At 32.1% G+C, this 478,430-nt stretch overlaps 40 protein-coding genes and 4 long non-coding RNA genes across 118 annotated transcripts; 19 read left to right on the forward strand and 25 right to left on the reverse strand.

Moving 5' to 3' along the window:
- The first annotated feature begins 20,910 nt into the window (after positions 1-20,910).
- Positions 20,911-22,061, forward strand: LOC139097893 (32 kDa beta-galactoside-binding lectin-like). Its single transcript, XM_070649850.1, has 2 exons — positions 20,911-21,554; positions 21,620-22,061. Exons 1-2 carry the CDS (start codon positions 20,953-20,955, stop codon positions 21,912-21,914), a joined length of 897 nt encoding a protein of 298 aa, XP_070505951.1. The 5' UTR covers positions 20,911-20,952; the 3' UTR covers positions 21,915-22,061.
- A 587-nt stretch (positions 22,062-22,648) lies between these two features.
- LOC139097896 (uncharacterized) lies at positions 22,649-23,760 on the forward strand. Its single transcript, XR_011545117.1, has 2 exons — positions 22,649-23,265; positions 23,330-23,760. It is a non-coding gene; the product is annotated as an uncharacterized lncRNA (long non-coding RNA).
- A 732-nt stretch (positions 23,761-24,492) lies between these two features.
- LOC139097895 (32 kDa beta-galactoside-binding lectin-like) lies at positions 24,493-25,611 on the forward strand. Its single transcript, XM_070649851.1, has 2 exons — positions 24,493-25,188; positions 25,249-25,611. The coding sequence occupies exons 1-2, from the start codon at positions 24,581-24,583 to the stop codon at positions 25,541-25,543; spliced, it is 903 nt and encodes a 300-aa protein (XP_070505952.1). The 5' UTR covers positions 24,493-24,580; the 3' UTR covers positions 25,544-25,611.
- A 1,036-nt stretch (positions 25,612-26,647) lies between these two features.
- On the forward strand, positions 26,648-27,941 carry LOC139097864 (32 kDa beta-galactoside-binding lectin-like). Its single transcript, XM_070649821.1, has 2 exons — positions 26,648-27,386; positions 27,444-27,941. Exons 1-2 carry the CDS (start codon positions 26,707-26,709, stop codon positions 27,739-27,741), a joined length of 978 nt encoding a protein of 325 aa, XP_070505922.1. The 5' UTR covers positions 26,648-26,706; the 3' UTR covers positions 27,742-27,941.
- A 2,466-nt stretch (positions 27,942-30,407) lies between these two features.
- On the forward strand, positions 30,408-31,901 carry LOC139097897 (STAM-binding protein-like A). The gene is made up of 3 exons (XM_070649852.1): positions 30,408-30,585; positions 30,677-31,450; positions 31,582-31,901. The coding sequence occupies exons 1-3, from the start codon at positions 30,470-30,472 to the stop codon at positions 31,859-31,861; spliced, it is 1,170 nt and encodes a 389-aa protein (XP_070505953.1). The 5' UTR covers positions 30,408-30,469; the 3' UTR covers positions 31,862-31,901.
- Positions 31,902-31,985: 84 nt separating this feature from the next.
- aralar1 (calcium-binding mitochondrial carrier protein aralar1) lies at positions 31,986-39,546 on the forward strand. 3 transcript variants are annotated; one of them, XM_070649856.1, is made up of 12 exons: positions 31,986-32,169; positions 34,358-34,510; positions 35,340-35,502; positions 35,560-36,070; positions 36,226-36,258; positions 36,787-36,953; positions 37,023-37,312; positions 37,368-37,509; positions 37,570-37,663; positions 37,722-37,837; positions 37,894-37,980; positions 38,038-39,546. In XM_070649856.1, the coding sequence occupies exons 1-12, from the start codon at positions 32,119-32,121 to the stop codon at positions 38,322-38,324; spliced, it is 2,094 nt and encodes a 697-aa protein (XP_070505957.1). In that variant the 5' UTR covers positions 31,986-32,118; the 3' UTR covers positions 38,325-39,546. The 3 variants fall into 3 exon arrangements, with proteins under 3 accessions (XP_070505957.1, XP_070505955.1, XP_070505956.1); XM_070649854.1 differs by lacking the exon at positions 31,986-32,169 and adding an exon at positions 33,471-33,592; XM_070649855.1 differs by lacking the exons at positions 31,986-32,169; positions 36,226-36,258 and adding an exon at positions 33,471-33,592.
- Positions 39,547-40,292: 746 nt separating this feature from the next.
- LOC139097882 (golgin subfamily A member 6-like protein 6) lies at positions 40,293-41,923 on the reverse strand. Its single transcript, XM_070649838.1, has 2 exons — positions 40,813-41,923; positions 40,293-40,555 (listed from the first exon to the last, which is right to left on the reverse strand). Exons 1-2 carry the CDS (start codon positions 41,921-41,923, stop codon positions 40,293-40,295), a joined length of 1,374 nt encoding a protein of 457 aa, XP_070505939.1.
- Positions 41,924-43,128: 1,205 nt separating this feature from the next.
- LOC139097870 (uncharacterized) lies at positions 43,129-48,460 on the forward strand. Of its 2 annotated transcripts, XM_070649826.1 has the most exons (8): positions 46,312-46,514; positions 46,578-46,680; positions 46,777-46,869; positions 47,210-47,299; positions 47,360-47,464; positions 47,531-47,627; positions 47,713-47,924; positions 47,984-48,460. In XM_070649826.1, the coding sequence occupies exons 1-8, from the start codon at positions 46,466-46,468 to the stop codon at positions 48,378-48,380; spliced, it is 1,146 nt and encodes a 381-aa protein (XP_070505927.1). In that variant the 5' UTR covers positions 46,312-46,465; the 3' UTR covers positions 48,381-48,460. The 2 variants fall into 2 exon arrangements, 1 of the variants encoding a protein (XP_070505927.1); XR_011545112.1 differs by lacking the exons at positions 47,210-47,299; positions 47,360-47,464; positions 47,531-47,627; positions 47,713-47,924; positions 47,984-48,460 and adding exons at positions 43,129-43,412; positions 43,480-43,723 and having other exon boundaries at positions 44,118-46,514; positions 46,777-46,813.
- A 17,326-nt stretch (positions 48,461-65,786) lies between these two features.
- Positions 65,787-85,000, forward strand: SERCA (ATPase sarcoplasmic/endoplasmic reticulum Ca2+ transporting SERCA). 3 transcript variants are annotated; one of them, XR_011545110.1, is made up of 16 exons: positions 65,787-66,018; positions 70,215-70,373; positions 72,972-73,072; positions 75,264-75,365; positions 75,436-76,824; positions 76,892-77,569; positions 77,743-77,860; positions 77,938-77,961; positions 78,162-78,176; positions 78,285-78,297; positions 78,386-78,442; positions 78,504-78,629; positions 78,682-78,799; positions 78,862-78,979; positions 82,815-83,160; positions 84,416-85,000. XR_011545110.1 is itself a non-coding variant. In XM_070649820.1 (15 exons), the coding sequence occupies exons 2-15, from the start codon at positions 70,256-70,258 to the stop codon at positions 84,442-84,444; spliced, it is 3,006 nt and encodes a 1,001-aa protein (XP_070505921.1). In that variant the 5' UTR covers positions 65,787-66,018; positions 70,215-70,255; the 3' UTR covers positions 84,445-85,000. The 3 variants fall into 3 exon arrangements, 2 of the variants coding, with proteins under 2 accessions (XP_070505921.1, XP_070505920.1); XM_070649820.1 differs by lacking the exon at positions 82,815-83,160; XM_070649819.1 differs by lacking the exons at positions 82,815-83,160; positions 84,416-85,000 and having other exon boundaries at positions 78,862-82,093.
- A 1,094-nt stretch (positions 85,001-86,094) lies between these two features.
- Osi20 (DUF1676 domain-containing protein Osi20) lies at positions 86,095-86,907 on the reverse strand. Its single transcript, XM_070649940.1, has 2 exons — positions 86,670-86,907; positions 86,095-86,610 (listed from the first exon to the last, which is right to left on the reverse strand). Exons 1-2 carry the CDS (start codon positions 86,905-86,907, stop codon positions 86,111-86,113), a joined length of 738 nt encoding a protein of 245 aa, XP_070506041.1. The 3' UTR covers positions 86,095-86,110.
- Positions 86,908-90,554: 3,647 nt separating this feature from the next.
- Positions 90,555-91,431, reverse strand: Osi19 (DUF1676 domain-containing protein Osi19). Its single transcript, XM_070649839.1, has 3 exons — positions 91,270-91,431; positions 90,818-91,207; positions 90,555-90,689 (listed from the first exon to the last, which is right to left on the reverse strand). The coding sequence occupies exons 1-3, from the start codon at positions 91,429-91,431 to the stop codon at positions 90,555-90,557; spliced, it is 687 nt and encodes a 228-aa protein (XP_070505940.1).
- Positions 91,432-93,256: 1,825 nt separating this feature from the next.
- On the reverse strand, positions 93,257-94,145 carry Osi18 (DUF1676 domain-containing protein Osi18). The gene is made up of 2 exons (XM_070649935.1): positions 93,682-94,145; positions 93,257-93,620 (listed from the first exon to the last, which is right to left on the reverse strand). The coding sequence occupies exons 1-2, from the start codon at positions 94,121-94,123 to the stop codon at positions 93,271-93,273; spliced, it is 792 nt and encodes a 263-aa protein (XP_070506036.1). The 5' UTR covers positions 94,124-94,145; the 3' UTR covers positions 93,257-93,270.
- A 1,972-nt stretch (positions 94,146-96,117) lies between these two features.
- On the reverse strand, positions 96,118-110,976 carry Osi17 (DUF1676 domain-containing protein Osi17). The gene is made up of 12 exons (XM_070649871.1): positions 110,861-110,976; positions 106,581-107,285; positions 105,153-105,395; positions 104,989-105,086; positions 104,856-104,924; positions 104,671-104,757; positions 104,090-104,220; positions 103,158-103,280; positions 101,421-101,541; positions 99,262-99,366; positions 98,392-98,570; positions 96,118-98,328 (listed from the first exon to the last, which is right to left on the reverse strand). Exons 2-12 carry the CDS (start codon positions 106,963-106,965, stop codon positions 98,187-98,189), a joined length of 1,683 nt encoding a protein of 560 aa, XP_070505972.1. The 5' UTR covers positions 106,966-107,285; positions 110,861-110,976; the 3' UTR covers positions 96,118-98,186.
- Positions 110,977-118,262: 7,286 nt separating this feature from the next.
- Positions 118,263-126,977, reverse strand: Invadolysin (leishmanolysin-like peptidase, invadolysin). Its single transcript, XM_070649870.1, has 11 exons — positions 126,668-126,977; positions 121,983-122,086; positions 121,772-121,802; positions 121,346-121,614; positions 121,200-121,276; positions 120,904-121,138; positions 120,533-120,828; positions 120,355-120,472; positions 120,245-120,281; positions 119,997-120,180; positions 118,263-119,932 (listed from the first exon to the last, which is right to left on the reverse strand). Exons 1-11 carry the CDS (start codon positions 126,806-126,808, stop codon positions 119,418-119,420), a joined length of 2,007 nt encoding a protein of 668 aa, XP_070505971.1. The 5' UTR covers positions 126,809-126,977; the 3' UTR covers positions 118,263-119,417.
- Positions 126,978-128,313: 1,336 nt separating this feature from the next.
- On the reverse strand, positions 128,314-133,567 carry Sam-S (S-adenosylmethionine Synthetase). 3 transcript variants are annotated; one of them, XM_070649808.1, is made up of 8 exons: positions 133,411-133,567; positions 132,420-132,595; positions 131,572-131,649; positions 131,377-131,499; positions 130,600-130,712; positions 130,248-130,391; positions 129,513-130,048; positions 128,314-129,445 (listed from the first exon to the last, which is right to left on the reverse strand). In XM_070649808.1, exons 2-8 carry the CDS (start codon positions 132,535-132,537, stop codon positions 129,340-129,342), a joined length of 1,218 nt encoding a protein of 405 aa, XP_070505909.1. In that variant the 5' UTR covers positions 132,538-132,595; positions 133,411-133,567; the 3' UTR covers positions 128,314-129,339. The 3 variants fall into 3 exon arrangements, with proteins under 3 accessions (XP_070505909.1, XP_070505911.1, XP_070505910.1); XM_070649810.1 differs by lacking the exon at positions 130,600-130,712 and adding an exon at positions 131,148-131,260; XM_070649809.1 differs by lacking the exon at positions 133,411-133,567 and having other exon boundaries at positions 132,420-132,755.
- Positions 133,568-134,862: 1,295 nt separating this feature from the next.
- On the forward strand, positions 134,863-169,674 carry LOC139097919 (modifier of mdg4-like). 46 transcript variants are annotated; one of them, XM_070649894.1, is made up of 7 exons: positions 134,863-134,989; positions 135,742-136,155; positions 136,222-136,801; positions 149,871-149,972; positions 150,034-150,082; positions 150,174-150,298; positions 150,364-150,503. In XM_070649894.1, the coding sequence occupies exons 2-7, from the start codon at positions 135,799-135,801 to the stop codon at positions 150,441-150,443; spliced, it is 1,293 nt and encodes a 430-aa protein (XP_070505995.1). In that variant the 5' UTR covers positions 134,863-134,989; positions 135,742-135,798; the 3' UTR covers positions 150,444-150,503. The 46 variants fall into 46 exon arrangements, with proteins under 46 accessions (XP_070505995.1, XP_070505996.1, XP_070505997.1 ...); XM_070649895.1 differs by lacking the exons at positions 149,871-149,972; positions 150,034-150,082; positions 150,174-150,298; positions 150,364-150,503 and adding exons at positions 165,842-165,959; positions 166,155-166,282; positions 166,447-166,678; XM_070649896.1 differs by lacking the exons at positions 149,871-149,972; positions 150,034-150,082; positions 150,174-150,298; positions 150,364-150,503 and adding exons at positions 165,247-165,364; positions 165,425-165,549; positions 165,613-165,754.
- On the reverse strand, positions 166,589-168,514 carry LOC139097923 (glycoprotein endo-alpha-1,2-mannosidase). The gene is made up of 3 exons (XM_070649933.1): positions 167,501-168,514; positions 167,109-167,341; positions 166,589-166,893 (listed from the first exon to the last, which is right to left on the reverse strand). Exons 1-3 carry the CDS (start codon positions 168,463-168,465, stop codon positions 166,634-166,636), a joined length of 1,458 nt encoding a protein of 485 aa, XP_070506034.1. The 5' UTR covers positions 168,466-168,514; the 3' UTR covers positions 166,589-166,633.
- LOC139097924 (uncharacterized) lies at positions 169,648-170,798 on the reverse strand. The gene is made up of 3 exons (XM_070649934.1): positions 170,705-170,798; positions 170,429-170,633; positions 169,648-169,841 (listed from the first exon to the last, which is right to left on the reverse strand). The coding sequence occupies exons 1-3, from the start codon at positions 170,796-170,798 to the stop codon at positions 169,661-169,663; spliced, it is 480 nt and encodes a 159-aa protein (XP_070506035.1). The 3' UTR covers positions 169,648-169,660.
- Positions 170,799-172,137: 1,339 nt separating this feature from the next.
- On the reverse strand, positions 172,138-175,016 carry LOC139097889 (C-mannosyltransferase dpy-19 homolog). The gene is made up of 3 exons (XM_070649845.1): positions 174,894-175,016; positions 174,157-174,834; positions 172,138-174,086 (listed from the first exon to the last, which is right to left on the reverse strand). The coding sequence occupies exons 1-3, from the start codon at positions 174,960-174,962 to the stop codon at positions 172,251-172,253; spliced, it is 2,583 nt and encodes an 860-aa protein (XP_070505946.1). The 5' UTR covers positions 174,963-175,016; the 3' UTR covers positions 172,138-172,250.
- Positions 175,017-175,281: 265 nt separating this feature from the next.
- On the reverse strand, positions 175,282-177,822 carry LOC139097892 (uncharacterized protein C18orf19 homolog A). Of its 4 annotated transcripts, none has more exons than XR_011545116.1 (5): positions 177,736-177,822; positions 177,122-177,658; positions 176,588-177,055; positions 175,480-175,580; positions 175,282-175,417 (listed from the first exon to the last, which is right to left on the reverse strand). XR_011545116.1 is itself a non-coding variant. In XM_070649849.1 (3 exons), the coding sequence occupies exons 2-3, from the start codon at positions 177,625-177,627 to the stop codon at positions 176,590-176,592; spliced, it is 972 nt and encodes a 323-aa protein (XP_070505950.1). In that variant the 5' UTR covers positions 177,628-177,658; positions 177,736-177,822; the 3' UTR covers positions 175,758-176,589. The 4 variants fall into 4 exon arrangements, 1 of the variants encoding a protein (XP_070505950.1); XR_011545114.1 differs by having other exon boundaries at positions 175,480-175,751; XR_011545115.1 differs by having other exon boundaries at positions 176,542-177,055.
- Positions 177,823-178,068: 246 nt separating this feature from the next.
- mRpL50 (mitochondrial ribosomal protein L50) lies at positions 178,069-178,755 on the forward strand. Its single transcript, XM_070649875.1, has 2 exons — positions 178,069-178,220; positions 178,284-178,755. Exons 1-2 carry the CDS (start codon positions 178,090-178,092, stop codon positions 178,684-178,686), a joined length of 534 nt encoding a protein of 177 aa, XP_070505976.1. The 5' UTR covers positions 178,069-178,089; the 3' UTR covers positions 178,687-178,755.
- Positions 178,756-178,809: 54 nt separating this feature from the next.
- On the forward strand, positions 178,810-208,144 carry LOC139097884 (thyroid receptor-interacting protein 11-like). Its single transcript, XM_070649840.1, has 7 exons — positions 178,810-179,074; positions 179,274-179,336; positions 192,503-195,461; positions 195,551-195,754; positions 199,387-199,930; positions 203,063-203,529; positions 203,607-208,144. The coding sequence occupies exons 1-7, from the start codon at positions 178,928-178,930 to the stop codon at positions 206,084-206,086; spliced, it is 6,864 nt and encodes a 2,287-aa protein (XP_070505941.1). The 5' UTR covers positions 178,810-178,927; the 3' UTR covers positions 206,087-208,144.
- On the reverse strand, positions 200,568-202,281 carry Rnmt (RNA guanine-7 methyltransferase). Its single transcript, XM_070649881.1, has 4 exons — positions 201,931-202,281; positions 201,590-201,871; positions 200,935-201,518; positions 200,568-200,872 (listed from the first exon to the last, which is right to left on the reverse strand). Exons 1-4 carry the CDS (start codon positions 202,185-202,187, stop codon positions 200,823-200,825), a joined length of 1,173 nt encoding a protein of 390 aa, XP_070505982.1. The 5' UTR covers positions 202,188-202,281; the 3' UTR covers positions 200,568-200,822.
- A 1,191-nt stretch (positions 208,145-209,335) lies between the features above and the next one.
- tos (Exonuclease tos) lies at positions 209,336-211,508 on the forward strand. Its single transcript, XM_070649867.1, has 2 exons — positions 209,336-209,535; positions 209,589-211,508. Exons 1-2 carry the CDS (start codon positions 209,398-209,400, stop codon positions 211,467-211,469), a joined length of 2,019 nt encoding a protein of 672 aa, XP_070505968.1. The 5' UTR covers positions 209,336-209,397; the 3' UTR covers positions 211,470-211,508.
- Positions 211,509-211,547: 39 nt separating this feature from the next.
- On the forward strand, positions 211,548-212,470 carry Polr3H (RNA polymerase III subunit H). Its single transcript, XM_070649813.1, has 3 exons — positions 211,548-211,783; positions 211,837-211,980; positions 212,042-212,470. The coding sequence occupies exons 1-3, from the start codon at positions 211,594-211,596 to the stop codon at positions 212,389-212,391; spliced, it is 684 nt and encodes a 227-aa protein (XP_070505914.1). The 5' UTR covers positions 211,548-211,593; the 3' UTR covers positions 212,392-212,470.
- A 399-nt stretch (positions 212,471-212,869) lies between these two features.
- On the forward strand, positions 212,870-214,555 carry LOC139097859 (mpv17-like protein 2). The gene is made up of 3 exons (XM_070649814.1): positions 212,870-213,065; positions 213,127-213,256; positions 213,462-214,555. Exons 1-3 carry the CDS (start codon positions 212,951-212,953, stop codon positions 213,847-213,849), a joined length of 633 nt encoding a protein of 210 aa, XP_070505915.1. The 5' UTR covers positions 212,870-212,950; the 3' UTR covers positions 213,850-214,555.
- LOC139097857 (N-acetylneuraminate (7)9-O-acetyltransferase) lies at positions 214,133-216,802 on the reverse strand. The gene is made up of 3 exons (XM_070649812.1): positions 216,500-216,802; positions 215,544-216,443; positions 214,133-215,485 (listed from the first exon to the last, which is right to left on the reverse strand). Exons 1-3 carry the CDS (start codon positions 216,689-216,691, stop codon positions 214,184-214,186), a joined length of 2,394 nt encoding a protein of 797 aa, XP_070505913.1. The 5' UTR covers positions 216,692-216,802; the 3' UTR covers positions 214,133-214,183.
- A 44-nt stretch (positions 216,803-216,846) lies between these two features.
- On the reverse strand, positions 216,847-217,668 carry MagR (Iron-sulfur cluster assembly 1 homolog MagR). The gene is made up of 3 exons (XM_070649815.1): positions 217,531-217,668; positions 217,414-217,467; positions 216,847-217,352 (listed from the first exon to the last, which is right to left on the reverse strand). The coding sequence occupies exons 1-3, from the start codon at positions 217,609-217,611 to the stop codon at positions 217,098-217,100; spliced, it is 390 nt and encodes a 129-aa protein (XP_070505916.1). The 5' UTR covers positions 217,612-217,668; the 3' UTR covers positions 216,847-217,097.
- Positions 217,669-217,905: 237 nt separating this feature from the next.
- LOC139097890 (uncharacterized) lies at positions 217,906-220,835 on the forward strand. 3 transcript variants are annotated; one of them, XM_070649846.1, is made up of 3 exons: positions 217,906-218,010; positions 218,067-219,534; positions 219,686-219,807. In XM_070649846.1, exon 2 carries the CDS (start codon positions 218,076-218,078, stop codon positions 219,498-219,500), a length of 1,425 nt encoding a protein of 474 aa, XP_070505947.1. In that variant the 5' UTR covers positions 217,906-218,010; positions 218,067-218,075; the 3' UTR covers positions 219,501-219,534; positions 219,686-219,807. The 3 variants fall into 3 exon arrangements, with proteins under 3 accessions (XP_070505947.1, XP_070505948.1, XP_070505949.1); XM_070649847.1 differs by lacking the exon at positions 218,067-219,534 and adding an exon at positions 220,354-220,835 and having other exon boundaries at positions 217,911-218,010; positions 219,686-220,101; XM_070649848.1 differs by lacking the exon at positions 217,906-218,010 and adding an exon at positions 220,354-220,835 and having other exon boundaries at positions 219,413-219,534; positions 219,686-220,101.
- LOC139097891 (uncharacterized) lies at positions 220,239-221,841 on the reverse strand. Its single transcript, XR_011545113.1, has 3 exons — positions 221,061-221,841; positions 220,859-220,972; positions 220,239-220,800 (listed from the first exon to the last, which is right to left on the reverse strand). It is a non-coding gene; the product is annotated as an uncharacterized lncRNA (long non-coding RNA).
- Positions 221,842-222,663: 822 nt separating this feature from the next.
- Positions 222,664-227,968, reverse strand: Snx27 (sorting nexin 27). Its single transcript, XM_070649954.1, has 3 exons — positions 227,655-227,968; positions 227,000-227,123; positions 222,664-225,229 (listed from the first exon to the last, which is right to left on the reverse strand). Exons 1-3 carry the CDS (start codon positions 227,836-227,838, stop codon positions 223,969-223,971), a joined length of 1,569 nt encoding a protein of 522 aa, XP_070506055.1. The 5' UTR covers positions 227,839-227,968; the 3' UTR covers positions 222,664-223,968.
- Positions 227,969-228,289: 321 nt separating this feature from the next.
- On the reverse strand, positions 228,290-249,414 carry beta-Spec (spectrin beta chain). Of its 11 annotated transcripts, none has more exons than XM_070649943.1 (15): positions 249,231-249,414; positions 241,478-241,624; positions 241,117-241,385; positions 240,819-241,043; positions 240,602-240,753; positions 235,260-240,529; positions 234,996-235,192; positions 234,856-234,931; positions 234,610-234,708; positions 233,756-233,863; positions 233,220-233,399; positions 232,578-232,684; positions 232,350-232,516; positions 232,102-232,281; positions 228,290-230,796 (listed from the first exon to the last, which is right to left on the reverse strand). In XM_070649943.1, exons 2-15 carry the CDS (start codon positions 241,611-241,613, stop codon positions 230,793-230,795), a joined length of 7,170 nt encoding a protein of 2,389 aa, XP_070506044.1. In that variant the 5' UTR covers positions 241,614-241,624; positions 249,231-249,414; the 3' UTR covers positions 228,290-230,792. The 11 variants fall into 11 exon arrangements, with proteins under 11 accessions (XP_070506044.1, XP_070506047.1, XP_070506043.1 ...); XM_070649946.1 differs by having other exon boundaries at positions 233,756-233,857; positions 241,478-241,627; XM_070649942.1 differs by having other exon boundaries at positions 241,478-241,627.
- A 1,322-nt stretch (positions 249,415-250,736) lies between these two features.
- Positions 250,737-254,128, reverse strand: LOC139097914 (TLC domain-containing protein 3A). The gene is made up of 4 exons (XM_070649878.1): positions 253,603-254,128; positions 253,084-253,460; positions 251,457-251,803; positions 250,737-251,381 (listed from the first exon to the last, which is right to left on the reverse strand). Exons 1-4 carry the CDS (start codon positions 253,866-253,868, stop codon positions 251,322-251,324), a joined length of 1,050 nt encoding a protein of 349 aa, XP_070505979.1. The 5' UTR covers positions 253,869-254,128; the 3' UTR covers positions 250,737-251,321.
- A 595-nt stretch (positions 254,129-254,723) lies between these two features.
- Positions 254,724-259,595, reverse strand: Duba (Deubiquitinating enzyme A). The gene is made up of 6 exons (XM_070649801.1): positions 259,417-259,595; positions 258,898-258,980; positions 256,450-257,075; positions 255,808-256,384; positions 255,504-255,676; positions 254,724-255,441 (listed from the first exon to the last, which is right to left on the reverse strand). Exons 1-6 carry the CDS (start codon positions 259,468-259,470, stop codon positions 255,326-255,328), a joined length of 1,629 nt encoding a protein of 542 aa, XP_070505902.1. The 5' UTR covers positions 259,471-259,595; the 3' UTR covers positions 254,724-255,325.
- Positions 257,742-258,901, forward strand: LOC139097849 (uncharacterized). The gene is made up of 3 exons (XR_011545109.1): positions 257,742-258,250; positions 258,329-258,466; positions 258,624-258,901. It is a non-coding gene; the product is annotated as an uncharacterized lncRNA (long non-coding RNA).
- A 255-nt stretch (positions 259,596-259,850) lies between the features above and the next one.
- Positions 259,851-263,194, reverse strand: l(1)G0020 (RNA cytidine acetyltransferase l(1)G0020). The gene is made up of 3 exons (XM_070649798.1): positions 262,938-263,194; positions 262,783-262,877; positions 259,851-262,723 (listed from the first exon to the last, which is right to left on the reverse strand). Exons 1-3 carry the CDS (start codon positions 263,043-263,045, stop codon positions 259,921-259,923), a joined length of 3,006 nt encoding a protein of 1,001 aa, XP_070505899.1. The 5' UTR covers positions 263,046-263,194; the 3' UTR covers positions 259,851-259,920.
- Positions 263,195-263,306: 112 nt separating this feature from the next.
- On the forward strand, positions 263,307-265,932 carry LOC139097847 (RNA-binding protein RO60). Its single transcript, XM_070649799.1, has 5 exons — positions 263,307-263,620; positions 263,690-264,850; positions 264,925-265,115; positions 265,316-265,565; positions 265,632-265,932. Exons 1-4 carry the CDS (start codon positions 263,375-263,377, stop codon positions 265,461-265,463), a joined length of 1,746 nt encoding a protein of 581 aa, XP_070505900.1. The 5' UTR covers positions 263,307-263,374; the 3' UTR covers positions 265,464-265,565; positions 265,632-265,932.
- Positions 265,933-265,996: 64 nt separating this feature from the next.
- Positions 265,997-268,382, forward strand: LOC139097868 (zinc finger protein 345-like). The gene is made up of 4 exons (XM_070649825.1): positions 265,997-266,196; positions 266,291-266,726; positions 267,091-267,463; positions 267,530-268,382. Exons 1-4 carry the CDS (start codon positions 266,089-266,091, stop codon positions 268,263-268,265), a joined length of 1,653 nt encoding a protein of 550 aa, XP_070505926.1. The 5' UTR covers positions 265,997-266,088; the 3' UTR covers positions 268,266-268,382.
- LOC139097869 (uncharacterized) lies at positions 268,369-268,780 on the reverse strand. Its single transcript, XR_011545111.1, has 2 exons — positions 268,644-268,780; positions 268,369-268,547 (listed from the first exon to the last, which is right to left on the reverse strand). It is a non-coding gene; the product is annotated as an uncharacterized lncRNA (long non-coding RNA).
- A 175-nt stretch (positions 268,781-268,955) lies between these two features.
- On the forward strand, positions 268,956-339,257 carry LOC139097900 (limbic system-associated membrane protein). Of its 2 annotated transcripts, XM_070649861.1 has the most exons (8): positions 268,956-269,247; positions 330,826-331,560; positions 331,621-331,868; positions 331,937-332,098; positions 332,171-332,235; positions 334,025-334,143; positions 334,450-334,485; positions 335,868-339,257. In XM_070649861.1, exons 1-8 carry the CDS (start codon positions 269,187-269,189, stop codon positions 335,966-335,968), a joined length of 1,527 nt encoding a protein of 508 aa, XP_070505962.1. In that variant the 5' UTR covers positions 268,956-269,186; the 3' UTR covers positions 335,969-339,257. The 2 variants fall into 2 exon arrangements, with proteins under 2 accessions (XP_070505962.1, XP_070505963.1); XM_070649862.1 differs by lacking the exon at positions 334,450-334,485.
- Positions 339,258-340,487: 1,230 nt separating this feature from the next.
- Positions 340,488-360,914, reverse strand: spdi (split discs). Of its 6 annotated transcripts, none has more exons than XM_070649958.1 (12): positions 360,682-360,914; positions 351,182-351,785; positions 349,663-349,977; positions 348,620-349,585; positions 348,285-348,554; positions 348,175-348,214; positions 346,340-347,503; positions 345,444-345,899; positions 343,644-343,751; positions 342,768-342,897; positions 342,177-342,321; positions 340,488-342,115 (listed from the first exon to the last, which is right to left on the reverse strand). In XM_070649958.1, exons 2-12 carry the CDS (start codon positions 351,638-351,640, stop codon positions 342,020-342,022), a joined length of 4,149 nt encoding a protein of 1,382 aa, XP_070506059.1. In that variant the 5' UTR covers positions 351,641-351,785; positions 360,682-360,914; the 3' UTR covers positions 340,488-342,019. The 6 variants fall into 6 exon arrangements, with proteins under 6 accessions (XP_070506059.1, XP_070506060.1, XP_070506056.1 ...); XM_070649959.1 differs by having other exon boundaries at positions 346,340-347,491; positions 351,182-351,824; XM_070649955.1 differs by having other exon boundaries at positions 351,182-351,824.
- A 10,534-nt stretch (positions 360,915-371,448) lies between these two features.
- LOC139097936 (uncharacterized protein CG3556) lies at positions 371,449-473,346 on the reverse strand. 2 transcript variants are annotated; one of them, XR_011545118.1, is made up of 8 exons: positions 473,029-473,346; positions 390,312-391,069; positions 389,395-389,773; positions 388,499-389,114; positions 387,677-387,754; positions 385,244-385,326; positions 383,634-383,817; positions 371,449-382,006 (listed from the first exon to the last, which is right to left on the reverse strand). XR_011545118.1 is itself a non-coding variant. In XM_070649961.1 (7 exons), the coding sequence occupies exons 2-7, from the start codon at positions 390,984-390,986 to the stop codon at positions 383,756-383,758; spliced, it is 1,893 nt and encodes a 630-aa protein (XP_070506062.1). In that variant the 5' UTR covers positions 390,987-391,069; positions 473,029-473,346; the 3' UTR covers positions 371,449-383,755. The 2 variants fall into 2 exon arrangements, 1 of the variants encoding a protein (XP_070506062.1); XM_070649961.1 differs by having other exon boundaries at positions 371,449-383,817.
- On the reverse strand, positions 424,334-430,974 carry LOC139097886 (balbiani ring protein 3-like). Its single transcript, XM_070649841.1, has 2 exons — positions 428,831-430,974; positions 424,334-427,379 (listed from the first exon to the last, which is right to left on the reverse strand). The coding sequence occupies exons 1-2, from the start codon at positions 430,972-430,974 to the stop codon at positions 424,334-424,336; spliced, it is 5,190 nt and encodes a 1,729-aa protein (XP_070505942.1).
- On the reverse strand, positions 457,223-464,787 carry LOC139097918 (uncharacterized). Its single transcript, XM_070649883.1, has 2 exons — positions 458,973-464,787; positions 457,223-458,882 (listed from the first exon to the last, which is right to left on the reverse strand). The coding sequence occupies exons 1-2, from the start codon at positions 464,332-464,334 to the stop codon at positions 457,621-457,623; spliced, it is 6,624 nt and encodes a 2,207-aa protein (XP_070505984.1). The 5' UTR covers positions 464,335-464,787; the 3' UTR covers positions 457,223-457,620.
- Positions 473,347-478,430: the final 5,084 nt, after the last annotated feature.

Here is a 478,430-nt window from a genome sequence, read left to right on the forward strand (position 1 = left end):
TTACGTTTTTTAACAGTATACCAATATCCAGAAGCCTTTATATACAGTATACCAACCTAGTCCAGACCACCAAAGCCTGTACACTTTAATTCACTTTATAATGTCAGCATCCTTAAAGAGCCAAGATGTATATTGATGCTGCACTTATTTCTCAATCATCCCGGAAGTTCATGTCAAACTTTCATCGCATCATCACTTCCTTAATACCTCTAACAAAATAAATTTCTGCAGTTTTTCTTTCGGTTCTTTGTTGTGGCTTCACTATTTTAAACTCGAGTCAAAAACCTCATAAAATACATTTTTTTTGTGCTGTGTCGGAATCAAGAAAAAAGGAGTTGATTCCATTCTTTTACTTTAAGATGCTTAAAGAAAATGGTTTTCACTTCACTCAGGGCTACTACAAAAAGAGATGGAAAATCCCCAAAGACAATACTTTGCATGTGACAGTTCCAAATGAGTTTTATACATAAAAACATGGCAAGAAAATGCTACAAAGAGTAATCTTACGTTAGATTATTACAGATTTTTGTTAAGGAAAATGAAACTTTTGGGAATGGAAAAGTGGAAGGAAAAATTTATATTTAATATGTGATTTAGAAATTCCTGTGGGTTAATAATCATAGTCGTGAGTGCTCTCTTGTTTTTATAAAGATTTTTACTTTGTACTTAGGATGAACATTGTAGTTTGTGCTACTTTAGGTCACGTAATTTTAAATGGATAAGATAGGAAGATAGAGGAACTTTGCTTTTAGTTTATAGAGTTAAATAGTTTGGTGAAAAAAATCGATTTTGTCAATGCTTGTGTTACGTAGGCCAGTGGTGGGCAACCTTTTATTTTTCGTGTCTCACATTGGTGGTAAGGCTCGATTGAAACCGCACACGGCAAACCGCTCATGACATTTCTTATAAATTTTGGCAGCAGACTAGTGTACCATGGAACACAGGTTGCTCACCACTGATCTAGAACCAAGTTGACTGATGAGATGAGTTCTCAAAACTAGAATGGTTCGACATGTTTAAAATTTAGAAGAAAATATACCAAAATTGGCCAATTATGCCCTAAACAGCCATTAGGTGTCATTAGGGCAAAAACTCAACGTTACGTCATTTTGATGCCGTAAAACAGAAGCTTAGCCAGAAGAGTGGGCAGGGGGTTGACTCCAAACCTCCTCGTCCCTGAATACGTACCTGCAGTCTAAGCGGTACCCGACTAGCAAGCTGAAGCAAATCGCATTTTATGCTGTCGAAATGAACCAATTCACGAACACCTTAAATGACATTTCTGCATCACAAGCTGGAATAGAGCACTTTTTCACTATAAATTGCAGCAATGCAGTGCTGATGTATAATACACCTGTACACTATAATTTGTGCTATTTTTCTCTAAATCTATGTTTTATGTCACAACTTCTTCTTCTTTTGATAATAAACAGCAGTTAAACAGCAGCCTTTAGCATCCAATAAAATTCACAAAATTTGCACAAAAAGGAATCCCAAATATTTCATATATTCATCCTACGGGTCAATTTGCTTAATTCATTTATGGACGCCATTGGAAGTATCAGCAAAATATCTCTCAAGATGAACAATGAAAAAATAAAGTTTTTCAAGAGCAATAAAATGAAAGCCTTAAAGATTCCCATAAGGTATAAGGTAATAAAAGAACAATGAAAAAGCTTTCATTCTATCCTTAAAAATTGTCGTCAACAAAGAGTATTGTCTTGTATCATCATAAAGTTCTTCCCTCTTCCTTGTTTTTTTTTTGCATGTTTATGTCGGTAAATGTGTATGGAACAGAGTTGTCGTCTTGGTACGTTTCCTGGCATAATTAGGTAAAATTTAGACGCAAAGGTATTCAGACTTAATTTGGCTTGCCAAACTGCACAATTCAGGGGCGTATTCAGGGGAGGGGATCAACTCTCATCAACTGTTTCACAAAAAACCCAAGCCAACCCTAGCAAATAGTTTGTCTCACAGACTCCTCATATCTCTAAATACACTCATGATAAAGGTACTCAGGATCAATTTTGGGTTAACCAAAGTGTCTGCCTTACTCATTGTAACCATGTTCCTATGTGGAGCTTACGTTACAAAAGGCTTTCCATCCGACTCTGTTGGAGGTAATTGGAGGTTCTATCACTTGGTTTGTACAAATTCACTATCAGCACGTTAAGCTGACAATCTTTAACTGTTCTATGCCATATTGATTTTAGAACTCCAGGGCGTCTAGTTCTTCCAAATTCCAACTAAAGTTGGTTTAACTTGTGATTATTTTCAAGCAATGACATTTTCCCTCCCTGGATGCCCTATCCATCCGTCCATCCGCATCTGAATCTCTTAATTGACCTGCCATTTGAAGAGGCTTCTCGTTTGAAGGGTAATCTTCCAGATTCCCAGTCCTCCAGATTCGAAGAATCTGTCTACAGCAGTTATTTACGTAAACTTGAACCCTACGCTTGACGTCGTTGTTCATAAGCGCTAGTGTCTGGTTAGTAGTTTCAGACTTGTCAGGAAATTTTGCAATAAAGGAAGGGGGAAGGGGTTAGAACTCTACCTCCCCTATGAATACACCCCTGAACCTACTCATCTACGTCAACAACGCTGGTATAGCTACATAAGTATAAATATGTAGAAGTGACTTTAAGAATTATAAAGTTTTGCTTCTCTTGGTGCTGCTTGAAAAGTTGTAAATTTTATTATAAAGAAATTATTGTTGCGGCTTCTTAGCTTCCTCTTTTCATTGCACTGAACACTTTTTCCTGTGATGCAATTTTTTGTTTTTTTTAAGGGAAACAATAAAACTTTGCCGACAAATTAAAATGTTTCCGAAAGGCACACACAACAAAGAAAGTTGTAAGAAGAAAGTTTTTTTTCGTTCCTTGCTTCTTCTTGGCATTTTTTTAATAGAAAATATTGGGGGAAATACAAAGGTGTTTATTGAATCGAGGAAGAAATATTCACTTCCATGCTTGTCTTCCTGCTTGTGCTTTATTTTCGAACTCTCTCGATTTTTCCTCTCATTCTCAATATTTGTGCATGCACAAAAGTCAGAGAGTCTTTTCGAACTTTAAATATTCATGCAGGATGAAAGGAAAATTTTCATTAAGAAATCTCTTTAAAGCATCTATCGGAAGACGGATGTAGACAATGAAGGCATTAATATTCAGAGGAATTTTTTGATTAATTTTTCTCTGTTCTTGGCCTTTGGATATAAATTAAAGTTGTAAATGAGATCGAACTGTGATTTGAATATTAATATATTTTTTTAGGGAATATGCTGTACATATTGCCTTCATGCTGAAGATGTAAAATTTTTGTCACAATATATTTTATGGAAAAATATTCCTAATGAAAAACTTCAAGCTTACTTAATTGAAAAGATATTGAATATGATCATAAAGTTTGTGAATTATTGAATATTTTATAACTTCATCAGGATATTTGAATAGAGAAGATTATTGGCTTGGTCGTGTGGAAGTTATAGTTGATGAGATTTTTTTGTGTTGAGGATTATGAGGTAGGTATGGAATATCTTAAATTTTAATTTTTTTTTCTATCAACTCAATGACTTTGAACTTGACATTGAACTTAATTATTCTTTATGTACAATCTGAGGGACATATGTGAATAAGGTTCCAACACAACTCCTTTAAGGCTCCGTCATGGACAAATTTATTAACGCAATATGAAAGTCGAATCCTCGTGGTTTTAAATGGCTGTGAGAAAACTGGTAAAATCAGCAAATTTAGTATTGCTGAATTCAACAAATTAAGCAAGTTCAGCATTGGGACCGTTGAATTAAACTTGTTAGTCATAGCGAATTCAGCAAGTTCAGGATTGTTGAATACAGAAAGTTCAGCATTGTTGAATTCATCATGTTCAGGAATGCTGAATTCACCATGATAAGGATTGTTGAATTCAGAAAGTTCAGTATTGATGAATTCAATAAGTTTGGACATTGATGTTCATCATAGCTGAATTCAATTTGTTCAGCATTACTGAACTAAGTAAGTTTACCATTAGTGAATTCAGCAAGTTCTGGATTACTTAATTCAATTTGTTCATCATTGCTAAACTCAGCAAGTTTAAAATTGTTACTAATTTGCTTAAGTTCATCATTACCGAATTCAGCAAGTTCTTCATTGCTGATTTCAACCTTTTCATTGGAATACCAAAAAAAAGCTCCACAAAGCATACAAAAACCTTAAAGATTTTCCACCAAATTAAGCGTTCAATTCCACAAAATAAATTTCTCATAAAACAATCAAATTTATCATTAAAATCTGACTCAACATTCTATAAGCACATTCAATAAAAAGCAACACTTATACACAACATCCAATACCCTTAATTCCATATTCATATGGAATAAAATTCCATTCACATATTTCATTTTATCAATTTCAACTGATACATTTTACTGCTGCCTGTTCTCATTCTATGTAGATCTCAATTAACACGAGAAGCACAAAATACATAAATTGTACTTAATAAATTTATGAGATACACAATAATTTCATTTTATTCCATGTTCAACAAAAAAACATTTCAACTGAATTAAATCGACTCCATAAACAGTATTAAGGAAAGGCAAAATCAATTTCTATTGGAATGTGTATACGAGGAATGTAAGTAAACACACATGGCTGATATGGGCTCTAGATATTACCAATAATTTACTACATACGAGCCTAGCATTTCCTTTAGATGCTCACATGTTGGATATATGCTATTGCAGTGGTGGACAACCTTTTTTGTGCTAAGGCACATCTTGGTACACTAGCGTGAGCAACATAAAAGTTGCCCACAGCTAATCTAGATACTCATATGTTGGACATTCTATTGCAGTGGTGGACAACCTTTTATTTTTCGCGGCCTTGACCATAACCGCTCAGATCATACAATTCGTGACATTTCCAAATATTTTGAGGGTACTCTAGTGTGCCGCGACACAAAGGTTGCCCACAGCTGCATCATGTGTCTGATATGCCATGTTATTTCGACGGTACTCAAACGTGCCGCGACACACAGGTTGCCCACCACTGCTTTAAATTCTCATATGTTGTAGATGCCATTGTAAGAGGACGAAAATCTGTGCTGCTTTATGTACATTGAGAATATATTTTTCATTCATTCCGCCTTTTCATTTGTTTACCTCAATAATAAACAATCAGTTTGAGTGAATTTGATGACAAAATATGAAAAAAGTATATTGACTTTGTTGACTTCATCAAGCTTAATTTAATCAGGAATTGTATTTGTCAAATATAAAAAGTAAGTCGAATTTCCAAATCAAGGAAGAATAAAAGTAAGAAGAAGGAATGGAAATAAAAAAAGGGGGATTAAAGGCATATAGAACATCAGATGCAGCATACAAATCTTATTTTATTTGCGTAATGAAGGCATAAAAATTCAATAAAATAGCATTGGGGAAAAATTTATGACTGAATATAGAACAGAATTCCTATTTTATATAAAACATAAATCATACGCCGTTCTGTGGCTGTTGTCACTTTAATCTACTTATGCTTTCTAAAATTATGGATTGTTTGTTTAGTTTTCAGCAGTACAAGTTTTATTGTCATTTCATTGTCTTTTTAAATTTGCCACATTTCATTTTAGTTTTTATGTTGTTGCTGCCTCAATTGAGTTATCAACAGTCATACATGCGAGCAAAAAAGAATTTGTCTAAAATAAAATATTGTTATTAGCGGAATTTAAGAATGTGTTGTGGTGATGGTTGGTCATTTTGAGCAGTGTTGTCCATATATTTTAGTGCCACGATATAACTTGGTAGTAAACCACGGCTGAAACTGAACATGGCATACGTTTCATGGCATACAGTTAGGACAGCACTGATTTTAAGATACTGACTTTAAGATAGCGACTTTCATTTGACTTAATCAGCATTTAATCTCAACTCGAACTTTATATGACTTTAGCGGTGCCTACTTCGTTTGCATCGCTCTGGAAACTGGTTCGAATAAGCTGTATCTTTGAAAACAAAATTATATTCTTTCCTGTATGTTAATGACAGAAGAGGAATTTGAACAAAAAGGTCATTCACAAAAGCAGCAACTTGCTTGAAAGATTCAGCATGCGGAAAGTACTTCTGTAATCCTACCTTCGGGTAGTTCACTTATTACGTTTGCTTTCTAAGAACGAAGGAGAGTCAGCTATTTTTTAATAATTTTAACCAGTGATGTTCAAACTTTGTTTCGTTCAAAACTTACCATCGGGGGTGTGGGGGCCCAAAAAAGTTTGGACAGCATTGGTTTAAACAATGGAAAGGCAGAGAAAAAGCAGCAGTGGAGAAGTGATCAGTGCGTCAGCAAACCGAACTTATTGATCAGGTTTAATATCAGGCAAAGTATAGTCAGATTTGAGTGCTTTTTCGCTGTTTCCAGTCACATTAACACGGATTCTGTATTCGCGACATGAACGATTCTACCTTAAAGTTCTTAAATTCAAGCTAATGCAATTTTTAATTTCAATATACGATACATGCAGGAATGCGATCTCACACTAACCAGACACAATCATAATTCATAATCAATGCGCTCATTCCACTCATAACCACTCATTTCCGTACCAATTTTAAATAAAAATTTGTGTGAGAGACACAAACCAAACTACTGTTGCAGCAACGAGTGAACAGAAAAAAAAATATTTAAAATTGTCATAAAACCTTGCATAATTTATCAAATGACACCAACAAAGATGTGAACTAAATGTGCACAACGGAACTGTGGAGAACAAAAAAAAATTATGAGAGTTTCAATCGATTTTTTCTGCATATGATTTATGTCAATTATTCAGCGATGACAATTGGAATAATATAAAAAAAGGGCAGATAGAGGAGAATGGAACTAGCAGCAAAAAAGAGAGGAAAAAATGAATTTTTATGGCAATTGAAATTATTTGCATGAATAGTTGAACAAAAAAAGGAACTTTTTTCATATTTTATGTCGTAAATTTTTATTGGATGTCAAATTGCAGTGCCATGACAGGATATATTTTGTTCCTGAAGGAATTTAAATGAATTTTTTTTTCATCCACTGACTGAAACTGATGTAAATTTTTATTAAAGTACAGAAATTAAATTTGCTTACATTAAGGCATGATTTATCGAAAATTGATCCTTAAGTGTCGTCTTCACGGTCGTCGCCCAAAATAAATTGGAATGCTTAAGGAAATAACTGTTAACTGTCATTCGTTACATGAAGTAATCCTTATAAATTAATTTTTTTATAGAACTCAGCCATCAATAGTACGAAGGCTTGTCCTAAAGCAGTGCTGTCCAACCTATGTGCCGCGACACAACAAAGAGCCACCAAATATTAATAAAAATGCCATGAACCGCATGTCGTGCACCATCAATTTGTGTCATGACACAAAAAAAGGTTCCTTACCACTGTCCTAGAATGTAAAGCCTCCGCTCAATGTCGAATGTCAATCAAATGGATTATTTAAACAATCATTAATTTCTCGTCGTTGAGAGCGTGGCGGAAAAAAGCACTTCTGTTTGTCAAAGCTTTTTTTTGTGTGTGCCTCTGCTACGGAAATGCGAGAAATTGTAAATATTAAGCTGTAATTAAAATTAATGCCTAACAAAAAGAAGCAACAAAAAAAAGTGGAGGCGACGAAAATAATTTTTATGTTCAGTAAACTGAGCCAAAAAACAACGAAAGCACTTTTTTGTACATCCACAAAATATAAAAGAGTGATGTGCAAACTTTTTTGAGCTACGGTATACCTTCCTACCTATGGGAGATTTCTTCGTTGGTGATACGGTACTGTACGGTACTATATGGTACGGGGTGGTATGAGTACACCTATGGTAAGGTTTAGCAAGATATACCTATTATTAATGGACATACCTATTATGGCAAAATGGTGTACCTGTGTATCCCCTGCCAATGGCGAACCTATTACAATGTTACGCTTTAGCTACACCGATGGTATAAAAGCCTCCATCACTGTGCCATCGTACCACTATACATGAATTCAGGTGTGCCATTGGTACGAGACAGATCTACCACATTGTCAAACCATGTGTTTCATACCAGAAAGTTCTACCTGCCCTTAATATCCCGAAATAAGGTTTCAAAGGATAGAACTGTCTTTAGACATTCCCTACTCGCGGAAATGGAATCTCGTACGCCCCAGCCAAGGAAGTAAATATGTAAGTATTCCAGATGTACCATACCAGTGGTGTACCAATACCATACTGTACCGTGCCGTATCCTATCGTATCTCCACCTGGAAAATCGGTCCCATGGTACTAAGATTCAAACCCGCACACGACACACTAGTGTACCACAGCACACAGTTTGGACAGCTTCGATACAAAATAATTGTAATTTATTGCTTGAACTGTATATTCGCATAAAATTCAATTTGTTGCAGTATCATTGCAATTATGAAGCAAGTGAAAAATGCTGTTAAGTATATTTTTTTTCCATCCATAGCTTCCCCTTTCTTCCGATACTTTAATGACGATGAGGATGAAAAAAAAAAATTGTGGGCGGTGATTTAAGCTTCATTCTTTCTGTAAGAGTGTTTCAGTTTCAGCACGACATCAATTATTATTATTTTCAATAAAATTCAATCGCAATCGTTCCTTTATACATTGTTATTTTTCATAATCATCATTATTGTTGTCATGTCGATATTTTTGTTGAGAATCTCAGCAAAGATGTAATAGCTATGTGAAATTGATTGCTGTCAATAAATTATCGAAAAAATGTAAGGAAATCTTTTTTTTGTTGTTGTTGCTGTTGCTTTTGTTGAGAAGGGTTGAGGATATTAATTTGTAAATCATTAAGGGAAATTTATAGGATGATTTATTGGATTGATGAGATGAAATATGTATATATATTGAAAATGAATACATTTGTTGATCTATTGAGTTACGTCAATATTGATGATTTTGATAAATGTTATGGCTGATGGGCAAATCACTTAAAAATAGAATTTTATTGGTTCTGTCTTGTATAGTTTAACGCATCTATTGTACCACACTCTATAGATCTACAGTTTATAGTGGGATCCGAACCACTTACAAGCTCTGCACTCTTGTATACCTAGTAGTGCAGACACATTATGTGCCAAAGACCTCAAAATTCCACTCAACACACGAACCGAGCTTCATAACTAGAACTGTGAAATGGAACAAGAGCTTGGAAAATTAGACATGACCTGGGATTGAACCCAGGACCTTTGGCACATAAGGCCAACGCTGAACTGAAAATAGCAAGATGATAGAATGCATCATGAGTGGATGTAGTTAGAATTAGAGCCGTAAATGTGTCATAATTGAGTAATAATTGGAGCAAGTGCTTACATCAGCTATACAACCTGGCATGGTGTTGCATTCTAGTCGAATCTGATACCAAGTTAGAGTCATGCTGGTAAGAAGCCAGATTTTCAATCGATTAACCGATTTGTGCTGTTCGGGGCACATCACACAGTAAAAATGTGACAGTATAAATGTAAAAAAGTAAATGAATTAAGGAGATTAATCAGCCAAATGAAATAATATTTTATCCAAACATCCATTCAGCCAATTGCACATTCCAAGAAAAAAACTTTCAAGACACTAAAAGCAATCATTAATTCCAATCCTTTAAGTCTGCAATCTCGATTTATTTTTATATCATTAAAATCTTTCCTTTACATGTTCTACACACACAAAAAAAGAAAGAAATCCTTAAGATCAATTTAGTGACTTCCGAATAAGAATCGATTACTTACACTCAATAACCCCCACAAACTATTTGAGATTCTTTCATTCAAGAGCCATTCAATTCCTTTTTTACTCAATTTCCTTGCATCTATAACCTTCATTGCCTTCAATCTTCTTAGCATGAAAAAATAAATGAAATTTTCATCTGCAGAGTCTATCCATTAAAGTAAGTGCGAAAGTAAAATCAATATAAGTAGAAAGTAATTTAAGAAAATTTACTGAGATTTTTTTTTCGTGTGCCTCTATATGCGGAGGAGATGAAGGCAATAAAAACAAATTACACGGCATTAAGTTCTGTTTTATGGAAGCGAATGGAAATATTTTCTACTTTCAAGAGGTTTTTATTTGCTCACAAAAAAAAGTGGAAATTGTAATTTTTTTCCATCTTTATTGTTAGATACCTGCACATTCCCTACTCATATTTATCCATAGCCTTTTATGAGTGCGAGTGTTGACTCAACTTGCTTACCATGAAAACTGTTTTGTCGAAATTACTTTTTGAAATATTTTTATGTGAGGGAAATATTTAGAGCAGTGGTGGGCAACCTGTGGGCTGCGGCACCCAAAAATGATTGAAAATGACATTCACCATATGCAATGTGTGGTTTCGGTCAATGCTTGTCTTTAAGATGTGCCCCAACAAATAAAAGGTTGCCCACCACTGACTCAGAGCATCTTAGGTGCTAATTTTCTATGCCTATGTATCTTAGCACAATAACTTTACACATTTTCTACAGATTATTGAGCAAGGCAGGGAAATAACTGAGCAGATTAATTCTACATGGATGTCTGTTTAAACGAGGAAAAATCTTATTATTATTGACTGGAACTTAATTTAAAATTCCATTCCGTCACCCCTCGCATTCAAAACTATTGGAATTCTTTCAATTCTTTTCCTTTCATGTCACCTTGAAGTGTCTCAACATTCCTTTCTTCGCTTTTAATTTTATCATATCTGACAGCATGCCAGTGACATTTGTTATCATTCACTATATTACATATCCAATATGATGATTGAAAATCACTTTCCGCATTCCATTAAATAAGAATCTTTTATGGAATTGAATTTTTATCACATATTCTTATGGGAAAGTAAAGGCAGTGTACACAATTTGTCCATTTGTAAGTTATTCGTCCAGAAAGTTCAATTTGGACAGGGATAAGGAAGATTGCTTAGTGACACCAGAATAAGAACAAGAGATTGCATTAGACCAAAGAACTCATGCTTAGTGATAATATCACACTTGAAATCGCTAATTGGCAAGCAATATCGAGCAATAAAGCCAGCTTCAGACTGCCGACTGAAGGAGGCCATAGATCAAACTTGATCTGTACAGCCAGCGAAGTATACTTACTTACTAGTAACCAGATTAGCAAAAGTCGGTTAATCGATTCAATTCTGGTACCAGGTTCGGGTGATTCTGGCATGGTGCTGGATTAATACCGAATCTGAAGCCAATTCAAAGTCACATCGGTCTCCTTCCGAATTTGAGATTTTGTAGATCTAACAAAAAAAGGTATAATTCCGAATAACGGACCCAGAGTGGGACTCGAACTCCGATCTATCATTCCCGATTGCATGCTCCTACCACTAAGCTATCGGGTGTTATTCGACTATAAGACAAAGTGCCATTTATAAATTATACATTTTCTGTATCCTCACTTACTACTGCATTCCCAATAATGTACCATTGATAAGCCATTGCAGGAAACCATTCCAAAGAACTCTTGGAAGGAAGCTGTCGATAAAGACACTATGGCATTTAGTATTGGCAATTGGTATGCGAAAGCTGGCGATAAAACCAGCTTTTGGCGACATGTGATGGAGGCCATGGATTACAGTTGTTCTGTATGACCATCGAAGTAAGGATTCCAACATTTTTATTTAGCCCACTCAATGAAAAATGCGCCTCTACAAGACTAAACCCAATTCATAACATATAGGTGTTATGCTGGCAATGTATTTCTATTATTGTATACGCACAATAAACCTCTTTTTTATCAGGCTGTACATTTTTCTTCCATCTCAATTTCAAAAATTAGATTGTTTTCTATTCATTCATGTGGAAATTTTGTGAAGTGTTTTATATTTTTTTCATCATGATACTCAATCATGTCTATGGCTGTATTCTCATATTATTTTTTCGCATGTCTTGTGGGCTGTTTCCTCAATTTTTTCTCATCTTGAACATGTATCGGAAATCAATTTAAATTCTTGAAGCATATCGTGATGACAGATGATTGCTTTATTGACAATAACGATGATATTGTTGGAAGCCAATATTGTGACAATTTCTACATTTATCTCATGTGAATGACGATAATTTTTCAATTCCTTTCTGTTCCTTTCTCGAGTCATAAAGTACAATTCATATGTGACAAGATTCAGCTTTCTTCGCAATTAAAGTCGTTACTTTCATTTCTACTAACAATCTCCTCACGGCAAAGAATAAAAAGTTACGTGAATGACATTGCACAGCAAGCAATTCCGTTTTATTTTAGAAAAATTGTTTCAAATTTGTGATGTCGTCTTACGAAACAAATCTGACATCTTTCCGGTTGCCCTTAATTATCTGGAAATGATGTACATGGAATAAAAAGTTTTATTTCTCGTTCTTCTTCAGCTCCCTTTTTTTGTCTCAAGACATAAGCATCTTCACAATTGAAATGATGAAGGCAAAAGAAGCAGAAAAAAAGTTTTCATCTGTTATAGCAGGGGTTAGCAGCCTGTGTGCTGTGGCACATTAATGTGTCTTGAAAAATGTTTGGAAATGCTGTCAATCATATGCTTTATGCTGTTCCAGTCTATGCCAACCACAAAGATGTGCCACTTCACACAGGTTGTCCACCCCTGCATTAAAAAATGAAATGAAGGAAAATGAGATGAATGGATGGAGAATGAAATGGAAATGATATGAAATTATTGTGTTGAATCATCAGTCATAGAGTGAAACAGATTCTTGAGGGTAACGAGCAGAGTGAAAAGTTTCAAATTTATGCATAAAGAGAGATCCTCTATTGTACTCAGATTGCTATCTTGGATGGAACAATTTATTTATTTCAAGTTTCTTCGTTTTGTTCCTTAATTGCAGCCTCTTTCTTTAAAAATAAGAAAAAGCGCACAACTTGAAGACCCAATTTGGAAGATTGTGCTGTTTATTGCCAAAAAATACAACTTTTTACATTTCTTTTTACATTCAAACTGTCAATGACAAAGCAAATTATTAAAGTGCCTGCAAACTAGAACATTGGCATTAGTCATAAATGTGAATGCTTTATAACAGTGGTGGGCAACCTGTTTAGCGACATCTGAAGGAGGTCATTGATCACAGTTGATCTAAACGACCATCGAAGTAAGTAAGTAAGGGCAACCTGTGTGCTGCGACACATCTTGATGGTAAGCATCATCTGTATGCAGCATACGGTCAATGGCATTTTTAAAAATTTCTAACGATCCATTAGTGTACCGCGGCACAAAGGTTGCCCATCACTGTTCTAAACAGTTTGGAATTACCACTATGGAGGTACGTACGTCATTAGAATTATATTTAATAAAATAACAAATAGCATTCATCCAGCACACGAAAACAAATTGTCACTTAAATATAAACAGCAGTGGTGGACAACCTGTGTGCCGCGGCACACTAATGTGCTGTCAAAAATGTTGGGAAATGCTATAAATCGTACGAAGTGTGGTGTTCCGGTCGAAGTTTACCGTCAAGGTGTTCCCCAAAAAACAAAAGGTTATCCAGCACTGATCTATAGCATTAAAGAATCATTACATTAACTACCAATTAATCTCTCTCAGTTCCACATAAAACACAATAAAAACTCATCAACTTCCGGTTTTATTTGGTATATAATCGCAAAACTTAATCGAATTTTTATCAAGTTCTAGTTCAACAGTGAAGCTATAAAAATGTTAAATACAAAATTGTCATTCGGAATTATTTGTGCATTATTTTTAGCACATTGCATTTATTCGCAGTCAACATCCAATGCAAAGACAATCACTGATTTGGAAAATGAAGTTTTGAAGGTTGTTAATGACAATAAAAATTTGACAATGCACGAATTGGTTCATAAACTACGTGATCAGACGCAAGCAGCTGCATCAAGCATCAAGAACTCTGGAGGATATCCAACACAGACTGAAATATCGAATGCAATTTCTGATCTTATTACTAAGTTGCCCAAGGATGGACCAATTACTAATGATGCTGTTCAAAGATTTCAAAATGGAATTACTGCTCATTTGAATCGAGTATTTCCACCCAAGTCAACATAATAACTCATCTGAAGATTGCAATGTTTCTGATGGAAATTGAAACGCCTTAATAAAATATTTAAATATTTAAATAAAAGACCTAATTTATTTCTTTTTATAATATATGCCTGAAGTTTGTATTTAAATAACACGAAATATCCCTAATCGTGCTCAAAATTAAATATCTATGGCTTCATAAAAATAAATTCCGTATTGACTTAAATTTTATGAATTCAAAAGCAATTTTTGCTTTAATTTTTTAACACGTTTAGTTGTAATAAGTGAGTCTAGTGGTGAGGAACCTCTTTTGTGCCATGGCATACCTCGGTCCCAGAAAATTTTCGAGCACACCAGGATGACGCGACACATAGTTTGCCCATCACTGAACAAGATCAATGCGATTCATCTGGTACAGATTACTGAATTATTTTTTTTATTTTTTTCTAAAGTTCTTCCAAAAATACTGGCATGCAATCTTGAACGAACTATAAAGCTCAACCAAAATCTGCAGGTCACTTAAGTTTGTTCCAGTTTGCTAAAAACTGAATAAAATTAGCATGAAGTATAAGATTTCATCCAAAATCAATCGGTTCATAGCCAACTGCTAGCCAACTGCTGTCCTCAATTTGGCTTCGACCTTTGTTCCTGGATATTACTCAAATAAAAATTAACAGAGTTGTTGGATGCTAGATCTTATTGTTAAAATCCTCAATTATTCGACACTAATTTATCGCAATTGAGGTTAGATTACATGAAGGTGTGCCGCTAAATATAACAAGTTGGTCACAACAGTTTGATTAGATTAAATTATTCCTTCAAAATAATTTAAGGTTAAGAATAGATGAAACTGAGTGCGTGATTTTTAAAACAATAAAAACGCAATGCCTATATGTATCTATAACAATATCTCTCTATATCTTTTTATCAATATTTTGGTTATTTTTAACCTATAAATGTGACATTGACTTGTCCATGTCATACGACCTCAGTTTTTTCAGCCTATAAGTACCCACAATTTGTTTATTATTTTCTCATTATCACTTCCAATCTTGATACAAAAAATATTTAATTTGTTATCAAAGATAATTTGAATAATTTTCAGATCATGATTTTAAAATCAACTTGTCACCTGCTAATTTGATCCAATTATTGATACTCACAATGTTTTATTGAATCTGGATATAAATAGAAATTGCAAAGTAATGGTGACAAAAAAGAATCAATTTCAGTAAAAAGTAATGATTACATTAAATTGTCATATCCATAAAAAGAAGTGCGAATTTTTGGCGAGCTTCCGGTTCTAATCGGGTATAAAATTATAGTTCAAACCTGAACTTTTATCAAGTTTTGCGTCAACTGTAAAGGAATCAACATGTTCAAAACAAAAGTAACATTCTTAATTAGTGCCTTAATTTATATACAATGTGTTCATGGCCAAGCAACATCCACTGCAAAGACACTTGCTGATTTGGCAAATGAAGTCCTTAAAGTAATTAATGACAACAAAGGCTTAACAATGCAAGACTTAGTTCCAAAACTTCATAATCAAGTGAGTGCAGCATCAACAAGCATTAAGAATGCAGGAGGTTATCCAAGTCAAGCTGATATAACAAGTGCTGTTGCTGATCTTATTGGCAAATTGCCCAAGGATGGTCCCATCACCGGTGATAATATCAAAAGATTTGAAAATGGAATTACAACACATTTGAATCGTACATTCCCTCCTAAATAATTGAAATATTTGCCATGAATATTTTTGCATGACAATAAACAATTCCTTAAAAGTATAAGTTTTGTTTGTTTTATGGGGTGGATTCAAATATGATGTCAATGACAAATTAGATTTTCAGTTGATTTACTTCAGTGGTGGACAACCTTAGGACATCTTTATGGTATGCCTTGATCGTAGCTGCACACGACATGTGCTTGTGTGCCGGAACACTAAGGTTGCGCACTACTGCTCTACTTCCTGTTCAGACTTCAGACTAACTCCATAGCTGCACGTTGAATGCATTTCTTGGCTAATGTTAGTTTAACGAGAGATGATTCGTCAAATCTCCCGCTCAAACCTAGTCCTACATTTTACATTGAAATTCGAACTACTTCTTTGCCTACTTCCTATATATGAAGTCATATTATAGACCGAAAAGCACAACGTGCTCGCTAGGGTATCAATAAATCGATCGCTAATTTATGCTGGGTCTGTTGGTACCGGTAGCTCAGAGGCAGAAGCATGCTACTGGAAATCGTAAGCCGTGGATTCGAGTACCACTCGAGCAATGTGGCGGGATTGGGTAATATTTCTAGATCCTTAAAGTTCCGTATGAAACTATTCCCGTTTTTACTGTGCTAAATGAAGTTGACTGCATTGTGTAGTTCGCGAACGCTCGAGTGGATCTTCATTAAGATCAAGAGCTGCCAAACTCATGTAAATCATTTATGAATAACTCCCATAGTCATGTCTTCCTTACGCAGTGGGAAAATAACAAAAATCCATGATACTTTTAATAAAAAGATCATGATGTGAATGTTGATGGAAGTGAAATGAGAGGCAAATAAAGATAAAGAAGAATTTTATCTTTATTTTTATTCAGAACCATAAGGCAAACCGTAAATGGATGGAGAGAAGACACAAGAGATGGAAGGAACAAGAACAAAAAAAAAATTATTTGAAGATGATTTCATAAATCATTCTGAAGGAAAAACAACGGAAATACGAGAAAAATTTTAATCCTCATGGAGAACATAAAATGCCAAGAGTAGTTTGAGAAATCTGAGGCGGTAAATTCACAAAAAAGATTTTTTATTCCTTACTTCCATCTTCTTCCTTCTTATCTTCTTATTTCATTTCTTTGATACTTAAAATTCTCAAACTTTTGTGTTTCTTACTTTTTGACATAGCAAATTGTTTTCTTTATCCTTTACTGTAATAGACTAAGATTAGCAATTCAGAAAAGCTTTTTTTGTGAAGATTATGCGTAAGCTTCACACCATTGATGTCCTTGGTAAAAGCATACAATTTTATTATGAGAATTTTGTTTGTTTTTTCGCTCTGTTTGGCAACAGCTAAAGCTTGTGGATTGACAGCGACAGCGACTTATTGTCGAAGAACAGGGTTTATTGAGTTTCTGTTTTATTGCTATCCTTAAAGTAATTAAAATCAATCGAATGAATTGAGATTTGCTCAAGATTTTCTTCTATTGGGGATACTTAAATTTACGATTCTTTGGATAATTGTACTGAATTAAGTACAATGGCATTTAATACTTAAGAAAGTCTTTTGTTATTCGGATCATTGAGATCCAGAGCTGCGTAAAGACAATTGAAGCTAACAATTGATTAACGAACAAGTGTGCCAGACTTCTGCAATCAGTAGATCTACATATAGTTTATTAATTACTTTTATTGCATTAATGTCTATATGAAAGCTGCCTTTTTACGTCTGCATTTTCCTTCAATTCTACTCTAAAGATCCTGAAAAGATACTATTAATGACGATAGGAATGAACATCACTAAGTCACAATTGCTTTGTCCAATTCAAATCACATTCAAGCATATAAAATATTGTCACTACAGCATCAAGGTAGCAGTATACTTCGTGACCAAATTAGCAGCCAACATTGGAATGTGTGTAGGTCCTGGTGTAGGGTTTCCCGAAGTTTTGGTTTCGACTTATTTTCGAGACAGAGACCGATATCTTGATCGAGGTCGGAATCGGGACTGAGGTCAGAACCGGAACTGAGGTCGGAACCAAGAATGAGTTCGGAACCGGGACTGAGGTCGGAACTGGAACTGAGATCGGAACCAAGACTAATATCGGAACCGTTACTGAGGTCGGAACCATGACTGAGGTCGGAACCGTGACTGAGGTCGGAACCGAGACTGATATCGGAACCGACACTGATATCGGAACCGAGACTGAGATCGGAACCGAGACTGAATGCGGAACTGGAACTGAGGTCGGAACCGATATTGAGTTCAGAACCGGTATTGAGATCAGAAACGGGACTGAAATCAAAAACGAGAATGCAAGTGAATTTTTCGAAGTCTCGGTCTTGACAATTCAAGAAATCGAAGCTGAGAAGTCTTTGACTCGGTCTCAATCTCAAGAAACCATAAAATGTGTGCCGATCGAGTTGGAATGCATTCAGTTTTCCTGCAATCTTTTCTTTCTTGACTTTAAACTCACATTTATTAAAGAAACCATAAAAAAAAGTTTACAAATTCACTTCCAGATTTAAACAAGAGCACAACCCACTTAGTGGAAAAAATTTATCTAAGATCAAAAAAGCAGTTGGAACTTAAATAAATTGGAAAATCTTCAACCCACAACTCTTTAGATTTTTCTCCATTTCAGAAATAAGACAAACTTTAAAGTTTGGTCACTTTAAAGGAATTATTTTCTAGCAAAAATCATCAACTGGGTATCATAAATTCAATACGGATATTCTTTTTTTGTGTTGTGTATGACTTGCTCTATCGAACACAAAAATATGGAGGTCTAGAGATAGAAGAAATATAAGGCAACAAAAAGTCATTGGTGGAGTGAGCTTCAAAGTTTATAGATAAATTTGTATTAATTTCTTACTCGAAACCGTATTGTAGAAATGAAGGGGATTTTCAAGCCAACGAACATAATAATAACAACCAGCACATAGCAGAATTGATGTGAAAAAAAGTTTTTCCTTCTATATTTTTTTTATTGTTCAACATTCGACATACAGAAGAAAGCGGAAAGATATGAAAGGAAGCAAAGGCAAAACAGCAAATCTTTGAAGATGCTGCTTTTGGTGGAAATAAAAAGTTTTCCTCCTCCATATTTTTTTTTTGTTCCGTGTTATCTGCAAAGCCAACTCGGTGTTTTTTTTCAACTGTAAATCCTCGTTCCCGAGCGACACAGATGAAGATGGCTGAATCACGGAATTTTAAAGGGTCTTCTAAGCTTCTTTTATTAACAGCAATTGCAAGTCACTCGAAAGACGTGCTGGTGCTAATAGAGCAGCATGACATAGGACGGCAATGAAGGAATGGGTGTTGCATGTCAGAACTGCGAATTTGTACAAGCTTTGTGTTTTGGCCAGCAAAAGAGTAAAGTGGAAGGCATTTTGTAGCAACCTAAGTTCTAATTCCGAGCATTGTTCCAGTAAGTAAGTAAGTAAATGGAAGCAGCTTAAATGTGGCAACTTCCATTTGTGCATCGCTCGGGTTTATATACTTTTATGCTCTCCGTGTAATATTCAATACGACGAGAATTGTTGTGAATGATAACAAACACTTGAGGCGAGATTCCTGCTTTACTTCTTACTTACATCGTTAACGATTCTCAACTCTTCTACATCTTACAGCATTCTTTTTGTTTGTTTCAAATGTATGTAATGTAATGTTGATTTGAAAAAAACATAAAAAAAAATTTGCTTCAGATTGGGTGTTTTTGTTTTCCTTACATCATACTTATCTGGAATATGTAGACTGTAAGATATGGATACTGAGTGGGTTTATTAAGCAAAACATTTACATGATTTAAACGGGAAGGATCGAAAGTTACGGAACTTAAAAATATAGTTTTAGACACCTCTCCGCTTACCGTAACGCTTTGTAATAAAATCATGAACCAAAATTGGGAATCACTAACAAAATTGTTACGTGGGCGACCAAGACCTCATGCAAGGAAGATGTTGATTAAGGGACTGGAATCGGTATTAGCAAACGGTAGCCAGCAATAGAGCTAGTTTTGGACGACATCTATAGAAGGCCATGAATAACAATTATTCTGTACGGCCAGTGAAGTAAGCCAAGTAAATAAGTAACAGAATTGTAGACCAATCTTGTCTGCATCTAAATCATTGTTGCCCAAACCTTTTGTGCAATGAATCACACACTATGGTTGTAGAAAAATTCTTACAGCACACCATTTAGCAACACAAATAATACACCTGATCATGTTCTACAGCACACAAATGTGTCACGGCACAGAGTTTGGATAATACTGATTGTAAGCGTTACATAATTTTCGTACATTTTCTTCACGATGTGCTGAGAAATATAATTGACTGAAGAACATGCTTTTTTTATTTTGAGAATCTATTCCTGGACCATACAATGCAGATGGAAATTGATTTTATACAAGCAATAAAGGGGCCGTTCATCTCTTACGTGCAGTAAGTTAAATCTGGAAATTTCGAGAATTTCATAACTAATTTACGAAAAAATTCATCATTGTGCAACGCAATAAACGAACAGTTTCTAAATGACTTACAATTTAACTTTATAAAATGCCAACGTAACTGCCTACAAAAAAAAAGACTCGAATTCCAACGTTTTTGTTCATCAGCATGAGTCTTAGCCACATGCGTTGTTTCTTCTTTCTTACAGTAAATAGACTTAAAATGGAATTCTCTTCTTTAACATGTTAAGCAATACAAGCACATAAATGTACTCTCTTCTTCTCTTATTATTTAGTCATGGTAGTGCATTCAGCAAATATTATGGCCACGAGGAGGATGCATTAAATAAATTACACTTGAATGAGAGAATCAACTTGCAAAAAAGTCAACAAAATGATGTCATAAACTTCAATTAAAATTATTAGACAGGCATTCCATGAAGCAATATTCATAAGTCGCAATCAGAATGATTCAAATGAGAGAATAAATATGCAAATAAAGTATCGTCAATTAGCATTTGTCTAAAAACTCTATTGCCAATCGTATTTGCATGCTAAAAGCCGGTACAATCAACTTCGAAGTAATAAAATACATCTATAGTGAAGTCATCGTTGTGTATCTACATAATGAGGCATTGGCAACATGTATAGATGTATTTCAATACAGCAACAATGCCCGTACAGATCTAACGGTTTAATGTAGAATTTCGTTTCTTTTTTCGTGAAGCTCAATTCAGTTTATTGCTGGATATTGACGAGTTAAAACCTTAAAAATGTACAATTTTGTTGAAATTTTGAGTGATTTTGTTAAAATCGGACAAAGCTTTGAAATTTGTGGTACGACATTGCCTGAAGCTGAAAAGTTTTCAATTTCATTCACAAATGGAACGGCTTCAGATGCAGAAAAAGTTTTAAATATTGATGTCGATTTCAGCAACAATAAAGTAATCATCAATAAAGAACTTGAAAATGACGTTTCACTTGAAAGCGGATCAAAATTTGAGTTCCAAATTCTTGTAGACAATGACAACTTTGATATCAATCTTAATGGAAGCAATTTATGTGAATATAAATGGCAAACAGCACCAGACATGATTCGTGCTGTCATTATTAATGGTGACGTTGCTAGTCTTACAAAAATGAATCATTTGAGCGAAGACTATCCAAAGATTGCAGAAAATGAAGACATTTTGGGATTCGAAAGTTTCACACCAATTAAGTATCAACCTGGTCATGTTATTTCCATTTCTGGACACTGTACTGAAGAATTTTACCTGACATTCTTAGAAAATAATACAAATCGTCAAATGATTCACTTTGATGTCCGTTTTGAGGAAAATACTGTCGTCATGAATACAGAAGATGACGTCGATTGGTAAGAATAAGAACCACATTCAAATGAACTGAATCTTATATCCGTTCCTTCTTTTTATTTTTTAGTTGGACCGAAACTGAAGACCGTTCCGAAGCATTTCCATTCGAAGTTGAGAAGCCTTTCAAAATTGCCTTTGCATTTACTAGCGATTTACTCAAAATAGCTGTCAATGGAACTAAACTTATGGATTTCAGTTTAGAACGTATTTTATTAAATGAAGATCAATGCCTTTGGGATGTCTTAAGTGGATTCCGTATAGTAAATAGAGAAGAAGAAACAGTTACCGCAATCACTAATGTAGAACATATTCAAATGGATTCAGCATGTGATGATTTTGAACAATATTGTACATTGGAATAAGCGTGAAAATTGGTTGAATTTTAGCAATATTCTGATCAAAAGTAATCGGATGTACTCTATTTAATAACATATTTAATGACTTTTATACCTAAAATTTAAAATTGCAACCGTGAAGTTAATTTTAATAAAGAAACATTTTTAAAAGCAGTGTTGTTGTTATACATACTAAGCCAATGGTGAGCAACCTTTTTGCCTCGGCATACTAGTGTCATTTTCTAACACGTGTTTATGTACAAAAATGTGTTTTATAATAATCGGCTATAATTTCCAAAACAATTGTTATTTGCATATTGTGCTTGACTTGGTGCATCCCATGACCATTAATTGCATTAATTGCATATGCATTAATGAAATACATATGGAACCTTGTGGTTACATGAGATATAAGGAGAAATATGAAACGCAACAAACACCAAGTCTTAACTTTGAGGTAAAATTCATTTTTAGCGAATATCATCTTGCCCGTTGAATACGTCCCTGCGTTCCAAAATTTCATGAAATCTCTTCATTTTAATACAAAATAAAATGACCTAATGAACATGACCATTAAAATTAAATTTAAAACATTTCATGAAGTGCGTAATCAGCATGATTCAACAGATACATATAGCAGTCAGCCAATTCAAGATGTATTTCAATACAAAGATGATACATTGATAACAATTTAGTATATAACATAATTATTGAAAAAGAAGAAAGCTCCTTTAAAATTATGTATAAAAGGAATAGTAAGCCATGAAATTTATTCATTTAACGTTTTAAAAATGTTCAATTTTGTTGAAGTTTTGAGTGATTCGGTCAGAAATGGCCAGAAATTTGAAATAAGTGGAGTATCTAAGGCTAATGCTGAAACTATATCAGTAATATTTTCAACTGATAAGTCATCATCCTCTGGTCAAGTTTTAAAAATTGATTTAGATTATATCAGGAACAAGATCATAGTCAACGATGCATCAATCAATGTTGCACTCAACGCTAAATCTGAATTTAGATTTCTGATCTTCGTGGATGAAAACTCCTTTGATATCAATCTTAATGACATCAATATTTGCAAATATATATGCCAAATAAGCAAGATCCGTTCAGTAACTATCCTCGGTGACGTTGATCGACTCATTAAAGTAAATCAATTAAGTGAGGAGGTTCCATTAAGATCAAATTTTTTGGTCCTTGAGAGCTATACTCCTATAAAGTATCAACCTGGTCATGTTATTGTTATCTCTGGTAAATGTACTGAAGAATTTTACATTGACTTTATCGAAAAAGGCACATCCCGTGAGTTAATTCACTTTAATCCTCGATTTAGACAAGAAACTGTTGTCATGAATACAGTTGACGCAGGATCTGGCTGGTAAGTTCCTTTTTGATGCGTTGCTCGATTATTTTATCAAACAATTGATCATTTCACATTGCAGGTGGACGAACTGCGAAGATTATTCAAGAGACTTTCCATTTGAAATCAACAAACCATTCAAAATTGCATTCGCATTTGCTGGGGAATACTGTAAAATTTCCGTCGATGGAGAGCATCTCATGGATTTCGACTTATCACGTATTACATCGAAAAATGGTCAAAATATTTGGGATATGCTGAATGGCTTTGTTATAACTAATAGAAAGTGTGACACAGTCACAACCATAAATTCTATTGAACACGTCATAGTAGAACCAACTTGTGAAAATTTTGAAAAATTATGTTCATGCAAATAAGCAGAGGTCTAAGTCGGCTCGAATTTTGAATGGAATCGAGTCGACTTTTCCGTATAAAAGCTGGGCATTAAGCCCACTTCACTACAATAAAGATTAATAAAATTAATTCAGAAATGTATTAAACTAAATAAAATAATTAAGCATTTTAATTTCACCATACTGTGCAATCAGCACATAACATGACGAAAAATATTATCAATTTAGACTCATAGGTATGTGTTGTGAATTTGAACAAAATAAAGATGTGTTCTCGAATAACATACATGTATATAATTCCATATAATGGTTTCTATAACTGGGATTGATTTCTCCGATGGTGGTAAGGTATGGTACAGCACAGAGGCGCTTCACTGATGCGATACATATGATATACCTGGTATGTATACCATACGTATGGCAAAGTGTTACACTCAGAGCTCTCGAGTGTAGACTCGAGAGAGTGTAGACTCGAGTCGACTTTTCCATACAAAATCCGAGTTAACTACGAATTCTGAGTATACCCGTGCCATACCATGAGTAATTAAGTGGGACAACGATACGGTCTTGGTGTACCACGGATACAATACAGACATATCACTTTGACATACCAAGAGTGCAATCATACCATATATGTGGTCTAACTAAATCGTACTGTATCTTCACTAGAGAAGTCGGCCCCTGATTTAGGTTCCTATTTATCATATTCCAGAGCGACACAACTTAGACGGCTTCATCATGGAACTTTTATCGCTCCTTTAAAGCTCTTTTATAAACACCAAATATGAGCCGCCTCCACGTGGCTTTATTGTGAATAGTTCCAATTTGAGTGCCTACGTTGTGATATAACACGGGATCATTCGTTCTAGTATTTGCTATTATAAACATATTTACGCATTTTAAATTTTCTTCTTACCACGAAAGTCATTATCTGTATATTGCAAAGTGTCGTGCCAAATTTTTTATTTCTATTTCAAAAAATGTTTAATTTTGTTCAAGTTTTAAGTGACTCCGTAAAAAATGGACAATATTTTCAAATCGCTGGTATTTCTAAGACCAAAGCTCAAACGATAACAATATTATTTTCAACTGGAAGGACTCAAACTTCTGATTATGTCTTAAAAATTGATGTAGATTTTAACAAAAGTAAAATCATTATCAACGAATCATCAGAAAATGAGATTCCAACTGGATCAGGCGAAGAATTTGAATTTATTGTTAGTGTAGACAATGACTACTTCCAGATCAACTTTAACGATAACAATTTATGTGAATATCAGACTCAAGCATATGCTGATGAAATTACATCTGTTATCATTTACGGTGACCTTGAACGTCTATTAAAAGTAAATCATTTTAACAAGGAATATCCAAAAACAACTAATGATTGTCCAAATTTAGCATTAGAATGTTTCATACCAATCAAGTACCAGCCTGGTCACGTGATTGTAATTTCTGGTCAATGCACCGAAGAATTTCATGTTGACTTCCCAGAAAGTCACAAAATCCGTAAATTGATTCACTTTAATGTTCGTTTTAGAGAAAAATCTGTGGTTATGAATACGGAGGATAAAAATGAAGACAATAGGTAAATAGCTTAATGAACTGCATTGAATTTTAAAAACCTACGACATTTTCTTTTATACAGCTGGTCTCCCTTTGAAGATCGTCCTAAAGCGTTTCCTTTTGCAATCAACAAACCATTCAAAATTGCCTTTGCATTTACGGACGAAATTTTAAAAGTTGCAGTAGATGGAACTAAAATTATGGATTTCAGCTTGTTTCGGATTTTACTACAAGATGACGAAAATATTTGGGATATGTTATATGGTTTCCGTATAACTAATAGAAAGAAAGACACAATCACCAAAATTACAAATGTTGAGCATATTAAAATGGATCCTCAATGTAAAGGCTTTGAGAAATACAGCTCTAAAAATTAAATATCAAATGTTATGTCAGAATTGAGTTCTTTTTAATTGATGATTAAACTATCAATAATAAATATTAATCTTATCTTATCCATAAGCTCCATTTACACGTTACAGCAGTGGAGGGCAACCTATGTGCCGCGGCACTCTAGTATGCTGTCAAAAAAAAATTGGAAGTACCAAGAATCGTACACCGTGTGCCGTTTTAGTCAAGGCTTATAACCAAGTTGTGACCTCCCCCTGTTCCTTCCTGAACATAATAATTGAACCGTCCTTAATCAGTTTCAAATACAATTTTGCACATGTTCTGCTTAAGTTCAATGAATTTTTTTTTTTCCAAAATATAGAGCATGAGCTATATTTCATTAGCACCATTGTATCAAATTCTCAACAGATAATTATATATTAGTTTTGACCAATACAATCTATGTGCATATAAACGTTTCCAGAAATCGGCATTATATTTCTATTAGCAACAAAATGATAACATCATCAATGAATCATAGATATTATTGTAGCTAACAATTTCAGAAAAACATTTCTTGGCAATAACACTTTATCATTTTTTCCCATTAGTAATTCTCTACAGTATTTGTATTTAAAGCATTCATACTTAAACAGCACGAAGTGTTCGCTAAGATATTGCTCCGTCGTTGCATAAACTGTAGCAATACTGCTGCATACGATGCTCATTGAACAGCTCTTATCGTTGCTTGCTTGCTTCGGTGGCCGTTCAAATCAATTGTGATACATGGCCTCCTTAAGTTTGCGCCTGAAACTGACTATCGCTTTCAACCGCTTACCAATTACCGATGCCAAATGCATTACCAAATCTACCGACAGCGTCTGTCAATTAGATCTTGGGGCACCCGCGCGATCTCTTGCCTTCTGTTGAATCAGACTAAAAGACTTAATTGGATTCTTATAGTTGAATTGGATCAAGACACAAAATCAAGCACCTTAAAAAGCCTCAAAACTGCCTAAAAATGCGCTGTATTTAATTTTTGTTTAAATCTGCATTATTTTGTTCCATTCTCTAATTCACACAATGCCAGGTGCTAATAAATATTCGTCAAATATTGAATTATTATCTCACATAAACCTCCAATATACAATTCAGTTTGTTTTCGGCTACTGTTAAATTCACATCAACTCTTAACAAAAAAACTTCAAAAATGTATAATTTCTTTGAAGTTTTAAGTGATACTGTTAGAGTTGGACATATTTTTGTCATTTCTGGATATTCTGGAAGATTCGCTAATAGCTTAAAAATATCATTGTCATGTGGAAAAAAAGTTGAAGACTCAAATGTAGCACTGTCACTCGAAACTAAATTTGCTGACCGAAAAATTGTTAGGTCAGCATTTGTTGGTGGTAATTTTGTGAGTGAAGATTGCAGCAGTGAAATTGCAAATTTGTCATATGAAAATTCCATGCCATTGCGTCCTGGTGAGCAATTTACATTTTGCATACTTGTCGGTGATGATCGATTTCATATTGCTGTAAATGACGCCTCATTCTGCCAATACAAATTTCAATTATCACCGGAACAAATTCGTTCGATTATGATTAATGGTGACATGGATGCACTTGTTAAAGTCAATCATTTAAAAATGTTCCCATTCATCTATCCAAATATTCAAAGTGATTATGAAGATTTGGCTTTTGAAAGCTTCATTCCGAATCAATATGGTCCTGGACATTTGACATTGATAACTGGAAATGTTAATGGAAAATCGGATGGTGAATTCGTTATCATGTTCACACAAGATGAGACAAAACGTCAATTAATCCATTTCAATGTTCGATTTGATGAAGTCGCTGTTGTCATGAATACTATGGATGCTGAGGAAGGGTGAGTAAAGTTCAAATTAATTTTTTATGAATTTTCCAAATAAATTTTCATTTACAGATGGAGTGACAACGAAATTCGCACAATGGACTTTCCTTTCAGACTCGGTGAAAAATTCAAGCTTGCATTTGCATTTACCGAACATGAATTGAAAGTTGCTGTCAATGGTGCGCCAATCATCCAGTATCCATTACACCACATTGAAATGGACGAGAATGAAAATCTTTGGGTTGCACTCACTGGATTTAGAATTAAGAATGGAATTGACATGACAACAACAATCACAGAAGTTGAGCATATCAAAATGAACGACCACAATTGTGATGATTTTGAAGAATACAGTGCTTTGGAGAATTAAGTTTGAAATGTCATTAATATTCAAAATTTAATCAACTTACCTCTGTGTGATCTATAATATCTAAAGCTAACATCCATTATCTCCATTCTTCACCTAAATTAAATAAAATGTATCTAAAATCACTTTCACGCGCTAATTGAGTGAAATAAAATGTTGTTCGCTGCACACAGCGAATTCGATTTGAATTCGCCCTAAATCAATATTCAAATTTCAGAAACCGTTATAAATATTTCAAACTTTTTTCCAGCAATTTGAAAGTTAAAATAGAATATCTAAATCTCAGGAGATTATTTTAAGCATAATCAACCTTTCATCCTTAAAAATGTTTCTATCCTACAATTTTTCATGTCATGAAATCGATTTCAAAGTACATACGATAGAAGATTTCCATTTCCAAAAGGAGTCTTTAATAGCTTTTCAAATGGAATATAGAAATAGAATAACAAAAATCAATAAAAAAAGAAACAAAAAATGTGAATTTGGGAGATAAAACTTTTTTTTTCCTTATAGGTATTCCCTGCTGAAAAAACCATTTTCCATACGTTAGCTCGATGTGTGCAAATATTTACGTATTCTAATCAAAATTTATGTGGTGAAATTTGTATTATCATGCTCTTTTGCCTCTAAAATATTCATTCAAAGTCACTTTAGTCCTGACCTAAAAATTTATATGCCAACGATAATAAAATTGTGCAAAATTATGGAAATTTGTTTGCTTTTCCCATCTCTTTTATTCTTTTTTTGGCGCTTTTTTGAAGAAAATTATGCATATAATTTCACTTTGATTGGCTGGCTGAGTAGATGGCTGGATGAAGCATAATATATCAGTAATCAGACATCGAAGAGAGCTCCAGTTTGAAGCATTAGCTCAGTACTATCGAGTTCTGTATTATTGTTTGGTTTACTAGCTTAAAACTATTGCTAAATGCTTTAATTAATGATTTTCCAGCTTTATTTACAAGACAACTAGGAAATTTCCCCTCGTTATCAATTTAAATTTGTTTTGACCGTTAATTTTCAAAAAAATTTGACCGTTATTGTACATGAAATTTTTGTTTTGGATCCTAATCAAACACTGATCTCTGAGCAAAAATGCGTTTAAGTTCCTCGATCAACAAAAGGACTCTAAATTTTTTTTTCGTAAACTTCAATTCACATTTTTCTCTTTGGCAGATGCGAAACGACGTAATGATGCCATTTGTTTCCTCTAGACTCAAAATATGTTGAAATGTCTCTCATTCCATTCGATTTACCTTTTTTTGCTCCAGCTTCATTGTTAAGTAAGTGAAATTTTTCATATTACAGTAAACATTCATTTGTTATGCTTCTGTGCTGTGCTTTTAACTTTCCGTTTTTTGCCTTTTCAGCGACATATCCGTAAAGGTAAACACAATATTATCATCATTTAATATGCATTTAAATGGAAATAATCTCGTAAAGTTGTTATTGCACGTACTCAAAGCTCATCATTTTTATAAGACAATGAAAAATGACATGATTAAATTGTCGTAATTGATATTAATTGAAGCTTTGCTAAAAGCTTGTATTATCAAATTATGATAAAAATCTCATCAACTTTCATACTATTTTATATAAAGGCACACCTTAAACGTCTCATGAAACACTTCATTTATCACTTTGAAAGTCAACAGCTGAAAATGAAGCTTTTCGTACTTTTAATTTTTGCAGCATTCTTATCCGGTGCTTATGGAACCTATGGCATGGGTTACACAATTCGTAAGCAACAAAGTAAGCTTTGAAATATCATTAAATTGATCTTAAATTAATTATTTACAGAACGTCCAAAAACTTATCAAATGCCAGCGATGTATTCAATGACTTATTATACTCCTGTCGTCCAAAAGAAAGCAGCTACACCACAAGTTATTGTCATTGACAGTAATACATTAGCAAATAGTGGAATGAATCTACAACAATTTATGAGCAAGATTTCACCAGGAAGTTCAAGCACTGCTAAATCAGGTTTTGGAAGTTCGATCGGGGGTTTTGGAATTAAAAGCAAATCTGGCGGTGGTATTGGAACTTCAGAAGGGTCAGGTGGGGGTTTGGGAAGCTCAATAGGATCAGGTGGGGGTTTCGGAACTTCAGGTGGGGGTTTCGGAACTTCAGGTGGGGGTTTGGGAAGCTCAGTAGGATCAGGTGGGGGTTTCGGAACTTCAGGTGGGGGTTTGGGAAGCTCAGTAGGAGGAAGTGGGGGTTTTGGAAGCTCAGGAGGGGGTGTTAGTGGTTCAGGAGGATTATCTGGTGGTTTTTAAAAGTTTAAGATAATGAGGTTTGGAGTTGAAGAGGTTTGGGTAGTTCAGGTAGGTCAGGTTGTGGTTTTGGAAGTTCAGTAGGATCAAATGGATTTAGAGCAACAGGTTCTTATGGATGCTCACGTAAATTTTTAAATTTTTTTTGCTTTATTACTGATGGCTAATGGATTTATATTCTGATTGTTTTTTCCAGTTATCAAACGACAATGATGATTTGCTGTGTATTATTCTTAATATTTTGATTACTGTATCTTAAAATAAATTATTGTTTTGATTACTGGATCTTAAAAAATCAACTTCTACGTATTTTTACGTAAAATGTAAATAAAGGGATGACAACTTGGTAAAAACAATTACAGCATTAAACGCTTTTTTCACTACATAAGTCAGTGTAAACTTTTTGTCAAAAACAACAAAAATAATCTTTAATATTTAAATTTAGTTTTTAAAAAATGACAGATTTAATAAATTTTAATCAAATGGGCATTGTTGAACCAGATAAACGTCTTAAGCAGCTAGTTCTGTCGGGAAGTAACATAAGTGTCGATCCAAATCAGAATATTTTAAGGTAAAGAAAATTATATACCAAATAAAGTGCCGTCAATGAATCATTATTTAATTTACATGAATATTTCATTACTTCTATTACTTTTATATAGATATTTCAGATCTGGAAATGAGCTTTACCGAATGGCAAAAGTTTATATGAATGAGGGAAATTTTGAGAATGCCTATATATTATTTCTACGATTTTTAACATTATTTGTTGAAAAAATCCGGGAACATCCAAATTTAAAAGAAGTTCCAGCAGAGACTAAAAGAGCCAATAAGGAGAAAATGGCTGAAATAATGGCCTTAACCGAGAAGCTTAAAACGAAATTATTGGATAGATATAAGAAGGAATACGAACAATTCCTTAAAGATCAAGAGATTGAAAGACGAAAGGCTATAGAAGAAGCTAAACGAAAAGAACTGGAAGATGCAAAAAATAATACAGCAAAAATATCCACTCCATCAAATATTGTTGTTCAACTCCCTACAGCTCCAGATTTTGCAGATCTTGATGAAATCGTATATCCTAATGACTTTCCATCAGAACCACAAAAGAAGCCTGGACTGTTACCAGGAAGTAAACCCCCATCCTTTGATCGCAGCACAAAACCGTCTATGTCAGTTTCATTAATGGAAGGTGCTTTAAGAACATTGTATGTTCCAAATGATACAATGCAGCAATTCCTTGATGTCGCTAGACCAAATACAGCACGAAATGTCGAGACATGCGGAATCTTATGTGGTAAACTCGAGCAGCATCAACTCTATGTGACTCATATAATTTTACCAAAGCAAAATGGTACATCCGATAGCTGTAATACAATGAATGAGGAAGAAATATTTGATATTCAAGATCAATTGCATTTAATTACTTTAGGATGGTACGTTATTTCTTATAATTTTTCAATTACGTAGACCTTTACGTATATTTTACGTAGACATTTACGTCTAATTTACGTAATACGTAAACATAATACAGACAGATTTACTTATCGATTGAATATTTTTACAGGATCCACACGCATCCAAGTCAAACAGCATTTCTTTCATCTGTAGACCTTCATACTCAGTGTGGATATCAAATAATGCTCGCAGAATCTATAGCCATTGTTTGTGCGCCCAAATATAATGAAATTGGATTTTATTCACTGACATCCAGTGGACTTGAATTTATTGCAAAATGTAATCAAACTGGATTTCATCCACATCCACAAGATCAATTTATGGAAGCTGTGCATTATGAGCTTGATAAGAGTAAAAAAGTGACTATTGTTGATCTGAGACAACGCTAAAAATATATAAAAATAAATTAACGTTCCTAAAAAATTCAAATATTTACAGTGAAGTTTCTATTTAATAAAGTTGTTCCAAGAATTAGCGAGGTTTTCCTGTAATTTTGCAATTCTTGAGTTTTTACATTTCAGAGATAGATTTTATTAATTTATTAACAGAACAGATAGTGAAAAAGTAGTTTAATTAATAAAATTATATACGCCGTACTTGAAAATAATCGAGAATCGTGACAAAACAGCAAAACATCAAAAAGGACATGGAGAAAAATTTTCTTGATTTTATATTATCAAAAGCACAGTGTCAAGAGGTAAGAAATGGACATACCGAGAAATTACATCATACTTCATTTGCAGTATGTTATGTGTTTAATTAGTTTAATGACGAAAATGATAAGGATTTATGTAATACCTTACGATGTTCTGATTAATCGATTAAATGTAAAGTGCATTTCAAAGTCATTAAAAGCGTCGAAAAAGAAAATCCATTTCCATTTCTCCACATCAGCACTCTTTTTGTACTTTTTTACTTTACTACATAGTATATTGAGTGCTATCTTAATGTGAAATTATAGATTAACCGGCGAAGTCTAGATTTGCGGAAAGAAAAAGGCCACTAAAGACTGCAGATAAGAACGCGTGAACATTGTATGAATGATCGTATTTCATGAATGAAAAAGCACTTGTCGGAATCTCTAATTATCATCGTTCATTATCACTCTGCCGAAAAATTGTATTTGTAAACATTTTCTGGAGTGATGCCAGACATTATCGCTGTTCCGTGTTGACTCATATACAATTTTTTTCCGGATTATATATGCAAGAAATTTGAGATCTGCAGTCTATACGGTTATACATCAATTATCAATATTTAATATGAAGTTATTGCAACTCACGTGGATGTGCTGTTTCAATTATTTAATGTGAATTGTTCTCAGACAAAACTAAACAAAGTTTTCTCTGAGATAAAATAGAGACTTTGTATGTGTTTGAAGCATATATAGTGTGATCGTGTTTAGGAGAAATAAGTACGATTTATAATTTATGAATGAAGGAATGAGAAGCACAACGAAACATTATGGTGGATTTCAGTATATTTAATATTTTAACTGGTTACTATGATAAAGTTCTACGTGATTTTACGTACGTTTTATATTACGTATTAAGTTTTACGTACGTTTTCTATTACGTATTAAGTTCTACGTACGTTTTTCTACTGCGTAATAAATTTTACGTACGTTTTCTATTACGTATTAACCTTTACGTAATCAAACTAACTTATTCTTTTAGACATTATAATATCAAATTAATTCCAATCAAATTCTAAAATGTTAATGTAAACATTTCCCCTAACATTACCAAGCTAATACTGAAAATCCGCCTCAGCTGTGAGAAAAATTTTTCCTATGATTTTTCTCTCCCAGTTTTCATGAGATTTGTTCTGAAAATTGTTATTTTTCACTCATTTCCGAAGTCTCATTCACTTATTAGAGCAGCTCGACATATTAAAGATGTGAACAGGTCTTAATAGCGCGCACACCGTGATTGTTAATTCAGAGAAGATACTAATTTTTTTGTGTTCAGTTCTCTTCATTTTAATTAAATAAATTAAATTGTTATATTAGTGCATTTAAAAGTGTCGTAAAAATGGGATTCGATGAAGAGGGAACAGTTGAAATGGTAGGAGAAGAAATTGAGGATGACGATAATGATGACACAGAACCTCATAAACGGGTTTGTTATCTAATTCCAATAAATTTTCGCGATAAATCAAGATTATATAATTTTCAAATCAAAAAGAAGACCCGAAAGAAGAATAATTTCCATAAATTGGCATAAATCCTTCAAAAATGATAGAAATAATAAGTTTTAATGAACTTGAACGTTCTGACAGTTCAACCTTAGAAAATTATCATCATTTCCGTAACTGACCTCTAAATTTTTGACCGCCTATAACCAGACAAACTCACAAATTTTTCCGAGAAAACTTATTTTTGTGTGATTAAAAAAGAAAGAAAAAAAGACATTTGCGTATATGCTGCCAAGTGTTGCTCAATATCCACAATAAATATTTCTACTATTCTGCCTTAACATTGTATCATGAAAAAAATGCATAAAGATTAAATTTCCATCTGATTGCTTAGTCATATCCATAAATTTTTCAATATGATAGAACCTGCTGGATGAAAATACATTCAATTCTTCCGTATAGCAATGCAATGCAATTCATTCACAATATTTTTATTTTTTTGCATCTAGTCACATGTATGCATGTGTATCTGTATTATTTTAATGAAAACAATCGCCTGTTGTGCAGTAAAGAAGCGAAAAAACAAATAAATATTTGTTTACTGCACTTTACTGATAATAGATGAGGAAAAACTTAATTAGATGTGACGTTATGGATGTTCGATTATCATTCTTTCGTAAATTAACATAATGTGATAATTTGTACAATATCAAGTCAAGATTAACATATTTCTATCAATTTTATTTCAGGGACCGTCCGGCTTAAAGCGAGCATCAACAGCAAAATTGCGTGAAATATTCAACAAATATGCAACGAAAGAAATTAAAGGCGAGAAATTTATGACAAGTGAAGATTTCGTCAGAGGATTTCTTGGGCTCTTTCCAGACAAAAACTTCAATGAGGTAAAATGAAAATTTTTCCATCCATTCAGACATTTTATGATCGAAGAAAAAAGAAAGAAAAGGCAAATGACCTTGTGAATTTTGTTAAGAACCTCCGCGATTGAACCACGTGAATGTGTAGTGATTTTTTTATCAGCTGATGAATGAGTCAAAAAATGTGTTGGAAGTAGGTAGTAGATTTTGGCATTCAGTTATGTGGCGCATTTTACTCTATTAGATGGAACATTTGTTGCACAAAATTCTGTAAGCATAGTTGGAGCTTATAAAAAAAATGCGATGATAATAGGTCTGTATGCATCCACAGATGATAGGACGAAAATATTAAAAACCGGACGTAAATGAACGTAATTTATTCCAAGTTTCATAAGGTTCTGTCAACGTAGTTCACAGAAAGTATCTTCCTACTAAGTCTCCTACAAATGTAACTTTATGTTTCAAAGTCTTACAAATTCCTAAATGTGCAAGGCTCTCATTCGAAGTTTCATATCTAGTCAATGTGAATCCATTACAAAACAGTTTAACAAAACATTTAAGTCATATTCGGCCTTGGAACACGGAACTTTGTTTTGTCCTGGATCTACGGCAACAAACAAAATATATTGTTTTCCGTAATGCAAAGCATGACACTCCGATGACGTATTCGTCTTATAAAAATATTTTGATAAGCTTATCAATAATTGTCTGCGGGGATTAATATAAATTGATATCAGCATATGGAATAATCCATCCGACGTATTGTCACATTTCTTTTTTCTTCGAAATCACGTGTGTTCCAATCACAAGTATGTTGCGTCGAGTTTATTTTTATGATCAATAAATTTATTTTTAGGAATCTGTTTACTTACTCGGCGGGGTCGCTGACACGAATAAAGATGGATCCATATCATTTTCGGAATTTCAAGCATTTGAAGGGCTTTTATGTCAACCTGATGCACTTTATAAAACTGCATTTCAGATGTTCGACAAGAATGGCAATGGATGCGTCACGTACAGTAAGTAAAATTGTCACTCGATTGTCAATTAATGTCTAATTCTTATAAATCATGCAGCTGAATTCGCCAACGTCATTCAAAAGACAGAGCTCTACATGAAAGTACCTTTTAAGCTTGATGGTCCGTTCGTTGAACTGTATTTCGGTCGTGAAAGAAATCGTGCCATTCCTTACTCAGAATTCTCACAATTCCTCCACGATTTTCATGAAGAATGTGCTTTAGAAGCTTTCAAATTAAAAGATCCAAATCGTTCGGGCTACATTACTGCACTTGATTTTCAAGACATTATGCTTAATGTTAAGAATCATCTATTGACGAATGCTGTAAGAGATAATTTAGTACAAGTCGCCGAAGGACATAAAGTTAGTTTTCCTTACTTTATGGCATTTTGTTCATTATTAAACAACATGGAACTGATCAAAAGAGTATACCTTAATGCTGCTGGCGGCAATCGATTAGAACCAGTCACAAAGGAAGAATTACTTCATTCAGCACAAACAATGTCACAAATTACACCGCTTGAAATTGACATTCTGTATCAACTCACTGATGCTTTACATCAGAATGGGTAAGTTGTTAATAAGCTACACTTAATTATGTATATAGCAATGGAAAGAAATCTAAAAATTATTCTGTATCTCATTTCACTGCCTACAAATTAATGGAATTCGATGTAAAAAAATCATAAAATTTAAATTTCGCACATCAAAATTTTGTAAATAGTTGGTTCAAGCGTAATGTCATAGAAAGGCAGAGGCAAGTTTTTTGGAATTTCCGTGAATATGATGTTGATGGTTATGATTAGAATAATTTTTGAATGAATTAACGATTTTTATCTGTTCGTTTCACTAAATTTTTGGATGTGATATACAATTGATTTTAATTTTTATAGAGCTGAGCTCGAAGTAGGCACTTGCATTTTGAGCCATGAGTCTACTTCAAGCTCTGTTTTAGACTCTTTAATTGCTGATACTTTTATTTAGAACTCAAAGTCGAATCGAGGTTTTATCCAAATGTCGACATGACTTCTAGTTCTGCTTTTCTATCTTATATAGATATTTGGGGTCCATAGATATTCCTTACAGGCAAAGAGCATATTCAACATAATTGAGCATGTTATATATTTGGAATATATCCATAACAAACGTATTCAAATGTGTACGATTGATTTGAAAATAATCCAAAATTAAGCATTAACATAATTTAATTAAAATTATCTATGGACTCGCGTATCTACCCCAAAATTTTAATCTTCAATGCATTAATATGATATTTTATTTACAGCCGCATAGTATACACCGATTTATCCAACATAGCACCGGAAAATTACATCAAGAAAATCACCGCAAGATTAACAGATATTAAAGCAGTTGAAACACCTGCTGATCGTTCAGCTGTCACTGCCATTCTCGAAAGTGCTTACAGATTTACACTTGGTTCAATTGCTGGCGGTACGTAATATCAAATAAATGTTATCTGTTACTTCCATAATAATCATAATTACTTATCTAATCATGTAGCTGTTGGAGCGACTGCAGTATATCCAATTGATTTGGTCAAGACGAGAATGCAAAATCAAAGAAGTGGGCCAATTATTGGTGAACTTGCATACAGAAATTCTATAGATTGTTTCAAGAAAGTTATTCGACATGAAGGCATACTGGGTCTTTATAGAGGTTTAGTTCCACAATTACTTGGTGTTGCACCGGAAAAAGCCATCAAACTTACTGTCAATGATTTGGTTAGAGATAAATTCTTTGATAAGCAAGGAAATATTCCCGGATGGGCTGAAGTCTTAGCTGGTGGATGTGTAAGCTTAAAAGAATATATTTTGAGGATTTAGACTTATTTTATGAACATTCTAGGCTGGTGGATCGCAAGTCATTTTCACAAATCCTTTAGAAATCGTCAAAATTCGATTGCAAGTTGCTGGTGAAGTTGTTGGAGGTGCAAAAGTTCGTGCTTGGCATGTGGTAAAAGAATTGGGATTCTTTGGATTATACAAAGGTATGACTTACTAAGCTTACTCAAAAAGCTGTTAACTAATTGCTTCAATAATTTTTATAGGTGCTCGTGCATGTTTTCTTCGTGATATTCCATTTTCGGCTATTTATTTCCCTGCTTATGCACATACAAAGGCTGCATTTGCTGATGAGGATGGGTAAGCTTCTTTACTAATTAATACAGCAACATGTATGCTTATTACAATGTATTTCCAGTTATAATCACCCATTGACTTTATTAGCTGCTGGTGCTATAGCTGGTATTCCTGCTGCTTCTCTGGTAACTCCTGCTGATGTAATTAAAACAAGATTACAGGTTGTCGCTCGCTCAGGTACTTTATTAATTAGATAATGTTAAGTATTTTGTCTAATCTTCTTTTATTTAAAGGTCAAACCACATATTCGGGTGTGATAGATGCTGCTAGAAAAATTATGCGTGAAGAAGGACCAAAAGCATTTTGGAAAGGAACTGTTGGTAAGTGCTTATATGAAATATTAATTGTCACTATTATTAATTTTTAATTATTTCCAGCTCGTGTTTTCCGTTCATCACCACAATTTGGTGTTACTTTGGTCACATACGAGTTACTGCAGCGTCTCTTTTATGTCGATTTTGGTGGAACTCGCCCATCAGGGTCTGAATTGCAAAAACCAGCAGGACCAGCAATCATCTCAAGTAAAATCGATAATGCTGATCATGTCGGCGGTTATCGTGCCTGTTTACCGATTTTACACGGAATCGAAACCAAATTTGGACTGAGTCTTCCACGTTTTCAATCAACATTAACTGCTGAAGCTATGAAAGCGAAGAAATTATGATTTATAAAGTTAGAATAGATAGGTCCTTAAGTTGTTTCCTCTTCGTTGTTGACATTTAGAATTACGTTCTGCATTTTGTCATTGCCTTTCTTTTTGTTATCATTAACTTTTTATTAGCATCTCTCAATGTTTGAGATCATACTTTATAGACAGTCTTTGACTGTCGAGTTATTCATCAAAAAGTGTACTTTTTAACTTATTAATTAATTTTTTTTTTGTTGAGCATAAGAAAATAAAGTGAAATATTTTAAATGAAAATTAATTAAAATTGAAACATAAAGGAATTGTAGATAGAATTAAGGATGTTATTTTTGGTGGCTTTTTCGTTCATTTCAAAATGTTAATTATTTTACAAATTCTATTGTGCGCTAAATCCAGTCAAATTTTGAATTGTTATGTAGATGAATTACTTGAATCGGTGTATGTTAAATTTTTCGGGCATTGATCCAATTAATGATGTCATGCAGCAGGGGCGTAGGTGGAAATCATTGAGAATGTGATTAGGATACCCAAAAATTGGATGCTTTTCTCAAAAAATTAAAGCATTTTGTCTAAAATGAGATGGATTCGACCCCCAAAACACCTCTGTCACATTTGAAGCATCAAGCATGTATCGACAAAAATTCAGCATAGACTGCTTCATATAATTATATAGGTAGACAAAGATATAAGCAAAATGAATGAATGGTGCACGAATTATGTCAAATTTTGACTGGATATAAATAGCTTCACTTATTGATTATGCAAAAAATATAAGCATACTTATAGGAAATTTACATGCACAAGGAGATTATTTCTCCTTTTTAAAAAATGTACAGCAATGAGAAATATTTGGTTGATAATTGTGATAAGAAAATTTATTAACAAGAGATAACAATTTAATAGTAAAATAATTGCAAATTGCTGCCGCCTAGAGACTAACGTAATTGTTGAGGGACACTGAATATCAATGAATTAATTTAACAAAAACTAAGCACAATCTCTAATAGTAGGCAATTTCTTTAAGATACAGAGGAAGTATAATTTTAAATTATTTAAATGCAAATGGATGCACATGGAAGTCTAAAAGATTCGTTCATAAATGATGTCTACAATGAAATTTTCATAGGTAAAGACATAAACACAAACTCAGATCCTATTCACGTAACAAGTGAACATCATTTAAAACGATATTGTCTTCTACATTTTTGGAATTTAATAAAGATAATTTTTTTTGAAAAAATAATCAAAGCCTACTTACTTTATTAGCCATACAGATCAACTGTGATCCATTATATATTCTTGAGCCAACGCTGAATGTGGTCGATGACTAACTTCAGCCAACTCATATCAAATATAGCACTTTCTTTATCAACAGCATCTTTCCAAGAGCTTTTTGACTGCCCTCATGTACTTTTGTCGTCAACAAAAATCTAGGGTTCGTCTAACCGGCAGATTCTTAGACAAAAAATTCAGCCCCGCAGCCTATTAACTGCAGCCGAACTATTTTTCACAGCTGAAACTTGCAGGCCTGTGCATCTGAAACGCAGTCCTGCGCATCATTAGTGCTGGCAAATATAGGCCTTAACATTTTTAATGCAGAAAATGTAGACCTGCGACTCTTGGTCGAATCCTGCAGAAATCTAATTTACGGAATTCTTTAATTTGCTTTATTCTTCTCAAATTTACAGATGAACTAAGTTTTGGACGATGACGAATCGTGATACTCAGCTAACTGACCATATATTTTTGATCCTTGAGCATGCCATACTTCTTCATTCTCTCATTTTCATTCAAGAAAGTCACACGTTATTTGTACAATTTTATTAAGTCTTTCAAGAATTTATCACAGTCAAATACATTAAATCAATTTTTCAGTCATTTTGTGAAATGAATACGTCCAAAAATACTTTACGCTATGCTTCGTTTCATAGCACGATATTAAGCAATAATTCTCATAAATAATGAATTAAGAATAACACCAATAAATTAGAGATTTGCCATTGCAATAAATGGAATGAAATGTGGCTTTGATCTTTTGTTTTTCTGGGATTTTCCGCCTCGTTTATTTGATTTCTTCTGTGGAGCTTTTTCCTTATGTTCCTTTTGTTCACCACTGTCAGCTTGACCCGTAACCTTATCATTTTTACTATTTCCCTTTGAATTTTCAACTCCGTTGTCATTTCCATGATTCTCACACTCATCAGTATATATTCCTGAATCTTGTTTGTTTTCTTGCGTTAGTTTATCAACTATAAAAATAAAATAATGTTAGTAAGGTTAAGCTTTACACAAGATATAGTGTTGGGTAATAAATCAGATGTCGAAGTCGACTGGAGCCTGTTCCAGTTCGCTAAAACCCGATTAAAATTTGCAAAGAATTTTTTTTTCTGCTAACTCTTGTGAAGTATAACATTTCATACACATTTCATACGGTTCTTAGCGAACTCTGGCGTACTCAATTCGACCTCAATTTCTCAAAATTTAAGAGCTAAAGGTTTATATTTACCATTAGAATCAGCATTCGACAGAGTTGATTCATTATTTACTTCGATTCCTTCATCTTTAGATTCATCATTAACATCAACTTCCTCATCATTAATGAATACTATTTTGGAAGTATCAGACGCATTGCCATTCTCAGCTTCTATATCATTAGAGTAATTGCTTTCTGCTTTGGATGTACTAGCACCCTTGTTATATTCAATATTTTCATCTACGGCTAATTTTTCATCATTCTCAGCTACTTGTTCATTTTCTAGAGTTTCATCTTCTGCCACCTCACACTCAGCATCTTCCTCATAATAAGCATCCTCTTCATCATCGTCAGACTCTACATATGCATCTTCATCTTCTTCAGGAATTGGGGATAGACGTTGCACAGATTCTTCTTCCGTTCCTTCTTCAATCGCTTGCTCTATTAACTGAAGCATTGTCGAATCTTCATTACTAGCATGAAGTGTCTCAATGTATTCATTCATAGCTTCAATTTGCTTGAAATAAGCATCAATAGCTTCAACCCAATTTTTTTGGGAAGCTTGATAAAGTTCCTTTATTTGAAGATACTTTTGTTGTGATTTTATACTGTGGATGCTCGACATTCTTATGGTATTTGATGAAGCTTCCAGTTGAGCTTTTAAGTTCTCAATTTCACTTCTAGCTATGTTATTCTTCATTCTAATGCTTTCATTCTCTGATTTTAATCGTTTAGCATCTTTAAGACATCGTACTTGTTCGTTGATCAATTCAGCTTGATGTTGAATCATGTCTGATTGATCGTTAATCATTTTATCTTTTTCGTCCATATGCAACTTCTGTGACTCGATTTCAGCTATCAAATCACTTCTTTCTAGTTCCATATCCTTCAACAAAAGTTCTTGTTCCTCAATTTTCGTATCCTTTTCTTTTATAAGCAGCTTCTGTGCTTCAATTTCTGCTTTTAATTCTTTATTCAATAATTCCTGTTTCCGAATGTTATCAACTTCTTCCTTAATTTGCAACATCAAAGAATCAATTTTCGTTTGCATCATTTCATCCCGTTGAGCCGTCAATTTTGTATGTTCAGCTAGAGCTTGCTTAAATTCTTCCATCATAACATAGAAAACTTCAGCATTTGTCATTTTTGGTAACAATTTCGTCAATTTGTCTTGTCTCATTAAGATTCGACTTGATAATGAAGAAAATTGATTTAAATTTTTCTCAATGTATGCTTTGATCAAAAAAAAATTTAATTGAATTTTCAGGAATTTTTCTTCAACGATCGTGTTTTAATAAAATTCGGATAGATTTAAGAATGCTTTGAAAAATTAAATTGTGCTTTTGGGTTAAGAAATGATACTGTTCTATAGTATAACATCGACGTTACATGTAAGAAGTTTTGGATTGAATCTTAAATCATGTCTAATTTGAGATAAGTTGAAGGCACTCTGATTAATAATCTATTGTCCCGAATCCTTTGGACCTACAGTTTATAGTGGGTTCTGAAGCTTTTTCTATTGTAAGGACATGAGTACGTCATGAGACCTCATGTACCCTGCTATGTAAAATGTAGCAGTAAATTGATGATGCGGTGAATTGATGCAATCAGGTCTTAAGGGCGTTCAAATAGATTCTTTGTTCGCTGTGCTTCCAACTCTTTGGCAATGTAAGAAAAGGAAACTTCGAACGATTTATGGACCTATAAAGGAAGAATTAGAAGAGTATCGAATAAGGCTTAAAGATGAACTATATCAGCTCTTCAAGATGCTGATATCATTACAGTAATTCGTTTGAGATGAGCTGGGCATGTATACAGACGCTTAAAGGATATCCTGGTGTATCTGGATTGGATGTGTAAAAAAGCAACGTTTAAGTCCTTAACATTCAGAGCTGACAGAAGTTCTCGATGGATAGAGCATGCTTTAGACGTTCTCTTTGCGCGGCAATGCAAAAAAAAGGAAGTAAGACAACGAAAAATAAAACGAAGAAAATCAATGAATATTGGAATTTTAAAAGCATGTACAGGAATTCCTTATGAAAATATTTTGAGTCATCAATAGGAAATTTTCTTACAATACCGGAAATTCCCTTATACCAATGAAACAGTAAACCACAATAACATCAACACTGTCATGCTGTATACAAAAAGAAATACAGTCAATACAATACAACAACAAAAAAGCATCGATACAAGTATACATCACGTTGCTTTGTTTACACTTTATCGAGGATAAAAATCACGTGCATGTTGGAAAATACGGAAAGAAAATATCCTTTCAATGTATTAGTGCGGAAAAATTTCCCATTTTTCCAAATTGAATTTTTTAAGACTAGTGAAAATAAGAAAATCTTTTATTTTATTAAGGAAATAACTTTGAAAACGATTTTAATACAAGTTTTAATTGACATACAATTTTTATTGGAACAGCCGGCAACAATGTCGTCTTAAAGTTTTTAACAAAAATAGTGATATAAAGGCACACAAATAAGATGTTAATTCAGAATGTTAAAATCATCAAAGTCTCAAATAAAACTCTTTTATTTCTGACAATCGGCTTTATTACATTTTTATACTTCTTCTACGTATTTAATTCCTGCATTATAAGTAGCTTTCATAAAGCTTTCCGAAAAGTAAGCAAAAACAATGAAAATTTTCTGAAATTTTTTTTTCTATTTTTGTCTCCAATTTAATTTTCAGCATGTACCAATAAATACACACAACACATCAACATCTCAAAATTCAGATACACAAATAATTTTCGGAAGTGTCGTTAGAATTGTGTCATTGACTGATGATGACAACAAAAATGAAAGTGCATTTAAGTATCGTTTAGTAAATACACAAAATTTATCCGTAAGAAGATTTCCAGATGTGCTGATTATTGGTGTTAAAAAGTCTGGAACAAGAGCCTTACTGGAATTTATTCGACTTCATCCTGATGGTAAGTCATTCTTCAATCTAGAAGTCGAAGTTAAATTGAGTTAGATGAGAACCGAGTGGAATTTGTATGAAAAGATATACTTCACAAGAACTAGCAGAAAAAAAATCATGCAAATTTTAATCGGTTTTTAACCAAACCGGAGCAAATTCAAGTCGATTTCGCCCTATGCTTTAATCAGGGACCGAAGTCTCGAGTAGACCCAAGTTGGCAACCTGACATAAAGACTAGTAAGTAACTCGACCAATGTTCGACTAATTTTCTCCGGAACATTCCATAGCTAGACTTGCGTCAAGCTGTCTTTTCGGGTATGCAAATTCAATTTGGCTTCGACTACTGCCTCTTACTATACAGTAATCTAATCTGACAATCTCCAAATAATTTCCCAAATATTCAGTTCGAGCAGCAGGAAATGAGATTCATTTCTTCGACCGACACTACTCATTTGGTCTCAATTGGTATCGAAAGAAGATGCCACCGACAATGCTCGGTCAACTAACAATGGAAAAGACACCATCATATTTTATAACAGCTGGAGTTCCCGCACGAGTACATAAAATGAATCCAAATATCAAGCTACTATTAGTTGTAAGAAATCCAGTCACAAGAGCTATAAGTGACTACACACAAGCATTTAGTAAAAAGAAAGACATGAAAAAGTTTGAGGAACTATCATTTGTTAATGGCTCATATGAAGTTGTTGATACTAGTTATGGAGCAATTAAAATAGGAGTTTATGCTAAATATCTCGAGCGATGGCTCAAATTTTTCCCACTCAAGCAATTCCTCTTCATTAGTGGCGAAAGACTAATTTCTGATCCAGCAGCCGAGATCTATAGAGTTCAAGACTTTTTAAATCTTAAACGTGTGATAACTGAAAAACATTTCTATTTCAATTCAACAAAAGGATTTCCATGTCTGTTGAAGTCCGAGAGTCGCTCAACACCACATTGTCTAGGCAAAACAAAAGGTCGAATACATCCAGTTATTGATGAGAAAGCTATAGACCGTTTGAATGATTTTTATCGACCTTTTAATGAAAAATTTTATCAAATGACATTTATCAATTTTGGATGGTCGTAAAGGAAGTAGTTTCCATCAATTTTTTATTACTAAAAATTGCACAATCATCAGTTTTCTTATACGAACAACAACAACAACAAAGATACCAGAATAAAGCTTATTCAATCAATCAATCAATTAAGAATACATAAATCATGATGAAAATACTATTGGGAATCAATTAGTCTTACTTAAAAAACTTTTATTGCACAAAGAAGACGCGGACGAAAAAAACAATGAAAGTTCAAACCGGTTCTACGGTTCAATTCTATTAACATTAATTTTTTATAATGCACCCTCGATTAATTTAATTGTGCCAAACAAAAAAGGATGTGGATGTGGATGTGGATGAGTGGGAAGTAGCGCTAATGTTGAGTGTTTTTTAAGCAATACATACACAATTATCACATACATACCACAGTGGTGGACAACCTCTGAGCTGTGGCATACTAGTCATGTGCAGTTCCAATAGAGACCAACATGTGCCGCGGCACACAGGCTGCCCATCACTGACATACATAGTTAAGTATAAATCATATTTTTGCCAGTTATGATAATAGCAGTTTTAATTATACGAAACAAACAAAGCTCAATGAGACAAGAGATACCTAAAAAATGCTTATGGCTTACAAAATAGTATTCATATAATATATCAGTATTAATGGTTATTCCTTATTGTTTGTAGTGAATAAGCAAATTTTCATAAAAAAAAAGTATTAACAGAGAATAAATAAATCATTAAACAGAACAAAAGTCTATGAATAATTTAGAATTTCATGAAGGAAGTAATGTTTTTGGTATGGGGGGATGTTCTTCCAGAAAAACAAAAAAAAACATTGGAAGTGCTGTGTGTGAAAATACTTTGGAAGATTGTATGTAAAAATCCGTTAAATTCAAATTATTGCTTCTTTTTCGCTTCAATTTTGTTTTGTTGCTCAGCTTTAAATTATCATATAGAACAAGGGGACGTTGCTTACATTCTTATAGTCACACTGGCTCGTGATTTTGTTAGAATTTGGTATTGTGAATTTTCTATTTGATGGATATACATTTTCTGATTAAAGAATGAACAATTAACATGAACATTGTCACTTGGACGCTTCATGACAGACAATTGTAAGTTACATGACAGATACTTGTATGCCACATGACAAATACTTTGATATCAAATGACAGACACTTGGATGCAACATGAGAGATACTTGGATGCTTCATGGCAGACACATGGATGCTACATGACAGACACTTGGATGCTACATGACAGACACTTGGACGCTACATGACAGACACTTGAATGCTACATGACAGACACTTGGACGTTACATGGACTAGCTACATGGACTAGCTACATGGCAGACACTTGGTCGCTGCATGACAGATTCTTTGATACTACACGACAGACACTTGGATGCCACATGACAGACACTTAGAAGCTACATGACAACCATTTGACTGCCATGAATAGTTTGCGTCGACCGAGAAATAGGCTTATAAAATCTTAAGTTTGAAGATCACTAACAAAAATGAAGATCATGGTGTGAATATAGTGATGAACTAAACAGCGATCAAATAAACAAATTATACAAAAATATCAATTTTTTTACTAAATTTAACTGTGATAAAGATTAAGAACAAATAATTTAGATCTTCATATGAAAACTTAAGCAATATCTATTTATAGCAATGCATACTAAGTCCTTTATTATAATATTTTTAATGTATTCAATTCATGGTAAGTTTACATTCCAATTTTTGTGATAACAAGTGACTCACGAATTTTCATTTATTATTTTAGCCGAAGAGACATGGACTGGAAAGTGGTTCCCACATAATCCAAATGACACTCCAGAGGAACCAGTCAAAAATACCACATCATCAGAAAAGTGGACGGGTAAATGGTATGTCAAGCAAGAGATAAAAATTACGTGATAGTGTCAAGGTTGTCATGCATTGCAATTCTTTTTTTTTCTCTTCTGTTGCGTATGCCTTTTTAGGTTTCCATCAAATCCACAGAACACAAATGATGAAAATTCAAAGACAAGTACAACCACAACAACGCCTAAATCAACCAGTTGGACTGGAAAATGGTAATTGAATATCTCAAATGTTGTTTATATTTATTAAATATGTTTATAAATTTTGATGGGTGTGCTTTTTGGAGGAGCTTGTTAATTGATATGTCTAAAGTCAGTTTGTGTATATTATTGTATCTTGAGCAGACAGATATCTGGGTTGGGTGTCTGATCATTTGAGCTAAAAAGTATATTTTCTTCAATAATATTTTGGTCTAAGTTACTTGATGCTTGGGGATGTGATTCAGTCATAGTCATAATCAAGTTTTGAAGATCTGGACTTTCCATAGCTTGTTTTGATTTTATTTACATTTCAATTTTAATAACAAAACGAATCACCTTGCAATCATCCTAGGTTCCCTTCGAATCCAAAGGAATCAAGTGATAAACAATATGTAGATACAAGTTCCAAAAAGTCTGATGAGAAACCAGATAAAGGAAATTGGTAAAATTCATTTCAATGCCTGCATTAATAACAAAAAAATACAATGTAAACACTCCACAGGTTCCGTTTAAATTCAGAAAATTCGCAAGACAAAGCAGCAAACATTGCGTCAGATCTGTCATCGACACCTACAAGATCCGATAACAAAGAATATAAAGGAAATTGGTAGAGAAATGATTTAAATATTTTAAATCCATAAACCGGTTGATTTACAATACAAAAAAATTGCAGGTTTCCAGAAAATCCAGTCAAAACTGACTATAAAGAAAGCACGTATGAGCATGATAGAATTATGGGAATTCCAAATAGCGATTGTGATGATGGAGAAGTAATAATCTGTATTTTGAAAACAATATTTCAAATTTTTACTCATTGTGTATGTTTTCTTCTTCTGCTTCTGTTTTTTCCTTAAGGTAAATCTTCATCGAGACTTTGATCCATCAAACACAGACCATACGAAAATGTACACGTGTCTAGAAACATCATCTTATAAGCCGAAGTCTAGTTTAGAGCCAATAGAAACAATACATGAAGTGCCAAAATTTTATACGCCCGTTCACAAGTGCATGAACGAAACAATAACTTATGATCAAGGCATTCCGACACTTGGATGCCATAGACCACTGTACGTACTCGATATAATTATATGAAGCCATTATAACAATTAAAATTTCTTTCAAACAGTTGGCCAACATACGGTGAATACAAATTTGTGCCACCACAAAGATGGCTACATTCCTTAGAACACGGTGCTATAGTCATGCTGTATGATCCATGTGCTCTTAGTAGCGAAGTCGACAAACTCAGAAATATCGTCAAATCATGTCTCTATCGTCATATAATTACGCCTTATAAGCTGTCAAGAGATAGACCATTGGCACTTGTCGCTTGGGCGACATCACTAGAAATGAGCATTTATGATAAAACGACAGCAGTCGAATTTATAAAAAAGTACGCTAAAACGGGACCAGAGAAGACATCACGACAAGGACAATACAAAAAAATGCTTATAGAAGAATCGAAGATCGTAAGTGATTCAGATGATTCTGAGATCTGCGGTAATATATCTTCTATGATGTAACATAAAGAAGAAGAAATGAAGAAAAAATAATAATCATAAAATAAAAAAAGCAAATAGCGGAGATATTTTCGTTATAGCTATTTTCTTTTTTTCTTATAAATTCATAGTAAAAATAGGAAGAGACACAAAAAAAAATCCAATATCTCTTTCATTTATTGTTTATTCTGACAAATTCGATGAAATAGAAAAATCACTTGAAAGATATGCTATAAATTGTCGTCATGGTTGGGAACTTGAGGCGCTTTTTATTTTAAGGGAATATTTAGTCTATTTTCATAGTTAATTGATGCTGAATGATCTGGATACATTTAGAAAAATCACACGTGCTTTACTATGTAAAATGCTTCCTGATTGGGAAAATCCCAAATTTTTTAACAGACTCAATTTTCACTTCCATTTATTTCACAAGTTTGAAAAAGGTTACTTCTATTTTTGGTGAGGTAAGTAGATATCCCGAGCTGCACAATTCTACCAACTACATTTTTCTCCTTAAAATATGTCGAACTCAGCAGTCGAATCAGCTTAGAGTACCCTTCTGGCACAAGTTAGTTAACTGATCAAATATCCGGCGACAGGCCGGCGTGTCTCCTACATGGTGCTGAGTTAAGATCGAATCCGGCCACAAATTAGAGTCACTCCAATCCGTCGACCAATTTTCGATCAACCAACAAATTTGAGCTATTCTGGGTCTTATTGTTAATAATGCAACGAAGCGGGGCCTTAGCAACTACGATTAGCTGTTTGATGTTATTCTAATCGAGTGATCATACAGACATCTGAGGAATGAAATAAATTTTAAACACTCCTTACTTACTTACTGGAACCATGTTTCCTCCACATCGAAATCTAGGTTTCTACAAAAGGCTTTCCATCTGACTCAATTGTTGGCCTCATCACAAATTTTGTACAAATTATCCGTTTATGCATCTAACTGACATTCTTTCAGAACCGTCCTACGCCATGTTCCTTTTGAAGCTCTCGGACGTCTTTCTCATTGCGGATTCTCTGAAATGACACTTTCTGATGTATTCTACGTTCTAAATGTGTGACCTATCCAGCCGTACTTTCGCATGATTATCTCAAGTTTAATGTCCTCCTGGCTACCTTTTTTTAAACTTTAAAGAAATACTAAATGATATAACGTGCATTTCAGATTTGAACAATATTTTTTACTCATAGTTGAACACCCCTTTTCATACAAAAATTCAGTCTATTTTGAACTCCAAAGAATAAACATCATAAATAAAAAATCAACAATTACAATACCAAATCTGCTCTAACATTTAAATACGTCTATTTTCTATCTAAAGACCTCCAAATCCTTAACAGACACCAAGAAGTTTAGAAAAAGTTCGTCTTTCGTTCATCGACTCACAAAATGTCGTCATTCTTTTGGCTAGAAATTCAAACTTATTTTTAAAAATGCTTATTTTTATCTCTTAACAGATAGACAATGTTAATGACAGATGTCTAGTAAATATTTCTTTGAATTGATTATGTTATTAATTTTCACATCCAGTCGACTAAAATGTTGTTAATTATGCATAACGTCTGTAGAAAGAACTGCGCTTATAAAAATCCCTGCTCATACAGCGAATTTAAATTCGACTTATATGTCTTGCCTTGCAGAATTAATTATGTTTTGAATTTTAAACATAAAGCTGTAAATATATTTATAAATTTTGTTTTGTTAGTGACAAAAAGTTATTTTACGGCAAATGGCAAATTGTTTAAGGTTTTGCAAGTAAAACAAAAGACTCTTTTTCTTTTCTTTTTTCTCAAATATCAACTTTTATATCTTTTTTTCCTTGGATATCAATAAGAAGAAGATTGTAAAGTATCAGCAAAAAAATTTCCCACAAGTCACTTGTAGCTTGTCGCTGTCGTCAAGAGTTTTTTATGTTTTGCGTAAAAAAATATAAATCGTTGAATGTTAATTTTGTCTTTAAAAATGTATAACAAAAGTAAATTAAGTTTCTCGCATTCTTCATTTTCTACTGTCTAACAAACACACAAAAGATACTCTACATATTGATGAATTAGTGTATGACGGCTTTTATCTCTTTTTCCAATCTTTTGAAAATTGGCATACGCGCAAGTAAGAAAAAAAGGGAAAAATCTTCTCTTCTTTTATTTTATTTTAATTTTTTTGCTTTACTTCAGGTAAACATTTTTATTATCATGATCACATCGCATGGTGAACATTTTTTTGCTTTTTCCTTCTCATTACAAAAAAAACTAGTGAATTTATAGTGGATTCACGATCGATAAAAACGCATTTTCTTTTCAGTAGAGGATTGAATTATTTAACGTGGACAGGTTTCTGCTAGGGAGGGGTTCTTGACGTTTGTCGAGACCCAGTCAAGATCGAGACCTCGATGTTGGGTTTTCTATCTAGGGATTAGAATTTATTGAATCTTAGGATTGCATATGTACAACACAATAACCCCAAGATTGAAAACCCTCCTTCAAGTATTTCAAGTATTCTCTTGTAGTCTCGTTGTCGGTTTGGGTCTCGAGCCCGGGAAATGACTATCTTTAATTATGCAGCATAATATGTTAATTAGGCACGAAACAATAATAGCAACACGATTACATTGTTTGTATATAATAAAAACTCACCATGGCTCGAGACTCTTGAGCTATTGAAGACTTAAATAGCTCCTTAAACATCCTTTCTCTATATCAGAGATATTTCGTTATACTGGATCAACTAACTAAATACAATAGTATTTACCACCTCGCACACAGTATCACCTATAAAAACACAAATAGATCGCAATAGCGGGTAAAGCCTGTAAGTACTTACAGGTATATAGCATGCATTCATGACACAGAGAGACCACTTCAGTACCTAAATTCGGTCTCTTTACCTGTTAGGGGCATTCAGACTCGAATCTGATTGTGCTAGTCGAAGCTAATTGGTTCTCAATCTTCATAAAGCAGTCATAATCCGCACTGAAAAAGTACAATCTAGAACAGCGTTGTCCAACTAAGCGTTGGCACACTAGAATACCACCAAAATATTTTTGAAATGGCATGAGGCCTATGTTATGTGCTGGCGCTTGTGAGACATATAACCAAGGAATGCCGTGGAGATAAAATCAATTAGAAACAATCATGATCTGAATCATTAATATAATTTACAGAACAGACAGGCAGACCGACATAATATTTGTACACAATGTCATATCCACATAAAAAAGTTTAGTAAGAAAATTTGAGCTAGTAAAAAGATGACGATGACGATGTAAAAAGAAAATATTTCTAGCCTTCAGCCAAGAACCATAGCAACCGATCTATACAGGCGATATAGGAAGAGAAAAATGATGAGATATTTTAAAAGAAAAAAAAAGTTTATTTAGCGAGGAAAAAAGAAGGGAAAAGCGCAATTTATTTAGATTTATATTGGAATAGTTTCTTTTTATCAACTTTTTCCTTTCAGCTTTTTGTCAAACTTCCATACAAATTAATCACTACAAATGAAGCTCTATTTCTCTCATGAAAAGATGAATTTTTAAAGATATTTATTTCTTCTAGAATATAAATGCTACAATTTATAATTAAGATGCTCAATTAAGTTTAAAGGAAATTAGTGTTCATTGGGCGTTCATTTTGCTTTTACTGGTTTTCTTACAGGGTTGAGAATTGACAATGTTCGCTCCTTTAGATCTGATTTTTATGACATGATGTAGCAGAATTGTCTTTTGCTTACTCGAAATCAAATCAATCGTGATTCATGGCCTCTCTCAGATGACGCCTAAAGCTGGCTCGATCGCTGGTTTCTGTTCTGACCCGAAAACTCCAACCCTAGCTCGACATAACTCTAACTTGGTGTCCAATTCGGTTTAAACACGGCACTATGCCAAAGTCACTGTTGGATTTGTACTTCGGTCCAATACAAACAAAAGAATGGACCACAGTTCATAAAAGCAGTCTCTTTGCTTGTTAGAGCTCCAAAATAGGCTGCACACAGTTTGGGCAATACTGATATATCAAAGGAAAGATTAGAGTATGCTACAATCTCTAGTTACAAACTGATAGCTCAATAGCAAAAGCATTCGACCCGAAATTTCAGGGATTTATGTTAAAGTTTTGCTTAAACTATTTTGTAGGGAAGTTTACTGCGAGTGGACAAAAATACGTCATAACTAGTTGATGGCAAGATAAAGTCCAGTTGATGATGAGTTCTAAAGTATTTTTGTTCATTCAGGATAAGATTTCGATCTGTCACGCTGGTCTGGTTTCGAATTTTGGATCTATGAATCATGCTATTCGAGTAATATGTATAATCAAAACTAGAACTCCGCTAGAATTTTGTAGAGTCAAGTCATTTTTTTGATACAAAATCAGGTTCGATTTGGAAGTTCAAACTCTGATTTTAATTAAATATGCAGTATGGAGATCTACACAATAAGAAGATCCCGTTGCAACTAATTTGACAATTTTGTATTTCAGTTAAGCCATTTAAGTATCGCATATAAAGATTTATTATATCTAGGTGCAAATGCTCAATATTAAAACTATATAATTCTAATTTTAGTCAGACAAAAACTAAGAAAGCATAAAGCATCCCATGTCATAAAAAATTTAGTCTGCTTCTTCCTTTACATTGTTAATTTTATATTAATAAAACGAGGCAGCATTCCTTGAATTTATTTATCTCAACAATGCATTCTGTGAATTATCTAAGTTTATAATGAGAAGCGATGAATAGTGGAAAATTTTACGGGAAAAGAAGCATGTGTCCCATTAGAAAATTGCTTTTGACCTTGTTGAATATTTCACACTAATTGATTTAAAAAGTCTATTTTAGAAGCTTATATCTAATGTAAAATGGCAATGGACTTTCAAATTCATCTAAATTTCAGTGATCCTGAACAGAAAATTCGCAGTAAAATGTGTATCCAATGCCATGTATGATTCACACACCTGCTTCAGATTCCAAATGACACAACTGAAGTCCATAAATAAAAATATTAGATGAGAAGAGATAGGTGAAGGAACCGATAAAAAAAAATTCAATGTCAAAATTTTCGCCATCACAAATACCATTGAACGTAATAAGCAACTGTCATATCTTTTTAACAGACAAATGCAAAAATCATCCCACAAAAAAAATATATCAGAAGAGATTTTTTTTTATTTCTAATTTGTTGAAAAATGTTGGAGACAATATAGAGACACGTGTATGACTCTCGATCCCACACAAAAGCATAAATCATAGTCGAATGCTAGTCTGATTGAGTCAAATTAATCTAAAGATCAATTTAAGTGATTTAAACAAAATCAGCAATGTAATCATGAAGGAAAATTAAATTCTTAGAGCTTCTGCTGTTTTGTCATGTTTAAAAAAATGTCCACTCATAAGTTAAATAATGAGGCAAAGTCTAGAAGAAAAGATGCTTTAAGTCACTTTTGTTGATCAATTTTGAACATCTGCGATTAAATGGGATAAAAAAATATAATTTCACTGAAAGGATCAGAGTTGAATACTTAAACTGTTTTGTGGATTAAAGAGACTGAGTTAGGATAAACATCATGACTTACTTACTTACTTAGTTCGCTGGTTGGACAGATCAATTGTATCAATTATCCATAGCCTCTCATAGTTGTCGTTTGAAGCTGGTTCTATTGGTGGCTTCCACTCGCCAAAAACATCAATGAACGCTCCTTAATAAGCATACAGCATGTTTTATAGAACTTGTTCTTCTTAAATATACTACTTAAGCATGCTCACGATTGGTTCGCTTGCAAAAGGTTCGGATCCCACTTTAAACTGTAGGTCTAAAGGTTGTCGTAAAACAGATAGTTGATTACAGAGCCTCCAGCTCATAAGGCTGGGTCCTTCAAGCATTATACTCTCAACTTACTTTTCTAGCCGACTTGCTCACACTCTTTACCTACTAGGAGACTTGTCGACATTAGTTCATTGACAAATTGATTCTATTTCATATGTCTTTGAATCTACCAAAAGTGGTACCAATGTGGTGACAATAGATGATAATGCACACTCAGCAGAAATTCAACATCATTTGATTCCATAGCCTGTATATATTTGAGATTAGATCTCAATTCCGTTTCTTGAATTCTTAGTAAGGTACTTAATGTCCTACCTTGAACAAATCATCGACATCTAAGCAATCCCGGTTGAGGCGTAGCAATTGAGGGATTTTCGGGGTCAATACTCCTCACGACAAAAATAGCTTCAAAATTCAATAGATTTTTTTAAAAAAAAAAAATCAAAACCTTCTCCTGGGGCTGTTCATTTATTAAGTTACAAACATTTTTGAAGCTCCTATCCCTTCTTCGTTACAAAATATCCATCCTTAATTTTACACATTAGTTTCACATTAGTTTCCTAAAAGATAACGCTCAACATATGTTAACTGATCTTAGCTTAATTCCGTCAATACCTTCAATCCAAGCCACTTAGTGAGGCGAAGTCAAACGATGGCTCGGATTATCATAAGTAGCGCTATCAAAGTGCACAGGATGCAAGCCGTCGTACTTACTTGCAAGCTAAAAAAACCTAATGGACGAGAAGCATCAACCACGATCAAGGTTAAACACAAAATGTGCATACGAAAATTTATCTTATGCTGTTTAGCGGTTATGAAAACTTTGACTAACTCCCCCCTCCTTTCTGCCTAATAAGCGATCGTAACAAATGAACGATTCCTCTAAAATTGTTGCCTTGAAAACATTTTGTCTACATCCTTGAATCTCGTGATATTTCGATCTCAATCTCGTCACGGGAACTTATACAACATTGTATGTGTTCTCTAGCAGGCAAAGATCATACTGCCAAGAGCAGAGTAAGCTGAAAGCAAGACTTACTAACTTAGCTAGCAGGATAGATCAATATTGATTCATGATATTCCTTAGATTGCGTCTGAAGCTGGATCTATCGCTGCCAAACGCTTGTCAATTACCGATACCAAAACCATTATCGACAGCATCTTTCCATGAGTTAGCTAAGAGTCATTATTGACTTACTTCCTTGGCAAAGGCGCGAGAGATCCTATTACCGCATTTAAAATTAGCTGGATCTGTCTTTAGATAACTTCTGACAGTTACTGCTAATGAACGCCTGTGATTCCCAGAACTTTTGCATCGTTGCTCACACAGTAATCCCAAGAGCTCTTTGTTCTACCTCCAGATCTCGTTCCATCCAGAAAGTCATTGAAAGTCATTAAATATACTTATTTAGGATGAGCAAACTCTCAAGAGATTCCTCTATGCCTGTTTACTTACTTACTTACTGGAACCATGCTCCGACTTGGAGCCTAGTTTATTACAAAAGGCCTTCCATCTGACTCTGTTACTGGCCACATCACAAAAATTTAAAAAGATTCTCTGCTTTAACATCTAATTGACGGTGCAACGGACATCTAATTGACGGTGCAACAAGTTTGCGTTTCCATCCCGTTTACGGCACATCCTCTAGTGTTTGGCTTTCGAAGCGTGTGACCTATGCATCCATACTCTCGTTTGAGGATTTCCGGATTAGTTCTTTGTAGCAATACTTGGTTTGATGGTCAATCAACTAGATATTCTGAGGTCTATGCCTGTTTAAGGTCAATTTATTTTCCCACTCAATTTTCATGAAACCAACTCTGGAAAAGCCACACATATTCTTTTATATTGTTGCAGTCAATTGAAATGAATAATTAAATCACAAATCAAAATAAATGCGAATATCACATTATAAGACAAAAGATACATGATGGCATTAAAATTAAGCTAAATGCTACATAATAATATTATTCAGTTATTTTTAAATCGTCTCGCAATAAATAGGGTTATGAGAAGAACCAGAAGAAATGTGATCATCATAAAGTATGGCAAGCAAATTATTTGTTAAAAAAAAACTAGTAATGAAGCGGATCACGCTTCATGGGAATATTCACACCATACGTAGATCAAAAAACTGTACAGAAAAGTAAGAATTAAAAACACAACTTGAACAAAATAATTGATTTATGAGATAAATGTGATAAAAAATGATTATTTACACGTTAACTAAAATTATTTAAATGAATGAAATGCATCCGAACAATTAAAGTTCGAGCTTCGCTCGAACCATTTCTCATCTCACGGCATCATATTTTCATAGATATGCAGTTTCTAGTGCTTGGGAAAATTTTCACGCCTTCACTCGCTTCGCTCCGTTCAGGTCGTAAAAATTTGTGAGCTTCGCTCAACCAAGTTCGAGCTGCGTTCGAACTACTTGAGTTCAAGCTTCGATCGAACCATTTCTCAACTCACGGCATCATATTTTCATAGATATGCAGCTTCTAGTGCTTGCCGTTCAAGTCGCAAAAATTTGTGAGCTTTGCTCGCCCGACTTGGGTAGATTACAGTACTTTTAAAGATCACTATACGAGCCGGGCTGAGCTTCGCTCGCCCGACTTGGGTAGATTACAGTACTTTTATAGATCACTTTACGAGCCGGGCTGAGCTTCGCTCGCCCGACTTGGGCAGATTACAGTACTTTCATAGATCACTATACGAGCCGGGCTGAGCTTCGCTCGCCCGACTTGGGCAGATTACAGTACTTTTATAGATCACTATACGAGCCGGGCTGAGCTTCGCTCGCCCGACTTGGGCAGATTACAGTACTTTTATAGATCACTGTACGAGCCGGGCTGAGCTTCGCTCGCCCGACTTGGGTAGATTACAGTACTTTTATAGATCACTTTACGAGCCGGGCTGAGCTTCGCTCGCCCGACTTGGGCAGATTACAGTACTTTTATAGATCACTTTACGAGCCGGGCTGAGCTTCGCTCGCCCGACTTGGGCAGATTACAGTACTTTTAAAGATCACTATACGAGCCGGGCTGAGCTTCGCTCGCCCGACTTGGGTAGATTACAGTACTTTTATAGATCACTTTACGAGCCGGGCTGAGCTTCGCTCGCCCGACTTGGGCAGATTACAGTACTTTTATAGATCACTTTACGAGCCGGGCTGAGCTTCGCTCGCCCGACTTGAGTAGATTACAGTACTTTTATAAATCACTAAGCCTTATAGTCCAGTAGGATCCGTATAATTTCCAGAAACATAAAAAAAAGATTCAGTAGGATCCAGTTCACTTCTAGACCATTAAAATGAGATCCAGTAGGGTCAGGTTCACTTCCAGGCTATCAAAATGAGATCCAGTAGGATTCATATAACTTCCAGATCCATAAAAATAAGATCCAGTAGGATCCAGTTCACTTTCAGGCTATAAAAATTGAGATCCAGTAGGATCCATATAACTCCCAGACACATAAAAACAAGATCCAGTAGGATCCCGTTCACTTCTAGACCATTAAAATAAGATCCAGTAGGATCGATACAACTTCCAGATGCATAAAAACAAGATCCAGTAGGATCCAGTTCACTTCTAGACCATTAAAATGAGATCCAGTAGGATCCATATAACTCCCAGACACATAAAAACAAGATCCAGTAGGATCCAGTTCACTTCTAGACCATTAAAATAAGATCCAGTAGGATCCCTACAACTTCCAGATGCATGAAAACAAGATCCAGTAGGATAGGGTTTACTTCTAGACCATTAAAATGAGTTCCAGTAGGATCCATATAACTCCCAGACACATAAAAACAAGATCCAGTAGAATCCAGTTCACTTCTAGACCATTAAAATAAGATCCAGTAGGATCCATACAACTTCCAGATGCATAAAAACAAGATCCAGTAGGATACAGTTCACTTCTAGAACAATAAAATGAGATCCAGTAGGATCCATACAACTTCCAGATGCATAAAAACAAGATCCAGTTCACTTCTAGACCATTAAAATAAGATCCAGTAGGATCCATACAACTTCCAGATGCATAAAAACAAGATCCAGTAGGATCCAGTTCACTTTTAGACCATTAAAATGAGATCCAGTAGGATCCATACAACTTCCAGATGCATAAAAACAAGATCCAGTAGGATCCAGCTCACTTCTAGACCATTAGAACGAGATCCAGTAGGATCCATATAACTCCCAGATACATAAAAACAAGATCCAGTAGGATACAGTTCACTTCTAGACCAATAAAATGAGATCCAGTAGGATCCATACAACTTCCAGATGCATAAAAACAAGATCCAGTTCACTTCTAGACCATTAAAATAAGATCCAGTAGGATCCATTCAACTTCCAGATGCATAAAAACAAGATCCAGTAGGATCCAGTTCACTTCTAGACCATTAAAATGAGATCCAGTAGGATCCATAAAACTTCCAGATGCATAAAAACAAGATCCAGTAGGATCCAGTTCACTTCTAGACCATTAGAACGAGATCCAGTAGGATCCATATAACTCCCAGACACATAAAAACAAGATCCAGTAGGATCCAGTTCACTTCTAGACCATTAAAATGAGATCCAGTAAGATTCAGTTCAAATTATTTTTTTGTTTGTTTACAAAAATGTATTTTGCAATAATCGACTATAATTTGGACCAAAAAAAGACAGTTTTTTACATCTTGTGCCTTAATGGAAGCATCTTATGGCTCCAAAAACAATACAGTTCTTGCCATACCCATTCCCTACCAGAAGCAAAAAACCCGAAGTCTTAGTATTGAGTTTGAAGAGAGATATCGTGCTGATTAACTAACTAACTAACTAACTAACTAACTAACTAACTAAATAACAGAAAGTGTTTTTTTGCGATTTCTCTGCACTGGAAGCACCAATCAAGATGCGGTTTTCACTGTTGGATTGGTATTTTCAGGCACAGACTTTCCACCATTGGAAATGTTTGTCAATTCTGTAAGTCTGATGCAGGAAATTAAAAAAACTGAAATTTCAAAATACCAAAAGCAATATATTCACCCAAATTGAAAATTTGGTGTGAATATGATTTACTTTCATTTCTATTCTCATTTCATCTCAAGTGGCTTGATCTTTTGAGGGATATGTATGCCAAAAAATTCAACCTATATTAAAAATATTATTATTTATTTCATACATTTCATACATTTATCTATGTAAGCACCCTTTAGCCATCAGTGCTTAAATTTATAATATTTTCTTATGCCTTCTCCCTAGCTTAATTCTGAATACTTTTAATGATGATGATGATAGTGATGGCCGAGATGTAAAAATGAAAAATATGTACTGTAATACTCTTTTTGGCAAGTATGATGTGAAAAAAATAAGAAGAGATCAAGTTAAAGTATCCTGACAGACCATTGATGGAAGGGCATTTTCTTCACTCTTTTGAATATGAATTACTCATCGTTTATAGACACAAATTACATCATTTACTTAATGCTATTAAAAAACTGATGACTAAGTTTCAACCTGAATTCATAAATTACTATAGATTGAGGCTTAACACTTCAATATGTACAATAAATCGTAATTTATTAAGCCATTACTTTATTATTGACGGAATCAAAGTGATTCATTCCCGACCGGGAAAAATTGAAATGCTGTCACTAGGGCGATGAATACATGGATTACTTATCTATCTGTACAGCACAGTCTGTTAGCCCTAGGCATTGTGTGCAATGCCCTAGGTATTGATATGTCTTCGTATTAATGGTAAGCTGCGAAGTTTACTTGACTACAGCGTGATGACTGATTTGACTCATTTTTAGATTTTTTTAGGTAGATGAAAACAACCTTTGAAAAAACTAAATGGGATCATTGGATCATGATCCTTAACATTCGAAGAGTCGAGAGTTTGCTTACCTCATACTCCGTTGATAAGCATGACCATGAGTGTAGCTCTCAGCTTATTCTTCTCTTCTAAAGGAACAGAATTCAAACAGGATAATGTTGTGACTTTTAAAGGAATCTTCGTGTCGGAAGTGAGAACAAATTCTTGGAAAGGAAAGGGTTATTGATTTCTACGCTCTTCGTCTATTTGCCTAACCACTCAATCACAGAGGCTTTATTCTCAAATTGACAGATTTCTCTACATAAGTCTTCAAACTAGGGTTCTACCAAAACTGCAAGCCTGAAGGCAAAAGATTAAGCCTGCAGACTTGGACAAACTATTAGGTTTAAACAACAGGAATGCTTATCTAAAATGCAGACGATTATTGGCAGAATCCTACTCCATATCTTAGATTCCATTCTTCTCAGACACCACAAAATTGTTGACTAACATGGAAGGCCAGAGAACACATGGAAAGGAGCTGTCAATATCGATATGTAGTGTCACACTTTGAATTGGTAATTGGCAAGCGGTAGCCAGCTTCAGGAGCCGATTGAGGGAGGCCTTGGATTACACTTGATCTGTACGGCCAGAAAAGTAAGAAGTAAGTAAGTATGGGTTTATGAGGCTCTAACTCAGTCGTAGTCTAACTGTAAGGAAACCCTCGATAATTTTAAATTTGAATGCATTTCCCTAAAATGTCCACTAGTCAGTCAATCTGTAAAACTATCGCATGAAAAACTAAGCTAATAATAAGAAAAGGAAGATGCATGCATGAAAATCTTGTCTTTTTAATTAATTAAAACTTATTATATTTCTTGCACAGCCAGTAATGCCAGTCTAGAAAGCTTAATTTAGCAACTATATTTTGTAGAAACGTAATAATATAATATATATGTATATATGTATATACTTATAAGTATTTTTTTGTTACCTCTCTCCTCATCTCATTGCCTGTCCCTCATGATTTATGATACTACAATATATGAAATAAAAAGAAATCAGAAAGATCATTCGCTAATGACATGACATCGTTTCGTTTGTGAGCGAATATATTTGATGACAACTGTTATAAGTGAATGGAATTAAGGCTCGGATCTTCTAGGTCAATTGTATCAAATGAAAATATATTAAGATGAAAATGTGGCAGCAAAAAAAAAAACTTATTGCATACTGCCAACATGCAATTCACGGAGCAGCACAAAATGATGATCGGAATAAATTTGTTAGACATGCTTGTGTTTATCATGTAGAAGGAGATGAGAAGCACAGAAAAAAAATATTTAAATTCCTGACATTTTTTTAATATGCGAACAACAAACAGTCCGTCTACACAAGCACATATGCAAGATACAGGGGGATATAATTTCAATTAATGGAACCGCCAATTTAACGATTCATTAGATGATGCCAGGAATAACAGAAACTCAATTTTCTTTTGTTAATGACTGACCTTCTCATGAAATTTAATGTTTCGTTTCCCTCCTCTTAGTAACTAATTCAGGTGTACGATGATAGATTTATTAATAATAAAATAAACATTCACATATTATGGCGTGTTATCATTTTCAGAATATTCCAATTTTATAATATTTTGCCTCACTCATAAGAAGTGAAAATTTGTGTTGTTGACGTCGTCGAAATATTTATTTTTAGATCTTCTAGGCTCTTTGTCAATTTTTTTTTCTTCTCTATTTTGCTTTCTTTTATAATTTTCATGTATGAATGTATAAGCTCAAAATGGATGTTATGTAACAGGTGATTTTTATATTACTTGGTTGTCGCTGCATTTCCTAGATGAATGTGTACAAGGAAGAAATAAGAGAGAGATACAAGCATACATGTTGAAAACGAAAGACATGCAGAAGGCTTATCGTTTACGTTCGAGAGCTTTACGTCCGATATTGTTGATAATTTACTGCAAAACTAGACATAAACATATAAAATAATGTGGATGAATGGAATCCGACGGTGTTTGAAAAGGTTTGTCAAATTATTGGAAATTTTCCATGTAGTCTGATCATTCCTCTCCGCTGTGATAATTTATTATGATAATTTCCAACTGGGATACACTCTGAGATTCTAAATTAATATTGCATCGTTAAATTAATCAGACGTAATTTGATTGTTTTTCATCGAGATTTAGATAAAGACTTTTGTGTTTATAAGAATTTTGCAATTTATATCATCAGTTGTGGTATTTTTGGGATATCTTCCTATCAACTTTCTTTATTCATTAATCTTTTCTCAATGTCTCCTGAAGGTTTTTTTGTAACGACATATTTATTCAATAATATTTTTTTTTTTCACGTTGATTTTGTATTTTTCACAGTCTTGACAATTTTCAGGGATTAGATCGAGATGTCATGCCTTTTAAATTTGAAGGACAAAGAGAGATATGAATTTCACCGGAAAGCACATGGCGTAGAAATGGCTGAAAATCTAAATCTAGGCTGACTCTCACTGACGTATTTGCAGGCGTTTAAGCACCGTTTGCCTTTCAGGTTTGTCTTTAATTATTATTAATTTGGACAGAAACAGTTTAGATAGCATAAATGGTAAAGTATTTACAAAAGTACTTGTTCTTATCAAGCCACTTAAGCACATTTTGTCACAACGATCAGTAATTGATTAATATGTGAGTTTTCCGACCTATAAAACAAGATCCAATAAGAATTAAGTCACGTCTCGACCCACAAAACAAGATTCAGTAGGATCCAGGTCATTTTTTCGAGGACAAAACAAAATTTTGTAAGATCCAATTCAATTTCCCAACTTAAAAAGAAAAATTAATAATTTACCGGATTTCTACAATTTAAACCTTTTAATAGTTTTGATAAATTAAAATTGGTTCAGAAAACACTGTTAAAACATTGAAAAACACTACAAAAACATGAATGAAAAAAGTTGTAAAACACTGAAAAATCGTATTGATTTTGTTTACCAAAATCAAGAATTGTATTTATGCGTTGATTTGGGTGCAGCCAAGTGGAAGACTGAACTTTATTGAGCATTATTAAGTACCAAAAATGCGGTAATAACCACCCAAGAAGCTTGAAAGTTCAAGAATAAATAACGTTGGTCAACAATTTAAAAATTCAAGTTCAAAATTCAATTTGTTGCACGCCCTTAAAAATGAGTTGAATTCGCTCTGATTTTATTCAAATTGAATTTAAAACGATCGTTACAAAACTGTCAACTCAAATTTTGACAAACTAATGCTAGAACTAGATGTCAAAAATGAAATCTTTAATTAAAAGAATTTCTAACTGTTATGACATCTTTTGAAGGAATCAGTCTAAAAATGTTTATGTCACAGTTCAAGGAATTTTTGACGAAAACGTGTCTCACAAAAGAGAGAAGCTTCTGATGAAAAATCTACTACAACGTATCCTATCTATAAAAAGGTCAAGATTACACATATCTAAAAAAATGTTTGCAATAACTTGATTTTCATTCTTGATTTATTTGAATCTGTTTTTCCATCAAAAAAGTATTCATCTTCAATTTCAAAATTCGTGTAGCTTAAAACTTTAATGATTATTAGTCAGATATAACAAGACTATAAAGTTTTCATCTTCTTCATTCAATTTCAACCGCAATGGAATGATTTCGTAAGGTTCATAAACTCTCCGTGCACATCCCAAAAAACTGATTATGAACAAAATAGCAATTTTATTACATTGATATTGAAGTGGAATATGGTGTGAGTATAACCAGAAGTAGTAGATAAAAAACCATGAGAATGCCGTGATCAAAAGAGAAAATATTTTACGTTTCATGGTATTTTTTTCGTGTTCTATATAAACTAAAGTGTGCCTCATTTTCTTTTTTTGAATCATCATATGATAGGAACATGCTATAATTTAGACATATTTTTGATATATGCAATAATAAAACATTGAATCTTATGAAGAATCTTATTTTATCGAAATATGTGATATAAACAAGAGATCAGAAGCGACCAAATCCTTTTTTTTGATTTCGTCATCGGACTGCTGTGCTACATTACAAAATGATTTATGGACAACAATTTTCAGGCTTCAGATACGGCTTGAACAACAATATAATAATATCTTTTTAGACACATAAAGCAAATAGGCCATAAAAATTAGCATTTTCACACGTCTGGTCCCCAACATTATGTTACCGCACAGCAATGGCTATAAAAATGGCTACATATCTTACAGCAATATAATTTCTTCACAGTTGCATTAATTAGCGCTTAGATTTTCTTTTTCTTTCTTTTTTCTCATGTCTTCCTCCTTTAAAATTTATATATTTTGTTGTAATTGTCAGCACAAATTGTAATGAATATAAAATTAAACATACGTTAACATTTTCCTTGGCTGAATGTACTTTTTAAAAAATTATTTTAATAAATTGCAATCATGTTGTAACCTCCTCGAGATAAATGAGATATGTTAGTCATTTTGTCATCCCTAATTGTCAGCTAGATATATCTATGATCGTCACTATGATTCAATATAATGTTCAGAAAAACTAATTTTCATTGAATCTGAGACTTATCATATTTTATTATTCTCAAATATTCTGCTGTTCCAAGGACGATCGACTAATTTTACTAAATGTATCGTTATTGGAGCTAATCCAGACCTTCGATTTGATACTTAAGGCTAATTGGTGTTGAAATATCGTTAGTTATAACTTTAATGATCAACTTTGAAAACTATATGAATGTTTTGTTTAACTAAAATAATTTATAGGGTTCTAAAACATTGTTCAAAGGTACTTATCCGGGGTCAATATCTTACAAATGTTTCAACATTAGACATAAATTATATTATTTATTCAGGTAATTTTGATCTAATTTAAAAACTGTATAAATGTTTTGTTTAATCAAAGTAATTTGTATGGTTCTAAAACATTTTTCAAAGGTAAACCAATTGAGATCAAAGCCTTGCAAATTTCGAATTTGAAATTTTTATAAATGTTTTGCCAATTCAAATAATTTGTACGGTTCTAAAACATTTCTCAAAATAAGTTTTACTAGGAAAGAAACCTTACAAATATTCTTAAGTTAGACATAAATTGTATTATTTTCAAAGGTAACTTAGATCAAAATTTTAAAATTTTCACATTAGTCATGAATTGTATTGTCTTCAGAGGTTAATTTAAATCCATTTTAATGATATTTACTTATTTTAATAGCAATCTCGTGAACAATTAATGGAAAGACATTAAAAATTGCAGTAAAATAAATTAAGTAATTTACAGGAATGCGTCTTAATTGAATTATTATGCATTAATTTTTAATCTCATCTTAATTTTCATTTTTTTGGCATTTCTCATGTAAATTTTCCTTGCTTGCTGTCGACTGGCAGTTGATTCTTTCCTTTTTTTCTTCGAAAATATGCGAAAGAAAAAAAAGAAAAAAAAAGAGTCACTCAATTGTGTATTATAGCTACAGAAGAAAAAAAAAGCCTCTCGGGAAAATCATTTTTTTCCCGGGTTTTTCTTCTCATATATGAAAATTTGTAAAGTTTGATAGTAGTGCTGTATATTATTTTTTTTTTCTTGCTTCTCACTGAGCACTGTGGACGAAAGGTCTTTTGGGATTTCAGCCAAGAAAAAAGAAAACGTTCGCACACTTGCCTTTTCTTCCACTACGGTGTATGTCTACAGTTGTATTTGTTTATTGTATTTTCACTTGATGTAAGAAAAAAAAAAACTTTTGAAAATTTTCGTCAATTTTTCTTCGTCGTTTCATTCTTTCGTTGACCACTAAAAATATTTGACTCTAAATTCACGATCAGTTGTTGTTGATCTTCTCGATTGTGCAAATCTAAAAGAAACCATCCCATACGACTGGTGGTGGTGTACTTTTAGTTGATTTCTAACGGGCCTCCTATCAAAAGGTCCCTTTTTTCTCTCCGTTAAGTGTGTAGTTAATTATTTAATGTCAATCGATAAGTGAAATAAATAAAAAAAAAACATTTATCAAATAATTGTAAGTGCTTATCCTACATAGAAAAAAAACAAAAGAAGTTAATAAAGTTCAATCAATACATTTTGAGAATAAATAAATAAATCATGAATATGATGATAATAAATGATGAAAAAAAAAATAAAAGAAATGAAGATTGATTTATTTACATACCTCAAAGTATGTCCGGAATTGACTGATCGAATCAAAAAGAAAATAAGCTTAAAGTGAAAAATAAAATATCAAAAAAAAATGAATGAAAAATCTCGGAAAAACCAGATGAAAGATTAATACTAATAATAATTTGTGATCATAAAAAAGAAGCAAACGAAATGAGGATAACTTTATCAAATTTCACTTGTGCTGCTGCTGCTGCTACTTGCCAGTTCCCACTCACTTAAAGACCGTAAAGCCGGATTATCTAAGATAATTCCTTCTTTTTCTTTCTTTTCCAATTCCAATCCACGTTACGTACAAATTGGATTGATTTAATAATTAAGTTATGGATTTATGGACAATGATTATTTGTTGTATGACATTAGGTAATATATTGAAAGTGATACTATTTTAAGAAAACTAAGAAGAAAAGAAAGAATTAGCTCCGTAAGTAAATGTAAAGGAATAAGAGTTTTTTTTTTTTGAGTATCTATATTTAACCGACACAGCCAGCTATTAAAAATAATTTTCAAGTTTTCCTCTTTCTATTTTAATAATCATCTTTTTTTTCTTCATTTTTCTTTCCTTTCGCTCACTTGAGGTTAGGTAAAGCAAAAATATTTAATTATAGAATTGAGCGAGAGAAATGAGTATTGACTGATCTGATGATCTGCCTGGCAGTGAATTTCTTTCTTTTTTTATTTTATTTTTTTTTTTGTTCCTCATAATAATATTTGATACACAACGGAATTTACAGAGAGTCTCTGATTCATGATACTCAGGAGGCCACCTTTCCTTACGAAATTACATTTTATGGTCTCAAGAATGAGAGAGACATTAAATGTGCTTACTCCTTGCAATGTGCCTACGATTTTCATTTTCTCTCAATTTTATTTTTAATTACCTGAGATTTATTTTTAACTACAAGCTTTTTTATTACGTTTTACTAAGGCCTTTGATCCCTCATACTACCCTCAATTCTCTCTTTCTTTCTCTCTCTCTTACCTTGTTGATTCTCTAATACAATATTGCATAAAAGTGCATTTGATATAAAAATATAAATTCATTTAGACTTTGACTTGTTTATACACAACAAGCTAGCTAAGCTAAGCTTACTACGATTTTGTCTATAAGGGATACATGTGTTATTGATTGAGAAAATAAAAGGCACGATTATTTCTTTAAATATCATAAATTAGACCTGATGATCGTCGACTTTGCCAAAAGGGAATTTGGATATAAAAAGAAGTCATTTGGAAATATACACATGTACAAATATTTCTCTTTCTTATTTTACGCACGATTTTACTTTTTTTTTCGCTGAAAATCTCGAAAAGAAAATAATCAGTGAAATATTTTCCCAATGTCTCGAAGAGGACGACGATTGCTTGCTTCCAATTAATGATGCTTTTTTAAACAGCTGTAATTAATGATTGAGGAAAAAAAGATTTTTAATTCGATTGAGATTTATGATCATTTTGTAATGAGGATAGTGAGAAATAGCTTTAAGTATCCTCAATTTCTTGATTAATATTCGAAATATAATAAAATTTAACGATAATTTCAAATTTAAATTTAATCAGGGCACGAAACTATGAAAATTTTAAAACAAAAATTTCCGTTAGTCAATTCCCAAAAGTAATTAATATTTTCTTCTTAATTATATACACCGTATTTTCACACAGACGGTATTTTTCTTAGAAAATTCTCAATCATCTCTGGCCGTAAATCATCATAATCTTTGCAAGAAATTCACGTGAAATTAAATAAACACATAAATCTTTATGGCAAATACAATTTGAAAAAATTACAAAAGTCCTCGTGTTATTGATCGAGGGACTTAAGCGCATTTTTGTCCCAGCGATCAGTAATTGATTAATAAGTCACTTCCAGACCTAAAACACAAGATCCAGTAAGATCCAGGTCACTTCTAGATCTAAAAACCAAGATCCAGTAAGATCCAGGTCACTTCCAGAACTAAAACACGAGATCCAGTTCACTTCCAGAACTAAAACACAAGATCAAGTAAGATCCAGGTCACTTCCAGATCTTGAAAACAAGATCCATATAAAACTTCCACAAATTTAAGAACTTCATCATTTAACGGATTTTTATAATTCAAATCTCATAACGGTCAAAAAAAATTCGAACATTGTTCAGTAAACACTGTTAAAACATCGACAAACATTGAAAAACACTGTAAAACAATGAAAAAACGTGTTGTTGTTTTTGTTGTTGTTGTAAATGAAAATGAAAAACTGTTAATTATAGTATTTATGCGTTGATTTGAGACTTCTAAATGACCGATAACCCAATAACTTGATAGAACGAAGCTATTAAAACAAACCAGAGCTCTCTACGATGTCTAGTTTTCGAGATCTCGCGTTCCAGCCGAACGAACGAACGAACGAACGAACGAACGAACGAACGAACAAAGTGCATTATTAAGCTACCTTTTTGAAAACAAGTTTCAAAAATGCGCTAAAAAGATCTTTTTACTCTTTAAGTGAAGAAAATTGCAATTAAATCTTTATCTAAATTAACTTAAATTATTCTCAGAAATGAGTTTTTCCGATTAATTAAGAGCAGTCGTTCATCCATGTAAGATTGAAAATTTATTTCATTTTCCTCAAAATCCCTTTGAAGAGGGCTATAAAATCAACTGATAATACTTGGAACTATAAATATTTGAAGATTTTTTACGTCATTTCATTTACAATAATCATTAAAGCAGCACGACATTCACGATTTCATTTAATTTTATGAGTGGAATCTTCTTTAAAGGACTCAACTGTCAAAATTTAATTTGAAAAAAGATTTGAGCAACGATATGTTGCTTAGATTTATTTGAGTAATTTATCAATTAAAACGCATATCTGAGAATTGTATGACATTTTAAATACTTTATATTCAATTTTTAAAAGAAGTAACTCTTTTACGCTTTAATTAACCAAAATCATTATGCAGAAGTAGAGATTTAATGAATTCAAGTAAAATTTAACGGTTTATTTAAATTTTTAGCATTGCTGATTTAGCAATTTTTTAGATTTAGAACGGGGCTTCTAACTTTTTTCTCTTTATAAATCGTCATATAATTAACATAATTTGTAAGTTATCTTGCATGTATGTAGTTCACTGTATTACATACCTGGATTCTTGCAATTAGGGTCTCTAAAAGCTATTTCAGCTATAGAATTTATACTACCAAAAAAGTAGTGTTCATAAGATATTGTTAAATTTTCAAAAATCATAATTGTGCAACATAAATGTTAGTGCGCTTTGATTAACGGGGCATTGCTACTCTTGTTCATGTATATATATAGAATCACCGTAAAATTTGTAGTAATTTATTCTCTTAAATTTATTTATTTTAAAGTTAAAACACGTTAAAATAAGATTAAGATAACACAATAAAGTTAGGATAAAGCTGGAAAGTTATCAAGAATTATTGTAAATTGCTGAAAATCACGAAAAAAGTAAGATTTCTTTATCAATAAAAATTTCTCAGTGTATATTTTTTTTCATACGAATAGAATTTGTTCAACTCAATGAAAATTGATTAGTGAAAATCATTAATGAAACTTGAAATCAAATGGCCTACAAAAGTGATAAAATTTGAGAAAGCAAGGTCTAAATTGCGTTAAAAGTGTATATCCAGAGCGAATAAATTTCACAATTTCTGATTCTTAATACATATTTTTTGCTATTGACAATGACGTGTACTTTAAGTGAGTGGAAATAAGTGCAGAAAAATACATATATATTCACGTATATATAAAATAATCAGAAAGAAGGAACGAAAAATATAGTTTTTTAGGTTATAAAAATCAATTTTTTTTAAACAAAAATATTTAAACAACGTAAAATTGCTATTGTGAATAATTTTTGGCAAAATATTTCTTTTAAAAAATGCAACAACAGCACAAACATCAGTGATTTCAAATAATCCATATAATAGAACATATTAATTTCCGATTTATTTCTTTCGCAATTAAAAATAATCAGAAATTAAAATAGAATTTTTCTCTTTGTTTTGTGCTTTGTCATTATTATCGATTCTGTAGAATAATTTGCATCTTAGACTTACGACACAAAACCATTAATCATGGAAGACTCGCATTGTAAAACAGCCGAAGAAGTGTTGAATTATTTTAACACAAATGGAGAATTAGGATTAACACCAGATCAAGTCAAACAATATCAGGCAAAATACGGACCTAACGGTGAGTTAACTCTATATTTATGACTACCTATTTGCGCATTTGTCACCCTTTCCAACAAATCCCGTTGTTAATAGCTGATAATACAATTTTTTTCCAACAATCATTCGTGGCCTCGTCATCTATTTGACTTGTGCATTTTCCTCTTATTATTGCTCTTTTTGCTTGCAGTAATCAGAGAAAATGGATATAATAAGAAGGAAAAATGAAAATAAATTTCAAATGTTGTTGACTCCAAAAAGAAACTCCGAAATTATAAAGAAGTGTTGAAAAATTGTGTGTTGATGAAAATAAAAAGTAAAAATGTAAACTCATTAAAATTTATGATAAGATGTGGTATATAAACAAAGAACCACCGTGCATTCCTCCCGACCGACTTTACTTAGCGTTGTTTCTTTTTTTTTTATCAAAATTGCAACATTTTAACAGAGTTTTATTAAGTTATCTAATGACAATAAAAGAAGAGCATCTTTGTTGTGAGTGATAAGATCCAGCATTTGCTGGATTAAATTTAAAACAGACAATGCCGTGGCGTGTAAAAGTTTAAGTTTCATTATCAACTCGGATGTCGAACAAAAAGTGTCGTATGAGGAACAACCTTTAATTCTTATCACTTTAAGTCGCACATGAGAAGTAGACACTACACTGAAAATATAGTCGACGCAATTCGTGCCTTTCTAATTAGATTATTCCCTACTATAACGCGTGATGACGTGTGCATGTGTGAATAAATTTTAATTATAGATCTTAAAAAAGATCTTTGCGTAAAACTGTTTAAATCAACAGATATATTCATGATTATAATAAATTAATTCAGTCTACTATTAAGGTAATTGACATTGGAAAAATTGTGCATTTCCATTTCGTTTGTTGTCAATGAAAACTTTTATTTAGATTGTTAATTGAAAAGTCATAGTAAATATTTCATAAGACACAATGTTGCTAGATACTTTCAAAAAATAAAAATTAGAAAAAGTGAACAGCACACGGCAATTTCTTATCAGAGAAAATGAATTTTTTTGTGTGCTCAAAATGCTATTTCACGTTTTTCGACTCTTAATAGGTTTTTCTCCACATTTTTTTTTTATTTGCCGATTCCGATTGAACAGTAAAGTAAGAGAAAGAAAAGAAATAAGAAATATTCGATGCTTTATACAAGGCTGATTTTGCGATTAAATACACAGATGAGAGGCGAATGTATAAAGATACAACTTTGCGGCTATACGATAGACAACAAGCATCTTTATAACTCTACTCTCTAACTGTGCTTTCAATCCAATAAATGTGACGTCAATCGAGACTTTTCCGTGACGTAAAATAAATACGACTATTTGTTTAAGGTCTTTATTTTTACGACTTTTATGTATATCGAATGTTTAATTTAATATTTTCTCTCGTATCTCGGATACACTGAGATTCATCCTTGAATTATCTCCCTTACCTTGCCTCGATTAAGAAAACAGAAAAGAAAAATTGTAAACGTAGGAAAAAAATATATTTTTTTTTGCTCATTCTTTTCGTAGAAAGCAACAGATTTGTACATGAGAAACCAGACAATCTGCCTGAATGAAAATTTATACCCTTTTGAAAGTGTATTTTTATAGGTAGCACACACATGTACATATGTAAATCTAGTAGCGTCAGACTTAGTTGTTCTAATTTCAGGTTATTAAAAAAAATCTTAATTATAGTATAAGCACGTGCCTTTATATGATGAAAAAAAATTTCAATTAATTTTGTTTTCCCTAGTAGGAAGCACATTTTAATGTTTAAACAAAATATAAAATTCATGGATGTGCATTTTTCAATATGAATACTTCAAAATCCTTTTTACTGTTCATCTATCTCTGTCTGTTTTTAGCAACATTTTCCCGAGCTTATGTCTACATTTTGTACGTGTGTCTTTAGAATTAGAACACATATTTGACTATTTCGTCTGACTTCCGTGTAATGTTTAAATCTTTCTCATCTCTTTTGTATATTTTGAAATGTTGATACAAAATATTTGGATGTCTATAAACGTTTGAAAAAAGGTTTTCATTCTCACTTCAACCGGAAATTATTATTGTAAAATAATTGAAGAATTAGTGATGATATATGAGCATAAACAATCATCATAGACATCTTTTGATCCAATAAATTTCGATAGTTTAGACATTTGAAGAGACTTGAGTCAATAAATGTTCGTAACTCTAATTAAATCATTAAGTAGGTTATTGCTGAATATTTCGATAAAAATCATCATCGTGTGCTCAGTGCTAATGTCTGATTCACATCTCTCTTTCCCATGCTTATTTAAGTTTGATAATGAAATTTAATTATCTATTTGCATGTGTTCTCAATGCGTCATGTAAACTTACTGAATGTCGTGTAGATCTGTCTAATCTAGTATGAGCAAAATAAACCACAAACTTAGCTGACGAATATTTTTTTTTCGCACATGCACACATACAAATGTATTGATTAAATCATTGCAACGACCTATCTTAATAATTTAAACCTTTTACCTCAACTTATATTTATTTTTTAATATATAACTAGTAGTTTACTCAATTGTTAATGACTAATCTTAATGTTTCTTTTATTTTATGATATTTACAGAACTTCCAGCTGAGGAAGGCAAATCAATATGGCAATTAGTGCTCGAACAGTTTGACGATCTTTTAGTTAAAATTTTGTTATTGGCTGCTATTATTTCATTTGTAAGTATATAAATAATTAATTAAAATTTTTTAAATTTGTTTCATTACTTTTAGTTACATAATTTCCTTCTTTTTCAATCGCTTCCCTGTCGTTCTCTCACTGAAGAAAGAAAATTTTTCTCGTTTGATGATGAAAAAAAAACCCGAAAAATATATTTTAAGAAATCTTTTCCATCTCATCATACTGTCTATGTTTTTTTTCATCCTTGTGATCTCGTCCGAACTAATTTTCTTCATGCAAAAAAAAGCGTGTATTTAAGAAAGACACATCTCTCCTTACGAGCATTACTTACTTTTTCCTTCGTTTCTCGATCTATCTTGACATTTTATCATTCTCGTACACATTTCTTGCGTATTTTGATCTTTACTGTGCGCACACACAGTTATCGTGATCGTCGTGCTGATGATTATATTCATCTGCTCGCGACCGACCACTAAGAGAAAGAAATTTTATATGTAGAATGAGTAATGCGCATTTTAATACCCTGATTGATCAAAGGATTAATTTACAAGTTAATTTTATGAAAAAGCGAACTGTCAGCTGTTGCCTTTCAAGATAATTTACATCTGTCTGTTAATGGATTTTTATAATATTTATTTAGTACTATTTGATAATAACTTGGGAATATGATATGATTCTTTAAAGGATGGTCATTTTCAAGATTTTTCTAAAGGACATAATGGGATGTGATGTTTATATTCACTTTTCGTGTAAAACACTTTGTATCACGAATGACAGCTGCTGTAAAAAGTTTAAGCACAATGTTTGCGAAACGTGGGATACTTCCTAGAGTCTAAAAATATAACAGCATCATTCTTGTTACTTAATAACAATTTTCAGGAATTTTTATAAGTTTTCATCAATGCTTATAACCTTAAAATGACTGAATCTAGTCTCTAGATTTATAATTTATTTACATACTGTTGTAATTTACAAGACTGTGTTCAGGACTGTGTTTAAACAAGTGCACAGCTGACAAAATAATTGAAGAATTGTTTAACGTTTTAATTATAATATAAGAAGCACAAAGAAATTGAGAAAATAATCAAAGAATGCGGAAAAAAAAATCTTCCAGCAAGACAAAACGATTCCAACCGTACTTCCTTATTTCCGAATATCATTTCGATTTCGTAAATTTTTATTTCATTTTATAAAAAAAAATTCTTTCTTTTTTGTTTGAAATAAGAAAAGGCTGAATAGAGGAGATGGGGTATATGGTTTTATTTATAGAACATTATTTTTAAAAGCAAAAAAAAAAAATACCATGAAAAAAAATTGATGATAATCATAAAATACCCATGCCACTGAAAAATGCTTCTGCTTCTTATTTTTCTCATGTCTAATTCGAAGGATCGACCGTGAAAATGATCATTACCTTTACAAATAGATTAGCTCTCTCCTCGCGTATGAAAAATTGTCATTAATTTAAGCTCAAGAGATTATTTTTAATTATTGATTATTATCGACAAAGGAATTTCTGGCGATTGATGTGAAATAAGACATTCATTTTCATCGTTGACAGATTTTTTCAAAAAACGAGAAGTGGAGGAAAACGAAAATGCTAATTAGCAGCAGAAGCACACAAAGTTGAAGGAATGTGTGAGATTTATGAAAATATTCGGTCTGTGGTGACAGGCTTACGTAAAATTGTATTTTTGAAGAAATTTGAGAGACAGAGAGCGATTGAGACAGAAAAATTCAAAGATAATAAAGTGAACATCTTACTTGGTGTGTCAAGACTGATTCAGTTACAGTTTTTAAAAAAGATTCCCAGTTTCCGAGATTTTTTCCTCGTATTAGAAATATTTAATTTGTTGAGCACCGAGGGGAATTGTGAAATATTTGCAATTTTATCGGAATTAATTTCCATATGTGCTATAAATTAATAAAGATCTCTAAATGTGCGTGATTTAACCAACTTTCATCGTCTTCTTTTCGTTCAATTCACAAAAGAAAGATTCGACTCAGGTTCGAGTAAACAATTTTAATTATGTGATTTGATATTAAAAACAGACAAAAATTTTCATTTTATACTCCTTTTGAAACTTTATTTACTTCCTTCTTACACTTTATTAGACTCAATTTTATATCTCTTGTAGGATGATTATTACTCTTCTCACTTTATTCTCTAATAATTATTTTAATCACTTAAATAATTATACTCATATAAACTGTTTTTCTCACTCACAGGTATTAGCTCTTTTTGAAGAACATGAGGGTATTGAAGCATTCGTAGAACCATTTGTAATTTTACTTATTTTAATTGCTAATGCTGTCGTCGGTGTGTGGCAAGTGAGTATAAATCAAAGTCAAAAAAATTACTGTATCGATACTAATTTGCTTATTCGATTACTTTTTTAAGGAACGTAATGCAGAATCAGCTATTGAGGCCCTTAAAGAATACGAGCCCGAAATGGGTAAGGTTGTTCGTCAAGACAAGAGCGGTGTTCAAAAGCTCCGTGCTAAGGAAATTGTACCAGGTGACATCGTTGAGGTGTCAGTCGGTGACAAAATTCCAGCTGATATTCGTTTAATTAAGATCTACTCAACCACAATTCGTATTGATCAATCTATCTTGACTGGTGAGTCAGTCTCAGTTATTAAGCACACAGATGCCGTTCCAGATCCACGCGCTGTCAATCAAGACAAAAAGAATATCTTGTTCTCTGGTACCAACGTTGCTGCTGGTAAAGCACGTGGTATTGTTATTGGCACAGGATTGAACACAGCTATCGGTAAGATTCGTACAGAAATGTCAGAAACTGAAGAAATTAAGACACCATTGCAACAAAAGCTTGACGAATTCGGTGAACAATTGTCAAAGGTCATCTCAATCATTTGCGTTGCTGTCTGGGCTATCAACATTGGACACTTTAACGATCCAGCTCATGGTGGTTCATGGATTAAGGGAGCTATCTACTATTTCAAGATTGCCGTTGCTCTTGCCGTCGCTGCCATTCCAGAAGGTTTACCAGCTGTCATTACAACTTGTTTGGCTTTGGGTACACGTCGTATGGCCAAGAAGAATGCTATTGTCCGTTCATTGCCATCTGTTGAAACTCTTGGTTGCACATCCGTTATTTGCTCAGATAAGACTGGTACATTGACAACAAATCAAATGTCCGTTGCACGCATGTTTGTCTTTGACAAGATTGAAGGAAATGACAGCAGCTTCACAGAATTCGAAATGACTGGATCAACATACGAACCAGTTGGTGAACTTTACTACAAGGGAGGCAAAGTTAAGGCCTCAGACTACGAAATTCTTCAAGAACTTGCCACAATCTGCGTCATGTGTAACGACTCAGCTATTGATTTTAATGAAGTTAAACAAGCATTCGAAAAAGTTGGTGAAGCCACAGAAACTGCTCTCATTGTTCTTGCCGAAAAGATGAATCCATTTGCCGTTCCAAAGACCGGATTGGACCGTCGCTCAGCTGCCATTGTTGTCCGTCAAGAAATTGAAACCAAATGGAAGAAAGAATTCACCCTCGAGTTCTCACGTGATCGTAAATCTATGTCCTCATACTGCACACCATTGAAATCATCCCGTCTCGGAACCGGACCAAAGATGTTCTGCAAAGGTGCCCCAGAAGGTGTCTTGGATCGTTGCACACACGCTCGTGTTGGAACCAGCAAAGTCCCACTTACCTCAACTCTTAAAGGACGCATCTTGGATCTCACTCGTCAATACGGTACAGGCCGTGATACACTCCGTTGCTTGGCTTTGGCCACTGGCGATTCTCCAATGGTAAGTCTTGGGCTTCTTTAAAGTTTGTTGTAACTTATTTATTTTTCGATTTTTGCATTGCTTATAGAAACCAGACGACATGGACTTGAATGACTCAACTAAATTCTACACTTATGAAATCAACCTTACATTCGTTGGTGTCGTTGGTATGCTTGATCCACCACGTAAGGAAGTCTTTGACTCAATCGTCCGTTGCCGTGCCGCTGGTATTCGTGTAATTGTCATTACTGGTGATAACAAGGCTACAGCTGAAGCTATCTGCCGTCGTATCGGAGTTTTCGGTGAAGATGAAGACACAACTGGAAAATCATACTCAGGACGTGAATTCGATGATTTACCTCTCCATGAACAAAAACAAGCTTGCGCACGTGCTCGTCTCTTCTCCCGTGTCGAACCTGCTCACAAATCAAAGATTGTTGAATTCTTGCAAGGCATGAATGAAATCTCCGCTATGACTGGTGATGGTGTCAATGATGCTCCAGCTTTGAAGAAGGCCGAAATCGGTATTGCTATGGGTTCAGGAACTGCTGTCGCCAAATCTGCATCAGAAATGGTCCTCGCTGACGATAACTTCTCATCCATTGTCGCTGCCGTTGAAGAAGGTCGTGCTATCTACAACAACATGAAACAATTTATCCGTTATCTCATTTCATCAAACATTGGTGAAGTCGTCTCAATTTTCTTGACTGCCGCTCTTGGCTTACCAGAAGCCCTCATTCCCGTTCAATTGTTGTGGGTCAACTTGGTATGTTATTACTTCTATTTCTATGTGTTTGTAATCTGGATGATACTGGATCTTGTTTCGTAATCAGTTGCGAATGATATTGTGGGTTAGCAAGTGACATGGATGCTACCAGATTACAATTACTAATTACTGATTCTTTTTTGCATTTATTAATGTTTTTTATTATCACTCAGGTTACTGATGGTCTCCCAGCTACAGCTCTCGGTTTCAATCCACCAGATTTGGACATCATGAGCAAGCCACCACGTAAAGCTGATGAAGGTTTAATCTCCGGATGGTTGTTCTTCAGATGTATGTTTTAGATTTTTTTTTTATGAATATCATATGCTAATTTTTTCCTTTTTTTCTCCTTCCTTCTAAAAAAATAGACATGGCTGTTGGTTTCTATGTAGATAAGTATCGTTTCCAGCGTCTTGACATCACTAAAAAAACTTATAAAACAGTCACAGGATCCATAAAGATTCATAAATTAGAAAACTTGTACATTCACTTACTTCAACGATTATGTATTTCTAATTTCATCTTTATGGATCCAATGACTTACATTTTGTCTTACAATGAATTTAATCAATTTTTTTCTTTTATTCTATAAGCGCTGCAACTGTTGGTACGTATAAATTTTCAAAAATTCTATTCGATTGTACAAAATAATCATTTTACTAATAATTTTTTTCTTTTCTCATTTTTCATAATATGTAATTTATGATGAGCGTAGGTGGTGCTGCTTGGTAAGTATTTTGTGATATATTAGTCACAAACCGTTGAATAAGTTTTAACTTTTACTAATTACTTTTTTCTTCTATTTGTGTACTCTAGGTGGTTCATGTATTCAGCCACAGGTCCACAACTTTCATTCTGGCAATTGTCACATCAGTAAGTATTTACATAAATCAAAAATTAATCAATTTATTTAATGCAATTTTTATCTTTTTAGTCTCCAATGCTTGTCAGGCGGTGAAGACTTCAAGGGAGTTGACTGCAAAGTTTTCTCAGCACCAGAACCAATGACAATGGCTTTGTCAATTCTTGTCACAATTGAAATGTTGAACGCCATGAACAGGTAAAATTCGGTGATAACTTTAGTGTCAAAATACTAATGAAATTGTTTGCAGCTTGTCAGAAAATCAATCTCTCGTTGCTATGCCACCATGGACAAACATGTGGTTGGTTGGATCAATGTGCTTATCATTCGCTCTTCACTTTGTCATCTTATACGTCGAGGTTCTTTCTGTAAGTTATTACTCAATATTAAATCATGTCAAAGGACAGAAACTAATGATATTTAATTTCAGGGTGTCTTCCAAGTCACACCATTAGGCATTGACGAATGGGTTGTCGTAATGAAGTTCTCAGTTCCAGTAGTGCTGTTGGATGAAGTGCTCAAGCTTGTAGCCAGACGAATTTCCGATGGTGAGAGTCTTTTGAAAACAATGCATTACTTAGTGTTAGTGTGGGCGGTGTTCCTTGGCTTAATCATTTGGGGTCCATTGTAAATGAACAAAAATAATATGATAATGCAACAATCATTAAATTATGATGGATTCCAAATATAAAGAAATTATTTTAGCTGATAATTTAGCTTATTTAAACAAAATGATGAACCAGAGAAAAAACAAGAACCTTTTTTCCTTATTTTAAATTAAAATTTTTTTTGAGTATCCTTTAGTTTTTTCATATTTCTTTTTGTAAAAGCTTTATTTGAAATTACATTACTTTTTACAATTTTTCTTTTTTTTTTAATTATTCCTTTAATAATAATTTACTACATTTATGATTTTATGTGTTTTTTTGAGAAGCTTTATTTTTATTATTTTTTACTAATTATAACAAAAAATAAAAAATAAATTATGAGTAAATTCAATGAAAAAAAGGAAAAACAATAAAATCTCAAAAGCATATACTTTGAGTATATAGGAAAAAAGAATACTACCCACCACCAAATAGAGTTCATGAATGAAAAATGAATAATGAAATAAATTAACATAATACAAGAATTTGATTAAAAAAAATATATAAATCTAATAGCAATGTTGACGCACTAATTTACATAATTTTTGAAAGTAACAAAACAGTTTTTAATTTTTTCATATGGTGCATTGAAAGCAAAAAGATACTTTATAGAAAATTTTGAAAAGCACTGAGTAAAAAAATCTCACAAAAAGTCAATGAGAATGATTGATAATTTCCTATATGTAGCCTTCAGTCATTCAGGATTGAGGATAACTCATGATTAGTTTAAAAAAAATTAAAATTATTCATTAATTGCATATTAAACATCCATAAAACTACACATACACACACAAATTTGGTTTAAATAGTCATACATTATTCTTTTGATGAATTTCTTTATATGAAAAAATCGTCAAAAAATTTAGAAAAATAATTACTTCTTCGAAAGAATACTAGGAACCTATATTTTAATCATTATTCAGGATCTGAAATTGATTGGAAACTGCTGAAATGGAAAATTTAAAAATGGCTTTAATGAAAACTTTACAACAGCTAGAAAATTCAATAATAATTTGAATTTGTAATGTTTTTTGGTGAAATGTGAATCAGGAAACCTTACAACAGCTAGTGTTTTCAAGCTTTCTGAAAATGTATTGTTTTTCACTAAAGCATCTAATTTTTCCATCCAACAACTTCCAATACATATTCAATCCCTAATTTTTATTTAATAATTATAACGATAATAAAGTAAAAACCTTGGTTGTGGTTATGTTGGACGTGCATTTAAGTTAATTTTTTAGTATTTTCGTTCTCTCGTCTAGAATATTTTTTTTTTGTAAAATTTAATTGGATAAATTTAAAAAATAAATCTTTTCAACGACTTTACTAGTGATTTTTTGATTCTATTCTCCTTTTTTTACTTCTTTGTTTAAGTTATGTTGAAATGAAGTTTGTTTCACGATAAGTCGTGATGTGTGGTATATGATAAAATAACTGAATTGTTAATCTGAGCGAAAAAGCAAGAAATTGTACTGAATGCTAAATAAATTAATATCTAACATAAAAAAATGAGAGAATGAAGATGTAGGAAAAAAATAAATAAATTAATAAAGAAAATTAGACACCACCAATGAAGCTGATAGTATGCAAGTGTACATATGAGAAAGATATGAAAACTTATTAATGAAAAAAAAATGATTAATTGTTGATATTTTAATTTCTTGCAATAACTTAATGAATTAAATAGACAGATTAATGTTAAGGAGATGTAAAAACAAAATCAGGCATTAGGGAAACAAAACAAAAACATAAAAAAAAAATCTAAATTACTTCTGCATGAATTTCGTGTTATAATTTTTAAGTATTAAAAAGTCGACTTGAATAATAAGATGAAAAAAAAAAAAAAATAAAAATTAACACTAAAGGCATTAATTAATAGAATTGAACAAACATTGGACAGATCTTTGGAATGAGAATGGAAGTGATTTGATGAATTTTAGTGCCACCTTGCTTTGCGTATTGTTTTCTTAGTTAATTTCAAAAGTGCCTGTGAAAGTCATTAAAAATTTATGATGAAAAAATGAGAAAAATCCCCAGAAAAATTACCATTTTCATTTCTGATGTGGCAGATACTTAAAAATTCATCCCATCCTCCTCTACATAAGTTCATATTTTTAAAAAAGTCCAACTAAATTATATCACTAAATCAAATTACATATGGAAAAAACTATTTCTTTAATTTAAGTATGAAAAAGATTCTAAACTCAGTTCGTTCATAGTTAATGCTGCACATATTGAAAAATTTTTTCTAATATTTAAAATTAAAAAATACTTTATGTAGTTAGTCTCTAGCTTTGAGATTTTTTATAGGAAAAAAAGAAGAACTTCTCTTACCACATTCGTCTAGAATCATAAAGTAGCTATATTTTATCGGTAATAAATATCAAATTTAAATGTTTAATTGCATTCGGGGCGGTGGAAATAGAAATCTTAAACGGAAGATCCTTAAGAAAGTTCAAAATTGTTTTATTTCGATTTGAATTAAGACATGAATTACAAGTGATTCAAAGCCAACTCTGATAACAAAATATCCCCAAGAAAGCTTTTCCCGTCCCCGACTTCACATTCAAAATTCTTATTATTGAGAATTATTACTCAATTTGCTACAATTTTATTCTCTTTTTAAAAAGATTCTTTATACATTTTATGAGAAGTAAAGTACGACTGTTCGATTTTAAATTCTACTTTAATGATATCTAATATTATGAAACAAGAACACTTTACACTAACTATATTATTGAGATAACATATTTAATCTCTTTTTAAGTTTTCAAGTCATACACGGTAAACAATAAAGTTTGCGGAGAATGTTTTTTTTTTTTTGTACGCGAAATAATTAAATCAATCAATCCAATCCTCCAACAATTATCAAGAAAAGAATAAAAATAATAAAGTAAACTGTAGAAATAATTCACAACCATTAATAATATGAAAACAATAGTTTGTAATGATGAAAAACAAGAAAACAATTAAACTAAAAATGAAAAAAAAAAATGAATTTTAAAGCCAAAAATAGATTTTATGCAGTTTTATTAACCTCAATTTTTATATTTTACCCATTAACAGCATTTTTTTGATTCCATTTTAACAAATAATTAGCTCAGTAGTGACAGCTTTATTCATTAAACAAAAATTTTTTTGCAACATTCGACATTCCAATCAATTAAAAAGTATTTTAGAACCTTGTGGAAAGGTTTTCGATCATTAATCATAATTTAATTAAACAAAATAACCTTCCACCTACCAATCATCATAATCAGAAGCAATTTTTATCAATATAATCGATAATGTTCAGTAGTGACAGAAACAAAGTGAGTGTGTTATGCTTTTATGCATGATGTAAGTATCAAAAACACATTTTTTGCGACATTTTTTTGATATTTATTTAATTTTTTTGTTATTAACTTGTGATCAAAAATGGCAATACCCAAATATTTTGCTGCTTTTATTGAGAACAACCTTATAAATGTTTAGAAACCATACAACAGTTTCTAATCTCTAATCTTAATAAAAGTTGTGTCTTCTTTTAAAAAATGCCATTTTTAATCAACTTAAAAATTTCGAAAATTATTCGTCCATGTAACAAAATTTCTCTAATAATAATCTGTGTTGAGTTTTACTTTTTTTCTTTGTTCCGTTTTGGGCCTGTGATTTATGATTGCAATTTTTGCGTGTTCTCTTATAAACCAAAAAAAAAATATTTTTATTCCTATTTTTCTATTTATTTTTTATAAAGGTAACCCCGAATTTCATTAATACCACCTTCGAAGATAAATTTTAAATGTCCTACTGCCATTTACCAAAAACACCTTCATAAGTTCCATGATAATAATTTAAATTAAAAAAAGAAATCCTATCGAAATAAAAAACTACCAAAGGTTGACCAGCTGTGGATTGTGGGATATAAATCAGACATATGCACACCTATTCCTCAAATAAACACCACCTCCCTATCTAATTAAAAAATTAAGCCTCGTGGTCAATTTGAAAATTGATTTACTTAATTATTAAAATCCACTCAATTACCACCAAACCACCACAAAAACAACCATATTATATTGACAAATGTTTTCATCCGAAAAGTAAATCCAACTATTTTTTTAATAATTTTTTCCATAGTTTTGTAGTTTATATGAAAATTTCTAACCACCATGTTTATAGAACGTATTTTTAGAATAGCTTTATACTTTTTTTAAAAATAAAACTTGTTGTACTTAAAGATGATTAAAAACTCATTGAGAAAGTACAAATGCTTTTTAGAGAGCATGTGGAGTTTTTTGATAGTCAAAAATTATCGAACAGCCTTCTTTGCTGTTTTCAACAATTTAAATTGTAAGCAAAGTCAAAATTTGTGTCATCTTTTCAAAAGTTGTCCATTAAATTTCACTTTAATCAGCTACTCAATTGATAAATTCATTCTTCAAAGAGCCACTTTTTCACAAATTATCTAAATTGTTGCTAAACTCACTATTCAATTGGTATTAATATACAGTGTACCAAAAATTCAACTGTATCAATTTCATTTTGTAAATCAAAATACTTTTATGGTAAAATAAAATATTATTAATTAGCAAAATAAGCGTGTTCAGGAAGGGGGCTTTGAGATCAATTCTTCCACCTTGTCTCCTTTTTTGGACCAGAATGTGGCTTTCACAAAAACGACCGTTAAATTTTTTTCAACAAAATATATTTTGTCGTTAAAATTCAAATTTTTTTACCGTTACTATTCCTTTTCATCGTAACGTAAATGTTTATTTTAAAATAAGTTGAGTTCGAATTTTTCGACAATTTAATGTCGAATGTTAAATTGAGGCGGCTACACTCAGTTTTGGACCAATATTCAATTTTCTTGAGTTTTTCATGAATTAAATCTCAAAATTTAGCATAAAACTTCAAACCCTCTTTGAAGAATTTCACTTCAGAACCCAAAAAAACAGACAAAGACATTGATTTACGGTACCGTAGAGATATTTGTACTGTAAAACGAAATCATGCTCTTTGCATGTTAAGATATTAGATTTAATTTAAATGAGTTCAAGCTACCGCGTATCAAGAAACAATTTCATCACCTTTCAATAGTTGCCTGAGATGCCTTTTTGAACTAAATTCGATCAAAATATTGCAAACATGTTTTGACATAAAATTGAAATAAGAAGATTATTTAGAAAGTTTATCAGTTAAATAATCACAAACGAGTCTACGAAATGAATTTGACTATTAAAGAACTTTACAGCTCATGCTATAAATGTCTATAAACTGTTTAAAATTATAAATTTTATTAATTCAATCTTTTTTTTCTCTCTTTTTCTTTCTCTTTTTATTTTTAAAACATTTTAGTCAGTGAAGTAGTTATTGATAAATGGTAATAAGTACATATGAAATAACATCATCTTACAAAAAAAAAAATATTTAAAAAAATTACAAACAACAACAAAAAAAAATTGAAATAAAGAAATCAATAAAATGACATCTACAAAAAAACCATAAAAAAAATTCATTGTTATCACAGCATTCAAATGATTATTATTGTTTCTAGTTGTTTGAATGTTCCGTTGATTAAAATTTTATTGAAAGTTAACCAATAATAAATGAAAAAAAAAAGAATAGTTTAATGATAAAATGACATCTGCATAATAAGGATAACGAAAGAATTTTTCGAAATGAAAATAATAAAAAAAACTTAATTTAAAAGAATTTTTAGAAATTTTAATTAATGAACCCCCCCGTAAGAAAAGAAGAACTTGTTGAAGTCATCTTCATTCACCCCTTTTCTCCTACATAAAGTGTGTAAGAACCGACATTGATGAAGTTCCTCCCTCTTTTTGTGCTTAATAAAAAACTACATCAAATTTGTAAAAGTCATATAAGAAGTATAAACGTGCAGATTATTATCGAATAAATTGTAGATATTTTGTTGATTAACTATTAGCGTTTTTAATAATATATACATATATTTATGATGATGATTCAAATTCTTTGTTCTTTTTTTTATTATTTTAAAGAAACATATATTAATGCAGTGTTCTTCATAATTATTACATATATAGTTTTCTCTCTTTTGACAAGAAACAAGTCGGGAATTTGGGGTTATTGGAAAACGGACAATTTTAAAAAAATTCAAATTAACGGACATTCAAAATTCAAAAAAAAAAAACATGATTTAACATTTGAAAAAAAATTGCAAATTTCTTGTCCGTTGAATTTCTTTCAAGTCATAATAAAAAAACTTTCTTCCAATGGCTTGAAATTCCTGCAAACCATGTTATTAGTTAATTCTTTCATCACGTACATAATTAATTTTAATTTATTGATTCATTAGAAGCAAGAATTCTGTTGATCAAGTTCTTCTTCAAATTTATGAATAAATGAGAAATTTTTAATTTGAAAAAAATTATTTTTAAATTAGTTAACCTAAATATTGCCAAAATTCGAAAGAAAGAAGAAATTTTAAAATTATATAGGAAGGTGAGAGTATAATTTAGAGAGACCCAACACACACACATACATACGCACATGACACTTTCTATTAAATTGACAACCATTTTTGTTTTTCGAATTGATTAAAGAGATTATTAAAGAGAAATAAAATTGTTCATGCGGACTAAATAGCAGAAAGAATTAATTAACAATTGAGATCAACAATAAAATTATCTTTAATTATCTTAAGGGCGACATTAGAGTAATGAGCGAGACGATATAAATTTAAACCTTACTTTTGGAAGTTCACGCAACAAAACTCACTTCTGAGAACCTTTTTTTTAATCTGACAAAAGCATGGATAAAAGTTGATTCTTTTTAATCCATACCCAAAAAAAAAAGTTATCAATAAAAATTTGAATGAAAGTGACTCGAGACTACCTTTTTTAACATTTTTCAGATTGTCATCCAATAAATTAATTTATTTAAACAAAAAACAAGGAAGGATTAAGTAATAAATAATTTGTAACAGGAGGAAAAATTTTGGTTTAGAGTTCCAACGCACACTGCGTCTCATTTCTTTTAGGAATTTTGCATACACATATATTTTATCGACTAGTAAGCCTGAGCAGTTGCAGAGTTTGAAGATGAGCTCGATGATGAACTACCTGAGGCAGCTGATGATGATGGTTGTGAAGCTGATGATGAGTAAGATGAGCTTGAACTTGGACTATAATATGAGCTGTATGCTAGATTATGTGATGATCCAGCAGCAGATGGTTCCCATGCAGACGTTCTATAGGCATAATTTGAGTTGGATGGTGCTGGCTCCCATGCAGCTGGTCCATAAGATGTGTCTGGGGTTGCTGGAGTTGTCATTGGATCAGTTGGCATCATCGGCATCATTGACATTGGCATTCCTAAACCTGTTTTCTTCACTAATTGTGCAATCAAGAATCCAAGAACAATTGTAATTGCTAATTTTGATAAGATCAATGCTTTCATGGCTTTTAATCCAATAATTGCAACAAAGATTGGCATAAGAGCCTTCATTTTCAGTTTCAACAACAATAAAACGGGGAAAAGAAGCTTCTTTTTAAGTAATCCACGGGCAGCTAGTTAAAAAAAGTTACATTCAGTCACAAATTCAAAGATTTTTTTTTCAGTTCCTTACCTTCTGGTTTTTCAGATACTTTGAATCCAAGACCACGATCAGCACGATATGTAGCAATAACATCACCGAAGATGATTTTTGGTAATTCTACGCGAATCTCATTGCTATTTAAGATTCTTGACACACGATCATAAATCACTTTATCAATATTCTTTGACTCAAATGAGCGCGCTTCCTCTGATTTCATTCCAAGAACTGAATCGAGATATGTCAAAACTTTTGTTTTAACACATGACATTCCATTGATTTCAAAGCAATCATTGACAATTGTTGCAATCAATTGCTCGCCTGAGTAAATTCTTGGTGTTTCTGTAATCTCATTTGTTCTAAGTGAGGCACCATGAGCTGTTATGAAAAACAGTCCGAGAACTAAGAATCGATACATATCTTTAGAGTTTTTTCTTTATGAATTATTGTACACCCTCGAATTTCTTTCTTGTGAATGTGACTATTTACACGTCAACATGTATGCACTGGTTAATTGACAATCTGATTATGATATTAAAGTGTTTAAAATTCGTTATTTTATACTACCGCTCCCATGAATTGTAAAAAAGCAATTCAATTTCATTTCTTTCGGTTATCAAGCCGTAGTTATTTCTTTATATTCTTCATTTCACCTCCTTCAACTTTTTAGCTTCTTTATTCGGAAAGAGCATATGCAGTTTGGTTATTGATTTTATTTTTTAATTACAAACCAGGTTTTCTCGATTTCCCGGTTCCATTAAGTCCTTTTTCGGGAGTTTAGATACTTGGACTGTTTAATGTACGAGATCCAGCCTTGATTGGGCCTGAGCGACGTTGGATTAAAGACCGGGTCAATAACAAGGAACAAGAGCTAAGACTGCCTTAAGTATCAGTCACATCACGTCCACAATAGACTGAAACGAGAGCCTCATTTCATTAGAAATTTAGATTTGAAAATTATGTTTAATATGCTTGATCCAACAACTTATTCATGAAACATGACTGATATGTAAAATATGAAGGATTCCGAACAGCATATTGTCAATAAATGCAATTATCAAATTTTCCCTTAAAATCAAAGTATTCAAAAAATTGAAATTGGAACATATACTTAGCTTTTTTTCTGAACATCGATTTACTATGTGTGCTGTAATAGGTTGTGGACTGTAAGGTTTAATAAAGGCTAAATATAATTAGCACGTGGTTTACGGAGTAATTTTCAGTTATATTAGCGATTGTTTAATTAAGGTGTACTTTTAAGTACAAAGAGATTATTAAGGGTTACTCAGGAGTACTTATCAGTACAAGAGTAAATAGTTCATCGCCACTATGGGCAATACAGTGATACAGAGCATAGTATCAGTTAAAGGATTATTGGACAGTAGTCGTGTCCAGAATACGGAGGAAGTATCGCTTAAGGAAAGTGGACCAGAGTCAACAATAATGTTAAAGGTCATTAAACAAGAGTCAACAGCATCGCATAAGGAAGTTGAATTAGAGTCAGCAGTATCAGTTAAGCCAGGAGTGAACACAAATGGTCTTATCAATACGGCAGTGACAGAGCATAAAAAAGGACTTAAGGAGTTTCGTGCAGCGACAGATCATTAGAAAGGATTAAGGGAGTTTCGTTCAGGGGCGAATTCCACGGCGCAGCATTTACAGTTTTCAATATTAGGAGTAATATAACATCAGACTATTAAATTCTGAAGAATAAACAACGAAAAATGCGCTTCATACATCCAAAACGTATGTCAAAGCACGCCCAATTGTTTACAGAATTTACCTCACTCGGCATTATGGATGGCAAGGCAACTACAACAAGTTTAGTATTGTACGAAAACAAACGAGCATTTCATTTTTCGTCAATAAAAGCAACAGTATAATTTACATTAGAAATTTTTTGATTGTGACTTAATATCCAAGTCACGTAATCTATAAATTTGTATTCATTTCTTCTAACTATGACGTATGAACCATAAAGTGTAAGTGTTCTGGAATTTATGTAAATAAAAATATCTTCATAATCCTATATAAATAAATGGATTTATGGACTTGAAAGTGATCATCTTCATTAGCAAGGCGTAAGCCACAAACCGGCTGGACGGAAAACTTTTCAATTAAATAATGCGGATATACAAACAGCACTTCCATAAAATAATTTTTTAATAACTTCATTTTGGACTTACGTATTTATGCTTCTTTAAATATAGAAAAATTATGTTAAGGTGTTACGAGCTTCATACCTAAGCAGATTGGCATAGATTTTACATCCTGAAGTATTCATGTCGTTTCAAAAATCAATATCGACAACATCTAAAAGTACGAAAGTTACATTTGCACAATTTTTAAGCATTAATCATTCTTTATTATCTGTTAGGCTGAACTGTATTATTTGTAGAAACTAGAAAATGTTGTTGAACAGCATATAAGCCTATTTAAATTGATCGATGATCATTGTGTGTCATTACATCTTCAAAAATATCTATTGGTACTTACTACTTCATTGTAACTCTTTTATTTGTGGTTCATTAACTTTTGACCGTTTGTTTTTGTTGATTTCATGTGATAACTCATATCTCATAGATATTATAGTGTGAGAAAAGCATAAATTACAGCATCCGAGTGTTTAATGAAAATTTTCTCATCAGCAGGCAACAATTTGCAGGAAAATCAGCTACTAATTTGTAATTAATTGTTCGCAACTGCTTATTTCCGATTACTTTCATATTTAATCAATAGTTTGCTTAAGTTAATTTATGTTTAAGTGATCAGAGATCACCAAAATTCAATAAATATAATCTAATCAAAAAATCAAACGAAATTCTCATGAAAATCTGATGAAAATCTCTTTTTTCCCAGTTTGGAGCGTATTCAGGAAGTAGGTTATTTCTGGAAAATTCTTTAATTTGCATTCATGAGATTCATTCAAAAAACTTCAAACCACACAGATGGCCTTGATCACTCCATTTGATATTGAAGATGTTTGAAGATTTTAAAGATCAGCAATCATGTTAACATGCTTATATGCAAATTATATGAATTTATTGGCGCTTTTCGAACTTAATAAACAATAATCTTGGCAACAGGTACAAATTGTCTGTCATTAGACTTGATCTCTCGCCCTTTTCGTTTGCTTTGTGTTTATACAAATTGTTACCTTAAAAGCATGCAATAATATGAATACGAGTGGCTCGTTTATGTTTTGATGGGAAATATCTTGCAAATCATAGTAGTCAGGAATATTGTTTGATTGTTCTGGAGAATGATGTAGAGTCTGTTGTATTGTTAATTTAGCTAGTTTTGTTTTGTTCATGAACTAACTTAGTATTAAGCATCTTAATTGATGCCTCAACAGGACATATGAGTATCAATCGTTTTCTTTCAAAGTTGAATTTGACTAACAGCAAATCCTGCCGGTTTTAAAGTATAGATAAGAGAAGCACTGTTCATAAGTGTCAGCAGCGGCTAGAAAAAGTACGAATCATGGTTTCAGTAAGTATGTCAGCAGCGAACCAGACATTTTGATAAAGACTTGATTTATATTGAACAGAAATGTAGCATTTTTTGAACATCGTTGGCTTTATCAAGGACATAAGAATTATAGAGCAGTAACTATGAGATTACCCAACAGATCGGCAATCAACGACCTTTTGATGATATCACCAAAATCCTAAAAGTTCTGCCAATATCTCAATATCTATCAACATATTTGATCAAATCCAAAACACTTACATAACCTCAAATTTCATTAAAAAGTCAATTAAAATTTGTTTTTTCATTTCATTCATTCTAATAATTTATTAAATAAATTAACAACAATTTCTCTCAATTTTTAATTAAAAAAAGACAGTTTTTTTTCTTATCCATAAATAAATATCTACAGCATGATCGTTTGTTCTTCCTATTTGGTTTTGCTATTTAAACATAAGCGTTGTAGGCCAAGTCCTGACCTTCTGGAGTTGGTTCTTGGAATAAGTCTTCAACGAAGCTTCTGCCAGCATCCACAAAGTGTCCATGGGTAGAAATCTGAGGATGATGATTATCAGCCGCAAGCTTTATATTTATGAAATTTTATATTCAATTTTTTCAAAAGTACATAAATGAAAGATATAGTAAAGATAGAGGAATAGGAAGAAGAAGCAGATAGAAAATAAAGTTCATATTGACATAATTTTGTTTACCTTCTTGCATAGTTGGAAGACAGCTAAGGCGAATGAGACGATGAATGAGAAGAATGATAATTGAAGTGCATTCCATGCCTTCAAACCGAGAACGCCAAGTGCAAGTGGAACCAATGTCATGGCTTTAAGCAAGACAAAGACGAGGATTGGAATCATGATTTTCTTCAATTTTGATTTCTTGCCACGTGCCTCAACACCAGCAAATTTAACATTAAGGTCTAATTCTCCATCTTTTGGTGACAATGTAATTTCGGCGCCAGCTGCTGGGAAGTTGAATGTGGCATCGTGGCTCTGGATATAATCCTCAACTTTGTCAAAGACGTCCTTATCACCACGGGATTCGTCGGCGGGGGTATATCCATTCGATCGAACTTCGACAGCGTCTGTAAGCTATTTATTTCCACAACTTAATTATTTATGTCTGTAGACTTAAAATTTCAATAAGAACTAACCTTGTAGTTATCTTTGCTGATGATTGTTTCCAAATAGCTCATGAGTTTGTACTTCATGCATGCAAATGAATCGTTATCATCATCGCACATTGATCTCATTTGATCAACAGGACTAGCGAAAGCGGCAGCTACCAAAATACATAAAATAACACTTCGCAACATTTTGTCTTAATGAACTTAATGAATATTTCTCGTATAACTGTCTTCACTATGCTTATTCGATAATGATACTGATAATTTAAATTTAATTGTAAGCTCGTTTTATATGCGAATTATAAATTTCAGCCGCCCACCACATGTTGACAATTGCCTGCATACACATTATTGCCCGTTTTTTATTTTCATTGTATTCACTTCCTCCCTATCAATTGCTAATCGTATCGTCTTCAAACTTATGTTTTCGCTTTTCTTCTTTCAAATATTTGTAAATGACGAATAGAATTTAATCTATATAAAATGAAGTAAGTATATGGATTTTGGATTGGGGTACTTGATACGCTTAGACAGGTAATAAGCATGCTCTCAAGAGCATACTTTAATTAAATATTCTAGTTGAACACGCTGGTGAACGTGCTCTTAGCCTACTGTGCTCTTGAGAGCACGCTCTTTGCCTGCTAGTGGATATAAACGTATGCTACTGCTCTCTTGGTTGGAATCCGCTAAAAGCAATTTGGTCCAGAGCAGTGATTAAAGAATGTCAGCTCAACACGCGGACAGAGAATTTGTAGGAGACAGAGCCAGTTTGAGGACTAAGAGACAGAGCCAGCAACAGAGTAAAATGGAAAGCATTTTATTGTAAAATAAGTTCCACATAGGAGCATGGATAGAGTCAGTAAGTAAATGACTTGATTCGAAATTGTAATTGTTGATTTTTAACGGAAATTTGAAATTCAAACTTAAAACCCTACAACAGCAATTATTTAAATTTTCAATATTTTCACAAATTTTTTGTCATTTCTCATTCAATAAGCCACAATCTTACAAGAAACATCGATCAATATCTTTATACTTTTATCCAATAATCTTAAAATATCATCCAGCCAGTTGGATAGCATTCTCTTGAGAGATTGCTCACCTTAAACAAAATAGATAAGCATGATCTTGAGTGCTGCTTACTGTGCTCTAGAGAGCACGCTCTATCCCAACATTGGACATCCAGTCATTCAAAACGCACAAAACACACCAACAATCCAGTCAAACAAAAATTTTAACCAAATTAAAAACAATCACGTATTGAAAATTGAAATTACATTTAGCTGTTAAATCCGTCTTGAAAAAAGAAAAGCAACAACAATGACGATGAGCATTGATAATGTGACAATCTTTGCTACTTACTACATTCTTGCTGCCTAATACAAAAATAGATTGAGCTAAATATTTTCATTCAAATATTAATGCATCCGTTATAATTTAAATTTTGATCCGCTTTTTTTATGATTGATTAATTTAAATTGAATGACTGTCAAGTGTGTCTTATAGGCAATAGAAAATGCGTTATTGGATAACACACAAAATAAAAATTAGAAAATATGTGAAAATTTCACTCTGTAATTTTTCCGATTTGAAAGCACTTGAGTCGATGCCAAATTAATACTTTAAATTTTCCAATAATCATAAACAGCCTTTAATCAATGTTTACATAATCTCGTTATTCACTTTCATAAGTAATTCACATTGAATTTTTTTCTGAGATAATTGATCCAATGAAATCAAAAGTTTAGATCATACAAGCTGTGTCTGTACATAACATGTATGCTGATTATGCATGATACTTAAGAGACTGACGAAGACAAATCATCAAACCTGGAAGCGAATTTCAAAATTAATACTATAAATATTATTAAGTAACATCCAGTAAAGTATAATAAGCCACAGTAAGTATTTTGATCTTATAAACATATCAACAATGTTAATTTATTAAGTCATTATATCAAATAAGAGAGACATTCATCCATAAATAAATAAATAAAATGTAACAAGTCGGTCTGATTTGATTTCAATTTACAAGTATGCATTGTAAGCGGTTTCTTGTGCGTCAAAGCTTCTAGCCCAGGCAGGTGTTGGTTCTAAAACTACATGTGGTGGATGAACATGAGGATGTGCATGAATATGTGGAGCATGATGATGTTCAATTGGATGTGGATAATGAACGACTTCATAGTTAACGATTTTTGGCTTGGCGAACTTAAAGATGACCATCGCGGCTGTCATGACGAGAGAAAGTAATCCTAAGGTCATTGCCTTCCATGTTTTCAATGCGATCAATGCTAAAGCTAGCGGCACTAATACTGTTGTTTTGAACTTCAAACCAAGAATGAATGGGATCATCACTCTCTTAACGAATGAGCGGCCTATATAGGAAATAGAGGGTGTGTCAATGCATATAAGTTGGATAGAAAGTTGATTACTCACCTTCAGCAACATTTCCTTCAACCAAAGGAATTTGAAGACCATCAGCAAAGCCTCCTTTGAGTAATGATTTCGGGATGTATGAGCGAGCTTCCTCTGTCTTGAGGATCTCTGGTGATTCAATTCTCAAAGCATGTGATGACAAGAAGCCATCAACTTTATCTAATAAATTAACAATTGGATGTGCATCTGTGCGGGTTTCTGCAGTGTCGAAAACATCTTCTCCGGTACGTACAATTGTCATATCCTCAGTAATCTTAATCGTATCCTGATTGACAGCATTGCTTATCCATGACAATGCTTTTGGCTTAACACAACTTGTTGAATATTGACTAATGCAGCTTTTGTATATATCGCCGATAAGATCTACTGCTGAGATATCATTAGCATTTACTGATTGATAACAGACGGTGACCAAGCATAATGCTATAATAATTTTATTCATTTTTTTTAATTATTTTTTTTAACTGCTGTCCACCTACAATAAAATGTTGACACGACAGAAAACTAAACCAGAATGAATTAGTGCGATATATTAACAATGCTTTTTATATCACATGTATGAAGAAGACACACTGATAATAATTTGCATAATATGTGCTTTGAGTACGCACAACTAATTTTTCTGTTGTTCCTTCATATTGTGGGGGCTATTACTGTTGCTATTTCACTTTCTTGTGTATCAATGTTTACAATTCCCATATTTAGTTCTGTTGACCGTAGTTAAATAAAAGTGAAAGAAGTATCAAACATCCAGTATCACAAATACATTCCAGAAGGCACTTTTCATGCTATTTATGCTATTTATGATTACAACTCAATTCATTAAGCACTGTTGGAATTGTCATAATTATCTGAATTTGGAAATTATTGGCCTACTGCTAAGATTTATGACTTTTCATGCTACTCGGATCACTTGTTGCTTTCTTTTCATATTTTTATTATATATCATTAATACACAATAAAGAATCATTCATCTTAGACACCTATTGCTTCTCTCTTATTTTCACTAGATTGTCGAATCTTCTTCAATAATCTTAATAAGGTCCATTGATCTTGAATGATTTTATTGAAGCTTTTCAAATTTGCCGATCTGTAAGAGAGCTTTTTACTATTTTGACGGGAAGTATTCTGGCCTTTTGAAAATAAAAGTGCTTTGTACCCAAATGGCATTAAGTGAAAATTTACTTCCTAAGTAACTGTAAGTAGGTGATGGGGTCAATCATTGATACTTAAAAGTTTTTGAATTAGGATAGACATTTTTTTGCAACATCCAAGATTTGCAACATTTTCGACATCCAATTTTACATCATCAACAGTCATTCGTTCTATGGCACATGTTAGCAACTACAATAACATATAACTAACACATGCTAGCAACTAGCAAAGTAAATAGTTACTTTGTTCGCTGACCGTAAAGATCAATTATGACCCTTGGCCTCTTTCTTGTCGGATGATACTGGTTCAATCGCTAGTCAATTTACAAGAAAAAAAGCATTACTGTCTCTGACTATTTGAGTCGTTCATTTTTTAGGAGGATGAGCAGATCTGCGATTCCCACTAAAATATTGTAACTAGAAAGGAAGAAGTGATTTTTTGCATAGCTTAGTTAGTGATTCATCAGCTATGCAGAGAGACTGACATTGCAAAACGAATTAAAGCTGGACATGCTATTAGACGGCCTGTGGAAACTACATTAATTAAGGTCTTCGAAGGTGACTTTCTGGACGGTAAAAGAGCCCGTGGATGTCCAAAGAACTTTTGGAAGGAAGCTGCCGATAGAGATAGTATTGTATTTGTTATTGGATTGGTAAGCGGCAGGCAGCGATAGGATCAATTTCAGGTGACATCTGAGTTTCATTTTTGAACCTTAATCATCATGCTTGGTGGGGTTATACTCTTGTTTGGTAACAGTAGGATTAATTAGCTTTCTGCATGATTATCATTTGAATCAGTGGTGAGCAACCTATCATTTTTCACGGTATATATACGTTGGTGATAAACCTCGACCAAAATCGAACACGGTATACGGTTCAATGAATTTACAATGAATTTTGTCAGTACACAGCTAGTCCACCACTGATTTACACATTAGATATCTGCTTTAAAATTGCCGAATCTAAAATATCTGAAACTTAACATTTTTTTAAGTATTTTAATCAAAACAATCATAGATTTTCCAATAAATTAAACATCAATTTCTGGTTGATTTTATTAAATGCATTTCTTTTCATTCCTTAAAACTTAAACATTTGTTTTCGTACAAGTTAAATAAATAAATAAATAAATAAATAAATAATAAATATTACACAACTAAGTAAGTAAGTACACAAATCAATCATCAATTAATTAACAAATTTCTAACAAAAAATATGAGATGTAAGGTAAAACTTTCTATGAATTAAGCTTAATATTTTGACTCAAATTAATTGACTTGAGAAGGGAAGCTTTATATGCTATGAATAAATACCCGAGAACCGTAAACATAGTTAATTTAATTGTTTTCATTTTTTATTTCTCTTACTAGACTTAATTTTTAATTGAGCAGCACACACACCAAAAATAAGATATGTAAAGACGTAAATAACGCGATCAATTGATTATATTTATACATGTGTAGCTGTAGATAACATAAATTGGATGGAGAAATTATTCATTATCAACAAAATAGCAAAAGACAACAAGAAGGATGTAGAGTAAGTAAGTAAGTTGTAAAGAGGTAGCAATTTTTCACTTTTAGTTGAATTTGTATGATTACAAATGCATGTCATGTCTTGTCCATTGTCGTATTCATACAAATTCCATCCTCTTCTTTAGTGCTTCTTTTTTGTTATCTGATCGGTCATTTAAGTCTTTCATTTTTTACTTTAACTACGCATGCATTTATTTCCACTTTCTTCCTATTTTCAATCATCTTTTATTAAAGTATGTAGAAATAAAACTTCTTTGTCTCTTCAAATCATTCAGTACTAAAATATCTTTTATGACATTTTTTTGTCTTAACAAAATTAACACAACGAGCCTCGACATATTTACTCTTTTTTTGTTGTTGTGACTTCACTGTTATGTCTACCTTCAATTTTCTCTTTTATTATTCTTTTCTTTTTTAGCACTTCTTCGGTTTTTTTTTGTTAATTTAAAAATTTATGGCTCATATCGGATGATAACACTACTTCTATGAGTTCTCTCCAGTGTTGCTATATTACTAGGGTCTGTGGAATCTGATTTATCTGTTTTTGCTCATTTTTCCCATACTAATGCCTACGGTCGACTAATGACATTGTCTTACAAGCGTCCCGTTAAGTTATCCACTTAGACTTTAACTTGATGCCGGATTTGGTTCAAGCCCGACATCATGTCAGCGTCAAGCCGGCGTGATGCCGGATTTAAGATCGATTAGTTGACTTGGTGATATTCGGTATGCTTTCTCGCTATCAGAATCTGGATCGGAATTACCTGGGTAATATTCATATATTTTTACCCGGGAAGTCGTCAAATATTTCAATCCAGATCTCGATTTCGACTCTCGCGAAGAATTTTATTGAGTGAGAATACTCATAAACACACTCATTAAAGTGCGTATGCTGATTGTCGAGGAGGATCTGATTTTGAACATATCGACTTCGAGATTAATTTCAATTCCAGTTCCAAATATTGGCCGGAACCAGGATTACGAGAAAGCATAATTATTCGGAATTTTTTCACAAAATGACAAAATCGCATAACATTACTAATTTACATAAAGTTTGGATATTGCACTTTAATTTGAAGCATGCTTAATAGATGATCTATCAGAAAGAGTAAAATTCCAAATAATGGATCCCGGAGTAGGACTCGAGAACTCACGTTTTATAATTCTGGTCCCACGCTCCAAACACTGAGCTATCGTAGGTTAATGTAGTATATGGCAATGTGCCATATATAAATTATGAATCTTCTGTATTCCCCTTATTGCTGCTTCCCAAATGATAAACCATTGGTAAATAGACCATTAAAGAAATCCCATTCCAACAATAAAGATTGATATATTGAAAAGTATTTGCCTTCAGTAGAGGCTTTACAGTAAATACAAATTCCGCAAACCCTAAGATCTGAATATTTGCATGGACAGGCTTAAATTGATTAAAAATGACTTGAGTAGATACATTAATAATGACATCTATCCAATGCATTGTAATAACCACAAGATGTAAACAGTAAGCCACAATGCAAGCTTGCCCAAGTCATCAACAATAACAACACTGGTTCTTTCCTCGAACAAAATACATCGTAAATAATAAATTAATCTTTTCTCAAAAAAAATAGTACATAGTAGCAACGCTTTGCCGCTTCCTGAATTAAGTTTGACTTATCAATAAAATAAATTAATTATTTTTTATTTTTCTCTAAACTTTTTTGACTAATTGACTGCAAAAAAAGAGAAAATTGCAATTTTTTATGTCTATTATCATATGCAATTATTGCATAGTCATAGATCCTGTCACTAGTGACATTAATGAATTAATAATTTACTTTTTTGTTGGCAAATTACATGGATACATAATATGACAATCTCTCTGATCTTGGCCATCACGTGCCGCTTGTACGTATTTGTAGAATCGATAAACTGCTGGATTTGTGCTTGTCGGTCTTTGAAGTTCAGTTGAGTCTCTGTGTGATGTGACAAAAATTTATAGTAATTTGTTATTATTAACAGCTAATGGATACACATACCTGCTCAATTCAGCAGAAACGTAATTACTGTTTGGACTGTACTTTGTCGGTTCTTTGTACATGTTACACACCATTCTCTCTTTACATGGCTCATCATTATATCCCATTTGGTGGAAAATTTGATCTAATTTACTCAGAATTGGTGAATAGAATGGGTCAATTGGTTTCGGTGTCAATGGCTGTATTTTAGAATAAAGTTAGAAAAAGAAGCATAATTATTGTTTTCATTTTCATAAAAATTAATCAGCCGGAAAGCTTAATAATAATTTTTAATTTCCCAAACTGAAATCAAAAGCATAAAATTGCCAATAGATCAAGTAGGCAGGTCTTGATCTGTTTTGAAGCAATCACATGGGAATTTTTTATTGGACTTGTAATGTTTGGATGTGATGCTTGATTCGGGGAATTCGGATGAAGCTGATTGTAAGTACCCGAGTGACACAAATGAATAAGACTTCGTCATGGGTCTTTAAAGGCTCCACTAAGTCTCTTTTATTAGCACCAAATGGAAGTCACTTAAATTTGATGTCCATAAGGTAACAATTTAGTCACATAACTGGACATCAATTGGAAACCGATTAAATTGTTGCCTTATGGACGCCACACTTAGATAGCTTCAATTTGGTGTAAGTAAGTGAGGCTTAGCAGAGCCTTAGAAGTTCCATGGAGAAGCCTTCTCCACTTGTGTCTCTCGGGCTAAATTAATCTGTTCCCACAAACCAGTAGAGTGTCAAAATCAATCACATAGCAATACTCAGCACATTAATTTAGGTCATGTATGAATAAGATATTAGACATTACACCTCGATGGGTCCAAAGATCACAAGTCATTGGAACTTCCATCAAAATTAATAGAAAATGTAAACATACCTCAACATCAGACACAAATGGCTGTGAATTCAAAATTGATTGTTGCTTAGCAATTAGTTGTTGTTCTTTCTGTATTCTCAGTGCCTCTTGACGTTGTGCCTTGATCTGTAAGTTTGTAAAACAAGAAAATAAAAAGTGAAAGATTATAATTTACATGTTAGACTAGCGTGAGAGTTCAAGTAGACATTATGCAATAACAGATATTGTATCTAGAAGAAGCGAAAGTGATATGGCACTAAGAAAGCTGTCTATCTCATCATTCTCTGCATGCATACAACGCACATAAACACTTAATTATCTATGCTGCTGCTTACATTACATCCACGAATTATAAGCTTCAAGAAAAAAATCTTTTAAATTAATTTCATGATCTATTTCCGTTTGATACTTTCCCATATGCATGCATACGTATATATATTAAAGTTCCGCTAATTGTATATATTAAAATAAATATGACTTTGGGGTATTAAGGTCGTTTTCCCGAAAAACAACAACAAGCAATAAGAGAAACAACTGTTTATTTTGATTCTCATTTGACTGCTCATATGAAAATATTTTCGGAAGAGCCACGTGATGATCAGTTCTCTCAGTTATCATTTAGTGCAATAAAAGAAAAGTAAGAAGCAATAAAGCATCAACAACAATTCAGATTGTAATGAAGACGCGCGTACAACTATATTAATATAATGGATATGATTCATAAGTAAAGTATGTACGTAAAGAAATTTTCACACATAATTTTATGGAACTCGAGTGTGGAACTAATGGCAGTTTGTTCTATAGAAAGGAGATCTTTATTCGCAAAATTTGAATAGAAATTTCTGATTGATTCTTTTGTGAAAATAGAATAGCTCTTTTTGGTTAATTTAATTAACTTGCCACATGTTTGAGGGAAAGAGGTCAGCGCTTCCAATTCAACAATCACTCTATTCAACAGCATGTGAATAATTATTTCGCAAATTTGATTTGACATAGTTCGACAGAACTAAATATGTCCAAAAAAGAAGTTTGTCGCTAAAAAGAGGTTAGTCATCATCACTGGGTCCTCTTCTTTTCATGCAGCATTCATGTATTCAATATTCAGTCGAAATGGTTCGTAGTGAGTCAAAGTGGCTTGGTGGCGGAATGGTTTAGTACTTTGGTACATAATTATTGCAATACCGATCCTGTGATCATGGGTTCGAGACTCGGCAGGAGAAATATTTCACTGTTCCTTTTTCGAACCATATGTAGAGGAAACGGAGCCTTTGTAGGCTACAGGCAGTAATGTCATGAAAGAAGTTGTTCTGATCCTGATCCTACTTTAAACTGTACTCGAGTGGACAAAAATACGTTATAACAAGATGATGGCTAGTCAAAGTCCAGTTGATGAAATAGACCTAACGGATTTTTGTCAACTAGCGGAAGGCTTATTGATAGCAGAGGTCTGACGCTCCCTCAATCGTTAAACAATAAATAGCCACGAATCGCCCGAGTGGAGCTCTGGATATCATTGATCTAAATAACTAAATGCATTATAGAACAATTAAGGAAGAAGCAGAAGAAATTTATGAAGTAGGTTTGAGGTTTTAGAAAATATAATTTCAATTAATGTAAGGATGCACGCGATTAATATAGAGCATGCATAAATTCACACGAATTTATTTCAATTCCATTCAAACTGCGCCCTTGCTGTTAACTTTACAAAATAGATTAAAACGATAACTTTGCAACTTTATTTCATTCATACATTCTTGATATTGGAATGTAAATGCATACAAATGTTGTTGTCATGAGTAAAAAAAGTTGAAAGAAAGGCAATAAAACAAATATAAACATTGAGTAAAAAGAGCTAGTAAGAGAGAAGATAAATAAGCAAGAAGAAGAAGAAGAGGAGAAAAAGTATGCCAAGACATGATTTCTTCTTGATTTCCGTAAGCACTAGTTAAGATGAATTTAATGAAAATAAGAAAAAGCATTTCTTTCACAAGCGCAATTATCGTTCCTTCTCTCTCTGCTGCACGTCTATTTTATTATCAATAACTTCATATTTCTTGCTCTTTATAGACGAGAGTGAAATTGAATTTAAAATATCAATAAAGGCGTTCAAAGAACTTGCTGTTAGGCATGTAAAGTGTTAGACAATATCATAAGTACGTGTCTTGTGGATTAATACTTACTAAATTCTCATCAACTGGTGCATTTATGTATTGTGGATGAATTTGCGATGCTGCTATTACCGATCCCGCTGATCTTGGTGGTGGACCATATGTTTGTGTACGTCTTTTGTAGTATGTCGGCCTATTTTAGGAATTGATCAAGAGAAACTTCACGTTAGCATGGATAATTCATTAGTGGAGATTAAAACCCAAAAAATTGCAACTTTATGCTGATTAATTAGTTGACAACACAAAACAAATTAAAGGAACATTCACAAATGACGGTCATTAAAATGTGACATGTCATGCATCATAAGTGAATGATACCTAAAAGCAACAATCTAAAGTAAATGCCGGTCCGTAAACACTACACAAACTTTTGAAAGTTGATTCATTGCTCTCGTTTTTATTCGAAGACAAGTGCCTTGAGAGCATGTACTTGTGCCAATTAAACAATAATATTAAGTCATTAAAACCTGGTTGTTAACATTCAATTTCAGCGACCTGCTGTATATTTTAACGTTATTTCCAAAAAAATGTATCCGTGCATGTTCTTAACCGTTGATGATATCTAGTGACAATCTAGATGATTGCAGATTGCTTACTAATTTTTTGGTCGAAATTAATTTTCAAAAGGCTTATGTCTGGATATTATATTGCGGTACATCTACGTCATAGATCAGTGGTGGACAACCTTTTTTAATCATGGTATATTCTGGTGAACAGCCACTTCCGATTTATGACAGTTGCAAAAAATGCGGCGACACAGAAGTGTACCGCGGAACACAGGTTGCCCAGCACTGTCATATATACTCTAACAGTTCTTTTCATGATCAAACATAACAGAATTAATTTTTTTTATTACATTGATCAAAATGAAGAATCAATTTCCAATTACGTGTGGAATGGCATGTGTTTACTATAATTATTCAACATCCAAAATGTTATTCCTGACTTTCCGTTTAATCCATGACGTAAAAGTAACGGGTTAATGAAGCAACAAAAGCAAATTTTTGCAATTTAATGCCAATTAATTGTGGGAATTGATTATTTTCTATTTCCTTTCATTTAAGTACGATCTTATGCTTTTTTCATTTATCTTTTGACATTTTGGCTACACGTGTAGGCTTCATCTTCTTTATTTTAAGGCGTATACACTAACAGCTTCTTGACATGAGTTCTTTGGGAGGCCTCTTGATATATTTTGCCATTTACAAAGTCAGTCTTAAAGATCTTAGAGATCGCTTACTTATTAAGCAAAGGGAATTGAATGCATCAACTTCCTTCCCTAGCGACACAAATGAAGAAGCCTACATGGACGTCAAATTAAGGCGGTAGTGTTAAACAAAAGAGGTTTAGTGGATCCTTAAAATTTTCGTGACAAGGCCTTCTTCACCTGTGTTACTCGGGCTGAACTCTTTTTGATGACGAGCCGAAACCCGTTTTTAACGACAGCCATTTAAAACTAAATTTTTGTCAAGCAAGAAGAAAGCTCCCTTAAATTTTTGCCATTAAGTTTTCTTTGCAGTCTGTCGGCTAGTTTCGAAAACATTCTTTGTTAAATTGCAAGCACGAAGAAATGCTACTTCCAAAACATTATAATTGAACTGAATTAAATTTCGCATTAACTTCATTTTTTTCACGCTAATATCAAAAAAAGCAGCAAGATGAAGAAGCGGCATAGCCATAAGACTTTCAAATTCTATTTATAGACAGACATACGATTTCACTTTCTTTTAAATCATCACTAGAACCTACCTATTTTTGTATGGAGTGAGTGGATTTAAATTATGAGATGAAGGTGGTGAATAATGACCCTTATGATGTGCACCATCGAATTTTGGTCTATGAACTTCATTTGAACTTCTATCACTAATAAACCTGTTAATACAATTAAGTGAGTATTGAATGAATGATGGATTGTGCGAGTTAGTTACAGAACATAATTGTTTTACGTCTAAAACCCGATCAGCACAAATTGTTCATGGCATTCAAGTGGCTGCCATCTGGCGTCCAAGTGGGTCCCACCTGAGTCCCCTATTTCCAGCTCTGTGGCTTGTGGCCGCCTTTTGACTGCCATGAAATACTTGTGCTGGTCGGGTAAGTTTATCATATTGAGTGTATATCTTTTGAATTCCATAAATTTAAAATTTAGTTAATGATGTGCAATTCCAAAACTTATTATTATTATACCAAAAAATGTGTGTGTATGTGTGAGTATGTGTATGTATTTGTGCAAAAATTAAATCACGATTCGTCTATTGATTCTTATGAATCACATATAACTTACTCCGACCCCAAACTGGGTCCACTTAATGCCCAATCATCATCAGAGGGCGATGGTTGATGAGGTTGATAGTAGCTTAAATGAGGCGGTACCGGTGCGCTATATTTTAAGTTTTTTTAAATAGTATGAGGTAGATAAGATGCGAAAGGTATGGAAGAAGAAGAAAGATAATAATAAAATATGAAGTTAAAGCAATTGTATGGCAGATGAATGTTAAATAATGTTTTTGTTAAAGGCAGCGTAGATGAATTTGTTAAAATGGAATAATTTTCTACTATTTTGTTGCTTATCTAAGATTAATTACCGACTACAGTAAGCAATGATACTAAATAAATAAGGGAATGAGTTTCTCTTTCGGATAATAAATATTTTTGAAGCGATTAAAACAGTTAAACTCAATTACTTGTGAATATATTCCGAGACATGTCCAGTTGGTGGTTTTGCCTTGATGTAACTATTTACATATTCATGGCCACCGTGTCCAGAAGGTCCTGAATGTCCTGAGTGTCCAGTGTGAGGGTCATCATATAGCACCTGTGGAATTAGAAATTTTATTAGATTATTGCATAACAGGTAAAAAGTATGCTTTCATGGTGCTGAAAGACCACTGCAGCAGCTAAAAGCTGACTGCGTGCTGGTCCAGTGGTAGACAATCTTTTATTTTTCGCAGTAAATCTTGGTGATCCGTTCGAAACCGTTCACGGCATACAGTTCATGGTGCACTAATGTGCCGTGTCACAAAGGTTGCTCACCACTGTTCTAAGTCTGAGTATCCCCAACAGACAAGAAGCATGCTCTTGAGTAAGCTCACAAAATTAAGCATGTTCAGCTATATTGATTGAGTATAATCATGAGCATGCTCATTATCTGTATGAACATTAATAATCAGACATAGGAAGCACAATAGTTTCCCGCCAAAATATATAACACCATAATTGCCCTCAGCGAGACATATCATTTAAACTCAAAAAATGCTCTACTTACAGTATGAAGGTGATTGATATGATGTTTATGATGGTGATAGTTTGTCTTTTGCAAGTTGGCTTGATAGTATCCACACAATTTAAACACCTATTTTCCATGTTAAAGAATAAGATCAAAAAAGACAATAGCAATTATCATCTTGTTATAGACTTAAGATAACGAAAGTAAAAACATTTTGACATTACATGAGACAATGCTGGGAACAAGAAAAGTAAGAATTTCAAGACAAGCTTCTTTGCGGTTCCAACACCAACCTGTGTGAAAGTAAAATATTATGTTTAAAAAAAGTACGTCAAAAATATTAAGTCATCAATTTACCAATAGTGGAAGTAACCAGAAAACTTTAATTTTAATTAGCTTAATAATCAAAATCACAGCAATCACTGCCAATACAATTTTCTTTTTGAAAAATTTCTCTGTACAAATGAGACAACAAGACATGATTATTATTTAATAATGAGAATCACAGTCATTTGACTTACTGATCTTCTTTTTGAATAATCTTGCGAGATCTTCACTTCTTGCTTCGACTTCTGTTATCTCTGGATTTGGAATATATTCGAGTTTTGCAACAATACCATTTCCTTCAATTGCTCTCGGTGAGATTCTGAATGTTGCACCATCAAAAACGACCTCTGGGAGTTTGAAGTTCATGTCATGCGTGACTAAGAATTTAATGCTTTTGTCATAAAAAGCACTTGAGATCTCTTCAATGGGTGCTGCGCCTGTGGGTTTATGATTGAGATGTAAGAGGATTTATTATGATTTATCATGGAATGATTAGAGTTTATAGAGATTTCTATAATTAAATTGTTGCTTTATGGCTTTCGTAATTGAATTTCAAGTATTTAGCTCTTAAGTAATTGTTATGTTCAGGAAGATCGAGGCTTTAAAGCAATAGTCATGACTCATGGGAATGATAATGATACTCAAGTATTGAAAATCGAACTTAGGATGATCAACTTATAAAGAGCTTTAATTTAAATTTACCATACAAACAGACTAGGAGCATGCTCAATTATATTCCTGGAAGGCATAAAGATTAGAAATGTAAGAAAATGCGGCCCAAATCGACTTGATTCTGGTCAAGTCTGGTAATTATACTCTCGGACGACGCATATCATAAAAATGGTCAAAAACCAGACCTGGCTTTATCAGAGTCAAGTCGGCATCCAAATTTTCGAACAATTCTACTCCACGTGCTTTCTGGGATTGATTAAGTAAACTCGGGCTTAATCAAGAGCACGCTCATTTAGGTGAATATTTTCATTGTTAGAATCCTGGTTAAGACCAACTGATCTGAAACACAATAACACATAATAGTGAAATAGCTAATATTATGGCTACTAGATCAACTGTCCGATTTGAGCTGATTACTGATACTCGAATGCAAGTTTCAAGTCGACTTCGAGTACTGTTGCACATTTTGGGAAATATAAAGCTATTATGATGTATTGTCAAAAATGTTATGTCTCCATGAATCATCAAATATGATGATCAAAAACAAATCCGCAAACTAAACTGTTAAAAGCCGAATATAAAGAAGCATATAAACATTGTTTACGTATATCAAGTATTTAGCCATTTCGATCAAAAACTGTTAAAATAATGCTGCATAAACTGATGTTAAACACGCTAATATGTTCAATTATGAAAGAATCTGAATCAAATAACTTAATTGACTTCATCTAAATGAAGGAATCTCGAAATTGTGTTTTTGTTCACATCACATTTAGTATTATTGTTGGAGATATTAATCATAAAAATAGTGTCAGCTATTGTTATTAAGTTCTTTCATTTCCATTTAATTGTCATGCTGAAGATGTTAAGTCAGTTTCAAATTACAAGGCCATATAAGTTAAAAAAAAAATGCAATAAAAAGATTAATTTAGCACGTGTACTCAATTTACCTCGACCCTCGAAGAAAATTTCATTTTCTTCGTCATTTGGCGTTGGTTCCGGTAGCTCATAATTCACTTTATTTTGTGTCAATTGAAGTCGATTAGTTATATTAACATCTTTCAATCCAAATGTTGAGTCCAAAAATGTATAGACATTCTTTTGTATGCATGAAAATGTTGGCTTTTTAAGGCAATCCCGAATGAGGCCGTCCCACAACTCATTGCCTGTTGATATAAGCGGACCATGATTCGATATTGTCACATTATCACTTATTTCATTTTCTGTTGATTTCAATTCACTAATTGTTGAACTCTCATCGATATCGCACAGACATAACGGTAAAATTATTGCAAATGCAAGAACTGCACACTTTAAGTTTCTCATTTTCATCATTTAACACCTTTTGTGGATGTGACGAAACTTTTTTTTAATCTTTTATTGCCTTTACTTCTTATTCTTTAATTTCTTTTAATTCTTATCACTCTCGTATTATGTTTACATAGCAAAACACTTTATGTGATATCTTCTTTCACTGCCTCGACGTTTCTAATTAATCATTTATTTTCTTTTTGTCTCATTCGATGCTTTTAATTCTATATAATTTTCTTTTTTGCACCTTCACTCAGTCACTCACTCACTCGATGTAATTGTCTATGTATGACTTCTTTAATTAGTGTTGTTGAATTCCAACAAGAGATATTAAGCTGGGCTTCCTGTGTTAAGTAAAAAAAATTTTTATACTCAATTAATTAATTAATTAATTAACTAAAATGTTTAGATTTTCTAAGCTCCACACATGTGTATAATTTTGGAATGAGCAACTTGATTTCACTAATTTCTTTAAAGATTCAAGCATTTACGTCAGTTGTGGGCAACCTGTGTTCCGCGGGACACTAATTTGCCTCCAATAATATTTGGAAATTCCATGAACTGTGTGCCACATGCGGTTTCGTTCAAGGCTTGTCATCTTAATGTGTGCCGCAGCACACAAGTTGCCCACTACTGATTATACATGATTCATTGGCATGTAGAAAGTCTTCACAAAAACAATCTTGGGCATTGTCAAAATTGTAGAATTTATTAGTCATTGAAGTCATCTTGAGATACTTTATGGCAATTTTTAACGCTTTTATAGAAGATATCTTTGTGGATCATCAAAAGCATTTCGTTTGCAGCAGGAAATCAGTAAGTTTTCACTTGTAAACATGATGAATAGCTGCTAACAAAGTTAAAGATGATCAACAGAATGCACACTGTTTTCCTGCTGGGTGTGTGCTTATTGAAATATTTTGGGATGGCCTTAAGGTGAGATGGTTTTCAAGTTCAAGGCATGATCGATGAATGTTGTATTTTTGTAGACATGGCTTTAAGAGATGTAGATCTTTAAATATGCAACTGATTTACATGTTTGTTTGTAAAATAAGTTAAAAATGTTGGGATTCAAACTGGTGCATTGCTCCGCCAAAAAGTTTGCTGAAAGATCTATGCTTCAACTGCAAACTGTTATTGCCCGAGCGACACAAATGAAGCAGGCTCCACCACTGAACTTTTAAGGCTCCATTGAACCTCTTTTATTAACACCGATTGGAAGCCGCCTTAACTTGCCAGAAGTATAGCAGAGTCTATAGAGTGTCATGGCGGAGTCTTCTTCATTTGTGTCACTTAGGATAGAATAATTTCAGGTTATCCTCGTGTTTATTCAATTCTTTATTTCAAAAACGTCAGTCTTTAAAAGGTCAGGATCAAAAAAGCATTGCCAATACCAGCTTACGCTTCAGCTTACATTTAACATGCGCAAATTAGGAAATACCCGGAGAAACTTTATAAACGTCCATCTATCATCTATAAAAAGTCCCAAAAAGTTTCTATTCTCACATTTTATTCATTCGTTCCAAAGATGAAGCTACACATGCAAAAAAATTACATTCAATCGGCTCCAAAAATACGGAACTTAAATTCTTCTTCAAAATTTAGATTGAAAAGTGTTTCAAAGTGAGAGAAATGACGATGCAAACCAGCATACCAAAAGTATTATAAAATTCATCAGAAGAGATTCCAACACAAGTTTAAAATTATGATGAACTCATTTCCTATACATCCCATAAGGTACAATCCCACAAAATTCCAAACAACCTAATTGCATTTTTTAAGTCACTCCATTGTTTCATGGATCATTATTATTCCGTCCATAGATCAAGAATGCTAAATATTAGACATCATAGCTAAATGACCCCAAATAGCATGTTATGATCGATTATAGATTCATATAAAAAAATGTCAACAGCACATAACATTAGCAATCATTTAGAAATTGAATAGAATATTTGGGTCACTTCATTATGATATCAAATGAGACATGAAAGCAGACTGAGAAAAACAAATTTCGTTTTTTTTTGTTTTATCCTACTGACTATTGAACTTCGTGGTCCGCAAAACAGTGTTTCATTAATAGCAAGTAATTCGAAAATTTTTAATTCAACTAGCTATAAAAATACATTTATCAAGTGAATGGCCGTCTAGAGATGGAACATAAATTTTTGAAAGTAAGTAATGTGATACAAAAATATGATATTATAGTAATCATCTTATTGACCTAACAACATACATTTCCATTATTATTCGTGGACTTTATGGCTCTCTTTTTTTGTCGTCAAGCAATCTTCAATAAAATATTTTAATAGAATGAAGACACGGTTTATGACTAAATATAAATTAATGATTGATTGCTATGGGATAAAAGGCAAGGCCGTGCTTACTTTGTTAAGAAAGGTGTGGACACTTGTAATTTTTATGCAGTTTTCATTATTGGCGTCTGAGTTAAAAGTCTATGGTCAGCTTACTTTGACTCAAAGAAATGGGACTGTTTTCACAAAATTTAATAAAAATGTCAATGCTTGCTTTGTGTCATGGCACATTTTTGAATTCTTCTCTTGTGACTTATATAAAAGTTGACAATCATGAGATCACCCTAAAAATTAGTCACACAAACTAAGATTCTTTTTGAGTTTTTCGTGGAGTATTGAGCCATTCCACGGATCTTAAAGTCACCGAAAGATCAATGCAATATTTTAAATAACAATATAAATTGTGGCGAAATAAAATTACTAAACTTTTGAATTCGCCTTTGTTTTAACGTTCACTTGAGATTTGAATGATATATATTCTCCATAGTTGAAAGCCCCTTTTCATTCAGTTTGTTTTTAAACTCCAAAGAATAAACATCATTGCGAATAAATAAAATCCATAAGGAATCCTTAATGCATTTACACCCATAATAAATATGTGTCTTTTGCTTGGAATAAACAATTTAAGGCCTACTTTATCATAATCATAAATCAGAAAATTAATCATATTTAAAGAAGATGGCATCTTTGAAGATGACATTCCATACCGTCCACACCTTGCAACCGCATTGAAATCGACTCTTAATTCTTCAAACATTTGGAGAAATTTTTTGTATTTCTTCTTCTACTATCTACAGCAGCATTAGCTATAGATAAACAAATAAAATCTCATTTACGCGCCGACAATTCATTGATTACGTGTTATATTTCTCTATTAATGTCGATTTTGAGGTAAAAAATTTGTATTTTTCTTCTCGAAAATCATAAAATTTTTCAAAAAAAGAAAAATTTTATTGACCCACATTTCGCATATACTTTTTTTTTCTCTTCTCTCACGTAAGTCTTTTATTTTATTTTCTTTACATATCTCACTTTCAAAGATGATGTTTATAATCTTCATCCACAGCGTGTTTGTTAAGGAAATAACATGTATGTGGGGCACTAAGTCACTTATCATATCTCGCACTTTTTTTCACCAAATGTCCTTGAGAAAATAATTTTAAATTCTTAATTATATTTTTTCACTTGACGATGTCTACGTGATGCGGCATGTAAATGAAATTGAAAGAAAGTTATTCCGGTTTTCATTAGCAAGTAAGCAGTAATGAAATGCACGAGGTTAATAATTCTTTAAGAGACAACTTTCTCACTTTTAGTTATATACGCACATCTGTCGTAATGATAGGTCTTGTAAGAGAAATAAAATTATCGTAGCTTAGAAATGGAAAGTTGTGTCGGTCGTTAGACTGTAGAAGAAATTCTTTTCATATAAAAATTCTTTCGCGATGCTTTTTACAGCTGTTCATAATAATGTATTCAACATTTTTTGAAACAGTTAATGAAAGCTTAAATCTATGCAAATTTTCATACACATGTGAATGCTTGATTTTCTAAAAAGAAATATTCGCGACTATAAAAAAATGATAATCCAATGGTCAATTCACCTTCTTTTCTTTTTGATTGTACGACTTTTGAATATTTAATCAAGTCTTAACAAAAATTGAATTTTTCTTCACATTTATATTGTATTTCTTTATTTTGTGAGTCAGTTCTTTATTTCTTTTCTTTTTTTTTATATATATTTGTGGCTTTCTGTTTTCACTTAACTGGATGTAAACTTTTACGTCTTTCTCCAACAACGTTCAAAATCATACTGATGCTTTGCTATACTCTCGATGTTTTATCATCAAGAAAGAAATGTATACAGCACTAAACAGGAAATAATATTGGTAGAGAGAAGAGATTGGAGAGCTTGTTGCTTCTTAATGCCTTCTTTTTTTTGTTACATACAGTTGAAAATGCGTATCAAAAGATATCACAGCCGGCTTACATGCACACGCTTTTTTGCACAATGTAATGCATGAAAGATACTTTTTGTACGTGATTGTCGCAATTGAATTTCATGAATGACTTATCCAATAATAGGAGGTTAATGAATTGTCATTTGCTGAGCATGTTGCTGAAGAAAAATTGTTCTTTTTTGGAAATAAGAGATAGTGAAAATATATTTTTTTGGAACAAATGAAAGGAAAAACATGCCAAAGTAATATTTGTGGTAATTATTTAAATTTTTAAGTGGATGAGTGGACATAAAATGTTTGATAGTGAGATGATAAATTCACAATCTCTTCAATTAAGTGGTATATTTGCAAGACAGACTTGTAGACATGTGTGATAAATGGAAATCATTCAGGTTAATTATTTAAAGCGTAATGTCCTTAAATTGGTTCATGTTGAAATAAAAAGCGTCATCAATTGAGGGGTTGTCTACTAATTACGTAACGCTCTTAGGGGGTTGAGAATTAAAATTCATCGCACTGGGAACTATGATCAATCAGGGTCTTAGAGAAGTGATTCAGTCTTATTTTACTCTCTCCTATTATTTTCAGCGTTGTCATGTCCTACGTAATGGGAAAGGTTAGTCAGAATAGTTACCTTTCTGACCACGACTGCATAATCTGATGTTATCGTTGCCATGACAAAAGCAATCAATGACATGGAAAAATTCCCTTCTGAATTAATTGTTCGCACTCGCAAATATTTATTTCATGACAAATTAAGTCCCAAATTTCTTTAAGAATTGGGGTTCGTTTTGGACATTGGTCTAAACATTCCTAATAGCGACAAGCAAGCAAGTAAACGACTCTTACTTGACGTATGAGTCTTATTTACTAAAGTCAGACTTTTTAACAAGAAACATGTACCTGGATCTAAATAATTTTTATCTGTTCTTCCAGGGTAAACGGATAGTGTCCTGCTTTTAGCATTCATATTTTAGCAGTGTCCTGCTTTTAGCACTTATTTTTGAAATTTGAAAACCCGTTAGAAACAGAGGTCGTAGTCGGATGAGTTTTAGTCGGCTTTAGTCGACTTTAGCCGACTACGAAGCATTACAGATTTTTTTCTTAGTCGACTATAGTCGACTAAAACCGGCTAAAGTCGACTAAAGCCGCGACTAAGATCGACTAAAATGAAAATTTTTCACACTTGTGAAGTATATAGAATTTCATAAAAGAAATTCATTTTTTTAATTTCCAACAAGCTTAAGTTCGAATCTCATAATATTTTTTGAATATTTTTTCAATATCATACTAATTTATAATCTCAGAAAAGTCTAATTTTCTTATTCTAAGATGAGAAACTCCCGAAAAAGCCAATTTTGCATAGATTTTCTTATTAAAACGTGAAAAATTCACCAAAAATCCGAATTTTGTCTCGAATTTCTAATTTTTCGATGAAAAACTCTCGAAAAATTGAAGTTTTGCCTGAATTATCTTATTTAGGGTGAAAAACTACCCAGAAAAGCCAAGTTTTGTATCGGCTTTCTCACTAGTTAAGAAAATTTGAAGCTAAATTCAATATTACGAGAGTTTTTCATCGAAAAATTAGAAATTCGAGACAAAATTCGGATTTTTTGTGAATTTTTCACGTTTTAATAAGAAAATTTATGCAAAATAAGCTTTTTCGGGAGTTTCTCATCTTAGAATAAGAAAATGAGACTTTTATGAGATTAAAAAGTAGTTAAATATTGAAAAGATATTATGAGATTCGAACTTAAGCTTGTTGGAAATTAAAAAAATGAATTTTTTATATGAAATTCTATATACTTCACAAGTGTGAAAAATTTTCATTTTAGTCGATCTTAGTCGCGGCTTTAGTCGGCTTTAGCCGGTTTTAGTCGACTATAGTCGACTAAGAAAATTCTCAGAAATTTTTTAGTCGGCTTTAGTCGACTAAAACATACTTTAGTCGACTATAGTCGACTAACACCGACTTCGACCTCTGGTTAGAAATTTTCACAAAAAAATTAATTTATTCTTGAATTTAAAGCCTAAATTTCAGTTTTTATCGATAGTTATTTGATAACTTGCAGAAATATTATCAATTCACTTGATTAATTCAGGAAATATCAATTAATTTTAACGTTAATAATTTTGTGTTTTTACCGTTAATTTTTTATTCAAATTTCAAATGCTAAAAACAGTACAAATTCTTGTAAAACCTTACAAAAATAACGGTCACTTTTTCTATGCGTTTACCCTGGCTGTTCTTATTAATAATCTCAAAAGTAGGGTTCGGTCCCGAATCGCTGGTCGGAAGTTCCTATATTTTTGATGCACTGTTTTGGACTGTATTTTATAACTCATCCAAGGCTACAAGCCTTCGTTTTTGTCTTCAAGAATACATTTTTGGACAAACCCTGCTCAAAAGTACACATACATTGTGCAGTATTGACAGAAACCATTACCGACTTGTAAGGATGCTATTAAAAACCCGTTGCTCATAAAAAAGTCATCGATGAACAAAAATTCGTTTCCCATGCAATTCTATCGGAAAGTATTACACACCACAAAATCATGTCCTATAAAACAGTAGGCTTCAAAATCTTAAAATCTCCTTTTAATTCCAACATCTTGACTTTTGCAGAAATAAGTTCCACTTGATAAAAAATTTCTGTTTTTGCCTACTTTTTAATATTTTTCTGCGAATTAATTGGGTGATAACAAGATCAAATGTCTTATGATACACATGTTTCCCATTTTCTAGAACGCATGATACCGAACTTGTCACATTTGATGAATGAAAGTTTCATTTTAATCTTTATGGGCACTTTCATTTATTACCCGTATGGAATGTATCGAAAGAATTCACATTACATATCATTAGTGACTGATCATTTTACAGCCAAAACATACAGTATGTAAATAAAAGAAAAATCAATTGAAATATCATGTTATGTCTACAGCATTCAATTAATTATCACCTAATTATTTCAATCAGTCTACTGTAAAGACTTGTTATTAAATTTATCAGACCCTAGATTTTTTTTTTTGGAAATTTTTAATTCCAACTGGTTCAATTTTCATTTTTTTATTACCACACATTACTGCTACCATGTCTATTCAATTAAACGCTTTCATTTGATTACAAATTGACTTGTTAGCATCAATGACAGAGTTTCGCTTTGTTCGCATCCGAAGAAGACTAAATAAAGATGATGATGAGAATTTAGAAATGAAACGAATAGGAAATAAATTGTCAACGTATGTACACAATTGAAGCTTTTTATTTGAAATTTATGGCTGAGTGATTCCATTTCTGTTTAAAATGTGACTACTTTGTAGATAAAAACACTGAGAAAAATCCATCACATACTAGACATGAAATAGTAAGTAAATAAATGAGCATGCTGAGTGATTGAGTTGAAAAAAGCGAATATGGAGGTTTAACGTTCATTTGAGATTTGAATATTATTTATTGTACATAGTTGAAAACCCCTTTTCGTACAAAAGTTCAGTCTGTTTTTGAACTCCAAAGAATAAACATTATCGAAAAGAAATCAGAGTTGTCAATTATTTGGGTTTTTACTATTTGTACAAATACCAAATACCCAAATATCGAGACCCCCAAATATTGTACAAATACCAAATATTTTCGAAAGTATGGATATGACCCTAAAAATATATGAATTTTCAAAAAATTGCCTCTATATTCACGCTTAGTGTATGATTAGTAATAACAATCAACTTAGAAGTAATGAAATTAATTGTTCTCCAAAGAATAATAGTAAATAACTAAAATGCTAACTTCTCTTTGGTCATATGAATACGAAATTTTGACTTAAGACATTCTATGCAGAGAAGGTTCGTTCAACACTTGTTAACGTAGCTTGAATGGACTTTAATAAAATATACCGCACCTCTAACTTCTCAGTCCTGTTTTTAGCATTTTTGAATGATTTAACGTCTAAATCTAAGTCTATACATGAATAAAGCCATTTTAATCATAAGGACATGAAATTCGATTTTCTATCTCTTCGTTCTGACTTTCAAAACCACAACATGTGTTAAATTTTGGTATTTTCTAGATATTTGATCAAAAAAATGCTCAAAAATTCTAAAAATACATTAATATTCTATATAAATTTTTTAAGAAATATTGCAAAATTTTTTACTTGAAGATTTTTAGGAAAAATTTCATACTTGCTTTACATTTAACTCTTATATTGGTAGGTACAAATTATTTGGTTTGAAATTACAAATTATTTGGTGCCCCAAATAGTTTCAAAATGGACCAAATACCCAAATATTGGTATTTGTAATTGACAACCCTAAAAGAAATAAAATCCAAAAGGATTTCTTAATTACAATTACATCCAACCGCAATTACAGAACTAGAACTAGGCATTCAATCCTTTGAAAGCATGTGATCTTACAACGCTTAAATAATCAAAGTATTAATGCGGTTCCATCATAAATTTAAAATATATAGAAATTAATCTGATTTTATCTTCAATCATTCAACTTTCCCGAGTAGCACAATAAAGCGAACTGCATTTTTCGGGTCGAAATCAACTTTTAAGGTGCCGTCAAGGCTATCACGTCGTGCTGTTTAGACTTTATAGCAATTTACTTTCAGTTTAATTAAATCACTCTATATTTCATAACCTCAAAAATTAAAATTTCCTTCTATTTTCTCACAAAATTCCATCACAAACTGTCAATATCGAACAAACTGTGGTGACAAAAAGACATTAAATTCCAAAATGAAAGCTTCCAAACAAATAAAAGTGTAGATCTTATTATTATATTTTCATATCATTTAATTTCTATATATTAAAAATATTCTGCATATTATTATTTCCGTTACAGTAATCATAAGTGTATGGCCGAGATATTTGATGAAAGGAAAGAGAGAAGAAAAGCTGATGGGTTCAGAGGTTATAGATGTAAGGGAGAGATAATCACGCACATTACAAATATATATGCAGCAATTATGATGATTATGCAAAATTTCACAGTGCAAAAAATAAATGGACTAAAGTGATGGTCAAGTGAAAGCATCTTGTTTTGGTCACTGGATATGGATGTGACAGAATAGACTACAATGCGTAGAAATATTTCCATTAATATTAAGATATGCGCATCAGCAGCCAAACCTTTTTTAAAATGATCGTCATCTTCAGCTTCCCTACTTTCCATAAACTCTATTAACATCCTTAAAACGGCACATAACTTCTTTCACAAAATTGAGAATAGAAAACTGGCAAACTTTCCAATAAATGAAGTAAATTTAATAATAATTTTTATCAAACGCATTCGATTGACAATTTCACATTTTTCTTAGCTTTACAATCTTGATAAAGATTATGTATAAAAGTTTTCTACTTGATAATGTGAAAACAAGACAGTGTTTGTTCTCTAAAATCATTCAATTAAGTCGTCTACATGCTGTTTGTATCACTGAACAGACAAGAAGAATTCTCTTGTTTATCTCCTCAAAATTGAGTATGCAAAGTTACATTAATAGAGTATATTTATTAGCAAGCTAATTTAAATCAGGATGGGCTTTGTCTGTTAGAGTGATATCCTAAAAAAACATGATTTTAAGTCCAACCGCCTGATTTATATTCATGAATTTCATGAAATATCAAAAACCATAAATTGTTAATAAGCTCATCTCAAAAGTGAAAGAAAAAGTCTCGTCAAATTCGCAAGTCTGCGAGAATCTTAAAGAATAAGCGGTTATGAGAATCAACAAAACCGTACGATGCCATTCAGCGTCGTTGTATTCATTGTTTCAATATTCTCAATGAATATGTTTTTAAATGCCAATTAGAATCTTCATTAAGGCAAAGAATATTCATTTCAAGAATTCAAAAGTCCCTTTTAGTAGTAGAAGTGGGGAGTAGCTTAATGTGTGTGGAACTCTCTGTTTCATTATATACTTACTTTGAAAAAATGACGCTTATAATTTCAATTTGATCAAGATAGGTGGGTGAGATTCTGTTTTGAATCATTAGATCCGTTCTATCGAGTTACTGGCTTATTCCTTGATCTAGTATCCTGAAACTATTGCTTAACCCAGAGTTGCAAAACAGGTGCCTGTGATATGGTTTTTCCAACAAAATTAATCAACAATAAAATACAGGCTCCTGCTTTGCAACTCTGGCTAAACCCTTAAATTATTGATTTACAATTTAATACACGAAAACAATTTAAAACACGAATTATTGTAAATTAGTGATTACTTACTTACGTCTTTGGTGAAGACACACCAGGACCCTTGCCGCATTAAGAGTTCGTCGAAAGCCGATTACCTAATTCCCAGCACTTTTACATCGTTGCTCATACAGGAGTCCGATGAGCTCTTAGTTTGTACCTCGAGATCTCTTTGCATCCAATAAGTCAGCAGTTGAGATTCGAAAAGGTTAAGACATTAATTCACAATAAATTGCTGTATAGTTCAGATTCATGAAAAGTGGAGATCTTCACTGCCGTATAGAAGTCAATATTCATCAAAACATTTCCAACTGGGTTAAACGAAGCTTATTTTCAAATAAATTTCAACCAATTTGTAGCCCCTTAAAGGTATGCAATCCACCAACAAAAATTCAAAAATATTTTGAAAGTCTATTAAGACACATGCTTCAAATAAGTATCAAGTCTTCTCCAAATTGTTTTTAAATTGAATTAAATTTTAAGAGAGCAATTTTGTAATCAAAGAAGTATTAAGATTACTATGATCAAATTAAATTGTTGAGTTCAGAGGTGTAGCCGGGGATTTTTGAAGGGGACGGAAGATTTGGCGGAATTTTTGTATTAAAAGACCTGAGCAGGATTAGAGCATGTTGAAGATTATTTCACTGAAAAGTTGACTCCAAACCCCTCCTGGATACACCCCTAAGTGAGAGTAATTGATTCTCAGACACATAATACGACCAATTTGCAGCTGATAATTTTCATCTCCAAGCAATTGGACTAATCGGAGCAATCTATAATCTACTGTAAATTAAAATGTAATTTTCACAGCATTGATTCCGCCACATAATGAAAAAAAGTATGGTTTTTAAATAATTTTCTCATTGGAATGACTTTTCTTTATTAAAACAACGTGATCTTTCATTAATAACAATCAAATATTCTCTTTTTTTTTGGTATACCGGCACAAATATTTTCCTTAAATTTGTTTCTCTTTTCATATTAGTGAGTATTGATTCAATTACAGGCAGTTAATACTTTACCATTTATCATAGAAATTATAAGAGATCGAACAATATTTTTTTTGTAGCAAAAAGAATGTCTAGAACTGAATATAGCTATATACAACCTGTGTTTTGTACACAATAAATTATCACAATGCACTAAAGTTAATACACTGATGGAATGGCTTAATGTAGTCTCGAGTTGATTGAATTATATTATTTATACTAATCGGCATGAAAGTGTGTCATAAGCAATCATAATTTAGTTTTGTGCAATTGCACATCTTTTACCTCTTCCTCTCATCAACTGTATTTTCTCTAATAGATGATAATGTTTATGTTTTAAGCTACTGTACATTTACCTTGAACAAGTCAAGTGCAGACTTATTCAATGTTTAATGAAAATTTATGGTTCGTCCAAAAATAAAGAACTGCATCCTTGGACGAACTATAAGGTATAGTCGAACTCTGCAGATTTGTACATCAATAATGCAGGAAATGCAGGCTTGCACCCAAACAGGCTAAGAGTACGCTTTCGAGAAGTTGCTCATCTTAGACTAGATAAGCATGCTCATAAGCGTTGCTCTCAGTATACTCTCCTACGAGAGTAAGCTCTTTGCCTGCTAGGGTGCAGTTTATAGTCGAACCCATTGAAAATCTGCTTACTACAACTTTAACATTTTCCTTCTAACTATTTATAAACTTATGTTAATTTTTAAGGATTCGGTTATGAACTGCCGACCTGCATTTCCTGTATTTTGAGTCCGCAATCCTGCATCTCCTACATTTTACATCCACAAGCCTGCAATTTTCGGCTGTATCTTGTAGTTCGTGCAAGACTGCAGGTCTATATTTTTGGTCCTAAGCCCTGCAGTTTAAACGAACCCTACAAATGATACATAAGCTGCTACTGGCTGATAATAAACTATTTAATAAATCTCACTAAAGCTACATCAATCAACTCGAGACATCAACAAGCAAATTCGAATAAAATTCTATAAAATAAGACAAAAAAGCTAGTTCTGTAACCTAACGAATATAAAACTTATAGAAAATACTAAAACACTTGGTAAAATGGCTGCAGAACTGCATTTGAGTGTATCTTTCGGAGAATAGTAATGAGCAGGTACTTCCTCCGGACTTTTACACTCTTCTCCATTATTAGCAAATTCATCTCCACACAATTCATCACATGGTGGACACACAACGGCACCCATCTTCAACCAACCACCTTCATGTATTTTAATGTCGATTTCTTGACCAGGCTTAAAGCATTCGAATGTATAGTTGCCAACATGTATATGAACACGTCCATTTTTGCAAGCATATAAATAACATCCCGATCCAAAATGTTGCCATTCTCTCGTCTGAAAGCATGACCTTTCCTCCCACATTTTGTTTGTGTGCTCAAAACATTTTGAATGCTGTCCATATCGTTCCATTGCAAAATTCTTCTCTGGGTTTGGATTATTCTCTTCAAATTTGCATTGTGAACCTCGAACAACGACATTTTTACTCCGCCATGTGAATTCTATAAATAGATAGGAAATACAGCATGATGCAATTTGTCTTCATTAAGAATAAATTAAGCTCACCTTGTATATATGGACAATAATCACTAAGAGATACACTTCCACCATAAAATTCTAAATTATCATGAACATGATTTAAACTATCAAAATTTTGATATTCCTTTGGCAGTGGATATTCATGCTTAACTAAATTACATAGTGCTACAGAATTTCTATCGTCCGTACACTCAGTTTGTAATGGATCATGCTGTGAATAGACAGAAAGGAATAAATAAGGAATATTTTTTGTTTGAAATAGCTCATGGACATACTTTGACTTTAGAGCAGAATGGATGAATAGAAGCTCCCCTAAAAGTATACACACAAAAAAATCAATTAATCTCTGACGATTACAATAGTTCCATCATCCTAATTTCATTACCTATTGTGTCGTGACTTAATCCATGATTTACAGCTTTTCATTACAAAGTCACACCCTAAATTCCTGCCCCAACTCAATTCAGATGCCATATCGTAGTTTGCTTTGTACCATCCAGTGTCTATAATATAAAGCATATATGCATATACAGCATTATTATGTATTCATATGTATGCCATACCTTCCATTAATGCTAAAGTGATTCTAGAAAATACTGGTCGACTAGAATGAGTTCCACTCATAGCTTCTGCTTCAAATACTCGCTTCTCCCAGTGAGTTAATGCTGTTCCTTCACCACCTTGATCTTCAAGTTCAGCTCCTTCGAGTAATGAGCAATTGAAATGATTTCTCACTTCCTCAACAACACGCGGTGTCACCATCATGTCAATGCTCTTCTTCATATTGCCACCCTTGACCTCCCACTGTTCTCTTACTATCTTTCTGATTGTTGAGTTACTCCATTGATGAATTTGAAGTCTGTTTGGATAGTAAATAAATGAAGGATACACAAAATGTCACGCAAATAATAAACTCAAACACAAGGTGTCATACTTCTCATTCAGATAAGGTTTTCCTGTATCTGGCTTCCTTGGTGTTCGCGGCTTCCCATGCTCATCTCGAAAGAATGCATAAAGACTGACCGAAAATCCCAAAGCATGTAAAATTTCATGCTTTACTGTACTCAATAATGTCTGCAGCTCTTGTGGTTTGGTGCTGATGGAATCTGGACATAGATTTGCATGACCGGCAATTGGCCGGTCTAAAGACGACTCCTGTTGACAATGAGCTGTTGAATAATCCATTATGATAAGCGTGCAACTCAATGGAAATTAGTGTTTTCTTCTTACCTGCATATCCAACTGTTAAGCCTTTGTGGCATCTTTCTGTTTGACGTGCGGAAACATAAAACACAAAATCGGCATTTCTGTGAAATTGGAAGTAAAATTTTTTCAAAGATTAATGATAAGAGGAGCTTTATGGATTGTATTCATACCTGATTCCAGGACCGGCTCTTGAATTTTCTTCTATTCTACAATTTTGACCGGTTGCATTACAGACACGACACACATCTAAGTGATCTTCGGGAACTTGAATTTCTCCACACATGGTAACGACTTTGCAACTATCTATGCAATGGGTCAGTGAATTTTTTATGAAGACTTGGGTGCTTTCACACTTTCTATTCAGTCTTATAGCCTCTTTAGTTTCACGAACATATAGAGCTTGCTCCCAGAAACTTACGGCTTCAGGTAATATTGTGTTCTAAATTAAGAGATGTAGACATAGCCAGTCAGTATTATTTTATTTGCATTTTACATTGAAAAATGAAAGTTTGATGCTCACTTCCATTCATTATATCATAAGCAATTTAACATAATGCTCAATCAAATTTAAACATGATTTTTTTTGCTTTACTTACATTTATTAAAGCAAATTTTTCCTCATCCAATCTGTAAAAATGGAATCAAAGAAAATGAAAAGAGAAATGATGAATGAATTTGTTAGTTTGCCAATGGAATTCCGCTATTTTTTAGCAGTAACAATGATTTAAGCAAATTAGAATGCGTTTTATGGTCTATAAGTTACGCAATTGAATACATAATTATATCATAATAAACAAATTAATTTACCTGTAAACGGAATCATCATAAAACATCAATATTCGAAGTTTCTGATCAATGCTTCGCTTTCTTATGATATGTTCCGGTTCACCTAAGCTGGCCCCATGAATCACCTGATTGAAGAGAAAAATAAGGCATGACACAATAGAGACGGCAACAAAATTGCTTTAAAATGTATATGAAGGAAAAATACAAAGTTCACCTTCCATCATTATTAAGCGAATAATGTTTCTGTTGGTTTTATAAGTATTGTATGTGTCTAATGATGATGGAAACGCATTAAAACATGATTTATGATGGAATTAGAACATGAAAAACTGAATTTATATTATAACGGTCTTTAAAAATTCAAATTAACTTCCGAGATGACCAATTTATGAATTCGCCTCATCATGATTTCAAAATCAAATATTCCGTTACAGTTTAAATTTCAAATGACAGTTAACTTATCATTAAAAATAATTTGATGATCTATTAAGCTGTAGCATGCAGCATTGAAAAATTAATAAACCACAATCATTTTGCAAATCGACAAAATAAATAAACGAATTAGGTAATAATAAAAAAAAATAAACATTCGGAACTCAATGTAATATTGTCATGAAACAACAAATGACTCAGTCCATTAGCACATATAATAGTATCCGCGACATTGTGCATGAATATTCCAATTAACATTTTGTTAAGATGGGCTAAAAAATCAGCATCATAAATCGTGACTTTATGGAATATAATGTAATTCATAAGCATAGATTTGATCTTATTAATTTAAGTATTTTTATTTGTAATGTTTTCTTCTATTGTCTTTCAAGATAAAGTGGATAAAAGCCTGTACTTTATGTAAAAATGTCAAAATATTACTCAAATGATCAGTATCCAAATCTCAAGGTAGATGTTGCAACTCTTGTCACCGTAGCAAAAATATGATTTGGTTAAGTCCAATTCCAATGAAATAAGCCTGTACTTTAGTAAAAATGTCAAAATATTACTCAAATGCTCAGTATCCAAATCTCAAGGTAGATGTTGCAACTCTTGTCACCGTAGCAAAAATATGATTTGGTTAAGTCCAATTCAAATGAAATAAGAAGTAACAAAAAATTGCCTTTGGGCTCAGCCCGCTAAGATTACTATAAAATTTTCGAAATAAGGCCAACCTTTTTGCTATGCATTTATCTTTCCCTCAATTGAAATAGAAATTTTCCTAATTGGACTTCCTATTGCAATATCAATAAACGGCCATGAAAACAGATTGTTGCATTATTAACTCACAAAAGGAAGAATTATGGCATGTACAGCATAAACTCACTCGACTTGTGGTAAGTAAAAGTGAATTGATAAATGTGAATGACACTAAGCAATAAGTCTTGTATCTTATTGACCTATAAATATACTTTCTAAATAAAAGATTCAATAGTTGCATTATAAAACGAGACTTCTTAAGCATTCATCTATGCATCCCATGTATGCATGTACATTTTTTTTCTTCGTCTGCTTTCAACTTTTCCTTTCTAAACTTGACTGCTGTTGTTTCATTGCTATTGAGAAACTTGTTGTTTCTTAGAAGTTTTTTCATGTATTTACCAGGGATGTAATCAGGGGCCCCTGACTACGCCCCTGGGTGAGAGTGTTGTCGAGTCTAGTCCACATCTTTCCTCCCTTTGGAAAAATCACTTCAATTTCCTATGGGTTTTCATCAAAATCATCCCTAACTACTTCCCTGATACATTAACATTTCTTTATTAATGACTTCATACAATGCGAAGGCGTTAACATTACTGTCCATTCACGTTTTGTCGAATCTCTTCATAATGAGAAACTTTTCTGACTCTTTTCTTTTTACCTTTTTTGCATAAATTTAATAATGTAGTTCAAGGTTGTCTAATTATGTGTCATAGTCACAGTCACAGAAACTATTCTTTTGTACTGTAATCATTTTTTTTTTTTTCACGGCTTGCTAGGTCAATTTTCACAAAAAGTCAAATTTTTGTGTTGTAATTTATTCATTTTTATGATTTCTTTATGGCTCGTTTAATGTTAAATCGATGACGGATTTTAATCTATCTGTGGTTTTAGGGAGACAATTTAGTTGGCTATGATATTTGTAGTTTTAGGCTCAGTTAATCAATAATAAGGTTAGCCAAAAGCATTTTCTTGGAAAGATAGTTTGTCATAGATGCGTCATGAGCAAGCCATAGATTGGCTCAAAAACTGATAAGGCACGTATTCAAGAGTAGGAAATCATTTTTGGTAGAAAATCCATCGGCAACACTTTTGCATAACAGTTTAATGAAATCGCAAATTCCTAAAGTCAATTGTGTGTGACAAAAATTGAAATTAGCTCTGACAATTGCATTTTCTATTGAAAGTTTAATCAAAATCCGAAAACTACTGGAGGTAGTGAAAGTTGTGTTCAGTTGTGGGTGCCAGCAGTTTCCAATTCAGATAAGAATATTTATTGCTTTTAGAAAATTAATGGAATTTTTAATAGAATAGCTTGTTATGGAAGGTATAGAAAACTTTATGTGGAGAAATTTATAACCTAAAAATTAGCAGAACTGGAAGTCGACATGACTTTTATGCAGACTCAAGTAAAATGTCAATACTTGAACAGAAAAAAAAGTTTGTTACACTGACATTAGATGGAATCCGCAAGGGAATAGACTTCCTAGAGCTCCTGAAACTACATGACATAGAACAGTGATTAAAGAATGTCAGCTTATCGTGCGGACAGAGTCAGATAGAAAGCATTTTGTTGTAACTTAAGTTCCACAAGATAATTGCAGATACTGCTAGAATTAACATCATATACCCTCAACTGATGCTCATTTCAGTCATGTATCCGAAAACCATGCTCTAATTTTTGCGCATGGCTAAGATTATTAATGGCTGGAGATTAGTTCTTTAATTTAAAACCGTTTGATTTCTTTTGCATATCAACAGTTTCACTAGACACAGTAAGCACTTATATCTGTTAAAATGAGAATTATCTCAGAAGCCTGCTTAGAAATTAATTAATCCTTTACTAAGCTGACTTTACATTTCAAATCCAATATCCGCAAAATATGCATATCACTCATCCATAGCCACCCAATAAATAGATGACTTTCCAACATGTGGAAATAATGTTTTTCCATTAATTCATAAGAGCATTAAATTGACTGCATGATTCATATCGTGCTACCGTATCCTCGCTAAGCGAAAGCTTGTTAAACATGATAATAATTTGAAATCTTTTTTTTATTTTTTTATTTCTCTTAAAAAATGTATGGCGTAATATAATTAGTTCGCGCTATGCAGTTTATATTAGTTAATTTTTTTTTAAGAAATGAGATATAAAAAATTGTAAATTCAATTCACGATTTCACTTTTTTTGAAAAATTAAAAAGAATTCTTTTCTCTCCAGCAAGCTGAACAATTCATGCCTTTTTGTCATTAGCTATTTTAGTCGCATTTATTGAAAAACAATGACGCTTATTATTTCACTTTGATTGGCTGGTCGAGTCATGAAATCTCAATAACCAGACATCGTTGAGAGCTCGGATTTGAAGGATTAGCTCAGTAATATCGAGTTCCTTGCTTATCACTTGGTTTGCAAGCTTAAAAATATTGTTAAATGCTTTAACTGATGCTTTTTCAATTTTTTTTTACAAAATTTCTTAGAAATTTTCCCTCGACAAAAATTTGAATTTTTTATAACCGTTAAAATTTTAAAAATATTTTGACCGTTATATTTTATGAAATTTTTAGACTGATTGGATACTTTTTGCTAACCAAATACTAATCACATTGTAATAATGCGCTTAAATATCATGATAAATATCACTTGGACTTAAAACAATTTGTTTTTTTCTTCTTTCTTTTCTAATCACCAATTGGCAAAAACAAGTCGAAAGACAGATAGAAACATAGATAGATGGATGGATGGATGGATGGTTGGAGGCATGGAAAGAAGGAAGGAAGAAAAGTGAAAATAAACGGTGATCGGTGATGTTATGTTATATTGAATCAATTTATTTTTTATATTATTGTCGTGCTGAAGATGCTTCGGCTATCAATCAGATTTTTCATTATGAAATCCATAATAATGCTCACAAATCTGTTAAATAATTATGCAAATTTTGTAAAAAGATATACAAATCACGTCTTGACCGTCCTCAGACACATTAAACATTTTTTCACCTTTTTCTTATCGTCTATTCATTCAATCAGCATATCTTACGTTTGTCGTGAATTGACCGCTTTAGCCAAAAAGTAATCAGTAGTGCTTTTGTTTACATATATAATAACAATACCTAAGATGTATGAGGAATTGCATAATATTCAATATTTATATACTTCTTTCTTTCTCAGGTATTAAATATGAAAATTGGGTAAATGTACGAAATAGATATGCATGATATATGATTGGTAACTACTCTGTGTCATACGTTTATAGTTTTCAGTTACGGATTATTAAGTCATGCATGATGATACTTTGTCAATATGTATTATCCATCTTTATGCTTTTTAGAGACTTTTATTTTCACAATACACTACAATTTTTAATTCACTGTACAGCACACACACTTCACATTTCGTAAGCTAATATGTGGATATGGATGTGATTAAAATTTAATTTTCGTCCTCAATGAAATCGAACAAATTGCAATGCACAAAATTTCACAAACAAAAAATATAAAATATTCAATACATGCCTCATGAGCTTTCGGGTGCTGGTGATTGCAATGATGCTTTGAGTGATCAATTGATATTCCGTTTATGTTAACAAATTCACACAAAATCAATATCCAGAAAATAAATAAATTGCACAATTTCCTAATTTGATACATTCTCATTAATTCAACTTCCCCATATACTTTAATTTTATGTTATTATGTTAGAGCTTCTAATAATTTGCACAAATCATTTTTTTTTATTTTCTGCTGCTAAATCACTTTAAGCCTTTCACTCTCAACATTTGAAATAAATATAAATAAGAGTAACATTATACATAGTAGTTTTATAAACAGAGATTTAGTACACGTATGGATGTCAATGTTGGGATATACTATGAAGCGCATGCATTTGTTTACCATTAGTCCTTTACAGATATCGATAATGAATCACTCACTAACACTCTTGTATTATGTCGTGCAACATCCTTGAAACATTGCAAACAACACTCAGTCACAACATTTATCGCTCATGGAGATTCTTATCTTTATATGCCTATCACTAAACTAGTATTAAAAAGTATACAGAGTTCTCTTATTACTTTTCATCCTCTCCTGAGAGATGCTCTCAAAATCAGTTGTCATATAGCTGCCTTTGGAAAGGTACCTAGATGTATCATAGTAGCTTTTATAGGTCAGGGTAACTACCTTATTTTTAGCGGTTAGTCTCGACCGAAACCGCACACGGGATACGGTTCATGACATTTCCAAACGTTTTTGGAGGCTCACTAGTGTGCCGCGGTACTCAGATTGCCCACCGAAGGTTGAGGTATTACCTCTGTCTAGGTATTACCTAATTCGACATATAGTGAACTCATTGATATGTAGGATCAAGTTTTTACATATTTTTAAATTCTAGGTTCCGAATATGTTCAAGCTATCGTTTTGTTCTTCATATCGCATGAAGTGATTCTTTCAGGTCCGTTCTATCAACATAGAAGGCTCCCGTCCTTTTGTCTCTCGAAACACTTCAAGTTTCAAACCCGTTCCTTCAAACGTTGTCAATAGCTTTCCAGAGAATTAGGCTTCATCTCGTACATTAAGCATTAATAATCTTAGAAGCATTAACATCCTCCAACCTCAATTTTGCCAATTCTTTAATTATGTGTATTTTCTGGAAACATTCAAATGGATTCAAATGTATTCTAATTGTCTAGACTTTTTGCTATTTCCAATTTACTTACAAATTACGCGGAACTTAGCTTAAGCTTTGACCAATTCTATTATTTTGAAAATTTAAATTTGGAAATTGAAATTCAGTTAGTCATAGTAATTAGCATAACTTCAAAATATTTTGCTATTCAAAAGTCAAAGTGCACATGAAGAAAGCAACGTAGATAAATATTATGCTCTATCCAATGTTAAGATGTGTACTAAGAAATCATAATTTCTGTAACGGATTTTTAAAATTCAAATTCACGTACAATATTTCCATATGTTGTGTACTGCTCTCATTCTCTCATGTTATGCCCCTATCTACTATAGCATTCTCAGAATCTTAATCTGCAGCATGCTGATTTATGCAGAAAAGAATGAGACAATAGAATTGTCATGTAATTTGTCAAGATAATTTATGTTGTGTCTATATAGGGTTTTTTTATTGATCATTGAAACTTTTATTGACAACATTAGGTTTCTACATTTATTCAATATTTGTAATAAAATTCAAATACAATTTATTAATTTTTTTTTTGTTTCCATATTACATTTAGGAAGTGGATAATTCAGGCAGTGCTTTAAATCATCTTATGATTACGACTATAAGCAATTTTTTAATCAATTTTCCGTCATCCAAAACAGAACCCAGCACTACTTTTCGAATAATTGCGAACCGGTGTGTTTCTGACACCGCTCTTTTCCATTTTTTCGTCAGAGACACAACACAAGACTTTCTTTACAAATAACGTGGTCAGTGAATTTGGGAAAATTTCAATGCCGTCGTCCTAAAGTTAAGATTTTCAATATTTTAATCAGAAATTGTCAATTTTAAGACCATACAATAAGGCATATGAAGTTTCTATAATGTATACAGTACAACATTAATTTTCCTGACTCAAAAAATATGAAAGAAAGTATTGCGACATCTCGGTAAAGTGCTTCTTGCTTCCATGATTTATCAAGAATACATTTGAGGATGTTAATTTAATATACCAAAATGCCGTGATTCAGCAAAATTATTCTAGAATTACCACATTCTTCGTAACTGGTTTTTTTAGGATTTTTTTTTCTTCTTTCTTCTTGTGTATCAATAATATTACTATAATTGTTTATGAATTATTTCATTAAGCTGCTAAGATTATTACCATTCACTTATGTTTCAAAAAAAATAATTAAAAACTAGTCATTCTAAAAAGCCATCGTAGAGTAAAATAGAAAGAAAAATGTTCAAAATTCCATAAATTCTTCTATAGAGTATAAAAAAAATCAAAAGTTAGAGTCTTTTGAAGAACTGAATTTAACTGTTTTTGTGTCTACATTTTTTTGAGAGATATTCTTAAAATTTAAGGATATTTTTTATCAACTTTAAGGAATTTTTTTTTTTTTTGAAGACTTTTTTTGTAATTGTCCTTACTAATTTATGTAACTTATGCTAACTTAATTCTTTTAGTGCAACTTGGATTTTCATCATTGTCAATTTTATCTGAATTTGGTAGTCAATCAAGGTTCAATTGTTTTGGCTTTTCCCATGGGAAACCTTCACGTCCAAAATGTCCATATGTGCTTGTTTGTTGGTAAAATGGTGTGCGCAAATTCAAATCACTGTAAAGTGTAAATACAATAAATCAATTGGCATATAAGTGTGATAAAATTAGCATTAATAACGTACTTGACAATTTTGCCTGGTCTCAAGTCAAAGTTCTTTTTGACAATCTCCAACAATTGTTTTTGTGAATATTCAGATGTTCCATAGTCCATAACTGTAATTGAAAGTGGCTCAGCAATTCCAATAGCATAACTGACTTGAACCAAACAACGTCTGCAAACTCCAGCTTTAACAAGTGACTTGGCGACCCAACGAGCAGCATAAGCAGCTGATCTGTCGACTTTTGTAAAGTCCTTTCCTGAAAAGGCACCACCACCATGAGCACCCCATCCTCCGTATGTATCGACAATAATTTTTCTTCCTGTTAAACCAGCATCACCTTGTGGACCTCCAATAATGAAATTACCACATGGATTAATGTGTACAATTGTTTCGCTGTCCAAATACTTTTCAGGAATAACAACTTTAACGACTTGTTCCAAAATTTCCTTGCGAAGTTCTTCCAAACTGACTTTGTCAGAATGCTGAAGTGATACAACAATTGTGTGTACGCGTTGTGGAATACATGCTCCATTTTGGAAAATATATTCGCAAGTAACCTGAAAGGGCAATGAGGCGCATTTATTAATCACATGCAAAATATTCAAGGATGAATGGAGTCTACTCCGTCGTGGATTATATCAGTAAAACTAAAAGTTCTCTAATCATTCTTATGCATCAGCAAATATTCGAATGTTTTTTTAAGCATCATAAAAGTATCAAATTATGTCCAATAAAAATAAAGTAATTAAATCTTACTTGAGTCTTTGAATCTGGCCAGGCCCATGTTAAAACACCAGCTCGTCTCAATTCGGCAATTTTTTGGTTTAATTTGTGTGCCAAAACAACTGTGAGTGGCATACATTCTTCTGTTTCGTCTGTGGCATATCCGAACATCAAACCCTAAGTAAACAATAAGATAAGGATATTTGATCCAGAATAAATATTTATAGCATTCCAGACTTTGTCACATAAAATTTGTTAGTTATGTTCTATTCATGCGCAAATTTATGAGTTGTTAGGTTGAATTTTGTTTTTGTCATGCGATATTCCAAATTTTTTTTAAAAATGATATGTGATACGATAAAAATTTTTAATCATGCAAAAATACCTGATCGCCAGCTCCAATTTCTTCAGCAGGGCGATTTACATGCACACCATCAGCAATATTTGGGCTTTGTTGGTCAATGACGACCATAACACTACATGTTTTATAATCAAAACCTTAAAAAAGTAATTAAAGAGGGAGAAAAAACATGGATATTAAAAATTGTAATGAAGAAAGTTGTCAGGATGGTGTCTATAAAATTTTGAAAAACAATAATTAACTATTTCTTTATAGTTCATGCTTGTTAGATAATATTTCTTATAATTAATGCTTGCTCAGTAAATATCACCCAGTAGCTAATATTCATACCCTCATTTTGGCACTAATAATTATCATGATAACCCATTTTTTGACATGAAATCATTCTCGAATGACGTCGATTAACTTATTTTGCAATTCAAAAAGTGAAAATATTTTTTTAAATGCTTTTTTTACAAGTAATAATTAAATGTAATGTAGATGTATGTATGATTAAAAATTAGAATTAGCTTGCTTCACATGGACGGTATCATAGACGGCACAAAATTCATAATTGTTTGAAAACCATCTACCTGATCACCAGCACCAACGTCGTCTTCTTCGCGGTCCATGTGAACACCTTGAGCAATATCTGGACTTTGTTGTTCGAGTGCAACTAATAAGTTCAAAGTCTTCCAATCAAATCCTATGGTTTGGTGGGTTTTTACGTTATTAAAATTAACACGAATTTCTAGTTTTCTGATCTTTGTATTGTATATTTTTTTTGCAAGGAATCTTTTGAATCAATTAAGTGTTACTTACCTTTTGAAGAGTCATCGTATCCAATATGTTTAACAGTATCACGGACAATTCTTTGATAATCAACAAATCCTTTTGATGTGATTTCACCACACAATAGGATCATTCCAGTTTTGCTTACAGTTTCTAGAAAATACGGAAAATAAAATGTCCTTCATAATTTTGACTTGAATGTATTATCTTCTTTTTAATACATACCACATGCGACTTTAGCATTGGGATCTTGTCTAAGATGAGCGTCTAACACAGCATCGGAGATTTGATCACACATTTTGTCTGTAAAGATTGCAAATTAGCGAATGATAATAATTGTTATAAAGGAAAGGAAGAGAAGAGACAAGAAAAATATAAACACAAACATTGAATAAATGTTTATCAACAAGATGGGATGTTATTAATATCTCTGTTGTGTCTATATTATGGATCTCTTGCGTTCATGTGTGTATATAGGAAAAGAAATTTTAAAGGTAACGATTTGATGAGATGCAAAAAATAAAAGTATTAATCTAAAAATAAATTACGCGACATAGAAATGTGATGCAAGAAACTGAATTTTTTTTTGTGAATTATATACATGAAGTGGGGTTATTAATAGAATTTTGAGCATTTTATGGGTCTAGGTATGAAAAATTGAGGAATTTAAATCATATATTGACGTAGATTATAGCATTGAATCTGATTAGAAAATTTGAGACAATATTTGATTTGTGTCTTATCAGTTCAAGAACTATAATTCATATTATCAAACGAAAAACCATGTGCCATGAAGGATTACTATTAAAAAAGCACATGTTAACGAAAAATTTTTTCGTCTGAGCTGCGTAAGTGACACAGTAAATAGCCGATTAAAAAAATAATATTAAATGAATCTTCAGAATATTAAAATTGATGATACGCAGAATGTCAAAGAAATTATAGATTTTGATAACTTTTAGGTCACCAAGTGACTTCATCGTTAATCAAAAATAAAAAGAACTTTAATTACGTCTCTTCCTTTTAAATTCACAACATGACTTATTGATTACGAAATTCAAACAAATACTTGCCTGGATGTCCTTCTCCGACCGATTCGCTGGTAAATAAGAACGAGGAATTGTCCTCCAACTCGTATCCATTGTGAATTTGGTGATTTCCATTTGTATATCCATTTGTAGTCTCAGGCATTTTCAATATTTTTCCTTCGGTTCCTTTCAGTCGATGAAAATTTTCACTTCCAATTTTTCTATAGAAAAAATGGGATTTTGAATATGATTCCTTCTAATTATAGAACTTATGAACTTTATATCAATATTTCCAATGTGTTTATGGCAATTTAATCACAATCTTTAAGTAAATTTTTAATTTTATTTTTTTACGATGCTTCTCTTAAGAATTTTAGGAAAAGAGCTAGCGAAAAAGTCTAAAACGCTGTATTTATACTACTTTATTCCATTATACCTTTTCGAATTTGTGTACAGTTTGCAATAAAATGCAGCTTCTCTTATCAGATATCGTTACTAACTGTGAGTTTATACTAGTTTAAAACTTTGCAGGTAATATAAATTGAATGATCCAGAAATGTACCTAAACTTACAGCTAATTGCATTTAGGTAGATGTCAACAAGAACTAATTAAAATGGTTCTATTTAGAAAATAAAACGAAAAAACTAAAGATCCAGCAACTTTTAGAAGTAAAATCAAAATTATCAATTCAAGCATCTACAAGAATTTTAAATAATCTAATTCCGTTTCTGTTGAACTTTAACACGCGATTTATGAGGTGATGTATCATCTCATTCATTCTGTCTTATTATGTTCGAGATTTTGTTCTAAATGTTCTAGAACATTACAAATTCTTTTGTATTTTATTGAAAATTCAAAAGAATTTGTAAGGTTTTAGAAACATTTCCGTTAAATTTCCTAATAACATGCATCACTATAGTATTTATGAAATGAAATTTTATTTTCATTTAGGCATATTTATAGTCACAATATTTACTTGCTTGTAGATTAATCAACACACTTTACATTAATAAAAATAAGAAGTAAAATAATTACCTAGAAATAATATTAATTATGATCTACGCTCTTGTTAATAAATATAAATTTAAGTACTTTCAAAAAAATATTGACACACAGTTAAGGGAACTTCAGTTGTTACTTCACGAAAGTCTCTTAAACGAATGACTAGTGCGAAATGAGAGGAGATGAATATATTGAATACAAAAAATTATTCCTTTCAACAATAATCCTTATCACATCTTTTTTTTTCGTCAGTATACATTATAATTATAACAAGACATTTGTCAAGCATTCATTTATTACATAGGATTATTGTTTGTGTCCATAAAGTCTCGTGCGTCTCATTTTTATAAGACAAGGAGCATAAACAGCTGAAAAAGAAAATTTTCATGATCAATCTAGCATTCAGTTGAAATGAAATCAAGGATATGTGCTAGAAATGTGATTCTTGATCTCTATCCACACACTTCCATTATTGCATGCATTACTCAGAACATAATCAGTAAATCAAATCTAAGTGCATTGATCTTTAGAATTTGATTAGTTATCAAAAATTGTAGATTCTGCCGCGTCATTTCATTCAGACGATAAAGTTAATTTTTCAATGTCATGAATGTGTAGCTACAATAGTAATTAAAAAACATTGATTTTTCCCAGATTTAAGAGGAATAAACATGATTTTGTTGGAAAAATAAATGTAAAAATATCGTTATTTATAGTGAAACGACGTTGCAAAGGTCGTGCCTTCCTAAATACTTCCATTAAACAACAACAAGCAGGCAACAGCAAACCCCCCATAGAATTATTCTTATCTCCCACTCTCATTCATTGTCTCTTAAAAATAGATTATTATTGGAATAAAATCGCATAAGATTCTTTTTTTTTTGTGTTAATCAGTACAAGGTTAACGATGATAATGTTTGACTAGACGAAAAAGAAGCACTAAATGTCGCATATGTTTTTTTTTTCGAGGAAACATATTTTTTGCGCTTTTATTGAGCTTATTCTATTTGATCCTTCATGTCATTCAATGTCCATGACTTTAAAGTTCATTGATTTATTTCCTCTTTTGATAATATTATTAGACATTAAAATTATTGTGATAAAAGGATTGATTGAAGGCAAATCAAAGTTTACCTTGCAAAAAATCTAGAAATGTAAATTAAACAATATTTTTTTTATTGCCGGCTTACAAAATGTTAATTTTAACGTTTAATAATCCATAACGGTTTCTTAAATTTTGAAAAAATCTTGATCCATAGAAAAATCGTTTTGTAACAATCATTTAAAATTAAATTGAACTGTTATTTCAAATTTATCAATTAAATCATATTCAAATAACTCTAATTAAGTTTTAAAACTTTAAAAGTCATTGTTTACTTGATAAACTTTTTAATAAAATCAATAATAAACACGTTAGAAAGTTTTAGACGAAAAATAATCCTTGTCATTGATTGATTTAACGAAATAATTTAAAAGACGTCGAAATTTTCTCATTTAACGAAGTAATTTCAAAGAAGAAAGACGTGAGTGCGCATCACTCCGTGAAATAATAAAAGTTAGTGAAATTAATTAAAGTGAAGTTAATTAAACTACATTAGAATTGTAGAAAAAGGTAAGTTAAGCATTTTCATGAAAAAATTATTAAAAAAAACGTGAAATTCGCGGAAATAAAGCAGTTTAAAATTCAGTGAAAAAAATGGCGTCAGATTTGAATGAGCGTCGGTTCTCATAATTTGTCAAGTTTTTATGCTTAGTTGTTACTTTTATTAAGATTTTATGACATAACTATACTTTTTTGCTATTAAGGAATATAATTTGGTGTCAATTTCTAAGATTTTTTGAAAATTATCGATTTTTCGGACTTTAGGAAAATTTCTAGCAAATACTAGCATTACGCCCGTTAAACTTAACGCTTTATATTCGATATGTTTAATGCATAAGAATTGGAATTTTTATACTTAATTTTTCTGTAATTAAATTAATATGATATGCATAGTAAACGTTGAAAATTAAGTATCTTAGGTCAATTTTGACAGACTAATGATGAAAATGCTATTTGCATTGAAGTGACGCTCACATACATACGCTTGCGTCGTCGAATAGAGCTAGTTTATGTAAACCGAAAAATGCCGAATCGAATATTTATGTATCTTCGTTCAGTTTTATACATTTTTATATACAACCAATGTTATTTTCGAAAAATAGCTTATTACAGCAGATTGAATACTTTCGCAACAAGCTAGTGTTTGTGTATAAGAAATTCGACCGTTACGCGCCTTATGCTTTATTTCATTTCACTGTATTAGTACAACTTGTAGAATAATCTATTGTAACTAATTTATAATTATTAATTTCATTTTACAGAACGTAAATAAAAACATTTAAAGAAGTCGGGAAGGAAAGAAAGCGTCCCCTTTGAAAATGGCGGACGAAGAACAATTCTCGTTATGTTGGAATAATTTTAATACAAATTTATCGGCCGGATTTCATGAATCCTTGTGCCGTGGTGATCTCGTTGACGTAACTTTAGCAGCCGAGGGACAATTAGTTAAAGCCCATCGACTCGTCTTATCAGTATGTTCTCCATATTTTCGCAAAATGTTTACACAAATGCCAGCAAATCAGCACGCTTTCGTCTTCCTCAAAGACGTTAGCTCATCTGCACTAAAAGACTTGATACAATTTATGTATTGTGGAGAAGTTAATGTTCGACAAGAAGCATTACCTGCATTTATTAGCACAGCAGAAGCACTGCAAATTAAAGGACTTACCGAATCTGTAAGTATTAGCATGTCCTTATTCCAAAAATTATTTGTTACTTATGAAAATTCCATTTTTATATAGAATGAAGCAGTAACAGCAACTGGATCATCATCACCTACCAAAGAAGTAATTACATCAACGCCTTTGCCAGACACAGCATCGATTAGAGCACGCGGCACAGTCCGTAGTGTAAGCAATCGTCCTCAAGCTTTCAAAATTGAATCTGAAGGAAGTAGTGATGAGAAACAAACCGTTACTTTAGTACAAAATCAACCAGTTAAGCGAATTGCTCGTCAGTCAATTCCAACATCCGCACCAAAACGAGTCAAAACGCAACTCAGTCAAGAAACCCCCGACCCACTCGATGCACCAGACCATGAAATTGTGACGCCGCAACAACTTAAGGAAACGACAGAATTCATTGACTTGCCAATTGAAACGACTTCATTGAATCCAAAAACTGAACCGGAATATGTTGAGGACACACAAGAAATAGAGACTGAACAGGACGATGATAACCAATATGTTGAGGATGTGACTTATGGCGAAGAGAAATACGAGGAATCATATTTCACGGAAGGTGATGATAACAAGGCTGGCGTATCTGGATTTAGTGAAACATATGCAACTGAAGGCGATCAATCGGCCACGGAAGCTCAAGGTTAGTTTCAAATATTCCATTTATCATTAAATTTCTATAAAAACGTACGATTTGTCAAAGAGAAGAAAGTCATATTTTGGAAACATTTTATCTTTTGCTCAACACTCTTCATTCGCTCTAATATGCAAGTTATATCTTGTGAATGTAGTGAAAAAAGAATGTAAACCTTAAAATGTGTTGAAGTGCAATAAGTATACAAAATTTATATGTGCAATAGTGAACAAGTATTATTTAAACTGTGACATATGAAAGTAGTTGTAAAGTGAACGATATATACTTGCATACAAACATCAAGAAGAACTGACTTTCATCGTTGGACGCACAAGGTAGGAATTTCAAAGCAAAAGATGAAATGGCGCGTAATACGAATAAGTTAAATTCATGCAATTTGCGAAACCTTTTTCAAAATGTGACAGATTCTTTGACATTTTTACTGCGTTAACAATTAAAGAAACTTTGTGAAGCATTCATATAGAAATTTATAAAAATATTATTTTGGTCGTTTTAAATATTGAAAGAAATTCGTATTTTTGCTTTACGCTAATCAAATGAATGCTGACAATGTTTCTTTAGTTGAAATATCTCAAAGAAAAATTAAAAATGAGATATATTATTTAAAATTAAGTAAGCGAAAAAATGCGCTTAAACTGCCCTAAATGAAATTCATATTGCAATTTATCGGATTTTCGAAATATATTTTGAATATAAATTGAATTCCCAAAAACTTCGACATTCGATTTATTTTATCTCGCTCAAAATGTTAATCTTAAGAATATCTTAAAATTTCATTTGAAACTTAAATTAGGCGGGATAGAATTGGGAAGTATGAAAATGTTTTATGATCATATATGCCAGCAGGGGCGTTGAGTTCTGTTAGTATTTTTAAGTCAAATAAAATTTTTCTATTGGAATGCAAAAATATTCAGATTAAAGTTGTATTTTTTAAACTTTTAGAATATTTCTGAATTACAAAATTTGAAGAGTTGAAAATGCTAATGAATAAATCATAACGTTTATTGCTGTATTTATATGAGACTAAAGATTTTATATTTCGTAAATTTACTTCTTTTATTAATCAGTCAAAACAGTGAAATTTTTATTTTATCAAGTGTTTATTGTTTCATTAAATTTTATTTAAAAATGCTCTACATAAAGTATGTAGTTCAAACAACAGGTAAGATGAAAAGAAAAGCGTATCGTTTCATACTTTTTAACATAATTTTTATTAGAAATATTTTTATGATTGAAAATTTGATTCACAAATCATAAGAATATTTCAAAAAGTGAAAGTTTTAATCAGTTCAAAAAAACAAAAACATAAAAAAGTGAGGTAATTGAAAAGCCAGGTATATAAGGCTTGTAAAAGCGCTGAAAAGTGCTCTGTAAAAGGTAAAAAATACATTTAATTCAAAGAAAAATGTATCACTTAATAAGATTTCTTTTTTAGTAAGCACAAAATAACGTTTCCTGAAGTTTTGAAATGTTGAGCCGTAAAAAGCTCAATGTTGAGAAATGACCATAAAAGTGGAACAGAAAACGAGAGTGAAAACGGTACTATCCTTCATGTGAACATTGTGAAATGTGAAACTGAAGGATAAATACAAGTCTTGTAAACTTATAAAGCTTTTAAATTTCAGAATTTGTCTTTACCGTCTTTAAATCGAATGTCGTCCGCTAGAGTTCACTACATTAAACATCGACTTTTCGAAAAATAGAAGTTGTTTCTAATTTTGAATTTCTCTGCTCTTTCTCTGTTTTCTTTATTACGATCTGCAACATAGGTGAATTGAAATTTATTAGAAGTCAAAAGAGTAAGCCACAATTAGTTTTTAACGGATATTTGTACAATAAGAAAATAACTTTCCAAAATGGAAATACAAATTGGAGATGTGCGGATGCGGTCAAGTATAAATGTTTTGCAAATTGTATAGTAAATGGTACGAAACTTATTAGATGTAAGACAGCCCATAAACATCCACCACAAACTTCAAGAATTTTAAAAAGTAGTTTATATTCTACTGAACCTCTTTAAGTAATTTATTCTTTGTTTGTGATATGTTTTTATTTATTTTTATACATTTTCAGAAAAATTAAAGATTAATAAAGCTCTAGTACAAAATACTTGATCTGAATTTTTTAATCTCTTATGCTTGCATTTAAATTTGATGAGTATGAACATCCACGGCAATATGAAAATTTATTATATTATCTGGTATCAATTATTTATGACACATTTGATCAAAAACGAAATTAATTAGTAACCAAGTTATCACATGTTAGTAACATTATGGAATATATCTTGCCTTCAACACTAATTTAACAAATTTTCAACATTTTGTTCAGCTTGTATACAGTAATTGCTATTTGAATATCCTTTCAAAAAACATGTGTCATAATATGTCGATATCCAATAAGTTAATGATGATAAAACACATTGATAGAAATTTCTATCAGATAGAAAGATAAAATAGGACCGAAAATTAACGTTGCATCATTTCAACTTTGTATTTCTCTCTCAGATTACTATATCGATGCATCCGAAAGTGTTTATTCGTTTTTAAGAGGTCGCAAAGGTGGTCATCACCTAGTATACGATAATTATATTTATCGATCAAATTTCAGACGACACGGCTTAGAGAAGAATGTATTCTACTTTGAATGCATTTGGAATCGTAATGGCCGATGTCGTGGACGGATAAAGACTGTCGGTGATAAAATTTATAGATCGAACAGTAACGGTAAGCTCAATGCTCATAATTTTATCATTCATATGACTGATGAGCCTTATTTAAAAACATGATTTACAGTACCGCATAATCATGAGCCAGACTATGTCAGAATCCAAGAAGCTCGTCAGAAAGGTTTAATTACACTCAAATCACTATCGGAAGCAGCACGAGAATACGAAGAGCGTGTTCAAATCAAAGTTGAAATGATACCTGAAATGCTAAATGAATGCTTAATAAGTCCTTATTCTAATGTTAAAACCTTCCCGAATTAAAGCATTTACTAAAAGAATTATGAATTGAATTCTCTCTCTTAAGAATTATTTTAATTATGTATAATGTAGTATAGCAAATCGTACATATACTGTAAAAATGTTTTGTCATATTAGGAATCCTTGAATATACTGCAAGTCGACGTGGAAAATTGCATATACTTTTTAATGGATATCGATACATTATCAATCGAAAGACAAAAACATCAGAATATTGGAATTGTGTTTATACAAAATCAAAGTATAATTGCAGGGCAAAGTTGATTGTTGTAGGAAATAGAGTTAAAACGTCGAACGGTATTCATACATGCAATAAAAAGTAAAAGAAAATCTTTTTTTTTTTGTTTCTATTCCTCTTAAACATGCAGCGATTACGGAAGGCAAATTACATTTCTTAAGAAGTCGTTGGGGTGGTAAATTGTTGATCCTTAATAAGTATTTATATTCCTCAAATAAACGGAAACAAATTGGATCGACTGTTAAAATTTGGTGGCGTTGTACGTATTGTAGCAAAAGAAAGGCAAATCCATGTCACGCGCGATGTATAACGAAAAATAATGAAATTATTAAAATATCAGCCCCAAATCATAATCATCCACCACAATTATCGAGTACCAAAAAAGATGACAAAAAGAAATAGATAAGATCTATTGTTGTAAAGTTTATTATAAGAAAAAAATTTTGATAAATAAATTAACTTTTAAAAAATTTGATCAAATTTCATTTTTAAGACTTTTTTTATTGATCAGAATATTCAAAATCTTTTGAGAAAAATCACATTTCATTAATTTGAGCTTATTTCGTTTCTTTATTCGTCTTTAGAATATCATTTTATTGAAACGGAGGCATTAGATATCCAAATTACACCAAAGTCGAATAAAAAATATGAGTACGTCTATGAAGAATATGAACAGCCAATTTTATTGCAAGATGAGACAGAATTAACTTTCGTAACGACACCGTGGTCAACGAAATGTCTAGTCCATAACAATTTCTTGTATAATTGCCATAGTACACACGGGAACAAGATTTATTATCGATGTCACAATTATTCAAAGTAAATAGCCATTTCCTATTTCTATCGACTATAAAGTTAACATAAATCTTATCTATTTGAATGTCTTTAGGAAAAATAAGGATGAACGTTGTCGTGCACGATGTTTAATATCAAATGGAAAGATAATAGCATTTACAGGTGGAAAGCACAATCATCCACCACACACAGATAAAATTGAGAGAATTTGTAAAAAAGAAAGGGAACGATCTACAAAAGGCATAAAGATTGATAAAATGGAAAAATTAGACGATAATCTATACTAGATCTAAGCTTACATAATAATTTAATGAATGAATGAAGAAATAAATTTAAGAATCGGTCATAAACATAACAATTCTTGTTGCAATAGTTTTGTACCCTAAATACTAATTAAATGTAAGCAATAAGTTCTCTTCCTGATTATGACTATCAATTATTCTAATTTTAGAAATTTCTGACTTGAAATTTGTTGAATATCGAGCGGAAAACGATATAAAAGTATTGTGGTCATTTATCCGGAGTCAACGCGGTGCACCTTTTCTAATACATTCAGGGTTCATCTATCGATGCGAGAGAAAAATTGGACCAAAAACTTATTGGTTGTGCTTACAATATAAGAGAAGTAAATGTAATGGACGTATGATTTTTGATGGAAATACAATTGTAAAATCGACAGGACATAATCATTCAACAGATAGTCGAGCAAATTATTCAAGCAATGTCGAATATAAAAGTTTAGAAGATGATGATATTGAAAAATGGATAAAGAAAGAAGTTGTCTAATAAATTTTAAAGTATTTTCACATAGTCATTAAAATTAATAATGGTTTTAGTACTTATTTCATAAAATTTTTAACATTTTGATTTCTAACGACTGATTATTAACGAAATTCTCATTTTGATCTTGTCTTTAAAGGTCTACAATATATCATAAGTCAAAGAAAGAAGCCTCTGGTTATTATTGATGGTTATCTCTTTAGACGTAACAGAAACAATTATTGGCGATGTATTCGAAGTTCGGTTCATGTGAGTGTCTGCTTTTATTTCTCGACTTTAACTTTCTATCAAAAAATGAACAGATTTTTGATTCAACGATTCATTGTATTCCCTTACAGAAATGCAGAGCAAGTCTAATTCTCGGCGAAGATTCATACACTTTGTGTATAACTGAACACACACATCCACCAGAAGGAGATAAGCTTAAAAATCGTGACATGTATCAATTCAATGCAACGATATTAACACCTCCACAGCCACGTAGATCACTTAAGAAGGAGGAAAAGGAAGAATATGAAGCTATTGAAATTTTAGAATGAAGGATTTTTTAAAAAATAAACTAAAGTTTTAATTTTTAATTAATTGATAATGATAAATTATTGATAGATGTAGCTTCTAAGAATTGAAAAAAAGAAAAGAATGTTAAAAGTTCCAAATACTAATTTTATATATTGAAATCAAAAAACTCTTTCTAGATGATACTTTTGAGCTAGTTGAGAATAGAAGAGGTGGATATAATTTATGGTACGGCGGATATGTTTATCGTAAAAAAATTGAATATTCTAATTCAATAAATTGGATATGCTTAAATAATCATTGTCGCGGCCGTCTTGTTACAAGAGAAAATAATACTGTAATTAAGGAAGGACGAACTCCACACAATCATTCACCGAAATATGTAACAAGCTCTGAGTACAAGAAAGTCATGCGATAAATAAAATTATGTGCAAAACAAACTTTAATGTATTTTTTTAAATTGTAGAAAATTAGTTGAAAAACTTGTAAATTAAAACTTATTGTTTCTAATAATCTCTAAATTATTATTTTTTAGAGTATCCTGTAGCAATTTGGACCAACATCAAATTCCAATATGTCTCGTCTGAAAATGGAAGTGACTTGTTAAAACTCAATAATGGACATTTGTTTAGAAAAGAAGCAAAATTTAAAGACCATACAGATTGGGTTTGCGTTAATAATGTTTCAAAACTTAAACGATGTACTGCTCGAGTTGCTGTTGATAATACAAATCAGCTTATAAAGCTATCGAGAGCAAAACATAATCATGATCCAAAATAAATAATATATTAATACCTAAAGCATTTTTATGATTCCTTAAAAATATATTTATAAAAATTTATTAAATTAAATAAAAAAATAAATCCTTTACTAATAAATTTTATCAAATCATTGCAGTTTACACAGTCGTCGGAGTTAAAAAGTCACGGAAGATCAAGCCAAAAGTTGAATACATTGAGGATGTTGACTACGCTGGAGGAGATTATGTAATTCCACAATATAAACAGAGTAGACAGAAAAACTTACAACTTCTGCACAATGGATACGTGTATTGTCGAGATAGTAACAGAGGCTTGCGAGTATAGTACGTAAACATATTTTGATAAAGTTTAGTTTCAAGTTTTTTAATTATAAATTATTTTTTTCTATAGCTGGCGATGTAGACGATTTAGAAATGGTAAATGTGGAGCTAGACTAATAACAATTGAAGATAAAATCATCAATGAAACTAATCGAATCCACACACATGAGCCAGAAGAATCTGATAAGTCAATGGAAGGAGAATATTTAGTTGCAACTGATATGAAATATTTACTTTGTAATGAATAATAATAATGATTTTTCATATATTGACTCTTATGAATATATTATTAAATAAAGTTTTTATGTATAAACTAATAACTGATGAAATATTAGATGCTAGGGTTATAAGTAAACGTAATAACTGCTGTATATACTTTTATTAACTAATTTCTTTTTTATATATTTTTCTAGAAAATGAAGACGAGTACATAGCAAAATATTCACAAACGACAAGAGGGAAAACTCAACTTATATTCTTGGGGCAGCCTTTTGTATTCGAGAAGGATGTTAAAGGACATAACAATGTTATAGAGCGCAAGATATTTAGATGCAACAGATGGTGGGTATGTATCTCCCTGCAATCCCTTAATATCCAATTTCGTATTAAATGAATACTTGGCACCACTCAAAAACTTATCACTTTGTTTTGACTTTAAATATTAATAAAGTTTTATATAATCTTTTCATCAGGATATGAAATGCCGTGCACGAGTTTATGTTTCTAACGACAGGATAACACCTTTGAACAAATATCACACTCATTCGCATGTCATCAACCGGAAATCTCGAACCTCTAAGAAGAAAATGTTCAGCGAAGTAATAGTTAAGATAGAATAGAAATGCATCAATATCGTCTAATTTTAATTAATGTGAGTCCAATTCTTTATTCAATTATTTTATTGCTTTAATATTTCAAATCAATTTAAATTCATTTATCCTTCATTGCTATGCATAAGCCAATGATTCAAAGTCACTATTCTGCAAAGCAAAATTTTAAAAAATTAAGACAGGTATGCTTGCATACTGCCGTGAATGTTTGTTTATGCAGTTCCATGCACTGCAGTTCTGAAATTCTGGCTAAAAAGATTAATGCTAAATATTTTTTGATCCTTTCTTTACAATAAAGAGTTTACTTTTTTTATGCTTTCAGATGCAATTTTCCAAAATGAAGCTAAAGTGCCCGGCTGGTGTTTATATTGTCGAATTTCACTAACATGTCACGAATCAAAAGCTCCGAGTATCTTAAAAGAAGCGACTGGAAAAACATAAAATATATGATAAAAAATAAACTAAATTTGGATAAACTAGAATTATTATTTAAGAGATGATAAAATGAAAAAAATTAATAAAAAAAATGATAAATTTCTTAATTGTGATTAGTTAATTTAATAGAATTTAATTTTATTATAATTAGATATTTATAATGCTAATACTAATTACATTTCCTTCTTATATTTTATAGAATATGAAATTGTAACTGTGCATCACCCAAAAATTGAACCAAATGTCCACATTGCAAACGACAGTATGGAACTGAAAGATGATCCGTCTCTTATAAATTTACATAGTGGAAGCAAAGTTTACGTTCGAAAGGCTGACATTTTGAAAATATTTTGCGATAAACCAGCATTGTATAGTGTAAGATTAGCATCCCTTATATTTGGTGAGAAGACAATGAGCTATTCATCAATGCCTGACGATCATGATGAAAAATACCCACCATTAAATGAAGAAGTACTGGAATCAATCATAAGTAAGAACTGAAAGTGTAAAACATTTATATTTTTTATTAATGAATCTTTTTTATTTCTATTGCAGCTCATGTCATTCAAGTTTTTAAGCAACAAAATAAGCTCATCAATAAGTCTCAAGTTAAAAATTTCATTCGTGTTAGAGTCCATAAATTACGAGAGTTACATTAGATTCCACAACATATTTTTCATAAATGCCTCATAAATATTAAAGTTTGATTTTTAATAAAGGAACGTTTTTAACAAAACTTTTGACTACTAAATTCTTTGACATAATAATGCATTAATATAAATGTTAAAATTATCGAAAAATTTAAATTTATTAATAATTTTGTTTTGTGTTTTTAGATATGAAAGATGGACATATTAAAGGAACTTTTTACCCACCCGAAGATCCAAAGAAGAACATTCGATATGTTAATACACCGCATGGCAGGTTTCAGCTTTTCTATAATGGATTTTTGTACAATCGAAACATGTCATCACCTCAAAAAACGTGAGTCTGACTTAATATTTCTAATGAATTTTAAATCAACTAACAAATAAATGTTGAAATTTTCTTAGGTACTGGCGTTGCACCATGAATCAAAGTAAGTACATTAAGAATCAAGAGTAGAAGACAGTCAAAATGGCCACAACAGGACACTTAATAACAAGTCATTTAGTATTAATGATGCTGGTGTGTTGTCATGTGTCGCTTCATTTATGTCTTAGCCACATGTTGTTCACGGCTCATACTGACTGTCGTCTTCTATTTCTACTCTAACTCATTTCCTTATCTAAAAAGTTGAAGCTTTTATCCTAATTAATTTATTTCTCGACTTTTTCTTCAAGGAATGAAATGTTCAGCTAGAGTGATTGGTACGATCAATGGACTAACTCTGTCAAAACCTCAGCACAATCATGAACCATGTGACTTTCCCGAAGAAAAATTACGCAGGAGTGGATTAACTCTTAGCAAATATGAATTTTATTCGGAAATTAGTAATTCCGATCAATAAAAATGAAAAGCTACAATTTAAAAAAAAATAAATATTTAAATTAATAAAATAGAAAATTTAAGACATTATGAAATTGGCGATAATTTTTTTGTGTTTACAAAAAAATGTCAGTTATGTACATAAAATTAACTAATGTATTTAAATGTCGTTGCAGCAACCTTCATATCATCAAGATCAGGAGAAAATTTATGCTCCCTAAATGGAAAATTATACAAGAGAATCAAAGGACGAATGTACAGAAGTTACTATTTGTGCGTTGAAAAGAAATGTGATGCAGAAATCATTGTCAACGATCTAAAAGGAGGATTCCTTAAAATTGTTCGAGAGCATCGAAGTTTCTGCAAGAATCGTACTTCTAATCATTCATCTCTTTTATAACATTTTAACATTTTTTATCATAAAATTGAATAAATAAATGATGAATAATCATCAAGAAACTTATTTTTATGATATTTCAAAAATAGTTAAGAAACTTAGATTCTTAAGAATGTACAATAATTAATTTTACTAATAAATATTGACATTTTTATCTTTCTCATAGGACTTATGCTACCCTTGAATCCACAACTTGTGAGGTGTGGTGAAACTCAAGTATTATATCAAGGAGTTGTCTTCTTCCGTAGCAGTCAATATAAGGTAATATCATTCAAATTTGTTTGTGTGATTATTTTATGCTAATAAAACTTTTTCATTTGTTTCTTTATAGGATCGTACTTATTGGAGGTTTGAAACATTCAAAAGTTTATCGATCACAATATTTAACTATAATTTCTCTCCACAGATGCTACTCATCACGAAGTCATGATTGTAAAGCTCGTTTTCAAACAAAAGGCGATAAAATTCTTAAGCCTTTCTTACTTCATACTCATTCAATTGAGACTTATCGTACTAAAAGAGAACCAAAATTAGAATATTAGATATATAGATGCAATCATATACATAAATATTAACATTATGAATTTAAAATAATAATAAAAAAAATTAATTAGTATTAAATCAAAAATTCGCAAAAAAAGAATTAAAGATATATGAAAAAATATTTTGTCTATTTTTCTATAGTTAATTAAGAATGTTTTATAATTATAAGAAATATTATTTTGTACACATATTCATACTTAAATCTCTTTTTTTTCTATCCCCAGACTATGTGAGATTCGTGACAGGTTTCCGCGGTTCAAGAAAACTTAAAGTTGGTGACTACTCTTTTACGAAAAATAAAGTTTCGGGACACAAAATGTACTGGTCTTGTGCGAGAGCTGCACTACATAAATGTAAAGCTAGAGTTGTAACTACAGATGTTGATGGTAAATATACACTTAGATGAAGCTTAATATAGTCAGTTAAGTCATATTTCTATTAATCTTTATAGGCGAGCAACATTTGATAGTGAAAAACGCGAAACATAATCACGAGCCATTTTAAAGCATAATTTCGATATAAAAATTTATAAATAAATTCCTAATAATGCATATGACCTTTTTAAATAATTAAGGATGACATGAGTGTTTAATTAATGATTCACAAATGAAATTAAATAAAGCAAAATGAAGAGATATTTTAGAATTTTAAAATCTTTACAGATATGTGTCAATTACACAATTATTAAATAATTTTTGTACAAAATATCATAATAATAAATCTTTTTAATTATGTTGTAGGATACCCGAATGACTGGAAAAAAGATACAACGGTGGAAAAGAAGGAAACGTGAGTAAATGGTTTTTTAAATTCTCAAATACCTAATAACATCCAAAATTTAATTATAATTACAGACTAAATGCAACAGAAGTGATATTTGATACATCAGAGATACAATTTATCCCAGGACAGCGAGGAAGCAAATTGTTAAGTTTTGGCGGATACACTTTTGTTAAAAATCGTGCCACAGAAGGTATGATCTTCGTGCTTAACAAAAACGAACATCACAATTGAACAATCGATTTGCAGGACAATTAATTAATGTTTCCATCTTTACAGGTCGAAGTTATTGGCTGTGTTCAAAAAAGTTTAGTACAAAATGTCACGCTCGTGTTATTACAGAGCTCACAAAAGTGGCACCAAACGATTCAACATTTTATTTATCTGTTGTTTCGCACAATGGAAAACATACTCATGAACCTGATCCGAGAGTTAGCTCTTCTAAAATAGAATAAAATTTACCAAAATTTATAATTTTTAATAAAGATGAAATTGTTTAAAAATTTGTGTAATTAGATTCATTAATTAGATTAATATTAATTTTATTTATAAATAATTTTGATTTCGTTTATTAATAAAAAATTTTCATATATTTTTAGATGAATACACCGAAATCATAATGATATCAGAAAAGGAAAAGGCTGAATTCGAGTTTGCACCTCATTTTGTGTTCAAAGAAGAAGTATCTACACCAAATGCAAGCCGAATTTCCATCAAAAAGGAACGAACTTCAATACCTCCATTGCTAACATCATATACCGTGCCATTTCACTTTGTCGAATCAGGTCGTCGAAACCAATTGCTTATTTGCGAAGGGCACAAGTATATACTTAATAACAAATATGGAGAGAAGAGCTGTAAGTTGCATTACTTTCTACGCATTTTCCCAAAGACTTAAAAATTCCAAAATCTTGTTAATCTGTCACAATTTTGAATTTTGTGTCATTTTATGATTCAATTCAAAAGGATTTATTTAAGGTTCGACCAATATCTGTCCTGGAGGCTTGGACTGACTATAAGGTACAGTCGAAAACTGAAGACTTGCATATCTAAAATGCAAGAATTGTAGGCCTGCGGTTATTGATCGAACCCTAGATTTATTTATGCGGTGAAATATGCCGTAGGTTAAAAAATCTGCATATAATATTCAGTATTTACATAATAATAACTCAGTATTTGACATAAGGTTTTGTAATCTAATTTTTAAGGAAATTGGGAAATATTTCTTAGCTAATCTTTATTAGTTGATTTTTGTTTTTAATACATTAATTTTTATTCTTCTTAGATTTCAAGTGTTCCTGTTGGCATTCTGGGTGCAAAGCTAGAGCAATAACAATTACATCACAGCCAGATTGTATGAACATTATTTTTTATTATTTCTTTATTTTTAACTAATAAGTTGTCTAAATATTTCAGGTATTATACGACGAAATGAACACAATCATCCAAAGCAATCACATAAAGAGGAACAAGATCCAATTGAATAAAGAATTTTTTTCCAAAATGTTAACTTTTTCGTAACTAGTTTTAACAAATAATAAAAGCTAATTGTTTGCCAATTTGAGATTTAAAACTTATTTCCCTAGATTTTTATAAAATTAATTAAGAATAATGTTAAGGATTTAAAAATTAGAATCACCTTTTTTTTTAATAATACTAATTATTTCGTCTTTTTATTTTAATAGGAGCTTATTATGAAGTATCAAGGAGAAGCGGACAACATCTATTGGTCTTTAATGGTATAAAATACTTTAGAAATAGAAAACGCGGAAGTAAGCAATAGTAAGTCTTTTAATCTCATTTCTATACCTAATACTAATGAATTAATCAATTCTAGTTGGAAATGCAATTATTACTACAAAACAAAATGTCCAGCAATTGTTATAGTTGATGAAATTACTGAATGTTTTGAATCCCAGCATGAGCATCAACATGACCCATCTCTAGCGCCTCCGAAAAAGGAAGAGAAACGAGACAAAAGTGCTGTTATAATAAGCACAGGACAACCATCTGAAAGTCCTTCATAAGAATCTTGATTTTAAATTTTTATTTAACAAACAAAACCATTGTAAATTTAAAGAATGTGTAGAAAATCTATAATAATATAATTAAAATAATTTATGTCTGTGTTCCGAGTTTCAATCTAAAATAATTTAGATTAAGCTATTAAGAAGATTGTAATTAATTGCTAACTTTTGTATACTTCTAGATCCTGACGGCGGTGAATTCTTCATTGTGACGAACAAAGAGACAGCAACAGAGCATGTAATTCAATTTAGTGTATCACTAAGAGGCAAGCCTGCAATAATAGGTAAGCTTTGATCATTTAGAAAAATGTATCGAGTTACTCATAATTCTTAATCTTTTCGCAGTTGATAATATCCGTTTCATCGTTATGAACGAAAACTACAAACGGGTACTGTAAGTATATACAAATCTTAGAATATCATCTAATTATGAACATCATAAATTAACAACTCAACATTACTAATATGATTTTTAATTTCAACAGCTGGCGATGTTCGTACATGAGTACAAAAACTAGAAAATGTCCTGCTAGAGTGAAAATGTACAAAGGAAATCCACCACAGTTTATAATGGATCAATGTCAGCATGAACACATGCCTTTAATCAGAGGTAATATATTATTGGTGTTTTATTAATCATCACAATTCTAATGCCTCCTTAATCTTTTGTTTCAGGAAATTACAAGTCACAAGTTCTATCGCTGAGCATTGATGAAGTTAAACCTGAATTTTTTGTATCGTCGAATAATGAATAGAATTTCATTAACTAAACTTATTACTAAAATTTGTGAAATAAATGTATATTTAAAAAAAAACTGATGCTCAAAACGAATAATGTACTTTATAATTAGGTTGAATCACAAAATTTAGAAACCTTACTAATTAACAATTTTTAAATTATTTATTTAGAACTCTCAACATCGAAAGTCAACTATGTACTCAGCCAGAAGGGAAAAGCTCAACTTGAACATAATGGATATGTTTTTGTACGAGAAAAAACTAGGGATCAAAAAATCTATTGGCGGTGAGAATGAAATTTATAAAAATTAAAGAATTCATTTTTAAGTTATTTGTTCTTTCTATCTTACAGCTGCATAAATTATACTACCAAATACAAATGCAAAGGAAGAATCCATACATATCTAGATGAAAGGATAATTAAGGAAACTCCACATTGCCATAAGCCATTTGAAATTAAATCTGATCAGAAACGATCAATTGCCAGATCTCTAGCTTCAATTGAGTAAAAAATACTCAATATAATAAAAATAATCACAATAAATAAAGTGTCAAATATTTAATAAACAGTTATTTATCTTAAAGTCTATAATAATTATTAATGATCGCATTTACATGAAATTTCTAAAGTACACATATTAATGAATTTCTTTTCCTTATTTCCTATAGTGGTCTACGCTGTTCCATCAGGACTTCATTTTACAAAAACACAACGTGGAAGAACAATGCTTATTTATGACGGATTCAAATACGTAATCAACAGAGAGAGTCAGAAGAATACTTTTTGGAGATGTCAAAAATATGTCGCAAGATCATGTCGTGCTGGTGAGTACAGCTTTTATGTTTAAAATGGTTTAAATCATGTTCTGTTAATCTATAACGATCTATAAGTTGTGAAAATTTGAGTCAATCTGCTATATAGTATTATTTTAAATGCCATTTAGTTTTAAATATTAGTTAGGATCCTAAATTAGCCCAAAGTCCACCGCGTAGAGGTGTGGCATATTGAATTTCTGGGGTATTTGTTAACACAGTTCAACTTTTTGAAAAGCATAACTTTTTGATCCGAGCAGATGAGCTTGCGTACTTCTTTTTTCTATATCATGAATATTTGGTTCACAATTTCCTCTTTTTTCTCTGCTCCATATTTCCATCGCATCATCCAAATGGTTTCCTATACCGTTTTGTTTATATTTTCTAACTAATCTGACTTTAATTGCTTAACGAACATATTTGCCATAAACATGAATAATTTTATGATGTCTTAACTAAGAAATGAGTGTTAAAAGTACGCTAAAGAGCTCAAGAAATGATCAAAACCATTTGATACGCAGACAAGTGTCGTGTTAATCTTCGAATTATAATTAAAATTTTACGAATTTTCGTTTAATCAACAAATATTACTGTTTAATGAACAAATAGCTTTATTAATGTATGAACATAAAATTTTTCATTACAGGAGCTGTCACATCAAAAGGCAATAATTCTGAAGAACAGACAATCCGCTTAACACATACTCATTCGCATTCTCCCGAAAAATTCAGCCCATATGAATTGGATGACAGTTTGAAACAAGAAATTGACCCAGAAACTATGAAAATTGAGACCATAGATAATTACAAATTTAAATAAACTAATTTTAACCACCTTAAAGTCTTGTTGAATATTTATTTTAGATTTAAAGATTAAATTAAGCCACATTTCCATGAAACTAATGACTTTTTTCTTGTATTTTATAGTTTTCAAAGAAAAATCAGCACAGATGTTAAACAGCAGCAAACTAGATCAAGAAAAGTTGGTGTTTGCACAATCACCAAAAGGAAAGAGAATGCTTATCCATGGAGGCCACAAGTATGTTTTAGCATACTCTGAAAAAGACAAAATTATCTGGCGATGCAATTCGTCAAATAAATTTGGATGTAAAGCTGGAGCAACAACAACTGGCGAAAATTTCCAACTGTTGCGTAAGCATAATCATCCACGTGAAAGTTTTCCTATCAAAGTTGTTAAAGTTATGAAATAGATTAAGCCAAGCTTATAAGCTTTTTAATACTTTTTAAATTCAAAATGGCATTCAATAAAAACTTGATCAAATCATTTAGTTTGTGTACAAGTTCCTGTAGAGTAGACTTAAAAATTTAATATACTTGACGTTTTACTAATAATTTTTGGTATATTTTTAGGTAAAAAGTCAGGCCTCAAACTGAACATTCTCACTCAAAATGGATTTATCTACAATCGAATCAAAGATTATGGAAATCATATAATATGGAAATGTGCGCTAGCTGTCAGTGACAAATGCACAGCAACTGTTGTAACGAACAAAATGTTAAGAACAATTGAGAATAAGAGAAATGTTCATTCTCACGATAAAAGTGCTTTTGAAATTTACAAAAAGAATATTCAGAAATTTTAACTGAATTATATTAATAAATATAATAATTGAGTCTTTTAATTATCTTTTAATAATGATTGAAATTCATACTTTAAAATTGATTCTTAATTCACTATCAAATATTCTTAAAAATTCACAATACTAATGATATCTTTATATTCGTAGAACTTGTTCCAATAGATTACTATGAAACACCACGAGGCGCAAAAGGAATTCTCTGCAACGGATACTACTTCGTCAAGGAAAAAGCATTTGGAAAGACCATAAATTGGTGAGTTGAAACTACATTGTTTATTAACAAATTCTCTTAAGACTTGGACCAACAAAATTTATTAGAATCTTGTTGGTATGCACACAATCTATACTTGCTGATACTAATACTCAATTAAAATTTTCAGGCATTGCATCCACAAGAAGAAGCATTCATGTGGTGCCCGAGGTGTAACAAACTATACAAATCCCATGGTCATGAAAGTGACAAAAAAGAATCACACTCATCCAATTGAAGAGAAGGAATTCAAAATAATGTCCATCACAGCTCTTTTTGCCGATAAATAAAAAATACTCATAAAGTTCACTTAGAGAAACTTAAAATCCTTTAAATAATAATATATATGAAAGTATTGATTTAATTACTTACGTGGTATCCTTAATTGATATCAATGCATAATTGCCTACTATATTGAATTGTAGGAATAATTTTGAAGAATTTAAATTAAATTGATTAACTTTGAAATTTTATTAATAAACAACAGGAACTTTCCCAAGTCTGGGAATTTTACTGAAAATTAAACAGAACAACTCGTTGAAATGCTTTTATGTTTATTAATTAAGCATAAACGAGAAAAGACCAAACTAATCGAAAAATATTATTAATTGTAGGATTCTGTGATGCTTCTTACTTTGATACTGGAAATGGCGGAAAAGGACTTCTAATTAGTAATTTCGTCTTCAAAAAGCATTACACAAAGCATTCTGTGCATTACTGGGTAAGTAACATGACAAGCAAAATACAGGTCAGACTTCTTAATCATTTTATTTATCTTCTTATCAAAATCAGGTGTGTACGTTAAATCGACGGTTGAAATGTAAAGCACGTGCGATCACCAGAGTTGATGATCCTAGTATTGTCAATATAACTTGTGCTCAACATAATCACGATTTGAAAGATTATAAAAGAATCCCCAAAGATATTGAAACCTTAAATATTGATAAGGTTTATAAAGTTGAGCTTGAGTAGAACTTAAAAGTTCAGAGTTGTACTTAAATGGTACTAAAATTTGAAATATTTTATGGATTCATAAAATTAATTCGACTGTAGCATTTTAAGAGGAATATGTGATACAAAAAAAAATAGGATTATGATCAAAATGATGAGGAAGGATGATGAAATGTCAACAAAAAGCTATAAACTCTAAATAAAGAATTATTTTTACGTCTGATTCTAATTTGTTTCCTTTAAACCAATACCTATATAATCCCTAATAATCTATCAAGTTCAAAATACTAATAATTATTTTTTCTATTTCTTTATAGACGGCGAATTAGTGATGGAATACTTCCGTACAGGAAGGGGAAACCAAGGACTTCGAATCAATAACTTTATCTATAAGCGTCACTATGAAACTCCAAATTCAGTCTATTACATTTGCACTCTTAGCAATAAGCTAAGATGCAAGCAACGAGTTATTGCTGAAAAAGACAAACCATACTCAATTAGGTTCAAGGGAAAGGGACATAATCATGGATTGTTAGAATATTCAGTAGCCATAAAACACATTCCGAGTAAATTGGAACCAATGGATGTGTCAGCTATTGTTTATGAAGATCATAAAGATTGAGCTTTAAATGTTAATAAAGAAATATATCATTTAGTGAGATAATAAACGTTTATAAAGAAAAGAATAAAACAAACAATTATGCATAGAACTGAAAATATTGGATATTAATCCCTAAATACTTCTGTGCCAATATTTTACAAACAATTCATACTAATCCATTGATCTCTTTTTTCCCTTTTTTAGATAATTTCGACTTAAATTCATCAAAATTTGAGGAAGTGATTGACGGAAAGGTTTATCCTGCAGAGTATTATCAGACTGAACGTGGCAACTATTTGCATGTTAATGGATATTATTTCCTCAAAAACACAGTCAGTCAAAATTCCATATCGTGGCGTTGTACATGTTATCGCAGGTTGTATTATGTTTTTTAAAGCTATTTTGCCTATATTGCCAATTTTGACCATATGCAGGCATGGATTGCTGTACTTTGGGTGAATTTTCTAATTTATTTGAGTTAGAAAATAATCCTCATTCAGTTAGAAAATACTCCAGTAGTTCAGTAAGCCAGGCTATAACGTACTGTACACTGGAAACTTTACAATCAATATTGCCAATAAAGGCATAAAAGCTTTAGAAGAAATTAATACAATATCTAATTCTAAATTATCGTAGCCAAAAATGTCGAGCTAGAGCAAAAATATTTCTGGCAAAACCGAATGAAGCATTGCTTGGAATTGCTCATCATACTCATAACATTGATGCACAGCGAAACATTCAAAGACTGAAGCCTGTTAAAAAGAGCCTTATATAGATGTACAAAATATTTTAAAGCAGTGCTAAAATAATAAATATTTTAATTATTTTAAAAAATTGTTAAACTTTAGACTTAATTTTAGTTACTTAATATTTTTTGTTATACCCAAAAATTCACAAAACTAATCAAATTTTCTTCTTTATTTTTAGTGCAATATTTTGAGAACTCAAAAGGTGTACCACGAATCTTCTGGAATGGATACTTCTATAGACTCAACACTCGAGCATCAAATAAATTACATTGGAGTTGTGATTTAAGATCTTCGGTTAAGTGCAGAGCAGCTTTAACAACGAACCCACGAAATCCAAATTTTGCAGTTATATCAGCAGCTGAACATAATCATGGTCAAAATGTTTACAAAAAAGTGGAAAAATTGAAACCAATAACTGACCAATCAAAACTTATTAACAATACTTTTGTTACAAAACCAACTCCTACCAAGAGTTTTTACATTGCATAGCTTAATCGATTTTAATTAAATTCTATTTTAAATAAATCATTTTATTTTTATTGATATGAAATTTGTTAATTACCTAATTCATAATTTCTACAATTAAGCATATTTAACAATTTAACTAATAATCTAATTTATTTTTTCTAAATTTAGTTGAACTTTTTGAAGATGGAAAGGAACTCGAAGTAGCCCAATTTATACAAACGAATCGTGGTGGACGAAAGCTTTTATATCAAGGATTCTCATTCACACAAAATAGAAAATTTAGTACGGGAATCATTAGTTGGAAATGTACAAAGTACAAGAAATGGAAATGCTTTGCTCGAGCAGTCACTAGAATTGTGGACGATATTGAATACATCAAAATATCAAAACCTACACATTCTCATCCACAAGACCTCGATTGCAAGAGAAAGAAGGATCATTCGCATTTTGATTTCGATTAAGGATTGCTTGGTAAATGAATGAGAATTGTTCAGTTATTACATCTTTTGATATACGTCAACGAATGGGATCAATGTGAACGACAACATTTTTTTAATAGACCTCATTTGTGAACGACTTGATATCAATACTTTTTTGTAAATTATGATAGATAAATGAAAATAATCTTCAAAAACTTTATGTCTTCTTAATTTTGAATTCCTTTAACTGAAAATGAGTCCCAAACATTTAAACTAAAAAAAATTTTTTGTATCCTTTTCTCTTTTTAGATACGGAGCAGGATTCGAAGCCATTGTTTAGATTTGTACAGTCAAAACGAGGAGCTATTCAAGTTTATTATGATGGAAATACTTACACACCAAATGACAAAAAATTAAATGGAAAGCGGGCTTACAAATGCAGCATGTATTATAAGAAAAATTGTAAAGCACGCTTAATTACGAAATTAGATTTTAATAACCAAACTACATTAAAAGTTTCGTCAGAACATACTCATCCAAAAATGTACCAAACAGACGAATCTGTTAATCGACTCTTTAATTATAAATAAAGAAACAAAAAATTTTGTTGTTCCTATTTGATCATTTTATAGTTAATTCTTAATATCTTAGTCTGATAAATATCACTTACTTGAATTTTTATTAATAATTATTTTTGATCTTTAATTTTAGACTCGGCAATCAAAATGGTACAAACATCAAAAGGAAAACCGAAGATGATTTATGAAGGATTTTCGTTCTTTCAAAATTGCACAATTAAAAATAGAATTTATTGGTTGTGTGCATCAAACAGGAGAACGAAATGTAACGCGCGTATAATTACCTCTTTGGATCTTGATGTCATTAAAACAAAGAGATTAGTTCACAATCATTATGATAATGATCCATCGTTTATTAAATCTGAAACTTCCCCTAAACATTAAGCTTTAAATGAATTACCTTGAAATTACCAGAATAAAACTATTTTTATTAACATATTTAACTGTCAATTTTTTATGCTAAATATTATTCAGCATTAAAATTGAACTTAAATTATAATTTATCTATTTTTATATATTCCTATAGATTTGATGCCCTACATGCCGTCACTCTCATTATCAGAACCAAAGAAGCAAAAAATTAAGACTAACATGATTCCACTTGACACAAGTCAACTAACATTTGTTTCGGGTCAACGAGGAAATTTGAAATTGGTCATTGATGGATATTCCTTTGTTCGAAACAAAGGGAATCAAACTCACATTTACTGGAGATGCTCAAATTTTCGACGAGAAAAGTGTCTAGCTAAAGCTATGACTAGTTACGACAGCACTAGATGCACATTAACTTATTCTTTTCATAATCATAAACCAGATGTTACAGATGATAATAAAGAATAATTAAATTTATTAAGAATGTCGATTAAGAAATATTTAAATTAATTAATTTTACTTTCCTAGATTTAAAGTATATACTTTATAATAATTATAAGACAATAATAAATTTCCATATTTGCAGACGATGGCGATCAACAAATTAACAGATCGGGAACATTTTGGGCTGTTGTACCGCCTATAAATGAGACAACCGAAGAATTAGCCTATTCATTTATTATTGGACAAAGAGGATCTCCAAAAATCTCATATGATGGATTTTCATATATTTGTGCGAAAACGTTGAACGATCGAAAATACTGGGTGAGTTGATCCTTTAAGTTTCTTAACTTCTTGAAAATCTCAAAATAGTGAAAAATTTAAAAGTTTTCAAAACTTTTTTGAAGAATTTAAAATCAAACAAATTTGAGAACCTATAAAGACTTTTCAGTTTACGTGAAAATACATTTTGAAAATTGCATCCATTTTATTAACGAATTTATCATACTTTTTTCAGGTGTGCAGTAAACAACGAAGCAAAAATTGCAAAGCAAGAGTGATAACTGGCAAGAATGGTCGACTAGAAGTATCCAGAAATGTATACCATAATCATGGACCAGATAGCAATAATACAAAAATTACGATAAAAACGCAAAAAGAAGAGAATTAAAGTACAAAGTTAGCAGTTTTATCAAATAAACTTAATGCGTGCCTTTTTTGATTTTGCATGTTTGTTTTATTCATAATTTTAAGATTTAAATTCCTTGATTCTCAATACTAATGATTTCCTTTATTTTCTTTAATTTTTCTATAGGTCCAATAGTTGGATATTCAGTTCCAACTACAAAGAAGTCAAGCAGCAAAAAAGGATTAATTAAGAATGAAAATATTGATGAAATCCTTAAAAAGCCTGGTGAAAAAACTTATTATGTTCCGACCAAATTTGGAGCTATGAAAATTTTGTATAATAATTACTTGTTCACGCATCACTTTTCAAGAAATCGAATTGCTCGATATCGTTGCGAGTCATTTGATAAATCCAAATGTCCAGCAACGATAGTCGTGTTCAATTCGACAACTTATCCAGGAAATACAACTGAACATAATCACGCTCAATTTAAAACTGAAAAATAAAAAATTTGAATAAAATTTTGATGCACAAAAGAATTAATTAAAGACTTGATTTTTTCTCTTTCAAGCAATGAGAAAAATTCATTCAAAATCTTGATTAATAATTTCTTTTTTCGATATTTTAGATACTTTTCATCCTAACATTTATGACAGTTTAGAGTTTATGAAGACCTCAAGAGGTGGATATTTCGTATTCTTCAACTCTCAAAAATTTGTACAGCACAAACGAAATGAGATTCATGATGTAACGTACTACCGATGCAATCATTATCAGAATTTAAAGTAAGTTTCAAAAATCATTAATGTCCCAAATTTAGTAATAATCTCACTAATCAACACTAAATTCATTTTTCTACAGGTGCCATGCTAGAATTAAAATAGATTCAATGAACAGACAAGCTTTCCTAATTGAGGGTCATAGTCATCTACCTTTAATTAAATGTAATGCAGAAACTGTTGACGTTTCTAGTGAAATAGAAGAAACAAGTACCGGACGAGGAGGAATATCGTTATTGCATCAGGGAATTAGATTCATCAAATGTCAACAAAAGAATGATACAACACGATATAGATGTCAATATTATGCTATGCAATGTAGATGTCGGATTGCTGTTGATGAAAAAGGAATAGCAATAATGACAAATTTTCATAATCATGATCTTCTTGAATCGTAAACTCAGAGTCAAAACATTCAAGTGGTGTCTTCAGTGATTAGAGTTATCAATTTTGTAGTTGTAATTGCATCCTTAAATATTTTAATTTTCTAAGAAAAACTTAAAATTTCATTTAAAATTAGGAAAAATAAAATAAATTTTACCAAACTATGAAACGTCTTAAAGCTTATTTTTAAGAAGCATAGTTTAGTAAATGACGTAACTAATAATGTCTCTATATTTTTAGATTCAAGCATGTATAACCTTTACGACGATATACAAATGGTCGCATCAGGGAAAGGAGGAACTTGTTTGCTACTTAATGACTATAAGTTCAATCTTCACAACAAAAATAATGATGGAGTGTCGTATTATCGATGCATGAAACATAAACTAGAAAAGTAAGAATGTAGCAGAGCTCGAAGTCGATTTGGTGTATTTTATGGAAATGTCAAGCCTACTTCGAGCTCTGGATTGAAGTTTCTCTGAAATGGAAATTATTAATTTCTCCAACTTTAATTTGTTTAGATGTCCATCAAGAATAAAATTAGATCCTGCAAATCATATAGCATATCTGCTTCGTGAGCACAATCATGAACCCGATCATGCGGATTTTGACACAAGTTGTACGTCCTCATTTCGATTTGATTCTAAATTTTACTAATAAATCTTATTGTAAATTTCAGTGCTAGTCAGCTTAAATGTGACCAATGAGATTGAACTTATTACAAGTTCTAATGGATGTACTCTACTATTTCATAATGGTTATAAATATTTAAAGTCTGGTGAAAGTAAAACAACTATTCAATATAGATGTTCTGGCTATGTTAAGAAATGCAAATCAAGAATAATTTTTAATAGGGAAAATAAATCAGTCAGAAAGAATGAGATTCCACACAATCATCCTGCAGATCAAAATGCTTACAAACAATTTCTTAAGACTTCTTCAGTCATTCAACGATTTAGTGATTAAATTAGTAATAATGTTAAAATTTTGTATTGACTATCGACGAAAGTTGATAAGATTCCATACAAAATTCAAGTCGATTTTGAACTTTGTTAAGAACTGAAATATTAATAAAAATACATTTGAATACTGATTCTCACCTATATACTTAAATTATTAATTAGTTATAGTATGACATTCCTAAATTCAATATACTAATAAATTTTTATTTTTTTCTCCCTTATAGTCCTCATCTATTATGAAGAAAGGAAAACACCGAAACTGAATAAGAGCCTGATTATGGAGGATCAAAAATTAAATCTTGTTAGAGGTCAACGCGGAAAACTTTTATTGAATTGGGGTGGATTCCTATTTGCACAAAATAACAAAACTGCTGATTCTATTTATTGGTAAGCCGATGAACTAATTTTTGGATAATTTGGTGTTTGTTCTTGCCAACTAATACATTTAAACAGTTCCAAGTAGCTTAATTTGATAATTTCTTGACCGTCTTTCATAATTTCAATTTCAGGTGTTGCCGTACGAAACCTAAAGACGAGAAGGCATGCAAGGCTCGGATAACTACAACACTTAAAGGCAATGGACTCTATCGTATTAATGTAACACAACCTCTTCATAACCATGAGCAAACTAATCGAATTATTAAAAAATTGCGTACATCCGATGCAAAAGATGAGGATGACAAATATTTAATGTCATAATAAAGTTTATTTCAAAACAAATTTAACATTTTGGCTATATTTACTGCTTGTTATTATATTTTATGTCCTTAAATATTCAACATACTAATAATCACTTTTATTTTTTTTAAACAGTTGAAGAATACATAAAGGAATCAATCGATGGAAACTCTGAAGTGTCATTCAGTATGAATCAGAAAGGAGGAATGACTTTGATCTATCAGGGGTTCTCGTTCACGAAAAAAAGTGCTTCGACGACTCGGATTTACTGGTAATTTTTAAAACCTACTTAATTTTTGATCAATCTAAAGTTGTACCTTCAAAACCTTTAAATTGAAATTTAATCTATGTTTCCATTTATTATAGGCGTTGCGTTCACCAAAAAGCATTAAACTGTAAGGCTGCAGTAGTTCAAGTTGTTAATAAAAATATTTTCAAAGTTATGAATGCAGATCATACACATCCAATTATTAACAGCCGTCGAAAACCGGGCGAATTCAAGAGATTAATTGAAATGAAACGTGACAAGGATAAATATTGAAATTAGAACCAATTATTAAATTATATGTTGAGTTAACCATCGACTTTGACTGTATGAATGTATCCTAATAAAAATAACATTAATCCTGGCATTAATGAACAATTTAGTAATTTTAGTGTCTATCATTTGCTTAATTTAATTATAATAATAATATTAACTAACATCCATCTAATAAAAAACATTTTTTAATTGTAGATGATCTACAATCACCTTACAAACGAAAACAATACGAAGCCGTTGATGAAGGAATTACATTTAGTATGAATCAAAAAGGAGGAATGTTGCTGATTTATAACGGATTTCCTTATACCAAAAAGAGTCGATCTGGATCATGTCAATATTGGTAAGTATCTCCTTCATTGATTTTAAGCAGACCTTGAAGTCGACTAGACTCCATATGAAAATCGAGTCAACTTCGACCTCTGATTTTAACACACTTAATTAACTCTAAAACTTTAATAATTAATCAGGCGCTGCATTCATCAAAAAGCTTTATGCTGCAAGGCTGGAATAGCTCAATCTCTCGATAGTAACAAATTTAAAATATCAACAGCTGATCATAATCACAATGTAATAACACAACGTCGCAAGCCTGGCGAGTATAAAAACTTGATCATGCAACGAAAACATCTAAAATAACAATATTTGTAGCTGTAATTTTTATTCATCAATAAAGCGGACCTTTTCAAAAAAAAATTTTTGGGACATTATTTTATACAAATTTTTGTGACCCAAAAAATCTGACCTTAATTAATTAATTACTTTTATTTACTTTAAAGAAAGCAAAATTTCTTATTCAACGAGCGAACGAGGAAAGCTGATCCTAATCTATAACGGATTCAATTTTTACAAAGAGAGGTCACTTGCGGATGGAAAAACTATTCAATGGCATTGCAGTCAGAAGAAGGCTCTCAAGTAAGATTCTTAATTTCAAATCAATTCCCAGTAATTAAATATAATTAATCTCTAGATGTAGAGTAAAGCTATCTCACGAGCTTCAAACCAACAAGGCCAAACTTAATGGTAAAGTCCACAACCACGGAGTCATTGAAGGACGAAGAAAAACAGGAGAATTGAAACGTCAACGGATGCAAAGAGGACTAAATCCAGTGTACTTCAAGTCTAAATCTGATTCAAAAGACGATAAATAAAAATTCAAATCATACCTAAATGTATTAAAATTGTCTTTTTGTAATAGCTTTAAAAAATTGAGTGATTTTATGCATTAATGTACTAATAAATGATATCTTCTGCTTTTAGGAAAAGATGCTGTGATGTACACTGTGAGCAACAAAGGAAAATTAATCTTAGTATTAAATGGGTATGAATTTTACAAGGAAAAGGAAAGGAAGAATAAATGCTTCTGGGTTTGCAGACGACGATTTACTCATAAGTGAGTACCATCCCCTAGCAGGTAAAGAGCATGCTTTCATAGTACAAAAATACCACTACTGTATCTAAAAGCGGTCTCATTACTTGTTAGGTTTATGCTTCTACATTGTGCTTATCTCATTATATTTGATTCTTTCTTTCACGTTCTTAGGTGTAAGGCTCGTGTTCTTCAGAATAGAACAGAAAACAAAATAGAGCTCCGGAACTCAAATCATTCTCATTCTACAATGTAGATCATTTATAAATTGAAATGTACAATAAAAAAATATTTGAAAATTTATTGCTTCCGATTAGTCTTTTAATGCCAGAAATTGAAGTCGACTCTGTTCATTAAAAAATCCACTTCGAGTCCACTTCGAGCTCTGCTTACTACTAATATCCATTTTAAACGCAAATTCTAAATCAATTTTAATTTTCTTTTATTTTAGATGACGAAACAATTTCCTATACAACAAGTGAACGCGGTAGCTTAATGCTAGTATTCAAAGGATTTCCATTCCTGAAAGAAAAGACTTTTAAGAACAAAGTGTCGTGGGTTTGTCGACAAAAAACAGCACTTCACTGTAAAGTTCGACTTACTCAGGATAAAGAGGCTAATAAAATAGTCTATAATCATGACATCATGCATAATCATGGGAAGATTACAGAACGACGACGCACTGGATGTTTAAAAGCTGAACGTGTTTTACATGGACTAAAACCTGAATATAGGAAAAATAAAATTATTGACGATTGTTAAATAAATGATTTGTTTTGAATTCAGATCCTTGTAGCTGAATATTGTTATGCATATGCTTCATAAGCATACATACTTAAGCTTATGATAATGTACTAAAAAACAATTTCTTTCTAGTCGTACTTCCGTACAATAATTCAATACTTCTTAGAGGAAATTCGTATCAAGAGGGTATCATTGCTGATGAATCTCGAATATCTTACATCAGAAGCTTTAAAGGAAAATATCAGCTATGTTTGGATGACTTTCCATTTACAAGGTAATTGATTATTTTGTGAATATGTAAAAGGCACTTTGAAGTATGCGGAGCTTCGAAGTCTACTCGAATTTTGTGTGGAAAAATCGATTCAATTCGAGTAGACCTTGAACTCTGGAAATGTGTCTTAAATTTGTAATGAGCATCGATATGATTAATTATTCTTTAAATCAAGCATGCTTTTAACAAATAATCAGAAATTAATTCTCATCTCTTAATCATTTTTCAGGCACAGCAATATCAAGGACATTGTTTACTGGAGATGTGTTCAATTCAAATCACTAGGATGTCGGGCTAGACTTCGAACTAATTTAAGAACTAATGAACAATTCTTGACTGGAAACTTTGAAGAAAAACATAAAGTTGAAATTGTTTGTAATCTTCATAATCATGAACCAATAAAGCACCGACGAAAAAAAGGAGATCTCAAGAAATTACATCCTCTTAAAATTGATAACAATTAAATAGTATAATAAAATCTTAATTTAAATCCTAGTGCATTTTAATAGTTTTCTTTATAAATTCCTATGTATATACTAAGCTATTATGAACCCATTCTAATATATTTTTCTCTATATATTTTTTAGTGAAATCCAGTTACTCCAAAATTGTTGAACCAAATATCTCAAGGGTCGTAACATACGACGGAAAACTTCTGCAAACTAATGGAGACCTAGAAGTAGTCAAACAATTGAATAACGGTCATGCATTGTGTCATCTTAAACGAAAGAGAGTACGTGGATATTGTGTAGAATGTATCAAAAAATTAGGCAGTTCTATTGACTATAAAAAAGTTTTAGAGAAAATTTTCACCTATTGTCCAGCTTGTAAAAGGTGAGATTCTCTTTGAACTCTTTGAATTTCATTCTTTAAAGCCTAAATCTTCTTTTCTTGTTTCAGCGGACCATGGTTTTGTAACCTGTGCTTTGACGAATCTCATGATTTATAGATTGTTAACGTTCAACTCAGTGCACCTTAATATTAAATTTTGAATACTATTAATGATACCTAATAAAGTTACGACGATGAATTTTAAATTCACAAAATTAGAAAACTTTTCAGTTACTTCTTTCAAAGCTCGAAGTCGACTTGAATTATGTATGGAAAAGTCAACTCGACTCCATACAAAGCTCAAGTCAACTTCAAGCTCGGATTTTTCTTCTTTAAACACCTACTTATTTTGAATTTAATTAACAAAAATATTTCAATTATTTTATTTTAGGAAATTCATCAATGAATCATAGAATTGAGTACACAACGAGTATAAAAGGAAATTTACTATTATCAGTTGATGATTACCATTACGCCAAGAAGACTACAACTAACAATAAAATTTACTGGTAAGACTTGATACATTTTCCATGTGATAATTGATTTACAAAAATTTCTTTTCTCAACAGGTCTTGCAAAGACAGAAATTCCCTAAAATGTGAGGCCAAAATCGTTCAAGACATTAAGACCAAAAAGCTTAAAATTGAAAGCTTAAATCACAATCATTTGCCTTGCAATAAAAGACGTCAAACTGGTAATTCCTAAACACAACATAGTTAGAATGACTACTAATAGCATTTTACTTTCTTCCTTGCAGGCGAACTTAAGGAACTTAGAAAGAAATTTGGCCTTGATGAAAAACCAACTAAATCTGTGAAAAAACTAAAAAAGAACGAAGAGCCTAAATTTGAAGCTAGTTTTTCTATTTGAAATAAATGAAAATATTGTTGACTATAATTAAGCTATGTTGTTTCATTAAATCTTACTATCATATGTCCTAGGTTTAATTAAAAAATCATGACTAAACAATTTTTCCATCATTTTAGGAAACAAATCAGAAAAACATAAAATTGAATATACAACGAGTATGAAAGGAAATTTGCTGCTGGTTGTTGACGACTATCACTTAGCTAGAAAAAAGACTACAAGTAATCGGGTGTATTGGTAAGAATATCATGTGATCTTAATCAGTGGCGGGCAATCTTTGTATCGCTGCACAATAGTGTGCTCCTAAAAGATTTTGGAAATGCATGGTTTAATGTGTGGTTTCGATCGAAACTTACCACCAAGACGTGCCAAGAAAGATGTCCATCACTGACCTAAATTCTTAAAAATCTACTAATCAAATTTTCTTTATAGGGAATGCAAAGATCGAATTCCTCTAAATTGTCATGCTCGAGTCACACATGATATTGTCAATAATAAGTTCATTTTTGATAAAAATTACAAGCATTGTCATCCTCCCTGCTACAAAAGGCGAAAGATGGGTGAGACTTTTTTGACATATATTTTGTTGTATTACAGTGCTGTCCATACTGTGTGCTTACCATCAAGGTGTTTTGTGACACAAAATAGTTTGGACAGCACTGCTGTATTAGACCGTTTAAACTTATATGAACGTCCATATTATATTGAATATTTTTTATTCTAGGTGAACTTAAAAAGTTGAGGAAAATGTTTGGTATGGAAGAGCCACCTAAAAAGAAAGAAAAATCTCCGAGTGTATCCAAGAAGAAGAAGTTTAAACTCAAATCAAAATGATGCTGATTTGTGAATATGAGCAAGAAGTCCACTATTAAAATTAAACATTGCTTAATCAATTCTTTTATTGTAATCCATTAACAAATCGTATTATTTAATAAATGTTGACAAATTTTCTTGTCCTTACTCGTCTTTTGATTATCAAGCTTGCTTTTATAAAATTGATTCGTCCAATACTGTGCAAGATTTAAATACTTGATCGGCGAATGCTCATAATCTTTGAATTTACCGTGTGAAAATGGCAAGACTGGTTCAATTTGTGTGCCATGTATGAAGTTATTGTAACTTTCGATAGATATAAATTCTGTGTTTTGCCTTAAAGCTGTTTTAAATCCAACTGAAAGATGGGAATGGGAATCATTAGATTTGAGTCACTAAATAGTATCCCGATCGGCACATATTAAAATGTTGTTAACACGTCGACGAGACGGCAGTTTCCTTAGAATCAAGTTACAGCCACTTGGCTGCTACCACTTATTTCTAAGTATACCGTCTCGTCGCTGTCGTAGCAACATTTATATATGTGCCGATCGGGTGTCATATAACACTTACTTTCAAAATACTGTCCCTTCACCCTAAACCTCCTCATCGGATTGTATTTACTCTTTGCATCATGGAATCCAGGACTTACTGTAGGAACAAATATGAGATCATACATTTCCGCGAACTTTTTCAGCTTCTCCCAATTTTTAAATGTTGAGAAAAAGTTTGCTCCATTTGAGGCATTTGATGTGTAAAATCCATCAAAGCATGACTTTCTAATAATAGCTTTGCTTTCTTTAGTTCTGGAAGAGAATCGATAAAATTAATGAAAATATCAGCAAGTAAATAGGAATACATTATGGATCTATTTCAGTGGTGGCCAAAATGTGCCGCAAAATATAAAAGGTTGTCCACCAATGATCCATTTGATGCCACATATATGAAGTCTATCAATTACTTACTCTAAATGTGCTAAAATTAGTGAATCATAATTCGTGTCCCTAATTGTTATGATTCCATTTTTGGATAGCAATTTGCTCCAATTTTTCACTTGTTCAGCATCCTTAATGTAGAATAAAGGAAGTGTCTTGTGCCGTTTAAGGGAATTAATCTTAAAGAAGCTTGGATTGCTGGTAAAATTGTCAACAAAAAACTTGATATTATTTCTAATGCTTTCGATAGTTCTGTCTTGATAATTTCCTATTTGTATTGCAATTTTTAATTCATTTTGTGAATTTTCTCTGTTCATGCTTGTGACATGATGAAAAACTATTGGAAGTAAATCATTAAGCTTCTCATTATTTGGCTCCCAACAGATGATTATAACACCAATTCCACACATTCTAATTTCCTGAAAATGTTCCTTTAAAATCGCTTTTGCAGACTCAATTGTTGAGTAATTGTACAGTCCACGTCTTGGATAGAAGACAGTGTCAAGTTGAAATACACTTTGATTCTCAGATGTGTACCATTTTACAGGTAGATAATAAAATATATGAACATTCGATACAGTCTTATTGTAAATTAACAAATCTTCACTCATCATGAATGTATCACGATTTGGATCATCCTTCTTTACATCCATATTCTCAGAAATCAGCTTCACTTTCTCTCTGATTATGCGATTTTTAATGACTCGTTCGTCGTATTTCTCAGGAATTATCTCACCATTAATTGACATTTGATTTATCGTCTGCAGTATTTCTTTCTGTTGCATCTTCATTTGCATGTTGTTAAGTCCATTGCCATCCAAATAATTGCTCATACCGTGCTGTTGCATCATTAGGAAATTAATTTTCCTTTCATTTTGTTTAATTATATTTTTATTATAATTTGACACATATATGTAATAAATAATAAGGAATACTGATATTAAGCCTGACAAATAAATAAAAAGTCTCAATGACTTCAAATTCACTAAATACATTGTGCCTTAAAAGAATTTTTTTACTTAACTAAAAGAAACTTTTCCTTTCTAAATTACGAATGAAAATTTTTGTGGATATAACAACATTTATAATGCGCATGATATTCCTTCCATTCAAATTGTCACAACATTAACGTCCTGTTTTTTTCTTTTTTGCTTTTCTTACAATAGAACGTGAACATGTGTTTGAGTACTCATTCAGCGAAAATTGTGTGCGACTTTTGATTGATGGCTACGAATTTGGCAAGAATAAGACTAATGGAAATAAAATTTGTAAGTGATTCTGATTTTTATTTGATTTATTTTTATTTAATGTATTGTTTAGGATTGATACAAGATATATGCTCTTATGCATAATGATGCCGTTTTTAACGGTCAAAAATTTGAATTTTTGAAAAACACTAACACTATGAAAGAAAATTGATTGACCAAATTGTCTACTTTCAGTTCAATTTTGAGAGTACAGAAACATTGCAAATGCTGCATTTTATACTAATCTGACAACCTAAAGTTAATGAACAATGAATCATTTGATATTTAAGTAAAAATTTTAGAATGCAATTTTGAAATGGTTGTTGTTTACATTAGCATACAAAATTTCGTAAGATCTAGTAAACTCTGAATGAAAGTATCCCGAGCGACACAAATGAAGAAGTCTCCGCTACAGAGCTTTTAGGATTCCACTAAATCATTTGGCGTCCAAAAGGAGAGGGCTTCCATTTGGTATTACTAAAAGAGGGTTAGCGGAGCCTTCTTCATTTGTTTCGTTCGAGTATATGTCTTGAATTGATAAAAAGCTCACTTTAATCAAAATTTATCTAATGCCACAAAAGTCATAATAAGTTTTTTTACAGTCATACAATCCCCATAGGTACATTTTATTGCTAAAATTTAATTATTTTTTTGTACAGATTGGAATTGTGTATTTATAAAGCACAAGGGATGTCCCGCTCGAGCAAGTCAAGTTGACAGTAAAATACGTGTCATGAACAAAAGTCATACGCACCGAGAGAAGACGCTTAGAGATTATCATAAAGCTAAATGGACACAGAAGTACTGCAAAGGTCAATAAAGTAATAATTCGAAGAAGTCTTTAGTTATTTAACTTGAAACATTATTGGCGTGATATATAAAAATAATGTAATCTAACGTAATTGAGTAATGTCTGATGTAACTCAATAAAAATGGACGTTTGTCATCCAAACAAAACTTTGTTGAATGTTATAAACTTTATCATCGTTCTTGCTGAATATGGACACCATGAGTAGTTTGTGTAGCATTTTTGGTAATCATCTCTTTGGTTCTTATTGTAATCCTGACCGAGCTTATAAGCTTTCTTCAATTTTTTCGGCACCTTCACGTGATCAATTGTGCTTCTGAAAATATTCAAATTGTATTCTTATTAGATAATTTATGGGCTGGTATAAATTATTTTTAAGTGAGAAGAAAGGCCTCTGATTGGTCGAAATTTTTCATCAAGGGAGAGAATGAGAGAGGAAAGTTTTAAAGAGAAATAACTTAAAATCTAGGTTTAGCTGCCTTTTAATTTTTTTGGTATTTCTACTTTTAAGTATTATTTGAGTCAGTTTAAGTATTATTTGAATCTTTTGTGTACTACTCGAAGATTTCCTAATTGTATTCTTCTAGCCTAGTGGTAGGCAACTTCTTTTTTTTGTATCACGGCACATCTTGGAAGTTGACAACGACAATAGCCGCGAACAACATGTGGTTCATGATATTTTGACAAAAAAAAAATGTAAGCACACTTGTGTGCCGCGGTAGACAGGTTGCCACCATTACTCTCTGCAGCTTGTATTTGTTACAACTTTGAAGCACTTCTATTTTTGTCACCTAATTTTTTGAATGTTCCTAATCACTAATATCTGCAATTCACTTCCAATTTTTTCAAATCTCCAAATAGTAGTTCTTCCTTTTGAATCACTTGATATTATTTATTACTTACGTGATAAATTCATAAATGGCGTTAGCTTCATCATCCTTTCTCTCAGCTCCAGCAACTAACTGACAAACTAAAGACAAAGCACAGCTAAAAGGATCACGATCGAGAATTTTATCCCAATCAATCTTCTCCTCAAACTCAATTTCATCTTTCGTGACGTTTCGACTCAAGTCCGTTAAATCTCTTTTACCAAGTAGTAAGCGTGCAGCTGTAGAAAATTAACTGTCAGTAATTATGTGATAATTGCGTGTAATTAATTCATATTACCAATCTTTGTACCAGCTTGAATTTTCATCCAGTCTTGTGCGAGCAAATGAACTGTGTATAATGCCCCTAAACCAGCAGCTAATACGATTATTGTTTTCCAGCCCATTCTTGTTCCTAATAAATACGTGAATCCTGTGGCAATTGGCTCTAAATACATCAGATATGAAGAATTATTCAATAACACTTATGAACTGCTTGACTACTTTTTGAAGAATGAATGAAATGCTTTCAAATTCACACAATTTAATCTAATAAACAGCATATACGGTCTCAGGATTAACAGTCTGTATGCACACCATGAAATATTTCTTGCAATTGAATTCACTGGAAAATTGCACGAAATCCTCACTTAAAAAATAGACAAATTAGAAGTAACTCCAGACATACCTGCTTAAATAAAACCCGATTACGTTTACTTAACTGCTTAAAATGAAGACTGAACTTTATTTAACCATGCGCGACTGTTCGATATAGTTTGTCTCTCGAGAAAAGTCCAAATGCGTTGAGAGCTTTTCTCCATGTACATGCAACAAAGTAAGTCTGTCAGTGTGCTAATAGAGTAAACATATGATTGTGCAATATCAAATAAGTTAATTAAACTAGGTACGTTACTAGTTTCGATGATTGCGGAAACTTGTTTTCAAACAAAAGTGAATTTTTTCTCTTCGTTTTCAATGATGTCACTTGGAATTGCCATTTCTTCTTTTCTCGTTGAACTTTATGATTTTTCTGCAATGCAGTAGGAATTCTCTTATGCATGATCTTTGGTTCTCACGTTCCTGACTTGAAGTTCAAGTGTTATGTATTACATTTGCATAGTACGATCTATTTATATCTTATTGTATAATATGGATCTATTTAAGTATGTTAATGTTTTAATAACAAATTGATAAATAAGTCTGTTTGTTTTAAATTGTAGCCATAAACTTGAATCTCATTGATTCACTTAAGCATGTGCAATTAATAAATAAATTAAATGGAAAAATGGGCAGTAACCAACACTTTTCTCTGTCATGCAAGTCTGAACAGCGTGTAATTGTGAAAAGACTTGCATCGCAGCTCGTTCATCATGGAGAATCAAAGTATGCAGTCATAATAAATGAGATGTTTATTCTTAGGAGTTCAAAAACAGACTGAACTTTTGTATGAAAAAGGGTTTTCAGCTATGTACAATAAATATTATTCAAATCTCAAATGAACGTTATAAAAGGAAGATTAACACTTCAGCACTGAAAAGGAAAGTACAACGAAGAAAATTATATTAGTGGACATAATTGTATAACAAGTGAGCTATAATGATGATTTATATACTGTCTTGTACAATGTGTAACAATCTTGTATCTGAAGAAAATGTAATTAATAATAAATTAAGTTAATATGACAAAACATTTATCTGGATGCCTTAAATGCCTTAAATGACAGTCGTGTAGGACATACGCCTTAAATTTTTTATAATGATAATCTTATTGCTCATTTTATTGTTGAAATACTAATAAAAAATAATAAATTACAATACAATCGAAAACTACCCTAAATTGGAATCAATTGATTCCGTTTTTCACATATGCACTTCTGGAAAACTTTTTTTCTTCAACTCAAGTTGTATGGACTGCGAGAAAATTTGAATCACAATATATTTAACATTTTCGAATACTTTCATGAACGATGGATTCGATTTTTGGAATAAGCTTACACAAAAAGCCTTCTTATCGTAATTTTCAGGCTCTATATAATCAAATATGTCTATTAATCTTACACCATCCTTAGATGCTATAAAACAACTTTCATACGGAATCACAACATATTGAACTCTTAATTTCACTAGCTGATTATAAACGTCTGTAGATTGACGTTTACTGAATATAGAGTAGAGACTCTTTGTTTTCTCAATCATCTCGGGATATTCAATAAGTGGATGATTGACAATCGGTCGATTTGTAGATAATAATATATGAGCTGACAATTCCAATGGAGCTGCAAAAACTGCATTTGGTTCAGTCTTTTCAATCCATGCTATTAAATTCTCCAATTCTGGATTTCGGAACTCAGTTTTTAAATCATATTGGTATCTTAAGGACTTAAGTCCAGGATAATTAAAAGTGCATGCAACAAGGAACAAATAAAATATCCAATAAGCTGTCGTTGATGTCTTTTTAAACCACGACCGTGATGGAAGTGTGCATGAAATCAAACACAAGAATGGTGTCAATATGAATTTTAGGCCGATACACCCAACAAGTACTGTCTGAATCAATATAAATGCATAGTACGGCTGCACATGATATGGTGAATCATTTTTCTGTGCTGAATCGTCAGGTTTACTACTCGGCTTTTGAGTTTCTGTCTCTTTCGGTTCTGTCTTTTCATCTTCAATATTTTCTTCGCTGTCGGATTCCTTCTTCTCTTCCTCAGGTTCTAGCAATTCATGTTCACTTTCATCATTTGAGCTGCATGATTCAAAAGTTTTTTGTCTTTTCTCTTTTTTCGACTTTTCAGTTCGATGAATTTGAGTCTTTAACTTTTTTATGTCATTTAGGAAATTTGCCTTTTCCGTCTTTATGTCAATTTTCTTCGTTGCCTTTTCCATTTTATATAATTGATAATCATAATTGCATGATTCGAGCAGCTTTAAATTCTCCTGAATTTTTTTCTCAGTCTTGGGATCTTGAAGATCTTTCATGGTGACACGATTTGTTTCCAAAAAATCTTCAATTACGTAGTTTTTAGCTCTTTCTTGCATTTCGAGCACATCCTCATCAATTTTTCGTCGTCTTGCGTGAAGCATTTGATAAAATTTGATGGATATATAAATGGATAAGTTTTTGAAGAGGAATACGAGGCAATAGACTCGTAATGTTGAAACATTTATGAGGTCATTTGTGTTGTCTCTATAGTATGTTAATAATGTATAAAAATTAGGCAATTTGAGATGTAACATTGCAAATATCAAATCGATATGATAACTTGATGTATTGTCTTGAATGTATGGAACAAAACGATCCATTAAATCTTGAATGAACCAGGATGTTGAGAGATAGAAGAATAGGACGTAAAAGAACTTTTTGTATGGTGATCGGAAATTTGCATTCTCTTCTTCAGTTGGAAGCCTGACGACTCTCATACGTACGATGTAAATGATTAAAGCGACATTTGCACTATTGTTACCAGAAATAAGGAATTTAACATTTCCGTACATAAGAAAGTAACTTAAACAATTTGCAATAATTTGAGAAGCTGCAAAATCTAGCACTAATCCGCTACTTATATATGGAATTCCATTTCTATTGTTACATTGAAGAAGAAGAAATAATGCTAATGTCTGAGCTAAGAATATGTGCGATGACATATCCCAAAATATGTTTGCTATCGTACTAAAGATAATGATGCTAATTACCTAAAACATTAAACAGCAGCAATTATTAATGTGGTAATTTACAGTTAAAAAGTTTATTCTCAAATCTCACCATAGCGTAATTTCGATGATGACTTCCTTCCTTTCGTGTATTGTCACTTCCGAATATGTGACGGTCAATATAAAGATTTAGATAGAATGTCTGCCAAATGATGAATGGAATTGCAAAATTATGTCGTAGCATAGGAGTTCGATGAATGTTTGTAGCATTTTCATGTGTACAAAAGAAATAAACTATTGCTGAACATCCAGCAACGAAATTTCTATGTAGGAAGTAGCCATACATGTACATTAAGAAGATTGTTATAGCTGACAAGCTCCATATTATCGCCAAATAAAAGTAAATCGGTTCCCCCAATCCTTCACAATTGACAAACACCTTTGGATCATCAATTTTTGAGTTCTCATCTGGTTCCACATAATAACAATTAACCGTTGGAATGTTTAATGAATTTGATAATGATAAAAAGTTCCTATACAAGAATGCAATAATTATTTCCGGAAATATATGAAATCTTCGTATTGAATTGATTGTTAATCCTTCATTAAATTCCGTAATATTGTCAGCTACTAATGAATTAATTCCTTCCTCAAAGGATTCGGCGTTAATTAGCCGCTTATAGAATTGATAATAGAATGCCTCATGTGGCGCTAAGCTAAGTTCTCTTTCTAAATTACTTAAATGAGAAAATTTTGCCTGGTTCTCAAATAGACGAGAAATATGAAGAATCTAAAGAAAAAAATTAAAATTCATATTATACAGCTAATGCACTCGTAATTTATACTTACATGTATAAGACTAAGCAATAATCCTACCGAAGAATGAACTAAAATATATAAAATTTTGCTTGTTAACATCTTAATTAATTTAATGTTAAAATTTAAACATTCTCTATAAGCGCCGGAAAAAATTTTTTCTTCTGCAATAAAAATATCGCAAATGTCGAACCCTGCTTTAAAGATGAGATATACGAAGCGCTTTTTTGGATGTATACAAACAGTTATGCTTTTTCATCGTCAAACTGTATTATAATGTTTTGTTGATTATGTACTTCACTTTGAATTAAAAATATTAATGGAATAATTGTAGAAGCCTTTGTGTTTGAAAACCTTACAAATTATCAACAAAGGAATTGTAAGGTTTTGAAAAATAAACAGTTTTAAATGATAATTTTTAAAAAAAAATAACTGTCATTCTAAGGATCTTTATTACATGTTTTAATTAGTTTCTCTTTTAAGAGACTAAATACTTTAATTACGTAAATATCGTTGTATACACAAATTCCAAAGATGACCATTAGAAAACCTGGAATCTGTAATAAGAAAACATGTATGTAATATAATAAAATTGATTAAAATTCATTATGAAACTTACTTGAATTAAGTTGTATTCCTCCCACGAAAAAGCTACAGAAAAAGCCCATATGATGATTATTCTAAAGCTATCAAAGACCATTCTTGTTACAGCACTCAGTTCTTTTGTTAGATAAATTCCGGAAAATGTGTAGAACGCAATCGATAGCATGAAGATAAATATTGGAAGCATGATTATTGGATTGTCGTAAATTTGAAATATTGCATCAAAATTATTAACTACAGTATTTGAAGCATTTAATCCGTAATAAATTTCCGGTAATGGAAAGAACTCTAGTGGAAATATGAAAATCGACAATATTAGAAACCCAAGAATTCCTTCCAAACCAACTAATTGCAAAGGTGGAATGTCAAGTCTCACAACGACAGCTTCTTCGTAAATATATTGGCATGCAACAAGAAACTGTCCAACTGCTATCATTATGTCACCGACTAATTCATCCTTAACATTCTTCTTTGACTGAGTATATGCAAGCACAAGCAATCCAAAAATGATGATAGTAAGTCCAATCCATTCATAAATTTTCAAATTCCTTTTAAAAATGCACATTGACAAAAGCACAACGAAAATCAAAGCGGAACAGCTGATCATTTGAAAACTTGATGAACTAGTCAGTATTTGCCCGAAAAGCATTAATGCAGTTGAAATCATGTTTAAAAAAGCTGGTGGCCAAAGAATTAAAGGATTATAATAACGAGAACCTTTAGTCATCACATTTTCTTCTACAGATGAATCCATTCTCCTTCTAAGCACGTGATATGCAATTAAAAATGTAATTATGCAAAAAATTTCACCCAAAAATAGAATATTTATTTTTAAAAGAGGATGCGCAAATTCACGAACAACTCCATCAATTCCCATCGCCCAGATGCTGTCCATCCATTTCTCGGATATTGTATGAACAGAACCTGATGATATGAAAATTACGACCAAAACTATTTGAAATCCAGTCAACTGCATATTTTAGTAATTTTTCAACGATCCCGTTTTACAAAGCTTACTAAAAGTTAATTTTGTTAATGCTTTAAGCAACAAAAACCTTAACAACTTTATTAATAGTACTTTTGAGAAACTTCAAATATCATAATTGCTTATTCATTATATTAACTATCAATTGCTCCTTTTAAGTTTTTCTTCGATTTCCTGTTTTTTGTCTGCAACCTTTTGCTGAATGTCCTGTTTTTTCTCTTCAATTTTCAATTGAATATCTTGCTTTGTGTCTTCCAACTTCTGATAAAGCTCATCTTTTTTGTCAGTAACTTTCTGCTGAAGGTTCTCTTTAGTATGCTGGAAATCTTGCTTTTTATCTTCAATTTTCTGATTGACTTCATCTTTCTTATCTTTATACATTTGAACAAGTTCACCTCTAGTTGGCATTGGTTTGATTATTCCACGATTTGACAGTACATTGATTGTGTATGTTGTTCCTGCAAGTGTGACTGTATATCGAGCAGGACTTGCAATTTTATAACAAAGATAAGCTATAGCCCAATGACCTAAACTTGAATCTCTTAGTTTACTTATAATTGTCTCGCTCATATGGAGATTTTCAAGAATTCCTACTATATCTACGCCACTAAAAAATATAAGATAAAGTTTAGGGATTATATTATATCACAACTACACAAAGCCTTAAACTTACTTCAAAGAAGCATAATAAAATCCGCCAATCCAAAAAACTGAAGTAAAAGCATGTACAGGTATTAAAACATACCAATATTCTTTAGCCATTTTCTTAAATTTTGCATATAGCGTCAAAGGCTTCTCATCATTTGCATTTTTCGTACTCTCTGTTTGTGTATCAACACTTTTCGGATCTTCGTTTTTTTCGTCATTTAAAGTACTTTTTACATCACTATTCCTGTTGACCTTTTGTCCCGCAAAATTTGAATTATTCAAGTACAATATGCTGTGACTATGAAAAGACTTTGATTGTAGATAATTCCTGTAATCAACGTGCACATCTCGTCTATTAAGCAAACCGGTTTTCTCTTTTCTATAAACATTTGAATTTTGGGGAAAGTTGAGATGAGTCAATTGACTAGATGCCAAATATCGAAAATTTAATGATGTTATTTGTTTTGATGCCAACATAGATCTTATATTACTTCTTTGAAGTATCATTAATCTCGCTGAATTAAAAAGCATTCTGAATAGAATTTTTGGGTTGTACAATTTTCTGTCAAATAAATTGTAATATTTATATAAATTGAATAAGTAAACATGTTTTATGAAGCAGGATGCACTTATACACACCTTTACTAACTTTTAGTAATCTATCATGAACCCATATGCTTAAAATAAATATTTAATAAATTCTCTCGAGTATTTTTCACTTTTTATTTTCAAATTTAGAAAACACTGAATTCAAAACTGTTTTTAACGTTATTTTTCATGTTTATTTCCATTATAAATTATTACTAAAAGGAAACACTTTTTAGATGTTTAGCTATTCTAAATCATTAAAATATAATGTATTTAACAACATTGACTTAATTCTGGTGAGAATCATTCAAGATATTGTGAGATATTTTAATTTTATTATTTGAGCCATTCAAAAAATTCTTAATTGACGTAATTGATAAACGACCCCAAAACAAACCAAAAAAAATGTTTCGTTCTTTGGGATTTTTTAATTTTTCTGTAAGATATTATGGCAAAAACAATAAAATTAAGCCATTCAGGAAGCCGGAAGTAGTGAAGAAAATAGAATCAGCAGCAATCAGCTTGAAAGCAAAAGGGTAAGTAACCAAAATTGAATTTTTCTTGAAAACATATGATTTTTACTGTCTAAATTATTTTAGATTCTTACGATCACAAAATTCCTATGATCCACCGAGTGATGTTGAACAAAAAATCAATGATGTTGTGAAGGAATTAAATGTTACGAATTTTCAAGAGAAGAAATTTAATTTGTTGAATGAATGCTCGAAAGTCTTCAATGGACATTTTGTGCCTAATTCTCGGATCTATGAAATGAAATCAATTAAGGATGTTACTGAGTTTTATCAAACTCCTGTAAATTGTCGAACACCTTATGAGGAATTAGATCAATCGATTCCTAATCTCCATATAATATCAGAAGCAAAACGTTATGATCCAGAAACTGACGGAGTATCAGCATTTCCAAAAAGCTCTACGCTTGTGACAAGTTTGAAACATCGTAAAAAATACAAAGGTCATATTGCAAAATCTAGTTGGCCATAATAATTTTTAGAAATTTATTGTCAATAAACCATTTTAGTTAATAAAATTAATGAAAGAAATTTAACAGTATCTTTAACGACTATTTAATTTTTAAATGATCAATAACAATAACAAAGGAATTGACCCTAATTTTCAATTTAAAAACATCAAGGAAAAAGTAGAAAATCGTGAAAGTGGTGTAATTAAGAAAATTAAAAGTATTATTTGATGTCAGCGATAAATATAAGTGTAATGTAAAGTCATGAATTTCCTTAATGATTCGTTTAAATCACTGAAAAGTGCACTAGAAGAGAAAATTAATTTTGAGGAAGAAACGTCAGAAACTATAAAATCAACAAAAGACGACAACGACAATTTAAAGAAATTATGTCAACATCAGTTAGAAGAGGTAAATGCACAACATATCCATTAATCCAGTAGACAAAAAGGCGTTCAATGATGCGCGGTTTATAAACATATTTTAAAATTGTTGTCATCATCAGTTTTTTGATAAAAATTTTCTATGTTGTCATCAAATTCCTCTTGCAAATCCTCTATTTTATTTATGTGCGAAAAGTTCATGCAATGTCTCTTGCTTTTATTTGTAGATTGAACTGTTGCGGAAACAAATTTTCGACTATCAACAATCTAAATTGAATGACACTAGAACGGTGAGTAAGCAAATTAGATACAAAAATGACGTAATGGATAATGAAAGGAAGATGCTATATGTAGCACCGAAAAAAATATGTGTAATAAATGAAAACCACCAAAATCACTAAAGTGTGAAATTGCTAATTATTATAATCATAAATTACAACGACACATTTTATATTGTGCAAGTGATGTTGTTATCAATTTCTGCTGTTATTTTGTGTATACACATTTCTCACTTCAAAATTTATATGGAATTTAGTATTATGTTACGCTTTAACAATTTCCATATTTTTTTCCCCCAAAAAAATCGTCATAGAAGTGATTATTTCTAGCAAATGGATTTTATAGCCTCTAATGATTATGCTTCCCGTTTTTTTTTTGCCTCTCGTACACTTGCACATCGCTGCTATGTACTCAAAATGTGAAACGAATTTTTTACAGCAAAACTAGGTACAAATAATCTACCTATTTACTTTTGCCTTAAATGAAATCGGCTTAATTTTTATATTTCCCTTAAATTCAGAATGATAGGTATTTATGCCTATATCAATGGATATATGAATGATTTATTGGATGAAATAATATTTAAGGCTTGCACCTTTTGATATCGATTGGAATCAATGTTTACATTATGCCTGATAACGCAACTAAAATTAAACGCATAGGTATATGACGAAAATACATCATGTGCTGTAATATTTAGAACTATTGACTAAACGATGGCTGTCTAAATGTTTCAACCCTCACATGCTAAGCAGTTCTTTACTCGCTTCATTCGGCACACTTTATTCCATCGATATATATGTACAAAATATTTCCAACTCCTTATCAGTGTGAGACACATTAATTTAATTTTTTTTTCATTCCGATAAGAGGAATTTGCTGTTTACTTTGCCTGTTTGGCTGTTTTTTTTTCTCTGTTTATTGGTCGGAATACTTACAAATGTTGAATGGGAGAGATATCATATTGAACAATAGACAGGAACAGAAATATTGTGTGGTGAACTATGTAATAGTGGAAAGTGTAGGAAAGAAAAGCACAAAGTGATGAGGGAAAAATTATCATCGGAAAGCACTAAATGTGCATGGAATTAATAAAAAAAATCTACATAACAATATGTCAAATGGATAAAAAAAAATAGGGAAAAAGTATAAAAGGCGAAAACACCTGTTGAAATTGACTCATTATTCGTTGACTCGCTAGAACATGCGAAAGTAATTTTTCCGATGAAAAACTGTGTACATCGTAGTGAAATAATATTTAAATTCATTGGTGATAATAGTGGTGATGGATTCATAATATTATAGTGGTCAGAAAAAGACTTGTGCTGTAAAGTTGAGCACTTCATGAGGTTAGTGAACGCAAGCTTATGAATTTAATTAAGATATATTTTCTTCTACATGCATATTTAAAATTCAAATGTAAACAATAAATGCGGCAATGTGACATCACAAAAGTTTACGTAGAATTTCTATTTAGTCCACATTTCTATTGAATCTAATTTTATATTTCAAAGACGCTTGCTTTCATGCTTGCGAAAATAAAGTCACAAAAACAACATTTCCGAGAAATTTGGAATACATACTTACATTTCTGTCTGATAAGATAAAGAGAAAAAGTTAAGAAATTATCAAACCTTGTTGACATTTACGCATTTATTTGGGGCAGAACACTTTACACCTAACAGACAATAAGCATGGTTTCTAAATAAGCGTGCAGATTAATTGTGATCCATGACTTTCTTTGAATGATGCCTAAAACTGACCCTATCGCGAGGTAACATTTGCTAATTTCTAATACCAAATCCAATACTGACTCTGTCAACAGTTTCCTTCCATGAATTCTTTGGCCGTCCTCGTGATCGTCCAATTTTGTTAGCAAACTCATAAGCATTGTCCATGTTTATTCGAGTACCTTCCAATAAATATTTCGATACTTTTCAAAACAATTAAATTTAATCAGATAGTTCAGATATTAACGGTTCTAGTCATGAAAATCACTTCCTATGATTTGCATTTTTCAAACTAATTTGCAAACAATCAACCTGCATCTTCAAAACTGCTAAAAAAAAGTCGTCCATATGCCATATATATGAACTTATTTTGACAATCAAAAAGCCGATTTGTGAACAAGTTTTCGGGAACAAGAAGAAGAAGAAGAAAAAAACAGACATGAATGAAATCATGACAAAAATGCGTTTTTCCACCCAATCAACTTAATGTGAAAACGTGGTTGGTTGGTTCAACAGCAATGTGCTCAATAAAATATTTCCTCTTGATAGTAAATTATGCTTTTATGAATTGCGACATGGATTTCCATTTTCTGTCAGTATTTTCATTCTCACTTTAAAAAAAAAAATGTTCAATGAAACGATCTTTCAATGTTAACTTCAAGTTAGTCAATTAGCAATTCCACATTAATTGCAATAATTGAGTGTAAATAATATCTGTGAGTAGCCTTGTTTATACACGAACAATAGATTGTACAATCTAAAAAATTTCTCAAATAAGAATCATAGATTAAAATTAAATTCAATTTTATCGGCTAAAATCCTCGTGTTTTCTCTAACTTTGAAAACTGAGAGTGGCTGAGAATGATTGCATATCTATAACTCGGTATGCATGTAGCACTTGAGTGATTGAACTCGAGATATAAATTGATCTATGTATAGACCAAATTAGAATCCGGATGGAAATTGGAAATGAAAAGTCAAAACTTCTCCCTATAAGGCTAATCAAAGATCTATAAACGTAACATATGCTTACTAAGCCACATCAACAACTTGTATTATAAATAAGTGTAACATTCAGAATACTATTATTCTCCTTATATTGACATATTAATACATTCGTCGTTTAACGTCATCTCTTAAGGTTATAATTAATGTTTTTTAAAAAATTGTATATTGGTATGTGGATTGCTTTAAACAAATATCACAAGTCTTGTGGAGTCAAGAAACCATCATCACCATCATGAAATCCCCCAACCACCACAATATATAATTTCAACAATGAATTTCAACTGTATGCTCACAGTTCTGTATCTTTGTGGTGGTTTTTTTTAATATTTGTTTAACATATTTTCATACGAAAAAAAATGAAAAGAAATTTATTTGAAGTTAAAAAAAAGAACGTAAGAATAATTGTTTATTCAAAAATATGTAGTCTTTGCTTATAAGCATACGTTGAACGTTTTAAAATAGCGGCGACAAAGTTTAGTCATTCGTTAGTATCAAAGGTGTTCAGAGTTGACAGTACAGTTTTATTTTTTTTTTTTTGGTTCGGTCTTGAATATTATATTGGAAGGTGTGAGTTGTTGATTATAGCTTAAATTTTTCTCCATATTTCTTAACAAATGTGTCATTTTTTTGTCAGACTATATTTCTTCTTTTTGCCATGTTAATGTACTACACATATTTGTGCGTAATGATTGGCTGACTTGAAATTCAGCCATCACGTGTTTTTCATTAAGGCAAACATTTTTCCGGATCTCTATCAAAATAATCACATTATCAATGAGAAAAAGTGCATTTTTATTTCAATTTGCGATGATGAGTTGATTCAAAAGGGGCATACAAGTTGAAAATATTTTATGATTATGGCTTCCTTAGATCAAAGTATTGCCTAGCTCAGTTTTGTCCTAACAGTGCCCCGTCAAATGTTTAATGATCCACATGCTTTGTGCGGTTTCGGACAACACTAGTCTATGTAGCACCACATTTATGACATTTAAAGTCAAAAGTGATAGGAATTTAAAATTACACAAAATCTTGAAATTGTTAGTTCCCTTGTTGCTATCTGTTCTAACTACATGATCATTAGATCGTTACTGTTGTGAGAAAAACATTCAGCATAATTGCGGTGATTTACAAAGACTAGAGACACATTCAATATATGTACATATAGTTAATGTATTACTTCCCAACTTCCTTCTATTAAATTTATTTTATTAGAATCAAATTGTCTAAGTATAGCTTTATAAATTATTTTTTTATTAATTCATGCAATTAATGTCATGTTATAGGAGAGCATTGAAATAATCGACAAACAGTGATGAGAAGCTAATAATCATTGCTTTTTTTGCTACATGTATTAATGCATTTTTATGCGAATAATGAAAAAAAAAAAAACAAATCTTTTTCTTCGCATGTGATTCAATGAAGTTGATGTAAAACAATCCCTCAGTCTGACTCGAGACTTTTAGTTGCAAAGATCGTTATTTAATAAGTTGTAAGAAAGTTGAAAAAAATATAAAAATGTGAATACATTAGCACTTTTTTAGTTCTGAGAAATCGCTAAAGCTTCAGATTTCATTTTGAAGTTTATTAAAAATGATGAGTAAGTTGAAGTTTTATTCATGATCGTTGACAAAATTGTGATCTTGTGGCTATGCACACCTAGAACATTTATTGCACACTAATTTATGCAATTTATTGTATTAAAAATTTATTTATGCTATAGAAAAAAATCAATGTCAGAGACTAATATTGATTAGATTTATTTATTGAGTCGTCGAGACAGTTGAGTCTACTTCAAGTCGAGTCCATTTTCGTTTTATTCTTTACATAAATTTAGTTAGACTCATTTAAAATTTAAAAAGACTTTTTGGTTTAAATATATTCCAACCAGCTATGTTGATTTGCATGTTGCTGATGTATGAAATAATATTCTTTATTTATAAATTTGGCTTTGTGTGTAAAAATTCTTTATTTGGGCATATATATGGCTATTGAGATTTGTAAAAAGTAACCCTGATGTAATTCACATCAGATTGAGTGATTTATGTAGTTTAATTATAACTATTTCCTCACGGAAATATAATTAGATGTTTATTTATCAGAGTTCAAAAGCAGACTGAACCTTTTTTATGAAAAAGGGGTTTACAACTAAGTTCAATAAATATTATTCAAATGTCAAATGAACGTTATAGCAACACATCATGATTTATTTATAAAATCAATAGTTAGGGTTAGTTGAAAAGAAATATGACAGATTGGAAGTCTTATCGCATGAAAAAAAATAATAGTTTACTCCACATTTCGATCAGTCAGCACACAACCTTATTGATACATGTTCTAAATTTTATTATCAATACTTATGAATACAGAACTTCAATCTATTAACAGAGTTCCTTCCTATTAATACATGTTTGTGAAATTCAACAAGTTAGAAATAAATGTCTAATAAGTTTTTCACTACTGATTCTCCTTCTGAACAGCATCACTTCAAGTATTTTGTACATTAAATTTCTCAATGTCTTTCATGTATGCATGAACGTACTTAGCTGTAAAGGAATATTGTTATTGATTCAAGCACTTAAAGATGTAAAAAATATTAATACTGAAGTAAGTTTCTTATGTAAATTTCTTCAAATAAGTGCTACGTTAATTAGATGCATCGTGCATCTTCATCTCTCTTTCACATTCGAAAAGATCGGAAAAATAAGAATGAAAATACAAAAGTATCATAACATTGAACTGTTCAGTGTATTACTTGCTATATGTGTTGTATGAAAACTACTTGTTATGCTTGGCCAGTTTTATGATTAGCACTTGCTCTAAATCTTATGATAAAATTCTAAAAGCCTCAAATAACATTCTTAGTTGCTCAATACTCTCCATGGTCACTTAGCATTGCCATTCAGTAATGTAAATTTAATCAATTTCTGATAAAGCCTTGCATTTGCTTAATTTTGGCATTTAACACTTTTAAAATTAGAAAGAAGTATAATTAAATATCCAAATAACATAATCAGAACCAATCTCATATTGATGTCCGGATCAGTATATATTTCGCCATCACGATGACAAGGTAGATACTTAGAACTAAGTGGAAGTCAACTGACCAATTTGATTGTTTTTGTCAAGTTGCATCGCTTGATTCTAAGTATTCGGTTGCCTCCTTGTCGATCAGGTTTGTTTCTCATAAAACAGGAATCACTTGCCCTGCGATATGTGCATAATAACAATAAAATCAGTCAGTATTACATAATATTTTTATTGCATATTACTTGGAAGTCATTAGATTGTGATTGTATTAGAAGGAACACACATTAACGTTCTAATGTTAAAATCAGCTTGACTTGTGATTCTAAAATTACTTAATCGTGAATTAAGGAAATATCTCGTGCTGATGTTTCTCACTTCTCAGTCATTATTGCTGGTTGTTTTAACACAGATTGGAAGTTATTAAAAAAAAAACAGCAAATATATTTAAAAGCCCTCGAATTAAAATAATGAGAAATTTATGCATGACCTTAATATTGAAAAAAATTAAAAACCGCGAAAGATTCAATCTAATAAAGTGGTTGTGCAACTCTACCTTACGTTTGGAAGTGAGCCCATAAACAAATAATTAAAAAAAACTGTTGATGTGGCTAGTTGCAATTGACGATGATTCTTTTAGCGACATAAAAAACCACAAAATGTCACACTAAATTTATTACAAATCGTTCTTAGTCACGACTTTTAAATACAACAGGGCTTAAATGTCTCATTGGCTAACTGTGCACATTTAATGATTGTTTTTATAAAAATTTAGTTAAAATTTCGGTCAATGCTTGAGAAAACATCAACTTCCATATTTGTGAGAATTTCTCAAATGAATTGTATGTAGCCTAAGGTCTATTATCATTCTTACTACCCATTTAAAATATTCACATATATGAATATTGCGTGATTAAATCGACAATGATGTATTTCTTCTCTATAAGTATTGTCCCACAACTAAATTAGTAAAGACGAAACTATGTCATGGAGAGGACCGTAGCTAGTTTCTGTTGAGAATAATCGATGAATTAAAGATTAAATGTATTGTGTGATTCTCTCATGTGTTTGCGGCTTTTGTAGCTGTATTGAGCTGCTTATTTTTATTAAAGATTATTTACTGCAAAAATGCTTTCCTTATGAGCAACAGCCTACTTAATCATAAGGCGTACTTAATTGCTTATTTGTACTGAATTTGCTTATCGTTTGGAAACTTTAAGGATTACATTATGGCATATACAATGTTTATTAAAAGAGAATTAAAATATGAAAATCTTCATACTTCCATTGCACAAACAAGCAATATGAATATTTACAATAATTACATGCATTGATTCATTCCATTTCACAACTAAAAAGGTGCATTTATTTAAGGAATTGTAATATTTGCACATTATTTGTCGTGAATATTTTTGTTAAATATTGTCACAAGACGATAAATAATATTAATGAACTCTTATTCTTATTTTCATTTGTAAAGGTGAGTACGGAACAAAGTTTTCTCTTTGTGTACACATAAAGTTTTTCTTTATTTGTATGGAAATAATGCACATAAGTCATAAAGGGTTAAAACTTATGCAATTTTCTTTCCGCTCAATAAGAATTTCATTCCATTGGATAGCCATTTTGCTTGCTTGATAAGTGTCAGGGCATTATCACCACCGACACTTCCGTTGACATAATTGGTTATGGATGATTGATATGAAGTTTCTAAAAATTTTCGTGTAGTTGTTAAGGTCAATGTTTTATCTGGATGATGACATGAGACTTGACTTAACATAATTAAAGATAAAGGTCGTTTTAATTAACATGTAGCTAAATGGTAGTCAGACATGTGTGAAAATTTATGAAAGGAAACATATTTTTTGATTCCGAGAAATTGAGCTTTTTTGAAGTAATGGCTAACTAATGATAGGCAGCAAAGCAGTAGTAATGGCTTAATGGTTGGAGTGTCGGCCAATCGATTCAATACGACCTCTTAGTTCAATCCTAGAGATAGTCTAGTTGATTTTGGGTGCTTCTAGCCACGTCAGCTTAGTTTGTGTTATTTGTGACAATCACATTGTGGTTAGGTATATTGTATTGATATAACCTGGGTCATGGAATATGTAGATTTGAGAATCTAACGTCTTCAAAAAGGCAACAAACTTCTTGATGTATATCCACACCAAAATCAATAATGTATAGCCTCTGACTAGGTCTCTATCCCTATAGTTTGACCCTTTCATGTCACTTGATTTCTCGGAAATGACGTTGTCATATGCTAGATTTATCTATGCATCAAAAGTTTCACAGTTTCGAATAATGACTATAATTGCAGAGAATCTCTATGATTCCGTAATGTTATATAAATACAAAAATATTTAGTGACAGGAAGAGCGAAATGTTTTTATCAGATACAAGCACGTACACAACCTGTGTTCTGATGAGAAGCTCATTATAAAAAAATATAGAATTGTTACAAATTTGCTAATAAACACAAATTTTCCGCGAGATTTAGCAGCACCGACAACAAAAAAATGACTTAATTCGTTGCCTTTTTTTGTGTGGCTAAACGACATTTCGTTCCAAATTTTTAATATTTTTATATATAAAAATTATTATTATCATTCTATAATATACGTGTAAATTTTTAAAAGTGAGGGCATTAAGACCTTGTAATAAGTGGAGAGGAAAAACAGCAGAAAATAAAAATTATTATTTTTCATAGTTTAATGCACATGGAGATAAGTATAAACCACGAACTTCCGATGATATGACAATTATTAATTATGAAATTTTCTCTCTATCTCTACCTACCTACCTGTGCGAACATATAAATATTATTTTTTTTTTTGCTGTTGAAATGCTATTATGAGGTGACCTCGCTGACTATTTTGATTACGACAAAAAACTGATTTTTCATGTTGATGATTTTTTATACAAACATGGCAATTACTTGTGGAAACGTTTTAACTGTAAAGCTCTAACTTTATCAAAATCAATTTTTCTGAATTACCATGCATGACAAACAGCAGCAGCAACAAGTAATATTATAACTAATAAATGAATACATGCATTATGTTGCATTTTTCACAAACATTTAAGTGTTTCGTGCTTGATGACTTGTCATCATGACTTTTTTTTGTGGGAATATGCAACCATTTTATAAATTAGTTGCAGCTTTGTTTGATCTTCTTCCTGAATAAAATGATCATTTCAACATATCCATTTCTAATATTGTTGCTTGCATTGGGTCGTCATTGTTATTCAAGTCCTTTTTACCTTAATTTGTTTTCTGCATACAAGTTGATATCGAGTATGTTCGATTGTGCCTTACCATCCCTAGTCGGATTGTGGCAATGCCATCCTTCAGACGAAGTGGGTCAGATAGTCTTTACTCTATCATTTAACATACTTATCCAGGCTCAAAGTTCAGAGCAGTATATTAAGCAGAGTCAGGGGATAACACGAATGATAAATAGTTTAACCCATAGTTGGCAGGACATTGGGAGTCGAGACTCCCTAAAATCAAAAAAGACAACTCCACATTGAAGTCCAGTCCTAGTTTATTCCATAAAAGTCAAGTGAGGGATAAAAAGGCCATAAATAAGAAATTGTCAGCATTACATTGTTGTAAATTTTTCGCTATTTTTCACGTACATGAAATCATAATGAATAGCTTCTTTTGCATAGATTATTTTATTTTTTTCATGTCAAGTGCTTAATGAGTTTTGAGTGCACTTGTGATTCAGTAATATTCAGTTTCATACATACATATCTGTAGGTATATATAAAAAAAATGCTTTGACATCATTTAGATTTTATGCCATAAATGGCTTTGAAATACAATACAATACAATACAATTTCATATTCCATGACAAATTATAATTTACTAGTGCATTGAATTTCTGTATTTTGTATTTTCTTATCCACAACAAAATATTTTACTTGTTTTATTTCTTATTATTTACATTTATGTTTGATTTACTTTAAGTAACGCATAAATGAGAAAAAGAGGAAAAATATTTGCTATTAAATAAACAAAAGATTCAAATGCAAGGCAGAAAAGCTTAATAATTTCAACGTCCATGTGTTTGCTCGTAAATGACGCAAAATGAACAAAAAAAAGCAAATGTTCAAATGTTTCTTATCAGTCGCACCTGTCTAAAGTTTCCACGTTTTCCAATAATAATTATATTTCATTCCCCCCTCCTTCCACCTCGCTTTTTTTTCGATTATTCATTACTGATATTAACATTCGGCTAAAATTATGACTGATAACGTAACGTTTTATTTATTCATGCACAATGGTGATGATAACAGAAAATACTTGAAGCATAATTTCATTTTAGCAAATTTTCTATTTGCTTTGAGCTCTAGATTTAGGTACGGCTTTATGGCTTATTGGATAATACTCTGAATTACTCGATTCAAGCTGCATTTACTAATGTTTTAAATGGGGAGTTCATCAATATTGAGAGACATATGAGAAAGTATGGCTAGATAGGACATACACTTAGAAAGAAGAATGCCATAGCAAATGCCATAGCTAGGACAGAAATACAAGCTTGTTTCACCGCCTCTGGTTGGAATTAGCAAGACATACGACTGTCAGGAGCTCTAAAACCTATTTGGCAGTGATGAAAGAATGTCAGGTTAACGTGCGGACATAAAATTTGTACAAAATACGTAACCGAGGCTGATAGAAAGCCTTTTGTTATAACCTTAGCTCCAAATGCAGAGCCATGTGGTTACAGCAAGTAGTAGGAATTTGAAAAAATATCAAATTGGAAGTTCAATTTCCCCTATTTCCGCAAAAGTGTAATTTCAAGTCAACTTCCAGAGCCAATTTTCATTCAACATTTTCGTCCACAAAAAAACAGCTCAATTTTCTATTCGGTGTGACTAGCAATCCTCCTCACATTTACGTATCATATTGTACACCTATATTTGAACAACATTCTACATCCTTATCATTAAGTAAACTCTACGAGTTTTAACGAACTAAGTGCCTAGAAAATGTGTGTATAATATTACTTTATACCTGTATACATATTGTTCTTTGTTGTTACTTCTTCCACCAATTTTTATATTTTTTTATTATTTTTTTTTGTTTTGTTTGACTTCTCATATATTCTCATATAGCCCATAATGTATTTACTTCATTCATTCATACAGTTGTATGTGTTGGAGCGGAGGGAAAAAAAATTATTAATATTGCTAGCGATAAGAGTTAGTTTAAAAAAAATTGTTTAAACTAAATAGAGGTATGGAATGAAAAACTTTTTGAGGCATGATTCAGTATGAGTTGAAACGTTATAACGAATATATCACAAGACTTGAGTTTTTCCCCCGTGGCTTTGACTCATTCATTCATTCACAAAGTTCATTTAGAAGTGACTGAAATATTTTGTTTAACTTATCGAGTTAATTTGTACAAGTGCTGACAATTGTTGTGTGATTCTGTTTTTTCATTGTTTATCATTGAAAGACAGAAGTTCTTTTTTTTACTTCGGCCCGACGAATGTCTGGATTAATTATTTGGTAAATATTGTCAAACATTATTTAACTCATTTTCTGAATTTTTTGTGCCTCAATATTTTTTTTTCTTGGAATTTCTAACCATAAACGCTCAAGTTTTTATCAATTCGTCCATTTTGTTTTCCATATCACATTTATGTACGTACAATAAATGTAATGTGATTAGCAGATTCCATACCTTTTTTTCTATGGCATTGGCTATAAGTTTTATTACACTTGAAATGTAATACTTTAACTGCTGCTATTCAATTTATATTAAATATTTGTAATGAAATTTAAGGAACTTGACGAAAGTGACAAAAAATTTATAACTTGAAACTTTCGGAAATGTGACATGCTTAGGAGAAATTAAGAGCCACGTTTTACTTCGTTCCTTAGAAAAATGTGGACAAAGTTTGATTTTTTTGGGGTTTAACTTGCATTCAAAATTATTATCTCGAATTTTATTTTTAATTTATTTATAAGCTTTACAGAAAGTTGTGTCTTTTTTTAAAATAATTCCATTAAAAATACAGTGTACGTAGAAAGCCACGAACTTAGCATTGCAGGCGTAATGCGATAAAATCTATACTAAAATTTAGTTCAAGAATTTTAATTAGTCCCAATAGCACAAATTTGATCCCAGCCCGGCGTGATTCCGACTTTGTCTAGAGCCACGTCAACCTGGTGCCGGATTTTTAAATTGATTGGAACCATCTTGTGCATTTCAAAAACTTTTGGAAATTTTGCCGACAATTTTTGACATAAAAATCATGGTTTTTGAGGTTTTGGACTCAAAAATTGATACACAAACCTTGGCATCATTTGAAATGTAGTGCTATATGCTGTACCAGAAAACGTCATTTCTGACCAAAATCCAATCATTTATACGCAAATGTGTGTAAGTTAATAATTTATATTCCTAATAAAATCCACAAATCATAAAATAAGGCTTTATGATTGAGAACAGTGGTGAAACGGAATGGTAAGGCACAGTACGGTTTGATATAGCAATGGTACACCTGATATACACTGGTGTACTTTTGGTACGGATGTAACACATGGGAAAACCACTGTGTAACCAAAATAAAATCATTGAATGCATTTTCTTGTGCAAAGAGCCCGACCTCGACTCAAATTTTATATGTTGACTCGACTACATAAGTTACTATCCCAAAGCATACCATAACCTCTTAAACCAGAACAAACATATCCATAATTCAGGAATAAAAAAATTCTAATACTCGTGTCCGAAAAATGTGTGTGAAAAAATAAAATTGTTTGCCGCGTCAACTATGTAAATTTACAAAATCAATTTAAAATAAGAAAATATCGAATCTTGTTGTAATATCAGCCATATTGTTCACAAAAGAAACCATATTCCTCACCCGATACAAAATTAAACAACAAAATTGAAACGCTTTTCACGCTTATAAATTCGTTATAGCGATAACGAAATAGAAGTAATGTAGGTACTCGTAAAAAAGTCATCATTTATATTTGTAAAAATAACAAAAAATTGTTAAACCGATAGTTCTAGTTCCACAAAGCACCAAATGAAAACGGCACAAAAAAGGCAAAAAAAAACTCAATTGTTGCGCACTACAAACTCATGATCGTGAAATCGTCATAAAATGTATGGAAAAATTTATTTTTTTGCTGATAACGGAGACAGTAAAGTAATAACATTTTAATATCGTTTGGCAATACCTAACTTTTTTTTCGCCATTCTGGTTTTTTCTTCTTCCACAAAAACAGCAAACTCAATAATTTTTTTATTTTTGTTTCTGTTCTTTCCTCTTGAATTATGACTGTCATATTATAAAACAATGTCACAGGTTAAATTACAAGTTGTGTAATGGATGTTAATCTAGACTGACTGTATATGTATTTTTTTTTTGTGTCTTTACAGTTGTTAGATAGTGAAAAACAACAAAAGAATGCAAATAATTCATCAGTCAGTCAACAGCAGCAGCACAGCAATGACAATTGGTTTTGGGAGTCGGAAAAAGATGCAGCTGAATCACACGATGTGGAACATGACTTGACGACAATTCCATTGGACACAAATGATCATGATGTTATTGATAAATTGCAACAGCAATTAAATGTAAAGGAGTCAAAAGTCAAAAGCTTAAGTATTGAAAATGCTGAGTTGAATGAAAAATTGAAGCATTTAAATGCAGAAAATCAAGAGCTTAATAAGAGTATTGAGGAGTTGGATTTGCAACATCAACTTGCTGTCGAAAAAGTTCTTGATGTAAAGAATGCTCTTCAAGATAAATTAAATGCTACACTTGAGGAAGTGAAAAGTTTTGAACAGCAGAAGGATGAATTGATAAAAAAATATCACAACGCGCTGGATGCAAAAGATGCTGAAATAAATTCTCTAAATTCGCAATTGGAACAGCACAAGATAAATAGTGATGAAATGACAAATGTGGCAAAGAAATATGAGCTTCAAATTGAAGAGTATGTAGAGACAATGCAGAACTATGAAAGTGAAATTTCGGACCTCAAAGAAACTGTCAAAAATCTCAGAGAGAATACACCCAGCAACAATAATGAATGTCTTCAGAAAATTAATTCCCTCATAAATTCCAATTTTAAACTAAATGAACAGTTTACATGTGAGGATAGCTTTATGGAAAGATTTACTAAATGGATCACATCAACTTCCTTAAAAGTACGCGAAATGGATTTTGAAATATCAAAATTGATCGATGAAAATAAGCACATTAAGGATGAGTCCATCAAACACATACAAGAACGAGATGTTCTCAAATCTGAACTGATTAATTACGAAATTGAGTGCTCAGAATTGATGAAAAATAACAAAATCCTAAGAGCTGATATTGAAAATCTTCGTTCTTCTGGAAAGTTGGAAACGATAATGGAAAATGATGACGACGAAGAAGTAGATGGAATCACGCCAACAGTGACAAATAATAAAATGGTTGATGATGATTATAACTCGATGATAACACGATTGGAAGAAACTGAAGTTGAACGAACTGAATATTTCGATCAGATACAGTCACTCAAAAGTCAACTGACCGAAAATGTCGCACGGTGTAAAAGCTATCGAGAGGAAATAGAGAATTTAGAAAATGAGAAATGTAATTATTTGTTTGAGCTTAATGAGTTGAAATCGGAAGAGGAAAGGAACATCCTGCAAAAAGAACTCAAATATTATAAAGATCGCGAAATAGAGCTACAAAATAGACTCGATGATATTGAGAAAGAGAAAGATGAAATTTTAAAGAAATACAATGAGTTGGAAAAATCAACATCCACACAAATTGAAGCTTTATCGACATCACAAAATACGACAGTTGAGGAAAGCAATAAGCTACTTAGTGACAAGGAGCATGAATTAACGAAAGTACTGAGTGAATTGGAAAGACTGAAATCAATGAATGAGCAATTGAATGAACTTGAAAATGCTAAAGCTTCTATGACACAAAAGCTCACTGAAAATGAGAAGCTTTTAGAACAGCTACAAAATGAAAAAGAATCACTACTGGTTGAATGCGATGAATTGAAGAAATTAAATGATGCTAATTTGAAAAACTTGAAAAAATCAAATGAACAGGTACAGGAGCTGCAAAAGCAAATGTTAGAAACAACCGTAATTGAGGAATTAAGAGCAAAAATTGAGTTACTTGAAGAATCATGCTCAAAATTGATGAATGAAAAACAGTGTCTTGAAACAAATCTATCGGCGTTGACTGCTGAAAAAGAATCATTCGAGAGGTCATTAAATGAACTTACAGCTGAAAAGGAAGTAGTAGAAAAATCTGCATTAGAATTGTCACAACAACACCAGTCACTTTTAGTAGAGAAACAGAAGCTTTATGACGAAAGTAGGGAGCTTTTAAATAAGAACCAATCAATTTTATTAGACTACGAGAACCTTACTAAAATCAACGAATCTAATGTCGAGAATATTCAGGTTTTGAATCAAAAAGTACAGGAATTGCAAGACAATCTGCAAGCAACATCCAGTTCTCCAGAATTAACAGCAAAAATCGCTTCTTTAGAAGAATCGTTGACATCACTAGCTAAAGAAAAAGAAGCAATCATGCTCGAAAATCAATCAATTGTGATAAAATGCAAGGAATTAGAACAACTTAATGATATTAATATGAAGAACCTACAACAATCAGCTGAGCAAGTTCAAGAACTTGAAAGTAAACTATTAGGAATGGAGAATGTCGATGAACTCAAATCGAAGATAATTTTACTTGAGGAAACAGCATCAGCATTTGCGAAGGAAAAAGAAGGCCTAATAACTCTAGTGACAACAAAGCACAATGAAAATGTTCAGTATCACAATGAAATCCTTCGATTAAACCAGTTATTGCAAGATGAAGCGAAAAAGGTCGAGTCTAATCAAAGTGAAGCTATGGAACAGCTAAACGATCAGATTAAATTTCTCCGTGAGAAATGTGACTTACTGGCACAGAATTTACTTCAAGAGCAGAATAACTATCGATTGTTACAGCAAGAGAAAAATGATGCTGTTGAGATGAATAATACATTAAATAAAGATATTGAGAGATTGCGCCAACATTTATTGGAAGTAGCTGATGCTTACACATTTGAACAAGTCAGTCTACAAAAGCAAGTTGAAGATTATAAAGGAAAATTAATGGCAGTGGAAGCAGACGCAAAACAATCAGCTACAGCTTATACATCTGCAAGTATTCGTGCTAATCAGCAGGCTGAGACATTGCAAGCTCAATACAATTTATTGATTCTGCAGCGTGATGAGTTGTTGAACAAGCTTAGTGCTGCTGAGGATAACGATAATAAAAATCAAGCAGCTCTCACCAACCTTCAAATTGCTCTTGAAATCTTCCAACGAGGTAAAGTCAAAACTTGCATAATTGAATAATTCATTGACTGATTGATTCTTGTTTCTTCTTCCTACCTTCATAAATTTGAATTTCTTTAGATAAGGAAAACGATATTGAGTTGAAAACAGCTGCATTACACAAACAACTGGATGGTGAAAAGATGAAGCAATCTAAATTACATGGCGAGATAAATCAACTACAGATCCAACTACAGGAAGCTAAAAACGGCCTAATGGCTGCTGCACGTTTAAGTGATCAGCTGGAACTAAATCAATTGACAATAGATAAATTAAACAATGAAAGTAAGTTCTTTTACCTTTACATATTTTTTCTTATTTATGTTCCTATCGTGTGTGTGCCTTACTTTATCTTACTTCCTGTGAAAAAAAAAGACTTATTTTTTTTATAAATTCATCATTCATTTCTTTTATTTTCCCTTCTTCATACATACTAATATACGTACGGTTAATGATAACACATTCTTCACGCATCGTTCTATTTATAATTTACCTACAAAAAAAGAATATACAATATTACCGCAGGTTCATATTAATGCAGAAGTATAAATGTATGCATTGTTTACATGATGATGATATTCTGTCTTGTTCTTTTAAGAAACGTGGTTTCTTTTTGTGGAACCAAAAGGTGTGATTATTTGCACTTTGTCCATATCTTATCACATCCTTTGTATCATGTCACTGCTAATTGCTAGAATGTTATTCATATTTCACTTTGCTTCAAGTTACGTATTGCATGGCGTTGAAACATTACGTATTTTGTATTACGTTACGTTGAAACACTACGTATTCTTTATTACGTTACGTTAAAACATTACGTTGAAACATTACGTATTCTGTATTACGTTATATTGAAGCATTATTTATATGCTGCGTGAAATGCCCCCATTTAATGAGAATTTAGATAAGACCTCAACAATCGTTACTTCCAAACACCTGCAATGGCTTTCATTTTATTTCTTTTGCGGAGGAATAAAGATAGTTTTATTTAAATAATTAAACACCTTAGCTTTATGTGTTTACATACTTAGTAGACGATAACGCTATTTTTTTCGGTATGAACTAGAGATAACAATGAACAGCGAGTGAAATAGCGCTTTACAATTGTGCTGTGATGATTCATTATTCACTGTTTTTTGCAATACCTTTAACATTCAATTTTCCTTTCAAAAATCAGCTCAAAATGTGATGACATAAATGAATGTCATGAACAGTTGTATATTTTACATTAATGTAGGTACATATTAATCATCTCAGTTTTAAAAAATATGTGTTTCTTCCGTCCTAAACAAACAAAAGAGACGAGAAAGAATTGAAATATCTTACTTATCGTAGTCGTCTTCTTCTTGTTCTTAAATGTCACATATTTGTATTACGTATGAATGAGAACAAGGTGTTTTTTCATGCCTTTATGGCTGAATATTTCTTCTATCATTCCACAAATACTTTGTCAATTCTCATTAATGCATCGCATTCATGGTTAAAGTTCTATGTGGTTTATTACTCTCCCTGTACTCATTTCATAACATTTTGAGGTTTTATGTCATGCATGATAATGACTAACATTCATTCATTCATTCTAGCATTAGCATTCTTTCATCTGTGATCGTATATATGTATGAACTATGTTGTAAGGTACATAGAACATAAATGTCTTGAATGATGAATTTCGAAAATTTGAGGAATTTTTTTTTACTTTTGAGAAGTTGAGCAGCATTGGAATGGAGAAGCACTTCCATTTCAATCTTGCCCAGGTGTATGTCAGTGTTGTCCAAACTTGTTTGTATCACGAGACACCTTAGTGGTAAGCTTCGACTGAAACCGCATACAGCATACGGTTCATGGTATTTAAATAAATTAGTGTACAGTTTGGAAAACACTGGTGTATGTAATAGAATCAGTGAACTTTTTATCATTTGGTATCATTGTTTGTAAGTGGATAAATATATTTTTAACAAAAATTGAGGAATCGGATTGAAAGTTTTATTTAAAAAAGGTAAAAAAGTGAAGCACAAAATTCAAAATTTCATTAACACACAAAAAAGTGGCATAAAAAATTTAAGGGATAAAAAATTTGCAGTCACATCATTTTACTATATTATAAGGCAATTATGCACAATGAAATTATTATGTTGACAAAATTTTATATCTTGTGTAATTGAAAGGTCAATATCAGCTGGTAATTCTGGGTCAAATTAAACATTAAAATTCTCAGGATTTCAACTGATATCCACTTTCTGATTACATTTTCATTATCACCCACCACCACCACCACCAAAAAAATTATAAATCTACACACTCTGCATTTTTGATAAGCAAATTCAAAGGATATAAAGCATTTCAGGTTTACCATTATTTTCATCATCCATAATTGGTATTTTACTTGACTAATACTCAATTAATTTGAATTTTTTTACTAATTTGGTTGTGGATATATTTACTTATTTTATGCTTATGTTGCTTGATATTTTTTTGTTTATGATTTATTAGCTACATGGACATGATTTTGTTGATTACTTCTTATTTATATCTTGATTGTTACTAATGCTATCAATATGATTAATGCCTGATCAGGCACAAGTTGTTCATGGACGCAAAGTGGCTGCTGCATGGCGTTTTAGTGGCTGTCACATGGCATTTAATTGGCAATCATATGTCGTTCAAGTGGCTGCCACATGTCGTCCAAGTAACAATTTTCATTCTAACTGTTATTGTCATTTGGATGCTCTCTGGTTTCCATGAAGAACTTGTACCGATCGGGATGAATTATGCATAATTTAATGTGAATGATTAACATTTTGAACAACGAAGAAATTTAATTTATTGAATTTTTGGAACCATACAAATTCTTATGCAACATTTGTATGTCTCTGAGACATATGTGACATTTGTATGGTTTTGAACTAGTTGATTTGAATTGTAAAATAATCAATTTAACTATCGGAATGTCTAATGGAAATAGAATCGAGTTGACTTTCCAAGCAAAACCCGAGTCGACTTCGAGCTTTGGTGCTAATTAGCTTTATCTTGACTAATTCTATTAATATACTAAATAAATAGACTAGAACTTTAATTAACCATAAGTCTTGACAAACAATTAACATTGACATATAGAACACAATTTGGTCAAACATGTTGTAACTCATGTAGATCGTGTAAGTGCATTGTAACCGCATGCATTGCTATTAATAATCATTTTTTGTGTTGTGTTGAAAACTTTTCATGACACATGAATTGTATTATTACTTAAAAGAAGTATGATTTTCCTGCATATTGTGAATTATTATTATTATTATTGTTTCTTATTTTAATTTTATTTTTTTTTCTTAATTAGTTTTTCTTATTATTATATATTTTTTTTTACATTATCAGCTCAGCCGCAAACGTGTTCATGGGGAAATCTCAAATTGTAACTGTGGGATAATAAAATTGTAAATTCATAGCTTTTTGAAAAATGAATTTCAATTTGAATACATTTTATGAGAGCCCACGGTGCAAATTGAGGTTGCCCGATGCATGTTATAGTCGTCCTTGATGTTGTATTATTTTTAATTTATTTGCCTGATTTTTGCGATAATTTCTATGTCTTTTATATTTTGTGAGATTACCCCATTCTAAGTCTCGTTTCAGATGATTTTTATAGGAGATATAAAGGCAGTGAATTAATGACATTTTCATGATGAGTATTTCACAGGTACTGGCCTATTAAAATTAATACAAACGACAGTGCTTTAGTAATACTCTTCTTGAGAATTGTCGGAATCAACGCATCGTAATGTGCAAGTTTTAAGTCTTAAGTTCTTATCGCCCATACAATCCATTCTACCTTATTCTTATCAGTTTTTATTTACTTTCTGAGCATTTTCTTATCAATTTCATAAAAACTTTCTTCTTTTTATCAACCATTTTCATTCCAGTTAAATCATATCAAGACACGATCCAATCATTGAAGAGTCAACTTGAAACAAGCAACGCCAACACAAGTAATGCTGATATTGATTTGATAAAGAATTTAATTGTCGGATATGTGACAGCACCGAATGCGACAGCAAAGAATCAAATTTTGAAGCTTATATCTAATGTTCTTAATCTCAGTGAATCAGAATGTGTGAGAATTGGCTTGAAAAATAACAGCACAGGCGGTGGATGGTTTTCGAGATCATCAAATGATAATATTAATAATAATGTCAGCATAACTGAAGCTTTTGTAGCATTTTTAGAAAAAGAATCACAGCCTAGAGTGAATGCAAATTTATTGACAATTCATGAGAAAGAGACAACGACAGCAACAAGAAAGTCCTCAACAAGTAGTAATAGTGGAATCGACAATTCTGGAAATAATGTTACATCGAGTCCTGAAAATCCAGCACCTATACTTTTAGGCGAGAATACACTGTTAACGTCTTATAATAGCCGCAATAGCTCTTCAATCCTCAAAAATATTTTGCATGATGAGACATGATTATCATTTTATTAAATAAATTCGTTTTTTTATATATTTTTTATACCTTTTTCCACAATTTCGATGTATATTTTTCTATTCCTCCTTTTCACAAAAATTAATTAAAAATATTTCCATAATTGTTTGTTTTTAATGATATAATCAATGTATTATATAATGTCATTAGCCAAATGACGTCCATCAAAAGATGCATAAATTGCTTTACTGAATTTAACGTACAAATGAGATTTAAAATTGTTCACAAAACCATACAAATTATAGTAAAACATTTGTAAGGTTTTGAAGTATTCATAGCATTTGTATTGTTATCAGCAAATACAATTCATGCATCTTTTGATTTCCAATGCATCTGAAATTGCATTTAAAACTGTTTTTGAAAGACTAAAAAAAATCTTCTTTTTGTCACAAGTAATCATGTTCTTTCATTTTTTAAAAGTAATAAATTATCACTCCCAATCTAGATTTAATTTTGTGCCAAGCAGCATGTTTAATGGTTGGCTATAAAACTTGTTAAAATCACATTAGTGAAAATGAGATATTTAACTTAATTCATAAGATTTTTTTCTCTGCAAGAATCGTAAATCCAAAATTGATATTTCAATAGACGAAAAGAGGGAAAAGTAAAAGAAGTAAAGATTTTAAATTTGTATATTTAGCAATGCATACATTTTAATAAAAAAAAAATTACTTAAATATCTAGTGTTACATACTTTTTTTTCAATTAACAATCAAACATAAAGAGAAATGATGAAACATACTTTATAACAAATACAGTATAAATCTTCTCATTGAATGGAACAAGGTAAAACACATGATAACACAATAGATACTATTTTCATTTTTCAGGGGACGTCTTTACGTTAATCGAGTCCTTCTTTATTAACATCAACATCATTCGATTGGTCCTTTGACTTTTTGAAAGGCAAAGATCATGTACAGAGCTGGAAAACAGTAAAAATGACATTAATTCATCAAATATCAAGTCAATTTAATTGAGACTTACAAGCTACTTCCCATTCGGATGCTGATAGAGTTCCACATTTCTTTCGATTGTCATATCCACCTTTTTGAAGAAGAAAGTCTTTTGCATGCCTATATTCTTCATCGTTAGAACTCGACAAATTTCTATTTCCATTTAATCCATATCTTTCGACAGCTTGCATTTTTTCAATTAATGAACGTCCTCTGCCAATTTGTTTGGTAAAATAGTCTTCAAATCGAACATTTTCGACTAATTTCAATGAGAATTTTTTCGCGAGTTTAACAAACGACGGAAAATGAACGAGGAATTCTGGACAATCAACAACTCCGTCAAGTACGAAATTATATTTAGATCCAAAAATAGGAAGATCATTTGGATCGGAAATGAACTTAATCTGAAAGATATCATTTCCAAAAGAATCCGATTTTGCAGCACGTTGTCTTTTGATTATGTCTTTGGCATCAGGTATAGTTCCAATAAAATAACCACCAACACGTAAACATTCAGAGACATTTTTAAGCATTTGTTCTGCTTGTTTTGGTGATTCGAAGCAGTAATGAAATGCAAATTGACAACTAACTAAATTCAGTTCAATTGATGGATCACTGTGAATGGAAACCAGACATCGTGAATAAATTATCAATCGACCGTGTATGCAAATTAATGTAATACTCACGAATAACGTTCTCTTAATCGATCTCTAGTTGAGTCAGCAGTAAAAAATTCTGCATGAAATGATTTTCTGTCTGGAGGATCATTGTTAGTAATCTTTTCATAACGTGCACGACACTGCTCTATACTAATGCCAGCTATATCTGTGCAAATCAAATATGTAATGTTCCCTTTTTGCCATTTTAGTAAATCGCCGCCTTTTCCGCAACACATATCCAGAACTCTCAAAGGAGATCCAAATTGAATTGAATCCTTGATTCTTTCCAAATAGTCACTAATTAGCATGCTGGAAGTTATACAATAAATTAGTAAAGATGTATTGAAGCTTTTATTTAATTTATTTACCTTTTGACCCAATTGTTAAAATTCCTCAAATAAAAAATTTTAGAATTGAATCGTTCGGCAAGACCTTTTTCTTGCAGCTGATTGTAATGCTTGGCAACAACCGATGCATTGTCATGATTACTGCTTTGAGGAGTGCCTGCTTCGTCTTCCTCGTTATTTTCTAACTCATCATATTTTCTCTTTCTATCTTGAGCTCCTGACTCTTGTGAATATTCTCCTGTATACTCTTCATCACTGGCAACATTAGGATCATCCATTTAAATTGATATCATGTGTTTTACTACTAAATTTAATTAAATGTATAAAACCGATACTTTTTGTTGACTTATTTGACGAAGTAAACTTTGAGAAAAAAAAAATCTCATTTTTTCTTGGAATTTAAATTGTAAAACACCGTTTATCGAAGCTTTTACGATGTAAATAATCCAAAATACATTCACAGTCACTTGATTGGAATCTAAATATATGGATACATTCCTATTCTGTTGGCTTTGCAGTTCAAAACTAATGAATATCAAGCACTCTGCACTTTTATCTAATTAACTACAAATAATGCATTCAATATAGAGCACTGGATGATAATCTGAACGAATTGACTGATAATAACTTTAACTGTTTCTGTTGCTTTAAACACGTGTACGCTCAGTTCCAAAAAAATAATATTTATACCATTAGACGATTTCGTCAGTTCAAAGAGAGAGAAAAAAATAATAAAATTAATAAAAAAAGGGTCTTGCGAAATAAGTTAATAATTTTAAGTGTTGTAAAATTAATTCTATCGATAGTATAATTTTAAAAATGGATTCAAACTTATTAGGTATGTTAAGGAGAGAAGAAAATATTAGAAATTTTCCATTTTCTCCATTTTCCCATTTTTTTTTATTGAAAGAAGAAAATATTTTCAAAATTTAATTATCTTATCATAACAAATCAGTGACTTATTTGCCACTTTCAAGCACTTCAATAGTTATTGTGTGTAGACTATTGCATAATTAATAAAGTATTATGTGATCCAGTAAAATGTAATAAGAAAATATTTTTCTTTAGTGGCTAATATATACAGCAAAATAAGCAAAAGAGAATAATAATACACGAAAAAATAATTTTTTTTCTTAATTCCTTTACACAACAGTTGGCTTCAAAAGGAAATGAGTTTAAATTCATGGATTTGTTGTTTCTATTGGTGTGATTTCAAGCAACAGCAAGATAGAATGGGGGCAACAATTTCGTCAGATTTGGCACAAGGCACTCAATCCACAAATTTAGTGCGAGAACGTGAAAGGCGTAAAAAAGTGACTGGCTTTACAACATTGAAGAAAAAACTTATAAGTCGTCGGAGACGCTCATCGAAGCATGACCACGGAAGAATTTTGAGAGAATTTGTATCAAATTGGTCACCGGCAGAGCTTTTCTCATTATTAGAGGAATATGAGGCTCTATCAGCACTCAAAGATTTATCTATGCAGGCAGAATTAGCTCGTCCACCTGCCACTACATTTAAGCAAGATTTGTCAACATTATACGATTGCAAGTTGTGTACAGACTGTGATTTAGTTTTTCGTGGAAACGTTTTTCCTGTCCATCGTGCATTACTATCATGTAAATATACCCCATCATTAATTTTCCCAGACTTGATAATTATTAATTTTATTTTTTATTTATCCAAAATTTTATAGCACGATGTCCATACTTTCGAGATTTATTAGCTGGATGTCCAGGATATGGTGCACGAATAATGTTGGAATTGGAATTGAGGTCTTCCCCAATAGATGTTCAAATGTTTTCATCACTTCTTCGGTATCTCTACACAGGTGATTTGTGTCAGCATGATCCAACGATTGATGTAAATGTTTTGAGACGATTAGGTGAAGATTTTGGTACCCCAAATCCATTAGAACATGATTTAAGGTATCTATTAGAGACGGGTGATTATGCTGATGCAGCGCTCGTTTTCACATCCGAAGCATCAAATAGTAATTCAAATAATGGCGAATGTCAACGACCTGATTCTGGAAGTTCAGAATATGGATTTAGACCGAAATTAGAATTGCCTTGTCATAAGGCAATCTTGAGTGCTCGATCACCATTTTTCCGCAGCATGATTCAACGACGTTTGAGGAGTATTGAGGAACAAAATGATCGAGCAATTCCGACAAGAATAGTTCTTGATGAATCTGTGATTCCAAAACGATATGCTCGCGTTTTGTTGCATGCAATATATTTAGATACTGTAGATCTATCGCTAATTATTCGAGGCGGTGCTACTCATGGAAGTTTAAGCGAAGCACAAAGTGCTGGTGCTTCATCCGCATCCTCATCGTCAAATCGACAGAGAGGAAGTCCATTAGAAGAGGCTATGGAACTTTATCAAATTGGTAGATTTTTAGAATTGGATATATTATCACAAGGGTGCGAAGATTTAATTCTCGAATGGTTGACTCTCGAATCACTGCCAATGGTGTTAAAATGGGGAGGTCAAGCACACGGTTCATCGTGGGTTTATCGACAAGCATGTCATTATTTACGTGAAGAATTCTCGGCGATTGCTGTGTCACCAATTTTACATCAATTAGAAAAATCACAATTAATTGATGCACTACAAAGTAATTTCCTTCAAGCATCTGAACTGGAAATTCTTGGTGCCGTTTTACGTTGGGGTGAACAAGAATTAATACGTCGAATGGAAGATCGAGAGCCGAATATTTTATCACATACGGCACATTCGGTGACTAGAAAAGGAATAAAGAAGAGAGATTTAAGTGATATAGAATTGCGTGAAATATTAAGTGAATTATTGCCACACGTTAGAATGGATCATGTTTTGCCTCCAAACAATGAAACACTACATTCGGCTATCAGACGAGGTTTAGTTTCAACACCCCCTTCACATATGATTGGCGATGATCGAGAAAATCTCCGAATAAATGCATGGATTCGTGGCGGAAAGAATCATGGATTATTTGTTCGACCTCGTCTCTTTATGCCGTATTATGATGAAGTGAAATCACTATTAGAGGATCAATCTCAACAAATAGAATTACTTAGATTAAGACGATCACGACATTATCCTGATATTCCAGACACTCTTTACATGGTTTCACGTTTAAATCGTTGTAGTGTTGGAAATGTAAGTAGCAGTAGTAATGATCTCCTTCTAGTGACACCACCAACGACACAACTCGATGTTGTTACGAGTACATCATCAATTCCTGCACCAGATCCATCATCATTTGAGGCAATGCAAAAAAGGGAACAAAAATTAAGACAAACTCCAATGTGCCAGCGTGCTTTAGCTCTTACATTATCATCGAAACATGAGATTTATCGACAAATTCGTTTACGCGTTGTACGAGAATTCAATTTCCCCGATGAAGTAGCCATTCTATTGGAGAATTCTGTTAGTTGTTTTTGCAATGATGATTTAAATAAGATTGATGATGATTCTGTTGATGAAGAAATTGTCACGGGACCGTCATCGCCAATGGCATCGAATGAAAATATCCCTGAATCATTATCGAATCAATATGGTAGTAATAATATGTCATTCCCACGTCAACAGCAAGGCACACCACAACCTCATCAAAATTCAGGCAGTTCTTATCGACGACTTGATCTTCCTTCGCTCGTGACAGAAGGGGCTGATAATGAAGGAGCATCGTGCGTAGACGGTGGACACATTTCAATGATAATGCCTGATGTTACAGCTTCTCTTGGACAAATACAATTAGATACGGGAAGTACTAGTGAAAATATTGATGGATTACATTTAGATTTAGGCGATGGATCAAGTCATATAGTATCAACACAACCAAGACCAGCACAATCGATGCATTTATATGGCGCACATTCAAGTTTCATGCCAACGCAACAAGCACGATTATCATCTTCAGTTGGAAACTATCATCATTATATGACGCGTTATATGCAAGTTGGATCATCAAATCAACCTCCACCTTTACCAAATTCGCCGCTTGCACATGCCGCATCATCATCGCAAATACAAATGCATCATTTATCAAATCAAGTGCCATCAAATCCACAATTTATTCAGCAACAACAACAACAACAACAGCAGCAAAATCGCCGTGCCGAAAGTAGCACAAGTAGTAATTTTAGGGCATCATCGAGTCACAGTCACTCGAGTTCATTTTTATAGAATGATTATCATAATATTAATGAAAATTATTAATTGATTTATTGTGGTAAGTATTAACATTAAGCGGCAATCGACAGACAACAAAAATGGTTTCCCTTTTTTTTATTATTTTATTGACGATAAGAGAAATACGAAAAAATCTCGTAGTTATGAATATACCACCCATGATGGCTTTTTTTTAATTTGTTTCTCTTAATCAAGATTTTTATAGATTATTTTATTTTATCTCTTTTATAATTGTATTATTAAGCAATTTAATTGCATTTTCATATTTTAAAGTCTCCAAATCGTTTGATACGATTTTTATTGATTTTGATTACTGACAATGATGGTAATTTTTTGCTTATAATGCGCTTCAAATGTTCATTTAATTGGATGTTTTAATTAGGCAAGTGTTAAGTCAAGTGGCCACGACATATGTCTTTGATAATGTATTTTTCAATCTTAAGAATCAGTGTTATTAAACTCTTGATTTATTTAAATCTAATGTTTAATCCAACGATTTTTAATCCAAAAATTTCCAATGTTTCAATTCTAAAATTCAACAAAGTCAAATGTTTCAATTCAAAAATTTAACTAAATTCAATGTTTTAATTCAAAACTTTTGCTAAGTTCAATGTTTCAATCCAAAAATTCAACTGAATCTGAAGTTTCAGTGAAAAAATTTGACTGGATCCAATGTTTTAGTCAAAACACTCAATTAAATTTAATCTGATTTCCTTAATTGGAGTTTAAATCAGCTTATTTCAATGTTTTACCCATTTTAGACATAATTAGTAATCTAAGATTGAAATAGATAGATTATCAAGCATTGTCTCACAGCTACTTGACATACTAAAAGATTCCCACTGATCGCATTCATAGTGACTATTTTATTTTAAATGTTTTATGTTCCATTCCAAAATTTAATGATTAAAAAAATACGAGAAATTAATATTGTTACGAACAACAGCAAACAATAATTGACAAAAAAATTTACTGACAATTTTTAAATAAGAGATAATAACTAAAAAAAAAAAACAAATAATAAAATAAAAGAAAATATTCCGTAGTTGTACCAAATTCTCGTAATATCCAATTTAATGATCCTATCAAGAAAAAAAATATAAAATTGAAATAATTGAAGATAAAGTGAAAATAATTAGTTTAATGAAAAATAAAGATATATAGGATTTATATAGAAAATAGATAATTAATAATTTTTATGAGAGTACCACTGAGAAGAAAAAAAAATAATTTATGAACAAATATCATCAAGGTACGGGCATTTGTGAGTGATTTCAATATGTTGAAGTTGCTGTCAAGTGTCCTGCCTTGAAATATCATGAAAAAAAAAAAATTTCGGTTTTAAAAAATGACAAAAAAAAAGAAGAAAAAAATTTAACTTTAATGAAGATATATTTATTTTTCATATATATACATTTATCGCTAGACTTGTTCTTCATAGCATCTTACTGCAAAAGCATAAAAACCTTGAAAATTTTTTTAGACGAAATTGATATTTGAGCATTTAATTTATGACAAATCAGAGAACGCTAATGAGAAATGATTTATGCTTATTTGGCATAAAGCTCGTGTTTTTAATTATAATTTGATACCTACGTAGCAACTGCCTCAATTATCAATTTCTCAATAGAATCGACAAATCACAAATATTTTGTTCAAAATACCTAATGAGAAATTCATCAATAATTTTGTTATAGAACCAGAAAGAATATATCAAGAGAAATATTTTTTCCCTCCCTCACTTAAACAAATAAAACAAAAAAATAAGAAGGAAGATAATTGAATGCAAATTTATATATATATCTTGTATATATGCACTTTGTCCATTACGAATATGTTCGAATTCTATTTTTCATATTTTATTAAAATAATTAAACATATTTAAAAAAAAAGTAAAAATAGATGTGCTTTTCAAGTGAATATGAAGAAGGTAGGAAGTGGACGAAGGAAAATGCTATTGTGTCGTGATGTAAATAAATATAATCTGAAAAAATGTCTAATTTAATCGAGTGAATATGAATAAAAGTATAATTAAATTTATTTCAAAAATCATTGATCTCTTGATTTATTTGACTTGCTTCTTTATGGCCAACAGTTTATTTTTAGTCATTTAAGCTATCGACGGCAAGGATTATTCCTTTTTGTGCCTCGTTATTACTTCCATTTAATTTATCGAGTGTTCGATGATGAATAGCCTGAAAGTATCTTTGTGAGCAGCATTAACAACCCTCATCAATTGTCATTTGATTATCAATATCCTTCCGTTAAGTTCCTCTTCTGCAAAAAGTGATACAAATACATTTTGTCGATTAGACTTCATTCAATGAAAACGTTTAATGTTGACATTTATGCTTTATGCTCAGGACAATATTTAATCCTTACATAAATTCATATAGTTGGGATTGTCAATCATCATTATAATTCGTTATATTTAATTTAATGAGTAATGTACTTACCAAAAATTTATCTCACGCAGTCTTAGTCTGACACGAAAATGTATTTAGGAAGCTATAGAAGGCGGAAGAAAAGAAAAATTTGATGGTAAATTATCTTTTCAATATAAGAAAGACATCATTAATCTTGATTATATTCTAACATTCAGAATGGTGCATGGGAATGAAAAATCATTTAATAAATCATTGATATTTTGAGATTCCTTTTATCATCATATGAAGAATATTAATCATATTTGTGTCTATTTAACTTACATTATAATCTGGTTCCCATCTTGGTTAGTCGGATATCATGTGCTTGCTTCATTCTATAAATGAAAAGATATACTTATTATTCTGGATCTTATTAATCTTCAATTAATGAGTAAATTAAACAATATTTAATCAGATAGTGGTGCATAGGAGATGTTAATCATTATTTATCATTGATAAATGAGTTCCATTTTCTCATCAATAAAAGAATGAAGTAAATTTAAGTAAAAATCTCAACTCACGTTTTCATGAATTTGTTGGTTAGTTTAATTCAACAATTTTTCCATCATGTTTTATGAATTTCCATGATTTTTCGATTATATTCCATTAATTAAATGGTTTAAAACACTTTCAACTCATTTTGACTTAGTGTAATTAACTTAATTAAATAAGTTTTTGAATATTTTACAGCACTAGCATGTGCCTTCTTTGAAGTCTAGATTGAAAAGAACAAGAATTTGGAACTTTGCAATAATTCAGGGCAAATCTGCTGTGGAAAAATTACAGAGGTACTTAAAAAAGTTGTTGTCCCTCTCAGTATTCCCTCCAAATTTTGCAAGAAAATAAATAGACGACAAATATCAACAATAATTAATTAAAATGGGAATTACAGGACTAATTCAGATGGTAGAATCATGTACAGAGCCTTCATCAATCCATAAGTTACAAGGAAGAACGGTGGCAGTTGATTCGTATTGGTTATTGCACAAAGGAAGTTATTCATGTTCAGACAAGTTGGTAAGTGTTGATTCCTATTATTATTAATTAAACTAATAATATATAACTTACAGGTGAGAGGAATAAAGACAACGGCAATGATAGATTATGCTATGAAATATGTCAAATTACTACAGTCTTATTGTGCAAATATAATTATGGTCTTTGATGGACGTTCATTGCCCGCTAAAAGGGAAACGGAAGCAAAAAGACGAGAAAATCGTGAGAAAGCAAAATTGAAAGCCACTGAATTGGCCAATAATGGACGACATGATGAGGCAAGGAAAGAATTTTCCAAAGCTGTTGTTATTACGCATGAATATGCACTAGAATTAATGGAAGAATGTCGACGATATAATGTCGATTGTATTGTAGCTATGTACGAAGCTGATGCACAACTTGCATATTTGAATAAGATTGGACTGGCTGAATACATAATTTCAGAAGACAGTGATCTAATACTTTTTGGATGTAAAAAAATCGTCTACAAATTGACTTTAGATGGTAAATGCATACTTTTCGACAGCGACAAGCTTGATCAAATGTTTCCAAAATACACATTTGAGAAGTTCCGACAAATTTGCATTTTATCAGGCTGTGACTATATCAATAATTTGCCAGGAGTTGGCTTAGCAAAAGCTAAAAAATTTATGTTAATGACAGCAGAAACGGATATGAAGAAGGCACTATTAAAAATTCCTTCATACTTGAATCTCAAAATTGCTATACCTGATGACTATATAGAAAACTTCCTTAAAGCTGAAGCTACATTTAAATACATGTATGTTTATGATCCATTAAAACGATTGATGACAAGACTAAATGAATTGGCAGACAAGGAAGATGAACAGTATTGTGTAAATGCTGGTGAACTAATGAAACCAGACGTAGCATACCAAATTGCATTAGGCAATATAAATCCAAAAACATTGCAAAAAGTTAGTGATTATGATCCACAAAAGACACTGCCACGATCATTGAAGAGACCACCTGTACAAAATACGAAATATAAACCACTTTTTCGTATATGGGATTATAACGGACATCACGAAACTAATATTAAGGTTCAGCAGCAGACTAAAATTACATTTGTTCCTGTCAAGTTTAAGAGTTTAAAAGTATCAAAAATAGCTGAAGAAGAAAACAAAATTGAGGATCAAATTGAAATGGACAGCTTAATATCAGCATATTGTGATACGGAAGTTCTTACTCCAACCAAGATAACTAAGAAAAGAAACAGTTCAGTATTAAATGACGATCTTAACACATCAGTTAGTTCATCTCCCAATAATCCATTCGCAAAACGACAATCTATAGAAAGTAAAGAAAAAGCTGACAATGTGTCACTGATCAAGGCTCTTTCCTCAAAAGACAAAACGGTTAGCAGTTTTGAAGAATGTCGAGTAGTCAGCAGATTTTTCAAGCACAAAGCAATTCAAGAAATTGAAGATCCAATTGAAATTATTGAACGAATAGAAACTGCCAAAATTGAACGAGAACAAGAAATTCAGGAACGACTTGATGCTAACAGGCAATTTTATAACAAATTTAAAAAAGTTACTAAAGAGAATCGCAGTGACGACGAAGATGAGGGTACATCCTCAAAAACCCATTTTAATCAATTTAAGGAAAAATATGAAAATAATTTGAATCTTATTTCTAAAACAACTAGTACAAATAGTATTAACAGTGATGATGACAGAAGATCATCTCAAGAAGAATATACGCATGATGCACAAACTTTGGACGTAGATATAGAAATTATTGATGATGACATTCCAGTTTCATCACAAAATACTGCCTCACAAAACAATAGACTGAAACTACCAAATCGAACAACTAATAAAACGACTGCCACAAAGAAAATTAAAGCCAAATCTACCTCAATTAACTTATCTAGCCAGCACAAACTAAGTAAATTTGGATTCACAACAATCAATAAAAATGTCATGTAAAATACGTTAAATAAAAATTCAAATTTTTCAAGAAAGAAACTTGTTGTTTTCCCCTCTCAAAGTTTTTGTTTACAAACATTTACCTTCATTCATATCACTCAAAAAAAAAATCATTATTAAAGCAATGTTCCTGATTGCTGAATTAAAGTCCACAGTTAAGGTGCATCCATCTCAATTCAACAAAAGTCTAGCTGATGTCAGTAAATATGAGTTAAATAAAAAATTAGCAAATAAAGTTCTTCACAATGTTGGATTATGTATCAGTTTCCGAGAAATTGTCAGTTTTCATGACTCCTGCATATTGCCTGCTGATGGTAAGTTAGTTTTACAAAAAGGAGGCTTATTTATTAATCAACTTATATTTTAGGATCTTCTCATACGGATGTAATATTCAGATATATTGTATTTAGACCTGAAATTGGAAGCTTATTAACCGGTAAAATTAAGAATTGTACACGTGATGGTGTATTCGTGACTTTAGGATTCTTTGATGACATTTTTATACCAAAAGGTACTTTATAAACTTCAATTTTGTATTCAATTGTTTACTAATTGGATCTTTGAATTAATAGATGAGCTACAACATCCGTCAAGATTCGAGGAAACAGAGCAGGCATGGGTTTGGGAATATCCAATAGATGAAGGTCAAGCAAAGCATGATTTGTTTATGGATGTTGGAGAAACTGTAAAATTTAGAGTGATTGATGAAGAATTTGTAGAATCAGAACCAACTGGACCACCTGAAAATAATGAAGCATCAACATCCAAGCAAAGTACAACAGCAAATGACACTAATTTTAGACCACCATACAGAATTATTGGTGCCATTAATGAAAGTGGTTTAGGACTGGAATCTTGGTGGACACAAAATGATGACAATGCAGGAAATGACGATGAAGAGGAAGAAGAAGAGGACGTTTAAAGAATTTATATTAAGTTTATACAGAAATTAAGCTTTATTGGAATAAAAATAAAAGATTAACATTAAGTCCAAAAGAGAATTGATACAGCCATTAATAGACAAGCCACAGACACCCACGGTGATTTTCTTTCTCCAATTCGAGCTAATTTCCAAAATGTACCCAACATCCTGAAGTCATAAAAGGTTGTTTAATTATACTTTATTGAGGATTAATTTGTTTTTACTCACCCTGTTTTGTTTCTATCGAGTAATGATGGGAATAAAGATCTTAAATAAGCACACGTACATATAAGAAGTAGAATAACTGATAGCAGGCTTTGAAAATTGAATAATGCACTCTGAAAATAGCAATAAATTAGCTTAAATAGTTAATTAAATTAAATTTTCTATACCATTTTATAAAGTTGACTTGTTGGACTATACTGTGAGTAATATTTAGGGAGAGACTTTATGTGAAAACAATAAACGGGCCAGTGCACTTAGTCAAAATATTGACATTCTCAGACCGCGACCTAATGTGTTTCATAATTTCTATCTAAAATTTCAATTTTAATCAAATATGCTGAATCTACTTAGAAAGCTTAAGTATTTATCGAATAATTTGATCAAAGTATCATTCAGTGACAAGTTCTTATTAACAACAAACTGTTTAATATCCGTATCCTTGTCATCAGGTAATGTTTAATGATCCATGCTTGTAAGTTGCGCATTAATTAATTGAGTCTATATTTTTAGTTGGTGACATAATTGAACAGAACTTAGAGATATACCGCAAAGAAATTGAAAAGTATGATATCATTAGGTCGCGAAATATGGCTGCATCTGGTTTAACGGTCGGCGTTTTTTGTCATTTCTGGTATAAAGTGTAAGTAAATGTTTTAGGATATTTAATTAAATATCAGATATATCTGTTAGGAGTCCTACTTGACTCCTTTAAAACCACTGCATTGTGTTTCTTTAATAATATATAGTTCAAGGTCATACAACATGTTTACTTCCAATTTTTATACACGCTTTTTGCATTATCTATTTATACTAATGTCACATGCTTTTCATTTTCTCTTGTATAGACTTGATAATCGCTTGCCGGGAAGGACGTTTAAAATTGTTGTGAAAAAAGTACTTGTTGATCAAATGATCGCAAGTCCGATTGTCATCTCCTTGTTCTTCGTGACGCTAGGCTTAATGAAGAGAGAATCAATGAATGAGACAATGATTGAAATTAGGGAGAAATTCTTGCGTCTGTATAAAGCAGAATGGGTCGTATGGCCAACGGCACAAGTGGTTAACTTTTGGATACTTCCACTAAAATATCGAGTATTGTATGATAACACAATTTCATTAGGATATGATGTTTATACCTCAATGGTAATCAATGAACCAATTCAGCACAAAGAATCACCACAGATGACAATTATTAATAAAGATCACAATCAATTAATGCAATCCAGCAGTTGACCTCACCACATAATGGCACATAATAATATTTTAATGCAGACATGATTAATTAAACACGTACCTTAATTCAGATTTAAATTAATTAATGTGAACGTTATCATTATTGATCTAGAACAGTGGTGAACAACCTATGTGCTGCGGCACACTGTGGTGGTAAGCCACGACCAAACCGCATACATGGCATTTTAAAGATTTTGGAGACCCCCCAAATGTGCGAAGGCACACAGGTTGCCCACCACTGATATAGAATATGCAAATAAGTCCATTTTTCAGCTACAAATAGTTACAGTTATTAAAATTAATATTTTATTAATTCTTCGGGTGGATACACAAGTCAAAAAGTTTGATCAATCTTCACCAAAATGATGAGAAATAAAACCAAGTTTCTTACTGCTAATTTCCAGTTATCAGGAACAGCAAAAGTAACGAGAATCTGAGTAAGTCGATGAATTTCATGGCTAACACATACGAAAATGATGGATGTTAAAATGATATTGAGAGTTGGAAATCCAGGGAGTAAGACTAAAACTCCATGACGATCAGCAGCTAGCCAAATGTGATGCATGCAAATGAACAGTTCCAATGAGATTTTTCCAAACCAACTGAAGAATGTTGAGAATCGAGTTCTTAAAAATCCAGAAATATTTCTTAATATTATAAAACTGACGATGGGAATAAAGACGACATAAGGATGAATTTCTTCACATTCCTGCTTGTTCTTACAGAAAAATGTAAATGTTGTGTAAAATCCAATTCCAGCAATTGCCATTAATGTTGATGAAAGTGAGATTCTTCTTGAGAATAAATTTCCATGGTTACTGTCATCAAAAATGTTAAATTTCTGTGCCGCAATCAGAATTGACGAGAATATGATTCCATATGCTGCTGAGTATCTGTCCAATTTAAATCGATACCACCATTCGTTCATTAAATCGTCCGTACTCACAAATAATGCCCTCCATGCTCTCATTAAGAATATCCTTTCGAAAAATACTTCCGACATGTAAAGGATCGTAATAACACTAACTAAGCATATAAACTTAATGACTAAATATAAATATTGATAAGAATTGTTCTCAACAGTTTGTGCTGATATAAATGGTGGTAATGAGAAAGTGATGTATGTTATGCTGAACCAAAATGATACCAATGGTGCAAAAAAATAAAACTGATAAGGACGATTCATAGCAAAGCATAAAATAATCGTCATGAAGTTGATTCTAAACATGACGGTAATGTATCTTGAGATGCTATTATTTCCAGTAATCCAAAAGTATGAGAAATGCTGATATCCAATGAGAAATAAAAATGTACTGATGAAGACTTTTGAGAGAAAATAAATAGGAATTGGGGTCGCTCCGGTCATGAAATAAACTAATACTACAATTATCATAAATCCTTTCATTTCATCAGTTTGATCGCGATGCAAGACTCTTGTAAATTTACTGTCTTCTGTGAAGAAAAGTCCAAATGCTGAGAGCCAAAAGACGGGAATCCAAAATGAAAATTCTGAATAATGTTTATTTTCCCGCATGAAGAAGGACGTCCGATCACATAGGAAGAAGTAAATCATGATTATTCCCAGTATTCCTAACGATTCAATGGCTTCACTGAATTTGTTCGATTGCATGATTACCTGCAAAAAAGAGTAATTAAAAATGGTTTCTAAAAATAGAAGTAGATCAATAACTTACCGGCTGATTTGTGTCTTGTTGCTGTAATGGCATGTAGAGCGTGTGTCCACGAATTTTTGCAAACCATCTTTTAAGTTTTAATGCAATCATTAGAGTGGAACAGACCAAAAATACTGAATAAGTGATTATCTGTAGCATTGTATAATTTTCAGACGTGCTGCAACAAGTTCCATCATTATAATTCATATTATCATTGCAGTAAATATTCAGTATAATTTGGATGTCATGCTTTAATGCAATTGGACCGAGTTTAACGCCATTCTGCATTTCATCTTGTAAGCCAAGAGCAATTTGAGTGGAAGATCGCCAAATCTGCACATTTGAGTATTTTATAGTGTCTGAGATTATTCTATTGAAGTGATTTATGTCTGAATTGGTTATGCCTTTCCAGTCATATTGACGATCTGTTAAACTATCGTCTATTGGATCTTGTAGTTTCCATAAAACTTTAGTCTGTTTCTTTACCAAATTGTCAATAGGTGTAATTAGTAAAGTTAAGTTCTTTACAAAAGACTTTTCAAGTTCCTTTGTATAGTTTTCGGTTCGTCCTTTAGGATTCAAATTGATGAATTTTGAGCTTACTATAATAAATTTCGGTGGATCAACTTCCTTTTCTAGATGCTCAAATTGATTTAACATAGATTTGAGATCATATGCTGGTACATAGTTAACTCTTAAGCGTAACTTAAAGTCTACATATTCACGATTATTATATGATTCATTCTCGCTTGTTTCCTTAGATTCTTTAAAATGACTGATGAAACCTTCATAAAGCTCTTTAAGTCTATTATCGCCTAAGAAGAGAAAATTATTCTCCTTTCCTAGAAACGCCATTAACTTATTACATCTTCGCGTATCTTGTTGCGAATATGAATGAAACATACAACCAAATGGTTGCCACTAAAATTAAATTGATTAATATCACTGGATGTTATGCAATAATACTAATAACATACCTCGCGATCACCTTTAAACCTTCCAAGGTCTTCCAATATGAATTTACATGAGTCATTGCCAAATTTTAAATGAATTATGGAGTGATAAAGAATGAAAAAGAATGTTACAAGAAAACATAACTTTTTTGCCGATTGAACGTTTAATTGAGCTATTATGTAATCGGCTTTTGAAATTCGCTTATCTTCAGACATCCTTCATTACATTCTTGACACTATTTCTACATGAGATTATCGTTTAACATGAGAATTAATTAATTTAAGTTATTCCTTGTTTAAATTATCAATAATCGCGTGACTTGACAATCCCCGCTCGGATTGTAAACAAACATTTAAAATTCAAAAGTCGGTTAATTTTCAGCAATCAAATATATTTAAATATATGTATATAGGTATCATCTGATCAGCGCTTTGATTCATTCTATAATTATCATTTTTTTGATTAACAAAATAAATTAAAATTATCAGCAAAAAAAAAATTAAGACCTAAAGAATTCTTGATAACTATGATTTGTACATCTAGAAATTTCCATTCACTAATCTTTATATAGATTCATGCTTAATTATCATCATTCGACATAAGCTGTTTGTTGATTATTATTTATATGTTAAAGCTTTCTCCACATCCACAAGTTCCTTTAATATTTGGATTATTGAAAACAAATTCTGAAGCTAATTTAGTCTCTACGAAATCCATTTCAGTTCCTAATAGACTTAATTGTGCCTTTTTGTCTATAATTATCGTTACGCCATCCTGTCGAACTTCTTCGTCCATTTTATCCTTAGTTGAGGCATAATCAAGGGTATACGATAGTCCATTACATCCTCTCTGTCGTACGCCTATCTTCAGTCCAATCTAAAATGTATTATATTTATTTGATAATGTTTTGAAATTGTCTATAGTTTAATTAACTTACAAACTCATTCTTTCCATCTAATAATTCCCTAACTCTCTTTACAGCTGATGGTGTCTAAAAATAAAATTATTTATTTCGTATTATCTCGAAATTCACTATTAAACTTAAATAACATACCAAAGTAATAGCTGCACGCATTGGCATTAACTTTCTCTTAACAGCTCGAACTGTTGCTGTGGCGATAACTTTAGTAGACATACTTAAAATTTAATTATTTAATAATTTTCCTTTTATTCTGTTTTTACCATTAAAAAATGTAAACATAAAATTAGCATGCTTAGATTTTTATTTGGCTGAATGTCCCTAATTCAAATGTTTTATTGTCGTTAATTTTTAATGTTGTGCTTATCAGGTAGAACATAATGGATAATATAAAGGATTGAAGAGCATGCGAAACATCAATTTAATGCATTAAGAACATAGGGACGTACAATCAAAGTTTTAAATAGCTTCCAATAATGTAATAAAAATCAATTAAATTTCATAGGGGCAGTGAACTTGTTTTATTTCTGTGTAGAGAAATTGGAAGAAAAGAAATCATTGAAAAACTAAGGCAGAGTCAATGATATCTATCTTATTTGGTGTTTGTAATTAAAGGTAAGTAGTTGAAGTATATTAAAAAACTAAATTCTTATCAAAAATGATCATTTTAGGTATGTAAAATGACTTGTGAAAATCACTCTATAGAAATTAAGCATATTAATGAGAACACCTGCTTCTCACGAAAAATTATATTGATTATTGGAACTATAAAAGATCCATGCGACCATCAAGTTATTGAATATTCATACAATAGTTCGGATATTGTAAAACAATCAATATTTAATGGAAATTTCAAGATTTTATTGAGACTTACTGAAGATACAACCAGCACTTTAAAGATAAAATACTGTCAAAGTGAAGTGGATGTAAGTTTACTGCATAAGAGTATTGACCCAGTTATCTATGATGTAAAACCACTTTATATTGTTCCGAAAAATCACGACGGAAAATTTCAGTGCGATGATAATGCGGAAAATTATGCAGACATTGCGGCTAAAAAAATCGATTTGATGATGGAACTGTCACAATGCGTATTTAGCACTAAAATAATTGAGTCTGAAAAGGAAGAATGGTCATTCTCACTAGAAAAGTGTGAAATATTTAATAGTGATTTGGATGTTGAGGATGTAAGAACTATGGATCAGTTTGAGTTATATGACAAAATAGCTGCGGAACTGATTGATAAATTTGGTGATGAAGCTTTAAAGAGAAGAAAATTTGTAGGCTTTATGAGCTGTACAAGATTTTTAGGATTAGACCCTGATGAATATTATAATTACGTAAATATTAAGAATAAGACTCAAGCAAGTCCATCGTTATCAACAGGATTTTTAGCTCTATTAGGAAATGGCAGCTTTTATGCATTACCAAATGACTTAGATGAAGTCATTGAAGCATTCCAAAACAAGAAAATTATTAATGTTGCAAAATTGCTTGATGACAGCAATTATAGACGAACTTATGGGGGATGCTTTGCAACATTTCTAGGCTCACTCATTCATGAAATGGGTCACATTTTCGATTTAGGACATACAAATAGTGGATTAATGGGAACTGATATCGATTATGTCCATCGATTTTTTTTATGCCAATACTTTACTGAAATCATGCCAAAAAGAAACATTTCCAATTGTCAGCAAATGATAAAGGATGAAAATGTTTTAAGCAATAGAATAACTAAAATTAAGAAAAACGGAATTTACATGGAAAAATATCATGAACAAAAAAACAATGATTTAACATTTTTTGAACCAAATTGCTTAATTACGTTAATGAATCATAAATGGTTTTCGCAGAATGCGAACGAAGATGAAATTAATTTTGATGAGGCTGAGAGAACAGTCGATTCCAAAAATTCATTACTCGTTCTCGTTGAAATTCGTGAGTCGGAGAACAAAAACTCAATTTTAAGAAAATTTTGGGATCTCAGAAATGACAAAATTAATCAATTCCAGCTACCAAATGATACAATACTCGAAAATGTTACAATATTTGCCATGAACGGCAATGGAGTGACTTTAAGAAAACATGTCAACACAAAATAATAAACATGACAGTATGACATCATCAAAACAGCTGGTTAGTGAATCGTCTAGTATTGTTTGTCTCTTCTTATTCTGTATATTCATTTATCGATAAAAAGAATTAGTGATTAAACCTGGCTTGAAAAAATAAGACCTGACATTTTAATAATTTTTAAATATATAAAAATATTATTCCTATATTGCAGTGCTGTTAAAGATGTTTGCTACTCAACTTGAATTAGCTGAATTAAAGGGCTTTCCCGAACACATTGAAGAAAATGGAAAAATTAAGACATCCGAATTCATTGATGCCTCAAACGAAATTGTTTCTGTATTAGAAAAATTTGGTAAATTGTTTACACCAATTGTTATGGACATGAGAGGAAATACAAGTCAATTGTATGATTTGTATCAAAAGGACGTAAAAAATTGGGAATACATTGAAGACATGATTTTAACAGCACCAGAACTTAAATATCGAGCATGGCTATTGTGGCTTAAACGTGCCTTAGAGTTGATAGAAAGATTTTTTTATTATGTCATGACTGATCCTGACATTATCGCTCAAAAATCCGATAGTTTGCAGCCTATGATTGTTCGTGCTTATAATGAAGTTTTAAAGGTGAGTCATTGGATGCTGATGATTCAGTATTTTATTGAACTTTGAATTTTAAACAGATAAGACATGAAATTTATGTACATATTTGAGTTGCAAGGTACAAAAGTTATAAAACATTGCAAATGTTTTGAAGCCTATAATATAATTTGTACGGTTCTTGATTTTTCGACTTTTAATGTTTTAAAATTGTCATTTTTCAAATATTTTTGAACCGTTATTTTTTAAAAGATTATTTAAATTGCTTAAATTTTTCAGCCTTATCATGGATTCTTGCTGCAACAGACATTTTCTATGTTAAATAGATGGATACCGAATAGGAAAACACTGCTTGGCGTTGATGAACATTTTGAGGATAATATTAAGCATTTAAACATTTTAATGCCTAAAATGAGAAAGCATATTGACAAAGTGGATACATTTTTAAAGCAAAATGGATTTGACGATAGAAGCAAAGTTTAATTTAATTAACTTAATTTATTTATTTATATTATTTGTCATCTGAAATTGCAGGTTCTTTTCGTGCAATGACTTTCGAATAATTATAAAATTTAGAACCGATTGAAAAAGTATCAAAAATAGTTGAGCTATTTGAGTTAATAATTGAATTTTATAAAAAGCTTCATATAATGATATTGCTAAATATATGTGAATCGGAAGTTGAATGACAACGGATAATATCAAAAATCCAGCTAAATCAAGAATCTAGAATAAAATTTAAATCAATTTTTATACTAAAATTTATAAATCTTTAGCTACTCACATCGCTGTTAATATTTCCAGAATATCCAGTATAAATCCGTACGACTTCAATAAATGTTGACACGAAAATACAGAAGCCAGCCAGCGTAAAATTTATATTTGGATACTTTTCAGACTAAAATGACAATAACATGGTGAATGTGTAGGCAGACAATGTTTTCTCATGCTCAAAAGCCCTTAAGGACAGTTTACTCAATTTTTACCTGATAGTAAAGCAAATAGTATGAAGAAATGACCCAAATGAGAGATGTCCAAATATTCGAAAACAGAAATATTTGGTTAACTAACTTAAGTTTGTAGTATGAAATCTTTTCCTTCATTTTCTTGTTTATTTATGGCCTGACAATTTGGTTGCCTAGGCAACGGTACTTGCAATACCACACAAAACAAGAAACATCATATTGGGTTGTTGAATAAACAGAAAATGATGAGCATAAAGAATAAATTTACCTAATTTTAACTTCTCTGGTCGTACAGATCAATTCTGATTCATGATTTCTATTAATCCACTGTGAATTTTACTTCCTTGATGAAGGCGTACGAGGGTCCATTGCTTTCAAAGCTCAATCTGTCTTCAGATAACTTCTACCAGTTTCTAACTCCCAGCACTTTTGCATCGTTGCTCACACAGTAATGTCCCACTGTGAATTGCAGGGCGTTAATAACATCATTCTCTACAGTAGTTCGTCAAGTGATTTTCTTTCTGCCAACGCTCTATTTGCCTTTTACGTTACAAAAAATGCCTGTCTCGCAACATCTGCTTCACGCTTTTTTAAAGTTTGACCGATCCAACTCCAAATTGTGATCCATGACCTTCCTCAGATGTTGCCTGAAAATGGTCATATCAATGGCTTCCGCTTGCCAATTTCCAATACCAAATGCAGTATTGTCTTTGTCAACAGCTTCCTTCTATGAATTATTTTACAATCTATAAATTCAGAATTGAAGACCTTATTTTAAGGAGCTTCTACACGTCTTTTAACATGTACAGCCTACTTTATAAAAACCAGTTCACTTTGATAGTTTTTAAAAATCAATAAATTTTCTTAACTTGATGATTCAGACTTGAAACTATTTTTACATCATTCTCAGAAAAGTGACATTCCAAACACCCACAACAGAATCGATTTGATGCTACTTTTTAAATTTCTTCAATAGAATTTTATTTCATTTCTTCATATTCATTCTTTAATATAATTATAATAGAATTTATTTCATTTCTAAAATGCAGAATAAATGGTTTTTTTTTTTGTTAAATTTTTTACTTTCAGTGATAGAGAAAACTACTCTATAATATTCTTACTTCTTTTAAATATAGTCCATTTAAAAAGATTTCTTCATTTATTTAATCATTTTTATTCTCTTTAGGTAAATTAAAGTGCATAAGCGTTACGTTCAAGCATAATTAAAGAATAGAATTTCAAGGGATTGATGTTAAGCATATTGCAGTTAAAGATTCAGTATTGACATAAAAATGACTAATCTCACTGAATTGCCGACATTTTTATGTCCAACTGAATTTTAATTTCTGTTCACATATTTTTCATTCATCATGTATCTTGATGACAGTTTCACATAAATTCTGTATGAAATTGAGAAAAATAAATATTCAGTATATGAGTTGATCAATAAATCAATCCCTGATTATAGAGAGTGCATGCTACTTAGAACTTATTAAACTTCATTTCTTTTATGAAAGAAAAACAAAATAATAATAATAATTATGGTGCTCAGATTCATATAGTGTAGATTACTCAAAGAGATATGTGTCTTATACATAATTTATTTCATGCTTAGCTTCATCAATTGTGTGATGTAAAAACATTTTTATTTTTTTGAATTTTTATGTTTACAATGACGAAAGTAATGTAAAAAATTCGTGATAATAGGCTGAGATTTATTAATGATTAATGCCACCCTAATAGACAAAGAGCATGCATACCTTAAATATACTAGATGAGCATGCTCGTGAGTGGTGCTCATACTTTAATATGCTTTTGATTGTATGATCTTTGCATGCTAGGGTGAGAATTTAATGTCATACATGAAAACCAGAGCTCTGAAGCCGATTCGACTCTATATAAAATTCGAGTTGACTTCGAGCTCTAGTGAATACCTTTCAATTGCGCATAATTTAGACATTTATATGGGTTGACAAAACTAGCATTTGATAGTTTTGAGAACAATGCTAATGTTATAAAGCTGTGTAAATCCCAAAGTAATCGTTACCATTAACACATTAACGCTCCTAAGGAATATCAATGTAATACATATGGAGCATTTTGGTAACATGGGTATTGACATAGCCAATTAACAAATCTCAGCAGATACCACAATGTAGATGAAAATGTTTTCTTAAAAAGACACATAGAAGTTTCTGCATGATTCACAAAGTAGTTTTTTTGCAGAGCTCGAAATTGACTCGGATTTTGTATGGAAAAGTCGACTTGACTCTATATTATCTGAGTCGACATCGAGCTCTGACTTTTTGTTCTATGAAAAACAGAAATAAGAGTGAAAATGAAGCACATTTTCATTATTTTTTTGATTGTTTAAAAATTAACTATTAATTAGTTAATTAAAATATTCATTTCTTACACAACACTTTTTTTGCATTAAACTTCTAATAAAGGTAATAATAATAAAAATAATTTTAAATTTAATAATATACATAGTCACTTTTTTAAAAAAAAATCACAATACGAATATGAAAAGCATAATTTTTTATGGAATTATAAATTTGTTATTACTTTTTTTTTGTTGTTTTGCATTAAAAATATAAGAGTATGGCCAACAATAAAAGAAGCGCGCCAAAAAACATGTAAAATTAATAAACATGTAATTACCTAAACAATAAATTGAAATATGATTTAAAATATTGTTTTTCGAGATTTTTTTAGTACATTTTTTTTTGTTTCTCATTGCCAGAAAGAATTCCTTTGAAAAATTTCGTCAAATTTCAAATTGCTGTATAAGTTTTACAGATATTATTGATAATTAATATCATGTCATGAATGAACAAAACCAGACAAAATTTTCCTTAGGTTCACGTAATTAATTAAGATCATCATCAGTTTTTTTTAATCGTCCAATTTCTCAAGTTTAATTTTGTTATTCATTATCGTCCCACTTACGCTCCTCCATTATTCTATCAAAACAATCAGCCATGAATGCATGGTATGGTGTAAATACTTTAACCCAACGTGGAGGCTTTTGATTTGATCGACTGTATTGAAAGCAAAAGCACATTGACTCCTCATCGCTTTCATAACGTATTATTGTGTCCCATTGAAGATCAACAGTTTGTGACTCACGTGTACCATCTTCACGACATGCGTGAAGTCTAAAACTATTGATGCCGATTGCAGCTACAACATGTCCTTCTTTTCGACTATCACATGCACAATGAGGAAATACAATATCACCATAACCAGGCAGAGTTCGTGCTAATGATAAATATTCGGATTGCTTTCCTTCCTGTAACGCTTTTAATTCATATAATCTTAAATCAGCTCGAATATTGCCACGATTTACATCGTCTATTGTTTGAAAGAATATAAATTTTGATGCCTGCTCACCCAATGGCAATTCAAGCTCACGTTTTATGGAGAAAAGCCATCGCCGAACGCATAAACATGTTGAACTGCTAGTACTATAATTATTCACATATAATTGATGGGGTATTTCGTGGGGTTGTAATTTTCTCTCAAATGAATATTCGACAATTTCAAATAAATAGAAATACTGTTGTGTATAGGACGTGAAATTAGCTTTCTGAACTAAATGATCCCACACTTGTTGAGCATTTGCCGCTTTACGTACAGATACAGTAACTATCTCATGGTCGGGTAACATTATTTTTATATCGACACTCGCCGATAAATCATCCTCTGAGTCAGTTAAAAATTCTTGTACTGCTTCACTCTCAGCTATTACGCGTACAGCACATACTTTCTCAAGGTACTGTTCGAGACCTCGACGACGCGAATCCAATTGCTGCTCGCTCAGCTGAAATGGCCATTTTCCAGGTAATTTTGGAAAATTAAATCCAACAAATTCCTTCTTCAGCGTTGCATGAAGATTCGAAAATTCACGATATCGTCGCGAACACAATTGCCGACCAGCCATGTGAATTGAATAAACCACATACTTCTCACCATTTCTCGTCACTATATTATAGTCAGGAATGCTTATTGGTAATGAACGTTTTTCCGAATAGTCTATATACGAATAACCAGAATCTTCTGATGGTTCTAAACGATCTGCTTCTTGCGGTGTCACTGATATTACTGTTAATGTCAAACAATCACCACCCGATTTTATCAGATCTACGACTTGCTTGTGAGTCGCTCCTTCCACATTTACTCCATTTCTGAAAGAATTCAATGTTATTGACAATAACTTTTTAATGACTTGAGTTAACTATGCGAAACGAAATCATTAGTTATTACTGCAGAACAAAAGTTTTCACAAATTGCCTTAATTATCACATCTCTTGCCTAAAATTATGTGATTTTTCTGATAATTACTTAATATGCCTAAATCAGTGGTGGAGAAACTGTCCTCTATGACTAAGTATTTTAAATACCGTTCCGATAAATTTGCTACATTTTGACGATACCACTGGCATTAATCTTACAATGAGTTTCTAATAAAGAACAGAAGAAAAAATGTATCTCCATTGTCATTCTACTTATCTTTTTCTAAAGAAAATCTTTTCATATTTAGAGACACTGCTAAAACATTTCCGGCTGTAAAATTACTTTTTAAAGAACAATATGCAAAAACTTTTTGGTTTTCATTCAGATATCATAATGGAAATGCAGTTCATTGTACAATTATCATTTTAATATATATAAGTAACTAAGCTATTTATGGAAAGTTGGATAAAAAGCTGTCATAATGATAAAGAACCTCAGAAATGGGTAGAAATATTTAAGTATGCTAAAAACTTGTCAACAATGTGACAAGTTTATCATGATAAAAAATTTCTAGAATTTACAGCAAGATAATTCTCATCCGCATATTGAATGTTAAGCCGGAAAGCCCCAGAATTAAATTTTATCTCTTTGAGAAGCAAAATTCATGCCTGCTATTATCATTGACGACAGCATTATGCCTTCCATTATTGTAATAAATAAGTGTGCTATGAAATTACACTCAATTGAATTACTCACTTAACTTGTGAATAAAATCAAATAAGAATCACGTTCAATAATTTAACATTTTTTTTTGGAAGAATTTGAGGGATGGAATCCCATGGACATTAAATTATCAATTCCTTTCAAATAAGAAATAGTTGGCACTTGGATCATATATGTAAATCTTTGATATAATCTTTAAAGAATATTGAAAGTTTTTCCTCATTGTCTTTAAGTTTTTACGTATTCATGTCAAGTATTTGCACTGTGTAAGGCGTGTGACATTTTCATGTTTTTTTATAGATGAAATTTTTGTATGGAATTGATTCACAGATTGGTTGGTGAATTCCTAATGCCATACAATTTTTCATAATGTTAAGAGAATAAAGCTGTCTAGTCATCTATTTTTGGATACTTCATCGTTAATCTTCATTAAAATGTCACCGATATCATAATGACTTATGGAGTAAAAAAATAATACACGATGAATCCATGAGATAATTACATAAGGAAAACAACATTTTCTCAGTGTGTAATGCAATTGTGTGCTAAATGCAGCACAAGAAGTGAACGAGTTAAAAGTGAAAGTATGTCATATCTTTAAAAAATAATGCACAACATATTAAACGGATTCACTTTAATAATAAAGAGGCGGTGTTTATAATGATAAAGAGAGAAGTATCGATTTAATTACTATGCCTAAATAAACAGTCGTTTAATGAATAGATCATCCTTTTAAGTTTCACATATTGTATGATTATTTCATGAAGGAGAAGAAAATAAATCGAGAAAAAATATACAAAATGTGTATTGATTTTTTTGACTGTAAAGATTTTTTTCCTTTTTCATTTCTGTTCAATTATTTTTAATGTCAAAGTTTCAAGACAAGTGAATCACTAAGTAGATGAGCAAAAATCTTTCTTGTGTAGTAACTTTTTTTTCTCTTTCGTTTCGCAACAGTCTGTGACAAGTGTTTGAATATTTAAATAAGTTCAACTCACACTTCAAGTATTCTATCACCTTTCCTAATTCCTGCTCGTTCCGCGGCACCGTTCTCAAGAATAGCAGAAACATGTTGAAGTGGAGCATAAAGCTCTCCATTTATTGACTTTAGTTGTCCACCAGCTATTTTAAAATACCAAAAAAAGATAAAACAATAATAACAATAATTAGATTGTGAGGTTTTTATAGAATATATAATATATAATATGGAAGAATACGTCATAATTTATTGAATTAAATAATTCTTTTTTGCTAATATTAATATAATTAGCCTTGTGAATGATTTAATAGTCTCTTCTTTCTTACAATTGTGTATTAGATTTTCAAAACATTTGAATTTAATGTTTTAACTTGAGCGTAAAGAAACTGACAGTAATGTATTAATTTTATAAGGTAGACTTGACTCATTAGCAGTTTTTCATACATTCAGTGAATAATCAGTGTAAAAAGGAAATTTCTAGGATATTTTAAAGACATTCGTAGTTAAACGGATTAACATTGCTAGTGGCAACATAAGTATGAACATCAACAGTATTAAAGTCTTATCAGTCCATCGGGGATTATGTATGTGTTATTAAAGTTGAATTGATAAAAAAAAATTTAAAGACTTGAAGGACATTTTTGCTTAATAAAAATTTCGTCTGGAAAACTTACCGGAAATTTGACCTCGTACATTAAATCCGAAGCCTGATGAGTCTTTAATAATTCGCACTGTTTTAGGATTGCGATTTACATCCTCATTCTGAGGTTTTTGATTTGGAGTAATCTCTTCTGTTTGTGAAATTTGATTTTTTTGCTGTTCAATTAATTTCGAGTTATTTTGGATTAAATTTGCCATTCTTCTATTGTTTCTCACTTAGTCACTATTAAGAAAACATTATTTCATGTTTTCATTTAGTTTTTCCTACTATAATTCACCTTTTTTTATCCCAACAACTTCTTCGAGCAATTTTTCTCAGCAACCTACTAAATCGACAACCTCTGTAATTTAAATTTTTAAAAACCGTTACATTACTTTCTTACACTCTGAGAAATTTTTTGTAAAAAATTGTTGTGAAATTGTGCAGCTTAGTGGATACAACATTTGGCGCTAGAGTTTGCTGTAAAAAAAAGACGAAAATTTTGGAACTAATTGCAATGCGACGTTGAGAATAAAATAAGTGAACAGGTCGACAACATACTTACACGGTTGCCGAAAGTAACTAGAACTCACCTCTTAATATGAATTGACAAGTAAGGCACAGTAAATCAATGATTGACGTCAAAATGCATTGAAAAAAAGATAAGCATTTACTTTTCATAAATTCATTTTTTTTTATTTTTCTCAATATAAGAAGCTGTTCCAAATAATCGTCATAATTATTATTTTTATAAATAAAGAATCTTAATCTTAAAAACATTAAAGTTTTTTATTCAATAAAGAACCGTGTTTTAAAAATTTTTGTTTATAGATAGCATTTCAAAGATTTAATGTTGCTTCATATTAATTAATACATAGAAGAAAAGTATGAAGAAAAAATGGGAGCTTTAAAGAAAAATCAGAATTAAAGGAAAAGTCCTAAATTGATGGAATTCTTACCAATGAGAGAGAGTTTCCTCTTTGAGACATAAAGTATTCTCTTACTAATGACACATAATCAAGCCCGAGCGACACACGTTTCTCATGGTAGTCAAATGATGGTCAAATAGCAGTCAAATGACGGCTACATGACAGCCACATAACGACCACATGTAAGACACATGACAACCAAATGAATTCCAAATGACAACAAATTGGCTGCCATGAATAATTTGCGTCGATCGGGAAGAGCAAGAATTCAATTAATAAAGGACTGTCCTCTTGCATAGCATATTTCCTCAATTAATTGTAGCAAATTTGTTTTATCAATTTTCTTTTTGTACTTGCTAGTTTTTAGTAAACTTTCACAATTTTCATCTAATTTTTTTTGATCTATCAATTTTGTCTCAAATGCATGTGAAACGAACATGAAGCATTTTTAACTGCATTTTAAAATTAAAAAGGATATGAGACATTAAAAGGACATATATAAAACTAAAGCGATTGTGGGAAGTTTCAAATGGCAGTTTATATATTTTGTTTGTTTTTCATCTGATTATTATTAACACTAAACCATTTATTATTCATTTATTATTTTCTTCATCTAAGGCAGTGGTGGGCAACCTGTCACGGCACACCTTGTTGGTTAGTCATGATGACTAATGTGCCGTGTCACACAGGTTGCCCATCACTGTTCTAAAGGTTCGTTATGAAAAAGGAGAAAGGATATTGCAGCTAGATTTAATCTCTGTTAGTACGGAAATATCTACGTTTATCAATTCTAGATAGAGGCTATATTGAAGTATAAATCTTTTTTTTCTTTTCTTTCATACTTTTTTTTGTGTTATGCTTTGCAAACATTAAAATTTTATGCAAAACGTTGAATTTTTAGCAATTTTTTTTTCTTTCTCATATTCATGATTTTTTGCTTGTTATATGGAAATTAAGGCGCACAATTGAGAATTGAATACAAAGAATAATTTTTTTTTCATAATTTATTATATAGGTATCTTTATTGCCTAATTCAATAAAATGACAAAAAAAGAAATAAATGTTTTAAAAAAAGGAAACAAAAAAGCGACTAAAATGTTCTTCTGCATATAATATGTATATAGAGATGTAGTGATGATGAAATAATACATTTAATAGATTATAAATTACACGTGTGATAAATGTAGCAATTTTTAAATGAACAAGTTATTCCAAGAATGATTAAGAATGTCCCCAATAAATTGGATGATATTCTTAAACATTAGAATATTCTTAGTATGATTTTGGAAAGTATTTTACTTTTCAAAGCCTACTAAGAGATTTAAATTAAGTTTTAAAAAAATGTAAAAGCACTATATACTAAATTTCTTTATCTCTTTTTTATTCACTGGCGATATTAACTATATTTTTTTTTTTTTTTTTTTTTTTCTGCTCTTATATAAGTTTGTTTTTCAAGTGAATGCTTGTTGTCTGGAGAAGTTGATAGCATCATATTTTTAAGAATTTATAAAATATGACTCATCCATTATAATTCTATTAAATTGTATATTCAAAAGCTACACTGTTGGAACGAAAATAATCAAATTTTATTTTCATATGAAATGAAATTTGATGGATATTAATTCAACAACCAGTGATGCGGGAGGCGAACATCTCAATATCATCATTCAATTTTTTTTTCTTTAAATATAAATAGCAACTCTTTATTTAGTTATAACTTATAAGCATTAATATTAAAGGAGTTTTTCATTTCTTTATATCTTCCGTTATCATTTTCGTCATTCAAAAAATTGATGCTCATTGTTTCATAGCTGAATCATGCTGACTATTCTTCATAAATAGAATTTTTAATTTTTTTTTTCATTTGTGTTGCAAGAAAAAACTTTTTAAAAAAATAAATTTTGAACAATATTTATTTTTAATTAGTTTTTGATGAATTTTTTTTTTGATTCTCATTCATTATCCGAAAAATCTTTATGCCCATCATAAATGTCGATCAGTTGGATCCATTTAATTTCTCGTGGATTAGTAGTTTTTATTAGAATTAAATTTTCTTGTCGTGTCATATAAATGTTTTTTTTTTATTTGTGGATTGTGTAAATCTTGCATGTTAATGTTCTCTGTTCGATCAGATCGGGTCCTCATTAATTTTTTTATAAACTTTGTTTTAATGTAATTTCTATGTGAAACATTTACTATTTTTTGTAATTAATATTCTGTTAATCTTAATTTTTTGATTAATTTTAACTGAAATTAAATAAAAGAAGGAATCAAATTATAAATTTTGAATGAATTCGGTTAGTCTCAAAAATAAAATCAAATATCCGAGTAATGTTCATGTCTATTCATGCGATAATCCAGTAATAGGCAACCCAGGCTGAAAGCCTCGATCAAAACCACACATTGTGTAGGGTTTTTGACATAGGTTGCCTGCCACTGTACCTTGATAATTCAATATCGCAGTCATAGACATAAACTACTCAGTTATGCTTTCTACAAATTTTGCATCCAGCCAGTGTTAATTTCATGCTCTTTTTTTGATTAGTATAATTATGAAAATTAAAAAAAAGTTAATTGATTATAGCCAATTATGCATGCAAATTGATTCCATCTATCTAGAAACCAAAAAAATACAAAAATGTATAAATTATAAAAATTAAATTCAAATTCAAATGAATGTTAATTAATCAAGAATGCGATTGTAAGGAACTTTTTTGTCTGACTTTAACTTACAATCTCATTTTATTTAGTAAGAAAAAAAAATAAAGTCAATATGTTAAATAATAAAGATTATCAACTAATGAATACTTTCTTGCATAGATTGAAGTTGAATGTAATTAGGGACGGGATAATTATTACGTTACAGACATGATTAATATTTGAACTATGAAATTTTAATTCTTCAAATCGGATGTGACACCCTGGAAGGTGACAATCTGCGAAAGGAACCACCTACGGAAGCCGTGATTCACAAAAAACCCACTCCACCCTCCTCCCATGAACGTAATAAGTAAGCAGTCCCTTAGTAAATAACACTCAATTTCAATCATAAGTTATTGATATGACTCAAATCTAAAGTGCCTTGTGTGAGTTGTTCTTATGACTCAACGTAAGGCGTATGGATGATAACAATATAATTGCAATTACTCCCACTTGTGGCAAATGACAGGTTTAATTTAATAATAGAATTTTAATGTTTGTGTCTTCGTAACAATATGTATGAGTAACGTATAATATGTGTCAGTTATAAGCCATTTCTGTCTTTGGGCAGGATAATAAAAAAAAACCTTAAATTATACTTAATAAAACCATTACATAAGCATTCATTTTCTTTGTTTAAATTGAAATAAAATAAAACCCATGAAATATTAAAATAATAATACAAATTTTTCAAGCTTCAAATTTGTTTTCTTTGCTTTAACATACATGATAGATTTTTTGCATTCGTACATTACAAGATGTAGAGAAAAATAAAGGAATCAAAACCAATAAAAAGAAAATAAAATAAAAACAAAACCACACGCCTGTTTTTAGCATTCAGATAATGCTTACTTTTTCTTCAATGTAAAGAACGATCTTCGTTTTGGTTCATCCTTTTGTGACGATGCTGGTAATGTTTGTGAACGACTCTCTGTACCCGTTTGATCGCATTGTGCCTTTAATGAACCAACCCATTGTTGCATCTCGGCATCATCATGTGCTTGAAGCAAGAATTCTGCTCCATTTGATAATCTAAATAAAAAGAAAAATTTAATTATTACATTATACATGCACATGGAATATAAATGAAGGCTACTTACTTAATTCTAAAGACATGCTTCTTCTTTGTGTAGTCATTTGCAATTTCTACTGTTGCGCCTTGAAGTTCAAGAGCAGGTTCACCACGGAATGTTTGATCTGGCTGACTCTTTGATGCCTTTTGATCTTTGTAGAATGAGACACGTCCATTCTTTGACAAAACGTAAATCTGCATAAAGGTTGAATAATTAATAACTCATTCAAAATAGTATCAATAATGAAATATTTACCTTATCCCATGATCTGTTTGATGCCTTCTTTGTAGTACTTTCCCATTCGTGTTTTCTAACTAATATTCCTTCAATTACGCCATCCTCTCCTGCTGGACTTGGACGATCTAAACAAGTTTACGGAAAAGATATAAAAATTAGTATAAATACACAATAATGATTGTCTTTGATGAAATCCTAGCAATAATAAAAATTATTTCTTCTAAAATGATATGTATAATTTATATACTCTAAAGTTTGCGATATATGGCGTCAACTTATCCTCAAAAAAATAATAATAACAGCATCAATTCACAAAGCAATTTGTTTTCTTAACAAAAAAATGTGACTTTAATTTTAATAATAAATAACACTGACATGCAATGTACGAAACACGAACCTAGATCATTAGCATCTATAAACTTTTTTGCTATACGCTATATGCTCTACTGTTGTATATCTAGATCAAATCTTTCCGTATTTCATTACGATTTTGTAGCAACAATTGAGCATACTTGTTCATTATCTAGATGACTTTTTTTTGTGACATCCAAGTTAACACAACACAGATGGATCATTAATATTATTAAAACCTTGCTTACTTACTATTCTATAAATACTCATTTAATATACTTAGGCTAAACATTAATCAATCTAAAATACCTTCGTCATCATCAGACTGATCAGCATTATTTGTTGATGAACGCTTCCATCGGAAACTACGGAAGGGACTTTTAGAACGAGATCGACGTTTAACTTTGGAAGATGATGATTGACTACGTGTTAGGGACACATCACCTCTTTGCGGTGTTGATGGTTGGGATGACAATGCTCTATTTTCAGCTATTCGACCCACAAATTTAATGAATGGATTTGAGTTTTGTCAATTATTGAATTAAATAATTGATTGGATTCAATAAAGGGGTATGGAATAATGGTTTGGACATTCACAGGAAATTTATTCATTCATACACTTAGTTTGACCTTCACCGATTCAAAAAATTTGCAATTTTACTGACATACACAATGGGGAGAAGAAGATGTTTCGTGTGTAGCGAAAGTGAACCAACCACCATGAGATAGAGGAAGCGAGGTGAAAATAAAGCAGTTCTTCTTTTATATTCAATCAATCACCAAACACCATTTAAGATATTTAATGCACGATGAGTGACACAAAATCCCAGGCGAGTCTAACTTACATGACTTATATACACTCTGTGCCTGAGGACTTGGCGAAGGCTTCTTGAGAATACCAGTTGGGGTAGATGGTGACGGTGGAATCTCTTCTTCATTTACTTCAACTGTAACTTTTGTTAATTTTAAAATCAATACATGCTCATGCAAAACTAAGTGATTAATTACTATCTATACATAAATGGATTTTGTGTTAGAATCATGCAAATCATCGTATATGAATCACAATAAGGTTAACCCACCATATATCGAAGAAAAAACTTAAACTTAACAACAAAATAAATTCGTCAGTCTTAAATTCTCTCTTGTGTAAAGGATAAAAATAACGCAGGAACTAAGAAGTTATTTCACAAAATGGATTATGTCAATGCTGTTTTTGTTAAATATTTATACATTGAGATGATCAATTTTAGTGAAAATAATCTATTGCAGATAAGAAAAATGATAGACCATTTATCAACACAGTTACAGAACGAAATAAAAATAAATTTAGAAAGTATAAATCATAACTGAAGAAAAAGTTACGAAAAAAAATATGTAGACAAAATTTCCAAATAGAAACTTAATCACCTGGTTGAGAGACAGGTCTTTCTTTTTCAGTTGGTGAAGTGGCTCGCATAGTGACTGTACATTATTATTTTTCGAAAATTTTACCAATTTTTTTTTTTATAGATTTTTAATTGAAATTTCGGAAAATTATTTTTTGTTAATTAGGCAGCGTGTAAGAAAAGTGAAAAGGATTGATTTTTTTGTTTAATTGATTTTTTTGGGATTATAAAAAGCTTTGAAGGTTTGCATTTAATATTAAATTTCAGAATTTCGGGATCAAATAAAGGGAAATTTAATGCAAAAATCTTACCAGTTTCCTCGTTAGGTGATCCTGAATCAGCTTGATCCTTAGCGACTTGCTCGAGACGTCTCAATTCTTCCTCCTCTAATTCTTTAGCTCTCTTTGCTTCTGTAAATTTAAATGATGAAATTACATTAGTCATGTTTACAACAAAATTTATCAGGATGTATTTCAAAACTTGATAAGAATTGCAATAATCCCGGAAACTACTATAATACAAGCATATAGTTTGCATGTGCAATGAAATATACTAACCAGCTTCAGCTTGTAATCTTAGACGTTCAGCCTCTTCTGCTGCTTCTTGTCGTCTCTTCATTTCTTTGAGCTCAAACTAAAAATGATTAAAAGTTTACATTAAGGATAACTTCCAACAATAATAAATTATAAAATCTTACTGTAGTCAATCGCTCAAGAGCACTGAATCTTTCTTCTTGTGCGGCAGCTGATTTTTCGAATGCTTCGTGTTTTTTGATAAGGTTTTCGACTTCATCGATTGTGTGACCTAATTCTGATGACATCAGGTAGGGTTCTTGTGCAATCAACCATGCTTCGGCTACTGCTGCGTCTCTTGCGAATTGGTAGACTTCCAAAACTGTAAAGAAAGAAAAAGTTTCAATTAATTATTACAATCCATTTAAAATAAATAAGGAAGCACTTACTTAATTGTAAATTCTCCCATCTTTCCTCCCATCTGTTTAGCAAAGCATTGCGACTATTTGTAAGTTGCAGTAAGCGATCCTTAATTTCATTAGATGCATAGTGGTTACGTGCCAAAAGCTCCTTTCCAAGTGCCAAGCAAGCACTGAAATTGTCTTCGCGTGTATCAATTTCGGCTTTCAAGCTTTGATGGTTATTCATTAGTAATTCAACGCCAGATACATCTCTTGGCTTCTCGCTTGTGTTCATTTGACGTACAACGTCTTCCATCCATAACATTAAAATGCGCACCATATTGAAGAATTTGAACAAATCACCAGTGTCTGACAATTTATTGCGTCGTGAATCACACATTCCTTGTAGATTGGCCCATGCCTGAAGAACCTCTTGTTCGCGGTTTGTAATTTCACGTGCCTTATCACCAGCATATGAAGCTTGTAATTTAGCTGATTCTTCTTGAATTTGCTGTACTTGTGATTGAAGAGTGAGTAAATCTTGGATGAAGTTTTGATGTTTACGTTGTAATGCAGAAACTGAGCCTGCATCTCTTCCCAATTCATCGGAAACTCCATGTTGTCTCTCCAATATTCTGCTTAATACATCCTTGCAATCATGGAAATATTTGTGTAATTCGCGTGAAGCAGCGAGCATTTGAGTTCTTGTTTCAATGAGTTCCAATAAATCTTGCCATGATTCATTCAAATTGTCTTTCCATTCAGCAATGACTGCTGAGTCAGAGTGTCCAGCATGAATTAATTCATCAGCATATCCATTTGCTTTAGCAACTCTTTCACTTCCAACTGTAGATGTGTCTTGGGCGAATGCTCTGAATCTTTCCCATAATAATGTGACATGATCATAATCTTGACCTAATTCTTGTGATGCAGCTACTAATTCACGTTCTGCGATCCATTGCTCTAAATCATCGACTTCACGGTTGAAGTTGAACAATTCTAATGCTTCTACTAATTTTGCACGACGTTCACCGGCCAAATCTTTAAGACCTGCATACAACTTATCTAATTGGGCTTGTTTCACTGCAACTTGATCACTCAATGGATGATTTTCACTTGTCAATAAGCGAGCGGTTTCACCGAGTTGACGAATTGTTTCTGCATAATCTTCAACAGATTGTTCCAAAACTTCATGTTTCTTCATCAAATTCTGGGCTGAAATTTCTTCCTTGCCACGGTCTTCAACCATCATGTATAATTCTTGTTCACTCATCCATGATTCAGCTTCTTGGGCATCAAAGAGATATTGCTGAACTCTTTCACTGTTCTCTAAACGTCTGCGACGTTGATCCAATGCATCCTTGAGTTCTTGCCATTTTTGTGTTAATTCACTGATAAGATCTGCGAATTCGCTAGCATCTTCATGACCTTCATCAATCAATTTCTGTCCGTTATTTGCAATTGTCATAATACGTGGCTCGTGATTATCAATTTCTGTTCTTAATGTTTGATTATTCTTTTTCAACATATGAACGTTAAATAGTGAATTTCCGACTTCCTCAGATAATACTGATGGCATCTTTTCATCAATCCATAATTTCTCATCTTCAACATCGCGACGGAATTGATAAGCTTCCTTCTTCTTCTCCAATTGCTTCTGACGTTCTTCAAGTGGTCCCTTAATTCGGGAGAAACGATCGCTAACCTTTTGTTTCTTGATAACAATTGGTTCGACTTTTTCTGTTGGAATTGTTCGTGATAAGACTTCTGTTTGTTTTTCTAATTCATCAACTTGTTTGGCCTTCAATGCCATCTGTGTCTTAATTATCTGTTGTTTTTGCATCAAGATATTGACTGATGTCAAATCACTACCAGTGTCTGGATTGACGATTTGTTTTTCTAAATCATCCATCCATGAATCGATATCATCAACACTCTGTTGAACAATGGTCTCACGTTTAGCATCGAACAACAATTCACCTTTTTCTTTTGTTGTTTCTTCCAAGTTGTCGAATTGCTTGCTCAAATCTTGTAATTTTGGTGAAAGAATTTCCTTGAATTCTGGTTTTTCCTTCATTAAATCTTGAGCTGCCTTTTCAGCTTCATGTAAACGTTCCTTATTTGCTGCAATTTCAGCTTCGAATGCTTGATGGCGTGTCCATTTACTGTGAACTGTCTTAGCAGTACGATAAGTGTCTTCACGAGCCAACATGCTCTTCTCTTGAACCCATTCATTGAGTTCCTCCAAATCTTGCAAGAATTCGTGTAATTTAACTTGATTCTTCAATTTTTCGTGGAGTTCTAAAGCACGTTCACGGTTAGCATCACGACGTTGAACAATATTTTCAGCACGCTTCTGAATTCTATCTGAATCAAAGTGTTGTTTCTCAACCAATGTATCAGATACTTGAATAATTGTATTGATTTTATCATCATTTGCTTCCATTGTTGTAAGGAAGGCCTCATGTCGTTTCAATTGATTTTCAGCTTGTTCAAGATTAACTGGTGTATCATCTTTACTTAAGACATGTTCTTGTTGACTCAACAAAACTTCAGCTTGACGAGCATCACGATTAAATAATTGCTGATCAAGACTTTGTGAGAGCAATACTTGACGATTCTCCCACATTTGTTGCAATTCTTCCCATCCATCTTTCAATGCCTTCAAACGTTCACGCAAGAACATGTATTGTGGATCATTATTTGTTGATGGATCAGATGTAAGACCTTCACCATATTCCATCATCTTACTGTAATCTTCAGTGTAGTTATCGATTTCTTCGCGAATGCTTTGATGTTGATTCAATAATTTTTCAGCATCAGGCAATGATGTTGGTGTATCTTCGCTAGCAACATCTGTTTGTGTCTTGGTCAACCATGTCTGGAAATGATCCAAATCGCGTAAGAAACGGTGCAAGTCACCAGCTTCTTCCAATTTAGCATCACGGTCTTTCAACATTTGTGTCAATTGCTCCCAAATTTCTGTAAGTTGTGAAACCTTCTCACGAATGATTGCAGCTTCTTCTGGATGGTCATTTTCAATGGAATCAGCCTCGTGTTCTAATGAGGTAAGTTTTGCTTGAATTGCAGCCAAGTCGCGTTCCATGCCACTCAAGCGACGTTGCAATGTCATAACACCGGTCAAGTCCATATTCAAGTTATCTGTTTCTGTAAGGATTCTCTTCTTATCTTCAATCCATGAAATTGTTTCACGGCATTCAATATAGAATGTTTGTACACCATGAGCTGAGTTCAACTCATCGCGTTTAGCATCGGCCTTATCACGGAGACGAGACCATTCTTGATTCAAGTGATTTTGACGTGCAATAATTTGCTCTGAATCTGGATGCTCGACATGCAACAATTGGCGTGCTAATTGATTAACAACAGCAACACGCGATGCATTTGCATTCATTTCATTGTCAAAGCCATCATAACGATGTTTCAAGATTTCAACATCTTCAATATCTTTAGCAGGTGTCATTGTGTTCAACATCTTTTCTTTCTCACCAATCCATTGTTCAACACCATCGCTCTCTGATAATAATTTGTACAAGCTGAGTGCATCCAACAAACGTTGCTTGCGTAATTTTGAAAGTTCCAATAATTCTTTATAGCGTGTATCAATTGCGCCCAATCTTTCATTAACTTTCTGTTGTTCTTCATCATTTAATGTCAATTTGTTTGCTTGTTGATGAAGTTGATCAATTGTTTCAGCGTAGTTCTTCAACTCGTCAGCAACATCTTTGTGTTTCTTCAATAATGATTGTACATTAGCTTCATCACGTCCAACATCTTCTGATGAAACTAAACGTAATGTATCAAGCATCCATGCATCAATATCATCTGCATCAGTGAACATTTGGAAGTAATCAACTGCATCTTCTAATCGTTTGCGACGATAAGCTGTCAAATCAAGTAAATGATTCCATGTGGCCAATATATCTTTAATTCGCTCTTTGACTTGATCTGATGCAAAGTGACCTTGATTAATCAACTCATCTCCAACAGCGACGACGGACATTAACTGTGGATCGTGGGAATGAATCTCTGATTCCAATGCCTTATGTTTAGTTAATAATAAATGAATTGTCGTAAGATCATGACCGATTTCACCGGATGACATAATTTGCTCTTTTTCCTTAACCCAATTTTCTTCATCAGCCATATCCCAATAGAATTGCCATAATTTGCGGCTTTCTTCCAAACGTGAACGACGTTCAACTGCAAGTTTAACAAGTTCTGCATAAGCATCTTCAAGTTGTTGTACACGATCGACAATGATTGATGGATCGCAAGGTTTGTATCCTTCTGCTTCATCAGAAAGGAAGCGCTGTGAATTTTGTACAACTTGTTTAACACGTTCTCCCAAAACATTAATGTCGGCTTCAACAAGAGAATGTTTCTGAAGTAAATCTTCTACACCCATTAAATGTTTGCCATAATCATCTGTTAACAAGCGTTGTTTAATTTCCTCCATTGAATCTAAGATGTAAATCATCTCTTGGAAGTTTTGTTGTAATTGAATGGAGCATTCAAGACGTCCACGACGGGCGCGGAGCAATTCTAATAAATACGCCCATAAACGCAATACATTTTCTTTACGTTGAATGATGCGATCAATATCGTGATAATTTTCTGATTGCAATTCATTACAAACAGCAACAACTGCTTGAACACGTTCCTCATATGCAAAAATATCAGTTTCAATAGCTTCATGCTTTTTAGCAGCAGCCTCAACAGCAGCCAAATCGAAACCAAAATTGTCTTGGCTAACAAGACGTTGATTTTCTGAAAGCCATGTTTCACGCATAGATGCCTTTCGGTTAAAACGAGCTGCTAATTGTTCCAATTTTTCTTGACGAATTAACTCTTCACGCAATGCAAGTTCACGCTCGTGTTCAGCTTTTTCGAGACGCTCCCATGCTTTATTAATGTCAGAGACCATTTTACCCTCTTTTGGTGTATATGGTTTCTGATTATTAGCACGCATTTTAGACTGCAATGTAAATAGAAGAACTTCCAGATTGCCTTTCTCGACAAATTTAGGTGGTTTCTCAACAGTACGGTAATTTGAAAACTGTCCCAATTGTTGCTGAACACCGACAAGTGAATTAGCAAATTGTCGTTCTGCAAGCGATTCAATTGTTGTTTCAATCCATTTCAGAAGATCGCTTGTGAATTGCTCGTAGTCAGCGATCATTCGGTCAATTTCCATAGCGATTCCGACTACCTTTCCAATACGCTTTCCTTGGACTGTCTCTTGCTTCATCTTACTGAAGTAGTGATAATATGTGACGACATAAGTAATGATTGATCTGAAAATAAATATATTATAATTTAGTCATGATTTTCGGTAAAAGAACAAATAGCAATCAATCATCACTTACTTTTCATCAATATATTCTGCAAGCCCCACATCTTCTGCATCAAGCAATTTAGTGAGACCCAATTTGTTTTCAGCGACATCGAATGCTAAATTTAGATTTTGAATTGGATTATTTCTGTTTAATTTTTCAAATGGAATTAAATCTGGGCGGTGCTGCAAAGGGAAAACATTAGTTAAAAAATTAATCAATAATTTTATAAAGCATAATAATATGTTACCTTGTGAATTAAAGCACAAAATGCTAAGCCATCTCTCCAAGATGTTGTGAAATTGCGTACATTAACATTTGGATAGCCGGCAGTTTTCATTTGACACCACAAAAGTAATGCATCTTTAGCTGATTTTGTCTCTCTGTTGTCAACTTCTTCGATTGTAATATCCTGAATTTGGAATCTCAAAATGATTGTCCATATAAGACCTAATGTAAGTGCTGCATTTCCATCCTGTTAACATAATAAGGATTGTTGCCAAAAATTACAAATCAATGAACTTCTAGAAATAGTTTTTTCAACTTACGGTGACGTCATGTGATCCAATATTTTCCAAATGTACTCTCTGTTCTCTTAAGAATTGCAATGCTTTGTCTACATTCTCCAAACAATGGATACGCATTTTACCCTTTGTTGGTCTTGGCAATCGTTCACCGGAGAGGATCTCTAGGAGTTTTATGAGGTTTTTACCATCACGCATGTCAACATAAAGATCATTTATGCGACAATTTACTCGAACAAGATGAGAGTTGACCCATTTCGTGAATGTTTTCTTTTGTACAGTTTCACGTTCCTCTGTTTTATAGTAATAAGGAAACAATAAGAAATTATTATATGACCTTGAAAATGAAATGAAAAGGATTTGCAGTAAATATATCGATAATTACCAGCTAACGCCTTGATTCGGGATCGTTCGAAAAGTCGGGAGCTTGAATTGCCTCCATCATATTCATATTCATCTATGTATTCTTGTCCATTATTTTGGCTGGGATCCCAGCGAACTATCGAAATATCTGTTGTCATCGTGCTTCAATCTACTTTAAATTAGAACATGAAAGTTATCATTATTATTGAAGTTATTGTATTATAAACCTCAAACTTGAAACATTAATCCGTAATCTATCCACTTTTTTACAAATGCCCCGAGACACTATAATTAAATAAAGTTCAATAAACGCGATTTTCTCCTCTCTTTCTAATCCATATATGTCATAATAAAAATAATTATATGTCGTCGATTTGTCTACAATTGTTTTTTTGTCATTCCTTCTCTATCGTGCAAATAATGTTTGCCATTCACATAATTTAAATATCATTATGAGAAACTTGGTTTCAAAAATATACAGTATCTACCGACAAAAAGTATGAAATAATCACTTTTTTTTCACTCTCGTGAATCACGAACAAATGCAGAAAAATTCTCTTTAATTTTCCTCAATGACGAAAAAACACTAAAAGGTCTTTTTTTATTCAGCTATTCCTCTATTGTGTGCGTGTGGAAAATGCTAAACTGTACTGTACAATTCTCTTCAGTAGAACAAAATCATATGAATGAGGAACAAAAAAAAAAGTGTTCAATAAAAAGTTATGCTAGCAGCAAGCCTACACTGCGCATGTTTTTCATGCAGAATATTATTGTGTATGATTCAACATTGAATTTTTCCGTGTCTACATTAAATTTTTGTGTGTTTCCTTTTCTCCTTCTTTCATTAATTTCTACGTCTCATCTCTCGTACACATGAAAATCATTTTGAGCAAAATATAAAATATTGTCGGTCAATTAAATTTATTTTGAGCATTTTTTGTTTTGAGGAAGCGAAGAGCAAGAAGAAAATTTACAAAAAAACAAGCATATAATAGCAATATGGTCAATTTTCGCACTCTACTGATGAAGTTATTATGATGTTTATTTCTATTAATAAACGACTTCATCATGCCAAACATCACATATACTGAATTCTATATATTAAATTTGATTCTGTATTAGGTTCTCAATTGATTTGACCTCTTTCAAGTATGTATTTCATAGACATTATAGAGCAAATATTTTCATCAATCAGTGTTTAAGTTTCTCTCTCATTTGGTAAAAAATAGCTAAGCTTGATTGTGAAAAAAAGAAAAGAAAATCAATTCTGACTTGGAAAAATAAGTCCAAAATAGTGGCGAATGCATTGTTGCCAGTTTTAATATACCACAGTTTAGATATTAAATTTCGTTATGTGTTTTTACTTTTTTGCCTTCATTTAATCTCATTCAGGTTCTCTTTTTTTTTGTACAGAAAAATCAATGATGACATCGAAGAACGAAGAAGAAAACTTGACTGCATTTATACAAAAAAAAATCTTTTTCGCTTTTAAAGTAAATAGAATGAGCAACACGAGACGTTTTAAAATAGCCTATGACATCATATCTTTTAGTCATCATCATTCGAGATTCTTTTATAGCCATTTTTTCATTACTATATTAAAGTAATCACTTATTGCATAAATTATATACAGAAAATCTTTACATAATATTCTTATAAGTGGATATACGTAATCTTGTTGTTCATATTAGCATCTTTCAATGCCACCGGTTTAGAGGAATGGATAAATAATTTACGAAAAAATGCTTAAATAATTGAATGAGAATTCTTTTTCTCTTGTTTTGAGCTGATTTTTAAGCAATTTTAACTTTTCTGGTTTTTTCTTATACATAATTTTAAGTATATAATTTTATGTGCATACTGTAGCTCGTGCGGAGTCAAAAAAATATTTTTGTTTAACTTTCTTATTATCAAATGTCATAACCACATGACATTCGTCATGTCGACTATCAGTTAGAATATTTCCAGTTAAAGCAATCTAAGCCAGAATGTACACATCATTCATTTATTAATCGTCAACAAATGCTTAACTTTTTACAGTCATAATAGAAGGAAGTAGTAATTAAAATACCCATAATTCTTAAATAAGAACCAAGAATGAATGAAATTAATGAATAGAACAATAACAAACCCGAGTGACACGGTGCAGTGAACCGCATCAAGGGGTCGTCTAGGCAACATTGTATCTTACCGCTAATACGGTGACGCAGCAGTACAATAGCGAACACATTGTGTTGCTCGGAAAATAGAATTTTACGAGTTGAATAACCTAACACATAGACGCATTGTTATGGTACTTTGTGTACACTAATTACGGAAAGAACAACATAAAATAACTGGTAAGCTTCATATGTACATGACACCCATTTTATTCCAAGCGGTTGTTTTGTGTTCTTTCACATTCTTCTTCAATGTTTAAAGTGATTGACGTTTAAAGTTAATCAGGTCTGTTTATTGGAAATGATTTTTTAAATTTTGACAACACCAAAAAGACGATGGTAGACTACATTACCAATAAATATATCGTTTCTAGGAAATGATAATTTTATTTTTTTGGCCGTAAAAAGCATTCTTTAAATTACAAACTGATTTATGTTCAGCTTTGTATGTGTTGATGTGGTTCTATACAACTACATTTTTAGAAAATTAGAATCGACTAACTTTGCTACCGCTGAGTGCAAAAGGAAATGGTAAATTAACAAAAATTTTCTCTTTTTCTGCTCTAAGCGAAGCATTACACATTATGTGGCATTTGTAAAGCCACTTTCTGCTAATTTTGCTATTTTTTTACGTTTTTATGAATGTTCAAGATCTGACCTTTAAGCATTTAAAGTGAATTTCACCACATCCTGATAATCGTAGGCAGACTGTTTTTTAATCTATTCTGGGGATTTTTGCAAAATTTACAACATGTGGATTGAATTAAGCCACAATCATGAACTTTTGTTATTTCAAAAAATATAGAAATTCAGTCCCAAATTCCCTGATGATAAGATGTCGAATTTTGGTTTAGTGCTAGTTTCTATGCCAATACGCAACATGCATTAATTACTTCTCATACGATTAAAGTCATCAAACTATCTCATTCCAAAAATGTTAAGTATTTTTATTCTGTTTAATGTTATTACAGCGATTTACGATACTCTCCCATATTTCTTTTTCCTCAATCATTTTTATGGTCGTCGACATAATTCTTCACATAAGCAGTTCAAATTTCTTGGCTGTTGTATTAACCTAGTTAATTTGTTTTATCTATGTGTATATTCTAGATGTGTCGATTACATCAAGCAAACAAAATTGAATGATAATAATCACGCCCATCGTCTCGACAATTTTTTTTACCTTATTACTTTCTGATGGATATTTACCAGGAAAGCACACGGTAAAGATATGACTGAAAATCCGTCACCATATCGACTTGTCTTGATTGAATCTGGCCTGACTTAGAGTCATACTAGGCTGGTCTTGGATTTATGGTCATTTCTACGTCGTGTGCCATCCGGGTAAGTAAATTAATAACAATCATCTCAAAACTAATCTTTATTGACTTGATTTGTGGCATGTTGATTGGGTTTTACGTATTTTTTCAGTACTTATCATAATCACCCCTATTAATGCTATATTATGGTGAAAATATAAATGTCATCAGTAGATTGAACTTATTGTTTATTAAAAACTCTGTCAGCTTTTATGAAATTATATTTATTATTTAATTAAAACTAGTATTCTTCTGAGAAAATCATTAATTAACCTATTTAACTGTAACTTAATTATACCAATATTTTAAATTTTAAGTGATGATTTGGAAATTTCACCGAAAAAAAATAAATACAAAGTCAGTGAAATTGATAATATATTTCACATATTTTAACAAAACAAACTGATAACACAAAAACGAGAACTTTTCTTAAAACTAAAATCTTATTTTGAACTTTTGACATTCCATCTAACAATATAACAAATAAACATCTGAATTTGAACCTACACCGATCGGCACATATTGGCAACCATTTGGCGAAAACAAACAAATTTGGTTCTAAGTATACTGCCACCTTGTTGCCGTGGTGGCAATATTTCAATATGTGCCGATCGGGTACGTAGGTATTCAAACATTAAAAACATCCAGATGTTCTATGTCAAATTCATTATTTAAAAGACCTTGTACTATCATTTGAAGAAGTTTTTCGTCTGTTGTTAAATTTGAGCAATTTTGAACAAAATCTTCACAAAATTCATTTTTAATTGGAGAACTGATGATTTCATGGAATGTATTTGATGAAGAGTTTGTATAATAATGATTGGTTCTGGTAGTTGATAGAAGATCCATATCCCAATATTGCTGTTCTTCTTTGCATTTAAAATCAGAATTTGTCATAAATGTAATAGGCTCACAAAATCCATAGTCTCTTGGAGATGATGAATAATTTGATGATTGATCAGATTCCCAAAATTTAGTTTCTTCTTTGCATTTAAAGTCGGGGAATTTATTAGAATTGAAGGTTTGAGTGTGATTATATGAAATAGGTCCGCAATATCTGGATTCAATAGGAGGCAGAGGAAATCTCGAGACATGACTTGGTAGAGATGATGACGACCTATCAGAATTATATCCAGAGTCGTTGGGAGACGGTGGATAAGATTCATCATTTTCATGTTTGATTTGATGCTTATTCCTTTGACGTTTTGCTTTAGCTTCATGCTTTACCGCATTCCGGCGTCTTTCAGTTTCAACACATTCATGACATGGGCAGTAATGATATTCACAAGCATTTTTATGGTCTTTCATGCTCTGTTTTTTACCATGATTTGCGCATTTTCTGCACATTTGATCGTTTCTCTTCTTACCAAAAGAAGTTTCGCTACTTAAAATGTGACCAAAATTCTTTTTCTTTTGATAATTATTTTTCTTATCTCTTGAGGCAGATAATCTTCTGTCTTTTGTCATTTTACAAGGTATGCATTTATCAAAATGCTCCTTTTTATCATATTCACATTTATGCCCCTTTTTATTAGTCGATTTTTCATGATTTTGACACAAACTGCAGGTTTGTTGCTTCCTTGTTTCTTTAGTTTTTTTCAAACTGTTATACAGAACGACAGAAAATATAAAACTAATTAAGGATTTTTTCAAAATTAAAAGAAGCAATAATTTTTGAAAATAATATTTAATTATGTATTTTGACTACCGTATGATTATCACAAGATATAAATATCAAGTGAAAATAGTTAAGATCTTATTACACAAGAAAATGATATTGACATTTCTGTCAGAAGCTTTAATTTTAGAACCGAAATTGAAATTAAACTAACTTCTTATCAGTACCGCTGTTTTCAAGCACCAAAGTATTTGAATACTGCGTTCTTGATTTAAGTCAAGTTCAAATATTTTAACTAAAAACACTTTTTTTAATAGTATATAAAAAAACACTTTAGACTGAGACGTAAGCGCGATAAAAAACGGAATTACGCGATATATTTTCTTTTGCCATATTAAAAAGCATATAAATTCATGTTAAAAACGTTTGCACAATTTCTTGCTTATGTTAAACATTTTTTTTAAGTTTCGCAAGTCTCACCTTACATCCTCCTGAGCATTGTTGTTGACCATGTTACTGATGGGTACATTCATAATGTCCATATCAAAAATATTCATAGTAATTTTAAAATAATAATCCCTTTTTGAAATTTGTTCAAGTTTAATTTTCAGATCCTTTTAGGTTGAGATTCAGTTGAGAACTAGAACAGTTGATTATATTTAAATATATTTATGGGACTCAAAAAAGAGGCGATAAGAGCAAAGTGGCGAGAGAATATTGATGACTGTATGAGTTTTTAACTGTGTAAATAAGAAATTTCCCTGTGACTGAGACGCATTTATTACTACATAGTTAAATTAATTTTAATTCAAGTGAATAAGTCACGATCTCAATTTATGACTTATTCATTTAGCAAATCATTTCAGAGTTAGTCAGAATAAAAATTTATATATGAACACTTGCACATCGGCTATGCTTTTTATACAATAGTATTGTTCACAAACATATTTACAGTTTTTGTTATCAATTTATGACATCATCCTCAATTGTATGAAAAGATGTATTCAAAATATATACTGGAGGTTGAATACATAAAACACACAGAACTGGACAATGCTTTAAAAACATTTGCAAATGAAATGAATCTGGAAATCATATATCAAAAGAGCGAATGGATGTTTAACAAATTTTGATGCTAATAATAAATTTTTGTTTGTGTATTTTTTTTTTGTTTGGTTTAGTCATTGAGGAATGAACATTCATTCTGTAGCGTATTTTGTTATATAGCTGATGCGGCATTTTAATTATTATGTCAGTAATTATTGAAAGTTTATGGAAGTGTAAACAAAATGAATACGAGAATGATATCTGCTTTCTTTTAGATTAATATCCTCACTGAGTGAACTAGTCAATTATTGGATAGAATGTCTGGAGTGCGCTATGTGCTCATAATTATTGTACAATTCATTTTTCAAGCCTCATATTATATCTATTTTACATAACGATAAATATTTACATTTCTAGAAGATGATGTAAATAAAAGAAACGAATGTGCAGGTATTGAAGTATATGCCGAATCGTCTTGAAATATTTTCATTTTTCTTATCACTTCGCACTATCACAATGAGAAGTAAATATTACATCATTTTCAATCATATCATAAGATTTCATAGCAGGAAAATAGTCGATGCGAGCGGAGGAAAAAATTATTGATTTTTTGATTTTCGTGTGTTATTGCTAAGTAAGGCATCTGTCTCACACCTCCTGCCTTTTCTACAATGTGAATTTTTTTGTATCATGTACAACCCTCCCTCAACCCAAAATATGTTTATATGTATAACGCATAGTCTAGTAGAATATTATTTTTTATACACGCACGAATCAAATAAAAAGAATGGAAGGACGAAGGATATATATACATTATTTTCTTTTCTTTTTCTGCATCAATTATGTGCTACGGGAGTAGGAGAAGGAATTTGTGAAAAACAAAACAAAGTTGTTGCTCATTTTTAAATTCATTCAATTTTGTAAGAGAAATGAAATTAATTGAAATTAAAGGCGTTGGTTGAAGCGAAGAACACTAACGCACACTTATGTGAATTGTCGAATTGAAGTAAAGAAGAAAAATGTTGGTAAGAAGAAGATATATTAAACTCTGATTTTTTGCATCGTTATAAATGGTATTTTCTTCTTCTTACCATGACTTATGTTTCTCTTATGCTTTTAAAGGTAAAAAATGATGCAAGTTACTACATGTATTTTAAGCATAGTTTTTTTCTTTACATATATATACATTTATATATAAATTCCAAAAATAAATCAACATCTACATTTTCCATTTCACACGAAGAGAAAAATTTTTCTCTCATCTTATAAGAAATTTTTTTTTATGAAGAGGATGAAGTCACTTATACAGAGATTATCTATATTTCAACTACTATACTAGTTTTTATATAAATTGTATTACATATTCACCAGAACTATACGAGTTTATTACAAAATTGATTTTATAAAGGCTCTTATATCCAAATTTATTATATTATGTCATGAATGTTTTTAATTCAAAATTATGGAATTTATCCTAGCGGCCATTTAAATTTTTCTATTTTTCACTATTGATTTTCATGGATTTTTTCAACATAATTCACTATTTCATGGTATAATAGTCTTCAGAACTGATAGATTACGGATAATATTTCATGATTGTGCTAATTAAATAACTATTCACATATTATTTACCACTTTTCAAATTTTTTCTTCTTTGCACGAACTCTTTCCTGATGTTTTTCGCTTTACTTCTCTTCGATGACTGAATATGCTACGCCCAAATCGTTGAAAATTGCCGCACGATTAAATCAATAAAACAATCACTTTTCACTATTTTTCAATTATTTGCGCTTTGTAAACACTGTATTAATATCTTTTAATTATCCTTTACACATAAATATCCTTTAAATCTTGTATTTTTGTCTCAATAAAAATTTTATTTTGATGTATTATATTCAGCGCAGTATTTTAAGTATTATACCCCTCTCAGCTATTTTGATATTCAATTTCTTGATATACGTTACACTTTATACGCTTTGAAATTTCTTTAATTACAATTTAATTAGATTCAATTTAAGCAATAACTTTGTACTTTTATTATGTAAGACTGTTGTGTATGCAGTAACTTTTAGACTGTTAAATATTGAATAGGTAGAAATGTCAACAGAAAACTACCTGAGAAGGGAAACTTCCTTTTGAAACTTTCAAGTTTATCATCCTATTGTGTTTATGTCTTTAAAGGATTATTTATATGACTAACTAATGCTGACAGTTTCTTATCTAATTTTTATCTTGTCCTTTGATATTTTTTAGACAAACCGATATTAATTGTTTTCTTCTTTTGTTGCTAATTCAAGCAATTCTTTATTTTCTTTTGTTTTGCAATAAATTACTGATTTCTGATGCTTTAGTTAAACTTATTGCTATAACGTTCATTTGAAATTTGAATAATATTTATTGTACTTAGTTGAAAACCCCTTTTTCATATAAAATGTTCAATATGTTTTGAACTCGGAAGAATAAACATCACATTTACTTATAAATCCATGATTAAATAGTTTTAATTAAACTAAATTAACGGCAATTACAAAATTTAGGAGTTTTGGGCAAAAAGGCCGAGTTGCCAATTTAAGGCGCTTATGAACGAGTTGAAAAATGATGTTTAGATCGGAAACCCTTTGTTTTTATGACGATGTGAGTTCTATTCTACCAATAAAGGTATCGTTATTAATCATGATATAGAGTTGACGATATGGAGGAGATTCTAACTGTCATCATGACTATAAAAATTCTTAGTTCTATTAAGAATGATTATAGGTTGAAACCGAATCTTTTTTTTCTCGATGTTGACTCAATGTCTCAAGACCGAATGATTATTTCCCCAATAAATCCTTCTTTTATAGGAGAAGTTTTGGCGCCAAAAATATTCCTTGTATCTTTAAAAAATTTGAGAATAAATTCGCATTGGAATCTGACGAAAATTAGATATTCCCGTTGAGAACAGCTTCCTTCATTAACTAGATAAAATACAGTCGTATATTTTTGCAAATATATGCACATCATCACGTCGAAAACTCATATCTATATTTATTAAATCTTCAATATAAGCAGAACGAAAAGACTCGAATATCACAGTTCAATGTTTATGATGAAATATCAAGTTTTAGAAGAATCTGAAACTTTTACATCAGTCGTCAATTTAGTTTTTAAGAATACCTCTTTATTCACATCAAATTGACATGTATAATATTTTCAAAATTCTTTCATAAAATGTCCTACAACAAGTCTCTGATTCGTATTGAATAATGTAAAACTTTCATAAGGCATTTTCACATTTTTTTATGGCTATCACAACATTTTAGACAACACAAAAATGATTATTGTACACATAATTACTATATTTTCTATTAAGATTTTCTCTGTTGAGGGATATATATATATAAAATGTAAAGTCCCTTATATTTTGTTTTTTTCCAAAAAAGCTTGACTAGAGTATAAATAAATCTTCTATGAAAGTATTTTTCTTTTGGTTTTTTTAAATATGTAGATAGACTAAGTCTTTTGGGGGGGATATTAAAAAGATTAGTGCGTGTTAAAAATTTGTTTTAGTTACCGTAGACTTTTGATGGCTTCAGAGTTGGTGTAGAGAAAATTTTGAAAATTCATCCTCAGGATCGTCCATTCTTTACTTAATTAAATTCTTTATTATCTAGTATAATCTACATTTAGTTGCCAAAGGAAATTGCAAATGATCCAACTCTCTTCTTAAATGTGTTTGTCTTCTTAATCCGCATGATGATGATTATGATTTATTTCAACTTTTGGTTTCGCCGGACGGATCATCTGGAAATATTAAATGAAAATTATTATGGCATTTATTTAAACAAGTAGGTAGCTTAAATGTAAGCATACAATTACCTTCAAAGCAATCTTGATCATGAGAATAAACCAATAAATTTGAGGTAAAAATAGGGCAAGTATAGATAGTTGGCACATCGATGGTAGTTTTATGATCGCATCGTACATTGATAAGGAAACGACTAAGCTGTATTTATACATCAATAATGGAAGCATGACAATTCTGAAGCACAAGAACGATAAGATCATGAGGAATCCATTGATTACATATAATTTTGACTCTTTCATTTTTAAAATGCTGAGCACAGCTCTAAAGCTGACAAATGGCGTTGACATTTCCATAATGTACATAAAACTAAAAATGCAGTCCCCGAGACCGCCACGCCATGATGATATTACGATTAGGCCTGAAAAGAGTGTAAATAATATGTTAGATCGGGTATTTGTTTATTGTTATGTCAATAAAATTCAAGCTACGTCACTAATTTAATTAACTGAAAAAATGAAACGAGTTCTATTAGTAACAATACATTTGATCGTCGCTAATCTAAACAATTTATATATGCACATAATAATTTTAAAACGACGTATTTAAATGCTTTGAATTAATGAAAGATGGAACTTTTAAAGAAGCTCATTTTTTGTTTTATGGTAGTATCTGTAGATTGACGTCTAGTGGTCTTAGCTAGATTCTTTTCCATGTTCCAGAAATAGTACCCGGAGTAGAAAATATTAAAAATGTGGCACCAGTCTGGCGTAATGCTGATATTATTGAAATCCGGCTCGACCACAGAGTCACGCCGGTCTGGTGCCAAATTTCGTTTTTTTTCACGCCGTAAGCCTTCCGGCGTACTTCCGAAGGAATCTTATTTGAATCATGTAATTGACAGATTTTCTTTTCAAATAGAATGCTGACTAATTGGAAAATTGTTGTAATAATATGAGGTCATTTTCAATAAAAATTAATTTGATGACACAGATAAATTAGTTATTCATTTTATGTAAACATTAATTAGAGCATTATTGCTTCTTTAAAAATTGTTAGTTTCTGCCAGAACTCGGAATCGAGTCGACTTGATCCAAGTCGACTTTGAATTCTAGTTTCAGCTATTATAGAAAATTGGAAATTTTGAAAAAAGAATCTACTGTTTTAGGCAGATGTGTCAACACATGAAATATGTGTAAATATACAAAACACAAACAATGTTGGATAAAAAATTTGTAGACATGTCATATTTGTGAACATAAATAAACTGTCTAAATAGAGCATTCACATGCTTTTCTTTTCTTTGAACAGAAATGTTTGATATACTTTCAAAAAGTTCCAGTAAAAACATCCAGTACTTTTCTTTTTTAAATGACGGATTCTAATTAGACTGGAGTTGAAGGGGATTTTTAAATTTCATGGTCTAAAAGTTCATTGAGGTATTAAGTAATTAAAATTTTGTATTGTTGACGTTTTACCGAAAATATACTAAAATATGCTTCTGGATCAAGTACAAAATAAACAAAGAATTATAAGTGTGTATAAATAAAATTATGGCGTGATCTCGATTACAGTACATGGAACATTTAAGGATTCGTAAATCCAGTTGATTAAAGTTAAAAGAAATAAGATCATAATAGAATCCATACAACTCTACATTTAAAATGTCTATAAAATTATATCCATGAACACAGTACTCACCATAACCGCCAATGAACATGTGATGAAATATCATTAACTTATTTTTCTTTATATATTCTAAAAAGCTCGGGATTTCTTGATTTTGAATAGAGAAGCTTTCGACAATCTTCAGCTCTCCATTTTCAACAGCAGGTATCATGTTATAAAGATCCATATTTTCAGTCCAATTAATAGTTTTCAATTTGAGATTATCATAATATTTGGTTACATAGACAATAAACATAGACCATATATCATATAGAAAATATGCAGATGCAAAAAATGCATATGCTTCCGAAAAAATGTGCGAAGTTGTGAGAAAATTGCGACGACATGAATGCGCACATATGAGGAAACCAAATATGCAACTTAAAACAGCTTGAAGTGCTGAAATCAGCCTAAAAACGGAGATAAAAATAAATATTAATTAACTTATCAGGTCACATGATTGCTTTGTCCTCGCTAATCCACACAGGGACAAAGAATATTAACTTACAGAACTTACAATTACAGTAAAAAATATTAATCTACGCAACTTACTTATTCGAAATATCAAGACAATCAGATATTGATAGACGGAAATTCTTAACCCATTTCAATCCATATGATGAACATAGCAAAATTTTGTGTAATAGCTTTGTCATTGAAATGAAAAATACGAAGCCAAGCACCATAATAAAAAGTCCCAATTTAATTGGGACGCGAACATCATTCTCGTGTTTTAATACGATTCCAAAAGCTAATGTAAATGATGTTATTGCAAAAGTCAATTCTTTGTATAAATTCTTTTCAAAATAATTCAACATTTTCTAATTTTTTTTTCTCTCTTCTCTTCTTCGTCGCCTTCTTTTTTACGAATATTAGAAATAATAAAAAAATTTAAAATTGTTTAGAATGATAGCACGGTAGTTTAGATTTGATTAGAGCAACTGCCTGACATTATCTTTACTATTTTGCGCAAGATTGTGCTATGTTATGAATTCAAGTGCTTTTATCACTGAAAATATTTATTGAAAATGTAGCCACTTTTATTTACTGAAACATTTTTTTATTTTGTTTTGATCTGACGCGGGGGAACTAACTCAGTAATAATTTTTCTATTCGTCCATAAGATCATCTGGAAAAGTGAGGGAAAAATAATTTCAAAAGCTCTCGTTGCGCTCATTTTTGTCCCGGCGATCTCTAACTGATTAAAACGTCAGTTCCCCGACTTGCAAAACAAAATCCAGGTTAATTTTCGACCCAGAAAAACAAGATCCAGTGAAATCTAATTCACTTTCCTGACCTACAAAATATTATTTAGTAAGCTTAAAGTCATTGCTACGATCTAAAAACCAGATCCAACAAGCTTCAAGGCACTTCCTGACCTTCAAAACATGATCCTGTAAGGTCCAATTAACCATGAATTGAATTTATGAATTTAATAAAATAACGGATTTTTATAATTCAAATTTGTTAACGGGTACGAAAAGTTCAAACTTTGCTCAGTTAACATTGAAGAACATTGTAAAACACTGAAAAAACATTGATTTGGAACTTTAAAATGACCGGCGGGCTATGGCTCGATGGTTGATGTTGAGTTTTTGCGTCAGTCGAACGAACAAACGAACACTGTGCTACCTTTATGAATCAAGTTTCAATAATGAGCTAAAAACATTGAGTTTATTTGTTTCATTTTTGCTTTATTAAAATTATTAATTGTTACTGTTACAAACTACCTTCTTTATTTCATGAAAGAAAATTTAATCTAAATTTGATAATCATAATGAATAATTAGTGCTTACATACTTTTTTATGTAGTGAAATCATAATTTCATCAGCTCTTTCTCAAGAAGACCATAATCTAATGTTCTATTACTTATATACAGTTTCTTTTCACATCTAGACATAAATAGATTCAAGATTAATTCTATTCTTACTCATTAGTCCTTGTTCCTTTAAAATAGCCTTCATTAATGGCTTTCATACTATATAAATTATTATGTTCAACATAAATTAATTAAATTTTGTAGATTTCTTGCATTGTCTGCAATTGTCATATTATCACGAATAAAGTCTTTCCTTAAAAATTTCATAATTGGTAAAGAATTGTTCACCAATAAAATGAAATATCGTAGTCAGTAACACATGGATAAAGTCCGATTATTAAAATGAACTGACCAATCACAAATGAACAACCCCCACTAGAACTTCCATTTAGAAAAAAATATTCTAATTAATCTTCCAATCTATTCAAGTCTAGAAATCTCGTTAATTAAAATTTCTATGGAGAATCGTACTCATCGTCTGTATTGTTTTTACTTATCCTCTTTGTGATATCTTTAATGGATTGAATTAATGCCTTCTGCATCATTTCTTTTTCTGTAAGTTGACCAAGACCTGCGAAAATTAACATTCATTAACAACCTGCTTAATTTACAATAATTAATGCCTTGTCTTACCATCTGCTGCATATGATGATTCTAAGAGTGATTGATAAAATGCAGACACAGGTTTCTCTCCATCACTTTCTGAAGAGGATGAGCTTTGTGGCCCAGGTGATGGCGATAATCTTTTTGAACGCTTTGGACTTGATGATTCTTCTTTTGGAGTTTCATCTTGCTTTCGTTTCTCACTATGGATAATGAATATTTAAATATGATAGAATATTAGAACTTGTTTATCGCAAATAGGGTATCTAGAGGACACTCAATTATAAAAATGGAAGATTCCAATAGACTTTCCATTAAGATAATCTATACATACCCATTTCTCTTTTTCCTCCGACCCGAAGTATGCGTGTAATAATCAGAGTAACTTGGGCTCTTTTGCCTTTCACTTTGATTAGATGAGCACCCTTGCTGATGTTCATTATTTGGTGATGTATCACATGATGACATGATGGAACTGCAACTTGCTTCTGTTGATGTAATTGTACTTGTACTTGACTTTTTAAACGTTTTGTTCATATTCTCTTTGCAGAACTGTAAATACGATTGTCTAGCAATCTGTTCAACTACAACTTCATTTGTTGCTTCCCAATCTGTAATTTTTAATTTATCCTCCACCATCATCTGTTCAATTTCTAATTCTTCGCTCATTTGCATAGCATCTTTAACTTGCTTTGTTGGATCAAATTCTTCTGGATGATAACCAGCTAATCCAAGACCTACACCAACTGAAGATTTATATGGATCTAAAATTGCATTATAATGGGAATATCGATGATATGAGAGCCTCAATGGATCGTGGCCATTGTTGATTTGCTCGGGATTATAGATATTTATAGGTGTCAATTCGTAGCAATATAATTCAACAGGTCTATTGTACATTTCAGACATTGCTAAAATTAAACAAAAGTAATTAGTTTATTGAGTTTAAATAAAATTAAACAATTGAAAATGCTACCTTGAATTTCTATGTGGTTACCATGTAGATGATTCTGTCTTTTGCGCTTCACATATGAATGGATATCCTCAGTAAGAAATTGTTCAAAATATTCACGATTCTGATAAATGTAATCCATAGTTTGTTGCCTTATAATGTCGTGCATGTCTTGATCACCATAAATTTGATAAGAGATAGCTCTAAATAAGCATGCACCATCTTCTTCCATTTCTTTTATTAATAAACCACGTTCTTGTGTCAATATCTTTGAAAATTTTTCATCACGATGCTTCCATTCCTCACTAGTGAGATTATTCTCTTTTGACTCTAAATGCTCGTCACCGCTATTATATCCTGATACTTGCTCTTCTAATATTTTTAGAAAATCTACTCCTTCCTTATCATTTTTCTTATTAACACAACTATTGCTTGCTATGTTGTTATCACTTTTTGAGCATTCTGTGGACGAACTAGCTACACTTGTACTGGCACCATGAATTTGATTTTGTTGCGTTACAACGTTCGTTGTGCAAGGCTGTATCTTTATTACATTTGATGTCGTTGATGAAGATGATGCGTGCGGCTGATATTTAGTTTGCACTTGAAGCACAGATGTTGATTTTTCACGTTTATTAGATCGCCCATGACTAAGAGAGAAAGAAAAGGAAAGAGTTAAGGAGTTTACATTAAAAATGTTTTGATACATTCCAGTCAGGTAGTAATCATAATAAAGAATCAACCACTCAACCACCTTATTTGATATTTCAATCATTCTGTGTATATATTTACGCCTATTGCTGCAATTCGTAATAATTGCCTTTTTCTCTTAAAACAATCAAACATATCCGTATGTGAAGATCGTTTTCTTTCGTTGAAAATATACACATTACTACTAATTACTATCGATATCCTCAAATATTGGGAAGAGTCTAGCATTTTGACTCGCTCACGTGTAAAGAAACCGTTAAATAACGGTTATATTCAAATTTCATTTTTCAAAAATAATTCGAATTCAAAATCTGAAAAGTCGTTAAAATTTAATCTTTGAATTGATATCTAACGAAATCAAACATTTAGGCCATAAAAGCGCTTTAAATCTAAAACATGCTCCAAATATTCCAATTACATTTTCTCTGTGTGAATGAGGAAAAGAGCTGTTGAAAGAAAATCAATGATTTTCGCAAATAGGAACTTCTATTTTATCAACAACAGAGGCGTAATTGTAACCGCAGTACTCGATTTTTCATTGGTATGGAATTTACGAAACAAGAAAAAATGCTTTTGCGTGATTACAGCCGATAATTTTTTGTTCAAGGACACTGGAAGGAGGCGCAAAAGGAAAAATAAAAGCACAGAATTTTTCCGTACATTTTATATATTTTTTTTCATAAAGAACAGTACAGAACATCTCTATTTTCCAGCCCAATTCACACATGCATTTCAAGCCTTTCTGTGTTCATAGTCATTTCAAGAAGGAACGAAAATAGTGCTAAAAATATCCAATATTGTATTTTCAGTTGGAATCGGAAAAAGTTTTTCTCATTTTTCCTTCATATAAACAAATGTATATTGAGCTGTACTGATTTGTTTCAAACAAAAAAAAAATATGAACAGATTTTTACTTGTGTATTTTAAATCAGACGTATGATTTAAGCGTGATAGAAAGAGATTACACATATTTTTAAAAAGAAGACAACATCATAAGTTTGTGGAAAGTTTAGATTATTTATCGTTCATCTCAGTGCAAAATATCCTCAAGATATGAAATCATACGTTATAATTTTAATAGTTTTAATATCATTTGTAGTGAAAATGTCGAATGGTAAATTGTGATTGACTCATTAAGTTCTTATCAAGAATTATTTACTAAAATTAGTATTCATTATCTCTTTCTATAAAGGACATATGTGCTATGAATGCAATTCACTAAATGACACAAATTGTTTTGATTTATCGCCGCAATCAAATGTGTTTGTGGGAGTGCGATGCGAGTCAACGGATAGGATTCACAAGACATGCTATTCAGCCCACATTTCTGGTATGTTCTGTTCATTATAAATTCATAGCTGATGTGTTCAATTGATTTTTTTATGACATAGTGACTGACTATAAATTACTTAGGGAATCATGATGAGATTTGCTGGATGCAACTAAGTTTTCTTAATAATTTGCCTTTAAATATTTATCTTTCGTAGAGCACAAGAAGCGGAAAATGATTCGAGGATGTAAGAATGTTGGAATTTGTGATGAACTCGAGAAGAGAGAGCAATCAGACATTTTCTTTAAAGTGCTGGCATGCGGGGAGTGCACGGAACATTATTGCAATAAATCATCACATCTCTCAGCAATATCAATCATTACAATTTTGCTACTATCTTGTGTACATTTCTTGAGCTTTATATAGATGAAATACATGTTATAATATATACAACACACACTAAAAATAAATTTAATTCTTTATTTACTCACCTTTTATTGCTACGACTTGTTGGACTTCGACGAACCTCATAATTTAATCTATCGGTATTAATTCTTTTATCACGCTGTACATTCTAAAATTAAATTAATGGTTTATTTTAAGTGAGAAGACTGCGGAACATATATAAGATACAGAACGAGGTATAAAAAGATACAGCAGCAGCACTAAGCACAGTTCAAAATGATCAAATCTTTTCTTTTTTTCGTGTTCCTTCTTATATCTTCTTTATACACGTTTAATGTCATGATAAAAAAGCACTGCCACAATGATATATATTCGTGAAAAAAGTAAAATGCATTGAAATGCGACGTAAATAATAAGAAGAAAAAGATGGAACACAAATGATTTGGTGACGAATATATAATGGAATTTTTTGGCACTAAAATTCTCTTAGGCGATATTTTAATCATTCCACTTTGTTATATTATGCACTTTGACACGATTACTGGCTATTAAACTGCTGAATTATTACACAAAGTAATGTAATTATGCGAAAATTTAAAACTTACATCTTTTTTCTCGTCATTGCCAGATTTTTGGTTTATAATCGGTAGAATCGTCATGATTAGATCTTATTCACTTCGTTCTACATATATTTAACACAATATCATGTAATTCACTAGCAATTTACGCGATAAAATTAAGAAATTTCGAATAAAATTAAAAAATGTTGATCTTCATAGGGTACATCAACTTTTTATTTGAGAAAAATTCAAGGTGCGGAAACTTTGAAAATATGTATAATTACCTGAAAAAATGTACTTTTAGCAGGCTTTCTGAATATTTTCAACTACAAAATTAGCACTTCAATGTATTCCTGGATGTTTCTTTTTGATATTTAGACCAAATTTCATCAAATCTTTCAGAAAGTCCTCGATCTTAAAGGTTTGGTGTTTTCGTACCTTGGCAAAACATTGTAAGGGGAAAATCAACTTGACTAATATTTTTAAATTTCATAAAGTCGTTATTTTAATCTTTATTTCATAAAATTTCATTTCAATTAAAAACATTAATTAAGCTTTAAAAAATCGATCTTTCTTCCCATGAAATTTCTTTTTCTTGTTCTTATTCCAACTCGGTTTTTCTTTATCTTCTTCATCCTCGTCTAATTCGTTTAGACCACGTTTTTCGCCACTTTTAACGGAAATTACCAACTTTTTGTCAGATTTCTTTAAAGCATTCGCCCAGTCCTTGTCATTTCCTTTTATGGCATATTGTGCTAATGATTCCTTCTTTAATTTTATCAATTCCTTCTTTTGTTTCTTCTCTAATTTCATAGCTTCTTCGTCAAGTTCCTCATCCATTGTCTGTTCTAATGGCTTGAATTCCTTTCCAGCATTTAATTGAACTTCGTCGAGCATTTCACTTTCAATTGTCTTTTGCATGATTTGAAGGATATTTTTAGTCAACTTCTTTACTGTATCATAAAATTTAGCAAGAATTTGACTATTTGGCATATTGAATTCAGCAACAAGATTGTCAAAATTCTTATTTTGTGCACCAATTCCTAACAGAATTGCTTTTTGTAGAGCATCAAGTGGAACATTCGGTAGCTTGTTTTGGAAATACAACGAGGCTAAATCATTAGTGAGATCCAAAATAAGACGATATTCAATTTGACTCTTAACATATGATTCTAAACGTTGTACATCATGTGGTGTCAAGAATGAATTTAATTCTTGTTGTTCTAGTTCCTTACTTGGGATTTTGACATTCTTGTTTTCTAAAAGTGACAATCCTAATGCTGTAGAATATTTTGTGAACGATTTTGGGAATAGTTTCAGAATACGTCTACGGAAATCGATGTAATATTCTTGAAGCCAATCCTTTGTCTCAACTCGTTCGGCATTTAAGGATGCAATCATAATACACGAATGTTCACCAGTCAAGTCATTTTCTTTCTGACTCAAATAGACTGGAATGAACTTTTGACTTTTCCAGAACTTCAACAATTCTTGTGTTAGACCGTAAGATGTTCCAATATAGTCCAATGATTCAGGTTTTCTTTCCTGTAAACGTTTCAACAATGTAGGAATCTTTTTCCTAGGTTTAATCACTTCCGTTAACAAATCTGCTTCATCGTCATTAATTTCCTCAAATCCTTCACCTTCACTCTCATCATCATTTTCATTCAATGATGTAAATTTGCCTTCATAATAATTCTTTAATAAACTTATTGCTTTCTTTCCATATCCCATTCTCTGATAATTTGGATGTGTAGCTACACGAACAATTCTTGCACCAGAAAGTTTTGTAAATTCACGATCATTAAATTGCTCAGACACGTTCCAAGGAATCAAATCACCAGCTGCACGCGATCCAGTTGAATCATTTAATCGTTTTTGTGATATTTTTCCTTCCAAACAGACTTGAATGATGACAAGAATTTCTGGAAGTTGATCTTTCTTAGTGATTGGACCCAATAAACAGAAAATGTGATGTGCAGGTGCATCGCTTAACATTTGCAAGTCATTTGGCGTATTTTTGTAATGTGATGATACAAAAATGGATACGACTCTTTGTAAAAATGATTCAGCAGCACGATGATACGAGAATAATGCATCTCTATCAATGTAATATAATTCACATAAATCAGGTGTTGGACATCCACTACTCAAATGTGGAATTGCTTGAACATCTAGACATAATAATGATGTTAACCATTTCTCAACTGAATCATTTGGATTATAACGAATTGATTCCTCTAATTTAATCGGCGGTGGAGCATTATTTTCTTTCTGGATCTGAGACAATAATTTTAAACTCAATGACCTTCCAGTTCCTTCATAACCATTGATAGTTGAAGCCATGAAAACCAGATATGGTCCAAGCATAGCTTTAATTAATGGAAGTGGAATTGCAGCAGCTTCATCAATGATCAGCAAATCAGCAGCATTTAATAAATGAGCATCATTTGGTGAAATAAATTGAATTGTCTGGCGATTGTTCCTTGTTAAATTAATTCGAACGATAGCTTTATCAAAATCAGGATTTGTGGATCGAATAATTGTATAATCGAGATGTTCTTGATAAGCTAAAGCATCAAACCCTTTCATAACAAACTCGAAAAATGTTATCAAATTATCAGGCGATGGAGAAGTGACATAAACTTGACTATAACCGAAAGAAATAGCTCCAGCAACTGCTAATCCCATTGCTGCTGATTTACCTCGTCCACGAGCAGCTGTTAAAGAAGTCGGTGGCTTTAGTTGCTTCTCAGCAAGTGAGTCAATAAACTGTGCAACTGCTTTTGCTTGATCTAATGTTTTACACAAGTTAATTAAAGGACCTGCAGGAGGTGTATCTCTCAATGAATCTTTTAGTTCTTCCAATTCTTCATCATTTGGTGACTTTAAAACATCAGCAACATCAATTGCTTCAATATTTGCTGTTTTCAAACTAAGTGGTAGAACAGCTAAATTGTCATTAACTAATAGACATCGATCGCAATCAGCAAGTGACAGAATTAATCGTTCATTAAATCGACACTTGATCTCTTGATGTGAATCTGTTCGATATCTTTTGTGGATATCCATATTCATTGTGTATAACTGCTTTAACGATTTGATTGTTTTCAACAAAAGAATAATTAATCCACCACCTTCAACAGTTTCAACAGTTCTGGCCAATAAGTTAGGTGTAAGTGCTTCAAAATCCTGTAAAACACAAACTCCGTAGGTTCTACCGAGAATTTGATGAGAATCTTTGTAATATTTTCCATGAATTGTCGTTGAACATCTAAAGACATCAAATAAATCAGCTTCCTCGATATTCACTTTTCCTGCCTGTATCTTCTTTGCTCGTTTTCTACCATGACTGAAAGTTAAATTTGTTAAGAGCAAATAGTATAAGAGTTAAATAATGTCAATATTTACTTTGAGATGGCTTCATCCTTATTCTTGTAGCACCACAAAACAGTCGGTCTGGATTTTACAGATGATTTGACCAGCATATCATATAAAATTGGCACCTAAAGTAGCATTACAATTTGTTAATTTTATTCACCGCATGTAAAAATTTGTAAACAAACCTGATCTCTTGCTTTATCGCCTACTATGACGAACATTGTTCGGTGTTTCAGCTTTACGCCATTTTCAATCATCAACCGAATACGATTATCTATTTTTTTCTTCACCATATTTGTTAATTTAATTAATTTTCAATATTTTTTAAAAATTTGAATTTATTGTTTTCACATGTGATTTTACTTATAGAGGTTGTGACTCAGAGGTTGCAATCTGATCAGAGATGATATTCTGTATCTGATCACTTGTTACTTAGAGTATTCAAAAACACAGGTAAGACAATGTTAATGGAATTAATCCTTTTCAAATATAGTTCAGTTCATAACAAAACTTAGATGATCCAACAACAACAACTTCAAACCGACACTTTTGTACCAACTCTGACTTCAGTTTTCTTAATTTTTTTGTTCGACTTAAATATTTTTTCTGAAGTTATTAAAAAATGGCAGAAAATCAAGTTATAGAATCTCCAGAGACTAAGGAAGTCATTAAAGAAGACCTGAAAGTTGACAGCACATTGGCATTAAATCGTTATATCTTTATGAGAGAAGTTAACAGCTATTTTGTGAATAATGAAGAACAGTCTAAGAATAAGATGAAATTGTGGAGCTTAACAAGCTATAATATTGATAATCACATCAAGAAACTCTCTGAAAATGATCTTGCACCTTTGAATCTCATTAAAAAGGTTAGCATAAATTGCATTCTTAGAAATTCTTCTTATTCCTTAAATACTTTTTTATTGATTCTATATTAGGCAGTACAGTCAAAGTCGCTGTATTCAATGAACGAAGCTCTCTGGTGTCTTGCATATTGCGTTAGTCAACTAAAGAATGATGAACTGAAAAGGGAAGTTCGAAAGAATTTTAATGAATTAGTTACAACATCTGATCAGCTGTTAGTATTTATGCATGCCTTCCAACTGATGAAAGATGGCAAAATGAATTTTGGACGTGGCATGAGAGTTATGTTGGGTAAATGGTATTCTGAAAAAACGTCTGCTCAATTATTTGACTTTTTGTACTCGACACGAAAGTATGAAAGAATCAGCCATAAAAATATCATCTACAAACTTCATTTGAAGATCGAGGATAAGGAAAAGAATAAGGTCATTCAATCAATATACAAGAACCAAGAAACATTGGAAAAAGATCCAGAACCAACTGTTCTAGATAAGATGATTGCCAAGCATAAATTCCTTAAAAGTCGTCGTGATACGAAGGAAGTGATTGAAATTTTGAAAGCAAAGGAATTCGATTATAAGATCCATCATATTCCACCATCATCATTGAAATCTCAAGAAGTTGTTGACTTAATTCTTCCAAATATGACTTTAAAGGAAGTCATTGAAAATTTAATTCATTTTTGCTCAAACAAAATGCTTAAAGTTCATGAGCCAATCTCAAGAAAGATTTGCAATGCCTTGCAAGTTAACAATAAAACGATTAATGAAGCAAAGTTACATCCAATTCATATTTTTGGAATAATGAAGGAATTAGAGAAGAGATTGACAGTTCATCATCATGAAAATCCACATAAGAATGAAAATGGAAATACTGTAGCAGTAACAGCAGCAACAACAGATGAAAAGAGTTTGGACAAAAAAGTGTCAAATCAATACATCATCAAGAAGTTATTCCATATTTTCAATCAAACATTAAATGAGCAGCCAAAAACCGGTTGCCGTTACTTTATTACGGTTGATTTCAGGCATTTCTCGAAGCGACAATCAAAAGTATTTGGTATGCGTAATGTATTGTGTTCAGAATTGCAAGCGATCATTGCATTAACATTACTCAAAAACGAAAAGGAAGTGACAGTCATGTCATTCTCGGAAACGAATAATAAATTAAAACCTGTTGAATGGAATAGCGAGACAAGCTTTGAAAAAGCTTTGGAATTGTATGAAAAAGAAATAGTAAGTCATCCAAATTTTCTTATTTGGTTCTAATTAGCAAATATTTTAATTGTATTAACACATTAATATTGCAGAAAGAAAATGCGAAAACGAAAGAAATTATCACGTTGCCTTTGAAAAAGGCAATCGAAGATAAGAAGAAGGTTGATGTTTTTATCACCTTTGTTAGTTCATTGGGTCGTTGTATGGGCAAAAATGGAAAGCCTGATCAGATTTATGCTGAGCTCCAAAACTACAGAAAAGTTATGAACTTAAAGATGACTAAGTGAGTAAATATTAATTTTTAACGGATTTTTTAAAATTTGAATTTTTAACTCAAACATTTGAATTTCAATACGCCGTTAAATTTTTAAAAATTGTTCATCCATTAAAGTCGGCAAGTTTGTGCTTGCCTATTTAAGATGATGAGAAGCACCTGTTAAATAAATATTTATTTTCTCAATTTTTATTTTATTCTAAAATTAGATATGTCATCATTAATATGACGAGAAAGAGTCCGGACATGAAATATGATGAGAAGAATATCAACAATAAAGGAGTCTTGGAAATTGTTGGATTTTCTGAAAAAGCAGCTAAAGTTTTGGAAGCTTATGCTAAAAACTGTTTTGCTTAATAAGATTAATTTACTCAATTAATTGAATGGATAGAATGGATTAAGAAAAACATTACTCACATAGATATTTTAAAGAAAAAATAATTGTGGTAACGATAAAACGTAAGTTTGTGGCTTGATAATGCGCTACTTAATGACTCTTATCAGTATTTCTCAATTCATTTACAGACCAAATAAATAACACTACCAGAAATATGCACAAATGTAATAAATTGGTCTCGGAAAACAATGAAATTTATAGTGCCAGTCAAAAAAGTAAGCAGTGGACCGATTGAGGACGTTCATAACTCGCAGCATAACTTGTTCCTTTATATTTCGAAAAGAAAGCGATAAAATCGAGAATTAACTTGAATCTTAATTTACTTTATATTTTCATACTATATGTATTAATTATATGAATTATATATTCCGTATTATTTGTAATTTATTTCGAATGAAATTATAAAATAATTTCAAATTTTAAATAATGTTTGCTGTGTTATTATTTTCAACGGTAGATAAAGTTTCAAATTTCAGTAGACATAAACCTGTGTGCGAGCATAAACTTCTATAGTACGTCAAAAATAGAAAATAATTTTTTTGATAATTTTTTTTTGTAAATTTTGCGATTTATGAATAAGGAAATATGATTTGTCTGGCGTGCAATAACACTAAATCACGAGATGTGGAACAAATATTGGAAGGAGATACACTAGAAATGTTTAATTTTGTGTGCTGTTTGGATTTATCACAGGTAGACTAAAATTGAACTTTTTTTTTTCCTCATAGCTCAATCAACTAGATAAATAAAAATTACTTAATTTCTATTTTATGCTTTTCTATTGCAGCCTGAAGATTCACAGGGGATATGTAGTTTTTGCATAGAGGAATTAAAAGTATCATTTAATTTTAAGAAGCGATGCTTAGAAATTTTCGCTAATGTCTTTGATAATCCAAATCATCACGATGAAAAAGAACAAAATGAGGACGATGGATTGGATTTTATGGATTCAATTTTGGATCAATCATTGCATGAAGAGGATTCTTCAATTAATTTAAATGATTTACTTATACCGGAAGTATGCTTGGGTAATACGGCACTTAGTGCACTCGACATAACTGATCAATCAAAATGCAGGTATTGTTTTAAGGAATTCTCTTCAAAAGAGGAATGCCAGGAACATTTAGAACATCATAAGGGTGATGATAAACCATACAAATGTCCACATGAAGGTTGCGATAGTCGATTCAAGGCAAGGAAGAATCTTAAGGATCATTACTTAGGTAAGCTATTTTATTTATTATTATGTGTGCCATGAAAATTATGCGCTTATGTATTTACGTTGTCTTGGTGACTGACCTTGTTCGATTGATGGCCATTCGAGATTCCGAACCAGAAATTGTGACTTAAAATTGCGTGACTTTTTCCATTGTTGATTATCAACCAGTACTTTGCTGTTACTCCATTTAATAGCTACTCTGTAAAGAGGAAAATTACAGTTCTAATTGCATTTATGCTTATTGAACATGCTATTCCTGAAAAATTGTGCATTTATCTGACTTTAAAAATTTATCGAGTTGCTGAGATCAAAACATAATTTTCAAATCATAAAAAACCGTTAATTTACATACTTTTTTATTATTTTAGTCCACAGCAATGAACGTCCATTTCCCTGCCACTTTTGTGCGCAAACATTCAAATCAAGTAGTAATAGAAGTAAGCATGAGAGACGCATTCACACAAAAGAAAGAAATGCTATGAAAGCTGCCGAAGCTCAAGAAGGATTGAAGAAATTGGAAGTGAAAATTGAAAGTGTGCTGGAGAAGCAACTAAATACAGCTAACAATTCTCTAGTCCGCAATGTACATGATTTAAATTCCAGATATAAGGAAGTAGATCCGTTAGATTCGGGAGTTAATGAGGATGATCGATTTTTCGTTTGCGATCATGAAGGATGTACAAGGAGCTTTAGAACAAGAAGTAGTTTAAGGGATCACCAAAAGGTTCACAGTGATGATAGGTATGAAAACAATGAAGAGCATAATGAGCATAAAATCTAATAAGAAAAATTCCTCTTACTTTACAGACCGTACATTTGCAATTTTTGTAGTAGTGCTTTTAAATCAAGTAGCAATAGAAGTAAGCATGAACGAAGTTCACATTCGGTACAGTTTCAAAAGCGAAAGTTGGAAAGAGAAGCTGGAAAGTTCAAAGACAGTAGTACAACACACAATGAAGTTCCGAGTAAAAAAATGAAAATAGAGCCAGCGCCAATTGAGTCCATTATTATTCAGTCACATAATACGAGTTTCAACTCTTCATCCTCACCGTCCACAACAAAGAATGCGTCACAAAATCGAACAAATTTCCCTTGTAGATATTGCGATAGATTTTTCAAACAAATGGACAGCAGGGACAGACATGAGGCAACCCACAAAGATTTTCTTGCATACGACTGTGGATATTGTAATAAGAACTTTAAATCACAGGAGCTATTGAAGGAACACATGAAGATTCACATTGAACAAACGGAATTTCAATGCACATACCCCAACTGTAATGAAACTTTCCAAGATCGTCGGTCATTGAGGGAGCATAAAAATTCGCATGATCCAGAGGAATTCATATGTGAATTTGAGACATGTGGAAAGATATTTTATTCGTCTAAAGCACTTAAAAATCACAAGAAACATACAAAGCATTATGTCAGTACAAATGACACCAATGATAATCAGGAAGCTGACATCATTGAATGCGAAATATGTGAAGTTAAATTTGATAGTGACAAAATTGCCGAACACTTAAGATTGCATATGAATTAATGATTGGAACTGTTTTTATATACCACACACAGAACACATAAATTGAATGAAAGTAATTGTTTAATATTTAAGAGAAATTTGACGAATAAAGTGCAAAGATACATTTTAAACGTACAATTTACATCTTTTATTAATTTCTAATTATGCTGTTTGTTATGTTTGAGAACCTTAAATTAATTATAATTTATTTATTGTGGAAGTGCTGGCATGATTTCTGTTCCCACGAATTCTTTTGCTATTCTCACGCCCAGGATAAATGCGGAAATTGATTTTACAACACTCCTAGAACATAAAAGAGACGATTTATTGTAAATTATTGGAAAATTCTGCAAAAATTCATGCTGAATGTCAATAAATCAATTTTATTTCCGTTCTTACCATTTGAATTCATCGTAATAGATATTGTTGAAGAATTTGCCAATGCTGAATCCTTTCTTTTGCATCTTAAATGTGAGTCTTGTGTTACTTTGGTTTTAAATAAGTATATTAATTTTCTAAATTGCTGGATCTCAAAAGTCGCAATCTGTTCGAAATTATTCTGACAACCTCTGTAAAATTTTGATGAAAATTCAAATCTGAAAAATCCGTTAGAAAATTTTTGAAATTTTAAATTTCATTTTCAACAACGGTCCACTTCTTTATTTCATCAGTTTATTTCGCGATTTATGTTTAGTTGCATTTGAGATTTCTCATAGTACGGACCTCATAACGGTTGAAGAAATTCGTTCGCGGTATAATATCAGAAGATATTAACATAAGTGTTGATTGGTTTTTTCAGTGTTGAAAGAAGAAAGAATTAAGAGATAGAAAATAAGTGAAATAATCAAATAATTCGCTTAAAGCATAATAAGATTTTGATTATACCTAGAAAAAAATTTTATTGAGGAATCAAATAAAAAAAAAGAATATAAAAAATTCGAGATGGATAAAAAATTATTAATGTCGATTGGATTACTTTTCATTGTGCTAATCACACAATATGGTAAGTTAGACTTTTTTTGTGTTAATTTTTTTTCTCGGCCCTTTTCGCATAAAAATGTGAAAATTTATTCAATCGGCCTATCGGTGTGGATGTAAGAGACGAGAAATATAAATTTTTTTGTTATTTGCAATGTGCAACATTATTATTTATCGCGACATTTCAAAAAGTTCTATTTTTAAACTCATCTAGCAAAGAAACTATATCGTGCACACGGCAAGAAGAAAAATTGTGTATAATTTAATAAGTTACAAAAAACATGGGCAAAAAAATGAGAACTTTATAAAAAATATTTATGAGCATCCAAGTATTTATTGCGTGCGGTGAGTTGAATCACTATGAACAAAATATGATCAACTCTAAATTATATTTTCCAAAAACACAGATCATCAAGTGCTCCTTCAAGCACTTTGAGACGATTCTTTTTGTTTCTTTTCTAGCACTCAAGTTCTGTGAGATAAAAAATGTATAAAATCATGATTTTCAATGAAATGAAACATTAGAGACATTTCTCGGTGGCTCGTCTGAAGTACTGACATTATTGAGAGAAGTTTTGTGGAAAAAATTGTGATTAGATGACTAAGTTTTGTGTCTTCAGCGCATTTAATTGTGTCTTTAGTGCTTTATGTGATTTGTGCAATTCTAACGAATTTTGGACATTTAAAAATTTACCGACTTTCAAAAGTTTGAAATTTGAAGTTCAAAAATTTGACAAATTTAAAGAATTAAAATTTGTCAAAAATTTGAAATTCATAGTTCAAAATTTTTGACAAAAGTTCAAAATTTAAAATCTAACGACTTTTCATAGAAATTTTGAGAAATTCAACAAATTAATTACGCAGAAGATCTAATGAGTCAAATTTAAAATCACCGCACATAATCCAAAGATAATGTCAACTTAGTTTTGACTATTTTCTCTTCTCATCATCATCATCAACATCTTCAGTTCGTCTCACAAACTATATTTATTTTCTACTGAAAAATATATAAATTTCTATGCATATGAGCGACTTATACAGCATATTAAATTAGATTTTTACAGTAATGTCGTTTTAGTTGAAAGTAGTCATAAAAGATTCGATTCACTTGATAATATAGTGGATACCGATTACATTAATTCAAGTTCTTTAATTACTGATATAATAAATTGTAACAATCTGCAGAATTATGCAGTAACGGATCTCATCTTGCGATTTTTATTTCGCGCTCAAATTTTTCCTCTCATTCTCATTTCCCTTCCCATGTGATCGCGTACGAAATATTAACATTTACATTTTTTCGGGTAGAATGCTACTCAATAATAAAACACATGTTGTGTTAAATGGTAGGATCAGAAAAATAAAGTATTGTGAAACTTTTGAAAATTATTTTTATTAATCCCACATTTTTGTCCACAAAAAGTATTTTTTATGGCACCAAGTAAACACATATTTAAGCGGGTTTTGTGACCTACCAAAAAACAATGGGAAAAAAAGTCATCAAAGGCTAAAAATAATAGCGCATTCATATGGAAGCAATTAGCGATGAAATGCTGCACGGTATTCAGAAATCCGAGTGATACAATGAGGGGCAGTTAGGTATGACGTCACACAAGTGACTCATCTCTAGATGAGAGACTATAAATCTCAGCCTAGGCAACCTATCTCTATAGAACTCATCAATATTCCATAGAAAATTAATGAAAAATGTAAAAAAAGGTACTGGAACCAGATTTTGTAAAGGATCTTACCAGATATCATTTATGCTTAATCCCAATACGAGATTGAATTCATTGATAAACTAATAATATTGGCATATATACGCTGTCAACATGACAAAACATGAAAATGTCTTTCTGCTATACTGAATCTTAAAGCAGTTCTCAACGTGACTAGTATTCATGACTTGCTATCATGAAAATAAAATTTAATTCAATGTCCACTCCCAGAAAGCGCCAAAATATTTGCATGTGCTTTAGATGATAATGAAGCAAAGGTAAAAACATATTTTATGTCTCCAAAGGTTCTCATTTTAATTTTTGCATGATTAAGTCACAACGACCGGATCAGATTAACAATTTTCCTCGGTATTTATTTATTTTATGAATGAAAGCAAATTCCGTGCAATATCAGATGGCATCGCGATTTATGATGAGTAAGAGACATAGCACAGAGGCGTCGACATCGCATCACAGCAATTTAGGTTTCAATCACATGTGATGCATCAGCATTCGGGTTCAATCACCCTTAATCTTTGCCTTTTTTCTCTCATCAATACGCCACTGACTATAAATTCAAATTTCCTTATCCGATCATTTCGCGTGGCTTATGTTCGTAAAAGAAAAAAAGAAAGAAAAAAGCATTGAATGCTTCGTCTTTGTTTTGCTGTTATTCAATTAATTTTTTCCTCTTATTCGCTTATTTTTTTGTGAAAATTAGATTTTTCCGGCATTCGAATGCTTCAATATGTATAAATGAAGGAGCGTCCCACTAGAATTTCTTCTTTGTTTCACTGACCTCGACTTGTGCTATTGATCTATCCTCAAATAGACATTAATTATGAAAATTGCTATACATTTTTATGATTGATTTGGCTCTTTCGAAGTTTTTAATGGATGATTGGAGCTATAAAATGCGAAAAATTTACTGGTTGACAAGGTTTTTTTGGGAATGTAGATCCACAATACTTATTAATAAGTTTAATTAAAGACTCCTCACGGATGTAATTTAATAACAACGATGTTTATTCTTCAGTGGTCAGAGCAGACTAAATATTTATAAGAAGGGGACTAACAACTATAAAAGGGGAAAATCAACTAATTGTTGTTGTTAATATAATTTAAATATTAAACGACAGTTGACATATTCTCAACAATTTTCCGACCAACTTCAGTTACCGATTCTAGCCTACTTTTCTCAAATTTCAATTCAACCAATCTGTAAGAATATCTTCTAAAAAACAGCACTAACAATTTTTATAGCCATTTCACGAATCCATAAATGCATTCTTTATTCAATTCTCATCTAGTTGATCCATGATTACTCTCTAAATATACGACAGACATAAAAATTTTCTTTATGTCAGAACAGCAAAAGTGAAGGTTGATTAAACTAAGACCTAAGAAAATGTGTTTAAAGATTAAACCATTAAATGCATTCTATTGCCCTCTCAAAATGCATTTTATTCACGTCGATGATCTCTCGTTTCTCGTAAAAAAAGAGTCTAGAGGAATAAGAATAAAATAGATCTCATAGGCATGCCTGGGTCGTTCTTAAATAATGTCGAAAAATAAAAAATTTGACAATTGCAAATTGAGTTTGTTGAGAACCGATTGAAATTTGTATGAAATGTTATACTTTACAAGTGTCAGCAGAAAAAAATGTCATGTGAATTTTAATAGATTTTTATCGATTTCAAGTTTACTTTGATCAGTTTGCAATTTTTAACTTAGTTTTTAAAAAAATTTATGTCAATTCTTATCATAAGATCTTGACGTCATAAGTAAATGAACCCCATCCTATTGAAAATTTTGGTATTTTAAAATCATTGTATTTTTTAATAGAACAGAAGATGAAGTAGGAAACAATAATGCATGAGTGTATATGATTTTTTCATATTTTTCCAAAAATAATTTTTGACTTCTTCATGGAGAATCATCATAGCTTGTCTAGCAAAGGTTTCCCAATAATGTAGATAAAGAACATTATTTTGAGGTTTATGTTTTTCTCAGAATAAAGATTTTTTTAATGTGTACAATGTTGATAGACCCTAATTTAAATGAGAATTGACTGTAGATATGTAATACACATGGTTTTTTTGAGTGCTCGCTAATTTTTTTCCTCTTCCTCATCTTCGTTGCTCCGACATAATTTCGAAAAAATTTTTTATCGCTAAATAGTTTCGTCTGAAACTTAAGGAGGTTATGTATAAATGACGTAAAGCGTTTGCCGCAGATTCTCAATATGATTTGGATTTTGCACAAATGTTTTAAGATAAAGGAAGTAGAGAATCCAAAAGATCAAATAGAGAATTGTTTAGTACTTCGGTACCTAATTCACTCTTAATGCACATCTAAGAATTGGTAGTAAACTGTAGGCCTACCGAGTGCAGAGGTCTGGCACACCTTCGATTTGTCATGAATTGCCCTAGCGCACCTCGGGATCTTAATCATCTGAAGGTTTTTAAGTTTCCGTATTTACGGACAACTCCCTTTAGTTCTTTCTAAATTAAACAATAGGCAAAGAATTCAAAAATTTTTAAGCATATAAACACAACACGAGTAGCGTAAACAAAACACAAACCAAAGAATGTTGCATAAATTACAAACGGAATCTCACGTAAATATAAATATATCGTGGTTAATTATAATTTAATATTATTAAGGAAAAATATTGAGAAAGAAACAAAAAAATTGACAACTGCATTTCCGGCTCAAACATTCATATTGAACAGTCTTGGCGCGGACTGAAAAACATGTAATTAATGCCCTTGTTTAATTTTTTAATTATGAAACAAACACAATTGGTTAGACTTAAAAACTTATTTTCAGTTTTTCAACAAAAAAAAAAAAGCAATCAACATTTTAAAATAACAATTATTCCCTATCCCTCGATATAAGTAAACTATCAAGCGAGATGTGATTAAACATTGGTATAAATATGTGCATACATAGTAGCATTGAATGGAAAGTAAAGAGAAAATTAGAACAAAATTAATGTTGCTTACATTTTTTGGATTGGAATGAAAATTTTGTTTTCCATCCTCACATATCAAATTGAATAATTAATTAACTTGGCAATATTTTTGCATTACTCACAGATATTTATGAATTTAATTAGTAATTTATTTAGAATCTCAGCTTACACGAGTTGCTGAATAAGTAAATGACTTTTAATTTGCTGATTATGAAAATTTTTCAAAGTCTACTTTGATTAGTATTAGCAGATTTTTATAAAAATTGAATTGTCAACAAAGTAAGCAGTGCTCTTTAATTAATTATTTTAAAAATTATGAGCTATTTCGCTTCATTATTGCATCTTAAATACCATTAGCTTCATTTTATTTGACGTGACTCATTTGATTCATTTTTAAAATATAGTTTAGTTTAGGGGATGCTTACTTATTACGTTCGGTATTTTACCAAGGCAACACAATTCCTCAAATGTAATTTTATTAATTCATAATGATGTTTATTCTTTGGAGTTCAAAACAGATTGAATTTTGTATGAAAAGGGGGTTTCAACTACGTGCAATAAATATTATTCAAATCTCAAATGACCGTTAAAACAATTGATTCCTTGCCACTTTATATCAAAACTCTTTTGACCCATTTAACTTCCCGTTCATAACTCAACAATGCATATATCACATATAAGCATATGAAAACACAATTAACGTAATGGTTGGAATCATCTAAAAAGTATAAATCTTCAAGGATTAAAAAAATCTCATAAAAAAAACATCTAGTAGGTCATAAAATTTTTGGCACAAACGGCTAGTAGTAACAGTAATGTTTTTCTTGGCAACCAAGTGTCTCCCATGTAAATATTATTCAAAGGTTATTTATTGCATCTGATTTCTAACTCTTATTGTACCTTACTACATATTTGGCTTTCAATTTCATTATCTCACATGCCAGTTTAGAATTTAAAAAATCCACAATGAATTACTTAATTAAGAATTCTACTGGAATTACATCAGGCCATAACTCTAGTCATATGAATTCAATTAGAGCTTTACGGCTGCATTTAAATGTCATTTTTCCTACGAGTTTCTTAATTTAATCTCTTCTAAATGGCGCTTACAGTTTACTGGGACGGGTTAAAAGTTCATGAATTTCAATTTTCTCTACGCTGAGCGTGCAACATAAAGTGAATTTTTATAATCATTAATTTATTTATGTTGCTTTATTTATGCTGATAACAATAATCGTTTGAAGCTGAATATTATTATTATTTCTCTTCGATTTCCAATTGATTGACATGGAAATATTCACCAATTTAAGATGATTTCTCTTCAATATTTTATGTGTTTTATTGTCGAAGATTTCTATTGATGATACATAAGATTATGTATTATGCCACCCGTCAAGCATGATTTTTTATTGTGAGAATATGTTACTTTCTCAATGTAATTTAATGTCATAAAGGTGTGAACTTTTGTGAGATCATGCGGCTTTAACGGTTAATTTGAATTTTCGCATCATTTGATTTGGAAATTTAGAAATTTCAAAAAAATTATCCAACTGATTTTAATTGTTTGAAATTTATATTTTAATGGAATTAAACTCATTTATGGCTATCAAAAATGATAAGGCATTCAATCTTTCTCTTTTTAAACTTTAATATTATGTATTTATTTATTTAAAACACTACGAGAAAGAAATGTTAATCTTCTTAAGAATGGGCATATACCATATTTTTGATATGTCTTCTAGCTTTTGAGTGCCGTAAAAAATTGAATTAAAAGAAAATTTTTCTCTCTATCTCAGTAAACAAAGAAGAGGAAAAAAGGTTTTTTTGAAAAGATCAAGTTTATTCTCTTTAATTATGACTGGCGCATGTATGCAAGACAAAAAGATTTCTTTATTTAAAGGTGACCGGATGAGTTGAATATTCTAAGAACTCTGTCAAATTCCTTGTGCATCAAACTCCTTTATCTGTGCATCAAGTGTATTTTGTATACATAATTTTATCCGTTGCATGGGGGCCCATTTGAATTTTAATTCGTCACGCGATGCAAAACGAACAGAAATATGGAGAGGATCATAACATTGATGTTGATGATGTAAAGTCTCTCGACTTGTTAGTCATTCAAGTCATATATTCAACAAGTCGATAATAATATATTTTATTAATCATTTCCAAATATCTAGCTACTTAAACAATTATTTAAATCGGAAGCTTTCACTGACTAATTCGCAGTTAGTATTATATCCATCAAGCACAATCATGAGTCACAATTGTGGAAATTTTACCGAAATGAGTGGACAATTAATATGAGTCGCAGATAAGAAACGAAATAAATTCTTAAGTGATTTGCAAACAGTTTATGAATAATAATTTTCTGTAAATTGGCAGTTCCTAATAGTTATGACAAATTTACTTTAAGAGATCATCAATGAAGTCACAGACTTTATTTTATTTTTATTTCATCAAAATTTAATTTCAAAAGTATCTACATCCATTTTTGTCATACATCTCCTCATACCAAATATCGGGAATATTTGCCGTTCTTCTCTTCAAGTTCCAACTGTACTTGACCTCGTCAGTGCTTGTATAAGTGATGAGCGGTCGATTACTCCAATAGAGATATTGAGCTGGTGGACTAAGTGCTGGTCCACAATATGGTACAACAGGTCCGCATACTTGATGTGTAATGATTTTCTTCGGATTTAGTGGACATGTGCAGCCACTTGATGGTGATGGTTTAATGCAAATTGGTTTGCAAGGTGGATAACAGCACGATTGAGATGATTTTAAATTTGATTTGCAACTCATGATGATTTTGTGGATTTTTCTATTGAATTTTGATGGATGTTACTTCCTGAACTCTTCGGATGTACTTAGATTTCGAAGAAAATTTTGAATGATGTTAATTGTTCGAAAGTTGAAATCTAAATGAAATTTTTTCACTTTTGGAAAATATCCAAAGGTTACTGAAATCGAAAAAATTGTTCAAATATTAGATATTTCTTAATGGAGTTGTAAACTAGGATGTTTATTAAAACATTCCAGTGGTGGATAACCTTTTGTGTATCGAGGCATATCTTGAAGGTAAGCCTCAACCGGAACTGCTCATGGCATATAATTCATGGGATTATACTAAATAGTTTTGTCGGAACGTCAGTGTTCCGCGGCACACAGGTTGTCCACAACTGGAATAATCTAACGTTCCTTGACTCACATGACAACATCAATACCCCATATCCGACAAGTCAGCCGTTATTTAACGCTTTTTACATCGACCGAGAATTTTCTTACAAGAAAAAATAGTTTTAAGCTCATCACTGGATATTGCGAAAGGAATTCTTTCACGATGAACAAATAATTACAACATTATTATTTATGCAAAGTGAGTTAAATATTTAACTTGGCAATAAAAACACACACGGCGACGATAACAGTTTTTAAACGAAAAAATGAAATAATAATTTGAATAAATAGCAGAAAAAATAATGATTCTATTCTCATAGCGTATATGTTAGCATATATGTATGAATAAGTTATCAACCGTGAATTTATAGCGACAATGAAAAACAATCGAATGATGAACGCACATCCAATAATTTATGTTTACTCATTTTTTACTGTCCAAGAGGGGTCAAAAGCCTCCAAAGTCAGCAACAAAGTTTTTTTTGGCAATAAATTTGCATTAAAATCCATCCGACAAAAGAATCAAGTAATATATGGGATAGAACAAGAAAAACAAATATTTTTTGAGCATGAAATGGAAAAACTATGGGGGTGCATGTTGGCTCGAAAAATTCTATGTACATATACATCATCATCATTAACCATGCGACGAGTTCAATGAACTAAACCATGACTGACTTTTATGTATATTATTGTGTCTCGATCTGCATTCTGACACAGTCACAAAAAATAAACAAATAATGCGATGACGGAAAAGTTGAAGATAAAAATATAAATTGATGATAAATTAGGGAAAAGCTGTAATAATGTCGTGGAAAACTGTGCATATATAAAAAATAATAAACTTATTACTTTCGTTGAATTGGAAATTTATGATGGGTGGAATGGAGAGTGTTCATTTTGTATGGCTGGTTGCCACATTTCTTGATAGGTTATCTCCATTCCTTCGATCAATTGTGATCCATGGCATACTTCAGATGCAGTCTGAAACTATCCATATTGCTGACTATCACTTGCCTATTTCCAATATCAAAAGCAAAACTGTCTCTGTCAACATCTTCCTTCCATGAATTCTTTGGACATCCTCGAGACCTATTGCCATTTACAAAGACAGACTTGATGCCTTTAATTAAAGTAGCTTCTTTTAGTTCTTCTTATAACAAGTCTAACCCATCGACGTCCCCTTCCTTATTAGGTCCAAAGATGATTTTTAGAATCTTCCTCTTAAAGGCACATATCGTGTGCTCGTCCGCAACAGGATGTTCCATGACTCCGTGTCATATAGATGAGATTCTCCTTGACACTAGCTTATAATGGACTTCGAAGTTGTTGCTTTGGCCCTTGTTATACAAAATCATGAGATCCTTGTTAAGAATTAACCTCAATTTTTCATTATCCGGCTTGAGATTTGAAATGTTAAGAACCAATTCAGGAACTGCTTTAATTGTTCATAAATCCAAAAACCAATCATAGTTCCTTTTTAAAATAATTAGGACTATAAACTGTTAAAATTCCCCGACAATTGCACCATAAACTTTAGCTCCACATTATGACTTTTGATTTATCGACCGACACAGTTTAGAGCTGCATATTTAGGTGTACAATAAAATTCATGCAAAATTAAAATATGACTCATAAGTGCCATTCCTCCAATTTCATTTTTAGTGCATTTAAATTAAAAAATCACATAAACTAACAAAAAAGCGCTTCCATTTTAATTCCATTAACCATGACTCGACGAAAAGGCAAAATATGAATTTTTATTAGACGAAACACAATTGTTATTGATATAAGATGCAAATTACTCAACCATGGAAAATGCAGTGACGGGCCTTCCCTTTCGTTTTTTACAGTTTGTTATTATTTATTCAAAAAAAGTTCTTAAATCCAACGAATTGCATGTAATATGATTTATGTTAAGGAATTGTTCAACAAGCCGAGTGTAAGAATAGGGCAGATATGTATCTAAGACATTCTCATGGGCCATGAAAAAATGTTGTTGATTTGTCATTGGCATTGGATGAATCATAATTGTGGAAAAAAACTCGATATCATCATCATCATCATTGAAGTTTATGTACACACTATTGAACACAGTAACAAGATGACGATATAGAGAAAGTATTGATTTATAGGAAATAATATTATCGGGCTTCATTAACGACGCAATGACTTCAATTTTTACTTAAATTAGAATGAAATTGTCTTCACAGTTGTATTTCTCCTCATTTCTTTGACTTTAATTGACGATCATAATCACGCGTTGCACACAATACATATTAGATCAATTGATACAATTTTAATTGAAGTTTTTCATCTCAGCTGATTGCCATGAAAGAATGTAATTTAAGTAAGAATGTGCGGGTATGAGAATTATTAATAAATCGGACTAGTTGTACTCTCATCTTACGATCATCATCACTCATATTGTTACAATTATGAAGATGAACTGCATTTAAAGTGGAACGATTGACATTTTAGCACCATTCTTTGTTTGATTGGTGTTCGATTTCTGTACAGTTTGGGTGGGATTAAGATTGATGCTGCTGGATCTGGCTTTATATTGTAATTGTGGTAAATGTAGCTATTTCCTTATGGATTTACAAATAAATGAAATGTTTATTCATCCGAGTTCAAAAACAGACTGAAAGGGGTTTTCAACTAAGTACAATAAGTATTATTCAAATCTCAAATGAACGTTATAAAATAAATGAGATTCTATTAGAAATTCAAGCATTTATTCATTAAATTCTGTTCAAAATTGTCTATTTAGTTAAGATTTCAATGAGTCACCATGTTAAGTACCGCAATCATCATCTAAATTCTAATTTCATTCGTCAATAACCTTATAAACTCAAGATCCGGAAAATCTTATTCAATCATCAAACAATGCGCAATAATGACATCAGTGGCTACTCTTAGTCTAGAATCTTCATGTGTGTCATTCATAAAGCAGCAACAAGCAGCATTATTATTAGTCATTAAGCAAATATGAAGATCTCAATGTGTAGAAATTGTGATGTACATGAGATTTCATAATGACTCACATAACTGTAGAAAAATTACTGTATAACAAATGAGAAATGCATAAATTATAAGCCTGTACCAAAGTTTCCTATTCATCGTGTGATTTATAAGGATGAAGGTCATTAAAAAATCCCTTGTGCTCGGGACTTCCCTTTTGAAATGCATAACACATTAAAAGAAAGTCATGAACATGTGAGAAAGTCAAATTCTTAAATCTTATTCAATAAATAAACTGGAATTACTACCGTTTTACTGTATATAATTATGACTTTCTATACTCCTGTGTGTGTGACTTTGAAATATTTTTGTTCTATCCAAAATAGAAAAAGGGGTCGCTGCCATTAACCCTGATAATTCATGACTGAAAATGAGCAACAATGAAAATATTTTCGCATGTCCGCGTGGTCTCTCTGTCTACCCCATCCAAATACTGTCTTCTAATTCCCATTCAATTTATTTAATGAAAAAAATTTCACTTTAGTGAATGACGTCGATACATTTAAAAGACAATTTATGGTGTTTTCGTAAGGAACTCTTACAATTATTAAAATTTCACACAGCATACAATATTTTATACTGTTTATTAGTCACTTAAATAGTCACGGGGCGCCCATAGAACTAAAAACAATATTTTTTTCAGCAAACTCGACCCTATTGATTTATTGAAAAATGTGAATAAGACTCTCAGCTCGAAGTATTTAATAGAATTGTTTGGATTTTTTATGTTACTGCTCTTGATTTTTATGTGTGTGTCTTCTTATCCTAAGGGATCATCATCCCATACACTTAAAAGTGGTAGATTCTTCAATCATGTCATTTTTTACGAAAGAATACACATTTGAGTTCATTTTGGGAGGTTAATTGATCTACAGATTATTAACAGCTTGTTATTATGACATATTGGGGGTCATATTTGCTGATCGATATTTGCCAATTTGCAGCTCTTAATGTACGGGGTTTGGTAAACAAAATTCTTGCTGTAAACACACATTACGCACAATTTTTCGCAGATTGTTTAGATCATATGAATTTGTTAATTGAACCTTTGAAGTATGTTCGCAAATAATTATCAAAATTACGTGATCAACATCGCGAAAATGTAGAGAATTCAGACTGGAATGGAAACGATTAAAATTTTTGATGCTTTATGGACCGAAATTAATGGATTTTATATGAAATTCATGAGATTTTTCAGTTATGACTGATTATGGAGACAGCTGAAAAGAGCCGTTCACTTATTACTTTAAGGGGTTGGTGGGGCAGTGTTGGTATATAGATAGAAATATTCAGTGAAAGCCTGCCGAATTACTGTTTCTGCAGGTTGGCACATTTTGTCAGTGGCTCCTGTCGTAGGATGTCACCTTTTGCCGATGTTCTTTTATGCAGACTTCCGTTCTGCAGGGGGTGTTAAACCTGATTTAAACAATGGAAATTCCTAGAGTTCCATTGATCATTTTTGAAAAAACTTCGATATTCTGAAACGTAATAAGTCAACGGTACGGTCCCAAAATGCTTCTTAGGCATAAATGTACCATTCCTGCCATTCAAACTTCCCAATACCTTAAAAAATGTGCAATCGACTTGAGAAAATTTTCTGCATTGTCATGAACGAAAATTTAAGAAACCTGGCTGGCGCTCCTTGTTCACATATAAATTACTTAGAGATATATATTTGAAAATTGAGAGGCTGATGAGACTCTTAATTCGTCTACAAGTAGTCATGCTGTGAATTTATCTATCCCTCACCATCATAGATCCTTCGATCTCTCTTATTTACTCGGTTATTCGTAGATGATGATTATTATTACTGTATTTGTATTCTTTATAATTTGGTTCCGAGAAATTCTTTTAAAAAAAGGATAGACAATGCATAAAAAACAGCAGATCCATCATCTACTTATGCCATGTTCTTACTGTTTTCTTTGACTCCTAACACTTCCCTAAACACACAAAATGCTGATTTGTGCATATAAATCCAATTTCTCTTGATTAGCACCACATAAATAATAAAAGAGTAGAGGAAACTAATAATAAATAATAACAATAAATGCCGTACAACATAAAAAAATTGAAAATATTTTGTTGAGCTACACAAAGCTGCTCCTTTCTATTCCTTAAACATTTTTACCTGCCATTTGTTCCATATTTTTAAGTATTGTTTCGAAAATGTGCAAGATATGCATCAGGCGTTTGGAACAATTAGAAATTTGTATGCAGTTTGTATTCACCTTGAGATTTAAAGTTTCCTTTTATTCATAACAAAATTTTACTTTATAAATTATGCATGTGTTGGTGTGACTAGCACAGCAATGTCCGGTTCTAGGAGTAACCATAGCAAAATTCTTGTACAAACAGTTTTAAAAATTTAAAATAAAGATCCGGCCGGCATAAATTATTCATGGCCGTTTAGTGGTTGCTAAATGACGTCAAAGTAGCTTCTTTATGGCATCTAAGTAGCTGCTTTATGGTATTCAATTTACTGCTATATGGCATTTAATTGGCTGCTATATGCCATCTAAATGACAATTTTCATGACAGCTAACATGACGCCAATTGGATGCACCGTGGCCACTACCTGACTACCACAAAAACCTTGTGCTTCTCGGACAAAGACTCCTGAAGAGCATGAAATAAGAGAAACGTTTAAAAATTGAATGAAATGCTGTATGTTCGTGTTTTGGAAAACGAAACATTCATGCATAAAGTTAGTCAGGTAAAAAATGTATGAGGAAATTGATTGAGGAGCGTGTAATGCACTATTAAGGGGATGAAATTGAATTCTGCATTGAGGAAATCTCTAGAAATTATTAAAATTCTATTAATCCCATTTCGATCATATGAAATCACTTTCATGGAACTGAAAAAAAGGGTGACAATGACACTGCCGGAAGGAGAGAATTTGCAGTTAATTAAAGTAATAGAATGCAATTTTTTAGGGTTAATACTGTCTGGTTCCGTAGTGTGAAATTTCAAGCAGCTTCAATTATTATCAATTATTACTATGCATGACAATACCTTCCAGTTCTTTTCCGCTTCACAAATGATGCATCATGTGACTAAAGTTTACATACATTTTAAAATGTTGTTGTACATGCCTATGAGGAACATATTCAAACTTCCGAAGTGAAATGGAATTTTATTTACTTTTCAAAGATTTTTTTTATAGCATTTAGTATTGTGTAAATTCTGTTGATGAAGCATGGAGCATTCACTATTTATGTATCCAGCTCATCGTATTCTCTATCTTTCTCACTCACGCAACATATTAGATTTTGTGTATGCTGCTCAGAGTTGGTTGTAATTATGCTTTCTATTTGAATGGAAGTTAATGTTGTGTTTTACATAAGTGTTCATCGCCTGAGCTACATTCTGATGTGTTTATCTTTGGGAATGTAAATTGATGAGGAATATTGTAAACAGATTTTTAGCATTGCTAAAATGGATTGGAACTGCTGTGAATTTTAAACATAATAGGCATTGAAATGACTTCATTTAAACGGAAGGCACACGCTAAAAAAATGACTGACGATCCAGTCCCAGGCTCATGATCTAGCTTTTGTCCATCTCATGGTCTGGCTCACGGTCTGGCTCATGGTCTGGCTCATGGTCTGGCTCATGTTCTGGCTCATAGTCTAGCTCACGGTCTGGCTCATGGTCTGGCTCATGGTCTGGCTCATGGTCTGGCTCATGTTCTGGCTCATAGTCTGGCTCACGGTCTGGCTCATGGTCTGGCTCATGGTCTGGCTCATGGTCTGGCTCATGGTCTGGCTCATGCCCAGATGGCCCCTCATGACCAATCGGTTGTAATGTGATTTCCGGCAAAGATCACTGATCACCTTGACATCCAACCCTGCTAATGTATATTACATCATTTTAAGCAAAAATAAATAGAATAAGAAGAACAAAAAAGCAGAGAATTATAATGAGATGTTGTGAACCTGGTGTTTAAATTACAAAACAAATAGACACAAAGATTTTTTTTTTTATTTTCATTTTTCCATCATGCAATCGAAAGAGAAACTTGTAAGAACAAGAAGATTTACTGTTTATGAAAATTACATTCTATGTATGAGATTTATGCTTGCATCATAAAATGTAATAATAATAGAGACACACATGAAATCACGTTACATGGAGACTAGTGGTGGGTAACCTATGTGCCGCGGCACACTAGTTTGCTGAAATTGCCATGAACTGTATACCATGTAGGGTTTCGGTCGTGGCGTATCACTTAAGTGTCCCGCGAAAACTAAAAGGTTGTCCACCCCTGATCTAGACAAGCACACAAAAAATTTGATTCTCGTGAGATAAGAATGTGCACAAGCATTTAATATTGTGATCTCCATCGCCTCCATGCCATGCCATGCTATGCTATGCTATGCCTTCTAGGCATACATTCCCATAATAGAGAGATAAAAAAAATGTTGCACCTTTCCTTCTTCTTAATGTCTCATGTCGTCTCGATTTCTTTTGTTCTTGAGCATTTTTTCGCTTTCTATCACAGAGCGAAGCTTTAAAAAAAGAAGTAAGACAGACAAAAGGAAACCCCAAGAACACACAAAACTCGGGGAATTTGATACTTGATATTGCATAAGGAAAGATGAAGAAGATGCACACACAAATGCATCTCTAGATTCAATTGTAAATAGATAGATAGAAATGTGTGCATGTATACCTTCCGAGCAGCTGCTCTAGAAAAAATAGTGAAATTAAAGTTCATTAACAATTCATGATGTGCATAGTTGGTGAAAATGTGATTTAATGAGCCATGTCATTGAATATTTTTTTGTTGCTGTATATATACATAACCATAGAAAATCATGTTTATCATGCATTTTGCTATGCTGTCAATAATAATAAATAACAGTTTATAAGTTTGTCGCTTTTGGAATTTATGCATGTCCTCATTGAATGCTGAAGCAGAAAATTTTGAGAAATTGTCACTTGAAAAAGAGAAGAAAAAAGTTTTTGAGAAATGCCATTAAACTGTATGCTGTATAGCCCGAGCGGTATAAGAAATGGTTTCATAATCATAATCAACGTGTAGTTCAGTGGTGGGCAAAATGTGTGCCGCGACACACCCTGATTGTAATTATTGGCTAAAACTGCAAACGGCACACGGTTCATGACCTGCAGCTCATAGGTGTCGCGGCACACAGGTTGCAGATCTTCATAAACACATAAAACACCTCTGATATCTTAAATCCCAAAATTCCTACCAAAAGCTATCATCATGTCGTCATCAAATGTCACATTGACATTGCGTAAAATGTGCTGACTGGGTCACACATTCGTTTGATGCTGTTTTCTAGCTCAAATAAAATTAAAATATATGTGCGGTTGCAGTTTTTCATCTTCTTAATCTTAGGAATACACACAAATAGTGTGAGAATGATACATAAAAAATTTGGGTCATTCAAAATGTTAAATAAATCGTACGATTGGAATAAAAATAAGCACTTCGTAGAAAATATTAAAAAAGAATCTCTTCCTTTCCCTTTTTTTTCGTACAATTTTTTCAAAATAAATAAACTTTTCGTCTGTGCATGAAAAATTTTCCTACATTTTTCAATGTTGATCATTTTTCAAAACATTTGTGATGCAATGCTATCTGGAATTGTATAGAGGAAGAGATCTCAACATGTGATTTTCACTAGTTGGAGCACAGAAAAGTTTTGCTTTTTTGTAGATGTATTTTTTTAAAAAAATGAAGTTCAAAGAGTCATCAGAGATGAAACGAATTAAGCAATTTTTCGTAATTAAAGGAATTTTAAGAATTTTTATGATTAAATTTGTGTTTTTGCGGATATTCCTGTGTCGATGTTTTTACTTTGATACATCTACTTTGAAGAATTTTAACTGTTTTTCCGGATTTTTGTGACTTGTAAGTGACTCAGTGGGGGCCCAGGGGGATAAATTCGTACTTCGGTATATAGTTATTGCAACACTGAACCTCCAATTGCTTGTACTACTACTTACTTACTTCCTTGACGAAGGCGCACGGGGGCCTATTGCCGAATTTAGAATTCGTCTAAAGCTGGATCTGTCTTTAGATAACTTCTGCCAGTTTCTTATTCTGAGCACTTTTGAATAGTTGCTCACACAGCAATCCCATTAGCTTTTTGGTCTACCAATTGCTTGTCCTTTTTCGAATCATATGAAGTAACGGGTAACTCATAGCCTTATTTTTTAGGGTAAAGCAAGTAATGCTATTAAAGTAGTGTTTCTGATCCCACTTTAAGCTATAGATCAGAGTTGACAAAAGCCGTTTAATGTGGCTTCTGTCAACTTCACCTTCTGCAGTTTACTACCTTCCGCCACATTTTCTTGATGACCCCTTCCTCAGATTAATCTGCTATGCTCTGGTGCACTCTCACTTGGAAATCAATTAAAAGCCACGAAACGCCGCAGCGTAGCTCTGGATCTTAATGATCTGAAAAGCTAGATGATGGCCACATGACATTCAAGCTGCAATTTGTATGGCAGTTAATAAGAATTTGGCAGCAATCTTTTTATAATTTTCAAACTTAATTTAGCATGTGACTCAATAGAAACAGGTGCTATAACATTAATTTCATCTAGTTTTTATCATAACTTAGATATTATTCAACATACAAGCATAATTTCATACATATTCCCAAATTTATCAACATCGCAGACGAAAACAGTCAAAATAAATATATTGTTGCATATATTCGACAAGAATAATCCCAAACATAAAAAAATCAACCTGTAAATCACCACGAAATTGTCAAAAACAAAATCAGAAGTGAGATTTGAAAAAAATCTAACGCGACACGAGAAATTTTTCTACACAAAATCATCGCCTCATTTCAAAATCCCGTGAGCAAGAGATTTACATTAAGTTTAAAAGGTAGCAAAAGATACAAATATTTTTTTCACTAATTTGACATGCCACAGCATTAAATTGTCACTCAATAGAAATTGTCACATTTGGCTTTTTCTTCGATAATATGTTATGTGCAGGAGGTAGTCAGGAATTTGGACAGTTTGGGGTTCTATTTGTGCTCTGTTGCTTTCTTTGTACTAGTTGGGTTCGGAGATGGTAGAACCTTCCTATCCTGATTGTGGAGCTGTGATCCTTCAGGCTGGGTACGAATATGCTTTTAAGTATATATTCCAGCACAGGGATCAGTAGCCAGAGTTGCATTTAGTTGTCAACTACTTAGTCAGACTTCGACTTCCTCAGCTCTACAATAGTTAGGGGGCTAACGTAGTGGCTAACCAATATTATCGACCGGGGTTCGATCCCAGGGAAAATCTAGTCTGACGCAAATGCTTCTTCGCAGTTTCTAGTCACTCCATCTCTGTTTTTGCATTCGCGACTCTCAAATTATGGCTAGGTGCGTTGCATTAGTATACTCTGGTCCATGTAATAGTGAAGAGTTGGATTTTTCCAAAAAAAGAGTGGGTTTGAGCTGGATTTATTATATTGGCCCAACTTCCACATCCTTCATTCCCCTCCTGAGTACTCCCCTGCTATGTTATGTATAAGCATCATCAACATTATCGTCATAAGAATATAAGAACTATGGACGCAAGTTCTTTTTTTTTATCTATTTGACGCATATTGAATATGTATAAAATAAATAAATGTGTATAGGAACTGAGGAGGAGATGAGAGAAACAAAAAAAAACGCCGATTATTTTTATGAGTCACCGAGTAATTTATTGCATCAACATAAAAATAGTTACCGAGCATATTCATTCTGTGACTCTCATTCTCGCACATTGATTTTCATTCTATGCCTGATGTGCTTCGCATAGATGTTGTATACTTATCAATTTTTTTTCTATCTCTCTCTTTCTCCCCATTAGTAAATTTCGTGTATAAAATAAAATAAAAATTATTATAAAAGCCATGCCGACAAAACCAAAAAAAACATAGTAGTCTATATGCGTATAAATATATAAAAATTTTACGCAATTGTACATACAGAAAAGCTGAAAAAAGAGAGAGGAGACAGTTTTTTGTTTTGTGTCTTGTCGGGAATGAATTGTATTTAACTTACTGATCATTTGTTTGCTCAATATTAAACAACAGTGAGTTAGCGCTTACGCAGTAAATGGAGGGATTAAATTTGAAACTACTTACATACTTATTACTTTTTTTGGAATATTTATATTTCGGTCGAATAATGATCAATAGAATGGAAAAAAATAAGAGAAGAACTCAATTTAATCCATAATAACATGTTGTTGCATACCATAAATGTTTCTATTGTCTTTGGGGGGAGTATCGAGTATGAGAATCAAAATAAAGGAGAAGAGATCAGCAGGAGATTAATGGATTTACGGTATTTTGTTTCGAAATATCGAGAAAGTCTTATAGATATGATTAAGGTCAAGGATGACAATAGATGGAATATAAATGCGAAATTGTCAACCTTGCAACATAAAAGGAACAATCGGAAGTGCATTTGAATATTTGGCATGTTGTATTGCCAGAAACTATGGAGACACAGAGACCTAGTAGGATATTTTATTTGCGTATCAGAGCATATAAAGCTCATAAATTCAAGACTGAATTTTGGCAATTTTTCCAAGGCTGAAAGCTTACTTTACCTCTTTTGGCACCAATCATATGATGAGATTGCCTCTCAGCAATCATATGATGAGAGTGCAGAAATGTTCAAGGTATCAGTGCTTCTTTCATGTTTTATGACCTAGCCTTTAATGTATTAAATAGAGTGACTCTATTGTTATAGATATCTAAACTGCTTTAGGTATAATAAAAATTTATTTTATGGGATCCATCGAAAATATTATGTGGTATCATACGTAATTTACAGCTTTTAAAAAAAGAATAGTTTCAGAACTTTTGGCTACTTCTAAGTTCTATTGCTTTGAACATTCGCAAATAGTTCAAATCGGTCAATGGATTCAAATCCAGGCCAGCATCACTAAAACGAGTCCAGCTCCATCTTAGAGTCTTTAAAATGGATCATCTCCTATATCAGAGTCACGGCGTGACCATGTCGATACAATGTCAGAGTCACACCGAACTTAAAACAAATCCTACTCCAAATCTGAGTCGCAGCGTGACCAGGTCTGCACCAAGCCAGATTCCGCCAGATTAAAACCGTATTCGACTCTAAGTCAGAGTCACACCGGGTATAATAACCCTGTACTAGATTTTTGATCGATTGACCAATTTGTGCTATTCGGACTACTTCCACACCTTTCAGCAACAATATATATTTGACTAAGTGACGTCACTTATGAACAATTTTGAATTTACTTTGTAGAATTTTAATTAAGATTATTGGGATCGTTCCATTCATATTCAATAGAATGTTTTCATATTTTTTTATCAACAAAGCCTTTACGTCATCAGCTTAGGAATATTTGCCAAAAAACATCAAATGCGCCACACAAGCACGTGGCAATTAAAATGATATTTTTACTTTCTTTATTACCCATATAATATCTTAGTTCTTTTTTGTTTTATTTATATCCGTTGGTTTCAGCTATCAATTCCCTCTTGTCCTCCTTAACATACATATATTCAGCCAATCCCAAAAAAATGCTTTCCCCACAATTTTTTCTGATTTTCATTTCCATTACAATTCATTTTCAATACTGGATATCTCCCTATTGTTTTTCATTTGTAGCTCCTTGTGTGAATAAAAAGAGGAAGACAAAAATTGGAACAGAAAAATCGATATGAATTTTATTATGAACTTTAACTATGATCCAGACATCTCGTCGTCGCCAGACTGGGAATAATTTTTATTTGTTTCTTCTCTTTTTACCAATTGTGCATCATCATATGACGATAGAAGTTGTTTTTTCCTACTTCTTATTTCCTTTTACTTGTTCCACATAGCTGTGCATAACATCATCATCTAAATAATCCATTTCTGTGTCGTCCTTGATATCTTTATACTTTATATCTGGTGATAATTGAATGGGACTAAATTCCATGCATACCGAGTAATTTATGCCTTCTACTTCTCGGTTGTCTTATGCCTCATTTGAGCATTCAATAAAATGAGAAATTTCCGATTAGTTTGTGCCTTTAATTCCGATACATTTACTTAATTGAATAGAATAGTTTATGAAAAATACACACTTTTATGTGTGTCACTATGAGCACATAACATCATGAAGACACCCACTTGACTACCCAGTTTTCATTCTCACACACCTCCTGCTTCATTTGTGTTACATTTTCCAACTTTTAGCACTTGCACATGTTGTCATTGTCACCACTATGTCGCCTTGATTATGTAGATCATGTGGACTGATTGTTAGTAGCTTATTTATGTTTCAGAAAACGGAAAATTGTTTGCTAACTGAGGTGAGAGAGGATTGAACATGATGGGATGGGGCGAAATTCTATTTTATAGCTTCAACGTATTTTAAAAATTCAAATTTAAGTTATTTTTAAACGTTTTATTCTTAGTAAATTTAAATGTCAAAGATCCGTTAATGAAAATTTATGTCAACACTTTGCAAAAACACATTAAAGCCAAATTCCTTCATAAAATATAGTCTAGACTTACAAAGTATATTATTTAGCATTAAAATATACATAATAGCTTACACAGCAGCTGACTATCCTCTCAATAAATAACTGAAAAAAAGTAAAACAAAAGAAGAAAATTTGAAAATTTTTGATGGGTCAAAAAGAAGAAAAAATAAGAAAAATTATTCAAAAGGAACCGAAATAAATATTTTGTTCCTACGTCTTATTTTCCTCTGAGATTAATGACCGGCGATTTATGAAAATGATTGTTTGAGAGTCAACTTTGATGTTAATTGAATCGAACGATAATAGACAGTTGAGTAATTTATGGCATTTAATCACAGGCTTGTGTTTTAATTAATAAATTTTATTGCTTTGTTTTTTGGGGAGGATTAATAAGGAGATTGAAAAATTGTGATTAATAACAGTTTCTTATGGCTGGCTAAGACTTCTGAGCTTTATATTGTCAAAATAAATCAAATGAGTTGCAAATTTATAGGATTTTCCGCTAAAATATAGGAAATATTCAATAATATCATCAAAGTGCATCATGTACACGAGCCTAGTCAGAAATCATACACAGTAGGGTATTCATGCATGCATATATGATCGGAGGATGTAGAGTAAGTGGATCAGTTAGTTTTATTCGCAAGAATTTAAGACGAAGTTTAGTTTAAAAAATTAAACACCATGACAGTTACACAAACCTGATGCTGGATTTGGGGTCTCTTAACGGATTTGTCTAATTCAGGACATATGGATCATGAATATGGCAATCAAATATCTCAGAAACAATCCACAAACAGCTATAAAATCATCTTCAAACGTAAACTATCGTCATAAAACTAATTTGTAGCATGTGCTGTATCCATGTGATGAAACAAATATCTCACAAAATGCAATTTACAATTTCATTAAGGAGAAATGCAAAAACTTTTCATTGCCAAAATGGAAATGAACGAAAGAAGAAAAAAATGAGGAAAATTCCTGATATTAAAAAATATTTTCTCAGTTTGTCATGTCCAACCTACACAAAAACAAGATGAAATATTTATGAAAATGCAAATTGACTTAGTGATGAATTTTGTTCATGCTTTTTGTTTCGCTAAAGTGCTGAGCAATGTCAATCAATAAGATGAAAAAGTGGAGAGATGTAGACACAAAGGCGTGTAAACAATACAATATTAATTTTCATATCCATGTTAACATAATTAAGCTTCGAGAGGAAAACAAAATCTTTAATAAGTCAAGCGATTTCAATGAAACGTTAAAAATTATGAGTTACAGTAGTTACGATAATGGCTTTTTGACATGATGCAATGATAATTAGGAGATGGGTTACATCAATTTATGGTTGGCAGGGGTGGGCAACCTGAGTGTTATGGGACATTTTGGTTGTAAGCTTCGACCAAAACCTCACAAGGTGAATGGTTCATGGCAATTCCTACAATATTTGGCAATTGCATATAATACAGTGGTGAGCATACTAGAGTGCCGCATCACATAGGTTGCCCACCACAGCATTAAAGTGTGAAAAGCTTAGGGAAAAACATTAAACTTTTAATCATATTCGAATGTAAAATATAACAATAGAGCCCTAACATTCATTCAACAGATATGCTAAATAAATCGTCAAGCATTACTATAGGCGGTGATGTGTAGAAATCATTAAATGACTTCTCATTTGAATGAAGAAGAAGAAGAAAAAAAATGGGAAATAATAGTCAACATAATTGGAGATTCACGTCAGACCGCAAAACGATTTACAGCAGAAAAAAGTAATGTGACATTTTTAGAGACAATTGGATCATCAAGATAATGACGATGAGTCAGTGGTTTTGTATTTCCCTTTTTCGAATAGGAAAAGAATGCCTAAAGAACTTTAAAGACATAGACTTTTGTTTACACAAGTTGAAGATTTTCTCGATTGACATTTATTTTCAATTTTCCTTGACTGACTACTTTTCTCTGTCTGTATGCATTGAAATTTGAGAATGAGCAAAAAATAAGAGACTTTTCCTTTAATTTCACTAATGTTGGTTGCTATGCTGCTCATTTCAAAATTAATATGACATAGAAAAAAATATGAACTGTCGCAGTTTTTAAATGAATTGATGCACGTCCATCGTTTAATGTGCCTTTTTTCCCTCGTTTGGTGGATAAAGTATTTTTTGTGTATATTTAAATGAAATATTACTAGAACATATTTGCATGACATAGATCTTTTTATTATTTTTAATAAAAAATAGACAAGAACAAAAATTTTATGTCACATGACAATTATGCCATAATGCTGAATCATCCTCAATAGCTGAAATTTTTCTTAATAAAGCAGACATGCAGCGTATAATCAATCAATATTTACAGAGCAATTAATTGACTATGATGTTTAAAAATAAATCAAATTAACCGTATAAAGTATCTTTATTTCTCGCGCGCATTGCTATGGCTACTGCCTAATGGTGATGTATTTATAAGCGTCAAACATTCAAATGGCCTGAGTGAAGGTCAAGTCGGCATATATCGTGTTTAAGTGGAATGTTTTCCTTGTCTCATATATTGATAGTTTCTCTTAGCGAGTTGCTGATTGATTGGACTTGAATCATTTTGTCCAGATTGATTTAGTTTAGACATGGTTGATTAATTGATATCTCTTGCTTCCGATCTTTGCTAATGTACACAAAACTTAAATGATTGATTATCTAATTGGCTGTTTAAATGAATTAATCTTGAGGAAATTTTAAAAAGATTGGTTACAAAAAAATTTGAATTAGAAAAAACCGTTAAAATTTTGAATTTAAAATAATCGTTAAAATTGTTCACCCAAAAATGCGTTAAAATCTTGCAAAATTCTCAATTACTTGTGCCTCGAGATCATGTGTACTTAATATTAATTTATTAATTCTCTTGTGTGCTGCTAATATAGCACCAACATCAGCAGCAGCTTCAGGCAGCAATAGATTTTCTATTATTGATGTAATATCTCATTAAAGCTAACATAAGTGTTGACTTAAGTTGCTCGCTAGCCACATCTTACTATCAAAACTTAGATGACTTCATAACAATCTTAGATTCTTATCCATCCTTGACTTAAAACCGCCATGTCATGTACGACACAAATGCATGACAATGAATGAAACTTATTCAGTCGTTTAATGAACAAAAAAATAGTGAAAGAAAAATATTATTCATATGTGGTCATCAACATTAGTCAGTAACACGTTTGTGTCTATCTTCTATATTATATGGTGCGGTGTTAACGTGTGCATAATGATGAATTACATTCGTTGAACACCCCAAATTCTCTTTTTATTAACGTTATCGCATGACATTTTTTCTGCTTATTGTTCATTTACGAATATTTTGTGTTTTCGTACGAAATGTCATTTGCATATTGAGATATATATGTGTGAAGAACAATGGTCACATAAATTAAGTTTGTCAAGTCACACTTGACGAATAAGGATTTACAGGTAACGGGTTTATTATTCGTCTATTTTCGATCCATGCTTTCATTTTATTTCCAATTCACAAATTGCAATTGTGTTATTATGGCTATCAACCATAAATGGATGTAAGCAGCATGTGGCTTGCTTGTGGCGCTCGCATATCAGAAATCCATACATAGTCGATTCACATAAAAAAAACTTTTAATCAATTATTCAATTCATTCACTTACGTTTATTTATTTATTTTAATGTTTATGAGAGAATCGAAACTTGTTTTTTTAGATATAAATTGCATTCCAATGCCAACTTACACTCTGTACGCTGTTCTATCAAGTAATAACAGCAATAAAGAAAGATCAAGTAAATATATGTGTGTGAATTAATGGAATTGTTGAAAAACCTGACTCATTCATGAAATGCCTTTCGATCTCCGGCATGCTCAACAAGCAAGCAAATCAATTTTCCTTTTTTATTGATGTGCTTCTATATAGGAGATGGAGAGGATGAATGAATGAATGAATGAAAAAAGAGCAAATAATCATTTATCATAATACAATGAAATGTTGACTTATGTTGTATGTCGGGTAATTGAATTACATAAATATTAGGGATCGATGGTGATTTTTTAATGGACATGAATATTTCAATGGGGATGTTTTGGATTTTCCGGATGGGGAAAACAAGCTGATTTCTTATTAAATCCAGATTGACCAGATTGTTGCCAAGATGACGAGACGGCAGTACACTTACTTCCACGTGGTACCTTCTTGGCAGTCACTTCTGTCACTTAGTCGTCTTTCTGACAAAATTTCAATATATGCTGATCGGAAATGTACTCGACTGCAAAAAGTTGAATACTTTAAATATTGCACAGCACATACATATCAGACAGCAAATATTCAGCATATCCTAGCTGACATTCATAAAATTCCTAACAAAACCAGTTCCACAACTTTAAATCCCTGTCACCAACGGCTAATTACATATAAATATTTGCAATCTATAATAACATAATCTCATTTCGATGACTCAACATCAAGTCATTAATAACTTTTTTTTATAGCCAAGAGTCATCCCTTCTGGGTGACTTTAAAATGTGCATTTAATGTCCCATAAATTAATAACAAAATGACACTCAATGCCATAAGAAAAAAAGGAATTCCTTCCAATTAATCATTTTTTTAATTAAGAAATGTAACAATTTTACAATTACATGCTTGCATGTTGATAGAACATTAATAGGAAAATGAAACATAATGAAATGACATAATTAATTTTGCTGACATCATTCCTTCAGCCGTTTGGGTTGAAAATATTCTCTATAACATGAATGATGTTGTTACGAAATTTTTGTCTCATTAATGCACGATCGTGTAGAGGAATTATTGAGAATATTTTGTAAATTATTATGTAGTTGGCGCATTTTTTGAGGTGGTAAGCACCGACAAAGCTCTACGAATAGCACGAATCGGTTGATCGATCAAAAATCTAGTCAGAGGCTGGCATGAGTCTGATTTGATGCCGAATTTGGTTTATATTCAGCATAATGCCTGAGTCACACAAGATTCGGTTTATATTCAGTATCATGTCATAGCTAAGCCGGATTCGGATTATGTTCAGCACCTTGCCATAGCCAAGTAGGCTTAGAGCCGGATTTTGGATTGATTATTCAATTTATGCATGCTGTTCAGACCTACCATTGACCCCTATTGACTAAACCAAATGGATTTATGCTCTTAATAATCTCTCCAATTATCACTTGACCAAAACATCAAGTCATAATTCCATAATTAGGCTATTCACTTAAAACCTCCCAAAACTATCTATAAATGTCCATTCATTTTCAAAAATTATGCTATAAAAGATGCTTTATGAAGACAAAACGATCCCATTGTTTACCAATAATGTCGTAATAGCCACCTATCATAAGTCGTAAAAGCTCAACAGCTCAGCAAACGTACAGAAATTGTGAGAAATCGCATTGAACCAGTCATATATGTTTAATTATAATGATTTTCATTGTTTTCCCTTCCGTCATTGCATCTATATCCATGAATGGAAGTAAAAAACGTGTTAAATTATTCGAAAAGGATCAACAGCGATTTGTATAGTATGTAAGAAGTTTATAGGTACGATGATTAATCGTTAGTTCACATTAAATATTTATTATTAAGCTCATTTACATTCAATATTTCGTACCTGCTGTTGATATATGTACAATATAAACCTATTTCGTGTCTTGTTCAAACAATTGACGTTCAATTTTTTTGTTTTCCTGATTGCGTGATTGATAATATGTTGAGCATTTTCACGCTTCTATCTTTATGTCATGTGGATAACCGTGATCATTAAATGGCTTACTAATTAGTCATTAGGCTAACCTAATCTGGATGATGTTTAATGTATGCAAATAGTTGATTGTTTTAAATTCCATGAATTATAAATCTGTCAATAGATTTTGATATGTGGCAGAGGTGGGCAACCTGTGTGACGCGGTAGACTTTAGTTGTAAGCTTCGACCAAAACACATACCGTATATTGGCATTTATAATCATTATTGGCGGCATTCCGTGACACAAAGGTTGCCCACCCCTGATATAAAGCATTAAATCATGTCGTTGATATGCCTTTTTAAAGAGCAAAATTGTAGAATTGTAAGGGATACAATTAACTAAATCTAATGCAAATTGATCAACGATTATAAAACTCCCGCACAGTCTGTTAGAGCAGATTATAATCACGAGGTCTAGACTATTAGCTAATGAATGTAATATTGAAATTGATTAATTAAGAAATATTAGAAGTAATGATTGATAATATCTACTTTTAAAATAGAACTAAAATTAATAAGTAATTTCTACTGTTTATAGTTGATTATTATGTATGCTAATGATGTTCATCAAATGGGAGGTATAATTAGACCTGCTTTGCTAAATTTCAATTTATTATTCCAGTGTTGTGCAAACTTTTTTATGTCTTGGCACACTTTGGTGGTAAGTCACGACAGAAATAATACACAACATGCGGTTCATGGTATTTCCAAAAATCTACCGCAGCACACAGGTTGCCCACCACTGTATTATTCTATTCAAAGTCAATTCTACTACATACAAGCAGATAATTGACTGGAAATCATCTCAAAACTCTTGATTTGTCTGCGAAAAATATGATATAATCTGAGATAATCTGACGGTTGATTAATTTTTTTAGCAATTCGCCAATCTCGTGAGTTTTCTGCTCCAATGAACATTTTTCCTCAATTTCATGAAAATATCTTCATTCACACATTTCTCAATAATTTTAACACGCGTATGTTTATCACATCACAAAATGTGTCAACAAAATTTGTACAAATATTGTCGATTACTTGATTTCTTCAACTGCAAATTTGATCGGTTCCGCATGATAGGTGAGCAGCAAAGGAGCTGGTAAAGAAATGGCTGAATGTCAAAGTTTTTAAGTGGAATGGGCAAATACCCAGAATGCACTTGGTCGAAATCTGATCTTAGATCAGCGCGACTTGCAGACCAGAGACCAATTTCACCGGTACTGTATAGGTACACCACTGATACGATATAATGATATCCCTAGTATGGTAAAGTATACCTGTACCATACCAGTCATGTACCTATACCATATTGTACCATACCATGCTATACCGTACTCCAACCGGAAAATCCGGCTTCAGATTCGATGAAATCCGATCTCAGGACTAGATTCAAATCAGCCTCAATTCAGCCTTTTCTACACCGTCTGCCTTCCAAGATTTGCGTCCTTAAGATGCCATTAAAATTTAGATTCCATGATTTAATGAGCACACAGACATTAGATAAAATGAAAACTTAATGAAAACCGAATCTATCATAGTCAAACTGTCTATCCCACAAATAATCATTCCTCGACTGTTTGTTTTGCTTAAAAAAAAAATCACACAAGAAAATGAGCTAGTGAGCAAATTTAATCAACACGTTTCAAAATTAAAAAAGATTCGTCAGCGCCAAAAGATCAAAAAGAGAATCAAAGCTTGAATGAAATCACTGTTGACATTGCATATATTGCAAAAATATTTCATCATTGAGTATTACTACAAGCTGTTCAGTTCAATTCAGTTTATTAAATAGACGTAGACAGAGAGATAGAGATGCTGTGCATGAAGTCAATAAATATTTAGTTAAATTGTTAGTAATAGACGAGAGAAAAAAATCCATTCTGTTAAATTGTAGACTTGCTGTGAATTTACATAAACATGACGTAATTGCCAAAGCATTTACTAGTGAAATATATTTATTAAGTTACTAAAAATGACATATGAAGAAGTTTATGTTTCTCACATGGTCATGAAATTTCGTACATCTTTGCTCCGCATGGCTTTGATGAATTGACAACGATTTTTATTGCTATATTAACGACTCATTGGATAATGTTTTATTTACTTCCGCACCAATCCAAGGTAATGATTATGTTAATCCTTAGTTCAGTGGTTGACAACCTGTGTGCTGCGGCACACCTGGGTATTAAGCCACACTGATGTATCGCGACACACTGGTGTATCACGACACACTCGTGTATCACGACACACTGGTGTATCACGACACACTGGTGTATCACGACACACTGGTGTATCACGACACACTGATGTATCGCGACACACTGATGTATCGCGACATACTGATGTATCGCGACATACTGGGGTATCACGACACACTAGTGTATCGCGACATACTGGGGTATCACGACACACTAAGGATTAACATAACACGACACACTAGTGTATCGCGACATACTGTCATATCGCGACACGCTGGTGTATCACGACACACTAGTGTATTGCGACACACTAACGTATCACGACACATTGGTGTATCACGACACACAGTTTGGAGAACATTGATCAAGCTATTCAGTTTGATATAGACATATTGCCCACCTCTGGCCTAGCTATTCAACCTGCTGTAGGTCAAGCTGTAAAATTGTAAATTTTATTATCAACAAGTTACATTTGCCAAGTTAAATTCATATTTATTATTGCTACGCGAATCTCAATTACATGTAGGATTAATGACTGAGCCTTTTAATTTAAATAAAATCTCTGTTTTATTCACCAATTAGTTGATAATGCGTGTGGGCAACAAAATTTTCTTTCAGAGGTTGCCAAAAAATAATTTTCATCTTTTCCTACCGATTTTTCAAATTTTCCTCGTCTTATTGATGCTTGTTTATGTTCAATTATGACTTTATATTAATTAATCAAATTTAATTAATTCAATGACAAATGATGTGAGTATTTCAAGGCGCTGTATTCATTATCAATTTATTAATCTTTATTAACAGTCGTCTATCGTCATGGTTATTACGAAATTATGTACATAAAAGTAATGTTTTGTATTAATACGCTTGAAAGGAACCGATTTGCAATATAGATAAAAATTTCATTAAATTTCATACGCGAGAATTAACATTCAAGTGCAATTTTTGTTTAGCTGATTATTGTGTTGCAATTTGTAGTGCAATTGTCGCATTGTCTAATCTGATTTAAAGTTTGTGAATTGCAATTTTGTTAATGATAATGACTTGTAATTTAGGAAAGTGCTGATTATGATCATAAATGTTGAGAAATTTTATTAGTTACTTACTTAACAAAGTAGGGCATACAGGTCAATTGTAATCTATGGGTTCCCTCAGATGGGGTCTATGGATGGCTTATTTCTGCTAATTTCCAATAGCAATCACCCCGATCGGCACATGTTGAGTATACTTAGAACCAAGTGGCAGCCACTTTGCGAAAACAACCAAATTTGCCAATTAGCTGCCACTTTGTTCTAAGTACATTGTCGCCTCGTCACCGTGGTGGCAACATTTCAACATGTGCTGATCGGGCATGAGCTCTTTTACCATCAGCAAAGTATGATTTAAAGACCTTATTTAATGAACCTTCTGTAGGTCTTCTAATAACATGTCCAGCCAATCGAAGTCTGTATACTTTGACTCATCTTATGTTATCAGCTTCTCCAAGAAGCTGACACAACTCTGTGTTGCTCCTGCATTTATACTGATCTTCTTCTCTATTAAGAGTCGAGGTAGCCCGATGGCATAAGTCTACTGAGTGCAGAGGTCAGGTGCAAATGACTTACTACCTTAGCCGGGACCCATGAGGACCCGTTGCTGCGGATTGGGAATGTCTAAAGACTGGAACAAGTAAACGGACTCTGACCCTTAATTGATCAAAGCTCAAAGGCTTGAGATTCAAATTTCGAATTTTCCAACAATTTCAAAGCGATAATTTTCATTAAATCAGCAACACATGATTTTCCGCTCAAATTTAAAAACACTTGTGAAATAAAAAGGCACACAAAACTGCACCACAATGAGTTCACATATAATAATAAAGTGCTTGAAATTTAAAAACAAGAAGTGAATTACTAAACATTCATGTATAATTAATAAATATTTACGTCAAACATTTTTTTGAGGACTGTTTATAATCACAGAAATATGAATATAAGAGGAGGAAGTACGGAAAAAAGATGTGAGAAATTCCAGTAGCATGATTGCATTTATATTATGCTTCTTTTTATGAATGTTTTTATACTTATAGTTTATTTACTCGCTCTTAATGTTCTTTGCAAGACCTACTTTTTTTATTTCATTTGTGCATATTATCATGATTCATGAAATCGATTAATGGCTGGCTATGCTATAAAATGGAAATTCTGTACAATATGACTCAGGGGTGGACAACCTTTAATTTTTCGCTTGGAACACTTGGTTGTACAGCTAGACTGTAGTCATACATGGAATACAGTTCATAACAGTACATGTGTCGCGGCACACAGATTGCACACCACTGATAGAACTTCTCATTTTCCATATGCCGTCGTCATTTAATTTATTGTACAATATTTTTTTTAAAAGTCCTTTTTTATTAACTTTGAATTGTATATTTTTCCTTGAGCTGCACCTTCCTTTATTCATACAAACAATATCGTTATTATGCTGATATCCAAAGGTGGGGATTGTATTTTTTAAAAGGCTTAGGGGATGAAAAATTAAAGCTCAGTGAATATTCTTCTTCCTTATTATGTCATGAAAAGCTTTTAGTCCATTTACTATTTTTTTTTTGGGGGTCATAAAAGTTTGTTTTAGTGTCACTAAAACATGTTTCCGATAGTGAAATAGCGAATAGGAACAAAGTATCATAAACATAAATTGTCAGCTGTAAATGTTGGATTTGAGATGAAATTGCAGAGATAATACTGGAGTTATGTGCTGAATATAGAATTTGTTATCGGAAATAAGAAAATATTTTCGCGGTAATTTGAGATTTATGTCGACAAACTGTGGAATTTTGGGGAAGCTTTTTGGTGACTTAATGATTGTTGATATCTTAACAGGAATTTCACAACATTTCAGAGGTTGGGTCAATGGAAAATTATGGTAATCCTTTTGGGGATACCAACCTAGGAGTGTAGCCAAATAATTTTCGGAGGAACATGGGAGGGAGTTGAAAAGTTGTTGAAATGTGCTTGTATAAATGGCACATATTTAGGAGGAGCTTTTTCGAATTGGGAGGGGATGAGTCAAACACAAACCCTCGATGAATATTCTCTGTATTTCCCACACCGAGTTCAATAAATCTGCTTGCTTTATACAAGTTTATTCCGGAAATGGTTGTTTGTGAACCTTACCTGTGAACCTTACCTTATTACTAGCCTGATTGTTAGGTTCCACCCTTCAAAGTAGGTGGGTTAGATATTATTTTACTCTATCCTTTGACATGCTTATATCGGAATATAGCTCAAACGAATGTGGTGTATTGAGTGATATCAGAGGATGCAACGAAAAAGCATACATTTGTCATTTGATCATCATAGGAATCAGACTCCTGCTTCCTCAATCTCTCGATTCTGCATATGGTATCGTTGAAACTGATTATTTTAGACCTAATTCCTAATAGATAAAGAGCATGCCTTAACGAACTATCTTTTTGAATATAGTAGTCAAGCATGAGCGTTCTCTCGTCTTACTCTGCTGTTGACAGAGCTTGTAGATTACTCTGCTCTATGCCTGCTAGAGAATTTGTATAAATCCCAAATCAGGAAATCACAACAATTTACAAATCAAGTCAAAACTCAAATCAAATTCTTAAAAATCCATTCACATTCATATTCATTTATTACAAATCCACCCTTTCAGCTTCGTGTATTTACTTTATGAAAAAATAAAAAAATTTGTGTACCTACTGCTTAGCACAAAATGTACATATGTACATAAGCAACAGCGGGCTTAAAGCGAGAATTGCAAACAATAGAAGTTTACAAGTTTATCATTCATGAATAATCAACATATTCTTCTGACATAAATATTGTATTTTGTTGTTCGATTTCTCAACTAACATGCGCATAATTTTGCATAGACAGAGACCCTTTTAGATGGATATAAAGCAAAAAAACATTTCATGACAAGCAACAACAAAGTATGAGATTTAATGACACATTTTGAGAATTATGTGTTAATGGAATGCAAATAATTTTGTAAATGAGTAGTTAAACGGTTGTGGATCTATTTATATCTCATGAAAAATTACATGTTGAGCAATAAAAGAGAGTAAATTGTATATGTAGACAGACAGACGGTCAGACCTACATTTTAAATGACCTCGGTGGTGTCATTTGTATAGATTAGACTAGAAAAATGTATAGGAAAATGATCAGTTTGTTTTGTAATGAACATACACCCACTTTAGTCAACGAGAATGGACGTTGTGTCTCACTGTGTGATATATGAGAATCGAAAAGTAAACTTTTCGGAGATGTTAGAATGGGAAGGAAGCTGATTTATTTTCACATCCTCGTGTGAAGAATGTGACATTGAAACTATATATTCCAATAATGATCTATTGTTCATGGCTTATGTTTATATCTTTAGCCCGAGAAGCACATGACGTGGAAATGACTGCAATTCCGACAACAAGCTTGCGTGATCTAGGCTCTAAGTCAGATCCAGTTTCGAATTAGAATCAAATCAGACTAGTCTCGGTCTCTTGGCCAATTCCTTGTCATGTATCTTCAGGGTAGGGTGGAAAATTTTCCATTTTACATCATAACGGCTAGCCATCTGGTATTTGTGAAGTAAAAGGTCAAAAATATCGCAAAATTGCATTCTGCTTTTGAGCGTCTGGCAAATTTTTGAGGAAAATTCAAGGATAATAGAATCATTAAATTCCAAAAATCAGCCTTTGAAAATGCGCACTCAATATCCACGCTTATAGACAATCCACTTACATTTTATTATGATCTATTACTCATTCATAACCATTAAGAGAATAAACATAATAGACATATTATATGATACCACCACATCAGTATCCATAGGATGTCGATAACTTTTGATTATAACATCAATTTTTTTTGCCGAATTTTATGGGATGTGTGGTAGCCAGATGAGCATATGGCGAGGTAAAGTAACTAAAATGTGTAAAATATGAATGACAAAGTCAAACAACCACCATGAAAATACTTATCGCAATCAGAAGCATATACGATCTTTTTTAACAAATTATTCCTTTATGCCCGAGAAAATTTATTTACTCCGTGATGACGATCATGATGATTAAATAACACCAAAAATTTTGTATGTACGAAAAAAAACATGTGTCAAGTTTAAGTATTTTTTGGGAAACCATGTGGCACCCATTGCATACTAATATGGAAGTATTTTTCATACATTTTTATATGATGACGGAATTTCCATTTCTCTGAATTGTCGTAAATTCTACTTACCATCAATTAAGTTAAATATAATCAATTTATAATCGAGATAAGTGAAATGAGAAATTTATGAACACTTTCTTGACTTGCTTATTTATTTACTTGCTTCTTTCTTTGCTTCCATAAAAGTTGTTTGTGTACTTTGTGCAGTTATTACGATTGAATGTCAGTTAAATGTGATTACTGCTCTAAAAGTTTAGTGAGTACAAATGGCATCAGTTGTCTAAATGGTTGAGCGTTGGGCTAACGTACCAAAGGTCCTAGGTTCAATCCCAGGATCATTTCTGATTTTTAAAGATATTTTTCCAACTCAACGTTTTAGAAAACTAAGCTCGGTTTTAGTATGCGATCCAGTTTCGGAGTCTTTGTAGCTGGGTACAATAGGTCTTATGACGTCCTCATGTCCTTTCATTGTGTAGAACTTGCAAGTGGTTCGCAAGACCCACTAAGGCTTGGTCCTTCAAATATTGTAATATAATTGAGCATGCTTAATTTAGTAAGCATATTCATGAGCATGGACCTTGTCTGTGCAGACTGGATGTTTATAAATGTTTAGGTCTACTGAAACTTACCTCCACACTCAATTACTCCAATGCTAAAAATAATGCTTCCTCCAAAACCACATCCATCCACTTGATACTCAATCGTACTTATTTATTGCATTCTAGTCTGATGAAGCAATAAGAATCTTAAAACTTAATCTCGCACACACACATACCAGATGTTGCGATCGTTCTACAAGTATCAAGAAAATGAGGAAAAATTCTTAAACAGAAAAAATCATAGGCGGAAATTGGGAAACGTGTTTTGTGTATAAAAAAAATGTTTTTTTCTATTTCCACATGACTGATTCAACCCATTTTGAGGAAGAGAATGTAATATATTTTGAGTAGAACAAAGTTGATCGCGTGTCACTTCAAAGATGATAAATTATTTAAGAAGAATGTGAGGGATTTTTTTTAACAAATTGAGGAAGCAGGAAATACTAACATAAATTTTTCAATCAAATATTCTGTAGAAAGATTTTTATTATCCATTAAACGGCACCAAATTGTTCAATTTATGTACAACAATATAAATTAATTTGCTATAATGTGTTGCAACAAACTCTTTAATCAAACAATTAATTACACTTTGTAGAATGATATTGTTCATTGGGATGTTTTAAAGTGTACATAAGGGGAGAGTGCTAGTCTATAATTAATTAAATTACTATAATTTCGCTACAAACCGATAAAATTGTTGTTGCCCTGCTAAAACGAACATCACTTTTTTGTTGTTGCTTGTTTAAGCGCATTTTTGAATACATGCCGCTTATAATATCACTTGAATTGACTAGCTGGCTGGGTGGTTGGGTGAACCGTGAGATCTAAGCAACTAGACATCTTTGAGAGCTCGAATTTGAAGTATTAGCACAGAATTATCGAGTTACTGGTTACTTGCTTGGTTTTCCAGCTTAAAACTTTTGCTAAATGCTTTAATTAATGATTTTTCTGATTTATTTTCAAAATTCTCCTCGATAACAATTTGAATTACTTTTAACCGTTAATTTTCAAAAATAATTTGACCGTTATTTTTTATGTAATTTTTTGTGTGGATCCCTAACAAGCAAAGATCACTCTACTAATTTGACACTTTTTGCTATGCTGATCGCTGGGTAAAAATGCGCTTAAGTTCCTAAATAACACGGGGACTTTAAACATTATTTTCTGTTTTCATTCATTCTTTTCAGAACATTTTCATGTGCTACTCAATTCATACTACACATATTAGAATGAAGATGATAATCATCAGCAGCTTGATGATTTCATGTAATTTTAATTTTAATTTCTTCCTTCTTTTTGTGCTGGGTTTTTTTATTCTTGTGAATTTATATTATATTTTGAGATTTTTTGAATTGTTAGCTGCTTAATGAGTTGTAATTTAATGAATGAATCGATGGTTATTGCGGAGTATCAAGTGTTGCTGTAAATGCTCAAGAAACTAAAATTATTGAGGAATTTTTAACCGTTAGAATTTGAATTTTGGTCATAAATAATTTTGGAAAATTTTGAAAATTTAACGACCGTTGATTTAGACTTTTGGAGTTGATGAATCATTCAACATTTCTGACTCAACAACTCAATTAATATTCAAGTCAGCTACAAAAATTATTCCTCTACAATTCTAGCCTCTAGAAATTCCATCACATATAGTTCAACACATTAACCTCTAAATTAATATCCATTCTAACTTTTCTACAACAAAATAAGTCTTCTTGCTTCAATTCCAACTTGTCTTCTATTGATTAAAACTTTTCGAATGTGACTGGCACATGACAAAATACTAAGCTATCATAGACCGAACTAAAGGTTGAATAAGTTGTGACAAGTACACAAAAATTGACAGAACCTTCATGTTCCACACATTCTCAATTTCAAGACCCTCCAAGCATCTTCCAAAACATGCTTCAATTCTCAAATCTATTTCCAATTCTGTTTTTTTGTGTTTGAGGCAAGAACCAAAAAATCGAAGAAAGAAAGCGAAAGACCACAAAAAAACAAGCATGTTGAGGCAAGATTCTCGTTCTTGAGACTTGTCTTGACTGCAATATAGCATAACATAACATAATGAATATGTGTATGCATGCATGATGTGTATAAAGACTTAATACATTCAGTTATACCCAGTGAGAGTGTAAAAAAGCACCAAAACAATAAAATGTTGTTAGAAATGGAATGGCATGGATCAAAATAAATTATAAGGGCGCGGTTTTTTCTCTTCTTTTCTTTATTTTCTTTTAAATACAATTTTTTTTTTTTCTTTGTGAACATGAAATTCTTTTTCGTTTATTATTGTTATTGCCCTTTTTCGTTCCTTTCTTTGCCACTCGCTGTCATTCCCAAAAAATTAAATTTCTTCTTGATCGCTCTATCGCGATGGATGAGAAAGTTTTTTTTATATTTTAATTCTTGATATTGTTCTCATAACTTTTTTGGGTATGAAAAGTAGTTGATTTGATGAGGATTAGAAGGGATTAAAGGTTGATATTGTCAAAAAGTTTAGGATTTAATTGGATGAAGGATTTTGTGAAGCAGATGTGAGTGATTATGAAGGTAATCGGTGAATTGGACCTAGAGATCAGATATTGCATGGAAGTTACCTCATTATAGAATCCGTAAAGCAAGAACCAGAAGCATTTAAATCACTTCTGTTAAACTAAAATAGTTTCATAATTTAACGACTTTTGCAAAATTAAATTTTTTAACGGCTTTAAAACTTTTAAATTTTTTGAAAGCAACGCTTTAAAAAAATCAAACTCTTGTTGGCACAGAGTTATTGCTTCAAACTAGAGCTTTGCATGATGCCTGATTTTCGAAATCTTGTCCCCCTTACATAGTCAGCTAGCCAGCCAATCAAAGTGAAAATAAAAGCTCCACTCTATTCAAAAATGCACTAAAAAATTGATCCAAAAACATAAAACTGCATACAAATCCATAAACCCCAGTGCAAAGACATCAAACTGTGCACAATTAAGTCTTCTCATTTCGAATGAAAAGAACTCAAATTCAAAGAAAGAAGAGCGAAAGCGTGTAATCGATATTGAATGCACTTGAGATGCCATAAAGGCAGTGCATGGTAGCGTTTAATGATCATGATTCACATGCACATTTCACATCATTCATATCCAACACTCTCATCATTTTCATTCTTATTTAAGATCACTCAATTATGACTTAACAATACTCTTGTGACGCAATAAAACAGAATCACAAACATACATAGAAGGGCTGATAGCGCGTTATGGCCCATGATGACGTTAATTAGTGAAAGCGTTACGAGAAATTTATGGAACCATTGAATTCTTAGAATATTTTGTTATCTAAATTACATACTCTAATGTTATATAATTGGTCTTGACTGTAAATATTTTTGGTGGACGTTCCAGTCCATGAGAATGACAAGTCGTAAAATTAGATTTAAATGTAAAATATTTTAGTGCTTTTGATTCCAGTTAATTTTTATTTTGAAGTAGGGGCACACGTAAGAGTGATTTATGGATAGGTCTAATAATCAAGATTTTTCGCTGCGATTTTTCATTCTGTGCCGTGCATTAATTAAATATTTATTGCCCCGTGCTTTTCAATTGGTTGTAGCTTGGACGTTAGATTTACAGCTATTACTTGAATAATATTATAAAGTTTGCAACGAAATATTACATTCGATGGACGTAGATTGACATTTTAAATTATTGCAGCTAAGCATTGAGTGACTTGCTGATTAATTCTCAAAAGTATTATATTTTATAAGGTTTTATATATAATTTTCAGTCATTATCACTTTAGACATTCAATTCAAGCATTTGACCGGGTCAAAGCAATTTCATCAAATATGCTGAGGTGCTGATAACATAGTCTTAAATTAGTAATCATTCCTAATTTTGATAATTTATGATTTTAATTTCATTCATATTTCATTTGTAAACATACCTGAAGTTGGCTGCGAATAAAAAATTTTACTCTGAATTTTGAAAATTTTCAAATGTTTTAAAACCGTTAGAAAATTTAAATTGTAAATAACCGTTAATTTATAACAAAAAGCGCTAAATTCCCTCGATAGAAATTAATTAAAATTGTTTATTTATTTTTAAAGTTCTGGGAAATTATCTCAGAATAACAATGTGGGTTTTAAACTTGACTATGTGACTACATTTCCTATCTTAAAATAGATTATCCTCTAAAATCATCTTACAATTTACGAGCTAATAATGATGGTGAAATTGATGAGAAAATTCGTGAGATTTTTTTGTTGATTTTCTATCTAAGCTTTTAAAATGGAACCGATGAAAATCATTTGATATTGACTTCAATTCTTTTGTAGATTTGTTTATTTTAATTCAGTTCCAGTTACTGTCATTTGCATTTCTTCCTCAAACTGAAATCATTTTCAAGGAAAACTAGATTAGATTACTGCGTCAAAAAGTTTGATGCTATAATGATTAGATCATCACAAAACTGACGTCAACAAGCAGTGATCTAAGTCACAGGATGAGAGATTGGCTCTGGTTGGATGACTTTTTGTTTTATAGAATTTTATTATCAAAATTTATTGCGGGAAACTCTGCACATGGAAGTTGGTTTGGCTGTTTTTATTTCAATGCTTTGCTTGACGTACTTCCTACGTCTTGATTCCAGAATGAACAAATTGATTTATATACGATTTTTAATAATTTAATGAGATAATGTGAATCTATAATCAAGTCTTAATACATGCTCTCCCGAATAAAGCCATAATTCTTTACAATCTTGATCATATCTCACTTAAAGACCAACCATATCTACTTGAACTTAATCAGTAAATCAACAAGAATTATTTCCGAATATTAATACCCAAAAACACCATTACCGCTACTGAATTGTTAATACAAGCATATTTATTATACTTTCAATTATTCTGCTGTGAGAAAAGTTAATTAACGTCATTTTTTCTTTTATTTGATTTTGCTTTTCGTTATTTATTTAGCCACAGAGAGCAAGGAAGACGCTTGTGCTTGGTGTCGATGGAATAAAATGAATGAAATTTTATTCTGTGGAATGGGGATGGGCACTTTGGTGCAAGTTGAATGTTCAAACTGTTCAGAATGGCACAAGGTAATCTGATGAACCTTTGAAGTCATTCCTGATTATAACTGAATCCGACACGAAATGATCGTCACACCAAATTTAAATCGTAAACGGAATCAAGTCAGAGTCACTCTGGCTTAGGGTTGGATTTATGATCGATTAACCAATATGTCTACATCCAGTCTACATATTTCTATTTGTTCATTGTACTCAAAAATGCAGTATTTTATCGTCTATAATTTTTTTCCTGAATTTTCTATATTTTGGTGTATTTTTTGTGGTATAGAGGATTTACCTCTGCATTTATAACAAAAAATTCCACATTAATCACCCATTCTCATATCCACTAACTGCCCTAAATTCTGATAAAAGTTTCCACCCCTTGACTTACAAATAAAAAAATACAAAAAAATTGAAATCGCGTGAACGGAAACGATTCATATTTTTTCTGTTTTTTTACTTAACGGTAGTTTCATATTTCTGCATGTGAGGCACTGATGCCGTACCCTAATGATATAAATTGAAAGGATATTGAAATACATTTAATGAGATATGAATTTAATATATGACCGACTTTACTTACTTGCATTTTCGTTTCTAATGAGCTAGGAAACTGACATATCAAGGTTCATTTAATAAAGATATGACATTGAGATGCAAAAAAATTAAAATAAAGTGCTTTCAATAAGCTATGTCAGTGGTGGACAACCTTTTTTTCACGACACCCTGGTTATATACCTTGACTTAAGCCGCACATGACATTTCATGAATCATGGCAAAATTAACAAATTCTGCCGGCTCCCTGAGTCAGAGAGAATAAAATTCTTTCAACAGCATTCGATGCAAATTTTTTCAAATGAATTTGCGATAAAAAAAATTATTCAATTTTTGTGCATGCATGTCAGACTGTTTACTCAATTGAAATGCGAATCTTTTTTAAATGAAATACATATAACTTATTAATTTATGGATGGAGTGAAAAGCCTGTATTTAATACTGACTAGATTATAATATCGTTAAGTTTGATGGATGATTGACTGTAAATTTAAGTGCTAAAAGGGTTATAAATTAAGCAGACATACTTGTATTCAATTTGTATTGTTTGAACCGATCAGCACATATTATTCATGGCAGGCAAGTAGCTAGCATGACGTCCATGTGGGTGGTATGACGTCAAAGGGGCTATCATGACATCCAAGAGGCTGTCATGACGTCCAAGAGGCTGTCATGACGTCAAAGAAGCTGTCATGGCGTTCAAGTGGCTGCCATGTCGTCAAAGTGACAATTTTCATGTTAACTGTCATGGCGTCCAAGTGACAATGAAGTCTACTTGGATGCAATGTAGTCACTATCTGGCTGCCATGAAAAATCGATGTCGATCGGGTGAGGATTATTGTTTCGAGCAACAATGAGTTTAAGACATCAGACAATAAAACATAAAGCCAAAAAGTAGTAAAGATAACCCAAAAAATACAGAGGATGTATTAACCAATGATGATCAGTTGAAGACATAACAATAAAATCCACAATAAGTTCTTGGAAAAAATCAAAAGAATTGAAAAAATGCAAATAAATTTATGTTGTGTCTCATTCATTCTTTTTTACCATAAGTTCCTCCATTTTCAATGAATTGTATGGCATCAAAGGAAATGTATAGAGGCAAGAATGTTGGATATAAAACGATCTCCCTCGTTGTGAATGCACATTTTGGAATGATGACCCAAACGCGACCTACCAAAAATTTCAAACATAGGAATTAAATCTATACATGCCTTATATAATTTATTTAAAGACTGAAAAAACTTCATTTCTCCTTTTACTTAAAATGCTGTGTCTTCTTCTTGCTCTTCCCGAGAACAAACATGAAATTAATCAAGTTCCTTCAAGACCCGCCGAAGTAAGAACATGAAATGTCGAAAAAAAAACAATTTCTAAGCATGATAAATACGTTCTACGGAGTTAATAATTTGTAGGCAACACTCCCGTCATCTCACTCCACTTGCGATCATGTCGTTGTCTTTAATTCTCTTTCGTTTGCTGTGGCGCGTATGCACTTTTTTGTTCATACACATTTTTTGTGTTCTTCTTTCTTAAAACATGAAAAAAGTGAACATTCGAGTACAAAAGTCTTAGATTTATTGGGAATAAGACATAAGAGCGCTGCTGATAATCGACCTTGAAGGTTGAATGGGAGTGAAGCATGGCTAAGACACAATTGTTTAGGCTACATGAAAATTTATTAACAAAAGTCAAGAAAAACTCATCAAAATTCCCCAAAATGAAAATAAAAAGTGACAGTTTTATGTGGAAAAATGTCTGTAATTTCTTTACAGCAACGGAACCGATGAGAAATGACGAAAAAATTCTGTAAAATGAAGAAAGAGAGAAGAAAATAAAAATTAATTACCATTCTGAAAGCGGCATCACAATTTATATATGTTACATTATGCGCTTCATAAAAAACGCACAGTATGTGTATGCTGTATGGATAGGCTATTGTGTAACACAATTGACATATGTGTTCTTCTTTAATGTCTCATCATTAAATTGAAATCACCCCTGAAACATTAAAACAAATTTTCTCTACTCTATAAATGCTTAATATCCAATTGGGCAATTTTTTTCACAACATGAATCTCAGACAAATCATCATCATCAGGCCAGAAAAAAATTATCGGGTATATAAAATCTAACATCATTGTGAAATCGTTCCTGTCATTTTTTAAAGAAGAAGATATTCTCTTTTTAATGGATTTTGATGTCGTAAAAATTGGGAAGGGAAAAATTCACATTTTTTTTTCAAAAAAATGTTTAAAGTTCTGGGGTTATTCGATCGAGGGACTTAAGCGCATCAGCATTTTGTTTGCAAAAAAGCATCAATTCAGTACAACATTAATTTCATGAAAAATAACGATTAATTTATTTTTGAAAATTAACGGTCAAAAATAATTCAAATATTTGTAGAGGAGAAGCAAAAAAATCAGCACTAAGCATCAGTTTCAAGCTAGTAAACCAAGCTATAAGCCAATAACTTGATAGCACAGAACCAATGCTTCAAACTCGAACCTAGAACAATATCTGGCTGCTGAGATCTCAACCAACACTCAGCCAGCCAGCCATCAAAGTAACATGTCAATAATTTTTCAAAAATCACGCTAAAAACCAGTCAAACGAACGATGATGGGAAGATTTGCGATGAAAAATGCACTTTAGTCATGCATATTTTATGCTCATCAAAAGAGACTCTGATTTTGAGTGCCATTAATTATCGTAAACGTTTGCTTCCACATAAATGAGGAATTTTTTCTGTACAAAAAAAAAACGTGAATTTGTGAAGATAGAAATATCGACACGAGATGAGTACGGAGGACGATGTAGGTGGCTAAAATTAATTAAAATGTGATTTTGCGTTTAGACTTTTTTTAATGGGAAATTAAATGGAATTTTTTGAATGCTTATGATGTTTTGACGTCAAAGATTGATGAGCATTTTCTGTTTTGTTCGTCCTTCAGTTACAGCAACACACTGGATTAGGAATTTCTACATAGATCAGTGCTGTCTAAACTATTTTATGTAGCACGACACACCTACAGCTTAAAGTACATACGACATGCGGTTCATAGGATTTCTAAATGTGCTACAAGTGTGCCGTGACACAAAGTTTGATCAGCACTGACATAGATGAAAATAGTTTCGAAAAACATTCCAAACTCCTCAGTAATCCCCAAAAATTACACCCATTCAATTTGTTCGTGATCAAAATTTTTGGTTTTGTGAACTTTTTTTAACGATCGAAATCTCTCGTCACGTAGAGTAAAAGATATCCACTTAAAAAGTTGAGAATTCCCAAAAGCGACAACAAAACTTGTCAGCTAACTAATACACTTGGATGTAGCAAGTGCACTTGAGAATCACATCCAATTATTTATTGATTTATTCTTCAAATGAGTCAACTGAAATGAGCTAGAGGAAGTGCTTGAAAAAATATGCTAATTGATTATTAATATGTCTCCCATAAAAATCTCTATCGTGTGTCTCACAAATATCTCGTAATGAGGAAGGTCGACAAGATTTACCTGCTAATTAATCAGCCACACATGCTTAAAATAAGAATTCAGCCAAGTATGTAGTAGATATACATAAGAAGGCCTTCCTTACATCAACAGAGATAGAACATGTAGCTAGTGGTCAAGTAAATGTTCTAATTAAGTGATAAGAGCGCATTTTCTTGTTGCTGTGTGTTAATCTATTGCGTGCTAATGGAACTTGTCTCGCACAACAAGTTTAACTTCTTTTCAATAAATTATTCAGCAAATCATCCCAATAGACATAAAGTCAGCAAAAATCAACCAGTCATGTCGTCTGCAAAACAAATCAACAAATCTATTCATTGAGTCAAAATGATCAACAGCTTGTCATGAACATTGAATTTATGGCGGCGAAGAGCATCATGGAATGTTGTAGCTTGCATTTGCATGTGTCTCATTTTAATTAATTAATCGCCATTAGAATTAACGATGTCCGATAAATATCTTTTTAGGTCTTTACGGACACGAAAAATATTTATGTGTCTCATCTAACGTTACCCACTGATCGTTATAGTCTCTACATCACAACAAGTAGCCACAAAATTGAGAGGATAGAAATTATGAAAATTTATGGAAATTCCTGCACGTTTATTCTTTATTTTGAATAAGAATTGAAATGGTCTAGTAAATTGACTTTTGTGTCCAGATCGACAATGTGTCTTTTTTACACCTGCAATAAACATACTAATGAGTGATCATAGTGCTTCGGTGTAGCTTGTAAAAGAACTTGTTTTGTAGCTCATCATCAAATATATTTCCATTTGCATACATTTAAACCGCTGTAGATGGCAATCGAATGACTGATAAATCGATGTTTGGATATACTCTGTTGGTTTAACATATGAAAAACAATGGGAAAATTTATTGACGAAAATGAGAATGAGATATGAACTGCGGTTGAAGAAAAATGCATGTTAAAGGCAGTTTAACTGGTTTTTGTGGATGTATGGTAGAAGTTTATGTGCGGTTTGGTATGAATTGTTTTAAAAATCCAGGTTGGGGTGATTCTGGCTTGACACTGGATTCCGTTTAAAAATCACATTATGGCAGAGACACGGCCTGACCCTAGCAGGCATAGAGTATGCCTTAATATTACAGAAATACCACGAAATGCGGTCTATTTGCTTGTTTGGGTGATGTCTGATTTTGGATAGATTCCCCGACTTGTGCTATTCAGGAACATCCAAAATCTCCAAACTACAGTCTATTCGTCATTAAACCATCCAAATATTATCTCTCTTACCTTCCATACTTCTCTTCTTTTTCATCTTAAAATTACCGACCGTCATTTCCAGCGTCAATATAGAGAAATAAAATACAAATTCAGGTTTTTTTCCTATTGCGCGAGATCGCGGCATTATGTTGCCGCATTGAGAATGAAACCTACCTCAACGTTTCAATCGAAACATCATAAAATCACTCCCCGAGTAAGAAAGAGAAGAGAAAAACAATAAATAAAGTCGCAACGCTTTAATGGAGTTTTGGGTCTTTGAAGGGAATTGACGTTGAAAGATAATTTATTGAAAGGAATGCCTCTTTTCATACTTATATTTAGGACTGAATATACATAGACTTTCAGACACGTGTGGACGACGTATTTGCATTTGAAATAATGTGCCTTTTTGTTAAGCGAAATTCTTCTCATGTTACATCGCATAACAATCATACAATTTCCTTTGTTTGTTGATTTGACAGTTTTGTGTTTTATTTTTGTGCTGTGTCGCGAAGGAAATGAAGCAAAAAAAAATTAGAATTTTTGTGGTGTTTTAGTGAAACTTTTAATTTTATGGACGATGACATTATATTTTAAAGTTATTTGGATTAAGCCTTTGGCTAATAAATTTATTAAGTATTATGGTTAAGATTATTGGGGGGATATTTGAATTCGCGGAAGGAATATAAATTTATGTACACAATTTAAATTTATTTTTGATACTATATCCTAAGTTGCTTTCATTTCCTTTGTGAAATGTGCTTTAAAATTTGATGGATAGACGATGTATTTTGATTATTTTTATGAGATTTTTATATCGTTTAGACGTTCATGAACCACAGGCCTGCATTTCTTTCGTTTTAAATGTAAAGTCCTGCAGTTTTTCGCTGTACTTCGTTCAAGCTTGCAGGGCCTGCGAGTCTTAGAATTTTTTACCTAGATTCCTTAAAAAAGTAAAAAAAAACCGATCAGTTTTTAAATATAATTACAATTCCGAATAACGGATATCGAGTGAGATTCGAAATCGCAACATTCAATATTTTCCAATTGCATGCTCCTACCAATAAGCTATCAGAGGTTATTCAACTATATGGCAGAGTACCATTTAAAAATTACATATTTTCTGTATCCTCCTCACTACGGCACAACCTGATATTCGATTGAGAGAATATTACGGGAATCCTATTCTTACAAGAATTGAATAGCTCGAATGGAATTAGTCGATCAATAATTCGGCCCGAAGGGCTGGTTTTTCGTTATATATCTACACTTTCACTTACTTCTACCCCTACCCAAGGTATACCTACACCTTCAACTACCCATCCCCCTATCAAAAGTATACCTCTACCTTTGTTTTTCTCCCAAGGTATATCTGAGGCTTTGGACCAAGTGTAGGCCAAGAAATCTATCCCAGAGATCGACGTGACTCGGACTTGGTGTTGGATTCGGTTTAAATCGAATTATATTTGATGCCATGCATGGCAATGCCTTCAAAATGCCAGATTTTGGACCGATCAATGGACTTAGATTATTCGTGTTAATTAATTATGATAAATACTTAATCCAAAGACGAAAATATTTTAAGTCTCAAGAATTATATCAAACAGCATCCATTCCAAATCTCTAAAACAAATCACAGCAGCAGCTGAAATTCACAAAAATCCATTTTGACCATCTTTGCATGATTTTGTTCATCTATTCATATCATACATCCAACAAAACATAAATTATATTCTTTACATGATTTTGCCACAAAAAAAGATTGATATCAACAGCCTGAAATCTTGTGTTATTTTATTCATACTCAATAGGGAATCAGTCTCTATATGATAGATTAACATTAGGGCCATTGAGAGATAAGAAAACAAAATTTATGAGTGAAGAATTAACAACAAACTTGTTTATGCTATTTTGTTGTACGAGAAGATGTTGATAATAGCCACACATAAGGAATTGAAATTAATTAACCCACCGATGACCTCTCTTGGTCGGTTTATGGTTCAGAGAGACTGTATCACTTACAAAAAGCATCAATAAAAATCAATAAGCCAGAAAATTTTTGACCACACAAAAAGGAAACCACAAAAGAAGAATCAAAGCTCAATCCATTAAATGAAAAAATTTGTCATATCTCTTTATCATTGTTGTTGTGTCTGTATGAATAAACAAACATGCTCATGTCATATGTGATTGAATCTTTCAATCGAGCGAGAATCAAAATTGAGAAACGTCTTTATTGTAGACAGCATTCATCGGTCACTTGACCTTCCTCTTCATCATTGTTGTCGATATCTCTTCTACAGCAACATAATATAAAGTAATAATATCGATGATGATTATTATTATAACAAATAATCAATTGTATAATAGCCTGACATCGTATATGGCTATAGGCATTCATTCACATGACAGCTGACATTCAGCAGTAGCGCTTAACCATGATGAATCACTTTGGAATTTGATGATAATGAACGCGTTGCACTTCTGCATGTCGGTCATTTTTTATTAAGTTTGACGATGTTTTTACCTACGCAGAAGTGAGACTTGACATATTTTGGTAGCTGTGCTGTAGATTTGTTCTAGTTTGGCAAGATAAAGCAACAAGACAGTTGTTAGGATAGGAAAGTAGCAAATGCTGTAGAAAGTTGTCATATTCATGAGTTCAGGACACAACATCCAGTCACAGAACTGCATGATGTTTACAAAAATCTGAAATAGTTCCTCTGTCACTTCAACATGCTTTTAATTTTCTATTTCATGCTCGAGTTTCGAATATAGACACATCCAACTCAAAAACATGTAATAAAAGGCTTGAAACTGCTCTCGATGAAAAAAGAATATGATTAATGATGCTTGAATTTTTCTTTCAAGAACCTACAAAAAAATTTCCATTCTGAAACTATTGTGCGTTAGTTTTTTTTTCTGTGTCTTGCTTATTCACTTCACTCGCCTTTTATACATTTTAAGCATTCATAATTCATTTTAAGTTGGGGAGAGTAAGTTTGCCACTCGATAATTGATCTCTCGTCTGGAAGTCTTGTGTACGCATTTAGATTCAATTTACTTTGATGTTCATTTGAGGTTTATTTCTTCTTTGTTGGGCAGTGGTGGGCAACCTTTGTGTCGGGGAACACACGTGTGGCGCCAACATTTTATGGAAAATTCATGAGTTGCATGCCGTTTGCTAGTTCGGTTGAGGATTACCATCAAGTAGTGCCTTGGCACAAAAAAGGTTGTCCACCACTGGCTTGAATGAATAGAAGAATATAAACTAAATCTGAATGTTTTCATTGTTGAAAAGTGATTTTCGTGCTTCAATTAATTTCTCTTTTATTTTCTATTCTAATTTGAAGATTTAGAGGAATAGACTTGATTATCCTTTTTATTATTGATGTAGGTAATTCTCGAAACAGTAAATTACTTGGAAATCCACTTAAATGATCATTTAGAAACAATCTAAGAATGTTCATGGTTAGCATTGTTTAGTTAAGGATCATTAAAATAGGATTGTGTTCTATTAATTAAAAAGATTTTTAAGTTTTTTTGAATTTTTAATTATTTGATGGAATTGGCCTATGGAACTTAACTCAAGCGAAAAGATGGAGAATTTTTGATAATTATCAATCTGAATTTTAAATTTTTTATTAAGCTACATAGCAAAAAATTTGATAAATGTGTGGGTTAGATATGAAATAATTAATTGGATACTACCCAATAAGCACACGTTGTAGAAGTGACCGACAATCTTGCTCCTGGTTGACTTGACTCTCTAACAGATAAAGAGCAAACTCTGAGTATACTCATATGTATGAAAAAGCATGCTTTGAGTATGCTTATTAATATGAGCATGCTCTTTGTACGTTAGAAGTACTCTTGTCTGAGGAAGGACGTATTTGAATCTAGACTTGGACCAGATTCATGCTGGTTTAGGGCTGGTTTTAAGTTTTTTCTAGTCCGTGTACCTTTGGATTAGTTCTAGATTAGTTCATCCATGTTTCAGGGTGAAGGAGTAGTTAGCATACTTACTTCTTGATCGTACACATCAATTGCGATCCTAGACTTCCATTAGACGTCTCCTAAAGCTGGTTCTATCACTAGCATCCGTCTGCCAATTACCGATACCAAATGAAATGCTATATCTATCGACAACTTCTCTGTATGAGTTCTTGAGCATTCCTCGCAATCTTATGTCAACATAGCTTGCAAACCAGAGCTTGTTCGCCCTAATCCTTCTCAGGGAGGAAGGAATTGGTAGCCGAAAAAATCAAAAATGTGCTAAGGCTTTCAATGTACCTCCATTTCATAACTGCTAAATCATCACATTTCTTGTTAAGTTCAAAGTCTACAAATTCATATTTTGCAAACCAGACTGAAATATTTCAAAGTTTGCAAACAATTCAGAATTCATAGAAAAATTCCGCTGATTCAATTACATAAAAATTTTGAAGGCCATATCCACAAAAATTCAATACTTTTTGGTAACTTGAGATTTGAATGAATTTGTAATTTTACGATTTTCTTTGAAATATGCTGAAATTTTAATTCTTTTCACACATTTTTGGTATCCCATGCAGATAGTTTTATCTATTTGTTTTGTGGTATATGCTGTCATCAAAAATCTATTTCTTTTCTATCATCCATAATTGATTTATGCAAATGTCAAATTTTATTTGTCACGTCATTAATTATTAATTTCTGTAATTAGAAATTAAGACTTCTAAAAATGCAAAATACCGACAATAGATTAGGATTTCATATGACCGTTAATCCCAATGTTATTAATCATAAAATATCTTTTAATTTTTCATTCAACCATCTTTCACATGCAGTCATTAACATTTTTTTGAAAATATTGTACGTGTTAATGTCTTAAAAGAAACATAAAAGGAACATCAAGACACAACGTTTGTAGAGGATTTTTTGATGTCGGATGTAAAATTTTCTATTTTGTGCCTGTTTGGAATTCGATATTGATGTCAAATACTTGATTTTTGCAGGAGTTGGCAACCTGTGTGTCGCGACACTAGCTTGTATGTCGACAATAATTTTCAGAAATGCCGCATTTGGTCGAGATCACCAAAATAACCCATAGCACAAAAAAGGTTGTCCACCACTGGATTAGTGTACGATCTTTAGCATTTAGATATGCTCATTGATAGCGTTATGCTAAAAAACATTCAGGAATTTGGTTAAGAATTTCTAATTCTATATGTGGAATATTCTGTGGTTTTTGACTAGCTTCAGATTACAAAGCATGTGCCACTTAAGTAGCAGTCAGATTAGAAGTTTAAAAGAGAAATTTATCAAACGTTTTTGAGGTTCTTCCGTAAGAAAATGAGGATAGATTTCAAATTTCTATTTCAGTGGTGGTCAACCTTTATTTCACGACACACACCTTGGTGGATATTCTAAATAGAAGCTGCACACAGCATACGATTCATGGCATTTCACAGGTAGCTCACTAGTGATCAATTTTTTCGGTTGTTCGTATATTCAAACTTAATTGTTGATCTTTATATGAGGTCCACCATTAAAATCAGTCATGCAGAAAGTTTTATAATCCAATAAAACCAATTACAATTATTCCTACAACCACCTGTCCTTTTTATATCCACTGTCAATAAAATTTATTTGAATATGTTCTGTTTTCACTCGTAAACTCAACAACATCTGATATTCGACATTAAATCCCTGGCTTTAATGTGTATACGAAAACGTTCTCAAAAATTGGAATCTGATGTTGATTGAAATATTATTATTGCTTAATATTTGGATTATAAAATTTTGTATAAACAATTTATTTATAATTTTTGAGACTCACTTCTTCTTTGCCTAAATATCCACAAGAAGAAAAATTTTATTATAATTTTAATTTTCACTCGTTAAAAAAATCGTCAATGAGAGATTTGCTTTTAAAGGCATCGAGATGTTCAGTTTTACGATCGGATGTATCAGTGGTGGACAACCTTCACCTATCCAGTGTGAATTTACACACTGGATAAAGATCATGCCGTATCCACACATTTCATCGACACATTAGTGTGCCGCGGCACACAGGTTGCCCACCACTGAAATATCTCATGCATTTATGTGTGTATAAATTCAACAAAGTTTGGATATTCGATGATTTTAGATTACAAAAACAGAGAATTATTTTAGCCGATGGGAAAATAAGTTTTGCGCAATCGCACGCGAACGATCAGTTTTGCAATAAAAATCGAAAATAAGATAGCTAACGCCTGTTAGCAATAACAGCAGCAATCACGTACTAAATGAAAAGAAATATCTTGGAGCTGTCATTTATCTGACACATAAAGCAACATTGAGCAATTGAGAAACAGTTTCTGATCGAGACTATAAACGTGACGTACTGTCGAATCTGGCTGAATACATAAAGGAATAACATTAATTGAGCCAAAAAAGCTGCTAATCTATCAAACTGACTCATTCATATGTTTATTCTCATAATTCGATCATTCAAATGTCTAAACATTTTGATTTGCGCCTTCACTTGATAAATTTGTATTTTTTTTCTTCTGAGATTCCTCTCGGGGTTTTTTAGCGCATTTTTGAAATTTTTTTCAAAAAGGTAGCTTAATAAGACACTTTGTTCGTTCGTTCGTTCGTTCGTTCGTTCGTCTGTTCGGTCGGCTGGAACGCGAGATCTCGAAAACTAGACATCGTAGAGAGCTCTAGTTTGTTTTAATAGCTTCGTTCTATCAAGTTATTGGGTTATCGGTCATTTAGAAGTTTCAAATCAACGCATAAATACTATAATTAACAGTTTTTCATTTTCAAATACAACAACAACAAAAACAACAACACGTTTTTTCATTGTTTTACAGTGTTTTTCAATGTATGTCGATGTTTTTTCAGTGTTTACTGAACAATGTTTGAATTTTTTTTTGACCGTTATGAGTTTTGAATTATGAAAATCCGTTAAATGATTAAGTTCTTAAATTTGTGGAAGTTTTATATGGATCTTGTTTTAAGATCTGAAAGTTACTTGGATCTTACTGGATCTTGGTTTTTAGGTTTGGAAGTGACCTGAATCTTACTGGATCTTGGTTTTTAGGTCTGGAAGTGACCTGGATCTTACTGGATCTTGTGTTTTAGTTCTGGAAGTGAACTGGATCTTACTGGATCTTGGTTTTTAGGTTTGGAAGTGAACTGGATCTTACTGGATCTTGGTTTTTAGGTTTGGAAGTGACCTGAATCTTACTGGATCTTGGTTTTTAGGTTTGGAAGTGACCTGAATCTTACTGGATCTTGGTTTTTAGGTCTGCAAGTGACCTGGATCTTACTGGATCTTGTGTTTTTGGTCTAAAAGTGACCTGGATCTTACTGGATCTTTGTTTTTAGGTCTGGAAGTGATCTGGATCTTACTGGATCTTGTGTTTTAGTTCTGGAAGTGACCTGGATCTTACCCGATATTGTGTTTTAGTTCTGGAAGTGACCTAGATCCTACCAGATCTTGTTTTGTGGGCTAGGAAGTAAACTGGATCCTACTGGATCTCATTTCGTGCGAAAGGAAGTGACCAGAATCCTACTGGATCTTGTTTTTGAGGTCTGGAAGTGACATTAATCAATTACTGATCGCTGGGACAAAAATGCGCTTAAGTCCCTCGATCAATAACACGAGGACTTTTGTAATTTTTTTTGTGTATAGACAAAAAATGCGGAAAAGAAAAAGAAGAAATCAATGATTACAAAATATTTCTTGTTGAAAAAAATCGAAAAGAATCACAAATCACATCACAATGTATGGGAAAGATCAGGGCTTTGAAAGTTCATATTGAGTCATTTAAAGGTAAAGGATTCAATGTGTTTGGAATATAATTTAGGTCATTTTATCATTCTGCCATTTTGGCATTGTGTCATTCTGTCCTTCTGTCCCTTCTGTCCCTTCTGTCCCTTCTGTGCCTTCTGTCCTTTCTGTGCCTTCTTTGCCTTCTGTGCCTTCTGTCCCTTCTGTCTCTTCTCTCCCTTCTGTCTCTTCTGTCTCTTCTGTCCCTTCTGACTCTTCTGTCCCTTCTGTCCCTTCTGTCGCTTCTGTTAATCTGTTATTAAGTCATTCCGTTCTTTAATTCCCGCCACCTTTTACATACTATGACGGGATATATGAATTTCTGTCCATCATGCTTGACGAAATTATACTCGAGTAAGCATATAAACAAGTGGATCTTATGACTTATTAACAATTTTATCCACTAACCCTGAAGTATCATCAAAATCTGCAATAAATACCGCAAAATATTCTGCAAAGTTTTCAATTTCAAAATTTGAAAGATCCCACATGTTCCATAACAAACCCAAATAAATTGCAAACCTTGACATAATTCGCGATAACCTTCAAGACTCTTCTTATCAGCCGCTAAATTTAGTGAATAATTTTTATTGCCAAAACAATTTTTAAATCATTTTATGAATGAAAAATATTAATTGGGTTTACGAGAGGATGAATGGAGGTCAAGGAACTTGCCAGAACATAACAAAATGTTCTATAGACAAGCAGTAACTCTTCGACCCCTCACGGTCATAACAGACAGTTGTTGTCAATTCTAATATGTGTGCGTAATAAAAAAAAAGGCAATAAAATTAAAAAAAGGAGTTCAGTGTGATACAAAATTGTATCCTTTTTAAGCTATAAAATGCACCGGGTTCTGCCCACATGTATTAAAAAAAATTACTCAATTTTTATCCAAACAACAAGCTATGACAGAACTATAAATTAACTGGCACAATATGCGTTTAATTAAGTTTTTTGTTAATTTAATGTTCGGGTGCTTTAAATGTCCCATTGATGGGAAAACAACAAGAAGTGAATGAAAATGAGCTGGAAATTAAATAATAAAAATTTTCATAATTTGCTTATTTAAACATAATAATATGGAAGAAAGAGGTTTCACACATACTGTAAATAAAATGATTTAATTTCGTATAAAAATAATAAAAAAAGCAGCACTTAAGAAGTTGGAGAGAATGAATTAACGTAGAGGTTCAGAAGATTCAGTTTTGGAAGTATTTTGGGATATGAGTAGCGTTAGACGCATTTCCGTGACTTTCTGTGTTATTAGAAGATTAGTCTTGCCTATCTTGTGAATTGTTGAAGTGTGAGTTGGAGTGACTCGGTGGCGTAATGGTTTGGTACTTTGGTATCTAATTATGGCACCACCGATCCTGCGATCATAGGTTCGAGACTCGGCAGGAGATATTTCTTACGAATCATATGTACAAATCATGCTTGAAAGGCCTAGTCTTATAATCTGGGAGACACTGCGATTAGCAATCTGTTGTACTGGATTTGAATCACATGTAGTAGACACACGACTCACAACCTACCTTTGTAGACTATAAGCTGACAGCCTTGCTTTGTAGATCTGATCCATACTGTAAACTATAGGTCTACTGAGTGCAGAGGTCTGGCGCATTCTCACAGGCAATTAGTAAGCATGAATCACCCTAGCATAGCTCTGGATCTCAGTTATCTGAATAAGTAATGATATTCATATAATTAAGTATCTTGAACTATACAAGACCTGATCATTATCGATTTACCACCAAAACTTCAACCCACGAGTTCCTTACTCCAAAGGTTATAAATCACTCTATTAATTCTTAACGATTCCATATTCAACAAATCCAAACAAATCGTAAGACAAACTGATCATTAAAACACCTTCTGCCTTCCGGCAAAACTGCATTTTTATTAAAAATGTAGCAAATGGAAATGAAGCAGTGGTGAATTGTTTGTTAAAACGGCAATGTTCTTCATCATGTTGATTTATGTTCGGCTTTCAATACATATAGTGCATTAGAAAGCGAAAAAATACACACGGAAAGTAAAGTAAAGGAGGAGATTCCCAAATCAGGGGGATCAAGAGGTTCATTGAACTACTTCCAGCTTTTTTTTGTATTTTATTTTATTATTTTTGTTTAGATCATTAAAAAAAGTTATTTTTCTACTTCTTCATATTTTATAATCACCTTTTTATGGCACATGCTATAAACATCTATATTTTTTACGGTTATACATCCAGTATACTTCAAAATATGAATAATTGAAATAAATAAATAAATATATTTCGAGTATGGATCATAATGGTACTTCAACCGAAAAGAGAAGGAGAATATTCTTTTTTTGGTGAATTCAGTTCCTATTGTATTACAATTTGGAGTTGAATTGATCATAGAATTACACGATAAGTGCATTAAATGTAGCACAATAACTCATTATTTTCTGTATAATTCAGACTTTGTATTAATTTCAACTGTTACTTTATGTGAGAACAGGTTAAAGAACCTTTTTTGTAGCTTTTTAATTCTGGTCTACTGACATTCATCATAAAAAGTATCGACAGTATGAATGCACACAGAGAAATCAGATCGTTGCGAACTTTTTGTTGTGTTACTGTTGCGCAACAGTTGAAAATGCAAATTTCGCGGATGTTTGTAATTCTTCAAGCAAAACATTGAAACATTTTTCATGTCGAAATGGAAACGATAAGGAATTGTGGGATTTTATGCCATAAAACCTTGTTAATGGATGTTTTCTAATTTTTCTTTAGAGATGCAAATTGAGTCTTTCATTGTTTTTGGTGGAAATATTGCTTTGTAGTTGGAAGTAATAAATTTTAATGACTGCTTAATTTGTCACATGTTATGTTCTGGATTATGGGCAGTGTTGGACAACCTGTGTGCAGCGGTACATTAGTGAGAAATGCCATGAGCTGTATGTCATGTGTGGTTTCGATCAAGGCTTACAACCAAGGTGTGCTGGAGAAAATAATAGGTTGCTCACCACTGGATTAGGGCATAATATTAATTTTGATTGAAAGTCTTGAGTTTTATGTCTTAGTGACCATTGTTTAACAGCTACAGCTTACGAGAAACTATAACTCCATCTCTATCCCATTAGTCACAACTCTAACCATGTTATATATTCTTTGACGCATATATCTGCCCATGCATTACGTCACAGAATAGATAAATCTGTTTATAGATTTTAAAACCCATCAAATTGCCGACTTAACATTGAAATTTTTTTATTGTTAGTAAATAATATTTTGATATCATTTTTTTATAGCCATTAAACTCTTAGAAAATATCATTTATGGCTTTTAAATCTGTGCCTTAATTTCATCATTCACATGACTTCATTTTATGTCCAGATCAACATCCTTCACCTTCGTCTTTCTCTCTCATTTCATTCAGAAAATTTTGTATGAATTCATTTATCATGTCTGTTGGATCAACACATGCTTCTTTCTACTTCCATGTATCAATTTCAATTTCAATTACTTTTTTAGCTGAAAAGTAGAAACTAAGAAAATTAATTTACGTAAATTTTTCACGCACAATCAAATGAAATTAGACCGTAGGCATGAAATTTGTTGCTTTTTCTGCTTGTTTATTGATTTTAAATTTAACAAAAAAATATGAACACGTTGAAAGAACTGAGACGGTCAAGAATTTTAAAATAATCAATATTCTTAAATGAATTGATTGAGAATTTTTAATTGGAATTGGAACTTAGTATGTGACATGTGCAGTTTGTTGAGTGAAATATTCAAGAAATATGCAAAATATTGATGTTGTTTGAAATTTCATCGCTGAATTGCTGTTCATCCTTAAGACAATTTATATTAGATTCTCAACTAGGATTTGTCCGAAAATGGAGGCATGTAGCCTTGGACGAACTATAGGGAACATCCAAAAACTTCAGGTCTATGCATCTAAAATCTAGCTTATGTAGTCCCTCTGTTCTTGGACCACGAGAGACACAAATAAAGAACGTTCCGCCACCGAGACTTTAAGGTTCATTTAAACCTCTTTTATACACCAAATGAAGCAGTCTCTATTCAAAGTTCATATGGCTGTCTAATGGGTCGGCTTCCTTTCGATGCTAATGTGACGTAGCCTTCTTCATTGTATTACTCGTGTACTTGCAATGTTATTCATTCTTATGACAATTTTTGTTAGATTCTCAACTAAAGTTCGTCCAAAATACGCATGATTATGTAGTCATATAGTCATCACCTTTGGACGAACTATAAGAAACAGCCAATACCTTCAGGCTTGCGCATCGAAAATACTAGAAATTCTGACCTATCGTTCTTGGTCTAACCCTATTCTCAACTCTTAATCATCAACAATATTTTTTGTAGAAGTCAAAAGTTCAAGAATCTCAATTTTCAACATTATTATTGCATATAACGAACACAATTACCGCGAATCATCAAAAAAGATGGAACTATAGGCTCACTTAAATCATAGCCAAAGGCTATTTTACGAAATTTGAATTCTTTTCATCTGAAAATCATGGAAATATTCGAGAACAGCAAATGCTTCTGATGATCCACAAAAGAAGAAGGAGAATATACAGTGAGATGAGCTATAGAATAATAATAAAGTCAGTCATTGATATCATCGTATGAGAAAGAAACTGAATTTTTGTTATTTTATTGCATTGCCAAGTAGGCAAAATGCTTTTTGAACTCTTAAGTACAGCATTGTTCACGATATTATCTTAGATTTTCGTTTTATGATTCCGCTGCGTACAGAATTTATTCATTAATGCTGAATTGATGCTCTTAGCAAACAGTTGGTATTAAAATATGTGAATGAATTGTTGATTTTTTTGTTCTCATATGAAAACTCATTAAAGATGGATTAATATGCATTTACTGCATTTCTTGCTCGCCCATGCAATGTATGCCTGCCTTTCTTTCATTATCCGATCATATTCGATTATTATTATTATTAGTGATCAATGAAAACAATCTCATTTCTTACTTCTCTCATTTCATTTCATTTTCGTCATAATAAAATATATATCCGAGAATGATGATGAGGAGAAATTGAAATTGGAAAGAATTGGATGAAGAAAAGGGAAAGGCTTTTGATTTATTTTAATTAGTTGTTGAATAATAAAAGAGGAATAAGTTCATAAATCACAAAATATGTTGATATAAACTAGCTTGATGTTAGTCATTTTTGTAGAAATTTCTAATAGTCATCAGTTGAGGGATATGCTCAGGCTTAGCTTGGAAGGCACATGATGGAGATATGGCTCAAAATCCGACCACAAACAAGCGTGACTCTAGCTTCAGCTCAGATTAAATGACATTTTGAAATTCGGCCTTAAACCTTGCCTTAGACTAGAGTCGTGTTAGCTTTAATCTGGGAATTTAAAGGTCCATTTATGGACCTAGTTTGACTTCGATTCTTCATACCTGAATTGCATATAAGCTTGAAAAGACAACGTTATTGATTTAATCGAGTAGGTCCCCAAACTAGAGTCAAGTCGGTCTGATCTAAAGCCACATTTTTCGCCTTTTCTAAGCCGTGTGCCTTCAAGTTTCCAATTAATTCTCTGTTCGTCTCATGCTACATCCGAACTATTTATTATATGGCATTAGCCTAGCATATCTCTAATGGTTGGATAGTGCATTCTTTTATGGAATTTATTAATAAAATGTATATCAATCTAACACCCATCCCATTAAATATCAAAATCAAAGTTCAATTATCCCAAAGATATAGATGACTCTTTCCATTTACAACCTCCAATTATAGCCAATCTATAATTTTCCAAATATTTCTATGACATCCAGACAAATGACTGAAAATTATATAACAAAACCCTTCAATAAAGTGACAATGAAGAGAGCATCAAATGGAAATAGATGAACGAGAAAGAAGAATGTTAAATGGCAATGACTTTGCACTTCATACTAGTTTATAAGTTCCCTATTCTCTCTTGTTAACACAATTCATGAAATATTTTTTAAGCGGATTACAACGGAACCGAAAGAATTCTCACAAAAAAAGAACTGAAAGAACTTACAAATTTGACTTTTCAACATTAATATGTTGGAATTAGGTACAATTGGGAGAAAGAATTTAATTAAAATATTAATTTCTTTATCTAGCTACACATATACATGCATAATAAATATCTGTTTCTATTTAATATTATGTGGTTGAATTAATAATGATGAAGATATTAAGCTCAGCGAAACGAGACGAAAATGAAAAATGCATTTTTGTTGAGGAACAAGGAAAGAATTTTTAGTCCATTTTTGGAATTAGGGAGCTTGTTATTTCACTTTGATTGGCTGGATAGCTGGGTTTCTGGATAAACCGTGAGATCTCAGCAACCAGACATCGTTGATAGCTCTGGTTTGAAATATAAGCTCAGCTTTATCCAGTTACTGGCTTGTTACTTGATTTACTAGCTTAAAACCATAGCTATATGCTGTAAATAATAATGAATAATGATTTTCTGCTTTATTTTCAAAATTCCTTTAGAAATTTCTTCAACAACAATTTGAAATTTTCTTGACCGTTAATTTTCAAAAACTTTTGACCGTTATTTATCATGAAAATTTCGTTGTGGATCCTACTGATTGAATACTTTTTGTTGCTAATTACTGATCACTGTCCAAAAAAGCGCTTATATCCCTCAATCAATAACACGAGGACTTCCAACATTATTTTTATATCACACATAATTTTTCTACACATTCATGTTATGCCTGTATGTAAATGACCATTGGGCTTTTGTAAAAAATTAAGCAACCATAAAATCATAACAATTTTTTTTCCTTCCCTTTTTACCTCACGCCGTATGCTGCAACGTACTGGTTAATGAACATTTAATGTGACTTGTGCTCAATTTTTCAGACACCTGCGTTCCTTCTATTTCCTTTTTCTATCTTTCTATGCTTTTATGTTGCTCTTTGCAGTTGGAATTGTGCAGAGTCACAGTTGTTGAAATTACGATTGCACAATAATGAACAGAATTAAACTGAAAATGTTGGGAATTAATTCTTTTTTTGTTGTGTGTAGGAATATTGAGGGAATTTTTTGGATGTGGTGCGCAGTAAGGATTCTGGTGTGTACAAATTTACACATTTGTAGTTAAAATTAAGTACTGTGAACGTTGTGAATCCGGAAAAAATAAAGCATTTTGATGATAGTTTGTATGGGGTCTGAGCTGAGTGAGATTTGAGGTGTCGAGCCATATATAAGCGAATCTGCCAGTGCGAGAGGAAGGTTGCTGTGGCCGAGTGATTAGGCAGCAGTCCGGATGACTGCATCACTCTTTGATGAGTACGTGGGTTCGATTCTCACCAAAACCGATCACTCAATCTATTAGTATCAAAGACATGCCAAGGATTCAAGCTCGCTTGAAATCACAGGAGTTAGTCATAGAGCTCTAGCAACTGCAAAATCAGACAATCTGCTAAAATCTCGAAACTACACAGACTGATAATTTTAATTCTCTCTGTTCTTTCCGATGGTTCATGGCTCATTTACTTTCATTCCCGACTTTATTATATTTTCAGCTTATGAAAACTTTAGAATTTAATTCCATTTATGGTCCGTAATGTAATTATAGTAGCATACTTTATAGAGTCTCAATTCATCCATTTGCTAGAAATTGGATCATTTAAATTAACACCCGGCAATTTGACTAACTAACCTACAATAAGCATAGCCAAATATCGTTGAGGTCTTAATTTTCTCTTTAAAAATAATTTTTATGTCCATTTATGTACCGACGAACATGAAAATAAAAATTGACAAATTTTTACGACCGAGAGCTGTAATTAATTAAAAAAATGTGAGCGGCATTTTATGTATTTCTGCTCCCTATTCGGAATCATTACTGTTTGTCAACTCTTGTGTCATTTTCAAATTCATTGCATGATTTATTGAATGAATGTGAAGAATTTCATAAAAGAATTGCCATATTTCGTCATGATAATGACAAGTTGGAACCGTTATTGATATTCAAATTCGCGATTTTTTTGAGGTTAAGTGTGCCATTTAATTTAAGGTATAGGAAGCATTAATCGTTAACTATTTTGTAGGGTAATAGTTTCCTATCAAAAATAATTGATAATTTTATCCTATCAAGTTTCATAGCTTCCTATATGAGCAGCGTCTTTTGCCATATCCACTCTGAATGCCAATTTTTTAAACGACTTCTCTTGTTAAGCTTTATTATGTCAAATTGTAAAATTTATGAGATGAATAAATTTGACTAATTTTAACCAATTTTTTTATTGTTATTTGCAGCTAATTGTGCGCCTGCGGAAACAGATAATGATGAGTCAGAATATCTACAAGATGGCGAAGAAATCTATGATGACAACTATGATGAAAAGGATGATGATAAGGACAAAAAAATAGCATCAACTACAGAAACTAATGAAATCTACAAAACGGATAACTATACAGAGACAATTGATGCTGGAAAGAATGTAAGGCTGGAATGTAAAGGAGAATTTGATGAGAGTGCTATATTCTTATGGTATAATGGCACAAGAATCATCTCACAAGGTCAAGCATTCCAAATAACAGACAAAAGAATTAGATTGTCTAAGAAAGACGGCTCATTGACAATTGAAGGTGTTAATTCCTATGATAATGCTATGTACAAATGTCGAGCATTCCAAAAAGGTGAACGATTTGAGACAAATGTACAACTTATTGTGAACGGTCCACCAAAGACGATTATGATTGGACATAACCGTGATAATACATTCGTTAGTGGAAAGGAATTGATCTACAAGGCAGGCGAAAAAGATCTTAGATTTAAATGTACTGTACCAAATACACATCCTGAAGCTAAAATTACATGGATTCACAATGGAAATGCAATCCAAGAGTCAAAAGATCGTGACATTAAGTTCGTTGAGGAAAGCATCCTTGAAATTCGCGTTTTACATGCTAGACATTCTGGAGAGTATGAATGTGAAGCTACCAATGAATATGGATCTGCTAAGGCTAAGTTCAGCATTGATGTTCAATGTAAGTTTGATGGAATTACTGTCTAGTATGTCATTTACCTAATTTCGTTTCTATTTTCAGTTGCACCATTCTTCAGACCTCACCACAACTTCTTCAACGCTGATATTGGAAATGACGTCGAAATCTTCTGTACATACAAAGCATCACCAGCAGCTACTTCAGTCAAATGGTACAAAAATGGAAATCAAATCCACGAAAATGACAAATATGTAGTCAAAGCTGATGAGAAGGACCATCATGATAGAACAAAGTTGTTGATTAAAGATGTCGAGCAGAATGACTTAGGAGTATATTATTGTGAAATTCAGGTATGATGTCATAATACCAAAATAATGTCCATGACATAATCTTATTCATTTTTTTTATGTCCATTCAGAATTCATTGGGTACGAAGAAAGAAAATATCACATTGGATTTAGTCCCAGCACCACCCAAATTCGAGGCATTTAAATACATTAATAACTATTTATATACTGATTGGATTGTAAAGAGTCACCAAGAGCTTCAGAGCATGATCATTCTATACCGTAACAATGAGGTAAGTCGACCTGATCTGCAGTTGTCAGTTTTAATGGCTTAATTGTTAACATTATTGTTTACTTTTCAACAGAATGGATGGAGTCAAGCTGAAGCCAAAATTACAAACCAAAATCCATTGAAAGCCGGTGAATTTAAGTGAGTATTGTTATGAATGAATTTTTAATTATGACCATAAACATCATGACATGACATGCGTCCAATTCAATTAAAATTTAAATAACCAAATCATTTGATCAGTGTCTGCCTTTACTCATTTTTCTATTAATTACATTCATTTATGATGTTTCACAGTCGAGTGACTGATTTTTCATTGTGAAAATTTCTTCAATTGTTTGCGAGAAATTTCGTCTCTTTTATCATTAATTGATTGATCATTAATGAAAGAAATACAAATGTTTGTTACGGTTGATGACTTAATATTATGTCTTATTTTCAATAGTAATGAATCGATTTTTGTTGTAATATAAGGATGTACTCTTCCTTATCGAGTCACTAAAGCGCATTTTGGTTCTATTTACCTACCCCTTTACCTACCACCTGTTTTGGACCTATTTTACCTGAAAACGTAAGTTCTCCGGTCTACCAACCAAGATAGAGTAGGTTCCAAATCACCATACAATAAATTTATGCATTTCATCATTTAACGGATTGTTAGAATTCAAACTTTTCAACTGGTTTGATCAATTCTAACTTATTAACGGTTTTGACGAATTCAAATCTTTTAACGGTTTCATTTCTTCAAACAAATTCAAATTTTGTTAAAGAAACGCTGTTAAAACCAGAGTTGGCAGGACTCCAATGTGGAGTCCGGACTTTCGGAGTCCGGACTCCGAATGTCCGGACTCCAAAAAAAAAAGTGGAGTCCGGACTCCAAAAGTCCGGACACCCGTGGAGTCCGGACTCCAATGGAGTCCGGACATTTGGAGTCCGGACTCCGAAAGTCCGGACTCCGGGAGTCCGTGGAGTCCCATACAAAATTTTTTTTTTTCTTTTTCGGTTACACTGTGTAACAGTGGTGAATTTTTTGAAATTTTTTTCGGTTACACTGCGTAACCCGATTTAAAAAAATTATTTTTTTGACATTGTTACACAGTGTAATTGAAAAAAAATGTCAAAAAATTCACTTTTTCAACTCGGGTTACGCAGTGTAACCGAAAAAAATGCCAAAAAATTCACTTTTTCAACTCGGGTTACGCAGTGTAACCGAAAAAAATGTCAAAAAATTCACTTTTTCAACTCGGGTTACGCAGTGTAACCCAAAAAAATGTCAAAAAATTCACTTTTTCAACTCGGGTTACGCAGTGTAACCGAAAAAAATTTCAAAAAATTCACCAATGTTACACAGTGTAACCGAAAAAGAAAAAAAAAAATTTTGTATGGGACTCCACGGACTCCCGGAGTCCCGAAGTCCGGACTTTCGGAGTCCGGACTCCCAATGTCCTGCCAACTCTGGTTAAAACATTGTCAATTCAACATTGTGTTTATGCTTTGTTTTAAGACTTTTAAATTCTGAACTGAGCTATTAAAACAAACCAGAGTTCACTAGAACGAACGAAAGACAGGCAAAGTGACTTATTAAGCTTACAAGTCTAGAAAATGCTCTAAAAAATTATTGGAAAATATTATGTAAATTTTAAGAGTGCTGTAAATATTTTTAGATACAGAATGACTAAACTGTTTGCATTTGAGTTTGTGGACATTTATCAGTTTAGTCTACACCCAAAAAACAAACAAAACATCATCCGTTGACTCTAATAAAAATTCAATTTAATTAATAGAAATATCAACCCCTTTCATTAATTGTTTAATGTTTTTATGCAGTCACAGTTGCTTCATTATTAACTTTCTGCCCTCAATGCTCAATAGCATGACTAGAAAAATTATTAATTTGTCTGCGATTCTTTCTATTTTTTACATATTCTAGAGTACAAGGGTCATTGTCACTTGAAGCTGGTGAGTGGACAATCATGGGTCGTGCAAAGAACAGTTATGGATGGTCAGACGATGCATTTGCACAACAAACAACCATTAAAGTTCCCAAAGGTGAGTTTAATTAATTAAAATTTGTGTTAATTATTCTTTTAAATTCCAAATATTAATCCCCGAGATGAAATTTTTTTTGTGCCTTTTTGTTTTTCCCTCGTTTATGGAACTGAAAGTCCTTTGAAAAATAATAAAATCAATTTTGTGTTTTTTTATTTTTTTTCTTGGTTTGAACTTTTTGACTGTCCCCCAATTTGAGAAAAATTTATTTTCAAAACTGAATATTGCGAATTTTTTTAATTAATTATTGTGTCCCAAATTTTTTGTCAAATTTCTTTTATCTGAACACAATTTTTACATTCGTAGCTTATATCGATCCGCCTCAAATAAGTACAACACTAGGTAAATTTGATTGGTGGTTGTAATAGTGTCTTGAATTTTTTTGCGATTTTCTTTATCTTTTCTTCTCTTATCTATTTCTCTAATTTTCATTCTTGTGGTGAAATCTGTCAGGTTTAAGTATGGGAAATTAGAGTATCGAGACTTGGTTTCTCTTTAAAATTCAATCTTTTTGACAGAATTTCCACAAGTAATTTTCCGCTAATATCTAACTTAATTATTGAGTTAATGATCATCATCTCATCTGCTCTAGCTTGCCATCCACATCAATGCTTTGTGAATGCATAAAAATTCTATACTCTTTCACTTTTGGACATGCAATTGCGGATCTGAACTCAATTTGAACTGAGCAGAGGAAAAATTTGAAAATGACACATATAAACTCTTATCTAAATTGAAGGCTTTGTCTAATTAAAACACTTTAAATTACTGCTGATGACTGAATTTCAATTTTATTTACTAATTACTGTCATTAATTTTAATTTCTTCTATCTATTATTTTAAGTCGCTTTATTCTTAATGGGAAGATGTTGGTGCCTAGAATTCTGACGTAGTGTCCATTAATAATGTATTTGGATATGAAGAACATTCATATTGACCTATTGACGAATGTTCTTCATATTAATCTATTAATGAATGTTCTTCATATTGACCCGAGCAACACAAATAAAGAAGTCTCCACTACGGAGCTTTAAAGGCTTTGCTAAAACTCTTTCATTATCACCGAATGGAAACCGCTTCCATCATAGCCTTGTGGTTGCCATTTGTCAAGTGACCATGCATCATCAATGTGACCATGTGACATTCATGTGGTTCCCAGTTGTCCACCCCATTTTACCATTTGACATCAATGTAACCATGTGTCATCCATGCGGTCGCCAATTGGTTGTTACACAAGACCATGTGACATTCATTTGACCAAATGGCAACCATGTGGCTGCCACATGGAGGTGTCTTCTATTTGGCATCAATTAAAAGAGCTTTAGCGAACCCTTAAAAGCTCAGTAAAGGTGACTTCTTCATTTATGTCGCTCGGTCAGAAGAAATTTCTTCAAAATTCCGAGCCACACAAATAATGCCAACATTCCCATCGAGAAAATTGCGCTCACAATCATTTAATTTCCATAAATGGAACATTTTAATTTTTCCATTAACTTCCATCACATGTATAAAAGCAAAAAAACTACTCAAAGACAGCAAGTCAACAAACAAATTCAAAAATAAATTTGAGGAACAAATCATTTCTTTAAAATAAAAATTCTTTTCTAATTAATCGACCCATCTACACATCATGCTGTAGCTCTCATAATATAAAACTATAAATTTTATTAATTACAAAAAATTCACAATTTAATTAAAATTTATTTTCTTTTCTTCTGTTTTAGAAACAACTGAGTCAGCTGAGATGACAAGTTCGGCGTCATCAATTGTTTCATCCATTTGTGGTAGTCTAGTAGCTATTTTAATTACACGCTATTTTGTTTAGGACGATTATTCATTAAGGATGCAAAACATGTGGAGTTTAGTGGATAGAATTATAAAGAAACAAATTGAGGAGAAAATAATCTTTTGAAGGAGTTGTAAAAAAAAATATTTAATTAAAATTTTCCTTTCATCCTTTTCAATTTTTTTGACGAAATATCTAAAAGCTTTATGAAAAGGTTTGAAATGGAAATAACAATTTTGAAAGAAATGTGGAGAAATTGAAAAATATTTCTAGATGAGGAATTGAAAAAAGTTTTGAAAAATCTAGTACTAAATTTAAAAATATCATCAAAAATTTTAATCTAGAATAGAATATGGAGTTAAAATCTACTACTTCAATCAAAATTATATCAGATCAAATTATTAAGGCTGATCATTCTATATCAAAATTTGATATCTTATTCTAGTACTTACTTGTATTGCTTAAACTTAAATAGCATCAAGCAGCTACAATTAATCAAGCAGCATCTAGTATTCTTATATAGCAGCTCTTTAGCTACGAAAATGAAAAAATACGACAGCTATCTGCAACTTAATACATCAAAAAGGACTAGAACGCATTAAAAGTACTAGAATACGTCAAAAGCACTAATACACCTTAAAAGTACTAGAATATATCAATCAAAAATTCCAGAATTTTTCCAATCTATCAATTGAATTTTAAAATTTGTATTAGAATATTTTAGAACTAACCATTTAAAATCTACCTAGATGTAGACTAGATTGTTCAAAATTTTTCACAATTCCTCATCTTTGTATTTAAAAAAAGTTTGTTGAGAAAAAATTTAAAATTAATTAGAATGGATATAAATCATTTTAAATGTCTTAGATCACCATTGAATTATAAAAAAAAATAATATTTCGCCTTACTAAATGATGGAAAATTGTGAATGTTATGAAATTTGGGAGTTTTTGGTTTAAGAGTTTTATCATTAATCCAGTGGTGGACAATCTGTGTGTTGCGGTATACTAGTGTGTTGCCGAACAGTTATGAAAATGGCATATATTGTATGACGTTTAAAGTTATGGACGAGGCACACCATCAAGGTGTCGTTTAAAATAATAGGTTGTTCACCACTGCATTATTAGAGCAAAACTTAATATCTCAGAAATGCATTCAATTCTTACTTGAAAAGCACATGACGTGGAAGTGGCTGAAAATCCAGTCTGACCCCAGCAAGACTCTGTCCTCGAGTCAGTTTAGATGAAATCCGGTCTCAGTCAAGAGTCAAGTCGGCCTGAAACTGGATTTTCCATTATTTAAACCCCGGGTGCTTTTTGAGTAGTGTCTATAAAGTCCTTTAATGATAAAACTTAAAATTGATAAACAAAAATTTCATAACATTCCCACTATTTATCCCATCAATTCTCTATCTTGACTTCTTCAATTTCACCATAAAAAATATGAAAACTTATTCAAGAAAAAAATTTAAAAATTTTAATAAACGAAGAAACCAAAAAGTTATAAGTTGAAAAAGAAAAGTATTTTCTCTCCCATTAAATTTGCTTATTTTACGTTGTAAAAAAATATTAAAATTCATCATTTATAAAGAAATTCATATTCATATTTTAATTAACATTTCAACATAATTCCGTTTAGATAAATCACAGCTTCAAGTTTTCCCTGTAATTTAAGTAAATCTCGTTCATGGAAAATTTTTGGGTCGATTTCACTAAAGGAGATGATCTTTATGCTTCGAATAATTCTTAGAATTTCTGAGTAATTTGAATAATTTTTAGAGATTATAAGTAGAGGTTCTAGTGGGAAGTTCTCTGGATTATTCAAAGATAGTCTTCTGTTAATATTGAAAGCAGAGGTGGGCAAGCTATGTGTTGCGGCACATTAATGTGTCACTAAATTTCTTAGAAATTCCATGAATCGTATACTGTGTTCGGTTCTGGTCGAGGCTTACAACCAAAGTGTGCCGCGGAACAAAGGTAGCCCACCTCTGATTTATAGTATTATCAGTTCTCAAGATCATCATTTTAGTCAAATCAATCATTTAGGTAGATATTAAATGGAATTGTGAGCTGAAGATTGGAAAACCTTATAAAAATTGAAGCCAGAGCTCAAAATCGGCAATAAATTAGAATGGAATCTAGTCGACTATAGCAGACGTTTCTATACAAAATCCAAGTCGACTTCAAGCTCTGATTACAATTAATAGCAAGCCACAATCTCATTTAACCTCTACATCTAGGCTGTTTGTGTTCTACAAGAGAAATAAGATAATGAAGAATGTTAAGGCTTAAATTAAATAATTAATAAATTAATTATAATTATACGCATATAAAACATTTTTTTTTTAGAAAATGAGTCCACTTACAATTTAAAAAAATGATGAAAAAAAGAAAGAAAATTTATTGAAAAAAAAAACTTATGTGAATAGTGTAGAATGAGTTTATTTTTTAAAGACGATTGTTGTGCCTTTTAAGTGGCCGCGGTTTCATATATAAAAAACTATTTGAATAATGAATGAAAATGGATTGTATATTTTTTAACTTAGTTATCAGCACACTAAATAATTGACTTTGGATGGGGAAGTGAGTTTAAAATAGTTGGAAATAACAGATTTTATATAGTCAGCCCGATCAGCATAAGGCGGTGTAATGAATGTTTTGTCGTAAGAATGGGTTGAAGTTGACCGTCAAGGCATCTTCGCATTTTCCTGTTAATGTGGTGAGGTAGCAGTGCCATTGTTAACATCTTGTGTTGTTTGAGCAAGTTAGTTTATCCATTATACGATTGTCTAAAGCTAGACTTGGTACTAGGTCACAAGTACCTAGCTTGAAATTTTCTTTTAAAGTTTCTAACTGTCAGTTCCGATGTTCACCATGATCAAGGGTGTATTTAAGGGGAGGATGGTTAGGTTGGGGATAATATTGGAATCAACACATGCTTCCTCTTTGTGAGCAATTTAATCTGCTAAAGTTTTTCGTGATAAAATTCACAAAAATTTATGGATACCCCTCTCATTATGAATATTCCCATAAATAATTACTCACATCCATCTCAAAAACCATAAATCTTCCAACAATTTCAACTCACTTCCTCTTTCGAAATTAAAGAAATTAATAATATACAGAAAAAGATGTCTTATAATATTCCTTAAATGTTTTTTATTATGTTTTACAAAAATGAGTAAATGTTATCATTCACACTCGCCATAGATGTTCTTATCATAAAGCCAATGAATTAAACATTTTTAATTAATCAGATCAAAAAAAATATAGAAAAATAGATTAACTAAAAAAAGTCTCAGAATCTCAAAAAAAAGTTAAATTTTACCAATCACTATTTAGGAATTTAACAATCAAGAAAAATATTTTATGCTTAATGTCGATGATGTAATAAAAAATTAAAATAATGAAACAGTAAATTAAAGAAAAATCAAATTTATAAAAGTTGTTTTATTTTATTTTATTATCTAATAATCTTTTGACTGTACGGCCAACGAAGTGAGTAAGTAAGTAAGAATTCTACTGCTGCCACATTCTTCTGTAGAGCTTAGGTTACAGCAAAAAGCTTTCTATCTGACTTATCATGCTCCTGGCTACCGTTTCCTTTGCAAATTCTAACAAAGAGCGTTGTTACAATTTTGTGTGTCTGGCATTCTTCTTTCAAAGTTTATACCCTATCCAGTCGTACTTCTTCATCTGTATCTCATTATAGATATCTGACTGATCTGCTTTTAATAAAAGCATCTCATTTGAAAGATATCTTAAGGAATTCAATTTCCAGTAAATCTTAAAAATCCTTCTATAACAGCTATTAAAGCTTACGCTTTACTTTGTTATTCACAAACTTTGCCGAAGCTCCTCTCGCTTTTTTTATTCGCATATTTATGTTCTTTAGAGCTCCTCCACCCGCTGAGATATTGCTCCCTTGATAAAGGAAGTATTCAACACGATTGATATCTTCGTTTCCAATATACTTTCATGTGTTGATGACAAGGAATTAGTTCAATTTGGTAGAAAGAAACATCTGAAAATTTCGTATCGTAAAATTTAGTCAAATCTAGTATTGAGATCCTTGCACCGTCCATTGTAACGCTTTGCACTAAAATCGTGAGATGATTTCATGGTACAGAAATGCCACTACGGTACCTAATAGCGGTATCTTTGGGTTTTAGAGAAATTTAGTACCCGAGCAATACAAATGAAGAAAGCTATGACTCGACGTGATTATGACTTGGTGCTTATTCCGTTAAAATTGCAAATTCAGATTAAGCTTCCAAAAAATTTGAAAATTTATCGACAGTTCTTTAATTTTTTTTATGAATGAAATGTTTAGGGGACGTTTCCTAATTCTGTAACGTTAATTGACTTTTTGGACCTACCCTACCCTCTTCTATAAGTGTTAAAAACCTGAAAAGCTAGAATTCAAATTAAATGTATTTAAAAAGAGTTCAATGAAGTTTCAGTCTACAATCATAATAGTATTCTCATTTTTATTAAAACAAAGCTTTATAAAATGCATGCTTGTTGTGTATAAAACTTATAATATAAAAAAAAATTAATTATGATTTTTTCATTAAAAATTCGAAATGTTTTTTTTATTTTTTGTTTTTAAATTTAAAAATAATTTAACAGAATTACAAAATTGCTTAATGCTTCCGATATCGAGTCAATAAACAAAATTGTAAAACATAAAAAACTCGTTACTGACTAGAACTTTGGAGCTGCAAAAAAAAGTAGTTACATTCAATAATATGTCAACATGCAAAAGTTATACATAATCTTTTTGTCAGTCTGCTCATCATTTTCATTTAGGAATTACTTTTTACTTTGTTTCTTACACGCACATTTTACTTCATTTATCAAAAATATTTTCATTTTTTTACTTCCAATTAGGATACTCTTTTTGTTTGTTCAATAAAAAATTTATATCTTTTTTTTGCGGACATTCTTTTTAAGGCATACACATTTCAATTTTTGAATTTTTTGTTTTCATTTGGAGGGAAAATGTCATTGGTGGAGATATTTTTGTCAATTTGACAGTGTTAACTTTAATAGAATCTGGACGTGGACATGAAGGGTTCAATTTAAGATCAAAGGCAACTTGTAGTTATTTCATAGAATCAATACTACATTTGAGGAAGTTCTCGAGTGGACAATAATACGTTAAATTTTTGATTACAGACTTGTAGTTTTGGACGAACTCTACTCCTTTATTAACGAATGGAAGCTGCCTCCATGTGAAATTTTAATGGTTGTCTTACGGCAACCAATCCACATTAGGACGACTTAAATTAAGTGTTTCTATAAGGGCTTTAACGGAGCTTTAAGAGCCCTATGATAGAGCTTTCTTCATTTGTGCCGCTCGTGATGACAGTGCTTATTTTGTAGTAAATACTTAGAAAATTAAAAGAGTCATATTTGGTATTTGGAAGATATTTAAGAATTATTAGAATTGAGTGTATTGTAAAAACAGAGAACTACTTAAAATTAAGTTACCAACAGACTCACAAAGCTATATTTTAAAGCCATGACAATCATAAGTTGCCATAAATTGGAAGTGAAAGCATATGACAATGTTTTGTTTTAGCAAGGAATGTTGTCAATCCACAAATTTTTGATTATCAGTATTTGACCAAGACATAATGAACGACACAAATGAAGAGGGTTCCACGATGGAACCTTTAAGGCACCGTTAAATTTGGTAATCATATGGACGCCAAACAGGTTCAGCGGAGCCTTTGAAACTTCGTGGCGGAGCCTTCTTCATTTGTGCCACAGCTGACCTTGTCAGGCATTGATCTATTGTCTCCTTCAATTCAACACATTTCCCTCCATCAGTATAAAAATTTTGTTTGTTATTCCCTTTTATTTTAGTTACTCGAAAAATTTGTTACTTCTTTTTCGCTCAATGGTTTTTTTTTCTCAAAATTCAAATCAATTTTACATCAAAAATAAGTTCATTTACAAACGAAAAAAAAAAATGCTAAAGTAAATTCAACAACAATGAGAAGAACTTTTCACGCTTTGCTTTCATTCATTTCTCTACATATATAGGATAAATACATCAAGAAAGGAAAAATAGTTTGAAGCTCTAAGGCTGCGACTCAAAGTGTTTATAAATTTGAGTCACGTATGACATTATCGATTGCCAATCGGGTCGTTCAAGTTGACACATTTCGTTAATATTCTAAAAAAGGAAATTCGTTAAGTTAAATCATGACTTTACAAGGATTATTAATCTCTCTTACCAATGTCGTCTTAATTCCAACTTTTTCAGCTGATGCGAATGCCAAACTAAAGTTTTGTCTCTTATCGAGCGGTGTAAGTTCATCATATGGTATAGTTTCTGGTAAGTATGAGTGCATCAATGCACATAATGCTAGTCCATCATTCCTAAAATGGAAAGAATAAGAAATATTAGGATATGGATATTGGAAGTGCACTCTAATTTGGGAATATCTGGAGAATTTCTTAGAAAAAGGGTTCATCCAAAACTGCAGGTTTGCAGCCTTGGACGAACTGTAAGTCACAGGCGAAAACTGCAAGTTTGCAAATCTAAAATTTAGATAATGCAGACTTGCAACTTTTGGTCCAGCATTTTTAGAAATAAACAATAGAAATCTACAGCACATTCCACCTTTGGAAGTTGGGATTCCAAAATCTTAAAAAGACTCCTCTACTGGAGTCCGGATATCGTGGATTTTGGGCTCCAATATAAATCCGAGTCCGGACTCCAGTTGAGTCCTGTCATTTCTGGATCCAACTCAAAATTGATTAAGCAATTTCTCAAAATAGAGTTCTTCCCACTAAAGAAATTGATTAATGGACACATCACTTACCATGATGAACTAAAATTAGTTATGTCAATATTTCGATATCCAACAACTTTATTTTGACACCATTTTAACAAAGCATTACGTTTTGATCCACCATTCTTGACTAATGCATTCAATGGATCTTTTCGTTCGCCTAAAAATAGAAAAAAAGAAATAAAGAAGAAAATGAGAATAGAAAAAAATGAGGTAAATTAATAAGATGATTATAGCGATTCAATTTATCATATGAGCAAGTTTGATTGATGTTGTTGATTGGGTCAAGTGAGTTGTAACGAATTTTCAAGTTATTTGTTGTTTTCTGGTTCAATCCTGCCATTATACATTATGAAGAGTTCTAGAGATAATGTCATTAGGTCTAGGACTGTAGGTCTAGTTATTAGCTGGACATTATTTCAGGTTGTCCACTCCAGGATTGCAGGGAACAATTTAAGTATGTAGAAACAACTATAACTATCACATTCATCGTTTAAAGTGAACAGGTTTTAATGAGCTGGACATGTTACTAGAAGAGCTGCAAAAGCTCTGTTAATAAAGGTCTTCAAATCTGACTTTGGTCGAAGGCTGTTACTAAAGAAAATATGGCACTTGGTGTTTGTAATTGTCAGACGAAAGCCAGCGACAGAACCAGCTTCTGGTGCCATCTGAGGAAGACCATGGATCGCAATTGATCTGTACAGTAAGTGAAATAAGTAAGCATTGGTATCTCCCGAGGTATCACTTAAAGTACATATTCTTGATGCTTCACCATGTAGCTAAGAATTCGATAAGCAGCTTGACGTTTTGTAGAACTCTAAATGCATTCAACTTGCTCACCATCCATCAACAAATCAAAATATGCTCACATGAAATAAAGCAATTCCACTTAATTAAGATACTCACTAATATCACCGTAGCTATTCCGTCTCACATAATCATGTTTATGATTTAAATTATGTGACGTTAGAATTGATGAATAGAATTGATCATCAGTCTTTTGGGGAATCGTCACTACAATAAGAATTCATTAAAAGAAACGAGAAAAAGATCATTAAATAAAATTAAAAATCAAATATAAATATTTTTGAGAAATGAGAGAAGGAAAATCCATCATAAGATTAATAACCACTTTGTACTGTATATGCAATAAAAATAATAATAATGAATGCTGTTTAGTTACAGAGCGAGAAATAAAGAGGCAAATTAATCAGTGTTATTAAACTATTCTATTTTTATACATACATACAGATACAGAATGTGTCAGTTTTGTTACTAAAAAAAATAATCAACCAAACATTTAAAAATATTAATAATCACAGCAAATGGCAATAATACTTAATATTAATCACTCAGATTGAAATCGAAACTTTAACACTTGCAATGCTTAAAAACTTGTTAGATTGAAAAAATATAACGCAAAATTATGATTAATCATGCAGGAATGTGCAGGTTGTAAAGAAATATTTTTAACTGTCTACTGACTGTGCCACCTAAGTGTAAAAGTTGAGATGCAAAAAAAATAATAAAAAGACTTTAAAAAAATTTGTTAAGGCTTAGAAACTTGTTTGGTATGTATGCGTATGTAAAGCTTCTATTTTAATGGTTCTATTTTCATGGCTATTAACATTCAAAGTTTAATGAACTTTTTAAGGGATTAATCCGAAATTACTTGCTGACAAAATACGCAAGCTTGCAGACAAAATGTGTAGGCTTCCCGATCGGCACATATTGAAATGTTGCCACCACGACGGCGACGTGGTGGTAGTATACTTAAAGCTAAATCCGGTTGTTTTCATCAAGTGGCAGAAACTTTGCTTTAAGTATACTGCCACCTCGTCGCCGTGGTGGCAACATTTCAATATGTGTCGAGCGGGCTTGCAGCTTTTCCTAACAGACAATGTATTCTGAGATCTAAATGAGTGCGATCATGAATATACTCAATCAATTTAATAGAGTATGCTTAATGTGGCGAGCATACTCATGACCAGGATTCATGTCTGTTTGGGGAACTATAAGGAAAACCCCAAAGCTGCAGGCCTGCACATTTAATATTGCAAGACACGCATGTCTGCTGATTTAAACAAATTTTATGGTGAAGCCTAAAACTGCAGTTCTGCAAAACCCAAAAATTGTTACCATTTTGCCACTGTCTGCATTTAAATTGCTTATTGCTGCTATTTCTTGCAATAAATGAAATTGTCCACAATAAACACAATCAATCCATAAAAGCATAATAACACAGCTCATTGCTACTGATATCAATAAAGCAGTGACTAGCTCATATCTAAAGCTCGAAGTCGACTTGAATTTTGTATCGAGTAGAATCGATTGGAGTGGACTTTTTCATCCAATATCCGAGTAGAGTCAACTGGAGTCGACTATTCTGTTCCACACAAAATCCTAGTCAACTTCAAGCTCTGCTCATATCAATGATAAAGTGTCTAAGCCTTATCAGCAATAGTATAAAATAATAAAAATAAGAAAGGTTAGTGCTTGTGGTGAACATGAATTATTGATCATAAAATTGTTTTATTAATACTTAAATACACAAACATGGCATGTACAATAAATGTGCATTGATATGCTAAATATTAATCATAAAATAATCGTCTAACTACTAAGTTTCTTTATCTCATCGAGTGGAAAAACATTAATCAGTTATTAGTACAAGTTCTACCATAAATGCTTATTTATGCTGCTTACCTCCACTCTTTTGCGTTCCATTAACATTAACATTATTGGATGTTGTAAGTATGTTATTGTGATTATTTGTAATTGAATTATTATTTAAATTTTTCTGCTGCTTCTCATGATCAGTTGCCGTTGATAACTTTTCAGTAATATTATTATTGTTATTATTATTTTGTTGTTCTATAGCCGTCAAGTTATTTAGACTCGTATTTGATCCCGACTGTGAGTCTGTCGACACTTTCGTCTGCTTTGATGTATTTTCAATGCTTTCAATTAAACTTTTTACAGACAATCGGGAATCTTGTCTTGTCATGAATGTGGTGTTTGGCACAATACCATTGTTTGTTGGAGCTGTACCATTTTTTACAACTACTGTATTTCCGTTACTTTTCTGCTTACGACGTTGAGCCATTTCTTGTTGTACAGTCGTTAATATAGATTGCTGTGATTCATTTGATGATGTTACCACTGTGGGAGAAAGAGAATAGTGAAATGAAACATTAATTATAGTACGAATATCAATCTTAGTCATCAGATTAACAAATAATACAAGATTGCTCATAGACATAGTTATGGTAGCGCATTTTTCAACATAAAGACGTGATTCATTTAGTGATGTGAGTATAAAAGGGACAAATGAGTTCATTTTGAAGTAGACAGACAGAATATAGTGCTATAAAGTCCATACAAAGAAAATGGTTATTAGTATTAGACATCAACATTGTTACAAGAACAAGACACAGACATATGAGAACTATAATTTTTCATTTCGATTCCAAAACAAAATACGCCATTGATTAACAATCAACAATGTATACAGATTTATGAAAGAGGTTTTTTTTTGAGATGATAAATGCACCAGAATGCGTGTGAACATAATGGACGTATATTGTGCTTTACAAACTTACAATCATCACGAGAACTTAGAAGGGAATTGAAAAAGTCTGAATCACGATATGCATCGACGTCGTTTTGTACGAGAACATTCTCATATGCATCATCAATATCGGATGGTTGAAGGACAAATTCATCCTTATCCTTATCAAGTACATAGACAATTGTTTTGGATGTACGTTTCTTTAATTCATTTACATCAGGACTTAATCGTGGCTGTGGCATTGGCTTTTTCTTTGTTCTCATCATAACTTGATCAGCAGCAAGTGGAACTTCATAATTAAAGTTCTCGTAAATTATCTCACTGGATCGATCTAAGCTGTTATTACTGCAACTTCGCATTCTCAATAATTTGTGAGTTTTACTTTCTGTAATTTTACGAATTCCATCGATATCATCGAGGAGTAAGTCATCACTGGACTTTGTTCGGAAATTATCAAATGGTTCGAATTTTGTTGGCAGTTCTTGGTAACTTTTTGACGAAAATAATGGAACTGGACGAACAAGCTGCTTTGGAATGTTCTCACTACTCATATTTATTTCGATTGGCTGAAATTCAATCGGTTTTGGCACTTCCGATACATTTTCATTGCTCAACGCTTTAATTTTATTCTTTGGCTTAAAGTATGGCGTTACTGTCTTATGAGCTCGATGTTTCTTCTGCCATGGAAGTTCATTGATTGTCGCAACTTCATCTGACTCACGTGATGAGTCTTTTAATGCTTTTGGGAGACTATCTGTCTCGTCTTGTTCTGAAAATTTTACTTTCGGTTTATGCTTGACTGAATGTTCAGCTTCATTAATTTCCTCTTGACTATCCATCATTGCCATTAAAATATCATCTTGATTGAACAAGCCGCTGTGTGTTCTGTTGCTCACTTGTCTATGCTTTGATGTTGATTGTCTTAATGGAGGTAATGCCGATTCCTCAGTCACAGCAATTTCTTTCACTTCCATTCTCATGATTTCCTCTTCACTCTCATTTTTCACATCAAACATAAAATTTTTCAACGTCAATGCATTCAATGAATTTCTCATACGATTAATTTCCAATTGAACTTCATCATTGGAACTACCATCCTTTTCTTGCATTGTAGTCTCTTGTTGTTTTACATTCGACTCATTGTAATGCGCATGTGTTAGTCTCACAGGATGAATTTCATCGTCTAATGATTTTACTATTTTAACATTCAAGTTTCATTCAAAATTATAAGGTTTATTAGAGACTATTCTAATATTGAAACAAGTAAGAAAAGTCAACAAAAAATTAAGGAGATTGGAGCGCATTTTTGCAATTTTATACTGATTATTGGGGAGAGGGGCATTCGAGTTTTATTAAGGCTTATTTGAAACTGAATACAAATTCATTGCATTGACACATTGATGGACAACCTGCGTGCCGTGACACACTAGTTTGTCGACAAAATTTCTTAACGTCTTATGCGATTTCGTTCAAGGAATCTCACCATAGTATGTCGTAGAAAAAAGGTTGTCCAACACTGCATTAACGACAAGAAATCTGAAGGCTTTATTGCTTTATGATTAGTTGCAGTTGGAAAGTTTCGAAACAGTCAAGCTTGAATACACGATATCACTCGAATTTTGAAAAGACTTTTGATCAATTTTGAAGTTTTAAACATTAAACTTCAGAACATGTCACGGATATTTTGATATACTTTCATAGACAAATGATCCAGAGGAAGAAAGAAATGAGCCATTAAAAAGTGCAAATAATTCCAAATCAGAGAAATTTTGAACAGCAAAATAAAAAATCCGAAAAAATTAAATAATTTTGTTGTGCAAAAATGTGCTTACAAAATAAAGGAATTGAGATAATAACATTACTTACGCTTATTAAGTTTCTCCATTTGCGTCTCCATCCCGCGAATCTAAACGATGAAATAAGTAAATAATATTTCAACACAATGCAAAATAACAACAAGTAATGCCAATATTTACCTTATCACGTAACAACTTATTATCTAAAGCCATTTGTTCATGAGCAAGTTGAGCCTCTGTTTTAAAGTCATTTGCCACACGAACGGATACAAGGAGATCTTGCTGGAATTGTTCCCACTCTTCATTCTCTAATTTTCTAGCACGAATTTCACTTTCAAGCTTTTCATTTTGGTCAGCCAGATGACGTTCAGTTTCGACAAGATGCCTTTGGGTCTCAGAGAGTAGAGTTTCTAATTGAGCTTTATCTTCCATATGACATTTACTTTGAACCTAGAAAATGAAAAAAATAAGCTATTAAGTAATGAATTACGATTGAGTGAGACATTGAGACTTACTTGAAGTTCATTTGTTGTATCGACAAGTATTTGATAATCACTTTGTATTTTAAGTTTCTCTTGTTTCAATTGTTCATATTTATATTCTAAATCACTTAATGCACATTTGGCATTATTTCTAGTAACTTTACATTCCTCCGTAAGTCCAGCAAGTTGATCACGCAATTTTTGTGTTTCATTTTGACTTTTTGATAATTGCTCTTGTAGACTTGTTATTTCAATTTCAAGATAATCTTTCTCTTTACGTGCAATGTCAAGTAATTCACCCAAGTCTGATTTCTCACCGAGTGCTCGATCTTGTTCCAATTCATCAATTTTAGATCGTGCATTTTCTAATAATGTTGTTAGGCGAGTTACTTCAATTTTCGTTGACGATGCCTCCTCTTTCGATGCACATAATTGACGTTCGATTTCTTTACGATCGGCTGTTGTTGCATCAATTGTTGATTCGAGTACGCTTATTCTCTCTTTTAAGCGACCATTTTCTAATTGATACGTTTCCAATGATTGATTTTTATCATTCAATTCCGAATTCAATTCCTCTAATTTAATCAATAAGCTCTCACGTTCCTCTTGAGCATTTTTCAATAAATCCATTAGCTTTTGCTCGCGTTCTGACGATGCCGTATCTTGATGATTCGTTTCACGTAAGAGTAATTTCTGTAATGTCTCGACTTGCGTACGAGTATCTTCTAATTTTTCAGTCTGACGACATAATGACTGAAAAATCACATCTTTTTCATCTGATAATCGTTCATTATCATTTTGTAATTCTAAGACTTGATTTTGTAAGTCAGCAAGTTCCTGTAATGTTGCTTGTAGCTCCTCATTGGTCGAGTGATGTGTCTCTTCCATTTGAATAATTTTATCTTGTAAACATGCTACAGACACCTCACTGCTTGATGACTGCTTATCCCAATCAGGCGTTGTTACACAAGATCCATCCATTTCAGTATTGGGAGCAAACTATTGTCAAGTAAATTGAGGCAATAAAGTTAAAAAAAAGACTTTCACAAGAAATAAGATATATGAGATCTACTTACGTTTGGAAGTGTCATTGAGATTGAAGCAGGAGCTGAATTATGATGGCGCGTATCTTCAATCATTTGCTGCTTCTCAGCGTCAGATAATGGCGATTGTACAACATTTCTCAATCGCATTCGTAACGATTCATTCTCTTCTTCAAGTTGATTAAGCTTTGAATTATTTATTTCATTTGTTTGCTGGAGTTTCTGTATGTCTTTTCGCAATAGCAGTAATTCGTTATGTGATGTTGTTAATTCCTTTATCTTGATCTCCAAGCTTGCATTTTCTTGCTGTAGTTGATGTAGTTCTTGCATCGTTTGCTTATGTCTTATCTAAATTTTATGCGAATCATAACAGACACACACGGAGAAAATGAGAGATAAAATTAAAGGAAATTGGAATTAGTTCAGTTGGAATGAGTATTATGAGTTATAGGCGCAGTTTCAAATTGAAATTGGAAACAAACCCGATCGGAACATAGGTAAGTGGCAGCCACTTGACAAATTTGGTTGTTTTTCGCCACTTGTATCTAAGTAAACAAGTATACAAGCATAGTCTCGTCGCTTTGGTGGCAGCATTTCAATATGTGCCGAACGGGAAATCCACACTATATTTCCGAGCGATACAAATGAAGAAGATTCCGTCAAGGAACTTTAAAGGATCTGCTAAACCTCTTTTGCTCATGCCAAATGGAAGTTGCATAAATATGCCGTCCATAAATTTAGCAGAGCTTTAAATCTTTATTGACGGAACATTTTTCATTTGTGTCGCTCTGGGTTCTAAAACTATTGTCAAATTGAAGTGTGGAAATATGGAATAGTGTGGAATAGCCATGTATTTTCCAAGGGCCTGAATAATAAGGAGCGAAGTCATGTTAAGACCATATTGAAATTAAAATCAATCGACAATGATGAGAATGAGTCGTGTGAAGCTAATAACAATATATTACAGTGGTGGGCAATCTGTATACTACGGCGCATATTTGGAAATTCTACGAACAGCACATCGTATGAGGCTTCGGTCGAGGCTAACTACCAAGGTGTGCTGCTTCACACAAGTTGTCCACCACTGGCCTAAAACCACTAAATTTTTATGATTTTCTACGCATAAAATATCTCAAAAAATCTCAGTAAGCATGTTTTCAAACGAGACAATTTGCTTCCCACGAGACAAAACTCATCAGCCACACAAAGCTACTTCCTCATATCTATCATTTATGTATTATTTTTTAAATAATTGCACAAGCTAATCTCTTATGAAATTAATTGCAAATGCAATGATGCAAAAAACAGATTCAATAAATGCACCCACATCTTTTATATCATTATGAGTGACTCCAAACCCATGAAATGTGGTATTAAGTAAAGAGAAGATAATTGGGTCACATATGACACAGGAAAACTTCAATTGACAATTTTGTTGTTTTTGTTGCTTTTGAAACTTAATCGAAAGTGAAATTTTTTCTCATCATGCTGAGAATCACTTCCGCTAAAAATGTGTTTTTTATGGCCATAAGCTAGTACAAAAGATACTTACGTCTTGAACTTCCTCAAAAGTAACGACATCAAAATCTTTGGAATTGGAACGTCCTGAGTGTTGACTATTTGACAAATGTCCAGAAGTAGCTACCACAGTCGGTAGATGGACATTTGTTGTTTGCTGTGCAACTTGCTGCATTTGTTGCTGTTGTTTCTGTTGAAGTTTTTGTTGCTTCTTTAGCTCCTTTTTCTCATCAATTAGCTTTTCTTTGGAACCGGCACGAAGTAAATCATTTAATTTATCCTTCGATGACTGTTTGTGATTTTTTGAGAGTTTCCTGGTTGCACCAAGTTCGGCAGATGCACTTCCAGCACGATCGAGACTTGTTGCTGATGATGCGTTTTTAATTCCTACGGAATGTGCTGGTGATACTTGTGTTTGATTATTTTTCGATGAATTGGAACCTGATGGACTTCCGCTTTGTCCTCTACGGAACAATGACTTTAGCTTAATCATTTTGATTTTAATTTAATTTTAAGTTTTGTGGCACAAAGTTTATTTTTTTTATAAATTGAAAATTTCTGCTCCAATTTTTCTTTAGCTGCTTGTTGATATTTTTGCACTATAATTAACACATTTCTAATTTTTCTTTTCTTTTGTTCTATAACGGAATGTTTATGTCGATTATTATTGTTTCGTACTGTGAATATAGAGGTACTTTTGGGAATTAGATATGATTGAGGATGTGATTATGATCACAATGTTAGCCCGGTAAGCATATGACATACAAATGGCTGAAAATCTGACTCCAGATTGACATGACTCTGATCTGATCCTGATGCAAGATTTCATTTAATCTTGACTGAAGACAGAGTCATGCAGACCTAATGCCTGATTTTCAGCCATTTTTACAATCCATGATTTTCGGGTTGAGTTCTTGTTTCAAAATTGTGAGACGATTTTACAGAAATTTGAGAATTTTTGATACTTTTTCAGATTATTCAGACTTGTTCAAACTTGATTCTTTGCTATGCCTTACTCCACAATCCTGTCTATAAGTATTAATGAATATTTTACGTTATCACAAGTTTTATCTTGTTTGCTAATTATAAACAACAAAACCAGATAACAAAAGCTTATTATGAGCAAGGTAGAAAATTATTTTTCACTTCTTCATTTTTTGTTTCTGCTGCTTTTTTTTCACACAGACGTTCATAACGGATTCACCAACTGTCTTTATTTCATTCTATGCTGTAATAACTCTTTTCTCTTGATGAATCTTTTTCAATGCACACGAAATAACAATAATAATAAAGAAGTTGATGAGAAAAAGACGAGATTTGAATATATTGGAAAAGAATGATGAAATTTTATGGCGATGAGGATGGAGTTTGAGGGAATTAAGAGCGCATTTTTGTACAGTAAGGCATGGATGTAGACAGAAGGAGAGACGAGCGTTCAGAGGACTTAGAGGACATGTTTTTGTATTTTTGTATCAAAAATCCTAAGCAAAATGACTAGTGTGCCATGACATATTAGGGTGCCGTGGCAGACGGGTTGCCCACCACTGCTCAAACCCAAATCTTAGTCATACTGCTTCAAAAACATTCCACAACCTCAATTTATCAAAAAAATTCCAATCTCCAAAAGAGAATTTCGTTTTTAGCAATTAACCATCTTTACGGTAAGTACATGTCAACATCACAAATTCTTGCTTTGTCAATCAACATTACATAAAATTCTTGTCATATTGTACTTTTTCAGCTACTGTGATACGCGACATTACAAACATTTTAGTAGATATTGTATCACTTTTGTCAGCCTAATTTTACAACGAGACTGCTTGTGTCAAAAGTTATGTGTTTACACAGCCGAATGTATAAATTTTCGAGTACACATTGTTGATTAAATTTCATGTTAAGGAACGATAATAATGAGTATGAAAATTGAGTATGGCAATTTCGGTAATTGCAAGAGAAAAAATTCCATTGAAGGTACCGAATTCCTTCCAAAAAAACTTGTTTCAAGTCCATAACGTCGACTGAATTTCCCTTTTGTTCTACAAAAAAATGTGTGGAGAATCATATCCATCATGATGATGAACATCAATATTTTAAGTGCCTCAGAAAAAGAAAGAAAAAAGATAGCGGAAACTTGCAGAGAGAATTGTAATTCTTTCCCCTTAATTTCTTCGTGGGGTCGATCGTTAATGACGTCAAACTGCTAGGGGGGACATAAGAAGTTTGTAGAACTAGGGACCGTTCACTTCTGTTACAGAATATTGAACTATTTTCAAAATTAACAATCAAATTCCCGGAATTTTCCCTCTCTTCCCTCTAAATATAATAAGGTACTGCCCCCTTACAGGCGTTTAGGTACCGGAGTAGTATTTATGTACCATTAAAGCATGCTCTTTCAATGTTAAGGTATAGAACCACAAGTGCCATTTCTTACATGACGTCATTTACAAACAACGTCTTATGCTTCTCCATCAAGTCCAAAACGAGGTAAGCAAATGAGCAGAAATAATTACAATTAAGAAATGGATAATGGTTACACCTTGAAAATTATGTCGTACTCTGCATATTTTGTATTTGCTTACATTCTTTACGTCTATTTGAAATTTGTTCTTTTATTCCATTTGTTCATTTCTAGTTTCTTGTTTGCCTTGGAAAGAAATTAAACAAGCAAATAAACTCGTCGTCGACTCTAACTTCGTCATCAAGCACAATAAAAACTCACACACATTTTGGCGCTTCTTAATCATCAAATAGACGTTTTGTATTATCAGTAGAGAGAATAACAAGCCTATAAGGTGTGCCTATACACAAACTAATTTGCCATTTACGGTAAGAAGAACCAAGCACACAACATATCGTGACGCCTGTAATATACATATTGATCTTTGATACATCTTGTAAATCTTCAGACTGCCGTCTAGCATTTCCAATGTCCACAATGTCCATCAAAATGATTTTTTATGCATAAACAAAAATGACAACCTTCGATTCGGTGTAAATTTTACCGTCTACGACTATGAAGATCGTTTTATTGTCAAGGACAAATTATAATTCTCAATTAGTTCCCTAAATTGCTTATAAATCGATGTGAAAATAAAATCAAACTGTTGTCTGTTTTTTGCATACCAAATTGAAACATTAAAGACTACGTTCAATTGACAATGGACTGTGGAAAAAATAAGGCGAATGACTTTTTGGATGCGGACAAGTTTGTACTGTGTGAGCATGTGTTTTTAAGGTAAATCGGTTTTTTGTGTGAATCGTTTGGATTGTTTCTAGAGACTGGATGAGAATTTTAAGGATTGGAGCAGTGGTTGAGAACCTTTGTGCTGCAATACACTAGTGTGTCGTCAAAAAAGTTTGAAAATGTCATGAAACTTGCAATGTCATGTGCAGTTTCATCAAGGTGTGCCGCGAGAAGCAAAAGGTTGCCCACCACTGGATTAGACTTAGAATCTGATTGTATTCAAAAATCGGCAACTACAAAAAATGCTAAAAATTATGCATATAACCTCCCTGAACTCAAGCAACTCCTCCGTTGACAACAAAACTACAAAGATCGATTGATACACAAAAAATGCGCATAAAATCTCAATAAATGTTCTTCGATCGACAACTTTCTTGAATTATTCTTCTTTTAAAAAGAGTTCAACCTCATTTTTTTTTCGCGACGACATCGCCTACACATTTTATTGGTCATTTAATGAATTTTACCATTTTTGGTTATAGTACTACAAGAATATAAGGTTCAATAACAAATGAAATGAATTCTCGCATGTTATTTGCCTTTTAGAAAGAAGTTCAAAATTGTCGTACAATAGAAAGACAGAAAGGAACAAGAAAAAATGTGTGGAAGTATTCTTTATCTTATCGCTGTTTTTAAGGCATATGTAATGTTCAATATACGTCAAGATAAAAATTCATTACTCATTATACCTTCAATATTCATTCGATAAAGAAATATATGAACGACAAAAAATTTCGTTCCTGTTTGTTTTTTTCGAGTGTCTTGCGGAATTATTTTGTAATTATTAAGATTGACTTCATTAGCTATTCTGTCATCCCGCACATGTAATGATTATGAATTTATTTTAAAGTCTTATGAATTATTAAATTTGATCTTTGATTCATGCCATTTGTATATATTTTAAGTAGCTTGAATAAGAAATATCATTTGCTTAGAGGACGTTTGGATGCTTGAAAGACTTTTGTATGAAACACGTGTGAAATGTCTAAGAAGATTAATTAAGCGATGATTAATTAAATTGCTTTTATGAAAGTTATTTTGGATGAAAATTGAGGAAAGATTTTATTTTAGAAATTTTGTGCATGGAAATTTTCTGATGATCTAATTGCCTTCGCGTGCACCTTATTATATAAGCAGTATTGATATGTTTTTAGTTGGAGAATTGCAAACAGACGAGTGAGGATGAGAGATTCCTGAAGGCAAATTCATCGCACACTCGGAGAGCACACGTTGTAGAAATGGCCAAAAATGCAGCACAGGATGACTTGACTCTTAACTGGGCTTGAATTTCATTGAATTAGGCTAGTCGCTAAAGTAACACTTTCATTTTGCCGGATTTTTACACCTTGTACCTTCCGGATTATGGATGGAATGCTTGTTTCAGAGTTCATTCGTTAATGTAGATCCATTTGTTATCCAAAACCATCACGATTTCATTCCTTAATGTAATAAAAATCTTATACAATAAAAATAAGTTGCAGTATTATCAGTAATGTACGTCATATCGATGAAGGGTGTGGCAATGCTTGAATTCATTCTTAAAAACAATTTGAAAACTTGCAATCATCCCGAAAGACACATGACGAAGAAATGGACGAATATCCGGGCCCAAAGCAACGTGACTCTGAGTACAGGATAATTCAAATTTATCATCAATGACCAATTTGCCTTAAAAACCCTTGATTCATAACTGTCAAAAAAATAATTTTTAATATATTTAAATTCTTAAATGACACATATGTTATTTGACACGCAGTGGTGGTCAACCTTTTATTTTTTGGGACAACTAATCCATATAAAACACTAATTGATGGTAAGCCTCGATTGACAGTTGCCATACGGTTCATGGCATTCCCGAAATTTCTTGGAGGCACACAGGTTACCCACCACTGCATTAGAGTATCCAATCCTCAGCTAAACCCACATCATTTATATTTTTATTTCGGAAAATTTTCAAAACATGTTAAAGCTAATTAAGTTCAAAAGATTTGCGGTTAAGTTGAAACAATAAAAGGTTCATTATGACTCCGTACGTATTTCATCGGAAAAAAATATTAATGGATGTGTAATAATCTTATTCATTTAACGATCTGCTTTATATATTTTTTGTTACTTGGAATTTTGCCTTATTTTCTTATTGGGAAGTTTCGTGATCTACTTGCTATTAAAATAATTTTTTTTTTAAAGAGGGTATTCAGAGGACAGGCTGTATAATAATGCCTATTTTTAGAATAATCCAAATGAAAAAGTGGATAAGATCGCCAACTATTAACGAAAAGCTATTAAAAGTGTCATTTTGTTGGAAATAAAACTCAAAATTTATTGCTAATAGATCACATAGGTCACAAAATAAGTGCAATTTCCATTAGAATTAATAAAAAAGTCCAGATTATACTTGCATTGAAGCATCAAAATTGTCAATCAAATAAAAATCTTGAAAAAGATCAAAGCAATAATTGCTTTTATAGCCTGAGTAATAGGAACTGTCAGATCTACAAATATGAATTCTACTAATTCCCATTACTATTTATAGTAAGAGCTTTGAAAGGATTAAAAACACTGCATTAAGTGTTGGAAAAATACAGCAATAACTGAATTAGCAGTAATTTCAGTAGATTCAAGATAACGTGGTCATACAGTTCCATTACTTAGTTAAACGTCTTTGAGATTTATTGCGTCTACATTGTAGTGGACAACCTTTGTGCTGCGGCACACTATTACACCGTCATGAAAATGCCAAGTACCGTATGTCGTGTTTCAGTCGAGGCTTACCAATAAGATGTACCACGAATAATAAAAGGTTGTCCACCACTGAACCATAGGATCGTAATTCCGCTAGGAGCCATCTATATTGTCATTTATCCCTGATGGCTTTATTTATATATTGAAATAAGATAGTTTTATGACTTGTGTAACTTTTTTTGTGAAGTTTTCTTCTTCCAAGAATTGAATTGATTACTCAAAGTAATTAAGATACTACAAAGGTTTCTTCCATGAATCCTTATTAGATCTTTCATATAGATTTTGCAGTGAAACTAATATATCAGCTGAATTCACCCCAAATATTCAAAGTAATAAAATGCACATTTAAATGCCCGAGCGACACAAATGAAGATGGCTTCGGCCACAGAACTTTAAATGCTCAGCTAAACCTCTTATATTATCCCTAAATGGAAGACTTTGAATAAGCGAAGCCTATAGAGTTCCGTAACAGAGCCTTCTCCATTTGTGTTGCTCGGGAATGCAATCAGTTCCACAAGAAATTTCTTATTTTTTCTCAAAAAAACATTTCTCGCTCTAAAAGCAACATACATCAAAATTTTTTTTGCAGCACAAATTTACACACAAAAAAAAGTGTCGAGATAAGAACAGAACCAGGGGAGTAAGCGAGACAGAAACAGTCTGTTTAAAATCAAGAATGCAAAATTACAGCATTCCGAGAAACGAGCAACGGCAACAATTAGGAAGGAAAGGAGCATTCAAAACTTGTTAAAAGCAAAGTTTTTTTTATTATTTTATTTAAGAAGTCGTGATTTATTTGTGGAGTGTCCAATGATCTTAGTCAATGAGACCGAAACATCTTAAGGAAAACATTAACTTAAGAACCAGTTGGTCAACAGACGATGCAAATAACGACGCAACCAGCACTTTTTATAACGCTGTTTTAAAGATCAAACATTTACTTTATCGTATGTGTCATAGTCGTGTGTACATCATTAGATATTCCAGTATGAGGAGTAATTTGAATTAAAATAATCGAGATAATTGAAATCAAACACAAAAATATGAGCGATTTGAGAGATGAAATGAAGAAATATTTAATTTAATTGAATTTTATTGCCTTTAAGGTTATTTTTGAGTGGCAATTACTAGCCACATATGCATATAATATTCTACAATCACTTATTTCAATTAAATAATGATTCATTGGCTGGAATCGATGCTAATATTGTATTAAGATATATTTTTTTTGTACATTAAAATAATAACGACTTTCACTGTATAATGATAATAAATGGGAATTTAAGAATGGAAATAATCGTTTGTCGATATGAAAAATTACTGAAAATGTGTTGGGTAATTTGTGAGGGTCAAGGTTAATAAAAAAAGATTCAAACGAGGCAAGAGAGAGAGAGAATTTTTTTCTCCTAACGGAGTTGTTACGGTTTTATGCTGATGCGACGAGATTTGAGCATGTTATGGAAAACTTTATTTGTTTAGGGGGGAAAATGCTCAATGTCAAGGCTTTGTTACTCACGTCGAACGGTTGTCCTATCATATAAAAAACACGTAAATCTCTCATGCATTCATTAAAATACTAACAGCTTCCATATTTGGACTTCCTTCATGAGACATACTGTACGGAGAGCAAATTAAATGCATTTTTAGCATTTTTTGAAGAGTTTTGTGTTCTAATGGTAGCGTATGGGTAGTGGGATTGAATGGAATGATATGAGTGGTGATATAAATAATTTGAATTCTGAATCCAAGAGGCACTGCGGTTTAAATGCATGTTTTGAAGTCAGACACCATGATGCAGTCAGGGTAATTTTACGTCTTATAGTTAATATAGTGACATCCTGATGGAACAACGAAAACATTATGCTGTCCTTTGGATTAAAACATTGTCTGACATTTTGAAAATTTCTGGACCAACACATGATTTTTATTGATGCACATTATGTATTAGAATCCAGATGTACGAAATTGTCAAAATATTCTTGATAAGCCTTTAAACTAAACACTGGAGCTCACTCGGATTTTGTATGGAAAAGTAGACTTGGGTTGACTCGACTCCATACATGAAAATTTTAAAAATCATGAAAAACGACAGAGCAGCAATGGACAACATCAAAAAATCTAATAAGATTTGATAAGTGTGACAAAAGGAAGCATTTTAAAGTATTGAGAGTCTAGCTCATGGAAAGCATCTTTTGATTGAGTCAGCAATGCACTTGGTATTGATAATTGGCAAACGGTAGTCAGCTTATAGAGTAAAGCTCAGATGCCATCAAAAGTTATAAATGATGGTGATTATTTCCTATTGATTCTCTGTGAATCGTAGGACATTAATAAAGCGGTTGAGCAGGTTTCTGTTTCTGGGTAAAATGCAGTTCAAAAAGACGTCATGGATCACAATTTATCTGCTCGGATAACGAAGTAAATAAGTAAGTAACAAAGTCCAAATTATTCTGAACCAAATCTTGCATAATCAAATAATCAATCAAGCATTTCAGTTCCAATATCCAATTGCTAACAATTCTATAAATTCCACACTCTATTAAGTTTCAAAAGGAATCATGATCATGCAATTTAGAAAAAATCGCAAAACATTCTAAAACATCCACTAATTTATTTCAGAACCAATTCTGATGAATCAAATCAAACTAAATTGACTCTCTCGCCACTTATCACATTGGAATGATAACTGTCCACTTTGAGAAGCAACAAAAAAATGCGCTCAAAATCATTTACGTCCATTAGACTCTTTTAATTGCATTCTTTTCAGCATTAAAACAATCTTAAGTGAGTATCACCAGAGACAGAATGAGAATATAACAAATTTCAGATGAAATAAATAAATTGCAATTATCTGAAGTAATATGTCTGGAATTACGCACAGTTAACTTACAGTTGATTGTCAGATCGAAAGAATGATGATGGCAAAGAAGAAGGTGAATAGCAATAAGAATAAAAACAAACTCTTTTCATGCCCCGTTGCGAAAAAAAAATATTCTGCTGTCGAATATGGGGAATTAATTAAAGAAATTTGATATAGACAATTCAGTGCACGCAAGAGACAAGCGAAAATTGTTTGCTTATATATATTTTCTTTATCAATGGACTTGATTTAAGGCGTTGAAATATAAGACGTGTGTTTGCATATTCTGATGTGTCTTTCAGTCCGCACTGCTGTTTTTTTTGTAACAAAAATATGCACATCCGTTCTCTTGAGAAAGATGAAATAATCTTTTAAAAAACCTTTTTTTTGAAGAGGCTGGCATAGGCAAATATTGCTCACTTTTTAATGCTCGCCTTCTCAGAATTATGAACAAATCTCAAGGCATGAATGAATTAATAATAAAATAGACAGATTCGTCATCTCACAAAGATGAAAAAAAATAAGAACTCGTTTTAGATTGAAAAGCTTGTCAAACGTGCAATTTTGGTCCAAAAAGTGGATTGATTGAGAAAATTGCTTTAAATTTTCACCACATCAATCCGTCACGCCGTTTAATGAAACTTTTCTTGTTTAATATTATATTTTATATTATATTTTTTTGCAGCACCATTTAACTTTTTGTTGTTGGCTTCTTTCACAATTCTTGTTTTATACTTTTTTCTTATTTCGGGAATTTTATAAATTATTATTCACATTTAATAGTATTTCACTTCGTTATATCCCATACAGTTCACTAATGATTGTGTTCGATTATGAATTCACATAAAATTTAAATTAAATTGAGTTAAAAATTAAAATAAAAACTAAGAAGGAGAAATTCGAAAGAAACGTTTACACTCAACAAATAATAAACTTAAACTGAAAAAATAACAATTTTCTGTGAACCCTGTCGACGGAGGGGCATGCTACGCAGACAAAACAATTCTGTTCGGCGCAATTTTTTTGAATTTTTAAGCCGGTAAATTTAATTTAGACTTAACTATTTTTTTTCTCATCCTATGGCTAACTGAATTATCGCGATTATAATGTTAAATTACAGTAATTTAATTAAAATAATCCATAGTTAAGACATAGTGCTTGTTATTGGAGCAGAAATTTTCACTTCTTTAAGGCTTATGGAAATTTACTTACAAGTTTTTGTAGGATTCCTTCTTAATCTTTTTGTTGAGATAATCTCTTCCGTATGTTACATAAATTTATCCTGCCTTCTAGACTCTCGTTCTTGTTGTTCTTTTAAATCCACTTAATGTTATGTAAATTGTGAGAATTCTTAAGTAATATCACTATGGGTTTAATCCTTTAATATCATTTCACTGGTGCATATCTGTAAGAAGATAGTTGAAGAAATTATTGAGTATGAATGTTGGAAGTAAAACACAAATTAAAGTCAGATTGTTCCGCTATTTGATGCAAAAGTGTGTAAGAAGCTCAGTAATCACCACAAATGTGTATTAGAAAATATAAAATATCGGTAAAATGTAATTTGTATGATTTACATAAACTATCGAGAAGCATTCAAATGATCGGAGCAGTGGTGGGCAACCTGAGTGCCGCGGCACTACCATAAAGCATGCCAAATCCATGACCCGCATACCATGTGTTGTTTCGCTCTCTGCGCGACTTAACAATAAGGTGTACCATGCCATAAAAAAGGTTGTCCGCCACTGGATTACAGTTAAATTAACAATAAAAGTGGATTGATTGGTGGTCAGGTGGTAGGTTGATTTGAGAATCTTAGCAGTAGCTTATCACATGATAAACTTGATTTCATCATATGGCATTGAATTATTTTGATAAGATAACTTGCTCTATTATGCAGGTGCTTAATGCTTTAGAAACCCATTTCTTTTTATCTTCAATTTTTAGTATAATTGCATGACATATTTTTTAAATTTATGTGTAGACACTTTGGGATCATTCATTTAGTATGTTCCCTTTTTAGGAAGGAGATGATCTAGTAACAGCTCAAACCAGTGGTGGACAACATTGTGCCGCCAAAAATTTTTATAAATGATATGAACTGTTTGCTTTGATTTTTTCCAATCGAGGCTTAACTTCAAGTGTGCCAAGAAGTATAAAAGGTTGTCCACCACTGGATTGCTCGTAGCAAATTCGATTTTGGCGTAACGTAATTAGTAAACGGACCCCTTTAACATTCAAGGAATTCTTTTCAATACATAACATAATTACGTAATTTAACGGATTATCCATGAAGTTACAAAAGAACACTCAGACATCAACATATCTAGAAATTAATTCTACACTCACTATTAGTTTTTTTAGAAGTCCTTTAAACCAACCTTTTTAGCACAGCATAAATTTTTATTCCTAAGAATCACCTCAAAACACTAGTAATCTATGCGAAATTTCAATTAAAACTGCCGTGTTCTATGAATATTCACTGATTCGCCGCCTTACCACGATAATTATATGAAATTCATTCCACTAATCTAAAAAAAAATCCCCAACATGCCGGTACTTTACGCAAATGCCACTGAACAACATGAAAAACCGAAATCATTGAAATAGCGTAAATTCAATGGAATGCCATCACATACGAAAGAACGACTCAAACACAAAGATATATAAATTCTGAGAAGTGATCGAGTAACATGGGCCAATTGAAGATGCTCACAATCTCATCTAATCTATACACGACAAATAAATTCATATCTATCAAAAGAAAAAATGACGATGCTGACGATCTGCTGTATGTTTTTTTTATTTTCGCGCGCACTCCCCATTGTCATTTCACCTGCTTAAATGTTTAGCTATAAAAAATCAAGTTTGCTTAAGTGAAAAGAAATGAAAGCGAAAAGGTAGAAGTAAAGTTTTATATGCTACGGAATGTGTTTATGGCACAAGCGTGAGCTCTTTGAACATAGAAGAGGAAAGAGAAGAAGAAGAAGAAGAAGTAAAAAAAAAATCGTATATAGAATAATAGAATAACAGAAATGAGAAGATAAAAAGAGCTTACAGTTGGTTGATGATGGTGAAACGTAACATAATTATAATTTGGAATTGTTTGTTTCAAACTCTATTCACATGTGGATGCTATTAGTTGTTATTTTATATACACACATTTTACTTATTTTTTGTTTCTAAATTTATATAAAAATAATAATACTTTTTATTCATAGTTTTCGTCACGGTACTTGCTGACTTTTTTTTACAGTCAGTCTCGTTCTCTCTTACTCATTATTCCACAATCCCTAACTTTGTATGTCGAATTCTATCGAGATAGTAAAATGTAGTAAATTTTATGCTCATTTGTAATTAAGCTCTGAAATTAGACCATGAACCGACATCTAAATATTTTCATTTACTTCATTTTCGATGTTGTGGATACGCATTTGAGGCTTTGCCTTGAGATTAATCTGTGTGATTTTGGTTTCTAGAAATGATTTCACTAATTTTGCAGTTTTAAGGACAGATATTGCCATGATATTGCATTCCAAAGTAGCAGAAATCGAATAAATGATAAAAAACTCGATCATAGGCTGGAATGACTCTAACTTTAGTACCGAAATTTGGATCGATTGACCGACTTGAGTAATTCAGGGTTTTTAAATGATTTTATGAGTATCTTCGAAGGCTGACGGTAAGGAAATAGGCGAAAATCCGATCTCATACCCTTGTAATTTTGGCCTTAGACCAGGTTCAATGAAATGCAGCATAACGTCATATTCAAGTTTTTCTGGAGCTGGAATTTTGGCCAATTCTACACGGTGTGTCTTCTGGGATAATTACAAGTTCATTTAAAAATTCTGAATAGCTCAAGTGAGTTTTTTGGGTGTACTAAATGGTACAAATTGGTTAATTGATTAAATGTCTGGACCTAGACCGGCTTGGCTCCGACTTGGTGCCGGATTTGGTCTTAATTATCCTTCCAGAGTCACGCCGACCTGATGTCGGATTCTATTTAAATACAGCAATATGCTGTAATCACGTAGACCTGGTGCCAAATTTTCCAATCGATTAACTGATTTGTGCTATTCGAGTATATTACTGGAATCATAATCTACTGCAGACAAATTAAAATTTCCAAAGAAGTCCCTAATAAAACTTGATAACATAAACAACTCAAAATGTGTTAAACAGACTATCATCTCAAATAACATTTATCAATTTCGCGCGATCTTCACAGCAGCATCAACTCTATAAAATCTAGCAAAAAGTGATCTAAGGGAATCTCATTTCAATCTACATACATAGAGAGTAATCCATTAATTTAAATTAAAACGATCAACTGTATAGAGCAGCTTATGTATGTAGGAAAAAAAATGATGAAAATTCAAAAAATTGTGTTTTAATCGAAGATGAAATTATCATCAGAGTGAAGTGCAGCAAGTATTTTTTTGAGGATACTGAGACTGTATTTACTGAAATCAATCCAATAGAAAGATCATCGTTCGTCGCGAACGAAACAAGTAACTGATAGCATCAAAAATAGAGTATGAAATGAGAGAAAAATCGATTTGAATTTCATGTTATTTAGTTCCTCTTCTTATTATTTGCTGCAGCTTCTAATTCTATTTTTAGATATTTATTTGTTGTTTGATGCACATACATGCAAGTATATATTGAATTATATTTCAATTTTCACATTCATTCAACTTGACTGAACTACATATAATATTAATAATGATGATTAGAAACAAAGTTAATTAAAAGCGATTGAACGAGATGAACAGCAGAGAAGACACAGAAAAAAATCTGTTACACAAACATCAAAACAACAAGTGCAATTGAGGAAAAAAAATAATGCGGAATTTTGATCGATTTTTTCCCTCTAATTTTTCTTCTTACACATTTTGTTTCTTATTTTTCACTTACTTTAATATCAGCACACAATTCACCGCAAAATCCACAAAAATTTCCTCGGATTTAATATTTCGATTGACTACTTCTTGAAATTTTGAAGTTTTTCACAAGTGCTTTAGCTTCTGTCACTACTTGATAAATTTTTTTAATAAATTCCAGAACAGGTTATTGAAATTTTTGAAAATATTGAATTACATGCGACACAATGCTTAATTATATCAATAAACAATGAACTAAGATCTCTTTAGAATATCAGTTTACTACTTTAATTCACATTAACTATTAATTTAGAGTGAGATTCAAAAATTTTTTTTTTTTGTTTTGAGTAGTTTATGTATAAATATTTTTGTTGCTGTTGATTTGATTTCGAAACTTTTTTCCTCTCTTTTAATTTTTTTGTTATACGTGAGACTGTTATAAAGAGTTTTGAATAAAACGTAGCCGTTACCGGTTGTTCGAAATTCGAAATTTTGAGTATTCACTTTTATAATAGTTTTTGTTTAAACTAATCTGTAACGTTTGAAATTTTAATTTAGAATTTTAAGAAATAATATTAAATTTTAAAAATTTGAGAACTATTTTGCAATGTTTTTGAGATTAAGTTACCTAAGTTTTTATTGATTTTGGAATGAAAATTCAATATTCACGATTGTCCGATTTATAGAAGTTTTATAATTCATTCAAATTTTCAAAAACCGTTACGTTTAGTTAGTTGAATAAATGCAACTTAAATATAGTTAGGATCAGAAGAAGTTGAAAATAATTGCATGACATTCTATATTATTGTGGGTTATTAGGTTGTCTCAAAAAATAATCCTAACAGGCAAAGAGCATGACTTAATGTTTCAGAAATACCACTGCGATACCTAAAAGTGAACTCTTATCTTCTTAGTGTAAGTATTGTACAATTCAAGTTTTTAATATTTATTTGAAGCTTCTCACAATAAAAGGTGAACAGGTGATCTAAGTAAACAAATTCTAGTGGACAGGACATGTTATTAGGAAACCTGTGGAAGTTCTATTAAAGTCAAATGGCAAAAAGCTCGTGAACTACCAAAAAATTCATTTAAAGACGCTGTTAATAGAGATAGTGCAATTTTTCCCGAGTGGATAAAAATATTTTATAGCTGGATGATGCCAAATTAACGTCCAGTTGATGACTAGTATTAACGTACACTTATCCACGAGGATCTGGTATTGGTAAAAGACAGTCAGTGATAAAGCCAGTTTAGGGAAACGTCTTAGGTAGAAAATAAATCGCAATTGATCTGTACGACCAGAGAAAGCAAGTCCAATCTATATTAAGCATTTAATTTAAAAACATTCTCAAATCTTCTCATTCAAAAAATCCTAAAATTTACTATTTTAAGCTTTATATCCTTACCTATTCCAAATATACCTCATTAAAAATTATACACACTTCTAGTGGCTTTTTAACTCAAGTTAATCACACCTACTTTGACATTAAAAATGATTACATCTTACCTCACAGTTTGAAATTTCAACCTTATTAATATAACAATGAATTATCATTTACGCTTTAGACACAACCACAAGCTTACAATTATGATTTTGAGTAATTCAAAAGAGTTTTTTATGACAATCATTCAGATAATCCAACAACCTAAGAAATTAATACTCTCAATGTCAGTGAGAAAATCCTATTGTAATGATGAAAGGATGGAATGTAATTTACAGCAACAAAATGATATTTCAAAAATCCTCTCATTTTATCTCACTCAACAGCTGGCTGTGAGGATGGAAGGGAAAATATATTTACAGTAGCGACAAAAAGTATTGAGACGGTCTTTTATTTTTGCATTTCTTGTCATAAAATTTCAACTACAAGTCCATTTTGGCTGAAAATTTCAACATTGGTTCATTTTTGCTCAAGGAATCAAACCTAAGAAAAATTTTATACTACAATTAAGTATTTTGAAAATAACCGTTAAATTTTCAAATTATCTAAAGCCAAAAAGTATTGAGACGATGGTTTTTGATTGAATATTTCTATGAATCCTTCTTTCTCATGACTTATTGTGATTGGAACTAATAATATTTATATTGTTCTTTATTTCCATGCCAAAATTTTTAATCAAAACCACGTGGTTACTTAAATTTTCGCAATTCAAAATGGCGACCACTTTGCATGATTTTTAATCGGGCTTAGCCGCAAATAACGTTCCATTTTTTTCAAAATTTCAACGGAAAAAAATAATTTTTTTCAAAAACAGATTACTAATTATGTTAATTAAACTAATTTAAAGCATGATTTGCTTCCGTAGAGTAATCTAATCTTAAAAAGGAACATAAAATCTTTATGCTCCCACAATTTAAATCTTAATAAACACATAAATTTAACGATTTTTATTAATTTTTCTGAAAAATTTTAAAAAATGGAACAAAAATTCACACTCAGTAATTGAGATATTTTTTGAATTTCTGCATTAATTAAAGCACTAATCATAGTAAATTATATGCCAAAATGTTGGTTTTATGAATTTCTACAATTATAACTATCAAAAGTGATTCTAAAAAGTCCAACTAAGGAGAAAAATGCCTTTAACTTCAAATTACTGAGTGTGAATTTCTAAACGGCCATGCCCAATCAAATATTGACTTGAATTTAAGCTTAATTAATTTAATTTTAACTAAATCATGTTTATTTATCAATAAAATTTCAGAATATATATAGGTAGTTTGTTAATATTCAAGTGCTTAAAAGACAAAATATTGAACAAATTATTTCTTTGGTTGAAGGGTTTTCATCAGAACAAAATTTATTATAGAACAAATCTTTTTAATTAGCGCATAAATATAAGATATTTTAGTCTCATTTTGTTGTATTTTGACTGTAGAATAATAGTCTTAAAGTTTTAGAAAGCTACAACTAGTGTCAAATAAGAAAAATGAAAGTCAATTAAACTTCATTATAGACTGCTATATATCAAAAGTAAGTAATCTTAAAAATAAACCGAAATAGCAAAATGTACGCGGAGAAGTGAATGATTATACTAAAATTAAGTGTTTTCAAGTGTATAAATACAAAACACATTAATAATTACACGTAAAAAAAGAATTATGAACAATTTACTTTTTTCGTCCCTGAAGATCGTATAATGAGTGATTAATTAACTTAGTTATTTCTTATTGGATACTAGTTGTAGCTTTCTAAAACTTTATGAATATTATTTTAGAATCAAAAAACAACAAAATGAGACTAAAATATCTTATATTTATGCGCTAATTAAAAAGATTTGTTCTATAATAAATTTTGTTCTGATGAAAACCCTTCAACCAAAGAAATAATTTGTTCAATATTTTGTCTTTTAAACACTTGAATATTAACAAACTATATATATTCTGAAATTTTATTGATAAATAAACATGATTTAGTTAAAATTAAATTAATTAAGCTTAAATTCAAGTCAATATTTGATTAAAAATCATGCAAAGTGGTCGCCATTTTGAATTGCGAAAATTTAAGTAACCACGTGGTTTTGATTAAAAATTTTGGCATGGAAATAAAGAACAATATAAATATTATTAGTTCCAATCACAATAAGTCATGAGAAAGAAGGATTCATAGAAATATTCAATCAAAAACCATCGTCTCAATACTTTTTGGCTTTAGATAATTTGAAAATTTAACGGTTATTTTCAAAATACTTAATTGTAGTATAAAATTTTTCTTAGGTTTGATTCCTTGAGCAAAAATAAACCAATGTTGAAATTTTCAGCCAAAATGGACTTGTAGTTGAAATTTTATGACAAGAAATGCAAAAATAAAAGACCGTCTCAATACTTTTTGTCGCTACTGTATGTAATTTATTATTATTTAAAAGGTTCTTTTGGGATGGTTTTTTTTTGGTTTTGAGGAAAATTTCTTGTTGAGACTTTGATGCTTAAATTATGGTCCGCAATACATAAGTGGCCTTTCTGGAAATCCTAAATGTTCCACGAAAATTTGATTTAGAAATCTAAAAATTTGAAAGTTTCAAAAATTTAAAATTTTGAAAGTTTAAAATTCTGAAAATTTGAAAGTTTTTAAATTTGAAAATTTGGAAGTTTTAAAATCTGAAAATTTGACAATTTGAAAGTTTGAAATTTTAAAGCTTTGATATTTTGCAAATTTGAAAATTTAAAAATTCTAATGTTTTAAAATTTTAAATTGTGAAAGTTTTAAAATCTGAACATGTGGAAACTTGAAAGTTTAAAAACTTCCAAGTTATAAAATCTGAAAGTTTTAAAATTTGAATATTTACATTCCGGAAATTTGAAAGTTTTAAAATTTGAAAACTTAAAACTTTAAAATCTAGAAATTTGAAAGCTTTGCAAATCTGAAAATATGAAAATTTCAAAGTTTTAAAATGTTGAAATTTAAAAATTTGAAAGTTTTAAAGCTTTGAACTATCAAAATCTGAAAATTTGAAAGTTTTAAATTTTGAAAATTTTAAAATGTGAAAATTTGAAAATCTGAAATTGTGTAAATTTGAAAATTTAAAAATTTGAAAATTCGAAAGTTTCAAAGTTTGAAAGTTATAAATTTTGCAAATTTGAAAATCTCCAAGTTATAAAATCTGAAAGTTTAAAATTTGAAAATCTAAAAATTTGAAATTTTAAACCTTTAAAAAATTGAAAATTTAAAAATTTTCATCTCAAAAACATCGATTCTAAAACCTGAAAAGAAAACTAAATTACCTTAACAATCGATGTCAGAACTCATCACAACTTGATTAAATTAAAGTTCCCAGCTACAAAGTAGTTCCGTTTATAAATTATGAAAAACGTTTTTCTTTTTCCCTTTTTGTTTTCCAATCATTCAATTATACAAGCCGCTTTTCCCTGAAAATTCAACATAATCGAATGATAGTGCAATTTTGTGTATTTATTTTTATTATATATATTTCTCATTTTTCTTGTTTCGATTTTCTGCTTGGTATAATTCAATAATAATGATAATATAATTTTTATTTCATTCTTGTATAATATAATTAATAATATAAGAGAATATTTTTTTTATCATCATCTGCTCAGCATGTGCAATAATTTTTTTATTTCTTATTTTTTTCAGTAAAACACATACATCATTGTGAACTTAAAAATTTCTATCCTTCACTCCTAAAAAAGCTTCATTCAAGTATAATAATCATTAAAATTATAACGAGTACAATATAATATAATATGTGTGTTGTATATTTACATCATACATAAAGTTTCTCATTACTTTTAAATATATTTATTTTTTTTTTGAGACATGAGGGTTGACAATTTTTTGCTGCTTTATAGTTATTGGTGCTGTTATGACGTTAGTCTTGAATTTCGGGTGGCAATAATTTATTTAAGTGCTACACCTAAATCCGAACATCACAGACTGATTAATCAATCAAAAATATGGTTCCTGGCTGGCATGACTCTGACTTGGTTTCAAATTTAGTTTGAATCGTACACAATGACAGAGTCATGCCGGCTTGAAGCTTGATTTTGGATTGATTAACCGACTTGTGCTATCCGAGAGAAGATGTAATTAGTTTTGTCAGTGATTTAGATAATGTCGAGCAATCCCCATTCGAAAATGTTATTGAAACGGTGACTCAAGCCTTAGGTTAGTTTGGAAAAAAATCCAATCTCAGGTCAGAATCAATTCGATCATAGATACGGTCGTTCACAGACCAGGGTGACTCAACCCTTAGGCTAGATTGAAAAAAAAAAATGCGATCTCAGGACAGAGTCTGTTCTACAGCAAGTTTAAATATGCTGTAGAATAAACAATTGAATTTATCCCCAGGGCATAGACTGAGACTAGACGTCTGCTTCAGGCTCCATTTGCTATTATTTTGATGTATTTGCCGGAGAGTACAAAGAAGTTACTCAGAACATGCTCAAATTTAGGCTGAACACGCTTATGTGAGTATCCACTATTATGCAAATAGGATGTCGCTTCTTCATCAAGTTGAGCATGCTCTAGTGAATAGGCTAAAAAATGTTTTGGAACATACTCAGATGAGCAAGTTAAAAGATGATTATGAACATGCTCAGAAGTATACTCAGTATTGTGAGAATGCTCTTTGTACACATGGGTTGAATTTTTAAGTTCCATCGTCTAACTCAGTGGTGGACACCCTTTTATTCTTCGCGACACAACTTGGTGTTAAACACTGGTGCCATGGAATTCACGTTGCCAACCACTGGTTTACGTCATCGATGCTGATCTAAAAAACTCATATACTTTGCCATATTTCCAATGTTTTGATACCAACAGGATCAATATGCTGACATCAACTTATATAATCACACTTAAAAAATATTCAATTTTTCAATAATCTCTTAGACTTGACCCCAAAAAAGGACCAATAAATTATGAAGCATGCAAAAAATCACACCCAATCTTATTCACAAAAAGCTACATTTTTTTTATCTGCAAAAAAGTTTTTCTTTTTCATGTATTCAGAGACATATAAAATCTGTTAACAGCTTCCTTCTACACAATTCAATGTAATCAAATTAAACTAATTAAGCATTTTATTTTTCTGTCTCTATTTTTAATTTATTTTATTTTTTTTTTATTTTTCATGCACACTCATTCAGAGTTTTCCTCGCTCTTTCTCTTTGCTAGCATCTGTTTTGCTACATATTTTCATTGTTATCATGTGCGATTTTGTGTTACAAAAAATAAGTAAAACTTCCCCTACTTACACACACTCACGCTTACACATACTTGTTATGTATGTATATGTTCTATATAATTAAATATATTTCAGGCATAAATTTTAATTTGATTAGTATGTATTGCTTCACTTTTGTGTGTTGTTTTCTGGCTTGTTGTACATGTTTATTAACACAATTTTCCATCCTCACCTTCTTCTAACTTTTTCCTCGCTTTTAATTTCATTTTATTTTTCAGGTGATGATGATTATTGTTTTGTTGTTTACATATTTGTTTTGTTTTGTAAGCTTTTACTTTTGCAATTTATTTTTACAGCTTTTTTCCAACCTTCTCATTTTCATCTTCTTTTAATTAACGGAGCACCATGCGGAGCACTTGTCGATTCTAATTTGAATTGTTTTTGTTTTTTGCTAAAATAAGCAAATTTTGCTTGTTTTTTGTGTGGTATGTCAGTCAATTGTTTAATTTAAGAACTCTTATTTTCTATTTGTCAAGGATTAGTTAGGATTAGATGTTCATGTCAGAAGAAGTGTTCAGGGAGTGGTGTTACGGGTTTCAAAATTACTGAATTTTTAAATTTGTCAATAAATTCATTTAAACATCTAAATACAGTGTTTTGGAACCTTTTTTGTACCACGTCACTCCTTGGTCGTAAGCCTCGACCGAAACAACACACGGCAAAAGCTTCATGGCATTTTCGTTTTGGACAACACTGCCATGTTAGAATTCAATTCCTCAAACACAAACAGATTCAAACATTATGTTCAATCATTAACAGGGGAGTAGAATTATTTTGAAGAGGTTGAGGTGCGGTTTAAAATTTTTGTTTTGGACACCAAAAATTAAAGGGTCTTTTTTGAATTTTTGTGCCAACAAATACTTGCAAATTGAAAAATTTTGTCCTTTTCTGTATACACCTTTGGGGCTGTTTTCTTAAGGGTAGGGTTATCTTACGTTACTTCAATCCACCCAATCCTAGGTAACCTTAGGTTGAGTAAGAAGTGTATAGCACGTGTGGCACGCTAGAATAGACTTGATTGTAAGTCTAGGCTGCACTGGCCAGGATATCCCGAGTAGGATAGTGCCCCGGATACTTTGAGTAGGATAGGTTGCGAATATTCCGAGTAGAGTATGATGAGATACCCCGGATACGTCAAGAAACCGCCCCTGATCCTTAATTTCCGATAATATCATCAATTTCTCATTACATTATTTACCTTGCTAGAAAATTTTTAGTTATAATTGTCATGGAGATTCATTCTTGATCTAAATCGATCCCTCTTAAGAATATAAATTCCCATTTCAATTAAGAATTTGTTGGAATTGTGAAATGAAAAATTACCTTCGCAGAATAAGCATTTTGACGAATCCTAATCATCTGTATGTTATTTAATTTTACTCATCTTAAATTTTTCCCCTCATTTACATGAGAAACTCATTTTGAAGGAACCGAAATATATTTTTTTTCCCGGCATCTCCATCCATATATTTTTGTGGGGAGAAATGTAATGAGATATTCTGAACATTTTTCATTCATCATAAATTGAAAGCCTTTTTAATGCTGAAATGTTCATCCTAATGACTCATGAAAAATAATATGGAAATTAATTTCATCATTTATGATCTCTTTTTAATGAGAACTTATTTAGATATTTGAAATCTGAGAACTTTTTACGGTGATTCACGATTTTTTGACTGTAATAGGATTGGAGGTCATTATTTATGATGGCTCAATATTTGGAGGAGTGGTGGACAACTTGTGTGGCGCCAAATGTTTTTGGAAATACCATGACATGTGCGTTTCTGATCGAGGCTTATTAAGAAGGTGTTCCTTGGAGAAAGGTTGCCCATCACTGATTTAGAAAATGTTAAGAGGTCTGGCTCAAGCCAGCTTTAGGCGTCATCTGAGGGAGGACATGGATCATGGTTGATCTGTACGACCAGCGAAGTAAGTAAGTAAGTAAGTAAGGGGTCTGGAGCTCTGGGACAAGCAAGAGATTTTACAATCCTCGATGGGGGTGGAACGTCACTCTAATGATCCCTGGCTACGCCCCTATGCTATTTTAAACCATCACAAACCACAAAATTGGATTAAATTCAGTGCTCTTTTGATGCCACACCAATCCTTTTTTAACGTATTGCCATCTCAGTCACATGTGTGCTCCATCGACATACATTTTAAATCAAAGCAATCATCAAACTATTTAAAATCCTCTTAAAATTTCTATTAGGTAAATTATCATCAATTCTGTCGAAAATTCCCCATTCAAATTGATATCAAATCCATTGCTAATTAGCTTCAATTCTCTTAAAAAGTTTCTTTTCGTACTTAATTAATTAATATTTCATCATCGCGATGGAAATTGATAAAATATATATAAATTTTTTATTTCTCAAGAATAATGATGATGAAGGAAAATTTTTTTATTTTAATTTAAGCATTTCTCAATTTTTTGTCACCCCCGAGAACGAGAAAAAAAAAGTTTTATTTTTCATCTTTATCAATAATTCATTTTTTCCATACCTAATTAACACGAGTTTCTTTTGATATTTCATGTTCATTTACATATTTTTTTGTTGAGTTGTAATTCTACTTTAATTTAGATTGATGAGCTTTGATGATAACATTATTGATGAAAATGATGTTGATGATGTGGGAAGATAATGCAGCAAAGAGAAATTTAAGTCTACGGATAGGTTTTTAAGGTAGATTAAATATTTTTTTTTTTATAAATAGGAATTAAATGCAATTTTTTTCTTTGATGGTCATTCACAAATGACTTATTGGACAGGTCACTTACTACGCTACAGAATAACTTCCCTTACCCCCGCCTACCTCCCTCTCGTCCTCTACTGAACCTAATAAATGAACAGTCCCTATTCCGAACAGACAAGGAGCATCCTAATGAGTATTACTCAGTTATATGCATTGAGTATACTCATGAGTACGCTCATTTAGATGAGTACAGCCATTGCCTGTTAGGGTATGACACTCTACTAAGTGAGATTCCGACCTCAAAAAGCCATTTGTGAACGATCCCTTTATCGGGTTTTGATGATTTTGTTACAGAAAGCCAGTCAACAATAACAACATGTGTGTGCTGGCACATCTGCCATTTATTCGAGTACTTTTATAGAGGAAAATGACTGTCATGATTCGATCGTTTCGCATCTTTATCGCCGAATAATTGTGTGTCGTTTTCCATCGAATGATTACATTGTGATTGCATTTCAATCGTTTTATGAGCATTACAGTATTTTTGGTGTTTCAATTCGTATTCAATTGTTGTTGCTTAACCATTTTCTGTGGTATGTATGTATATGAGCGATAAAGGATTTTTGATTTGAAATTTTTACTGTACATGACTTATTTAGCTTTAGTCAATTACTATTTCCAAAATCCACAATTTAATTCATAATTGTTGACTTTTAATGCAAGAAAGCCTGCATGCTATTTTGTGCACATGAATATATTTTGCCTCTTTTTTGAGCAGCATTACAATGATGTGATAGTAATGACAAACTATTTTCTGTTAATTATTTGATCTTGTTAGATTCAGTTTAACTTACAAACATAAAATCTTTTAATGGGTTTAAATGAAACATGCCCGATCAGCACAAATTATTCATGCCAACCAAATGACTGCCATATGACGTCCCAGTGGAATCTTAATGTTATCCGCTACTTGGATGTCATGTGGTTGCCATCAGGCTGCCATGAAAAATGTGTGCAGATCAGGATGAACTATCCTAATGTCTACTTATTATCTCTCACGTTATGAAAATCTTGTTATTTTTCTGTGTCAACTTCTTTCATGTATATGTTATAATTCAATAAATAATTCAAGTGGTTTAAGCTTCTGTAACTGGTTAAAGAATTTATTCTGTTTAGAAGTAAATTATTATCGGGATACAGCAATCAGCAACCTGACTTTATATCTATTTATATCTTTTGATTCAAGAACTTTGCGCAAATCATTTAAATTTGAAAACTCAATATACGTGCAAAAAAGTCTTATAAATTTTTCATCACTTCCTGATCAAGCACCCTCAAATGCTCCAATAAATCCCCAATTTTTCAATAAAATCCGTTGAATGATTCGAAAAAAGTTTCCATTATTAATAATAAATGAACGATGTCATTGAATATCCACCATGAATTTGAAAATTTGATTACAATTTCACCGACCTATGCTGCATAAGCATGCTCACCAATTCATAACATCTCATCTTATCTCAATTGAATTTTAATTTAAAAACAGAGATGAATTTAATGGAAAATAAGAAATAAAATTTTGTCCAACAATGTCTGCAACTGACATATTTCCTTTTACGGCTTTTTGCCATCATCCTCCTTCTTCCAGATTTCTATTTTCACTTGATCACTTACAAAAAATTTCAAGAAGCGTTGTTTTCAGCACATTGTGATATTTTATATGTATTTAATATATTCTTTCATGCTTGTTGTCTTTGTCTCACATAAATTTACTGGATGTGACACATAGTTTGAAGATATTTAGCATCATCTTCTACTTTGTACGATGGTCTTATTCCACAATGCAGTGCTGGTCTGGACGTGTGACACGAAACATGGAATTCTGTGTTAAAGCACAAACTTTTGACTGAAATCCCTGAATAAGATCCACCAATTTAAAGTCTTAAACCTCATACCCTTAGGAAACTAAGGTTGAGCAGCACTGCTTCAACTACATGAAGATGAGAATGTTGAAATGAGGAAAGAAAACGAAGAAATGAGCAGAAAGCAATGGTCACAAATGGAAATGACGCTTATGATGCTGATAGCTTTAAGGATATATAGAGAAAAGATGAGAAGAAAATTTGATATTAAGGTAGAATGTCCATTCGACTGCTTGAGTTTAGAGACTAATTTCAATCTAATTGAAATCAATTTTGGCAGTTTCCTGGCTATGCAGTGGTGGGCAACCTGTGTGCCGACAAAAATTCTTGAAATTGCCATGAACCGTATGATGTGTGCGATTTCAATCGAGGCTTAGTATAAGGTTGCCCACTGCTGTGCGAATCAAACATTTGAACTTCCCACAGATTAACAATTAATAACCTTTCAGCAATTCACTGCAATCACCTTTCTTAATAGTAGAAAAAGTCTGCCCTGAAAGGACATAAAATACAAGACGGAAATCTTCTATTAAGCATCATTTTCTTATCTCTTCGCTTTCCTTTTTGCATTTAACACTCTCAATTGCAACCTTTTTTTTTCTTTTTCCTATTTCCTTCAATTTCATTTCAAAAGCCGGTTATAATAAAGAAGATAAAGAGCTTTCTTCCTTCACTGCTATTATGAGCATTTAGTGAGAAGATAGTTCCATTGAGAAACTTGAACTAGTCGTTTCCCATAAACTTTATTAAATCCTATCTCTTTTTTAATGTCCTATGTTATTATTTGTTGTATTTTAGATTTGTATTGAAGCAGAGTTGTTGCAGTAGTGTGTCGCGGCACACAGGTTGCTCACTCCTGCTGTAGCGACTAAGTGATTTATAAAAAAGCTCCAGAATCTTTTAAAAGCTTCTAAAACTTCTTAAAGCTCCTTAAAATTCTAAATTTCCCAACTCTGCCCCCTAACAGTTCTAGACATCGTCGTTCAATGCATGTAAGGATGCACAATATATTTCAAATTGAAAATAGAAAGAAAAGTACTCGAAATAAAATTTTCTTTCTTTCGTTTCCATAAAAAATCAAAAGCTCTTCATAGATTTTCTTATTCCCTTATTTCCTATTATATTTTCGTCATAAAGTGCAATTTAACATACAGTTTATGGCTGTTGGTTGGCTGATTTGGAGAAGGAGTAAACGAGCTTTCCAATGCAGAACAAAAAAATATCAATTCAATATTATAAACTTGATATATATGCTCTTACTGCTTTTTATTGTAATGTTAACGGAAAAGCATTTTTCAGCAGTTTATAATGCGAGTCGTCGGGGTGGGTTGAACGAGAAATTGTCCTTTGAACAAAAAAATTGGATGGGAAATAAAAACAATTTTATACTTCTACTTTGTTCTTATAAATTGCATGACATGCTTCCTTTTAATTTAATATACATTATGTATTTTATTTATTTGGAAGAAGTTGGCATTAAAACTGCTTGGTATGGTTGTCTCGAATTTGAATTTGACAGGATAACTGTGGTCTATCCTGGCTTTTTTTGGTGGTTTACTATGAATTCTATATTACAGTGACTAGCAAGCATGCTTGAGGCTAGTTCTTTTAACATAACGTCATTACGTGATATTTTCAGGTCTGTTTTATTAATATTCAATTCATCTGGTAAGCTGGTGGCAGCTCTATTTCCGATTTTTGTGCAATTTCCTGTCTCGTTCTTAATCAAACCTTGCCTAGAGCTCGGAAATGCAATTTCGCCTTGATCTCGGTAATTTAAGCAGTTGAAGTATGTGAGCTTCTGAAAAATCGTAAATTAGTTAAGGTCAGGATTTGAACCGACGACTTTCAAGTTACTTCATTGGATTTGAGCTAAGCGCCTTGCCGATTACTCAATGGAGGTACTTAACTGCCCAACTTCAAGGAAGGTGATAAACTTCATATCTTTAAATCTGTAGTATTCCCTTTGACGAGACTCGAACTCATGCTCATTTTTCCGGTGTGCAATAATTGAGTCCCGAAAGACAAAGCCATAGCACCAGCGAGCTGCTTCAATTCATAAGGGGTGATTTGGCAATTCTTTAAACTTTATTTAGTGGATTATAACGTTACGCTCTGAATCTTTCGGGCTCAATAACAAAAGTTTATTCTTTTTCAAAATTTTAATGCCAACTTTTCACAAGCGTCGGATTCTTAACCATTCTTTTTTAAACATAGAACCATGCTTTAAAGTCACTTATAGAATTCTCTGCTGTATACCTTTGCATTGTTATATTTACTTCTTTTTTTTCTGTTCAAACGCCACACTGAATTATATTATGAAAGTATTATTATTGTTATTATTATACCTAATTAATGTTCTGTCTTCTACTTTTCTTCCTCTTATTTCTCAGTTTTTTTTTTCTTCCTTCATTTTTATTACTATATAAATATAATTTTAATCTACAATTTTACAATGAAATGAGAAAAAAATAAGACAGAAAGAAATGGCGTTATTTTTCTTCTGTTCCTTTTTAATGAATGAGCTTGCGATGGTTTATTGAGTAAGAAGAACATTTTTATGAAAAATTTCCACTGCACGAGAAACTATGTTTTTAAAGCCATTGACTTTTTTGACTCTTTTTCACCATTGTTGCTGTTGCTACGAAATATGCTAGTCTAGAATTTTTGGCTCCAGTTGTATGTATATATATGGTTCATGGAATAAATGAAAGGGTTTGTTTTGCATTATTTTTGTATTTTTTTTATTAATACTTACATGGAAATAAGTAAAGCGTAAATTTGCATGAGCAAATTGAAAATGAAAATGTTTTGCATTGTGGAGGAATTCACTAACTTTTTTTTAGTTCCACGAGAATCATTCTCGGAGCCTAACAAATAGTTTTATAAATTTTCCTCATTAAAAACTTTAATTTCAAAATATTATATTTCAGATTCTATTAAATGAATTAAATAGTTGCGGTAAAATGGCAGTTACCATGAAACGAATCATAAATGTAGAAGGAATTATTGATTAAATTTTATTGTTGAAGCTTGGTTGAAGCCCGAGTGACTCAATACGGCAAACTTTATTTTACGCATTTAAAATTGAGGACAACTACCGTTAATACGGTGATGCAATGGTGTCTATTGCCACCGGTGGTACTTGGTCGCTGTAGACTACCGATTGAAAATGACAAAATATGGCCAAAGACACTCGATTACCAATTCTGTTTCAATCTACTTCACTTAGTGTGGAAGAAGGTTGATGATCAGCCTCAATTTTCTAAGTAATTGACTCCCGAGAGGCGCAAATGAACAAAGCTCTATCTCGGAGCATTAATGGCTTTGCTAATGATTTTTCATCAACACCAAATGGAACTGCCCCTATGTAGATATTATATGACAAACATTTTGATGCCTTTTTGCGAAGACTTTCTTTAGCAAAGCCTCTAAAGCTTCGTAGACCCTTCTTCAGCCTACCAAATAATGATTATATTCTCTTGAATGTAAGTATCAATATGATTGAGCATGTTTAATTTTCTCAGCATACACATTAGCATGCTCCTTATAAATTTGAGCCATTTGTGCCACTCGGGACACTCTTTAAAGACAAATTTAATTTCCTTCAATTTCTCGTAAAAAATTTGAATTTGAATTTGATGAATGCATCAAATGGGAAATATAGCTTAACCGTCATGCCTACAACTTCTAGTGATATCACTCTTTAAGCCTTATTAACAAAGACCATGAAATTATTAATGATAGTAATATTCATTCTCTAATTTAACGTATTAATCTTTTTAGCTTCTAACAAAAAACCTTTCAAATCACAAAAAAAGGAAAAGCTTCAATTTTCATTTCCATGTAATTCATAAATTTTCATAGTCTGACTTGCTGAATTTCATTGAAAAAAAAATTTATGAGTAGAAATAAATTTCCAAACTCGTGGCAATTCACAGAGGAACAGAAACTTTTTACAGAAAGAAGAGACAGAAAAAAGTGTGTAATTTTTATTTTTTGAGTTCCATTATTGGAAGGGAGAGAAAATAACAATAATAATCATAATTCCTTTCCCATTCCTCCCCACCATTATTTTATCATAATTCTTCTTTTATTTAAATCGCGTAACTATAGTCAACACCATAATACTTACTTTTTATATTTCTTATACATTACTATGGAGTCTTTCCATTATTTTATTATTTTTTTTTGGTCTCATCTACCTTTTTTTGTCTTACTTATACTTAATATATGTGAGTATATATAATTTACTTCATTCTTTTGTGTCTTTTTTTAGCTGTAAAGAGAATCCCTACACTTTATAAATTTTTTTTCATTCATTTTCTCTTATTTTTTTGCGAAAAAGGAAAACTTTTCTTCTTCTTTTTGCTCCTTACTCCAGTGGTGGTCAACCTTTTTATTCTTCACAGCACACCTTATTGGTTAGCCTTGACCGAAACCACAAATGAAATCCAGTTTATGGCATTTCCAAACAATTTAGTGTACCGCAGCACACAGGTTGTCCACCGCTGCCTTACTCTGTGTGTAAAGTGGAAAACTTTTTCTGGCACTTTGAATTTGAATTCTTTCCTCTTATTTTTCTTTATTCGTTCACGAAATGAAATTTTGTTCAAACTGCCAGAAGAGCTTTCCACTTTTTTTCTTCTGCTACTTCTTCCCTTCAAACATTCTTTACTTGTCTAATTTATTTGATTTCATCTGATACAGAGTGTCTGATTCTATTGGGAAAATTTTGTCAGATTTTTTTCGATTTTAAAGTCTGAGCCCGACTGGACAAAGAGTTGATGGTAGGTTAATGTCCAGTTAATGACTATTTCAAACGTATTTTTGTCTACTCGGGGATCTTTTGAGATATTATGTTTCCAGACTTAACTTATGTCTTAGTATAGACTGAAAATCCAGTCTAGACCAATTTGAATCTAGTTTCAGGTCAGATTTGATGAAATCAGGACTTAGCCTAGTATCAAGTTGGGATAGGATCGAATGTTCGACCATTTCTACGCCATGTGTCTTTCGAGTTTGAGTTTCAATTAAAATTGTCACTAACATACTCTCTGAATGAGGATATTTAGGTACCAATGAGCAGGCTCATTAGGTAAATTGATCATATATTCATTGATCTTCAAATATTGACTTGCTAAACTTTAAATTTGGAACAAATTCAAGTTTTTAATTTAAATTCATGCTTTTTGAGCTAAATCAATCTTTTTGTTAAATATCCAGAGTGGCACAAATGAGGAAGGCTCTGCAATGAGGATGTCTCAGTGTGACATTCATGTGACTGTCAAATTGGAATCGACATACATTTGGTGTTAGTTAGAGAGGTTTCTTTATTTGTGTCACTCAGATAAAACAAAGTACCCTCAAGTTTCATATGGGGTCAAGTCGATTTATGTCAATTTATCCATACGAATTCCTAGTCTACTTCAAACTCTGGTAACTATTTAAAAAATCTGAAAAAAATCTAACAAAATCTTCCTAAGATATTACTTTATAAGAATCTAATTTTTCATTATGATGAGAGAAAAATTCCCTTTCTTTTTATTTTGTTGTGCATGTCATTAGATATTGCGATGGACACGAGCATCTTGTCTCATACCACTTTACATTCGTTAACTTTTATTTCTTTTATTTTTTATCATATTTAAATTTTTTTTTGCATCTTATTTTATTTTAGATATATAAATTTCACGAAAGCTTTGCGTTTCTTCAAGCATTCTGAAACTTTTACAGTTTTCATCCCTATTTTATTTATTTTTATTTAAAAAGAAAAGAAAAAAAAGAGTGACTGCTTCTGCTGCTGCTAGTTGAACATACAAAAAAGTAAAAACATATTTTATTTCAAGTTATTTAAAAATTGGGCATGAAAATAACATGAACTGTAATGTTAAGAAATAGAGAGAATGAGATGCGGAACAGACGGAATGAAATACAAACCCGAAACGGAACAGAAGATAATCTTATTGTGATGCCTGGCCTAGCAATTTATTTACTGAGCATTTAATAAAAAACGAGATACATAGACATAAAGAAAAAAGCGAAAAGTAAAACAAGACAAGGAAAAGAAAATCATAAGATGAATAAAATCCGATTTACACTTTACAGCAACAACAACAAGAAAAAAGAAAGAAAGTTGAGAAGAGAAAATAAACTTTGGACTTGTGAAATGTCGGAAGGGATGTTTAATTCTACAAAACAAATGGAAAAGTTTTTTTTTTTTATATTCCTTTCATACTTTCTTGCTGTTCTTATTCGATTGAGGAGGAAGTGAAATATTTTGAGAATGAAATACTTTTCATTCAATATTGTGACTCGTGTTGAGTAAATTTTTTAAAATGTTAAAGTCAGAGTCGTAACTTGCAAGAAATTGTTAGTCATTGACAGTCTTGATGCTTTGTTCCAATTAAGTTTTAAAACTTAAATTTCACATTACGACTTTAAAAAATTCATTTCTCCATGTCTTATGTCTTCTTAAATTCATTACACTTCCATTACTCACTGCCCTCTTATGTCCGAGCGACACATTTACATTCTACATTAAGGTTTTGCCACGAATCTTTTAAGGTTCCGTTAAACCTCTTTGATTAATGTCATTTAGCATTTAAAATGCATTTAAAATGTGATATTCTAATGACTGTCATGTGATATTCAAATGGCTATCATGTGACATTCAAATGACTGTCATGTGACATTCAAATGGCTATCATGTGACATTCAAATACCTGTGATGTAACATCCAAATGTCTGTCATGAGACATCCAAATGGCTGCTATGTGACATCCAAATGGCTTTCATGTGACATCCAAATGACTGTCATGTGACATACAAATGACTGTCATGTGACATACAAATGGCTGTCATGTGGCATCCAAATGGCTGTCATGTGGCATCCAAATGACTGTCATGTGGCATACAACTGACTGTCATGTAGTATTAAAATGGCTATCATGTGACATTCAAATGACTGTCATGTGACATCCAAACGAATGTCATGTGGCATCCAAATAACTGTCACATAGCATCCAAATAACTGCCATGTGACATTTAAATGGTTGCCATGTGACATCCAAATGACTGCCATGTGACATTCAAATTATTGTCATGTGACATCCAAACGGTTGTCTAATAAAAGAGGTTTAGGTGAGCTTTAAAAGCTCTTTAGCGGAGTCTCCATGACCGAGCCTTCTTCATTTGTGTCGCTCGGAGATGTGTACAATAAATCACATAAAATCAAATCAAAAACATCTCATTCCATCTCATCATATCTCTATATATTAATAAATTTATATCAAATGCAGCAGACAGAAGATGATAGAAAGCAAAAAAAAACATATCATTCATATAAAATCTTCTATCTCATCACTCGAATGTTGAAGATAATCGAAAAATCATCTCCATGATTTCAACAGATATAGAAGCGAACTTACATCAAAATTTTTTACTTCTTCTTCCATTTTCTATGTCTTCTTCCCTCCGCTGGTTTTAGCTCTTGCTTTATTGTTATGCATGAATGATGTTGACTATGTGAGAAATAAAGTGTTTATATCGTTTAAAGTTTCTTGTACCAATATAAGTAATGTTCTCCATCCTCAACCATTAGTTCATCAACCCCTGTAAAGAGATGAAAAAGTGTGAAAATGGAATTTATATAATGTGAGAAAAAGCATAAAGTTACAGTAAATGAAAGAAGAATTCATTCATAACGATACATGTATAAATTAAGGGAATCGCGTTACACAAGTTAAAAATAAAAATTTCATCGGTGCTAATGGATGTATTGTTAGTATTTTGATGCATTGAGTGATTTTATTGGGTTTCTTATTAGATGTAAAAGTTTCATTACATTTTGAAATCTAAAGTTGTGAAAAATCTATTAAAGTTGAGTACCCCGGGGTGTATTGATGGGGATGGTGCTGATTGGCGACAGGACGCGCCTAGTTGTACGTCTTATTTGGAGAGAATGTTTCAAGTCATAAACTGGCTGATCTCCTTAGTTTCCTATGTAACTAGCAACTTGCAAGAATCATCCCAAAAAGAAATACAAACCCTTGAGCAGTCATATAGCATGACATAACAATCAAGATATTCAATAATCCTTAAAGCTCATCTCCAAGCTCATCAAAATGATCTTTATAAACCTCAAAATATCTCGACTATGATCTTAACATTCCAAAAATGAGCTTTTAAAGATTATCAATTATCAGCACATGCATGAAGAGCATTTAGGTATCTCAACATTAATTTAAGCTTGTTTTACTGCTCATTTCATGTTATATTGTATAATGCTGCATCATCTGTTTACCTTGAAGCTTTTGTTTATTGAGTTTTTATTCCTTTATATTATTATTTTGCCACTGCTTTGTTTATCCAAAAATCCCAATTTCTCGAATAACCTTCGCTAAACTTCATTAAGCTTATGCTAGACGTAAGAAATATTCCCATTGGAAATCAGCAAAGGAATTTCACGTGAAACTTTTCATTGTTCTTTCTGGTTTGTTTTGTAGCTTTATTAGATGGGAACGTTTGCTGTTAAAGATATTGGATGTTATCAAGGTCTTATTTTGATCAACTCCAAGGTCCGATTTCTCCGGTTACTGTACGGTACTGTGGTATACCTGATATGGCACAGTGGTACTCTTGGACCGTACCAATGGTACACCAGTGGTCTACTGTACTGTATAACTAATGTATTGACTTTATATATGTTATGCTGTTTACTGTTCTGAACAGTACCGTATCACCGTCTTAGAAATCGGTTCCAGCTTTGATCTACAGCAAAACATTCCTTAAAGTGCTTTATGCTTTAAAGCTCTCGTAACGCAATTGTATACTTCAACTTTTTCTTTTTATTCCTCGTATCACGCCTTCAGTGCATACATATATAAATACCCAAATCACTCAATGCCTTCAACATAATAACATAACAAAACACACCATTCGGTGTTATTATTAAGGCCTTAATAATAAGGCTCTGGTTAAGACAAAATGAAATGTATTAAGACAACAATGATGAAGACGAGAATCGATATAAACTTACCAACTGGAGCGATTAATTGATTGCCAGGAGGCAATTCCGGATCAGGAGTTTCGGGGAGTCGATATAAAAGCCAATAATGATATCTGCAAATAGAGAAGAAGATCAAAATGAAAATGGAATAAGCAGGGTGGGTGAGTTAAATCAAAACTCAAAAATGAACTCATTTTTCATTGAGTTGAATTTGAATTTGAGTTTTTTTTTCTTCGAAAATGAGTTTGAGTTTTTTAAAAAAATTCAAACTCAATACAAAATGAGTTGAGTTTTGAGTTTGAATTTAAACTCAAATCAAACTCATCTTGAATAAAAAATTCATTCATTGAATGTCTAAAGAATTTTGTGAATTAATATGATTTGCTAAACAGTTCAGCAGTTTCTGGTTAGTTTATGCATTTCATGTCCAACAAATTAGTTTTCTGGAGTTCCAACTGAAATAAAAATTACAGCAACCAATGACTTTCTGAACTTTCACGATGAAAATATTGTTTATTGATTCTTTCGTGATTTGCAGCTTATTGCTTGCAGGAAATGGAGCCGACATGGATGAGCGTGATCTAAGATAATTGGAAGTAGTTGAATGTGAGGAACAGATCACTTCCAATGCCAAAAAAATTTTTTTTACTCCATTTGATTGTACAAAGTGTTCTGAAATGGATTTAGTCACTCAGAGTACTGAAAGGGCAGTGGAACTGCCTGGTTCCTCTACATCCACAAAAAAATTTTTTGTTCTTTTTTCATCAAGGAATCATTTCTGAAAGTTTGAAAATTTTTGTTGGAACTGACCGGTTCCTTTGGTACCTGCTATACATTGACAACTTTTATGAAGTTCCAAAATCATACAGCATTATTTTCAGATGTATGGAGCTATCCGATTTCTTGATGAAAAAGGAACAAAAAATTTTTTTGTGGATGTAGAGGAACCAGGCAGTTCCAGTGCCCTTTCAGTACTCTGAGTGATAACAAACAATATGTCATATTTGCATGGAGAAAATTGCATGAAAAAAGATTTTTCAGCACTGGAAGTGGCCAGTTACTCATTTGTGGTCATATCTAGCAATAATCCATAATATTCAGTCATTTCTTGCAAGCAATAAGCCACAAACAACAGAAGAATCAACAAATAATATTTTTCTCATGAAAGTTCAGAAAGTCATTGGTTGCTGTAATTTTTATTTCAAATATTTTGGAACCAAAAGATCCAGGAACAAATTTAAAGCCAGGTGGAATTCCGATCATATTGCAGTATTCAATATAATTTATGAAAAATCTTAAGAAATTCTACAAGAGAATTTTTAATTCAAACTGAGTTTGGATTTGAGTTTAAACTCAAACTCAAAACTCAACTCAACTTTAGTTTTGAATTTAAAAAAAAACTCAAACTCATTTTCGAAATGAAAAAAATTCAAATTCAAATTCAAACTCATTTTTTCAATGAATTTAAATCAAACTCTCATTTTGAGTTTTGAGTTTTGATTTATTTCACAAAACTCTCCCCACCCTGGGAATAAGTACGTAAATAGAGCGAAAATGAAGAACAAAACTAGCTATAATGATGACGATGTTGATGATGTTATGTGAATACTGATTTCTTTCCTAAAGCTTTTTTTACTCTGCTGATTATGCCATTCACATACATTACATAAAAGTCTATGGGAAATTGGGGAAGTTATTGGATTTATTGACGTTATAAGCGCAGAATTTTGAGAAAATTTTGAAACAGTTTCTTCAGAATGGTTCTTAAGATTTGGAGGATCAGAAATCCAGAATACAGAGCCCTTCAAATCGGAAGCTTTTGTAATAAGCTGGTCAGCAAGACATAAACAAGGAGGGACATATGAGAAATTATGTCTGGATTGGATACAGACTTTTAAAAAAGAATCTCAGAGAAAGTGTCATTGCTGGGATAGAAACGCAAGTTTATTACACCGTCGTTGGTTCGAATCGTCGAGGAAAATGGTGGTCAGGAACTTCAAAAGCTTCTTGGCAGAGAACGTGGGGATAGATAATTTGTACAAACTTGGGTTAATTTGTAGATATGTGGCCTCGCAGGATTTTTGGACAGTCAGTACTACTGACTTGGAGGAACTTTAAGGTACAGCCGAAAACAGCAGGACTGTGCATCGGAAAAAACAGAAAATTCTGGTCTCGAATTGGTCGAACCCTAAAACGAACAATTTGACTGAGCCAGATGGAAAGCCTTTTGTTGTATGTGTTCAATTCCGTTACATCTTAATAGCAATCGCAAAGCTTATTTGTTTGTTTTACTGCTTTTTGAAAGGTTATGGAAAGGTTTATTCAGTCAAAAATCCCGTTGACTTTTACTACTTTAGAATATAATAATCCATGATTCACAAATATGTATGTACATGAAGCCAAATAAAGCCACCAAACAACACAAGTTGACAAAATGAAGTATGATTACATTAATATACTTACAATGTGGGCTCCTCTTTCTTTCCAGCTAATGTATGAATGTAATGCCCGTTGGGCCATTCACGAGCTTCGAATGAAAATCTAATACAATAAAATAAAACACAAAAAAAAAAGTTAGAAGGAATAAGAGAAATTGCCAAGTGTTAAGTTCGTTAGTAAAAGTTTTGTAATTCAATTAGATTGTCACACATGTGAATTATAAATGTTATTTTTTTTTGTGTCTCCAACCAACCCTGACTATGTGTGAACGATGAAAATTTTTTCGGTAAATATTAGGGAAAATGACAAAAAAAAAATTATTACGTAACTTTTATGGTAAAAATAATTAAATTTGACTTTTTCTCATACTGATTTTTTTTTGCTGTACTTCTTCACATTTTATGTAATTTATTTAATAACACATGACGTAGTTGAGTTGACGAGGCAAGAATTACGACATTTTCATTAAAGAAATTTATTAAATGCGACATAGAAAATTTTATTATGAAACCTGTCATTTCTGATAATAATTACGAAGGCTTTAAAGCAGTAGTGGTTAAACTGTGTGCTGCGGCACACCTTCATGGTAATACTCAAAAACCGGCCTTCAGTTAATGGCATTCCCAACATTTTTTGGAGGTTCATTAATGTGCCGCGATACTCAGATTGGCCACCACTGCTTTAAAGCAATGCTGACTATAAATTGAAGCACCTGAGATTCTAAATTCACAATTCAAATGTGCGGCAATCTCAACCATAATAAAAATGACTCACATAATGCCACACCGGCAGATAAAAACTCATAATGATAATTAACAACAATTAAAACTGAAAAACATGACTCACTTGGGATCCATATCAGCAGCTTGTGTCATTGCTTTAAAGAAACTTGTATTTTTTGGTGATATTATTTGAAGTGTATGAACTTCCGTAATATTGGACTCAAGCCAAAGTGTATATGAATAGGTAACATTTTTCTGTTCTGTATCCTCGGCTGAATTTGATGGTATACCAACTGGTTGTGCAATCTTTGCATCACCATTATCGCCATTTTCACCATTTCCAATTGGTGTATCACGTATGACATGGTCACATTGTAAAGCTCTAACAGCACCGAGACCTTTACATCCCAATGCTAAAATAATGTCGGCGGTTAAACTGACACCGACACTTGGATCTTGACCGTCTTGTAATGGCTCTTCTGTCCATGCACCATCAGTTCTTTGACGATCTAAAATCCATTTTGATGCAGCTGAACGATTATATGTCGATGCTCCATCAAGTTGTAAATCTTGTAATGCCTGCATTGCAAATGCTGTGCTTCTTAATGAACCAAAAGTTCCGTGTGGTCCTTGTAAGCCTGCTAATCCTAATGCTGGTCGTCTAATAAAATGTTGTAAATGTCTATGTCGATGATCTGTGATGATGCATCGTAGTGCGAGTAGAACCAATGCCATCGTATCTTTTTATGGAGATAGGAATGGAAAAAAGTAAAATTTGGTTAGAAAATTTTGGATTTTTTTATTTAAAGCGCATTTTTATTGATTGGACTTAACATGCTATAGCAGCAAATAAGCCTCAGGAACAGACGACCTGACAACTTGTCAACATAATGACATTGACGCCCATCAACACCAAAAAGTGCTCACAAAAAATGCAGTAAAGTTTTAGTATCAAGATTATAGACATAGACATAGACACATACACAGTATGTATGGCTTGTCACGATTTTCATTACTTACCAACATTCGTTATTTCGCCACTCGCAATATCAAGTAAACGTCGAATTTGTCTTTTTCGTACATGTGCTCCAGCACTACATGCCGCCAATACACCAAGTGCAAATTCATCATCTTGTGATGTTGATGTATCGTGATGCTGCAAAAGCTGTATCAAATCATGTCCATAAAAGCGACGTGGATCTTTACACAGTGAAAACAGCGACAGAATGTAACGTGCTAAACGATCTGGTTCGATTGGCTTTGGAACAGCAATGGCTTTTGAATTATGCTTGTCAAGCATATTCAGTATGTCAATTTCCATTTGCTTGTCAGACAGTAAGTTTTCTAGTTCAGGAATCTTTGATTCCTCGTTATCGGTTGATTCACGATTGTTGGATAACTATAGAATGTGATGAGACAAAAAAGAAAATAAACGAATAAACAATGGGAGAATAAGGCATGAAGGATACATAAATAATTGGGTAATAAATAATTCATAGGATGTTAGTATAATAATCTGAAATTGTGATTAGATTTTGGAATTAATCTTCATGAAAAATTTCTTCTATTCCTGCTTTAATTTTTTAGTCCGAAAATCCTCTTTAGCTGCTCATGCGTTGATATAGGCTTTAGAAAAATTTCACTTTCATTAGATAAATTGAAAATTTAACATCGGTCTTCTACTGCCTTTTTATAATGGACGTCTAACGAAATTTATTCTTGAGAAATTTAGTTCCTTTCAAGATTTTACATCGGAATCCATCCCCAAAATTATTTTAAGAACAACCTTTTAAGTAAATTGTATTACCATTTTGGCAGAAGTTATCAACTTAATTAATGACTATTTAGTTCTTTTCTAATATAGCCTATAATCCTGACATTCATCCCCAAGCCACTTAACTTGTTGCATAATAAATCAATGAAAAATTCATAAATACCTCTCTCGCGAGTATAACCATATGAGTATCATTATCCCATCCATAATCAGATGAACGTTTATCACGTAACCAGTCGAGTGCTTTTTGAATTCCAATTCCCTCGCGATGATTCGGTCCACATCCTAATAGTTCATGTGATACAACTGGCGTCTGCTCAATATTATCTTGCATATTTACTGTTGATGTGATTACTGTTGACATTGGAGATCCTGATGGTATGACAACAGGTGTCTGTTGCGTATTTTGATTCTGTGACTGTGATGTCTGTTGTGATGATTCAGTTGATGGTACTGAGCCACCAGCTGATGCTGTATTTGATGTTGTAAATGCCATTTCACTTACTGTTGTTGTCAATTTCTCTTTATCGGTATCGATCGTACTGGCATGATGTCTTGACTGATAAACAGTTGTTAATACATTCTGTTGCTCATTGATGGGAAATGTCTGTAGATACGTCTCAAGCATCGATTGTGCTGTTGACGATGATGATGCTATAATCGATCCGCTTGTTGACGGTGAGTATGGATTAAAACTATTGTTGATATCGGATGCACTACTAGCAATTCCAGCATTACATAATACACAGCTCAATATTAATACTAGCATCATATGCAGATACTCTTTTATGCCAATCGATTTTCTCATCATACTTGTCATCGGTGCCATCATCATCATTTTTTATAGATTATTATATCCTTTATGTGTGTATGTACTGCTACTGCTGAGATATTGATTGAAAATGATGATGAAATGAAAAACTGCAAGAGAAAAACATAAATGTGTGAGTGAGATAGATATATAGGGGAAAAAAATAATAATTTATTCAGCTGATTCATCATGAATATTAAAAAAATGTAGAGCGTAGAACTTGCAATGCCAAAGTTATTCACCATCAAGTTATATTGACGTGAGAGGAAGAAATGAAAAAAATTAAATGAGAGAAAAAAATGAATGTGTTGTGAGTTATAAAGACCATCCGGGATATGTCCAGGACGCAGTTTTGTGGACACAATGAGGTAAATTTGTCGAATATTCACGACAACTATCCCTAATTCATATCATGTAGTTCTTAATATTTAATACAAAAGTCTAAATCATTCCAAAAAAATCAAAAATTCAACACACGACATTATAAAAATTCAAGCACTGTTGAACATATTCATAAACACATAGCAACAAGATTGTTAACCTCATTTCAATCTAATTAAGTTTTTATAGTCACGATCTTTATCAAAATTTATATAGCTATAAAATTACTTTATTAAAGAATTTTATGAGTCCAGATGGATGCACAATCTATGTATAAATCAGATATGTATATTGTGATTGGAATTAATCCTAATAAAATAATATTTTTTAGTGAATAGGAATGGGGGGATGACAGACTGTGTTGTGAAATTTTAATCAGTTTAAGCTTATTGTATTGGGATTTGAAATTGTTATAGCTTTTTTCACTGGTTGATGATAGGAGTGATTTTTAGGGATGATGTGTTGGTTTCAAATTTTCTACGCTATTGGACAATAAAGTTGAGTTTTGAAATTTGCTCTGATTTTTTTCTGCTAACACTTGTGAAGTATAAAATTTCATGCAAATTTTAATCGGCTTCTAGCGAACTGTGCTCAATTTCTGGCAACTTCTTGGCCTTCATACAGTTTAGTTGCCATCACAACCTGATTCATGTCATTAACATCACCCAAACCGACCAATCATTCAACCTTTCCTATTAAAATAACAAGCAACTGTCGTTACACGTAGAAAAAAAAAGTCTCACCAAGAAACGAGAGCAAAAGGCAAATGAAGCGAAAATGATGAAAAGAAAAAAAAAATTTGCCAATCGAGTCGTGAAAGGAGCAGTTGAGTGTTTACACTTCCAATTAAAAACTCATTAATCGTTCCTTTTGAAGCCAATACATCATTCACAGTTCGAGTGTTTGACGAGTAAGTATGAGAATGAGTGGTAAATAAGAACAGATTGAATGAATGTTTCAAGCATAAAGGACATAAAGATTATAAAGGGGTGAGAATAAATGTTTGCATAGGATCAAGAACTTTCAACAATCTTTCAAGTGAGAAAATGCCTTATCTTTTAAAAACTAAATCTCTCAGTCGTTTCATTTCGAACCCCAATCGTTATTATATTTTTTTTTCTATGAAGACTACATGATTATCAGATGTAATATCATGCTAAGCTAAACGGACGGCAGTTTAGGACGGTTTTTAGATTGAGATTAATGCATGTGAAAAGCAGACAAAAATGGAATTTTTTTATATGGATTTTATACCGTTTTGGCACGTGTGAATGTATTGAATTTGTTCAGATTTGAAAACCAGTTTTTTGGATTTTTCAGCCAAACTAAGCATAATGGCAAGTTATGCTCTATCGCAAAAAGTTTGTGCCTGGAATTCCACACCATAATCAAAAAACAGATTGGAAATTGGCTGAGGCATTGCTGAGAAAATCGAAAAATTCGCTTTCTGTAAGCAAGCAAACAAACAAGCAAACAAACAAGCAAACAAACAAGCAAACAAACAAGTTAATCAGCAAGAAATCTCAATAACGAGACATCGTAGAGACTTCTAGTTTTTTGCAATCGATCCATATTACTCTATAGAAGAGCTGATTAGTTTTTGGGCATGGTAGGAACAGCCGTTGCTTCTAAAAAAGCAAAAAACTTTCGTTTTCATACAAAATTTCAAAATCAATGTTTTCTATGATTTTTAAAACATTGAACATTGTATGAAAATTATTAAACATTTTAAGCGAAGCTTGGCCTATCCGCTGGAGCTTGATCCCTCAAACATTTGCCAAGCGAAGCTTGGCCTATCCGCTGGAGCTTGATCCCTCAAACATGTGCCAAGCGAAGCTTGGCCTATGCTGAGCTTGATCCCTCAAACATTTGCCAAGCGAAGCTTGGCCTATCCGCTGGAGCCTGATCCCTCAAACATGTGCCAAGCGAAATGGAGCTTGATTGTCAAACATGTGCCAAGCGAAGCTTGGCCTATCAGCTGGAGCTTGATCCCTCAAACATGTGCCAAGCGAAGCTTGGCCTACCCGCTGGAGCTTGATCCCTCAAACATGTGCCAAGGAACGCTTGGCCTACCCGTCTGGAGCTTGATCCCTCAAACATTTGCCAAGCGAAGCTTGGCCTATCCGCTGGAGCTTGATCCCTCAAACATTTTATGGAGCTTGATCCCTCAAACATTTAGATCCCTCAAACATTTTCCAAGCGAAGCAGCCTATCCGCTCCAAACATGCCAAGCGAAGCTTGGCCTACCATCTTATCCCTCAAACATTTGCCAAGCGAAGCTTGGCCTATGGAGCTTGATCCCTCATTTGCCAAGCGAAGCTTGGCCTACCCGCTGGAGCTTAACATTTGCCAAGCGAAATGGCCTACCCGCTGGAGCTTGATCCCTCAAACATTTGCCAAGCGAAGCTTGGCCTATCCGCTGGAGTCTGATTCCTCAAACATGTGCCAAGCGAAGCTTGGCCTACCAGCTGGAGCTTGATCCCTCAAACATTTGCCAAGCGAAGCTTGGCCTATCCGCTGGAGCTTGATCCCTCAAACATTTGCCAAGCGAAGCTTGGCCTACCCGCTGGAGCTTGATCCCTCAAACATTTGCCAAGCGAAGCTTGGCCTACCCGCTGGAGCTTGATCCCTCAAACATTTGCCAAGCGAAGCTTGGCCTATCCGCTGGAGTCTGATTCTTCAAACATGTGCCAAGCGAAGCTTGGCCTACCAGCTGGAGCTTGATCCCTCAAACATTTGCCAAGCGAAGCTTGGCCTATCCAATGGGATGTGAATATATCCGCATTGGGTTTCTACCCGATACACTAGTTTTTATATGGATTTTATACTCTTTTGGCACGCATCGCATCGACAATGGATAGAATATATTTTGTATAGAAAAATTTCCATGAAATCTCCAACATGCAATCTTCATTCATTTTACTAGAAGTACACTGAATTTTATGGATATTGTCTGGAGATTTCTGAAGGCATTTTGGTTTGCAAATTCATTGCTATTCATCAGTAACATCGCTTTAGTCAATGAAAAAGTAGCTCCAAAATTTCTTACTTTAATCCTAAACCATAACCAAGAATTGTGGGTAAGCAGAAAAGGTTAGCGTGCTGAATTTTATTCCTGTCGGCTTCATAAATCGAAAATGATGATCACGCTTTGTCAATGAACTTTCTATTAACGTACACTGAATATATATTTTTTTACATCAGTACATATATATTTTTAAAATTATATAGTTATTGAGTGACTGAGTCAATGTCATAAGCTTAGAGGGGTTTTTTTGCACGAGGCAGATAAGTTCACGTTTGGAATTTTCAATGCGAAAAGAAAATGATGCTGATGAATAATGAAATAGAATGAGAAAATTGTTCTATTTGTGTATTGAAAGGCGCGCTCGTGTTGTAAATATTGTTTGTGTTTGAGTTTCATCAGTTCCATTGCATTTTTCACGCAAAATATTTTTTTTGTCCCTTTTCATACATGAATAAAATTCATATCATGTTTTTGGAACGTTTGTTCCAGTCTTTTAGATATAATCAAGCAATTTAAGCCTTTTAAAATCATCACGCATTTTGTATGTATTTTTTGGAATATTGATCCTTTGTAGACTTTATGGGTGGATTTAGTTTTGAGTTAGTTTACGAGCATTAACAGTTTTCTTCATCCGAAAGGCAGAAGACGTATAAATGACCGAAAATTCCGTCTCAGGATAATGTAACTGTAGCCTCAGACCAGAATTCAGGCGGTCTGGGATCGGATTTTCGGTCATTTCTAAGACCTGTGCTTCTCGGGTCAGTTGTCTTAGAGTTTTTTAAAAATTGCCAAGTTAACTGACACGAGGACAGTCCATGTCGTTTAGTCTATTCAAAATCTGGTACCAATCCGACGTGACTCTATCATATCCGTGAATTTCAACCGTGCCCTGCACCAAGTCAAAGTCACACCAGACTGGGATAGGATTATTGATCAATTTACCGATTTGTACTTTTCAGGACATAAATTTGGTCATTTGAGATGTTCAAATTGTTCCAAAAAAGCTTCCTAAAGCTTCAAAATTCTCTTCAAAATCTACAAAATCCTCTCAAGCACTAAGCCAATCCACTTATATATCTTTCATACATCCGCACATCAGGGACAATCAATTTTTCATGTATGTACAATATTTCGATTCAGATTATGAGCCACGATAGGAAAAAAAATGGAGAAATTCATCATCCACATAGACAAGCTTTTAAAAAAGCGGCAATAAAATGTCAAAAAGCAATTGAATGCCTTTTAATAAATCACTTTACAACATTACATTCGATATGTTATGTTCTGCTAAGAACACGCTCGTCATCTTCTCTTACTCGTTTCCTTGGTATGGAACAGCAATCGTTTATTCACTTGAAGTGGAGTTAAATCAACTTTTACTTATCAATTTTGTGTGAATTCTTACTGTGGGTGGCCATGAGGGGATTTATGGGTTATAAAAATTAAAAACTTTGTTGCTTAATATTAAGAGGATCTCTAAGAAGTTGAAAATGCCAACCAAAAAAAAGCTCCCCAAAACTTTTCATTCATTCAGCCTATTTTCATAGAAAAATTCCCATGCTGTCTCGTCGTTTGTAAGCCACAAAAATCCCCTCGAGGAATGTTTTTTTATCCTTTTTTCTTTTCAGTTGAGAGCAATTTTTCGCACAACCGTCTCCATTCAAATCCATAATCTTCCATCAATCATCACCCCGACATGAACTCTTTTTTCTTTCCTCGCAGTGTTTTTTCTTCGCTGCTTCCATTTACCATTCTCCTCTCTTTGCTTTTTTTCATCCGATGAACGTGCATTGGATCTATGTTTCTACATATATAGGCCAATTTTTCCATCATTTTTCATATATACACATGTACTGATTGCGAGTGTACACATATAAAACGTTATGTGGCTTTATCAGTTAGTTCTTTCTTTCTTTCTTTCTTTTTTTTGGTTTTGTCAAGTGAGTGAATGAGACAGAAGATGTGAAGTGAAAAATCATGTCAAATTGCAAAAAGCTATTATTCCACTTGCACAGATTCTTTTTTTCTATGGCTTTTTATTTGTTGTGGTTTTGTCGCCTAAAATGTAAGAGGCTTTCTGTCTATCGACTAGTAGTTTGACTTTAATATTAAATTAATAGAAAAAAAGTACAGAAATCCTTCAAAAATTATCTGACCATAAAAACGGAACTGAACCATAAGCAGATGGATTTTTTCACTCGAAAGATTTTTAAGAATGAAAAAAGAAAAGTTTTATTGTGTGCACCCTAATCCTTCTTTTTTTGCTGTTTCCTCTTCCATGTTTTGTGATTTTTCCTTCGCTGTTGCATAAAATGGAAGTCAATAAAGCTTGAAACTTTTTTTTTCTTCTTTTTTCTATAAAATTAACCAGTGAGATATTTTCTTTATTCTTTATTTCTCCCCTTTTTTCTCAATTCTAATTCACATTATTCATTCACGTTTTGCTGGTTTGGTGATGGAGATGTGCTATTTGAATGAGAATTGAAATGTATCCAAGTCTTAAAATTAGATTTTAAAAGTTATGTTTTGTGAAATGAATGAAAATTCAAACTTTAATGAATTTGAAAAGTTTCCTATTCCCGAGTGGTATGGATGCAGCCAAAGGGGAAAGAGGGGAGCTATTGGGATTCGTTGCTAGTCTGGTTATGTTTTTACCTAAATTAGTTGGCCCTTTGAACTTTATCTGTATCTATTTTCCAGGATGCAGATATAGTGAGAGTACTACGTGCGAATCACTTGAGATGGGCAGGTCATATATACAGAAGGCCAAGTGACGCCCCAGTCCTTAAGGTAACTATTTCAGACTTTGTGGATAGCAAAAGATCACGAGGAAGACCGAAGAATTCCTGGATTGGATGTGTTGAAAAGGACGCTTGAGTCCTTAATATCCCAAACTAGCAGAATGTTTCGAAGGATAGAGCTGTCTTCAGAGAAGTAATATACACCCTTGACAATCGTTCAGCTTCGGAGTCAGATTGTGGCTTCCCCAAGGTGGATGGTAAAAGAGCTCGTGGACGACAAAGAACACTTGAAAGGAATCTGTTGATAGAGCCAGCTTCAAGCGATTCCTGTGTGAGGTCATGTATTACAATTGATCTGTACGACCAGCGAAGTAAGCAAATAAGTAATTTTCCAAGAGGGATTTCGGGAACATGAACTTAATATTTTTTTTTAAATTTAAATTTTTTAGCCTACATCCTTGAATATTTCCGGCTACGTCCTTGCCGAATTTACAAAAATACGTTGAAACCCTTTAGAACTAGACATCAACTGGACAAATAGCTTCCCATCAACATATTTTTGTCCGCACAGCATTTCTTCTTTATAAAATGATTTATTTTAACACCGCTATATTAAAGCGTACCTTATAAAAATTTCAACCATCTCCGACTCTCCCAAAAACATCTTAAACACCTTATTAACAAAGAAAATACCTCTTTTACTTACAGCAAACATAAATTTTGCTGCACGGACGTCGTCACGATGAATTCATCGCAATTTCATTATGCTTCTTTATTTTATGTTTTATCCCTTTTTCTTGCTCTTCTTCACCGACGCTAAAAATTAAAAAAGTATATCCTCAAACTCCACTAATTATGTGCATAATAATAAAGTTATTCAAGATAGTAGACAGGACGAGGTTAAAAAAATAGAATGAAGTGAGGGACGAAGAAGAAGAAGTGAAAAAAATTAATTTATATTTAAAATTGTTGTGTGTTGGGCGTAAAAGAAGTGCCAGACAGGACGATTACACGAGAGATAGAGAAGAGGAATTGTTTCATAAATATTCAGTGGCAGGTTGGTGTATACATATTTTTTTATTATTCCTTCTTTTCCATCTACAGTTTTGAGTTTATAGAAAGCAATATTTTTAAAAGGTTTCTTAGTCATTTACTGGTCGAGGTTACAGTTTTCTAACCTCAAACAATTTATTTTATAACCTCGAAAAAATAGTTCAATGAATAAATTCCTTTTTTTTCTACTTATTTGTCGTTTTTGCAGCCTGTCAAAACTTTTTCTACACTAGTGTGCTATTTTAGTCTTGTTTGTTGTTAAGGGGTTGGAATTTATGTTTGCAATTTTGTAGATTTTGGATTTTTATGCAAACCTGCAGGCCTGCTGATTTGCAGATCTGCAGCCTTGAAAGAACTGTAAGATACAACCGAAAACTGCAAGCCTGCTGATCTAAAATACAGGAAATGCAAGCTTTAGGTTCTTAGCAACTGACCATTTTTAGAATTATTTTGAAATTCAAAAATTTAAAAACCGTTAAAATTCAAAAGTTCCAGAAGACAATTTAATAATCCCGAATAGGCAAGAGATGCTCTTAAGTAAGTTCATAAAGTTGAGCGTGTTCAATTATATAGATTTAGTGTATATAATTACCCTCATTTAGGTGAGCTTGTTCATTGTCTGATAGAGAATAAATTAAAACAATTTGAATTAAAGCTTACGACAATTTCCATTAATAATGCATTGCCATCCCTGATCAATAGAAAATTTCCATCTTCCAATTTTCTCTCATCCAGTTTTTCTATTCTCTCGATTTGTTGACACACATAGTGAAAGCATTTTTAAGAAGGAAAAATATCAGCATCAAGTTTAACAAATTGTTATACAACGATGACGATGAAAAATTGAATATTTGGAATCAAGTTCAGTTTTCGATGTCACTTTTTTTTCGTTCTATCGTTGAGAACAAATTAAATGTAAATTTAATGGAGATGATGGAATAATTTAGTTTTCCTATTTCCATTAGAGTCTTCTTCATTTTTTGTTATGTCCCTTTTATCACTCTTTTTGTGGATTTAATGATGTTGAGTGATGATTGAATGAGATGACAAAAAGCACAAAAGTCGATTCTATGTTATTCATCATGTCAATCAAAGCTTCAATTCATGGTGTTGAGAATGTGCTTGGAATTGAGTAGTTTGAGCTTTTTAGAAAGGTCGATGGAATGAATTTAAAGGATTTTTGTAGAAATTTAAGTTTCTTGGACTAGAGCAGTGATGGACATTTCGCAGCACATTCTTTGTGGCACGCCTTGACTGAAATCGCACACGTCATATGGTTCATGGCCACTAGTGATCCGCAGCACTCAAGTTGCTCATCACTGAACCAATTAGTGGAAAATTTACAATTTAAAGCATCTTAAAGTGCGACATTAAATATTAGCAGAAAGTAAGAACAAGAAAGTTTCAGCAAGAAATAATAAAATTACAAATTACTTTACGTAATAGCATGGAAAATGTGCCAAAACCTTCAAGCTCAATCAACCGTGTCAGTATCTTTTAAAATATTCAAGAAAAAAAAATCCCAGAAAATCCAAAGAAAATCGAACAAATCCATGTCAAAACTTCAAACTTTCTCATTTTCTGACCATTTTACTCTCATTAATTATTCCAATTTCTCAATTATCCCTTACTGTTGCAATTGGCTTAAAAAATCCCTTCTCAAAACACGACTTGGAAATGAGAAAAAAAAAACTTTTCTTTTACATTTTTCCAAGATCTTATCATTCTCAAACATCATTAAAATTTATAGATGCTGTAAGCAAACTTTTCCATTTCTTGAACAATGTTTTTCACTTTTTTTTGCCATTTGTTCCTCACACAATTTAATGCATGTGAAAATTGCACTAGCAAACAAATCGATAGGAAAATCAAATTGAAAGCTAGGAAAAAGAAAATCATGTTAGCTGTTCAATTTCGAGCATCAAATGTTTTATTTAAATTTTATTACTGTATTCCAGTATTATATGTGTAGAGCAGGATCGGGCAGAGTCGTAGCTAAGGAGGTATTTGCTTATATTGCATTAGGATTCAGGGGACATTTAAGATTATTTCACAAAAAACCATAACAACTTAAACAAATTTTTCCAGAAATGGGAGGGCTGGATGGGAGGTATAGGTCCCTGAGATCAATTCCCCTGAGGGTAATGCTCCTGAGGCTTGGTTTCTAAGTATGATCTTGCAAAATTCTATGATGCCAACTAGTCCGATTTAAAGTATCATAATTACAAACATGAATAGACCCACCTAAACCTCTTTCTCTACCTTGACCAATACTCCTCTATAATTGACTATCATTTCATAACTATCACAATCCCCAACCCTGTCCAACAGCACAAAGAATAAAGAAAATCTATACATATTTTACACACAATCAGATCCACAAATAGATTCAAATAAATAGATTGAATATCACTTTATGCAGTAAAGCTGGAAGAAGTGTGTGAGAGCAATAGCTGTGCCAGTAACGAAAAAATAAAAAAAATTAAGCTTGTTGATAGCATTTTGCAGATTGCCATTTGTTTGCATTTTGTATTGACACAACGTGCCATTTCTATCATTTTTCAATAAACAAATAGACACAGACGCAGATAGATAGATAGACAGTATGTATGCATTATATTTATTCAATAATGGTAGGCCGAGTAGTAATTGGAAACATCCAACTCATGCTTTTATATCTTGTTATCCATTATATTTTGTGTTAATACAAAAAAGGATGGAATTACAAGTAGGAGAATTTAGTTCGAGTATAAGCCTCATATGAGAATTGTTCTGTTGTGATTTATTGAAAGTAGTTTGTGTTTATTTGTTATGGAAATCAGCATTTATGGATGGTAGGTGGATGATGTGCTTAATTCAGGATTATGAAATTGAACTGGTGTAGTGTATAGAGTTTGTATCATTCGAATGATAAACTTTTATTGAATTCTTAGTATGTTGTTGCTTCTGAGGTCAGTGAAATTTATATTCATGGACAAACTGGCATTAAAGTTCCAATAAAATCAGGCTATAAGGACAAAAGATATATGTATAATAATCAATAAAAAGAAACAAAATAAGAATGAATTAAAGAGATTCAGTTATGGTGTTTCTAGTTGAAAATATACATAGCAACAAGGCTGTCTATTCATAATACAGCTTCCATTAGGGTTGATTAAGTATTATGTGACACTGATAAATATCATTTAAATGTTTTATGATATGAACACAATGTGATGACTCAGAATTGTATCAGATATATAAAGAGGGTACTTGGAAATCACAAAACGGTTTCAGACTGATTTGAATATAATCTGAGGCCAAATTCCATCGAATCAAGCCTGAGTCCACTCTCAAATCGACCTATGTCCGGATGGGTGGTCATTTCTACGTCATGTGTCTTTCTGGTTAATTTCATGAAATAGCATAACGAAATAAAGTGGACAGGCTTTGATAATCAGACAGACTGGATGTATCATTGGAAGATCAGTTAAATAAGGTCATTAAATCCGACTTTGCAGATGGTAAATGATCACGGAACGACCAAAGAACTCTTGTAAGCAAGCTGTTAATAAAGACAGTATTGTACTTGGAAATTGGCAGATGGAATCTAGCGATACAGCCTGCTATTGACGATACCTAAGAAAAGCCATTGATCACAATTAATCTGCACAGCCACCAAATTAATAAAGTATGTGTAAAGCACAGTAAAATTCAAATAGACCCCTTAAAACGTTACATAACATCCAAATGTTCCAATAAAAAATATTCATAGCCAGACGAGAATTTTCCTCTCGCTTGATACACCACATTAGACAATCTAAGTATTGAAAGTATTTATGAGAATAAAAAATTCCATTCCTTAAATTCTTTATTTACTCTTCGTCTCTCATGACTGCCATTCTACTCATTCCGTTCGAGAGTTTATTGATCTTTATGAAGGAAAATGACGTTAGTGGGTTTATAATATTTTTTACCATCATGCATCTCGCATGAATGCCTTCCTTCCTTCTTCATCATCATCAACAGTGTCATCATCATCGTCAGTTTATTCATCTATAACGTAAAACTTTGAGAATTGTGTTCTATGCCTTTAAGCATGAAAAAAAAAATTCACTTGCATTTTTCCATAGAAAAAATTGTTTAATGATTGACGAGGAACTGATGACTCGTTAAGTTAAGTGATTGGAATACAGAAATCATAGTTGGTGATACGGTGCGGTACCAAAAGAACCTTACTAATTTAGCACCATGGGCTCTGGGGCCGAAAACAATTTAAATCCGTCGTCATATCAGAGTCACCATGTCTGGTACCGAATTATAGATTGATTAACCGACTTGTGCTGTCTATGGCGCATTGTTTCTTACATTTCGCTGACTTAAAGGAACTAAAATGAGAATTATTTAATATAAAAGATAACATCAATAAAATGGATCCAGAACAATAAAATGATCGTCAATCAATCCCATCAAATCTCACAAAATCATAACAAATGTCGAAAACTATAAACACAATAAAACCAGTAGCTTTGGCAATGGCAATATGGATGTAGAAAGAATTCTCAACGAATTTCCTCTTTCCGCCTTTTCTCTTCATCCATCCATCCGTTCATTCATTCATATCGTATGAATCAACATTCTCATTTTATTTTCTCGCAGAATAATAATAAAAAATTACAAAAGTCCTCGTGTTATTGATCGAGGGACTTAAGCGCATTTTTGTCTCAGCGATCAGTAATTGATTAATAAGTCACTTCCAGACCTAAAAAACGAGATCCAGTAGGATCCTGGTCACATCTAAAGCTACAAAGCAAGATCCAGTAGGATCCAAGTCACTTCCAGACCCACAAAAAAAGATCCAGTAGGATCCAGGTCACTTCCAGACAGACAAAAAAAGATCCAGTAGGATCCATGTCACTTCCAAACCTGCAATGCAAGAGCCAGTAGAATCCAGGTCATTTCCATATAATTTAACGGATTTTAATAATTCAAACCACATAACGGTTATGAGAAATTCAAATTTTGTTCAGTAAACACTGTTAAAAAGTTTAAGAACATTAAAAAACACTGTAAAACAATGAAAAAAACGTGTTGTTGTTGTATATGAAAATGAAAAATTGTTAATTATAGTATTTATGCTTTGATTTGAAACTTTTAAATGCCCGGCGCCGCAATAACTTTATGGCACTGATCTTTTAAAACCATTCCGAGCCCTCTACAATGTCTAGATAAAAAGTTTTTAACGTCAGCCGACCGAACGAACGAACGAACGACCGAACAAAGTGTCTTATTAAGCTACCTTTTTGAAAAAAATTTCAAAAATGCGCTAAAAATTGTGAAAAATTTTTTGGTTGAAATTTTTTTCTCCATCTTATGCTGTTAGTGCTGCTTTGGCAGCATACAATGGCGTCAAAGATCAACATTCAAAATAGTATAAAAATTTCTTTATTTTTTTGTAGATTTTTTAGTGAATTTATTATTTTATTTTTTTGGTCGCATTCATGCTGAAAAGTGAAGAATGAAAGGCACGAGGAGGTATCCAAGCGATTTTTTGTGACTTTTTTCCACGGGAACAAAAAAGTTTCAAATAAATGGAAACAAATAAACGAAAAGGATAATAGATTATAAAAAGGTTTTGAATCATAATTGAATTAGAATTCCACAAATTTGTTAGCGGAAGTTAGTTTTCACCGCAATAAAAAGTTTATGGGTTTTGCCTCGAGCGAGGATTCCTTTGATGCTTAATTAAATTTTTGTTTTGGAGCAACTCAATTAATTTGTTATGTAATAATTATCATCAAGCTTTTTTTTGGAAAGTTATGTTAGGCTTTTCAGAAGAGGAAATGAGTGAACTAAGCTGGAGCAGTAATGATGGGGAATAAATAACGTATCCTCAGGCAATTGTGACGCCTGTTGTGTCATTATTAAGAAATATGCAAATCTATTTGGTTAGGTTGCAATTTAAAGTTGCATACCAAGTTTGAAAGTTGGAACCATATTAAAAGATTTAACCCCCCTCCTCCTACTCCAAAAGTCAGACTAAGCTCCAGGTCTACCATGCTTGCCAGGACATCGCTTAGTCGCCATATTTACGATAATACACAAAATTGCCCCGACGGCACCATGGTGACGGGTTTTGATTTAATTTTACGACAATAAATGCAGCTTGCCACTCGGTTTGTATCAAATTGTCAAGCAAAAACCTAAAACCTCCATCCTGAGAGGCGTCGAAATTACCCAAAATCCAAAATCAAAAACGTGTCTTTAACCTTAGACAAGATTCGTTGAAATCCGGCCTCAGTCTTAACAGAATCAAATCAACATGCGGCTGAATTTTGGGTAATTTCGAATTTGTGTGCTTTTTTGGAAAAGAACATCAATATCTCCTACGTATTCCTATTTTTAAATTTTTTACTACAAACCCCAAAACCGTTTCTCAAAAATTTGTCAAAAATACTCTTTCATGTTTTTAATAAAATATTGTATTGATAAATGATACATTGAACCTCCTCATTGCCTTGTTTCGAGTTCGGCTGAATTTTAAAAATAAATTTCCTGACAATCGCATTTTCTTTTGTTTTTCAAAGAAAATTTCTTTTTCTTAAAGCTGCTTTTGGTTATTTAAATAAGAAATTTCAAGGATTTTTCCTTGAAAAAAACATTCGTGTTTGGTGCCATTGATGTGCTTCTATTTATGTTATTGCAAAATTTTTATTGAAGTCAATAAAGTAGGGTAATATCTGCTATAAGGTTTGATTTTGTTAAGTACCTCCAAACGTTGATGCTTATAGATAACAAAGAAATTAATAATGGGATGAAATTTCACTTGAAATAAGATAAATTATCCATAATAATTGAGGTTAGGTTGGAAATTTAAGTGGGATGAAAATGATTCCATTAAGATAATTTGAAGGTTCAATTACTAGTTTAATTACAAGGATTTTGGAGTGATTCCACTTGACATTATTAAAAGGAGTTGATTAGAAGCCCAATAACTCTTAACTGATGAGGAATTTTACATAATTTTTTAAGACTTCTTCTCCCGAGCGACACAAATGAAGAAGGATATGGATCCGCATCTATATGGTTATTCTAGACTGAAACCGTATACGACGGCACACAGTTTGCTACTGAATTAATAAAAGAGGTTTAGCAGAGCCTTTGAAGTTTCATGACAGAGCCTTTAAAGTTCCATTGCCTTCTTAATTTGTGTCGCTCGGGTCTGAATAGAATTAATTCCATTATTCCCAGGTACTTCTCAAAATAAATTAAGCTTATCAACCCACAAAAAATTAATTTAACACAACATTGCCCTAAATTGAAAATTCGAGCAATTCTCGTTTAATTTCCCACAATTTTTCGCTACTTAAGACTGCCAACCACCTTAACTTATAAACATGAAATACTTTTGATGACAAATGCTCTTCATGTTATCTCAAACATCCGTGAAATTCCATTTTTTTGTCACTCAAAAATGTTTTTTTTTTTCGTCATCTCCGTCTTTTCCTTCCCTTCAATTTTCTTCATTTCCTTCTCCCGTATCCCTTAATTACATTACGCACAGCACAGAATTGTGATAAAACATTCGTTTTAAGAATTTAATTTAGTTACGCATGTCATATGTATTATTGTACAGGCAGTGTAGGTGGAAATGCCTTTTTTTGTTGTAAGGAATAAGCAGAAGACGAGAAAGAAGTCGTGAAATAATAAAATTTATTTTTTTTGTGTTCGCTGAAAATTGTGTGCGAGTGCGAAAAAGTAGAAAAGAATTATGTGAACATACAGCAGAACAGAAGCAAAAATTCTTTTCACGCTTTTCTATTTTCTTCATCTCGTCATAAATTTTCATCCCCTTCATTTCGAGAATTATTTAATATGTCGTACGTAATGGAATGTTCTGATGTGTTAACTCCATTAATATTGAAAAGTTGGATGGGATGACAGTTTTGGGAGGTGGGATTGATAAAGTTCTAAACATTATTTTTTAGTAGGAGAATTCAAGTCTAGATTTTCAGACGCCGATGTGGAGCCTTTTAAAGAAAATCAATACTCTTGTCAATATCCAAGTGGCACATTGCGGCAAACCTCAATTATCGTTGTGAAAATTGGTTGAAGTTAGACGTCATTGTGTCGCCAGGATAATTTAGCACCTTAATCTTAATATGGCGACAAAGAGGTGCCCTACTGTACACGTTTCCCAGTGAAAAATAAGACGTTAGAACTAGTCATCAACTGGACATTATTTTGTCATCAACTGCTTATAACGTATTTTTATTGACTCGGAACTGTGCTATTTGGGATCAGATTTCGAAGTCGACTCGAATTTTATATGAAATTGAGTCAACTTCAGACGACTTGTCCATACAAAATCTAAGTCGACCTCCAGCTCTGCTCGGGATAAGTCCTGTTTTATAAGCAATTTCAGAAACTTTCTCAACTTTCCATCTATTATCTTTAGTCAGCATGAAAAAGCTAATACCCCATTTTTCTCTCAAACAAATCCGCTTAAAACTGCAGTTTATATAGGTGAAATTTATAAGCATTAGAAGTCAAAAGTATCATCATTTCGGGATGCCAAAAGAAGAAGTGAAAAATCAATAGTATGAAAAATTGTGCCACCTTTCTGTCGTCATCATCTTTACCGTCGTAACTGTTGTTGTCGCGAGATGAAAAAAAAAATCAAATGACAAGCATAAAAAAATAGAAAATGGAGAGGAGCACAGCTCAAAATGATAACAATTTCATTTTTACCTCTTCTTCGTCTTGTTCAACGATGACAATAAATTGATATTACAGTTTCAAGTGGAAAACTTCACTTGATGTTGCCATTTAACATGATAAAACCTCATAATGTTGCCTAGATGCTTATAAGATGGTTTTTTACCCTTAATTCCTCCATCTCGACGCATACTTTTGGCTGATGGTGCTGCTTTAATATTTTTTTAGAGTAGCATAAATGGAAGCAAACGTTTTCAAAAAGGTGACGAAGCAGTGGAATGAGAAAGATCCTGATAAGAAACAAAAATGTGGCAAAAAATGAATATTTTTTTCTGTCTGGGGTAAAGACAATTCCTTCAATTTCCAAGAAAGTCACAAACCAGCAGTTTCAATATTTTAAAGCCTTATGACTTTATCTTCAAGTTTCAATATCTTTAAAGAGCGTTTCCCCAAAAGAAATGCCTTTTACCTTTATCCCCCCTCCATTGGCTGTCGCCTTTAGCATAAAAAGTGCCTAGAGACTTTGCCTACTTTATTTATGAAAGGAAAATTGAAAAAAGAAAATAAAATAAAAGGAAGGAAGGTGCAAGTCAAAAGGAAAATAGACTCAACAACAAAGGGTGTATTTCCAGCCCATGATCCGATTATATAATCATGATTTTCCCTCCATCTCATCACCATTCTATTTTCTTTTTTTTGCACTTGCTGTGTGCCGAAGTGAAACCTTTTTTTATTTGAGCGGATCAACCGCAAAAGCCACAATTTTAATATTTGAAAATCGCTTTCCCATGGTTTTTGCCATGTTCCTGTTGAATGTAATATTGAATATTTAACAGTACAAAAAATCTAACTTGTTATGCTCTTAAGTGGTTGGCAATTGTCTGCCTTATCTACCTATTCTGTCCATCGCTTTCATGTTGAGTTTTAATAATTTTTTTTATCGTTATGATTGCTTATAAGCATTTACTGCAGTGGTGGGCAACCTTTTATTTTTTGTGGCACACTTTGGTGTGAAGCCTCGATCAAAATCGCTCAAAGCATACAATTCATAGCAAATCCAACTTTAGTGTGTCACGGCACACAGGTTGCCCAATACTGATTTACTGTAAAAGTTTAAGAAATATTTGTTGGAAATAAACTTTAGGGTGCACTTTTGCTTAGTCTATCTAACTAATATGTTGGACTTTTGGATTGAATGTTTTTGTTGGTCTTGCAATACTTTTCAGTTTCATATTGGTGTTTCTGATTAGTACAAAACGGTTAATCGGTCATAATTTTGACCCCAGTTACAAGTAACTCTAACTTGATCCCGAAGTCGGTATAGATCTGACACTCTACCAGATTCATACAAACCTGACGCCGGTTTTACATCGATTAACCGACTTGTGCTATTTGTTATTTCTATTCGACTCTATTAAAAAGTTCCATGCTTAAAGGGTAAAGCTCTTCTTGTTATTCTTCTAATATGTATGTCAACAGAAAATTCTCGTTAACTCAGTCAGTCAAACACAAACAATTACAACAAAAAGTTTCATTCCATCCACAGCATCCGTACTAAAAAATTCATTGCCTGTCAAATTATATTCAATATAATGCCTTTTGGAATCAATAATTCTGTCCCATAATGTCTTGTTGTTTAAGCTCATTACATATAAAAGTTTAGAAAGCAAAAGAGGAAGCAGAAAAAGGCGTTGAAATACTTAAGAGCTCTTTAAATTTAAATTTCATGATAATCGCTTTCGATCTTAATGGATACAAATTGGCAAGTAGCAGCAGTAAAAAGCAGGAAAAAAGAAACTTTTTTTTTCTCGTTATTCCCTTCATTCATGAGAAATAAAGGAAATGAAATGGGAATGGGAAGAAATGAAATGTGTGAGGTAAGGTGCTCTTATGGGAATTTAGCAAGAATTTTGTGTGGGCATATTTATTTAAAAATTTGGACTTTTTGGTAAAACTATTATTACTGTCTAAGAGCCTATGGTCCTTGGTTCAATCGGATGGATAGACTAAGAGCCTATGGTCCTGGGTCCCAGATCATGTCTAATTTTGGAAGTTATTTTTCCATTTCAACTTTCTAATTGCGAAGCTCTGTTACTGTGTTGTGGGCAGTTTTGAGGTTTTTGGCACAAGAGATATATCAAAAAGGGCATGGTCGATTTTTTTTACGATACACGGATTGTAACTGGATGTATTACAGGGTACATAAGGTCTAACTCGTGTCCACTACGTGTATCAGGACGTCCTCGTATCCTTTCAAGGTGCAGAACCTACATGTGACTCGGATCACACTACAAACTTTAGGTTTAAAGGTTGTCGTGTAATAGATTATAAACCGCAGAGCCACAAGCTCATATGTCTTTGTGATGCGTATACCAAGATATTAACCGATTTAGTCTGCCGCAAGACTGTTAAGTGTGCATTTAGATATTTATTGAATCAAAGGACGAAGCCAAAACATTCACATTTATATCTGACGAAATTCTCACACACCCCGTTCACACCTCATGCTCGTTTAGAGAAATTTGTTTTGTTTCGTGCTGAATATGTGTTGAAAAAGAATTCCATTCTCAAACTCTGACTGAGAGGAGAAGTTTCTTTTTTGTGTTAAAATTGATTTGTATTACTTAACGTCTCCCCCCTTCCCCGTCCCTAACAATGCCTTTTTTTCATGCCTGACTGTTGCGTTTTCCTTCACACTTTTAATATGCTCTAAGCCTAATTCATTTTCATTTGAAGGAAATTTACTTTCTTCTTTATTTCTTTGAAGGAAGCTTAACTTTGCTTTTCTTTTTATTACCAATTTGCTTACTCACTCTGTTACATACCGATAGTCATGCAGGATAGACTACATAAAAATTCTCCTGTGCTGATAAATGAATGAATAAATGAAGCGAACGAGTGAAGGTAAAAAATTTTTTTGTGATTTTTATTTTCACTCACAAAGATTCATTTGGATTTCATGAAGCGTAATCGCAATGAAGAAAATTCGACGATCCTACTTAAAATGATTGATAAGGTTGTGATATAAATAAAGAATGAGGAGCTGTAATATTAATTAAGAATGTCTGAATTTCTGATTCATTCACGTGATTGAGTTTTTATGTTGCCAACTTTTTCAGCATTTCTCCCTCGTTGGCTTATTAAATATGTGAATCGAATATGACGATAATTTATGATGGTAGTAAAATTTGGCATGCTGGCGTCGACGGATAGACTTTTAGTGATCGATTCAGTTTACGTGTCAATTTTGCTTAATGTTTAATGCTTTAGACATAATATTTGAGCAATCAACCCTAACATATCAATTAGCATGCTTACTAGGTACTGTTTGATGCTCATTGAGTATATGCTCATATGTTAGGCTACTGTTCAAATCTGCATGATATTAAGCTGTTCGTTAATAATGGTTTATAATTTAAAATTGTTCTGCTTCCAGTGTTCAGATCTGTTTGGCTACTTTGGTTGCTTCTTGGGATTAATGTCAGAATTTTAGTTACCAAGTGTGTGACAATGACTAACTAAAAAATCATTTTATTTGCCTTATTAAAGCAATTTTCTCTCCTATTAATGAATCAATTACCGAATTTTCGTCACTAAAAATAGAACATAATGAAATAATCAACACGAAGCAAGTTATGGCATTACAGTCGTTATTCTCATTCAAAAGTTTGTAACTGAACAAGCACAAATAACAAAGTTATTTTAATTAATAATTAATTAACTTCCATCAATATTATTAAAGCCCACTCGAACTCTAAAGAACCTTTTAAGAAAACAACAAAGGAATTTAAAATTTATTTCAGCCTTATTGTGTAATGGAAGTCTGTTTTGACATAGGTATACAAAAAATATTTGAAACTTACATTTTTTTGGATTTAAAAAGAAAAAGGTCTTGAATGAAATTCTTAAAACTATTTCATTAACCACAAGAAATCTCGATTCATAAAATTCCTTAAAAATGTCATTATCACTATAAATCCAGCAACAACAAAGCAACAACACTTCTTCTCTCCATTTTTCCAAAGAATGAGTTTAAAAGGATTCAAATTTCTTATCTAAAGGAATTTATCTTCATGTGACTTTTCAATACCTTCCGGCTTAGATTTCTAAGAAATTCACAAAAAGGATTCAAAATCGAGTTTCAACAAAACTTTTTTGTGTTATAAAAGCTGTTGAGTAATTTAAAACACTTTTTACTTAGCTTTTATTTGTAAAGTTCATTGAACTTTTTGTGTTAAGTAAATAATTTCAAAGTTAATTGTTTACAGAATTTAATCTATTTTCTCCTTACTGCAGAAACTTTATCGTAAGCCTATTGTGAATTTCTTTAGATTTATTGGAAATTTCTTATAAGTTTTGTAAGTAAGGTATTGTGTTACTACTAACATGGAGTGAGAATTTGTTGAGCAATTTTGTAGATGAAATAGTCAAATATTGAAAATTTGATTGAGTGTGAACAAAATTATGGAAATTGATTGGAATGAACTGTTGAGAGACGGAAAGATTGATGAAAGGAGCTTTATTATGAACTGTTAAAGCACGGTTTCGATCAATATTGCTGGAGCGTTTGTATGGATCAGAAAAAAGAAATTTTCACGAATTACCCCAACAAATTGAAGGATTTATTCCAAAAAGAGGGTTAGGGGTTGACACCTTGCGTCCCCTCCCCAGAAAATGCCCCTTAAATCGGGAAAAAAAGACTTCCTTCCTAGAATTCTTTCCCCATTTTCTCCTGACTATCAACATTAATGAACATTTCAAATTAAGTTTCATCATTTACACTTTCCTGTTCATTATCATCACCTGATTTTCCACAAACTATTTCATCACTCCGCAGCCCAAATTGTTCACTTACCAGTCCAACTATATTTTTTATCCATTAAATTTATTGCATGTAATTAGAAATAATTTCACGAATAATTCGTTCTTTTTGAACTGCTTCCTTCTACGTCGGCAATATCAACATAATGTAACAAACAAAAAAAAGGTGAAAGGATGAAATTAATTGCCAGTCTCACATTGGCATAAGAATATGTTCAATGCCAGTCAGCAGGCAGCATTAAGAATGTAGTACAGAGAGAAAAAAAAAATGTGATGAAGCACGAAATAATAAGGAAGCAAATGGACAAGAATATTAAAACAGCATCGATTTTCATAATGTTTATGTTGGAGAAGAAGCTGACTGACTGCGTTATTATTTTTTGAGGTCCTTGTTATGATTTTCGTCAGAATTACTAATGGACATGATTAAAAGTAATGAGATTATGGACTGCTTTTCACTATTGAGTTTGATTGCTAATGCAAGTAAGATTCAGGTGCGCAACCAGGCAGAGAATGGGTTTTTGAGGCTCGAACCCCTCATGACCTAAATTCAGTAATTGAGTTCACAGTCATATAATTGCAATAAACTTAAAACTTTAACATTGAATAAAAACACAGCATTAAAAACAATTCAACCACAAGGAACAAAAGGCAAAATCGTCGAAAATATCCTTGACTTCTTTCGTCATACACTGCAGCAATAAACATAAATAGACCATCATTTTCATTTAGAAATGACCGCTCTTCATTAAATACTGACTCGTTTATTTGAGTTATTGTGTAATTAAGTATGAAAGGAAACTTATTCTTTATTTCAGTTCCCGACTGCAAAAGATGCATAAAAAAGGGGAGAAAATAGACGTTATTAATGAACCAGTGAGATTTTGTTTTTCGACAAAAATGGAAATGGAAGGTAAATGAAAATAAAATAAATAACACAAAAAAGGCAAGCAAAACAAAAAGCTTTGAAGTTAAATTTACATTTTTAATGAATTCAGAAGAGGGAATTTCTTCATTTTTTTCCAATTTACAGTTGCAGATGTTTTCAAAGTTTGAATTTTTAAAGGTTTTACTTCTGAATTTTCCGAAGGTTTATTGCCTTTGTTTGTTAAATTTAGAATTGATCTATCGATTTACTGTCTGATTTTGATCAAGTACTGTCTGTTGGAAAAGAAAGTTTAGACTAAACATAAATATTCTTGATGCACACGACTAAAGAACAAAATCAACTTATTTATTCAGTAAGACTAGTTATGGACAATATTTATTCTTATGCGGCACAACTTAGTAGAAGTCCACGACCGAAACCGCTCACAGAATGAGTTTCATAGTGGTACATAGGCGTCACCAGTGTATCGTGGACACAGGTTGCCCACCACTCAATTAGACACTTCTAAAAGTTCATTTAAACAACTTTCCAATAATTTCGCAAACTTTTTAAATTAAAAAATGTTTTAAGTCCGCATTCAAACTGATGCCTCATTTAATAACAATAACAACTGCTGCATTATGTGCAGTAACAATTTCATTTTATTATTCATACATTTTTTTTTATAATTTTTCTCTTCCGCAAAAATGTACAACTTTTTAATTAATTTCATAATTGACAGGAAAAAAATTTCCCTCGATATTTTCCAAGCAATTCATGCTGCGCTGCAAGTCTTTGGTTAAACTCATGTTCGATGACATATAATGTATTAAAGAGTACGCTGCAGAATAATATAAAAATAAATACAATAATGAGAATTATAATAGATTGTGGGATAAAGTTGGGGGGGACGAAGAAATGAAAAAGTTTTCCAATTTAACCCCGGGATTTCAGGAAAATGAGAATAGAACAATGTATAGAGGGGCTTCATTATTGTTTCATGCGGTAAATGAAGAAACTTTTCATCTTCTTTACTTTTTCTTTACTACTTAAACAAATGTGTAATTTTTTTTCACTCTTCCGATACGAGGAACTAGAGTAGATATTTGAATTCAGTTTGGTAGGGAAATGGCATCAGCATGGAAAGGGCATCTGTGGTCTAAATGGTAGAGCATTGGCATTTACGGCCCAAAAGTTATTGTTTCAATACCTGATCATGTCTAATTTTCAAAGTCCTTTTTCAATTTTTGCTATTCTAGTTACGATGATCGGTTCATGTTACGTGTGCAGTTTCGGATTTTATGGAACATAATGTCTACATTGGTAGGTTTAAGGCTCTCGGAGCAATTTTGTACATATAGATTGTAACTAGGTACATTGTAGGGTACATCAGGTCTTATGACATACTCCTGTCTTTGCAATGTGCAGAGCTTGCAATAAGTTCGAACCCTACTATAAACTGTAGATCTAAAGGACATGGGTCACTGTGCATTATTACACGGATCCTTATTTACTGCGTCGTTGCTATCATTGCCTCAACTTTCATACTTTTCATCTTGTTCTCCTTCATCTGAATAAATATTCTCGTACATGAATATTCAGTAAAGAATTTAATAGCAAATATAAAAAACTTCCAGCATAACTACATATCCAATAAAAGAAAAGAAATAAAATCCTTTTTTCTCATTTCAATACAAGTCATGTACAGGAAATTGCAGCATTTTCATTCCAATTTTTGTGTAATCGAAATCCAGGTTTATTTTGTTCTCAGAAAGAAAGAAAAAAAATATTTATCATATATACAACTTGGTAAGAGATAGATGAGAATCAAATAAGATGTGAAAGTTGAGTTGTTGATTTGTGAAATGAAAATTGCAATTTGAAAAATACATAACGAAAAAAGAAGAGAAAATAAATGAGTTGAAGATAAGAATGAAAGTTGAATGAGATAAAACAATGCACCGAAGATGAGTATTATAAGGAAGAAAGAATTGTTGATAATTTGAAAAGTTTTCTTCTTATATTTCCTTATCATAAAACTAACATGCATGCATAGATTTGACACTGAGAGAAATGAGGGAAATTAAATAGAATCAAAACTAGCTTTAGTGATCCACAATAGAAGAATGGTGAATAAATGGCTAAAGTTTAACTATTTGCAAGCTGATTGGATGTTTGGTAATGAGCAAGCTTTGGTTCTGAACATATTAATTAGTAAAACTTCTTGAATTTGCATTGATTAAAAATTTGGGAGCTGTACACCATTCAGTTTACTTTGTGTTTAGATCTCTGAGATCTAAGTTGCGAGTTGTATGCTTTTCTAAGCTACTCATAGTTTATCAAGTGAATATTCGTCAGATCTCGAGCTCAAACCTAGACACACATTTTAAAGAGTGTTTTAAAACAATTTTTTGAAGATATCACTGCCTGCAACTTTCAAATGAAGGCTGTGAGTCGCGTATTCACTTTATATGATTCGAAAAAGAACAAGTAATGTTCTGTCGAGTCTCGAACTCATAATCCAAGAGTCAGATTGTAATAATTAGGTACAAAATAATGAACCATTCCACCACTGAGCTCCTACGACTCAGTTTGACCCATATAGTTTAAAACATAACACTTTCATATGCCCAACTAGGCCAAAAGACTGTTTATGATTCAAACTTAGTTCTCGATTCCACCCTTGCATTGTCCTCGCCTCGTAACACTTTTTATTTCATTTATTGCACATAATTGCCGTTGGCAAACAAATAAATATCACGTAAATGTTTATTTAATTCAAATCGTCATACATTCCCCTAGGACAGTAATTTTCCCTCTTCTAGTCAACGACATTTGAATCTAGATTCAAGAATTTTACACTTCAGAATATTTCTCGGATTTCTATGAAAAAAAGCATTCACTTCCTCTATTCTTCGGAGTGTATTTTATATTCATTCTATATAAAAATCATTTATTTATTCATACAAATGTGTACAATATATATATTTGCCATATAAAAAAAGAGTTGTGAATAATATATCCGCATATATACACACATTCAGGAAAATAAGGAGAGGAAAAAAGAAATAAAACTGAAAATTAATCTTTCGTGTGAATGAAAAGAACATTCGTTGAATTTAGTATGTAAGTTAGTATGTGCTCAATGTTTATACAAGAAATGGAGCAAGAAGTGGAAATTAAATTTCAATAAAATCAAATGAAATGTGCAAAATTTATGATACTTGTGAGAGGAAAGGAATGGCAAAAGAAAAACTTTTTCATCTTTTGAAAAATTTTCGCGAGCAATTTTTTGAGGAAATTCGTCAAATATTTTAGATCAGTTTGGACTGGATACGCTTCGTTAAAGTTAATATGTAAGCATGATTGACTGCAACATGCATGGAGCTTCTAAACAAGTGCTTACCCACGAGGGTTGATCTTGATTTAGATGCATTTCGTGAGCACTTTGGCCAAGGATTCGCCATATCGACAGTACTCTACATATGATAATTGTTAAAACGACAGCTGGTGGGAATCGAATCCAAATGTACTCACAAATGAGAAACACAGCTATTGCCTGATCACTCAGTCACAGAGTCACTCCGTCATCTATATATGAATCGATGTCAAAGATCTCACTCTGTTCATAGACCACAAAAAATTAGAATTAGTCTTTCAACGGACGACCTAAAAGTGAACCCAAGAAAGCTGTTGACAAAGACAGGAGCATTTGGTATTTTACATTGGCAAACGCCAGTCAGCAGGGCTATTTTCAGGAGACATCTGAGGAAGGCTATGAATCACAATTGTATGGCCAGCAAAATAAGGAAATTAGTGTTCACTGAACATTGCCTCTATTACTTTAAGCTATTTAAGGATTTCCTAGGTCTGCTCATGACCGATATGTCAGACAAACATTAAAGATCGAACAAATATCCAAAACTTTTTCAAATCAAGTTAAACTTTTGAAAAATGCTCTTCATTCATTTTTCTCAAGCAACAAATTTATGAAAAACTTTTTTCAGTCAAGAATTGAAACAAATTTTTCATCTTCCTCTAAGGCAAATTTTGTTATTTTTGCAATCAATAGGCAAAGAATATGAAGAATGAAAATGTAAAAAATGGCAATATGAAAATTTTTGGAAATAAAATATTCTCTCAACTCATGAATGAAAAGTTCATTGGAAGTTTCCCATTTGAATGAACTGAATTTAATTGAAAATATTTTTTTTAATGAAAAATGAAATTTGAAAAAAAATTTTGGCATGATTTTTCATTTGAATTTTCCACTCCCTCAGACTGCTGAGGCATATTTATGACGAAGGAAAAATATCTTCTCGAGGTCGTTTTTAATGTCTGTGTGATGGCTTTGCGGATATAGCTTCATTAATTTTTTGATTTATTTATGCGCAAGTTGACTGTCATTTCCTGTTTAGAACTGAAATGAGGCTATTTTTCGTTCATTTTGATGGTGATTTACACTTGACTGACTATTGTAATAAAGCTATTTGTTCATGTTTCTCATTGCAATACTCAAAAACACAAAATAAGACCCAAACATTTGTATCAAAAACTTTTACCATGTTGAACATCAATTGCATCATCAACAATAAATGACAGAAACATGAAATATTTTCATAGCACCAGAAGCATAACACTTTGAAACATACAAATATACACACGTAAATTCATTTATTTATATATCATGCACATACACTCCCCACATTTATTATTACTTGCATTCATTTCATTCATACATTTATACTTAACAATTTTAGATGAAATGAAAATTTTCATTTACAATGGAATGAAAATTATCAAGAGAAAAAGTGTCGGGTGAGGATGATATGGAGTATGGAGGGAAAAAGTTAAATTTATTATTTGCTGTATCGCACAAATAAACACCATAGACAGACGAAAATTCTTATCTTAGAAAATGGGAAGCGAATTTTTGTGGCTTCTTCATTTAATATTAACGGGGTTATATAATTTTGAATTATTGTTTTTGGTGAACATTGAAGCTAATGGATATTAAGTTGAAAAAAAAGTTAAGCATGGTTTTTGATTTGGGTTAGACCAAATAGATCATGTAAGCAACGATGCAAAAGTGTTGGGAATTAGTAACTAACAGATGTTATCTAAAGACAGGTCCAGCTTGAGACGAACTTTAAATGCGGCAAGGTGTCCTCGCCTTCGTCAAGAAAGTAAGTAAGTAAGTTAGTTTGTATTACATTCTACATGCTGAGTTCGTAGGTGTTTGATAGTGAATCGAGTCAATCCTGCTTCCATTCTTCATACTTACTTACTTCCTTGGCTGGAGCGCACGAGGGCCCATTGTTACGTTTAAATAACTTCTGTAGACAGCTCTATATTTTGATAATTTCTGCCAATTTAGGATATTGAGAACTCTAGCGTCTTTATCAACACAACCAATCCAGGACATTTTCGGTCTGCCAACACTCATGCGGTATTAAAATGGGCCTTTAATCTATCCATTCATATATTCTGACACAGAACTAGGTCAGCAGCCGTACATTTAGTGGCCACAGGAGATACCACTAGAAGGTACGTTTATGACATTTGGTCAAGTCATGTCCCTGGTTCTAGCTTTGTATAATCATCATCATCATCTCAAAAATCCCCAAACCTAACAAGACACACGATCTAGTAACATATCCACACAATGCAAAAGTAAGCATAAAGTTATAATAATAACAATAATAATGGGGTAATAATACAAAACTTTTGCTTTATCATCATCATCATCGTCAACATTATCAAGCATACAGGAGGATTTGTGGAACATTGAAAGTTTACACGAGAATGAAAAATTGTTATTTACTCTAAAATCACCTGCCTTTCTATCGCTCTCGTTTTATTTTTTTTTGTCTAAAGTCTCGTTTACATTTTAAAACCAGCAATTTATGTGCGTTGTCGTGCACACTATGAGATGATGATGACGATGATGTTAAGCTCCTATAGGGAGAGACAATTTACGCTGTGTGTTTTTGCTAGCATAGGCAATTATGCAAAGTAAGTCGATTTTTAAAAATAAACATTTACAGTAAAAAAGAGGAGCAAAGTATGAAGTTCAATTTTGTGTAAGGTGTTGGAAGGTAAATGAGATGCAATGTTTGGAGTTGAACGAACTTTTGTTGCTTTTTGCGGTTAAAGTGTTTTAGGGAGGAGAACACAGACAAAATAAAGTTGAATTAATGTTGACAAAGTTTACATTTTAATAAGTAAAATTGAAATAGTTTTGTAATTGTGAGTTGAAAGGCTTGTAGGGATTACAATTAAGTAAATTGTTGATTTTTTGATGAAGATGTAAATCACATACTTTTGAGTCTACACAACAATAAAGTTACATTACAATTTGTTATTGCAGCTTTGATCGTGTCAATTCGGAGCTGTCATTTGTCACTAACATGTACTGTATATTTAGTTTCGATTTAGTCATTTCCGAATCTCCTTTCCCCTCTTAAAGCTCAAAACAGTGGTGGGCAACCTGTGGGTCACCAAACTTATTTTAGAAATCCCATGAACCATATGCCGTATCCGGCTTAGTTCGAGGCTTACCACCAGCACAAAGTCACAAAGTATAAAAGGTTACCCACTCCTGCCTTTGAAGCTTGTGTGAGAAAGTTAATTAAAATTTCATTTAGTAAATTCTATCACTTCCCATTCCATTTTATATTTGCGCTCCATTTCTTTTCTCTTTTCTCTGTGTCCGTTCGCTTTTAAAACTATAGTTACATTTTCATTACTTTTTTTCCGTGTAATTATTTTCATTTAATTCCTCCACGCTTCCATTCGCTTACAAAGTGTGATGTTTAATTGAAAAAAATTCCGTATGTTAATTAAAATGCCAGACAACTGCAGCTGGAGTTGAATTGAATAAATAGTTTAAAATATTCAAATTCAGAGCAAGTCAGTCGACGCTATTAACCCAGAATTGCTTGGCTTTGTCATTTTTCACGGATCATATAATTAATTTTTCTTTCAGCCACAAAATTAATTTTGTATCAGAATACTGGAGGAAATGAATGAAATAATTGGCAAAAAGACGCATCATCGTTTGTCACAGGATGGTTGCAGAAAATATTAAATATACTACATATACATTGTAAGGAGAAATGAAAGCAAACAGAATAAAAAATTCAGTTGCCGACAAATTCCCGTTTTAATTTCATTATTAAATTAATATTTCATTTTATAAATCTCCGGAAAATGCCGTTCTCTCTCTCATTCTGTACTTCTTCTTCATCTATGTGTTCATAATTTAATAATTTTTCTCTCTTTTTAGCTTGTCCGGAAGGCACACGATGTGAAATGGCTAAAAATCCGGCCCTAGTCCATTGTGACTCTGGCGTTAGACTAGATTTGGTGAAATCCAGTTTTAGGCCAGAGTTCAGTCAGTCTGAAATTGGATTTTCGACTATTTGTACGCGGTGTGCTTTCCGGGCTCTTTTGATCAAAATGGGTTAGTGATTTGGACTTGTGGTTCTAATGGTGGGCTTTTATGGAATTTCACATAAATTTTCGAATTTAGGTGCTGTAATGGTTGGTTACTTGGCTGACTCCCTTGGAAGGTAACTGTCGATAGAGACAGTATTGCACTTGATATTAGAGATTGGCAGACGTTCTGGCTAGCGATAAACACAGCTTTAGACGTTATCTGAGGAAGGCCATGGATCACAATTGAACTGTACGGCCAGCGAATTAAGCAAGTATAATGACAGAATTCAATAAAATATGCATATTGACATTATGAACTTACTGTGAATTTTGAGTAATTTTTGTATCTGATTTCAAATGTTTTTATATTTAACATGAAGTATACATTTAGCCTTGTAATCAAGTCAACCATAAAATGCGTCCACTCCATCCAACTCACGAATATTCCTTCCCAAACTTCCCCTGGATTGAAAATAAATGAATGAAATGAAAGAGTCTCAATGGAATATGAGATAATGAAATTACTTTGGATATCCAGCATGAATATTCGTCTTCTGTTCTTGATATCATTCCTCTGCTCATTTTTGTCTTCAATCTTAATTTCTATTTTTTTTACTAATAAAAATTGATTATAAATTACATTTGAAAATTTCGTACGCTACTATGATGTACATAATTATACTGATTGCGATTGTCAGTTGGTTTTTTTGCGATCTAATTGTAGAAATCATTAAGGTTCACGAAGGCATCTTGTTGTGCGACAAAAAATATCATCAAGCAACGGCAACGACACGACAAAAATAAAAATGAGAATATGAAAAAAATCTTCATCTACTTTTAATGAGATGGCATCGCATCGTGCACGCATCAGGGGATCTCAAGAATGTTGATGATGGACTAAACTTTAATTTTTATGTCATTTTCTTTTTTGACTTCCTTCTTCCCTTTTCCTGCTCGCCACCGGAGTGAAAATTGCATGTCGAGATCAAATAAATGAAAATTCCGAAGGGAAATTTTTTGAAATTTTGAAACTTAGCAAGGAACATTGTACATTTATCTGTCGTCGCCCTCAAAGACGACTTCCTTTTTTTCACTTAATTTTCAACATTTTTCTCCTGCCTATCTTTAACACTGCTGCCATCCGACGATGACGATGCAGAAGTGACAGGAAAGAGGAAACAATAAAGATGGTTATCACATCACAATGTCTTTTTCTCTAGCTCATACGGCATTATTATTATGTGATACTAGTAGTTTAACTACGTTAGGAATGTGCGAGGTAGAGCTTTGTGAATTGTTGTAGTATTTGTAAAATGAGAGTTCTTAGTATTTTGTTGAGACTTTATTTGTAAGATAAACCTTATTACACATAGGAATATTTTGAATTGAGAATTAAAGAGTCTCGATGGTGAGCACGAATAGAACTAGTCTGTCAGTCACTCCAAAATGTGATACCAGACTGGCGTGACTCTGATATTGTGCCAGATTTAAACCGAATCCGTTACCAAATCAGAGTCATGCTTTACGGTTCAATTATTTGACTTATATGAATGAGAATACTCAATTTTGTGATCATACTCATGAGCATGTTCCTTGTCTGTTTAGGAAAGACCAAATAAACGCTGTAAAATTCTCTGGAAAAAAATTATAAAACCAAAAGTTGACACAACCTTTTCAGTTTTACATTTTTTTTTCGTCGGCTCTTAATTTTCATAAAACATTTGTGTATCAAGTAGGCAGCTGAGGACATAAAGGCATGCACGGAAAATAGAGAGAGCAAAAACATCTCTCATAAATCATGATATCATCATTTTAATTATATTTTTTCTCTCCATCGTGTGCTTATCATCGCTGTATATCTTCCTTGTATCTTTCATGTTACATAACGTGTTACATGTTGTGGTGTTTTGAGTATTTAAAAAGTACTTTTATCTATTGTGTTACAGCGAATTGGCTAAAGTCACTGAATAGAAATTTTTTTGCATTTGATATTCCGAGTAGCAAATTTTTTCTCTCTTATCACAGAATTCCATTCAATTCAGCTGCAGAAGTGAGTACAAAAAATGTTCTCAGAATAAATGTGTTGTTTTTTGGAACGCAAAACTTTTGTGCGAGCGTGTTTCTCTAAAAAAATTTGAAATAATTGGTTGAACACAAAGATATGAGCATAAATACAGCGATAGTGTAAGAATGTAAAGTTAAAGCGGTTGCTTGGTTAACATGATGAACAGAGTTGGCAAAAGCCTGATTTTGGTGGTTACCAGTCTATCACGATAGAAGGTGGCGATCTGCAGAATCTGAACAGAGTTGGGCACCTGCGGTAGCTAATTAGAATTGGTAAAAGCCGGGTTTTGTTTCTTACCAACGTTGGACGGAAGCTGGCCACCTGCTTAACCCTTTTTTTGATGAGCTTCCACCAATTATTCCTCACTGCTTGCCAACTCTGGCGCTAAAAAAAATTCAAAATTTGCTGTTCAGTGATAGCAGGCACCATAATAACATGCTTAACAATTTATTTCCATACACGACAGCAAATTTCAATTTAAATTTTTTTAATTTTTCTGCTTTTCAGCTCCTTGATGCTTGACTTTTGTGAATATGCAAATGTTGGTTCGGTGTTATAACATGAATATTATTTTTTTATTATCCTTACAACTCCTGCTTTGTATAACTGTTGCATAAATCACATTTTACATTTTACATGTAAAGGAGTAAGTCATTATGCATGTTATGTAAGATGAAAAAAAGTATAATTTTCATAGAATTATAAAGAATCTCAAACTATTTCCACCCATACACGCTTTACATGTGCGAATGTCGAAAAATATCTGAAAAACCAACTCACATTTTTATTATAATGGAAAACTTTTCGCATCAAAGCTCCAGCATATATGTTTCTGCATTAAAAATGAGGAACTTTTTACCTCTTTTACAAATTTCAGCGGGATTTTTTGAAGAAGGAAATTTGTTTAATGTTCAATCAATATGGCTTTGAGTATGTTAGGATTGTCTGTATATAAGCTTATGTGAGTGTCTTGGGAAAGGGGAAGTCCGATTCTCAAGCTGAACAAGTGTCAATTGCATACAATATCATGGAATCCCCTTTTATCACTAAATGCACTGATGTTTACCGAGCCTTGTCGAGACATGTACTTGAAACGTATCTAAACCCTGTCGGAAGGGCGGCAGCCACAATTAGGATTGATATCTGAACCCAACATGTACCAAGTCAGCAACATAATGAAAACAGGACTAGACTAACATGGACGACCCAACGAAAACTACAACATAAGTGTCAGAATCTACGGAAGTCAATGTCCTTACAGAACCTTACAGAAAACTGCGCTCCTAAAAGCCATCCATTAAAAATCCTCTCAACCAATTCTGCTCTCTTTTCACTTTGACAATTTTAATGAAGAATCTTTCTCATATAAAAATTACATGCATATCCACATAATGAATGAATGAGTTTTGTTGGTTTGATATGCATAAATGTATGCTGTATGGAAAGGAAGCAATGGAAAATAAAAATGTTGATGATAATAATGGATATGGAGAGCATAAACGTATATATATATGGAAATCATCATGATGATGAGAATACTCATTAAATGTAATTAAATTTTGATGATGATGCAAAAGTGGGTGTGGATGTGCTAGATTCATAAAAAATATATTTTTTTAAAGAGTTTCTCACGTTTTTACATTGAATTTAAGCTTAAAATATTTCATGACCCATTATTTACGGCATTTGACAGTCGGGGTAATAAACCGATAATTTTTAAGCAGTAGCTGACTCTTTTTTATGCAGTTTAATTCATGTATTGATTTTAAACACGAAAGCTTTCACAATTGTCGTAAAAAAATAGTTCCAGACAGGGAAATAACTTTTAAATTACCATAGAAAACACCACAACAATTCAAACTTTATTATAGAAACCTACATAGAATAGTCCATTTAGCCAATAAAAAATCAATCTTATGCCGCTCGAGTCACGATTTACGGCTCCATTGTTGTCATGTCTATCCACATTTTCTAGTTCATCCCACAAATATTTTTTTGTTTTGTGAATGCAATTAGGTGCAGTGAATGACAGTTTTAGCTATTTTTTTAAGTGCACAAACAATTTATTCCGCATTCGGAAAAACAAATAAAATTGGGACAATAAGAAATAAAGGAGAGTGGAAATTGGATGGAGATTTTTATGGCGTCAGGTGTTTTTTTAATATCTGGAATCGCTTTATATTCGAGCTTATGATTACAGTTGAATGAACTAACTAGTATGTTTATTTATTGGTCAAAAATTACATAAGTATCTACATAAAGTCATTATATTAAGGCAGACTATTCTTTAACACATTCACATGTCTCTTCGCTCCTTACGAAACCATCTTGACATGCATCAACCGGATATAAAGGACACAAGCAATCACAGGCATCTAAATCAAATTCTTTACCTGGTGGACAGTCCAAAATCTCTTCACACTCACAAGCACAAGCTGGATCATCAAAATCGTAGCAATCAATTTCTTCAATACAATCACATAATGATGAGTCAAAGACTGAACCTGATGGACAACTTGTATTCATCATTTTGGGATCGCAAGTGCAATCACAAGTATCGTTATTAAAAATAAAGTTGGAATCGCATGGTTTATTTTGAATGCATCGACATTTACAGGCTTCTGGATCCCAAGAAAGATTATTTGGACATGGACCAGGTGGATCACAAGGTGGATGACGACATCTACAATTTGAGTGATCGAATCTGGATGGGAATGTACAATCACTGGGATTAAGAGGACAGAAGCAATGACAACTCTCTGAATCCATGATTAAATTATCTTGACAAGGTTCAGCAGATTTACAAGCATCACTTAAGCATTGACAAGTTTTTTCATCAATAAAGGTTCCTTTGCTGCAGTAAATTCCAGGACACTTTTCGGATGTTGAATTAGACTTTACACAATCACAACCGTCCTCGCTGAGCTCATAGCCTTCGTAGCAATCAATGACTATTCTGTGACATGCACAGTTTTCAGCATCGAGAATATCACATGATCTACAAAATGGAAGCGAACAAGGAATTTGAGTTGATGTTTCTGTTGAACTTGGGGAACTGGATGATTCCTCCATTGATGAAGATGTTTCAGAGATTAGTGAATCCGATGAATACGGTATACATTCACAAGTACTTTCATCAATATACATTTCAGGTCCACAATTAAGACCATCACATATTGGCATTGTCATATTTGATTCCATGCATGTACATCCATCAGGACTGAGTTGAAATCCCCAATAGCAATCGACATATCTCATATGACATATACAGTTTTCAGTATCATAATAATCACACCATCGACAGTATGGTGGAGGGTTTGATCCACAAAGATCAGTTGATGACTGCATGACTGTAACTTCTTCTGTAGAGGATTCAGATTCTGGTGTAAAACCAATCCAATCACATGAACATCCATCTTCACTTAATTGGTAGCCTTTAGAACAATCAATAACAACTTTATGGCAGTCACAATTTTCAATGTCAAGTACATCGCACCACCTACAATAATCTGGTAAAACACATGCAGTTTCACTGGTAAAATTAGTTGATGAACTAGGTAATGGACTAGTTGATATACATTCGCAGCTGTTTTCATCAATGTAGGTATCAGGATCACAGTAAACTCCTGGACAGTTTGGAGATGCACAAATAGATCTGATACAGCTACATCCATCAGGACTTAGGTCATAGCCCCAAGCACAGTCAACATAAACTCTTTGACATGCACAATTTTCCAAGTCTATCATATCACACCATCGACATGACTCAATGTAACATGGCGGTGAGCTCTCGATAGAGGAAGATTGTGTGGAATTCTCAAATGGAATTTCAATGCAACCGCATCCATCATCACTTATTTGGAATCCTTCTGAGCACTCAATATTATATCTATGACATTCACAATTTTCGTAGTCGAAATAGTCACACCATCTACAGTCTTGAATAGAGCATCCAGATGGTTCACATTGACAATTTGAAGGATTAAAAACATAATTTTGTATGCACATAACATTCTCAATACACTGACATTGACAAGTTTCTGGATTCAAAACAGAATATTCTGGACAAGAAGCATCCATACAAGTATCTGGTGATGGAGAAACATATCCAGGAATTGGTTCACATGAGCATCCATCCTCACTGTTTTGGTAGCCAAACCAGCAGTCAACGACAACTCTTTGGCATTCACAATTTTCTAAATCCAAATAATCACAAGGTCTACAGTCAGGAATTGAACATGATAATGAAGTTGATGGTGTCTCATTAGTTGGTTCACATTGACAAGTTTCAGGATTAAAATCATAATTTTGTATGCACATAACATTCTCAATGCACTGACATTGACAGTTTTCTGGATTCACAACTGAATTATCAGGACAAGAAACATCCATACAAGTATCTGGTGATGGAGAAACATATCCAGGAATTGGTTCACATGAGCATCCATCCTCACTATTTTGGTAGCCCATCCAGCAGTCAACGACAACTCTGTAGCATTCACATGATTCCATATCCAAATGATCACAAGGTCTACAGTCAGGAATCGAACAGTATATTGAAGTTGATGGTGTCTCATAAATTGGTTCGCATTGACATGATTGTGTATTCAATTCAAATCCCTGCATACATTGCATAATATTAATGCATTCATCTCCAACGGGTGGCATATAATTAGGGTCAGGCTTACATCCACATCCTTCGTCATCTATTATATAACCTTCACCACATTCCAAATACAATTTATTACAATAACATTCTTCTTCGTTTAAGTAATCACACCATCTACAATCGGGAATGTAACATGATGATGAAGTGCCAGTGCCAGAATCAGGAGATGATTGTGTTGTTGAAGGTTCCGAAGAATCTATGGATATACAGTCACATGCAGCAGCATTGAATACGAAATTTTCAGTACAGTTGCGGTGAGTACATTTACATTGACAAAGTTCTGTATCCCAAACCGAATTTCCAGGACATGGTCCGGGTGGATCACAAACTGGATGTCGACACTTACAATTGAACTCATCGAAAATATAATATTCAGGACATGAACTTGGATCAAAATTGCAAATACATTCACAAGTCTCCAAATCAATTATTGTATTTGATGGACATGCTACTAAAGTTTGACAAATCTTATCTGTACACTCACAACGAGCCTCATTGATGTGCTGACCTTTTGGACATGTCAAGCTTGGACATAATGATGGTTCAGTGCTAGATTTAATGCAACTGCAGGATTCTTCATCAAATATAAATCCATTGATACATTTGGCGAATACTGGAGTACAAGTGCAAGTTTCTAGGTCCAAAATGTCACATTTTCTGCAGTTTGGAAGATAGCAGCTTGAATTTTGAGAAGTATACTCAAATGAGCTGTCGAAATCTGAAGAACTGATAGATTCTGAAGAGCTGCTGGATTCTGAAGATGCTTCTGAAACATTTTTTGCTGATCCTATTACAATCGCCAGAATTAAGGTGAAAAAAATTAAAATCCACCGTGGCATTTTGTTTGTTCGCTTCTGTTTCCACTTTAATAAAGACTAAGCTTCAAATGGACAGGCTTAAGTTTTTATATACAGACATTTTTAATGACTTTAAACAAAATATTTCAATTTCAAATGACAATAAAATGTTGCATTATTTGTCACGAATCCTTACATTAGTTAAGTTAAGTTTAAGGCAAGGTTTAAGACAGTGATGGGCAACCTGTGTTCCGAGGCACAAAAGTGTACACACTAGTGTGACGCCAAAAATCTTTGGAAATGTCATGAACCGTATGCCGTGTACAGTTCTAATCGTGACTTATCACTAAAGTGTTCCACAAAAAACAAAAGGTTGCCCACTACTGGATTAGGGTTTTCGAGTAATATTTCAATTTCTTACCTCAGTTATAGTTACTTCAGTAGGGATTTTATGTAAGCTTATATGAAGTTATTAGAAATGCTTAGATGACTGCAATAGGTTGGGAAATGCCATTTCCAAATATTCAGATTGTTTTCTAATAAATAAGTAATATGTTGTTTTCTAAAACTGTGTAATTTTCCAAACGATACAAGACAGTCATTTGAAAACCGGAATATAGTTCATTTAAATGCATATTGTTTTGCATCTTTTGTTGCTCGCGTGACTTGAAAAACTTTAAAACAATTGCATTGTATTATTTTCGGATAAGAATTGAAATTTTTTTTGTATTCAAAAAGGTTTTGTATTGACTTGTTATTGAAAAGTTTACGGCATTTTTTATTCACATTTCGTGAAGTATTTAAGGACTGGGTTATAATCTCGTCAAGCATGAAGGACAGAAATTTATATACCCTCCAAATTCTGTTTTTACGGGGATTATATCATTTATATTTATTATCATTATTCTCGAAAAACCAAGGAGCATGATCATGAGAAAGGTCACACAATTGAACATGCAAAAAGTATGACTTCATATTACAGAAAGAACAGTACGGTACCTAAAAGTGGTCTATATCACTATTAGGAATATATTCGTTGGATATTCACAAGAGATCCCTCATTCAGGTCAGTATACTTATTGTCTGTAAAGGCTTACTACATATCGCAATTTTAATAAGTTTCAGTAAAAGGAATGGAGTACACAAGTTGCCGACCACTGATATAATAAAGTAATTAAAACAATAATATCCAGAAAGGAATCAAACAATATTTATTTCAAGTATATTTCATGACATTTCAAAAGTTCAATACACGAAAATTAATATCCACCTTTTTTGGAGTGTTCATTATGTTTTGAATGTCCACCATACTTGTACTGATGACCATAACCTCTCCATACACATTCGCATGATCTTTCATCCATCTCAAATCCTTTATCACACTCAACTTTTGGACACATGCATTGACATCCAATAAAATTAAAGAATTGATTTCCGGGACAGTCTAAAATTTCATCACAATCACAGTTACATTGAGGATCATCAAAGTCGAGACATTCAACACAGTCGCAAACAGTTTTGTCAAATTTGGTTCCATCTGGACATTTCTTGGTGGACTTTCTTGAATCACATACGCATTCACATTTATTGTAGTCGAAGATGAAATTTTTGTGGCATCTTTCCTTTTGGACACATTGGTAGTCACAGTTTTCTGGATCTTCATCTTCTTCCTCTTCTTCATGATAATTTTTGTAACTACACTTGCAGTTTTTACGATCAAAAATTTGTGGATATTTACATTGATATGGACTGAGATTGCAGAAGCATTCGCAACTACTTGAATCCATAACTAAGTTTTTACGGCATGGTTTAGCATATTTGCATTCTTCGTTCATACATTCGCAGCGTTTTTCATCAAGGAAAGTTCCTTTTGGACATTTCAAGCCATGGCATTTCTCTTCTAATTTTACACATCCACAATGATCGTCAGTTAGCTCAAAACCATCAGCGCATTCTAAAATTCTTCTATGACACACACAATTTTCAACATCTAGAATATCACATAGTCTGCAAGGTGGAATCGTACAGAATGATGAAGACCCTTCACTTTCCAATGATTCAGAGTCGTTTAGTTTGATACATCCGCACTTGTCAGGACTAAGTTCGAAACCTTCCGCACAGTCTAAATAAGTTTTATGACATGCACAATTATCTTCATCTAACAAGTCACACCATCTGCATGAAGGTAAGGAACATTCAAAAGGCGTTGTGGTGTTGATTGATGGTTTGGCTGTTGTCATAAGTTCGCACTCACAAGTTATTGGATTGAAATCTAAATACTTTTTGCACATTTTAGTCTTCAAACATTCACATGAGCAAGTGTCCTGATTCCAGTACTTTCTTCTTGGACATCCGATAGGTGAGCATTCAGATGAACTTAACTCAGGTTCACTGACTTCTGGCTCTGTCGATGACTCTTCAGGAACTGAAGTATTCCAACCAGGAATAAGTAAGCATGAACATCCATCTTCAGTTAGTGCTGAACCAGGCATGCAATCAACAGCCATTCTAATACATTCACAATTTTCAAAATCTAATTGATCACACCATCTGCAGTCAGGAATGTAACATTCTGAAGGAGTTTCTTCCGAAGATTCTTCAGAAGGAACAATAGATGATCCAATTTCAAATGAACTAGATTCAGCTGAAGGCTTTGATTCTTCTGATTCAACACTCGAATCTGTTGCCATGGAAATTGATGAATCTGATGCTGTACTTTGTTGCTGTTGATCAGATGAAGCCATGATTGATGATTCTGCTGAACTTTGAGTTGTAGATTCTTCTGAACCTACTGAGTTAGAGGTTGGCTCATTCTGAGTCTCTGTAGATGATTCACTAGCTGTAGATTCTGAAGCAGAGCTTGATGATTCTAAAGCAACAGAAGATGTCTCTGAAGTTAAAGATGATTCACTAGAAGTTTGAGATTCAACAGAATCTACTGACGAAGATGTCTCTGAAGCTTCAGACAAAATTGTAGTTTCGGAAGTTAAAGCTGAATCACTAGAAGTTTGAAATTCTTCGCCAGCTACTGACGAAGGTGTAGGTTCAATTGATGCTGTAGATGATTCACTAGGCACAGTTTCTAAAGCAGAACTTGATGTCTCTGAAGCTTCGGACAAAATTGTAGCTTCGGAAGTTAAAGATGAATCAGTAGATGTTTGAAATTCCTCACCAGCTACTGACGAAGGTGTAGGTTCAATTGACTCTGTAGATGGCTGACTGGGTTCAGACTCTGAAACAGAACTAGATGTCTCTGAAGCTTCAGATAAAATTGTTGCTTCGGAAGTTAAAGATGAATCACTAGAAGTTTGAGATTCCTCGCCAGCTTCTGACGAAGGTGTAGGTTCAATCGAAGACTCAGAACTTAAAGACGATTCCTGACTAGACAAACTCTGACCTGAGCAAGTTAGAGCTACTAGAAGGAGGTTCACAGTTAATGCTTTCAAAAAATACATTTTATTGTAAGTTTTCTTATAGTTTTCAAATTCAAGAAATGAATTGAACTGATTTGTGATGAGAAAAATTGGTTCTTATATATAAATTTAGTTGATATAATCAATCACGAAATCAACATGAGTATTACAATATGCATGTTTTCCTGGTCTTTGATAATTTCACAAGTATATTAAAACAAATAGTAGCATTCAGTCAAGTAATAATTAATAAACGAGTACCTAATTGATAAAATTCTTTATTAATTTTTATTGCCTTGTATTTCGTCATATTCCTTCCTGAACGTATTGTCGAATTCTACGACTTGATCAATATTCATGATTTTAAAATGAATTGTGCTAGGTGTGCTAATACACATCCCATTCCATTTTCTATTGCTTCCTCTAATAAAAACTTTTGTGTTTTTTAATCCTGGATATTGGAAGTGTGCCACAATGGCGACATGACTGTTGTAGAGAAAAAAAAAACTTTGCAAAGCATGGGCGTCATAGAGCATTAAAACAACATAACTTTTTATTTGCGAAATGTGCAATGCAATCTAAGAAATTACTTTTCTGTACGTTAATTGAAATTTAATAGCTAGTAAAATGTGAATTAATGCTGTTTGTACATAAAAGTGCTTGGAACAGGAAACGTGATACACCACAAAATGATTTAGTTTTATTGGTTTCATGTGAGTATGCTTGATATTCACGTGTGGTATAAATATGGTGCATGAGACTTTTATTATGAATATTGTATCTATTGACATTTAATGAATTTCCATTAAGCTAACAGTTAAGGAAAATTGAGAAGAAATTGTAAAATGATTTATTCATGAGGAGTTTTTTAATTTGATTGCATGGCTCGATATTAATAATTTTAATGATTCAAACAGAATTTTATGTTTTCTATAGATTTATGGTGTTGTCAAATAGGTGCCATTGAGATCAAGAGCTGTTCAATGGTGATTTGTGAGGGTGCGCTAGAACTGTCCACTCAGTAGACCTTCAGTCGATTGTGGGATCGCTGCGAATCGCCTTAATCAAGGCAAAATCAACGTTTAGGCATATATCAAAATGCGGTTGTATGATAATTGATTAAATAATGAAGTTCTTTATTTGGACTTTATATATTGTAAAATGGGTATTCATTTAGTATACAATACCCCTAAGGGCCCCCTTAGGGGGTGTAAAAGTTCGTTACGCCTTAAACAATCAACTCTGTTACCGAAGGAGAAGGAGGTCAAATAGTCAATTTTTGCCGTTACATAATAAATGATCGGCACCAAACAAACAATTGAGGCAATAAGTTTACAGCTACATTTTCACATAGTAACTATAAAACTCTGTAACTTTCATCTTATTTGCTAGAAAATGACTTTTAATTTTACATCGACATCACATGATTTTATCGAATGAAATCGAAAGGGTAGAAAAGTGCCAACAACACGTCAAACAGTCAGATTGAAAATGTAGAAAAGCAATTTAATGTAAAATTAATTGATCGATCTGAGTCGAGATTCAAGCAAGCATAGAAAGTGTTTTTCTTCTGTATTTTATTTTCCTGTTACCACCGTTTTTAATTGCATTGCAACGTTGCCAATGTCAGTACAAAATGTTGATGGAAGTTTGAAAAATCAAACATATTGGAAGTGAAAATAGAAAAAACAAAACGAGAAAAAAATATCATCATTTGCGATGCAATAATAGTAGGAGTAGTTGACGGTAGATCTATCAACCAGAAATGAATAAATAGATTCATGAAGAATGAAGGATGATAATCCATTCAGACAGTTATTTGAATAGATTTTTTTTTCGAGTCATTCATGAATGAACGTGAATTGAAATTGGAATATATTTTGCTGATCCATATTTTACTTCCGTTTTGGATATTTTATAGAAGATACAATTTTAGCCAGTGAGAATGTAAAGACATGGTAACGATTTTTTTATGGAAGGTAAAATCCTTGAATGTGACCATGAATTTTATTGATTTTAGATTTTTTTTCAAGCATGACTAAAGTATTTAAGGACGATATGAATCCAAACAATTTTTTTGACGACATTACTGTCTGCAGTCTACAAAGTGGCGTCTATAGTACATATGTCTCGAATTCATGATCGCTGGGTGGTGTATACTGATTAAGTCTCGAAGAATGAAGCCACCATGTCATCGAGTCACTTTGCCTCATTGACGATATTCATTGACAATAGAAAATTTCCCTCCAGCAAGCATTCCAAAAATATTCATAATCGACACCTCATTCTATATCGAGAGATAAATAAAAACAATATTTTTATGATATTCAATCCATCATTTTTGAGTCAATGCTTTGTCAATCTTTCATTCAATACAATATTTCATATTTTTTTCAGGAACTGAAAAAACAGCAGGAAGAAGTAGAATATGCACGAAAATGAAAATGTCTCATAAATTACGGCACATCATGTTGATCTCTTTATTCTCATTCCCAAATGGACTTCCTGCATTCATCGTACTTTCTGGCCCATTAATATCATCATAAATGTCAAGATGTCAATGACGCAGGTCATGATTGAATAAATTCAAGACTTAATGAATTCATTCCCATCTATTGTCATAAAAAATTTATTTCTTATGCATGATGAATATGGACATTTGTAAGAGGGGGGTATGGGTGATGAATAATAAGACTTTTGAGCTTTCATCGTTGGATTCATATTGGAAAAAAATATTTAATTTTATTCTCCCTTAATGCTCTTACCATTGACTTAAAGGAATCAAAATCTAATTTATGATAAAATAATTCTCTGGCTTCATATTTTTTGGACAGAAAAATGAATTGGATGGACTTTTTCGGTATTTTCTCTTTCGAATGTTTTTGCAATCTGTTGGTATTTGTTATGGGATGGGAGTTAGTTATTCTTATGGAACTTTTGAGCCAGTTGTGTTTTTATAAAAACAAACAAGATCAATGGACATGCATGATGATTTTTATGAAATTAAAATGGCAAAAATCAATAATTAGAGAATTTTCCCGAGTGACACAAAGGAAAAATACTCTCCAAGAGGTGCCTTTAAGTAAGCCAGTTCTATGTGAATTCAAATGGCATTACGGTTTAATAAAAGAGATTTAGGAGAGCCTCAAAAGCTTCTTCATTTGTATCAAGAAGGACAATATTTGATAAATACAAGAATTGGACAGTAATCCACATGAAATAAGTTATTGACAATCGATTGCTTACAATTGGACTAAATTCCTGAATAAGTCCTTAATAACTACTTTTTAATACGATTAAACATTCTGACTTGTTGTTGTTTCCGGAATTTTAAACTATTTTATATTTGTCCAAAAGATCAACTTCCAAAAATGTTAATTAATAAGTGCTAATGAATCAAAGCTCAAACACAATTCAATTTAGAAGTATAAATTACGTAACACAGCAAGTGTTCAAATGAATTCTTGTTTACATTCGATAGCCAGAAGGATACATTCAACAGAATTATGTAATAGCTTTTGTGGAAATATTTGTATTCATAAAAGTTCAAATAAATGCCTTAGAGCTTCAATATTGAATCAATTTATTCAATTTTATGCTTTCTACAATATTCTAATTTATCTAAATTTATTAAATTAACATGACAAAAAATGAAAAATCCAGCAAGTCACTTAAATATACTTCCGTATTTGCTCATCATATTTTCATAACATTTCATCCCCTACATTCCATAATAATTTAATAATAATTTCATAATAGAATATTAAGTAAGCACACACATATATGACAAAGTATTTATTCCGTCGCCCCATCCATTCACAGACCATACGAGTAGCTGAGATAGAAAATTTATTATTATAAGTAAGAAGAACTGGGCAAATAAAGTGAAATATGCTCAACAATTTATTATTTTTTTGTCTTCTTTGTAGGTATAATCATAATATTTATTATACCCCCACCCATTGCATACGTGGATACATATATAGCCATATGACTATCATTCTGTGTGTTTGCATTTACGAGGCGACATAGAAAAATATCGCAAAATAATTCATGAGCTATTTGAAGAAACAAAATACAGTAAAAAAAACAACATAACACACAATCGGATTAAATTTCATCATCATGATGATGCTAATGATGCCGTGGCAGTGGTGGTGGTGGTGTTTGAACTGTCATGATATTATAAATATGAATGACTGAGATGGAATGGGAATTTAAATCTGATTTGTTTTGATAGCGCATAATATGCACTTAATTTGAATTTAATATGAGTTATGAGTGCAAAAGATTGTGAAACTTTATCCTGACATGCTCGATGCTATTTTTATTGATTTTTAATAATAATAAAAAATTTTGCTCTTTCCACCCTCGACTTCACTAAAGTTATGAATATTTCATCAACATAGCGAGAGGTAAAACGTGAATAGATGAGATACTGTGTGGATTAGCTCGCTGTCCTTTCATTAACATAAATTGAATTCATCATAAAATTGTGAATAATTTTTGCACGTCAATGCTAAAACGAGAGATCATCTGAGATTACAAAAAATTCGTGCCTCACTTCAAATTTCGTTTTTATTAATATGCTGAATAACAGAATGAATTTTGATGCCTTTATTATTGTTACTGATTTATTATGATTTTTTTTATTTGATGAGAAATTCATGAATACATTTTGAGACACGTTTTTTTGTGAATGAATTGAGATGTGAATCTGTTTGAATGAAATATAGATCTCGGTTTGTACAGTTTTGTTTTGACTCTAAATACAAATTGATGTCGAGATTTTGTTTTCTTTGCGGTTGTGTCAACTGATATAATAGACCTATTTGCAGTCAATATAAATAGTTGTGTGTTGTTCATAGAAACGTGTGGAGTACAAGAGGATGATATGCAATACATGCAGGCAGTTGCACAAAGCTTCTCCTGTCCAAGTGCTTATCTTCGACCTTCTCATGGTGGAGTCCTTTGACCAGTCTAACTGGGGCAACTGAAGAGGGCTTTACAGGCATGTCCGGATATCACTAACTGAAGCTCGGTTATAACTAAAACTGACGGGACTTAACGGTGGATCTACGAATCTGCGAGGATTAAAACGAACTAATTATCATATATATGATCAGGAAGTATTTCAATCGTAAGTAAGTAGTAAATACAAATAATGCTGCATTCATCCATCAACACAATACTCATCCCTTACTTGAAATTTTATGATTCATAACATTTTAAATATGAAAAGCTACAAAAACATTTGTTCGTAAAGCTTAAATGTTGAAAGTAATGTGCTGTCATTCCTTCATATAAATGTAACAATAACAAATGAGCACAATTGATGGAATTACTTAATTTTGTAATATGAGAAGATGAAATTCAATGATGAACATCACTTGCACTTTGGCATCCCACAGAATTTATGAATCATATCCGATTTCAAGATGTTTGTATTCATTCATTCATAACTAAATGGTAACAAATTTAATTTTCTTGTTAAAGATGTGTATGAAGTATGTTTAATGTTTTGTAATGTAATATCTTAAAATATCTAAACACATAAGGAATCAAAATGTAGCAAGAAGAAAAACTTCATAGACATTCTCTTGTTCTTAGGAGTTACACTTGTATCTCTAAATATATGTGGTATAACATGCTGCAAACATGTATAGCAAGAACATCAATTTCAATAAAAATAAATTGGATTATTTTCACGAGATCGTGTGGAGCGCCATCATCATTATGACTTCACTTTCATCTTTCATGAGCTAAGTGAGGAAAAATACTTCTTTTTCATCTTCGTGCTTCTTCTTTTTTACCCTCTCTAGGATGGTTTTTCGTCTTTAGTGCTTAGGGAGTCGTTTGATTATTACGTAACGGGAAAAATTGACTTTTAGCATTTTTATGAATATTTTTTCATGGTTTGAAGTCTAACAAAAATGCATTCCTATCCTTCTTCCCCCTAATATTAGGAGTTTCTTGTAATATATGAACGACCCCTTATGGCAATTTTACTAAATATTTTTATGAGATTGTCTACATTTTTAAAACTCATCTCTATTGGAATTAGGGTTCGTTCAAAATTACAAGCCTTCAGACAAAAACGCAGGATTGCAGTCTTTGAAGAACTATAATGTGCAGGCCTCTGCAACTTATATGCAGGAAATTCAGTTCTGAGGTTCATGGTTGAACTCTAATTGTAATCAATTAGCAATTCTTATGCTTTTATTTTAGTTTATTAGAAAATATCAACTAAATTCCTTAATTATTGGCACAAGACTAGAACCTTGATTGCAGAGAGGTACATACATAGTTAAACAACTTGATTTTAATTGATAAACTTTAGTAAACTTCTTCAAATTTGCTTAAAACTCGTATAAGGATGAATATTTCAACTCATTCCCAGGTTTACATCTTCTTTCTTCCCAAGATTCTCAATTTAATTTGATTTATCTTCCAAGTGATTCAATTTTTAATGTTTAATCTTTACTCAAGTCATGAATAATAAAATTGGATTATTTTTTTCCTCTCGATATAAAATATTTATGTTTGATATTAAATGAATTACATTATACATATGGGAGTTATTGAAAATGAAGGGGGGTAGACATGAAAACATCAAAAATGAGTTAAGGAATTATATTTTATTAAATAAAGATGTTTTGGCTGCAAACATAACATGATTGAAGGTTTCATAATCAATAATTGAATGCTACACCTCATTGATTCTTTTAAGCTTCTGTGCATTTTAATTAAAGTATTAAGTGAACATAAATCATCATGTTTATTAATAATCACTGTATTTATTATTTAAAATTATGCACACGATATCCTGCGGAAATGCACAAGCCACATCAACCGCTATAACCAATCTTCATAATCATCAATTTGTTTATTGACGCATGAGACATAATGAACAGAAACAGGAATGGAAAAAATAGTATGTAAATCAACTCCACATACAGGCATACACACATGCCTATCAGATGTACATTTGTGACATATAAATTTATTTACATTGATTTTTGCCTTAATCAGAAAATGTAATTAAAAGTGTGATGAAAAAACAAAAAAATCAGCATAAAAATGAAATTATGGTTGTTGCTCTCGCTAGAATGGAAAAATTTCATTTCCATGTAGTTAAAAATATGTAAAAATCACCTGTCAGTTTTAATCAGCATCACACAACATGACTTCAAGATTTTAATCCAATTTCCATAAACAAGCTTTTTTCAGTATTTAGAGTAACAATAATAATGACGACGATAATCACGATTTATTTTGTGACAGGAGAGTGGAAGGAGGTGTAAAGAAGATTTACTAAATAGATTAATTTTTGTGATGCTTATGCTGAGTGAGAGTAATTAAAATGAATTAAATAGATTTTATATAGTTTGATAAGCAAGAATAATGAATACTAAATACGAAATGAAAATGAATTTTACACCAAAAAAAAATGTCAACTCGTTGACATCCCAGTCATTGTTTAAGCTTCTTTCTGTCCATTCAATTCTACTATAAAATTTTATATTACAGCAACTCTCGTTTCGCATTTTTGCTCTTTTTTAATTAAATACTGAAAAAAATTTCATTTCTGAAAATAATTATCTTTTGACGAGATTTTCGGTGAAATATGACAGACAGCTTGGACATTTTGAATGATTTTTTGATAGATTATCGGAGGATATTAAATTAAATTTTTAAATGAGCTTTCATTTCATGAAGACGGAAATTGTGGTTGAAATTTTAATACATCGGGACTTAATCTACTGGAAATAAATGATGGATAAATCAGCGAATGTTATTGACTCATTGGGGAACTTACTGATGAGGAGATATGACAAGACAGGACGTAGAAAGTATGCTGGAGAGAGTTTCATTGTTGGGACTGAAACAAACGTCCCTTAGTTGGAATCCGCATATCTTAGAACTCAAAAACTTGCTTAGCACAGAACAAAATAGGTGACAAAGTCAGATCAAAAGCATTTTTTTGTAATCTAACGCTTAAATTGGCTGTTTTAGGCAACCTCCAAGCTGTTACGCTTTGTAACAACATCATGAACCAAAGATAATACTCCAGGGTACTCCGTAATATATTTGTAATCTCCTATGTACCTCTAAGCATTATGTAATTTCCGATCGTTGTCTTAGATCTTGATAATGTTCCTGAAGCGTCTTTAAATCAATCAAAATGTTGACGTTCTTCCGAACTTACTCAGCTTTAACATAATTAAATGAGTTGACATTGGTTCATGTCTTTTTTGAAAAATTGCTATCCTTAAGTACTTAAATATAAATTTTTCGTGTGCCTGTGCCTTTCTTCTCAATTCGAAAAGTACCATGATTTTAATTTGATATTTTTTTCCACAGTCGCTCACCTTCTTCATTCAATTACATTCAGTGGCGATAGGGAGATATAAGAAGAAAAAAAAGTGGATAGCAGCAACAAAAATGCGGCGATCCAACAATGTGAAAAATTGCGCGAGGAGAATATTCGCTTTTCGGTAGGAAGCACCATTAAATTAATTGAGATTTAATTGAAATAAAAAATGCGTGTAAATGTAATTTAGAGGTGAAGATAAAATACCGAGGGTTGAAAAAATAAAAAAGTATCCTCAATGTGATGTAATGAGAGAAATATGGATAATTATCGGAACGAGATAATTTGATATTTTTCTGCAGGACTGCTGGGATGATGGATTGATGAAAATTAAGTTAAATAATTTAAATTGAATTCAGAATTGCGTGAAATTTGATTAAAAGAATATGTTGGAAATTAAATTTTTTTGATGTGGTTTGCTGGAAAATTGAGTTTTACTTGGCAAGTTAAAGTTTTGCAGTTTGATTGAAAAACTAGTAAAGTGAAAAATTCTTTGAGAATACCACATAGGCCACATAGGCTTATAAGAAAGTTTCAGTATTCCAATAATTCCCAATCCGAGCAACATAAGTGAGCAGTCATATATAAGACATCAATAAAAGGTTTAATGGAAGAATAGCTTCCGTGATGGAGTCACTCGGAAAATTTTTTGTTGCTCGGGCAATTAAACATTATTTTGTCCAATAGCAATAAATCAGGAGCTTCTCAAGAAAAACTAATTAAAAAGCTAATTTTGCCAATTTTTTTTTTCTACAACAATCATCAATCCTAGGTAAAGTTCTCTTATTTAATCAAACCCTACAAAATTAAAAACTTTTTCTATGAAAGGCAAGCAAAAAATTTTTTTTTTATATTCAAATACTCTCATGCTCAAATAATTTTCCAACTTTGAAAGAAGCAGCAGAACTTATTAGAAAAAAAGGCTTCTTATTTTCTAATGAAGGTCTTTTTCGAGAGCATTATGCGGCAATCCTTTCAAATATCGCTTCCCAATTACCAATATACAAGTTTTCAAGATGACTTAATTTAAAATACCAAAATTAATTCAATTTCCAATTCGTTAACTCTTTTTTTCTCCTCCATCTACCTTTTTTAGCGCATTTTTGAAATTTTTTTCAAAAAGGTAGCTTATTCAAGCACTTTGTTCGGCTGGGTATCGAGATCTCGAAAACCAGACATCGTAGAGAGCTCTGGTTTGTTTTATTAGTTCCGTACTGTTGTTTTATTGCGGGCAAATGCATTTAAAAGTTTCAAATCATAGCATAAATACTATAATTAACAATTTTTCATTTTCATAAACAACAACAAGAAAAACAACAACACGTTTTTTCATTGTTTTACAGTGTTTTTCAATGTTCGTTGATGTTTTTACAGTATTAACAGAACAGAGTTTGAATTTATCGTAACCGTTATGTGTTTTAAATTTTGAAAATCCGTTAAATGACGAAATTCTTGAAAACCTAGTATGATGACTTGGAATTTATTGGATCTTGTTTTTTGGGTTTGGAAGAGACCTGGATCTTACTAGATCTTGTTTTTTAGGTCTAGAAGTGACCTTTTAATCAATTACTGATCGCTGGGACAAAAATGCGCTGAAGTCACTCGATAAGAACGAGTACTTTTGTAATTTTTTTGTTGCTTCATGCCTAACCATGGAACCATAGCTTGAAAGGATAGGAAAGTTTTCTTGCTTTTTACCGTCAATTTAGTAAAGTGAAACATTAATTAATGCCAGATGAATGAGCAGACGAGAACGAAGTGTGTTACTGATTATAAGTTTAATAGCACTCGATTCGATTTTAATGAATTATTACGCGAACCAATCGAGCTTGATTCATGCTTTTGTTGATTAAGGAAAATGAGGAACTGAACAAAAAGAAAAACAGAAAAGTTAAGTGTTATGTTCAAAAGGAGTGAAGGAAGTGGCAACCCCTTCTGTTTGGATTCTCTATTTTTCCTCCTTCCTTCTTGGTTCAATTCGAGTCAAATGAAAAGGAAAATAAATTTACAACTAAAAGTGCTCACGTTTTAAGTTTATTTAATGACTATTCGTTATTTGGGAGATGAGTTGAGGGGTTCCTGTTTTGTCTTGCTGTCTGGGAATATTTTCAAATGTACAGAATAATGCAGAATAATTTTTATCAATTTCTTTTTCAACGTCACACATTGTTCCAATATAGCACAAGTCTTGTACAAGTCGGTTAATCAATTAAAAATCTGAACCCATTCTCACGTGATTCTGGTTTGATACCTGATTCAAATCCGGCATTATGCCAGATTCACTCTGATCCAAACCTTATACCGAGCCGAATCGAATCTGACTCCTGTTAAGTGTGACTCTGCTATGGTACTGGGCTTGAATTAGACATCAATTCAGAGTTAAGCCAGCCTGGGGTCACACAGGTGTCAGATTTGATTCGGCCAGGTACAGATCAATTAACCGATTTGTGCTATTTGCTTGCAACTTGCTCAAAATTTTCCAGTCTATATTACTTTAACAGCAGTAAACTCAATATTCTGTAGCAAACCAATAATTCAGTTGCAGATAATCAATATTTCTTCTTAATTTCCTGTTCATGTTACATGAATTGGGAAAAGTTAGTCAAATAATGTATTTATACTTCCGCTTCCATGAGCACAAAAAAAAGCCTTTCTCTACGATGAAAATGCGTTTTCAAAAAATTTCTCATTTTAATTTCCTACCTTCCTTCATTTTCCTTCCTTAAACGTTTAAATTTTATTTCGGTGTAAAAAAAAAATAAATTTTCTGAACATTATATTCCTTCCCATTTTTTGGCAGTACAAGGAAACTGGAAAATTGTCGGGTAGTAAAAAAGAGGAGAAAATAATTTTCCAAGAATTTCAACTTCGATTTATCTTCCGCCTTTCCATTTCATTAAACCCATATTTAACGAGCAAGTAATTGCTGTGTTCTATGCTACGTTGAACACTTTGTGTGATTGCTGCTGCTGCTACATGTTCAATGCTTTTGTGTGTATGAGGTATAGTTGGCACTCTTTTGACTAATGTTAAGATAGAAGGTTTAATAACTCTTCCTGCTGTCGTAAGCAAAATATTTCTTTCTTTCCTTCTTCATCATCGTTGTTATTAGTTCGTTACACTTGGGATGAAGAAAGGATATCGGATGGAGGGAAGAAATATATAATTTATTTTGATGATTGTGAATCACATAAATTTTTTGGGAATTGAATTGTTGCCAAGATGAATTTAAACTTTTATATGCTCATTTGAAGCATAAGTTGGCTATCAAAAATGTGAGAAAAAGATCTTTTTTCTATTGCAATATTTAAATTGTGATTTAAATTTTTAATTTATTGTGAAATATAGCATTTTTGAGACAATTGGAATGAGGTAGACAGCTTGGGGGAATATTGGGAAACTGTTTTAAAATAAATGATATTATAGAAGTGTTTATGAACTTTGCTGGGGGAAGTGTTCAGATTTTGGCACTTAAAAATGAAAAATTTTATTTTTAAGGGAAATAATAAATACTTAATTATTGATCCAACATGCTTCAGGTCTTAAAATGTTAATGACTCTTCTTAATTTTTTTTCTCAATTATTTTCAAATCAACGTTACTTGAAGGCAAGACAATTTATTCAAGACAATTTAAAAACTTATTAATTTCACGCTCAATCCCGATCAGCACAAATTATAAGTGGCGGTAATGTGGCTTCCAAGTGAGAATTTCATATAAACTTTGTTGGCCGTACAAATGAACTGTGTCTCATGGCCTTTCTTGATTGTCGGCAGCTCTTTTGTCGGCTCACCTATGTCAATTACCACTACCATATGCTTCACTGTCTCTATAAGCAGCCTATTTTCAATGCTTTTTTGCTATCTATGTCTTAAATAATTTATTCAACGGGGCTCCTAAAAAGGGCTTTTAGATGACATTCAATGCCATGTGACTGCTATGTGGTTACCATGAAAAAACTGTACTAATCGGGAATACCTGTCATCTTTCATCTCTTTCAAGACGAAATTAAATTTCCATTAATTTTTCCATCTTGTGAGAACTTTCAAGCACCTTTTTGCCTTTTTCTCTCTCTCACCACATGACTTTATTAAAGGTGAAGATATAAAAAAAATTCAAGGTAAAAGCAAATATATTTTTTTGAGGTTCAAGTAATTAATTAAAAAATGTTCTTCTTCAACTTTTATCTCTCATTTGTTGGAAGGCATCGTGATGTTTAATTAATTTTTAATGGTAAAGTTTTTGTTGGCCTTTTTTGAGACTTTTTTTCATAATTTTTTTAATATTTCAAGTAATTTTGAACTGTTCAAAAACAAAGGCTTTTCAAAAAATTTACAGCTCATATTTATTTGAAATTAAATTTCCCGTCCTTGACGTTAAAATTGAAACCCAAAATGAGAAATTTGTTACTCCAGCTACGATTTATGAGCCCAAATTAAATCCCTTCCTCCTGTCTTTCTTACATAATTGAGTAATAATTAATGAAGATTTTACATCGATAATGATTGCTGGAAATATTGAAAATTAAAATAAAAGACATGGAAAATTCCTTCTGGCACTTCCCAAAACTTTTTTTCCGGATATACAACACCCCATCTATAAAAGAGATTCAAATATGGAAACAGCAATTCTGCTGCTTGATAATCTCTTTAAAATATAATACATAACGAGAATATATACAATTAATTGCCAATAACGTGAAAAAATTGATAATTTAATAAATGAAAATTTTTAATTAAAAAGTCATTCGTGGCAAGCGTGCTCTTTTAATCAGCATTGAATTGATGTGTACAAACAGCTTCTGTGGTTTTAATTTTCGATCGAGTGCGTTGGAAAAATGTTTGATAAACTTAATTTGTAATTTTTCAATTTTAATTTTAAGCATGGATGTTGGTTGTATTGGGAAGTGTCAATATATTGAATTTTGGGGTTTGAGTCTGAGTTTTAGTACTGAAATTGGTGAAATTGTTTTCTGGGAAATAAGATTTGATTCTTTTAAAGTGACTCAAATAGCACCTGTAAGTTAATCAATCTAAAATTCATCGTGTCATGAAGTCACATGCTCATTCGATTTGCACAAGTCGGTTAATCGATCCGAAATCTGGCACCAAATCAGAGACACGCCGGATTTTTGCTCAATTCGGCGATTAGTGCTATTTGAATGAATATTCCGTAAGTAAACTTGAATGCACCGCTCTAAAACTCATTATTTTAAAATCCAAAAAGCTCATTGAATTATTCAACAAATTATAATAATTCACTTTAAACATTTAATGCCAATGCAAATTTTTCGTTTTTCGATATACCATAAAATTAGCTGAAATCGATACATCGGTCGATCTAAATTCTCGATGGATAAATGAAAAGTTGTATAACATATGATAAAATAATTGGATTAATCAACCGAAAAATTAACCACTACAAAATATGAAAATAATACATCCAAAATATATAAAAAAACACAACATTTATGCCAGACATGCCAATGTTCGCACTAAAATAATAATTCAAAATATAAAAAATTCTGAAGGACATTTTAGTGCGAATGGCAATATTTTTATGTCAGCGATTGCATTTTATTTTTTTGTTCTGTGTGAAAATTTTCCACAGAATGATTTTCTGTCTCCCTTACTCATGCATGACATTGCGCTTTTTTATATTTATTTTCTCCGTATTGTTTCCAACCAAAGTGTTTGCAAACGCTTCAACCATAATTAATATTTGCGTGTATGGAAAACATTTTTTTTATACCATCGTCGTCATCATCATCAATTACTATCTTCTCTATTGCTGTTTTGAGAGGCGGAAGTAATTCCTTTATGTGTTTTTTTTGTGGTGTGCATGATCTTTTAGTTGATGAAAATAATAGTGTTCATGGAAAATGATAAATATAATTGGATGTGTGATAAAGAATACACATGTTTAGTGGTGTTTAGTGTCATTGACCTTATTTTCCCAGCAGTAGTTATTTGTGTGTTACTTAGAGATTTCCTTTAGCTGCAATAGCGTGTCTAACTATTTTTGTAAGGCTTTTCACAAACCCTAAACACTAGACCATGAACCACGGCATATTGGGTAACAGTTTCAGACTTTGTGGATGGTAACCGAACTAGGAGCAGTTGTCAAAGGATAGTACCGGCTTTTGATGTTCTCTTTGCGCGGCAATGAACCCACATGCGCCCTAACCAAGCAAGTTAGTAAATAAGGCCATAAAATGAAGCTAACAATGGAAAATAGATTTGCTCATTCCTTTAATGTAGTCATTCCATTATAATTAAATTTTCCTATATATCAAGTTAAAAACAGCATAATTTGTCTTTTATATGAAATATATTTCAATATTTTCTAAACCAATTCATAAAGTATACATTTTTGCATGAAGCTATACTTGTAGGATGCATATTTTATAAGTTTGATATTACACATTGCATATCGACTATTCTTCTTGCATTATGAATAAGCAGTTGTCATGTTTTATGAATGAGCTAGTCCCAGTGAGAAGTGAATATTCAGAAATATTAAAAATTAATAAGAAAATTAATATTCGATAGTCAATGACATTTTTTGTTCCAGAAAGTGATTTTATGATAATTAAAGTTGAAATAATTTGAATATCAGCTGAGTGGCACTAATGAAGAGGTTTTCACCTCAGATCTATTAATATTCCACCAAATCTCTTTCATCAACACCAAAATACTAGCTTCAAGTGTATTTAGCACTCATATGGAATCAATAGATGGACCCATATGCATGATTAACAATCAATTTATGTAAAATCAAATAGCATCCATGCAAAGAATGTTAAGCTAACAAATCAATAAATTTAGAAACTTGCTCCGTCATCAGGTCCGACATCGATAAACAATTAGTGAAAATATCACACATTATGATTGAAAATTCACCAAAATATATTTTTTCCGAGTATGCAGATATTAACATTTCCCACTGGATAAGCTATGTATCATTCATGAATCCATATGTGCATCATTCTATAATCTCTCTTTATTCATGTGCATATCGATACAATAAAGTAAGTAAGTAACGAAGTAATGTACTCATGCAGACATCACATCCGTTAATTGACAAAAAAGGAAGAATGTAAAGTAGTAAAAAATTGTTTCTCCATATTTGCCAATGGAATATTACAGTTACGAATAGAGTATAGGATAAATAAATGGCTGAATGAGCGAAATGAATGCTATCAGCAACAGCAGTCAACCAGTTTTACTATTGAATGATTTAATGCATTAAGGTTTATTGTTTTGACATTATTCATCCATTTCATATATATTATATGTCTGAATGTGATCATTCACAATGTGATTCAAATCCTTATATGACCGATAAATGCTTTCTCTGTGAATGAGAAAAATTGTTTTTGGATACAATTTTGAGAACGGATAAATTTAATTGCTTTCATATGCACAAATTTGTGCATTCAAAATCAGTCATTTGATGGTATTTAAATAATTTTTAATTTTTCTATAAATAGTTAAAGAGTTGTGCGGAAGTGGAGCGCATTTTTAATAGCTGAATCCTAACAAGTTCATGCTTTACTTAAATATAAATGTTAAACATGTTCATGAGCGTGATATCAGGTTAGTCTGCTATGGAGAGCAGCTAGGGTGCTTCTAGGGTGTAAGAGTAACCAAACGATGCAGGGCCTACATAAGGACCTAGTCTTCCTCAATAGAAAATGCCAGTTTAGGTACAAAAATTCAACTTTACTTCATGATACAGCATTCGTACCAGCAACTCAATAAACAAATAAAATCCTTTATTTTCCACAGATATTCAATAATTGCAATAAAAAAGGAATAAAACAAAGAGACAATAAGCAGCAGCAAAAATGAGAAAAAATATAAGCGAGCAAAAAAAAAATCCCATAATCGGATTATAAAGCAATTAACCCTCAATTAAATGGAATTGTGGTACGCGCGCACTTTCCATCCATTATCCTCAATGTATTAAGATAACAATAATCATAATATTGCTGACTGACAATTATTCATCATCCTCTGTCTTCTTTAACATTCTGTATTTTTCTTAGAAGAGCACTTTACTTACTCATCGAATATAAAGTACCTTAAGGGGCAAAATGATGATAATAATGATGATGAGAAGATTTTCAGAAATAAGTCCGAAAAAAACGGAATGAATTTATTGTTTTCGTGTAATCCAAATGTCTTCTTGGCAGTAAATGGAGTGAATTCCACTCACTTTTTTGCTCATAAAATATTCATTTTACTTTCTCTTCTTATGAATTTTCTAGCAGCTAAATTAAATGCCCTGAGGCTAGCAACATATAAAAATTTTCCTTCGTGTTTGCCTCCTTTCGTGAATGCATGGTCATGTGAGTGAATTTTCATTTTATTTCCGCTCGTTTAGGAAGAAAAAATCTTGAATTTTTTTGCTCGAATTGAGAGAAAATTTCTTGAAAAATCGAGAAAGGAACTTGTCAAGCTCATTGAATGTGGAAACATAAAATATTCATATTGACTCAAGTAGATAAGCTTGAAAAGTCTTTACATCGTGTAGGAAGTTTAGAAGATTTGGAAATAAAAAATATTCCCGAGAACGATTTAAGGTAAAAAAGGCAGGACGTGTCTTAAAGCATTTGTTTTTTGAGAATTGCTTAATACTTTCTAGGAACGTGAAAAGTATTTGGTGCCAGATTTTGTAGCTGTTTTAAGTGTTTTCTAGGTATTCGTGACAGTATCAATATCTGATGTCAAAGTTGTTAAATATCATTTATTTAAGAATTTGAGAGACTTACTTTATTTATAAACTGGATCACATTTTTGAGGATTTTTAATCAAATTTTGACTTGATTCAGTTCTTAAAGTTTCCAGTTCGGTAATTAGACTAACTTTTTTGCATTAAAAACGAAATAGACAATAACAATAAACTTCAAGTACCTTCACACTCCATACATCAGTCAATTAAAACTGCTGCCCTAATCATCCACCATAAGTGATGATTACCATCGAGATAATCTCAACCTCTTATCCATTCATTCAATGTGGGTAAATAATGAGCTAATTAAAAGATAAATATTATTATACAATCAGAGAGGTGATGCTTATTATTTGATGAACTTGATGTACGTGGGAGGGTTTTCAATCAAAATCAAATATTAATATTTCATTTGTTTTGGTATTGATTTCAAAATTATTAATTAGGTGGGTTTGCTGGCTTGAATTTTGAGGTTTAGACAAAGATAATCCAAAAATTGGACATTGATGCAGTTAAATATATTTTGGCATTATATCATTCTCGGAAAGCGGACTGAGTGGAAGTGTTTAAAAATCCAGCTTTAGACCGACTTTGCTTTGACCTTAAAAACGAATTTCATCGAATCTGGTCTGGAATCAGAATCAAACTGGCTCTAAGATGGATTATCAATAATTTCTACGTCACGTTCTTTCCGGGAGTGTTATGTACTAACTCCTTAAAGTCCAATAAATTGTAATAAATCTTTTATAAACATCTTGCACCTCGCCTTGCCCATTAAAGTTGATTTGAACTTCTTTACTTAATGATAGTATAAAATAGATATTCATAGCAACATAATCACCTCGTCAGCAGTAACTAAGCTACGTAAGACGAAGCAGACTAAGAAAATTAAAGATTCAGTTATAAAGTTTTGTCGTTCAAGTCAGTTTTTCAGTTAATCTAATTACATTCTTTGTATAAATCTTCACACTTTCTCAGGCACAATTCTCTTAATAAAATCATCACGGCTGACTTTTTTTCTCATTTTTTCATGGGTTCATCTTAGATTCTACTATAACTTTAACTAAGTAAAAAATAAAGAAACTTTTTGAATTCATTTTTAATGGAATTTGTCTTATTAAGATCCTAGGAATGGGAAAAAATCACAAGAAGAGACGGAAAAAAATTTCTTTGAGGCTTTTAATCCATCCGTTATGAATAAATAATAAGGCAACAGCAACAGCAGAAATCTACTCGCACTCTGTCTCAGACAAGAGATTTTTTTATTTCATATTTTCATTCCAATTTCATTTTTTTAGGAAATTATTGTGTTTGGGGTGGAACTTTCTGTTCCTTCATTTTCCTTCATTCTACGTTTTGTTATCTGGTTAACCACAGCCGCAACAAATAACAGAAGTATCAGCTTGAAGAAAATGAGCTTAAGAAAGATTTAAATGGTCTTTCCACGATTTAAATGACTTAAACATCATTAACAAATGCGACCTCTAATGTTCTTCCATTCACTTTCCTTCTTTCTCTCCTTCCTTATCGTAATAAGTTGAATATAAGCGGATATAGAAATAAATCGGAAGGAAAATGAGAGGAGAAAAAGTTTTTCCTTAATTGCAATTATCCATGTTAGATGATTTGATCACTTCAAAGTTTATTTCTTCTTGCCTTTTTTTGTATATGAAACTTTTTTTGTCGGTCCTCAATAGAAATTGCCTAGATAAGGAGAAGATTTATTCAAGACATTTTGTTTTGATAAATTTTTAGTGACCTTTTGGGGATTTTTTAAGGAGATAAAGTGGCTGAAATTGTCAACACAATTGGTAGTGGGTTCTTAGTTCTAATTATGATTGTTACTGATAAGTGAGTCCTTAATTTTCATAAGTAAATGTTTAATTAGAAAGAAGGATTGCAATTAATGATGTTTTATACGAGAGGAACAGGATGCGAATAGTCGACTTTATGTCTAGTTATGTGAATCGAAATGGTTCTGTGTGTGAATGGTTTTGTATTTTGGTACCATCAAAACTAGAGCTCACAGCCTCCCTTTGAATGAGCCTTTTCCACTCGGGTTACTTAAAACAATAATATTGTAATTATTCCAAGAACTATTAAACTTTGAACTCAATAAAGAATGCGGTCACAGCAATTAGTAATGATATATAAAACAATTCCTTAGATCTAATTGATCAATTATCTAACTATGTTAGTGATTAAGCCATTTATTCTAGATACTACAAATAGTCTGAGAAGAAGTTTTGATTGCTTTTTGCCTTAAATTATATAAGTTGAGCATGCTGTATTTGTAATCGGAATAATTGAGATAAAAGAGGGTGCAATAAACAATAAAGAGTTGCTCGTCTTCTACCCGATTGGCACAAGTTTTTCATGGTCACCATATAATGGCCAAATGACAGCCACATGACAGTCACTTGGCTAATATGGCTTAATTCATCTCCTTCTCAATATATGAAATTCATGAAATCTAATTTTACTTCCTTCTCCCTTAAATAACGCAAATTCCATCTTAAACCACTTAAAAATATTTTAAGAAGCGCTACAAAATTCAAATTAAAGAATTAAGTCCCCAATATTTATTTTCCTAATTTTCCATAAGAAAAATCCTCATTTTAATTCTTGAAAATTTCCACCGTCCAAAATAAAAATTCATTTTTATTACCATCCTCATTATTCAGTATTATTAAATTTATCAGATTACAAAGAATTTGAAAATTTAATTCTAATTCTTCTTTATGTTTTCTTTAGCTTTACTTCGTCTCTTCAATAGGCTTCTTAGCTTCTTCATTCATCTTCTTTGTAGCAAAAGTAAAAGTAAAGAATTTTAATAAAAAATTTATAAACTTGAAAAAAAAAGGAAGAAAAAGGAGAAAAAATATGCGAAATGAAACGAAAAAAAGTTGAGTGAACAGTGTGCAAGCATGAAGATTGTTTTGGTTTGTTGACGATTATGACGCATCGATGGACTTCGAACAGACAAGGAGCGTGAGTATGCTCATAATATTGAACATGCTCAATTATATTGATTGAGTATACCAACGTGCAGTCCTAGAGGGAACATGAGATAAAAAGGCTGACAAGCTAGCCCCAGATCAGCCTGAATCTGGCACAAGGTCATATTCGATGGAATCTAGCTTCAAGTAAGAGTCAAGTCGGTCTGGGATTAGATTTTCGATACCAAACAGGGTGTGTATTGAATTTGACCTCAAAACAGCTCCCCTTCCCTTTGAATACGCCCTTACTTGTTCCAAAATTCAATTTCTAGGAAATCAAAATAGCAATATTTTCTCAAAACTCCCATACAGACCACAAATCCAAACAATTTTCAAAAAGTTCCTGCTAAAATGAAAGTAAGAAAATTCTTATTCATAATAATGTTGAGATATATGTCTAAATGGATGATTGAATGACAGAAGTTATGGAAACGTAATATAATATTTCGCTTTTCCATTTCTTACTCTCTTTCTTGTTCCTCGTTTTCTTATCCATCCCCTTTATTAAATTTTGTATTTTTAGTCTATATTGAAATTCTCTTACATACTTTAAGAACCATTCCAATTCAATAAGTAGGAGATGATAAAGGAAGTATGAGAGGGTACAAAATAAAAAAAGTAAATAAATATAAATTTAGACATAAACTTATACCAAAAAAACGACAGAGAGTCCTCCAACTTTCACACCATTAGATGCCACAATAAGCATTTCGAGTGGATGAATGAAGATTCACGATTGGGACCAGAAAAAAATCTCTAGCTTCCGCACTTAGGAATTTTTTTTTAGGGTAAGAAATGTTTCACATTTTTGTGGATTGTTGTGATTCATAGTATATAACGATGAGTGATTCTAGATGACAGAAAGATTTAGGATAGGAATGTAAAATGCCATTTTACGAACCTTTTGAATGTGCTCATGTAGTATGTATGTATGTGGAAGTTCATGACCAGGTAGGCTTACAGGCAGAGGAAACGAATAGCCTTGATATTAAAAATAAATAAAACAAAAGTAAAATGAAGAAAAATTTTGTGTTCCATTTTCACATTTTACGCAGCACCATTTCCGAAAATATATATCAAGAGAAATGAATATTTATTGGATTTTTTTGGCCATAATGTACTGGAAAAAAGACAAAGCAAACTTTACATTGACGATTTTAATGTCTATTTTTATAAACTATACTGCTGTACATAAAATGTAACATGCATTGACATCGAATAGGTCAAATACACATACACATGTCGTATTATATGCGTCTATTGCTTTTAATGGTTTTTCGGTCATCCATGTGAAAACTTGACATCATAAAAAGCTTTCCATCACATATGTATATACATTTCATGAGGCTTTTCCGATTCATCGAATCCCTTTTTTTTATTTGCACCATTGTTTGGGCGTCCATTTGTATTTTTATATGTTTTTGGATCTTATTTCTCTCTTTTTTGAAGGCCACTATTGTGATATGCTAAGGATTTTCAACGCTCGATGATTTAGGGAATGATATCAAATTCACTGTATATCTTATATTCTTTTCAGTTGGAATCAAAATAGGGAAAATAAATGGAAATGGATAAAGGATTTAAATGAAAAAAATTCTATTAAATTTCTATTCAGCATAAGATTACGGCTTTTGTGTTTATTTGAGTTTTGTTATATAGAAAATTTGATCCTTTACATGAGTTTTACTGCTGTATAGACAATGACCAAATTTGATTAAAGTGTTTGTCAGTTTCAATTAATTTTACAGTGGCTTCACAAGTTTATAGACATTGAAAATACAAATCTCTTCCTACACAAATTGTTCAACAGAATCTAATTTTATGCATCCCGCAAGAAGAAGTGAAAGTTTTCAACCTTCTGAGAGGCTTAAAGGTTTGACATAATAAGATTAAGTTTCGATACTTTGGACAGTGTATTGTTATATGATGTTGCTTTTACCTGTTAAGTGACATGTGCACATGGGTATGTGAAGAAATGAGCAGTGAGGGTTGATTCCACATATCTCTATTAAAGCAAAATAGTTATGAAAGGAGCAATATTTTAAAAATCTGTTTATTGGGTATTAACTTGCTGTTTACTTATGAGCATACTCATTTAGGTGACTTTGCTCATTATCTTGGAGGGTTTGATACGAAAAGGGTTGTGGAAGGAAAAAAGTTCAGGATTAATTGAACCTCCTAAAACCCAAGAATCCTTTTATGATAAAATATTGAAAACTCAACAAAAGTAATAAGATGCATAACTGATTCTAGTTGACTCCTTAAGTGCTACATTAACATTCAAATCTAATTGAAAATCTTTAAAAGATTCTCATTTATTTGAGGTCTTACACCAATTTTTTATAGATCCCATATCTTTGACCTTCATATTCCGTTTCAATTCTAACACAAATTTTTTCCATTTATTTTTTACTTTAGGCAAGATTCCTTTTTTTCCTTTTATCTGGTTTATCAGTTTATTGTCTCTCATTTATTTCATCTTCTTTAAACGATTTAATTTTAAGATAACAAAATGAAAGAGAAAATTGTGATTTATTGGGAAATTTAGATCGACATTCTCAATTTATAAACTCGATACATATAGCAATATACACATATGTGAATATATGCGATGTCTATTGAACTTTTCAACATCAAAACGACATCATAAAAGATATAAAATGCTGTGGAAAAATTTATACATTTTTTTCCCACCCATAAAAAATGAGATAAGAATGGAAAATAAAAAAGCATAAAATGACATAAATTTTCCATTCTCAATAATTTGTATTCGTTCACAATTTGTACATGTTTTTGAGGAAAAAGAAAAAAAAGCTGTCACACAAAAGTGTCAAAATTGATAAAAATTCACATCATAAATTTCCCTATAGGGGTTTTTCATAAATTTTTATATGCATGCACGCTTATAAATTTAACAATAGGGGTTAAAACCTATGAATGATTATTGCTTGGTCATAGAAGTATTTTGCAGCATTTAGAAGCCTTTTTGAAGAGCCTTTGTGTACCGAAGACATTCTCCAATCAATTATGCAGATAAAAGAGATACAGTTTCCATCCCTGATACCCCGCCTGCTATGCTAAATCAAGAGAGATTCTGAAAATTAAAAATAAACCATAAATTTCAAGAAAGGAGAGCAGAAAAAGGTAACGAATATATTTTACATATGTTTTGCCTTCCACATCCAAAAAAATACACACAAACAGTAACTTTACAAACAGTGAGCAAAAGAGGCAACGATTTGAAGGGATTCACAATTTCTACTGAAATGTTTTACAATCGCACACGCACATAAATACATAGAATCGACATGAATTGAATGAATGAGTTGAGGCAAATGTTGGGTTGATTTGAGTTGAAAAATTGGAAGATATTGAAGTAAAAGGGAAACGGCATGCAGATGAAGTAAATAAAATTAATGGGGCGAAAAGTGATAATGCCAAAAATGTTCTTTTTATGGCTGTAGAAAAAAATGGCAGTTAAATAATATTTTATGTGTCTGTAAAATGCTAAAGGACTTTGCACTTTGATGGGAAGTGCTGTTTTAGAAAATTGTTGATGAGTTTGGTATTTTGATAATGATGACATTTTGTAATAGCTTTTTTAGCAACTTTTTAGTTTAAAGGATAAGGTGCAGTTAACTGACATTTCATTAAAATGCCATATAATACCAAATATCATCACATCTAATTTCCTTTTCTTTAATATAGCTCAAACAGATCGGGCAATCGTTTAAATATTTGATCCTGACTGTCATGACTCTGAATTGGTGCAGATTTGGTTTAAATCTGGTATCATGTCACATTCATGCTTGTCTAGTGCCTGATTTTTAACCGATTAACCGATTTATTGGAACCGGGTTGGTTAAGAAAGTAAAAATAAAGCTAAATGTGAATATCTAGAATTCACTGTCTCAAACAGTATACCCTGTTTGCTAGGAGATCACTACGTTACCACATTGATGGTTGAACGCATAGTTGCTCTAACGGCACAGCAGATTTTGACCCAATTTTCTGGAGAAGAATGCGATTTACCGCATCGTGCTGCTCGGTTATAAAGTTGCAATTACTATTAACACGAGAACAAGTAAACCTTCATCTATTATGAATGCAAAATAATCCTTTTATGGGATTTTCAAGTTTATGAATAAATCATCAACTACAAGTTCCTTTGTATTTAATTCTTTCAATTTTCAGTTTAAAAGGGTCTTGTTGAATTTAATTCTAAATTCACTAAAAATTCCTTTCTTAATTTAATAATGATGACACATTAGACTTGAGATCCTGGGTAAAATGAAATAACATCCATCTTGAAACCCCTCAAATACCTCATTGAATACAGCCCTAATTTTTAAGCAAGCAATAAATTTACTCTAATACATTTAAATTCAATAATCCAATCACAAATTAGTTTTCAGTATTCTAAGATATACAAATAAAATTTTATTATAAGGCTAGCAAAAAAGAAGAAAAATGATCGTCATGAGAACATTTGAATTTTACAGTTTCATCCAATTTGTGCCTTTTAAGTTTATTAAAAAAAATTCCTTTACCTTTTTACTCTCATTTCTATACATCATGCATCATTCTCAAACTACAAAATATGCTTTTTTAGATGAGAAATAAATGGATATACCGGAAAAAGAAGATGGAGAGGTGGAAAGTTAAATTGAATTGAAATTTATTAGGAAAATTGTATGCATTGAAATTTATGTATTTAAAGTAAATGATATTTTTCAAGGTTGAATGGAAGTGAAGAAATGTTAAGGAAATTAATTTTTCAGTCAATTAAATGATGGGGTATGAGTGTGTGTCCAAATTCAATTGAATGTCCATCAACAAGAGATTCAAGTTTCAATTTTCATGCTCACATTAAAGACACATTCCAAGTCATCGTACCTATACAATTTCCTTAAAGTATACTTTTCTAAAATCAAATCGACCAAAAAGTAGTCACTGCCAAAATACCTTTTTCTCATTTTTTATTTTTTTATAAGTCACGCCAATGGAGAGCGACATTTATGCCATATTTTTTGTGCTACATTCCTCCACCACTAGTACCATTTATGTACATATTAAATTTTTTTTTTGAGAGACAGCAAACAACAATTTTATGAGATGTATACAGCAAGATAAGCACATTGCGGAAATTTAAAAAAAGTTCTTGATCGATATTGAAAAACTTTTTTTTTCAGCTCCGTTTTTATGAATGACATTAACATCATTCAATTTTTATGTTCGTTACCTTTTTTTTCTCATTTCTCCAATTCATTCACTCCATCCTAAGTGCAATCAAGAAATATCACCATCAGTATTAAGGAATGACACACAGATGAATGAAAAACAATAAATAAGGAAGGACGTTGAGGAGAGAAAGTTTTTTTTTAATAGTAACACAAATTGTCCATTCAATCGGTAGGAAAGTTTTTATAACTTAATGTTTAAGTCTTTTGGGTCTTTTTTGAGGTTACTTAAGGTGGAAAATTCAATGATTTTGGATGAGCTTTAAGGTTCAATTTTGTGGTTTTATATTTTAGTATACAATCTCTTTTGAGATGTGGAGCAGAATTAAGAGATGCAATATAATATTGGGATGAAATAACAAGTGGAGTGCGAAGCCATTCGTAGAAGTAAACTATGAGTGCAAGAGTAAGACTTACGTGGGACGATTGTGTAGCGATTGAGGGGTAGTTTGAGCTCTGTGGAATGTTAAACTATAAAACACAATAGTTTTGTTGCTGATAAAACAATGGAAAGTCTTTATTTCTTTTTTTTTTGTCGAGTATGCTGTCAAGGAGTGAGAACTGAAGTTTAGTGGACCTTACTACTAGAGGCTATATGAAACTGGTCTGATCTGGGCTCTATGAAAATCCTTCTATCTTCCGCTTGCACGGTCGACTTTAATAACGTGTACTCGAAAGCTATTAGTGTTATTCTCTCTTATGCTACTAGTGCTTTATACAACTGTACAACTAAAGCTCGCTCCTCGTTCTTCTGAGTACCTTCTATAAGTGCACGCTACAAGTGAGTTCATAATAGGACATACAAATTCGTTCATTGCTCTCAATTTAACGTCCTATTTGAGTAATTTCCGACAAATTCTTATTTAGAGTCAAAACTCTTTTGAAATCAGTCATCTACTGGAAATACATCTAAACAAAGAAATCTCCATGTCTTTTCGTCCGACGAACACGATTTATCCAGATCGAAACAAATAAAATAATTATTTCACAAATATTTATTGATAAATTCAGAATAATGGTGATAATTATAATTTGTTGGTTTTCCCGATCAGATAGCTATAAGAATCAAATAATTAATGTGTGAATGAAATGAAATATGAGTCGGCCATACTTTTTCGTGACGAGATTTTATACGTCCACTCTTATGGACTGTTTGGACGAAAAAGAAAGCAAAAAAGTGAAATGGCAAAGATCATTGTATGGATGCTATAAAAATAAGTGAGAACGCTATAATCTAATCGGGTATGCTATAAATTGGGCAAATTCGGAAAAATATAAAAACAAAATGACCGTTAATTAACAAGGTCCCCCCTGGAACACCCTGAAGGGGTGTCCACAACTTATTTACGGGATCGTTTGTTTGTGCAAATTTTGTTCCGAATATTTTTCAACTCCTTCCTCTTCTCGATTATCTCTCTCAGGTCTGGCTGATGATTTGTGGCTGAATTGAATTCAGTCTCTAATGACTCATTTGTACCGAAGTTGATGATGATGTTCCCATTATGTACAGATACTTTCCTCTTCTTTGCTTTGGTATCATTCTTTGTAGGCATAAACTCATCTGGTTTTGGAATGGTTGGAAGTCTTTGAACATCTACATCTCCTTTACTCATGTCTATGGATGTTGTGCTGAAATCGTACTTCTGACTTCGTGAGCAAACGGCGAGAATACCTCCACAGTCACTATTTATTGGAATTGGTTTGTGAAAGCCCCTTGCGTCTGAGATGGAAGTTGTTATGAGTAATGTGCGTGTTGGAAGATTGTTTGGTACTTGTAGATCCAGAAATGCGTACATAGGCTTCACGATTGTTTTAATTTTGTTGAAATGTTTGCGAAGTACTGTGAAAGTTTGTTTGTAGGCAATGTTATTTGTACAAATTGCCTGTGATTCACTCCACATGAGGGCCGTTTGTACTGACGCTTCATCCTCAAAACCCACAAAGCAACTGAAGGGTTTTATTCCGTTCCAATTGCTGGAAGCTATGAGTTTTACAACTCCAAACTCTGACATGACGCTGAAAACGTCGCTTGCTGCAAATTTTGGTGGAAAGTTGTTGGCATAAATTATCTTTCTTCCCGACTTTCCAATGAATTCCTCTTTCTGTTCATCGTTGAGTTGAATATTTTTTGCAACTTCCAGTTTGTCATTGCCTTTACTGGCAAATTTATTTAATATAATCGCACGTTCACTTTGCATTTTTTGGCACTTTGTATAAATGTTTTGATTTTGCTGTTGTATTGTTTTCGCACCCTTTGTGTAGATAAAATTTAAATATTTTTTGACCAGTAGGCTGCAACTTGCGTATTTTTTGGTTTCGGCTTCTGGTTCTTCTAGTCTAATATCTATTTTTGCGATTAAATGTGCCGGGCGTTTTTCTAAAATAGTTCCGTCTTTGAGCTTTATATCTGCAACTCTAATTGCGAAATCCTTGCCAGGATATACCTTACAAATAATTCCTCTATTCCATAACGATGGATTTTTTGTTGGATCCATATAACATACATAGTCATTCAATTTTAATGAATATTTTGCAAGTGCGGAATTTACTGGACGACGAGTGATGATTGGCGCGTATTCGGATATGAATCTATGACGGAAGGCTTGGACTAAAGCATTAATTCTTCTTGCTGGCTTAATTTCCATGATATCTGGTGGATTTGTAAGTTCATTATTTGAGCTGTCATCCATACCTGGATAATTTTGATATCCTGTCATTAGGATATATGGACTTAACGGGATTTCATCCATTGATGACACAGGAACTTCCGTTAATGGACGATTATTGAGGTTCGCTTCAATTCTTGCCAAGGCTGCTTCCATTGATAGACGTGGAACTGTGAATTTGCCTAATGAGGCTTCCAGTCCTCTTTTGACATCTTTAATTAGACGTTCCCAGGCGCCTCCCCATGTTGGAGTGTATGGTGGATTAAAATGCCAAATTATACGTTTGTCAGCTGTTCCTTTTTCTAACTGGTCTTTGTCGATAACTTTTGCTGCTCCAACAAAATTCAATCCATTGTCGCTATAAATATGTGATATCGGACCTCTTCTTGCCCATAACTTGTCTAATGCAACAAGGAAATTTGCTGTGCTTTTATCGTCTAAAATCTCAAAATACACAGCTCTTGTGACCATACATGTAAAAATGACAACGTGAACATCAATTTTACGTCTCGAACGACCCACATAAACGGTAAATGGTCCAAATAAATCACATCCAGTATGGAAGAATGGTTTGTTGTTGATGTCAAGTCGAAAATCTGGTAAATCGGCCATTCTTGGCGATGATGGACGGATTCTTTTTTTGAGACAGTAGAGACATCTTGCTCTACATCTTCTGACTGCTCTTTTGGCGTTAATTATCCATACCCTGGATCTCATTTGAGCAATAATTGAGTTGTCACCGACATGTAGGTTGATTTTGTGATAATGATTGACGATTGAATCCGTAATCTCGTGGAAATTTGGTAGAATCGGAGGTGCTCTTGTGTTTAATGGAAAATTTGATGATAATCTCGTTGTGGCTCGAATTAGTAATGTCTGATTGCAAAAAAATGGCGATAGTGAGGAAAGTTGACTTGTTTTTTTGACTTTGCCTTCCTTTTGTAAACTTTTCCATTCTTCAGCGAAAACGACTTTCTGAACTTCTCGTATGACATAATTTTCAGCTCTTGATATCTCTGAATTTGTGAATTGTCCTGTTCGGCGAAGTTTTGGCATTTGAGGTATTAGGTAATCTGCAAAACGCAAGGCTTTAGCGATTACTCTAATGAGTACGGGCCAATTTGCACGTACTTTTGCGGATATTTCGGTGAGAACGTTCTGGATTGACTCTAACTTGTTATTTGAAATCTTGGATATGGCAACGTTAACTTCGATCTTTTTTGTCACACTCGTTGATGGCTGTTTTGGCCACTTATCAGGATGTTCATACAGGAACGCTGGGCCGTTGAACCATTCATGTGCTGAGTTGCTATAATCTATGGATCTTTCTTTCGTGGCGTAATCTGCCACGTTTTGCTTTGATGGAACATAACGCCATTTATCTGCTGATGTAAGTTCTTGAATTTCGGCAATTCTTGGAGCTGTAAATGCTGTTCTTGGAAGATGATGTGTTTTTATCCATTTAAATACGATATCAGAATCTGTCCAGCAATTATAATCCACGAATTTTATTCTTCTATGCCACTGCATCACAGACTTGAGTAAGCGGGCGCCAATAAGGCCAGACATTAGCTCAAGCCGTGGAATGGACATATATTTTAACGGTGCTACTCTCGCTTTGGCAGCAATCAGACGAATTGTGACTGAATCACCATGTTGGACTCTTATATATGCACATGCGGCATAAGCTTCCGTTCCTGCGTCTACAAATACGTGTAATGTGACTTCACAATCTCTTAATGGAAATTGACTGTAACTTCTGGGAATTTCTAGTTTTGCAACATCATTAAAATCTTTGAGCCACTTCTTAAACTCCTCGCATATGTCACTTGGCGGTTTTTTCTTCCAATCTGTGCCTGCTCTCCAGACATGTTGCATAATCATGTGTCCTCTTATGCGAAATGGTGCTATTTGCCCTAATGGATCAAAGATCCTCATGACTGTACTGAGCATTTCCTTTTTTGTAGGAGTATAATCCTGTTCAACGACCTTTTTAATCATACTATCGTCGTTGAGTCTATAAACATATACGTCGGTTTGTGGCTTCCAGAATATGCCGAGTACTTTGGTAATTAGCTCTTCTTGATCATTTGCAATTTCGCTCATCTTCTTACTGACATGATCTTTTGGCAAATTGTCCAGAAGCTCTTTGCTGTTTGACTGAAATTCAACTAAAGGCCATCCAATTTTAGAGAACATACATATCAGATCTTTTGCGACCTTTGTTGCTTCCTGGACTGTATCTCTGCTATCTGGCGCATCGTCAACATACATTTGATTGATTGCCACATCTGATGCTTCTGGAAACTCGGCTTTACAATTTTTAGCATGGTCGATTCTGATGGCACTTGTTACTGATGGACTGGATGTTGGTCCGAAAATGACTCGAGTCTGTCTGTATATTTTTGGCTCTTTAGAACTGTCTCCTTCTCTCCACAACGTTAATTGACTGTATTGGTCTTCCTCATTGAGTAAGTTCTGGTTAAACATGGACTTAACATCCGCTTGATACGCTATTTGACCTTCACGTAACGAGCACATAGATTGTGGCAAAGGAACTAAGTTGTCTGGTCCCTTTAAAAGCTGTGAATTCAGGGAAATGCCTTTGAAGCAAGCTGCTGTGTCGTTTACCCATCGAGGTTTTGGTGGTGACTTGTTCTTATTGAACACGAGAAAACCGTATACGTAATTTCGTCTTGGATGTTTGTTTGCTTCTTCTCTTGTTGTTTCTATCAGCCATCCATTGTTGATTTGTTCCTTGAATTGTTTGTTGACGAAATCCAGCATATCGAGTTTCACGAGACGTTTTTCAATTGAAATGAGACGATTTACAGCTTCTTGATAATTGTCAGGCATTGTGATGTTCTCATGTGCCCATAATAGACCCGTTTCGTAGCGACCCTTGCCGGGAATAAATTTAGTTGTGGCTTTGATGACTTTCTCAGCTTGTTGATCTTCAGCACTCAATAATGAAGCATTCTTGTGAGCTATGCCGATGCTCTCAACATCGTTGCAAGAACGAATGTATCGAAGCAAGTCGTCATTTGATACATCAGGTGTGTCTATTTGACAAGTGAAGCCGAGTAATACAGGATTTGCCCGATCGCAAGGATCGAAGCAAGATCCGTATAATACCCAACCTAACGGCGTAAGTGCTGCTACTGGATCTCCATCTTGACCACATACGGATGATAAATGTGCCATTAAATTAGCATGAGTTAGGCCTAGTAGTATTTGTGGAACTTGTTGGCTATAACACGGCAATGGAACGTCTTTCAAATAAGGAAAACGACGTTTGATTGTCTCTGGATCTTGCTCTTGTTCAGGTAGATTCAGCGATTGTGTGGCTGTAACATTCTTGATAACGATAGGCTTCGTTTTTCCGGACGGAAGGAAGTTTAAGTCAAACAACTTCGCTTGTGTGTCTGTATGCTCGATATCAGTTGCCCATCTTAGGTTGAGTTCATAATCCATTTGACTATTATACTTTGCTTGCTCAAATAACGAATGAGTAGCTAGTGATATTCCTGAACCACTATCATACATTATTGTCACTGGAATCAGCTTTCCATCAACTGCAACCACATGTCCAGGAACCATCGGAAAATGTGATACCGTTTGCAAGAAACGAGTATGTATATTAGCCGAGGTTGTCGTAAAACTGGGTAATTGTTCATTAGAATGTCCATGAAGTAACGGATGTCTATTCTTCACCTCGCAGCCTGTGATGTAGCATCTTAGACACCTATTCGGACAGTCTTCAATCTTGTGCTTATTTGAACACAAACAACGAGAGCATACTTGAAGTCGATTGATAACTTCGAGACGTTTGGCATCATTATACGATATTAATTCTGGACATTTGTAGAACGGGTGCTTCTGCTTGCACAGAAAGCATTCACAATTAGCGTAGCGATTCTTTCTCTTTCCACTACCTTTTTTGCGTTTATCTTGTGATTTACTGGAACTGCTACTTGTCGATGATGACGGTTGAGTCCCCCCGTCGCAAAGTCCCCCCGTGACTTCAATTGCATTGACATTTGCATTCACGATGGGTTTCGGACGATTGTTCTTAAAACTTAGGTCACGGATTTGTTCCTCTAAATATGCTATGACGCCATCAATATCCTCCGACCTATTGTTGGTTTTGGTCCATTGTCTCCACGATTTGACATGATCAGAGAACATTTTACTCTCAATAATGAACAGAATGGCTTGAGATGCTAATTCGTGTTGCTGATTATGTATACGACATTGCAATGCAAATTGTTTGGATTGTGTATATAATCCAGTAAGCTTTTGTTTGTCAGTAGCTTTGTCTACTCGTGGAAGTTGTGTAATCCTGTCCATAGCTACGCGTACAGCATTACCTCGTACTCCAAAAAAATCGTCAAGCCTCTTCAGTGTCGCTAAGGCTTCAGCACAAGGATCGGACAATTCAGTCACGAACATTTCTCTAGCTTCACCTTTGATTAAATCACGTAATCGATCCATATCTTCAAAATCACGAAAACTTCCTCTTACACTCGTTCGGACAAACTCAGATAAAAAGGTTGCCCACTTGGTAACATCTCCGTCAAAAGGAACCGGCTTAGCGAGACTTGAACGTAATAACATTAATCGATGGTCATCATATTGATCTGCTACTCTTTGTTGCTCTTCATAATTGGGCCAACCATTGCTAGTATTTGAGGCATTGAAAGTAGAATTATTAATACTGCTGACATTTGTGGCATGATTAGAAGGAATATTCATTGGAATTGGAATTGACGCTTGAGGGATCTGTGTCGTGTCTTCAACACCTTCGGCTAAGCGAAGAGTGTCGTTGAGACGATCGATAAATGTCGAATGAAACTGTCCTCTTGAGTGAATAGGAGGAACTAGATTTGATCCAGATCTGGACCTTTCCAAAGATATACTGCTTACAGCCTCCTGTAACTGCCTTAATTCCATTTGCTGTTTCATACTAATTGCTCTTTGAGCCTCTAATTCAGCAGACTGTTGTGTCAATTTGTCTACCTTCTCCTTCAATTGTTCTGCTAACCTCTCAGCGACTCTTTTTATTTCTTCGTATTCGGCTGATGAGATTGATGATGATGATGATGATGCATATTCGGCTGCCTTTCTTGCCCTTTCCTCAATTTCTTGAAATTTTTGATGAAGAGCACTGCTGCCAGTCGTACAGTCGGTACAGTAATAAGTTGTCAAGTGAGGCACAATGTTTGAATTGTAGCCAGCACAAGTGACATGAATAACGTTATTGCATGGCTTATTTCCTTCGGCTGTCAAGTTCATGCACTTCAGCATATCTCCTTCACGTACGTTACATTCATCCTGGCAGCGTTCATGATGAGCTTGTTCTACATTTGTCAAAAGGAATTTTGACATGTTGGCGTTTCTCAGATTTGACCAGTAACAACAAAATGATTTTCAATAACGATAGTTCTCCTTAAAAGAAAAACTATCTGATGATGTCTTTTCGTCCGACGAACACGATTTATCCAGATCGAAACAAATAAAATAATTATTTCACAAATATTTATTGATAAATTCAGAATAATGGTGATAATTATAATTTGTTGGTTTTCCCGATCAGATAGCTATAAGAATCAAATAATTAATGTGTGAATGAAATGAAATATGAGTCGGCCATACTTTTTCGTGACGAGATTTTATACGTCCACTCTTATGGACTGTTTGGACGAAAAAGAAAGCAAAAAAGTGAAATGGCAAAGATCATTGTATGGATGCTATAAAAATAAGTGAGAACGCTATAATCTAATCGGGTATGCTATAAATTGGGCAAATTCGGAAAAATATAAAAACAAAATGACCGTTAATTAACATCTCCATAAGAACAAATAAACAACTAAAAGAACTGCGTCCAATTCACCAATCTACAGCAATTCTTTTCCCATCAACCTTTTATTTCCACCATCATTGTTGTACCATATTTTACGCTATAAATGAATCTCCTTTTGAGAATTGAATGGACATGAAAAAAATTGTCGGTTAGGAACAAAGCGAAAAAGTTTTGTTCTTTTGTTTATTTTTTTCTTCATTATTGTCATGACTGAGGAGTAATAACAGAAGAAAGATGAAGAAATTTCAAACTAGAATGAATTTTATTCTTCTTTTGTTGTCAAAATGCGAGTTGAAAAAAATGAAGGAAGGGGGGAAAAGGAAAAATTGTCGTGTATGCTCTGAAATGTGCTTTGAGTATAAAAATCTGTAATTTATAGATTTTTTTATGTTTACATTTCCTTTTATAGCCGTCGTCGTTTAGGAGGTGGCAACATTGTGAAATTTGTCGTGGAAACCAACAATAGCTATTGAATCAAAATCAAATTGATTGAAGCAATAAAAAAATTCATTTTCGGCAACACTGAGTGAAATTTTTTTGCCATTGAAAATCTGTAAAACTTTTGAACTTTCATAATTAAAATAAAAATCCACTAGCGTAAAAATAAACCATCAAAAAAAGCCTTTGATAAATATTTTTTTTTATTATGTGGGAAAATTTCTTTGTGAAAATTTTTCATTACAGTGAATTTTTTCCACACCGCAGCAAAAATATAAAATCTTTATCCGATGAAAATTTAATTACAGTTCTGCACGAAAAAAAATCTGTCGACGTTACAAAAAATTAAATCCTGTCAATCTACAGCTATTCACAGCATTTTTTGTGCAAACATACAAAAGTTACAATGGTTTGTCATAAATGACGACATTTTGCTTTTTCCCAACCCTGGCATGGTTGCATGGATTAGGGTATACCTTTGCAATGTACATTCGTTGGTTGCGAATGCACAAACCGAATTGATATTGCTAGAAAGTGCAAAAAGCCTCTGAATTCGACTAAACTTTGCCTGGGATCAAGCCCGGGTCGTTATTGTCAGTAGGCCCCTCTAACCTCTACACCACTTCTGCTTTATCGCTCTTCATACAAAGTAACAAAACCTTAACAAAAATTTTTTGATTTCTTCACCTTCCATCATGTCATGTTATCATAACGAAAAATAAGAAGATGAAAAAAATTTCTTGTCTGCTGGCAATGTAGATGTTTTATTTATTTTTTAGCAAATTTCCGTTTGATTTTCTCTTCCTTTTTCATGCTTTAAGGTGCGTTCAATTTTCATGCATCGATAATAAACCAAACATCATCATCTTCATAAATATAACCTTCTCGAGAGAGAAAACACTAACAAGATCAACAATTTTGTTGAAACAAATTTCTCCTTTGTTGTATAAGCTCGTGGAATTGAGAACATTTATTGAGGAAGTATTTATAGAATATAGAGGATCTTTCTGTAAACTTGTCTGTCTGAGATGCTTTTGATGATGTAATTTGTTGAAGAAGCTATTGAGTATCCTACACTAACTGATGAGTTGAAGTACCTCAGTGACGCAGTGGGGATTAATCATTGTACCCTGACCAACGAATATGAGCTCGAATATAATTTGGTATGAGAATATTTTCACATGCCTTTTTTCGAATCATATGATGGCCCACAGTCTCTCTTTGTAGGCTACAGATAGTAATGCTGTCCAAATATAGATTCTTGCTCTCACTTTAAACTGTAGGTCTAGGTTGGAATGTGGTGGTTTGTGGAACCCTCAGAACCGATTTTCATATAATTTTTCGTTACTAATCGGAAGGGTTTGTGGAACTTTTGCTCATTAAATTGTCATTAACCCTCTGACTTACATATATAATGCAAAGCTCAGGAACGACCTGTAACAGATCATGTTTTGACAAAATTTATCACCTCTACCTGTGACAGGTGACTTTCATCGTCATTGCCAGAATGATCTTCAAATAAAGCGTCACATATCTCCACCAATAAACATAATTCTCCATACTTACTTCACCTTGCGTACACCAAGCACATTAGGTATTCAAAGCGAGTAGATTTATTCCAATATATCGACATATTATAATATTTTTTTAACACACTGAGAGAGGGTTTTATGTACTCTACATACTCACATATTTTTATATGATGGCATTTATGAAGGCAAGCATAACATTTTTTCCAATTACCTGGGCGTCAGAATGATGATGCTATTCATGGTTTATCAATTTGAGCCTATAGTACTCATATATTTCATATACATATATCAAACCATAAAATGATTTTTCTGCCTCTTTTGCTTCATTTTCATTGTAATAGCTGTGACATAAAAATCGATGAATGAAAAACCTTTTCAGTCTCCGATTTTTTTTTCTCGATGAACATATCCAATGCTCAAAAAAGAGTTTCTTTTTTTATTTCAAATAAAAGGTATTTTGGTATCAAGAAAATGTCATGAAAACGGAACCCCTTTGATCATGATCAAAAAATAATCCCGTTGATCAATGAGATTTGTTGTTTTGGAAGAAGTATTTTGTCGGATAAGCAGCAGGCATACATTGTTGGGATGAACATTATGATAATATTGTAGGATTTGATAAAGATGTGCATTTTTTGTCAAGTTCATGTACCATTTTGTAGGATGTAATGAAATATAAGCATTTTCTAATTCGTAACCCTAATAGGCAACGTGGGTACCTAAAAGCCGTAACTACGGTCTCTTTGCTCAAGCTAGATTGCGTAAAAATTAATGAAGGTCTTCAGCAGATATTTTTGGATATTATTTGATTTCATAATAATTATCAAGAAAATACATCCCCTAGCAACAGCTCCAAATTAGTTCCACAGAAAAAGTTCCTCATTTCTATTTCAGATGGCAAAATTAAATTTTTAAGTGCCTTCTGAAGCACACGCTTATGCTGTTGAAGAAAATTGAATTGCAATTATAAATTGAAAATGAAATTTTCTCGTTAGGCTAAAACAATAAGAAAGTCAAGTGCTTACGTTCGTTGTTGATTTCCTTCAAGCATTATCAATGACTGAACCTTAATATTTTAATAAAAGATTTTTTTCTTGGAACTTTTTGGGGTCGGGATAAAGAAAGTCAAATAAATTGTCGTCTTTTATGTCCTTAGATGGACAAGAAATCTTCATTATTAGATTTCTTTATTTACCAATACCTAAACAAAATTGAATGTCCTCACATGAATATTTCAAGTTTCCCTTTTTCCATTCCATTTTGTCAAATCTTGTCAGGTCAAACGGGTTATCCCTCCCTCTTTAGCTTCTGACCGATGGGTCATCACATCCCATTTGTAGTTTTTAGATGGGTTGAATGTACATACAATAATAATAAATGTAGAAAATTCATAATGTTAAATGTGAAATTCATGAATAATTTTATTTCTTCCATTTTTTTGTGAGGCAAGCCTTCATATACCTACAATATCTACATTATGTGTTATACCATGCCATGTTGGCAAGGAATTTACATGTGAGAACTTTATATCCAAATCATATAGAAATGACAATAAAAATATATGACACATAACCTCCAACTCTTTCATATTCTCTTTCATCTGAATGGCTCAAAACCTTTTTTTTTGTGTACAGCCAACCTTTACCTCGATGAAAATAAATTTTCTTTCTACGTTGTGCTTCTTTTAAATCAGTTTTCGTGGATACTAGTTAAGTTGTTATGGCATTTTGAAATTTTTTGGAAAGTACTTGGTAGAGTTCAACAATGGATATGACAGCACTTTATTGAATATAAATTTTAAAGCCATATTGAGGGATAGATCCATCATTGAATTAAACCTACAAGTAGTTGGAACAGACTAAGAACAAGGCAGAATTGGCAGAATTTAATTTTGGAACTAGACTTCAATGGAGTTTGAATTCTACTAGAATCGGATTTTGGAGCCCAATTGGTACCCAGTGGAGTCCTTCTTTCAGAGTCCTGTCAATTTTAAAACTTGGATTTATCTATGAAGCCATCCAATAATTTGCGCTTTTAAATTCAGGAACCAAAATTCACATTTTCACACTACTTTAACTTTTCTGATGAAAAATGAGAGATCTAAAAAATAAATAAATTTTTTACCTTCTTCTATGCCTTTTCACATGGTTCTCCGTCGTAGAAAAAGAAGAAGGAAAAAATGAAAGGTTTCACTTTTACTTTATTCATGAAAATAAAATGACACACAAATGCAATGAAAAATTATCCTTTTTACCTTTATTTTTGTCATTTTTAGGGGAAAAATAAAAGAGGTTTTTCATGAGAACATGTTAAAGTGAAGTAGATGTGGGTAGCTTATCGAATTTCGACCAAAAAATAAAGGATGAATGAGTAATGTTTCAAGTTGCTTTTTTGGGAAAATTTCGTTCATTGAAAAGTTAAGATGAAAGTTTTCATTACGACTCAGTCATGACCAGAATGAAAGAGTTTGGAATATTCTGAGAAGATTCATAAAAGGTACAGACACAATTTAATTTGATAGAAAATTTTGAGAGCTTTTAAGCAAATTGTTTTTCAATCACCTTGTTTTAAATCACAATTGTTTTAAATTCACTAAAAATTTTCTAATATATGGACATACCCGAACAGCACAAATCATTTATGGCTCCCAAGTGGATGCCATATGAAGTCCAAGTGGGAATTTTTAAGATAAATGCCACAAACACTGTCACTTGGATGCCATGTGACCATCAATTAACTGCCCTAAAACACTTGTGTCGCTCGGGCATATGTAGTTGCAGGTCATCTATGAGTTCATCAAATCAATTAATCTATGCTGAAATATTATCTCAATAAATTTTCTACCCATATTGTAGGTAAAATTGGTTATAAAATTTCCTAAATATGCTCACAATAGTATAACATAAATGATAAATGCAAGCAATATCTTTTCATCCTCTCACCTCTTCGGACATTCAAACCATGAACATGTATAATTTTTGTTCTAAAAAAAGGAACCGACAAAACATTTTTGGCAAAACTGTTTTGACCTGACCCTTTTACATTTCTGTAAAGTGTTTATTGATTTAATTACAAAAGTTTTCTATGTGTGAATCATTATTTTAATCATAATAAACTATAACTTTTGTCATTTATTATTTCCAGTATTCTCTCCGCCTACTTCATCCCTTATATTACTTTATAAATTTTTGGTTTAGCATATTATGAGTATAATGTACGTGTCTTGACCGCATTCCAAAATCATTTACATGATAAGTGGCAGTAACATTTAATGTGCTCTGCCCCTCTTGTAACATCATAACACAATAATTTATCCATTCAAAATTATTTTTTTGATACTAGGATGCTGGGATGCGGTGAGTTTTGAGAGGAGATTCTTGTTTAAGATTAGAGGGGGACATCATTGATAGTTTAGTGGTAAGAGCAATAGCTTAGCTGGTAAGAGCATTCGATCGGAAATTGTTGGACGCGATTTATTATGCAACAAAATTAAGTTTCACCATTAGTTATTGGCAATAAGTGGTTAAAGAAGCACGAATAAATATTAGGATTCATGGGAGTATGCATGCCAGAGGCTACAAAAATATCTAAAGTGCCTTTAAGGACTTCAATTTAAAATAATTGATTAAACAGCTCCTGAGAAATTCATTAACATTATGATGAATTCTACAAATTCCACAATACATTATTGTCCATAAATGCAACAGAAGGACTAAAGCATTTAAAAATATTTTACATTGTATTGTCTGTACATAGGTCATTCCGATTAAACCACATTTAAAATATTTGTGAACTTTTATATTTATTCATGTTCCAATAAATCATTAACCTTAAGCTTACATAACAAACTGACCAAAATTCAGAATTATTCAAATAAAATAAGCCTACATACAAATATTTCTTTCCACCCTCATACTCTCTCCATCTCTCTCCATACAACAAGACAGAGAGCATCGAGTATTGTAGTTTGTGAATACAATTTTTTTTTTGTGAAAATGGCAAAGGGAAGGTAAGAGGAGAGTATATATGGTGAAGGGCTCAAGCGTCCTATTGTTGTAATAATCGACATGATGATCATGATGATGGGTAAGGATGGAGAGAAAAAAATATAATGGCAGATGAAGAGGTTTAACAACATACGGAAAATGATGGCGATTTAATTTAATGTATTTTTTGTGGCTCTTCTTCTTTCTCTCTCCCCCACACCCTTCAGACAGTATAACAACATGCTCCCTTATGTAATTTGTAATTTTGCGTGTATATGATATGTACCAATTGAGTATGATATGGTAAAATAAAAAAGTATAATATACAAAAATGTTGAGTACATTTTGAGGGAGAAAAGCCATAAATTTATGGATTCAACATAAAAAATTATGATTGAAATACTTTTTTTTTATTTAGTACGGCAATAGAATTGAATTTGTGCATTTTAATCTCCACTTTAAAATTAAAAACAAGGATTTTCCATTCCATGTTTTTTTTTATTTTTCGTAAAATAAAAGCCACTTAAAAACATAAATACAGCACTCTCCAAAATACTCTCTCTCTTTGTTGTGATAATAAAAAAATGTTAACGTTGAAATTTATGTTTCTCATGTTATTTGTTGCTGTTTTGTGTGCTACACGGATGGTCAGGATGCAACGATAGGGAGGAAAAATGAAGAAGGATTTTATTTGGAAAGTTTTGTACTTTTAGAGGCTTTAAAATGAATAGGTTTATGAGAATTGATACTATTTTGAAGACTATTATATAAAGCTACAAGAATTGCATAAGTCTGTCCAATTTGGTATGTTTGAACATATGTAAAAGAGCGAAATAAATGAGGAAGGTTCTGGCACGGAACTGTTTAGGTTTAGCGGAGCCTTTAAACTGTCGTAAGGTAGACAGCATTCTTTATCAGCATATTCCTTATTTTACCTCTCTATAGGTTCCTTTCCCTCTTTAATACATCCTAGAACTTTCCATACACATCCCTGAACAAATCCCAACATTTTTTAAAAGATTCTAAATCACAGTCTTCCTTTCCTCCCATTAACTCTGTCAAAACAGACAGCATTTATGCCATATGAATTCATCTACTTATGTAGGGGCATGCTCTTCTCCATCTCCACACATTTGCTCACTTGTTCACTTTTTTGTGAACATAAACTTTTATTGCACACTCTCTGTTATTGATTTTTTTTTTCATGTTCTGTATACATGTGTCTATTTGAAAGTTCTAACCTAAATAGGATTTTTCAATATGTTATTTTTCGACATTCTAATCACTTTAAAGTATGAATTTAAAAACCATCATAGATATATTTTTGTTATCAGCTTCAATATATAAGTACATTTATGTATTTCCTGACAGATATACACACAAAATGTAACAATTCCTGAATGTAAATTTTTGCGGTTGATTTATCGCTTAATGTCGTAGAGATTTATGTCATGAACTTTATTGATATTTATGTTTATTATGTTTACAAAACATTTCATAGGAAAAAAAGCAAGCGGAGACGAGGAGGAGCAAGCAACAAAAAAATAAAATAGATAATGACAATTTGTGTACATTCTCTCTGATTTTGCGATTGTCATGTTTGAAATTTAAATGCAGAGTAAGTCGAATGAAGATTTCAAAATAAAGACTTGACTGCAAAATCGATATTTTTTTTATGGTGCATGCTGAGAAAATCTGAAATATTTTCTGCAGCCGTAAAATTCAAAAATTAGGTTATGTTTCCAAAAGAGGACAAGGTTATTGCTTAAATTCATGAAACTATAAATTGTGGAGTCATGATTCAAAATATTCCCCTAACAATTTGTCATTTTTGGCATTGTTTCAACTGTATTTCCATTGAAAATTGCACCCTTAATTAAGAAATATTCCAAGAATTTTAAGTATCAAGCCACAAAACGTTCACAAAACCCGAAAATTGCAATAAATTCAATGTGAAAAATCATACCACCAACTGCATTTAAATTATGGATTTTATAGTAATGTAGACAACTCCTATGTTATTAGGAACAAAGGAAAACACAATGACATGTTGCCACAATATGTACAGCACTTTAAATTTTACCATTTTCTAATGAAAATATCACAATGACTCACAACAATTCAGTAGTTGTAGAAGAATAATGGAGGATTAGTCATTGAGAAATGTACAACATGTTTCTGGATTGAATACCTTTGGCATTACAATATGTATGTGTATGCACACGACAAGATATATAAAAAAGGAGGAATTTTTGTTACTTACCTCTCTTAATTAAACTCAATTCTAAATTGTCTCTGAATTTACTTTTTGGATTTGCTGTGTGTTGTTATGCTCGTCCCTTTTTTTTTGCTGAGGCAAGGATGAAAATGAAAATTTATTTTCCTTCCGCTTTTGGTCCACAAAATATTTTTTTTCTGTTTCTCTCACAAACTTTTTTGAAATCACAAATACAAATACAAAAGACACATATACACACCCGAAATAATTGTTTCTTTATTTCATCTGCGGTCTAAATTTCAAATGCAGCACTTCCATAAAAACAGGTTTTACTCAATGTATCCTACTTAGATGATTCTTTTTGCCACTCTAGAATGATAAAAACAGAGAATTAAGTTGAATGAGAATCCCAAGTAAAAATTGAAATAAATTTCTCTCTTTGTGACTGTCAGCACTGATTGTTTGATAACATCTCCCCTCTGAACATTTTTCTGTCTATTTCCTTTTTTTTTGCTTTCCTTCCTATTAGTACTTTTAAAACATAATTTTCGCTTACAAAGTGCCATTAACTTGATTTTCATGCCTCAGTAGGCTACAGAAATTTTTTCCCATTCCCAATTTTTTAGGTGCTCAGCGAAAATTATTTTAAATTATAGCTTTCAGATAAAGAATTTTTATTAGATTAATGCTTACTTTGTAAGTCATTGTTATTTGTAATGGAGTTACAAATTGTGTGACTTGAGTGATTTTTACAAGTTTTTTATTACTTTTCATGATTTGAAACTGTGCAACCACATTGTGGGCAACAATTTCTTTAACAATAATCAAGATTAGCTTAAAATCTTTTTATTTCTGGTTTTCTTAAATTACTGTTGGTAGGTTTGTTTATGAAGTGCAAAGGGAATTGATGTGCAATGTAATAGCTCTCCAGTCTTTCCTGTCCAAGCGCTTACTCCATCTATTCGTGGTGAATTCTGGCTATGCCAAACCATCTAAACGGTGTGGTGCCAACAGAGAAGTGTCATTCAATAGAAACGCAAAGAGAATACCCTAACAGGTAAAGACACCGCTTTTAGGTACGGTAGTATTCTTTCTGTAATATGAAAGCATACTCCATGTTTGTTAGGGTTAGTCAACGTACAGATTAACATTTGAGAGATGTAGAAGAGTTCTTGGCTAGGATGTGTTGAAATTGACTGTAAAGTCCTAAACATTCTCATCTGAATGAGCTTACGTGCGTCTCAGCCAAGGAGATAAGTAGGTAAAAGTTTGTTTTTGAGTGATTGGAAGTGTCTCAGTGGTGCAGTGATTTCATTCTTTAAGACATAATTATTGCACATCGAATATGTAAAGAGGTTTAATGTCCACTATAAACTGTTTTTCCTAATTACAAGAGTGTTTTGTAAAATTAGACTCATCAATTTATCTTCCTAAAATTACTTTATACAATATTTTTGTGTCTAATGCTCAAGGAATCTCAGAATTCTTTTTATGCGATTATGAAAATATGTTACATAATAGCAACACGGGGATCAAATGACGTCTAACTTCTAAGAAGAAAGTCTGAAACTTTAAGATGCTACAAACTCCCTTACCAGCCTAAATTCATAAGAAAAGTTAATAAATATCATCAACATTCCAACTCCTTATGAACATCCTTAGCATTTTATAACTTTATTTAATTGAAATTCTTATCGTAAAAATCCAATCAATTTATGGACAAAATTTCAATAAAAAATTTTTCACCCCACTAATTTTCTTATTTCGAAAACCGATAAAAACTTTTTCTCCCCACATGAAAGTGCATAGTAAGAAGAGCAGCAAAGCAAACATGAGAGATATCAAAACATCTTGTGTGACAAAATTATGTCATTTGATTTATGCTACAGATGCTTCTTCGTTCTCTTTCAAATCATCTTCCTGCAATCTGTGTGTTTTTTCTTCCATATTTAAAGGAAGAATAAAAAGCAGCATAGGAAAGAAAATCATGTACAGATGAGGAAGGAGAATTTCATTTCATGTCAACTTTTCAAATGAAATGAAAAAAAAAAGGAATTTTGAGGAAAATTCTTTTTAAAGAGAATATATAGTAAGTGTAGTTCTGTAAAGAATTATGGCTCTAGAAGGCTCAAATGAAGGATTAAGAATTTCAGGTTATGCTCAATAATTTCTCAAAATATAAGTTTAAATACTTTTCTAAATGGTACCTAATTTATTATTTTCTCATATCTTAAGCTTCTTTTCTATTTAACAATGTCTACCTTAATCTTGGATCAATTGGCCCGAACAGACAATGACCATACTCAAGAGTATACTCACAAAATTGAGCATGCTCAATTACATTGAATGAGTGCATTCATGTGTACGCCCATTTAGGTAAGTACCTATTCAGGTGATAGCTCATTGTCTACAGTGAATGTTCAATCGCTGATCTTCATCGTCTCCTTTTTTATGGCTGTGACAAAAACTTCTTTTTCATTTTCATCTTGCCAACTTTTCTATTTCTCTGCTTTTTTTTATTCAGAGAAATAAAAATGAATTTTTTAATGGTAAATATGTCACAACAAGGTGAATGCACTGGAGATATCTTGAGGTAATGAAGCAAAGCAATCAGAGATTGTCTGTGTTTTTTAAGAACAATGGTAATTTTTCATGAAGTCACGTGACTACCGACATCTTTCTTTAAGAAGAAAGCAATTGTGGAAGGAATTAGAATGAAGTTCTTTTATGATGAGTTTAGTGCTTCAATGAGTCTACGTGTATTTTTACCAGTAACGAAAATAAGTAGTTAAGAGCAGTCGTGAGGTCAGTAAATGTTTTTAAACCTTAAATAATTTTATGGGTCTGTTTTATTACAATTTTGAAATTATTTAACGTAATTAAAAAGACTTAAATTCCTGCTTAATTATATTTTAAGTAGTTACACGATTTAGAGTTGCGCTGAGGCATTTTTCGGCTACTGATTGTTTTATGAGTGAGGGTGCGCCAGTGCACCACACTTTTTACAGTCAACCATCCTATAGGTTAAACTAGGATGCTTCAAAAATTCATGGAAGGAAGTTGTCGACAGAGACAGAATTGCATTTGGTTTTTGAAATTGGCAAGCAATAGCCAGCGATTGGGACACTATTAACTGGCTTCTGAGGGAGGCCATTGATCTCAATTGATATGTACGGCAAGCAACATTAGCAAGAAAGCTGCCAAAATTATATCAACTCAAAAAGTCACATCCAAGGAAACGCTCACACCTTGAAATCCAAATTTCCAATGCAAATATATTTTTTTCACATATTTCACACACATAAAAATACGAGAAACTTTTTAATTTTGTGCTTCAAAAATGATTCTCATGTGAAAACTTTTTTTTTTCAACAGCTCAATAAAACTTTCTGTATCCATTCTAGCACATATCCACCCACTTTAAAAGATTTTTCTCATATAAATTTTTAAATAAATCTATGGATATTCAATGATGCTGTGAAGCAATAAAAACTGAATGGAAGTGATCAACCCTTTCCAACTACCAATTTCACATAAAGAAATCCACACATGCATACTTAGTAATAGTTTGCAAAAAGGATTTCTTCCTATTTGGTGTGATGATTTGCACCATGAGGGAGATGGATATTCAAAGGAAAGAAATGCATGGAAAAAGTTGAAACCAAAAATGAATTTTTCATTTTGCCAAAGCAAAATCGTAAAAATGAGTGTAATTTTTATACTTTTCAATGTATGCACAAAAGTATATTCCATCTTGCTACATAAGCTAACATAAGTGGAAAAAATCTTCTCGATTTAATATTTTTTTTCATACATTTTTCTGTTCTCCATTGCTTTTGCTGTTGCTGCTGCCTTCAAATCCCCAATTGAGACGATTCACGAGATTGCTATTCGGACGAGAATGAAATAAGTAAAGGATAGAGTGATTGTGAAGTGTAAGAGTAGAGTGCATGATGCGCATAATTTAAGGACTAATGACACAGATTTCGGAAGACATTTAGGTCATTAAATTAAGGAATAATCTATTTTAATTAGAAGTCAGAGATAGAGCTGGCATTCAGGAGCCATTTGAGGAAAGCAATGAATCACAGTTGTTCTGTATTAACGAAGGAAGTGGCCTTAAATTAGAGCTCGAAGTTGACTTTTCCTCGCAAAATCCCGGACTTCGAGCTCTGCTTTAAATTTTAAAATTAAGACTCTACATAAGTTCCTTAAAAATTGATAAAATTTCAGATTACAGCAATTAGAGACTAAAACCTCTTGAAGATGCTTAAAAGTGAGAAAAGAGTTCTTCATCTTTCCTTAAAAAATCAGCTAAATTGTACAATAAGACTAGATAGAACAAAACTCAATATAAGAAGATATGTAGCAGGCAACGGCAATGACTCTTCTTAAAGATGATTCATTCTATTATTGATTTATTGCTGCAACTTTATTTTCTCAATTCTCTCACTCACTTCACAATTTTTATTCTCTTCTGTTGAGTCAGAAAAATGCTTCCTTCGATTTTTTTTCCTTCTTCTTTATTACATGACTGAAATGAAATTTTTTTTCCATACTATGTATTCAACCCCTCACTTCCTTATAATGTTTTTAACAATTCAAATTTTGTGTGTGCCTTAAAAATGCACACAAGTGAAGGAAAAAATATAAAATTCTTTACAATCAACATTGAATAATTGAGGAAGGCTAAATAGCGACGACGACGACGTCGAGAGAATAGAAACTAAAAAAATCCGTCTGCAGAATCGATTTTCCTTGGTGGGAGGTATTGAAGGAGCAATATGGAAAAAGACTTTTGGCGCCAGAAGAAAGAAAAAGAAGAAGAGAAATGAATAAAAAAATAATTTCGACAACAAGAAAGGACATAATGACTAAAACATAGAGTGAAGAAGAAGAACTTCCACCCCTAAAGGGGAAAACTCAATATTCACTCTCTTTAATGATTTCTACGTGACTCATAGTCTTTCTGACTCATTTGCATTAGGTGAACTAACGGCACGCTGACTATAAATAAAATAAAAAATTTCTTGGTGTTTTTCGAGTGGATTTTTTTAAAAAAAAGAAGAAATGCATTGGATTCAGTTGGTTTTATGGCTGGATGTTTTCTTATTATTTTAGCTACTTAAAAAGTTTTTTTATAAAGATAATGGACTGCTTTCGGAATAACTGTTTGAATTACACAGTCATGATGGAAAATGCAAATCGTTTTGTTTCGAACTGGATAAAATCATGGTAAGCTATCCATTATTTAAATGATAGTATTTAGAAAGTTAAAGGCTTCAGGCTTTAGTAATCATGAACAATAATTCGAAATGGCTCGATTGTGGAATGGTTTATGCAGTTCTTTGGTACCTCAGGCAGTAAAGTTCTGATACCACTATCAACTAAAGGTTCTAGTCAGTGCAGGGGTCTAGCGTGCACCCTCACTGGTTACACAGTTATTA

The sequence above is a fragment of the Chironomus tepperi genome, unplaced genomic scaffold (genome assembly GCF_022539635.2).
Source record: "Chironomus tepperi strain 1889 unplaced genomic scaffold, CSIRO-AGI_Ctep_v1 contig_441, whole genome shotgun sequence".
Classification (NCBI taxonomy): domain Eukaryota; kingdom Metazoa; phylum Arthropoda; class Insecta; order Diptera; family Chironomidae; genus Chironomus; species Chironomus tepperi.

Excerpts from the sequence above, each read along its gene's own strand:
- beta-Spec (XM_070649943.1), bottom strand. The coding sequence starts at position 241,613 with ATGACAACAGATATTTCGATAGTTCGCTGGGATCCCAGCCAAAATAAT. Across the intron at positions 241,386-241,477 it reads CCGAATCAAGGCGTTAGCTG|AGGAACGTGAAACTGTACAA; the intron begins GTAATTATCGAT and ends ACTATAAAACAG. Across the intron at positions 240,530-240,601 it reads GCAGAATATATTGATGAAAA|ATCAATCATTACTTATGTCG; the intron begins GTAAGTGATGAT and ends ATTTATTTTCAG.
- LOC139097868 (XM_070649825.1), top strand. The coding sequence starts at position 266,089 with ATGATTTGTCTGGCGTGCAATAACACTAAATCACGAGATGTGGAACAA. Across the intron at positions 266,197-266,290 it reads GCTGTTTGGATTTATCACAG|CCTGAAGATTCACAGGGGAT; the intron begins GTAGACTAAAAT and ends TTTCTATTGCAG. Across the intron at positions 267,464-267,529 it reads AAGGTTCACAGTGATGATAG|ACCGTACATTTGCAATTTTT; the intron begins GTATGAAAACAA and ends CTTACTTTACAG.
- LOC139097847 (XM_070649799.1), top strand. The coding sequence starts at position 263,375 with ATGGCAGAAAATCAAGTTATAGAATCTCCAGAGACTAAGGAAGTCATT. Across the intron at positions 264,851-264,924 it reads AATTGTATGAAAAAGAAATA|AAAGAAAATGCGAAAACGAA; the intron begins GTAAGTCATCCA and ends TTAATATTGCAG. Across the intron at positions 265,116-265,315 it reads ATGAACTTAAAGATGACTAA|ATATGTCATCATTAATATGA; the intron begins GTGAGTAAATAT and ends TTCTAAAATTAG.
- Duba (XM_070649801.1), bottom strand. The coding sequence starts at position 259,470 with ATGACGATTCTACCGATTATAAACCAAAAATCTGGCAATGACGAGAAA. Across the intron at positions 258,981-259,416 it reads GCAATGACGAGAAAAAAGAT|AATGTACAGCGTGATAAAAG; the intron begins GTAAGTTTTAAA and ends ATTTAATTTTAG. Across the intron at positions 256,385-256,449 it reads TAACCACATAGAAATTCAAG|CAATGTCTGAAATGTACAAT; the intron begins GTAGCATTTTCA and ends GTTTAATTTTAG.
- LOC139097897 (XM_070649852.1), top strand. The coding sequence starts at position 30,470 with ATGACAGATTTAATAAATTTTAATCAAATGGGCATTGTTGAACCAGAT. Across the intron at positions 30,586-30,676 it reads CCAAATCAGAATATTTTAAG|ATATTTCAGATCTGGAAATG; the intron begins GTAAAGAAAATT and ends ACTTTTATATAG. Across the intron at positions 31,451-31,581 it reads CATTTAATTACTTTAGGATG|GATCCACACGCATCCAAGTC; the intron begins GTACGTTATTTC and ends ATATTTTTACAG.
- LOC139097889 (XM_070649845.1), bottom strand. The coding sequence starts at position 174,962 with ATGTTAACAAGCAAAATTTTATATATTTTAGTTCATTCTTCGGTAGGA. Across the intron at positions 174,835-174,893 it reads TATTGCTTAGTCTTATACAT|ATTCTTCATATTTCTCGTCT; the intron begins GTAAGTATAAAT and ends TTTTTTCTTTAG. Across the intron at positions 174,087-174,156 it reads ATCATCGAAATTACGCTATG|GTAATTAGCATCATTATCTT; the intron begins GTGAGATTTGAG and ends TTAATGTTTTAG.
- LOC139097864 (XM_070649821.1), top strand. The coding sequence starts at position 26,707 with ATGTATAATTTCTTTGAAGTTTTAAGTGATACTGTTAGAGTTGGACAT. Across the intron at positions 27,387-27,443 it reads ACTATGGATGCTGAGGAAGG|ATGGAGTGACAACGAAATTC; the intron begins GTGAGTAAAGTT and ends TTTCATTTACAG.
- LOC139097919 (XM_070649884.1), top strand. The coding sequence starts at position 135,799 with ATGGCGGACGAAGAACAATTCTCGTTATGTTGGAATAATTTTAATACA. Across the intron at positions 159,854-159,980 it reads ATGAAACATAAACTAGAAAA|ATGTCCATCAAGAATAAAAT; the intron begins GTAAGAATGTAG and ends TAATTTGTTTAG. Across the intron at positions 160,079-160,138 it reads TGCGGATTTTGACACAAGTT|TGCTAGTCAGCTTAAATGTG; the intron begins GTACGTCCTCAT and ends TGTAAATTTCAG.
- MagR (XM_070649815.1), bottom strand. The coding sequence starts at position 217,611 with ATGTCTACTAAAGTTATCGCCACAGCAACAGTTCGAGCTGTTAAGAGA. Across the intron at positions 217,468-217,530 it reads TGCGTGCAGCTATTACTTTG|ACACCATCAGCTGTAAAGAG; the intron begins GTATGTTATTTA and ends TTTTATTTTTAG. Across the intron at positions 217,353-217,413 it reads TAGATGGAAAGAATGAGTTT|ATTGGACTGAAGATAGGCGT; the intron begins GTAAGTTAATTA and ends AATACATTTTAG.
- LOC139097857 (XM_070649812.1), bottom strand. The coding sequence starts at position 216,691 with ATGTCTGAAGATAAGCGAATTTCAAAAGCCGATTACATAATAGCTCAA. Across the intron at positions 216,444-216,499 it reads GGTTTAAAGGTGATCGCGAG|TGGCAACCATTTGGTTGTAT; the intron begins GTATGTTATTAG and ends ATTTAATTTTAG. Across the intron at positions 215,486-215,543 it reads AACAAGACACAAATCAGCCG|GTAATCATGCAATCGAACAA; the intron begins GTAAGTTATTGA and ends TCTTTTTTGCAG.
- LOC139097892 (XM_070649849.1), bottom strand. The coding sequence starts at position 177,627 with ATGCTTTTTAATTCAGCGAGATTAATGATACTTCAAAGAAGTAATATA. Across the intron at positions 177,056-177,121 it reads TTTTATTATGCTTCTTTGAA|TGGCGTAGATATAGTAGGAA; the intron begins GTAAGTTTAAGG and ends TATATTTTTTAG.
- Osi19 (XM_070649839.1), bottom strand. The coding sequence starts at position 91,431 with ATGTTGCGAAGTGTTATTTTATGTATTTTGGTAGCTGCCGCTTTCGCT. Across the intron at positions 91,208-91,269 it reads TCAGCAAAGATAACTACAAG|CTTACAGACGCTGTCGAAGT; the intron begins GTTAGTTCTTAT and ends GGAAATAAATAG. Across the intron at positions 90,690-90,817 it reads TCTTCCAACTATGCAAGAAG|CTTGCGGCTGATAATCATCA; the intron begins GTAAACAAAATT and ends ATAAATATAAAG.
- LOC139097890 (XM_070649846.1), top strand. The coding sequence starts at position 218,076 with ATGACTTGTGAAAATCACTCTATAGAAATTAAGCATATTAATGAGAAC.
- Rnmt (XM_070649881.1), bottom strand. The coding sequence starts at position 202,187 with ATGGATGATCCTAATGTTGCCAGTGATGAAGAGTATACAGGAGAATAT. Across the intron at positions 201,872-201,930 it reads TTTAACAATTGGGTCAAAAG|CATGCTAATTAGTGACTATT; the intron begins GTAAATAAATTA and ends TATAACTTCCAG. Across the intron at positions 200,873-200,934 it reads ATCCGAATGGGAAGTAGCTT|CTCTGTACATGATCTTTGCC; the intron begins GTAAGTCTCAAT and ends ACTGTTTTCCAG.
- Osi18 (XM_070649935.1), bottom strand. The coding sequence starts at position 94,123 with ATGAATAAAATTATTATAGCATTATGCTTGGTCACCGTCTGTTATCAA. Across the intron at positions 93,621-93,681 it reads TGAAGGAAATGTTGCTGAAG|GCCGCTCATTCGTTAAGAGA; the intron begins GTGAGTAATCAA and ends TTTCCTATATAG.
- LOC139097914 (XM_070649878.1), bottom strand. The coding sequence starts at position 253,868 with ATGTTGAATTATTTTGAAAAGAATTTATACAAAGAATTGACTTTTGCA. Across the intron at positions 253,461-253,602 it reads TGTCTTGATATTTCGAATAA|GCTGATTTCAGCACTTCAAG; the intron begins GTAAGTTGCGTA and ends CTCCGTTTTTAG. Across the intron at positions 251,804-253,083 it reads CATGTTCATTGGCGGTTATG|GCCTAATCGTAATATCATCA; the intron begins GTGAGTACTGTG and ends CACTCTTTTCAG.
- LOC139097924 (XM_070649934.1), bottom strand. The coding sequence starts at position 170,798 with ATGGGCTGGAAAACAATAATCGTATTAGCTGCTGGTTTAGGGGCATTA. Across the intron at positions 170,634-170,704 it reads CTGGATGAAAATTCAAGCTG|CTGCACGCTTACTACTTGGT; the intron begins GTACAAAGATTG and ends AATTTTCTACAG. Across the intron at positions 169,842-170,428 it reads GCCATTTATGAATTTATCAC|AAGCACAATTGATCACGTGA; the intron begins GTAAGTAATAAA and ends GAATATTTTCAG.
- LOC139097870 (XM_070649826.1), top strand. The coding sequence starts at position 46,466 with ATGCATACTAAGTCCTTTATTATAATATTTTTAATGTATTCAATTCAT. Across the intron at positions 46,681-46,776 it reads GAAAAGTGGACGGGTAAATG|GTTTCCATCAAATCCACAGA; the intron begins GTATGTCAAGCA and ends ATGCCTTTTTAG. Across the intron at positions 46,870-47,209 it reads ACCAGTTGGACTGGAAAATG|GTTCCCTTCGAATCCAAAGG; the intron begins GTAATTGAATAT and ends CAATCATCCTAG.
- Osi20 (XM_070649940.1), bottom strand. The coding sequence starts at position 86,907 with ATGTCATGTGTTAAAACAAAAGTTTTGACATATCTCGATTCAGTTCTT. Across the intron at positions 86,611-86,669 it reads AGTATCTGAAAAACCAGAAG|CTGCCCGTGGATTACTTAAA; the intron begins GTAAGGAACTGA and ends TTTTTTAACTAG.
- aralar1 (XM_070649854.1), top strand. The coding sequence starts at position 33,506 with ATGGGATTCGATGAAGAGGGAACAGTTGAAATGGTAGGAGAAGAAATT. Across the intron at positions 36,259-36,786 it reads AATGTCATAGAAAGGCAGAG|CCGCATAGTATACACCGATT; the intron begins GCAAGTTTTTTG and ends TTTTATTTACAG. Across the intron at positions 37,313-37,367 it reads AAGTCTTAGCTGGTGGATGT|GCTGGTGGATCGCAAGTCAT; the intron begins GTAAGCTTAAAA and ends TGAACATTCTAG.
- LOC139097895 (XM_070649851.1), top strand. The coding sequence starts at position 24,581 with ATGTTTAATTTTGTTCAAGTTTTAAGTGACTCCGTAAAAAATGGACAA. Across the intron at positions 25,189-25,248 it reads GATAAAAATGAAGACAATAG|CTGGTCTCCCTTTGAAGATC; the intron begins GTAAATAGCTTA and ends TCTTTTATACAG.
- LOC139097918 (XM_070649883.1), bottom strand. The coding sequence starts at position 464,334 with ATGTCAAAATTCCTTTTGACAAATGTAGAACAAGCTCATCATGAACGC. Across the intron at positions 458,883-458,972 it reads AGGATATCAAAATTATCCAG|CCTTCCGTCATAGATTCATA; the intron begins GTATGGATGACA and ends CTTTAGTCCAAG.
- LOC139097886 (XM_070649841.1), bottom strand. The coding sequence starts at position 430,974 with ATGTATTTTTTGAAAGCATTAACTGTGAACCTCCTTCTAGTAGCTCTA. Across the intron at positions 427,380-428,830 it reads GGTTATGGTCATCAGTACAA|AAAATGTGACATTTTGGACC; the intron begins GTATGGTGGACA and ends TCCAAACTGCAG.
- LOC139097882 (XM_070649838.1), bottom strand. The coding sequence starts at position 41,923 with ATGACAAATGCTGAAGTTTTCTATGTTATGATGGAAGAATTTAAGCAA. Across the intron at positions 40,556-40,812 it reads GTCGAATGCTGATTCTAATG|TTGATAAACTAACGCAAGAA; the intron begins GTAAATATAAAC and ends TTATTTTTATAG.
- Sam-S (XM_070649808.1), bottom strand. The coding sequence starts at position 132,537 with ATGCCTGAGACTACAAATGGATATACAAATGGAAATCACCAAATTCAC. Across the intron at positions 131,650-132,419 it reads GGTCGGAGAAGGACATCCAG|ACAAAATGTGTGATCAAATC; the intron begins GCAAGTATTTGT and ends CAATCTTTACAG. Across the intron at positions 130,049-130,247 it reads GGCCAGATTCAAAGACTCAA|GTTACTTGCGAATATATTTT; the intron begins GTAAGATTTAAT and ends TTGCCCTTTCAG.
- spdi (XM_070649958.1), bottom strand. The coding sequence starts at position 351,640 with ATGATTAAGCTAAAGTCATTGTTCCGTAGAGGACAAAGCGGAAGTCCA. Across the intron at positions 349,978-351,181 it reads CTTTTGAGGAAGTTCAAGAC|ATAAGACATAAGCAAACGAT; the intron begins GTAAGTATCTTT and ends CATAAAATTTAG. Across the intron at positions 348,555-348,619 it reads ATACAACAAATGAACTTCAA|GTTCAAAGTAAATGTCATAT; the intron begins GTAAGTCTCAAT and ends TTCATTTTCTAG.
- Snx27 (XM_070649954.1), bottom strand. The coding sequence starts at position 227,838 with ATGGCAAATTTAATCCAAAATAACTCGAAATTAATTGAACAGCAAAAA. Across the intron at positions 227,124-227,654 it reads TGTACGAGGTCAAATTTCCG|CTGGTGGACAACTAAAGTCA; the intron begins GTAAGTTTTCCA and ends ATTTTAAAATAG. Across the intron at positions 225,230-226,999 it reads GGTGATAGAATACTTGAAGT|AAATGGAGTAAATGTGGAAG; the intron begins GTGAGTTGAACT and ends GAATTCTTTCAG.
- LOC139097884 (XM_070649840.1), top strand. The coding sequence starts at position 178,928 with ATGAATTTCCTTAATGATTCGTTTAAATCACTGAAAAGTGCACTAGAA. Across the intron at positions 199,931-203,062 it reads ATTTTGCATGATGAGACATG|TTGGCTTCAAAAGGAAATGA; the intron begins ATTATCATTTTA and ends TTTACACAACAG. Across the intron at positions 203,530-203,606 it reads CCATCGTGCATTACTATCAT|CACGATGTCCATACTTTCGA; the intron begins GTAAATATACCC and ends AAAATTTTATAG.
- SERCA (XM_070649819.1), top strand. The coding sequence starts at position 70,256 with ATGGAAGACTCGCATTGTAAAACAGCCGAAGAAGTGTTGAATTATTTT. Across the intron at positions 77,570-77,742 it reads AATTGTTGTGGGTCAACTTG|GTTACTGATGGTCTCCCAGC; the intron begins GTATGTTATTAC and ends ATTATCACTCAG. Across the intron at positions 78,443-78,503 it reads TTCTGGCAATTGTCACATCA|TCTCCAATGCTTGTCAGGCG; the intron begins GTAAGTATTTAC and ends TTATCTTTTTAG.
- LOC139097936 (XM_070649961.1), bottom strand. The coding sequence starts at position 390,986 with ATGATGATGATGGCACCGATGACAAGTATGATGAGAAAATCGATTGGC. Across the intron at positions 389,774-390,311 it reads TGGTTATACTCGCGAGAGAG|TTATCCAACAATCGTGAATC; the intron begins GTATTTATGAAT and ends CACATTCTATAG. Across the intron at positions 383,818-385,243 it reads TCAATTAATCGCTCCAGTTG|GGGTTGATGAACTAATGGTT; the intron begins GTAAGTTTATAT and ends ATCTCTTTACAG.
- Invadolysin (XM_070649870.1), bottom strand. The coding sequence starts at position 126,808 with ATGAGAATGTATCAAATTAGGAAATTGTGCAATTTATTTATTTTCTGG. Across the intron at positions 122,087-126,667 it reads AGCACCCGAAAGCTCATGAG|GTGATTCATGGGGCCAGCTT; the intron begins GCATGTATTGAA and ends CTCTTCAATCAG. Across the intron at positions 121,277-121,345 it reads AGAGCCGGTCCTGGAATCAG|AAATGCCGATTTTGTGTTTT; the intron begins GTATGAATACAA and ends CCAATTTCACAG.
- LOC139097923 (XM_070649933.1), bottom strand. The coding sequence starts at position 168,465 with ATGTATTTAGTGAATTTGAAGTCATTGAGACTTTTTATTTATTTGTCA. Across the intron at positions 167,342-167,500 it reads CTAATTTTAGCACATTTAGA|AACTAAAGAAAGCAAAGCTA; the intron begins GTAAGTAATTGA and ends ATTCTCTTCCAG. Across the intron at positions 166,894-167,108 it reads GAAGGGACAGTATTTTGAAA|TTGGATTTAAAACAGCTTTA; the intron begins GTAAGTGTTATA and ends CCCATCTTTCAG.
- LOC139097900 (XM_070649861.1), top strand. The coding sequence starts at position 269,187 with ATGGATAAAAAATTATTAATGTCGATTGGATTACTTTTCATTGTGCTA. Across the intron at positions 331,869-331,936 it reads TATATTATTGTGAAATTCAG|AATTCATTGGGTACGAAGAA; the intron begins GTATGATGTCAT and ends ATGTCCATTCAG. Across the intron at positions 334,144-334,449 it reads AACCATTAAAGTTCCCAAAG|CTTATATCGATCCGCCTCAA; the intron begins GTGAGTTTAATT and ends TTACATTCGTAG.
- Osi17 (XM_070649871.1), bottom strand. The coding sequence starts at position 106,965 with ATGATGAAAATGAGAAACTTAAAGTGTGCAGTTCTTGCATTTGCAATA. Across the intron at positions 104,221-104,670 it reads ATATCAATCACCTTCATACT|GTGCTATATGATGACCCTCA; the intron begins GTAAGTAGAGCA and ends CTAATTCCACAG. Across the intron at positions 99,367-101,420 it reads CACCAGTTGATGAGAATTTA|ATCAAGGCACAACGTCAAGA; the intron begins GTAAGTATTAAT and ends ACAAACTTACAG.
- mRpL50 (XM_070649875.1), top strand. The coding sequence starts at position 178,090 with ATGTTTCGTTCTTTGGGATTTTTTAATTTTTCTGTAAGATATTATGGC. Across the intron at positions 178,221-178,283 it reads ATCAGCTTGAAAGCAAAAGG|ATTCTTACGATCACAAAATT; the intron begins GTAAGTAACCAA and ends AAATTATTTTAG.
- Polr3H (XM_070649813.1), top strand. The coding sequence starts at position 211,594 with ATGTTCCTGATTGCTGAATTAAAGTCCACAGTTAAGGTGCATCCATCT. Across the intron at positions 211,784-211,836 it reads CTGCATATTGCCTGCTGATG|GATCTTCTCATACGGATGTA; the intron begins GTAAGTTAGTTT and ends CTTATATTTTAG. Across the intron at positions 211,981-212,041 it reads TGACATTTTTATACCAAAAG|ATGAGCTACAACATCCGTCA; the intron begins GTACTTTATAAA and ends TTGAATTAATAG.
- tos (XM_070649867.1), top strand. The coding sequence starts at position 209,398 with ATGGGAATTACAGGACTAATTCAGATGGTAGAATCATGTACAGAGCCT. Across the intron at positions 209,536-209,588 it reads ATTCATGTTCAGACAAGTTG|GTGAGAGGAATAAAGACAAC; the intron begins GTAAGTGTTGAT and ends TATAACTTACAG.
- LOC139097893 (XM_070649850.1), top strand. The coding sequence starts at position 20,953 with ATGTACAATTTTGTTGAAATTTTGAGTGATTTTGTTAAAATCGGACAA. Across the intron at positions 21,555-21,619 it reads ACAGAAGATGACGTCGATTG|TTGGACCGAAACTGAAGACC; the intron begins GTAAGAATAAGA and ends TTTATTTTTTAG.
- LOC139097859 (XM_070649814.1), top strand. The coding sequence starts at position 212,951 with ATGCTGAATCTACTTAGAAAGCTTAAGTATTTATCGAATAATTTGATC. Across the intron at positions 213,066-213,126 it reads ATCCGTATCCTTGTCATCAG|TTGGTGACATAATTGAACAG; the intron begins GTAATGTTTAAT and ends CTATATTTTTAG. Across the intron at positions 213,257-213,461 it reads TGTCATTTCTGGTATAAAGT|ACTTGATAATCGCTTGCCGG; the intron begins GTAAGTAAATGT and ends TCTCTTGTATAG.